General features: G+C 38.4%; 1 long non-coding RNA gene and 1 pseudogene across 2 annotated transcripts; one reads left to right on the top strand and one right to left on the bottom strand.

The window, feature by feature from the left end:
- Nucleotides 1–107,152: 107,152 nt before the first annotated feature.
- LOC309633579 lies at nucleotides 107,153–134,286 on the bottom strand. Its single transcript, XR_014247625.1, has 2 exons — nucleotides 109,844–134,286; nucleotides 107,153–109,534 (listed from the first exon to the last, which is right to left on the bottom strand). It is a non-coding gene; the product is annotated as an uncharacterized lncRNA (long non-coding RNA).
- A 58,728-nt stretch (nucleotides 134,287–193,014) lies between these two features.
- LOC309633095 (putative zinc finger protein 487 pseudogene) lies at nucleotides 193,015–469,464 on the top strand (annotated as a pseudogene). The gene is made up of 2 exons (XR_014249587.1): nucleotides 193,015–193,024; nucleotides 430,996–469,464. The product of XR_014249587.1 is annotated as a putative zinc finger protein 487 pseudogene (transcript).
- Nucleotides 469,465–576,716: the final 107,252 nt, after the last annotated feature.

The following is a 576,716-nucleotide window of genomic DNA, read 5'->3' on the forward strand; positions in this document are numbered from 1 at the left end:
GGAGCATTTGGACATTGAGTGGTGTCAAGGCCCTGTGGTAGAAGCCCTGGTGTCTGCCTCCCAACTAGGTTTTCCTACCATGGCATACCCCCTTTCTGGTCACAGTTTTCTCTGGCTGAGGTGGATACAGCCAGTACCACACTGTGACTGATGTGTGGTTGGAGTTCATGATTGAGGCCACTTACCTTCTTGAGAGCATGGAGCAGGCCGTGGTTGGGAATTATGGTTTGGGAGACCTCCCTTGGAGAATATGCTGGAAACACAGCCAGGTTTCATTCTTAAAAACTGGTGGCTAATTAGGTTGAAAGTGCCTGTTGTGGGCTGAATCATATCCTGTCGAAATCCTAACCCTGCCAGCAACCTGATCTGGACTTCTAGCCAGAACTGTGTGAAAATAGGCCACCCAGTCTGCGGTACTTTGTTATGGCAGCCCTTGCAAACTAATACAGTACCTAAATTATTTTAAACTGGTTAGTTAATGTTTACCCTGTGTGTTGCTTAGATTTTTGGCATGAGATGGAACTGAACTCAGATGGCTCAAATAGGGGCTTTATTGAAAGGGCTACTTACAGAGATGTGGGCAGGGCCAAAGAAGCCAGAGGCTAGCAGCACTGGGGAGCTCTTGCTATGTCTAGGGATAAGGGGGGGGGGAGGGGAGGAAATAGGCTTCCAGAGCCCAGTGAGAACTGAAGCTGTGGGCAAAGGACCGTCCAGTGGGAGCTGCAATTATGGGAGACACGGCTGCTGTCATAGAAGGGTTGCAGAAACAGGGAGAGAGTGATGAATAAACATTCCCAGCATCTCTCAAGCACCGTTTGAAGTCTTGTTGGAGCATTCCCATTGGCCCATTCCAACAGGAAGCCAGAAAACAAGGGAGTATAGATGATGCTGCCTGCAGAGGTCAGTACCCCGAGATACTAGAAGGGCCCAGAGGGTGAAGAATAAATGGTGGGTTGGAACAGAGAATAACTTTGCAAAAGAAAATAATCAGCATTATATCTGTTCAACAGAGTGAAGAAACACAGGGGCTGAAGTTATTATTTCTCCAAGATCAGCAAAGTCAATACCGACTGAAAATGACACTCTCTGCTTTTTGGTCATTTGTGATTTTCCTGTACAGTCGGCCTTGCACATCCAGAATTTGTGGATGCAGAAGGGCCGACTGTACTACTTCATTTTATATAAGGGACTTGAGCATCCTTGGGTTTTGCTATCTGCCGGGGTCCTGGAACGAATCTACTGTGGATACCAAGGGACGACTGAGTTTTGTTTACTGGAGAAAGGGCTTACCATGAGAAGACACTTTTCATCTTTCAGGGTTGAAAGAGAAATCAGATCTTCTGAATGTCTCAATTTAGAGTTGAGGAAGTTGCGGCAGGGAAAGGTGAAGCAGCTTCCCCAGGGCTCCCCAGCAGGTCTGTGGGAAAGCCGAGGGTGGGTCTAGAAACCACTGATCATTGATCACTGCGTGGACCTCATTAATCACTACATTTCCCTCTAAACTTCCAGGCAGGATGTTGAATTTTAGTAGAATGTTTCAAATATAAAGTCTTCTTTAAAAAAGTTCATTGAGAAACTTCTCTAGGAATTTATTGAAAAAGCAAAGGAGGAAAAAGGGGAACCAAGGTTTGTTAAATTTTAGTTTTAGACATGGATAAAAAAAGGCTGTGTGCTCCAAAAGCAGCCAGATGGCCTGCATTCCATTCAGTTTGTGGCCAATCTAGAAGCCGATCTGGGGGAGGATCCAGGAGGCAAACCCTAACCCCGGGAGCCAGATCCCTGGCAAAGCTCAAGCAGCCTTGCCTGCATCCTTGGTTTATCCTTCCTGTTTCCACACTTATCAAATATTTATTGTCAACAACGGGCAGTTCTGTTTGCACACAGTGTGATGGGGTAATGAGATAGTTAGGTTTCCTCCTGTTATTGATGGGGAGTGCTGATGGCATGAATAATTTCCTCTTTTCATAAATGGGAATTTAATTATTGATGTCTTGTTAAGGCAGCGACAAAGGTGTTACCAATACACACTGCAGTTGGAAGCCTTGACAGGCATGAGGATCCTAGGGTTCGTGGGGGGTCTTGAAGTAAACTTGATTAATTGTTTAGAAGAGAGAGCAAGTATCTTTATCCATATCTATCAATCTTTCTACATATACATATATATAAATATATGTAAATATATATATTCTATATATGCTCTTTGAAGAAATTTTTATCTAAAACACAGCAGGGAAAACGAACCTCCAAAACCTTATCCTAACAAAGTGCAAGCAAATCAAATCAGTGAGAAACTAGTCCTCTCACACTTGCAAAGAACGTTAATTGAATTCTTAGCCTCACTGGTGGAATGTTTATTCATAAAAGCAAGGGTTTTTGTGGACTGACAACTCACATTAGCTCTTAAGAGAAGATAAAAAGAACATGAGGTCTCGAATGTAGTGTGCTAATTTTATGACTTTCTTTGAAGGGATTCAAGGCTGTCTGAGTATCTGCCTCCACCCCACACCAAAAAGAAAAGAAAGGCGAAACACTGCAACATATTTCTCAGGGAAGAGAAGTTTTCATTTCTGCCTTTTATTTTTTTTTTCCTCAAAATCGGATTAATGTTTCTGTTTCATTCTTTTTAGCTTCTTGGGGAAATTGAGTGAGGAGTTGGAGCTGGTGTCTCTTCCTATGGTAGAGAGAGAGAGATGAGGTGGATTTCAGAGGAAGCAAATCTCAGAGTCAGGGAATCCTGTGCCGATGTGGGGAGTAAGAGAATCCTGCGATTCAGATAGGTAGGAATGTGGAAACGCCGGCATCTCAGATGTAATGTGCCCATGAATCACCTGGGATTTTGCTAAAGTGCAAATTTTCGTACCAAAGGTCTGGTGTGGGATCTGAGACTCTGCATTTCTGACACGCTCCCAGGTGAAGCCAGCACTGCTGGTCTATGGACCACACTTTGAGTAGCAAGGATTATTGGACCAGACAGCAGATTTTAGAGATACTGAATATTTAAGATAGGTTAACAGTAGCTATGCTTTTATAATTTTTTTAACATCTTTATTGGAATATAATTGCTTTACAATGGTGTGTTAGTTTCTGCTTTATAACAAAGTGAATCAGCTATATATATACATATATCCCCATAGCTCTTCCCTCTTGCGTCTCCCTCCCTCCCACCCTCCCTAGCTTTTATAATTTTTGATCCTTTACACTTTTTTTTGTTATTAAAATGAGTACATTTTTACCACTGCCTGAAACAGCTTTTTTGCTGCAAAAACTTCATTTCTTTTTAATTTTTCTGAGTTTTCTGATGATACTGGGTATTGATTTAAAGTAGTTGGGACAGGTGGGCCTCAGATAATTAAAACAACTTTTTAAGATTGGAAGCCACCTTAGAAAGAGTCGCCAGCTCAGTTGTGGGCAAGGGTGTTAAGTGCCCTCCCAGCCTCCTTGGGGTATGAGGTTAGAGCACCCTCCCCAGTTTGACTCCTTCATCTGAAGCCTCCTCCTGCTCCCCTTAACTCTTCAGCCAACCTATTAACCGTCACAGTTTCAGGAAAAATGTATTTTTTTCTCCAAGTGATGGTCCATCTCATCTTCCTCAGTGTTGTCCGTTCTCTAGAACAGACCCTATTAGCTGTGGCCAACAAGCTCTTCTTGTGTCCCCCAACTTTGTTTCTTCTTCTTCCAGTATTAAATATATCCCCTTAAATTGCTAAGTGCTTCTTCTATAAGGCAGCTGGGTCAGTTATTCCAGTAAATGAGAAGAAATAATGAAAGCTGAGAGAAGGAAAAAAATCTCAATATTGGCTATTCTCGTAGTGTCAAGATTGAAAACTGCTGGCTATTGAACTGGGCACGGTGTACGTATGTAAATGATGAATAAACCATACAGAGAAACCAATGCCACCAACTCCCACCTAATTGTTCCCTGCACCGTGCACAGCCCAGGAGGATGACAAAACTTTCTGAATAGGTCAGCTGTCCCTCTACCGAGCTCCCCTGGGCTCCCCTGAAATAAAACAGAATGAAAAAAAATGTAAGGATGCTTTGGAGGAGCCCTAATAGAAAGCTCATTCTCACTTCCTCTCTGATACTGTAATGCAGGTCTGAATTGGCAAAGGATGGGCCACAGTTACCTTCCTCCTGGGTGCAGTCGATAGTCCTGACACCTTCTAGAAGGTTCACAGGGACTGGGAGGTGAATGATCTTCCTGATCACGGGCTGAGAGATCAATAATTATTTAGGAAAAAAACAGAGGGAGCGAGAGATGGGAATGTTAGAGAGGGAGGAAGGGATCTCAGACCAATTATTTTTCTACAAAATACTTTATGTGACAACGGCGGCAGCCCCCAAAGGGCAACATGCAACAACAGAGCCTAATTAGAATGATGTCAGTGTAATCATTAACTCGCATCTAACACCTACGAGAGTATTTCTGTTTAAACTAAAACATGACCTGCATGGTGGAGAGGCCTTGTAAACTGTCTTTGAAATAAAATATGTGACAGGAAAGGTCAGAGCTGCTCTCATTTGAATTTCAAGTAGGGAGCTGGCTCTGCGGTGGCCAGTGTAGCAAGCCTGGCGACTTCCCTTTCCCAGGCCTTCCTGCCAGGAGTAGCAGTTGGAGAAATCCTCTAGGACTAATTACTGGGATTGCAAAACAAGGATTTTTCTTCTCTGGCTTCTGCCCACTTTCCCTTCCCCTCTCCCAACCAGGGCAGGAAGAAAGGGTCTCTAATGATGTTTAGAGAAAGAGGTGATTTCCTTTGTTGTTGCTATGAGACTGAAGGTCACCCCTGAGTGGCCTGATCTGCCTGTTCCAGACACCTGCAGGCTGGCCCCTGGGCCAGGCCTAGCCTAGTCTGGCCTTCCGAGCATGTCCTCCTGCCAGCCAAGGAGAGGAGGGCTTGCTAATAAAGTCTCTTCCCAGCAAGAGTGATGCCAAGGCATTGCCTTCCGCTGGGCTGCGTAAAAATAGCTATCAAATCAGCAAGATGAAACTTGATTTGCAGGTCTCTGGTGAAATTTAAGAAGGCTAACTGTAAAACGTTCAGGGAAAAGGAAGCATGAAAACATTTTTAAGGAAAGCATTTAAAAAGTCAGAGAGAGACATAATAATAAAAAAAAGTTGGCAGGGAAGGTTTTATTTATTCATTTTGAAACATTGCAAAGAGCTCTGTTAGCAGCGTTTATCTGCCTTTTTTTTTTTTTTTTTTTAAAGGCAGCACCGAAAGCAAGCGAGTTGATTTCATTTCCTTTTTCCTTCTGTGATTTTTAAAAGCATTATATATACTGAGATCTTTTCTGCACTCCTGGGAATTGATAAAGCTGTAACATTTAGTCCATAAGCCTTACTTGTTGAAACCTTCCTTCCTCTTCTCCTTCTCCAGTCCCTGCTCTCCGCTTCCTCACTAGCCTTTAATGCAGGGTCTCTCTTTGTCATGTATTCTAATTGGTCCTTTCCCCTCAGCTTCTTTGTAATATTTCCTTCATCTTTAAAATTTTGTTTTTCAAGTCTTTGTCTTCTCTTTAATACAAAGAACTGAAAAGGATGAGGAAATCCAGAATGTACTTGACAACAGTGAAAGAAAACAGGCTTGGGAAAACCACAGACACACAGCATAGAGTCAGCTGTTCTCCTTACCATTCAGCATTGTTTAAGTCAGGACGGTTATTGGGGTTGTTACCATTACAGAGAAATTAACCACTGGACCCTTGTGATGGCAAGACAGATTTTATGCAGGACTATTGCGATAGGAGAGAGAGAGAGAGAGAGAGAGAGAGAGAGAGAGAGAGACTGAACTTAACTTCAAATACAAAGACAGAGGGAGATTTATAGGCAGATCGAGGGGGTCGGTAGATGGAAAATAAGAAGAGTTGCCAAAGGTAGGGAGTTTCTTGCTAAACTGGACTAAGGACTCTTGCTAAAGGCAGGTCAAAGATTTAGATATCAAGGGCGGGGGATGAGGAATTTGGTTTGATGAGGGTGGGGGATTCTCCCTAAACTGATGTGGCAGGATTCTTGCTAAAAGCAGCCCAAGGTCGTGACCTCATCCAGAGGGCTCAGAGGAGCCTAAGTTAAGTTCGGTTAAGGAGGGAGTCTTAGTACAGTTGACCCTTGAACAATATGGGTTTAAACTGCATGAGTCCACTTATATGTGGACTTTTTTCACTAAATACCTACTATACTACTACACTATCCGTGGTTGGTTGAATCCGAGGATGTGAAACCTTGGCTACGGAGGGCTGACGATAAAGTTATACATGGCTTTTCAACTACACAGAAGGGGTGGGTTGGCGTCCCTAACCCCTGCATTGTTGAATAGTCAACTGTACTTCTCCAGCCAAGGTGTGCTCAACCCACCAACTTTGACCCAATAGTGGAAAAAATTATATCGAAATGGACAGATTTGCACTACAGAGACCTATGTATTATAATTCCATAGGCAGATCTTAATTCCTGAAGCAGACTTATGCTGCTGCTGCTAACCCTGGGAAAAAGTGATTCCAGAACATCTGATTCACTGTAGGTTTAACTACCTCAACCGTCCTTGATTTCTATCCACATGGGACTAGATAGCTCTCTGCCATTGGAGTTGGAAAATAAAGTTCAAATTCTGACTTTGCAAACCTCTGTGATCTTCACTCTAACCCACCTATTGGCTGGGCTGACTCTGACAGGGTCCAAGTTGGAAAACACTGTTTTCCTGTTTTTCTCACACCACGTTTCATCAAGTTATGTGGCACCCCACGATCCTAAAGCTTTTCAATGCCTTTCAATTGTCAGAACTCATTTTGACAATTAAAGCTCATTTTCATGCATTTAAACATTCCAGGCCAGTTCCTTTTAAAATCTGAAGCTCATGTGTAACCAGATGCTTTTCTCTTCTCCCTCATTCCTACTAGCCCCCAGCTCAGTCCAGACCTGCAATGGGGAAGTGGGTGTGGTTTCCTATATCCCCCTGCTTGCTTTGTTCCTTATCCCTTCCTGCCATGTGGAGCCTCCAGAGATGGGGTAGGGGGGAACAAGGTAGAAAAAAGAGACCAAAGTCTCTACCTGGCTGGTACTATTTGCAGTTTTCCCTTGGCTGCCATGGCACCTATCATGTCCTCCACGCCATCTGAGGCAAGCTCCAGACACCAGGGAACAAATGGCCAGGCCTCCCTAGCATTCTTGAACTGGACCCCACTGGTGTGGCTGCACCAGGATGGGCTGATGAGTCTCTCTGGCTCGGCCAAGGACTGGACCCTCCAGCTCCCCATCCTGCAGACCTCCCGCTTGGGCTGACGACTCTCTGACCTGTTCTGCTTCTCAACCAGCTTCCAGCTCTGGTACACAAGCTGAAAGGTATGGTGGGCTCCACCACTGAGCACGAGCTACGGGAATGGGCCCAGCCGCTCCTCTTGAGGATGTGGGGTTGGCCGCAGCCTATTGTCATTAGCTTTAGCTGCCCTTCTGAGAAAATAAGGAAAGCATAAAATAATCTCACCACAGAGACAGACCAAGTAATCTCTCTGAATCTGTTTTGTTTGTTTGTTTGTTTTTTGTATTTTTTTCGTCTGACAAAGGAGAGGAAATAAGCCTCTCTTGTTAGGGTTGTTACAAGGATGAAGTGAGGTGATCTGTATGGAGGTGAGAGTCATGTTCAGTGTCTTTTTCGTCTTCCCTCCCTTTCTTCTTTGCCCCCTCTCTTGTTTAGTTTTCCCCACTGTTCTTCCTCTTCCCCTAGATTGATAGGCTGGGGAAGGACATGATAGAAGTATTGGGGTCTCAACTCAGAATTTCTTAAAAAAGCCCATTTCATGGATGGAAGGAGTGGAAGCTGCATAGGAAGATTCGGGACTGGGACCTTTCCAGGGCCCCTCAGGTGTGAGAGTGACGTACAGAGGAAGGCAAGACTTAGTAGAAATCTACCGAGGGCTTGCCCTGCGTCCCCAGCTTTGTGTGTGTGGTGCAAATGAATTCCCAGACGAACAGGGAAATAGTGCCTGTCCACGCCCCGCCCCCCCCAACCAGGCAGGCAGGTGCCCCTAAATGCCTGCTGCCTTAGCCCGTTGTTCCTGAACAAGCTCCCGATTCATAGCTTGCAGGGGGCTGGGGGGAGGCACCTCAGTGAGTGGAGGCTGCGAATCCCTTCGATGCTGGGTCCCCGCCTGCCTGTGGTGCTCCTGATGATGGATGGTAGTTGGGATGTAATATTTGCTGTGATGGGTCACAGAGGAGTATGAAAATTCATAAGGCAGCGTTAGGTTGTATTTCACAGGACTGTGTGTGTGTTTTCTTTTTGTAGCCCCATTAGCACTCTCATGGATTACATAGAGTTAGGTCATTTTGACAATGTGCCGTTTTCTGTCTGCTCCATTCTTCAATGCATGCATCAGAGGGAGATAGCTACTTGCCGTTTGATGCACAGCTGGTTGGCCAACACCCCTCTTCTTGCCCTGGAATCTTTCCCTCTCACTTTTCTGGATGCAGCCTCAGCTGCCTGAGGGAGTGTGTGTGTGTGTGTGTGTGTGTGTGTGTGTGTGTGTGTGTTTCTGTGTGTCTGTGTGTGTGTTTGGCTTGAGGGCTCTGCCATCTCCCATTACTGCCCTTGCCACTCTGGGAAGTTCTCAGACTCCCAGGACGCTGGATGCAGCTGCCGTGGAGTGGTGCTATTCCCTGAACCTTTCAGAATAGGTAAGAGGGCAGGGGCAGGGTGCAGATAATTTTGGAGAGTTTGTTTAAGAGAGCAGGCTATCAATGGATTATGGAAACATGCAAAGTTTTAATCCTGTCAAAGGTGAATGACACCAAATACTTATAAGCAGCACCCCTATTGTACTATATTATACTGGCCTGAGCATGTTCTGGTGGTGGCAGCTGGGGCTACTGCTACTCCTGCTTCTTCCTTTTCTTCTCCCCCCTACCTTCCTCTCTTCCTTCCCTTCCTCCTCCTCCTCTTTCTCCTTCCCCTTCCTCTTCTTTAATTCGAATGGGCTTCCTGGTATGGTGGGGAAAAGCCACAGAATAAGAAGATGTAGTTTGAGTTCCAGGTCTGTTCCATTTCATCAGATGATCATGGCTGAAAAACTCATTCTTTCCCAACAAAAAGTGAAGTGATTTGATAGGAAGGCCGCTGCCCCAGTACGAAAAGCCTCTGGTTGGAGCCAATGGGACAGGGCCTTCCCTGTTGGGAGAAGCCATGGGGGAGTTAAGATCCCTGGAGTTCTGGGCTCGTGTGTGTCAGCCACTGGTCCTAGGATTCATGCTTTTGGGGAACAGAATGATTTGACCTGGAAGTGCTTGTCACCAGCTTTATGGGAACCAGAGAAACTCCTCACTTCCAAATCCCCTATGACTTGTGGCTTGGCTGGACCTCCAAAAGCCCTTTCTTCATCTTCAGCTGCATCTTGCACCTGGCTAGCTCCTGGGACCAACTCCCTTGAATTTCCGGCAGGCCCAGTCGGAGTGATATAAAGGATCTAGTTAATTGGTGGGCACCTGGCAGAATTTCAGCGCTGCTTAGCTCCAACGAAGGGAGCTCGCTCAGGTGGCTGGGATGATAATTCGGCAATGTCTGAGGCCCACTTCGCCATAATACTGCAAGGAGGAAGGCGCCTGTGCTTGGCAACTCTCTTATTTTTATTCTTTACGATTTAGAACTTTCCACCCTTCCAACATAAGATACTGCCATTTACCCTGGCAGGTCACGGAGGGGTACTGGACCCGCTGATGGGTGAAGGGGCTCCTGCCGGGGACATCCCGTTGCTTCATGTGACAAGGGAAGCCAAATCACTTAAGACACCACTTTAAGTTCTTTTCCATTTTCTCAGCTCCCCTTGACTCCACACGGGGTTCTCTGTAGAAAGCAAAGGTGGAAAAAGCCCCTTGGCTTAAGTGGAAAACCAAGTTTGCTGATTCCTGCCAGGCCCGTGCCCAGCTGCGGGAGCATGCAGATGTCCTTATGCTGAAGGCAGCTTGCCAGAAACATTCCAGAGCTTGATGGGATGAAAAAGGAGGAAAAAAGCTTAAAATAGAGCTGTCCACATATACTATTAAATGACTACTTGGGTCATTAGGAGAGGGTTCATAGACATTGCTGCCCTCTTTGTAGCCATGAGTTCATTAAGAGCTAATAATGGTAATGGTAGGCACTGGTTACTGAGAGCCCACTCTTACCGAGGCATTACAGATGCATTGTCATTGAATTTTGGCAGATACCCTATGAGGCAGTTTTGTTTATTCCCATTTTATAGATGAGGAAACTGAGGGTTAGCAGCTAAGCTGCCAAGGTCCCACAGCACCTGTGGTAGGCAGAATAATGTCCCCTCTCGACCCGCCCACCCAAAGATGTCTGTGTCCTACACCCTAGAACCTGTGGATTTGTCAGGTAACATGGCAAAGGGGAATTAGGTTTGCAGATGGAAGGAAGGTTTCTAATAGGCTGACCTCAGGAGGGGGAGATTATCCTGGATTATCTGGGTGAACCCAGTGTACTCACAAGGGCCCTTAAAAGGGGGCGAGGGAGGCAGAAGAAGAATCAGGGTCAAAGTGATGTGATATGAAAAAGACACCACTGGCATTGCTGGCTTTATTGATGAAAGGGGGCCATGGATCAAGGAATGTGGGGGACCCTAAGCAGCTGGAAAAGGCAAGGAAATGGATTCTTTCCTAGAGCCTCCAGAGGGAACGCAGCTCTGCTGAGACTTGATTTTAGCCCCCTGAGACCTGCGTCAGACTCTACACCCACAGGGCTGTAAGCTAGTACATTTGTGTTGTTTTAAGCTTTTAAATTTGTGTTAATTTGTTACAGCAGCAGCAGGAAACTTAATACAGCCCCTAAGGGGCAGAGCCATGACTAAAAACAGAATCCAAGGTTTATCCTCTTTGCACTATGCAAAATAACCTCAAATTGCTTGATATATCAAAACAGAGCGAGAAAAACCCTACCCGACTTCCTAAGCTATTTTCTCTCCCCACTTTTTCCTCCTTTTCTCTTATGCTCAGTCCATGTGCTTCCTGCCTCCCTCTCTCTTTCCCTAAATTAACAGATTCTTGCTGTAAAAGAAATGGATTCTTCACTCCAAAGTAGGTCATTATAACAAAGGTTTTAAATCACTTGGTCCTCCCATTTGTGAAATATAGACTTCACTTTAATCTTCTGTGCATTACTAGCAGTAAAAAAAGGGCCCATAATTTGTGAAAAATGGGATTTTTTCCCCCCACCATCAATCATCCAAGCAGAGATGTAAGTTTTTCACTCCTTTTTCACCCTCTGACTCACACCTGGAAGTCAGAAGGACCAGCGTTCAGTCACACAGACAGAATACCCTCATTCTGCTTATACTTCCAGGACCCAATTTAGAAACAGAATGAAATATTTGCTCCCAATAGCCAAGTTGGTAGGACTCCCTGTTTCTTCTCCTCCCATTATTTCTTTCACTCTCTAATGCTGTCTTTGAGCTCTTTGTATTTAAGTAACTCTTCTAATCTCTCAAAACTACTGAGTTTATTTTGAAAAACTCAAGCTAAGCTTGCTTTGTCAGAAAAGTGTTGGAATAGAATTTGTGTTCTGTTCCCTTTTGTCCCCAGATGCGTCAAAGATTGCCTGGGATTGCTTCTACACTTTAGAAGATCACCTGAATAAACATGGTAGATCTACTGTAATCCAGGACATGTATTGAATGGGACAGTTATAAAGATGAATAAGATACTACTGTTAAACTCTGAGTTCTAAGTCAAGTGGCTACAAAATAGGGGCCCTTTGCAATGATCACACTGTACTGTAACATCTTTCCTTATCTCTCTTCCTCTCTAGATAGGGTGTCATCTTTGGGCATGCAGGGACCATGTCTTATGTTTTCCATGAATTCCTAGCTCCCAGCACAGGGTACTTGACATAAAACTTCATATAAACTTCGGAATCTGTCAGGCCTGGGTTCAAATCCTGGTTCTGCTGCTTGCCCTTTGTTTAATTACTTAGTCTTTCTGATCTGTATTTGTCTCATCTATAAATTGGGGATGTGGAAATCTACAGTGCTATGAGGATTAAATGAGATGATAAATTTAAAGCACCTAGCAAAGTCTTAGCATTGCACATAATGGGAACACAATTTAAAAATGTAGTGTTTAAAAATGTGCAGCCACATTTCCCAGGTTTGCCTTCTAGCTTCCTCCTTTAGTAGGAAAATTAATGTCTCTATTCCTCAGTTTCCTCTTCTGTAAAATGGGTATAGTAATAGCATTTGCTTCAGAAGGAGAAGTGCCCAGATCAGGGACTTGCATACAGTAAGTATGCACTACATGTTATTTATTAGCAGCAATAAATAATAACATCTTATACCCTTCTTCTGATATCCATCCCATTTTATTTTATTTGCTCCCCTTTTTGGTCCTTACATGGAAGGGAAAAGTGAGTTGATTCTAAGGATTATTCCAGAATCCTTCCCTGCTCTCTAAAATGTTATAATTTTTGTGAGCAAAGATCCATAGCCAGTTCCCCATCCTCATATTGCCTTGGGGTCCAAAGGGAGAGAGACTGTAATTTTGAAAAAAGGCAAGTTCCAGAGCTCATGGAAGTAAGACTTCCTATGGCAGAAAAAGTAATTTTTCCCCCCACTCAATGTTTGTAACAAATAGAACTGCTGTGGGCTTTGCACTTAAAACAACGACAACAACATCTTTGTTTGAAAAATTATGTATACATATGCTTAGTTTTCTAAATGACAGCATCACAATATGGTGTGTCAGAAATTACAGCCAGCTCTCAATTTGTATCCATTGCAAAGAAAAATTTTGCATAACCTAAAACTGTACTTGTGTTGGAAACCAGGATTGTCACATAGAATTTGAACTGTTCATTCTGTCCTTTTTATGTCCCAGATGAAGCTCCATATTTTTTGTGTGTGATGCTTTGAGCCGCAGCCTCTTTCATTAGGGGCCATATTTGTGTTGGTAAACTAACAACCTTCTCAGGTCTTCCCTGTCCTTTCATGTAAGAGCCAAAATGAGGGTAACATCTCCCGTTCCTGTCAAGTTCCTTTTCCCGTCAATATCACAGCATGTTGGAAGGTTTAAAACAAAGCTGTGTTTGAGTTATCCAATTACAAAAAGCATCTGAAAAATGTCTGAGCAGGTGAAAAACACCGCCTACCCCTTTACACGCTCTGCTAACTCTGAAACGTCTGGGTGCAATCTGAGCTGAGAACAAGCATGAAGAATCATAGAACAAGTGGTGATTGTTTTCAGCAGGTCAGAAGCACCTAGAGTCCCTGTACCCTTGACCAGCACCATGCCCTCCTACTCAGTACCCAGAGAACTAGTTTTTGGAAGCGATTTTCCACTTGACTCAGAGTTCCACATCTGAGAGCTCCCCACGTGGTTGCTTGAAGTTCTTCATGGAACATGAATGGAGGACAGTGAAGGCACTTCTTGAAAGGGAGTGAGGCGTAAATTTAGGTGGATGAAGTTCAGTGACTCAGCTTGTGGAGGCTTCTCTAAGGACCAAGGTTATGGCCATATGGCTTTTATACTTTTTTTTTTTGGTTACCTTTTTTTTTTTTTTAACATCTTTATTGGAATATAATTGCTTTACAATGGTGTGTTAGTTTCTGCTTTATAACAAAATGAATCAGCTATATATACACATATATCCCCATATCTCCTCCCTCTTGCATCTCCCTCCCATATATACAATGGAATATTACTCAGCCATAAAAAGAAACGAAATTGAGTTATTTGTAGTGAGGTGGATGGACCTAGAGTGTCATACAGAGTGAAGTAAGTCAGAAAGAGAAAACCAAGTACCGTATGCTAACACATATATATGGAATCTAAAAAAAAAAAATGGTTCTGAAAAACCTAGGGGCAGGACAGGAATAAAGACGCAGATGTAGAGAACGGACTTGAGGACACAGGGAGGGGGAAGGGGAAGCTGGGACGAAGTGAAAGAGTGGCATGGACATATATACACTCCCAAACGTAAAATAGATAGCTAGTGGGAAGCAGCCGCATAGCACAGGGAGATCAGCTCGGTGCTTTGTGACCACCTAGAGGGGTGGGATACGGAGGGTGGGAGGGAATGCCTTTTATACTTGAACAGACCTTTGCCATGGCACCTGAGCTCATGGCCTTAGAGCTTAGAGAGCGTTAGAGCGAGAAGGAACTTAACCACCAGTCTGGTCCTCACTTTACACATAAGGAAACCTGAGGACCACAGAGATGTCAAGGTCACTCCTGCTGCATTTAGTGTTTACAGTTGGCCTCTGGCAGGAGCTGAAGGTCCCTCTCTCTGACCCCTCCCACCCTGCTTTCCTCCTCTCCAGGGTGGGTCAGGGTCCAAGCAGTCACTTCATTTCCAGGGAGAAGAGGCAGTGATGACCAAGTACCGAGCCGTTGAAGTGTCCACAGCTCTAGGGGAGGGACTGCCTTGGCATTTTCCTTAGAAGTTTTCTCTGGTCTAGAAGCCTGGGGACATGAGAGGGCCTTACATCCGTCCTCTCCCTTCCCTTCTCCCCAAAACCTTCCAGAAATTGCTATCCATCCAGAAGAGACCGGATACAGTTGCTTATACCAATTCCCTTCTGTGCAATGGAAACCAGAGAACTCTTGTTTATCTGTGGCCTCTAAAAGTGTGTGGGTGTGCGTGTGTGCGTAGGGGGATGGGATTTGAGCCCCACCTCTCTCCAGCCAAGTCTGCACCAGAAGTTTAAGTTTTGGTTTTGGGGAAAAGGAGGCCCAGCTGCCTTTGATATAGTTTGGTTCTAGACCGCTTGTAGCTGGAGGCTGGGCCACAGGGGTCCTCTGTGGACTCCAGCCTAGTTCTCTAGAGTTCCACACTGGGGCCTGAGCCCCAGGTCAGACCCACCTCAGCCTCGGTGTCCTGCTAACTGCAGCCCAGACAGTAATACAGTGCTACCTTGCTTGGTCCTTTGTGTGTTTCCTTCTGTGACCTTGTGGGGAGGTGTGACTGATGGAGGGAGGGTGATAGTAGGATTCGATCAGGCAGCTCAGCGCCTTTGTTCTGTCTTCTAATTCTCCATCTCTGTTCATCTGCATCCCATTCTGGTAATACCTATACTAATCTTGACACTAAGTTTTTTTTGTTTTTAATTAATTAATTTATTTTTGGCTGCGTTGGGTCTTCGTTGCTGCGCGCGGGCTTTCTCTAGTTGCGGCGAGCGGGGGCTACTCTTCGCTGCGGTGCGCGGGCTTCTCATTATGGTCGCTTCTCTTGTTGCAGAGCATGGCCTCTAGGCGCACGGGCTTCAGTAGTTGTGGCTCACAGGCTCTAGAGTGCAGGCTCAGTAGTTGTGGCGCATGGGCTTAGTTGCTCCGCGGCATGTGGGATCTTCCCGGACCAGGGCCCGAACCCGTGTCCCCTGCATTGGTAGGCAGATTCTTAACCACTGAGCCATGAGGGAAGTCCCGCCACTAAGTTCTTCTGAATTATAACACTGGCAGGCCCAAATAACACATGTTATGTGGCAGGCACCATTTTGAAGGGTCTATATATAATAACTCATTTAATTATTACAACCCACCTTTGATGTAGGTATGGTTATAATTACCTTCTGACAGTCTGGGCCACTGAGGCACAGAGAAGTTGAGTGATTTGTTCAAAGTCACACAGCTAGTAAATGGAGGAATTGGGATTCAAATCCAAGTAGTCTGACCCAGATAAGATGCTGGTAATCACTTGTAACACTACCTACATGGAGAAGAATACTGGATTGTAGGATATATGTATATGGCAGTTAGCTTGGTAAAAGGTACCTAGTAAAAGTTTGCTTATGATACTGACGGTTATGTGTTTGGATTTGGTGGCTATGGGAGCTTAAGTGACAGCCCGGAAGCGGTGTAGTAAATCTTTTGGGGACCAGGCACTTCTACCAACAAACCGAATTGGACAACTTTCAAATCATGGGAGGGAAGAGAGTGTATGGATGTACTTGAGCTGCTCAGGTGACAACTGAAGACAGATAAGTGAGGTGCACGGAGGGGAGAGGGTACATCACAGGACTGGCAGTAGCTGCCTTGACTTTACAGAGGTTCTGAGGGCCTAACCTTAGGTTAGTGGATGGAACTCCTTGTATTGAGAACAAAGAGATCCGACCCAATGACAGACCAAGAAAATTCAGGATGAAGGAGAACTTTGGATGATCCAAATTTCTGGCCCGTGGGCCACATGAAATAACTCCCAGCTCAATTTTGACCAATAAAAATGTTTTATTAGTTGCCAAATTAAAAACCCCAGTGAATACACATCAGCTATGTATTTCCAGATTATCTGGAAAGATGGGGAAATCTGGCAATATGGGACATCTGTTCTCACTCGTCAACAGTTGTCTTCACTGGATAGTAGCTCCTCTCTTTAGATGAGGCATTTAACACTCATTTTCCAAAGTTCCTACCGTTTCCTACTGCCACTCACTCACGTGAGCTGCCTGTCCCCGTAAGCATTTGAGTGGACACCCCCCTCATTTTATAAATGCAGAAGTAGAGGGTTTGAGTGGTGATTGTGAGATCTAATCTCTCCTTTTTGAGTTGCTGTGTGAGCATCTCTCCAATCACTTAGTCTGTTTTGATGCCCAATTTCCTTATGTCATAAGGTAGATATATGTGGCTATGACTTGGACCATATGGGCTTTGAGTGGTATGGCTAGTTGATGTTACACTGGTGCCTTGAGACTGGTTTAAAAGCAAAAGCACCAGACATCAAAGATTTCAACCCTCTTAACTCTTATGAAGCCACTTGTAGCTGTGGCTGATGCCTTGAACCTTGAAGCATCAAGATGGGCAGTGATGCAGGAGAGCCTCCAGTGGGAAAGAGAAGACTTGCCCTTAAGAAAAGTACAGCCACAGCTACTGTCACTGCTCCCAGCACCCTTCCCAAGAACATCCACCTTGGTAAAGGGGCTGGACCCTTACCAGATAATTCCCAGGAAATCCTTCTATTCTTTTGCTGAAATTCATCTGCCATTATTCCTCAAGCCCTTGCGACCTTATATACCATTCTGATTTTCCATGCTTTTCCCCATGTCTAAACCTAAGTCCTTTTCTTTGTACCTGATGACTTCTGCTACCACCACTTAGAGTGGTGTCAGTAAGCACGTGCTGTAAGTGCACTGGTCCACAGTGTAGTCTGAATTTCTTAATCCCCACTCAGAATTTTCATAGAGGGATGTGCAGTTTCCTCTGGCCCAACTGCAAAGAATTAATTTGTTTTCTGTGGAAGCTTTTCCGAATCAGCCAGCTCTGAGTCTGTTCTCTCCTCTGCCACTTTTACAGCCCTCAGGCGAGTTACTTAACCTTTCTGATCCTGACTCATAAGCGCTGTAAGATGGGAACATTTGCTGTCTTGCACAGTAACTCTTGAGGAATAAATGATATATGGAATGTGAAGTATCTACAGCAGTTCCTGGCACATCATTGGGTTCACAGATTTTAATTCACTACCTCTTTTATGACCTTTTTTTGGATCTGATGGGGTATAGCTGATTATGGATTGGACAATTTATAGGTGCTGTAAAGAGTTCTCTGGGAAACCAAGAGAATGGGTGCCTGAGAGGGACACAACATTGCAAGTGTTGCCTCAGTGGTTAGAGGCAGGTGCTGGGGTAGAGGAATTCCGAGTAGAGGGCAATGGAGAACAAGATGGAACTTTGACTAGTTAAAAAAAAAAAAAAGGCAAAAAAATGCCTTTTTCTTCCTTTGTCCTCAGAAGGGCACCAACTAACTTTTCAGAGTGGACACTCAATAAGTGTTGTTGACTGACAGACCACAGAATGTTATAAAAGGTTTGCAGGGCAGGGAATATAATATTAATATCCATGTAATGTTTTTATGTTTTAATTTTGGTGGAGGAAGCCTGAAGCCTGGGGCAAAAGCTACTATTTTCATTTGCTTCACCTGAAGTTATATTGGCAGAGACCCTCAGGGTAAAGAAGAAAAGGATTAGGTTGGGGAATGGGAAAGGGTATGAAGAAGTTGTAATAAAGTATATAAGTGCAAGAGCTTGAGGAATAAACACAGACGAATTTCAGCCCGAGAATAGAAGGATGTGGCATAAGGACATTTCGAGGCAGAAAAAATACACCCATAGGGTAGGCTCTGCTGAACGGAGGAGAGAATACGAGAAAAGTAATGAAAAACTTTTAATATCATGGAGCTCCCTAAGAGGTGTGCAGATATTGTTGTTTTATGTTGATTGAGGGCCCACCATGTACGAGGCCAGTATCTGCTTGAAAACTTAATGTATGAAAATGTGGTCGAGGGGAAGGATAAACCTAACATTTGTGGAGGGATAGGTGAATTTTGCTCTGGCTTGTGCAGGAAATGAGTAAATGAATGATTATTTGATTGGTAGGGTCTTAATAAAAATTGTTCCTAAATCAGCTGAAGCAACTGGCAAAGTCTGTTTACACCGTCATGATCACACCCCCCCTCCAAAGCAAACAAGAGGGCAGAGTTGTCACGAAAGGGATTTGCAGTTTCTCCTATGATAGGAGAAAAGACTAATTGGTACTATTAACATACGCTGAAGAAACCCACATCTTTTGTTTATTAGGAATTTGTCAGGAAGATTCCCACTGAAGTTATAAATGTACTTTAAAAAATGAATATATTTGGGGATCTTTGCCACCACTGAACCCTATTAATCTTTGCTCTCTAATACGATGTAACAGTTAAGTCTGCACTCTGACAACTGCCTAAAATGAGACAACCACAATACTTTCTTTTTTTTTTTTGGTAGCAAATGACACCTGACGATGACAGCCATGAGTTAAACAGGCTACCAAAATGAAAACAGACCCACCAACCGTGGCACCATAGGCTGAATGTTGGTGGGTTTTAACCACACCAGTCTCAAAGCCAGGAGATACTAGGCCACGAGGAACTGCTAAGGAGGATGGGCTAGTGCAACAGTTCTGAATCTTACAGTAAAGCAGGGATTTCCTCTCAAGTCATGGTGCTGGCATCCGTTCTGCTGCATCTCTGGCAGAGAGTCTATTTCCTCACGTGAGTATTGGGCTGGTCTGACTGTTACACAGTGCTTTTGTTTTTGTTGTTGTTTCTTTGTTTTATTTTGCACTGATTTGAAATCCACCTTTCAGGTCTATGTCTATATTCAAGGATATTTCAGTTTAAGTTTACTTCATATATTTACAGAGAGTTGAAGGTCAGTTCATTTTTTTTTTTTTAACTTGGAAAAGAAACTCTATTTTCTTCAACTATTCCTACAGTAACAGGCACAATTCTTGTCTCTGTCTGTACCCTTTGATCAGTATCAGTCAGCCTGAGCTTTGCTGTGGTAACAAACAACCCCACTATCAAGATTACTCAGAAACTTTGTTTCTTTTTGTAATTTGGATACTTGTGTTTCATTTTTGAGGACTAAGATATGTATGCAGAGTGAGCAAAGGAACAATGTCATGTGTTTAGTGGATGTTAAAGTATTTTCTTTTTCTGTTTTCTCTGAATTGAAAGATTTTGCTGAATAGAGATTTTCTTTTTACCTCACTCTCTAATAACACTGTTAGTTTGCATTTGCATAGTGTGTTACACTTTTCACATCCACCAGAGCTTTTGCCTTTATTGTTCCCTCAGCCTGAAACCTTCTCCCCCTAGATACCTTTGTGGCTTCTTCCCTCACAATTTCCAGTTTATTACTCAAATGTCACCTTCTCCAGCACTCCATCTAAAACTCTAAAATGTACAAACAAAACTTTTCAAAATAATATCTGTTAAACATCCCATTCCTGTCCCTTGTTTTAAGCACTTATTATTAACACATTCTGTTTTTATTCATATATCTTGCTTATTCTCTGTCTCTCCCCCTTAGAATAATAAGTTCTATCAGGAGCAGGAGTTTTGTTTTTATTCATTGCTGTATTCTCAGTCCCTAGAACCATGCCTGGCATGTATAGGTCCTACAAAATATTCAGTGAGTTTATGTAACTGATATTCATGTGGTCAAGCAAGTTGACAAGTGGCTGAAGGGCCCTTTTTTTCTGGTGGGTTCTTGTTTATTGGGGGTATATGAGAGGAGAGGGTTGATTAGAGGGTAGGGTTGACTTCACTGGGATGTTTGGTCCCAGATCAGAAGACTTAGGTCAGCTGTTCAGCCTGTGGCTGGAATACTGATGTAGGCTCAGATCTGGACATCGATCCACCTCAACTGCCCAGTCTCCTTGTGTCTCCACTCTGTAGGTAGATTCCATCTGTTACCCTTCTTTTCAAAGGGACATTTATCTTAGACTCTTGTTCTTCAGGAGGTGTCTGGGTTTGGATGCTTTATAAATTACACTTTCCTGAAGGATTCTTACTTATTCAAGTTGGGAAACAGTAAAATAATACTGCCTCTGTAGACAGAGAGGTGCTAGTGCTTGTGTGGAGGATGCCCACCTGATTATAAACTTGGCACACACATGGTAGAGCTTGAAGCAGGAGTGAACGTGGTGAGTATTCTTGTGTCTCTGAAGAAGCTCATGGGAAATACAACATGGCGGACACTTTGCCTCACTTGGGAGAATGGAGCTTGATTTTGTTATGGCCTAAGGTATCCAGGCTGACCCTCTAAAGCACTATTCCTTATATCCCTGGGGCCATTTAACTGAGAGGTGCAGGGGCGGGGGGCATGAGGGAAGAGAGTTAGGCAAAGAGCAAGAGGTAGCACAGTGTATTAGTTTCCTGAGGCTGCTGTAACAAAGTGCCACGAATTGGGTGGCTTAAAGCAACAGGAATTGGTTTTCTCACTGTTCTGGAGGCTAGAACTCTGAGATCAAGGTGTTGTCAGGGTCGGCTCCTCTCTAGGGCTTTAAGGGAGAGTCTGGTCCACACACCTTTCACCTAGCTTCTTGGGGTTGCTGGCAGTCTTTGGCGTTCCTTGGCTTCTGGTGCATCGCCCTCATCTCCGCCTTCCTCTTACATGGTGTTCTCCCACTGTATGTGTCTATGTCCAAATTTCCATTTTTTCTAAGGACACCAATCTTAATGGATTAGGAGCTCATGCTATTCCAGTATGACCTCATTTTAACCAGTTATATCTGCAATGGTCCTGTGTCCAAGTATGGTTACATCTTGAAATACTAGGGGGTTCAACATATGAAGACTTCAACATATAAAATTTGGGGGACATACTTCAAGCCATTACACACAATTCAGGCATAAACGCATTGGGAGTATTTTATATGTGGGTGAAAGAATTCTTAGTTTATTCTTTAGCTCTCAGGCAAAGCCCACTCAATATATTGGTTTGTGCAATGCTGAATCACGTAGTCTGCAACATCCTAAAATATAGTGTATAGAAATTTGTTATTTATGCCTCTGTATACATTTGTATAATAACAATTCATCCTCAGATTATGAAATTACCTTTCTCATTACAGTGCTGCATGGCCATAACCCCTGACCAAGCTCGTACGTCCTTATTGCAGGGAGTCCTGCAAACTTAACATGTGGTAATTGGCATATTTTGAAGATTAAATTGGTGAACACCTTTTTTCCCCCACTAGTTATCAGAAGCCAGAGACATTCATTTTTTTCATTTATTTATTTGTCATTTATATATTCACTCAACAAACTTTTGATGAATCCCTACCAAGGGAAGACAAATCAGACTCTGCTCCCTTAGAGCATCAGGTTGGTGGAGTGAGATACACATGTAAACATTTCATTAAAGTGCTGGATATTAAGGGAAAAACCTGGACAGTGTTCAAGAAGAAGAGCTTCTCTGAATTTCTCTGAAATCATCCTTTATCCCGAGTTGGGGGACTCAGATGCTTTCATAGGAAGGTGTGGGTTCTGCTGCTATCAAGAGTCTCCTACCCTCTGCTCCAGCAAACCGCAGAGTGAGAATTGGGACCCTTGGTCCTAGACACTGATGTGGAACGCTCTTTCCATAAGCCTTTGAGCTCTCCTGGGCAATTCTGACCCCTTGACTGGAGACATTGATTTTATCCATCTGAAAATTTCCTACATAGAAGATACCACGACAGCTGAATTAAAAAAAATCATGATTCTAAACAATTAATATTTAAAAGATCTAGCCATAATGCATCACGAGGCAACATGGGGCCACATTCATTTAGTGCATAGGATGGCATTGTTCAGAGGTGGAATGCCAAGCCTTTACTCATCCCAATCCTTATGAGGGGGGAATGAAAGAAGGGGTGGTAACTGCTCATAGGACAGCCCCCTGAGAGGCGTCAACAAGAGGGAGGCAGTTCTCTTTTTAAGTCATTTTTTAAAATGCTAATGCTCCCAGGTGCGTTCATGTGAAGTCATTACTATCAGTTGACACCTTAATTAGCAGTTAATATTTTAGCAGGAGGAACAGATGAAGTGTGAAGGGGGAACAAGGAACAAGGTGGGGATTGAAGGTGGCAGTGATGCTGGGAAAGGTGTCTGAAGGAGAGGAGGGTACAGGCTGGGGAGAAGCGGTCTTGATAGGGTATGTGGAAGACACTGTTTTGTGTGTCTTTTTTTTTTTTTTTTTTTTTGCTATGCAAAGTTATATCATGTCGTGGGTTGCTAAATTGATCTCATGTCTCTTTCAAGAAGTAGAAAAGAAAGATTTAGATTGAAGGTGATAGTGTAACCTTCCCAATTAATGCTGGAGCCCCCTCCTCTTTTACCAACAACAGAAGTTCAGCCTCTCCCTCTCCTGTGAATTTGTACAGGGGCCACAGGGGCTGGCTCAGTTCAAGGTGAGGGAGTGGGAGACGTGGTCTTGGCTGTTCCTCATCTGACACCCACCCTCCCAACCCCATGATGCGGAAGGAACTGGAGTCTGTCCTGCCAGTCTACTATTGCCATTTCTCTTGTTGCCACATGGTGTCGCTGCTGGGGTTGAATCCAGCACAATCCCAGGTTTGCTGGTCCATCCTGCCCTGGAGATGGTCTTTGAGGTTATGTCTGGTTCCTGTGTCTAGCAGCTATTGTGAAGGAGATGGTTGGCCTATGGGTTGTGGGGTTACATTTCTTTTTTTTTTTTTTATTATCTGATTTAGATTTTATTTACATAAAATACTTGTAAGCTCATAACATTAATTATATACTTGATTCTTTTTTTTTTTTTTAACATCTTTATTGAAGTATAATTGCCTTACAATGGTGTGTTAGCTTCTGCTTTATAACAAAGTGAATCAGTTATACATATACAATATGTTCCCATTTCTCTTCCCTCTTGCATCTCCCTCCCTCCCACCCTCCCCATCCCACCCCTCTAGGTGGTCACAAATCACCGAGCTGATCTCCCTGTGCTATGCGGCTGCTTCCCACTAGCTATCTATTTTACATTTGGTAGTGTATATATGTCCATGACACTCTCTTACCCTGTCACATCTCACCCCACCCCCTCCCCATATCCTCAAGTCCATTCTCTAGTAGGTCTGTGTCTTTATTCCCGTCTTGCCACTAGGTTCTTCATGGCCTTTTTTTTTCCCCTTAGATTCCGTATATATGTGTTAGCATACTGTATTTGTTTTTCTCTTTCTGACTTACTTCACTCTGTATGACAGACTCTAACTCCATCCACCTCATTACAAATACCTCCATTTCATTTCTTTTTATGGCTGAGTAATATTCCATTGTATATATGTGCCACATCTTCTTTATCCATTCATCTGTCGATAGACACTTAGGTTGCTTCCATGTCCTGGCTATTGTAAATAGAGCTGCAATGAACATTTTGGTACATGACTCTTTTTGACCTATGGTTTTCTCAGGGTATATGCCCAGTAGTGGGATTGCTGGGTCGTATGGTAGTTCTATTTGTAGTTTTTTAAGGAACCTCCATACTGTTCTCCATAGTGGCTGTATCAATTTACATTCCCACCAACAGTGCAAGAGGGTTCCCTTTCCTCCACACCCTCTCCAGCATTTATTGTTTCTAGATTTTTTGATGATGGCCATTCTGATCGGTGTGAGATGATATCTCATTGTAGTTTTGATTTGCATTTCTCTAATGATTAATGATGTTGAGCATGCTTTCATGTGTCTGTTAGCCATCTGTATATCTTCTTTGGAGAAATGTCTATTTAGGTCTTCTGGCCATTTTTGGATTGGGTTGTTCGTTTTTTTGTTATTGAGCTGCATGAGCTGCTTGTAAATCTTGGAGATTAATCCTTTGTCAGTTGCTTCATTTGCAAATATTTTCTCCCATTCTGATGGTTGTCTTTTGGTCTTGTTTATGGTTTCCTTTGCTGTGCAAAAGCTTTTAAGTTTCATTAGGTCCCATTTGTTTATTTGTGTTCTTACTTCCATTTCTCTGGGAGCTGGGTCAAAAAGAATCTTGCTGTGATGTATGTCATAGAGTGTTCTGCCTATGTTTTCCTCTAAGAGTTTGATAGTGTCTGCCCTTACACTTAGGTCTTTAATCCATTTTGAGTTTATTTTTGTGCATGGTGTCAGGGAGTGTTCTAATTTCATACTTTTACATGTACCTGTCCAATTTTCCCAGCACCACTTATTGAAGAGGCTGTCTTTTCTCCACTGTATATGCTTGCCTCCTTTATCAAAGATAAGGTGACCATATGTGTGTGGGTTTATCTCTGGGCTTTCTATCCTGTTCCATTGATCTATATTTCTGTTTTTGTGCCAGTACCAAACTGTCTTGGTTACTGACGCTTTGTAATATAGTCTGAAGTCAGGGAGCCTGATTCCCCCAGCTCCATTTTTCATTCTCAAGATTGCTTTGGCTATTCGGGGTCTTTTGTGTTTCCATACAAATTGTGAAATTTTTTGTTCTAGTTCTGTGAAAAATGCCAGTGGTAGTTTGATAGGGATTGCATTGAATCTGTAGATTGCTTTGGGTAGTAGAGTCATTTTCACAATGTTGATTCTTCCAATCCAGGAACATGGTATATCTCTCCATCTATTTGTATCATCTTTAATTTCTTTCATCAGTGTCTTATAATTTTCTGTATACAGGTCTTTTGTCTCCTTAGGTAGGTTTATTCCTAGATATTTTATTCTTTTTGTTGCAATGGTAAACGGAAGTGTTTTCTTAATTTCACTTTCAAGATTTTTCGTCATTAGTGTATAGAAATGCAAGAGATTTCTGTGCATTAATTTTGTATCCTGCTACTTTACCAAATTCATTGATTAGCTCTAGGAGTTTTCTGGTAGCATCTTTAGGATTCTCTATGTATAGTATCATGTCATCTGCAAATAGTGACAGCTTTACTTCTTCTTTTCCGATTTGGATTCCTTTTATTTCTTTGTCTTCTCTGATTGCTGTGGCTAACACTTCCAAAACTATGTTGAATAATAGTGGTGAGAGTGGGCAACCTTGTCTTGTTCCTGATCTTAGTGGAAATGGTTTCAGTTTTTCACCATTGAGGACAATGTTGGCTGTGGGTTTGTCATATATGGCCTTTATTATGTTGAGGAAATTTCCCTCTATGCCTACTTTCTGCAGGGCTTTTATCATAAATGGGTGTTGAATTTTGTCGAAAGCTTTCTCTGCATCTATTGAGATGATCATATGGTTTTTCTCCTTCAATTTGTTAATATGGTGTATCACATTGATTGATTTGCATATATTGAAGAATCCTTGCATTCCTGGGATAAACCCCACTTGATCATGGTGTATGATCCTTTTAATGTGCTGTTGGATTCTGTTTGCGAGTATTTTGTTGAGGATTTTTGCATCTATGTTCATCAGTGATATTGGCCTGTAGTTTTCTTTCTTTGTGACATCTTTGTCTGGTTTTGGTATCAGGGTGATGGTGGCCTCGTAGAATGAGTTTGGGAGTGTTCCTCCCTCTGCAATATTTTGGAAGAGTTTGAGAAGGATAGGTGTTAGCTCTTCTCTAAATGTTTGATAGAATTCACCTGTGAAGCCATCTGGTCCTGGGCTTTTGTTTGTTGGAAGGTTTTTAATCACAGTTTCAATTTCAGTGCTTGTGATTGGTCTGTTCATATTTTCTATTTCTTCCTGGTTCAGTCTCGGCAGTTTGTGCATTTCTAAGAATCTGTCCATTTCTTCCAGGTTGTCCATTTTATTGGCATAGAGTTGCTTGTAGTAATCTCTCATTATCTTTTGTATTTCTGCAGTGTCAGTGGTTACTTCTCCTTTTTCATTTCTAATTCTATTGATTTGAGTCTTCTCCCTTTTTCTTTTGATGAGTCTGGCTAATGGTTTATCAATTTTGTTTATCTTTTCAAAGAACCAGCTTTTAGTTTCATTGATTTTTGCTATTGTTTCCTTCATTTCTTTTTCATTTATTTCTGACCTGATCTTTATAATTTCTTTCCTTCTGCTAGCTTTGGGGTTGTTTTGTTCTTCTTTCTCTAATTGCTTTAGGTGCAAGGTTAGGTTGTTTATTCGAGATGTTTCCTGTTTCTTGAGGTAGGCTTGTATTGCTATAAACTTCCCTCTTAGCACTGCTTTTGCTGCATCCCATAGGTTTTGGGTCGTCGTATCTCCATTGTCATTTGTTTCTAGGTATTTTTTGATTTCCCCTTTGATTTCTTCAGTGATCACTTCGTTATTAAGTAGTGTATTGTGTAGCCTCCATGTGTTTGTATTTTTTACAGATCTTTTCCTGTAATTGATATCTAGTCTCATAGCGTTGTGGTCGGAAAAGATACTTGATACGATTTCAATTTTCTTAAATTTACCAAGGCTTGATTTGTGACCCAAGATATGATCTATCCTGAGAATGTTCCATGAGCACTTGAGAAAAATGTGTATTCTGTTGTTTTTGGGTGGAATGTCCTATAAATATCAATTAAGTCCATCTTGTTTAATGTATCATTTAAAGCTTGTGTTTCCTTATTTATTTTCATTTTGGATGATCTGTCCATTGGTGAAAGTGGGGTGTTAAAGTCCCCTACTATGATTGTGTTGCTGTCGATTTCCCCTTTTATGGCTGTTAGTATTTGCCTTATGTATTGAGGTGCTCCTATGTTGGGTGCATAAATATTTACAATTGTTATACCTTCCTCTTGGATCGATCCCTTGATCATTATATAGTGTCCTTCTTTGTCTCTTGTAATAGTCTTTATTTTAAAGTCTATTTTGTCTGATATGAGAATTGCTACTCCAGCTTTCTTTTGATTTCCATTTGCATGGAATATCTTTTTCCATCCTCTCACTTTCAGTCTGTATGTGTCTCTAGGTCTGAAGTGGGTCTCTTGTAGACAGCATATATATGGGTCTTGTTTTTGTATCCATTCAGCCAGCCTGTGTCTTTTGGTGGGAGCATTTAATCCGTTTACATTCAAGGTAATTATCGATATGTATGTTCCTATTCCCATTTTCTTAAATGTTTTGGGTTTGTTATTGTAGGTGTTTTCCTTCTCTTGTGTTTCCTGCCTAGAGAAGTTCCTTTAGCATTTGTTGTAAAGCTGGTTTGGTGGTGCTGAATTCTCTCAGCTTTTGCTTGTCTGTAAAGGTTTTAATTTCTCCATCACATCTGAATGAGATCCTTGCTGGGTAGAGTAATCTTGGTTGTAGGTTTTTCTCCTTCATCACTTTAAGTATATCCTGCCACTCCCTTCTGGCTTGCAGAGTTTCTGCTGAAAGATCAGATGTTAACCTTATGGGGATTCCCTTGTGTGTTATTTGTTTTTTTTCCCTTGCTGCCTTTAATATGTTTTCCTTATATTTAATTTTTGACAGTTTGATTAATATGTGTCTTGGCGTGTTTCTCCTTGGGTTTATCCTGTATGGGACTCTCTGTGCTTCCAGGACTTGATTAACTATTTCCTTTCCCATATTAGGGAAGTTTTCAACTATAATCTCTTCAAATATTTTCTCAGTCCCTTTCTTTTTCTCTTCTTCTTCTGGGACCCCTATAATTCGAATGTTGGTGCGTTTAATGTTGTCCCAGAGGTCTCTGAGACTGTCCTCAGTTCTTTTCATTCTTTTTTCTTTATCCTGCTCTGCAGTAGTTATTTCCACCATTTTATCTTCCAGGTCACTTATCCTTTCTTCTGCCTCAGTTATTCTGCTATTGATCCCATCTAGAGTATTTTTAATTTCATTTATTGTGTTTTTCATCATTGCTTGGTTCCTCTTTAGTTCTTCTACATTCTTGTTAAATGTTTCTTGCATTTTGTCTATTCTATTTCCAAGATTTTGGATCATCCTTACTATCATTATTCTGAATTCTTTTTCAGGTAGACTACCTATTTCCTCTTCATTTGTTAAGTCTAGTGTGTTTTGACCCTGCTCCTTCATCTGCTGTGTGTTTTTCTGTCGTCTCATTTTGCTTATCTTACTGTGTTTGGGGTCTCCTTATCACAGGTTGCAGGTTCGTAGTTCCCGTTGTTTTTGGTATCTGTCCCCAGTGGGTAAGGTTGGTTCAGTGGGTTGTGTAGGTTTCCTGGTGGAGGGAACTAGTGCCTGAGCTCTGGTGGATGAGGCTGGATCTTGTCTTTCTGGTGGGCACATCCACGTCTGGTGGTGTATTTTGGGGTGTCTGTGGCCTTATTATGATTTTAGGCAGCCTCTCTGCTAATGGATGGGGCTGTGTTCCTGTCTTGCTAGTTGTTTGGCATAGGGTGTTCAGCACTGTAGCTTGCTGGTCATTGAGTGAAGCTGGGTCTTGATGTTGAGATGGAGATCTCTGAGAGATTTTTGCCGTTTGGTATTACGTGGAGCTGGGAGGTCTCTTGTGGACCAGTGTCCTGAAGTTGGCTCTCCCACCTCCGAGGTACGGCCCTGATGCCTGGCTGAAGCACCAAGAGCCTTTCGTCCACACGGCTCAGAGTAAAAGGGAGAAAAAATAGAAAGAAAGAAAGAAAGAAAGAAAGAGGCTATAATATAGTGAAGTAAAATAAAGCTATTATAAAGCAAAGCTATACAGACAAAATCTCCCTCAGAAGCATATACATATACACTCACAAAAAAAAAAGGAAAAGGGGAAAAATTAATATATCCTGCTCCCAAAGTCCACCTCCTGAATTTGGGATGATTCGTTGTCTATTCAGGTATTCAACAGATGCAGGCACATCAAGTTGTTTGTGGAGTTTTAATCCGCTGCTTCTGAGGCTGCTGGGAGAGATTTCCCCTCCTCGTCTCTGTTCGCACAGCTCCTGGGGATCAGCTTTGGATTTGGACCCGCCTCTGCGTGTAGGTCGCCTGAGGGCGTCTGTTCCCCACCCAGACAGGACGGGGTTAAAGGAGCAGCTGCTTCGGGGTCTCTGGCTCACCCAGGCCGCGGGGAGGGAGGGGTACGGAGGAGGCGGGGCGAGCCTGCGGCGTCAGAGGCCGGCGTGACGTTGCACCAGCCTGAGGTGCGCAGTGCGTTCTCCCGGGGAAGTTGTCCCTGGATCACGGGACGCTTCTCTCAAGCAGGTACACAGACGGACAGCTGGGAGAAAGGACTTTGTCGGCTTCGCCAGTTTTCCCGGGTTGCTGTCTGCAGGCTCCAGAGTGAGCGGGGCATCCCAGAGGGTCTCACTTGGTCACCGGAAACTGTAGGTGAGGAAAATAATTTTCCCTCTACCTTTTGTAGAGAGTGCCCAGCTGAGGCCCTTTTCCTCGAGGGCCCCTCCTAAATGGATGACCTTTTCTCGGTTAAAAGTTCTCCGCTGTGGCCACCGTAACTCAAGATCATCTTTGGTCAGGTTACCAGCTGGGCAGCCTTAAAATAAAATTTTATTCAGCTGAGGCCTCACACGGGCCCAGCCCACTTTCAGTCAGACCCAGTCCGAGGCTGGACCCGGCCGGTGCTTAAGTCGGAACCAGTCTGACCCGGACTCCGTCAGAACTGGAACCCGGACTGCTTTCTAAGTTGGACCGGATCCGACCCTGGACCCCGTCCGGTTTCTAAGTCGGACGTAGGCCATCTCCGGTTGGTTTCGGGACCCAGTTTGGTTAAAAAAAGTGCTCAGAGTCTGAAAGCTCGTGACGCAAAGCTGCTGAACGAGGACCGGGACCCGAGGGGACGTCCCCGCACCGCCCGAGGCAGTGAGCAGGCAGCGGCTCCAGGGAGCTCGGCAGGTACCTCCGCCTGGTTGCTCGGGGCTCCTGGGGGCTGCTGGGGTCCCTTTGGTTTGTTCTACATTTCTTTTTGAGTAAAAGGAAAAAAAGATTGAGCTGAGGGGGTTAGACAAGAATGTGTGGTTTCATGGCTAGTACATTTGATAAGGAGGTGACTTTAGGAGGAATAAATATTAACAGCGGAAATGAACCATAAATTATCTGTGGGGTCAGATTGGGTGTGTCTTTGAATTATTCACCAGGATCACATAGGCAGTTTGCCTATCTGTCTGTGTATCTGTATCCATCTATATATCTCTAAGCTGCTGTTGTCCTGTGCAGTTGGAATCCTCTCCCTGTCTGTGGTGCTAACCTATGATCAGTACAGGAGCACAGAGGGAGGTTATCCGGGATATAAGGCCACTGGAGCTGGGAAAGTTGGTCATCCTGTCCAGCATCCTCTCGCCTGCCCTCTTGGTTTTGATGTATTGAATGATCACTAAAATATGACCTAAGTCCTTCTAAACTGTCTCAGTCTCTATGTTAATACAGTATCCTCAGGAAAAACATGGTGCCCTTGGAGGCACAGCCTTTTCACTCTGACATATGAGCCCTTGTCCTCATCCCCAGGAAGCCACTGACCACATATATTCTTTTTCCTACTAGTGCTTATTCCTAGAAAAGGGCCTACTAAACAAATTCTTAGAAAGGTGTAACTGACTGATGAAACTCTGTATCTCATCTGTTTTAGGGACATCAACTTTAAGGGTAGCTGGCCCTTTAAGCAAAACAAATAATATGATTAATTTTGGAATTTCGAGCAGACAGGAGGTCATCACAGTGTGTTAGCCTCTTCAAGGGAGCTTGACTCAAGAACTGGGCCTTTCTCTAACAATGCCCTTCAGTTTCTCTCTGCTGAGAACCCACAACCAAACTGCAGCCCACTTCTTCAGAACGGGTAATGTGAAGACTGACTAGTCTTTCAAACAGTTAAAAAGTCTGGCATTCAGCACTCATGTTCTTATTATTTAAATCTTGCTCTCACTCAATTTCCATTCTTTCCCAAGTAGGATTCTCAGCATTTGAGACTGTAAGTGAGTGAGTAGAAATGGTTTGGTGCCCAAGTTCAGTCTATGTAGAGCCTTTAAACCCTGTCCTTGGGATAGAAACATTAGTTTTAGGTGTAAACCAGCAAATAAGTGGTCAAACTTGTGTCACAAAAGGTTGATCTCCTTTACACAAAACCTGAGGCTATTTTTAGGAGAAACCACGCCTTCCAAAGTCTCTGCTTATGTAAGTTTCCCCCCCTTACAACAGTTATTTATTTTTGATCTACGTTTTGCATATTAGTTCTCAGTCTTTCTGGTTTTATTTTCTCCTAATTTTTCTTCTCTATCCTATTTTTAAAATTTGTTTGTTTGCCAGCATTCTTTTTTAAAATATTGAAGTATAGTTGATTTGCATTCTTTTTTTAAATGCCTTAATTTGTAGGCATTGACCCAGAGGGAACCTCCCGATAGGTTCTCATCTCTCCTATTGCCACCCAGCTAGGAGTCCACAAAAGAGCATAAAATGCGCTTCCCATGATGCACTGGTGACCATCCAGTTTCCAGGAGCTGGAAAATATCACTAAATAGACTATGCTTCAGCCATCTCCCAGTGGAATTTTAAAGGAATTATTATGACAGTAGTATGGTGAATGGAGCTTTGTATCATTGCAAGGTAAGTGCCAGCCATGGAGAGTGAGGGCTGCGGCTCGGGCTGCAGGCTGGGCGCTGCAGGTGCTGGAGGAAAGCATCCTCCAGGTCGTGGCCGCGTGTTGCGGGGCTCCAGATTCATCGCTGCCATCCGCTGTGCTCTGTGCTCAGTCACTTTGGCCCGCCTGAAGGAGGCAGCTGTTGTAAATTATGAGTGCGGATCCAGGGGATAATTCTTGGCTTTCGTCGTGCCGTGAAGGCTCCAGCAATTAATTTCTTCTGTTCTTCTCGCAGCCAAGGATTCTCCACATTATTCATCTCTTTGGGCAAAAGCTATTGGTGGCGTCTGAGTGATTTTCTCACTAGGTGTATGATGGGAATTACCTGATTGTGGATGGCTTGCACTTGTAGTTCAATTTGCAGGTGAATTCTGCCCAGGTACGACCTCAGCAGTAGCTTAATCTGTCTTCAGATCCCAAGGCACGGAGTTCAATGTGGTGTTTCCATTAGACATGAAGGTACCAGCTTGGCATTTTTGAATCCTGAGGCACAACTTGCTGATGCTTTCACCTCTCGAAGTGGCTGGTTTCCCTGTGTGCACATGACAGGACCCAAATAGTTTCACTAGCGGGCCAAACCTGGGCTATGTTTCTGTTACTTTATAGGAAAACAAAACCAAAAACAAAAAGGGCCCCCAAATATATCAGCCTTTCCCATTGGGAGATGTAACCCTGGAACGAAACAGTTTGAAAGAGCCCTGGGTCTAGTAAGCCATAAGGGCGGGACTGTGGAGGGGCAGAGGATGGAATTTAGTCCCCAGGGGTCTGTCTCAAGTCTCAGGAACTCACAGAGAATTCAGAGGATGAAGATGGGGTGCCTGCAGGACCATTTAGCATGGTCCTCCGGATTGTTTGTTTTTGTGCTGGGGGAGAACTGATAAATGCACTTTACGGCGGATGTAGTGATTTAGCCCTTGTATTTTTCTTGATTACTAGTGTCCCCTCTTCAGGGTCTCTGCCAGGCCCACACTACTGCCACATCAGCAGGCAAAGGACACAAACCCTGCTTAATGAAAGGGATGCTCCGTGTCTTCACAGTCTCATGGAAGCAGCTCGACTGGGAGGTGGGAGGAGAGAGGAGTTGTGTTCAGATGGTCAGAGTGTTGCCTGCTTCTCAGGAGGCCAGCTTGGGTATCTTGCAACCCGCAGGCGTGGAAGCCAGGGCTTTCCTCCTCCCTGAGAGGTAAAATTAAGGACTGCTGGCTTGAGGGGGACACCGTGGCCGAGTTGGTCTTGTGTGATCTTAGTCTTGTCTGGGATTAGAAACTCATTTCACAGTGTATCACCCACTCTTAGCCCCGTCCATGGAAGAGCAGGTACTTAATAACTATTTGATGAATGAATGAATGGGTAATTGACCAGTGCCAGGAATCTATCATTTTGGTGCCTTCGTGTTGCCATGCAACTCGCCCTGCTTTTCTTGCTTCTTCTGCCTCCGTAGCACAATTGCCCTGCTTGCTGTTCCACCACTGCTGAAGTGGCCGTCTCATTGGAATGTAATCGGAACAACTCATTCTCTCTGAGGTGTAATAGCAGACAATGAATAATTTAATGTGCTACCCTCAGAGGGTTATGCACATGTGAACAGGTGACAGGTAACTGGAGACAGAGTAAATAGTAAGAATAAATTCGTAGTAAAGGTGGCATTTCAAATCAATGATAGGGCACTGTCTTCAGGCAGGAGGGGGCCCTTTCTGTGATTTCCCTCCCAGCACATGGCTCTGTGAACTCCCGATCCTTATTTGGCATCATTTTGTTCCTGAATAGAATCATAGATGATCTGACAAAGATTACTGACCCCTGAAGTGCCCGAGTCACTCTGGGGGAGTGTCTTTCTGTCTCAGCGCAGGACGAGAATCTAGATCTTCCTAATGCCAGCCTGGTCTCGGGCAGCGTTGGGGACCACAGGGAGCAGGGCAGGACATAAGGAAATAGGAACGGGTTCACTGCCTATTTTTCAGATTTCCAATCGAAGAAAACGCACGTTGAAAATAATTTGCAGCTCTGACAGCCTCTTTTAATGGAAGGCGTGTGTCGAGCCTGAAGTTATAACCATCGGTTCTTCTTCAGCGGGAGGGCACGAAGGGAAGGGGCTGGTTGCCTTTTGGTGGAGGTGGGGACGCTGAACTGTGGGCTGATAGGACAGCTTGGCCAAGGTCATTCAGCAAGTAGCCGAACTGCCTGCCTGTCCCTAGCCCAGCTCACCATTGTCCTGCAGGCCTCATTATCCCGACTGGAAAGCAGAGCCGCGTCTGAGTCAGTCTCCTTGGTGGGGCTGTAGGGAGTGTGGGTGTCAGCATTCTGGGCTTGCAGAGGCTCTGAAACAATACCAGGTATTTTGTAGCAGGTATGTGCTGAGTGTTCTTCTCTCACTCTCTGCATTTGGGGCATTCAGCATATAATCCTACAATTAGTTCATTAAAAAAATAAAAAACGAGTTGCAGGTCACCTTTAAAACAAAGCGAGAAGCAATTTTGAATTTAGCAATTTTTCATTTTTGACATCTGGTACCACCTCAAGCTCTGAAGTTACAAATAATGCTGGTGGGGAACGGATCCTTTTATGCACATTTGAAGAAAGAAGGGTTATACATTATGAATAGAACAAGGATAAAGGAATTGGCTGTGTACTACAAGATATTTGGAGTACATTAATCAGCCCATCTCTTTTAGAGTGAGAATCATTTTTAAAAGTGGGTATTAAACAGAAGGCAAACAATTTGTACAATTCAAGTCTGCTTGATATATGATAGACATACGAGGGCAAAGGGAAGGTGAGAAAACACAGGGAGCAAGACATTTAAGAGAGTGTTCCTCAGGGTAAAACGAAGCAAGGGAATGAACCAGAGCTTGGAAGAAGAACCAAGATGGCATCTAGTCCTACTTACATTCCCACAGCGCTTGACGCATTGATTCATTTATCACTTCACAAGCAGCAATTAGCTGCCTACCACGTGTCAGCCTTGACCCCATGGAACTCACATTCTAGCGGAGAAGACAGACGCCTACTCAGAGAGTCCCTGTAGGACGTGCTATAAGGGAAGCAAACACAAGGAAGCCATATCAGTTAGTAATGCTTTCATTTACAAGTAATGAAAACACTGTTACCAGTGGCTTAAATAAATAGAATCTTAGATTTCTCTCATCACAAAAAGTCAGGAAGGAGGCAGCTGTGGGTTTAACACCTCAGTGTCATGAGGGCTGGTATCTCTGATTTTCCTGGACCACCCTACCACCATATTTCAAGATGGCAGCCATACATCCACTTTCAGAGCAAAGGAGAGGAGATGCCAGTGGTAACTCACTAGCTTGTTCATCATGGCAGGAAAACCGTTTTTCTAAGCTCCAAGGCAGATTTCCACCGACATCTCAGAAGCCCCAGCTGTGTCAGATGCCACCACTTCTTCCCACCAGCTGCAACACGAACAGAGAAAGTGAGAACCTAGCTTTTCTAGGTCTCCCTTCTAAGCCTTGCTCTCTGCCTCAGGAGGCTGACAGATGAGACACTAGCGGGCACCCTTGCCCTTGGGTTTGGTCAGTGCGCAGCACTGGACAGATGGAGGGAAGGAGGAGAGAAAGGATAGGGTCTTGGGGGGGGGGTAATCTTTTCCCTTGACTCCCACCTTGTGTGGCCGCAGCAGGCAGGCAGCGGTTCGAAGCTTCTGTCAGGTGGTGGTCTCCCCTTGGCAGGGTCGCCTCTCCTTTCCTTTCAGGCCTAGGGATGCCCGCCTGCCACTCATGCCCTCCGCCTCCCTCCTCCGGACAGCAGCCCAGGCATCTGGAGTTTGATCCTGAGGGCGACAGGGTGCCCTTAAATGATTTTAAGAAAGATGTGGCTTAAATTGTATTTTACAAAGATGATTCTGATGGCACCATGGAGGATTATTAGAATGGGTTGAGAAAACACCTGAGAGAGGTTTAGGACGTTTCTACAACTTTTCTCCATGAGATAATAAAATCCCGAATGAAGGCTAGCTTTCCCTGATGACCTTCCCCAGCAAAATTAAACCTTCCCTACCCAAAGCAGTTACTATTGATGCATAACCCTATTACATCCTGCATCACAGAGTATTATGGTATTGTTATATTATTATAATAGAGTATTGTAATTAACTGTGTTACTGACTTTTCCACTTATCTGTACAACTCCATGGGGATGGAGACCATGTCTCAAATTATCTTTGTGTTCCCAGCACACAGTGCGGGGCCTGACGCACGATTCACATTCCATAATTGTCTTGAATTGAACGTAGGAGCTGGGATTGTCATCTACTGGGCACAGACTTACTTACATGCAAAGTGATTACCTGTGGTGACTATAGTATAGCTTGATCTCACATCCTATAGCTGTTCTCTTTCTGATTAAAAGACAGAAGGGAAAAAGGGAGGAAAGAAGGGCAAGAGGAAGAATGGCAGGAAGGAAGCAGTGAAGTGAGCGAGTGGTGTAAGCCTGGACTTCCGTATGATGTGGATGAGAAGGGCAGGGATTGAGGGCATTGGAACAGCTAGTGCATAGACATTTACTGTACACCACACCAAAAGGTCCCAAACTGGAGAAATAGAAGCCAGTTCTACTTTGTTCAGTGAAATGCAAGAGGGGAAAATAGATTGGGTAGCCAACAGTGCATGCCTTAATTGTTTGCACACAGGCTGGGTCGTTCCTGCATGGCCAGGGTTTGCTGCCCAGAAGTCCTTTCTGAAACCACAGGGAAGGAACAAGGCTGCACCAGATCCCGAGTCATGTGCAGAAGTCACCTGTAAGAGTTGCTTCTCTTCAGTGATTTGGCAGGGGATGAAAGGCCCTCTAACCCATTTTCTTGATGGTGTTAAAAAATGCAATCTGACCAGATGCATCCCTCGGAAAAAGTTGGGTAGCAAGAGGAAAGAAAATACTACATTTTGGAGGGTGACTTGAAAATAGTTTTTGGTAGTTCAGAAAAATACAGCCACACGTTAGAAAACTTAGATGTCTATAAAAACTTGACTAACTTGAATATTCTAGAAAAAGTGTCAGAGAACTCTTAAACGTGTCTTTAAATGATGTGTTTAAAACCTAGAAAGGTGTGTTGACTGGAATAGGGTCTTATGACTTCAGAAGAAAGTTTTCCAGTTGTTTCAAGCATCTGTTCTAAGCCAGGCACTTGCCATATTATCTCATTTAAATCTTAGAAAACATAGAAGTTGATGTTATCATATTCATCTTACTGATGAGGAAACTGAGGCTTATGAAGCTTAAGTAACCTGCCCAAAGTCACACCAAAGGTGATAGAGCTGGGATTTGGATCCAGTGTCTGATTTCAATGACCGTAAACTTTGCCCAACATGCAGCTCTCATGACATCTGTATCAGTCTGTATTTCCCCCCAGGTACCCATATTCTGTTATTCAGTATCATTCCAGATGTTTGAGTCTGTGAGGGGGGTTAATGCTCACTCCCAATGAGTTTCAGCTGTGAAATTGCATCTTGGATCTTAATCTTTCCTTGCAGAAGAAAAATAGAGATCTTTAGGACTCTCGAATTCATCTTTGTAATAACACAGTTTTTCTTTCTCTCAGGCTTTTTGTAAAGTTTTGATGATCTACTGTGTATTGGTCCTACCAAGTATCTATTTCAGGAATAGTGAGTGACCCTCATTACTGGGCCTCTGGTTTCATTCATCTTTTTTTGCTCGTCCCTGAAAGCAGGTGACGGATGCATCTCGGGTGCGTTTGGCTCAGAAGGTGAACAAACCCCCCACTAGGTAAGAGCAACTGCTCTTTGCTCTTTATCAGCAGTGAACTTGGAGCCTGTTCATGGGATGATCAGCAATCAGATATGAATCTCTTATTTCTTTTGGGTGCTGAAATGTGGGATTTCTTGCTGATGTTAAGCAATCTGGAGTGCACCGTCTCTGGGAGCTGGCCACCATGGCCTGCAGTGCTGGGCCCTTATGTGTGTGACCAGAAGCTCCCTGGGAGAATGGGATCCTCTGGCCATAGGGAAGTGATGACTTACGTGTTCTCCTTGGAAAGTCCTTTCTCCCTGTGCCGTGGTTGTGGACAGTTTCCCGTCCACTGGTGGAGGTCATACCTTACATACCATGACCCTTGGCCTGTCCTGTGGCACCAGGTCTTTTATCCTCAAGGCACCTTTGCTCTTGTCATCAGCCTGAGATGTGAGCTCTGAGGAGGAGTTCCCGTTGTCAGGAACCCTAAACCTAAAGCTTGGAGAATGTCTTCAGAGGCTGGGAGTAGTCTTTACAATATTCGTTTTCTTAGTGATTCATTTCTTAGTACTTGGTACCGTCTTTGGTTATGTGGGCTCATGTTCTTACTTTCTTTCATTACTTGTGTCAGACCCTGAGTCCAGCATGGCGATAACTAGACTGTAGCAGGAGGTTGACATGTGTTTGCTGAACGAGTGGCCCTCTGGCACAAGTCATCCTCCTTTCCTTCCTTTGCTTCCTTATCTGTTAATGTCGTGAAGGGGATATTGGCTGTCATCCCTACAGCCGGCTTAAGCCTGAATTGCCTTGAAGACACACATACGTGTACAGCACAGCTGATGATGGTTTCTGAGCCCTCATGTAGCTGATTTTTCAGCTATGGCTTTTATCCCTTTCAGTAGTCCCATGAATGAGGTGATATTATCCTCTTCTGCTGCTCCCTGAATTCAGAGAAGGTTTGCTGTATATGGTTTTGTGTTAGCAAGACTGTGGGAGCAAGTACCAGCTGGGCAAAGGGGTGGCAGGAATAGTTGGCTCTGTGTAGAATGGGGCTGAGAATTCAGCAAAAGGGGAAGTCGAGAGCTGCGTGGGATAAATGGAAGCCTTCCCTCACCTCTGTGCCCTAACTCCCAGAAGCTTCAGGAGATGGTGCCTTTCCCATATTATATAAAATGGGGAGTTAAGCCAGTCTTGCTAAAATCTTAAACAATAAGGTGACTCCTGAAAGCTCAAGCAAATTTAGGCGGCTGATATTTGCATTACCAGTAATAGAGAGAATGAAGCATTACTTTGACTCCAAAGGCATTTTCTTTCAGGGGTGGACAGAGAAACTTAGCAACCAGGCGCACACAGCTGTGACCGTAATGCTCGCTGCACTGTTTTCTTCTCTGGCCCAGGACAGTCTTTTCTGATGCAGTCTTGTCCCTTGTCACATCTGATAAAACTGTTATCTTTGGCAAGCCCTGCTATCTTTTTCTTCTTTCTTCTTCTTTGCTATTTGGTTTCTTTTGGTTTGGTGGAGAGGAAAAAAATTCAGAGAAGGGTTAAGATAGTGTGTGGCTTCCCGAACTAAAAAGAAACCAAGCACCGTATGTAAATGGATGGTGGCTTAAATAATCGGAAAACTGTAAGCTAAATAAATAGAAGGAATGCCCCCTCTTATTGAGCTTCAGTTTAGCAAAACAGTTGCCTTAGGGGAAAAACATCACCTCCCTAATTATCCTAAGTCTTTATGAGTGAAACATGCTATTCACATCAGGGGGCCTGTTACTTAACCTTCATTCATTCTCCTTTTTTCCCTGGTTTCCTGGTCCTGGATTCAATTCAAATTGGTAAAATGCTTTTGCTAGCCACATTAGTGCCATAAACACAGAGCTGTCTGCTGTCAGGGCACACTTTTATTCTTTTAGAAGAACAAGCAGGAAATGATGATGAAAACCATTTGGAAACTGAAGGGGAAAAAAAAGAAATAAATACAAATAATAAAAACGTATTACTGCAGGCGACATGAACAAGAGGGGGAAAAAACCCGAAAGATCCCTGGCTTTGATGCATACCTTCAGAGTGGTTTCCTTAATGACTGCTCTTTTGTGTCGCCAAAGCAGTGCTCATTTATCAGTCTGTGGTTTAATCCAAACCTATCAGGATGAAAATTCAAGGGGGATGAAGGTTAAATGACAGACATCCTGACCTGGAAACTCCAGGGTTGATAAATGTGTACAAACCTTGACTGAAAAGGCTGAGAGGGAAAAACATCTCTCTTTGGAGCCACTGAAAAGGAAGCTTTGGGTGAGAGGATAGGGAGGTGGGAGAATCAGATTCAGATATATGAGCACATTTTATTTATTTAAATTTAGTTTTTATTTTATATTGGGGTATAGTGGATTTACAATGTATTACTTTCAGGTGTACAGCAAAGGGATTCAGTTGTATATATATCTATATCTATGTATCTATATCTCTATTCTTTTTCAGATTCTTCTCCCATATATGTTATTACAGAGGGAACTCAATATTATTTTATTTTAATTATTTTTTTATTATTTATGTCAACTATTGAAGTATGGTTGATTTACAATGGTGTGTTAGTTTCTGGCATACAGCAAAGTGATTCAGCTATATATGTGTGTGTGTGTGTATGCTTTGTCATATTCTTTTCCAATATCGTTTATCACTGGATATTGAATATAGTCCCCTGTGCTATATAGTAGGGCCTTGTTGTTTATCCATTCTATACATAATGGTTTGCATCTGCTAATCCCAAACTCCAAATCCGACCCTCCTCGGCCCCCTCTCCCTCTTGGCAACCACAAGTCTGTTCTCTATGTCTGTGAGTCTGTTTCTGTTTTGTATTTAAGTTCATTTGTGTCATATTTAAGATTTCACATGTAAGTGTATCATATGGCATGTGTCTATCTTTTTCTAACTTATTTTGCTTAGTATGATAATGTCTTGGTCCATCCATGTAGCTGCAAATGGGATTATTCTTTTTTATGGCTGAGTCATATTCCATTGTATATATGTACCACATCTTCTTTATCCATTCATCTATCGACGGACATTTAGGTTACTGCCGTGTCTTGACTGTTGTAAATACTGCTGCTATGAACATAGGGGTGCATGTATCTTTTTGAATTATAATTTTGTCCAGATATATGCCCAGGAGTGGGATTCCTGGATCATATGGCAAGTATATTTTTAGTTTTTTGAGGAACCTCCATACTGGTTTCCACAGTGGCTGCACCGGTTTACATTCCCACCAACAGTGCAGGAGGGTTCCCGTTTCTCCACACCCTCTGCAGCATTTGTTATTTATAGACTTTTTGATGATGGCCATTCTGACCAGTGTGAGGTGGTACCTCATGGTAGTTTTGATTTGCATTTTTCTAATAATTAGCGATGTTGAGCACCTTTTCATGTGCCTGTTGGCGATCTGTATGTCTTCTTTGGAGAAATGTCTATTTAGGTCTTCTGCCCATGTTTTGATTGAGTTGTTTGTTTTTTTTTGTTACTGAGTTGTATGAGCTATTTGTTTTGGAACTTAAGCCCCTGTTGGTCGCATCATTTGCAAATATTTTCTCCCAGCCCGTAGGTTGTCTTTTCATTTTGTTTATGGTTTCCTTTGCTGTGCAAAAGCTTTTAAGTTTGATTAGGTCCCATTTGTTTATTTTTGCTTTTATTTCTGTTGCTTTGGGAGACTGATGTAAGAAAACATTGGTACGATTTATGTCAGAGAATATTTTGCCTACGTTCTCTTCTAGGAGTTTTATGGTGTCATGTCTTTATTTTCGTCTTTAAGCCATATTGAGTTTACTTTTCTGCATGGTGTGAGGGTGTATTCTAACTTCATTGATTTACATGTGGTTGTCCAACTTGCCCAACACCACTTGCTGAAGAGACCGTCTTTTCCCCATTGTATATTCTTGCCTCCTTTGGCGATAATTGACCGTAGGTGTCTGGGTTTATTTCTGGGCTGTCTGTTCTGTTTCATTGACCCATATGTCTGTTTTTGGAACACATTTTATTTTTAACAGTGCATTTAATTGTTTGTGAGTCAGATGGAAATTCTGAACTGTGTCTCTCTTATATATCAATGCTGATAAACTTGTGTTGTTGAGTGTATTGTAGCCCAAAGCAAAGGGATTAATCATGGAAAAATAGGTTTTAACAAAATAGTAAGATGTCTCTAGTTCTCCTTTGCACCTCTTCCTTTCTGATCCCCAGGATGCTTGATGGATCCCACCATCTCCTCCTTTTCTCAAATGTATTTAGTCTCTCCTCCCTAAAATACCCATTGTCTAAAAAATCTGTTTGTCCTGACACATAGCACAATGTCTGGTATGTAATAGGTGCTCAATTAATGTTTGCTTAATTGAATCAAATTGTATTTGGAGCTGCTTTTATATATTGGTTGCCTCTGTTATATTGCATGTTGATGAAACCTCCTTCTGATAGACACAGCCCTTCCCTGACTACTGAAATTGGTGTACTAGTTAAGAGTTTGACTCTAAATTCAAACTCAGAGTGCTCTCAGGTAAGTTACTTAACCCTTCTGGCTCTGTTTTCTCCATTTATAATAGTGCCTGTCTCATGGGGTTGTTATGAAGTCTAAGTGAGTTCCTATTTATAAAAGTGCTTAGAAAGAAGAAAAAAAGATTATTCTTGGAGAAGTAATGTGTGGATAAAGCTTTCAGTACTGTAAAAGAATCAAAATCTGTAAATTCTTTAAAAGGTGAAAGTTGTAAGTCTTATAGAAATGAGAAAAATGAAGAATTTGCCATGAGTGACAGCCTTCTTCTCTGCCCTCCATGTTCTCTTTTTTTACAAGAAAATCAATCTCAGAAAATACTGAAACCATACTAAAAACTAATTAGTATTTAATATTCAAACATTATGTCAAAAAGGACTTCTGTAGGGTCTAACATATCACCTACGCATCGTGACTGCTCCCCCAGCAAGGCACATATAAAGGGAATGACCTTCTGCTTGTAAATGAATGAATGGTAATAATGATAAATCAGGAGGAGGTTTTCATGACCGGTTCCTTTTTAGAGCCAATACTAATGTGTTTATCTGATTCATGGGTTGATTTCTGTGTTGGCTCACATTATGCCAATGGGTTCTCTCATTTTCCTTTTCTCCTTATTAAAGAGTATCTTGCCCAAGGAAAAGACTAGATCTTGAATCAGGATGGTACTTCTTTGGCGTTCGATGCATGAAAAACAAGCTTTTCACTGCTAATGGTCCATTGCTATTGTTCCATTTTTTTACTGAGTAGGTAGTTGTTTGGGTCTGTCATTACTTCTGTCTACAGTGGGAACTTGGATGACAAATCCTATGGGAGAGGACCACAGGTGCACAGGGTTGAGCAAGATGCTGTGGTGATAGTTTGGTGGAAGTGGTCCCTGGGGAGAAAGAGTTGGAGAACTGACTGGCATGCATCTCTTTCCAGATCCTTAGGGCTAAGGCTCCATCATGCTTTGGGCTATGTCCATGGCGTGGTCCTGTCACCCAGGGGAGGTGTTGTGGAATCTCATTGGTCCTGAGCACTGGATTGTTGTAAGAGAAGCCAAGGCCTCCCCACTTGGTCCTTTCTCATGCTGTCCACTAAGGCCAGGGTCCCCCTACAGACCATGGGCAGGAAGGGAACCAGGCTCAGCATCCTGTCACTTGACCTTCAGTGTCTTCCCTAACCCTCACCTGCCAGTTTCCAGTCAAGGAAGTGCCTCATTTGAATATGTCCTCTTTTTCTTCAACTCTGTCATGAGAATCTATTCCTGTAAGTAGTTTTCAGGAACAAAATTTCCTATGATGATTTTCCAATATTTTCTTTTCATTTCCTTCAGAAGGTTTATATTACTGTATTGTATGCATTTCAGAATCTTGGTATTTAGCTTATTTAGAGAGACAAACAAATATTATGATAATGAGAGCCACCAATGAACAAGTGGTAATAACAGCAGAGACCGAAATACAAAAAATAATTAACATGAAACAGGCAACAGTCCCAGCTGTCTTGAGCAATTTTGAAGGCATAACTTGAAACCTGGAAGATGTTCAAAGGAAGACTTAAGTGGGGGGGAAACAACACGTGCCATTAACATATACACTGCAGATGTGAGCTTTGTCAGCAGCATTTCTCTCTTCTTACCGTAAATCTCAGGTTGGTATTACAAGATCACATCAATTATGTCAAATTAAAAAGGGCCAGTGACCCAAGAGAGCTAGAGGGAGAAATTTCACTGGTAAAGGCATTGGGGATAATTTTATTTAGCTTGATCTCAGTGTCGTGTTATGCATTGTTCTGCTGTCCAGTTGTGAGGCTAAACTTATTTACGCTTTTATGTAACATGTGGTATTATATTGAAGCATTTTCTATTTACAGAGAAACTCCCTTTGCCTTTTAAATAAGAAGTAACAAAGCATGTATAATTCAGCAGAAACCCTTTATGAGTAATATGACCATGTAATTGTCCAAACTGGGTCACTTTGGAGAATGAAAGAGATTGCTATTAATAATTATGCTGGGACAATAGGCAGGAACCAAAACTGTCTCAGGTAAATCAGGATGTGTGCTTATCCGAATTATACTGCCAAAGCACAGAGGCTAGATTTATATCAGTCTTAGGAAGATAACAAAAAGGTTATCAGATTTCTACTTTATATATTACTGTATTTTGGGAGAGATGAGTTGATTTATAGTAGAGCCAATTTACTATATTTCACTGTATTTAGTCACTTAATTATGAGTAGCTAATGGTATATTTCTCTCCACTGAGAACCTTTCCTTGGTTCTTAACCAATTTTTTAAACTTCTGGTGCTTGCACACTTGATTTTACTTCCATTCGACAATTTGTCCTCCCAGTGGAGAGTACTGGGATATTAGAGTAATTTCCCCCACGATTCTCTAGCATAACTGATGGTGTCTGAGGGTCTCAACTGCCGTAGGCACAGGCCTTGCACATAGATATTCTATTATTATAGAATATCTATAATAGTATTCGTAGTCTTCCAAGAATGACAGTAGCTGATTTCTGTGGATGTGAAAACCTACAGCGCTCTGCTCTGTTTGACCATCCATCCAGCTGTTCACTGATGAATGGGGTCACAAAATCTCTCTCTCAGGCACCTGAGAGCAATGCATTTTGGTCACAAGGATTTGGCTTCTCTCTCACTGTGAATGCTGAATCCCCACCATTAGCACACGGCGACCTTCAGGAGAACGTCACTGGGTTAGGCTGAGACCCAATCTGTGCAATCCATTTAATAAAGAAGTAGAAATCTTCCCGAGATGCTGAATGGGCTCAATTTGACCCTTCTCTCTTGAACTTTGGTCTCTTTCATTATTTCAAATGGAGAGAGTGTGGTTGACTGCACACAATTGCTGACCATCTTACAAACTGAGAGACATCTGGCCTCTGAAAAATCATGGAAGGACTGCTGAGGATGACAGATAATTTTCTGTTGGCTACTGTTGTCCCAGAGCAATTTGATAGTGCTGACATTTTGCCCACCTGGAAATACTTCTCATCTAAACTTCCACCTCACCTAACCCTGAGCTCTGCGCCATACCTTGGAGACTTCTGGGGCTTCATCTCCAAGGGCCACTTTTTCAGAGAGGCATTCCTCTTGGCTGGAGGGAGGAAATTTTATAACTTTCTTTTTAGACTTCCTGACAGCTAAAACCAGCAAGGGAACATTTAAACTTAGACATAAATAATTCAGCACTGATTTTCCTTGAGTAGTTTCATAACCAATATTAGTTTCTTTCTCTTTCTTGTCATAACTTCCATGTCCTTTACTAGGAGGAATAACCTTCCCCTTGTACCCGCCATGGAGTTGGACCCATGGTATATTTGGGGCGGAGGCAAGGAGAAATTGTTGATTTCTGGCTACAACCTTTTTTGCCCCCCAGAAGTGCTTATAAGATTCTTTTTCCATTTTTAAGCTACATGTCAAAGGGTTTGATTTTTTTCTACTTAAAAGAAATTCAATGTTTTATTATAGTGTGTTGCTGGGGCCATTTTCCCCCCAAAGAGAAAGCGTGTTTGTAATAAAGAAGTTCTGACATGCCTTTTTTTTTTTTTTTAAGATAAGAAGTGATTTATTAGAATAGGACGCTTGTGAGGCTTACAAGCGGGTGGGGGAGAGGGTGCTGCCCGAGAACTTAGTGGGCTACAGTGTTATAATCAAAGGAAAAGTGCGGAGGGAAACAACCACCTTCTTCCTCTTTCTTTTTTTTTTTTTTTAATAGATCTTTATTGGAGTATAATTGCTTCACAGTACTGTGTTAGTATCTGTTGCACAACAAAGTGAATCAGCCATGTGCATACACATGTCCCCCTATCCCCTCCCTCTTGAGCCTCCCTCCCACCCTCCCTATCCCACTGCCCTAGGTCATCGCAAAGCACCGAGCTGATCTCCCTGTGCTATGCTGCTGCTTCCCACTAGCTATCTATTTTACATTCGGTAGTGTATATATGTTGTGCTACTCTCACTTCACCCCAGCTTCCCCCTCCCCGCCCCCATGTCCTCAGGTCCATTCTCTATGTCTGTGTCTTTATTCCTGCCCTGGCACTAGGTTCATCAGTACCATTTTTTTCTTTAGATTCCATATATATGTGTTAGCATACGGTATTTGTTTTTCTCTTTCTCACTTACTTCACTCTGTATGACAGTCTCTAGGTCCATCCACCTCACTACAAATAACTCAATTTCGTTTCTTTTTATGGCTGAGTAATATTCCATTGTATATATGTGCCACATCTTCTTTATCCATTCATCTGTTGATGGACACTTAGGTTGCTTCCATGTCCTGGCTATTGTAAATAGAGCTGCAATGAACATTTTGGTACATGACTCTTTTTGAGTTATGGTTTTCTCAGGGTATATGCCCAGTAGTGAGATTGCTGGGTCATATGGTAGTTCTACTTTTAGTTTTTTAAGGAACCTCCATACTGTTCTCCATAGTGGCTGTATCAATTTACATTCCCACCAACAGTGCAGGAGGGTTCCCTTTTCTCCATACCCTCTCCAGCATTTATTATTTCTAGATGTTTTGATATTTATAAAGCTCTTCTCCACTGGGGCTGGGCCTCAGCTATTAGATGTCTGCCAATTCCTTCTTTGGTGGCATTAGTAATGTGGGTAACCAAATATGTTCTTTTTCACCTCTTGAGTTGCCTTTTATAGTTAACTGATTGATGAAATATAAATAATTATGAAAATGTGGGCATGAGAGCTGAGAGGAAGAAAAGACGCTGCCTCCTTTTCATCAACCTGCAATGAATGCTTTCCTTTTATAGATTACCTGTCAACTCAAAAAATCATTTAAAAATTTCTGCATGACTCAGTGAGAAAGATTATTGAGCGAATGCTTTAAAAGGAAGCTATGCTTTTCTTGGAAGTAGAAACTGTAGTTCCAGGTTATTTTCTACTTGATAGAAGTCAGAGCTGCCTAATTTTTCCTTTTTCTTTCTCCTTCTTTCCTTTCTCCATCCTTTTTTCTTCCTCCTCCTTCTTTCCCTCCTTGCTTCTTATGGTTATTGATGGCCTTCTATATACCAGGAATTCTACAAGCATAGAGCAGCCTAGGATCAGGGGTGTGGAGGTGAGGACGAAAAAGCCACAGCCCAGCCATTAATGAGCTTTCATGGGAATGAGCGAAAATCACAGCGGAGTTGTGGCAGATGTGAATATTGAAGCCATAGGGTTGAGGGAGGAGGGTGAAGTTTGCTTCAGATGGGGGAAATTTTCATTGAGAAGGTGACATTTGAGTTGGATTTTGATTGATGAGTAGGAGCTACCAAGGGTTGAAAGACAGAGTGCAGAAGATGGAGACATTATGGTCAACTAATACAGCAAGAAAAGGTGTTGCCGAGTAAGAAGGACTTCCATTTAAGAAAGGCAACGTGGCACGCTAGTGAATCTCAGGGGAAAGGAGGAGGGGGCAAAGGCGCTGTGCCTGGAGAGCATGCGGTATATTTTTAGGCATGAGAGAGATGCTACCAGACGTTATAAATTATTGCTAACGCTTGGGACAATCAAGAAAAGTTGCTCTAATTATGCACATTTCAAACAAGAGGAAATTGAGGCTTAAGGAAGCCAAGTGATACATCCAGAGTCACGTAGCTGCTATACGGCTGAGTCAGGACTCAAATTCAGATCTACCTGAGTCCAAAGCTAACCCTCCCTCCACATACCAGTACAAAGGAAGCAGGGACCTGGAAGAGGCAGAATAGGCCATTAAAAGTCACTTATTGCATCAGGTGACAGGCCAGCTCCAAATCACAGTGGCACAGAGCTCCGAGAACTCACTGTTTCTACAGAAACTCAGAGCTAATGGAATATCCCCTCTGCAGCCCTGTCTTCCTGGCTTGTGTAATGTATCTCTAGCTTTATTTGGCAGACTTTAGGCAAGGAGGGCAAGGAAGGGTTTTTGAGGCCATTGAAATGCTCTATTAGGGGATTCTGTCGGGGCTAAGTTACACTGGGGTGAAAAAATAACCACCAAACATCAGTTCTTTAAGACAAAAGAATTCACAAATTCCTCATGTCACATGTCCAGTGGGGGTTGGAGAAGAGCCTTCCTCCGTACAGTTGTCAGCCAGGGGCTCAGCTGGAGACGGGTACCTCCATTATTTGCCTGCGCTGGGCAAGAGTGCGCTGGAGGGTTGAGCACTGGCACATACGAGCTTTGGACCGGAAGTGATGCACGTCATTTCTGCTCACATTTTATTTTCCAGGACCAGTCAGGTGGCTACACTTAACTTCCAAGGGCTGAGGGATCATAATCGTTCCTGTGCTGGGGAGGAGACAAGAGCTAGGATTGGAGTGTATGAGTCATGTCTACCATAGGGGTAGAGAAACGCCAACACACTCCAATATACTCCTCCAAGACTGAGGTATAATGAAAAATTAATTCTAGATGGCTCAGGAGCAGGCATTTTTCCTATTTCTATTTATTCTTGCATTCTCTACCTCAGTAGCCACTAGCCACGGGTGGCTGTTAAAATAAAAATTAAATATTTAGCTCCTCAGTTGTTCTAGCTACATTTCAAGTTCTTGGTAGCCACGATGTGGCTAGTAGCTCCCATAATAGAAAGTGCAGATATAGGACATTTACATCATTTCAGAAAATTCTATTGGACATTGCTGTCTAGACCAAAGATCAACAGACTTACTCTGCACAAGGCCAAATAGCAAGTATTTTGGGCTTTGCAGGACATATGGTCTCTGTAGCAAGTACTCAAATTTGCTGTTGTAGTGCGAAAGCAGCCACAGGCAATATGTAAGTGAATAGGCAGAGTTGTGTTCTAATAAAACTTTATTTAAAAAGCAAGTAGCTGGCAAGATTTGGTTCACGGGCCATTTGTTTCCCAACCCTGGCCTAGACCAATGGTGTCCAATGGGAGGGGCAGCAATTTTTACGTGACCATCCAACAGTTTATATTAAAAACTAAATTCATTCATCTTTACTTATATCCATTATCCAGATTGGCATTGGCTCCTTCCTTCTTGGCCTGTTCGTTGGATGGTCACATGTTATGTACATCAGGTGGGAGTTTCCTACCCAGTGGTGTACACTGTGCTGCTCACAGGCGTTTTTCCTCTTCTTCTAATACATCGTGTCATAATGCAGACTATGTAGCCTAGTTGTGTGATGCTGTGAATTATATTGCCTCATTTTAAGTAAACTAACCCTCACAAAATGAGCAAGTGGTTTAAAAATATTTCTGCAGAGACACTACTGGGTATTATGCTATTGTTTCCTGCCTCACAGTACACTCTGCTTTGGGACATGGGGCTTGGGAGGCTGTAAACCACATTTCTGCTTTGTTAGTGTGCTGCTCCCTGCTGGGTTCTGCCAACCGGAAAGACAGGAGGAGGGAACAAGAACTTGCTCCTTTCAGTTTGTCCGCTGATTTGGAACCCAGTGGGTTCCAAGAGCAACCGGTTCCAGTTCCCAGCTTCCTTCCACACTCCCAAACCAGCAGCATCATGCTGGCGGCAGCAGCAGCCGGGCGGCGCCCCTCCTCAGAGGTGTGAGTCCTGCCCCATGGACTCTTCCCTCAGGTGCCTGAGGGACCAGCAGGCCATCCCCTCAGAGGTCTGGGTCCTGGGTCTCCAGACACCTAGGTCTGGTAAGCTCATCCTCTTCCCTCGGATCCCTGGCCCCAGGAGTGGAAGCTGCTTCCTGAGTTACTCTCTCTGTGACCACAGTGCCTCATTTTCCCTTTTCAGTCTTTCACCCCTTGAACCAATTTCCTCTATTAAATTCTCTGCTAAAATAACTAGAATGGTTTATTTATTGCTTGGGCCCTAATTTATAGAGACACCATGAACTAACTTCATCTTAATAATGCAAAACATATGTTAAGAAAATGGTAGTGTTGACAAAACAATGACGATCTAATCAGATGAGTAATAAACTGAAAAAAGGACTATTGAAAATGGATTTTCATCCACTACTGTTGATGATGAATCTCACCCCAAGGTTATATTGTGCTCTGAGATATGAATTAATGGTAATAAGAATTCAAAGCACTTAACAAGACAATTAAAAATAAAGCAACCAAACCATGAAGAAAAACCCGTAGAAGTTTCAGTAATATTTAAAATCAGGAGCTATTTGATCTTTTACTAAAATTTACTTCATGTTAAATGTTTAGAAACATCTTTTGAGGTTTAAAGAATAGCTTTCTGAATGCAGGCATTATTATTATTCTACTTGGTTCACTGCCGCACCCTCAGATCCTAGAACAGCATGTGGCATGTAGTAGACAGTCAGTAGACTTGTTAAGTTAATAGTAAAAAAACAGGGATTTCACATATTGGGAAATTCCTTATTCTTGCAGTTGTGGTAAAAATGGTTAACGTTATATAGGGCAAACAATATGGCAATAAACTAATATGCATTCCTTTGCCAGCAAATACTATTTGAAAACACAGAGAGAACATTTCTGATCCTTTGAAGAAAAAAGTATTAGAACAAACATGGGATGTTTGCTATATATAGCTGTTTCAATGTGCAGTAGGCTTTATCATGTCTCAGTTTATGGTATATATTAGGTTATCTTTCAGTTAAAAAAAATGACTTTGTGACCCATAAAAAAGAATATATCAAATAAGATATTTTGTATAGATTAACTGACTTCTTTAAAACAATTATTTTCTGGAAAAGCTGTTGCTGCTTTGACTAGAATTTTAGAAAAATAAAGGATTCTGAAGGTAAAATTCAGAGAAAGAACCACAGGTGAAATGTCATTGATGTGGTTAACTTTTTCTTTTTTTAAGGAAGACTTTTAAATATTGCATCTTTGTGGTATTTCTAATGAGATGGAGAGTGACCGTGAACGTAATTTTAACCACATGGAAGTTTATTCTTGATCCTGCGGCAAATTGCCTAAAGGAAATGTAAGGCTAGAAGATGAGCTTTGCTTATTCTTTTACAAACACACAAATGCTCCAAATTTGCTGACCTTTCATATGATAACAAGTAACTCTCCTCAGTGCATTACTTAAAAGACATTTTAAAAATACACACTCTTAACTGGTCCCTTCATCAGAAAGGTGATATTTTAATAGTGAATGAGGAAGTAAATGCTTTTCAAAACATACTCATGTTATGGAAAGAGCACTTGGAAAAATGGCATTTGGATAGGTTATAATTGTTATGTGATTTTGTCACTGAAAATGGTCTAAACAGTCAGTATACTTAAAATTGGAAAGAACGTTTTTTGACTTGTTGAACAATATCACACATGTTCAAAACAATTTTTTAAAAATAAGAATGCAACACTTTTCAATTAGTTTGTAAAAACAATGATTGAATTCAGGGAGGATAAAAATGTACTAGCTAAATGTTCACACAAATCTTTGCCTAACTGAAGGATGAGATTGAAAAACATGTCAGATTGTAGTAAGTGTGAGGAGCTTTTCCATTTTGATCTACATACCATCCTGAGATATGTTTTTTAAGAAAGACAGCCAAATATTGAAATAAACTTGAGTTTAAAATCAGATATTTTAAATGTTGTATCTCAAAGTGTTAAACGTGGATTTTCATAGATAATGAAGTACTTTAATCACATTGCTCTCACTAAAAATATCATCTCTGTTATATTTTAGTGAGATTAAATATACCTTTATATCATTAAAAATAAAATATTAAAATACTAAAGCACTAATTTATATGACTTCAATAATTGAAGATATATGTTGTAACTTCTAGGGGGAACCCGCATCTACTAGAATAAGAATATATGCTGAACAAGCTAATTGAGAAGAAAATTTAGAATAATATACAATATATGATCAACTTGAAATAAGGCAAGAAGTAGAGAAAGAGGATCATAAATAAAGAGAAACAAATAGAAAGCAAATAGTAAGATGGTAGATGTAAACACAAATATATCAATGCTTTCATTAAATGTAAATAGGTGAAATACTCTTGTGTTGAGTGGCTGGATAAAAAGCAAAATAGATATATGCTACTCTATAAGAGATAGACTTAAAATATAAGCACACAGAAAGAATGTCACAAAAATAAGACAATTCTAACTTTGTATGCAAATTTTGTATGCAATGTGTCATCTCTGTTTTTGGTCTCTGTCTATTTATATATCTCTCCATATAAATATCTGTCTCCCTACCTACCCACTTACCTATCTACCAAAGACAAATCCTCAAACCTAGGAAATTTTAGCACACCTCTCTCAGTAACTGAAAGACCAAAAAGCCAAAAATCAATAAGGATATAAAAGATTTGAATAACGTGTAATAAGTATGAACTGATACACATATGTAGAATCCTGTACCTACAAATGACAGGCTATAAGCTCAATTCAAGTGCACATGGATCATTTTGCAAGGTTATAAACCAATTCTCAACAAATTTTGAAGGATTTAAAACATTTAAATTCCACAGAAAAATTAAATTAGAAATCAGAAAAGATAACTAGAGAAATCCCTATATGTTAAACACTTTTAATTATCCATGGATCAAAGAGGAAACCACAATTTTAAAGTGAATGATAATAAAAATGACATATCAGGACTTGAGGACTATAGCTATAGCCATATGTGGAAAATGTATAGTCTTAAATGCCTATATTAGAAAAGAACAATGGCTGAAGATAAATTGTCTAAGAATGTTTTCTCAAGAAGTCAGCAAAAGAGTAGCAAATTAAAAGTTACTGAGTATTGGTGTAAGAATTTATGGCAAACAATGTAGTATGTGTCTTTTTCATTTCTTCTTTATAGAAATACTTAGAAAATGTAATTTAATGTTAGAAATCCTATACTTGAAAGAAGCCTCAATTATCAGTGGTTCTATGAAACAAAGTTAAAAACAAACATGGAAAGTGTAAAAAAAAAAAAAAAAAAGTTACTGAGTAGAGAAAATAATAAAGTTAAACTCAGAAATACAATAAAAATTAATAGAGAAGAATCACAAAGCCAAACAGTTTTTTGAGGAGACTAATAAAATTCATAAGTCCCCACCAAACTTTCCAACCGTCGAAAGACAGAAGAACAATCGCAGGAATGAAAAATGGTGCATCACTATACAATTCAATGCAGTAAATTTGAAGATAATGATATGATAGAAAAATTTATTGAAAAACACAACTTATAAAACTGACACTAGAGGAAATAGAAAGTTTTTCACAGTCCTTTTTTTTTTTTTTTAATAAAACATTGAAAATATATGGAAGACCTAAATAAATGAAGGAATATGTTGTTCTCATGAATTGGAAGACTCGAGATGTCAGTCTCTCCAAGCTGACCTATAGATTCAAGTCTGTATTTGTCAAAACCCAGAATGTTTTTCTTTTTAATGTGTGCTTGTGTGGAAATTAAGAACCTGATTCTAAAATCTTTACAGAAAGGCAAAGGACCAAGAACAGGGACAATCTTGAGTAGTTTGGGATGATTTTACTTCATATGAAGACTTATAAAAGTATGGTAATCAAGACAGTGTGATATTGGTTCACAGATATATAAATATGTTAATGAATCAGAATATAGTCCAGAATCAGATCCATGAATAAATGTAGACCTAATTTATTACAAAGTTTGCAGTTAAGGTCTGTGGGGAAAGGACAGTTTTGTTTTCAATAAATGGTGCTGTGTCAATTATATATCCATATGAAAAATAGAAAACCTAACTTCTACCTCATACCAATGCAAAAAATCAATCCAGGCAGATAGTAGACATAAATGGTACAACAATAGAAGGTAACTGAGGAGAATAACTTCATGACCTGGGAGTAGGCAAAGATTTTTAAACAGATTACAAAAAGCACTGATTCTAAAGGAAAAGATTGTTAAATTGGTTCATATCATATCAATATTAAGAATTTCTGTGTATAAAAAGTTCCAGTTTAGAGACTGAAAAACACAAGCCACATTTGGGAGGAGATACTTGAAACAGATAACCAAACAAGGGTTTATATAATCAATTCCTATAAATCAATAAGAAAAAGACAACCTAGTAGAAAAATGGGCAGGAGACCTGTAACAGCCTTTCACAAAAGATGATATTCAGATGGGCAGTAAAGATAAAGGTTTTGAATTTCATTAGTAATTGGGAAAATGTAATTTAAAATCACAGTATTTAAAATATTGTGAATATTTGAAAATTATAATTCATGTGGGAAGGCCAGATTTAGAGAATAACACTAACAAGAGTTGGAGAGGATGTAGAGCAGCCAGAGCTCTTGTAAGTGCTGGTAGGAGTAGAAGGTAGTCAACCACTCTGGAAATTATTTGGCAGTATCTACCTATATATACCCAACTGCTGACTCAGCAATTTCACGCCTAGGAATTTAGCCAACAAAAATGCATACTTAATGTTAGCGATGAGATACATAAAATCTTCATAGCAATATTTTTTGGTAATAGAAACTGGGAAGGACTCAAATGTTCATCAATGGTAGAATAAATAAATACATTGTGACATTTATTTAGTGGAATTCTATACAGTAATGAAAATGGACAAAGTACTGCTACATGTGACATGGATTAATCATGCAGACTTAAGGTTTGGCAAAAGGAACTAGACTCAGAGTATGTGTTATATGTTCAAAAACAGCTAAAACTAATCTATGCCATCAGATGTCAGAATTTTTGTTACTTTTGATAAAGAAAGAAGATGCAGAGGTTTCAAAGGGACACAAGCAAGGCTTCTAGGGGGCAGATATTATTCTATTTCTTGACCAGGGCAGTAGGTATGTGGATGTGTCCAATTTCTGATAATCAAATGATGCACTTATGATTTGGACATTCTTCTCTATATTCTTTAAAATATTGATTTCAAAAGGAGAGAAACGATGAAAAATTAGGCATTGAGTGTGCATATGATTTCTTTTCCATCCTTGTCCTTATCTCTAAACAGTCCTCCCTTGGTTTGTTCTGGTTGTTCAATGTGGATTTGGGTTCTTGGAAAAATGGTATGCGGTGGTATTGGTTGTGGTGGTGTCCTCTGTGGCCTGATTAAGCCATGACTACTGTAGGGAGATCTGTTAAGAGTGCTGCTAGGAGACACCAGATCTGCAGAAGGAAGTAAAACTTTACTTGGGGCTGGTCTTTGAGAGGCTGCAGGTGGTTTTGGGTAGAGTTGCCTAAAGACTTGATACTGGGTTCTGGGAGGTTGTGGTAGGTACAGCAGTCATTGCATTTTTTATAGTTCTCTTGTTTTCGTTCAGAAGTTTTTGATCAGTTAAACGTAGGGTGTTATGTACAAAGGAGAAAACAGCTTGCCATAAAACTTGCTGAACAAATCGAAGAAAGATGTAAAATTCTTGACAAGCTTAGTCTTATTAAAAAATGAGTATGAAGAACTAGAATTATCTTTAAATGATCCCAGCTTTGAGAGAGTATCATCAAAACTCCAAGTCTGGAGGAAACTTTTGAAAACCTGAATACAATAAACTTTGTACTTAAGCATGAAGCTTCCTTGAAAAAGAGTTGAAAGAAGAGAAATCCAAATTCTCAAAAAAAGATGAGTTGATGGATGCCATTATAAGCATGAAGAGGATATAAAAGTCATTATTCAATGAGTGACTTTCAAACTGAGCATTTGGCAGAAAGCATTTTGCCTATGGTCCCTCCCCAGTGAATGAGTTGATCTTCTGAAAGGTGGGCGTCTCTGTCTCCTGTTCAGGCTCTCACCTTTGCTTTCAGGGTATGTTCACTTGCCTCCCACTCGAATATGAGGTCCAGTGGTGCCATTATATCTAAGGAAACTGTTCATGGGGAGGCGACTTGCTTTTGAATCCCCTCCTCCAGGAATATATATGAATCCCGAGTTTCCCACCATTTAAGGTCACTTTCCACTAACAGGTTTCCTGGCTCACCTTATCTAGTCTTAGCAATGAGAGATGACTATCCAGCAAGAAGTTTTTCACATCAATCTCCCCCATTGGCTGGATTTCTCTATACCACTATAATCTAAATTTAGAAATGTTTTATCAGCAGGGTTGACCTAACCTTCAAACAAACCAATTACAGAACATCAGAGCCCCAGCAAGAAACTTAGGACTTTTTTTTTTGTTTTTGCCTTGTTTCAAAGGGAATTTTAAATGGTTCCCTTTCATTATCAGTTTATGCAACTGCTGTTACTTAAGTGGTTTTCACTTTTGTCTAAACTGAAACCCCTACAGTTATGATTTTCAGGGTAGACATGCTTGTAAATATGCTTTATAAATGAATCTGATGAGTAAGTTTTTGTGTACTCTATATTGCATAAATAAAAATACTTGATTTTAATTTAACCAGTTTATTATACCATGAACATTAAATGAGCAAAACATGCAGAATTCAACAGATATTTTAAACTTTAAAGGCTATTTTTGTATGTCAAGAGTTATATTTAGCAAGTTCTAATATGACTATGAAAGGAAATTATTTAAAGAAATTGTGTATATATAAATTGGAGGTACACGTGTAAGAATTTTTTTTTTTTTTTTTAATGCTAGGTGGGGAAAGTACACACATTTGGAGAACATAGTCTACATACCTTGTGAGGGCTCCTTTAAAGCAATATTTCTTAAAGTGAGTTTCAGAGGATACTGGGCCCAAATGATGTTCAGAGAGATTACAAAAGGTTTTTCTAGTCCAATGAGTGGTATGCTAGAGCTCGTATTAGGTGAGTTGATCGTTAAATGTTCATGAATTTATTTTTATTTTTTATTATTACACATAAATTTAATTTTTTTCAGTTTTATTGAGATATATAACTGTAAGTTCTTAGGTATACAATATGATGATTTATGCATATATTGTGAAATGATTGCTACAATAAGGTTATTTAAATCATCCATCACTTCACTTAGTTATCAGTTTTTTATTTGTGTGGTGAAAACTTTAAGATCTATTCTCTTAGAAACTTTCAAGTATATAATAAGTTATTGATTTTTGTATATTGATTTTGTATCCTTTAACTTAGTAAATTCACTTATTAGTAATAGGTTTTTAGTGGTGTCTTTAGGGTTTTCTATGTATATGTCATCTTCAAACATACACAATTTTCCTTCCTCTTTTGTGATCTGGATACCTTTTATTTCTTTTTCTTGACTGATGACTCTATGAGGACTTCCAGTACCATATAGAATAGGAGTGGTGAGAATGGGCACCCTTGTCTTATTCTTTGTCAGCCTTTCACCGTTGAGTTATGATGTGAGTTGTGGGTTTGTCCTATATTTGCCCTTTATTATGTTGCAGTACATTTTTCCTATACACAATTGTTTGAGAGGTTTTATCATGAAAGGATGTTGAGTTTTGTTAAATGTTTTTTCTGTATCTGTTGAGATGATCATATGATTTTTATCTTTCATTCTATTAATGTGAAATATCACACTTACTGACTTGATATGTTGAACTATTCTTGCATCTCAGGGATGAATCCCACCTGTTTATGGTGGATGTTCCTTTTAATGAACTGTTGAATTCAATTTGCTTGTATTTTGTTGAGAATTTTTGCATCTATGTTCATCAGGGGTCTTGGCCTGTAGTCTTTTTTTTTTCTTGTAGTGTCCTTATCTGAATTTGATATCAGGGTAATGCTGGCCTCATAAAATGAATTTGGGGATATTCCCTCTTCTTCAATTTTTTGAAAGAGTTTGAGAAAGATTGGCATTAATTATTCTGAAAATATTTGGTAGAATTCACTAGTGAAGCCATCTTGTCCTGGCTTTTCTTTGTTGGGAATTTTTTGATTATTGACTCAATCTCCTTACTAATTATTGGTCTGTTAAGATTTTCTATTTCTTCATAATTCAGTCTTGGTAGAGTGTATGTTTCTAGGAATTTATCCATTTCTTCTAGGTTGTCCCATTTGTTGGTGTAAAATTGTTCACCGTAGTCTCTGTATTTCTGTGGTATCTGTTGTAATGTCTCCTCTTTTACTTTGGAGTTATTTATTTGAGTCCTCTTTATTTTTTTCTTGGTTAGTCTAGCTAAAGGTTTGCCAATTTTAACTTTTCAAGCAACTCTTAGTTTTGTTCATCTTTTCTGTTGCTATCTTATTCGCTACTTCATTTATTTCTGCTCTAATCTTTTTTTAAAAAAATTTTTTATTGGAGTATAGTTGCTTTACAATGGTGTGTTAGTTTCTGCTGTACAGCAAAGTGAAGCAGCTATATATATACATATATCCCCTCTTTTTTGGATTTCCTTCCCATTTAGGTCACCACAGAGCACTGAGCAGAGTTCCCTGTGCTATACAGTATGTTCTCATTAGTTATCTGTCTTATACATAGTATCAATAGTGTATACATGTCAATCCCAATTCATCCCACCCTCGCTTTCCCCCTTGGTATCCATATGTTTGTTCTCTCTGTCTGTGTCTCAATTCCTGCCCTGCAAATAGGTTCATCTGTACCATTTTTCTAGATTCCACATACATGTGTTAATATACAATATTTGTTTTTCTCTTTCTGACTTACTTCACTCTGTATGACAGTCTCTAGGTCCATCCATTGTCTCTACAAATGACCCAATTACGTTCCTTTTTATGGCTGAGTAATATTCCATTGTATATATGTGCCACATCTTCTTTATCCATTCATCTGTTGATGGACATTTAGGTTGCTTCCATGTTCTGGCTACTGTAAATAGTGCTGCAGTAAACATTGGGGTGCATGTGTCTTTTTGAATTATGGTTTTCTCTGGATATATGCCCAGGAGTGGGATTGCTGGGTCATATGGTAGTTCTATTTTTAGTTTTTTAAGGAACCTCCATACTGTTCTCCATAGTGGCTGTATCAATTTACATTCCCACCAACAGTGTAAGAGGGTTCCCTTTTCTCCACACCTTCTCCAGCATTTGTTGTTTGTAGATTTTTTGATGATGGCCATTCTGACTGGTGTGAGGTGGTACCTCATTGTAGTTTTGATTTGCACTTCTCTAATAATTAGTGATGTTGAACATCTTTTCATGTGCCTCTTGGCCATCTGTATGTCTTCTTTGGAGAAATGTCTGTTTAGGTCTTCTGCCCAGTTTTTGATTGGGTTGGTTTTTTTTTGATATTTCTGCTCTAATCTTCCCTCTGCTAACTGGATCCACATCCAAGCAGGGTGGCTGAGTGGGTTCCCTGGTTGTACAGAGTTGCTGCTTGTGTTCCCTGGCAGGGTGGTGCCAGTGGTTGGATTCCCTGAAAGGGCAGGGCTGCAGCCTGTGCCCGAAAGTTGAGCAGGCCTTCAGACTGGGCTTTGTGATCAGGTAGGCCATTGGCTGTGCTCTGCGGCTGGGTGAGGTCACTGGGAAGGCTGTCTGGTTGGGCGGGGTAGCACGCTATTCTCTGTGATTGAACAGGGTCATGGGTGGGCTCCCTGCCTGAGTGAGGCCACGTGCTGTGTTCAGCAGTTAGGCAGGGCCGTACGCTAGGCTCCAATGATGGTTGGTGTTTTAGGCTGTGATCCACAGCTGGGTGGTACCATAAACTGGGCTTCGAGGCTGCTGAGTGTCACTCTTCATGCTCCCTGTTTTTATGGGGCCAGAGGATATGCTCAATATTTGGGCAGGGCTGCTGACTTGGATCCTTGCCTGGGTGGCCCTAGGATGTGCTACACAGCTACTGGTCATCTGTAGCCATACTTCCCACAGGAGTGGGACTAGAGGCTATGGTCAGAAGTTGAGTGGGACTGGGAATTTGCTTTCTTGCCCAGGTGGGGCTTTAGAATGGGCTTGATGCTGGTGTGGTCTGTTGGCTGGCAGAATCAGGCAGAACTGCCAACTGAGCTCCTGGCCAGATGGGGCCACTGCATTGGCTCTGCAGAAAGGCAGAGCCTTTGTCTGGAATCTCCGCTTGAGTGCTGCTGTGAGCAAGAATGCAGTCCACTAAGATCTGAGTGCTGGTTACTGTAAGCTTCGTCTCCCTTCTTAGCTCTGCAGATTCCCCAGTGATCCTTGTGAGGTGATATTTGAGTGGGTCTCCCAGGAAGTGTCCTGCAGTGCTGGGGAAGCTGGATGTGCACCTTGGGTTTTCTTTTTCCCATGGAAGAAACCATAGACACAGGGGGGGCCCTGTCCATATGGTGCTGTGCCGGTGTGGGGAAAGGGCGATTCGGTCAAAGTGTAGCTGTCTTTCTTACCCTTATTATGTGGTCCTCCTAGGTCTCTGTTGTCCAAGGTGAGTACTTCAGCCTTACCCCATGGTTCTGGAATTTTCACAGTGGTGTCTTGTCTGTGGATAATTACTAGTTGGTCTTCTTGTAGAGGGGACTGTAGTTGGGAATGACCTATGTTGCCATCGGGATGATATTACTCCAACGTACAGGAGTTTATTGAGCAGGTTGTTCAATATAGTCATTATTAAATATTAAATTATATAAACACAATTAAATTATATTAAACAAAAGTAGTAAGTCTTCAAAACTCATTTCTTCCTAATTATTTTACTATGTTTTGTAGTTATTTATACCCTGGAGGTTATTTACATCTATTGTCTCTTTGTGGTGAAAATACTTTGTAATTGCACACTGCTCTGCATCTCTTCCCAACTCTGCATTCAGTGACAGCATGTTCATAGCCTGAAACTGAGCAGGGTAAGAATATTTACACCATAGACATCAGAAGACTCTATAAATCAGGGCTTCAGTTTATTGTTTTGTTGATTGTCTAGACTTAAGAAGGTGGTGGAGAAAATGTTAGTAGAGCAAATTAAACTTAAAAATGTATTGTTTATGTAGCCATCATATTGTGAAAAGCACAAAAAGTTGAAGAAGTAGTTTTCCAGCATTCAAAACTATTATCTGATTGAATAAATATTTGCTCAGCATGTTCTGACATACCGCTTCATTGTTGCTCTTACGTCTTGCTCGTGGAAACAAACTAAGATATCAACCAGCATTTATTTTGGAGCTATGCTTGTTCAGTATTTGCAACCATAGGTTGGCTATAGATCTAACATTTTGCCAAAAATCAAGAAAGTATTTTGTGAGAATTAATTGGCCATATGAAATTTATAACAGAATGTTTTATATTTTATTATTATTTCTTGTGTATTTAAGATAAATTTATGTTTGTGCATACATGTATGTATTTTTCGCTTCTCAGGGAGCTGGTTGTTGAAAGTTTACCAGCACATTACTTGTTATACATGATTTATGATTATTTACACACCATAATTGGAATCGCACTCCATTCTCTACCTTCTGAGACTATTTCCTAAAAGGGTATACTGTACTGTCTTGAGGTGCCTTATTCTAAACATTGGATATATTTTGTACATTGCATAGACTATCTTGGAAATTTCAGAGGAAACAGAGCTCTGAGAAGTCCTTCAGTGAGGAAGGCAGTGTAGCTTTATATTAGTACAGTGTTTCCAAAACATTCTGACCACTGATTCTTTTCTCTCTCTTTGTAAATACTGATTTTACAGTTTGGAAAATGCTGCTTTAGAAGTTGATTAACGAGCCTCATTTGAACGCTAGATCTTTTATGACCAGGTCCTATGGCTCCAAATATGGTCTGCTATTCACCTTGATCTTATGATCAGTGGTTAAAATGTATATGTTTTTAAAAACTTATTTATTTATTTATTTATTTATTTATTTATGGCTGTGTTGGGTTTTCTTTGCTGCGCGTGGGCTTTCTCTAGTTGCAGCGAGCGGCTACTCTTCGTTGTGGTGCGCAGGCTTCTCATGGTGGTGCCTTCTCGTTGTGGGGCACGGGCTGTAGGTGTGCGGGCTTCAGCAGTTGTGGCACGCAGGCTCTAGAGCGCAGGCTCAGTAGTTGTAGTGCACAGGCTTAGTTGTTCTGCGGCATGTGGGATCTTCCTGGACCAGGGATCGAACCGTGTCCCCTGCATTAGCAGGCAGATTCTTAACCACTGCGCCACCAGGGAAGCCCCTAAAATGTGTATTTTTGAGTAAGTGCTCAAACTCTTATTTTCTCACATAGAAGAAAATGTATAATAATGGGTTACAAGTAAGTCAGTTCAGTGACTTTATTCATTCGAATGGCTTAGACTCCCCTTGGGAATTCTGTTGCCAACATCCTAAACTTGGCTTGTTCTAGTGGTTCCAGTGCTTTGGATCCTGAATCTTCTTGGTGTTAATCAGTTGCCTTCCAGGAAGTTTTAGGCTTTTGATGAGGAGTGGAACATCTCTATGAAGGAGCAGTACTCACGCTCACTGCTTGGTTTTTAGTAACATCACCCATGTGACTTTTATTGTTGTGGAGACATTTAAACAATTTCTCAAAGGATATGTGGGGAAATATTAATGGAAGGTATGTTCACTGATTATTTTTGTAACATAACTGGAATTGTCTTTCAATATCTACCTTCTGCCATAAATAAATATTTAGCAAATACTGTAGTATCTTGAGGAACTTTTTCTTAACATGTATCACTATCATGTTAGTTACAAAGCTCTAACAGTATATGTAAAACTTCAAGATGGAAAAGGATCATAAACAACAGCTGCTCTAATCCTAACCCAGACAATAGCCTCAGTCCGGGTGTCTGATCTGAGCTTGAATGATTCATGTGACAGGGGACTATCTATGGATTGAGGAAGCCAGTCTATTTTATAATGCATCTCATTGTTGGAAAGTATTTATTTTGATTCATAATTCATCTTGTAACTTCCACCCATTGGTTGAAGGGCTGCCATCTGGGGCTGCATAAAAAGACATTTTATCCCTCTTCTCCTTGGAAGTTCTGTAGTATTTGCAAAGGCCACTATCCAATTCTCCTTAGTTTCTTCTTTTTTCCAGCCCAATGACCTCAAATGTCTTTGTATTTCCTCACATGATTTCTTGCCAAACTATAAATCTTGTCTGGATGCATTTCAGTTTGCAATTATCACTCTTGATTTGGTCCTGAGGACAAAATTAAATACTCTAGGGAAGACACACTCAGTGCGCTGTAGAAAGAGATCATGGGCTTCTTTATGTGAGACTCTGAAATACTTCTGCTAAATTTATGTAAGATTATATTGAATCACTGGGCTTACAGCTAAGATCTCTAGTATTTAACTTTGTACAATGACTGTTAATTGAGACACATTTCCCCATCCTATCCTTTTAATGGTCTTATTTCTATCTGATAAGATGTGACCTATCATCCCTGTACATTGCTCTGTTTTGAGAATTTGCTTCTTCTATCCAACTCAGTATTTGTTTTTTCAGTTTTGTTTCATCTGCAGATTAGATCAGCCTAGCAACAGTGTCTTTGTTCAAGTGATTAATCAAAACATTAAACTTGAAAAACTGTCATGATATACTTTTCTTTCTCCTTTTATATTAATTTAAAGTATAACAATATAGTCATGTGGAGCCTTTGCGGCCAATAGCATTTATTCTATTTTATGAGATTATATAGGAATTATATTAATAATTTTAGTGGTTTATGTATTTTGGACCCTTAATAACTATTCAATGTAATGCCTCAAAATGCTAATAATTCATTAGGTTTTAGAATTTAAATACTGAACTTCTAAAAACCAAATGAAAATGAGTAAGTCTAATATTTACTAACAAGGATATAAAGAAGCATAATAGTTTGGAATCTAAATTTTTAAAATAAAAAAGAATACTGAGTGAAATTTATAGTATCTTTATCAGGCTGTTGGTCTTTCTTGGTAAAATTTGAATTTGAAAACCATCTTGATGGCCCTCTTGATTATGAATGGAAAATGTGATAAGTTTTCCATTCATGATTCCTTAAGTTTTTCAAATAATTCAGGTGGAGAGGGCTTGGCAAAAGACCTAATGACGATTGTCTTTATAGTTTGGATTGAAGGGATGGTGGGAAACACAGCATGCTATTGGTCATGGTTTTCACTTTTATTTTCCTCAAAATAAAATGAAAATTCTTAGCATATGAGGCACAAGAAGCAGACTGATAGTAAACTCTGTAATATGTTTTAGTTCACTTTTTTAAAACACAAGGTCTGCTGAAGTTTTAGGATGGAGGTTAAGTTTATGGTGTACTAGTAAGAAGTGAATCAGATCACATTGCTTCCTTACTTAAATCCTCCAGTAACTGCACACTTCGACAAGCAAGAAATATAAACTCTTTATCTTGACGTTCAAGAGCTACTAGGATCTGCCTTACTTTCCTCTCTAGCTTAATTTTCTCCCCTCTGCCCAGCCACGCTGCTTCTTCTGAACCTCAAACAAGATGAGTTCATTTTGCCCAAAGACTTTGCATCAACTGCCAGAGAAGATCTCCTTGTAGACTCTAGAGTCTAGAGCTTTGAGTGACCCCTTTTCACATTTCAGGTCTCAGCTCAAAAGCCACCTCTTCAGAGCAGGCTTCCCTGACCACTCTATCAAAATAACTCTTAGTTCCTCCTCAGTTGCTCTTTGGCATACTACTTGTTATTGTCTTCCTGTCTCTTCACTTATCTCTACTGGAAACCATCTTGTTTTATTTATTTATCTGCTAACCATAGAAGAAAAATTCCATGAGGGCAGAGCCTTTGCCTTATTTATTGCCATCGTCCTTATGCCTAGAACAGTGCCTGGCACATAGTAGGCACACAACAGATCTTGGTTAAATAAATAAATAAATAAATAAATTCTCATAGTTCTGTAGAATCAATGTCTACTCCTTGCTATAATTCTGATTTGTTTTAATCAGAAGCCTGTGTAGGGTGACAACAAATTGTTAGGAGAAAAGTCAGAAAAAATACAAATGTGGACATAATCATTAAGTCTACAGAAGCAAATCCTAACTCACAGAAGATGACCTTCTTGCTCATTTTAAGAGAAACTAGAAGACTTCCCTGGTGACGCAGTGGTTAAGAATCCACCTGCTTAAACCTACCTAAGGAGACAAAAGACCTGTATGCAGAAAATTATGACACTGATGAAAGAAATTAAAGATGATACAAATAGATGGAGAGATATACCATGTTCTTGGATTGGAAGAATCAACATTGTGAAAATGACTATACTACCCAAAGCACTCTACAGATTCAGTGCAATCCCTATCAAACTACTACTGGCATTTTTCACAGAACTAGAACAAAAAAATTTCACAGTTTGTATGGAAACACAAAAGACCTAGAATAGCCAAAGCAATCTTGAGAAAGAAAAACGGAGCTGGGGGAATCAGGCTCCCTGACTTCAGACTATACTACAAAGCTACAGTAATCAAGACAGTATGGTACTGTCACAAAAACAGAAGTATAGATCAATGGAACAGGATAGAAAGCCCAGAGAAAAATCCACGCACATATGGTCACCTTATCTTTGATAAAGGAGGCAAGAATATACAGTGGAGAAAAGACAGCCTCTTCAATAAGTGGTGCTGGGAAAACTGGACAGCTACATGTAAAAGAATGAAATTAGAACACTCCCTAACACCATACACAAAAATAAACTCAAAATGGATTAAAGACCTAAATGTAAGGCCAGACACTATCAAACTCTTAGAGGAAAACATAGGCAGAACACTCTTTGACATAAATCACAGCAAGATCCTTTTTGACCCACCTCCTAGAGAAATGGAAATAAAAACAAAAATAAACAAATGGGACCTAATGAAGCTTAAAAGCTTTTGTACAGCAAAGGAAACCATAAACAAGACGAGAAGACAACCCTCGGAATGGGAGAAAATATTTGCAAATAAAGCAGCTGACAAAGGATTAATCTCCAAAATTTACAAGCAGCTCATGCAGCTCAATATCAAAAAAACAAAGAACCCAATCCAAAAATGGGCAGAAGACCTAAATAGACATTTCTCCAAAGAGGATATACAGATTGCCAGCAAACACATGAAAGAATGCTCAACATCATTAATCATTAGAGAAATGCAAATCAAAACTACAGTGAGATATTATCTCACACTGGTCAGAATGGCCATCATCAAAAAATCTACAAACAATAAATGAGGAGAGGGTGTGGAGGAAAGGGAACCCTCTTGCACTGTTGGTGGGAATGTAAATTGATACAGCCACTATGGAGAACAGTATGGAGGTTCCTTAAAAAACTGAAATTAAAACTACCATAGGACCCAGCAATCCCACTACTGGGCATATACCCTGAGAAAACCATAATTCAAAAAGAGTCATGTACCAAAGTGTTCATTGCAGCTCTATTTACAATAGCCAGGACATGGAAGCAACCTAAGTGTCCATCGACAGATGAATGGATAAAGAAGATGTGGCACATATATACAATGGAATATTACTCAGCCATAAAAAGAAACGAAATTGAGTTATTTGTAGTGAGGTGGATGGACCTAGAGTCTGTCATACAGAGTGAAGTAAGTCAGAAAGAGAAAAACAAATACTGTACGCTAACACATATATACGGCATAAAAAAAAAATGGTCATGAAGAACCTAGGGGCAAGACGGGAATAAAGACACAGACCTACTAGAGAATGGACTTGAGGATACGGGGAGGGGGAAGGGTAAGCTGGGACAAAGTGAGAGAGTGGCTTGGACATATATACACTACCAAACGTAAAATAGATAGCTAGTGGGAAGCAGCCACATAGCACAGGGAGATCAGCTCGGTGCTTTGTGACCACCTAGAGGGGTGGGATAGGGAGGGTGGGAGGGAGGGAGACCCAAGAGGGAAGAGATATGGGGACATATATATATGTATAACTGATTCACTTTGTTCTAAAGCAGAAACTAACACGCCATTGTAAAGCAATTATACTCCAATAAAGATGTTTAAAAAAAAAAAATCCACCTGCCAATGCAGGGGACACGGGTTCGAGCCCTGGTCCTGGAAGATCCCACATGCTGTGGAGCAGCTAAGCCTGTAACCGCCAGCTACTGAGCCTGTGCTCTAGAACCCAACTACTGAAGCCCGTGTGCCTAGAGCCCGTGCTCCCCAACAAGAGAAGCCCGCGCACCACAACCAAGAATAGCCCCTGCTTGCCACAACTGGAGAAAGCCCGCATGCAGCAACAAAGACCCAAGCAGCCAAAAATAAATAAATAAATTAATTAATTAAAAAAAAAAGAAACTAGAGCTATCAGACAGGAGTTTCCTCAATATTACATCTTCTAAGCTTCCTCAGTATTCTGCAACTTTCCTTTCTTCCTTCTTTCCTTTTGAAAAAAATAGTGCTGCTACTTCTGTTTGAGGGTAATCCTTCCATCTGAGTTCTGGACTCCATCCTACCCAACTTTTTCTGGGATCTTGGTCCATTGATTAACCCTCCTCTCTCCTGTATCTGCAACCATTTCCTCTCTATGTGCTCTTTTCCACCAGCATTTCAACATCTCAAGACACATCTATCTTTTAGAGCATAGTCTTTTTTTTTTTTTTTTTTTGGTAGTTTCTTTTTTTTTTTTTTTAACATCTTTATTGAAGTATAATTGCCTTACAATGGTGTGTTAGCTTCTGCTTTATAACAAAGTTAATCAGTTATACACATACAATATGTTCCCATATCTCTTCCCTCTTGCATCTCCCTCCCTCCCACCCTCCCCATCCCACCCCTCTAGGTGGTCACAAAGCACCGAGCTGATCTCCCTGTGCTATGTGACTGCTTCCCACTAGCTATTTTACATTTGGTAGTGTATATATGTCCATGACACTCTCTTACCCTGTCACATCTCACCCCACCCCCTCCCCATATCCTCAAGTCCATTCTCTAGTAGGTCTGTGTCTTTATTCCCATCTTGCCACTAGGTTCTTCATGGCTTTTTTTTTTTTCCCTTAGATTCCATATATATGTGTTAGCATACTGTATTTGTTTTTCTCTTTCTGACTTACTTCACTCTGTATGACAGACTCTAACTCCATCCACCTCATTACAAATACCTCCACTTCATTTCTTTTTATGGCTGAGTAATATTCCATTGTATGTATGTGCCACATCTTCTTTATCCATTCATCTGTCGATGGACATTTAGGTTGCTTCCATGTCCTGGCTATTGTAAATAGAGCTGCAATGAACATTTTGGTACATGACTCTTTTTGACCTATGGTTTTCTCAGGGTATATGCCCAGTAGTGGGATTGCTGGGTCGTATGGTAGTTCTATTTGTAGTTTTTTAAGGAACCTCCATACTGTTCTCCATAGTGGCTGTATCAATTTACATTCCCACCAACAGTGCAAGAGTGTTCCCTTTCCTCCACACCCTCTCCAGCATTTATTGTTTCTAGATTTTTTGATGATGGCCATTCTGATCGGTGTGAGATGATATCTCATTGTAGTTTTGATTTGCATTTCTCTAATGATTAATGATGTTGAGCATTCTTTCATGTGTCTGTTGGCCATCTGTATATCTTCTTTGGAGAAATGTCTATTTAGGTCTTCTGCCCATTTTTGGATTGGGTTCTTTGTTTTTTTGTTATTGAGCTGCATGAGCTGCTTGTAAATCTTGGAGATTAATCCTTTGTCAGTTGCTTCATTTGCAAATATTTTCTCCCATTCTGAGGGTTGTCTTTTGGTCTTGTTTATGGTTTCCTTTGCTGTGCAAAAGCTTTTAAGTTTCATTAGGTCCCATTTGTTTATTTGTGTTCTTATTTCCATTTCTCTGGGAGCTGGGTCAAAAAGAATCTTGCTGTGACGTATGTCATAGAGTGTTCTGCCTATGTTTTCCTCTAAGAGTTTGATAGTGTCTGGCCTTACACTTAGGTCTTTAATCCATTTTGAGTTTATTTTTGTGCATGGTGTCAGGGAGTGTTCTAATTTCATACTTTTACATGTATCTGTCCAATTTTCCCAGCACCACTTATTGAAGAGACTGTCTTTTCTCCACTGTATATTCTTGCCTCCTTTATCAAAGATTAGAGCATAGTCTTTTAAACGCCTCCCCACCACCCTCCACCCTGACCCTCCAAATGAGGCAGCTCTATCTTTTTACTTTTTGGAAGTGTTGTCTAAACTTCTGTCTCTGCTTCATCTCTTCGCTTCCCAATCTACTGCAGTCCAGTTTCTGTTTCATTGCTCTGACCAAGGCCACTGCTAGCTTCCTTGCTAAGTCCAATGATGCTTCTCAATCTTTATCTTTCTTGATCTCTGACAGCATTATCTATATCTGTCTTCTGGAACTATTCTCTCATTTTCGTCTCTGTACAATTACAGTCTTTTAGTTTTCCTGTGACTTCTATGGCTACTCTGGGTCCTTTTTACTTTTATCCCTAAAACATTGGTATATCATAGAGAATCTGTTTTGCCCTATAATCTTATTCTATTTACACTCCCTTGGTGTTCTCATTCACTCTCATAGCTTTAGTTCCAGCTATATACTGGTGATTCCCCAATCCAAACTTACATCTTCTACTCAGGTATCTCCTATCAACTTTATATATCCATCTACCTACTAAACATGTCCATTTGGATGTTTCATAAGCAACTTAACATATGAAAACAGTGGATTGGTCATCTTCCTCAGCAACCAGAATCCCATTTTATGTTCTCTTAGTGAGTGAAACCACTACTTACTAAATAAGCCAAACTCAAGCCTGGAAGTTATTTTTCATTTCTTCCTGTCTCTTGCTCCCAACAGCCTCTCAATCTCCATGTTCTGTTGAGTCTAACTTCGTAAGTTCTCAGAAATCCATCTGCCATCTCTATTTATGTTCCCATCATCCCACGTCAAGCTATTATCTTTTCAGGGATGGACTGCTGGAACAGTTGCCTTACTGATCTCCCTATCTCTAGTCTAAAGCCTCCAGTCTATTCTCCACATCAATACCAGAGTGATCTTTCTAAAACATTTTACTTTAAAAAGACTTTCAGTGGTTTCCCTTTGGTCTCAGCATGTCTATAAAGCCCTGCACGGTCCTACTCTTCACTGTCTTCTCTCATGAAATTCCATCTTGTACTTTAACTTCCAGCAGCCAGAGTTTTTTTTGACTTCTGGGATGTACCATGCACTACCCTATCTTCCCCCACTCCCTTTACTAGGGCAGCAGTATCTCCTGGGCTCGGCTTAGCGCTGCTACTGGGAATCGGTATCTATTAGAGTATGTAGGTTGCAAGCAAGAGAAACTCTGGCTTATATACTAAGAAAGAATTGTTTGGAAGGGCACAGGGTAGTGCAAAGAAACAAATGAAGAACTGTAATCTCAGAACCTGGGAGGGACAGGAATGAAGGCAGTGCCAGGAACTTAAGTGATGGGAGCCAATATATTGTCTCTTTAAGGTTCTGCCATTGGAAAAACTCCAACTATTTTTGATTTTGTATCATTCTACTCGGAATTAATATTTCTGGGAGAAAACATCTGATGGTTGGTCTAGCTTGGGTCACAGATCCACTCTATGAGCAGAGGGCCACCCTCAGTAGTTACTGAGAGAGTTCCCCAGCTGCAGGGAAATAGAGTTCTCCAAAGGGAAATTAGGTGCTACCGCTCAGATAGAGGGAAAAGGATGCTACACAGGTAAACACAGCAGAGGACCCACTGTAGCAGCGATTTCTGACCCCTCAAATTTGAATTCAGTGGCCTTTCCGCCCACTCACAAAATTGTCACTTGTTTTTTTCCCCTTTTTGTAATGATCAATGAGCTTCTTATTTGTTCTCCCGCTGGATGGTTGGCTTTGTTAATACAGTGACTGGCACTTAGCAGATAATCCATAAGCATTCATTTTATATAGGAGGGAATGAATAACTAGATTTAAGTAGGTGGATGAAACATCCTCTGAAATGGCTTTTGTGGCTGTCTGGTTTGTGTTACATAATTAAAAACAATGAAATGGGAAGTTTTGGAAAGATCATCAATGCCAAGTAAATACACATCCATACGAACACAGTACTGTGTAGAATCTAAACTTCTTGAGGGCACAGGAAGTATTTTTTATTTTTCTTATATTTTTATATCTCACATAATGCTTAATATAGAATTTATACAAAGAATTCTCAGAATAGGCATTTATTGAATTAAAGCTTTTTATGGTCATTTCTTTTGTATTCCTGTAGTAATATGTTAATCTCAAGCATATCCTAATGCTTTCTTTCTTCTTTTTCCTTTGTGTGTATGTGCTGTTTTAATACCGCTAATGACTTTGAAATGGGACATTGACTCAGAATTAGTGACAGTCAAGTGTTAATGGTCCTTGCCTCTGTGGCCTATCAGCAACTCAGCTGATCATTAGTTCCCAGAAAATAAGCTGGATCAGGCTTTCCCAAGATGTGGCCATTTAGAAAAGATTCCTGATTGTCATGGAGACCTCTCACTCATCTTTCATTGCTTTTTCTATTTTTACATCTTCTTGGCTTGGGCTTTTGATCGAAGGGGGAACAATATATGCCAATTACAATGGGTAGTTAATGAGGGGATAAACAAAACGAAGAGAAATAGAATAAAATATTCAAACTGAATTCACATACACCATAATAAAATCATGGACCTTAATTGCCAGAAATGACCTTAGAGTTTATCTAATTAAACCCCCTCATTTCTCATTTTATAAATGAGGAAACTGAGACCCAGGGAGGCTAAGTGCTTTCCCAAGGTCTGTAAAAAAACCCCCAAAACACAAAAAACCCATATGCAAATACAGTTCACTTCTCTAAGCATTTCTGAATCCTTTCTGTTATTGGACCTCCCACCATAAACTCACTTTTAAAAAAAATTTATTCAAGTATAGTTGATTTACAATGTTGTGTTAATTTCTGCTACACAGCAAACTGATTCAGATATATATATGTGTGTGTGTGTGTGTATATACATATATTCTTTTCATATTCTTTCCCATTATGGTTTATCACAGGATATTGAATATAGTTCCTTGTGCTATACACTAGGACCTTGTTGTTTATACATAGACGCATCTTGATGAACCAATTTGCGAAAAAATGTGATGGTGAGTGAAAGCGATCAAAATGTCATTAGTGCAGAAATCACTGGTTCACTTTGTACTTCTTGAGCTGTGATGTTCTGAAGATTGTCATCTTCAAAAGACAATAGAAAAGAAAAAATAAAACAGACAAAAAATTGGAAATGACACATTGGGATCAGCCAATATGCGCTTTATCCTGGAAAGTATTCTGTGAACCTAATTATGATTTATCTAACCAGGGTTTAGCAAGGGAGTCAGCTATAGAGATGCTAAATTCCTTCTTGTTGGAGAGATTTAAGTAATCCTTAATCTGTTTGCCTTGTATTGATTTATAATGTACTATTTCTGGATCTTTTTGCTCTCAGCTTCATTCCTTGTTCTTCCCTGGCTCTGTTCTGTATCATAGTCAGTGGACCACTTTTGGGTTGCTTTTTCCAGCCTTTGTTGTTGACTAGACCAGATTTCCTGGACCTGGCTCTTATCAGTGTGTGAGTACCTATTTTAAATGTTCAGAATCCTGTGAACTGGTTGTTAACATCAGTTAACATCATCCTTAAACGTTGAATTATCAAACTTCACTTACAGTTAAATTATATCTAAAAGAGAGGTAATATATATCTCACACACTCCTTATATCCTAATTATTTTACTACTTCTTTTTGACTGTCTCTGCTCTTGAGGTTGTTTATGATTTTATATCTACATGGGGAAAACACTGTAATGGTGTGTGATTCACATTCATTGACTGCACAAGTCACTAAAAATTGGCCAGGTGAGAGTATATACACTATAGAAACTGGCAAATGCCACAAATCAGTTTTTTTTTTGTTGTTGTTTTTGAGAATTAATTGTTAACTTACTGTTTTCTATTTGCATTTGGCTAATGGGAGGCACCTGTGGGAGTTTGGAGGCTGGGTGGAAGGGAGAAGTCAGGGCTTTTCATCTTTCCTTCTGTGGCCCAGGGACATCTCCTTTGACTTCTCAAGTTGTATCTCTCTTGGAGGATGCTGGTGGCTTCCTGCTGTTGTTAGTCTTTGAGTTGCTTCACTGCCTGCCATTTGCCATTGAGTTTCTTAGCTCTTCTCTCCTCAGTGTAACCAATTCCCTGCATTAACCTCCTCCTGCTTGAAATACTTGAATGGCTTCATTTTTCATTATGAGACCTTTTTTGATACACATAGCAAATTTATTTAAACACGTGTCTTTTGTTTTCAGTAGCATTTTGATGTCAGAGCTTACATAGTTAAAAATAATATGCAGCATTAGACACGGAAGTCCTCTCTTTATTCAGGTGAAAAACTAAAGACCCAGAAAGGCTAAGCAATTCCTAGGCATAAGCATTCATTCAAGGACCATGGACCATAGTAAATTGGCGAAAGGCAATATTTGCTTCCTCAGCATATGCTAAGATTTTTGAGCCACACATTAATATTTTGAACTAGAGCTGATTTAAAATATATTAGAATTTCTGAATTCTTCTAGTACTTTTTTGAGACATGATTTTTCCCCCACTAAAATAAGTGCCAATAAGCCATTATCAATTTTTGACTTGATAGCTCATATGCTGCCTTTCTGAACTTTTTTTGTTTTATTTGTTTATGGTGCCTAAATGATGCCCAGAATGGGAAATTTGGTAAGATCTGCATGATTTTATTTATTTATTATTATTATTTTTTAACACCTAAATGTTTTCCTTTTATTTAAAAATTTTTTTTAACATCTTTATTGGAGTATAATTGCTTTACAATGGTGTGTTAGGTTCTGCTTTATAACAAAGTGAATCAGCTATACATATACATATATCCCCATATCTCCTCCCTCTTGTGTCTCCCCCCCTCCCTCCCTCCTTATCCCACCCCTCTAGGTGGTCACAAAGCACTGAGCTGATCTCCCTGTGCTATGCGGCTGCTTCCCACTAGCTATCTATTTTACGTTTGGTAGTGTATATATGTCCGTGCCACTCTCTCACTTCGTCCCAGCTTACCCTTCCCCCTCCCCGTGTCTTCAAGTCCATGCTCTATGTCTGTGTCTTTGTTCCTGTCCTGCCCCTAGGTTCTTCTGACCATTTTCTTTCTTTCTTTTTTTTTTTTTAGATTCCATATATATGTGTTAGCATACGGGATTTGTTTTTCTCTTTCTCACTTACTTCACTCTGTATGACAGACTCTAGGTCCATCCACCTCACTACAAATAACTCAATTTCATTTCTTTTTATGGCTGAGTAATATTCCATTGTATATATGTGCCACATCTTCTTTATCCATTCATCTGTTGATGGACACTTAGACTGCTTCCATGTCCTGGCTATTGTAAATAGAGCTGCAATGAACATTGTGGTACATGACTCTTTTTGATTTATGGTTTTCTCAGGGTATATGCCCAGTAGTGGGATTGCTGGGTCTTATGGTAGTTCTATTTTTAGTTTTTTAAGGAACCTCCATACTGTTCTCCATAGTGGCTGTATCAATTTACATTCCCACCAACAGTGCAAGAGGGTTCCCTTTTCTCTACACCCTCTCCAGCATTTATTGTTTGTAGATTTTTTGATGATGGCCATTCTGACTGGTGTGAGGTGATACCTCATTGTAGTTTTGATTTGCATTTCTCTAATGATTAATGATGTTGAGCATCCTTTCATGTGTTTGTTGGCAATCTGTATATCTTCTTTGGAGAAATGCATGATTTTAAAATGTTGAATTGATTTTTGAAAATTGAATTCACAGTCAGCTAGCTGTTTTGCTGTCTTACAGAAATAGTCTATTGGCTGTATAGCAGCTGTGTCTGGGCTATTTATGAACGTCCATTCACTTATCATATCCTATACTGACCAAATCCATATATGAGACAGAGAAGGAGGCAGGTGCCAGGTAAGGACAGTTTCTTCCTTTCCTTATGGATTTGAATAATAAAGAGAAAAAGGATTTCATTTAGGGAATGACTGAATGGTTTCATATTTCATCTCACAAGGAAGCACTAATTTTCAATTTCTGCTGAATTGGCTTAGATTATAAACACTTCTCATGTAACTTTATATCTTGTAGGTCTCTCAGTGCTCTGTTATTAAAATATTATGAAAGAGAAAGAACACTGATTAAATTTGCCTATATGGGTAATTTACGTTAATGCATGATGATTAATTATAAGTTAATGCACTCATTCCCAAAAATATTTTAAGGTGGCGTGATGATAAGGTTGCATTGATAACCTCGTACAGCCCCTTTTTAGCATGATCAAAAGCCAGATGTGAGGCCGTGTAACATTTTGGAGTGGCATGCTGGCAAGCCAAGGCTCTTTCTACAAATGTCATACTCGTCTTTGACCGCAAGATGCCGCTCAATAATCCATTATGATTTAGCTCTTTTGTTACGAGCCAAATGACATTTCCATTTACATGCTCTCCAGTTACATATTAAAACTCATAGTGGGTGGGTTGCGGGAGGTTACCCCCACCCTGAAGGCACTTTTTAACTCGTGTGTGGGAAATCTATGAATAATTTCTTTAAGATAGACAAATTCAGGTGGAGAGTTCAGACACCATAGAATTGTTGCATCCTCAGTTTCTGTGCTTGTGTGTGTACATGTCTACACCTGCCCTGTGACCCACCCAATCTTTTCTGTTTAGTCACCAGCATTATCTGCCCCAAATGAAATAATTTCCTGCTGGCCCCTACTAGCAACACACAAAACAACCTATTTATGTAACTATTCAAAATGTCAGAGGATTACCTTAAAACGAAAACACAAAGTCAGTTTTCTGCATTTCAGGCAGCAGTTAAGTAGTCACAACATGGCAGTCCTTGGATGAAAGCTCCAGAAATTATAGTTTGCAAAGGCAATCACTGGAAGAAGATAATTTTATTTCCCAAGGTCTTGTCTTAAGCTGGGAGAAAAAAATCATGGTGTGAAGATTCTCTTTAATGGAGATGGTCGTGGTCTTTAACGTTCATATCAAACTTGCCCTAGATTTAAACTTATACTTTTTATTTTTTGAAATAAGAGCTTTTCCACAAATACCTTTTTGTAATGACCAGTGTCTAAAACAAAGACCTATGACCATAAGACAAGGGTGGCCACATGATCAGAAAACATTCTCTGGAAAGTGGAAGGGATCAGACTTAGACAAGCAGCGCCTACATAAGGAAATCTCCATGTATATCTTGTTACTTAGCACTCTTCTGGTATTAATTTGGCAATGGCAGAGCTGATCTGACCCCTAAAACTGACTGCCTCAGTGGTACGATTTTGGTGATGTCAAGAAATAACCCTCAAAATATTAAGGCCTTAGCAGTCACTTTTATTTTAGTATGAGTTGGTTTTCAGATTCTTTGGTGTCTCTTGGGTGGGTACAGGGTTTTAAGAGATGAAAATTGATGATCGATAGATGATGGGGAGAGGAGAGAGAATTAGTAGCAGAAATGGGACAAGGATGGAATGGGCTAAACTTGGAAACAAGAGGATGCTCTAGGAAAAGACTGCCTGCTGCGTTGTTTTTCCTGAGATCCATCCTCAAGACTAGATCAACTTGGTGGTGAGAGCATCTTGTTAAGGCAATGAGAAATGAATGGAGGGCCTTATTCCCTGGTGAGTCCTATGAGTCAGCTTTACCAGTTTTTTTTATCATTTTATGTCAAGAATATCTGGTTTGTTATATCACTGACAGACACGTCACATTCCTGTGTTCATTTTCATTCACTTGTTCATTCTTGTAAATCATTCATTCAACAACTATGCGTCTTGTGCTTACCATATACAAGGTACTGGGTGAGATACTGCAGATGTGAAGACGGAAAACTTTCAATTGTCAGATCTACAAGGAGAAAAAAATCACTGGAACTGTTATGCAAAAAAAGTCATTTTTTTTTCTTAAAAATATTCTAACCCATATACTGGAAATGTTAACTTTGGCTTTATTTGATATAAGGCTTTATTTGTTATGAAAATGTGACAGTGAAAAAAATAGCTTCTTAAAACCAGTGGTTTTCAAACATTTATGTGCATAGGAATCACCTGTGAATTTGGTTAAAATGCAGATTCTGATTCAGTAGGTCTAAGGTGACACTTGAAACAGCATTTCTACAAAGCTCTGGGGTGATGCTGGTTTGGGGACCACACTCTGAGTAACACAAGGCTTTAGCTGAACCAACTGTGGGGGAGATTAGATACCCAGAAAGAGAGAGGTTTCTTACAGTGAAATAAGTCTCTTTTACATCAAAGAGGGAGGGGGGAGGGGGAAGGTGTTAAGACAAATCTATATAAGAGTAGGACAGGGACGATCTATACGTGATGAACCATTATCTGCCACCTGACTCTCTGCACTGGTTTTCAGGTTCAGACATAATGTCCTGCACACCAGGATACAGGTTTTCTCCTAGGAGGGTTACACATCATTGCCTGCATCACTGTTTTGAAACATGACAACCGAAATGGCTTTTATGTTCTGAAAAGAAGAAGAAGAAGAAAAAGGCACCGCTTTTGAAGGGAAAAAATTAGTTTTCCGATAACCCCCATTAACTACAGGGGTCATTGTGGGCAAAGTGAATGGGATTAGAAATCTGCTAAAAGCTGCAGTATATAGTACACAGTGACTGACAAGCCTTTCGCTGAGTAGTTACAAATGGGACTAATGGTTTAAACTTGTTAGTCATTGTCAGAGGCTCTGATCCTTGAGTCAGCCATGGAAGCTATGGCAGAAATCGATAAGGCACCACTTTCTGCAGTGAACTGCTAGACCATATAGATTGCCTGGAGGGAAATGCTGTGTTCCGTCCCAGGCTGCCAGATGAAAGCAGGCAGCTAAATCTCCAGGAAGATTGACCACACTGCTCGGGGCAATTAGGCCTTTCACCACTTTGAACGATGATTATAAATGGGGGAGAGGCTTGGGAGAGTGAGGGAACACAGCTCTGCGTGACAAACTGAAAGCCGGAAGCCATTTTGGGGGAACTGTGTCAGTTTCACGGTCACCAAGGGCATTTTCCCCCCCCCCTTTCCCTTGTTCAGATTGTTATACAATGAATGTTCTGGGGCTGCCGCTTTTCTTTCCTTCTTGCTTTTCCTTTATTTTTCTTTAGAAGCTGGAAAGGGGAGGGCAGGCAGCGAGAGCAACACTTGGTTGATGATAAACTGTAAACTACAGCTGAGCTCCATTAATCCGGCCAAGCCCTGAAGCTCGGGGCCTGAGAGCTGTCGGAGGAGAACTTCCTGTTGGGCACATTTTAAAACAATCACATCCCATTGTTCAGTGCCTTTTTGGGTAGAGCCCCGTAAGGGTGCCAAAATCATCAGCGAAAGAAAGGGCATGTTCGCGCAGCAATTACAGACAAGCTGCAGACTATCAGCAGGCTGCAAGGGGCGAGGTGCTGGGGCCCATTTGGCAGGGGCTCTGCTTTGGAGAGCAGCCCCGAGTCTGATGCATGCAAAGCTGCACCCAGCGTTAGTACTACGCGTGGGCCAAGCGCTCCGTGGCTGCCTGGGCTGTGGGAAGCCCAGATGGACAAGAGGAAAGGAGCTATAGGAAATGTGTAAGGCTTGTCCTGGTGCTGAGGCCGAAAGGCAGCATAGCTCAGCTTCCTACTGAAGAGCTTCTGGCCTCTTTCTGCTTCACCAATTTGGCATTTCTGTTCAGATTTCAACAGGGCATGCATCGCCTTTCTGTTGCTCTGGTTGTTGAATTCCATTCCCTTTCTACTATTGGCTTCATGACTAATTTGTTTAGTTTTTTGGTTTTTTTCTTTTCTTAACAGGCTCTGGCTCCTGTTTAGCTGTTGACTTTAAGTGATACTGTAAACCATGTTCTGCTAAGTATTGTTTAAATCTCAAGTGGTTGAGGAGGCAGGATGCTGTTGGAATGATCCCAAATTGCTACTCTGTGGGGGAGTTGTCAATCAGAGGTTCTGGACCATTTCCTCACCCTAGTGAATCTAGCCTTTGGTGGAGAGTGTTGAAAAGTCTACTTTTTGAAATTTGCTTGGCAGCTGGTAACTGGGAAAATGTTTGCATTTTAAAGATGTGTTGACCAAGAATTAAAATGCTGATTTTCATTAGAAGACAAGAGAATGCTTGGAGGGCATGAGAGCTGTGAGTCTTTAAAGGAGGTGGTCTCTTCTGTTGGAGAGAGATTCAGGAGAATTTTTTGTTGCTGTCTTCTGTTGCATGGAAAGTGGGGCTCAGGCTCTAAAGGGGTAGATAATCGGGCATCATTTCTTTTCTCACCCTCAATACATTAAACATCTATGGAACATCATCCACTGTTAGAAACTTCAGCCCAGGTGGCTCCTAGGCAGACAGGAAACTTCACGTTACCTACTTGCGATTCCACAAGGATGGATCAGCCACTTATGAAAACAAAGGGGAATTATAACTGCTACCTGAATGTTAATCACAATCATAAGTGAAATAAAATGAAGCAATTTATTTGATTTGGAGAATTCTTTTGTAAAGTAAGTGAATAGGACCTTCTTCAACCTCTTTTATTGTGTGAAATGAGAATTCTTTCTACAAATCAAGTACATTGAAAAGGAGATATTAACTCTTTTAGGCAAGCAGGGAATTACTGGTTGCTTCAAAAAAAAAAAAAATTAGAGAATGGTTAGGTCCTGGAAGAATTTGTAGAATTCAGAAAATTCAGCCTTTGGAAGACAGTTGCTTTAGTAATACTACTTTTAGCTGTGGTTCTTCTTATATTGTAATTCTACAGATAACAGGGTGGTATTCTACATCACTGGTATGGAAGCTGGGAGACATGAATTCTAGTTTTGATTGTATCCTGGGGCATTGGAGTGAGCTAGTGCCTGCATCTCCTTGCGTCTCTTTTTTTACCCATAAAAGGGAGGACTTCGCTAATCAACTGTAAGGTCCTCTGGTCAGCAGAATGATGGATTCCCCCCTCCCCACCAAAAGGGTCCACATCCTGATCCCAGGAACCTATAAGTAGGTTATTCTGTGGGGTGAAAGAGACTTTGCACATACAATTAAGTTATGGATCTTAACATTGGGAGATTATCCTGGATTATTTGGGTGAGCCCAGTGTAATCACAAGGGTCCTTCAATGAAGGAAGAGGGAGGAAGAAGACTCAGGGAGAGGTGATCATGGAAGCAAGGTTGGAGTGATGCAGTATGAGGAGGACTCAACCTGCCATTGGTGGCTTTGAGGACAGACAGAGGCCATAAGGCAACAAATGTGGGTGGCCTCTGGAAGCTAGAACAAGCAAAGAAATGACTTCTCTTCTAGAGCCTCCAGAAGGAAGGCAGCCCTGCTGATGCCTTGATTTTAGCCCAGGGAGACCTGTTTTGGACTTCTGACCTCCAGAGCTGTAAGATAATGAATTTGTGTTGCTTTAAAGCTACTAAATGTTTGGTAATTTGTTACAGTAGCAATAGTAAACTAATATAGATCCCTTTCAGCAATAACTTTCCATGAAACTATGAACATGCAGTGTATGGAGGGTCAGTGGAAAATTCCAAGATAGTGTGTACTAAAAGATGGCTACTAACAATGGTTTGAGTGTGAAATCTAGGGCCTACTAGAGAGAAGGCCTGTAAGAGCAGTACCAGTAAGGAAGGGAGCCGATAAAGGAAGAGGACAATGGAAAAGGTATTTGTGGCAGAAGAAGCATACTTTAGCATTTGCTTAAGCTTGAGGTATTTGAAACAGCCCTAAGTATTTTTTTTTTCTTTGATTGGCAGGATGGAGAATGTTGACAGATATGGCTTTAGAAGGAACAGAATCTTAGAATTAGAAAGGGCCATTGAGATTGATCTCCTTGTAATGAATGTCAGAAGGCACTCTACAGCATCCCTGAAAATGTTAGAATATAACTAGAGAAAAGGCCCTCGCCACTCCCTGGAACAGCCCTTCTATTATTGGGCAGCCTTACTTCTTAAATAATTTTCCTGTATAAAACCAATTCTATCTTCTTATAGTGTCCACTCTTTGATCTTGGTTTCCTTTGTACACGAATTTTTGTTGCTCAGAAGACCTTAAGACCAGCATCTGTTAATGAAGGGGATGTGGGCATGGGCTTTGGGGCAAAGTTCAGAACTAGAGAGAGATGTATTAAAAACCCCAAATCATTTGCATATAGACAGAGGCATTCAGATTGGGGGGGGTGATTTAAAAGTACTGAAAAGACTAAAATAGCTCTGAAATATTCTACTAGCATTTATACTGCTCTATTCCCAGCGCTACCAACTGTACTATATCATAGTAGGCACTTAACAAATGTTTGCTGATTCAATGAATATATTTTGTTAATGACAATGAAGGACAGCAGTAGTCAGTAAATTAGAAATGATGAAAAAACAAGCTGAATAATCAGTTCAGATTCATTAAACTGGGAACAAGGCATACCTGGAATATAATAATAGCTTTTGCTTTTTTTTTTCTGATTTGAAAGTCTGTAAGCTGTACCCCTTTAGTATCTTTAAACGGACTTGCTGTTTTCCACTAGACTGTACATGGTATGCAGAAGTCCTTGTATGCTTTCCTTTAAGAAACTTGTGAGGTCACCAGGAAACCAGGAGATCATTGCCTCTTATCGAAGGGTATCCAGCACTTTTTCCTCCCAGGCAAATCTAATGAAGTCATGTGGGTGGCGGTAACCTCCCAGTAACACAGGATGTGGAGGTTACATTGGGCATTGGACAATTAATCAGCATTACGGCCTAACAGCTCGAATATGGAAATTCTAAAGATCCTACATGTTGATAAATGGCCAATTTATGCTAAGTTACATCAAGTGTATTGGGGCATTCGGAGCTCTCACTGCACCATCATGACATGGTCATTATCAGACCGCAAGTCCTCCAAAGAAATGACATGCCTCAGGAAGCAAGATTTGCGGGTAGAGCCTGCCTCTTTCTAGACTCAGTGTGAGGCCAGCTTGCTGTAAACGAGGCCTTGCAGCATGCAGATGAGCTCACGTGCAGCAGCTGTATGGAGGAAAGCAGTTATAACACAGAGGCAACTCCACGTGCAGGAACTAGCACCTCCTGAAATATGATCACCTCCGCTTCATGACGGAGGGAGATGCCAAGCTGAAATACACACACAGCCATGATGGAAGAGACCGGAATATAGTAGAGCAGGGAAGGGAGGAGCTGGGCTGGAAGCTAAGGACTTGGCAGAGGCCGTGGCTGGAAACTCTTTTAGCTCCTCTGACTCTGAAGTAGGATTCTTCTAGTAATAGCACCGTCCACGCTTTCCTTTGTTTCATGTGGAGGATATTAAAGTGAGGGCATTAGGGTTTTTCCTTCTGTTGATTGTACTAGACGTGACCATTTCTTCCTTCCCATTGTCATACCCTCTTCCTAGAGGACCCCTTTCTCAGAAAATGAGTGGGCATTGGGCCAGGAGGGCAGGCCCGGTGGATTGGATGATGGACTAACCCAGCTCTACTACCCCTCCACACAGTTCAAAGCCTTGTTTGGTATTCGAAGGTGTGGTGATGTAAAGTTGGGCCTGGGATGCTTATTTCTGCCACGTGCTCCGTGAAGCAGGAGAGGCCAGTCTGCAGAGTGAGGAGGAGCCCCGTAGATACACAGACACATGGACTAGAAATAACATGGTCTGAAAGAGATCACTCAGTCGTCTTCTGACCTTCCTCATTAGTGATCTCTTGTGAAGTCCTGCTGTGATTCCTTTGCCTAGTTCCTGTGAGGTACTCGTATACCCTTCCATCAGTGGTCCCTTTCTTGATTCTACTTTGAGTGGCTTTCTGTTTCTGAGGCTGATTAAACGAAGAACTCCCGTCCCCTGCCTCCCTTAGCTGAGCGCTTACCATGTACCTAGATTTGTTTTGGTGACTTAGGAGTAGCATCTTATTAAATGCTTTCCCTAACACTCAAAGGCAGATCTGGTTATTTCATTTTTTTGCACGAGGAAATAGACTCTGAAAGGTTAGATAATATCTCCGAAGTCACACAGTTGATAAGTGAGGGAAGTGGTGATTTCTATTGAAGTTACATTTGCATCGAAATTGATTTTTGCATTTTCTGTGAAATCATTAAACCACCTACTATATAGTAAATGACTTATGCTATAATTTGAGAACAGAGTCTATGTTGAATTACTGAATCAACTTGGGAATATGACTAGAAACCAAATCATCTTTATTTAAAAAGCTAACACTACCTATGTTTACTTGAGGGTTGAAAACTTTCGTAAGCCTTGAAGAAAATAGGCTACGCAGAAGGATCTCGCTGGGGTAGAGAGAAGGGGAAGCAGATTTAGAAGTATTATCTAGGTTCTTTATAGTCTATTCTTGTTTATGGCTTGCTGACGTATCAACTCTCTGATGCCAAAAAGGGTGAAAGAGGCCGTTGGATATTTAGTGAATTGCTCATCTTAGCCTCTTTTATGGAATGGATAATCAGAGATAATTAGATGAGTATTATATTACCTAAATCAGACATTCTGATACTCTGCTTTCCTGGCTTCATGTTTCTTTTGGGCATAAGGAAATAAACATATCCTTTAATTTGTAACATTTAGGATCTTTGTCCTCTTAAATTTTTATTTTGCCTTCCTCCCCACCTTGATTTTAGCTTTCCTTACCATCATCTGGGGGCAATCAGGGTCTTCTTTGTGGCCATTACTGCCCCCCACATATTCAGTGTTCTAGCCAAGCTAAACTGCCTGCAGTTCCTCATACATCCATGTGCTCGGGCCGCTCTGTCTGGTGCTTCCTGCCCCTCAACCCACATCACTCCTCAGTCTAAACAAGTAAATATTACCCATCTTTCAAGACTCAGTTAAAATATTACTCCTTCCTAATGAGTTTTTCCTTGATTACCAGAAAAAACTGCCAGCAACGTCATCCTGATATGAATGCTCAAGACATTCTAGCTGCACCACTCTTATCCCTAATACTCAAAACCTGGGTATTATTGTGATTTCTGCACGTGCCTTTTCATTACTGCACTATAAGTAACTTAAAGGCAGGATGACTTCTGATCGAATATGTCCATCCTCCCTAACACTCACAGAGGACCTTTCATGAAATAAGTATTCAATAAGTATATGCTTGCTAAATTAACAAAGAGATCCTTTTCTGTAATCTTGATGTAGTTCTCATCTGATATTTACATTTCTTATCTCCTGGAACACTAAGAGAGTGTACACATTTGTCAAATTTAGCACACTTTTGTTTTATTATACAGGTTTAGTAAATGAGGGAGAACAGAAACAGTCATTGAAAAATGTTTTTTAATATGATTCATTGAGGAAGAAGAAACCCTGAGTTGGCTGTTTTTCAGTGTCAGCTGTTCTTTGGGATTGTGTGGAAGCAGTCTTGTTCAAACAGGCCCTGTCGGCTGGAGTTGACGGCCACTTTATTGATGTGATAACGTGGCCTCTCCTAGACAGGATGCTTAGCTCTAATTAATATGAAACCCTGACTGAATTGGCTTAAACAAAAGGGCAGATTATTAGTACACTTTACAAGAGGTCTGGAGGTAGGGTAGCTCCAGGATCAGTTAAATTCATGTCTCAACTATATCAGAGACCTAGGTGCTTTCCTCTTAGCTTGTTGCCTTTGTTCCCATGCTAGCTAAAATCTTCATGATTTTAGTGGGTCTAACAATCACGTGCAGGCACAATGATATCCAATGGAAAAAGAGGACAGGTCTTTCCTGGAGTGTTTTTGACAGCATGAAATGCATGACAGAAGCCCTGCAGCAGTCTCCTCCTTATTTCTTAGCCAGAGTTGAGTCACAGGACTGTCCCAAAACCCCTTTTGGTAAAGGCATTGGGATTTCCACTGTTGGATTAAACTTTGAGGATTTACCTCTGATTTTGGAATAGGGTCACCATCATGTCTAGAAGGTGTGTGGCTCAGTGGAATCAGGCTTCTGTCTTTTGGAAGGCAATACCAGTATTTGCCGAAACAGAATGAAAATATGCCGTTATATAGATCAGTGATTCTCAACTCTGGGGCATGGAGAGATGCAGACAATTTTGCCCCCCTGTCACCAGGGGACATTTTTGGTGGTCATTAGTCAGAGGCAGGGGAGAGGCTGCTACTGGCTTCTTGTGACCAGAGGTCAGGGAAGCATCTGACAACGCACAGGACAGACCCCTACAAAAAAGAATTATTTGGCCCCAAATGTCAGTAGTGCTGAGGTTGAGAATCTTTGACATGGTTATAACTGCCCTCCGGGGCTGACACATTGCCTAAAAATCTTACTGTTTATTCATCACATTGACTTGAGACATTAAGGACCACTGTTCATATATAATATTTTATTTGGGAGGAATAATATGCCAATGAATTATCATCCATTTGAACAGTAGCAAATATATTTAGTCGAATTACCAGGCCAGCCACTTAGCAAGACCCTAGGGAAGTGAATGTGATATGTAGCAGGGTAGGTTCTGACAATGAGACTGAAGCCAAAGAAAGAATGAGTCCAGGAGACCAACCTGTTGCAGGTACAGTCACATTCAGCATTTTACTGAGTGCAGTAAAGAATGACCAAGGGTCAAGAAAAAAGGAGAGATACTATTTAGTTGAGTGCCTACTACTGTAGCAGGAACCACCCGAGAAAATTTATTATATGTATTCTAATAATTTTCCAGGTGAGAAAATGGAGTTTTAGTGATGTGAAGAGAATGGTTGAAAAAATATTATGTTTAAGAGAAAAAGAAAGTTGCCTTCTGATTTTATTATAAGGGAATCATTTTCTCTCTTTAGATTTTTTTTCCATTTCTGAGTAAGTGAGAATTACTTGACCTCGTTACTTAGGAGGAATTTGAAATGCACCAGTTGGAATTTTGAGACTGGCAAGTTCAGTGAAAAATACTTGTGATGCTTCCCCTCCGTTGTTTTTCTTCCATGTATTGTCCCTGAAATGATAGCTGATTCTGTACATCAGTCTCTCAGACCATTAGAATATCATTTTCTTTCAAAATTGCAGTTATGCGTTACTTATTTTGTATTCTATACAGCTTCTAGAACAAAGGGCTGTACATGGTAGATATAATGAACATTTCTTAATATTTTTGGCTGTCCAGCTTCCAATTCCCCTTTCTTTGGGGGAGAATACACCATCGTGTTGAGATGCAGAATTCTGTCTCCCACCAAGAAAGCTGAAAGATTCATACTCTCCCTTTTTCTGCTCCCTGGTCACTAGGACAAAGGGCATGTGACCTAAGCATCACCAATATGATGCTCTCCCCTTGGATGTTGTACCACAGAGATCTTGGAAGCCAAGGATTCTAGATGGTATAGTTACAAGGTGGAAGCTGTATGGGTCCTTAAGTCACTGCTGGGAGAAGAGCTTTTTGGGATAAACCTGTGACCCACACTGGACTCTGTGACATGTCAGGCCAGTAAAGTTTCAGTCCATTTTGACTAATGCATCAATTAAAAAGTATTTGTCAGTCAGAGTGCTTAAAAACAATTATCCAGTGGGGTAGAGTGTGAAAAGTAAAAACAGAAGTTTTATAGTCTGACAGGACTGTTTGGAACTCCAATTCTACCACCTACTAATTGAGTGACTTTAGACATTAGTTGAAGGGAACCTAGAGATCAGTACTAGGCAGTGTTTTGGTTTTTTAAATGCTAGAAAGAGGATATATGGGTCCAGGTAAACAAGTGAAAAAAATCCTATTAAAGCCTCCCCATCTTCAAGACTACATATTCACCAAGAAACTTCATCTCACTTTGGTTTCCCGAAATTGCTTCTCTATTTTTCTCTGAAAAGTGTTCTATTGTATTTCTCACATAAACTAATCTCTTGTGAATTTGGATGACACAAGCTATTTTTAAAAATAGGTCTTATTCGTGCCTTGATGAGCTGAAATGTGCTTTAGATCTGGCAGCCGGAAGTTAAAATTCCACAGTCCGTAGGTGACCTAGAGCCTTCCACTTGCCCATCTGCCTCTCCCCTAAACTTCCTGCGGAATGCTCAGGTGTCGGGTTGGTTATCCAGATTCAGGCATTACTGTTGCCCCTCATTTTGCCTCCTCAAAGCAACATGACAGAAATTCAGCATTAGATGACTTGAAACTAGCATTTCACAGAAATTATTCTTCTGTGCCAAAGAGCTCACTCTAACATAATGTCCAATCTTCCCACAATTATCACAGTTCCTTTCCCTGCTGAGCACTCTGAAGCATTTTTGCTAAGTAGTTACAGAACCGCAGTGGAAATAGTCCTGGTCTCTCGTGGTCAAATTTGCAAATTTATCCCAAACCATTGCAGACCCCGTACACGTGCTTCACATTTGCAGAAAGCCTACTGTTATGCCAAACAGGTAAGTGGTTTATTCTGGGGCGCCCTCTTGGCCATTAGTCTTACTGCAGTGGGATTTTGGTGCACCGGGCTAGAACTCCCAACAGCTCCGACTGCTGCCTCAATGAATTTTATATTAGCAGGCAAATGAAACACTCAACCAAGTGAAAGGAATTCATAATGCCCAGGCTTCCTCGGATTGGAATGTGCTGTGCATTTTGCAAAAAAGGATCGTGGCTATCAGTGTGTGATGACTAATCTAGATAAATTGCCCCTTTGCAACACATCTGGCCTCAAGTTGTTTAAATTAGTGAGTTCAGCCGTAGAACAATAGCTGAACTAGAGCCTACAAATTCATATGCTTCCTACATGTGCATAAATGCTAAATGATGAACTTGGTAATGATTGGGAACCCCTCATTTCTGAGAGAAAGGGAAGTCTGTACCGTGTTTCTTTGCTGGACATTAATTAGGATAGTATAATAAAGCTTCAGAAGTAGTCTTCCAAGAAAGGTAGTTTGAATTCATGTTTATGCAAGCTCTTTCTTAACCTGAAAATGCACTTCAAAGGTGATATAGGAAAAGCTTTTTTCTTCTTAATTGGCATTTTAGTAAATATCACAAATCTTTCCATTTTATACCTATTCTCGTTATATCCATGGCCAAAGACTTTGGCTATCTAGCTTCCAATCCCCATTTGTACTGGGGGAGAATCGACCATTGTGTTGAGATGCAGAACTCTGTCTCCCACCAAGAAAGGTGAAAGATTCATACTTTCCCTTTCCCTGCCCTCTGGTCACCAGGGCAAAGGGCATGCGACCTAAGCATCACCAACATGATGCTCTCCCCTTGGGTGTTGTACCGCAGAGATCACAACAACAACCTACCCAACGTGTTTGCCATTATCTTCTTCTGGCTGGAATGTGTTGACGAGCTTATCACCTTCAGGGGATCCTTTGTAGCAGACTCATAGAGTTTAGAGTTGGAAGAACCTTAAAGGTCCTCTACTCCAACCATCTTAGTTTACAAAATAGAAAAGTGAGTCTCCATTTAATACAAGTCCAACTAGCACTGCGATGTGGTTGCCAAGGAGCTCGTGTAATATCAGGCTGTATTAAATCAGAACACGAGTGCACTAAGTGGTGATGATTTTACCATACTCTGAACTTCCCAGGTCACTCCAGTAGCATTGCTTACTTCAGAGTGCAACCCGGTAAGAGAAACATGGGAAAGATGAGCTGATTCATAGAAACAGGCCCATGATAGTAAGAGATCTTAAAATCATGCCCCCCAAAACAGTTGATGGAACTCTGCACAAAGGAAGGCTCAGGAGGAACTTGACAGCTGTCTTTGAATAAAGGAGGAGAGGTCATGTGGAGGCAGAAGCTCCTGAGGTTATGTGTAGAGTTTATATACAGGGGAGTACTTATACTTTGGGGTGAAGTAGGTCCATAGAATTAGCCAGATTCTCAAAGACTAAAGACCAATGTGCTATACTTACTCTGTTTGGCTGAAGGGGGCAAAACAATGACCAATAACGCTCAGTTGCAAGGAGATAAGATCTGGCTATATCAGGAATATTATTTTTTAAATTTAAAATGTTTCTATGTGGACCGGTATGCTTCCAGGTGGAGTTAGTTTCTCATCACTCGATATTTCTAAGTTCCAGACTTAGCAGGAATGGTCTAGAGAAGACTGGTGCTTCAGAGCAGAGTTGGGTTAAACTGCTTCTGTGGTTCATACCCGTTCTGAATTTCAGGGTTCCTGTAACTCACAGAAATTATGCTTACAGGTCATGAACTTAATCTGTGGTGTGGATCCCAGTATTCCAAATATTGGTATTTCTTTCTCATTGTCTTCCTATCACTGATTTCTCCTGGCTTAAAATAAGTGCACTTAGGCAAAGATCCTCAACAAAAAACGCTCAAGTAGTCAAGGGATTCCCTAACCGCATCTTAGTAAAGGATATTTTAAAAATACAATCAGCATATTTTATATGATAACTCTGAATGTATGGGGATGCCGAATTCGGAGACCTCATAGGTTGTTGTTCTTCATGAAGTGTAAGAACTCAGGCTGAGAAAATGCATCTTCAATTGATCTGGTTATTGTATGATTTATTGCAAAATCAGAAAGTATTAATAAAGGCTATCATTAGCTTTATTACTGTATATTTATGATTATATATGTGTTACTTTATATTACATACAAATATTACTGAATATTATGTGCCAGACATGGAAACTAGTGCTTTAGAAATGTATCTCCCTTCATCTTTACTGTGCTTAATGAAGATTGCCTTAGTATTACCCCTGTTTTGTATATGGAAATTAAAGTCTCTAGAAGTCTCATGACAAGTGACTGGGGCTAGGATTTGAACTCAGATCTGTTTGGCTCCAGTGTCCATGTCGTAACCCTCTTCTTTTCTGCCTCTCACATTTGCCGAGTGGCAAAGCTGGTTAGATAAACCGCGGTGGGCACCGTTTTAGTTAGGTCGCGCAGTGGCTTTGTAATATGTCAGTTTCTCAAGGCTGAACCACATTTCCCAGAACTCCCTTCCTGTATACGTCCAGATACGGTAGGCCGCGTGAGATGTCTTTGTGGGAGATTTGGAGGGCGGAAGTGAAGCAGCAGCCGTGTCACAGCTCACGTGCAGCGTCGCTGTGCTGGCTCACCTTGTTGGCAGGAGACAGTGGCCAGACTTGCCTCTGCTCCCCTTCCCCGAGACCCTCCGTCAACTCTTCCAGCTCCGGGGCCAAGTATGTGTGCTTAGCTTTACAACGTGGCCTCCCCCATCTTTCCACCTTCTGCGGACACTCAGCGCATCAACGTCAGAGCCAGTAAGAACTCTCAGGGGCTTTCTAACATCTTTCTGGGGTTCCAGCTTCCCCTTGTTCCCCCCCACACCTTATCTCTTCCCTTCCCAACAGCCTTTCCTGCTCACCTCACTCCTCAGCGCTACTTCCTAAGACAGTGGCCTTGCAGACGGCGCTTAACCAGCCCCCACGATTACGTAAGTCAAGTCCCTGTAACAAAGATACGCTCTCCCCAACCTACTTCTGTCAGTCAGTCAGGGTTCAGTCTTACTTACACTTTCTAGTGCTTCTCTGATTGAGCCCTGAGCCACTGATACAGGTACATCGGGGAATGACCTTGATTTGCTGATTGAAGCTGGCATGTTTCCTATCTTCCACTATTGCAGACCTTATTTCTGGACCTTGGAAACATTCAGTGCAATCTGTGAAAAAGCAAATCTCTCTCTCCATATTTCAAGCCCAAGACAGAAGAAATATGGGGTGTAACAGAGAGCAGGAGGACAGTACAAGTACAGGCAGAAATGAACACTTCCAACTTATGGAGGCAGCCTAGACAGAGCAGAGTTAGGCTGCCAGGTTCAAGTCCTGGTTTTTCTGCAATTTACATGCTGTGTGATGCTGGGCAAGTTGCTGACCTTCTCTGGGCCTATCTTCTCATCTGCTAAAAAGAATAGTATTAGTATACACATCATAGACTGTGTGAAGATTGAGCGAGCAAACATATGTGAAGTGCTTAGAACAGTGAAAGCTTTATATTAGTGTTTGCTGTTACTGTTATTGTTATTATAGGAGAGGGAAGTGGTCTCTATGTCCTTCTCTAGGGATGTTTTAATTTCATCCAACTTCTCAGGGAGGCCCTCCATGCTAGAGGGCCTCTGCAGACTTTCTTCAGGCCTTCTGCTATCCTATCTTAGCACCCACTTCCCTTCCCTTTGACTCTATCTTGCCTTTCTCTTTCAGGTTTTGTTTTTTTTTTTTTTTTTTTGAGGGTCAAGAAAAGGAAACAGGTGCATGAGGAAGACAGCAGGGGGTATGGGGGTAGGAAACAAGGAAGAAATTAATGAAAAGAGTTTCAGTTAACTTATTTCCTTGTATCAAGGCTTGTCATAATCCAAAGAGAATAGGGTCCCTGACATACAAGGGAAGCAGAATGATCTCAGTTGAACGGGGCTCATCCTGGTGGCAGGCGCCTTACAACAGCCATGGTCTGGGTAGCAGTTATAGACTCTGCCTGTACTCTGTACTCACACGTACCAAAGAGGAGGTGGGCTGGTGGTGGAGAGAAAGTACCGTCCTCATGCTACAGTTGAGCTCTGTCATGCACCTTTGAGAAATGTGTTTCATTCCCACACACGTTCTAGTACGATTTTTGGTTTTTTTCCGGCCTTCCCTAGAATGCTCACCTTTCCTGGCTCTACAAGACAGGAGAAACCTCTTGAATGCAGCTGCTTGTTTGGGCTGATAGAGAGCCCTGTTTGCGCTGATAGAGAGCCCTGAGCAGACATTTATTCATTGCTTTTAGAAGACAACCTCTTCCTTCCCTCTGGAGTTATCTCTTGCCAAAGTGGCTGCTGTTTGGCAGCCAGGAGGTCCAGGATGGTCAAGTTTCCAGTGTCACCACGCAAATGGCAGTTCCAAGGACTGAAGTCAAGGACGGAAATGCCAAACCTTACATGTCCCTCAAATACATGTTTTCCCAAGTAGTGATTTGCCACAGAAATAAACAGCAATTATGCCAAAAGTCCCCCCTCTCCGCACCTCCGTTTCCCTCCCCGTGTTCCAAAACCATTACATGGAGTACTTTGTGATAAAAAGATGTCTCGGTGTGGCCCACTTAGTATTTTGAAGCATAGACACGGAAGATGGTAGGGCACATATGCCACAGAACCACTAAATGACAGAATCATCACTGGCCTAGTTTTCTGAGTCACTGTGACAGACACAAGGGGATTGCTTTTAAAGCTGCTGATGACACGTTAGGAAGAGGGAAGAGGATATCTCTGCTTTAGAAAAGAGACTTAAAGAATCTTCTTTCTGACTTGGAAATAAGTTTTGAATTCAGACTTTTTTTTTTTTTTTTTTTTAAGACGATGCACAGAAAATAAAAGGCAGATGACAAGGAACTTACCTGAAAACCCTGATAGAGGTACCTTACCCAATAGCCTGTGAATACACCAGCGGAGAGAATGGGGCACTGTTTTGGCCATTTAGGGTGCTGGGGATGGCATCAGTTTCTGCAGGGGATATTTCGCCACAGAGCAATGAGCCAAGGAAAACATTACTACTTAACTATTATAGGCTGCTGTAATTCAGTGTCCTCGCCATGAACAGCAAATGAGTCCAGCTAACTAATGCAGAAGGTTGGACTGGTTTTCTTTTGAGGAGCCCCAGGAGAATTTCCATAGTGTCTTTTTGCTCACATTACCCAGTTCTTCTTTTCTTGCTTGTGCGGTTACTACTCCATCTCTGGGTCTGGATGGGATCAGGAGAAATGAAATGAGAGGATGAACTCTCAAGAAGAGCTGGGCCAGCTTTTTATGATTCTGAGAGAGACGAGCGAGCTTCTGGGGGACCACTGATGTCTTTAATATTTGCCCCTTGGAGAAAGCTGGTAGCTCAAGTTGTTTGACCCTTACACACAAATCCCAGATGAAAGGAAAAAAAACAACAACTTACCATCATTCAAATTCTTTCATCGAAGCAAACAAGTCAACAAACAGAAAATAAATCCACACTATGTGCCCTGATTGAATCACTGTACTGATAAAGGTCCCTGGGATAATCCCCTTTTAAGATTGTTGCTTTATATCAAAACTTTTTTCTTTAGTCACTAGATTGTCTACTAAATTAGTTGAAGCTTGTAGACTTTAAATGAAAAGGCAACAGTTGGAATTTTGATGCCATACGGAGTTGGCAGCTTTAGGAACTAAAAATTTAGGACTCCTTGTTAAATATGAATTCCAGATAAATTGAATAATATTTTAATATAAGTATGTCTCAAATATTATATGGGTCATACTTTTACTAAAAATGTTCACTATTCAACTGAAATACTAAAAATAATTGTTCACCTGAAATTCAATTTCAGGTTTTAACTCCCAGTTAAAACTGGGAGTTCAATATTTTATCTGGCAAACGTAGCGCCATACTAAGTTAACATAGTAAGATTGTAATGGACTCTTAGGTGAATATTTTTAAGGGATTGGATGGGAGTGTGTGTGGGATGCATTTACTTGTGCCTGGGCACCCTGACTCCTGATCACCAGGCTGTTCTTGTTAAGAAGGCCTTCTCTTGTCCTGGTAACAGAACCACCAGCGGCCATCCCTCCAGGGCAGCCCAAGCCCTGGGGTTTTCTATTACTCCAAAGGAGGTCTGCTGGAGAGGATCTGTTTCTCCCCAGGCCCCATGGAGACCTGAAGACAGCTGAAACAATGCCACCTCTCCTTCTATCAGGGTGTAGCATGTTCTGCCAGGAGTGAAGAGAACGCCCCCTTTTTGATTAGGAATCTTCTCCTCTTTTCCATCTGGGACTAGAAAAAAAGAAAGCTGTATCAGGACTTACTTTTGGATGTACTCACACTCTGTGTTTTCTATGTAATGGTGGCCAACCCCCAAACCTGAAAGATCACCTTTAATGAGATTCATGCAGACATTCACGCAGAGTGATGTAAGTTCTGCACAACAGTGAAGGGTAAATTTGGGCTGCAGAAGAGTTGTTGGATATAACTTCTTTTGGCTTCGGGGATATTTTGTGGAATTCGAATGAATGAATTTTTAAAAATAACGTAACTTGGGAAAGAAGACATTTTAGACAGGTCTTAAAGTGAGAAAGTAAAGTCGAAAGTGGGATGTTTCTGACTGTTCAATATTTTCTTCATTTGCTAATTCATTGATTCATTTTAGAAGAGTTTACTGAGCACCTACTGTGTACTAAGCACAGCTCTGGGAATTCGGGGTGGGGAATATGACACGGTTCTTGACTGCAGCTGGCTACTTGCAGTTGGTTGAAAGCCTGGCAGAAGAGACATATAATTAGTTGCAGATAATGCAGTATAACAAGTACTATGAGAGAGGTAATTTGGGCTCTTTTTTCAGTGATAGAGGAGGGGCTGGTCACAGACTGGGTGGGAGGGGGGGAGAATAGAAGGTTTCTTGGAGGAGGTGGTGGCTGAAATGGGCTTTGAAGGGAAGATGAAGAATTGAAGGAAGGTTGTCCCAGGTGTAGAGCGTAGCATATGTGAAGGCCCCAAAGGGGAGGGCTCATTGTGTGAGAGGTTTCCAGAAGTCTTGTTTGTATTATGTGGGGAGGAATAGGGTGGAGAAAAGTGAGGCTGGAAAGATGATACAGGTCAGATATCCAAGGGCTGCTCATCATAATTAGGGATTTGGATGTTAACCTGAGAGCAGTGGGGAGCCAGCAACGGCTTCCAATCTTGGGAGCAGCGTGGCCAGATCTGCATTTTTGAGTCATCACTGTGGCTGCAGATTGGAGAAGAGAGAGGCTGGAGGCAAGACCTGAGTCAAGTGACTGGTTTGAAGATAGCGTCAGTCATCCAAAACAGTCATGAGGGTGGCCAGAGCAAGGTGTTAGAAGTAGAGAGGAAGAGAAGTGGGGGCACCTTGATTTGGGGTCTTTGGAATGATTAGCCTTGAGTGGCTGTGTGGATTGAAAGTTTGGGGCAGAGGGAGGTGTCAGTGACTTGGGCAACTGGGAGACAGGAGGGATGACACAGAGATGGAAAGGAAGACAGGTTGGGACAATGTGTAAAGAATCTGAGAAGTCATTACATTACTTTAGAACTTCCTCAAAGTAAGTGGGATGAATGTCTACCTCAGTTCAATTACACCCAGCAGCCATTTTTTGACAACTTAATGTGGGCCAGAGACTGGGGTCACAGGGATGATGTCAGGGCTTTCCCCTGCACTGTGGAAGCTCTTGGGCAACCATGGACCTCAGGGTCTGTTGAGGGAGAGGGGGACACACACACACACACACACACACACACGCACATATATATATTCACCATCATAGGGTGTGGCTTAGGTATTTGTATCCATTAAAGTGGTTTTCTTGCTTCTAAGAGAAAACCCAACTCCGCTGGACTTGAGCAATCAGATAACTTTTTTTTCTCTTACATAACATGTCCATCTTGCTTGATCAGGTTCATGCTTGGTTTGATTTAGTGCATCAGAGATGTAAGATGTCATTAAGGACTCTGTCTCAGCCATGTTTCTCTTTTACAGCATCGATGTCATTCTAAAACTGTCATCTTCTCATGTTTGCAAGAAGTTTCATTCTTCTTTTTCCTTCTCTATCAGCTCTCTTATGAAAAGCAGGGTAGCTGCTTTCTCCAAAGCAAGCAGTACCCTTCTCCTCTTGCATCGTTGGTTTGATTTGAGAGTGTGTCCATATCTGAATCATTAATTGCCTCCAGGGATTAGGATGACTGATTTAAGCCTGAGTCTTGCACTGCACCCTCAACAATGTGGGCTGCACAGAGGGTGTGTGGGTGTCCAAATAATAATTTGGGAAGTGATCGAGAGAAAGGAAATGCTTAGTGGAGAGGTGGGCATAAAGGCTATAAGAGCACTTGTCTCAGACTTGCCTGGTGGCGCAGTGGTCAACAATCCACCTGCCAGTGCAGGGAACATGGGTTCGAGCCCTGGTCCGCGAAGATCCCACGTGCCGCGGAGCAAGTAAGACTGTGTACCACAACTACTGAGCCTGCACTCTAGAGCTTGTGAGCCACAACTACCGAACCTACGTGCCACAACTACTGAAGCCTGTGCTCTGCAACAAGAGAAGCCACCACAGTGAGAAGCCCATGCAACACAATGAAGAGTAGCCCCCACTCGCCACAACTAGAGAAAGCCTGCATGCAGAAATGAAGACTCAACGCAGCCATAAATAAATAAATAAATAAATGACTGACTGAATGAATGAATGAATAAATTCGTTAAAAAAAAAAAAAACCTTTTGTCTCTGTTGGCACCGACATTGCAGTACACTAAGGAGCAGAGTAGGGAATGATGGAGTGTTCCTGGTAAAATCATGGAAGAATTTATAAAGGCAGGTGGAATTCATTGAAGCTGAACCCTGAAACATGGGAAGGAGTTTTCCAGGTGGAGAATAGGAGTGTGGAGAAGGGTGGAGGCTACTACACGTGGGGTGAAGACAGGATGTGTTGGTTCAGAGATGGTGGCTAAAGTGCAGATAGGTGGGTGTGTATGTGGAAATGGTGGGAGATGGAGCTGAAACTATCATAAGTCTGTATTCAAATACCAAGGAGCTTGAATTGCATTCTTTTTTATGGCTGAGTAATATTCCATGGTATATATATATACCACATCTTCTTTATCCATTCATCTGTCGATGGACATTTAGGTTGCTTCCATGACCTGGCTATTGTAAATAGTGCTGCAATGAGCATTGGGGTGCATGTATCTTTTTGAATTATGCTTTCCTCCGGATATATGCCCAGGAGTGGGATTGCAGGATCATATGGGAGCTCTATTTTTAGTTTTTTAAGGAACCTCCATACTGTTCTCCATAATGGCTGTACCAATTTATATTCCCACCAACAGTGTAGGAGGGTTCCCTTTTCTCCACACCCTCTCCAGCATTTATTGCTTGTAGATTTTTTGATGATGGTCATTCTGACCGGTGTGAGGTGATACCTCATTGTAGAATGAAATAATGCCATTTGAACAAAATGGATGGACTTAGAGATTGTCATACTGAGTGAAGTTGAGTGAAGTAAGTCAGAGAAAGACAAATATCATATGATATTGCTTATATGTGGAATCTAAAAAAAATGGTACAAATGAACCTATTTACAAAACAGAAATAGAGTCTCAGATGTAGAAAACAAACTTAACAGTTACCAAGGGGGAAATGTAGATAAATTGGGAGATTGGGATTATCATATACACACTACTATATATAAAATAGATAACTAATAAGAACCTACTGTATAGCACAGGGAACTCTATACTCTGTAATGACCTATATGGGAAAAAATCTAAAAAAAGAGTGGGTATATGTATATGTATAACTGATTTACTTTGCTGTACAGCAGAAACTAACACAACATTGTAAATCAACTACACTCCAATAAAAATTAATTTGAAAAATCACAACACAGGAAAAAGAGAAACAAAAAACAGAACAAAAAGCCCCAAGGAGCTTGAACACTTTGCTAAGAAAATTAAACCTCATCTAGTATGGAATAAGGAACACACCACAGTACTTCTATCTCCATGTAGAAAAAGTCACACATCCATACCATCAGATCAGTCTGCTTATGTGGCCAGAAAGCACAACTTAAATGAGACTTTGCGTAGTATTTGCATTCAGTCAGCCATTTTCTCTCCCATTGGCTTGCACTGATTGAGCACCCCAAGCAAGGAAGGGCAAACCCATCCTGAGCAAAGGAAAAAGTCCCTCCCCTCACAAAAAACCCTAATTGTAGGTTTCTTCAGCTGTATCTTTACTTACTCCTGGGGCACTTCTAGATTGATTTGTATAGCCTTATAGGGAAGTCCTGTTGGACATTTCCTCTGGAATTCAGTGAAAGAGAGCTTTGTCTTCAACTTTGTAACCTTTTTAGATGTCTGGGATCTTTGAGAATAACGGGAGGGTTGATAGAATGGAGTACTTGAAGTGTTTATTTCATTCATTTATTAAGTGTGCATGTATATATATCAGGGTTTCTGGTTGGGGTTGGGAAGAATCTTTAAAGCTGTCAAATGGAGCAGAGTGGTGCAGCGGGAGCATGCTGGGCCCATACAGCTGTCAGATGGAAGGAACCAGACAACTCCAAGGTACTTCCACTCTTTGGTTTTGGAACATTAACCAGTTTGGAGTTCTGGGAAACCCATACTACACCAAGTTACTTAGAATGGTGGGTGTTCCAATTACCATCCAAGTATATAATAAATGAGAAGAACCAGATATTGGAAAGGCAATTCTCTAATTTATAGTGTTAGTTTGGAGGGTGGGATGAAGGGTGATGGGGCAACAGTGGCCGTCAGTAAGACTCATGCTTGCTTCAGAGTCTCTCCTGGAGCCTGAGTGTCTATGTTCCTCTGGAGGCTAATCATCTCTGGGAAACTGAGGAACTCGGTTGTCATTCCCCTGAACTTTGTACTTCAAATCTTGATGGACATTTGCTAGCCTTATGCTTGATGCTTTCTTGTAAGCTATTCTGTCTGGCTCTCAACTTGTTCAGGCTCTCAGAGCCCATTTGGAGTCCATAGTCCTTCCCTCATCGGTTCTTTGTAATAAATTCTTCCCAAAATCTTTTCTTCGTTTGTTCTACTCTGAAAATAATACCCTGGCTTCTCTCTAACTCTTGAGCTTCTTGCTGCACACTTTTCATCCTCCCACCTTACCCTCACGACTCTTTTGCCAACATCTTGTGTGTCTTGTTTCCTTGTTCTTTTTCCTTTCCCATTTGCACCACTCACTCCTAGTAGAGCAGAGACTGACATTCCCTTCAGGGACTCACATGACTTATTTTTGTATTAATGACAACCGTTTTCTTTCTTGAGTTGGCTCGTTGTCTTCCCTTATGGACTTTACAGTACAGTGAACCTCCACCTTTCAGTTTTGCAGGTTGGTTTCTGGGGAGAGTCTTTTATTTTCATTCTTTTCAGGGAGGTTGCGGGAGTAGCCTTCCTAATGCCTCCTCTGTCTCTGAGGAGTAGAGCGCTGACCTGGGGGTCCAGAACCAGCTCCAGCACTCACTGCTGGAGCTGCCTAAGCCTTCATAATGTAGGCGTGCATTTATTTCTCTTCTGTCTTCCAGACTCATACCCGCCCTTCCACATTGCTGTGCCCTCTTGGGGCTGGGAGTCTGTAAACTACATTTCCCATGTCCTTCCTGTTGGCATATGCCAGTAGGAGGCTCTGGTGAGGGATCAACAGATGCGAGGAAGAAAGAGGCTAGGGCTTCAGGTTCATTTAGCGTGGTGATTTCTGAGGTGTGGTGATTCTCAACTCCAGGCACGGCAGCACTGTTGCAGTGTTTCCAGCCTTAGCCGAGGAGATGCCTCTTCCATGGATCCAACAGTGGCGTCCCCAAGAGCAGTAACAGTCCAGGCTTACAGGCTTCATTCAGCTCAGCACCATCAGCACCATCTGGACTTCACTCCTCCTTTTTGCAAATCCAGCTCCCTCCTCCCTCTGCTCTTGTAGCCTTTTTGCACCTTTTAAACCATTTCCCTAAATTAAATTCCCTCTGTTTGAAATACCTAGAATGGTTTCTATTTTCCTGACTGGGTATACCAAAATAAAACATGCCAAATCAAAGACAAAAACCGTGCAGTTTTTTCTTTTTTTTAATCATAGGTTTCATTATCAACAGAAGGAAACTTTTATTATAACCCTTCTCTCAAAGTCCATACGTTGGAACAGCTTTGTAGGTGTCATAGACATAAAATTAGTGCCACCTTGGGTGTAGGACAACAGAATGCCTTGGATGGAGGTCAAGGACAAATTATCTTACAACAATAATCTAAGAGGTCAGAGGAAAAACAGTGGTACAAAGGGAAGAACACTACACTTACAGTCAAAATTCCTGGGTTCAAAGCCTGCCTCCTTTATATACTAACCATGTAATGATGGGCAAATTCTTTTTTTTTTTTTCAAATTTTAAAAATGTTTTATTGAAGTATAGTTGATTTACAGTGTTGTATTTCTGGTGTACATCAAAGTGATTCAGATATATATATATATACACACACATATATAATATATAATATATATTTAAAATCTCCTTTTTCATATTCTTTTCCATTATGGTCTATTACAGGATATTGAATCTAGTTCCCTGTGCTATAGAGTAGGACCTTGTTGTTTATCTGTTTTGTAGATAGTAGTTTCTGTCTGTGAATCCCAAACTCCTCATTTATCCCTCCCCCACCCTCTTTCCTCTTTGGTAACCATAAGTTGGTGTTCTATGTCTATGAGTCTGTTTCTGTTTTATAAATAAGTTCATTTGTATCATATTTTAGATTCCACATATAAGCAATATCATATGGTATTTGTCTTTCTCTTTCTGACTTACTTTACTTAGTATGATAATCTCTAGGTCCATCCATGTTGCTGCAAATGACATTATTTCATTCTTTTTTATGGCCGAAGAGTATTCCATTATATATACATACCACATCTTCTTTATCCATTCATCTGTCTATGGCCATTTAGGTTGCTTCCTTGTCTTGCCTTTGTAAATAGTGATGTTATGAACATTGGGGTGTGTGTACCTTTTCAAATTAGAGTTTTCTCTAGACATATACCCAGGAGTGGGATTATTGGATCATATGGCAGCTCTATTTTTAGTTTTTTAAGAAACCTCCATACTGTTTTCCATAGTGCCTGCACCAACTTACATTCCCACCAACAGTGTAGGAGGGTTCCCTTTTCTCCACATCCTCTCCAGCATTTGTTATTTGTAGACTTTTTAATGACGGCCATTCTGACCTGTGTGAGGTGATACCTCACTGTAGTTTTGATTTGCATTTCTCTAACAATGAGCAATACTGAGCATCTTTTCATATGGATGGCAAATCTTACAATCTCTTTGAACCTCCATTCTGTCACTTGTGAAATGGTGACAGCAGCATCCGGCCTGACTTATTTGGTTGTAATGAAGGTGGTGTGAAAATACTGTGCGAACTTCATATTGTTATGGAGACATATATTATGGGGATTATTAAAAAAGGGGTTTCTGGGCTTCCCTGGTGGCGCAGTGGTTGAGAGTCTTCCTGCCAATGCGGGGGACACGGGTTCGAGCCCTGGTCTGGGAAGATCCCACATGCCGCGGAGCGACTAGGCCCGTGAGCCACAACTGCTGAGCCTGTGCGTCTGGAGCTTGTGCTCCGCAACAAGAGAGGCCGCGATAGTGAGAGGCCCCGCGCACCGCGATGAAGAGTGGCCCCCGCTTGCCGCAACTGGAGAGAGCCCTTGCACAGAAACGAAGACCCAACACAGACAAAAATAAAATAAATAAATAAATAATAAAAATAAAAAAAAAAAGGGGTTTCTGCCTTCAGGTTGATGCCCATCTAGTTGATCATTTTATAAACGGTAATATAATTATAGGTACTTAAATGTTTGAGAGCTCAATGCATGAAAAGTGATTCTTAACTAAGATCAAAGCATTCTGATACTGCTCTCATTTGGATAAATTGGCTAGAAATGCCTCATCCTTTTGGGATCACATTTTCTTTATCTGTAACTGGGGACCAGATTGCTGACCTCCCTTCTGAATGTGTTGTATGCATTAATTAACTGCATGTGATTGAGTAGGGTCCTCAAGACGAGCATGTAAATGCCAAGTGTTCTCACTGATAATAAAGCAGATACTTTCCTGATGGCGTTGTCATGAGGATTAATGATTTAATTGCGACAGAGTGCTCTGATATTCTTAGATGAAAAGTGCCATATAACTTTGATGAGGAATTTTATCAAACAGCTTCTGCTTTGGCTCCTGAAAGCGCAACTCAAATTAAGGCAATGCTGATCTGTACATGCCTGTCTAAATTTTTCCACCCCCTTTTAGAACCGCAGGAATTTAGAAATGGGGTTCAGAAGGAGGCCTGTAACACAGTAATTAGGAATTCCTGATTTTTTTGTTCTCCAGTAGGCTCATGGGGTCACTTCAACACGACTTCTTCAAAGTTGTCAACAAATGTTATCACTGGGAAATAAACAGTGTAAACATTTTTCTATTGATGAGGACAAAATTGAGTCTTTATAATTTTGTGATGCTAACCATCCATGTGACTCTGTCATTTCCTGAATTCCAACCACACTGGCCTCCTTGCTTCTCCTTCTCGTCTCTAAGCTCTTTTATTTTGCTTTGTGACTTTTGCATTGTTATTCCTAGCTTTTCAAAGGGTTGGGCATGGTCATTTTTGTCCTTCCAAAGCCAGATCATGCCCCCTCCTTAAAGAGGCCACTCTCTCAGGACTCCCCCCTTGTCCCTAGACCCATTCCTTTCTGTCACACTAACTCTTTGAATTGTCTTTCGTACGTACTGGTAAATCAATTTATCTTTTTATTGGCATGTTTAAGGATATACTGTCTATTTCCCTCCACTAAAACATAAATGTGTGGAGGTGGATTTTATGTGTCCTCTGCTTTTCACTGGTGTCTAGATCATCCGGTTGTTAGTGGAGTTTGTTGAATGAATGAATGATTTATGCTATTTTTGTCTTGAACAAAATTGTCCAATTGGTCATCAGCAAATTAGGTTAACTTTGCACTATGTATAATAGAGGCTTGGGGTGAAAAACGAAAACTTCCTCTTTGCAAATTTCTATAAAATCGTCAATATCAAAACAGTTAAAACAGATAAAAGAATAGTAGGTGATGCAGTACCCAATAATTTGAGACTTAATCCCTTCCTTAATCTAAAGGGTCGTATTGTTGACATTTCCTTTTCTCTGCACTTGATTTTATGAATCTTTTCATTGGAACTTTTGGTCCTCGAGAAATGCAAACATTATTATATTAATGTTCTAGATCAGAGGTTAGTCTGCAAATTAAGGGCTGCAGTCAACTGCCTGTTTTTATGAATAAAGTTTTATTAGAACACAGTCATGCTCATTCATTCCATATTATATACCATTAGAGATCATTCCATATTATATATCTATATCTGTTTTTATACAGACAATGGTAAAATTGAGCCAGCAAAGCCAAAAACATTTACCTTTTTAGAAAAGTTTGCTCACCCTTTTCCTAGAGTATTGTTTTTCCCAACTGAAATTTATTTGATATGTAACGTTGTATAAATTTAAGGTATGCATGTTAACTTGATACATTTATATATTATAATATGATTGCCATTTTGGTGATAATTTTCCCAACTCTTTGCGAGCTAGAAAAGGTACAAGAATTTTCAAGTAGGTAAATTGATCCAGGAATCGTAGTGGCAGGTTCTGTTCAAAGGAGTTGTGTGCTATAATTTTCTACTCTTTTAAGAACAAGGAGGTAAATAAACATAGGAAAGAAAACTAAGCCAGCAAGCTATCAAAACCTCCTTAAAATATCCTCAGGCAAAACTTGGAGAGTTTCACTCCAAAAGGATCTTTATTGGAATAAATGAAATACTGTAGTTGTTGGTGCTTTTATGTCAACTTTTATTTATAGGAAGGAGGCTGTTTATCAGCATGCAGATTGGAGTCTTCTGTTTTAGAGTGAAGAATTTAAGGAGAGAGAAGGGAAAATATCTGCCCGCTTTTAACTACAAAGCAAGTTGTTAACTGTAACAAAAATGATTGTCATTGTGTGTCTACTATGTAAGCCATGGATTATGTTAGGTGCCTGCATGTATGATGTCTTACTTATTCTTCAGTGACCTCCAGGGCAGAAACTAGTAGCTCCGTTTTACAGATAAATGCTCTGGGGCTCAGAGGGCTACAGTAACTTCTCAGGATCCAGTAGGTGATCAGCAGTGGCCTAGAATTAGAATCCGTGTCTACTTCCTCTTCCCTAGGAGAGCAGCAGTTAGAGAAATAGGGGCTGCAATATAAATGCAGGGAAGGCACATTGTACACTTTATTGCACTTTAAACACACAGATTTATTTATTAATTATGCTTTAAGAAAGCTGGGGGAAACATCCATATGTACATACAGACATACATACAGGAAAGGCAGAGCTTCTACAAAGAATATGTTAATTCTCACATCCTTCCTTGGTGAGTAAGTCCAGAGTAGGGGCTCCCAGTGGGGTGCGGAGGCCAGTAGGCCACTGACTGAGCTGCTCTGACTTGAAGCGAGGAAGGCAAAACACCTTTCGTATGATGACTCCTAGGTCTTTCCTTTGGAGGAATAAGGTGCTGCTTTGGTATAAGGGGAGAAAGAACCAGAAGAAAGCACTCTGTCTCACACTTACCTGTTAATTTGAAATGCCTTCAGCAAAGTTGGCTACCTGCAAGTTTTTCAGGTGAATCACTTTCCTTTGCATTTTCTTTGCAAAGACAGCTTTTGAGAAAAAGTCTCCTTTTCAACATTTCATGACTTTGGTCAAAGAGCTGGGAACCTGGTATTAAAGGTTTCAGCACTGTCAGAAACTTCCGCCAATGAGAGAGGTCCTGCCATTCACACTGGGGCTTGCTCAGTATTTCTCGTGTTCTTTGCTTTCACCCTGACAGCTCCTAAGCCTCAGGGGACTCGGGGATTTTTCTTTATCTTTTTATTTCCTCTCCAAAGTGTATATATTTATAGGGAGACTACTCAGAGGGGGTGGGGAGCAGGGAGAAGGTTGGGGAGGATAGATAAGGGAAAATAACAAGGGTTGAACAATTTTTATGCCTTTTTTGTTACCCTTGACGAAATTTTAAATAAAAATACCGGCAATTTGTTCAGCCTTTTCCCGCTAGCTAATATTTAAAAACATTCAATTAAGATTTTCTAATGTGTCCAATGAGTTAAACCGTCCTACAGTATTAGAAAAATATTGCACATATAAATAAAATACGTCAAAGCATTAAAAAGCCATTACACACACTGAACATAAAATGGCAGAATAATGATGGATCCCGCCATGCAGGAAACATATTCAAAAATATTATCTTCCTGGTAATGAAATGCCATCCGTTTCATTTTGAGCTAAATACGTTAGACATATCAGTGGAGTCTGTGCTGACACAGCAGTGAGTTGAAATTGAAAGTCTGAAATTATATATATGATTGGACACACTGTTAAAGTAATTTATAGGAAAAACCACGAATGCGCTGGGTCTGCACCTTCTGGTGAACTCATTTTATAGAATCAGATAGAGGAAACCTCTACCATTTCTAATGTGCAGTTAGAATGGCAGCCCGCCAGGGCCCCGGTATATTCAATATGAAAAGGGAGAAGAAAGACAGAGACAGAGGGTGGGAGGAGCTGGGGAGGGGGCCCAGCCAAAAGCAGGTGTGGAGGGGGTCACAGGGGGTGGGGAATGGAGACAGGAGAAGAAGCAGGGCCAGGGAGGCTTGCTTCAAATTACAGCATTTCTGCATAAGCCATCAAGAAAATGGCATTCGTTGTCATTGCTCTGACCTAATGGGGTATAGCGACGGTGGGAGCTGTTTTAGTTATCAAGACAAGTGGGAGATAACAGGAAGACCCGTGCAGTGGCAGGTTTCAGCCAGCCTGTGGCCAGCTGCTCTGTGACACCACTCGCTGAGGTGATAGTCAAGCCCTTGGTAGGGATCATCGGACCCCCAAAGTTCAGGGGCGATCCCTAGTGCTGACGGGGAGGGAGGCGATGGATGGCCCTGGAAGCCCCACTCAGCTCGCCTGGCTGGCTGGCAGGCAGCTGTCTCTCTCTCTCTGCCCCACTTTTTAAAATCTTTTCCAGGGTTGTGCATGTTTGGCCACAAAGTGCAGTGGGAAGTGGGGTAAGCTGGGGATAAGGAGAAAAACAAGGTTGCGCTTTTGTGTGGAGGTGTGTGACGAATTGGTACCCTGATGTGCTTTTCGTCTTTCATTTATAGCCATAATCCTGCTTGAAATGTGGATTATTTATTCATACCGGGCTGGTCTCCTCCTGGAACTCCAGGGAGCCGCCGCGGTGAATTTTCATTCGGTGGCTGCACTGGCTGAGGCAGAGGTGGTCTAGTTTTTCTGGAAGGGTCCTTTCCTACCTTCTCCGATTTGTAAAGAGAAGAAAGAAAGGGTTTGAACATGAAAGCAGGAGGAAGGATGTTTCTCATCCTACAGCAGACAGCTACCTCTAAGGAAGGAAAGAGAGAGAGTAAGAAGTGCAGGTGCCCTCAGGTAAGATTAAGTGCCGCCAAGCCTCTTGCTGTCTTATCCGTGCTTGCCAACCCCCAACCTGGGGATTTTGGAAGCCTGAGGCAACTAGAAAAGTAAAAATAACAGATCTAGGATGTATGTGGAATTTTTTTCCTAAGCACTCAGGGTGTTTCCTGTTTATTTTAATAACACTAGTTGTCAGTTCTGGAGGAGTCACTCCAAGGCAGACACTGGGCTCCCAAGCATGATCTCACAGCATCAGGATGTAGGGGCTATTGTGCGTCCCATTTTGGAGATGAGGAAACTGAGGTTTACAGAGGTCAGATGACCTTCTCCAAGGGTACAAAGACAATGAGTCCCCCAGGTTACATACTCTAAGTTCCTCAAAGTCATGGTATGGCAAGAATCTTCTGCCCTATTTAACAGGAGTCATTGTGGGTGAATAGAAGGGTTAAATGACTTGCATCAAGGCAGTCCTTTTCTGAGCCCTGCAACTAGCTCAGCTGGTTCTTGTAGCATCCCATGCCTTTCTTCATAGCGCTCACCGTGGGTTGTAATTTCTCTGTATGTGTGCTTATTACTGTCTGCCTAGACACTACATTCATGAACACAGCAACTGTGTCTATTTTGCTCACTGCTATATCTCTAGGACTCAGGACAGTGCCTGACACTCAGCAGGTACTCATTAAATGTTAGTTGGTTGGATAAATGAATGGGTAGATGTATTTTCAGTGATAACGTAGTAGAGCTGGGGCTGGACACTTTCAGATCATCCCCTGGAATTCTTGTCATTTTTCTGTTGCACCTGTGGTTATAGTGGTTCCCTCTCCAGAAAAGGAATCAATGTTGGTAGAATCGGAGAATTTTAAAATTGCAGGAAGCCCAGTGGACATCTAGTCTACCATTCTATCCAGGGCTGAATAACTCTTAGTCATTAAGGTTCTGCTGTGATATACCTGTGATTGGATGCTCACAGTATCACAAGACAACATGTTCCATTGCTTTATAGCAGCGGTTTGTAAAGGCATTTTGTATAGAGAATCAAACCTACTTCTGGCACTGTCATCAGACTGGTCTTCTCTGGAACTTCACACATTAGGCCTTTTTACATCTACACAGATAGTCCTTCAGATGTGTGAAGGCAGCTGTCATGTTTTACACTTGCTTCTCTTTTCAAGGCTATATCTACTCAATTCTTTCTGCCTTGCTTTATGTTTCTGGGCCTAATACCATCCTGGTCATCCTGGATGAAATATTAAAATTTTAAAATATTTAGCACAATTAAAATATTAAATGCTGTAATCCAAATGTAACTGAATCTTTCTGTGATTATCGCCTTCTGTCATCTGAACATCCTAGTGGAATGCAGTGCTATATTATGTAAGTTTTCATAGCAGCCAGACCGGAGTGTCAAATCATATTAAATTTATGGCCAACTAAAACTTATTTGTTCAGTTCATTCATTCACTTCACAAATATTTCTTGAGCCAATACTATATACTAGCCACTGGGCAAACATTGGTAATAAGATAAATGAGACATGATTCCTGCTGCTGGCTGAGGACTTGCCAATCTAGTGGGATAAGGCATACAAGTTAATAATTTATTGTATTCTTTGATCATGGGATGCATATTTTTAAGTATCTTGTTGAGAATCATTGCATGTTTTACAACTAATACGCAGGGTTAATACAGCATTTGATTTTATAGCCTATTTAAAAATCATTGGTGTTTTTAAGAGCAGAATTTTTTTTAAAAAAATATTTATTTATTTATTTATTTGGCTGTGTTGGGTCTTCGTTTCTGTGCGAGGGCTTTCTCTAGTTGCGGCAAGTGGGGGCCACTCTTCATCGCGGTGCGTGGGCCTCTCATTATCGCGGCCTCTCTTGTTGTGGAGCACAGGCTCCAGACACGCAGGCTCAGTAATTGTGGCTCACGGGCCTAGTTGCTCCGCGGCATGTGGGATCTTCCCAGACCAGGACTCGAACCCGTGTCCCCTGCATTGGCAGGCAGATTCTCAACCACTGCGCCACCAGGGAAGCCCAAGAGCAGAATTTTTTAACTGAGGGAGTATGGCAGTTGCAATATTTTAACCTTGTCTAATAGCAGGATGTGCCAGGTGAAGGTGTTGGAGTGATGGTCATCTTTGTTTGGGATGGACAGAAAAAGCTTCACAGAGGAGAAAATAAATGTTTCTTTGGGTCTTGATGGATGTGCTGTGATTTGCCACTCTTATGATAAGAAACTCACAGGGTATGGAGGGAACGTGACTGCCAGGCTAGCCAGAGAATCTGGGCATTTGCCTCTTTTATTTTTTTGGCTGTGCCTCACGGCACGCGGGATCCTAGTTCCCCAACCAGGGATCGAACCCTTCCTTGCACCCCACAGTGGAAACACGGAGTCTCAACCACTGGACCGCCAGGGGAGTCCCTGGGCATTCATTTCTTGTGTGAGCAGCAGGCAGAAAAGTGGACCTCACTCTTTAGGAAAGCTTCCCCTTCAAGAAAGAATAGAATGATTGCCATGAAGAAGTGTACATAAGTGCTATACAATTTCACAAGTGAAAAAGAGAAGGGGACATCTATTTGCAGTTGTAAGAAGAGAAATTAGGAAAGAGACCATGAATTTGTCTCCAAGGGCAGCATTTGTAATGTGTCTTGAAAGGAGTAGGTTTTCAGAGAACATGGGAGAAGGGCAATCCAGGGAGAGGAGTCAGCAGGAGTAAAGGAGGTGAGGGAGATCAGGAAAATTCGAGCAATTGCAAGCGATCCTGTTTGAATGGAGCTTGGCCGTCAAGAAGCAAAGAAGTGAGAAGGGATAACTTGGAACATACGGAAAAGACCTGATTGTCCATGACCCCTTCCAAGTCTAAGTGCGTTACAATCCAGCATGTTTGGGCTCAGAAACCTTGAGTTTCACTCTGGAATATAATGTGAGGGACAGGCTGACCCTCTCTTTAATCTTGGTGTTAGTTTGCTATAAATAGAAACGAATGGGATCACTGATGTTCCCCTTTACCAAAAGCTAAAGAGCTGGGGGTGGGGGATGAATGAGGGAAATACATCATCATGCTGGGGATTTTGATTCTAGCTCCAATAAATTCATGCCTTGCACCATTTTCTTGTCTGAGGATTTCCATTTAGGGCCCTGCTTTTGGCATGTCCTTCTTCCCAGGAGTCCCAGTTTCAACAGATTTTCCCCCTGCTGTTAGGTAGGATTTGCTTGCCTCTCTCCCTGCACAGGATCCTTCCTCCAGTTCAGAACCTCTCAGTGAGCATAGGCACATTTAATTGTGTCGGCCTTGTTTGCACATTCCATCCTGTCGAGATCCCTTGAGATCTTGAACTTTCTATTCAGCATATCACTTATCTCTCCCAATGCTTTGATTTTGAAAATTTTATAAGTATGTTCAGTATCTTTATCCAAATCAGTGATACGAAGTTTCAAATCAGAAGCAAGGAAAGAACTCTGTAACACTCAACTGGAGACGTGGCTGGTGGAGACGTGGCTGGAGCTTGACGGTGTCAGTGAGGATGAGTGTTTGAGTGTTCTCATGGTAACCACAAAGTTATCACCGTGGAGTCCTTCTAGAATGTTTTGCTGACATCAAGACAAATGATATTCATGATAAGCTTCTACCCACATTCAAAATTCTATCAAGAAGGAAACAGGATTAGTGTGGCTTGGAGATACGACTGAAAGTTGTTCTGCAAAATAAACCCTTTGCTTCCAGAAAAACTCTTTTCTCTGATCTAGCTCCTTATGGTACCACCCATACCAGTGCCCTGCTGTGAAGTCTCAAGAGCCTCAGTTCTCCGTCCTCCCTATGGCTGAACTTTGATGAACTGTGCACACTGGCCCTTGGCTTTCCAGGAAGTCACCCAACATTCAAGAAGAAGTTTCTTCCTGGGGAGGCAGAATCCAGTTTCCATTTTAACTCTGCTTTTCTTTACTACTCAAGTAACCAGTTATGGGCTATGTGGTGTTCTGTGCCTCTCTCACCAAGTTAATATGTTGAAGCCCTAATCCCCAGTGTAACGTATTTGGAGATAGGACTTTTAATGAGGAAACTGAGGTTAAATGGGGTCATATGGGTAGGGCCCTAATCTAACGGGACTGATGTCCTTAAAAAAAGAGGAAGAGGGCTTCCCTGGTGGCGCAGTGGTTGAGAATCTGCCTGCCAATGCAGGGGACACGGGTTCGAGCTCTGGTCTGGGAAGATCCCACATGCCACGGAGCAACTAAGCCCGTGTGCCACAACTACTGAGCCTGCGCATCTGGAGCCTGTGCCCCGCAACAAGAGAGGCCCCCACAGTGAAAGGCCCGCGCACCGCGATGAAGAGTGGCCCCCGCTTGCCTCAACTAGAGAAAGCCCTCGCACAGAAACGAAGACCCAACACAACCATAAATAAATAAATAAATAAATTAAAAAAAAAAAAAAAAGAGGAAGAGACACCAGAGACCTCTCTCTCCATATGCACACAGAGGGAAGGGCACGTTAGGACACAGCAAGATGGTGACTGTCTGCAAGCCAGGGAGAAACTAAACGTGAGGCCTCAGGAGAAACCAAACCTGCTTACACCTTGATCTTGGACTTTTCGCCTCCAGAACTGTGAGAAAATAAATTTCTATTGTTTAAGTTACCCAGTCTGTGGTATTTTATTGTATCCCAGCAGACTAAGACACCATATTAGTATTTAAATGCTAAATACCGCATTGCCTCCATCTGTGAAACTAATCTTGCTTTAAAAACAGCTTTTTTAGAAAGAAAAGTCACCACATTTTGAGTATACACTATTCTTAAGACAATTCTTAAATGCAAATATATAAAAAGCTGAAAAGACCACTTAAAAATTGTTGATAGGCAATGCCTCTGCGTTTGTGCACACTCACATGCATTCTTCATATTTGGGGATAGCTTGATTCAGAGAAGTGGAGTGTTAGATGGCCTCTCATTTTTTTTAACATCTGATATTTAGTGTGGCATTAATTATTGTGAGTCTCTTCCTAGTTAGCAATCACCAACCAGGCAGAAATATCATTAAAAGTTGTTGAGTGTCTTAGTAGATTTGCATCTTGTAAATCATCTCAGGATGATTACCTCATTCTACCCTAAATAACAAAGTCTAGAGACTTCCCTGGTGGCACAGTGGTTAAGAATCTGCCTGCCAATGCAGGGAACACGGGTTTGATCCCTGATCCGGGAAGATCCCACATGCTGCGGAGCAAGTAAGCCCGTGCGCCACAACTACCGAGCCTGCACCCTAGACCCCACGAGCCACAACTACTGAGCCCGTGCGCCTAGAGCCCGTGCTCCGCAAGAAGAGAAGCCACTGCAATGAGAAGCCCACACACCACAACGAAGAGTAGCCCCCGCTCGCCGCAACTAGAGAACGGTTGTGCGCAGCAACGAAGACCCAATACCGCCATAAATAAATAAATAAATTTATTTAAAAAAAAGAAAAAGAAACCCCAAAACCACAAAGTCTATGAGAAGACACATAAGTAAAAGGAAATAGTATTAATTCCTGGTTTCCAGAAGCATGTTTTTGTCTAGAGTTCAAGGATGTTAGCGAACACTGTAGCTTTACTTCAAGGGTTCCCTTGGATCTCTGCTGTTACTGTCCAGTCATGGGCCTCTGGTTCTCTGTCTTCAGACATATCTCACCAAGCAAGAGTTTTAGGGTTATCTAGTATAGTTTTCCATCACTACCATGACATTTTCACAAACTTAGCAGCTTCAAACAACACCCATTTATTACCCCGCAGTTCAGCTAATGCACAGTGTGGCCTACCTGGATCCTGTAGAGACTCATAAGGACAAGCTTCCTTTCTGGAAGCTCTGGAAACAGAACAAGTCTTCTTCCAGCTCATTCAAATTGTTGGCTGAATTCTGTTCTGTGTGGTTGTAGGGTAGAGGCCTCTGTTTCCTTACTGGCTGTTAGCCTGGGGCTGGTCTCTGCACCTAAAAGCTGCTTGCTCTCCACGTGGCTTCTCTTCAGCAAAGGTGGATGAAGTCTTTCTCATGCTTCAATCTCTCTGACTTCCTCTTCTGTAACTGGAGAACATTTCTTGCTTTTTAATGTCTCCCTTGGTTAGATTGGGCTCACCTGGGTAATCCGGGCTTCTCTCCCTATTTTAAGGTCTGTTACTTAATTACATCTGCCATACCCCTTTTGCCATGTAAACTAACATATCCACAGGTTCTAGAATTTAGGGCACGAACAATTTTGGGTGCCATTATTCTGACTACCAAGTTTCTAACTTCCAATGTTCCCCAATGTTTTCTTTACTTAGAGTTTTAGAGAAGCTACAGTATTTTTTGAAAATCCTTTAAGGCTATGTAGCTGGGTGGGAGACATTCATTCATTCAACAAATATATACTGGGCCCCTGTGATGTGTCAGACTGTGTGTTACACCAGTAAGTTGGGGTGGACAAGTCAGCACCCGTCCTTTGGGGCTTTCACTCTAGCGGGAGGAGACAGATAAAAATAAGTGAACATGATTACAATTTTGAGTACTAAGAAAGAAAACAGCCATAGAGTGTGATAGATGCATAGAGAGGTCTTTAGGTAATGTAAAGGCTTCTTGGAGAAGGTGATGTTTAAGCTGAGATGGAAAGGAGGAGCTAGCCTTGCTCAGCTATGGGCTCCAGTGTGCTAGAAAGAGGGCAGGGCATGTGCCAATGACACATGCTTCACAGTATTAACTCATTTAATCCTTTCAACATTCATATGTGATAGGCACTATCATTATTCCCATTTTTCAAAGCAGACGTTAAAATAAAGATTTAGGTCCAGATAATTTATTTGGGAGGTAATACCAGGAGGCACTATGAGGGAATGAGGAAATGAGGTACGGAAGGGAAGACAGCAACTCAAGGGCATATTAGTGAGCAGATGATTACTGTGGGCAACACCTCCCCACACCCAGGAGATGCTAGTTCAGTTGGTTTAGGTGGAACCCAAGCATTAAAAAAAATTTGTGTGGGTATGATAAAAACAAACCTTTATTTAAGTCACAAAAAATCAGGTGATTTTGCTGCTCGAAGCTGAGTACATTTCTAGTTGATATAATTTAGTGTATATATGAGCACATAAATAGGCAGTTAGTAATGTTGAATAAATACAGCCATAGAGGGATGTGCCCACTTTTTGTCAAGACCATCCTATCATAGCCCTCTGCTCTCCAGGCCTGCAGTCTTTCTCCTTCCAGTTTGTGCCCTATGCAGGCCCCAGAGGGATCATATTTAACATATAGACCTGACTCTGTCCCTGCCCTGTTTGCAGGGAGCTCATCTGATATTGTCATTAACTGGGATACTCGCCCTCTTTACTTGGTGAGCTCCTACTCATTGTCAAAATCTATCTCCAGCAGCACTTTCTCTCTTCTAAGACTCTCTCTACATTGGAGGGCAGATGTGTGTGGTAGGCTCCTTCTGCTGGGCCCCAGAACCTGGAGCATCAGCCAGTTGTAAAAGCTGGCCAAGCAATTCTAATATGTAGCCACAACTAAGAACCAATGCATTAAAAGGACAAAGGGAGATGATTAAAAGAGCAAAGGGAAGGAGGAGCCTAGGCAGCCTCAGATCCTATTATAGAATAAGAAAAAGGAGGCGACCGAGGAGAGGTGAGGTAGAACCCCATTAAGGACAGTATCCTGACCAGAAGTGGAAAAGCAAAGGGCAGGAGAGTTTATGAGTTTGTTCTGACTGTGATACTCCTAAAAAGATTCTGGAAGATGAAGACCACTGGAGCACCAATGAAGACAAACGATGTTTCTGAAAAGAAAAGGAAGAATGAATGAGGCAAGTTCATTGCCTAGGTGAGACATGAAGTATCAAAAAGAAAACAGATTAAAACAGGTTGTTTCTGGGTGAAAGTTTGCATAATTGAGGATTGAGGGTTGAATAACATCAACTAGTAATTTGGAATTTTAAAAATTTAGGACCACTTTGGGAATAATTACAAACGGAAATGGCTGAGTAATAGTCCATTGTATATATGTACCACATCTTCTTTATCCATTCCTCTGTCAGTGGACATTTAGGTTGCTTCCATATCTTGACTACTGTAATTAGTGCTGCAATGAACATTGGGGTGTATGTATCTTTTAAAATTATGGTTTTCTCCAGATATATGCCCAGGAGTGGGATTGCTAGACCATATGGTAGTTCTATATTTAGTTTTTTAAGGAACCTCCATACTGTTTTCCATAGTGGTTGTACCAACTTACATTCCCACCAACAGTGTAGGAGAGTTCCCTTTTCTCCACACCCTCTCCAGCATTATCATTTGTAGACTTTTTGATGATTGCCATTCTGACTGGTGGGAGGTGATACCTCATTGTAGAGTTGATTTGCATTTCTCTAATAATTAGTGATGTTGAGCATCTTTTTATGTGCTTTTTGGCCATCTGTATGTCTTCTTTGGAGAAATGTCTATTTAGATCTTCTGCCCTTGTTTTGACTGGGTCGTGTTATTTTATTTTATTTTATTTTTTGATATTGAGCTGCATGAGCTATTTGTATATTTTGGAGATTAATCCCTTGTTGGTTGCTTTGTTTGCAAATATTTTCTCCCATTCTGTGGGTTGTCTTTTCATTTTGTTTATGGTTTCCTTTGCTGGGCAGATGATTTTAAGTTTAATTAGATCCCATTTATTTATTTATTTTATTTTCATTACTCTAGGAGGTGGATCAAAAAAGATCTTGCTTCGATTTATGTCAGAGAGTGTTCTGCCTATGTTTTCCTGTAAGAGTTTTATAGTATCTGGCCTTACATTTAGGTCTCTAATCCATTTTGAGTTTATTTTTGTGTATGGTGTTAGGAAGTGTTCTAATTTCATTCTTTTACATGTAGCTGTCCAGTTTTCCCAGCACCACTTATTGAAGAGACAGTCTTTTCTCCATTGTATATTCTTGCCTCCTTTGTCATAGATTAGTTGATGATAGGTGCGTGGTTTTATATCTGGACTTTCTATCCTGTTCCATTGATCTGTATTTCTATTTTTGTGTCAGTAACATACTGTTTTGATTACTGTAGCTTTGTAGTATAGTCTGAAATAATGCCATTTGCAGCAACATGGATGGACGTCGAGATTGTCATACTGAGTGAAGTAAGTCAGACAGAGAAAGACAAATATTATATGATATTGCTTATGTGTGGAATCTAAAAAATGGTACAAATGAACCTATTTACAGAACAGAAATAGAGTCACAGATGTAGAAAACAAACCTAACAAACCTATGGTTACCAGGGGAGAAAGGAGGGGGAAGGGATAAATTGGGAGGTTGGGACTGACATATACACACTACTAATATAAAATAAATAACCAATAAGGACCTACTGTATAGCACAGGGAACTCTACTCAGTACTCTGTAAAGACCTATATGGGAAAAGAATCTAAAAAAGAGTGGATATATGTACATGTATAACTGATTCACTTTGCTGTACACTTGAAACCAGCACAACATTGTAAATCAACTATATTCCAATTAAAAAAAAAAAAAAAAAAGGGAAATGGCACATACTATGGCCAAGATTCTATAGTGAGGCTGCCAGACAGAGACAGTTACTGCTCACTGACTCTCCATATGCTCCTTATTTCCCAGTCCCTTTGTGTTGCGTGGGGCTATGAGCAAGTGTTGTCCATTAGCTGTGAGTGCAAGAGGCTGTTCATTTCTAGGCTGAAGCATTAACGATGTGGCATGAGACCCTCTGGCTCTCTTTCCCTGCGTAGTGTTGAGATCATGACTCTCCATTCATCTAGACCCCTGAGCCACCCTGCGGTGCAGAGCCTGTTCCCCCACCCATGAAGATGTAGCATGAGTGAGAAATAAACATTTGTTGCCTCAAACCACCGAGGTTTAGGGGTTAGCTTGTTAATACAGACAACTCAGCTTATCCTGAACAACCCAGCTTGGTGTAAGAGAGAAAAAAAATCACATGGGAAAACGAAAATATGGTTTGACGAAATGGGATTGAACTTTACAGCTTCTCCAAAAAATAAGATCTTAGCAACAATCAAATAATTTTAGAACTGGAACACAGTTGTTAAGAGGAATTATGATAAAGGAGACTGAGCACTTTGCTGGCTTTTGAACACCCATTTTGATCTCCCTGCAAAGAGGAAGGAGATATTAAATTCTATCAGGCAATAATTCACATGTGTGCTACAAACTCAAGCATTTGTAGGATCCTTGAAACAATCACTAAATATATTTGTTAAGTGCCAACTGTGTGCAGATCAATAAAGAAGGTACTATGGGAAGATGTAAAAACATTATGAGGCTTAATACTACCCCTAACCTTGAGTGCTTTTCAGTTCAGAAAGGCAGAACTGACACTTGGAAGTGGGGTTGGGTGAAGGGGGAATGTTACTGGGAAGACTTATTAGAAGATGTGAGTTTTGAAGTCAGATTTCGAATGTCTAAAGGACATAAAAGCTAAGTGGAAAAGTAGCGTATGTGAAGAAAGGCTGGAATTATGAATAAACAACATCAGGGACTTTTAAAAAGCTTTACAAGGCAAGGTCTATAGTCTATAAATTTTACATAAAGAAGTGTTTTCCATGATCAAATTTTGCCACAAAATTGGTCACCAGGTTTTTAAGGTGGAAAAAAAATATATATATAACTTCTATATTAAGTTAATACAAACTTAATACTAAGGAACATACACTAATCTCTAATTAAATGTGTGAAAGTAGAATTTGTATGTTGAAACAATGCCTTCTCAGGTGTTATAATGGAATTATAAATTACTTGGTATATTTATTTCCCCCTTTTTTGTTTGTATTTTTGACTGACACAAATGTAATTTGTAAAATTAAACATTTAATTTGTAGTATAGCTGATTCCTTCTCCATACGATCGTAAAACACTAAACATTGTTGTGTTTTAATCCTTTCCCCAAAATGCGACTATGCATTGGGAAGATGTTAATGCAGTGATTCCAAATTAAACCTTCTTATCCTGCTGATGGCCATGAAGCGAAGCACCCCTTAATTCCTTATAGCACATGTTTTGCAAGATTACTTTTACTAGGTGGTTAGGACAAGGACTAGATTATTTTAAATGTGTATTTTTAGTGGTAGTAATATATTACTTATTATTGTTATATTTAATTTTATTACTCTAAGAGTCTATTGTTCAAGATTCTGCTATTGTTTTTAAGGGACTTCAGATGCATTGTTGGTCAAAAGAGTATTCTTTTTTTAAAAAAATTAATTTATTTTTTATTGAAGTGTAGTTGATTTACAATGTTGTGTTACTTCCAGGTGTACAGCAAAGTAATTCAGTTATACATATATATATTCTTTTTCAGATTCTTTTCCCATGTAGGTTATTACAAAATATTGAGTATAGTTCCCTGTGCTATAGAGTAGGTCCTCGGTGTTTTTAATCTATTTTTATATACAGTAGTGTGTATATGTTAATTCCAAACTCCTAATTTATCCCTCCCACCCATCTTTCCCCTTTGGTAACCATAAGTTTGTTTTCTATGTCTGTGCGAGAGAGTATTCTTTAAATTTACAGTTGGAGCATATGTCTATTAATGTCAGGCTAATTAAACCTCCAAAGTAAATATAAAGACTAGGCGTATAAATATTAATTAGTACCCTCATTTTAACTGCTGTATTATATTTTTTTAATGAACCTACCATCATTTACTAACTATAAAAACCAGTGTAGTAAAGAACATACTGCCACCATCTCTTCTAAAAGATACATATGTTTGTGTATATGTGTATTTATTTTTACATATTATACACACACTAAGAAGCACATAAGTACATATGGAAATAGGAAAACACCAAAATGCTAACAGTGGTTATTTTGAGTTGGGAAGGGGATTGTCATTGGTAGATGTTACTAAATTGTCCTCCAAGGAGGCTGTGCCATTTTATACTCTCACAAAAAATGTGTGAGGGATTCAGTTTCCCCCCAGTCATAAAACTGTGTTATCAAACAGATTGTCGATTTTGAGAGGTTAAAGGTTATATCTACTTTTTATGTGCATTTTTGTGATTGTATGTTTCCATGTGCATTTATATTATTATGAATGAAGTTTAGCATCTTGTCATATTTTTAAAAGACATTTCCTTTTCTGTGAGAACTATCTATTATCACATTTCCTCATTTTTCTATTGAGTTGTCTTTATATTATTTTAGGAACTTTAAAAATTATACATATACATCCCCTTTTTACCATTTTAAGAATAATCTTTTTTTTCACTTTGTAGAAATGTTCTATTTTATATTTTCTAATTTATCAGTACTGTCTTTTATGGCTTCTAGGTTTTGTATCAGACTGAAAAATGTTTCTTCTAATTCTAGATTAAAGAATATTTCATGTATTTTTATTTAATGTTATTGTAATGTTGATAATTCTGGAATTTATTTTGGCTTAGGCATGAGGAATGGCGATAACTTACAGTCAGCCCTCGGTGCCTGTGTGTTCTGCATCCACAGGTTCAACCAACTGTGGATAGAAAGTATTCGGAAAAAAAATCCAGAAAGTTCCAAAGAGCAAAACTTGAATTTGCCACATGCCTGGCAGCTATTTACATAGCCTTTACATTATCTTCACAACTATTTACATAGCATTTACACTGTTTTAGGTATTGTAAGTAATCTAAAGATGATTTAAGGTATATGGGAGGATGTGTGTAGGCAAATACTGTGCCATTTTATATAAAGGACTTGAGCATCTGCAGATTTTGGAAATCTGAGGGCGGTGGGGGTGGGCAGCTGGAGCCAATTTCCTGCAGATACTGAGGGGCTACTGTACTGTCTTTCCAGATAGCTAATTATCATGTGCTATTAAGTAATGTCTTTTCCTTATTGGTTTATAATTCTACCTTTATCGTCATGTAAATTATTTACAGTAAGAAAAAAAAAGAGATCCAATTTTTGAGAATATATGAAGTAAACATTTTTTAATCCCTGGAAGAATAACTTTAATAATTATAAGTTAATTTTTTAAACAATGGGTGTCATTGTCATTTTTAAGATGAAGAGAACTGATAAAAACATTTTAAATTGAATACAAATTATAATCAAGGAACATTTTATTTGCATTTTCCAAGTGCTGGTCTGCTGACTCATGTTGCATTAGCTACCCAAGAGTCACTTGGGGCAACTTAAAAACAGGGCAATGAAATTCTAGTCTCAAGGATGGGCTCCAGGCATTTGCAGTTTTTCAAACTCTCCCTAGATGATTTTGATAGTATAGCCAGATTTAGAAACCCTTGGCTCGCATAGTCACAGAATCTTGTTTATTCTATTTCTGTTCTGTCTAATATAAATAAAATTCAGGATTTTCTTGAAAAAGGTGTCAGATTCATATAATTTACAACTTCATCATGTGTATGTGCCTAGCACGCATTCCTCAAAAGCACAGAATTCCCCAATTCTTCCGTCCTCTGAAAAACATAGTTGGCAATACGGCTTAACAGGTGTTTTTATTCCCTCCTGTCCTGTGCTCTGTGACCATGTTGACTGAGCTGGGCTTATGTACAGCCCTCTCTAACAAACCCTATTCCTCCTCTTCAGTCCCTTCCTCGGGCAGTGGCCAAGAGAAAAATCTTGCTCACCTGCTGCCTTTTTTTCCCCAAGAAGCTAAAGAAGAACAAGTATTAAACCAGAAATGACCAATTTTTACCACAAAAACCTACTAATTATATATGTCCTTCATGTTTGAAATGATTAAGTCAATCAGAAGGCAGCATTTAATATATAATTATTTCATATTTCTGTGGCATGACTCAAATTTTTACATAAAAACAAGATATATAATCTTCTAATCAGAATTTCTTCCCATCTGTGTTGATAGGAGGCTTTCATAAGATCACTGCAGCTGGTCTGTTCACCTCCATCCACATCACATCTTTTGTCTTCCAACTGTCTTTCACTCTTCTCTGTTTCCAGAAAATGCCTGACTTGCATTCATTTATGCTTTTGAACTTGCTCTTCTCCCTGCCTAATATTTTAGCCCTAGCCCCCACTTTGATCATGATGAAATCAATGTTTGAAAATGAATACTTCTGTAGTAAAATTGACTATTTTATGCTGTACTTATTTATCTTATCCTTCACTAGAGTATGAGTGTGCTTTGCTCTGGCAATTGGCAAAGGACTGCAACTCAATGAAACACGCAGTGAAAATTGGAGCTCTAGGGTAGGGCTTGTCTACAGCCAGATCTATAGTGCATTTCATTTAATGGCAAAGGAAAAGCCTGTTAGACCCCAAATTTAACCACACTTGGGTTAAACCTGTGTTATTCCATACTACTGAATTGGTAAATTAACATAAAAGTGGTCCCCAAGCTGGTGCTATCCCTAGAATGCCAGCAAGGAATAAATGCAAATATGTTTGCAGGGTATTTTCCATAATCCAGGCCACAGGAAAAAATATTTCCACCTAAGGTGAATTTAAGTTCTGTCATGAGTTAGTGTCAGCAGACAAAACAACTTTAGCATGCCAAATCCTGAGATAAAATAATAATCTGAAGCTATACAATTAGTATCTTTTAAATGACTAACAAGAAAAAAGAAGGACCAGGAAACATAAGAAAAAAAACAACAAAATGATGCTTAGGCAGATTTGAGGAAAAAAATAAAATTGAACTTCTAAAAATGAAAACACTTGGGAATTTGAAATTAAAACCCAGTGGAGAGGTTAAATATCCAATTAGAAACAACTGAAGAGAAAACTCATAAAATAGAAAACAGATATACGTAAAATACCTATGCTTTAGCACAGTGAAATAGAGGTGAAAGATATGAGGGTAGAATTATATATTCCATATACTCTTAATAAATGAGTTTGGAAAGACAGTAGGTTAAATGGGGAAAAAACTCATTAGATATATTTTTACCTGTTGGGTTACCTAATCCTCCATTTCTAAAGAGTCTGATTCCTCATTGGTACTGATTTCTTTTTTTTAGTTGCTGTAGATAGTCATTAACTTTTACTATTGAACATGGAAGCATTAAGAGGCTTCCTAGAGGACCCTTGAGTTACTATTTTCCCCTTGTGTAGAGCCAAAGCAATTTCCCCTTAATTATTAGAATTAGTCATCTCAGGCAGTACAGAAACCTCATTCTTTGAAGGGCTGCTTTCTAAGATTATTCCTGATACCAAGTATTTCACTTAGCAGTGGTAGCGGAAAGAAAAAGGACAAATAAATAAAACTTGATTATTCAATGACAAAGCTGGAAGGACAAAACATGTGAAAAAGTATAAGTTGAAAGTACAAAATAATCTAAATATATCTAAAGTAACAAAAATATAAATGTATACTTTTTTTTTTTTTTTTACCAGTTTAAAGTGGAGAGTTTCAGACTGGGAAAAAACAAACCCTACCTATGTGTTGTTTCAAAGAGGGGTACCTAAAACATAATGAAACAGGTTGTGAGTTAAGGAAAGGAAGTGATATGTGAGACTAATTTTGACTAGAAGAAAACTGGTGTACCTATATTATCATACTTACTAAGTAGAGAATCATTACATAATGATAAAGGGAACAATTCATCAAGAAGCTATAACAATTTGGAACCTCTAAGTACCTAAAAACATAGCCACAGGATATAAAGTAAAAACTTAGAATTTCATGAAGGTATGTCAAATATTAAGTCATAGAGATTTCATATGCTGCTCTTAGTAATTGGTAGATTAGCACACAGAAATTAATAAAGAGGGATAGAACAAAACAAAAAAATTAATCAAATGGGCATATAGAGAATTTTGTTCTTAAAATTAGCTAAATAGATAATATTAAATTTCTCAGAATAAAGAACAAAAGATGAATATGAAAAAATAAATGGAGGAAAGACAAAGTCAGAAGACCAGTACAACATCCAAATAACAGGAGTTCTGAAAGGGGTGGAATGTGGATTAACATTATCAAAAAGATTAAACAAGGTTCCAGAAAGAAAATAAATATGTTTATGTTCAAAACATCAGAAATAAAAATGAATTCTTATTTCGCAACATCAACACTAGAAGTTGGAAAACAATGGAGTAATTTTACAAAATTCTGAAGAAAAATAATTTTCTTCTTGGAACTCTATGCTCAGCCATACTGTTTTTTCCCCACACATTCTTTCTCTGGAATCTACTGGAGGATACATTTCATAAAATGAGGAATAAACCAAAGAACGAAGACATAGGATATTGGATATTGGAGATCCATCACAGGAGAAATGCAGATTGGAGCAGGTGAGAATCTGGGAGAAATTTCTTCAGGAAAATAAAGTTGATAGAATACCTGATGTATCTGATCATCTTAAAAGGACTTATAGACAGTTGGAAAAGAGTTCGGTGTTATTTGTAAACTCATAGAAAACTTAGCAAATAACAACAGGACAGTGCATGCTGAGAAAATGAAGTTGTCAGCAAAGGAAAAATAATCACAGTGTAATGCATGGTTCAGCTGTGAATAGTGTTTGAATAGTTATAGTAATTAAACACAGAATATTTTTCAGAGTAAAATAAGTACCTGACTCTCTTAGGATGAGAGAGGGAAGGGAGAGGATCTGTGTGGTAGGAGCTGAGAGTAAAAGATGATTATACAGTGAAAAGTTAATAGAAGATTAAAACTCTGAAAAATCAAGAAGTAACAATGCAGGCATTTTATTTAGAAATATGGAAACGAGCACTGAAAGAATCAGTTAGAAGACACAAAAGTCATTGCCTTTGTGGGTAAGGAAATGGTGAGGGAGAGAGTCTGCTGTGTTTCACAACAGATAAGTAGAATCATTTGACTCTTTAAAATATATTCATCAATAACTTTGATAAAAATTTCAACTGTCTTAAGAAGTAAATCAGTATAATTTACCTCATATATAATCCACCAATAAACACAAGATACACATTTCATTAAGTTCAATATTTACCCAAGACAACATCTCTCAGCAAACTTTCTTAACCTGGTGAGTGATGATTTAAAAAGCTATAGCAAATATTATACTTAATGGTGACATGGCAGGAGCAACATTTTCAAAGCCAGGAATAAGACAAGGATTCCCACTTTCAGCAGCTCTCATCAGTATAGAATTGGAGATCCTAGTTGGCATGAGAAGACCACGAAGCATGAGAAAGGGAAAGGAAGAAACATGTATCATTATTTGCAGATAATAATGTTGCCTATTTAGAAAGACCCACGAAAATCTACAAACTATTTGAAGGAGGCTGCAAGGCTGCTGGATACAATATCCATGTACAAACATTATTAGCATTTCTATACAAAAGGAACAATTAGAAAATGCAAATAAAACATCATTAAGAATAGCACAGTATTTTAAGGACCTAGGAACAAATGTGCAAAAAGATACTGAAGACATTTAAGAACAAGATTTTAAAACTTTATTAAAGCACTCAAAAAACCTAAATAAGTGGACAAATGTATCATGTTACTGGATGGAAGACCTGATGTTATAATGATAGTAGCTGACCTTTATCTATAACTTCTGTGCAAAAACTATAAAAATTCCATAGATTTTTTTTCCATAGAACTTGAGCTGATGTTAAATTTTACTTGACAGAATAAAGAGAAGAGCCATGGCATTTTGAACAAGAATAAAGGAATATTTAACCTAAAATATATTAAGACCTGTTATAAACCTATGGTAGTTAAAACTGTATGGTGTTGGTACAAAAATATTCAATGGAATAGAATAGAAAGCTGAAAAACAGAATCATGCACATATGGGGACCTATGGCAGAGGAGACATTACAAACCATGAATCCAACTACCCAATAAATAAGGCTGAGTCAACCAGCTATACCTGCTGGATGAATTAAAATAGAACCCAGCCTCACATCATGCACAAAAATAAATTCCAGTTGAACTAAGCATGAAGCTGTGAAAGGCGAATTTTTAAAAGATTAAGAGAAATGTCTCTTTGACCTTAGGGCAGAGAAGGATTTCTTAAGATTAAAAATAAATAAATAGGGGTTTCCCTGGTGGCGCAGTGGTTGAGGGTCTGCCTGCCAATGCAGGGGACACGGGTTCAAGCCCTGGTCTGGGAAGATCCCACATGTCGCGGAGCAACTAGGCCCGTGAGCCACAACTACTGAGCCTGCGCGTCTGGAGCCTGTGCTCCGCAACAAGAGAGGCCGCGACAGTGAGAGGCCCGCGCACCGCGATGAAGAGTGGCCCCCACTTGCTGCAACTAGAGAAAGCCCTCGCACAGAAACGAAGACCCAACAAGCCATAAATAAAAAAATAAATAATTAATTAATTTTAAATAAATAAAGGTGGATAAATTTGACTACATTAAAATGAATGTCTTTTTATCAAAAGAAGCAAAGAGGCAAATTCTAAAGACAAGAAACTTACCAGGAAAAGATACTTGAAATGTGTACAACTAACAGAAATTCAGTATCTGAAGTTTGAAAGAATTCCTGCAATTAACTCTGTAGAAAACCAGGCAAAAAAATAAGAACAGGCAACATGCAGAATAGGAACCCCAAATGGCTAATAACTGTATGATAATATGTGTGACTTCTTTGGTAATGTGGGAAATATAAAGTAGTAGACTATGTTAGCTACTTTAATCCCTTTACTTTTGCAAAAAACCATAGCCTCTCTGCACCAAATATTGGTCAGGTTGTAGGGAAACATGAATTTATTCCTTGAGAGTGGGAGTGAAATTGTTATAACCAGTGTGGTGGCAATTTGAGAATACCTAGCAAATCATACTTGACATCATACTTCTAAGTATATATCCTAGAGCAGTGGTTCTCAAAGAGTGGTCCCTAGACTAGCAGCTTCAGCATCACCTGGGAACTTGTTAAAAATTCAGTGTTTTAGGTCCTACTATATCAGAAACTCTGGGCCTGTTCCCCAGCAATCTGTGTTTCAAGGAGCTCTCCAGGTGTTTCTGATCAAGTCAAAGAGTGAGAACCATTGCTTTAGCATAAAGAAACACTTTGCTCATGCTTATGAGGAGACATGTTCAGATTATTTATGAAGCGTTGTCTGTAATAGAAGAAAAAATTGAGGGAAAAAAGCTTTTATTCATTCAACAGAATATTATGAAGCACTTAAAATTAATGAACTAAGTGTTAATGTTTTGACATGGATAATTCTCAAATGCAATGTAGAATGAAAAATACCAAGTGACGAACTGTTCTCAACTGCTGTGATTTTGCCCCCCAGGAGACATCTGGCAATGTCTGGAGGCATTTTTGGTTGTCAAAACTTGAGTGTTACTGGCATGTAGTGGAAAGAGACTAGGGATTCTAAACCTTCGGCAATGTCCAGGACAGCGCCCTTCAGAACACAGAATTATCTGGCCTGTAGTAGGCTCAGTAATGGTTCCCAAACATGTCCATATCCTAATCCCTGAAACCTGTGAATTCTGTGTTCTATGGCAAAAGGGACTTTACACATGTGGTTAAATTAAAGGTCTTAAAATGGGGAGATTATCCTGGATTATCCTGATGGACCCTGGGTAAGTATAATTGTAAGTGTCCTTATAAGAGGTCAATAAGAAGGCAAAGAAGGAAGAAGGCAATGTGATGATGAAAGCAGGTGGAAAAAAGGCTATGTGATGCAAGGCCACAAGCCAAGTAATGAGGACACCCTTTAGAATTTGATAGAAGCAAGGAAATGAATTCTCTCCTAGAGCCTCCAGAAGGAACCAGCTCTACTGACACCTTGAGTTTAGACCTGTAAGACTCATTTCACACTTCTGACCTCCAGACCTGTAAGAGAATGAATTGGTGTTGTTTCAAGCCACTGAGTTTTAGGTGATTTGTTACAGCAGCAATAGGAAACTAATACATGACCCAAAATATCAATAGAGACAAGGTTGAGAAATTCTGGTACAGAATGTCATTTCTGTAAGTTAAAAATTATGCAAAACAATACTATATATTTTTAACGAATTCCTACATATTAACTTAATATTGAAAATCATGCATGGGAGTAAGATATACCAACTTACAGACTGCAGTACCCTTTAGAGGGGTAGAAGGAAAGGAGGGTAGAGAAAATATGATTGGGCTTTAGCTGTGTCTGTAAAGAAAGAAAAAAACTACAGCAAATATAGCAAGATGTTAAAATGCATTAACTTTGGTGGGTATGTATTTTTGTAATATTTTTATAATTTTTCAAAAATATTTCTAAATTAGACAAAAATAATTTTTCTAAATGTTGAATTGCTATCGTCTTAGCTTTCCGTAATCTCTAGTAGCTAAGACTGATGATAAAATTTGGCTACAGTGGAGGCTGCACCCCAGGGAAAGATCATGGTATTTCAGTAGTCTGTTCAGAGGTCTATTCCTGTGATACTGTGATTTATAAAAAGAAATATGTATTTGGTCTTTGTCCTCATTTCTGGCACAAAGAGTTCCTAGAACCCTTGGAATTTTCTATGTAACAAGAGCAATAAAGATGTCTTTCGTGATGTTGATGATGTGACTTTTGGAAAGCACCCAAGGATGGGGGATGGTCACCAGAGGAATCAACCATGTAATTATAGGGTTGGAACTTTCAGTCCCACCCCTGTGACCTCTGGGGAGGGGAGAGGGGCTTAAGATGGAGTCATTGGTTCAGTCACCGATGGCCAATGGTTTAATCAATCATGCTTAGGTAATGAAGCCTCCATAACAACCCAAAGGGACAGAGTTGAGAGAGCTTCCCAGTGGGTGAACATTGGGAGATTTGGGGAGAGTGGTACATTCTGAAGAGGCCATGGAAACTCCGTGCCCTGTCCCCATATCTTGCCTTATGTATTTCTTCATCTGGGTGTTGATTTGTATTCTTTAATATCCTTTGTAATAAACCGGTAATATAGTGAGTGGACCAACATCCTGTGTTCTGTGAGCTGCTCAAGCAAATTAATCGAGCCCAAGGAAGGGGTTATGGGAACCTCTAATTTATAGCCAGTTGATCAGAAACACAGGTAACAACCTGGGCTTGTGATTGACATTTGAAGTGGTGGACGATTTTGTGAGACTGAGCCCTTAACCTGTGAAATCTATTGCTATTTCTGGATAGATAGTGTCAGAATTGAGTTGAATTGAAGGACACCCAGCTGGTATCTGAGAATTGCTTGGTGGTGTGGGGGGGAAAAATCACGTTGGAATTGGGTGCATAATTATTAATCCCCCAGGACATTCAAACAGGTTTTATAATTGACTCCTGGGAAACTCAAGGGGATGTTCTAAAATTTTAGTGGTTGTGTCTTCCAAAGTTATAGACACAAATTCATTCCAATTGCACTGTGGTCTCCATAAGGTAAAAATGAATGGACATAGTCTCACAGGGACCTCTGATCTTTTGGGGTTTGTTTGTAATCTAAATTCCTCAGGAGAATTTTTACTTTTGTAAACCCTTCCACTGTTGTAAGAAATTGATCATTATTTAAAAAAATCATAGATTTGAGTTAACAGTTAAAAACTTCATCTCTCTTAAAATGAGGACTTGTATTTTTGCTGTTTATTTTCACTGGAGGATATAAGAGAATTGATTATTTTTCTGGACACATTTTCATGTATTTATTTACTAGCAGATGAAGCATGGTCTGATTTTCAACCAGCTGGGTTTTCAAACTATTTTTCCAGATAAAATTCTAACGTCAAAATGGTGCAAATTACTAGAATCCCATAGGGATATTTAGTGGTTCTCTAAGATTTTGGAAAGATCCCAAGAAGAAATCTGTAGCTTCAAGTTCCAAAATTCCCATGGTTTAATCCTTCAGGAGTAATAAAGGAAAAGGAGGTAATCTTAATCAGCAAGCTACGCTTCATCCCATACAGATGATTCCCATTTCTCTTCAGTCTCGTCTTAGAAAATAAATACTTTCCTCTAGAAAATGAGAATGAATCAGAATGACTTACTGATTCTTGCAGAAGCCCACTACAGATAAATTCATTCAAATGTCGCTCCAGGTTGAAGTTTGCTGGAAACTATTAGCAGAATTATTGTAAGGGATTTTCCTAATAGTACCTCCAGCTGAAGTGTAATTGAGTGTAAGTCCAGAGACTTGAATTACACCAGAAAGGGCTCTTACATCACAGGAATAATGAAATAGAGTTATTTCTCTTAGGCCAAAGGACACCAGAGAAATAGTTACGCACCATAAACAAACCTAAAGTTCTAAACCTGGCTCAGGAGATGCTCCATGCTATGTCCCAGATCCCCGCATTACTGCGTATTGAAGGTGAACCTCAGTTTGCTCATGTTTGGAGTGTGGTGTGGCAGAAGGCCACAGAGTTTAGGCAGAAACTCCTCATCAAGAGACTTCGCTTAACTCGCACAATCTCTTCTCTGAGATTTATTTTCTTTTATATATAATTGGGCTCAATGATTTTTTTTTATAAATTTATTTATTTATTTTTAGCTGTGTTGGGTCTTCGTTTCTGCGCGAGGGCTTTCTCTAGTTGTGGCAAGTGGGGGCCACTCTTCATCGCGGTGCGCGGGCCTCTCACTATTGTGGCCTCTCGTTGCGGAGCACAGGCTCCAGACGCGCAGGCTCAGTAGTTGTGGCTCACGGGCCCAGTTGCTCCGTGGCATGTGGGATCTTCCCAGACCAGGGCTCGAACCCGTGTCCCCTGCATTGGCAGGCAGATTCTCAACCACTGCGCCACCAGGGAAGCCCGGGCTCAATGATTTTTAAATCTCTTTCCATCTCAAAAATTCTGTTCCCTGATCAATTGCATTTTCTCAGTTTTGAGCCCAAAACTTCTTCTGAGCTAATTCCCTGATGAAAAGAGCACTTAGTAAATGTCTAAACCTTACAGAACCACCCCAAAGAGCATAACTAAATATGGCAGTATAATATTTAAACTTTTGGACTCTCTTTATCATGTTCCCAGGGTTTGAGTTCCAGCTTCATCATTCATTTAGGAGTGTGACACAGGGAGGGTCACTTGGTCTTGGTGAGCCTAGTTTCTTAATCTGTAATGGGGATAATAGTAGTACGCATTTCATGGTTGCTGTGAGGATTAAATGAGATAATCTTAGAAAACCCGTAGCCGTATGCACTTTCCATAGAGAATATACACATGTGTATAGGAAGCACGTGGGTTTGACCAAAGAAATAGAACTTTAGAAATGATAAGAATATGGCTTTATCGACTGACTTAATATAATTTCTGAATGGCTGCTGCTGCTGTATCTGATGTTGGCCTTGAAGTCATCAGGGAAAAAAATATCAGGAAAGAAAGATGGATGTGAAATGGGGGAGATAGGAACAAAGGAGAACACACAAGGATGAGCTGGAAGCCGTGTTGCTATCTCCCTACCTCCGGTCCTCCCACTGCAATGATGTGGGTGTCCTGTGGGAGCTGAAGAAACAGCAGGCTAGACAATTGCCCCACAAAGTGAGGCAGCAGATCAGCAACAGCATGTGTGAGCTGCCACAGTGCTCTGTGTCCTGCACTGCCCTTCTGAGCACAAAGAGAATATGGCTGCTTCAGTCCGGCCTTCCAAATCTCTGTAAAATGTCTCTTGTGTCCCATGTTAACCTGAAACTATGCAAGGAAGAGAATTCTGGGAAATGTAGTTTCAAGCTCAGTTAAGGTGACACAGTATGAGTACATTGCACTAAGTTAGCTATTCCCATTGTTTTTTGTCTTCAGAAAAACTTCTACAAAATTCCTATCTAAAATGGCTTTTCCTACCCCCAAGCCATTCTCTATCACGATCTATCTGAAAGCATCTTGTCTATTTGTACAGTGTTTACATAATTATTTTGTGCCTTACCAGACTAGAATAAAATCTCTGTGAAGGTAGGAATGTGGTTGTCCTGGTGACCACTATATAGCCAGAACCCAGAGTTTTGGCAAGAATATAATAGGTTCTCAGGAAATGCTTAATGAAGATGCTTGAACCAAAAGGTGAATCAAAGCTGGAGTCATTTTGGAAATTTTTACATCCTAAGTCTGATCCTAGTGTTTAGATTGTTGTGAAAGGTATACAAAAATTCTGGAGCATATTATGTGCCATACTCTATGCTAAGCTCTTTGCAAGTTAAATTAGTTAGGATAACGTTGGCGGCTATAACAAAGCCCAAAATTTCAGTGGCTTCTCACAATACAAGTTACTAAAGAATTTTAGCTCAATGATTCTTTTAGAGAAGAGGTTGAATATGTAATGTATGTCAAAGGGCTGTTTGAAAATCTGTATGTAATATATAGGTTCATAACATATGCTTGAGAAGCTGCAAATCAGGACCTCTGGGTTCAAGACCATGTGGATTTCTAGAAATTATTCTATGCTTCCTTTTTTAGAAATCAAAAGAAAAATAACGTGTGAAATCTAAGGGAACATCAGAATAAATATTTATAGTTTGGAAATATGCACATTTATTTGTCACTCAACATGAATCCAAACTGCTGTAAATAGCAAATACCCAAGAACTTTACGTTGCTTTGTGTTACGGGCTTGGCTTATCAGGCGCAGCTTTTGTGACCTCAGAAATGAGCAAGCTCAAGATGGAAAGTGAAATCCAGAGTCAAAACTTTTCATTCTGTAAAGAGAGAATATGACACTTTGTCTAGCAAATGAGAGTGAAATAGAAGAGAATAAACAAGTTAGAAGAAGAAAAGGCTATACTAATGAGTCATAAAAATCATCCAGGAGAAGTCAAGTGTAAGATACTTGTTATTATGCAAGGATCTTTAACCCTGTGGAGTTTATTGTTGGACTAATAATAATATTAATTTAGCAGAAAACTTGATTTTTATAATGCAGTTGTGTGGCAAAGTGGTAGAGAGCATGGGATTAATGGTGAGCCTAGATCATGGTTCAGATTGTAGCTCTGCCTCTGACTATCTATCCGTCTTTGAAGAAGTGGTTTAGTCTCTGTAAGCATTAAGTTACTTATCAGGAAGTGGCTAACGTGTGTTGTGTGTGTGTGTGTGTGTGTGTGTGTGTGTGTGTATGATGGATTGATTAAATCAAATAATCATTTAAACTCAGTACAGTGCTTAGCACATATTAAATGCTCAATAAATGATCATTGTGAATTTAATTACTTTCTTTTAGTCAAGTATTACATGAAATTGTGTGTGTATGTTTTAAATAAAGTAAAACCAGACTCCACAAAACTCCCTGCTTTCTAGTATCTTTACAATTGTCTCGATAGTAAGTTCTTGATACAGCTTGTCCCCCTTGATTTTAATCCTGTACTCAGGACTCTGAATCTCCTTTGTCAGGTTCTCTTCACATCTGGGCATTCTCCTCTATTTCTTTGAAATGACACTAGAAACCTCTCTAATGGAGGTGGGGTTGGGGGAAGGGAGGGTGCTTCTGAAAGACTTGCCTCGTGTATAGGAAGAGCTGAGTATCCACTGCAAATGTCTTGGGTCAGAACATTGAGGTGATTTGGAGGCTAGGAGGATGTGAGATATAGGAGGTTATAAGAAATAAAATTCCACTGCTTTTGTTCTGGCCTCATTGTCCAGATGAATCTTGCGTGTTGTGAGCCAAGAGAGTTTCTTACTATGAAGCTTCTCCTCTCATAAATTTACTCACAGGAGAGGTTTGCAAAAGCAGAGCCAAGATTGTGATCAGCGAGGATCATAATAATTATCAAAGTTGTTAGCCTTCCTGAATCTCTCTCATTTTTTGCATGTCTAACCCATCAGGCTCCCATTCCTTTACTTTAAAACTAACAACATATCACCACCGAATTAAAATGCAGCAATTACTTATGACCTTTCAGCGCATTCATTTGTTTATTTAAAGCCTTGTCTATGCCTGATATTATAACTTTTGATAGCTAGGCCGTTAAATGAGAAATACAATCTTCTGTATAAAGATTTAGACTGAGGCAACTTATATTCCTAATGGTGAAAGCACTTTTGTCTGGTGCTGGTAGAATGGATACATAGGAGGGCTGTTAATTTAGCTCTAATGTGGGCTGCATGGGAAAAGCTATAGGGGTTCTATTTAGCTGGTATAAACAACTTTGGAATCAATGTGTTTTTCTTTACTGAAGACTTGCTTAGTGCCTCGGAAAAAAATTCTATTAGTTTGCCTCATTCAATAGTCACCACGCAGCCCAATGTGCGAGCCAGTGGCACCCATTAAGGCCTGCAGGACTGTTTGTTGCAGATGAACCAGGCCATCTGAATTCAACCCGTTTCGTCCTTCAAGCAAGCCAGACAGAGCCACGATTTAGGATTTTCCCGACATTTTATGGCAGTTTGTTTCATTTGCCACGGGCCTGTAATGATGCAAATTGCCATGAAGTGGGATAATCAGGCAGTAGAAATGTCATAAAACTGCAGGAGAAACAAATTTCCACCTTGGAACTTGGCATGCCGATGAACGTGGGGAAGAATAAACGTGGACCTGGCTTTGCTGGTGTTATCTGTTTGCCAAGGTCGGTGCCAAGCAGACATGATTCGATTTTGTCAATTTGTACTCATTTTGAAGCCAAAGAATGGGAGTGAAAGAAGACCCGAAACTATAAGGAAGCACCAGGCCAAACTTTTTCCTCGGGTACCTGGGCTGTGATCCTGGGAGGGTGGTCCAGGGCAGTGGAGGCCAAATGTGTGCCATTAGATAGATGGAGGATAAATTAAAGGGCTGTTAGGGATTCGAGTGCTTTGGCCCTCTAATGTCATGGTACTTCTCCTGATATGTTTTTGGGATCCCTGCCCTGCCTTGAACAGCCCTGCCTCTCTTCTGCCATGAACAGCCTGTACCACGGTGGGAACCAATAGGCTGGAAATGGCACTGTTAGACCAAAGCTCTTTGGGCCCTGCTGAGAACTGGGACACGGTTGAGATGGAAGAGTCCATTCTCATATATTCATTGCTTGTCCTTGGAAGCAAAAATGGAATTTTGTTTTTAATGCCTGAGAAACAGACTCCTTTTGTCTCTCTGCTGTTTTATTTTTATTTTTTCTTCTCTTGGCCTCATTTACATGTTTCAGGTATCATGAGTCACCCCTTGAAGGATCACACAGCCTGAAATTTCTGGGTCTCACTCTACAGCTGATAATGGGTTTGTTTTGCCTATACCCTTTATTTGTTTGTTGTCCACTTTGTTTCCTGTTTTGTCATATTACATTAATGGCATCGGTTTGAAAGTCCCCTAAGGACACATTCCATAGCTTCACTCCTGCTAACTGAGCTGTTTTTGACAGATGTCTTAATAACATTCTAGCTCATTGCCAAGCTGCTAGGGGTAAGAGCTACAATCATTTCTTCCTTTTTAAAGAATGAAATGTATCCCAGGAAGAGCTTCTCTAGAATTCTTCTGATTTTATTTTATACACTGAATTTATCATGGACTCCCCCAGGGAGCAAATCTTTTTCTCAATTTTGATGCTCTTGCATCCTAAAAGTCAGGTAATAAGGAAGATGATGAAAAAATGGTCTCCTTCTAGCTCTCACAATGGTGATATTTCTAGCTTTCACATATAGTCATTTTCATGTTCTTATGTTTTCTCTGTAATTTAGTCTATGTTCTGTGTTTAGTATATGTTTACATTTAATATATTTAGAATACAAAAGGTATTTTTTTTAAAACTGTGATTCCTGGTCTCTGTTAACAATAGCTGATGTTGATCACAAACATTTATTCACAGTGTATTAGATATACCTCACATTGTCGTAGCCCTTTACATGTGTTAAAAAATAACAGCTGGTAAACAACTGTTACTTCACCTGAGTAAATTTGAAGATCTAATTGACTTTATTAAATGATTCATGAATATGGCAGCATCTCATCTGCCAGGCAAAGAGATACTTCAAGGAGTTATATAAAATGGAAGGCTTTTATAGAAAGGAGGGTCAGACAAGGAAGTCATCAGCAAAAGAAAAATGAAAATTCACTGGAGGAAAATAAGAGTTCAAGGTGACAGCAACTTCTCATTGGCTGAGCTGTGACATTTTCCATTGGCTGGACTGGTTGCTGGGCAAGAAGAAAATCTTCCTTCCTCCTGCGTGGGTAGTAGTGTCACTTCCTTCCTGACATGCAAGGTATGTTTCTTCTTGCTGGGGTCTGTAATTGACAATGAGTGGTAGGGCATGCGAGCTCCCTCTACAGGCCTTCCCAAATCCAGTTTTAGTTGAGGTTTCCTTTATTCATTTTCATATGTGCATTATCTCAGTTAATTCAAAAACCTATGAGGTGTTTTTTTCTGAAAATATTTCCTTTTTTGGTGCTTTTTTTTTCAATTTTGAGCAACAAAATGTGCATAGGTTTATGTGGAATATTGATTCCCTTTCCAGCAGAGGGCCAGCTCTGTTGGGTTCTACTTTCTGAAGGTGGTATCTTGCAGGATACATTGTCACAGTTGATGATTGTACATTTAAGTGCAAAGTAGAAATTGACATTTAGAAATTGGAAAAGGCCTGAGCAAATGAAAATTATATGGTATTTTGGGTACCTGAAAAAATCAATTCATTGGAAATGAATTTGGTATTGGTGAAATGACTGAACTTGATATTTGGTAGTACTTGGATGCAGGATTTCTCTTGAATGACCTGGTCCATGGTCTCTCCTAAGTTAAAATGCAAAGAGTCAACATTTGTCTTTGGTGCTTCTTGATACTTCCTGTAAAGTCCTCTTCTTCCATGATGCCCTTCTCCTCTCAAAATTTCTGCTGTTCTCTTTGTCCCTAATGCTTTTATTTCTCCAGGGCTTGTTCCAGGTCTAGCAGGACCTCCCTCACACTTCTCTGCCCATAAAAACTTACTCAAGCCATGGTCCAGCTAAATGTCAGCTGACTAGATAAACACAAGGGTCTTAAATGGCACATGGAACTGTAGGAGGAAAACATCTTGATGAAACTCTAAAAATAAATGTGGAGGATGGCTTCAGATATAGAAATAAAAATATCATGAGACATTCCTGTTATGTACAAGAGAAAACAACTTGAAAATGGGTTTAAGATATTAACTTGTAATTCAATTGTCTATCAATAGGCAGATGATTTTGAGATTTTTTTAACATCAAGAAGTAAATATAACTTTGCAGGTATCAAGAGATCAGTGGGGTGGGTTGTAGATGCCATGCCAATGTGATGGAAAGGTATCTAACAGAAAGCTGTGGGAAGAGCATTCTATGTCAAGAAGATTAATATTTAAATGTAAATTTGGGGCAATTCATCAATTCAAGAATTAAATCTCATTATAGAGTATCTGAGTGAAGGTAAAAGGAGGGAGGAAAGGAAGCGCTACTTCTGTTGGATATACTACAGGTTCTTTAGGCAAACATTCCAGATTTAAGCAGAGAACGATCCAGAGACTATAATAGTGGTGGGAGGCTATAATGATTGGCATTGTTAAAAAACAAAACTCAACCAAGTAAATTTTAAAGATCTTATTCTTTTTAACAATTTTCCCCTTTTGACCAGACTATCAGCTTCACTAAGAGATGTGATCAAAATTTAAGGCATTAGTGCCACTTTCAGCTACTACTCTGAAGTTCTCCCAGTTTTTGTTGCTCCTTTGTGTGGCATCCATATGTTATGGCATTTTTGCTTGACCACTGTGATATTCACAAACCACAGCTTCAGGTTCACAGTCGTTAAGTCAGTCATTCTCTTCATTCCTTTTCTGACATGCCAGTCTTAGGGAGATCATTTGCTTGGTGGTTAATGGCTGCAAACACATATTTAAAGCTTTTGAAAAAAATACAACATACCAGGGAGATTATCATAATTATTATAAGCAGGATAATTCCCAATGTTGGGAGTGCACTTTGGAGCCATAGTCCCCAAGACCCAAACCAATCAAAATCAAATAAGTCAAAGAAATACCCTGCTGAATGAGTCACCTTTTAAAGCCAAGTGGCTTGCTCAGTAATCTTACATAATAGAGTTTCAATTTTCTCAGAAGTGTTACTCCAGGTGTAGCAGGTTGTCTTGGCCCCAGCACAGACACCTCCTTGCTCAGCTAAAGGATAATCAAGGGCTATCCTATTATCAAAAACAACTTTGGCCAGAGAGTAGAAAGATCTTTGTTTGGGTAGCTATTGTCTTAGCAATGGGATCTGCAATATCTTCAAGAGAAAAGGAAAGGTTCATCACTTGCATTTACTCCGAACCAGGGAAGTAGGGACCTGTCAAAGGGAGCTAATTTTGAATCATGAATGCTTTCTGGTAGTATGGGTCCATAGACCACACAGGCAGTTTTATTCTGGTTACTCTTGTCTTATGTCCCTTTCTTTGTATAGAGCCCGTACTCAAAGCTTCCCAAGTTTGGGGTGTTAACCAGAGACAGGGAAATGAACTAGGGGGTTTCCAGCATCATGGACAGATCAGAGTTTTTGATGACATCCAACAGTCTGAAAGGTTACCCCTCTTATCAGTGGCCTGGAAGATACGGATGATGGCATTATCTTTCCAGGCCAATGCCAGAGTAAAGGAAAGAAAGAGAAAAAGAGAAGGTTTCATGTTTAGTTACGGTATGAAGTCTTGATTTGGCGTCTTGGGGGGAAACAGTCAACCTTGATGTCAGCTACTTTACTTCCTAGTCAATTTGATTTGGAAGTCTCTAGTGTTTGTATGGGGCCAGATGTCAGGTGGAGTTTTCTTTAGCTCTGAAATATGTACCCAAGGCTCAAATCTCTGAAGTATGGCTGCCATCTGGGTAATGAGGGGGACCTGGTATAGTTTTTTCCAAGGTCATTCAAGGGCAGCCTTTGTTCTTACCAGTTAAGTTTTATATCTCAAAGTTATCAAAAACTGGCACTTGTCAAAAAGTCCCTTTTAAATTTTTTTCTGAAGTTGAAACACTTTTGCAGGAACATCTTTGCAGAGTATCAAAGTAAAACAGTAACTCTCTGTAAACGAAAAAAGACTTAAAAATGCCCATTATTAAAATCTGATAGAATTGACAAGGAAATTTCTGTGACACAACATTTTAAGACAATAACTGGAATTATGACTGATAACATTATTCTAAGATATATCAGATTTCTAGAAATTTCACACAATTTCTGTAATACATCAAATATATATATATTTATATAGATACAACATAAAGAAGGCTTTGTATTCTTATTTGACAATGCTTCCCATGTAATTTAACATATGAAATAAACCTAATTAGTTTAATATCTACATTGTTATAAGAAGAGAGAGCAAATCTTTTGAAATGTTCCAGAGGCCCTCTGGAAAATTTCAAAGTTAATTCAAGATCAAAAAGACTTCATTTAGAATTTGATTTTTAGGGGATTTGTAAAAAAAAAAAAAAAAAAAAAAAATGGTTTTTAAAAATTTTTTATTTTTTTTATTTTTGTCTGTGTTGGGTCTTCATTTCTGTGCGAGCGCTTTCTCTAGTTGTGGCAAGCGGGGGCCACTCTTCATCGTGGTGCGCGTGCCTCTCACTATCGCGGCCTCTCTTGTTGCGGAGCACAGGCTCCAGACGCGCAGGCTCAGTAGTGGTGGCTCACGGACCTAGTCGCTCCGCGGCAGGTGGGATCCTCCCAGACCAGGGCACGAACCCGTGTCCTCTGCATTGGCAGGCGGATTCTCAACCACTGCACCACCAGGGAAGCCCTCAAAAGGTTTTAAAACACTTGATCAAATAGGATCATAAGTCACTGTGAAACAATTCTTAGTTATCTATTGAAGCAAAATAATTAAAGACTTCATAGACAAATTTGGAAGCTTACATAGTTCTTAGCAAAACTTAGCTCTTTTAATTTTGAGTGGACTAGGTTTACTTAAGTAATCATAGACTCAATAAAGACAACATAGAAGATAGGTGATTATTTTGATAAGATACAAGATCTTTGTTTTTTATCTAGGCAGATTACTTAAAGGTAAAGAAACACCTTTAATAATCGCTTATTATCAGAAGCAGACCAATAGAAAAAAATCTGTACTTATAATAGAGACAAAACCAGTTTCCAATTTTGCACCAGCTAACTTTTGATATTAAAACTCATTTACTTAATTAAATTCATTCTATTCTTATCCAATCCTGACCATGTAAAATGCCTTTTTCTTATTATTCTAGTAGTTTTAATTACATATATTAGAATTTTTTAACCCTTCGAAACTTTAATTCTAGTGAAAACTAAGAAGTAAGCAAGTATGGACTTTTACATTAGTATTCTGGGGATTGGCAGACTTATAAATACTTTTTATAATATCTAGAAACATGCTTCTCAGCATGGCACAAAACATGTTTGCTAACAGACCCAAATATCTTTAATTCCTCTGTAAAAGGAAGCAAAAGTAGATAAGCCTATGTTCAGTAATTAATGTTTCAGTATTTTATCTTATTTAGAAATCATCTGGATATCCATCATTTAATTTAACTTAGCAAAACTTTAAAGTTTCAAAAATTATTTGGGGCATCTATATTAAGAGTTTACCTAGAAACTATTATCTTACTTTTATCCATTTAATTTATGTATTTTCAGTAGTTATGTTTAGACCACCCCCATAAGCTTCATGAAACATTATACAAAGTCAGTCATCAGTCTAGGTTATTTTTCTGGTCAAAAAATTTCGTAAGAGATAACATGAACCTATTTCACTAATAACATGAACCTATTTCACTATTTCACTAATAAACCCAGGTAGAATAAAAAGTTGTATGTCTGCATTATATTCAATGTTGACAACTCTAAACACAACCCTATTTTAATTAAACCAACAAAACTTAAACTAGCCTTTATTTACCAAAGTGTATCCAAGATCACATGAAATGGAAAAGCATTTGAGTTAGTTTGAATTCCAAATTTATAAAAGCACTTGTCTGTTTAAGCCAATTAAGTAGAGCTGTTTTACAAATTAATTTTAGCAATACCATCTGAAGGTATAAAAATACCATACATCTACAGCATAAACATGCAGACAGATGTAAACAGAAACCTTATAGTTTTCATTTAAAATTTTTTCTTGAACTAGATTTTTGAGCAAGGATACTTGTATAGCAGTTTGTATCTTTAAAATGTGCCCCCTCTTTTTTTTTTTCTGAAGCCCTCTAGAGCTGCATTTATAGTTCTGCAAATATTTGTAAGATAAGAACAGTTGTTCTCAGTTCCTCAAGGAATTAGATTGTAGCCTGGATGCTAAAGAACTGACACACCCATCCACCTATGTTGGAATGTTTCCCTCTGGTTACATTTAGCTTAGAGGACATGGCCTAAATTTTTTTTTTCTATCAGACTCTGAATATCAGCTTCCAATTTGGCCAAACTTCTGGTGATACAGTTATTAAATCCTTCCAAATATCTTGTCAGGTTTCAGCCAGGCCAAGCAATGTATATTTCTGGCAATGTTGAACAACCACTTGGACTTATGAGGTGTCTTCAAAACGGGTGCAAAAGATATTACCTTCATAAGATCTTGAGTCACTCCCAAGGTGGCCAAAGGAAAGAACCAACAGCTTGCATGTCCCAGGCAGGCAGAATGCCAAGCCAGGTAACGAGACAAGCAAGAAGGCAGTAGATATCCCTGGGAGAGAAAGGATCAATAACCGATGTGTTTGAATTTGGAAAGGAAGGGACAATGTGAAATTTTATTTTCGTCTCTTGACTGGGCACTACAGACCGAGATATGGGAGAACTGGCTCTGGTAAGAATTCTCATGTTTTGCTGGCTTCTGACAATTTTCTCAGGCTCCAGTTTTTTTAAATTAATTTTAATTTTAGCTTCCCTTGGCTGTTTAAGGGAATGATGTAGCAGTTTACCAGAAAATTCCTCGGAGTCCTGTGAATTCTGGGAGGGGCCCATATAGGGGGCCTCCTTCAAAGGTAGATATGGGGGTGTCTGTAAGACAATTAACTTTGAGAATTTTTGTTTATGGTCTTGTAACCTCTTCAGTGTAGAAAGACAACTCAGAGGATTACTAGAATACTCAAATAAAGGAGGAGAGAGAGGAGCAGTAGGGATTGTGTTCATCTCATAGTCTTTTGTTTTTGGTACCTTTTATATCTAATTTTTTTATTAGCTTTTTGCAATGAAACTTGCAATGAAGCTATTTTGAAATTTTGAAGCCTTTTGGAGGCTTTTGCCTACCAATGAAAATCTCTTGCTTTTAAGTGCACTTCTTAAATGATCTTATCTAATTGGGATATTCCTCATGATGACTATTGTACTTTCCCTGAGGGTTAGCAGCAGTTTGGTAGGACCCTAGGCACAAATGGGGTACAATCCACATTTCAGTCCATCTGTATCTAACTGCAGTTGGGATGCAACTCACATTTCTGTCTGGCCGTATTTTGGGATTCCCAACCCGATTGTTACCAGGCCAAACTCTCAGACACAGTAAGATTTTGACATTTTCATAGACATCTATAGCTTCTGGAATCATAGTTCTTAGGTATAAAATAAGCAGTTGTGCCAGAGGTGGCATGCTTGACTCTTTAGAAATTAAAGATCTCACCTCTTTTAGCTAGCCTTTATCTACACAAAACAAGACAAACAATCATGTGTACCTTAACACACCAGTGGTAACCAAGGAAATATTACTACAGACTGGCCAATAGAAGACCATGTGCACTACCAGTAATTCCCAGCATGGACCAAACAAGCAGACCCCAGTAAATGGGGACTATGGACTGGAACTGGGGAAAGGATTAAACCAGCAAATCCCAGTAAGTGGGAATTGTGCACTGGAGCTGGGTCAAGGGATTTCAAACAACTGGGGAATTATGGACGGAACCAAGGGCTAGGGACTCAGGTTCCAGATAGAAGTGTCTGCCAGCTCAAGCTGACCAGCCTGGAAAGCCAATTTAGATTGATGCCTGTGTTTCTTTTTGTCCCTGAAGCCATCAGACGTTTGCTTTGGATCCCACCACTGCCACCAAATTTGTTTTAAAAAAAAACCCCAAAATTCAACAGAGTAAATTTTAAAGATCTAATTGGCTTTATTGAACAATTCATGAATTGGGTAGCATCCTGTCTAGCAAGTGGAGAGGAGCTCTAAAGGACTACAGAAAGGAAAAGTTTTTTAAAAGCAAGACAAGGAAGTCATAAGTAAAAACAATTATTTCGGGCTTAGATAATCTACCTATGGGGGACAGAAGGAGTCTATGTGGTAGATTATTTCGTCTTCTTTTGTCGCATGGAGGGGGCCCATGTGACAAATTACCTCATTGGTGCTAACCAGAAAATTCCTGACTGACTGGTTAAGACTGCATTTCTGGGGGCGGTTGAAGCTTCCATTAGGTTAGGTATTAAGCCCTGGTTTGGTGTTGTGACCTAGCATAAATATCTTCATTTTGGACCTATGGTTTTCTTTTTAACGGGATATTGTTTGGAAGGCTCATTCAGCCAAAAACAGAGCATACCATTATTTTTGACTTACCTTACTCAGTAAAACTATCTCTTCAAAAATAAAGAACTGACAATAGGATCACTGCTACAGACCTAATCCTGATCAAATTAGAGGAACAGTTTGACAGTATAATTTATTTATTTATTAAGTTCCTGCCTGCTGTGTACCAGAAATTGTGTGTGATGGGCATATTATCAAGATACAAACATGTTTCTAAGGGACATAGCAGGAAGAGGATCCTAGACTTAGGAAAGGTGGATTTTAGAAATTAGGGATAAACCACAAGCAAGATGAAGGTCTTAAAACTGGATTCTTACCATCACATGAAGGAATTTCACAACATATAATGCATATTTTGATCATTTCAACTTTGGAAAAGAAGTAAGATAAATAACATATTTTGATATAAAATATTTATTTCAGGTAAATGGATTCCCAAGGTAACTTGGTGCTGACCAACACTGTGTGGTCGTAAAAATTCCTAGTATTTGATTGACTTTATCTCACTAAATAAGCAAAAGCAGATGCACCAGCCATTAGTGAACTGCTACTGTTCTGAGTTTATCTGAGGGGTAAATGGACCAATATAAGGCTCTCCTTCCACTTCTGATGCAATAGTCTTGGGGACAATTTTCTGGTAGGATCTGGCCCTGATCTTACGCACAGGATCAGGGTTGGGAGAGGGAGCAATGAAAGAAGCATACAACCCAGCCATGAGCAGGGCCGTATTCAGATTCTAGATTCATCATGTTTGAATAATGCATCGACATTCAAAGTAATTTCTCTCACTTGCTCCAAACTGGAACTAGCAACTCTCTGGAGGGAGAAAATGTTCATTCTGTGAGAATTTTTTCATTTGGAACTAGAGGTGGAGAAATAGGAGGGCAGGGTTCAGTGCTACATCCTTCATTGCCCATTACATCAATAAATTCCCCCCTCCTCCTGTTTTTATAAGAGCCCGTTATTAAGTGGGCTCAAATTGGTTGATTCCTATTGGTTAAATGGGCTGTTTAAAATTCTTCATAAACTATACATAAAGCTATAAAATTGTGAGATGGAGGAAAAGTGTGATGTAGGAGATGGAAGGAATGCCACTTCTTATCCAGGGATCAGGTCCTGCTAATGGTACGTGAAATATTAATTAACAATGAAAGAGTTAAAAATATCTAGATCTGGAATGATGGGATGAATCTAACAAGACCAAACTTAACGGGCAAAATGTTAAGCTGTGAAGTTTGGGCCATTCCTTTAACTGCCCAAATATGAGCGATTTCAGATGATTATAAACTTAATATAAATCCTCAGTCCTCTGGAAGTTATACTCCCAGTTTCCATTATTCAGGGGAGGGGGCCCTCCCCTTCACCTCTTCCCCTTCCTACTGGCTGCAGCATGAGTTGCCTTGGACCATGTTGTATCAGTGCTTGAGGGATGGTGGAGCAATAAGACAGAAGGATCCTGGGCTGCTCTTGACTTTGTGAAGCGGCACAGTCATAACAGCTAGGACTTCTATGTAACAGCAAGAATCACTATCTTGTTTAATCTGCTATTATATCATGTGTCTGCCATGACTGTCAAAGGTATATTTTAACAAGATGACTGCTTTTGATTATTCACGGTAGCCAAGATACAGAAACAACCTAAGTGTCCAACAATGGATAAATGGATAAAGATGTGATATAGGTATTCTATGGAATAGTATTCATTCATGAGAAAGAAATCTTGCCATTTGCAACAACATGGATGGTCCTTGAGGGCATATGCTCAGTGAAGTAAGCCATACAGAGAAAGATAAATACTGCATGGTATCATTTATATGCGGAATATATTTTTTAAAAAGTCAAACTCGTAGAAATATAGAGTGGAAAAGTAGTTTCCAGGGGCTGGGGGTGGGGGAAATAGGGAGAGGTTGGTAAAAGGGTGTAAACGTTCAGCTGTAAGATGGATAAGGTCTGAGATCTTATGTAAAACATGGTGACTATTGTTGATAACACTATATTGTATAATTGAAATTTGCTAAGACAGTAGAATTTAAATTTTCTCAGCAAAAAAAAGGTCAACATGTGAGGCAATGGATATATTAATTAAACAGATGATGGTAATCCTTTCACAATGTATACATGTATCAAATCACCATGACATACACTTGAAACATCTTACAATTTTGTCAGTTATACTTTAATAAAGCTGAAAAGAAAATGACTGCTTTTGATCTTAGTACCAAAAGCTAAGGCATTTTCCACTCCTAATTTTCATCTTGACAGATAAGGAAGAAAGAAGAAATAGAAGATAAAGGGGAAAAGACAATGGCAAGGAGTAGTTTCTTAGGGAACTCAGTGGTCAGTGACAGCAACGCACAGTGGTATGTGGTAGATGTTTATCATTGTAACCTCTGCCAGTTTTCTTGGGGTGAATACTTCCGAGGGAGCTACCACCAGGACGTCAGAGTCGGGGAAGAGATGCTAACTTGAATTTCCTAGAACTGTTGCATGCCGAGTCTAGCATACCCCTTTGCACTAACTAGCAAAGTAAGAAGTCCAGTTGACATGGCCTTGAGGCAAGTTGACAGTGGCTGGCAAGATACTTTGGAAAGATAAAGGGCCTATACTATTTGTTCTGGAGGAAAGAAGTTTTACTCAAATCACAAAGGCATTTAAAAAAAATGATGTAGTTAGTGAAAATTGTCAAAACCTGTGAGAACAGTGTAGGCCTCTGTGGTTGAATTTCTTTAAAAAGCCTTCAGTATTTTAGAGGATAAAATTAATTTTATAAATGTTGAAGATTCTTGAGCAGGTGATATTTATATTTTTAGTTTAACTAAAGGTTATATTCTCATGGAAGACAATAAAGCACTAAGAAAATATCAAGTCTGCAATAGAGTCACAGCTTGCAGTAGATGTTGTTGTTAAAAAATGAAATAAAAAGGTTCACAGCGGCCCAGTGCCAATTTTCTTTACATTTCTATCAAATAGAATGAACTTTATACCTAAAGTGGCTAAACAAATGTTTGTGAGAGGACACTGGTGTCTAAGTTAGGTGCAACCTGTCCTTTGCCCATGTATACATCAAGGCCAAGATAAATACATGCACATCAGTTATGTGGAGGGCACAAAATGTTAATTAACAATGAAAGAGTTTAAAAATTTCTAGATCTGGAATGATGGGATGAATCTAACAAGACCAAACTTAACAGGCAAAAAAGTTTAGCTGTGAAGTTTGGGCCAGTACTTTGCCTAAATATGAGCGATTTCAGGTGATTATAAACTTAATATAAATCCTCAGTCTTCTGTATTATGTGGATACTTCAAAGCAAATATAACCCAAGGGTGTATTAATTGGAGTGTATTGTACTATCTAGAGGAAAGGAAATAATTGTTTAACTCTACTTTTCATCCACCCATTTATCTTATTCATCACGTTCAACTATTCACTCACTTTCCTTCATTAACTCAATTAATACTGATTGATGATCTACAAAGTCAGATAAGTGATGGATACATAGACATAAGATAGGCACTGCGCATGCCCACATGGAGCTTATATTCATTTATTGTCATAATTCCCTATGACTTTAAGGGAATTAACAAGAAAGTGAAATCTTCCCACAGACCCTTAATAAAATTGGTCTTGAGTAAACTCAGTCATGTAAGGAAGGGGTGAAGTAATTGGAGGAGTTTAAGAGCATGTCGTAGCTTTCTGCAAATAGCCAAACAGCTATCATAGAGCTCTTCTCACACAGTATATATGGGAAGCGAAAAAGAAGCGAATACAGTAAGTCCCCTACATATGAACGAGTTCCGTTCCGAGAGTGTGGCGTTTGTAAGTCCAGTTTGTTTTTAAGTCCAACAAAGTTAACCTAGGTACCCAACTAACATAATCAGCTATATAGTACTGTACCGTAATAGGTTTATAATACTTTTCACACAAATAATACATAAAAAACAAACACAAAAATACATTTTTAATCTTACAGTACAGTACCTTGAGAAGTACAGTAGTACAGTACAACAGCTGGCATACAGGGGCTGGCATCGAGTGAATAGGCAAGAAGAGTTACTGGCTGCAACAGGGAGAGGAGGTGGGTGATGGTAGAGCTGAAGGATCGTCAGCAATAGGAGATGGAGGGCAAGCTGCAATTTCACTCACGCCTGATGTTGATGGCACAGGTTCTGGTTCCTTGCTGGATTCAATTCTATCTTCCCTCTTGAAAAAAAGATCCAGTGACGTCTGGGTAGTAGCTCTTTCTTTCTCATCATAGATGACATGGTAGCACTGGACTGCATTCTGAATGGCTGCTGCAACCTTTGTGTACAATTCTATGTTCGGGTCCTGTGCTTCAAAAACTAGCAGTGCCTCCTCAAATAAAGAAAACCACCTTGCCATTTCCTGCTTCGGGAATCTCTTCAGTTCTTCACTTACTTCTTCTTTCTCTTGTCTCTCTTTGTCCTTTCTCTGGGCCTTCAATTCCATCAGGTCTTCATTAGTAAGCTCCACGTTCGCATCTTCGAAAGTTCGCAACTTGAAGGTTTGTATGTAGGGGACTTACTGTAGTCAAATCTAGTAGACTTGGGAGAGAAAGAGGAAATTTAGGAAGGTTTAGCCAGGGATATGGCTTATCGTATTAGGTATGGTTATCTCTAGGGATATGATTCTTAAGCTGAGTCTTGAAGGATAAATGGGAATTCATCAGGAAGAAAAGAAATAAAGGGCATTTCACCAGGTGGAGGGAACAGTGTATACAGATTCTCAGAGCAACACAGTGGAAGTGTCCTTGGTAACAGCAGGCATTTGTGAGTGTTTGTAATATAGAGAATAAGAGTCTGGAGGGAAGAGGTGAAGGGGAGTAGCTAAAGATGAATCTGGTTCGAAAATCTGGGATCAGATCATGGGAGTCTTTTATACCAGGGAGTTTAAATTCTATTTGAAGGCTCTGAGGGAGTGGGTGGGCATCAAAGTGTAATAGGCAGGGGAATAACTTGCTCAGATTTATGTTTCAGAAAGATCACACTCGTGGCAGTGTGGAGGAAGGATTTGAGGGAGGGCAAGATTCCTGACAGGAAGGGAAGGAGGAGTTTCTGACATGCACTGACACTGGGACTGTATTTTTGAGGTTGAGTTCATTTTAGAGAGTCTGAAATACATAGATTGTTTATGTGACTGCGGTTCTTTTGCACTGGGCTGGATTGAAGGTCAATAAAAGGTAGCTCTTCATTCAGGCTACTTTTGTACTCAGGGTGCAGAGTATGTTGTTTTCTCTTGGTGTGTCTGGTACATTTCAGCATTTTCATTTGTGCATTCATTCATTCATCTAATATATATTAAATACCTGGCAGGTGACAGCCGTGTTCTTGGTCATGGAGATACAGCTGATACACAAGTAAGTTCTCAAGGAGGGGAGGGGAAGAATAGAGAGACAATAAATAAGAAAACACATAGAAGGTAATTCCAGTTGCTTTTAAGTGCTGAGAAGTGACTAAAACAGAGTAACATGATTGGCAGTAACTTGGGTGAAGGTAGGTTTGTCTGGTGGCATGGTCGGAGAAGCCTCTCTGAGGAGTGGATATTTTATTTGAGACCTGAATGATGAGAAAGAGGCAGTCATCTTTAGATTAGAGGCAGGATCTCCAAAGCAGAATGAACCACAGGCTCAAAGGACATCAGGAATTATTTTGTCATGTTCAAGGAAACTTTGTCAGTGTGGCACAAATACAGTCAGTGAGGGGGAGGGTTGTACTACACGAGGTCAGAAAGGGTGGAAACTGACAAACATAATACAATCTTAAAGGGCTTGGTATGAGGTTGGGGTTTCATCTCATTTGTATTGTAAGGAAATCACTCTGGTTGCTTCTAGTGGGAGGTGGATTGGAGTGAGACAAAAAAAGGAGCAGGGAGACCAAATGAAGATTATTGCAGATGTCCAGATGAAAACAAATGTCACTGCTACTGCTACTATGGTGGTGGCAATGGAGAAGTTGGTGTTTTCTGGAGGTCAAGCCAAGAGAACTTGCTGTTGGATTGGATATGGGGGCAGTGAGGGAAAAGAGAAACCAAGAATGAAGCCTGCCTTTTGTGCTTTGCCAAATGTGCTGTTTTTGGGGATGTGAAAGGCCGAGATAGGAAAATAATTGGATGGGAAAATCAGAGTTCTGTTTTATCTGTGTTAGTTTTGAGATGCTTGTTAAGCTTTGAAGTGAAGATGTCAAGGACCTGGTTGGGTACGTGAATCTGAAACTCGGTCATAAGGTCAAAGCCGGAGATAAGAAATCAAGAGTTATTGGTATTAAATTCATGATGGTATGAGTAGCTGTTCACAAGATGTCCACTTGGTCCAATGATGATGGTCTCTACTAGCTCACTTTACCAGCATGATGCCTGACATTTGGTAGAATCTGAATAACTGTTTGCTTATTGCTCTGAACAATACTAGAATGCTCCAGAGGACTAAAGACAAGCATGTGAGTTCCAAGCATTTTGGCTGCTTCCTACCAATAAAGTATCTTTGTCTCTAGGGTAAAATTCTGGGAGGGCATATAGATAAGAAATAAGAAGAATCTTCTCCATTTGTGTTTGGTGATCATGCCTTCTTGGACAACTGGAGAGAAGTTTAGAAGAGTGTCACTCCCACCTTCATCCCTCCCCCTCCCCCCTGCTCTGTGTTTAGAACTCACTGGCTTCTAAAGAGAATTCAAGCACTGAGTTTGTCAATGCTTTAAACGTGTTTCACATTCTGAAATTTTAAGCCATTATAAGAATTGCTCTTCTTTATAACAAAATATTCTCAGTATTCCTACCTAAATCTACATCATAATGGGAGATAGTATCATGGAACTGCAGTGAACTTGGGCTTGTAACCAAATGTCAGTGTTCTTTTCCTTCTGACTATCTTGTCTTAGAAATTTTGATTTCTGTCTTAATCAAGTAATATCTATAGTTTTAAATATCATTTAGTAATTATTCAGTAATCCAAATTTTAGTTTGCAATCTTGGAAATAAAATCACAAATAGTTTAAATAAGGCATGAGAAATTAATACTTCCCTTTCCTTTTTTAAAATACTAACTCAAGCCATCTATTAATTCCTTGATAGATTATGGGAGCCAACTTTTAATCATTTTTCTTATTGTTGGCACTCTCTAAAGACAAGCTAATCATATACTCCTTAGTTCTCTTTCTCCTTTTATTTTCAAATCTTTATTCCCTTGCGTGGATGCTTTTGAAATCCAAGTATTTGAAGAGCTTCATAAGATTTGGAAGGAATAAGAGTCTGGTCATGACTATATGGCTGGTCCCAAGAGAAGGTGAAAAACACTGTTTTCAGTTGCCCTAATTTTATTTCTATTATGGAATCTTTTCTCATGGCTCTGCACACAAAATTCCAGCTGAAGTTTGTACTCAAGGCAGCATTATATAGACACACTGACTGGGCTGAGAAACATTTTTAAAAAATGCATTTTGTTCATTACCCAGGAAACTAAGGCATCTTTTCAAACTATGTAATTATGAATGTTAAGATAAAAATTACTGATTCTGTGAAATTTTATAATAACAATCTAGGTTCCATTTAAAATTTATGTCACAGATACATTAGACAAAAATGTTTAACCATTTGTTTATATGTTAATTACATCTATTTCCCTATGTGTCACACACACCTTTTACATCATGTATAATGCATTTTAATCTATTCAGTGTGTTGCAATTGAGTTATCTCTATGGATTTCATAATTTGTGTTATAAAAAAGCCTTATAAGAAGATGACTTCTTTGTTCCTACTCATCTTTAAAACTGATTTATGGCTTTCAAATAGTAGCCTCAGAAATTAAAATTTTAGTATCATTTTAATATATTCTCTAAACACTGCTTCAATATTAAATCTTGCTTTTAACCCTTGTATTGTCCTATTTTCCATCATACTTTATCAGTGATTGGTAGTGACCAGCATGTGCATCCAATACCTGCTTACTCTCTCTCCAGAGTGATCTTATATTAAGGTTAGAAGTACTTTGAATTTCATTTCATAAGTGGAAAAGTTGAGGCTGAAGGGAGCTCCCATCTGCATCCGAATAGTTCTGTCACATGCTCTCATCCTTATAGACAGTGACATTTTCAACATCACCTGCCTCAGAAGTGACAGACAGAATCGAAACAAACTGGTTGAGTTTGCAAGCATGTGTATGCAACCCCAAATCGCCAGAAATGAGCATTCACCCAAAATGGACATCAGAAGTGAGTAAGAAATTACCTAAAGGGACATGGCCCCATGGAGGTAGAGCTGAGGATGTTACTTGAATTTGAATTTAAGCTGTGATTTCCATCGTGAATGCATTAGTCTTTTCTTGTGCCAACCAAGATTTCCGTATATCTCCTGTTCTTTTCTGTTCATTTCTAGTAGTGTGGCCTTCATAAAGAGGGCATGGCTAAAAATGTGTTTAAATACAGAATACAGGGAAGGCAATGGGCAGAAAAGTTGGTTTCAATAATATGACTCAGAGTATGACAGATTTTATGACTTCTAAGCATTGGGAAAAAATTTTTTATCATTGTTCTCAGCCTTCACTACTCTCCTCAAATTAAGAAGCCAAGAACAGTCACACAATAAAGAGACTCATAATAGTGAGAATGGGCAGCAGACATGCTCTCCCCTCCCCCCAGATCAGGAGAGGCATCTCCATAGCAATGTTTTGCAAGTGTACATATAAATTTCTAGCAGGTGCACAATTCTGTGTGGTGTGTTACAGAACCTTGGATGGCTGCAATGGTAGAAACGTAGTTGTCTTTATTATTTTTTTTTTTTAGATTTTCTTGGCTGTGCCATACAGCATGCGGGATCTTAGTTCCCCAACCAGGGATTGAACCCGCACCCCCTGAAGTGGGAGTGCAGAGTCTAAACCACTGGACCGTAAGGGAAGTCCCAGAAATGTAGCTGTCTTTAAAGTCTTTGAGAAATTGCAGAATGCAAGAGGTTTTTTGCCACTACTATTCAAAGCTTTGATTTAGGAAAATGACATTACAGCTCAGATTGCTTAGAGGAGGACAGGTAGACAGGTGTATCTCACCTGCCAATTGTAGTTAGGATTTTGATGCTTAGAGGGAGCATATCTTGTAAATAACCCCTCATTATTATAAGGTCTTGCCAAGATGTGTTTCTTTCTGGTGATGACATGTGTCATAGTGGCTCTAGGAAAAAGTGTGAAGCAGATGATACTTGTTATTGAAGACCCAGCCATTTATTAAGAAGCCTCTTTTCCTTCTGCTTCAAGCTCGCTTTCCAAACCTGTTCTCAACAAAGGGATTGTACCCTCATGGCAGCTTAAAGTGTAACAATCTGACAACAGCTAAAACTCTTAGCCTTCTTAAGATATTTGCATTTTATCAGAAATTGAAATCTCGAACCAAGGGAATGAAATGCCAGAGGTGCAATTTTTGAGCAGTTAATAAGCTAATGAGGAAATTTTTTTAGGAGCAAGAGGACGTTGTTGTTCCTTTAAAATTATGTCACACTAAACAATAAAACAGAAACCAGACAAATAAAACAGTTCATGAGCATTTGATTTATGTAAAATTTATATTTATTTTTATTTTTTTTCAATAATTTTTATTTCAACATTAGTTCCACTTCCAGAAATGATATCTATGTGAGCCTCAGAAGTTTAAAGGTACAATTTTTGTCTTATAAATTTGTGTTTTTCTTTTCAGTTTACTTGAAATCTGTTATATTTGTGTTTCCTCTAAATCCTGACGGTGGAAGTGAATGCAATTGCCTTTACATGCTGTATTATTTGAATTATCTTTGTAATTCTAGTGTCATGACTGGAAGATCATTGGGTAACCTTAAACCTAGGTCTAATGCTATCACTGATTTAATGTCTTTGTTTTTGGAAATTATTAACCTTGTTGTGCCTCAGTTGCATCCTTTACAAAACAGTTTATTTTGTGAGGCTATCCCAAATAGGAGATATCCATGAGGGAACCTTGAGGGGGAAGAAACCGACTGTGGTTACAAGGGTTCATCTATGAGCTAGGGCCAAGTAGAGGTGAAACACTGGTGGCTGTGAGCAATGGTAAAGTAGAGAGAGACTTTGGACTCTGATTGGCATAAGTTTAAAGTATAGTTCTCCCACTTATTAGCTATGAGAATTTGGACAAGATGTTTATCCTCTCTGAAGAGTAGTATTTTTGGCATATCATGATTCCCAATTTATACATTATGTTATTTTACCTATTTATGTAATATGTATGCCAATCAGAGTCCAAAGTCTCTCTGTGTTGTACCATTGCTTAAGCAAGCAAAACATCAAGTTCAGTATCTAAGATGATGCAGAAATGAAATAGGAAAGAGAGGTGGAACTTGAGAGTTCAGATTGTCAGCCTGAATTAAGGATAATTTTTTGTTGCTTTAGAACTGTGACTATAGTTCAAGGTTTATTGAATTAAAACCCAAATGTACTATGAGTAAAGCAGCAGTGATAATACCTGCCATATAGGACTACATAAAGCACCTAACATGGTGGCTAATTTCAGACATACCTTATAGGCCTCCCTCAATTCCCTAGGTGCTGTTACCTCTCAGATCTTCAGTACCATGGCCGGGGACACTGCTTGTGTCTACACTGTTCAGCTGACTGGGGCCAAGGGAATTGTCACTGAGCAGCCAGATGGAACAGCTACATGCTCCATGTTTCTGACTTCTTTTTTGTCACTTCTGGACTTGGATGATACCACACAACAGAGGGCGTGGGCAGTGGGCTGATGCCATCCAGAAGTATGGGGTAGGCTACTCCTATAGCACATATTTTGACCATTGGACATCAGGGGATGGGGGAGAGTATGGAAGATAAATGCCTCTCCTCCAGCCCTTTCCCCCTATAGACTGCTTCTTGTCTGAGTTTCCCCGTATATCCGATCTGAAGAAGTCCCATAGGGCTGACCTGAGGTCACTGGCAGAGCAGGCTGTGTTGTTCATGGCTTATTATGTTACCACAAGCAGCATGATAATGCATCACCTTGCCTCTCTTTCTATTCTTCTCTATCTTTTAAAACTTTCCCCCTCATTTTCCGTACCCTAGAGTTGCACCTCTCAAAAGCATCAGTGCGCAATTCTTGTTTCAGATTCTTTTGTCTAGGGGACCCAGGCTAAGATATTGCTTAGCACATAGAAGTTGCTCATTAAATATCAATTTTTATTTTTTTCCTTCTCTGTTAATATTTTTATTTGACCTTGCCCAGTTCCAGGATAAACTTGAAGTTTAGTTTCTTAATTACCTCCATCCCCTGTTTTTTCTTCCTGAGATATTCTATCTCAGTACTGATTTCTCATGTTTCTCATTTGATCCTGAGAAACAATCAATCCCTTTGTCTGATGATTGGTTTCTAGGACTCTTGACTTGGTCTAAATCCAGACTGATAGAATGCTCCCGTGAAGACTTAACTCAAAGTTGTCCATGCACAGGAAGTTTATGGTTCATTTTTACTTGTATGTGATTTACTTTCTTCTGGGCATTTCTAGAATAGCCACCTGGGTTTGAGAACAGCATATAAATCAATATGCAAACTTTAGTGAAACTTCTTATGGTTTGTCAACGATGTATTCATTGTTCTAGAAAATAGTAGAATTTTGAGTCATGCAAACTCTAGGTTATTTTTGTGGAAGAAAGTGTCAATATGAGGAATGAGAGGATTTCTGTAGCCTATAATTCCATTTCCTATGGTCAGAGATCTATAGCAACCCCTTTAAGTAGATCCTATGCCTTGTTGTCAGTAGAAAAATGTAGATTTTGGATTTCCAGCGTCAGGCTCCATCTTGAAAGTCATAGTTACTTCCAATTCCAGACCTGGCAGGTGACTAAAGTTGTTTTTCCACTCTGTTAGATCTGTGAAGATTGGGGTAGTTAGCACAGGCTTCATGGAGAAGTTAAAGCTTGAATTTCATGGTAAATATTGGTAGATTTTATATAAACCCATGTTTCTGGGTTTTCTTACAACATACACATTTTTGTTCCTTCATCTCAACTAATCAAAATTCTAATGGTTAAAGATACATTTCCAGTGTCACCTTCTCCATGATACCTTTCCTCATCATCTTGTCTGGAAGTGGTCTCAACTTCATTTGATTTTCCACATGCTTTATTTATGTCTCCTTACATACAGTGTTTTTGGCAAACTTGTTTTTGTACTTGAACAACTGTGAGCATTTTGAGAGCAGGGGAGAAATCTCATGTATCTTTGTATCACTCCTTAGCACAGTGTTTAGTGTATGAGGTGCTTAAAAATGCTTGTTGTATTGAAGTTTTTCTGTCCTTCAACTTATATATCTTGAATATTTACTGTGTGCCAAGAACTATGCTAAGCATTATGTAATTCAAATCAATCCTCCCTCTTTGGGCCTAGCAAAGATCAATAAAAGAAAATTTTCTAAATTATAGTCCTTAAAAGAGAGCAATATTCATAACTTGGAATTTCACAAAGAATGCTTCAGTTATAGATCAGTGATTGGTTTGAAGAGATTTATGTGGTTCTTTTAACCTCTGTGCCAGAAACACTTCTGCCCCAAGTCAGTTTTCTCCGCTTCTCACCTTTGAGCCTTTCTTTGCTGCTGTCCTTGGAGGTTTCTCTGATTTCAGACCTTCCCAACTTTCTTTAATTTTCCAAGCTACTTAGATTTTATCTCCATAAGTGCTGTAATTTGTGTGAATTTCAGATGGGTATGGATATCAGCTCTATTTGCCATTTTGTTTTCTGTGGAGGGAAAATTTGTTTTGAGAATGAGTATATGTTTTACAACAATTAGTTGAGAGGTAAAAAGCTGCATTTCAAATTCAATCCAAAATGTCACCTATTATTTAGATCAGTGTGGCCCAATAAAAATTTCTGCAGTGGTGAAAATGTTTTATATCTGCACTGTTCAGTATAGTTGCCGCTAGCCACTTGTGACTAATTGAGCACTTGCCTTATGGCTTGTGTGACTGAGGAACTGAGTTTTTATTTAATTTTAATTAATTCAAATTTAAATAGCTATATGTGGTTAATGGCTGCTCTACTGGACAGTGCAGATACAGACCAATGGCAGATATTACCTCACATATTTCTATAAATAAAATGCCCTTGGATAAATTCTTTTGGGAAACACTACCTGTATTATATTATCTCCCTTTTGGAGATTCACAATGCACACAACATGGTAAAGGCTCTAAGAAGTCTCACTGCAAAAACAAAACAATCTGTTGATATTGCTTTAACCCAGAAATTTCTGATTTCATTTGACCATGGAATTTGCACTTCCCCTCCCTCACCAGTAATGTCTGTGAACAACTTGTGACCTCATTCTGTAGGACCCTCTCAGAAAAAGTCTCCTTCAGACCATCTTTCCCATCCAAAGCCTATGCTGCATCTTTAGCCAGATGTATTTCCTCCTCTGTTTTAGTGGAAGCATAAGGATGACTTAAGCAGAGCCTTCTCTAAGCTTTGTAAAATCTGTTCCTAGGAGACGGGGCATGACGTTTGCCTCATAGACATGAAGCTGTTGAGACTCCAAAATCACCTTTTACAGAGGGGTGGTATGTTTTCTAGCTATAGCTGTGGCTGAGCCTGGATCAAATTTGGTCTGTGGAACAAAGACATGTCCACAGTTTGACCTAAGCCACAGGTAGGTCTCCCTTTTCAGGGCTGATTAGAAACAATCCCTTATCCCCCACTGGAGTCACTGTTGTCATGTGTCTACCCCCTAACAATAATATGGGGAGGAATATGATAATGTTCAGTTGTCTTTTCCCCTTCCTCTTAATAGACCAGCTAGTGATGCTTCAGATGAAATTGGTCTGGAGGCTGAGAGCAGATCCATTATTGGGAGCATTTGCTTTAAATTATGAAATTCAGGAAGACTTGTGGCAGAGAGGCGGCCAGTTCTGCCGCAAAAGGCGCTCACTTGTCTGTTTCTTGCATTCTGTTAAATATTTCTTATTTCCTCAGAATACACCACAAGGACCATTTGACTGTCCCCTCTGGCTTCTGCATCTTGCTTCTAGCATGAACAGACAGGTAATAACCATTCAGCAGGGCCATTACCTCTTCTAAAGACTATTATCAAAATGGTCATTATACATAATAGAGATTATTACAGGCAGCCTGAGAGATTTTTTAGATACATCTCTCCAGTAATAGGTGGCCTTTTTTAGCCGTATATATCTGTGGGGATAATACCAGGGCACAGAATACATGATAAATGGTGATTTTTTAGCAAAAATCTGTCAGCTTTTAATGCATTAATTGGATTGCAGATTTAAATTGTATTTATTCAGAAACTTAAATTTTAACTCTTGACAGATACACAGCATGGCAAGAACATTGCAAGAACAGGAGTTGAAATATATAGAATGCATTGTTCATGTCTATACTATGCAATCACGTATGCAAGGATACCAGCATTAATGAATTCTTTGAGAACAAACTCTTTTATAATGAAGTAACTGGTCTGTAGTCAGCCAATCAATAAGTATTTATAGAACTTGGGCTGCATGCCAGGCGCTGGAAATATGGCAGTTAGAAAACACAGAGGGAAGCTTAGCAGCTTAGAGTCTAGTGGCCTGTAAACGAAAAAAGTCAAATGTTAACATTTTCTACCTCCAAGACAATAAGACCTCCTTGTATAGTTTCCATTTTTCCCCAATTATCTGATGGTAAATAGGTGCTGTCCTAGGTAAAACGTGAATTGTGCTATGAGATACACAGTTGGTTGCCTACTAGACAGCTTTTCTCCCTTAAAGCCATAACTCCATTATTGTTTGGTTGGTAAGATATTCCCAGGGAGTAAATCCTTACCAGGCTAAGCCAGTCAAATGTAATAGGATGTTAATATGGGATTCTTGGCATCTCAGTGCTGAGTAAAGACCCAAGAACAAAAGAAATAGATGGCTAATGATGTATCACTCCAAAGCGGGGTGAGGGTTACTGCTAAGTCGCTACAGCCCAATTTGCAAAGGAGGTATCAAAAAGTTTTGTAAACTCTCACCCAACATTTCTTCTTGAGAAAAAAAGGGTTGAGATTAAAGTGAAAAGAGAGAGAGAATTTTTTGGAAAAACTTCTGGAGGATCTGTGGCATTTTGTTTACTCATGGTGGGGGGAACTTGCCCCTCACTTTGCACCAAGGGAGAAGGGTTTGAAAGGAGCACAGATATCTTGTTTTTGGTACCCCTGAGGTTGAAAGAGCAGAAAGGACTGGGACTTGACCCTTGTCTGAGAAATTGAAAGGCCAAGGACTTTGCCTAGCAAGCTACTTTGACAGCCAAGCAGGGAAAGATGGCATGGTGGCAATGTGTGGCACTAACGGATTTTCTGGTGCCAGTGATGCATGAGTGTTTTGCCTGAGCTAGATGGAATCATTCAGGAGGAGGAGCTGAACTGCTCTGGAATGAACATACAGGAGCTTTGCCCAAGAGGGCCATCTGGAAAGGCAGTGGAACACTAAGAGAGAGTCTCTGTAGAGAAAACCCTGAAAACCAGGTGATGAGGGGCAGTTTTTATGGCCAGATGGAGAAGACATTGCATTCGCGGGTGCCTCAAAGATGTCAGTATGAGGAATTTCCTTTGCACACATTTTATTCAGCTCTTCTGTGTCTTTTTAGTTGAAAGCTTCCTATTTGATACATTTGCTAAAATAATTTCCTGTTCCCAGTCTTCTCTCTCTGGGTCTTCCTTCTCTGAGAGGTTAATCTCTACTTGGATGTCCTGTACAGTCAAGTCTCTGCACTCCTCAAACCCCCATTAAAGAGGGAAGAATCTGCAATTGGTCATTATTTTGCCCATATGTTATTTTTAAAATGTCTACACCCACCAATCTTTTTGGTGATAATAAACAGATTTACCAGATTTTCCTTCTGTTAAGCTGTGAGCAACCACCCTTAATCACTTTCAGTCAGTAGAGTTGACCCCACCCACAATTCTAAGGGTAGGCACATGTCTCAAAACTTGCCGATTGGTGTATTCAACATTTTAACACAGTGATTAGTTCAGAGATGTTATGTGAGCTGGTCTGAGGGATTTTGCTGGGATTTGGAAGAGGCACCTTCTTTTTGCCAAGATTACTAAGCAGGTAGGATGTAAATGAGAAGTTACTGGTGGTTTCCATGCTCCTTGTAAGCTTACCTCAGTAGAAACAGAGCAAGAGATGAGCCAGAAAGATTTGTAGTGACACCATTTGAGCATCTGTATCCAAACATGTCCGAAATTATACTTATTCTACTTATGAGAATGAATAAATGCCTCCCCCTCCCCAAACCATTTTGTATTGGATTTTGCCATTTGTATCAAATAAACCTAACCAATAGATATTTATACTATGGTTAAGTTCCTCTAACAGGAGCTAAAAAATTTTTCCCCACCCCACTTTTTAACTAGGGAACGTTTCACACATACAGAAAAGGAAAAGAATAGCAAAATGGATTTCAATATATTCTCCACCTAGATTTCAACAATTAGCTCTACCTTTCCTGTACCACTGGAAAGTATATATCAGACATCATGACAAAATATCCTAAATATTTCTACATATATCTCCTAACAATAAAGAATTCTGCTACATAAACACAATGACATCATCACACGTAAGAAAATTAAAAATAATTCAACACATTCTAATATTCAGTCCATATTTAAACTTCTCCAATTTTCCCAAGTATACCTTTTATAGATTTTTTTTTTTTTTTTTTTTTTTACAAAATAAGGTCCCAATCAAGTTTCATACATTGACTTTGATTATTAAATCTCTTTAGTCTAGAACGTTTCCCATTAAGAAAAAAGATGTGGACTTTTGAAGAGTCCAGGCCAGTAGTAGTAAGGTTGCCCTTTATTTTGAATTTGCCTGATTTTTAAAAAACATGATCTCATTTAGCTTGTTCCTGTGACTTGTGAAATCCTAGTGCATTGAAATTATGTCTAGAGGCTTGATTTTATTCAGGTTATTTTATTCAGTAATTTTTTTTTTTTTTTGCAAGGATACTTCATAGGGATGTTATAGATGACATTGTAGTACAGTGAGAGACACATAAGGTCAGGTTGCTTAATATTAGTGATGCTAAGCTTGACCATTTGCTTGAGATGGTGATTGCCAGGTCTCTTATTATATAGGTACTGTTTTCCCTTTATTCTTAGTAAGTAATCTGTGTGGTAGTGAGGTGACACTTTAGCACCTTGAAAATTCTAAAGTACTTCCACATTTGTTGGCCTTCTTCTGTAGAGTTTTCTTTTCTCCCTCCCTCTCTTCCTTTCTTTTCCCTTTCACCCATTTTAGAGTAGGTATGATGTTAATAAATTTGCTTAGTTTTTTGTTTTTCTTAGAATGTCTTTGTTTTTACCTCACGTTTGAAGGATATTTTCAGTGTTTTTTAATTTCAAGGTTGGCAGTTCTTTTCTTTCAAAACTTTAAAGATGCCACCATTTCATTATCTTCTGGCTTGTATTATTTCTGTTGAGAAGTCAGCTGTCAATCTTATTGTTGCTGCTTAGAAGGTAAAGTGTCTTTTATCTTTGATTGCTTTTAAGATCCTTTTTTTTTTTTTGGTTGTTCTTTATTTTTAAATTGTTTTAGTATGATATTTATAGATCTAGTTCTAGCTGTATTATAAGGCATGGGAAGAATTGTGGATGTCTCAACCTGGATTTGTTGAAATCCCACCATGCCACTCTTCCTTTTGACTCATCTTGCTACCAGTTTCTATATTCTTGGCATTCTCTGATTGAAAATAACAAAAGCCCATCAAATATCTTAAATAAAAGATGGAAACTATTTTAAAGATCATCTTGTAATACAGGTTGCATCTGGTCCTCAGGAACAAACTGGAATCAGAAATGTGAATGCTAGATAAGACTTTGTCTTATCTTTCCATGCATCTACCACTTTTCCTTCTTATTTTCAAATTTTCTCTTTTTTATTTTCCTAAAAACTTGCAACTACCCAATATACATAGCAAAAAATAATTTCTTATGGCTCCTAAGTTTATATCTTGTTCATTTAAGAAAACAGCCAAACCATGTTTATTATATTGTATGCTTAATTCTAATTTCCCTGGGAAGAAATTCATTGTCCTAGAGGGATAAAGGACCCAACTCAGGTACAATCAAACTGTCTCAACCTGGGCCGGCCAGGCAATGTTACATTTTAAGGCCATGGCTTCTGAGGTGCCAATGCTGTAAGCATATCATTGAGGGGGAGAATTCGGATAGACAAGTCAGTAAGTGTCGGCTACATCTTCCCATTCTCTATGGAAGGTAGTCCCTATATTGCTTTACTTTTAGAAAATGAGATTTCCAGAATATAAAAATCTCCTGTATGTAGGCTAGCTAGAAGTTGTCTTAAATACTACCAAATTGTAGAACTTTGGATACTTTTTTGCCATACTGTAGAATCCTAGAATCTAGAGAAATAGTCTTTTGGAAAACCAACCTTAATCTGCATTTCCGCATACCCAAACATTTGCCCTAGGCTACATGTTTCTTTTTCAGCATTTTGTATTTTAAACTATGCAGTGCTGTTCCCTAGCCTAAAGATCCCTGAGTGTATATTTGTTGAGTACTGTCCCATTTGACAGTATTTTATGTAACAGTAAATAATAACTTTATACCGTTTTCCTGTTACCTGATATTGCAGAAGGCAACCCTCTGGTTCTTTCATTGTTTTGCTTTTGGTTAGCAGAGTTACTGACAAAAAAGCATATCACAGAAATGAATCCTCTTCATTAAGAAAAGAATGATTCTACATAGATTTGATATCTCAGAGCAATTTGGCATCATTTATATAAAAATGAAGTATATGCTTAAAATGTAACAATTTCTTAGATGGTATTAAAGCTGAAAGTGTTTTTCCTTTTTTAAAAAATTTATTCAAGTATAGTTAATTTATAGTGTTGTGTTAATTTCTGCTGTATGGCACAGTGATTCAGTTATACACATATACACATTCTTTTCCATTATGGTTTATCACAGGATATTGAATAAAGTTCCCTGTGCTAGACAGGACCTTGTTGTTTATCCATTCTATAGATAATAGTTTCCATCTGCTAATCCTAAACTCCCATTCCATCCCTCCCCCACCCCTCCTCCCCCTTAGCAACCACAAATCTGTTCTTTATGTCTGTGAGGCTGTTTCTGTTTTGTAAATACGTTCATTTGTGTCATATTTTATATTCCACATATCAGTGATATCATATGGTGTTTATCTTTCTCTTTCTGACTTACTTCGCTTAGTATGTTAATGTCTAGGTCCATCTATGTTGCTGCAAATGGCATTATTTTGTTCTTTTTATGGCTGAGTAGTATTCCATTGTATATATACACATATCTCCTTTATCCATTCATCTGTCAATGGACATTTAAGTTGTTTCCATGTCTTGGCTATTGCAAATAGTGCTACTCTGAACATAGGGGTGCATGTATCTTTTTGAACTATAGTTTTGTCTGGATATATGCCCAGGAGTGGGATTGCTGGATCATATGGCAACTCTATTTTTAGTTTTTTGAGGAACCTCCCTATTGTTTTCCATAGTGGCTGCACCAATTTATATTCCCACCAACAGTGTAGGAGGGTCTCCTTTTCTCCACACCCTCTCCAGCATTTGTTATTTGTAGACTTTAATAATGGCCATTCTGACCCGTGTGAGGTGGTACCTCATTGTAGTTTTGATTTGCATTTCTCTAATAATTGAAGCTGGAAGTTTTAATTTACTTCAGGATACAGAAATATAAAAATAAACCTGATTTAAAAAATGTATTTCACCTTTTTTTCTTTTGTTTACTCTTTTTCCCTGTATACCCTTAAACTCTTTATATGTATCTTTTTAGAAAGTCTGACATGTAAAGAAATTTCCCTTCGCTGAAATTTAAGGGAATATGCAGTTTTGTTCCTAGATAATTTAAGTAGCCGACAATAGCAATAAACAGCATCAAATAATTCCCTTAAAGAATTTTATATTCCTATTCCTAACACTGGGGAATTCCTTATGAAGTTATAGTTAGTTTTTGCTAAGAGAAGTACTTCGGTTTTTGAGACTAGGCTTTTGACAAATTTGTGAATTCATCACATTTCAAGAAAAATTGCATACGAAGATGTGGTTGTTATAATTGGAAAAGAGGGTCATCATAGTTCAGCTTTGTCCAAGGATAGTGATATAGTTAACAACATCTGTGAGAAGCTATGTTACTGAACAGCCTGGTGATAATCACCTATTCCCTAAAGAGTCTTTTCTGGCTTATGATTTTCAGTTATAATAATGTGTGCTGGCATGTCCTAATGAACTTGGTGAGGCACGTTCAGATGGCCCAATCTTGTTGGCTTCCCAACAGCTGCTCAAAGATGCTGAGGGGCTGGCCTGGTTTTGTTTTCCAGGCTCCCTGAATACCACTCATCAAGGCCACATTCACCAAGCATTATGAATGGTGCATTGCTCATCTGATAAGGTTAGAAAACAAGATGGCTGGACCCAGTCCCCCCTCTATGGGCTCCTGGGGCGATAGGCTTCAAGCTCACTGCAGCATAGGGCATCTGTGGTGGGTGTGGCCTCATTTCAAATAAGAGTTACTGATGTTGTTGTGACATTCTCCAGTCTGCATGGATTCTGTTTCAGCGTAACCCTTTATAAAGATTAGATTTTGTTATTTGTTAAGCATTTTTGTAGCAGCGTTCAAAGATCAAAAGGAATGCGGTTGGTGTATTAGTTTCCTAGGGCTGCCATAACAAATTACCACTAATACTTGGTGGCTTAAAACAACAGAAATGTATTCTTTCACAGTTCTGGAGGTTAGAAGTCCAAAAATCAAGGTGTTGGCAATGTTGGTTCCTTCTGGAGGCTTTGAGAGAGAATCTGTTCTATGTCTTTTTCCTAGCTTCTGGTAGTTGCTGGCAATCCTTGGTATCCTTTGGCTTGTAGCTGCATCACTCCACTCTCTTCCTCCATCATCCCATGACCTTCTCTGTTTGTCTCTGTCCCTCTGTGTGTCTATCCAGTATAACTTCATCTTAACATCGTAATTATATCTGCAAAAACCCTATTTCAATTAAGGTCACTTTCACATGAGCTGGGGGTTAGGATTTGAACATATCTTTTGGGGGGACACGATTCAACCCGTTACAGTTGGTTTCTGCTCTACAGCCCTGTTTAACTCACATGACTTCTTTCTTCCCCTGTTTCTTCACTAAAATCCCAGTTCTGCTTTCTCAAGAGATTTCTTCAGTAGAATTGGTTATTGAATGGAACTTTAAAACATGTTATCACCAATCAACAAGCACTATCTTGGTTAATAAAAACCAATGATATCAGTTTATTCCAACACTTGCACAAGGTAGCTAGATTAAGATATTAGGGAAAAATCATCTAAGACAATCTTGACTGGGTAACCTTTGATATTTCCATTGGACAATGTTCTCAGCTATTTGATATATTGAAATTTGATTTAAGAAACAGGTCTTTGATCCCTACTAAAAGCAAACAACAGTGTTAAGATCTGAGGATAATTAAACAGGTAAGATATACATCTTGATTTCAACCTATTGGTGGTACAGAACCATAGGTAACTCTTTTTGAATTATTTTAAAATTGATTTATAAAATCATGACCCAGATTAACCATAGTATTTTCTGAACTAGTCCCGCTAAGAGAAAATTAGCTTGGCCTCTGTTTAAATAGTTAAGACTCTGAGACATCTCTGTTCTAAGCTTAGTTTGTAAGCATCCAGTGTGGATCAGAGTTTTCACTACCCCTCTTTCTTTTGCAACTTGATCTTTCTGTTGTCTTTCAGCATGGTCTTCCCTTGGTTAGTTTCATAATTCCTTTATTTTTAGTTGGGGCACCAGATTCTCAGTCTCATAAGTCTTACCTTCCCATAGAAAAATTCCAGTCCAATAAAAGCAAAAGAGATCCCTTCCCATAGAAAAATGCCAGTCCAATTAAAAAAAAAAAAGAGATCCCATAGAAAAATGCCAGTCCAATTAAAAAAAAAAGAGATCCCCTCTGTACCCTTACATGTGTGCTTGACTTTTAGCTCCTTTGCTGACACATTTATTTACTCTTTTTACTAGCAATATGGCTGGTGTCCTTAAACCTGACCAACATGGAACTATGGGAGTGAAGTGTGTGTGTGTGTAAAGAACTGAAATTCCTCACTTTAAAATCCACATTAAAACAAAACAAAAGTAAGACGAAGTGAAAACAGATTATAGATCCAGATAGCAAAGTGGGTGGTTGCCAGGGGGGAGGTAGGTGGAGGGCGCAAAATAGATGAAGGAAATTAAGAGGTACAAACCTCTAGTTATAAAATAAAATAAACCATGGGGGGATGTAATATACAGCGTAAGGAATATGTTCAATAATATTGTGATAACTTTGTATGGGGACAGATGATTACTAGTCTTATTGTGGTGATCATTTCATAATATGTGCAAATGTCAAATCACTCACTATGTAGTACACTTGAAACAAACATAATATTGTACATCAACCATATTTTTAAAAAATTCACATGACTGACCACATAGCATTTCACTCATGAACATGCCATGGTTTAAATGATCATTATTCTATTATTGGGCCCATATACTGTTTATAATTTTTCCCCTTTGACTGCTTTTTTTTACTCTCATGCATTGTGTCAGTAAGGATTCTTCGTTGCAAACAAACAGAAAACCATCTTAGATGATTTAAGAAAAGTTATTGGATGTGTGGTAGATTGAAGAATTGACCCCAGTGCTTTATGGCCTTGGAGTAGCTATACCTGTCCATACCCTTGCCATGGCCTGGGGTAGACAGAATGTACGTTCCTACTCCTTGATTTTAGGGTGGCCACATGACTTGTTTCATCCAGTGGAATGTCAGCAGACATGATTTTAGCAGAAGCTTGAAATGTGCTTGTGTGTCTGGGCTTGGTCTCTCAGTTTTTGGTGATCTGAGAATATACCCCAGTTAGATGCTGTTTCTTCAGCCTGTATCCTTGAATGAGACATGTGAAGTAGCCTACTTGCTGCAGGGAGCCACTGAATCATTTATTATCACACAGATTCTGTGGGTCCGGAATCTGGGCATCATTTAGTGGGATTCTCTGGTTCAAGATCTCTTGCAAAGTTGTATTCCAGGTGTTGGCCAGGCCTGCAAATATCTCAAGGCTCAAGTGGGGAAAAATCTACTTCCAAACTGAGTTTCATGGTTGTTAGCAAGATTCAGTTCCTTAAGGACTGTTAGATTGAGGGTCTTAGTTCCTCAGCTGGCTGTTGGCTTGTGGCCTCCCTCAGTTCCCTGCTACGTGGACCTCTCTGTTGGGCAGGTTGCAAGATGACAGCTTGCTTCATCAGAGTGAGAAAGTGCGAAAAGGCAGAGAGAGAGTGTGTGGGAGAAAGATGGAAGTCATGGTCTTATACAGCATAATACAAAAAGTGATACCCCATTGCTTTTGCCATTTCTGCTCATTAGAAGCAAGTCCCTTGGTTTAGCCCATACGTGAGAGGAAGGAATTACACAGGGACATTAATATGAGAAGGCAGAGGTCACTGGGAGCCATTTTGGAAGCTTCCTACTACATATGGTTTACAGACTTGATTAGAAGGCTGGAAACCAATTTGGACATTTACTGGAGCCACAGGAGTCAGGAGGAAGGATATTCAGATACTACTGATGACCATTAGGCATATTTTTACAGAATTCGAACCACTGCCAGCCATCTAGTTCCTATTTCTAAGAGATATTGAATGAATGGGTTGTTCCACCTAAGATTCATGCAGGACAGATTTATGAGTAATTTCACTGGGTTGTTTTCTGAATTGGGTCATACTTATTGTTTGCCTTGGACTTCATCAGGATAATTATTGTACATAAAGAACAGTCTTAAAATATGTTTTCAGTAGTGTACTAAAGTTCTTTTAATTACAAAATGCTTTCTTTTTTTTAAAGTAACTTTCAAATATTCTACTTAATGAATCAGTGGAAAAATTAGTCAAAGGGATTATTTGATAATGGATAGACTTACCAAATGGTTATCTTTCCAAGTTTTGAACATTATATTACGGGCTTTCTTAGTATGTGTGAAACTAATCATTCACTTCGGTGGGTGGGAATCGATATTGCTGGGCCCTTTCATAACCTCCATTACTGCTGCCATGGCCACTTTGATCATGAGCCCATTGGGAGTGACAGGAGTAGCTAGTGAAAGAAGCTGATGGTAATTCACAGAACAGGTCATTCTGTCAACCCGATTATTAAAATCCTTTTCTGCTGAAGTCATCCTTTGGTAAGCATTAATATGGGACACAAATATCTTCTTCTTTGTGTCTATTTGGAGAGATCTATCCATATACCTTGTGTGTGCTATAGTTTTCCATAGTAACTGTAGCAAATTACCACAAACTTAATGGCTTAAATGGTACAAATTTATTATCTTACAGTTTTGGAGGTCAAAAGTCTGAAATGGGTCTCAGTGGGCTAACATCAAAGTGTTAGCAGGGCTTCTGGGGGCCTGAGAGGAGCATCCATTTCCTTGCCTTTTCCAGCTTCTAGGGGCTGCTCATATTCTTTGTACTTTTAACCCCATCTTGGCTTCTGCTTCTTGGAGGACCTGGACTCACACAGCTTATCTTCCTTACTGTCTGGTCGAATGTCCACTCCTACGTGGTCTTCTCTGACAAATTTCACTACTGTAGCCCGCCTTCCTGGTTGTCCGTTAGCAATTCATTTTTTATTTCCTTTATAGCAATGATCACAATGCTTACATACTTGTTTGTTTATTTGGTTAATTACTTATTGCCTGTTTTCTCTCCTGGAATGTAATCCTCCTTTGGGCAGGGACATGATCAGCCCCAGCACTTAGCTGCATTCCTGGCACATCATATGTGCTTAATAGATATTGTTCAATGAATCAATGGATTCAGATTTTCTAACACGGGCCTGGGAGGTGTGGAGGAGGGAGAGACTAAACTAGATATTACTGAGCAGCTGAAGGCAGTATATGGATCCCAGTCTCTTGGGACAACCAGGTAAGAGATATGTCCCTACCTGTTGACCGTTTGTCTGCATTTCTCTGGAGCAGCTCCATTTCTGTCAACTAAGTGCAATCACCCTTTCCCAGATGTTTGGTCTGAAAAGTGATGGCCAAAGTGACGTACAAAAGGGGATCAGAGAGAAAGATAAATACTGTATGATCTCTCTTATATGTGGAATCTAAAAATAAATAATTTAAAAATTAAGCTCATAGATGCAGAGAACAGATTGGTGGTTGCCAGAGTCGAGGGGTGGGGGATGGGAGAAATGGGTGAACTGTTTTCATTTTTTAGTTTAAATAAATTGCATTAAAAATTATATAGACTCATAATTATTGACAAAGGTATTCCCCAATGAATTATTAAGAGAAATATGATGAAAGTATTTTTCATAGTATAATTATTTTTAAAAGACTGTTTTATATATATATATATAAATTCAAAACGATATACACTAAAATATCAACAGGCGAATGAACACAGGATAATCGTTTTTTCTATTTTTTAAAGTTTTTAAAGTCTTATTGTGTACATATAGTACTTTATATACCAAAAAATTAATTTTTGTCATTGCTTACATCCACTGGGATCCATATAGAATTTAGAATTTCTGTATTTGAAACCCTACTCTTAGAAGGTGTTTAGAGAAATTTGTTATTTTCTTTTCACAAATGTTTAAGTAGTAACTATTTCACCCCAAGAAATATTTATTTAATTATGATTCAACACCCAAAATAAGTTAAGGAGAGGAGGTAATATGGAAAGCTTAGATTCATAACTTTATGAAACCTAAAAACTGCACTATTCTCGTCTATCCTCAAAAAAAAAAAGCCATTAGAGAGTCAAAGGCAAGCTTTGTTTTTTTTGTGTGTGTGGTTTTGTTTTTTTTTTATTTATTTATATTTATATTTATATTTATTTTATAATTTTTATATATTTTATAATATAAATAAATATTTATATTTATTTATTTATAGCGGGTTTTTCTCTAGTTGTGGTGAGCAGGGGCTACTCTTCGTTGCGCACGGGCTTCTCATTGTGGTGGCTTCTCTTGTTGCGGAGCACGGGCTCTAGGTGCGCAGGCTTCAGTAGTTGTGGCATGCAGGCTCAGTAGTTGTGGCTTGTGGGCTCTAGAGCACAGGCTCAGTAGTTGTGGTGCACGGGCTTAGTTGCTCCGTGGCATGTGGGATCTTCCCAGACCAGGGCTCAAACCCGTGTTCCCTGCATTGGCAGGTGGATTCTTAACCACTGTGCCACCAGGGAAGTCCTGCAAGCTTTGTTTTAATTTACCATGGTGCTACAGTCTGTCCCAGCCCTTTTCCCTCCCTCACAATGTGGGGGTAAAGTCTGGGGGCTTCATTTCCTCCATTGACGAGGGCAGATACAGAATTAGGTTTAGGGAGCAGTTTGTTGCTATGTGTTCTTCAGTGACGATTTTAGTGGTAGTGGTGTGCACCATGTTTAAAAAGTCTCTAGCAAAATTTTAACCAGAGGACTTAAAAAAAAAAAAAAATTCCTTCTCACCTTAAATGGTGAAGCACAACACAATGAGAGGATTCGGCATTTTGGCCTCAGAAAATGTGGGATTTAGGGGTGAGGGTGGTGGCTAATTAGTCCTGGAATTTAATTCTCATGTCTGGTCATATTGGAAGTTATATGACAACTGGCTGAAGAATGAAAAACTACTCTTGAGTGCTCCAAAATTGTGCCAGTCTTGAGGAAAGTCGACCGAATTTAATCAAAAGTTTTCCCCATGTTGGGATCTGAGGCTACAAATCACCTCAATTTGTGGCTCTCAGATAGATGAATTTGTGTGCTGTGATTAACCAATGATGGATCCCAGTTTTGTCTTAGATTCTGCTAGTGTGATATTTTTCCCTCAGGCAGATTCTCAAAGGCAATAAGCCTATTAGCTATCCATTCTTTGGGTCCAAAATTATCACTTTAATGTGGTGTGTGTGTGTGTATGTGTGTGCGCGTGTGCACACATGTGGGTACAAGTGTACACAGAAATGATTACATTTGCTCTTATTTGGTATGTCTATTTAACCCAAGCCTATAAAATTTAATAAAAAGTCAACAGAGGCCCACATATACAAATCAAGACCAAGCTATACAAAGCAGAGAACTGACAGAGAAATGCGCTATTAGCTGAGTAATGCAATAGAAGAGAAACTATCCCTTTGCAAGGGGTCCAGATTAGAATGGTAAAAATTTAAGAAAAGGCAGTATTACCCTGCCCTAACTATAAGGATGGAGAAAGAAAGAAAGAAAACCTGCCAGGTATTTGTGAAAGTAAAAGTTCCCCTTTCTTTTAAGACACAATAGCTTGTGTAAGTTTGTCACATGTATCTGTTGCTCTCACCTCTTACTCTGTGCTGAAGTGCTCACCAGAGCATTCACGGGAGCAATTCTCCCTCCCACCCCTGACACCTGCCACAGAGAATGCTGCATTATTCATCAGGAGCTAATGGCAGGTGATGAGATCTTTTCACGCTACATCCCTCGCAGTAGGTGTTTATCACTCTCTTCACCCGCAGCCCTGCTATTACTGAAGGGCCAAAAGAACCCTACACACTCGTTTGAAAGGTAATGGGAAACGTGCTCAGCTTTCTGGGCTCACAAGTGCAGATGAAGGTTATCACCAGGGCAGCTGTGGAGCCCAGGGCGAGAGGAAGGTGGTCACTCTAAAGCGAACAGCTTAATTTTGGAAATCCATACAAATCATGTCAGAGCCATGATAATCCATCTTCTTTAGCTTCCAGCATTTCAGCAGTCATTGCACTGTAATAATTTCCCCCGATTCACCTGTGATCTCTATAAATAACCGGAGTGAGGGAGGAAAGGAGAGGAGGAAAGAGACGGGTCTGGCTTAGCGTCTGATGAGCATGGCAGAGAGGAATTTATCTCTGTCTAGTAAGCAAGATGTGGTCTCCTCCAAGGGTGGGCGGGGGTGTGGCCACGCGCCAGAAGCTAGCAGGGGGGGCAGTTCTGCGACCCCAGCTCAGTGCTCTGGTGTCACTTGAAACCAACTTGACAAGAGAGCTAGTGGTTCCTTCCAGTGATTTATCTGAAGGCTTGTGACAAAAAAATTATGGAGCAGTGCCATAGTAGCATGTGGGAGGAATCATAGAAGGGGGACTGTTTTATTCTCAAGTACTTAATTCCTTCCGGGAGCACGAGTTAGCAGAGATTTCTTGGCCCTACTATATATGCCACCAATAACCACCACTTGATTCTAACATTTTTATTCTTTTTTTTTTTTCTGGTTACATTTTTTTGGTTTGTGTTTTTTGTCTTTTTGAGGACTTTGGGTGTGTAGTCTGGGTTACAGGGAGGTTAAGCAAAAGAATCTGGGTACAAAAAAGCCAAAGTGGTCAAGATAACCTGGCAGGGAGGCAATCGAATTTTTGTTCTCCCAGATCACTTGTGTTGACTTCACTGCTCCTCCAGGATGGGTGCTATTTCTTAATCTAGGGTGTCCTCTTGGTTTCTTCCTTTCACATCGTAGTCAGTGTGGTGTAATGGAGGCCAGACAGAATGGATTTAAGGTGGGAAAGACTTAGGTTTCAGTCATAGATCAACTATTTAGTAGTGGGGGGAATTTATTTAAACTTCATGAGCCTGGCTTTTATTAATAGTATAATGGGTATAATATCAAGTCTAGGGTTACTTTGAAAGCTAAATGACAAGCATTCAATAAATGCTTAACAATTGCTAACTTCTTCCATTCTTTTGAACTTAAGGTGACTTTATCTTTTCTTTTACCTGGCCAAAGTAAATGTCTTTAGATAGGTTGACAAATCTTTTTCCATGAAGTGGGCAAGTTCAAACTCTCTAGCAAGTGTTTCATATTGGCTCTTGGTCAACGGGTTAGTGGTTAAATACACTGATTTATAGCCATATCATGGAATATTATTCAGGAATAAGGGGCAAACGATTGATGCAACAACTTGGATGGATCTCTGTGGGGATTATGCTGAGTGAAAAAAGCCAATCTCAAGAGGTAACATACTACATGATTCTGTTTATATAGCATTTTTTGACATGACAACATGATAGAAATAGAGAACAAATTAGTGGTTACCAGAAGTTAGGTATAAGGGAGGAGAGAGACAGGGAGGTGAGTGTAATTATATAAAGGGTAACACGAGGGATCCTTGCGGTGTTGGAATGTTCTGTGTCTTGACAGTGGTGGTGGATCCATGAACCTATATCTGTGATAAAATTGCATAGAACTAAATACACACACACACAAACACACACACACACACATGCAGGAGTGCAACTAAAACTGAATATTGGTAAATTTTATCAGTGTTAATAGTTTGGTTGTGATATTGTACTATAGTTTTGTAGTATGTTACCATTGGGGGAAACTGGGTAAAGGATGTGGGAAATCTGTTATTTCCTACAACTGCATGTGAGTCTGCAAATATCTCAAAAAAGTTTGGGGCTTCCCTGGTGGCGCAGTGGTTAAGAACCTGCCTGCTAATGCAGGGGACATGGATTTGCGCCCTGGTCCGGGAAGATCCCACATGCCGCGGAGCAACTAAGCCTGTGCACCACAACTACTGAGCCTGCGCTCTAGAGCTCGCAAGCCACAACTACTGAGCCCGTGTGCCACAACTACTGAGCCTGCACTCTAGAGCCCACGAGCCACAACTACTGAAGCCCGCGCGCATAGAGCCTATGCTCCACAACAAGAGAAGCCACCGCAATGAGAAGCCCACTCACTGCAACGAAGAGCAGCCCCCGCTCACTGCAACTAGAGAAAGCCCGCGCTCAGCAACGAAGACCCAATGCAGCCAAAAATAAATACATAAATTTTTAAAAAAGTTTAAAAAACGTATAAAAAATGGCCTTTGGTCTTTCATAGTAGCCATATCCAGGTATAAATGTAATTATCACTCAATTGGTAATATGACAATAAGGGTCATATTCCTTTGGTCTGATAATTTCTAAAAAAATTTCCTGAAGAAATAATAAGAAAATGATACATATACTTAATGTCCAAAGATTTTCATTACAGCATTGTTTAGAGCTGTGACATGCTAACAGCAACTTAAATTTCTAACTTAGGAATGCTTATTGAGTATTTCTAAGATGGGATAAAAACCTTATTTTAAAATGATGTTTTATTGCACTAACCATTGACTGCATGCCACAGATGAGGGATTTTTCATACTTATACCATCTCCCCCTATATTTTCACTCTTCTTCCAATTTTTGATACTATTCTTCATTATATTTTCCAATTTATATATTGTTTTGTTTTGTTAATTATATTTTATATCCTTTTATTGGGTACTATTGTAAAAATAATTTGTTTCATTTTTTAATCCACTACATTTAGAATTCCTTTGAATCCTCCACTTTTTTCAGCTTTACTGAGCTATAATTGACAAATAAAATAATCCCCCATTTTTTAAGATCAAAATATTTCAGCCCCTCCATTCTCCACCCCATATCTCTAATGCTGTCAGTTAAGCCATTGTTTTTCCATTGTCAAGGTTTACAATGTGTGTCTATAATTAAGTCTTCTATAATTTCTCTCTAGGTTAATTCTGCACATTGAAAACCACTAAATAGGATTTCCAATATTATGATTATGTAAATATTTTGTAGTTCAGAACCAGTTAGCATAATTCCATTCATAGAGAATGAGATGACACCCTATGCCACTAAAACAGTGTTGCTTGAAGGAGAAGATTCCTCATAAGGTCAAATGAATTTTCATCTTTTCCTACTATCAATTGCTCAAAATCTTACCATGTGTTTTTGATTGTAGCATATGTAGACCATTCCTTTCTTGAGAATATTCTGTTTTACCTAGAATTTCTAATTGCCTTGATATGCTCACGCTTTCTTTACTATGTTACCAAGCTTATCCAATTTCTTAATCATATTATTTATTGAATGCTGAATTTTAAATAGATTGCTTTCTAAGCCTGCTTCAAAGCAGTTACCATGAACATTGTTTTAATTTTTAACTTTTTTTTTTCTCTTGTACTTCTTATTCATTATGCCACAACTTCACTCCACTGTATCTCCCCCTCTTCCAAGAAGGTGAATGGGAGGTAAGCTTTTTTTCATTCTTTCAGGAATAACCGATTAATTGAAAAGTCTCAGTTTAGTGGGTAGATACATACGATGGATTTGTGTTTTGCTCATTAATGCTTTGTCAAAGTTCCTTTTTCCACCCCTGGATGGAGTCTTGGAGAGCTTCCATAGCTCTCTGGTGACGTACGGTTGAAAACTGTCTAGTGCCTTCTCAGATCTTCCATCTCATCTTCTCCCCCTTATCCAGCAAGCCTTAGGTTTTGTAGTCCTCACTTGTGCCCTATCTGACCCAGCCCTTTATGCTGGACTTCCTCTTCGCTTTTATGGGCCCAACCCTCTGATCTTCCCCCAACTTCTGTCTTGTTTCAGAAAAATTACAGATGCTAAATGACTACAGCAGAGGCTCTTGCTGATGGTGGGGAAGGGATAACGGTACACTAGCCACCGCAAAGCCCATCATTTGAGCAAAGTGACAACCATCCATTCATTTCCTGGTGTATCTGGGTTTTGAGGTTCTAAACCAGATAGTCTATGGGGAAGAAATAAAATCTCCTCCAATTCCTGCCTGTCATTTCTAGGACTGGCAAGTCTACTTTACTTCTGTGAGTCTAGGTCAGCCCCCAGTAGAGATTTTCAATTCATTGCCATTAATAAGTGAGATTTCTTCTAAGATCCTGGCAATAGTCTGAGACTCCATTTTAATTTTGATGTGATCATGAGATCTTTATATTTTTCTACTTTAAAAAGATATTTTAGTGGTGAATTGTGAGAAAAAACTTCGACTGCTAACCAGATTCCATTATAAAGTCAGAACACATACACATTTGTGTATGGATATAAATAAACAGAATATCTCAGGTAACTATACTTTGGACAGATCTATTAGTTCCTGTTTACATAGCTAATTTGAAGTATAATATTTTAATCTTTCTTCCAGTGCCTTCACTCTAGATGTAATAGAGCAATGATACCAACATCTTATAATTAATAGTTTGTCATGCCTTGTTTTTTAGAGCAAAGGTTGGCTAAACCATATTTCTTCATTAAATTTCTCAGTCTGACCTCCTGGCATGTTTGGTTGTAGTGAATCATAGCTCTATTTTGCAGATTAGAAAGAAATATGACAAGACATTTTGAAAAGATTAGGTAAAGAAGGATATGAATGTAAATTATTAAAAATAGAAGTGTTTAAAATGTTTAATATGCAGAAACATCCCATTTTATCAAGTGATCAGATTTTTAGCAATCTCTACGTCTAGAAAACAGTCCCAAACCTGGAAGTAAACAGAAAACTGTTATTCAAATCTTTAGACCTATTACCACAGTTGTTGAATTATGTTCAAGAGCAGTTGCTTCAAAGGACAGAAATTTGAGAGCGGTTTAAAAAAATTTCAAACTTTGTTTAAAATTTTTGGCTTTGAAGGACATGCTAATTAAGTAGCAGGGAAGGTACTAAGGGTGTGGGCTCTGGCATCAAGTAGAGATGATTTGGAATCCTGGATTCTGCCTCTTCCTAGTTATCTGCTAAGATACTTCTCACTTCTAGACCTTAGTTTCATGTGCATGTTGGACATAACAACACCCATCTCATAAGGGCTGCTTTGGGTGATTAAATGAGAAAATCTATGTAAAGATTATTATGAACTGATTGGCTATATAAGAATAATCATCAACACTTAATTTATGTCAAATATTAATCATGAACACTTAATTTATGCCAAATATTTTATTCCTTAAAGATATTGAATAACAGAGGCTTACACAATAACTTCCTGAGTTTTATTTGTCTGAAATAGTACTCTTCACAGAATTGGCCATGATCTCAACATCCATACTTGGAAGAAACTTCAGTAAAATTTCAAAATGCCCCATCAATGAGTTATGAAAAGAGCTATTAATTGCTCTCTATATTATGTTCAAATGAATATCCAGCCCTAGGGACATGAATAAATCTTTAGTATTGTGTGTCATCAATTACACAGTGGGCTGTAACAATTTTAGGACCACCTGTGTATTTACATGCTTGAACAAGTACTTACAAATGAAACAGAAGAGTAAATATTATAGACTCTGGTCATTCATACACAATTTCCGATGGTGAATTATCCTCCTTCCATTTCCCCTTGGTCTAGGTAGCTATGCTCTTTTCTGCCTACTGTGCTGGATGGTAATTATGGGGGTCCAAGCTCCAAATCCTAGTTCTATCAAATTTATATTTTAGCATTATAAAGTATAGCATTTATAGTATTAAAAAATGTGCCACTATTTTCAAAGCTACCGTGGCTACAGAAGAACCTGTGCTTTCAGAGATGTGGAGAGAAGAGTAATAAAAGCTAGTGAAGTAAGGACAAATGTGTGGTTGGATCAACTCTGACTGCAGGGCATCTAGCACATGTGAACACATGTGAGTGACCAGCCAGGTAGAGCAGGATACACAGACTGGTGTGGATCTGATTTTATTCTGGACACTTTCATTAACCATCTGCGTGTCTTTGGGGAAGTCAAAAGATTTCTGTGAGCCTCTGACTTCTCAGCTGTAAAATGTTGAGGGGTTATAATTCTGGGAGTCACAGAAACTGGGTTTAAATCCTGGTTCTTCTACTTAACAAATTGTGTAGACAAGGTATTTAAGATTTGAACCTCAGTTGCCTCCAATTTAAAATGGGGATGATAATAGGATTTACTGCATATAATTTTCTGAGGATTAAATGAGGTAATGCATTTAAATACAAGTAAAGTACCACACATGTAGTAATGCACATTAAATGTGAGTTCTGGGACTTCCCTGGTGGTGCAGTGGTTAAGAATCCGCCTGCCAATGCAGGGGACACGGGTGTGAGCCCTGGTCGGGGAAGATCCCACGTGTCGCAGAGCAACTAAGCCTGTGCGCCACAAGTACTGAGCCTGTGCTCTAGAGCCTGCGAGCTACAACTACTGAGACTGTGAGCCACAACTACTGAAGCCCGTATGCCTAGAGCCCGTGCTCTGCAACAAAGAGAAGTCGCTGCAATGAGAAGCCCGCGCACTGCAACGAAGAGTGGCCCCCGCTCGCCGCAAATAGAGAAAGTCTGCGTGCAGCAACGAAAACCCAACACAGCCATAAATAAATAAATAGATATGAGTTACTATTTTTTATTTTGTTTTCGTTTTTGAACTATTGTTTATTTTCTGGTTTGAATAATGTAAAATATTTTTATTTTAAAAAATGGGCAAATGCTAAGCAGACAGAACCCCATAGCATGAAATACATTAGTACATTTAAAGATTACATTAAATATCTCCTTAGAAGGAGAATTAGCCTGGAGGGTATGTACTATCTATTTCCTCAATGCAAGTTTTTAAAACAATTTTTATTTTATTTAATTTTTTATAAAGCAGGTCCTTATTAGTCACCCATTTTATACACATCAGTGTATACATGTCAATCCCAATCTCTCAATTCATCCCACCACCACCCCCCCCCAGCCCCCACTGCTTTCCCCGCTTGGTGTCCATAAGTTTGTTCTCTACATCTGTGTCTCTATTTCTGCCCTGCAAACCGGTTCATCTGTACCGTTTTTCTAGGTTCCACATGTATGCGTTAATATACAATATTTGTTTTTCACTTTCTGACTTACTTCACTCTGTATGACAGTCTCTAGATTCATCCACGTCTCTACAAATGACCCAATTTCGTTCCTTTTTATGGCTGAGTAATATTCCATTGCATATATGTACCATATCTTCTTTACCCATTCGTCTGTTGATGGGCATTTAGGTTGCTTCCATGACCTGGCTATTGTAAATAACACAGCAGGGAACATTGGGGTGCATGTGTCTTTTTGAATTATGGTTTTCTCTGGGTATATGCCCAGTAGTGGGATTGCTGGGTCATATGGTAATTCTATTTTTAGTTTTTTAAGGAACCTCCATACTGTTCTCCATAGTGGCTATATCAATTTACATTCCCACCAACAGTGCAAGAGGGTTCCCTTTTCTCCACACCCTCTCCAACATCAGTTGTTTGTAGATTTTCTGATGATGCCCATTCTAAGTGGTGTGAGGTGATACCTCACTGTAGTTTTGATTTGCATTTCTCTAATAATTAGTGATGTTGAGCAGCTTTTCACGTACTTCGTGGTCTTCTGTATGTCCTCTTTGGATAAATGTCTATTTAGGTCTTCTGCCCATTTTTTGATTGGGTTGTTTGTTTTTTTAATATTGAGCTGCATGAGCTGTTTATATATTTTGGAGATTAATCCTTTGTTGATTCGTTTGCAAATATTTTTTCCCATTCTGAGGGTTGTCTTTTTGTCTTGTGTAGTTTCCTTTGCTGTGCAAAAGCTTTGGAGTTTCATTAGGTCCCATTTGTTTATTTTTGTTTTTATTTCCATTACTGTAGGAGGTGGATCAAGAAAGATCTTGCTGTGATTTATGTCAAAGAGTGTTCTTCCTATGTTTTCCTCTAAGAGTTTTATAGTGTCCGGTCTTACATTTAGGTCTCAAATCCATTTTGAGTTTATTTTTGCATATGGTGTTAGGGAGTGTTCTAATTTCATTCTTTTACCTGTAGCTGTCCAGTTTTCCTAGCACCACTTATTGAAGAGGCTGTCTTTTCTCCATTGTATATCCTTGCCTCCTTTGTCATAGATTAGTTGGCCATAGGTGCGTGGGTTTATCTGTGGGCTTTCTATCCTGTTCCACTGATCTGTATTTCTGTTTTTGTGCCAGTACCATATTGTATTGATTACTGTAGCTTTGTAGTATAGTCTGAAGTCAGAGAGTCTGATTCCTCCAGCTCCATTTTTTCCCTCAAGATTGCTTTGTCTATTTGGGGTCTTTTGTGTCTCCATACAAATTTTAAGATTTTTTGTTCTAGTTCTGTAAAAAATGCCATTGGTAGTTTGATAGGGATTGCACTGAATCTGTAGATTGCTTTGAGTACTATAGTCATTTTCACAATATTGATTCTTCCAATCCAAGAAAATGGAATCTCTCTCCATCTGTTGATATCATCTTTAATTTCTTTCATCAGTGTCTTATAGTTTTCTGCATACAGGTCTCTTGTCTCCCTAGGTAGGTTTATTCCTAGGTATTTTATTCTTTTTGTTGCAGTGGTAAATGGGAGTGTTTCCTTAATTTCTCTTTCAGATTTTTCATCATTAGTGAATAGGAATGCAAGAGATTTCTGTGCATTAATGTTGTATCCTGCAACTTTACCAAATTCATTGATAGCTCTAGTAGTTTTCTGGTGGCATCTTTAGGATTCTCTATGTATAGTATCATGTCATCTGCAAACAGTGACAGTTTTACTTCTTTTCCAATTTGTATTCCTTTTATTTCTTTTTCTTCTCTGATTGCCGTGGCTAGGACTTCCAAAACTATGTTGAATAATAATGGTGAGAGTGGACATCCTTGTCTTGTTCCTGATCTTAGAGGAAATGCTTTCAGTTTTTCACCATTGAGAATAATGTTTGCTGTGAGTTTGTCATATATAGCCTTTATTATGTTGAGGTAGGTTCCCTCTATGCCCACTTTTTGGAGAGTTTTTATTATAAATGGGAGTTGAATTTTGTCAAGAGCTTTTTCTGCATCTATTGAGATGATCATATGGTTTTTCTTTTACAGTTTGTTAAAATGGTGTATCACATTGATTGATTTGCATATATTGAAGAATTCTTGCATCTCTGGTATAAATCCCACTTGATCATGTTTTATGATCCTTTTAACGTGTTGTTGGATTCTGTTTGCTAGTATTTTGTTGAGGATTTTTGCATCTATATTCATCAGTAATATTGTTCTGTAATTTTCTTTTTTTGTAGTATCTTTGTGTGGTTTTGGTGTCAGGGTGATGGTGGCCTCATAGAATGAGTTTGGGAGTGTTCCTTCCTCTGCAAATTTTTGGAAGAGTTTGAGAAGGATGGGTGTTAGCTCTTCTCTAAATGTTTGATAGATTCACCTGTGAAACCATCTGGTCCTGGACTTCTGTTTATTGGAAGATTTTTAATCACAGTTTCAATTTCATTACTTGTGATTGGTCTGTTCATATTTTCTATTTCTTGCTGGTTCAGTCTTGGAAGGTTATACCTTTCTAAGAATTTGTCCATTTCTTCCAGGTTGTCCATTTTATTGACATAGAGTTGTTTGTAGTAATCTCTTGTAATCCTTTGTATTTCTGCAGTGTCAGTTGTGATTTCTCCTTTTTCATGTTGAATTTTATTGATTTGAGTCCTCTCCCTCTATTTCTTGATGAGTCTGGCTAATGGTTTATCAATTTGGTTTATCTCCTCAAAGAACCAGCTTTTAGTTTTATTGATCTTTGCTATGGTTTTCTTTTTTCTATTTCATTTATTTCTGATCTGATCTTTATGATTTCTTTCCTTCTGCTAACTTTGGGTTTTGTTTGTTCTTCTTTCTCTAGTTCCTTTAGGTGTAAGGTTAGATTGTTTATTTGAGATTTTTCTTGTTTCTTGAGGTAGGCTTGTATAGCTATAAACTTCCCTCTTAGAACTGCTTTTGCCACATCCCATAGGTTTTGGATCATCGTGTTTTCATTGTCATTTGTCTCTAGGTATTTTTTGATTTTCTCTTTGATTTCTTTAGTGATCTCTTGGTTATTTAGTAATGTATTATTTAGCCTCCATGTGTTTGTGTTTTTTATGTTTTTTTCTCTGTAATTGATTTCTAATCTCATAGCGTTGTGGTCAGAAAAGATGCTTGATATGATTTCAATTTTCTTAAATTTACTGAGGCTTGACTTGTGACCCAGGATGTGATCTATCCTGGAGAATGTTCCGTGCGCACTTGAGAAGAAAGTGTAATCTGCTGTTTTTGGATGGACTGTCCTATAAATATCAATGAAATCTATCTGGTCTATTGTGTCATTTAAAGCTTGTTTTTCCTTATTAATTTTCTGTTTGGATAATCTGTCCATTGGTGTAAGTGAGGTTTTAAAGTCCCCCACTATTATTGTGTTGCTGTCGATTTCCTCTTTTAGAGCTGTTAGCAGTTGCCTTATGTATTGAGGTGCTCCTGTGTTGGGTGCATATATATTTATAATTGTTATATCTTCTTCTTGGATTGATCCCTTGATCATTATGTAGTGTCCTTCCTTGTCTCTTGTCACATTCTTTATTTTAAAGTCTATTTTATCTGATATGAGTATAGCTACTGCAGCTTTCTTTTGATTTCCATTTGCATGGAATATCTTTTTCCATCCCCTCACTTTCAGTCTGAATGTGTCCCTAGGTCTGAGGTGGGTCTCTTGTAGACAGCATATATATGGGTCTTGTTTTTGTATCCATTCAGCGAGCCTGCGTCTTTTGGTTGGAGCATTTAATCCATTCACGTTTAAGGTAATTATCGATATGTATGTTCCTATTACCATTTTCTTAATTGTTTTGGGTTTGTTTTTGTAGATCCTTTTCTTCTCTTGTGTTTCCCACTTAGAGAAGTTCCTTTAGGATTTGCTGTAGAGCTGATTTCGTGGTGCTGAATTCTCGTAGCTTTTGCTTGTCTGTAAAGCTTTTGATTTCTCCATCGAATCTGAATGCGATCCTTGCCGGGTAGAGTAATCGTGGTTGTAGGTTCTTCCCTTTCATCACTTTAAGTATATCATGCCACTCCCTTCTGGCTTGTAGAGTTTCTGCTGAGAAATCAGCTGTTAATTTTATGGGCGTTCCCTTGTATGTTATTTGTCATTTTTCCCTTGCTACTTTCAGTAGTTTTTCTTTGTCTGTAATTTTTGCTAATTTGATTACTATGTGTCTCAGCGTGTTTCTCCTTGGGTTTATCCTGTATGGGACTCTCTGCACTTCCTGGACTTGGGTGACTATTTCCTTTCCCATGTTAGGGAAGTGTTTGACCATAATCTCTTCAAATATTTTCTGGGGTCCTTTCTGTCTCTCGTCTCCTTCTGGGACTCCTATAATGCGAATGTTGTTGTGTTTAATGTTGTCCCAGAGGTCTCTTAGGCTGTCTTCATTTCTTTTCATTCTTTTTTCTTTATTCTGTTCTGCAACAGTGAATTCCACCATTCTGTCTTCCAGGTTACTTATCCGTTCTCCTGCCTCAGTTATTCTGCTGTTGATTCCTTCTAGTATATTTTTCATTTCAGTTATTGTATTGTTCTTCTCTGTTTGTTCTTTAATTCTTCTAGGTGTTTGTTCTTTAATTCTTCTAGGTCTTTGTTAAACATTTCTTGCATCTTCTTGATCTTTGCCTCCATTCTTTTTCCGAGGTCCTGGATCATCTTCACTATCATTTTTCTGAATTCTTTTTCTGGAAGGTTGGCTATCTCCACTTCATTTAGTTGTTTTTCTAGGGTTTTATCTTGTTCCTTCATCTGGTACATAGCACTCTGCCTTTTCATCTTGTCTGTCTTTCTGTGAATGTGGTTTTTGTTCCACAGGCTGTAGGATTGTAGTTCTTCTTGCTTCTGCTGTCTGCCCTCTGGTGGATGAGGCTATCTAAGAGGCTTGTGCAAGTTTCCTGATGGGAGGGACTGGTGGTGGGTAGAGCTGGGTGTTGTTCTGTTGGGCAGAGCTCAGTAAAGCTTTAATCCGCTTGTCTGCTGATGGGTGGGGCTGGGTTCCCTCCCTGTTGGTTGTTTGGCCTGAGGCGACCCAACACTGGAGGCTACAGGCTCTTTGGTGGGGCTAATGGCAGACTCTGGGAGGGCTCAGGCCAAGGAGTACTTCCCAGAACTTCTACTGCCAGTGTCCTTGTCCTCATGGTGAGACAGAGCCAACCCCTGCCTCTGCAGGAGACCCTCCAACACTAGCAGGTAGGTCTGGTTCAGTCTCCTATGAGGTCACTGCTCCTTCCCCTGGGTCCCAGTGCCCACACTGTTTTGTCTGTGCCCTCCAAGAGTGGAGTGTCTGTTTCCCCCAGTCCTGTCGAAGTCCTGCAGTCAATTCCCACTAAGCTTCAAAGTCTGATTCTCTAGGAATTCCTCCTCCCATTGCCGGACCCCCAGGTTGAGAAGCCTGACGTGGGGCTCAGAACCTCCACTCCAGTGGGTGGACTTCTGTGGTATAAGTGTTTGCCAGTCTGTGAGTCACCCACCCACCAGTTATGGGATTTGATTTTACTGTGATTGCACCCCTCCTACTGCCTCATTGTGGCTTCTCCTTTGTCTTTGGATGTGGGGTATCTTTTTTGGTGAGTTCCAGTGTCTTCCTGTAGATGATTGTTCAGCAGTTAGTTGTGATTCTGGTGTTCTTGTAAGAGGGAGTGAGAGCACGTCCTTCTACTCCGCCATCTTGAACCAATCTTGTGAGTTACTATTTTAAGTGTGTAGTTGAATTAGAGAAAAGAAAAACCCCTGGGCAGATCTGTACTATGGAGAAAGTTGTTTCTGTGTCTCCAATCCCTTTTTCCCTCTTACCATGTAAGGAGAATCATAGCCCTCCAGATGTCCATGCCTTAATTCCTCGAAGCTATGTGTTAAGTTATAAGGAAAAAAAAACTTTGCAGGTGTAGCTAAGAGTGTGAACTAGCCAACATCTTGATTTTGGCCTTGTGAAACTTTGATCAGAGAAAGCAGTTGTGCCAGCTCAAACTTCTGACCTGCACAACTGTGAGATAATAAATCTGCGTTGTTTTTAGTGCCTATGTTTGTCGCAATTTGTTATGGCAGTGGTAGAAAACTAACACACTTCCCAACCCCCTTGCAGACCCTGTGAAAGTTCGTGCAACTTCAGGTTTGTTTCACAAGGATCACCCAGAGTGGAAAAGTCTTTGTAAGGTCTTTGTAGAGACTTGGGTAATATAGATAAAAGAAGTTTATCAGAAGGGTGTAGGCAAAGTTAGATGAGCAGAAAAGGGTGAGATTTGAGGAATTTTAAAACTTAAAGGAACATTTATGACTCTACTTTTATCCCTTTGTTTTAAGATGAAGAAACTGAAAATCAAAATCAAAAGTGGCCAGTGGATTTGCTTAAGGTAAAATATCCAGTTAAGTGTTTGTTCTAGGCTAAGACTGATCAACCAAATTTTTGTGATGTCCTCTTTTTACTTTATGGACTATTCAGACCTAGTTGATCCCAGTCACATGCTGAAGCATAGTCCAGCAAAATGCTGAGGGAGGTGACCAGGAATGTACACAGTGTTTTCCTATTCAACTAGGAATCTTGAAGAACAACAGCTTCTTTAAAAACAGGGTTTTAGGTGTGAATATGCATAAGGCTTCATTCACCCTCCAGATAGGGCTAGCACATAGAATCCTAGCATAATTATATTTCTCAAGCGTTCTGCTTTGTGTGTAACCTAACATGGTCATAGGTAGAAGGAAGTCATTGAAACATCAGATGAGGGATTAGGTTAGGTGATTGCCAAGATCATTTTCTGTCCTAGGATTGTTTGGAGGACTCAAGGTCATGATTTATGTTCGCTTAGAAGGATGTCATCCAGACCTTGACCAGTGTTTGAAAACAATTTCCCAACCAGCAATGCAAAGAGATAATTCCGCATGTCAGCCATGTTTCTGGTATATTGTCCATGAAATTACTAAGCAGACATGTCACTGCATCATAGAACCTTCACCCAGGTTCACATAGGCAAGGTGCTATTGCCGTAAGAGATGTGTGACAGCAGTGGACAACAGAGGAGCTATTTTTCTCTTTGCAGTATTGAAAGTCTGGTTTTCTTTTTGGGTGCTATTAAAATCCAAATAGATGCATGTGTAACATGCCAGTGAGTGGGATTTTTTTCTATTGCTCCAGAACTGGTGATAAGGGCTCAGTGTTGAATAGGGTCCAAGTAGCCCTCATTTAAATGGGGATACCAAAAACTGGGCTAGAAAACCCTCCAGGACTTAATAAGAAGAGGTACAACTGGCTCTTCTCATTTCACCATCTCCTCAGCCCAAGTTGATAAGAATAAGACTGGTGTATATTAGTTCCCTAGAACTGTCATAACAAAGTACCACAGATTGGGTGGCTCACACAACAGAAATTTATTTTCTCATGGTTCTAGAGGCTGGAAGTTAAGACTAAGTGTTGGCAGGGTGTGATTCTTCTGAGGCCTCTCTCATTGACCTGTAGATGGCTGTCTACTTCCTGTGTCTTCACATGGCATTTTCTCTGTACCTGTTTCTAAATTTCCTCTTCTTTTAAGGACACCAGGCTTATAAGGCCCACCCTAATGACCTCATTTTAACTTAATTATTTCTTTAAATACACTATATGTAAATACTATCATATTCTGAGGTACTGGGTATTGAAGCTTTAGCGTACATATTCTGGGGGAACACAGCCCATAACAACGGGGAAAGGGAGAGAATCACTGAGGTCTGTAGTCTTGTAAGAAGTGTTATATTCAAGGTGAAAAGTGGTTGCTTTCTTGCCCCGTCATCCAGAGCAAAGAAGTGATTTTTGTCTCCTCAAGCCAAGAGAAGGGTCATTCATAAAAATTAGGATATACATATATATATATATATATTTTTTATAAATTTATTTTTGTCTGTGTTGGGTCTTCATTGCTTCATGAGCTTTTCTCTAGTTGTGGCGAGCGGGGGCTACTCTTTGTTACGGTGCACGGGCTTCTCATTGCGGTGACTTCTCTTGTTGCAGAGCATGGGCTCTAGGCACTTGGGCTTCAGTAGTTGTGGCTCGTGGGCTCTAGAGCGCTGGCTCAGTAGTTGTGGCACATGGGCTCAGTTGCTTCGCAGCATGTGGGATCTTCCTGGACCAGGGCTTGTACCCTTGTTCCCTGCATTGGCAGGCAGATTCCCAACCCCTGCAACATCAGGGAAGCCCAAAATTAGGATATATTTTAAAAGAAGTTGGCGGGGGGATGTGGAACCTTATTTCCTCTCCGAAGACTTGGAGAGCTGCATAATGCATGGAGAAGTGCATGGAAGGGAGTTCTTGAGTTCTTGCAAGAGCTTGAAATGTAGACTCAAGTTTTGGGGGTGACTATGAATACAGAGGATGGTTCCTTCTTGTTTGGAATTTCTACCCAGAATTTCTAAAGGCTGAGTCTTTACTGAAATATCTTACAGCAGCAGTACAGAAGTGATACTGATGTAATGTCTCAAATGAAATAGATGGGGATCACCCCCATTATAACTTTCACCTGTTTTGGAGCGCTCTAAAGAGAACCACAACTGTTAGCATGGCTACACCTAAAGGACTATAGAGGTTAAAGGTGCATCAGATATCCTTGGACTGCCCAGGTGACTTCTAGGCTAAGCACCTGGATACCCCACCCAGGGAAGGATTTGAAGGTAAAGATCACTGGCGAGGCTGCTTAGGAATTATACACATGCTGTCTTTGTTAGTGGTTCTCAACCAGAGTGAATTGGCCCTCCAGGGTACAATTGCAAATTTTGGTTGTAACAATTATGAGGAAGTGCTACTGCATCTAATGGGTAGAGGCCAAAGATGCTGCTAAACATCCAACAATGCACAGGGCAGGCCATACAGCAAAGAAGTATCCAAGTCAAAAGGTCAGTAGTGCTGCTGTTGAGAACCCTGATTTATGTGGAGGGCGGTACATTGGCAGGGGCCCCACATTGGCAAGGGCCATCACCACTACAGAGAACCAGACTGCAGCAGAGGGAGACCAGCGATGCCTCCTCGTTACTGACAGGTGGCCAGTTACATAAGAATATCTCTGCCTCCCTTATTTCTCCTTCTAGGGCTCAACCATAAGGATTGAGATCAAGGGGAAGGAAGGGAAAGAGGAAACAGGAAGTACATTGTTTTTTCCCATTCTGCAATTCAAGGACATGGTGGAGAAGGAAGAATGTAAAAGCAGATCATGCCCTCCTCTCCATATTAGGCTCTTCGAACCCCTGATCCAGTCTGTGATATAAGAAGTGGTTAGCTTTGAATTAAATATGAGATGGAAATATTAACTAGACTGGAGTTTTATCAAGTGTCTAGAAAACTGTGGCATCTGCCTCAATGTCCTTAAGCAATGGTGAGGGGAAACTCAACAATGTTGAATTTGGAAATATTGATGAAAAGAAATAAAACCATTCCTTGGTTGTATCCCAATGACTTGAAACTAAATGTATAATATAAACATGGCCTACACCTGTAAGCAGGCTTACACTCATGCCAGTCAAGAACTTGCCTTGTGATGCCACCAACAGATGATGCAATACAAAGAAGGACAACCAAGTATTTGCTCAACTCAGTATTCTAAGCTATGTGAAGCCTAAGTGGGGTGATACTTTTTAGTAGAAGTGCAATATCATACTTATTCATCTGGCCATGTAGCACAGAGAGAAGAGTATCTATTTTGGAGTGAAAACAATCTAGGTCCAAACCACAATTTAGCTACTTACTGAGCTGAGGATGTGATCTTGTTACATAACTTCTCTTTGAGTCCTGATTCTCCATCTTCAAGGTGCATGAATCTGAGTTTGATCATTATTCATAAAGTTTGTTTAGAGTTTACTTGGGGTGAGGGGTACAACTCCTTATTTCTTCCTGATTTAGCAAAATGTTTCTGTACTAGTGATGCCATGGTAGCTACTGTTTACATAGTACCTTTCTATATGATTTTATTTACATAAATTTCAAAACCAAGCGAAACTGATCTATAGTGATAAAATTTCAGCATGGTATTTACCTTTGGCTGGGAGGGATCATGAAGAAGTGGCTTCTGGAATGCTGGTAGTGTTTTCTTTCCTTATCTGGGTGGTGGTCATAGTGGTTTTCAATTTGTGAAAATTCATTGAGCTGTATGTTGGTAGTTTGTGCATTTTTCTCCCAGTTTGTATTATTTCAGTAAAATGTTTACTTAAAAACGTTTCGACCACCTTCATAATTATCATTGCCTAAATGCAGTTCTTGAAACCATGGTAAAAAATAAGCTGATTTTGTTTTTTAATTTTTTTAAATGTGCCGTATTCTTTTCTGAGTACTTTTGAGTACTAGAGATTGGAAATTTTGTCCTAATTTAACTTATAACCAAAGACCTATGAAGTGTTTTTGGAAAAAAAAAAAAAGTTTAAGTGATTTTAATAGGAAAATTGGTACAACTAGTTTTGGAGTCATTTGACAGATTATTGTAGAAGAAACTGCAAAGTCTGAAATTATTTCTCCCCTGCCTCCTTTTGCTTCCTGTCTCCTTTGAACTCTTTACTTGTCTTGATGTAATTGTCACCCATGGGAGCCTAGTACAGTGCCTGTCTGCTCTGGTGCTGTCAGGAGGGTAGGCATTTGAGGAGTGAGGACTCACTGAAACTGGTGGCCTAATCTGTTATCTCATTGTGGAAATGAGGAACTTTATAGAATGAATCTCAAACCGTGGAGATCTGACAGCAGAAGGGAAGGGGATCTCTTCTTGGAAAGAGACTTTCTACAATCTCAGAGATCTTTGCTGGGAACGGCTGCACCCTCTGCTGGAGGCTCGTCAGAATGCCCACAAAAGCCCTCCTGCTGGACAGTTACCTTTTAGGAGAGGTTACTTTTGCTCAGGTGGAATGATCGAGCAGGAAAGAAAAGCCCTCCTAACTGTTCAGATGATCAGGAAGGGAAGATGGAGCAACAGCAGGGACTTGTGTTGCTCCGTAGCCACCCTGCTTCTTTTGCTGTGTGCATGAACACAGTACTTGTGAAGGGGAATATTTGGTAACTCTGCACACAGGGGGAAAGTACATCAAACTTTTTCTCAAATTGATCAAGATTCACATTACGTGCCTTTCATGTGCAAGAAATTGGGGATACAGGATTCTTAAAACATGGTTCTTGGCTTCAGGATCTTCTCCTCTGGGGAAAGCAAACATGTTGGACAAACAGACATTCTGGCTAGTTTGTGTAATAGGTGATATATGAAGGTATGAACGTGTTGTAAATAAATGCATGGTGAATAGCTTGAAACAAATTATGGTATATTCTGTATAATCCCATTTATGTAAAATGTTAATATATATAGTCATGATTTCACTTAAATAATATATTAAAATATTAAAAATATTTAAAAATACTAAAAAATCTAGAAGTAGTATGTTTGTATTTTAGAATTGGCTAATTGTAGGATTAAGAACAGTTTTAAAATTTAATTTTCAAGAGTAAATTTTTTTTCTTTTTTTAGATATATGCTAAATGTAAAAAAAGAATCAAGTAATCTGTAAAGATGTAAAGAAGAGAGTGACCAATCACCAGTAATCCACTTTCTAGATGTACAGACATGAATGAGCTGGCATATATCTTTTGGGGCTTTTTCCTAAGTGCATGTACACCCAACATAAACATATATTTGAGGTCATGCTGTGCTTTTTCATTTAAGATCTCCTTTTGTTTATATTAATATGTTTTATTTATATCATTGATTTAAAGGAAATACACAATGGATGTCTGTTCATTTATTTTTTCCAGCTTTATTGAGGTAAAATTGACAAATAAAAATTGTACATATTTCAGGTGTACAACATAATTATTTGATATATGTATTGTTTACTTTTTGTAAGCAGAGACAGGTTTTAAATGAAAAGCATAGTTTTTTACTGCTTATTCTTCCTCAACCTCAGTTTCACTCCCCCAAACCAACCGCTTTTATACATTGCTGTTTTTACTCCCTCCTGTGATTAATTTCATAAGTCTAAATATTATGCTTATATTCCTGCTGTTCCTTCTATTACCCCTTTTGCCCTTTCACTTCCCAGTTTCTGGCAGCTCTTCTTTTAATTTTACACAGTCATGGTGAAACATTTACCTTTCTTTCTGAAGCCATAATCATTATGAGCTTTGTCTTTAGCTTTTACTGAAGGCTGAAAACCAATAAATATTATTTGTTTTTATGGTTATGTAGATATTATTCACCGCAAATTCAAATAAAGGTGTTGGATTCCATTTCCTTCCTTTTACATGCAACATTATAACATTATTGCCATTTGCGGAAGAATGTTTCTAGTGTCAAAGTCAAATGCATTTGCTTTTATTACAGTTTTGCTTCATTTGAACATGACTCATATTTAAACAATGGCTTTTTGGGGTAGCTCTTCCTTTCTCTGTCTTTGCTTTTTTATTGACTTTTAATAAATGAATTTCTTATTTTACTTGATGCATTTTTTGGACCAGTGGTTGTCAAAATCAAAGGGATTTTTTTAAACCATGTTCTCAAAATGATCCAGCCTCTTTTTTTGCAAAAGCAATATTTTCTTCCCAGAGAAAACCCTCCTGGAGCACATTGACTTCCTGCTGTATCTGGGCTGGTTGCTCTTTTGATCTACCTACCACTCCAAAGTTGTTAGCCTCACAATGTGTCTTGCACTCTTGGAGTAGCTTTTTTCTTTTGGAATCCTACGTCTTCCCTGTTTTGGTTTCAACTTCATTTTTTGGTCTGTAGTACATGCTCATTTTTTGTCGGATTCAGAAACAGTGCTTGGTTTATCAACATTCTGTGCCGTACACAGAATCCAAATATGCCTTTATTTTTTCTCCATGCTTGATTGGTATTTTGTATGACCATAGAATTTTAGGTCCAGAATCTTGTGGAACTTTGAATGCATCTTTGTCTTCTAACATTCAGGGTTGCTGGTAAGAAGTTGGATGTCACTCTGATCCTGTATCTACTTAATTGTTTTGTAGATGAAGTGTATTTTGATCCACCCTTCTGGAAGTTGTTTGAAGACAAGAGCAGTTGCCCCGGCCAGAGTTAACGGTGTCTGAATCAGGCCTGTAGCAGTGAAGTGGGAAGCTGTGCGAGACACAATCTGGAGGTAGGATCTGTGTGATTCAGTGGGTCTCCTTTGGTAACTTGGCTTCATTTCTCAATTTTCCTGCAAGGCCTAGCTGGAACTTTCCATTCTTTATGTACTCATGGTCAGTGAGGATTATTGAGCGCTTACCATTTATTGAAGCACAGCATGGCTGAAGGGTATGAAATATCCAGACCGTGTTTTTAAGACTTTGGATCCTTCAGAGAGAAAATACAATTGACCCAAGCCTTTGTCTTCTAGCAATAGTTAGGATTTTGTTGTGTTTGTTTTCATCACTGAAGAGCCAGAAGACAGCTAGAAGTTGCAGGTATTGTTATTATTATTGTTACTATATCGTTACTTTTATAAAATAGATGTCCGATCTTGTCTATAAGTAACTTGACAAATGTTTTATTGTGGATTGTAAATTGGCGTTTTAGAAACCCAATGAATAGTAAGCCAAACTGGGCAGATGAGTTATACAAGAAGGGCTGGCCCTATTTTGAAGTTCATCTGTGCTTATCCAAACTCACCTTGAGTCTCTAGTCTATACCAAGTCTAGACCCATCCTTGTTCAAACGCAACTTTTCCCCAGGGCCTAGAGATAGAGCTTTTGAAGATGGTGGGCAGATATAATTTGACATACATGAGGCAAATGGAGGGCGAGAATGGTTCAGGAGTTTGAGAGGAGACATGGAGCAACCGTTTCTTAGCTATTAAAACCATTGAGTGGAGGTTTGTGACATAAATAGATCAGGCGACTGAGAAGGGAGATAAAAGCTTTTTCTTTTTTGTGTAACTAGAAAAATAATAGCCCCTATCCAGGAGGACATTCTGAGCGTGTCTCCTACTGACACCATGATTCTGCCATGTTCTGAAATATTTATTGAAAAAGATTAGAATCATCAATAATAGTTACTTGATGGAGGTTTGTGGAAATATGCTCTTTCATCTCTGAGAACCATGTGCTTCTATTCAGCTAGTTATTATCACAAATAATTAAGGTCAAAAGCACCATTGACGCTTACTTTACCACAGTGCATTAAAAATAATATTCTTTGTCTGAAAGCTGCTGAATCTGATACACCACTTTGAATCCTCCTAGTGCATTAGTGGGGCAGACTTATGTGATGGTGGCGCTATGTTTGAATGACCTTTGTGCATAGAATTAAGTGATGGCAACAGGCAGAATAATCTCAGCCACCGTGTTCTACAATTATAGATGTGTAGAAGGCTGTAGGAACCAGGACATTGAGATAACTTAGCGAAATGCAAGAGGAATTTTCACCTGAAAGGTACTTTTCTTTCTGTCTCTTCGTGTCCAGTTAGGGTCTACAGTTGCAGAGGAAGGTAAACAAAGTACAGAAAGAAGAACACGTTGCAATGACTTTCTCTTCCTTTGACAAAGCCCTCGACTTACCTGGCTGCTTTTTATCAGCCAGGCAGCTCAAGCTGAACAAACCAACATATTTTCTGATTTTTATTCATGAATTTTATGTGCTAATTATTCTCTATGCAATTCGTCTTTTTTCCTTTCATTTCTTTTTCCTTCTCTTCATCTCCCTCCTCTTTCTTCCTCTTAGTTTGTTCACAGTTATTTGCTCCTTCATTCATTCCACACGCACATATGGGTGATGTTCTCTGCAAAGAGCACCATGTGATATGGTAGATACATAAATGGGTAACATAGGGTTCTAATCCTGCAGGACGTCATAGCTTAGTTTGCGAGGCTTAGAAGAAAAAATATTTAGAAATTACCTTTGTCTTTTCAGTCATTTTGGTACTTTGGAGGTAGAGCTAATCTTTTGTATATGTGGATTCCCACCCTGTAAAAATACACAGATAAAAGTGAAATAGTTAACTTCATGGGCCTGAGGTTTGTAGTGCAGACTCTGGTCCCACCACCCTTGGTTTCTCCATATGCTCCCCTCCCATCTGTGGTCATAAGTAAGACACCTCTATGACACCTCCTGGTTTCCTCTATTTGAAAGCTCCTAGTTCAGAGCTATTGTTAAATAGCTGTCTATTTTTTGGGGGGTGGGGGTCAGTGTCCTCCCATATTCATTGGATTTATTTCTATCATTATTTTAAACAGGGCAGCTAGGCTCAATGCACAGATTGAGAGAAAAGAATAAATGGCTAGAGAATTTCAATTCTGGTTTTTACAAATTTTCTCAATCATTCTTTGCGAAAGTATAAGATGGATAACACCCCTCGATGCTTTCTGAATCTCTCCTGTTGAAAAAAGACATTCATTTCTGACACTTAAAAAAGTGTGTCTTTTGGTGGCAAGAGACTTTTTATGTCCTCTTCCTGGACCCTTCTAGGCACTCCTGGTTGCAAAGCTTCCTCGGAGTGGCTGAGCGAATCCCCGGGGCCCTGGCTTAGCGGGCTCAGTGCGGGCCTGTCTGGCATTCAGCAGAGTGACTGATGATTCAGTGCTCATCATGCCAGCCCTCTCCAGAGCCTAAGCAGAAAGGCACCTCATGTTCAGTTCAGAACCACAGAATCTTCATGCAGATTTATTCTGACGTGACTTCGACAGCAAAATAATTTTCAAAATGTTTTACGACCCCAGGCACCTCTAAAATAGCTTCACTTGTCACTTCCGTAACCTCAAATCAGAATTAGACTAATATCAAGGGGGATGGCAACAGCACATTAGCCTGTCAAGCAGGAAGGTCTGAACTTATGGGGAATGCTGCCTGCTCCGCAGAGAGAAACTGTGGAGGAAAGTGCATTTAGCTACGCCACATTCGCTGCTAGGTTAATATGGACTTAGAATTGGAAGAAAATTGAGAAGGGATAAGAATTTTATAATCCTGATTTGCATAGCACTTTACTGTTTATAATACATTCCCATATACGTTTTCTCTTTTTATCCTCATCATAGACCTCTAAGTAGGGGCTTGTGGTCTCCACATTAAAGAAACAGCCACAGACAGGTTCAAGACCTGCCCCAGACTCAGTCGGAATCATTTGCATTCCATGAGGTAGTTCTCACTTACCTTTGCATCCTGAATAAGCAAACAGGCATACATGGTTATATTGCATTTCACTTTATTGCCCTTCGCAAATACTGCGTTTTTTACAAATTGAAGGTTTCTGGCAATCCTGTGTCAAGCAAGTCTCTTGGCACCGTTTTTCCAATAGCATTTGTGTCTCTGTGTCACATTTTGCTAATTCTTGCAGTATTTCACACTTTTCATTATTATTATATTCGTTATGGTGATCTCTGATCTTTGATGTTATTGTTGTAGTTGTTTTGAGGCACCACGAACCGCGTCCATATATGACAGTGAACGTAGTCGATAAGTGTTGTGTGTGCTCTGACTGCCCCACTGACTGGCTATTGTGCCCCACCTCTCTCCCTCTCCTCAGCCCTCCCTCTTTCCTGAGACCCAGCAGTACTGAAATTAGGCCAGTTAATAACCCTATAGTGGCCTCTAAGTGTTCAAGTGAAAGGAAGAGTCACACGTCTCTCACTTTAAATCAAAAGCTAGAAATGATTAAGCTGAATGAGGAAGGCATGTTGAAAGCCAAGATAGGCTGAAAGCTAGGCCTCTTGCACCAAACAGTGAGCCAAGATGTGAATGCAAAGGAAAAATTCTTGCAGGAAATTAAAATCGCCACTGCATGTGAATTATGAGAAAGAAAAGCGGTCTTATTGCTGATGTGGAGAAAGTTTTAGTGGTCTGGGTAGAAGGTCAAACCAGCCACAATATTCCCTTAAGCCAAAGTCTAATCAACAGCCAGGCCTTAACTCTCTTCAATTCTGCAAAGGCTGAGAGAGGTCAGGAAGCTGCAGAAGAAAAGTTTTGAAGCTAATAGAGGTTGGTTCATGAGGTTTAAGGAAAGAAGCCGTCTCCATAACATAAAAGTGCAAGGGGAAGCAGCAAGTGCTGATGTAGAAGCTGCAGCAAGTCATCCAGAAGATCTAGCTGAGGTAGTTAATGAAGGTGGCTACGCTAAACAACAGATTTTCAACATAGACAAAACAGCCTTCTTTTGGAAGAAGTTGCCATCCAGGACCTTCATGGCTAGAGAGGAGAAGTCAGTGCCTGGCTTCAAAGCTTCAGAGGACAGACTGACTCCTTTGTTAGGGGCTAATGCAGCTGGTGACTTGAAGTTGAAGCCAGTACTCATTTCCCATTCCGAAAATCCCGGGGCCCTTAAGAATTATGTTAAATCTACTCTGCCTGTGCTCTCTAAACAGAGCAACAAAGCCTGGATGACAGCGCATCTGTTGACATCATGGTTTACTGGATATTTTAAGCCCAACTCTTAAGACCTACTGCTCAGAAAAAAAAGATTCCTTTCGAAATATTACTGTTCATTGACAATGCACCTGGTCACCCAAGAGCTCTGATGGAGATGTACAATGTGATTAATGTTGTTTTCATACCTTCTAACACAATGCTCATTCTGCAGCCCATGGATCAAGGAGTAATTATGACTTTCAAATCTTATTATTTCAGAAATACAGTTTGTAAGGCAATAGCTACCATAGATAGTGATTCCTCTGATGGACCTGGGCAAAGTCAATTGAAAACGTTCTGGAAAGGATTCACCATTCTAGATGCCGTTAAGAACATCTGTGATTCATGGGAAGAGGTCCAAATATCAGCATTAATGGGAGTTTGGAAGAAGTTGATTCCAACCCTCATGGATGACTCTGAGGGGTTCAAGACTTCAGTGGAGGAAGGAACTGCAGATGTGGTGGAAATAGCGAGAGAACTAGAATCAGAAGTAGAGCCTGAAGATGTGACTGAATTGCTGCAATCTCATGATGAAACTAATGGATGAGTAGTTGCTTCTAATGGCTGAGCAAAGAAAGTAGTTTCTTGAGATGGAATCTGCTCCTGTTGAAGATACTGTGAAGATTGTTTAAATAACAAAGGATTTAGAATATTCAATAAATTTACTTGATAAAGCAGTGGCAGGTTTGAGAGGATTGACTCCAATTTTGAAAAAGTTCTACTGTGGGTAAAACGTTATCAAACAGCATTGTATGCTGCAGAGAAATCTGTTCCTGAAAGGAAGAGTCAATCAATGCGGCAAACTTCACTATTGTTTTATTTTTAAGAAATTGCCTGGGAGTTCCCTGGTGGTCTAGTGGTTAGGATTTGGTGCTTTCACTGCCATGGCCTGGGTTTAATCCCTGGTCGGGGAACTGAGATCCTGCAAGCCACAGGGTGTGGCCAAAATAAAAAAAAAAAAAGAAGTTGCCACAGTCACCCCAACCTTCAGCATCAGTCAGCAGCCACAAACATCGAGGCAAGATCCTCCACCAGCAAAAATACTATTGCTTGCTGAAGGCTCAGATGGTGGTTAGCATTTGTTAGCAATAAAGTATATTTTAATTAAGATATGTACTTTTTTTAGACATAATACTATTACACACTTATTAGACCAAATAGACCACAGTATTGTGTAAACATAACTTTTACATGCACTGGGAAACCAAAAAAATCATGTGGCTTGCTTTATTGCCATATTTGCTTTATTGTGGCACTCTGGAACCCAACCCACAGTATCTCTGAGGCATGCCTATAGTTGGTACTTAAATAGTTGCTAAATAACTTACATAGTATCTGAGGTAGAACTTAAATCTAGGACACTTCTATCTTGAGGTGGAGTGTTGATTGCCTTCCTGGGGGGAAAAGCTAATTTAGAAGTACAGCATTGCTGTGGATGGCACTGTGAATATTTTGCTCCAGAGCAGTAGGGGGCCTAGTTGCTCTCCAGGGCTGGGGTGTGGGGAAACAGAGCTGGGTACGTGAGTGAGATAGGACAGGCCTGTAGATGAGATTCAGGGGTAAAGGTGGGCTTGGGTAGCAGAGAAACAGCCTGGGGGAAAGAATCCATGTCCAGGAGTCCAAGGACTCCAGCTAGAGTCAGCCCACCTATGAGGTCGGCATTTAGGCCATTTCTCCCCATTTACACATGAGGGACCTGAGGCACAGAGAAGCATTTTCACTAAAATCACCTTGAACTGGGGACTGATTTCCTTTAAAGCCCAGGTTCTCATTCACTACACTCTCCTGCCTCTGTAGGAAACTGTGTTCATCATAGTTACATGGAGATCAGCTAAGTGAAATCCAGTTCATCATTTGAGTCTTGTCCGACATCTAATGTGGGACACAGATGGGTGAGTCACACCACGCCCTGTGATTGATGCCGCAAGAGGTGAGAGAGGAATGTGCAGTAGGGACCTGTGACGAGCTGACATGAGAAGGAGAGCGGGGACCCCAGGTAGGAAGAGCGCATAGCATGAGCAACAGGAGAGGGGCAAGCCCAGTCTTCGGAGTGCAGCTTCCCGGGAGGCTGGAAGGTGGATTAGAGCCAGATCAGGAAGGGCTGATGCTGTCTCAGGCTGGGGTTTGGACTTGACAGTGAAGCAGAGGAACAGCCGCTGGAGAATTGTCTGCAGGGAGTTGCTTTGAAGAAGTGTACGTTTTAGAAAGGCCTCTCTTCATAATTTCTTAGAAGTATTTGCAATTTTTGAGGGGGGCTTTGGAACTCCCCATTTTACAGAACGACTATATTTCACAGAAATATTTCTTATCTAGAAGTTGTAATGCCTGGAGAGACATTTAAATACATATTAAATAGCTGTAAATGAAGGAGGACAATGCGTATAGTTAATGTGGATAATGCTATATATGTTAGGGGGTTCTCTTTATCCCTGAGGGCAGGGACTGCAGCCCATTTTTAACCTTTTGCCTTTAAAAATCCTGTAGGGTATTAAATGCTTCAAAAGGCCGTAGCAGTATATTTGTCTACAATAGGGAAGAAGACCACTTTCTGATCCATGTAAATATCCCTTATTGATTTAAAAGATTCAGCCTGACAGAGTATAAAGTAGATATTTAAAATGTGCATAGTGCATGAAATTACCTCACATTACTAGTAAATGCATGCCTTGTAGCAATTATGTCACTTACGCTTACACTAATTAAGTGTTGATGTGTGAGCGGTAAGTTGCAATGATTTCGTTAACTAATGTACATAAATATTCCCTTTAAACTGTAATTGCACTTTGCCATGATGGTAAAAGAAGGCAAGTTTAATTTAGGAATTATTAGGACTGTTCTTTGAGAAAATGTTAAGAAACTCTGGAAAAGGGAGAGTTTGGTTCCAGAGTGCTGTTTCAATTATAAGAAGGGGAGGAGAGGTAGGGAGGGGAGAGGAAAGGCCTCCAGGAGTCTAACATACAAATCTATGGAGAACATTTACACATTCTCTCTTTTTTTTTGCGGCACTGGTGATGTCCAGGCACGCAGTATCAGTGGCACGGACTGAGTTTATCGAGCTGAAGGAGCCGACTTCATGCCCACACTATCCCCAGCAGAGAGACACTGCACTACATTTCTGTCACAAGAACTTAGCTGATCTCCAGGAAATTTGTAGCGGTGTACCCAGTTGCTGAAGTGAAGATTTATGACGCCCAACCTTGATGTGATTTTATTTTTAACTCTAAGACTCCAAGCCCTGTTTGTTCCCTAGGAACTGAGGCCCAGGTAGCCTGAGAGGGGGGGCATCATCCTGAATTGCTTCTGCAGCCAGAGCTAATACAGAATGGTGAGGCTTCTGTGGTTTGGAGTCAGAGAGGTCGGATTCAGTAACTGGGTATCTGAGCCCTCGGGGACACACATTCTTCTCATTTTGTGGCTGATAATGACCCCCCTCTGAAAATAGTACACTTATTTTCTAAAAATATTCCTCCCTCTGCCAAGAACAAAAGAAAGGCTAGTGCCCCCTACAGAGCTTAAAAAGAAGTTTGTTGACTCGTGCTAAGAAGGAAAGGAGGAAAGCGGGGTGGGGAGGGAGGCCTGGTTATAATTATTCGCAACAGCATCTGGGGTAACAGCAGTCAGCAGACAAACCTCAATTATACTGGCAGCCCTGGCCCCTACTGGGGCTAGAGCGGGAAGTGTATGGTAAAGGGTTTGAGCTATTTTCACTTAGCTTTGGCCTCTGATTTTAGAGTTTAGTTTGTCAGTTGAGGTTTTAACATTAAGCGAAACGAGAGGCCATTTTCATGCTGTTTGCACTTAAAATTTCTTCCCCTCCCCCAGCTTTATTGAAATAGAATTGACACATAACATCGTGTAAGTTTAAGGTGTACAACATGTTGATGTGATACATTTATAAATTGCAAAATTATTACCGTCTTAGTATTGGCTACCACCTCCATCTGGTCATGTAGCTACCATTTCTTTTTTGTGGTGAGAACATTTGAGATCTTCTCTCTTAGCAACATTCAGGTATATGATATAGTATTATTAGCTGTAATCATCATGCTGTGTATTAGATCCCCAAATTTGTTAATCTTTAACTGGAAGTTTGTACCCTTTGAGCAAAGTAATATCTCCCCATATCTTGAAATTTCTTAATTGCAAGAATTGTGTGACATACAATCTTTGCTTAGTACAATATTACCAGTATCCAGAAAGATTACTTTTAGGTGAAATCACTTTATCAGGATGTATTTTTAGTACCCGAATGACTTCGATACCTTGGAGGGATTATATTACATTTGAATCAGTCAAGATAGACTTATGTCTTACTGGAGTAAGAAATAACCTGGTACTGTCTGTGGCTTAAAATAACAAAGGTTTATTTCTTGCTCATGTTTCATATTCATCATAGATCATTAGAAAGTTCTCTTCGGCATAATCATTCAGGGGTCCAGTCTGATAGATCAGCTAGTCTCCACGTGGGAGGATAAAGAAGGCTCTGGAGGGTCTCACAGGGGTAGTTAAATGCTCCAGAAGTGGCATCTCTTCTTCTGCTCACCCCATCCAACCATAAGAGAGCAAGTAAGGATAATGCCACTGGGGCTGGGGAGAGATATTTTGGAGGCAAATAGCTACCACAATATTTATTTTTCTTACACCGAATTTTATCTTTGAACAAAATGTTCACTGTGTGGTTCCTGTATGACGGTCGCTGTGCTCGTGCTTTCTCACACTATCTTAACCATCAGCAAAGAGGATAAAAAGGAAGATTCCTAGGATCAAACCACTTTATTACCAGTTAGCTAAAACAGACTTCAGCCCAGTTCCCCATCTGCCACGCCTAGTGTAAGTGAAATGTCAGTGCCAAAGCACATAGGCTGAATTTCATAATCACTTTTTGGGGCTAGTCGAAGTTCTGCATTGAATTTTTAAAAAATAAATTAAAGATGATACTATATTAGACAAATAGCTTCAGTGAAATTACAAAGAGGAGTACATTAGAAGTACATTAGGAGTACATTAGGAGTACATTTTACCAGCAGTAAAATCTCTTCAAGAATTAAAATAACAGGATAAAATGAAAAAATTCCCTTTAGAAAATACTAATTTGTTGCTGGAACTCTATACTGAAGTTTTATTTGAAGTTCTGCATTGAAACTTAAATCTCATGTAGCTCAGACACTTTGGGAATGTCTCTCCTTAATATTGTTGGGCACCTGGGCAAGTTAAGTGGTTAAATTTTGGATGATTTATGTCTTAGATCCATATGGTTTTTCTTGTTTATCTAAAGATCTCTTCAGTAATTCTTGTAATTTTAAACAACTGACTTTGAGCTTTATTGAATGGAAAAGAAAGGAATGGATTTTACCTTTTTAATTTCTATTTTATTGAAAGGATAAAACAGAAAACAAAATACTTGTTGGAGAGGTTAATGGGGAGCTGGAAATGTGGGAATGGTGTAAGAATACTAGGTGGGAGAGAGTTTATTTCACCTACCTGGAAGTTACCATGTTCATTATAGTTTGAGTATGTTTTTAGGTCTCTCCATAAGTAAGACTATAATTTGTTAAAAGGAATCACAGTTCCTAAGACCCTGGACACAAATCTAAAAGATAAAAGCAGAATTTATTTCTTGCTGGCTGAGAGAGCTGCAAGTGCACCCTCTTGAAAAAGCAAAATTCAGGGTTTATGAAGCGCTTAGGATAGGGATAGGGTTTGTTAGGTTACATTTAAATGAGGTAGCATTGTGTTGGTGAAGTAATTAATTGGGTGAGTTAATTAAGGCTAATTAACTAGGGTTTGGCAAGAGGTCTCCTGGGTGGTTTGCTGAGTCTGAGTGATTCAGCACAAGGGTCAGGTGTCTCAGGCATGAGTAGAAAGTTCTTTTTTACATTCTCATAAGGGTTCAGATCTTATCTTCTTCAAAGCTCTCTTTCCTTCTCCTGCTGTCTATAATATTCACTGGAGACTTCCATTATGGAAGAAGTCTAAAGCTGATTCTTTCCATATTTTAGCTCATAGATGAGATACAACATATAAGAAAATTTTGGAGCCTTTACTATATGACAGGGACTTTGCTTTCATTGGCATTTATCATCTGGGTCTGGTAAGGGAGTCAGAATTGAACATAAGTATGAAAAAGAATGACAAGAGCTATGACAGAAGTCTGTATCATAATGGGAAGGAAGCATGATGGAGAGGCCGCTCAGTTGTACTCTTGGCTTCATAACCTCATCCTTTCCCTACGTCTTGAAAGGTGGGCCAACATCTGTAAGGCCTGAGTCCTGGTATGGGCATTCTGGGCAGAGGCAAGGGTATGTGGAAAGACAGAAAACTGTTTACCGGCCCTTCTCTTCAGGGTACCACGAGCAATTCGGTGTGCAGTGGAGTGATGAGATTTTCCCCTTCCCCTACTGCTCACTTTCTTTCTGGCTTTCCCAGGACTTGCTGCAAAGTGAAGTCAGGTTAACAGAGGGGACCTTTGGGAGTGCAATTCAAGTTGACAAAAGACTAAACGTTTTTGACATACTAGCTGTGCTGGAGATATGGAGAAGAAAAGTCTAATTGTCGCTAACGTATTTAACCTTGAGATCAGTGCACCAGAAGAGCCTCCTACCTCCTGTCCACAGGGTCAGAAGCATATATACACTTCTAGGTCCCTACTGGCTCAGAGGAAGGAATTAAATTCTGACAGCCTCTCCTGAGACCCAGAGATAAAACAGATGAAGTGAGGGTGGAGAGAGGAAAGAATTTACAAGGAATAAGGGACTGTGTTGGAGAAGGAAAAGAGAGAGGGTATAGATCAGTTGGGAAGGTTTAGTTGGTAGATCTGGGTTTAAACAGTAAAGAGAAGTTATTGGCTCATGTAATAAACAACCTAAGTGTCCTCAATGTCCTCAGGCATGAAGCTCCATTTTTCTGTGATTATCTGAGTATTCTGCCTTGCTCGCCACCCACATATGTATTGGATTTATCCTTCGTCTGACTTTACCATAGTGGCCAAGTAGCTGCCAGCAGCTCCAGGCCACATGCTTCCTTCTTCACAGCCAGGGGAAGAGACAGAATGTCTCCCCACATTCGTCAAAGTCCAGAGCTTCACGGTGATGGGAGCATCTTAGATTACGTACCTGCCTCTGAAGCAGTCATAGGGGCCAGGGGAATGCTCCGGGCTGTTTGGATTAGGGCCCATCACTGATCTGTTCCCTGTGGCAAGAGGGATGCCATGGCCGAGCTTGCTTTAGACCAGTCAGAGCCTCCTGGGGTCAATGCAGCTCAAGCCTCGAAGTTGTTTCCCAAAAGGAGGAAGGAGAAATTGGAGAATTGAAGAAATATTCTCCAACAGGAAAATATTTATTCTGGAGAGGCAATCACAATACCCACTTCATGTAACCCTGTGTGATACCCCAGAATTCTAGACTGAGGACCTCAGGCCTGTTGAAGGACCTGATTGTCTTCTCCCTTAAGGCCTGGAACATAAAAGACTTCAACCTAAACTAAACAATTGCTTGGATTTGCTTCTAGACCACCTCTGCTGGCTTCATGTGACAAGAGTAAGTTCTTTCAGTTGTGGACTGCATCACCCCCGCCCCCTTCACCCTGAGGCTAGAATTACAGCTAAGTCATAGGTGATGAGAGGGGACCATATTAAGGAATTTAACATGCACCTTGAAGAATTTTAGAATCATCTTAGATGATTGTTGAGGTGGGCAGGTTTATAACGAGCCTTACAGTTTGGAAAGACAATGCTGATTATTCGAGTGGAGAATGAATGAAAGAGAGGTTTGGATTGTTTAAGGCAGGAGCATTGAGGATGGAGCCAAGGGGCCTATGTGATAAAACTTAAGGAAGTATCTAAGGACTTAATAAAGGAATCAATAGTGGCAGTGGTGAGAGGGTTTGGTGAGAGAGGATGGAGCATCTGGGAGGAATGGCAAAATAATGGCACCTGTTTCCAAAAAGAAAGTAATAATTACAATATGCTCGTTTTCTGACACATACTAGAAAAGTAATAATGGTGGGTTTTTTCCTCTTTGTTTTGTTATGGTGAGAGTAAAGAGTGAGATGTCACAGAATAAAGAGTCTGGAATGGTCTGAGACTCCATTTCCTTTCATCTGCTGAATTTCCGACCACCAACGAATAATAGAGGTAGACGCCTTTTGTTTGTTCTCTCTTCCTTAGATGAGGGAGCCTCTGAATACTACTGTTTCCTCCAGTGTCATTGATGTTAGCAAAGGTGCTAGTTTTTTGTGGGCTTTAATATCTGAAAAATAAAGGGATACTGTTGAAAGCACAGGTCTCATATTATTGAAAAATTCCAGTATTCCTAACTAGTAAAGCATTCCGAGTCTGGAGAGTGAACTCCCTCTGGGTTAGAAATTTTAAAGGTTAATGATTGTAGAGAGACTGACTATCTTTTTTTATTCCTTAATCGTTTTGAATGAAGCATTGTAGATAAAATTGAAACATAAAAATTTAGAGCAAAGTAGACTTGGATTTAGAAGTCTCTTTGCTCAGGAAAGAATGTGAATTTCATTCACATTGCCAACAAAGGCCAAGACAAGCTGATCATGAAACCAATTTGTGATACCTCATTGTCAGGATGTCATGTGGATTTTTCCACCCTTAACCCTGATGTGTGCTTTAGCCATCAGAGTCATTTACTGTTTTTTATATGGACAATTGGGATATTGTCTGGTTGAACAAAGGTCACAGACAGATGTATTTTGCTGAAAAGAATCATTTGGAAAAGATTGGCATTTATAATTGACCACCCACTTCTGTTTTGTTTCATTGCTGTAGCATGGAATGTAAACTTAGGTGCATGAGCTGGATTGCCTAGAAAATATTTATTGTTTTTTGTCTCTACAGTGGAATTCCAGGGTGGTGAGGAAAAGGACTTATGAAGTAACTGTTCTTTTTACGTGTGTATGTGTTGAGTGGCTCCTCAGGTTGCTTAGGCCCGAGAAGACTACAAACTTGTTGAGTCCTAGTGACTACACCTCTAGACCTCAGTTTCCTTATTCATGGTGGAATAACAGTACCTTCCCTACTTGCCTTGTGAATTTCTTATGAAGGTTTCATATTTATGTGTGATAAGTATGAAACATCTGCAACTTCAGACTTTATAATTGCTCCCCTCTTGCTATCAAGACGAAGTCCAAGCTATTTTCCATGGGAAATAAGGCTTTTATGGTCTGGCTTTTGCTTCCCCCTCCAACTCATGTCCTTCTATCCATGCCACTTCCTACACCTTCTACTCTACACACCAGACATGATGTCATTTTGAAATACTCCTGGTTCTCCAAAGACACACTGCTATCCTCTTACCCCTGGCTGTTTTCTCATGATACCCTCTATGTCTAAAATGCTTGCTGTCTGCTGACATTTTAGTTACTCTCTAGGTTTCTAGACCCTTCTCTCCATCCTCCTCAAACCAAGTTGGTACTCAAGGCAGATATCCATGGTAAGATTGTTAGTGTTGAGGGGAAGGACAAGGAAGGATTCTGAGGCTCCCTGTTCTCCCTGATGATGGAGATAGAGGCATTAAGGAGTCAGGACTAACTCTAATTTTATAAATGGGGCACCTGAGTCACAAAGGTTTAAGTAATTTGTCCAGGGGGATAAAACAAGTAATTTGTAGACCTGGAATTTGACCCCAGGCAGTCTGACCTAAGATCTAGGACATTTACTTTATGCTACATGGAGTGTAGGGTGTGACTCTTTGCTTATTTCTTCCCTATCCCACTGTACTTTTTCCTTTGCGCTAATCTAGCTCTAATGTTTTATAAAACTTTACTGAAGGCTTAAGGATAACAGGAAGGACTCACATGTAGGAGATAAAAGTTTAGATTAAAATAACCACTATCTCTCTGTCTCTCTTGCATGCATGCCCTCTTTCTCTCTTAAATCCCTGACTACTTCCAGGGATTCCTGCCTCCTATTAGCAGGAAGAGTGTTACACCAGATCCCAGTGTCCTACCTTTCTTCATTGTCCATATTTCCCTCATGTCCTACCTTACATCCACTTCCAAGACAATGTCTCTGTTCCGGCTATTTATTGCTGAGTAACGACTCCAAACCTCAGTCATTTAAAGTAACATTTTTTTTTGTTATCATGATTTTGAGGGTTAGCATTTTGGGCAGTGATCAGCTTCCGTTCCACTTTACATTGACTGGGATGACTCAGTGATATCCAGCAGAAGGTAGGTATTATCTGGATGGACTAAGAACACTTCTCTTGTTGCCCTTGGAGGGGCTCGCTGGAAGGCCGGACTCAACTGTTCCCTCCCCTTCTCCACCCAGTCTCATAAAAGCCGCAGCGTCTCTTCATGGGGTCTCTTCAGCAGGGCAGTCTAATCTCTTAATGACATCTTAGGGCTCACTATTCTTGAATATATTCCTTATGACACACGTTTGTCTTTGACTTAAAAAACTCAGTAGCGAGTGTTCCAGGAGAGAGGAGGTGGAAGCTTCCAGTCCCTTAAGACCTAGAAACTGGCACACGTCGCGTCTGCCATAAGCCGTTGGTCAGAGTGGTCACAGAACCTGCCCAGATTTGGAAGGAAGCTTCACAGACCCCCACCTCCTGATGGGGGTGGTGTCACATAGTTAGTGAACATCACTGATCCACTGTAGCTACCTGCAGAAAAGCCACACTGAAGGCAGGGGCCACAGTATGGAGCAGTGGTCAGACACCCAGGCTCTGGTAATTCTATGAGTTAGGAGCCTGACCCCACTATTTACTTGATGCATGCTCTGGGGCATTTCGTCTCTCTGGGCCTCAGTTTCCTCATTTAAAAAAAAGCAGAACTAATACTCATCCCTACTTCATAGAGTGGGGGAAGTCAATACATGCAAAGCACGTAGGACAATGCCCAGCACATGATGGAGAGCTGTAAAGATGAGCGGTGCGCCATTGTTAGACAGCGGCAGAGAAGTTTCATTACTCATGGTCTTAATGCCTTCATCTCCAAAGAGGTTGTTCTTTGCTTTACTAAGTGGCCCAATGACATGACATAAGCCACTCTCCTTCACCCCCAAAATCCCACCCCCACCCCAAAACCCTACATATATATCCTCCACAAGGGCAGCTTACCTTCCCCAAAGGTGATTAAGAAAATTGCTGGCAGCTTTAAAGTAGCAGATTGTCTCTACCTTGAGCCATGCAGGTTTCAATGTTCTTAGGACCAAACTTGGTTACAGCACCCTGTTCCACCTATCACAGCACTTTAAAAATTGGTTGAAATTAACTGTTTTTAATTAGCTGTCTCCCCTATTAGACTGAATTCTTGAAAGCAGGAACGTGAAATTCCATCTTTTTATTCCCAGTGCTTACAAGATACCTAGCAATATGTGTTCAATATACAGTAGTCCCTCCCCCACCTCCACCTGCATTTTGTTTTCCGTGGTTTCAATTACCTGTGGTCAACCTCTGTCCAGAAAAATTAAATGATAAATTCCAGAAATAAACAATTCATAAGTTTTAAATTGCACACTGCTCTGGGTAGCATGATGGAATTTCGAGCCATCCCACTTCATCCCAGGCAGGACGTGAATTTTACGTCATCACAAGAAGAAGAAAGGTGAGTACAGTACAATAAGATATTCTGAGAGAGAGAGAGAGAGACCACATTCACATAACCTTCATTACAGTATATTGTTATAATTGTTCTATTTTATTATTAGTTTTGTTAATCTATTTCTATGCCTAATTTATAAATTAAACTTTATCATAGGCATGTACATATAGGAAAAAACACAATATAGATAGGGTTCAGTACTATCTGCAGCTCAGGCACCCACTGGGGCTCTTGGAATGTATCCCCCACAGATAAAGGGGGACTGCTGTGTTTGTAAATTGGGTGACAGTATTTTCTTTGTTATTCAGCCAAGGTGGAGGTGGATTAGAATGACTGTAGACGTTGTACTGGTGAATAAAATGTTAGAATTACATTCTTGCAAAAGATTTTTAAAAGCTGAAAAAGCAGCATATCATAAAGTATACACTCAAGGGTAGTAATTAAATAATATTTTGTTTATTTCTCTTTAAAATATATAGTAGGTCTTACAGGGAGATCAGCTCTGTGCTTTGTGACCACCTAGAGGGGTGGGAGAGGGAGGGTGGGAGGGAGGCCCAAGAGGGAGGAGATATGGGTATATATGTATATGTATAGCTGATTCACTTTATTATAAAGCAGAAACAAACACACCATTGTAAAGCAATTATACTCCAATAAAGATGTTAAAAATAAATAAATTAATTAAAAAGTGCCTAACACAACAAAAAAATAAAAAAATAAAATATATAATGGTCCTAAATCTAATTCAGATGTCAGTTTCAAATTGGATACATAGTAAGTAGTGTACCATGGTCCCACTGATGGTGTGGTACTAAAAGTATAGCACCACCTGAAATTATAGCTTCTCTCCTACTCTTATTTTTGCTCTAGTTTATTTTTTATGTATCTATCATTTCTCATCACTTTCTGAAGTTTTTGGTTTTTTATCTTTCTGTCATATGGACATCGAGTTCTGGGAAACATACTTTGTTTTCCCTCTTGGTTTTATAACTCTACCTTTTGGTTTTCCAGACAACTATAGATTTGCCCTTTTATCACTCTTTTCACAGAATGTTAACATTGCTTTTGATTTTCAATGGCTCTCTCTCTTCCATTCCTCAAAGATTACCTATCACATTTAGGTCATTGTTCAGCGCCCCATGTTTCCAAATAAAATCCAGTATCTTGAGTTAGTTGGGTCCTAGTGGACTTAAATGTAGTGGAGAATGACAATGACAGTAGATGAATCATTGCCAAAACTTTCCTAATGAAGGTCCCTAAACCTACTCAGAAAAAAAATATTAACAAAGCCACTCATTCTGTTTGCTGAACACCCAAAGCAAAACATTAAAAAAAAAAAAAAAGATATAGACAATACTCCAGTACTCTTTTCTAAGAGAATCTTGCTGTAAGTGAATCACCACTGTAACCCTGAATAAGTGCAAATGTTGTAAAGTCATGATTATATCCTGGATCTTATTTGGTTTCCTGAGAAGATTTCTTTTACTTTGAGGTGCATGCTTATTCAAAGCCCTTGACTGTGATCACTCACTTTATTTGTTGGTTTAATAAAAACTGTAAAACTTATGGATTGATTTTTTAAAATGAAACTAGGCCATTTTCAACAAATACCTATTGGTGATTGCAGTTTATAAATTGTGCTGAACATTGTGGGGAATGTTAATAATGATAGAGTCCTTCTTTTCTAAGAGCCTCTCAAAGAAAATTATAGGTGTTAGAGTTGAAAGGAAATTTGTGGGGTTTTTTAGTCTAGTTCCCCAAGCTTTATGGATAGGAAACCTAAGGTCTGAAATGCTAAGTGATCTTGGGAAATGCATTTAACCTTTCTGAACTTCAGTTTCCTCATTTAAAAAAAGGAAATCCTAGTATCTAACTCATAGGGTTGTCATAAGAATTAATGTGATAATAAATGTAGAGTATTGAGCCAACTGCTATCCATAGTAAGTTCCCAATAAATGGTACCTTCTTTTACTGTTATTATTGGCTATGATTATACAAATAGGAAGTGCCAAAACAAAGATAGAAATCCATTTTTTTCAAACCCATTGTTTTATATAGTTCTTCATGCTATAAATGTATTATTTTCCAGTGTGGGAAACATTTCTCTTTCAGTAAAGTCATATTCAGAAATAGATGTTAATTGTCAGATTGCCATTTGTTTTCACCAGATCACAGCAGGAACAAAAATAATGTTTCAAACAAAACTAACAATAGTCCCCAAACTTTTTTTCTGTGTGTGCACTGCTTAAAATGCAACGTTAAGTTAAAAGTTAAATTTTTTTTAAAGTTAAGACTTTCTAATATAGACACAGATTAAATGTCACCCATTTGTTCTGCTAAGCATCCCAAATGCTACAGGATTTGCTCCAGATTGTAATTCCTATAAGATCTTTTGCACTTTCATTGCTTACGAGTTTATCTCGTAGCTGTTACAGTAGTGGTCGGTCTGTGCTACCTCTTCCTAAGGGTCAGTGGTAAATCCTGCTGTCCTTCCTCATTTGCATGCTTCCCATCCAAAACTGGGCAGCAGCCAGTGCTACTGGGACGCTGGTGAATTGGATGCTCACCAACCCTCTGTTTTTGGAAAGCCTATCTTCTTGTTACTTTATGTTAAATATGGATGGGAAAGGCTCTCCTGATCTAACCTACTATGTTTATCCAGATCTGAAATGTAAGTGTTCCTTTCTTATGGAAACCTGAGTGGGACAACATTTAATAAAGTTCTACAGAACTCAAACATGATGCTGGGTCTTAAATTTGCATCTCCTGGCCCTCTCTATACTTATTTTAAAGCAAGATTTTCCATGAATTTAGTGACATTAGGTAGTTTTCACACTTTGAGGAGAGAAGTTCTTTGAATGTAAGTGAAATTCTTACATTTACTTTGCCTTCAATTCCTCTTTATTGATTTCTGACATCTAGCGCTATTCACTCATCAGCTTTAACCCTAAAAGCAATGGTGCTTGAATTAGTCAGGGTTCTCCAAAGAAATAAAATGTATACATGTATCTCAAAAGATTTATTGTAAGGAATTGGCTCATGTGATTGTGAAGGCTGACAAGTCCCAGCGTCTGCACTTGGCAAGCTGGAAACTCAGGAGAGCTGGTATATAATTCCACTCCAAAGGCAGGGAAAAAAACAAACAAATGATGTCTCAACTGAAGGCAGTGAAGCAGGAGAAAATTCCCCTTACTTGTTTCATTCAGGCCTTTAACTGATTTGATGATTGGATGAAGCCCACCCACGTTATGGAGGGCACTCTGCTTCACTTAGTTTGCTGATTTAAATGTTACTCTTACCCATAACACCCTCACAGAAACACCCAGAGTAATGTTTGACCAAACATCTGTGTACTTCCATGGCCCAGTCAAATTGACACATAAAATTAACCATCACAGTGCTCAATGGATTGTCTTTAATCTCTTATACAGTGAGAGACCAGGATTACATTTTTGTTATTCACAAATGTATATGGCTATGTCTCACATGAAATTAGCCATGACTGAACTTCTAGTTTCATAGAGGTTTTATTTTGCTAAGATAATTCTAAAACATGGCACTTGTAGGGCTAATTTGCTAATGTCCCTGTATAGAGTGAATCAGACACAAATGGGAGTCCCAACATTGTTTTCATTTTGTGGGAGAAAAATGTGGCTTACTGTTAAAAAAAAAAACAAAACAAAAGAATGGAATTTGAAGGTATCAGATCTTAATTTGAATCCAGGCTTTGTCATGCAACATCTGTGTAAATTAGACATATTATTCAACTAAGCCTTAGTGCCCTTCTCTGCATAAATTGGGAAAAATAATACCTACTTCAGAGTAGGCATAATTTATGCAGATACTTAGAGTACTCCCTTTTTTAGTTTTAAATCCTTATTAGATTTTTATTGGACCTTCTCATTCTACTTGTCTCTTAACCTTTTTATATTTTTATGTCTCTGAATTGAATTATTAATTCCAATACTTCTTCTAATTCACTAATTCCCTATTCAGCTGTGTCTAAACTGTTATTCAATGTATTAATGTTTTAACTTCAGGAAAATATTTTTAATATCTAGAATCTTTATTCAGTTTTTTTTTCAAATCTGCCCTGTCTTCCTTCATAGTATCTTTGTATGTATGTGTGAGTGAAGATATTAATTTATTTTTTCATTTATGTCTTTTTAATGGCCTCTCAATAATGAAGGATTTATTTAACAAGACATAAAAAGTACAAACCATGGGCTTCCCTGGTGGCGCAGTGGTTGAGAATCTGCCTGCCAATGCGGGGGACACGGGTTCGAGCCCTGGTCTGGGAAGATCCCACATGCCGCGGAGCGGCTGGGCCCGTGAGCCACAATTACTGAGCCTGCGCGTCTGCAGCCTGTGCTCCGCAACAGGAGAGCCTGCAATAGTGAGAGGCCCGCGCACCGCGATGAAGAGTGGCCCCCACTTGCCACAACTAGAGGAAGCCCTCGCACAGAAACGAAGACCCAACACAACCATAAATGAATAAATAAATAAATAAATAAAAATTAAAAAAAAAAAAAAGTACAAACCATGAAGTGAAAGATTAATAAATACAGGAAGAATAAAATATTTTAAAAATTTAATTTTTAAAGCTCCTATATACAAAGTTGAGACAAGCCACAGATTGGGAAAAGATGTCTTCAATGCATATAACAAAAAAAGTATTGATATCAAGAGCATAAATAGAACTACCACAGAACAAGTAGAAAAAAACCAATTATATTAAAAAAAAGATATTAATAGGCAATTAGTTGACTAGGAAACCCAAATGACTAATGAACATAAAAGACTTGTCATGTTGGGGGAAATTGAAAAAAATTATTAGAGAACCATTTCGCATTTTATCAAATTGGTAATAAATGAAGAGTCTGACAATAGTATGAATGTATGAGAATGGGAAATTTCAAAATTCACTGGGCGAAATGTAAATTCTTACTACCATCTTAAGAAGCAATTTTTCATTATTAATAAATTAGAAGTTATTCATTCAGTAAATTTCAGGTCATAGTTACTTACCCCTAGCAAAACTTTCATATAGCTCTACAATTACAGTTCCTGATTACAGTTCTTTTGTAATAGGGGAAATATTAGAAGTAATCTATATCTCCATTAATATGAGAATGGATTTGTGGTATAACCATGCAGTTAAATCCTGTATAGCAGGTAAAAGGAATGAATTAAGTCTATATATTAATTTGACAGAACTCTAAGAAATAAGACTGAGTGAGAAAAATAAGAGTAAAATAGCATTTATGTAAAATTTAGATATGCATAAGTACTATATATCGTTTATGGACACAGTTTATGGAGTAAGGTGTAAAGATTAACAAAGATGTATGCAGAATCAGAATAGTGATTTGCTATAGGCTAGCAGATCGAGGCAGTGGAATAGGGGAGATGTGCAAGGGTCAGCTTGAACCAAATCTGGAATTTTTCAAAAATTGTTAAAATATGCACAAATATATTAATGTTAGTATTTATTAATCCTGTATGGATATGTATCTTTTGTATTTTTCTCTGAAATGCTATATTAAAATGATTATAAATGAATAACTAAAATCTATCAAAATAATAATTAAACAAAAATTTGGCCTGAGTAAGATTAAGTTGTATGAGGAAAATCAATTGAGGAGATTTATAATTCGTTTTCAAATGCCACTTCTTTCTGATTGTGAGGAAGATATACTGGTATTGTTGGCATATAATTGTTCATAGTGTTTTTTTATGATCCTTTGTATTTTTGTAGTATCTGTTGTAATGTCTCCGTTTTCATGTCTGATTTAATTTACTAGAGTCCTCTTTTTTTTTTGGTTAGTCTAGCTAAAGGTTTATCAACTTTGTTTTTTTCACAGAGCCAACTCTTAGTTTTGTTAATCTTTTCTAGTATTTTCCTCTTCTCTCTTTTATTTATTTATGCTCTAATCTGTATTATTTCCTTCCTTTTTCTAACTTTGGGCTTAGTTTTTTTTTTTTTTTTCTAGTTCCTTGAAGTGTAATGTTAGATTATTAACTTGAGATCTTTCTCTTTCTTAATATATGCATTCATAGTTTTAAAAGCTACTTTTAGAATTGCTTTTGCTGAATTCCATAAGTTTTAGTATGTTGTATTTATATTGTTATTTATCTGAACATATTTTTGAATTTTTCCATTTGATTTTTCTTGGATCTCCTGGTTGAATTCAGGAGTGTTTTATTTAATTTCCAGGTATTTGTGAATTTTCTAGCTTTCCTCCTGTTATTGATTTCTAGTTTCATACCATTGTGGTCAGAAGAGATACTTGATATAATTGTGTATTTACTACAGGTTTTTCCTTCATGGTCTCCACAAGGCTTACATAAAATATCCCATAGTTATAACATACTATTTTAAGCAGATAACAATTTAACTTTGATAGCATACAGAAACTCTATTTTTTTTTTAAACATCTTTATTGAAGTATAATTGCCTTACAATGGTGTGTTAGCTTCTGCTTTATAACAAAGTGAATCAGTTATACATATACAATATGTTCCCATTTCTCTTCCCTCTTGCATCTCCCTCCCTCCCACCCTCCCCATCCCACCCCTCTAGGTGGTCACAAAGCACCGAGCTGATCTCCCTGTGCTATGCGGCTGCTTCCCACTAGTTATCTATTTTACATTTGGTAGTGTATATATGTCCATGACACTCTCTTACCCTGTCACATCTCACCCCACCCCCTCCCCATATCCTCAAGTCCATTCTCTAGTAGGTCTGTGTCTTTATTCCCATCTTGCCACTAGGTTCTTCATGGCCTTTTTTTTTCCCCTTAGATTCCGTATATATGTGTTAGCATACGGTATTTGTTTTTCTCTTTCTGACTTACTTCACTCTGTATGACAGACTCTAACTCCATCCACCTCATTACAAATACCTCCATTTCATTTCTTTTTATGGCTGAGTAATATTCCATTGTATATATGTGCCACATCTTCTTTATCCATTCATCTGTCGATGGACATTTAGGTTGCTTCCATGTCCTGGCTATTGTAAATAGAGCTGCAATGAACATTTTGGTACGTGACTCTTTTTGACCTATGGTTTTCTCAGGGTATATGCCTAGTAGTGGGATTGCTGGGTCGTATGGTAGTTCTATTTGTAGTTTTTTAAGGAACCTCCATACTGTTCTCCATAGTGGCTGTATCAATTTACATTCCCACCAACAGTGCAAGAGGGTTCCCTTTCCTCCACACCCTCTCCAGCATTTATTGTTTCTAGATTTTTTGATGATGGCCATTCTGATCGGTGTGAGATGATATCTCATTGTAGTTTTGATTTGCATTTCTCTAATGATTAATGATGTTGAGCATTCTTTCATGTGGGGATGATGACCTTTTGATGACAAGGTCAAATAAGTGAGTATGGGAAAGAGGCAGGTTCATTTTCTCTTTGGTCTCAGGAGAATTCATAGCTGACACCTTCTTAGACCAGAAGCTGTGTTCATCATCTCCTCTCTCCCCCTGATATCACTTAGGAGAGAAATTGTATGGAGTTTTAACAGCACAGTTTTGGGAATCAGACTAGCTCAACTATTTACTTAAACTTTTCAAGTCCTACTCCCCACCCCACCCCCACCCGCCGCCGGCGCTTTATTGAGGTATAATTGACAAATAGAATTGTATATATTTAAAGTATACAGTGTGATGATTTGAGATACCTATACATTATGAAATATTTACCATAACCAAATTAACACATTCATCACCCCCACCCCACATATTTACTATTCTTTCTTTCTTTTTTTTTTTTTTTTTGGTGAGAACACTTAAGATCTACTTTCTTAACAACTTCCAAGTATACAATACAGTATTTTTAACTATAGTCACCATCTGTATGCTAGATCCTTGGAACTTATTCATGTTATAACTGAAAATTAGTACTCTGACAAATATCTTTCCATTTCCCCCACCTCCCAACCCCTGGTAACTACCATCCTACTCTGTTTCTATGTGTTCGCAAGTCCTAATTTCTTTATCAGCAAAAACAGTGTGATAATATGTATAGCATAATTTGCTTCTTGTTTTTTGAGGATTAAGTGAAGTGTGAGTTAATGCTTACAAAGTACTAAGTAGATAGCCCAGCATACAGTAACCTCTAGATCGATGTTAGCTGTTATGATTTGTTAGTAGTAGTGATATCCCAAGTAATTAGTATGAGCAAAACATTTTGAAATATATGTGAGGTCACAATATGAACACCAACATCCCTGATACACAGTGATTATGAGACAGAAGGCCTTGTGCACTCAGAAACCCATTGTGCCCCACTATTGTCTGCCAGCCTGTTATCACAAGTCAGGCTTTCATGGGTGGTATGCCATACGATATTTCTCACTTGGATATTATTAATGCTGTATCTGGAATGTGGGTAGTGTTCCTTTAAAAGATTGTAGCCTACTATTTCTACACAAGTTACTATGAAAAAAATTGCATTGTGTTGTGATAAAAGAGCCCTCTCAACCAGAACTAAAGTGTTGTTTCCACAACACTGAAAGAGAGACTAAACAAAGCAAACTGGAAAAGCTGCTTGGTGTTGTGTGAGCAGTTCACATTGTTTTCCTTTTTTATTGTACTGTTTTACCACTGGCAATCAGTGTAGGGCCTTCACTTATGAAAATATAGCTGTTGGCAGTTTAGGCTCAATTTCATTCTCTAGCTGTCATAAGTAATCACATGGGAAGATAATAATTGATGGGAATTTTGTTTTCTTTCCCTTTTTTTTCTTTTATTTTTCTTTGAGGCAACTTGTTAGAGAGGAGAGCAGGTAAGATTGATATCTATGGTATACTGCAATGCTTGGAAAGTACACATACATTCTCAGAAATTCTATTCACATAGGGAAAAGAGAGAGGCAATGCCCTATTTAAATTAAAGAATTTGCTATCATTGCCACTTGTTCCCTACTATTACCTCCATAGACTCTTTTTTTAAAATTGAATTATAGTTGATTTACAATATATGTAAATGTGTTAGTTTCAGGTGTATAGCAAAGTGACTCAGTTATATATATTCTTTTCCAGATTCCTTTCCATTATAGATTATTATAAGGTATTGACTATAGTTCCCTGTGCTGTACAGTAGGTCCTTGTTGTTTATCTGTTTTATATATAGTACTGTGTATCTGTTAATCCCGAACTCCTAACTTATCTCCATAGACTCTTGACGAAGTAAAATACCAAAATTTTGTTCAATGCATTGCAGCAGAAGATCTGTGGTTTTGTTGGTGCCTTTTATAATAAAGGCTGTCTTCATGCATTCTTGCTACAGATGTGTAACCTGAATTGAAACTGGGCATTAGTTTTCATTAAGGAATTCTCATGAGTTTCATAGATGTGATAATGGTATTATAATTATAAAGGAGAATGTCCTTACTGGGGATTGTTTTGTTTTGTTTTGTTTTTTGTAAGCATTTCATACTGAAGTACATAGGGAAGAAATGTCATCATATTTATTATTTACTTTTTACTACTTCATCAAAGCAGTACTGAAAGTAAATGTTGCAAAATGTTAAAAATGGTTAAATATGGACATTGAGCACATGTGATTCATTATTCTATGCGCTACTTTTCAGTAAGTTTTAAAATTTTCTTAATAAAAAGTTGAAAGAAATCTTTTTGGTACACTACTCTTCTTAAAAACAAAGAGTGCTATTTAAAATGGTATTTTCTGAAAAGAGAATTTATAATGCATAAAATAAAGAGTCATAGAAGTAGACTAAACAAAGTTTAACAGAATTAAAAATGTCCTCAAAGCAGAATCTCCAGATATACCATTAAAGATTTAGAGGTATAGAGGTATTTGCCCTTTTTTTTTTTCTTTTTTAGGAGGACGTTCAGTTTATGACGATGATGACTTTTCTAGGTATAGGGACTAGGAAGATCAATACGATACGTTCCTTAGAAGACAAAGAACCATAGAAACTTTCAGACGGCAAGCTTGGTGCTTTAGTAGAGGGAATCGGCCTGACACAATGAGAAGAACACAGATTTTGCCTCCACGTGGCCGTGGTGCTGAATTGGGCTTCTGACTGTAATTTACTAGCAGTGTGAACTTGAGCAGGTTTCTTGGACCAAGTCTCAGGTGTCTCCTCGGTAGAATGGGGATAATAATATATATCTTGCAGGGGATGTTGTTAGTATCAAAGGAGGTCACAGGCATAAAAAGTTTAGCACAGAGATGTGGGAAATAAAACTCCTGTCCCTGTGACTATTAGTAGCATTTCATTAAAGGCAAGTAGAAGAGGAGTGATCAGGAACTCAGAAGAGGTGAAATTTGAGTTGAGCTTTAAAGAATGGAGAGGATTTTAAGACATGAGAGGGAGCATTCCAGGTACATAAGAAGGGTGGAGCTGAAGACAGCAAGTGGTTCAGTATAGTTTCATTATAGGCTTCTTGGAGTGGAGTAATGGAAAGATAGGTTAGAGCCTGATTATTGTAGCTTTTCACAGGTAGTCCAAGGGACTTGTGCTTTACTTTGGATGCCAGGTGAAGAAGCATTGAATGGTTTGGACAAGCTTCGACATGGTCAGTTGTGCTCTGAGAAGTTCAATCTGGCAATCAGATTCATGTTGGCCTTGGGAAGTTTGAAGGCAAGTGTACATTGCAGAGTTTCCCGATCCTCTACCCGATAGTCGTCCTCCTTCCTTCCAGGACTCTGGTTTTGTTGGGGATGGTGACACAGCAGCTTGGAAAGGAAACAAACAATTTAAAAAAATGCAACCACATTTGCCGTCCTTCTTTGAAGTAAGGGGTGGCATTGTCTAGTTTTGGCTAGTGTGATATAAGCTAAAGTCATAGGGTGGGTCTTCTGAGAAAGTACTTTAAAAGTAGGAGACAGCCTTAGGCAATAAAACTGCCCTGTGAATATGCTTAGAATATAAAAGTATGGAAAGCCAGTAGTATCTTGGGTTTCTCATGACTCTGTGGAACTGTTTCACTATCCTACACTGCCTATTGCCAACCTTACTGTTATATGAGAGGAAAAGAACTCCCAATTTTTTCCAAGAGGCTGCATATATGGCTGTTTTGTGTTATGTGCAGCTGAATTCAATCTGCAACTGAGGTAAGCCCCAATTAGGAAGCTTTACCAGGGTGAGAAGGAAATGAGAAGCAATAGGGAGCTGGACTGTGGTAGGGACAGCATCAGTAGAAATGGAAAAGACTGGTAACCAGGAGACACATTAGGAATAGACATCACGAGACCATTACTGATGGATGTGTGGCTGGAGGGAAAGGAAGGGGTCCAATATGACTTTCAAGTTTAAGCTTGGGTGATCAGGAGAATGGTAACATTATTGGCAGACCAAAGATACCTGTAAAAAGGTAGCTTAAGTGACATGTATGTGAAAATAAATTAAATTTTAGATGACTGAGTTTGATTCAAGAAAGAAAAGCCTGGATACTCCAAGAGCTGAATTAGTAGTATGAACTCTCAAGCCCTTAGAAAAATTGGTAGAAAGAAATAATAGGGTATGGTAAAGGGTCTCCTATCAGATTGCAGGGCTTCTATTTATTCAGTATGAAGATGGGCCATACTGACTGGTCAGAATTTTCAAACATGGGTTTAAACGACACTTGGAAAATATGTTATCATTTCCTCTAGGGCACAGTAGCTAGAAAAATGCCTTACTTATCTAAGGCGTAGGTCTGCTTTGAGAGTAGAATATGGGCTAGGTGACCTCTGGATGTGCTTGATAGTTCTATGATTCTATAATTATCTCAGGCTTCAAATCACTTTCCAGGGAACAGCAAATAATTCTTACTAATAAAACACAATTTGAAACTTGGAACTGAAATTACACATTTTCAATGAAGCGTTGTAATAAAGTTAGTGACTGGAGACTCCCCCTAGGAATAAAGAGCTAAATGTATTGGTTGGCCTCCCGTGCAAAGCCAAGCTAAAGTCTACACTGATTCATCACGTGGAAGATGTGGATCCTCTATATAAGTTTTAAATATAAACCTGACAGCAAATGAAAGAACTAAAAGGACATTGTTATTTAACCGTGGAATCTGCAGTTAATTCTAATAGGCACTCTAAAGTCTAAATTCTGCATCAACCCCACTGAGAAATTGCTGCCTGAATCTAGTTCCTGCATTTAGTTCCCTTCTGAAACCTGTTTATTGGTACTGTGGATGGAAACTCATCTCTGGGTTCTTTATAATTTTGCCAATAATAAGAGACCAACGTTATTAGAAAAAGGTAGCAAGATATGGGGAACTTTATATCAAAAAAAGTTTATCCCAAGTTCCTACCCATTCAGAAGAGCAATTTTTTTTTTTAAAGCAATTATGTGGGCAATTTTGTTTGAGACTTCAGCATATGACAGAGAACAATTATTAACGTAAATGATTTGTGGTACAGTTGTTTTCTTAAAAATTATATTTCCCACAGAAGCATAGTGCTTCTGATCTGAAATGTAGGCTCATACAAATAATAAAGTGCAGTGATTCCCAAAGTGTCTTCAGGTAATAGTTGTTCCTCCAAAAATTTTTCCCTGGTCAGATAAGTTTGGGACATTCTTTTTAAACAAAATTACTAAGTTGCTTTCTTGCAGTTCTTGCCAGAGCCTTTATAAAGCTCTGTGACTCACCAGAAAGGAATGGAAGAAGCAACATTTTCAAGAATATTACCTCTTAGAATGATTTTTGTGTGATCCCAAACTTCTTGCCACAGTGTACGGGGTCATCTATGGGCTCCTGATCCAGTTGGTCTAACTGAATTTCTTTCCTTGGGAATTTGACATTGAGATCAAGAAATTTACTCTCTCTCTCCTTCTCCTCCTCTCTCTCTCTGTCTCTCTCTCTCTGAGGTTAGACGCATAATATGTAAGCTCTAAGTGACCGTGTTTTTTAGTCCATGTAGATTAAAGAAACAAAGGAAGTCTGTCTGGACACAGAAAAAACAAACACAAAGGGAGGAGTGTGCAGGAGCGGGCAACAGAGAGAGGAAATGCTCTGAAAGTGCTTTAAGTCCCTCTTTGTACTTTTTTCAGCTATATCCTTTTCTTTGTGGTGGATTTCTTTCTTTCTTTCTTTTTTTTTTTAAGGTTTAATTATTTCCTTTTCCCTCCAAAAGGGGTATAATGACTACAGTCACACAAGTTTATGGCAGAATAAGACATAGAAAACAGGTCACTCCACAGTCAGCTCAATGCCTTTTCGATGACAAGGTTCGTACAAGTCTTGAATAATACTTTAAAAATATTAGCTTGTAGTTAAATTTTTTTAATGTTAGGAAATTAAAAGACGTCACTAATTTTTCCACTGCAGTAATAAACAAAAGTTATCCATGCTTCCTTATGTGTATACATTATATTTAGCTCACTTAATATTTAATAGAGAAAATTACAAAATAAAAATAACACAGACTTATGTATCTACCACTTAAAATGAATAAATGTTAATGCTCATAATATTTGCTTAAAACCCTACGTCTGACCCAGTCACTCCAAACTCTCCACAAAGACCACCCTAAATATGAATTTGGTGTGTATCCAAACCATTTTATTATATGCTTTTATGGTATAGGAATCTCTATTCAAAATATACGTATTTTAACAAAATGTATTTAACTGATATACAATTTATAACACTATGCAATTGTCTTTCTGCACTTGACATTATGTTCGCATATGTATTTGCAATGCTTTTCCTATTTTATTTTTATTGAGCAATATTTAGCATTATTTTATAAACATTATCCTTTACCTGAGAGACATTTTGCCATGTTGTTGTATGGCTTTAGTATTTATACTTTATAATGCCTGGATAATCTCCCACTGAGTTGACAAATGATGGTTTGCTTTACTCTTCTCATATGGATTAGGTAGTTACCATATTTTTTGGCTATTATAAATAAGAAAATAAAGAAGTAAGTATATGATACAATTTAGGATATTTGTATCTGAAATTAAGAGAAAGCCTCATTAGTCATGGCTTAAGCCATATTGGTATTTGCTGTTTGCATAGTAGACCAATAGGCTGCTTGCGACCTGAGTCGGGTTTTCTGTCCTTCTTTTCCTCATTTTTTTTTTTTTGAAAATCTATTAATATTTAATTTGTTGAATTTCAATACAAAGAAAGTATACTGCCATTAATTTTCCAATCCTTCAAGTTAATAAAGTCATAAGATCTCTTTTAATACAGCATAAACTGAAATATACAGAATTTGTCAGGAGATAGTCTATGAATGCTTTATGAATGAATGAATCAGCTGATTTTTTTTTAACGTTTTTATTGGAGTATAATTGCTTTACAATGGTGTGTTAGTTTCTGCTTTATAACAAAGTGAATCAGTTATACATATACATATATCCCCTTATCTCTTCCCTCTTGCATCTCCCTCCCTCCCACCCTCCCTATCCCACCCTTCTAGCTGGTCACAAAGCACCGAGCTGATCTCCCTGTGCTATGCGACTGCTTCCCACTAGCTATCTATTTTACATCTGGTAGTGTATATATGTCCATATATACACTACCACTCTCACACTTTGTCCCAGCTTACCCTTCCCCCTCCCCGTGTCCTCAAGTCCATTCTCTAGTAGGTCTGTGTCTTTATTCCCATCTTGCTCCTAGGTTGATCACAAGATGGGTACAGCTGCTTCAAATATCCCATCATTACAGGGCAATCTCCAAACCAGATAGAATAGGGTGGGAGAAAAAGGAGCTTTCGTCATGGCTCTCTATTTTCAGAGAGGAGTCCTCAGAAGATTTCAGCAGAGTTCACTTTAGGTTTTAATGTCCAGAATCAGGTGATATGTCCATACAAGACTCAGCTCTGCAAAGAACAACAGGATTGTCATGGTTGGCTTGGACAAATGTTATTATTTTCTAGGGCTGGGCACATCACCCCCCCAAACCACAATGGATTTTGTCTGGCAAAGAAGGAGTGGTGATGGTAGTGTATTAGTTAGGATTCTCTAGGAAACAGAATGAATATAAGATTATTAGTTTATCTGTCTGTCTGTCAGTCATCTATGCTTTACTATAATGAATTGGCCCACATGATTATGGAGGTGAGCAAGTCCCAAGATTTGCAGGATGAGTCAGCAAGGTGGAGACCCAGGAGAACTGATGGCTCAGTTCTGAGTCCTAAGGCCTGAGAATTGGGAGAACCAGTGGTGTTGTACCAGTCTGAAGAGTGGTAGGCTCCAGGCTCAGGAAGAGCTGATTTTTCAGTTCAAGTCCAAAGGCAGGAGAAAGGCCAGTATTCCAGTTTGAAACCCACTAAATAGGGAATTCCTTCTTACTCAGGAGATAATCAGTCCTTTTATTTTATTCAGGCCTTCAACTGATTGGACAAGGTCCACACACGTTACGGAGGGCAATCTAATTATGTAGTCTATTGATTTAAATGTTAGTCTCATCCAAAAATACCCTCACAGACATCCCGAGAATAATGTTTGACCAAATATCTGTACACCCTGTGGGCCAGTCAAGTTGGTACATAAGCATCACAGGTGGCTAGGCAGGCAACCAAAAGTGTCCCCTTCAGAGGTAAGGAACATCATTATATAGCTTTTTTGGTGTTTTTAATAGTAGTATTTTCCCAAGAATGGATTATTGAGTTCAACTGATGGGAAACATTTCTAACACTTTTGATGTGTGTTTCCCAAATGTTTCCTTAAAAGACTTAAAATTTGCATAGTTTGTAGTAATGTTTTAGAACATATGATTCCTGCCTTATCCCCAGCATTAGATTTCTTAAAAAACTGGTTACTTATTAGGTGCAAAATGTTACTTATTATGGCTTTAATTTTCTTTTTTTTTTTTTTGACAAATGGAATACATTTTTGTCATGTTTGATTATCTCATATTTGTATTTTCTTTATTATGCATTTCTCTAATGAAATCTTAGCAACTTAAATATTTTATAGGATTTTATATATTATATATCAGTATATAATATATAAAAATATATGTCTCTATTCTTTTGCTATCCCTTTTCCTATTTGTGACATTTCTACCAACCTGCTACTTTCCTTTTTATTTAAACGTTGTTGCATTTTTCTTATTACACAGGTGTTTTAATTTTCTTAATCTTACCCATTTTGATCTTTTATAATTTATTCTTTTATTTTAATCTTCTTAGTTGTGATACTTTTCCTTCTTTCCTGTGATTTAATTTCAATCTGTTTAGAGTTTGTTATGGAATAAAGCATAGTTTTCTTAATATCATTTATTAAAGAAATGCTCTCATTGTTTTTATATGTTTATGACTTACAAATGTTATGGGTATGAATACATATGAATTTGGTGTGGAGGGGGCACAATTCAGTCCATAATATTCCAATATAACTGTATTTGAAGATAGGGCCTTTAGGGAGGTAAAGTTAAATGAAATTATCAGGGTGGAGCCTGAATTCCATATGACTGGTGTCCTTACAAGAAGAGGAAGAAACAAGATAGATTTCTCTTTGTCTGTGCTCACAGAGAATAGGCCATGTAAGGACACAGAGAAAGTGGACATCTACAAGTCAGCAAGAGAGAGAGGTCTCACTAGAAACCAACCCTGATGGCACCCTGATCTTGGGTCTCTAGCCTCCAAGACTGGGAGAAAATAAATTTCTGTTGTGTAAGCCACCCAGTCTGTGGTGTTCTGTTATGGCAGCCTGAGTAGACTAACACAATAACAATCTTAGACTTATTGGGATCTTTTCTTGAGAAAAGATCTATAGTTGCTTCCATTAATATAGTCTATTAGTAGAGGTCTCAGTTTATATAAATGTATATGTAAACATAAAGTGCCATCACAGCAAAATTTGGTTATTGTTTTTATTTTATATTATATTTTGAGTGTAGTCTGCCCTTTTTTACATAATATTTTATTCAGGATATAAAATTATACTTTAAAACATGGTATATCAGTTTTTCTGAGTTTCTCTGTGGTATCTAACATAAAACATCATGGAGCAGAGTTTATAAACCAGTGTTTCCTGGTTCATCTAAAATGTAAGGGACCCACATGGCTCAGCATGTCTTCTTTGTGTTAGGAGCTAGGAAATGTGAGCGAGGGCAGATGAGGAGGAAAAGTGGCATTTCCTAGGGTCACTCTGAGGCAAATCTGACTAAGCTAAGATGGAGGAGTTGACATTTGCGATTGTTATCATTCTAAGTAAAGCCAAGAACTGAATGTAACTACTTAGCATTTTGATTCTATAAAACATCTAAATATTTTCTTACAGTGATTTCCACCTATGAGTGCACTATTTGGGTTAAATATTTTAAACACCTTTTTAAAAATACAAATGACTTTTAATGATTTGTTTAGCATTTACCTGGGCTCCTATTAATGCAAGATTCTCTGGGAGACAAAAGGTGAATTAGATGTTGTCCTCAACGAGGCTACAAGAACAGTGTAATGAATGAGAACATCATGTTATGAAGGTTGTGTTTCGATTGTCTACAGGATGGACTCTTTTGTCTGAATTGGCTGGACAGTTCAGCTCAGCTGCAGACTGATTTTATGTTTTCTTCAATAGCTTTAATTGAGTAATCAATTGATGTGTTGGCCTTACATAGATGTGGCCCAAAATAAACAATTTCTTGCTCCAGAGTAGTTGAGTTTAGGCTATTCATTACCATTTAGGAAGAAAGAGTTTCCAAGAGAGAACAGAAATGATTCAGTATTTATGAGTTTATTTTGCTTTAAATTAGCAACTATGATGATGATGATGATGATAATAACAACAACAACAACAATAATAATAAAAGCTTAGGAGCAGATGGGAGATTTGCCTCAACTCTTGAATGCTTCTTAGTGCTGCCTCAGCACTGTGGAGGGTCCAGAAGGCTCAGTTGCTGATTGTGAGTCTTGGGCGTACATGGTCCATGTTCTTCTGAGAATATTTCTGGAAAGAGGTTATTGTTTCAGCATTAATACTAGTCTCACTACTCTTTGATCTTCCTCTTTCATCACACGAAGGACTTCTGGATGCTGTTCTTTGTTCAGACAAGGTTCAGCAAATCCCATTTTCAAATCTGATATTCGGGTCATCTAGATACCTCCAGGTCCATCAGGCCCCCTTTCAGTAGGGCTGAGTCAGCATGGCTTAATTTTTTCCAGACTCTAGGGTATTGTGTGATTTGAGAGACAGCAAGTCCAAGTATAGGAAACTAATAGAATGGAATAGAATTTTTTTTTGTTGGTCAGACTTAACTAAATTTAGTACTGATCCCTTGAGGAAGAAAGAAGAAAACCCTAATTCAACACCCAATTATTTTTAAAAAAGGATCTAAAGACATAGCAGGAAATTAGGCCAGCCAGTTTGACACCAGTTAAATCTCAGAAGCATTTTAAAAAGATCAAATGCTGGAACATTTAAAAAGCACAGCTTGATAACAGTCAATTAAGGAAGCCTCAGGATGTGGCCAGGAGATTTTAGTAATTTGTGTGTGTACAGCATGGATGGAAATTCTAAAAGGGATTGCCATGAGAATCAAGAAAAACATGGTAAAATTCATAAAGCAGGATATGGCTGTTTGACAAAGCCCTATGTTTTCCTTTTTTACTTAATAACTGAAGCATGGAATCCTGGGGACCAAAAAAGCCTGGCAAATTGAATTAATAGTTGAGGAAACTTGGGTATAAGTCAAATTCAATTTCACATTTTTAGCAACTTAGTTTTGCTCAAACTGCTATTATTCAGTGATAGTAAGATCTGGGGGGTAAAGCGATCTGGTTATGGTAGAATCATCTAGGACAGCGCTTTTCTAAGTGTGGTCCATAGGCTGATGCTGTTCTGTAAACTGTTATCTTCAGCAAGATAGGTGCAGAAATTAAGAATAAGTATTTATTTAGAAACTTTTATAGCAATGTGACCAAGTACTTTCCTGAAAACATGGACTTGAAATTTGTATATCTTTGCTTTTTTAAAAAAGTCAGTCTTAGCAATTAACTTTATTGTATTTTAAAAAATGATAGGTCTATGGCTTGTTGAAATAAAGAAATAGCCCTCCCCCACAAATAGTTTGAGAAGCACTGATCAAGATTTTTTTAAAAAGAAATGGCATTTAAAGTATGATGTGTACCAGGTTATTAGAAAATGCCAACCTATTTTTCCTGTTAGTAAAAAAGTCCAAGCATGATTACCTTGAATACATTTATAAAATGGCTTTCAAAAATAGACATCTGAGGAAACTCATTGGGTTGAGAGATTACAGGATCTGAACAAAGTCTTTTGTCATGAGCTGTAGATGTAGCTAAGGCTACAGTATGAGGTGAAAGGTATATTGGATCATTGTTCCAGTTCTTCCGGCCTTCCCTGTGTTAGAAATATACATGTCCTTTGCCAGGTGATTTTGCATTTCCTGTGACTATATGTCAAGTATGTTACCCAGTCCCACTGATATCGGGCTTCACCAGGTGACTTGCATTGGACAATAGAATATGGGCAGAAGTGACAGTGTACCCGGTTCTGTAACAAAGCCTTAAAAGACATTGTGTATTTCTCTGGCTCTCTCTGGTTCGTGTGATCATCTTGAGAAGGGCATGCCCCAGCTGTCTTTGGCCCCTTCAGTATGAATCCAGGAATGAGACACTCAGAGCAAAGCTAAACCTAACCCAATGCAGCCACACTGCAGCCTGAGATAGAGTCATCCCTGCCAACCTACAAACTTATAAGCCAGAAAAATAACTGCTTTTTGTTGTAGGCCATCTAGTTTTTTTTTTTTTTTTTTATAAATTTATGTATTTTTATTTTTGGCTGCGTTGGGTCTTTGTTGCTGCATGCAGGCTTTCTCTAGTTGCGCTGAGTGGGGGATACTCTTTGTTGTGGTGCGCGGGCTTCTCATAGCAGTGGCTTCTCTTGTTGCAGAGCACGGGCTCTAGGGGCGCGGGCTTCAGTAGTTGTGGCGCGCAGGCTCAGTAGTTGTGGCTCGTGGGCTTAGTTGCTCCGCGGCATGTGGGATCCTCCCAGACCAGGGCTCGAACCCGTGTCTCCTGCGTTGGCAGGCGGATTCTTAACCACTGCGCCACCAGGGAAGCCCGCCATCTAGTTTTGAGGTGGTTTGTTATACAGCATTACTGCCGAAATAGCTGGCCAGCACAGTTGGATTATGATACATTCCATAGCCAACAAATAGTCTTCGGTTTACCTTTCCAGCCTGGAAACCTCTTCTGCATGTCATTCTCACATATTCAGCTACCTATTTGACATTTCAACTTAGATGTCTAATAGGCAGCTCAGGTGTAACATACTCAAATCTGAACTCTTGATTCTCCTGCTCCAGTCCCAACCTACCCTACTTCTTGGTAAATGGCAGCTCTAGTCTATCAGTTACTCAGACCAAGGTCCTTGGGGTCATTCTTGATTTCTCACTTTGTTTTTTCATATCCCATATCTAGTGGGATGTGAAATACATTGAAATACGTCCTGAGTCTGACCATTGCTCATCCCCTCCATCTAGACTTCCCTAAGAAGCAGGGGAGCTGCCCTTTTCTATTCGGCTCTCAGTTCTGAGATCTGTTCTCTACGTGCCAGATGGGTTATCCTTCAAAATATAAGTCACATCGTCTCATTCTTCTTCTCCAAGTCCTCTCTTGCCTTCCCCACTCACTCAGACTTTCTTTCAGAGTCACTGTCGGGGCCTTACTGGCCCTACATGTTCTGGCCCCGAGTTTCTCAGATCTTACCCCCTCTCACTGGCCCCCCGTCACTCTGCTTTAGAGACCTGGCCTTCTTGCTTCAGGTAAGTACACTAAGTGGGCTTCTGCTGTGGAATCTCTCCTTGGAATGCTCTCTTCCCAGATATCTGCAAGTTTTGCTTTCTTGTTCCCTTTAGGAATCTGCTCACTTACCATTCCTTCCCTGATCCCATCTGGAATAGTAAAGACCACTACAGCATGTTACATATTTATGATTTATTGTCTCCCTCCGCTCACTAGAATGGAAGTTCTCCGAAAAGCAGAGACTGTCATTTACATGGCTAGATCCCCAGCATTAAGAACAGTCCTTGGCACACAGAAGGTGCTTATTAAATATCTGTTGGTGAAAGCATTAATTCAACATCTTTGGAAAGAATATGATTCTGTTAAGTTTTGAGTTTATTAAGTGTGAGTCAGGTATTCATGTGCTGACTGATGTTAGTGAAAAGTAAAAAAGACTCAACTTTCTGTTCTTAACAAGAAATTGATGTTGGCCGAATAGACAGAACAATATTTTGGTCCTGGATTTTAAAGACAAAAAGCACTTGGTTAACATTAGTATGAGGGGCATTTTAATTTTAACATTGAAGGCATGAAGATAAGTTACATTCAGGGTTTTTGGTTTATATGTGACATTCTATAAGGATTTTTTTGAAATCAATCCATTTTTGAACAAGGTCATTTACAGAGCTTGCTCATAGACAGAAGGTAAGAAAGAATTCTAGAAAGAATTCAGGGAATGTTAGAAGCATTTTTACTTTAGGGGGAAAAATAACACTTCCTCCAAGAACCTATGGGAAGATGAGGTTGGCCAGGTAGGAGGTGGTGACTGTCACTCTCAGATCTTGCCCACGCTGGCAGTTTTCTGGCATTTCGGTAGCACACGGTTTTGGTGAGGATTCAGTATGTTATTTCAGCAGCAGAATCTCTGCCAAGATCATGAAGGGAGTGCAAACTCCAGGAAATCTTGTAAAAGAAGCAAAAATGTTGTCATATGCTTGGATGTCAGGCCAGCTGAGGCAAAACTGCAGCATACCTAGACCCTAGTCCTACCACATATGGTAATTCTGGGTCTTCCATCCGAAGTTCCTGCTCAGAGGTGACAGGAACATAACTTCAGAATCGACTCCTCAGTATTAGGCTGCTAATCTCCACATGTATGTACACGTATCAGTCCTTTAATTATTTCTATAATTACAGTGTTGCAAGTGTTGCATAGGACTATGTGCACAGATACATATTACAAAAAGGCGAAAATGAAGGGAAGAATGATACCGTGTCTTTGGGGAAAAAAGTCTCTTAATTTTATTCTAACTTATTTTGTCTTAAGTGAACACAAAAGATGTTTAATTTTCTCTGGTGAAGGAAGGGGATGTAAATAACACTTGTTAAATAACTGTGCCAGGCACAATGCTAGGAGTTTCACATATGTTTCCTTGGTATAATACATAAATTTGTATCTTGTGTATAACTTCTTTGATTCCGGAGTGAGATGTTCTCACAAATGCTTAGGCTACAGCTGAGACAAAAGCAAATTTCCCCAGACAGGCTACCTAAGACACAGAAATGTTAAGTGTTTTGCTTAAGACCACACAGCAAGTCTGGAGTAGGGCAAGGAAAACTGTTTCACTCTCATTCAGGATAAAAGCTTCCATGGAAGTGTCAGCTGTTATTGTAAGTTGCATGGACAATTTACACTCTGACATTTAGCAGTATTACAATGTAGGTTGTTCTGTGTGATGAATATTCAGTGAAACAGTTCTCTCACTGCCTCAGATAAGAAACTTTAAATTATTCAATAGCTTCACCTTAGTTCTTTTCTTTTGGCTTTTTCTTCCTGCATTCACAAGGACCCTTCGAAGGAAAGCCTAGTGCACTTTCTGGCCTTTGTGGAATTAGAATAGTGACATAAAGTGTTGCAAGAAGTGTGTTGTCGGGGAGGGGGAAGCGTAAGCTGGGACGAAGTGAGAGAGTGGCATGGACATATATACACTACCAAATGTAAGATAGATAGCTAGTGGGAAGCAGCCGCATAGCACAGGGAGGTCAGCTCCGTGCTTTGTGACCACCTAGAGGCGGGGGAGAGGGAGGGTGGGAGGGAGACGTAAGAAGAGGGAGGGGATATGGGGGTATATGTGTAGATATAGCTGATTCACTTTGTTACACAGCAGAAACTAACACACCATTGTAAAGCAATTATACTCCAATAAAGATGTTAAAAAAAAAAAAAAGCGTGTTGTCCTTGTCCTGAACTCCCACACCCCTTATGGCTTCTAGATCAGGAAGAGCCTGTAAGTGATGCCTGGGGTGGCTGTTGGCTGCCTTCAGCCCGATCTGCAGCAGCAAACATCATCACAAGCGCAAAAGGTACTGCCAGCCACCTGCCAGGGGGGCCTTGGGGCTTGGGCGAAATGTACAATGTTTGTTTACAGGAAGGGTGAAAGAAGAGGTTCTTCTTGTGGGATGTTTTTGAAAAATGGACCGTATATTTTTCTCCAGTGGAAATGCCACTTCTCTGATTCTTTTCCCTTCCATCTGCTTCACCTATATATGATCTCCATGCAGTCTTTTCTGAAGTACTGTGCAGTATTTGAAAATGAATTGAATCCTGAAAGTTTTTCTCTTTATTTTTTTCCCCCTGGTAACTGTACAAATCCATTAAGCATTTCTTTATTCCCTAGGGGTTGAGTGATTTATTATCCTGACCCTGCTGGTCAGATAAGCAAAAACCTAACTCAGAATGAACAACTGTCTCTGTTTCTTTGAGTGATGGGCAGAGAATTTTAAATAATGGTTGGTGTTTTTGAAAAATGGAGGAAAAGCAAGAAGAGAAAAATACTCGATTTTCACTTAACATTAGCTGTGGGGAGCTATAAGCAGAAAATTTTGTTTTTCTTCTACTCTCTGAAAATATGTTCTTCATTTATTTCCTTTATTGGAAATTAAGCACTTTCATTAAGAAAATGTATTAAGTTAGTAAATAATACAGTCCTCTAAAATGTTTTTACCCAGAGTTTTGTTCTTCCTTTCTTCTGTTTGTTTGTATTTAATTTGTTTGGTCTCAGTTTTCTTCTTTTTAACTTGGGGTGAGGGGGACTAGTAAGTGGTTTCTAGTTTCATTTATGGATTTGTTCATCGGTTGTTTGGATTACTTACTTTGTGCCAGGTTCAGTGTTAATACTCGAGAAAACAGGAGATGGGAAAATAAACCCTGCCCATAAGAAAAGGGCACGTGACCCAACAATTACCCACACATACACAGTCATACACTCTGATGAGGCAGCGATGGAGACGTGGGCAGTGCAAAGTGGGGTCAAAGAATCTGCCAGGCACTCAGGCAGGGTTTCAGAAGTAATGATGTTTGTGTTGGGTCTTGAAAAATGTTTGCATAGTGTTAAAATATAAAGAAGATTATTGCTAACTAAGGAATTGCTAGCTAAGGAATATAACCACGCACAAACAAGGAGGACTGCTCAGATCTGGGCTAGAGCGAGATGCGGCTAGAGATGCTGACATTTGTCAACATGTAGGTAGTGCAGTGACCTGGGAGGGATGCAGTCTGGAGTGAGAACATGAATGCTGAACGGGTATCTCTGGGGGATAGAATTGCATGTAACTAGTGGGCATGGAAAGAGATTCACAAAGAAAACTCAAGGGCTTCCCTGGTGGCGCAGTGGTTGAGAATCTGCCTGCTAATGCAGGGGACACGGGTTTGAGCCCTGGTCTGGGAAGATCCCACATGCCGCGGAGCAACCAGGCCTGTGAGCCACAACTACTGAGCCTGTGTGTCTGGAGCCTGTGCTCCACAACCAGAGAGGCCGCGACAGTGAGAGGTCCGCGCACCGTGATGAAGAGTGGCCCCCGCTTGCCACAACTAGAGAAAGCCCTCGCGCAGAAACGAAGACCCAACACAGCCAAAAATAAATAAATTAATTAATTAAAAAAAAAAAAAAAAAGAGAAAACTCAAAAGGTTGTACCCAGAGGTAGAAAGAGAACTGAGAGTGATACGACAACTTAATAAGCAAACTTTTCATTTTGGAAAAATCTAGACTGAATCACACCCTATGGTTTTATCTTCTAGGTTACCAGTTTTCTGAACAGGTACACAATTAAATATTTAGTGTGAAAATACAAAGGACATGAATTACTGAACACTATTATGTTTTTAATTAATACTGAAGGCACACAAAAAAGACACCTCTACAAGCACTTACATTAAGATATGATTTAAAGGTATTTGACAACAATAAGATACAATTATCTCCCTATCAGATTGGCAAAGATTACAGAGATCGATACCACTCACATTATCTGGAAGGCCATCTTGCAGAGTATATAAAGATTTAAATGTGCCTAACCTTTGACTCTGAAATTCTACTTTCAGGAATTTATTTATTTATTTAGCAACATTTGCTTAAGATCTTTTTTAAAATTAATTTATTTAAGTTATTTGTTTTTATTTATTTTTGGCTGTGTTGGGTCTTCATTGCTGCGTGTGGGCTTTCTCTAGTTGTGGTGAGCGGGCGCTACTCTTCATTGTGGTGCGCGGGCTTCTCATTGTGGTGGCTTCTCTTGTTGTGGAGCACGGGCTCTAGGCACGCAGGCTCAGTAGTTGTGGCATACGGGTTCAGTAGTTGTGGCTTGTGGGCTCTAGGCACGCAGGCTCAGTAGTTGTGGTGCACGGGCTTAGTTCCTCCGCGGCATGTGGGATCTTCCCGGACCAGGGCTCGAACCCATGTCCCCTGCATTGGCAGGTGGACTCTTAACCACTGCACCACCAGGGAAGCTCAGGAATTTATTTTAAAGAAATAGTATATATACATTCTTTGTCCAACCATAAGAGACTATTGAAATACATTTCACTGTACAGTAGAATATTCCCTGAATATTAAAATGACGAGTCAGAAATACATTTATTGACATGAAAGGATGTCCTCATATTATTGCTGAAGTATAAAAAGCAGATTGTAAACAACATATATAGGTTACCTTATTTTTAATTTGCAGTACATATAGAAAGTGGCTGGAAAGATCTACATCAAATGTTAACTGTTTGGTGACAGTTCTCTAGGTGATTTTCACTTCATAATTTTATAACATTTTGTAATGTCTTTTGTGTTTTTGTTTTTACAGTGAGCATATATTATTTTCACAATCTGATTAAAACATTTCTAATTAAACTATCAAGTCATTGACTTGGAAATTCCATTGGCCACTACTACTGGAAAAAGACCAGTGCTTGACCATCCTTAATGGGCATATGAATCACCGGTGCAGACGTGTGTGTGATTCAGGAGGTCTAAAGTGGGGCCTGGGACTCTGCATTTCTTACAAGATCCCAGGCATTGCCTGGTTGTGGACCACATTTTGAATAGTAAAGTCTTAGTAAACTATAAAAACCCTGTGTTCCAAGATTTTATTGCTTTTGTTGTGCCTATTACAGGCAGAAACATGCATGGAACAGTAAAACACTTCTGGAAAACAAAACTGGAACAATTCTGTTATCATTTAATTGTTCTCTTAACTACTAGAGTAAATGGATTCCATCTCCATTCAGTCCAGAGATACCCAAGGTCCCCTTGAATTCATATGGCTATCCTGGACCACCTAAGCTCATAGTGGGGTCTTCTGTTCAAAATAGTCTGATTCTATAGAGCTTCTTGGGTAACATCCTCATTTGAAGCTTGCTACTCGTAAGTTTCTTTTGCTTAGAACATTAAATTGATGATTTTTGTCTGACAAAATAATCAGTGCTTAAGTGTAAATATCTTCTTGGCTTTTGAGCCTTTTCCAAATTGCTTTAACTTCTTTTTTTTTGCATTTTAAAAATTGAAGTATAATTTATACATAACGTATTAGTTTCAGGTGTATAACATAATGATTCAATATTTGTGTATATTGTGAAATAATCACCACAAAGTCTAGTTAACATCCATCACCTTACATAGCTACACAAAATTTTTTTTCTTGTGATGAGAACTTTTAAGATCTACTTTCTTGGGAACTTTCAAATCTGCAATACAGCATTACTAACTATAGTCACCATGCTGTATATTACATCCCCATGACTTATTTATTTAATAACTGGAAGTTTGTCCATTTTAACCCCTTCACTCATTTCTCCAGCCCCACCGTCTGCCCACCACCAGTGGCAACCACCAATCCGTTCTCTGTATCTGTGAGCTTGTTTTTTTTTTAAATTTTCTTTTTGTTTTTTTAGATTCCACATATAAGTGAAAGCACATAGTATTTGTCTTTCTCTGTCTGACTTACTTCACTTAGCATAAGGCCCTCAAGTTCTATGCATGTTGTTGCAAATGGCAAGATTTCATTCTCTTTTTTAATGACTGAATAATATTCCATTATTTATATATGTACATACCACATTTTCTTTATCCATTCATCCATCAATGGACACTTAGATTGTTTCTGTATCTTGCCTGTTGTAAATAGTGCTGCAGTGAACATGGGGGTGCATGTATCTCTTTGAGTTAGTGTTTTCATTTTCTTCAGATAAATACCCAGAAGTGGAATTGCCAGATCATATGGTAGTTCTATTTTTAATTTTTCAAGGAAACTTCTTACTGTTTTCCATAGTGGCTGTACCAGTTTACATACCCACCAACAGTGCACAAGGGTTCCCTTTTCTCTACATCCTCACCAACCAATACTTGTTTTTTGTCTTGTTGGTAAAAATTATAGCAGGAGTGAGGTGATATATCGCTGTGGTTTTGATTTTCATTTCCCTGATGATTAGTGATGTTAAGCATCTTTTCATGTACCTGTTGGCTATCTGTATGTCTTCTTTGGAAGAATGTCTATTCAGATCCTCTGCCCAATTTTTAATTGGGTTGTTTGGTTTTCTTGCTATTGAGTTGTATGAGTTCTTTATATATTTGGTGTATTAACCTCATCAGATATATGACTTGCAAATATTTTCTCTCATTTTGTAGGTTGACTTTTCATTTTGTTGATGGTTTCCTTTGCTGTGCAGGAGGTTTTTAGTTTGATGTATTCCCACTTGTTTATTTTTTCTTTTGCTGCTTTTGCTTTTAGTGTCAGATTCAAAAAATCATTGCCAAGGCCTATATCAAGAAGCTTACTGCCTATGTTTTCTTCTAGGAGTTTTGTGTTTCTGGTCTTATGTCTTAAGTCTTTACTATACTTAACTACACTTTAATTTTTGTGTGTGATATATGATTGTGGTTGAGTTTCATTCTTGTGCATGTGGCTTTCCAGTTTTCCCAACACCATTTATTGAAGAGACCTTTCCCCATTGTATATTCTTGACTCCTTTATTGTAAATTATTTGACCATATATGTGTGGGGGGGTTTATTTCCAGGTTCTCTATCCTGTTCCATTGATCTTTGTGTCTATTTTTATGCCAATACTATACGTTTTGATTACTATAGTTTTGTAATACAATTTGAAATCAGGAAGTGTGATGCCTCCAACTTTGTTCTTCTTTCTCAAGATTGCTTTGGCTATTTGTGGTCTCTTGTGGTTCCATATAAATTTTAGTATTGTTTGTTCTAGTTCTTTGAAAAATGCCATTGGAATTTTGATAGGGTTTGCATTGATCTGTAGATTGCTTTGGGTAGTATGTTCATTTTAATAATATTAATTCTTCTAATCCATGAGTATGGACTATCCATTTATTTGTACCCTCTTCAATTTCTTTCAATAATGGCTTGTAGTTTTTAGTGTGTAGGTCTTTCATGTCCTCTGTTAAATTTATTCCTGAGTATTTTTTTCTTTTTGACATACCTGTAAATGGGATTGTTTTCTTAATTTCTCTTTCTGATAATTTTTTAAATGAATGTATAGAAATGCAACAGATTTTTGCATACTGATTTTATATCCTGTAATTTTACTGAATTCTTTTATTAGTTATAACAGTTTTTGGTGGAGTCTTTATATATAATATTATGTCATCTGCCAACAGTGACAGTTTAACTTCTTCCTTTCCACTCTGGATTCCTTTTATTTCTTTTCCTTCCCTAATTGCCCTGACTAGGGCTTCTAATATTATGTTGAATAAAAGTCGTGAAAGTGAGCATTCTTGTCTTGTTCCTGATCTTAGAGGAAAAGCTTTCAGCTTTTCACCATTGAGAATATTGCTAGTTTGGGGCTTGTCATATATGGCTTTTCTTATGTTGAGGTACATTCCCTCTATACCGACTTTGCCGAGAGTTTTTATCATAAATGGATGTTGAATTTTGTCCAGTGCTTTTTCTTTATCTATTGAGATGATCATATTATTTTTATCCTTCATTTTGTTAATGTGGTGTGTCACATTGATTGATTTGCAGATATTGAACCATCCTGGCATCCCTAGAATAAATCCTACTTGATCATGGTGTGTGATCCTTTTAATGTATTGAATTCAGTTTGCTAATATTTTATTGAGAATTTTTGAATCTGTGTTCATGAAGGATTTTGGCTGGGCTGTAATTTTCTTTTCTAGTGACATTCTTGTCTGGTTTTGATATCAGGGTACTGCTGGCCTTGTAAAATGTGTTTGGAAGCATTCCCTCTTCTTCTTTTTTTAAGAATAGTTTGAAAAGGATTGGTATCAATCCTCTTTGAATGTTTGGTAGAATTCACCAGTGAAGCCATCTGGTCCTGGACTTTTGTTTGCTGGGAGGTTTTTGGTTACCTATTCAATCTACTTACTTGTAACTGGTCTGCTCAGATTTTCTGTTTCTTCATGATTCGGTCTTGGAATGTTGCATGTTTCTAGGAATTTATTTCTTCTAGATTGTCAAATTTGTTCGCATATAATTGTTCATAGTAGTCTCTTATGATCCTTTGTATTTCTGTGGTATCAGTTGTAATGTCTCCTCTTTCATTTTTTATTTTATTTGAGGTCTCATTTTTTCCTTGGTGAGTCCAGATAAAGATTTATCAATTTTGTTTATCTTTTCAAAAAACCAGTTTTACGTTTCAGTGATCTTTTCTACTGTCTTTTTAGTCTCTATTTCATTTATTGCTTCTCTAATCTTTATTATTTCCTTCCTTCTACCAATTTTGGGCTTCATTTGTTCCTGTTTTTCTAGTCCCTTGAGGTGTAAATTTAGGTTGTTTGAGATTTTTCTTGTTTCTTGAGGTAGGCATTTATCTCTATGAACTTTCCTCTTAGAACTACTTTTGCTACATCCCATAAATTTTGGTATGTTGTATTTCCGTTTTTGTTTTTCTCAAGGTATTTTTTGATTTCTCCTTTGATTTCTTCTTTAACCTGTTGGTTGTTCAGTAGCACGTTGTTTAATCTTCACATATTTGTGAATTTTTCAGTTTTTTTCTTGTAATTGATTTCTAGCATGTCTATAGGTTATTAATTTTAAAAAATGAATAAAGCAGCAAATTCACTCCAGACAGGGTCAAGAGAGAGAGATTTTCCCAAAATATGTCAGACTCTGCTACCAACACAGCTATCTACTCAGGTTTTAGTCAAATCTATCCCCTATTCTAACTTATATTATTAAGCTCACACAAATTAATTTAATAGTTTTGCAATTCAGTTAAAGGGCTAATCTAATTTTCAAAAAGAACCCAAATTGCTAAATGAACCCTCTCAACCTGCTTAACTAACCCAAATTTCTATTTTATATTTATTGTTCTTGCTAATGAGCTAACTAATAAAGAAATTGGTATTAACAAGATTTATTTCTAAACCTATGGTTTTTGTATTAGTAAAGGACACAACTATGGCAATACGCCATGTATTGATTTATTGTTAATTCACTTATTTGATATAGTTTGTTTGACTACAACTTGGGTTTCTTTAGTGTAAAGTAGTTCTTATGCAGTTGGTAAATAAAGAAATGATGTCAGCAGAGACAGATTTACCTTAAAGCTAAGAAGCTTTTTGTTCACGTGACGGTGTGTTTTTATAACATTTACCAAAATAAGGTACATAGTTTAACCTCCATAAATTAAGTTTTCTATCTGTCTCTCGTCCACCCTCCCCCCTTTCCTGTTAGCCTTTTCTGTGAAATATGCAATAGCTGAAGTTTGGGAGTTGGTGCCTTTGTAATGAGCAACCAGTGAGGTTTGGGAACTGGTGGATCAGATCTAGAAGATACCAAGAGCAGCAATTCAATGAGAGCTAGGGATACATTTTAAAATAATTAATGACTGGGCTCTTGGGTCATTAGATAATCCAGCCAATAAAAGGAAGGAATAATATGAACACATTGGAGAAGTGTTTATATTTCCTGTTGACCTGACACAAAAGATGATCATTGACAAAGATAACATAAAACTCATAATATGGCACTACAGAGATGACAACTAACTTGTTAATGGATGTTTAAAATTCCAAGAATGTTTAAGAGTTGTCATTGCATGGGGAAACTTGAAGAGCTCTGTGATCCTACATATATAAAAGACATTTGATATTTTCCCAAAGTTAGCAAGAATTCTAAACATGTATAAGACTTTACAGTAACAAATCATGGAGCTGAAAAAAATGTTTCTAAACTTTCAGTAAGGAAAAGCAAGTTTTGGACCATCTTGATTGAGGAGGGACTGAATTTTATTTTCTCTAAAGAAAATATTAAATTTTGTCTTCATACAAAGAGACAAAGTGGACACAAACAAAAATACAATTAGCAAGTATTATAGAGGCAGTCCGGGAAGTTAATTAGTAAAAGTATGTATTTCTTCTGGATCTGTAAAGTTCTTGGCAATTATCAGGATTTTAAAAACTATTAATTGTTGTGATTTACTTGCCCGCTATTATAAATGAATAGTCACTTTTCAACCAAATTTTACATTTATAATTTTGCATTTTTTTTTCTTAAAGAAGGATCTTAAAAGTATAGAAGCTTCATGTCCCATAAAACATAGATATGTCCATGATATCAGAATAACTTGAAAGTCTAGTTGGCTTATATGGGATGTTTTTTAGCATGTTAATATTTTGAAGCCAAGAGCAAGGGTCTCTGCAGGAACTCACCTGCTAGCTCGCCGGAGAAGTAGTACTTGGCCTGCCCCCCTCTTTTTCCCTGTGTGACCGAGGTCACTGCACTTGGGTTCAGGGGATTCTTCAGAGCTGAGCAACCTAATTAAATCTGCCCACTTCTCCATGCAGATAATAATCAGCCTTTCGGAGTCTTGGGTTACAGCCGGGCAGGGGACAGCAGGTGCCAGACAGGAGAGAGCTGCCCTGTGAGACATGGTACCCCCGGCACTTGGAGCTTGGGTTTCACCTTGCCCCCTGCACATTAGGGCAATGGCGGCATGGTGAGTGACTTGTCGGCTCCCACTGGCTGTGGAGCCAGGGAGGCGAGAGCGTGTGGCTGCCATCGTGGAGCCATTTAAGGGCTGTGACTGTTGTTGCTCTCTCTGTAATAATGGACTGGATATTGCCTTTTAGACTGAAGGAGGGGAGCAAACCCCACCAGATTTTGTGTCTGTTTTATATCAGCTTTCAACCTTAAACAACTCTATTAAGTGCTCTTTGGGTTACACTGAAATGCTTGAAGAACCTCATTACAGAGTTTAATTATCATGGCATTTGATAAAGGGGAAAGATGAATCTGGCTGGGAGAATCCTGTTCTCTGAGTGCTGATGCTGCTGGTGTGGATTTCAGCAACCACTAGAAGGTGCATTTTGCATTTCTTGCTGAGGTACTTTGCAAGAAAGGAAACTGGAAGGGGCAGCCAGGAAAGAAAAAAACTACCACCGATCTGTTTTCTTTTCTGAAATTGTAAATTACATAAAAAAAGAAATTGAAACATGAATAGACAAAGGCTTTGTTTATTTATTGCCAGGAGAGACCCATTAGGATGCCGTGCTGTGTTTCCATGGCATTGTGGAGACATAAACAGAAAACACGGGCTAATGCATTCAGTTAGGCACAGATTTTAAAGTCTAATGTGCAATCTAAATATATATCACATGTATCCTTGCTATTTATTTATCTATTGTATATCCAGCAGTGAGAGGGAGACTGCCTAACTAATGGGAGCTGTGATCCATTTGTAAATGTGCCTACACGTTCAAGCCTTCAACCTTTGATGTGTGTCTATGGCTTCTCCATGTTCTTTGTTACCTTGCAATCCCTTCTTACCTACCTTTGCCTTTTCTAGACTGGAGGCAGCAAACACAAATGCCTTAATTCACCTTCCAGGCAGGTAACCGAAAGGAGGGAAGCGAGTTAGGATAAGTGTAGATGAATCATTGTGAGTGTTGAGGATGCAGCAGATTGGAGAGTCCATGCTCTCTTGACAAGCAACAATTCTCAACAAGCACAAATGTAGGTTTATTTCATAAGATCTGACAAATTTTCAAGAGAATCCGTAAATCTGCATTTTTACTGATCCGGCAGATTTTCAAGAGAATCTGTAAATCTGCAGTGTTACTTGAAATTTATTGATTAAAAAATTAGTATATTTGTTGGTCAAATGCACTAGAGCAGGAAGAGTACAAGGGCTGCCAGTTTATGACATCTGATTTGTGATAATGACTTTGCTGTTGGCTTTTGTCTTTTTAAGGCTTTACCCGTTCAGCAGTGCGGATTGCACACTGCATATAAAACAGCTGTGTCAATGTCAGAGCACAGCCTAGAATCTAGGGCTTTGACTCCTACTCTGGTGCTCTTTCCTCATTTTCATAGTCGATTCTTGCCTGTTGATTCTTCAGAACTTTCAGCTGGCTTCCTCCAAGAAAAGCATTAAGCAGCAGGGAATAGAAAATCACAAACCTAAAGTAGAGAATCATGTGGCATCAGTGTTCCAAAGAGCTCATGTTGTGTGAGAGAACACTGATCAGAACAGAACAAGAGAGTGTGACTTCATACTATTAAAGGCCATGCTTACAAATAGGGTGAATGCCACTCAAGAAGAATTCATTTCAAGCCAGGTAATCATAGAACCAGAAAATAGTGCTCTCCAGGTTCAGGGATGCTGCTTATAATTGTTACTGTCTGCATGAAATCAACTGGTATCATTTGGGTCCCATCCTCAATTTCAGGAATATTGGGGTATTCCTATACTTGGGTGTCTGTCTTTAAGGGGTAGAGAGTAGAGTGAGAGAGAAACCTGTGTTCTATGCTCCTTTATAAGCAAATATGACAAAGTTTTACCTTTTTTCTTAAGCTCAGGTATGAAGTAGATTTTTTTTTTAGGGCAGTGTGGTTTGACAAAGACTAGCTGAGAAATATAGTATAAGTCTTCAGAAAAAGAATATGAATCCTTATTCTTGGAATCAAACAAGAAATCAAAAATATTGTTTTGGAGATAAATGTATTTATTCCATCTCTAACAATAAAAATGAATTATTTGAAAAACGAGTAAACAGATGAAATAATTAGCTTGAAAAATATCAAAGCCTTCTCTTGAATTGTACTTTCTTTCTTTTGTACTTGATTTGCCTGAAATTTTGCAACCATGGTGGAGGTCACTATTTTGGGTCAACTCCCTTTGCCTTTTGCTTTTCATGGGCTCATGCTTACACTCTGGTGGGGAGCCACTTTTTCTTCTTAGGTCTTTCTTGTTCCTTTTATTCTCAAAGGTCCATTAAATAGGAAACACCTTATTATAGCTGCAAAGTGAGTGTGCTTCTTACTCACCCCCTGGCCTGTCACAAAGAGGGTCTGGTTTTCTGTGAAGATGATCCCCTTGCTACCCATATCACAGTGCGCTTGGATTACCTGCCAAGTGCTTGCTGTATAAATTATAGCTGCCTGGTGGGAGCTTTAATTCACATGCTTGATGTTTTTAAAAAAAATATGTTCAAGGTTGAACTCCATAAATCTAAGTTTTTTGACTGGGTTATGTCTGCTTTCATTTTTCCTTTCCTTCGTCTTGTGTTTAGAATTGAATCATTTTTAGTGGGAAAGGGAAGAAGATGCAGAAACTCCATGAGACAGAATATTGTGTTTTGATGAATCTCAATTAATAAACGCTGAGTTACCATAGAGATATAAGATCTATTAGCATAGATTATAGGCTAGTACTTATTTATGTGTTTATTCAGAAGAGCCAGCCCTCCTAAACCTCAGCTTCGGCCCTCAGGATTGCCTTTTCTATTTTGCACACTCAAGTGCATGTGTCCACTGGTATACATGAACATTGGTGTATGCAAATTTAGTTACAGGCCACCAAGTTACTTATCATTGAGAAACAGAAAATGATAAGCATTTACTTGGTGCCTAGTTTCAAGTTTGGCAGTATCTTAATTCCGTTACCAGTTTTCTTGCCTTGTCTTTTCTCTTCTTACAACAACTAAACATAGATTGAATTTCCAGATTAGATAGTTGACAACCTGGACAAAGGGGAAATTGATCCACAGGATTGGGGATTGGAGACAGACACAGACAGCATGAGAAAGCCATATCAGGTCTAGAACAGTGCTTGGAATAGGATTGGAGAGAAAAGTTTTGCCAGTAAGTAGTTCTAAGGAGAGGACAGAAGAATGAAAGAATCACTGTGAGGTTGAGTGATTAGTGGAGTGAGATTAGAATTAAATATGATGACATGAAGTAACTAAACATACTATTTTATTATTTTTTAATTGGAGTATAGTTGATTTACAATGTTGTGTTAGTTTCAGGTGTACAGCAAAGTGACTCAGTTACATATATATTATATATTCTTATATATATATATTTTATATGTATTTTCAGATTCTTTTCCACTATAGGTTGTTACAAGATATTGAAAATAGTTCCCTGTGCTATACAGTAGGACCTTGTTTATTTTATTTACAGTAGTGTGTATCTGTTAATCCCAAACTCCCAATTTATCCCTCCCCCGTCCCTTTCCACCCCTGGTAACCACAAGTTTGTTTTCTATGTCTGTCTTGTAAATAAATTCATTTGTATCAATTTTTTAGATTCCACATATAAGTGATATCATAGGATATTTGTCCTTCTCTGACTTACCTCACTTAGAATGATAATCTCTAGGTCCATCCATGTTGCTGCAAATGGCATTATTGCATTCTTTTTATGGTTGAGTAATATTCCATTGTGTGTACACACACACACACACACACACACACACACACCACGTCTTCTTTATCCATTCACCTGTCCGTCGACATTTAGGTTGCTTCCATGCCTTGGCTATTGTAAATACTGCTGCTATGGCAAACATACTGTTTCAAAGTACTGCCTTTGAAGAGAGTCTCTTGTAGCTGAAGACCCTTTCTTTGCTGCTGGATAGCATACGTAAATTAGATTCAGAAGGCTGGGCGAGAGAGAACTTGCTCTGCATAAGAAAGAGAGGAAGCGGTGGAGGTTCTAAAGAGAAAGGAAGGGCAGAGAAACACCGAGGGGTCTGGGGAATGGGGATTAAATTGGTGAGGCTGGACCCAGCTCAGGAAAAGACAAACGAGGAGACAGCTGAATGACCAGAAGAAACCAGACAGGGGAAAACAGATGTGTCTGAATGAATTTGTAGACTTCACTCTCAATAATGTGATGTAAAGCCTTTCATTTGGCATGTCTTTGGTAGTTCTCCATGGTTCCTGAATGTTTTGGGCGTGTGTGGGTTACTTTTGCAACCTGTGAGGAGGTGCTGAGGTTGGCATTAATGTTGAAGGCAAAAAAATAGAGTCTCTAAGCAGGAGGAAGCCTACCTGGATTGAGAAGATAGCAGTAGTACCAATGACAACGATGACGATGACATTGATGATGACAGTGATAATCCTATGAGCTGTCATGTCTTGAAGGCCTACTGTGTTCCAGATACTTCACATACATTTTAAAATTTAATTTTCATGACAACTCTGTGGAATTGCAACTGTTGGCATCCTGTTCTATCCCTGTCTTCACCCAGCCCTCTGGATTGTTCTGAATCCTTTACAGGGCACCAGGAGAGAGAAAATCCTCTTTCTTGAGCTCCAGGTTGCTTATTTTTGGCATTTCCTTCTAAGCAACGTCAATGGCACAGACTTGACGCTAGAACCTAAATTTATTCCCCAACACTGACTAAACACTGTCAGTAGAAGTAGTTACAGGTAAATGACATTTAAAGCTCTCTCCTAGATGTATAGCTTCATCTTAACACTTTAATTGGTAACTCATTTTGTTCGCCTTTATAACATTCACAAACTTCTTCCCAGATTCTTTTCCAGGTAGAGCTAAGTAGACTCTGGTGCAACCCATAATTATAGCTTATTTTATTTTCACATGGTGCCTCATTATAATGCAATTTTCATTCATCAGAGGCATCTTGCCAGGGCACCTGGGTATTGGAGTATGCTCAGTACAGACTAAACCAAGAACATTAATTTGACTGAGTCGTTTCTGTCTTTGCTCTTGGCTACCCTCTCTCTGGAGGTAAAAGAATGCAAACTTTCCCTCTGTTTTCCTGTTTTCTTTCCTTATTTTGTCTCCCCCCACCCAAGGACAGGCTGCCCTGCAAAGTTTCTCCTGAATAATCTCCTCTCCTCCCAAACCATAGGTTATCCTCTGATCAGTACTTTACAGTGATTCAATGATATGTAGAGGTAATATCATTCCCCATTATACAGATGAGACTTAGGGAGGTAAATAAGCCATTCAAGGTCACACAGCTAGGAAGAGATAGAACTAGAATTCCAGTCGGAGTCTATCTGCCTCCCAACACCAGCCTCTTTCTTTCCTATTCTGGCTCCCTTCACCGGGTGCAAAGGAGTTATGAAGGGCAGCCTACAAATTATGGCAACTCTCTCCCTACACCATGAGGGCCTAGGCTGGACAATTTGGGGGCATGGGGTAGCCAAGCATGTAGTATCATGGAGCTAAATTGCAACATCTATTTATCACATTTCCCTGAATTGTTTTCAGTTTAAACATTCTTAAAATTTAAAAATATAAAATCACCATCTAGGTTTAAGTTAGTTCTAGTAAAAGTTGCAGTTGACATTAAATGTTTGTAATAATGCTTACATTATTGACTATTTTAAGTGAGAATTCAGGGGCAACACACTTTCCATACGTCTTTCCAAAGTTCAAGTCCAAACTCTCCCCACCAAACTTACTGCAGAGGGGAAAAAAGAAAATCTTGCTTAACAAGAGGAACATGTAAAATGCCTTCAGCCCAGGAAACACCTTTTATTTTACTCTAAGAATACTCTAATAACTCCAAACTATCAAGCATTAAAAAACAACAGTGAATAAATCTTTACAATTGTCTTATCATTGAGAGTGTAAATGATGTTAAAATATATCCGTGTGTTTCCATCCCAGGAACCACATGAAGCTGCCTTTGCTATGTACTATCTGCTTGTTTTTCTACCTAGCAAGTTACACTAGGATTTTTTTTAAATTTTTTTTTTATGATACGCTGGACGAGAATCTCATTGTAAAAAAACTATTTGTTATGAAAATGTTCAAACGTACACAATTGTACAGAGAATTTAATAGTTGACCCTTGGTATCTGCTTTGCATCAACAGTTATCAACTCATGGCCTATCCTGTTTCTTCTATCTCTGCTCCCTAGGTTTTTCTTTGGAGGGGGTGTGTGTTGGGGGCGATTAAAGGGGGATTGAGTATTTTAAAGCAAACCCTAAAAATCTCATTGTATGCAAATCTGAGTCTCACTTTATCTTTAAATCAATTCCAATTTTTGCAAATAGTTCCTATGTATAGTAGGTACTCAAATTATTTTTCCTCATTAATTCTAAGAAATGATTCAGAGACCTAGAAGAGGATGCAGTGAGCATACTCTGGGCTTTTTTGTGTTGTTCCCCCTCTGCCAGATGTTGGAAGAAGTGCCATTGGTGAAGTAGGTGGACCCAGAGTGGTATGGACTGACCATGTGCTGGATCTTCTTCTTAACGCTGGTTTCTCCTTTGCCATCTTTCCCAATTCCCAGTAGGGATCTATTTCCTAGACGAGGGAGTATGTGGTGATAATAGGTTGAAGTTGCTTTGATGAAACTCATGAATTTTTCATGTAATTTAAATATAGATTGGGCTACCAGGGGCATGGTTCTAAGGAGTGCTCTCCTACTAAGCCTAGGCATTGTGTCTTCAAAGTCTTGCCTCCCCCATGGAGATCTGAGGAAGGAAAATATGAAAAGAAAAAAACCAACTTTGTTCTGCAGTCTTGACTTTTATGGATCCACTTGCTCTCATGGCTCTAGAGTCAAGGCAGAGGAGAGAGGTATTTTACACTCAGAATCTCAGCAACCTGAATTAGTGGCCTTTTCAGATGGCTCTGCACCTATAGGTTGATGGATGGAGTTGGGGGTTCATTTACCCAGATCTGTTCATGTGTTTATTCCTCTCAGTGTCTCACTATCAAAAGAAGGTACTTGGGAGTTTAGGACCTGAACAGAAGTTAAAATGCACTGTAGACATTCAAAGCACACTTCCTGATTGACTGATTCATTTATTCATTTTGTGATTCTAGGCCCTGTTCAGCATTTTGGGGATACACAGTAAAAAAAAAAAAAAAAAGGCAAAGTCTCAATCTGCATGGAGTTTATGTCATAATGGAGGAGACAGACAATATGTAAGCAAACAAATAGATAATAATAGTTGTGTTAAGCCATATGGAGCAAATGAAGATGGTGGTGAGATAGCACCTGATTGGAGAACAGAGAGGTAGCAACTTTAGATTAGAGGATATATCAGGCAGGATTGGCAGGTCAGTGCTACATGAAGTGTGGCCTGGGAGCATCTGCATTATCTAGAAACTTTTCAGAAATCCACATTTCTAAAGATCTATTAGAAATTTGATCTAAAGATGAAAGATCTATTGAATTTTTATCTCTGGGGAAGGAGCTCTCCAGGTGATTCTTATGCATCTAAATTTTGAGAAGCACTGTGCTAGATTATGCAATGACCTCCAAAACCCAGTTTCCTGTTGCATTGCCATCATGGGTCAGCAGGAGGCCCTGCTCCTAGTCTTTCTGTGGCCCATGTGGCAGCAGCTACTGCTATCTTAAAGACTGTTGGTTGTTATGAGGAACGTGAAAAAGCTCTGGAGCGTCTTGCAACTAGACACTCCAATCTGGAATTGACACATCACTCCTGTCCACAATCAACTGGCAAGCCCTGGGCCCATGGCTGCACCCGATCCCAAGAGACCCAGGAAGGACAGCCCTTCCATGTGCCCGGATAAGTGGTGCCTTATTTCTATATTATTACTAATGACTACAAAGGCTAATGCCAACAGTATCATTTCATACCTTTGAGTCATCAGGACTCAGGTCCAACCATATCTGCTGTGGTCTCCTTTTGAGAAGGGTATGATTTAAGGAAGTGGTACTACATAGTAGAAAATGCTTGGACCTTGGTTCCAATCCCTGATATGCCACTTGGGCAATTTATTTAAGCTACTTGACACTCAGTTTTTTTTTTTCATCTATAAATTGGGGATTATAATACCTTCCTTTCAGGGTTATCACAAAGATAAAATGAGAGAGGGGGTCTAAGGAACCTTTCTAGTACAATTTGTGGCATCTGTGTCTAATGGTAGACAAAAAAGATACTACTCTTTGCGTCTAACAGTAGGCACAAAAGATACTAAACAATGTTACTGATTTAGAGTGGAATAGATTCATTGAATCTTGGGAATTGAAAGAGATCTTAGAAGCCTCTTAGTCCATTATCCCATCCAATGGAGAAATCGCCAGAAACTTCCTGGCAATTGGTTATATAATCATTCACTTGAAACTCTAGTTACAGAAATTCCTCCCTTTTTGAGAAAGTCCTTTTCAACCCAGAATTGTATTTTCAGAGGACGAGTTTATTGATATGGTTCACTCATGCTTGAGGAAAAATGTGTTCTGTGGTCAAAGAAGTTTGCAAAGTTCTGGGTTTGACAAACCAATACAGGTTTTTTTCTTTTATACAACTTCTTAGAGCCCTTCATATTTTCATGAACATTGTGATTTTCTAGAAGAGTGCTCTGTTGTGCAGTGTTTTCCAAATAAGACTTAGGGAATAATGTTTTGAGAAATATATTATGGCAAATATTGTTGTAAATATTAGACACCTATATTGAAGCAAATTCTGCTGCTTAAAAACTTGAAACTCTTCCTCCTATCTCTGTTCTCTGGAACAACAGAGGTAAATGTGCACTGCTTGCCACAGAGCAGATCCCATACAATTGACGTACGAATCAAAGACGTGGTGTGACATAAAGTAGAATACATCTGAATGGTTGTTGCAATATACAAAGCCTTTTAATACCAGAGTCTTTGACCCCTGTTGTGCACAAAAATTGATTATCCCAAAACCAGAAAATGGGACAAATAGCCCTTTCTAATAATTCTAATTTAAACACTGAAGAATGTATTTATCTAAAGGACTAAAGGGAAATTGTATGTAATCCTTCTTCTTGAGTTCTCCTGATGCCTCTTATCACTTGGCCACCCCTCTGCAGCCAATATTACTGTGACGTCCAGGATGAACCAGGCAGGAAAGTGAAGGAATTCACCAAGGCCACTGAGGGAGTCTACGTGTCAGATCCCAGAATAGAAGGCGAAGGCGTCTGGCTCCTGTGGTCTTGGCCTGTGAGCAGCCATATCTCCTAAGAGGTCATTTGATGCTAGGAGGGGAAAACGAACTGGCGACAGAATGAAAAGGATTCAGTGATACACTTTCCCTCCTATGACAGCTTCGTGATGAGATCTTCTGATGTCTCCATATCCACATTAGTTATGTAATACAATGAGAAATTGCTTTTGTCATCAAAAGCTTAGGACAGACAATTACAGATCTAATTTGAGCATTTTATTTGAGTAGTGAATAATCCTTTCACATACACACAAAAACACATATAGCTTATCTTTGTAAAAGCTTCAGCCCTGGCTGTGCCACTAATAAACTGTGCAGTTATGGACAGGACATTACCCTCTCCTGAATCAGCATCCTTATCCTTAAAGCAAGTGGGTTAAACCAAATTACCAGTTTTATTCCACCTCCACATTTCTATAACCACGTTACAGAATTTTCAATGAAAGGCATCCTTTCAGTTCACAAAACCAGTTATGTAAGACATAATTTCATCCTTTTATTTAAATCCACTTAAATGTGACTCGGAGCTCTCATGTGTCCAAGATGAAGTTCAATCTCAGACATCACTGGTGTTAATACTTCCCACACAGAAATGTGGTTATATTTCAGTGTCTTGTTCAGTGCCAGAATATCAGCAGACCCTCAGTTCATCAGCTATAGGGCTATACTGTTAGCATGAGTTGCCACTGTGCCCCCTGACCTGATGGCATGGTTCCCTGTGGTTTCAGGGTTTCGTGCTTAAGGCATAGGTGCTTATGCTGAGGCTGGAAGCCTGTGTCTACAGTCCTTCTTCCCCGGTGAATCGTGAAGCCATTTCTTTCTTGGCCACCTTCCAAGAAGCTACCATAGTGGATCTCTGTTGTCATGGGACCTCTAAACTTTTGTCTTTTTCAACAATCCAAGAGATTAAAATTATTTTCTCTTTTCTAGTAATCCCGAAAGACATTTGTCTTTCCCCTACCATCTCCAGAGGTTTATCCAGAAGATAAACAATCTCTGAAAAGAATTTTATATTTCACAAAGGATAGGAAGAGATTCGTCTTCAAGTAGCTTCTGCTTTATATAAAAAATATTTCTGGTGGGATAAGGAAGGTGGGAGGGAGACGCAAGAGGGAGGGGATAAGGGGATGTATGTATATGTATAGCTGATTCACTTTGTTATACAGCAGAAACTAACACATCATTATAAAGCAATTATACTCCAATAAAGATGTTAAAAAAATATTTCTGAAGCAAGGAAATACTAAATGCCTGGCTATTTGCTTGAAACACAGGAAAGGAAAAACAGGGGGAGACAAACATATACTAACATTTTGATAAATTGTAGTGACCAGTTGCTAATACACACAAACTTGAGGATCTATGAGGGAGAAAAATAAACATTTTTAAACATTTTTTATTCCATACATAACATACTTTCAGCATAGAATACTTAAAATCAAGGTAGCAAAAATGAAATTGTATATTCAAAGCATTTATGATCCAACCTCTTAGAGAAAACTATTTTTAATATTTTGGTGTATATATTTTTACATTCTCTCTATGCATAAGTACTATTACTATCATTATTATTGAAGTTGGCTAACATTTATTGTTTGTTTGCTAAGATAGAAGAGGCCTGAGGGAAATCTAATTCCTGAATGATACAGAGACGAAGTCTTTGAATAATGAAAATTTTAAGTAGCCAATATTTATTGAGAATTTATCATATGTGTATATACTAAGCCTTATGCAAAATCCTTTAGGTGCATTTTTTTCATTTCATCTTTGTGTCAAAGCCATGAAGTTAGTTTTCATAGTAGATACTGCTAGACATCTACCAAGTCTCTATTTCCCTCCCTTTCTTCCTAACAGAACTGCAACATTTTTAAGAATCCACCCTTCTCCTTTGCAATTTATATCTCAGGGAAGCTGTCCTATCTCTGGCTTGAGGGATGGGCTTGATTGATGTAAGAATAATTCTATTACAGCAGGTAGTGATTTGTTCAGCCTTGTGAGGATTACTCAATCCTGGACAATGAGACATGAAGAAGAGTAGGCTGGGAGTTTCTGGAAATGATTCTGTGATCCTAAACAAAGAAGCCCAAGAAGAGGCTGTTTCTTCCTTTTCTTTTAGACAGCTGAATATGATGTCATGTTTCTTATTGTTTAATCTATTTTGAGTTAGTGTTTCTGTTTCTTGAGGTTACAAGCATCCCAACTCATACAATATTATTATTTCATTTCTACAAATGATGAAATTCAAGCTTAGAAGTTCAGCAATTGCCCAAGTCAGTAAGAAAGATTCCATCTTGGTTCCATCTGAGTTCAGAATCTCCACTCATAAGCTTGAAATCTATTTTTACTTATAAGTCACTGATCTTTATTTTTTGGTGAACTGGCTGTTCATGCCTTTTGGAAAGGCACAATTTAAGCCCAGTGTATATTTTGTTTTCCGTAATTTCAGATAAAATACTTGTGAAAAGCTTCTCACATAGTTCTTGAAATTGTTCTTAAAGCTGTCACTTCTATTCGTAAATTAACCTCGCCATTACTTTTTATTTTTGTTGTTATAACTCTAGGAGGTACTGTTTCAGTATTAACCCAACACATTTTAAAACATGATGAACTAGCTATAGTTTATTATTTGAAATAAGTCACCTGGCTGCACAATGTTTTATTTGGACGTCTCAGGGCATCATCCTAAATAGTACTGTGGTGACTTCTTTTCTCACCACCTATCAGTTTGTAAGTTTCTTGAACACAGAGGCTGTGTATCCTTATATTTTAATAGCTCAATAGAAATTCTGGCCCATTTATGGGAGGAATAGGTAGCAAACTTGCATTTATTGAGTACAAAGTAATGATAGGTAATAGGCATGCTCTAGGGGTATATATATAATATTTTATTTAATCATCAAATAACCTTATGGATTACATTTTATTATCTCCATTTCACAGTTGAGAAAAAGTTCAGAGATGATAAATACGATTCATTCATTTATTCAGTTAGTCAGAAAATATTTCTCAAGCACAGCCTTCCTGCCAGGTGATAGTTGCTACAGATACAATAGTGAACAAGTTATAGTTTCTGTCCACAGTAACTTTGTAGTTAAGGGACAAAGACAAAGAAGGAAAGAGGCAATTATTATAGAGCGAGAATGAGAGGGAAGCACAGGGAATTATGGGAGCAAAAAAGAGGGACACCTGACTAAAATGTAGCAATTAGGGAGGGTCTCCTTGAGGAAGTGACATCTGATTTGAATCCTAAAAAGAAAATAAGAGGCAGCCAGGTAAGGGGGCAAGGGATGAGGTTAGACTTCAAGGGAGAAGGACCCCATGTGCAAGTCTCTAAGGCATAGTGTGAGCATGGTATCTTCCATGAGGTTAGAGAATGCGGTCTGATGGGGGAGAGTGAGAGATGAATCTGAAAAGGTACTTCACATTTTTGAATCACTTTAGTTGATGTGCTAAGAAAGTTGAATTTTGCCCTGTATGAATTGGGGGGTCATTTGGGCAGAGAAGTGATTTATCTTACTTCTATTTTGGAAAGGGTAAAGAATGGCTTGGAGCAGGGTATGGCAAAGTTTTTCGAAACTAAATATTTTCAGCTTTGTGGGTCACATGGTCTCCATCTTGCCACTGTTATTGTAGCACAGAAGCAGCAATAGACAACATATTCATATGTAAACGTGTGGACATGACTGAATTCCAATAAAACTTTATTTACAAAAATAGGCAGGGGTCAGATTTGGCCAGAGGGTTGTAGTTTGCTGAACCCTTGTTTGGAAGGAAGTGAAAATCAGGAGACAAGAGGCTGTTATAGTAATCCAGTCAGCATTGGTGGCAGTCTGAAAGAATAAAGAGATAATGTAAGTGAAAAGAAGTAGGCAGATTTAAGAGATATAAGGAAATGGTTTGACCAGGGTTTAGTGATTGATTTGATCTGTACATAGCAGAAGAAGGAGTAAACATGGCTCCTAGGGAACTGGTATGAATCTTGGTGTAGATAACTGTGCTCCAACTGCAGACAGGATTAATTGGAAGAGCAGGTTGGGAGAATGAGGTGGGGAAAAAATACAAATTAAAATATCAGTATCCTGGTGGGGTCATTCAGTGGACAGGGGAGCATATTAAGTTTAGGTACTCAGGAGAGCAATCCAGGCTAGCCACAAAGATTTGTTAGTCCTCGACATATATGAAGTACAATTGAATATAGGGGCATGGGAGACACCTTCCAGAAAGAGTGACAGGGAGGAGAGGAGCCGAGGACTGGGAACAAAACCCCAGGGGATACCTAAGATATAGGCAGAGGAAGTGATTTCCGTGAAGAGAGCTGAGGTGAAGTACCGGGGAGGTATGTAGAGACCAGAAGGAGAGATGTCATGGAAGACAAAGGAATAGAAAAAAGAAAAGACAAAATCAACAGTATCTAATGCTGTGTCCTTTGATTTTTTGGTCAATGACTTTGGATGACACACTATCAGAGGAGGGATGGGGAGGAAAACCTGTTTGTAATGAATTGAGGAGGATGGTAGGGGATGAGTGTTGACATCTAAATGGAGAAAATAAATAGTCAGATGGGGGGTATGTATGATGTGTTTTAATAAAGAAGGGAGAGACTGGATGATACTTACCTTTCTGATGTGAAAATACTTGTTAAGAGAAAGTATTGAAGATACATAAAACGAGGGTAGTTGATGGAGGAAAGTCTCAGAAGAAGGGGATGGAAATGGGTTCCAGGGCCAAGGTTATGCATTTACCCAAAGGCTGCAGCTTCTTGCATTGGGACAGGAAAGCAGGAGGCAGAAAATGTACATATTTTAGTGACTTAGTAGAGGGGAGGGGCAGGAAGCTGAGGGGGTTCTGTTTTCTCTAAGAAGTTTGAGGCAGGGTCTCTGATGAGAGGGAAGGGGGTTTTGCTGTTTGGGAACTTGAAAGATATGGAGAAGGTTGAAAACATCTCTTTGGAAAATTTGAGAGGAAAATGTTTTTGGCAGGTTGTCAGATCATACGTGGCAAGCCCGGTATTGGAATTTGTATTTCTGTAAGTCTAGAACCACTATTTTGTTGAATATACCATGTTGCCAGTGAGACGTTATGCAATTTTACGTTTACATGGGACTATTGCTAGTTACAGGGGACCTATTTCCGAGGACTTGATCCTTCGCTCTAATTTTTCTTGCATAGCATTTATGAAGTGCTAATGGGAGCTTGTCTAAGATGTGCTGTGTGCACAGGGACTCCATATGTCCCCATGTGCTATGAAGATGACAGACTGGATGGGGAAACATTTTAAGATGGACTTCCCCAACACCAAGTAAACAGCCTCCCAAGGCATGGCTCTAAGTGTGTGTAAAGAGGATAGCAGAAAACAATAACAAAGATAAATCTTAAGCAAACCAGGGATCAATGAGAAAATTTTAGCCCTACAAGAAGAGCAACATCCAAGTGAAAATTTCAGAAACTGTCCAGGCCCTACCACAATATTGTGCTTTCTTTATAGATTTTAGGGTTGTGAAAATGACTCTTCCATGCTGTACAATCCTCAGACCAGAGAGTAAGAAGGGGTTGAAAAATTTACTTACTGTATGAAAGTTTCCTGTTACTGCCCTGCTACTTATGGTCAGTCCCTTTCTTCTGGCTCCATAAAGTAGTTATTTATTAGCAAATTTGAAAAAGTCCAGTGTAAACTCACAGGTCAGTGATAAATCCACACAGATTGGGTGATGAGAGTAAGCTGCCTGAGCTAGCTGGCCTTTGAAGGAACAAAACTACAGGGAAAGCTTTACTGCCGTTTCCTGATAAGGTATATTAATTTGTCTAGTCCTATATTATTAGATCCACTCTCTTGTTATCCCAAAGAAGAGGGCTTGTTCTCATAAACTGGTTGGGTCCTTCTAATGTACATCAACAGGAGAGAAACATCAGAGGAAGTTTAAGTAAGTTGGAATTAGAATAGATATTATAATTTGCTCTTTTGTAGGGGGTGGTCTAGACAGAGCATTTCACCAAGTCAGTATTTATCAGTGTACATAAACTTGGCTATTTTGAACATCCCAATTATGTGCTACATTAATATTTTATGTGCAACACACTACATTTCATGGTGTCACTAAAATTAAATCTGACTACTACAAACACTGGCAGCAAACCAAGTCGTGTAAAATGAGGTTATAGAATCACTCACTCAGATGTCTACCCCATTCTAATCATCTCTGTTCAAAGCAGCAGAAGGCCGCATTTCTCCCAATAATAATTTGATAACTTAGATAGTGTTTCAAACATGAAGGTTTGACCTTTCCTCAACATGGAGGTTAATATTCCCCTTGATTCAGGATTCCATCACTTAGGTAATGCTCTCTTCAGAGACTACAGTGACATGATTAGCTGTGGGGGAATGGGACATGCCAAGCCTCCTTTCAAGGACCTGCCGTACATCTTGGAGGAGCCACTCCAGTTCAGGCTGAGAACCGCAGCTCTAGAAATTAGTGGGATTGTGATATATTTGTAAGGTATTTTCTATATTAGTAAAATATTTCTATATTTCATATGTGTATATATAAATTTACTTATGACTGCTAAGAAGAAAAAACAATTAGCCAAGTCATAAATTATCCTTTTCTTCATGTTTTAATTCTGATTACCCAAATGCTTTGTAAGAGATTTAGCCTTACTTGCATTTTTTTATGTCCACAAATAAATGAAAATTTGTTTTCAATCTCACAAGTCTTGCTTTTCATATCTTGAAGCAAGCTGAGCCCACATGTTCAAATGTGGACAGCTCTGTTCTAGACTTTTATGTCACAAGCCATAGGCCAAAGGGACAAGTCACAAAATATGAAATTGATCTTTTTCCTGGGAATGCTCTCTTAGGCATTGTTTTAATCTGTGGTACATGTTATATTTTAGCTGATCTTTATTGCTATTACTAAATATTTATTTAAAGAATTAAGGATTGAAAATTATTTCTCTCCCTTAGTTTCAGTTGAATATGTTAAAGATACCACCCTGGTGGTTATTTTTACTTAAGCAAGATGCAGGTATTTTTCTTAAACTTTCTTTAAGTTAAAACGTATTAAATTTTAAATTAAAAATGATCCTGGGCTTCCCTGGTGGCGCAGTGGTTGAGAATCTGCCTGCTAATGCAGGGGACACGGGTTCGAGCCCTGGTCTGGGAAGATCCCACATGCCGCAGAGCAACTAGGCCCGTGAGCCACAACTACTGAGCCTGCGCGTCTGGAGCCTGTGCTCCGCAACAAGAGAGGGTGCGATAGTGAGAGGCCCGCGCACCACGATGAAGAGTGGCCCCCCCTTGCCACAACTAGAGAAAGCCCTCGCACAGAAACGAAGACCCAACACAGCCAAAAATAAATAAATAAATCAAAATCAGCATCCTAAAACAAAAAAGATCCCAAACCTAAAGTACAGAAAATCATGTAATGGAGTCTTATGTACCCACCACTGAGATTCAACAGAAGATGACAATTTTTAATATTGGCTTCAGAAAGGATATCTAGGATCTGAGCAGTATAATTAATGAACTTGATCAATGAATGATGACAGCTTTGTTTCTTTTCAATTGTTATTCCTTTTTGTTATTGAGCTGGCCATTGTCTTCCGTATGATGTTAAATAGAAATCTGCTTTTTTTTTTTTTAACATTTTTATTGGAGTATAATTGCTTTACAATGGTGTGTTAGTTTCTGCTTTATAACAAAGTGAATCAGTTATACATATACATATGTCCCCATATCTCTTCCCTCTTGCGTCTCCCTCCCTCCCACCCTCCCTATCCCACCCCTCTAGGTGGTCACAAAGCACCGAGCTGATCTCCCTGTGCTATGCGGCTGCTTCCCACTAGCTAGCTATTTTATGTTTGGTAGTGTATATATGTCCATGCCACACTCTCACTTTGTCCCAGCTTACCCTTCCCCCTCCCCGTATCCTCAAGTCCATTCTCTAGTAGGTCTGTGTCTTTATTCCCGTCTTGCCCCTAGGTTCTTCATGACCATTATTATTATTATTTTATTTTATTTTTTTAGATTCCATATATATGTGTTAGCATACGGTATTTGTTTTTCTCTTTCTGACTTACTTCACTCTGTATGACAGACTCTCGGTCCATCCGCCTCACTACAAATAACTCAATAGAAATCTGCTTTTACAAGGAGTAATTCAAATGTTTTACCATTAAGCTTGCTGTAGGATTTAAGGAGATTCATTTTACCAGCTTAAGGATGTTTCCTCCTATTCCTCATGCTCTAAGTGGTGCCTCCTCCCCACCCCTCACCCCCAGGAAGAGCTGTTGAATTTTATCACATATTTTGTATTCCTCTAGAGATGGAGGTGTTACTATGATGGTTTTTATTAAGACTTTATCTTTTTAGAGCAGTTTTAGGTTCACAGAAAGTTTGAGGGGAAGGTACAGAGATTTCTCCCATACCCCCTCCCCGCAAAACAGGCATAGCCTCTCCATTATCAGCATCCCCCACCAGAGGGTACATTTGTTACAAGTGATGAGCCTATGCTGATAAATCATAATCACTCAAAGTCCATAGTTTACATTACAGTTCACTCTTGGTTTGGTAGATTCTATGGATTTGGATATATAATGACATATAGCTATCATTATGGCATCATACAGAGTTTTGTTTTTTTTTTTTCACTGCCCTGAAAATCCTCTGTGCTCTATCTATTCATCCCTCTCTTCCTTCAACCCCTGTCAAGCACTGACATTTCTACTGTCTCCATATTTTTGGAGAATTGTCATATAGTTGGAATTGTACAGTATGTAGCCTTTTCAGGTTGTCTTCTTTCACTTAGTCATATGCATTTAATGTTTCCTCCATGTCTTTTCCTGGCTTGATAGCTCATTTAGCACTGAATCATATTCCATTTCTGATGTACCACAGTTGATTTATCCATTCACCTACTGAAGGACATCTTGGTGGTTTCTTCCAAGTTTTGCCAGTCTGAGTAAAGCTGCTACAAGCAGTGGTGTGCAGATTTTCAGGTGGATGTAAGTTTTCAGCTTCTTTGGGTAAATGCCGAGAAGCATGATTGCAGGATTGTATGGTAAAAGCATGTTTAGTTTAGTAAGAGACCGCCAAACTGTCTTCCAAAGTGGTTGTACCATTTTGCATTCCTGCGAGCAAAGAATGAGAGTTCCTGTTGCTCCATATCCTTACCAATATTTGTTGCTGTCAGTATCCTGGATTTTGGCCATTCTAGTAGGTGTGTAGTGGTATCCAGAAGATTTTAAGGACCTCATTGCTAGTCTAGTTGGTGTATGGGCTTGAATCATCTTTTTTTTTTTTTTAAATTAATTAATTTATTTTTATTTTTGGCTCTGTTGGTTCTTCGTTTCTGTGCGAGGGCTTTCTCTAGTTGTGGTGAGCGGGGGCCACTCTTCATCGCGGTGCGCGGGCCTCTCACTTTTGCAGCCTCTCTTGTTGCGGAGCATAGGCTCCAGACGCGCAGGCTCAGTAGTTGTGGCTCACGGGCCTAGTTGCTCTGCGGCATGTGGGATCTTCCCAGACCAGGGCTCGAACCCGTATCCCCTGCATTGGCAGGCAGATTTTCAACCACTGCGCCACCAGGGAAGCCCCCTTGAATCATCTTTTAATCACTAAACTGTTTTGCTATACCTTTACCAGGTAGCCTGAATGCCCTTTACTGAAATTCTTAATCTTCACTGAGATGCTAAACTGATTTCTGTCACTCTTCAGTGTCAGAACAGACATTTTTGCATTTGAATCTTTACATATTTAATCGGTGGAAATTCAGAACATTCTCATCACTTTAAATCAGCTTTAGCCCCAGGGAAGTAACTTAGCAAAGTAAAATAAAATGAAATAAATAAGTAAAATGTGTGAATACATGAGATATGTGGGTGGTGGAAAGAGCAGTATTTATACTCAGAGTAGTGCCTTTCAAAATTGATTTAGCAGCAAACTGTATCTTTAAACAAAATGTAACCAGAATGCCAATGTGAAAAATGGATAAAACAGAGCATCTTGTATTGGTAGCTTCAGGGTGAGCAGGGTGGAATGGGGACTTGGGTTTGTTCCTAAGAGGCAGCCCCCTAATTTTTACCCTTCTTGGCTCTGAGAGGTCCTTCAGACTTCTAGGGATATCACAGAACATTGTCTGTAAAGCACTTACCTAGACAATAACTCATATTTTGACAAATATTGTAGATTTCATATGTCCAAATAGGCCTTACTTTAAAAAGTTATCTTGGGAACGTGCACATTTCTTTCAGTACATTTTTTGTAGTTGAAAACAATGCAAACAAAAATGTAAGAAAAGAAAATAACTTAGAATTTCTATTTACACTAATAATAAATATTAATACTTAGACTTCTGTACCTCCATAAAGAAATCACCATGGAAGGTTATATTTGTATTCCAGTCATAGTAACGTTGTTCAAAAAATATCAGAATTACTCATTGAGTCCATTTATGAACCACTATAGAAAGCAAATGTCAATTAATTAAGGTAATAACCTGTTTTGAGGACAGATGGTATTATCTTCACTGGCTGGATCTTTGACTATTTCCAAAAATCAAAGCCAACATCAAAAGGCTGAAGTTTTGCCATTACAGCTATTCAAAGCAAAAGGAATTGCAAATGCCAAGTGTAGCTCCAAAAGAAAAGTTCCTAATGTGATATGACTATGAACAATCACAGCATCATTCGAATAAATGCGGAACCTCCTTTATGGTGATTGCCTTAAAGAATTCTATGTTCCTGTGACTGAGTTGTGGTATGCTTGTTCAAGAAGGGTCATGCCTGGTAGAGCCCGAACAGAATATAGTGTACAGAAGATGGAGAGCAAGCAAGAAGCAAAGGATTTCTTGGTTGGGTGAGGCTGGTGAATCTTGTTACAACCTAAAGGGCAAAAAATGTCAAGCGTGGCCACTGGGAGTTAGTGGCTAAGACTGAGAAATCAAATCAGTGTATGGGCTTAAGTGGAGAAAGGAATCTGACGGGCAGGTGCAAAAGAGAGCAAATTAACAATTTTTATAAAGCATGATTTTTAAATCATTGAAAGGACTTTAATGAAGGGCTAGGAGTGTGGTTGACCTAAGAAGGTAGCTTTGGTACAGTAGAAACCATTCCAGATTTTAGTTAGAAGTCATGGATTCCTTTCCATCCTCTACCACGTATCAATGGTCTGACCTTGGGAAAGTCATTTGACCCCATCTGTGTTCATATATTATTTTGCCCATATCTCTGTCACAGCTCTTATTACATAATAAGCCATTTATGCATTTGTCTTCCTTCTTAAGCTCTGGGTATTTCAAGACAGCCTTCTTAACTTACTCATCTTTGCATTTCCTAGTGCCTGGAAGAGAGACTGGCACAAAACAGGTGATCAGTCATTGTTTGTTGAAATAAAATGCAGAGTTGTGACTACTGAAGTGAAAAAAGCTCTTTGTGAAATGCAGAGGACTATAGAGTTGTAGACCATTTTTTACTAAAAATAAAAATCTGAGAACTGATTCGTAACATAGGAAATGAAGAATTCAATAAAAGATATGGCTCCACTTTATATTTTAATCCTTTCAAGTTCAAGAGGGTTGAGATAGTAAAGTGTTTTCAGATGTGTGAGTGTAGGCAGAGGTTGGCATTAATTCTAAACAATAGAAGTGACTGCAGTTTGGGCTTCTCTGGTGGCACAGTGGTTAAGAATCTGACTGCCAATGCAGGGGACATGGGTCCGAGCCCTGGTCCGGGAAGATCCCACAAGCCACGGAGCAACTAAGCCTGTGCACCACAGCTACTGAAGCCTGTGCTCCACAACAAGAGAAGCTACTGCAATGAGAAGCCCTTGCACCGCAACGAAGAGTAGACCCCGCTCGCTGCAACTAGAGAAAGCCCGCACCCAGCAACGAAGACACAACGCAGCCATAAATAGATAGATAGATAGACAGAAGTGACTGCAGTTTGACTGGACTCTTCAGGGATCATGTTCACATGTTCATGAATATCACAGGTTGTTCAACTTGCCACTCACCTGGTAGTAGAATTTTGCTATGAAAGGACTAGATTTAATACCTGATTCTCTTTTGGTGACTTCCATAGGCTTTTTTTCTTCATTCCTTTGTGCTCTCATGGAGAGGGGACCGGTATTTTCCCCTGGCTTGAGGTTAATTTGAGTCACAACTCGGCATCGAAGAGAGTGTCTCGTCGCATACTTTGTGTGGCACCAGGTTGCCATCTGGGGGCTTGCGTTTCATGTTTCGTCAGACATCCTACAGTGCAGTTATCTATACCCAGGCAGAAATAAGATCCACCCCTGCCTGAGCTGGCCTGGAGACTTGCCCATGATGCCAGCCTTCTCTAGGAAATACAGGAAATGCTTCATGATGCTACAGACCTTGAGGAGAATAGCTTTGACGGAGAGTAGGTCTCCTAAACTCAGACTTTGAGCTTCTTCTGGGATGACTCCGGTGCAGATGAGATGAAAGGAAAACAAAACATTAACAACCTTTTTGACAACCCTCCAACTCTCGAATTTAATTGCAACCAGCTTTCCAGGAAGGATGCTGAGCTACAGAGTTCAGTATCTTATCAGGTTAGACCATCTCATTTGATAAGTCCCTCCCCATTTATTATTCTCCCATTCCATCCTTGAAGAGCAATTGTTCCCAAGGATAACTCCAGCTGATTATCCAGAGGTGTCAGGCATGATTAATACCCTACTTTACATCATGCATCATCTTTTTTCCCCTTAGGGCCCCAAGAGCAATGTCCTTTTCTGCTCCTTGCTGCCACAACAAATAAGTCCCCCTGTATTGTAAGTACAGAAAGACATATTTCCTGATGTCTGTGCTCTGCACAGCTTAGCAGATTGGATGGCAGTAGTTAGGATCGTCATAAATTCGATGCTGGCATGATATGTCTAGGGTGCTGCCAGAGGTCAGACTCATGGAACTGCCATAAATGGCTCCCCGAGAAATGACAACCAGAAGTAGTACGAAGGTTCTTCTCACCCCTCCCATCCCAGTCGCAGCAAACAACAAAAGGGAACCCAGGAAGTCTGAGCATTGTGTGAGCTGAGAGCTGTCATCATAACCCATGTGTGGTGTGTGTGCTGAGTTTAAAGCCTTGTGGTGTCAGAAGAGCATGCGTTTCAGTCGAGCATCAGAAGACCCAGCCTCAAGGAACTCCTCTTTTCTCCTTCAGGTTTACACTGAGTCAGGTGAGGAACCTCTTTGAGCTTCAGTTTCTTCATCTTTTTTTTTTTTTTTAATTATTAGCACCTTTAATTATTATTTATTTATTTATTTATTTATTTATTTTTGGCTGTGTTGGGTCTTCGTTTCTGTGCGAGGGCTTTCTCTAGTCGCGGCAAGTGGGGGCCACTCTTCATCGCGGTGCGCGGGCCTCTCACTATCACGGCCTCTCTTGTTGCGGAGCACAGGCTCCAGTCGCGCAGGCTCAGTAGTTGTGGCTCACGGACCTAGTCGCTCCGCGGCACGTGGGATCTTCCCAGACCAGGGCTCGAACCCGTGTCCCCTGCATTATCAGGCAGATTCTCAACCACTGCGCCACCAGGGAAGCCCCCAGTTTCTTCATCTTTAAATGGGGTTAATAATCCATAACTTGCCATACGTGAGGATTAAAGCCCATATTATATACGAAAGTGCTTTGTAACCTGACAAGTGCCATAGAGACATGAGGAGTTCGTGTCTTCTGCTCTGTGCTGGAAATTGAGGTACTGCTTCCTTCTTGGTCTCCATGTCAATGCGTGTAGGTTCACCTGGCTGCTTCTGCTGTCCTCCTGCTCATCTAGCTTTGCTCTGCTGCGTTTCCCTGACGTCTGATTTTGGCATGACCCCTGGCTCTGGATGGACACCTCCCAACTGCCGTGTTTGGCTTCCGTGTGTGCCCTGAGCCCCAGTGCTCTGCCTGCTTTGCCCTCTAGTGTGTTTTTGGCCTCCATCCTGTGTTCACTCATTCCGGGCACTGCCCTGACTCTTCCTCTTCTGCCAGGGGTCTATAGTTCCACCTGACAAAGTGTTTCAAGAGCTTTGTCAGGTTGTTATAAATGGGATTCACGATACCGTTAATCTTGAATCCAAGTGGAATCTGATTTTGTATGTGTAGAGGTTAGGAAGCTAGATTTTTGTCTTCCAGATGGGATTCTGTAAGTTTTAAGTAAGCATTCTTGGATTGGAGAGGACATACAATAATTAAAAGCTCAATAGTAGTCTGAAACTAAAGTAGCTTAGCAAAACTGACTTTGGCAGTGGGCCAGCGAGGAAAGAGAGTAAAAAGCAAAAGCCTCTTAAAGGCTTCATGTTAGTGTGTGTGCTTATGGTTAATTTTTATTTTGATATAATCGTAGAGTCACGTCTCCGGCATACTGAGAATTGAGAATTCCCGGACTTGTGTGCAGAACATAGCCCTGTGGGGAGAAGCAGCCCTGTACACACCAGCCCTTCCTCGCTCCCCACCTTGCCTGGTCCTGCTCTGCAAGGGGCTTCGCGCACACATGTGTGGGCACTCCGTCCGGCATGGCTAAGCTCTCTCTGCATCCACCCCTGTTCCACAGCTTGGGCCCAAGGATGTGCCTGTTGGCTCTGTCTACAAGACAGATAAGGGAAAGTCCAGAGCAGGTGGAGGTTGTTTGGTCAGGAGATACTGGGTTCATGGTCTTGAAGGGGACAGGTCAAAGACTCCGGGTAGGCATATGCCCCCAGCCATAGGAGGCATTCAAGAGTGGGCTCTGGAATGTATGAGTCCCAGGGCAGGGGCCTTTGTCGTGCTGTAAGTGCTGGACTCCAAGTGCAAGGACTTAAAATGTCTTCTTTTCTTTTTATTAGAACTCACGAAAGATTTAAAGAGGATTTTGGCCTCCCTCCCCATCCCCCAGGCCAGGATAGCTAGAGTCCCATATGGGGACAGAGGAGACAAGATTCCATCATTGGCCCAGAGAACACATCAGCTGGCTTTTCTGTCTGTGCTTTCCTCATTGGTGAAATGGGAGTAGTTTCCTCTTCCAGGGACATTTAAAAAAGATAAATGTTGAGTTTCAAGAATCTGAAGAAGTATACCCTGAGTTGATGAATGAGAGGGAATGACACGAACGTCTTTCCTCCTCTCCCAGAAAGTTGAGTTCCAGGACTGCCTGCCTTTGGGTCTAGAAATTCCACAGGTCTCCCAGCGGGAAAGCTAGTTACTCTTTAGAGTCTGGATGCTAGTGCCAACTGTCACATTCTTCCTCCCATGACTTAAGTGCTGAGGGCTTATTTTTCCCCAGTGTGCTTTCAGTCTCTCTGTTTTTCCATTCAGGTGCGCCCCAGCCGGCCAGGTGGCTTTACACTGGGGATGCAGAGGGTGCTGCCAGCTTCCTGGCTTCTCTTAAGTGCACAGGCGAGGGCAAATGGGGCTCTAGAAACAGGCCAGGGACATCTGACTCGGGCCCTAGTAATCATCTCTCCTTAATGGCAGAGAAGAGCGTGTGCCTTTCTTGGGAGGAAGGAGGAAAATCACAGATGTGAAAGTGATGAGAGGAGAAAATGATCTGGTTCATTTGGGAGGCTGAGCCAAGTTTTCCTCCCTTCCTTATTTGATCCTCCTGAGTTTATCCCTTCCCTGCAAATAAGCACCTTGAGGCAATTAAAAATGCTGAGCTCTCCAGTGCTATCATACTGATTTGGTCTTCACAGGAGGAAATTAGTTCTGAGACAACAGTCAACAGCCTGTCCTTCGAGGTGGCTCGGGAAATACAAACCTCACAGGTATTTAGAGCCTTTCTGCTGACTAACTGCCTTCGAATGGAAGGCTTTGCCCATTGTCTTTGCTTTCTGAAAATGCCATAAATAATTGGGACCATGACAGGATTAACTGTGGAGTCAACTGTCACCCCTTTCACTGGAGGTGGAAATACAAATGAATGCCTTAAAGTGCTAACATTTTTGCCTCCTGAGGGTTACATTTAAAGAGCATCTTTCAAATAACTGTGTGTCTCCCTCAAATCACTAAAACAAAAGGTAAACCAAAACAGGCCAACAGCTACCAAGAGGGGACAATTTTCCCCTCAGCTGAGGCACTATTTGCCGAATTACAGCCTAGGAGTGATTTTTATAGCCAAGTTATAAATGGCTGCAAATCAGGAGGTTTTGATGGAAATGCGGACTGACTTTTAGCAGTATTGATGCTTGTGAGTGCTGCTGTGAAAAAAATGTCCTCCTTCCGCCATCCGACTCCCCAAGCTCTTTAATTCTTGTAAATAATGTGCTCGCATCAAATCTTGCACTGAAGCTGGTCAGTGAAGCAGCCAGGGGGATATGATTAAGGAATAAAAATTCCCATTCTGGGTCAGGAAACACAGCCATGGGTTTCATTTCTGATCAGTCAAGTGGCGTGCGTGTGAACACACACACACACACACACATATACACACACCCCTTCTAATGACACAATTATCTCTGATCAGAAGTGAAATGGTTAATTGCTTCCCCTTCCTCCAATCCCCCAACTAAGGATAACTGAGAGCAGGAATGAGGCTCTCCCTGACCTCTATGCCTGTGCATCCTCTTGGCGAAATGTCTTGATGTGGAAAATAGCAGCGCCCTTCAGGCCTCAAGTGATTTCTTTCATTTCACGGTATCAGTGATGAGAGACACTCAGTGTTTTTTTTTTTTTTAACATCTTTATTGGAGTATAATTGCTTTACAATGTTGTGTTAGTTTCTTCTGTATAACAAAGTGAATCAGCTATGTGTATACATATATCCCCATATCCCCTCCCTCTTGTGTCTCCCTCCCACCCTCCCTACCCCACCCCTCTAGGTAGTCACAAAGCACCGAGCTGATCTCCCTGTGCTATGCGGTTGCTTTCCACTAGCTATCTATTTTACATTTGGTAGTGTGTATATGTTAGTGCCACTCTCTCACTTCGTCCCAGCTTACCCTTCCCCCTCCCCATGTTCTGGCACCAGGTTGTGGTACAGATTCAGAAATTTTGCCTCTTAGTCAACTATTTGATTGCTGTGAATTAAGCAGAGATAGTCACCATTACCTCTGAGGGACATAATTCTAGCCTCCCTCACATGAAACCAAGGTCTCTTCCTTTAGAGAACTCATAAAAAATTGAGGCTTTTGTGATCGCTTTCAATCGCAGATTGCTCTCAAATCTTGGTCCACACACATTAATCACTTTTCACCCCCCCCCCCAAATAAAGCATATGTTCCAATCTATTAAGTTCTTTGCACATCTGAACCACCAAAAAGAGGTCAAATAATATAGTTTGGCACATTTTCCACTTTGTCACTTACCATTGAGATTTTGTAGATAGAAAAAAAGTTGACAACTGCCCTTGAAAACACGAAAATATGGAGGGTTTTTTGCCTTGACAGGTTTCTTTTCCTCCCCCCATTTTAGTCTCGCAAATCAGGCAGTCTCTGTATTCTATGAAATGTAAAGTTTAGTTGGATGACTTTTCGTAAACTTCATTTTTAACACATTTTCCTCCTCTTTGTATTTCTATAATATATGCAAAATGCCAGGCTCCTCAAAAGAACTTTACACGTCATTTTCCTGCCATAATAGTTGAATCAGCAGCAAATGTACTTCATGGTTTAAATGTGGTGACAGAAGTAGTCTGACAGTAGAAATATGTACTGGACAGTAACTTCCACAGAAGCCTTGAGATTTTCACATGAGTAGAGATTATGGCTTTGAAAGTCACTTTTTTTTTTTTTTGAAGATCAGCTCTGTGTAAATATGGACGAAGAGCATTTATTGGTTCTGTACTGTCAAGTGCCCTTGACCTAGTGACATTATTGATTTTCCACCATTGTCTTCATACGCATTGGTCCAAGAGGACAGAACCATAATAGCTGCCTCCCCTGACAATTAATTTTGATCTGCTTGATGTGATGAGCCTTACAGATGCCCTTGAAAGAATGACTTCCAGGTCAGTGCGTGCACGTGTGTGTGCACACTCAACGTCATATTTTTTCAAATGAAAAGTTAGGTTACCTGGTCTGATGAAAGATTTGTCTTCTCCTTGGTGAGTCTCCTGATAGGAAAAAAGTTGTACCAAACGATAAAATTCTTTTTAGTTATGAACATAAAGAGATATCTTTATTTAAAAGGATAAAATTAAATGAAATTGCGACAGTTGTGCAAAATTTGAAACACATATTGTCTCATTGGTAGTGAAATGATCAGTTAAAATCTCTTTCTCTCACTCAATATTAAAAACTTCATGTTGTTTTTTAAAAATAAATTACCAAAATATAAATATAAATTTCCTCACATAGTTATATTGGTTTTTAAAGATTAGTACATAAAGAGGTTACTGGATGAGTGTCTTAGTTCAGGCTGTATAGCAGAATGCCATAGGCTGGGGGGCTTAAACAACAGGGATTTATTTCTCACAATTCTGGAGGCTAGAAAGTTTGAGATCAGGGTGCCAGCATGGTTGAATTCTGATGAGGGAAGCTCTTCCTGATTAACAGATGGTAATTTTCTTGCTGTATCCTCACATGGTAGAGTAAGGGGGGGGCTCTGGCTTCTTTCTCTTCTTATAAGGGAACTAATCCCATTCATGAGGGCTCCACCCTCATGACCTAATTATCTCCCAAAGATTCACCTCCAAATACCATCACATTGGTATTACTGGGGATTAGGGCTTCAACATATGAATTTGTGGGGCAGGGGCGAGGGGCACAAATACTCAGTCCCTAACAATGAGCAAAAACATTCCCATTATTGAATCTCCTTGGAAGAATGTGGAAGATTTAGGCTAAGAAAACTTAATTTAGTTAGCCCCTACTTCACTGACCTTGCATTGTTACTTGTTGTTTTAAACTGCCATTATTTAATAGGAAAGAAAAAAAAAAGTAATTGTCTATTATTGGCTGAAATACCCATTTCATCCCAGGGAATAAATGAAGATTAATTACTGTAAGTATTGTGTTTCTTGGATCAAAGCAACATATCAAGAAGTATGCATTTTCTAGTGTTCCATTTCCTTGTTATAATTAACATGTTTTGGTTGTTTTGCTATGCTTAATAGTAGTATTTGAATCATACCGAAAGGCCTCCTTCTAAATACAAAGACTATAATAAGTACCTTTGGGATTTTGTTATTCATGACAGTCAAAATAAGGAACCAATTGCCATTTTAGGTTTTGAAACTTCCATCAATGCGACTTTAATTTTTCATTCTGTTCCACTTTTCCTTGCTGTCTTTCTTATCTTGAATATCTTATCTGTAAAAATATAGAAAAGCTTAGAGAACAATAACAAGCATTTTGTATCAGGTTGTTTTGCTGTGTAACATACCAGCTCAAAATTTGGTTGCTTATGTCATTAATCATTTCTCAGGAGTGCAGGGGCTACATGGGAAGCTCGTGCATGGGTGGTGTTAAAAGATAAATTGAGGCATATTAAATTTTTTAAGAGTTTATTTTAGCAAAAATTGATTCGAATTGGGCAGCTTCCAATCTAGCAGATAGAAAGGAGCTCTGAGGAGCTGAACAAGATGAAAGACCTCAGTAGCAGAAGGGAACAGGAACAAGGAAGTTCTACTAGACAAAAAAGCAGGTTGGTTATATAAAGTTAGTTTTTTTTAGGAGATGGCAGGGGTCTATCAGGCCTCTTACCTAACTAGTGCTGATCAGGCAATTCCTGATTGACTAGTTTACCATTCCATTTCTGGGAGAACTGAAACTGTAATTAAGTCTTGGTTTGATGACATGGGGCTTAGCATAAGCAACTCTATTTGGGGTCTATTGTCCTGTTTTTACAGTGGTCAGCTGGTTTATCAGCTTGGTAAGGGGCAGAGGTGGTCTATGATGGCCACAGCTGGGCTGACTCACCTACGCTCCATGTGGCCTGTCATCCTCCAATAAGCTATTTCAGGGTTGTTCTCATGGTGAGCACAGGCGTCTGAAAGAAAGAAAGCAGAAGTGTGCAAGATCTCCTAAAACCTAGTCTCAAAACTGGCACACTGTTAGACCCATTGCTTTCTATCGACCAAACCAAGTCACAAGGCCAGCCCAATTCAAGGAGTGGAGAAACAGACTATGCCTCTTGATGGGAGGGGCTATGAAGTGGTAGTTTAAATGGTGTGGCTATAGGGAGACCTTTAATTGGGGCTATTAATGCAATTAACCTACCATATGCATTATTCCAGACCTCCTAGGACTGATACTTATTAATATGTGTCGTATTAAAATTCTTAATTCTCAGTTAAAATATTAAGATATTAAGGATAAATATGAACAAATTTGGGGTCATCTTGCAGGTCCCATTCATTTCCCCCATGGGGCAATCACTATCATGAATTTGGTGTGTGCCCAGTTCATCTTTAAAAATACTTTTGTGTATGCATGTACATAAAACATACACACATATACACTCCCACACACATATACTGGTGGTTTTAAAATGTATGCAAATTTTTGACATTCCTCCTATCAAGATGTAATGTTTCATAGCCCTTACATTTGAATAAAGGGTGTCTGTAGTAACTCGCTGCTGACAATTAAAATAAAGTGGAAGGGACACTGCATGACTTCCAAGTCAAGGTCATCAAAGAGGATGCCATTGCTACCTGGCTTTCTCCCTACTGGAACATACACCTTGACAGCTCTGAGCTGATGGGTGGGAAGTTCAGCCAAAGAATAATGGCTCCCCAAATACGCCCATGTCTTTATCCCCAAAACTTGTGAATGTTACCATACATGGCAAAAGAGATTTGGCAAATGTGATTAAGTTAAGGATCAGGATTTAGGGGAGATTATCTTTGGTAATCTGGGTGGGCCCAGTGTAATCACGATGGTTTTCATAAGCAAGAGGCAGCAGAAGTCAAAGGAGAAAGGAGGAAATGTGATGATGGAAACAAGAGGTTGGAGTAATATGAGGAGGTGTAATGAGCCAACAAGTGTAGGTGGCCTTCACTGGCTAGAAAAGGCAAGGAAATGGATTCTCTCCCAGAACCTCCAGAAGGAATCATCACTGCCGTCACCTTAAGTGAAGCATGTTGTGACTTGTGACCTATGTCAGACTTCTGAATTATAGAACTCTAAGATAATAAATTTGTGTTGTTTAACCCCCCCCCCCCCCAAAAAAAAGACTATTAGCTGAAGCCACCAGGCTGAGCTGGAGAGCCCACATTGAGAGACCACATAGGGATAGAGAGATGTCCCCAAGGAGTCCCAGCTCTTTCGGCCCCCAGGTGGCAGAAGGTGAGTGATGGAGTCTTCAGATGATTAGAGCCTCCAGCCTTTGAACCACCCCAGCTGATGCTGAGTGGAGTGGAAATAAGATGTCCCCATCAAGGCCTGCCCAACTGTGGCTTCATCTTGTCTTAAGAGAGTGTGATGCAGTTGATGGCAGGCATGCTGTTCTCCTGTCAGGGCTTTTCAGAATTTATAGATGCCTCAGGGCCCCAAGTTGTGTGCATGCTTTTCTGTCTATCACAAAACATGAAGCTTCTTCTGGGGTTGCCTTTGTGGGGTTTTGGAAGCTGCAGTAGAATGCAAATGCAAAGACCTAACTTTCTATTAACCAGCTTTGTTTCTTTTATATTGTGATCACACTTTGCAAATATCTCTGTCCCAAGGAAATGATTACTGAGTCACATCATAATTACAACATTACTTACTATCTCCTTCCTCAGAATATGATTTTCTCAGGGAGATTTTTATCTTACTACTTTTCTATCCCACTGTACAGGGTAGGCACTTAAAGAAGCATCAGTTGAAGAAAATAACATACCTTCTCTGGGTCTTTGTGCCCTGAAGAATTGGGGAATTGGAATCCATTAGCTGTAAATCCTTCTGTGATTCCATAACACCTGTGTAGCTATAATTAGGTTTAAAGTGGCTAAGTGCCATGCTTCTGCTAATTTTCAAGTGCCAAGGGGATGCCCATCTCATGTGATAAGAGAAAACATAGAAAGAGTATGGTATCTTCACAATGAGAGAGACTTTGAGAGGTATTGATGGGGTCATATTACAAGATACCTTCTGTCTGACTGCAGTACACATGTTGTGCCCAGTGGTGGAAACAGCTGCCCAGAGTAATGAGACAGGTATAGCATGTATTTTATAGAGCTGTATTGAAGAAAAGGCAATCCATTGAATTTCCATATTATGCACAACCATGTATTAGCAAGTTACAAACATTAGTGGCTCAACCACAGTACTAAAGCAGATAAAGAGTCTACATTTAAATACTGAACTTTTGATAATTAAAGACCAATACTGATAATTTCCCTAGCGATGAGTATAACCCCTAATACAAGGAAGCCATTATTCCAGGGCAGAGTACTGGACATAGATGATGCTGAACCTGGATGATGTTTCTAGGCGATCTGGATCTCATTAGAACTGCCTGAAGAGGTTTTCTAATTTCCTGGTGAAAGGGATTGTTGTTAACATCAGACCTAAACTTATTTATTTGTACTGTACACACACACACACACACACACACACACACACACACACACACACACACACACAAACACAAACTACAGTACATATCTGTGCTATTTTAGCCCATGCATGCTATTCATTCCCTATTGTGAACTCAGTTCAGATGGGCTCACTTGAAAATTGAAGTCAAGATTCTGGTGTTCAAAAAATGTACTGCCTCAGGCCTTTGGTGGAAACTATGGGCCAGTTGATTCTGTGCATTTGTTTGTATCAATAAAAAAAAAAAAAAGATTCTGGTGTTCAAAGAATAGAGAGCCCAGAAATAAACCCACACACCTATGGTCAGCTAATCTTTGACAAAGGAGGCAAGAATATACAATGGAGAAAACATAGTCTCTTCAGCAAGTGGTGTTGGGAAAGCTGGACAAACGCATGTAAATCAATGAAGTTAGAACAATCCCTCACACCATACATAAAAATAAACTCAAAATGGCTTAAAGATTTAAATATAAGACATGACACCATAAAACTCCTAAAGGAGAATATAGGCAAAACATTCTTTGATATAAATCATACCAATGTTTTCTTAGGTCAGTCTCCCAGGGCAATAGAAAAAGCAAAACTAAAGAGATGGGACCTAATCAAACTGATAAGCTTTTGCACAGCAAAGGAAACCATAAACAAAACAAAAAGACAACCTACGGAATGGGAGAAAATATTTGCAAAAGATGGGACCAACAAGGGCTCAATTTCCAAAATATACAAACAGCTCATACAACTCAATAACAAAAAAACAAGCAACCCAATTGAAAAAAGGGCAGAAGACCTAAACAGACATTTCTCCAAAGAAGACATACAGATGACCAATACGCACGTGAAAAGATATTCAACATCACTAATTGTCAGAGAAATGAAAATCAAAACTGCAAGGGTTATCACCTCACACCAGACAGAAAGATCATCATTAAAAAGTCTACAAATAACCAATGCTGGAGTGAGTGTGGAGAAAAGGGAACCCTCCTACACTGTTGGTGGGAATGTAAATTGGTGCAGCCACTATGGAGAACAGTATGGAGGTTCTTCAAAAAACTAAGTTGCCGTATGTTCCACTCCTGGACCTGCATCTGGAGAAAACCGTAATTCAAAAAGGTGCATGTGCCCCTGTGTTCATAGCAACACTATTTACAATGGCTAAGACATGGAAGCAACTTTTTAAATTTTTTTAACATCTTTATTGGAGTATAATTGCTTTACAATGGTCTGTTAGTTTCTGCTTTATAACAAAGTGAATCAGTTATACATATACATATGTCCCCATATCTCTTCCCTCTTGCATCTCCCTCCCTTGCACCCTCCCTATCGACCCCTATAGGTGGTCACAAAGTACCAAGCTGATCTCCCTGTGCTATGCGGCTGCTTCCCACTAGCTAGCTATTTTACGTTTGGTAGTGTATATATGTCCATGCCACTCTCTCACTTTGTCCCAGCTTACCCTTCCCCCTCCCCGTATCCTCAAGTCCATTCTCTAGTAGGTCTGTATCTTTATTCCCGTCTTGCCCCTAGGTTCTTCTGACCATTTTCTTTCTTTTTTTTCTTTAGATTCCATATATATGTGTTAGCATATGGTATTTGTTTTTCTCTTTCTGATTTACTTCACTCTGTATGACACACTCTATCTCCATCCACCTCACTACAAATAACTCCATTTCGTTCCTTTTTATGGCTGAGTAATATTCCATTGTATATATGTGCCACATCTTCTTTATCCATTCATCTGTTGATGGACACTTAGGTTGCTTCCATGTCCTGGCTATTGTAAATAGAGCTGCAATGAACATTTTGGTACATGTCTCTTTTTGAATTATGGTTTTCTCAGGGTATATGCCCACTAGTGGGATTCCTGGGTCGTATGGTAGTTCTATTTGTAGTTTTTTAAGGAACCTCCATACTGTTCTCCATAGTGGCTGTATCAATTTACATTCCCACCAACAGTGCAAGAGGGTTCCCTTTTCTCCACACCCTCTCCAGCATTTATTGTTTGTAGATTTTTTGATGATGGCCATTCTGACTGGTGTGAGATGATATCTCATTGTAGTTTTGATTTGCATTTCTCTAATGATTAATGATGTTGAGCATTCTTTCATGTGTCTGTTGGCAATCTGTATATCTTCTTTGGAGAAATGTCTGTTTAGGTCTTCTGCCCATTTTTGGATTGCGTTGTTTATTTTTTTGATATTGAGCTGCATGTGTTCCTTGTATGTTTTGGAGATTAATCCTTTGTCAGTTGTTTCATTTGCAAATATTTTCTCCCATTCTGAGGGTTGTCTTTTTGTCTTGTTTATGGTTTCCTTTGCTGTACAAAAGCTTTTAAGTTTCATTGGGTCCCATTTGTTTATTTTTGTTTTTATTTCCATTTCTTTAGTAGGTGGGTCAAAAAGGATCTTGCTGTGATTTATGTCATACAGTGTTCTGCCTATGTTTTCCTCTAAGAGTTTAATAGTGTCTGGCCTTACATTTAGGTCTTTAATCCATTTTGAGTTTATTTTTGTGTATGGTGTTAGGGAGTGTTCTAATTTCATTCTTTTACATGTAGCTGTCCAGTTTTCCCAGCACCACTTATTGAAGAGGCTGTCTTTTCTCCACTGTATATTCTTGCCTCCTTTATCAAAGATAAGGTGACCATATGTGCATGGGTTTATCTCTGGGTTTCTATCCTGTTCCATTGATCTATGTTTCTGTTTTTGTGCCAGTACCATATTGTCTTGATTACTGTAACTTTGTAGTATAGTCTGAAGTCAGGGAGACTGATTCCTCCAGCTCTGTTTTTCTCTCTCAAGATTGCTTTGGCTCTTCAGGGTCTTTTGTGTTTCCATACAAATTGGGAAATTTTTTGTTCTAGTTCTGTGAAAAATGCCAGTGGTGATTTGATAGGGATTGCATTGAATCTGTAGATTGCTTTGGGTTGTATAGTCATTTTCACAATGTTGATTTTTCCAATCCAAGAACATGGTATATCTCTCCATCTATTTGTATCATCTTTAATTTCTTTCATCAGTGTCTTATAATTTTCTGCATACAGGTCTTTTGTCTCCTTAGGTAGGTTTATTCCTAGATATTTTATTCTTTTTGTTGCAATGGTAAATGGGAGTGTTTCCTTAATTTCTCTTTCAGATTTTTCATCATTAGTGTATAGGAATGCAAGAGATTTCTGTGCATTAATTTTGTATCCTGCTACTTTACCAAATTCATTGATTAGCTCTAGTAGTTTTCTGGTAGCATCTTTAGGATTGTCTATATATAGTATCATGTCATCTGCAAACAGTGACAGCTTTACTTCTTCTTTTCCAATTTGGATTCCTTTTATTTCTTTTTCTTCTCTGATTGCTGTGGCTAAAACTTCCAAAACTATGTTGAATCATAGTGGTGAGAGTGGGCAACCTTGTCTTGTTCCTGATCTTAGTGGAAATGGTTTCAGTTTTTCACCACTGAGGATGATGCTGGCTGTGGGTTTGTCATATATGGCCTTTATTATGTTGAGGAAAGTTCCCTCTATGCCTACTTTCTGGAGGGTTTTTATCATAAATGGGTGTTGAATTTTGTCGAAAGCTTTCTCTGCATCGATTGAGATGATCATATGGTTTTTCTCCTTCAGTTTGTTAATATGATGTATCACATTGTTTGCTTTGTGTATATTGAAGAATCCTTGCATTCCTGGGATAAACCCCACTTGATCATGGTGTATGATCCTTTTAATGTGCTGTTGGATTCTGTTTGCTAGTATTTTGTTGAGGATTTTTGCGTCTATGTCCATCAGTGATATTGGCCTGTAGTTTTCTTTCTTTGTGACATCTTTGTCTGGTTTTGGTATCAGGGTGATGGTGGCCTCATAGAATGAGTTTAGGAGTGTTCCTCCCTCTGCAATATTTTGGAAGAGTTTGAGAAAGATAGGTGTTAGCTCTTCTTTAAATGTTTGATAGAATTCGCCTGTGAAGCCGTCTGGTCCTGAGCTTTTGTTTGTTGGAAGATTTTTAATCACAGTTTCAATTTCAGTGCTTGTGTTTGGTCTGTTCATATTTTCTATTTCTTCCTGGTTCAGTCTCGGCAGGTTGTGCATTCTAAGAATTTGTCCATTTCTTCCAGGTTGTCCATTTTATTGGCATAGAGTTGCTTGTAGTAATCTCTCATGATCGTTTGTATTTCTGCAGTGTCTGTTACTTCTCCTTTTTCATTTCTAATTCTATTGATTTGAGTCTTCTCCCTTTTTTTTCTTGATGAGTCTGGCTAATGGTTTATCAATTTTGTTTATCTTCTCAAAGAACCAGCTTTTAGTTTTATTGCTCTTTGCTATCATTTCCTTCATTTCTTTTTCATTTATTTCTGATCTGATCTTTATGATTTCTTTCCTTCTGCTAACTTTGGGGGTTTTTTGTTCTTCTTTCTCTAATTGCTTTAGGTGCAAGGTTAGGTTGTTTATTTGAGATGTTTCCTGTTTCTTAAGGTAGGATTGTATTGCTATAAACTTCCCTCTTAGAACTGCTTTTGCTGCATCCCATAGGTTTTGGGTCGTCATGTCTCCATTGTCATTTGTTTCTAGGTATGTTTTGATTTCTTCTTTGATTTTTTCAGTGATCACTTGGTTATTAAGTAGTGTATTGTGTAGCCTCCATGTGTTTGTATTTTTTACAGATCTCTTCCTGTAATTGATGTCTAGTCTCATAACGTTGTGGTCAGAAAAGATACTTGATGTGATTTCAATTTCCTTAAATTTACTAAGGCTTGATTTGTGACCCAAGATATGATCTGTCCTGGAGAATGTTCCATGAGCACTTGAGAAGAATGTGTATTCTGTTGTTTTTGGATGGAATGTCCTATAAATATCAATTAAATCCATCTTATTTAATGTATCATTTAAAGCTTGTGTTTCCTTATTTATTTTCATTTTGGATGATCTGTCCATTGGTGAAAGTGGGGTGTGAAAGTCCCCTACTATGATTGTGTTACTGTCGATTTCCCCTTTTATGGCTGTTAGTATTTGCCTTATGTATTGAGGTGCTCCTATGTTGGGTGCATAAATATTTATAATTGTTATATCTTCTTCTTGGGTTGATCCCTTGATCATTATGTAGTGTCCTTCTTTGTCTCTTGTAATAGTCTTTATTTTAAAGTCTATTTTGTCTGATATGAGAATTGCTACTCCAGCTTTCTTTTGATTTCCATTTGCATGGAATATCTTTTTCCATCCCCTCACTTTCAGTCTGTATGTGTCCCTAGGTCTGAAATGGGTCTCCTATAGACAGCATATATACAGGTCTTGTCTTTGTATCCATTCAGCAAGTCTGTGTCTTTTGGTGGGAGCATTTAATCCATTTACATTTAAGGTAATTATCGATATGTATGTTCCTATTCCCATTTTCTTAAATGTTTTGGGTTTGTTATTGTAGGTCTTTTCCTTCTCTTGTGTTTCCTGCCTAGAGAAGTTCCTTTAGCATTTGTTTTAAAGCTGGTTTGGTGGTGCTGAACTCTCTCAGCTTTTGCTTGTCTGTAAAGGTTTTGATTTCTCCATCAAATCTGAATGGGATCCTTGCTGGGCAGAATAACCTTGGTTGTAGGTTTTTCTCCTTCATCACTTTAAATATTTCCTGCCACTCCCTTCTGGCTTGCAGAGTTTCTGCTGAAAGATCAGCTGTTAACCTTATGGGGATTCCCTTGTGTGTTATTTGTTGTTTTTCCCTTGCTGCTTTTAATATGTTTTCTTTGTATTTAATTTTTGATAGTTTGGTTAATATGTGTCTTGGCATGTTTCTCCTTGGGTTTATCCTGTATGGGACTCTCTGTGCTTCCTGGACTTGATTAACTATTTCCTGTCTCATATTAGGGAAGTTTTCAACTATAATGTCTTCAAATATTTTCTCAGTCCCTTTCGTTTTCTCTTCTTCTTCTGGGACCCATATAATTCGAATGTTGGTGTGTTTAATGTTGTCCCAGAGGTCTCTGAGACTGTCCTCAGTTCTTTTCATTCTTTTTTCTTTATTCTGCTCTGCAGTAGTTATTTCCACTATTTTATCTTCCAGGTCACTTATCCGTTCTTCTGCCTCAGTTATTCTGCTATTGATCCCTTCTAGAGAATTTTTTATTTCATTTATTGTGTTGTTCATCATTGTTTGTTTGCTCTTTAGTTCTTCTAGGTCCTTGTTAAACGTTTCTTGTATTTTCTCTATTCTATTTCCAAGATTTTGGATCATCTTTACTATCATTATTCTGAATTCTTTTTCAGGAAGAATGCCTATTTCCTCTTCATTTGTTAGGTCTGGTGTGTTTTTGTCTTGCTCCTTCGTCTGCTGTGTGTTTCTCTGTCTTCTCATTTTGCTTAACTTACTGTGTTTGGGGTCTCCTTTTCACAGTCTGCAGATTCGTAGTTCCCATTGTTTTTGGTGTCTGTCCCCAGTGGCTAAGGTTGGTTCAGTCGGTTGTGTAGGCTTCCTGGTGGATGGGACTAGTGCCTGTGTTCTGGTGGCTGAGGCTAGATCTTGTCTTTCTGGTGGGCAGGTTCACATCTGGTGGTGTGTTTTGGGGTATCTGTGGCCTTATTATGATTTTAGGGAGCCTCTGTGCTAATGGATGGTGTTGTCTTCCTATCTTGCTAGTTGTTTGGCATAGGGTGTCCTGCACTGTAGCTTGCTGGTCATTGAGCGGAGCAGTGTCTTGGAGTTGAGATGGAGATCTCTGGGAGGTTTCCACCGTTTGATATTACACGGAGGTGGGACGTCTCTTGTCGACCAGTGTCCTGAACTTGGCTCTCCCACCTCAGAGTCACAGCCCTGACGCCTGGCTGGAGCACCAAGAGCCTGTCATCCACACAGCTCAGAATAAAAGGGAGAAAAGAAAGAAAGAGAGAGAGAGCGAGAGAGAATGAGAGAGAGAGAGGGAGGGAGGGAGGAAGGAAGAAAGAAAGAAAGAAGATAAAATAAAATAAAATAAAGTGAAATAAAATAAATTATTAAAATTTTTTTTAAGTAATAAAAACAGAAAAAGAAAATAAGAGAGCAACCAAACCAAAAAACAAATCCACCAATGATAACAAGTGCTAAAAACTATACTAAAACAAAACAAAACAAAACAAAACAAAATGGACAGACAGAACCGTAGGACTAATGGTAAAAGCAAAGCTGTACAGACAAAATCACACACAGAAGCATACACATACACACTCACAAAAAGTGAAAAAGGGAAAAATATATATATATCGTTGCTCCCAAAGTCCACCTCCTGAATTTGGGATGATTCGTTTTCTATTCAGGTATTCCACAGATGCAGGGTACATCAAGGTGTTTGTGGAGATTTAATCCACTGCTCCTGAGGCTGCTGGGAGAGATTTCCCTTTCTCTTCTTTGTTCACACAGCTCCCGGGGTTCAGGTTTGGATCTGGCCCCGCCTCTGCGTGTAGGTTGCCTGAGGGCATCTGTTCTTCACTCAGACAGGACGGGGTTAAAGGAGCAGCTGCTTCAGGGGCTCTGGCTCACTTAGGCCGTTGGGGAGGGAGGGGTACGGAGTGCAGGGTGACCCTGCGGTGGCAGAGGCTGGCGTGACATTGCAGCAGCCTGAGGTGCACCATGCATTCTCCCGGGGAAGTTGTCCCTGGATCACGGGACCCTGGCAGTGGCGGGCTGCACAGGCTCCCAGGAGGGCAGGTGTGGATAGTGACCTGTGGTCGCTCACAGACTTCTTGGTGGCGGCAGCAGCAGCTTTAGCGTCTCATGCATGTCTCTGGGGTCCGCGCTGATAGCCACGGCTCGCATCCGTCTCTGGAGGTCCTTTAAGCGGCGCTCTTAATCCCCTCTCCTCGCACACCAGGAAACAAAAAGGCAAGAAAAAGTCTCTTGTCTGTTCAGCAGCTCCAGACTTTTTCCCGGACTCCCTCCCAGCTAGCTGTGGCGCACTAGCCCCTTCAGGCTGTGTTCACGCCGCCAACCCCAGTCCTCTCCCTGCGATCCGACCTCCGAAGCCCGAGCCTCAGCTCCCAGCCCCCGCCCGCCCGGGCAGGTGAGCAGACAAGCCTCTCGGGCTGGTGAGTGCTGGGCGGCACTGCTCCTCTGTGCGGGAATCTCTCCACTTTGCCCTCCGCACCCCTGTGGCTGCACTCTCCTCCTTGGCTCCGAAGCTTCCCCCTCCGCCACCCGCAGTCTCCGCCCGTGAAGGGGCTTCCTAGTGTGTGGAAACCTTTCCTCCTTCATAGCTCCCTCCCACTGGTGCAGGTCCCATCCCTATTCTTTTGCCTCTGTTTTTTCTTTTTCCTTTTGCCTACCCAGGTATGTGGGGAGTTTCTTGCCTTTTGGGAGGTCTGAGGTCTTCTGCCAGCGTTCAGTGGGTGTTCTGTAGGAGTTGTTCCACGTGTAGATGTATTTCTGATGTATTTGTGGGGAGGAAGGTGATCTCCACGTCTTACCCTTCCGCCATCTTGAAGCTCCCTCACGTATCTCTGAAGCAACTTAAATGTCCATCGACTGATGAATGGATAAAGAAGATGTGGCATACACACACACAGACACCCACACCCACACTCACACACAGTGGAATATTACTCAGCCATAAAAAGAATCAAATAATGCCATTTACAGCAACATAGATGGACCTAGAGATTATACTAAGTGAAGTAGGTCAGAAAGAGAAAGACAAATACCATATGATATCACTTATATGTGGCATCTAAAATATGATACGAATGAACATATTTACAAAACAGAAACAGACTCACAGACATAGAAAACAAACTTATGGTTACCTAAGGGGAAAGGGGGTTGGGGGGATAAATTAGGAGTTTGGGATTAGTAGATACATGCTAATATATAGGAAATAGATAAACAGCAAGGTCTTAGTGTGTAGCACAGAGAACTACATTAAATTACCTGTAATATGCCATAATGGAAAAGAATATGGGAAAAAAAAGATTCTGGTATTCAAGAACACTCCTGTCTGTACCACACGTTTCACTTTGTTACTCAGTTTTCTTTAGAGGAAATGTGCATGGGGAATGGGGTTTCAGATATTCCAATAAACTCAATAAAACGAGAGTTTTAGTAGGAGGCTGAAATAGAAAACACTTAAAAATAAGCGAAAAATAAGATTACAATTGGAGAAAAGTGCCATATATGATCAGTTGCCAGTGAGATTAGAACTGTGACGATGTGCAACATAATTTGAAATTAGGTGCAAAGAGAATGGATATATTTTATGAGGCACAGGTGCAAAATGAAAGTTTGTAATAGCTCTAGTGAGGATATTTGTAGAGATGGTTCTAAGTCTTGAATTTACCTTATGGTGAATCTAACCCAAATGCTGATCTTCAGAAAGAGTGACATCATTGTTGAACAAATGTTTGCTAGTTCTGAGCAATGAAATATATTTTTAAATGTCTACTTTCTTTTTCCTTTTATTTGAACAGTAGAAAAATTGAAATTGTTACAGTGCACTTCCATTTTTGGAGAAATGTACAAGATTTTACCTTAACTTACTTAACCTAAGACTCAACCCAAACTCTGTCTCCATGAAAAACTCGCTATCACCTTTTGACCTGGAGCAAAACAGTCATAACACAAGATTTTTTTTTGCAAACCCAGATGATGTAATTTCTAGAAACCACCAGTAGGTGTCTCTTATCAGTAGTTTTGGCTGTGGAAGGGGCTCCAGTCATTTCTATTACATTTCAGTTTAGTAATGGTCATCATGCGAAATTTGCCCACTGTGTAGTGCAGACAGTCAAAGCCCATTTAATATATTTCTAAAATAGATCAGTTGATCTTAATTTAAACCCCAGCTTTTCAGGTAATGAGTTTCTAATAGTGATTGTTGTGCACATGGGTGTGTAGCAAATAGAATATTAAATCCAACAATTGAGCTGATTTCTCTTTAAGTCTACCAAAATTACGATGAAAAACAAAAAATTCTTAAAGTAGAAGTTGACAATCCAGCCATGGAAATGAACATTTCCTTCATTAGACTGGCAAATGTGAGACATTTCCTAGAGAGCCCGTCTAGGGGTTTCATTATATATGAGGTTAATGTTTAATATCTGAAGTCTGCAGGGCCTTTCTAACAGGAAAAAATACAAAAGTTACTTCTGTGTGGAAAAGTTTTATAAAGAGATTTCTTTTGAGAAGATAAAATGAAGCAATTTAGTGAAAAGTTAATCCTGAAATGTTCAGTTTGTGCCTCTCTACTTCTTAGAGGTGACAATTTACCACTGCAGACTTTCCAGGACTATTGTCTTGTTATCCTGCCCACCCTTTTAATACTGTTTCATTTAATGTCTAAACGTTCATCTGGTGCTGGGCATACATTGCCTTGTGAATACCTCCTCTCCCCAACCAGCTGGTGCTCTGAGGGCATATTACATCTTACACTCTCTGATCTCTCACATACTATATAACCTGGGGCCAGCCTCATCCTAAATCAACACAGAAGGTTCTCAGTTGTCTCAGTATGGCAATGAATCTTCTGGAGAAATGTGCTGTAGCTCGTGACAGCTTTTGTACTTGTACTTCCACAGTCCCTGACAAGCACAGTGCACATAGTAGGGTCATATTATTGTTGAATGAATAAATGAAGCACAAGGCTGATAGAATAAGAAACACATATCCTAAGTGTGTGTGTGTGTGTGTGTGTGTGTGTGTGTGTGTGTGTGTGTGGTGTATTTAAAAAGGAGTATTTATTGAGTGCTTCATGCAAACCAGGCAGTGCATTGCACAACAGACTTAAGGTTCACCCTAAGTCCAGCTGAACTCAAACCACCATGGAAGAATTGGAGTTTGAGCTGTGCAGATTTCATGGGATTGATATAAACAGGGTCATGGAATGGGGTTCTTGGTCAATGGGCTTTTGAGCTGAGCAAAGGAGGAAAGAATTTTGAAAACTCTGTTTTGGAATATCCTAAGTGAAAAAGTACACCACCAGAAATGCATTAATTATTTGATCATTCTGTCTTAGGTTGGGTTCCATAGAAAACAGACTCTAAGATATTTGTTTGCAGAAGCTTTTTGGGGACACCTTCAGGATCAGCACTTGTGAGTGAAAGAAATTGGATTGGGCACAGGGAGAAGTTGAACTGAGAGGCAGACTCAACCAAGGCTTCAGCCAATCCCACAAGGAGCTCTGGAGCCAGGGTGGCTCTTCAGATTTACACCCCCTTGAGTTAAGGGGACTGGCCTTGGTATCCCCACATCCACCTGTGATTGAATATAGGCTATCCAAGGGAGGGGAGTGACCTTGAATGTGGTGGCTTTCTTCAGTTAAGGACAGTTCTCAGAAGGTGACCCAGCTGGGAGCCATCAGGGGCCAAGAGCTCTGGAAACAGGGAAGGGGTAAACTGGGTGTGTGTCAAAGTATCCACTAAATGTCCCTTCCTTTGTTTTCTCTCACCAAAGAAAATAAAATCCTCAGCTCATCCATGGTGAAGTGAAATAAGGTTTGATAATCAGATTAGCTCTTATGTCAAGGCTAAAAAAGGGGACTATCTTCTGAACTTGAATGTTTTGACTACAAACCTTGCTTGAGCCCCAGTGCTCCAGGGTAGAGGAGGGAAAAAATACAAGGAAGTAGGTTTTGATAGTTCAGGTTTAGAAGAGCTGACAAAATTGTAGGATTAGTCTTTAGGATCGAGAGGCCAGCGGTCCAAGTTGCAGAGTCTAAGAGGGACCAGACTTGATTTGGAGCCCAAACGGTTGTAGAGGTGATGGGGATGGGAATGGTGTAAATGGATGATTTGGAGGAGAGGTCATGTCTGCATATGTTTCAAATAGTGACAGTACAACAAGAAAAGCATAAGGAAATGTATGGTTTTAGTGTATTCAGCAAGTTTACAGTAACCAGACAGTTGGGGGCATAGGACACAATGGTCAGGCTTTGAGGCAACCTACTAACAGTTAGGCAGGCAGATCGGGTTCATTCAAGAGTCTTAAGGAAGATGTCATAGTCTGTTCAGGCTGCCATAACAAAATACCATGGGCTGGGTGGATAAAGAATAGAAATTAATTTTCTTGCAGTTCTGAAGGTTGGAATGTCCATATCAGTGTTTTGCTGATTCATTTCATGGTAAGAGCTCTCTTTCTGGCTTGCAGATGACTTCCTTCTTGCTGTGTCCTCACCTGATGTAGAGAGAGAGTGAGTGATCTGGTGTCTCTTCTGATAAGGACACTAATCCTATCAGATTAGGGCCCCACTCATATGACCTCATTTAACCTCAGTGACTTCCTTAGAGGCTGAATCTCCAAATACAGTCATGCTGGAGGGGTTAGGGCTGCAATACACGAATTTTGGGGAAGTAAGCATTCAGTCCAAAACAGAACTAACATTCCTGTGGAGATATGACATCAGACACCATAGCAGAAACAATTGTCCCTACTGAACAGCTGGACAGACGTTGGGAATAGGTTGAAGCTCTGTGGTCACTCAGGGGTGCCAGGATACCCCAGCCCCCGTGCAAAGAGGACATTAGCTGCTTAAATCAGCAAGGCTAATTCCAGAGCGTAATAGCCATACACCTCAAATCTCTGTAGGGGTTGGCTCAGAAGAGTGGATGAGACTGAGGTTTTGAAGGAATAAACCTCATAGATAACACTGAATGAATAACCCCTCTAGTTTGGGCATGGTTCACAACAAAAGGTTTGGTTCAGAAATAGTACTGTTCTTGGAAACTAATTTCCTATAATGATTTGGGTTTTCTATCAGTTACTATTTCCTCTGGAGAGTGAAGCCTGCTGTTTTGTGAGAGTAATACCTTCACAAAATTTCAGTGCTTTTTTGGAGCAAGGTTATAGCTAAACATTTACTTCCAACAGAGTTGTATAGGTCAGTGCTGTTGTTTTCTTAATGACATTTTTTTTTCTCCTTATGACAAAAGTAGAATATATGTTTATTGTAGAAAATTATCTGTAGTCTCACCATCCAGAGATGGTAACATTTTTCTTGGTCTCTCATTTTGTGTGTGTGTGTGTGTTTTTTTAAGAACAAGATGGGATCATGCTATATGTACAAAATGAATATCCTAAGTATTTTTCTATTTTAAAAATATACTACTGTAGCACTATGTTAAAAGGCTGCACAGTATTGTTTTAAACAGATTTACTGTAATTTACTTAATCAGTTCCTTATTTTTTTTTGACATTTAAGTTTTTTCCAATTTACATTGTTATGAAAAGTGCTTTGCTGAACGTTCTTAGAGTATATCTTTGCACGCATTCTTGGTTATTTCTTTATGATAAACTCATACAAGTAAAAGTGTTAGGTCAAGTGGCATGAAGAAATGTTTGTTCATTATTTTCAAACATCCATGCCCAAAGATTCTAGCAGTTTGTACTTCCAATTACAATATCATTGTCTTGAGCATAATATATTTTTTAAACAATCAACAGAATTTATTGTTGAAGAAAATATTCTGACTATCAAGACAATATAAATATGTATTGAGTTGTTTTAGTTTATGTTTAGTTTACATTATGTTATGAGTAGTAAAGGAAATAATTTCCTCAAATCTATAACTACTGTATAAAGACATTGGAAGCATGTTTTCATATTAATATTTTTTCTAATGTTATGGGTTTTTCATTCAAATTTATTAAAATCATCTTTCATATAAAGATATCAATTTTGTAATATTAGAGAATTTTCCTTTGTGTCATGGGTTTAGAAATTCATGCATGACTAAAAACACAGCCCCTTGTTGAGCATAATATTTTTAATACCAGTATGACAGATGAAAAATAACATACCATTGTTTAATAATCATTTCTCTGATTATTAATGAGGTTTAACATATTTAAATACATTTATTTCCTTGTTCATTTGTTACGGTGGGTTACTGCTAATTTCTTATTGATTTGTAAAAGCCCCATATATATTTCAATTATTTTGTCACCTCTGCTGTAAATATTGCTATTAGTTCTTTGTCTTCAATCTTGTTCATAATTTAGTTGGTTTTGTTTTATATCTAGAGATTTTTTATTTTTATGCACAGAAGTCACATTTACATATATATATATATATATGCCATTGGTGCTTTGCTTAGGAAGCCTTCTTTCGGTTCATATTTCTGACATGAATTTCAAAACAGAAGCACATTATCATTTATTGTTTGTATTTCTATGGTCATCTCAATGGTAATTTGTAAGAGGGTAGGAAAGTGTTTCAGTAAAGATGTTCAGGTGGCCATCTTGAAATAGAGGTCAGTTCACAGTTCCAATAGAGCACTTTAAATGTTTGGATCTTTCTCTTTTAGATCAGAAGAGTTAATTAAATTTAATTAGACATGATAGGAAAAGGAGTTTAGGTTACCTTCATACTGCCCGGGATTGTCCTCTACTCACATCAATGTTTGTTGGCCTTTGGTGCAGACCAGGAGCTGATGAGAGGGCAGAAGCAGGAGGCAGATGGGAGCCAGACAGATACGTAGGTACACTGGCCCAGGAGCCAGCACAGCCTAGCAACGATAGCTCTAAATAACTGTCACTCTGCTGCTCATATTCATTCTTCAAGGTCCAGAGTAAGATTTATATTCCAACTTTTTCATCCCAGGCTGATTGCTTGATTCTCCAAATAGCTGAGGATATTAGTATATTCATTACTCTCTATCCAGTTTAGTTCTTTTCATATAGTCTCTAATATACAGTTTTGTACTCTCTAGTTTTTATACTACCTAATGTAAAGCTTAAAATATGAATTTAGCTTTCTTTAGAAGACTTTAAGATTCCTGATATAATTTAGTCATAACCCAGACCATATCAGTCTATAGAAATACTTACTAATTTGTTGGTTGAGCACAGAGATTCACACAATATGAAATAAAACACATAGTGACTACTAACATGTACCTAATGAAGTATAGTTGGACTTCAAGGGATTGTTTGGTTTAAAAACACACATTAAATCTTTCAATCATTTATCTCTTTTACAAAAGATATGTATTTAGCAGTATATATTAAGATATATTCTTTTCCCCATAAGATCCCAAGATCTTAAAGTCAGTAAGATCTTGGGCTCAAGTCAGAAACTCGGTTTGAATCCTGACCCTGCCATTTACCAGCTGTGTGAGCATGAGCTTCAGTTTCTGCATCTGGAAAATGGGGATAATATATTACCTTCCTCAAGAAGTTGAATTAAGGCATGATCCAGTTCAATCTGAATTTCCCTGAAGTGCATCACAAGGAGGTGACTTAATTCTTTAGACAGAACTGCAAGATTTAAATTCCCTCCAACTCAAGTCATAGTTGTTAGGGTAGTAGGAAACCAAAACCCAGATCATAACCCAACAACTAGAAACTCCCCCAGTTCAGTATTTACTAGAGCTGTTTTGTTTTAAGAATTATTTCACAGTTGAGTTGTTGGTTTTTACTCCAACTCAATTTGTACACATTATTAAAAATGGAATGAGTGGGCCTGCGGCACATCTGGAAAGAGGAAATAGGCCAAATTCCAATTCGTTATGCCTAACCTCCCCATGAAGTTTTCCGGTGGGTGCAGCAATGTTGTTTTTGACTCTTAACGTTGAGCCATGTGTGCCATGCTCATGGGTCGCTGTTAAGCAGCTGTCATTTCCAGTCCCCAGGGTGGGCAGAGACACAGTTATTATATGTATTTGGGGCAAAATTCCCCTCTTCCTGGCCCCATGGCAGGTTTTGACTCCAATATTCCATTCTCCTGATGTGTGGGTAATCGCTCATCGACATCCAGAGGCCTTGTGCCAGGGAAGCAGAATATTAGCGATGAGATTCTCCACGTGGATCTGAAAGAAGACTTTTCACCTGCAATTTGTGAAGTTTTTGTGAAGCTCTTTGGGATCCGTGGGATAAAGAACCTTCCATAAACCTCACTTATTATGATGATGACTGCTGGCAGAATTGAAGTTACACATGGGCGTCGGGAGGACAATCTATTCTCTTTGTGCACACATAAACCTCCGTTTATCTATACAAATATCTTTGAAAAGAGCAAAGTTGAAATGTCTTCCCTCCAGCTGGGGTGCGGTTCTGTTGTTGCCGCACAGTAAATTGGGTCACCGTCCAGCTTTGCGTCCGGCACCTGCTCAGCCACATAATGGGGAAACGAGTGCTTCTATAGTGATGATGGCAGCGTGCTGCCAACCTGGGCCAGGGATCGCCATGGACAGCTAATAAGGAGTCCAGGAGAGCCCATCATTCAGATTTTGCTGCCTTGTTCTTGGCTGGGAGGAAAGACCTTACCAAAAGGAAAATTGTTCTTTTAACTCCTACTTTTGAACTCTTCCTGTGCTTTCTGAGAAGAGTGATTTTAAAAGGTTAGATTTTGCTAGCGTGTGCCAATTTGGAGGAGGAAATGTCTCTAATGCACAGGAATACTGGGAACTGTAGATTTTTCTGGAGACTAAGTGGGGTGGTCTGAGACTAATTAAAAAGGATTTGGTGGTTGAATAAACAGAGTTGTGATAATGGAGTGAGCCCTAGACACAGAGTCAGAGCTCAGATCTTAAATCCACCATCCACTTGCTGTGGAGCTTTGCCTCAGTTTCGTCATCTCTGCGAGAGAGGGTTAGTGCAGGTGACATGAGCAGAGTGCCTGGCATATAGTGGGTAGTCATTGCACACTCATTAACTCCAAAAAGTAACTGTGTGAGGAAGGGCTTGCGTCGATCAGGCAAGGTGACGTTTCTCTTGGTAACGTGCAAGTCCCAAATCTCAGTGGCTTAAAGAGCAAAGGTTTATATCTGTCATAGTTCATGTCCACTAAGGTCAGCTGTCCTGCTGACACGGTCATAGTCTACATGATCTTCAGTGCAGAGTCTAGGTCCACTCATGACAACGGAAACGAAAGCTCTGGAAGGATTTGTGGCTGCAGTTAAATGATCTGGCCTGGAAAAGATGCATGTCTTTTCTGCTTAGAACTCACTGGCCAAAACTAGTCACATGGGCCCTTCTGATCACTAATGATCCAGTGGGTAAATCCTAATTTTTCTCCAAACACGGGAACCCAGAATATTTAGCAAGTAGCACTAATGACTTCTGCAGTGTCTCCCCAGGAGGCTCTGACAGCATATATCTATTCTACATATCAAAGTGCTGCTGTATGTTTTCCTGCCTCTTCATTGTAATATATAATCATTTTCTCTCTTTTGTTGAATTTTTAATATCACTGGCTTGTTTTCTCTTTATTTTATTTTCTTCCAAATGGAACACAAGAAGAAAACTTTATATTTTCTTAGAATGGACCAAAAAGGCTTTATTTGACTTTACTCTGGGCAATGATAGGAAGGCAATGCTGCCTAGTTTCACCTTTCTTTCTGGTCTTGGGAAGTTGTGGAGGAGGACGGAGTATGAGAAGTTGAGAGGGAGGGTGTGAGCAACCATTTGAGAATTTCATGGAGGGACACTTATGTTATCTGGCAAGGTAAAATCCAGTTGGGGGTAATTATTCTGGAGTAATTGTAGAACTTAAGCTGGTTTAAAGCTATGCTAAAAGAGGGAAAAGCTGGCTTTAAAATATATATGGTCTGCTTGAGAAAAACCAGAGAGTTTTATGAATTTTTGTATTGATATTTTTTCCCTTTTGGGAATCTTTATTTCCCTTGGCTATTGAATGTATGCTAATGTATCTGTGTTCCTTTAACAATTTGAAGAAGGGACTGAAGGAATCTGAGGATTTATTGGTATAGTAGATACTGTTAATTGTCTCCCAATATCCATTTTCCCTTCTAACTTTTAATAAGAGTATTCCCACCACCCTATCCTGGCAGAGCTAGAGACTAAAGCCTCCTCTAGCCTGATGGATGCAGGGTCTCCCCCACAAAGTTATTTTTTGGATATAATTAACATTTAATAACTACCAATTATTCCAAGTGTATCTTGCAACCATGTGTGATGGCCACGTATTAAGCTTTAGCTGATGGGCTATAGGCAGAAGCAGTGGGCTCAACTTCTAGGTCATATTGTTAATAAGGAAGTTGTTTAACTTCTACTTTCTTTTCTATCTTGCTGGTTTGGAAAAGACTTGCTGGAGTCATCACTTTGAACCCAAGGATAGAAGCCACATATTGAGGGTGACTCTCAATACTTTGGACTGACCGCCAATCTCTAAACTATGATATGAGAAAGAAATAAGTCTTCTATGTTGATTAAGCCATTGTATTTTGGGCTGTGCTCTTTATTATAGGAGTTTAGCTTCCACCATACCTAATAACTTTCCCCTTTCCCAGCTCAGTTTTATTTTCAGCATCATATTTACATTGATTTAATCTCTTCTTTACCATTTCATCTTCTCTTATATTGGAAGGCATGGGGGGTGATTGGTCCTTTGCTGATTGTGAAATTTAGGATGATACTTAACTTACACTTTGTGTGTCTGTGTGTGTGTGTCTGTGAATTTTTATCTTCCCAAATTAACCAGGCAACTGTGAACACAGGGTTTTTGAGTTCCAGGTTGGACTTGTTCTTCCAAACCAATATTCTAGCTTGTATCATCGGCTCTATTTTGTCCATCCAGGCAAGTTATTTTACCTAGTACAAAACCAAACCCTGTGTGATCAACATTCAGAAATGCAGTAAAAAACTCCCAGGGCTTAATGGCCTTGTGTGTTATGAGAAAAATTCTGGAGACATATTTAGGTATGAAAATAAGCCCAATCGGCCTTTGCACAGCCCTATTTTCTTCATTTGGTTCCACTTCATAGTTGAATATAAGCCTGGAGTGAAGGTCTGCGTTTTTAGAAAATGTGACTCTGGCACATTCTCAAGGCAGATGGACTTTTTCTAAGGAGCTGATGCCCTGTGGGGTGGGTAGGTTTGCATAGTAAAGAGATAAATCAACTGTAGCTAGGACAAGGTGGAGAGACAGCAGGGATTCTTTGGGGGAGGCTGGGGTTTTTGCCTTTCCACTTGGAAATTTGATGGTTTATTTAGTGTCTTGAAATGGAGTAAAACTTAGTGGGCTGTTTTTCTGCATTCCCTTGCCAAACTCGCTTCCTAATGGGTAAAACAGACATAATCCATACCTCACTCCCCCTACCCTCCCCACCCCACACAGCATTTATTTGTTTTCTTGATATAATGATGGAAAATTCAGCCAGCCACCTTGCTCTTTCCACAGAAGGTCAGGCTGGGCTCTTGTTGACAGCTGTTTAGAGGAAACCAACTGAATCATAGAACTGAATGCATTCTTTGTTTTGGCATCTTGGAGACTAAAAGCATATTATTGTTAGCATGTTTTGCTCAGCATTTAAGCAGGCTTCAAGCAGTATTAGTGATAGTAATAAGTGGTCTGTCTAAATAATATAGTGAAAACCAGAATGCTGGGTTTTTAACTGTTTTTTGATAAAAAAAAGAAGGCTGTTTAGAGGATTAAAATGCTTTCCTGTAGAATTTTGTCTCACTCTTTTCTAGTCTTTGTATTCTTATACCCAAGCAAGTTACTGTATGTTACATCTCAAAATAAAATACCATTATTATAGCATGTATTTATAAAAGGGGTCCACTCTGCAGACTAAAATTCCTGTCAGAAAATTCCCATCCAAGATATTGTTCTATTAAATGACTTAAATATAATTTTAGAGCTGGGGCTAGAAGTCAGTGATTCTAAGAATACACATTTTAATTGATTTAGTCTGTGATCATTAATCTTATTCATAAAATACTACATTTTCATCTTTTGCTCTATGTTACTATTAGAAAGTCACAACTCGTATTTGTTCAGATTTTGTAGTCACTTAAATAATTTACAATGCAAATAAACTTTAGTCATGACATGCTACCTTCATGACAAATTTGCTTGAATTTTGTTCGCCTGTGTGAAAATCTGTTTCAAGTGCTGAAATAATGATGGAAGTAACTCATTTGAATTACTAAGATTGTGTAAAGGAAGAATGTGTTCACTCCGGCAGCTCTGGGAAACTCAGAAAATCATCACACATTATCTTAACTTACAGAATTGGAAAAATAGAGTAATGGGCTGGGGAACTCCACAGGAATGAGTTGTATTGAAACAATGAATGTAAATAATAAATCTTGTCAGATTAATATAATGTCTTGCTATGATCTAACAGAAAACCTTGTGACTTAAAAAGAATAAAGGGCAGTGAGGTTGGTATAATTGAATCTAACTTCAACTCATATAATTCGATCATGAAAATTTCTTGGCTAGCTTCTGCATCTAATGGTGATGGAGAGTTTCTTGAAACATCAAACTTTAATTTTGTCTGTACTTCACCAAACCTTCAGGATTAGGAGTATTATACTCAGATGCCTGTTGGGTTCAGTTAGATAATTGGATAGCTGAACCAGAAGGTGTAAAACTCTAGGAAATGGCAGTGACAGTGGAGAATTCATGTCCAGCTGATGATTGCCATGTGCAGATCTGGGTTGGGTGAAGAGATCGTCTAGTTTTCAAGAGAAATTGGAAATCTGGGTTTTATGTAAAATCTGATTTTTAAATGTTGGTGAGAGGTTTTAAATACTGTGGGCTAGCTAGCTAGCTGTCTAAACTTATTTTAACTCGGGGACTACAAATTTGAAATTTCTGAACTAGATAGTTATAGTGAAAACTAATCATACTGATTTTTTTTTTTAACTTGTCTTTCATTGGAGTGGAAATATCTTCATGATTGTCTCAGTGCAGACCTAGTTTGGGGATATATACATGAGATAGTGTCTTAGAATCAGTGAATTTGATCCATTTATTTGTAATTCTCATATTTGGGAATAGGGTGCTGAATAAGCTCCTTGATAACCTTGACTTAGGTGGGTGTAGTAAGCAACTCGGACTTTGCCATAATAACTGTGAAAATTTAGCTGAAAGGAGCAAGTTAAAGTTCCAGTGGTGAAGAATTGCTCACCTAGAAATAAAGAAAGGAACACACACCTATAACGTAAACATAAAATAACTGATGGATATAAAGACAATGGCCAGAAATATCCTTGAGGTCATAATGAGTTGGAAGTTAAATGTCATCTTTTATAAGTTGTATGACCCAGGGAAGGTTAGGGTATAGGAAGAGGTCAGACAAACGTCTTTATCTTCACCATATATGCTGTTAATACTTGAAAGTTTATGAAGCACTTGTACTATATAACTAATCCATTTGATGTAGCCAGCATGTTTTTCTAATAAGCTTATCTAAGGTACAATACCACTTCAAGGAGGTGAATATAAAAAATAGAAAGAGGGTCTTATCCAAGTAAGAGAGGGATAAAAGACACAAGGAAGGATTCACCAAAGAACAAGGACTCTAGGGCCAGAATGCCGAGGCTTGGATTCTGGCTCCACCATTTAACCAGCTCTGTATACTTGGGGCAAGTTGCCCTCTCTGTGCCTAAATTTCCTAATCTGTTAAAATGGGATCATGAGAGGATCCTCAAAAGCACAAACGGATTGGTATATAATTATTTGGTATTACTATTAATATTATAACTAGAAAAATTTAGTGGAAAAACAAAAAGGAACAAAAAAGTGGTTGTTACTATGTATTATGTTTATGGCCCTCATTTTAAGTACTCTATAGACTGATCTGCTTATTCCTCACAGTAAGCTTTTGTGTTAGATGTGATTATCTTTATTTCACGGATCCAAGACTGAGGCTTAATGAAGTTAAGTATAGTAGAAACTCTTTTAAACAACTTCCATGTAACTACCTTTCTAGATTAATCTGAACTCTAAATTCCACCTGTAGAGCTCACGTGGGTGCCCGTGACTTCTGAATGTCTATGACTACAAGGTTGCTCTGGTACATGCTCCGGTCGCCACTGTTCCCACCAACAGGGCTGTGGACCTCCCAAGAGTCATCTGTGTGTGTTTCCCACACTATTTATATGTCTTCTTGTAATCAGGCCTGACCCTAACATTGATAGGGTCATGCACAAGAGTACAAGGGGAGGTCCTTATCCCTTGGATCTAAATATTTAAAGGTATAACTTAAACTAATAAACTCTTAAAGTATGTTCTATCCTCCTTACTTGGTAAAATAAATCTTCATAATGATCTGGAAATCTAAATTCCAATTTCCAGTTCTCGAAATCTTTGGTATTCCAAAACATGGTGGTGCAAAGAGGTCCCACTCTCGCCAGCTTGCCCTGAAGCCTTCTGCCGTCTCTTCCAACCTCAAATCTGTCCCACATCGTAAGGGGTCTTAGGTAGTATATGAACAACTTAAACCATGCTTCCAAACTTTGTTCACACCTAAACTTTTTTCATAATATTTGGCCAGGGAATTTCCAGGCTTCGTACCTGGAACATGGTTTGGGAAGGGGGATGTGTTCACTGGGCGGGCATGGCACCTTGGCTTCATTGAGAGGAGCATGGCGAGAACAGCATTAAAACGTGAACTTCTAAAGCCTGGGCCCAAAACGGGGGTCTCTGTTCCTGTGTCTGGAGGAGGTATTGATTGTGATTGTCAGTCAATTAAATATTATGCAAAATAATGAATTGTTAGCATGCAAATAACATGATTATTATTTTTATGAAAACTATGCTGGCAACTTCAGTTTCCATCTGAGTAGCTAAAACATCATTATTATATCAGATGTAGGCAAAATTTATGGAAATTTTGGAAGAGAAATAAAAATGTAGAAATTTCCTGCATTCAACTTGATTACCAGATGTTAAGTTCTTTATCAAATTTAGGAATTGAGAATTGTACGTGATGCATTAGGGATATGAGTTATGCAAGAAAATCAATGAGGAGCTCCAATCTGTGGACTCTTATTCCAAGAAACAGCCATGTTCTATGATAAAGAATGAAAACGGAATTTACATTTATTTATTTAAAATAAGATGGAAGAAAACATTTAGAATATAATTTCGAAATATATTTCCTGCTTTGATCATAGTTTTTTTTTGTTTATATTTTTAATTTAACTGACCAACTCCCAGTCCCAATCTTATTGGCAAAACAATGTTCTCTTATAACTGGCCCTGAGTCACAGAGGTGGTAAGTTAGAAGGGTTAGGATGAAAGGTCTATATTAGTTTTAGGTCCATCTTACTGCAAAGATTGTACCCTTAATCATTAAGCTGTATTATTAAGAATGAAATAAGTACTAAGCCATTCATGCCTGTGGCACTCAGTAAAACTGTTTTGAATAAATTGAATATTGAATATACTAGGATTATGTCCTAACCATGGATTAGTTTTCAAGAGGGGTTATGGAAATCCTGAATTATAAGTTTGTTTAATGTATTTTCTGGCTTGGAGGCTTCAAGACAAACTTTTCTACTGTAGCATTCTATGACTCAATAGATTGACCCTAATACAGAGAAGGTACTCATTGTCCTTTCCTCAGTTTTGACTATATGAAAGGCTTATGACTTCCTTTAATAATAGAGTGGGTTTTTTCCTGCACAATATCTTAAGGAAGTCTTGCTTAAAACATTGGAATAGCTAAGTGAGAAACCTAGGAGAGGTGTACTAACTCAAGATGACTTTTAGAAAGATGGTCAAATGATAATAAAAATGAAGACCCAGCAGAAATATAAAATATCACTAAGGGAAATATAAGTGTTGTGCATGTGGCCCTTTCACAAAAGAGAGGTAGGAGCATGTTCACAGGGTTTTGTCTTGGTGAAGTAGCAGGCACCCTGGAAACCCTTAAAAACCTCAAGAGCAGTTGGTTGTGTGGTTGGAGTGCAAGGTTCTTCTCACTAGAATGGAGGGAGCTTTTAGGGATGCTTGAGTGTGACATACTTGCAGTGATGCAAGGGAGAAAATCAAGGGGTTATCTTGCTCCTTTAAGTTATTATCACCACTGATCTTTTAAAAATAACTTGTGAAGTATGAGTTGGTATCCTTAGAAGAGATTATAAAGAATGTAATACTTCCTTTCTTTCCTTTTACTTCTTCTGTGGCAGACCTCCTGAAATGTCAGTGACAACAATTCTGAAAGAGGCAGCTCTTTCTGTGCTGCCTGTAACATTTGGAAATCTGAATATTTCCAAGTCAACTGGCAGCTTTACAACAGGACCAGTGCTGTTGCTTGTCTAAAGCACTCGCTTGCTCAGTCTCTTACTAGGGACTTAAAACTTCCTATCACCTCCACATGTGCTTCTCAAACTCTGTGTGCATGTGAATCACTGGGAGATCTTGTTAAAATGAACCTTCTGATTTAATAGGTATAAGATGGGGCCTTAGGTTGTATATTTCTAACAGATTCCCAGTTGATGCCAATGCTACTGCTCTGAGGGCATTTGGAGTAGCAAGGACGTAGGCAATAGCTCTTATCTAAGAATACAGTGTTCACTTTGTGATTCTGAAATTAAGGTGAAGTGGTAGGAAAACTGGGTCTTAGAAATACAGCCTTTTTTATGGATAAGGCAGAATCGATGAGAAAAAGGAAAACAACAATAGACACAAAACTACTAACTTCTAGCTTAGTCTCCGTAGCCATGCCAAGAGACAAATTCTGCTGCGGGTGAGAAGTGTTGTCTGCAGAAGTCTGGACTGGTGTTAGAGGGAGGCTGTCACAGAGCACAGCAAACACTTTGCACCTGTGATGGTTACAAGTAAATCCCAGGCCAGACTTCTTAGCAACTGTTAAGTGGACTCCACTTGCTCCCCTGGTCCCATCCTTCCAAAGCTGATAATGAAATCATAGCGTTGAACACAAACCAGAGTGAGCCACCATAAAATTAATAGATGATCTCACCCGTGAAGGGTAGAGATAAATTTATTCTGTGCCTTGGAGAAAAGCACATTGAGGCTTATGTCCCTTCCAGTCTAGCTAAGAAGGGAAAACTCTGTAGCCAGAGAACAGTGGTTGATCTGTCTTTCCTGGAACATGATGACTTGGGTCAAGATGTAATACATAAGGGCATGTAGCCACAAACCAGGATTGGGATGTGGGATTTTTCCAACCTCTTCTTTTTCCTCAGCCAACTCATTCAGTGTGTGACTGGACCAGTGCCTGTTTAGTAATACAAAAATCTTACACACTACCACGTCCTGGATCATGGTGCCAAGCGAGCAATTTTGGGAAGAAGAAGGTCAGTTATAGGAAAGATGGCAGGGAAACCAGGACAGGCAAAATTCCTATTTCTCATTAAAGAGTACGTGAGAGAAAGAAAGTATAGAGAGAAATTCAGATGACAATTTTGCCACCAGAGAAAGTGGAATTGGGGAATCAAAATTAGGTACAATGGTATTTGCTTTGGTAGAGTGAGCGTTAAAATAAACTCTGTATTCCAGTGATATTTAATAAAGTTGACCAAATTTCCTGGCCCCTGCTAGGATAAATAAGTCCTCAGAAATCCTGCAAGCCACACATACTTACGTTTTCCACACTTTTTTAAAAAATGTAGCCTAGAGGTTAGGAGCACAGAGCCAGACCCTCTAGGTTCAAATCCTATTTCTCCCACTTACAAACTGGGAAACCTTGGACACATTTCCTAATTTTTTGTACTCCAGTTTCCTCATTTGTAAGACAGGAGTAACAATGGCCTTTTCCCAATAAGATTGTTATGAAGGGCCAGTGAGAGAGGATTACAAAAGTGCTTAAAGCAATGCCAGGCATTGGGTAAGTACAGTTCGGGTTAGCTATTATTACCGTTGTTGTTTTTATTATTATTTTCATCATCTTGATGATAAAGCATGCAGATCATCATTCTTCCAGAAACAATCTGACAAGCAAGGTCAGGTAAAATGAAGAGCAACTTGAAAATGATTTCCAATAGTTCCGTTAATTGTAACATGGAGGAAACTGTTCTTCAGGGGAGCAGTTGCTTATTTTGATTGGCTCTTAAGTTAATATACTGTTTGTTTTTTCAGTTCAACAATTGAATAACTATGGTGAGCCAGAATTAATTAGACGGCGATGTCTAAAATATGATTTTCGTTTCTGAAAAGCTGTTATTCTAGAGGGGGATAGAGAGCAGTTACTACTCTTTCCAAAGTCCTCTGTAGCATTCATTGTGTTGTGGCTTCAGCAACTGCACCTCTTTTTGCTGATTTCTGTCAGTTGGAATTTTCCATTGGTTTGTTTTAACATTTCATTTAAAAGAGGTGTCTAGACCAAGGCCCTGCATAGAATGACTATCAGTAAATTATCGGGGGGATAGTTTGGGAACACAGAAGACCCAAACACATACTGTTCTTTTTGTCCTGGGACTGCCACATTCTGATTGCCACTGTGTGTGTGCCCAGAGCCTGAGAAGTACTGTCCTTGGACACTGGGCCAGAAAGAAAAATCTGAGGTGAGAGAGATGGCTGCTCTGGTGTTTATTTATTGGGGGCTATATGCTCTCAATTCCGGCTTTAAATTCCACAGCTAGAAATGCAGTCTGTGGACAAGGGACAGGTGAATTTCCAAAAGTGATCTCAGAAGGTTGACTTTAGAATCCCTGAAGATGGGGATTAAAGGGGGACCTTTTAAATAAACCAAGTGCCCACAATGGGCTTTTTTACCTCACTGCTTCTTCACAGTGTAGATTACACGAAGGCCTGGAGACTAACTTCAGCAATAGCCACAATTTACTAGCTGTAGTGGGCCTCAGATGAATAGTTTCTTGTAAAATCAGTGGCAGCTTTATCCTAGCAGAGCACAAATAAATCAGCTCTTATTATTCCACATTCATTTAATCCTGGGACATTAGTCAGTGAGACCTTTCTGCAGCCTAATAAACAGCAGCAGCAGCAGTTTTTCTTTATGAGAGTAGTTGTTCATCCTAAATTAGAGCCAGCATTAGGCGGAGGCAGAAACTTTTGCTGGATGATTTAAAGATATATAATATGAGACCATAATAGTGTGTGAAAATGGTACCCATGTGTATAAATAGAGCAGGGCCATAATTTTGCTGTACGTGGGTTACTTTAGAACATGTGGCTTCTTTTATCTCTCTGTTTTGAGAGTTTCCTTTGTTGCAGGGGATGTTGTTATCCTGTCTCTCTTGACAGGACTTGAGTGTCCTTTTATCTCAATTGGGAGCTGGGTAGGCAGTGAAGTTGCATCTGCCTGTTTCTGTTTACCCGGAAGGAACTCAACCAATTTCCAAGCTGGTGGAGGAGGGTGCAAGTGAGGTGTGTCTGGAATGTACACCTGGCTATTTCAGTTTGCTGAACTGTTGCTCAAACCAAAATCATAACCCAAACCCAAATAAAACTTTTTTAATACCAGCTAAGCTGGGGTCACACGTTTTCTGTTGTAATGTCATCATGTATGTGGAGAAAACTACTGGACTCGCATTGTTACTGATGATGTGGTTTAGTGAGATACTTTCAAATAAGCCTTCAACATATGTAAATTGGCCTTACTTCATGCGTGGGTGGGGTTTCTAAATAGAGACAACTGTGTTTTTCTTCATCCACAGCATAAATATGACCTCAGTAAACTGTGGGCTAATTCCATGCAGGATGTTCTTTCATAACCTCCATCAGAAAAAAATACATCAGGAAGCGATCAGCTTAATAAAAATACATGTGGAATCACTTGCTCATCACAAGCAAATGGAGAATCAAATATGAATTTGTTCACTCCTATGTGTAGTGTGCAAATCACTTTTACTATATTGATGGAGTTTATAGACTAATACAGTGCTCTTCACAGATCAGCAAGCATTCATTGAATACCCACTATGTGCACTCCACGCCAATGGACTTTTATGTTGATCTGCTTTTCTGAAATGCATTTCTTGTGGTGGAGAGAAGAGGGAAAATAGTCCAGGCCACTGGATTGAGAAATAGAAGCAGTGGAACTAATATAAAATTAATGAGGTACATTTTTCCATCATGGATGTGAAATACAGTTGTCGTAACTAGGTGTCATTGATTTGACCAGGAATTCTCACCCATTTACTTAATGAAAATGAAGGTATTTTGATACAAGTGGAAATAATAAAGACAGAAACCAGAAACTGGGAAATATTACATATAAATAAGCATTAAGGAGTTGCAGATAGATAGCACTAAAGTTGACTTATTTTTCTGTAGCTAAAATAACTTCAGTTTTTCAATACAATGTGTATATAGTCAAAACATTCTGTTTGCCCACAAGGATACATCACTACCCATGATCCTTTTTCTAAGGAGAATTACAATGGTTTGACAAAAACTACACTAGAGAATTTAAGCAAAATCCACATAGAAATCAGGGTAGACTTTCATGGATCCTGATTTTTCTATAGTGTGTTGCTCCTGTGTGGGTGAAAGGTTCCTTTCCTATTCAAACCCCTGGCTACAGGTGGTAGCCGGAATTCCAGCTCATCTTTGTGCAATGCATCCTGCTGTTTCCTAGGGTGGGCCAGATCAGATGGTCCACAGAGGATGTCTAAGCACAAAGCCGTTGTAGCATTGTCATTTCTCACTGTAGAGAAATGACACCACGTGGTCAGTGCCTTATCTTCATGTGGCAAGACCAGCACGTTATTAAACAGTGATTTTAGAAATAGATGATCAGCTTTTTGAGCACAGCAAATATCCTCTGTTTTTCTAATAGCGTTTTCAAAGCCTAAAGTAACGCTCAGCAAGTAGTAGATGTACACAGCACTGTCAATTGATTTATTGACATATGTTGTTAAAAATTATTAAATTTTTAAATAATCCTTAAAGATAAGATGTGCTTTCTAAGACCAGTTTCTTACACTTTTTGTTCACTATTCTTGTACACCAACTTATTTACAATATTTATAATGTAAATTTTTCTAGAACTAAAAAATGAAATAGCAAAGTCTTCAGTTCATGTTTGTCTCAGGAAAGTAAGGCAGAATTGACAATTATTTGGATAATTTTGGCAAAAGGCTTAGAATATGCATGCAATTAATGACACTATTAGGCTGAACAAGCTGAATTTTGGGGGTATAATCATGAGACAACTTATTTTTGACTCTCACTGCTCTTTAAAAATGTATTCAGTGTGGAAAGTTCCTTTCCTGCCCTGGGTGAAAATTCAGCAGTCTCATGACTTTTCTCATTACTCTTAAGTTATTAAAAATCTAGTCCATATAATAATTAAAATTCCAAACTTGCTTTAAAGTTACTTTTGTCCCAATCCTACCTAGGGCTTTATCATTTCCCTACTCTTCTTCCCCCAGCTTGCTTCCTGTGGTTTCTGATCCCTTTGAGCTTAAGGGGCCGAAAGGAGGACTTAAGGAACACCAGAAAGTTCATAACTTAACTGATACTCTCAGGCAGTCCAGGTTGCTTCATCTTCTCAGGCAGTTATGAAAAACTTTTTCACATGGGTGTATTGGGAAACATGCTTCTTCCAGTTGTTGGAGTATGTTATTGCTGTTTTATTGATCTATCTCTCTTGTGTCTGGTTCCTTCCAAAGACCTTACAAATCCTTTGGCTTCCATCCTCTGCGATTCCTTTTAAGCAGGCTTCTCCACACTGAATTGAAAACAACCCAACACAACTTCATTCCATTCATGGCCCCCATATAATCCATGAGAACGTCTCATGGTTTTGTCCCCTCCCCTGCCAGTAAACTCTAAAAATCAGGCTGTCCCCTAATTCAGTATTCAGTCACTGAGTTCACCTCTCACAGCACCAGTCAAGCTCTCTACATGATCCTGACAATTTTTATACCCTCATTATAGGCGAGGGATTAAAGAATCATCCAATAGTTTCCCAGTCTGTAGTCTGTGCAAGCCCCTCAGCCTCACCCCAGCCTCACAACTCCTCTTGGCATCTGCTATTATTTGTACACCTTGTATAAAAATAAGGCAGGAAGAAACTTTAACATTCTGTTATACTGAGTTGCACATTTTCAAAGAATGAAATTGAGTCAAATGGTTGTGCTATTTCTTCGGTATTCTTAGTCTCCACCTGACCTTAGTCGACACTGGAGATTTTATAGTTAATTTTGAATCTGTGTATCTACTGTGCTTTGGGTGCAAAGAATGAGAGGTAGTAGTGAGTGCTTTTTCTTGCTTGTACCAGATTTCTTTCAAGCATATATTACTCAGCATTGCCACATTTAAATTGTGCTGACATATAACTAGAAACTAGAAACAAATATTGTATGAGCTCTGTTTTGTGGGTTAATTGTGTGTTTTCACTTTCATTTTGGAGTCTGTATAACTTCAGCTATGAATCTGCATGAGTCTTTTAATGAAAATTATGGCTTTCATATGTGTCTGTAGTTGTGGGGTAGGGAAGAGAGAATGTAGAGGAGGAAGAGAGAGAGAGAGTAATTGGTAGAAGGGAAAACAAGCCCTTTTTGTTTGAGTACCTAAATATAATTCTCAATGCTTTATGTCTCTGGACTAGAACCTATATTCTTTGCAAAGGCAAATGTTTTCCTACTGAATTTTAAAATCTGGATAGGTTTAGAGATGATCGTGTGGAACCTCTTGATTTTACGGTTTACATTGTATAATGGGTTTGGAAAAGTTCATCTCTTTCAGTTGTAAAATTCTCAAGTCTATAAAGCTGAATTTACATTTTAAGTGATTTTTTCCTCCCAGGTCACATAGCTGAATAGTGGCAGAGATGGAGCTAGAACTCAATTGCAATATGTCAAGCTTTTCCTTTGTTGGAGCTAAAACTGGAAAGAGATTTTCCAATGTTTATTTCAGGATCTTCTATTTCCATAGGATCTAAACAAAAATGCATTGGCCATTAGGGATTTTCATACTACTTATGTCATCCATGCTTGTTACAGCTTTCTATGGTGAGGGAGCATGTGCAGCTGGGTGATGGTGACAGATACACAGGTAGTACAGGTAATTACACTGACAATTTTCCTAAAATATTGCAATGATTTCTCCCATGACTATTCTCAAGGGTACATTCAAAAGCAAAACAAAAACTTAACTAGCAAGTGCAGTTTATGAAGAATTGTTGAGAAATATTTGCTTATGCAACTTAATTGTACTTACCTATCAGACTCCAATATAAATTAGTTCTTTTACTATTTCTCAGACAGTTCTAGGACATTAGATGACTTGAATTCTGTATCCCTGTTATCTTTGCAGTGTAAAAAACTATCCTAAAATTTAGTAGCATTAAGCAATAACCAATTTGTTATGCTTCTGGATTCTCTGAGTCAGAAATTTTGAAAGGGCTCAGTGGGGATGGCTTGTCTCTACACCATGATGTCCAGAGTGTCAGCTGGGGTGACTTGACTGGCTGGCTGACCTGAACAGATGGCTTCTTCACACACATGTGAAGTGTCTGGGTTGAGATAATTGAAGGAAGGGATCAGATATGATTATTGATTAGAGGCCCAATTCAAGCTCTCCAGCATGGTGGTCTAAGAGTAATCAGACTCTTTATATAGTGACTCAGGGCTCAAAGAACGAGAGAGCAAGGTGGAAGTTGCATGGCCTTTTGTGGCCTAGCCTTGTAAGTCACATATTGTCATGTCTTCCACACTTTATTGATTTAAGCAATCACAAGTCCACCTAGACTCAAGAGAATGGGATATGGTCCATAGCTCTTGATGGAGGAGCATCAAAGGATTTGTGACCATGTTTTAAAGACAACATATCCCAGTTACCTGACTTTATTTTTCTAATTGTTGTCATACTTTTACATTTTACTTACATTTTAAATTTTTCAAGAGATTATTATTGATTAAAAAAATAAGTATTTGTCCAGTGCAGCACTATTTACAATAGCCAGGACATGCAAACAACCTAAATGTCCATCAACAGATGAATGGATAAAGAAGATGTGGTACATATGTACAATGGAATATTACTCAGCTATAAAAAGGAACGAAATTGGGTCATTTGTAAAGATGTGGATGGACATAGAATCTGTCATACAGAGTGAAGTAAGTCAGAAAGAGAAAAAGAAATATCGTATATTAACGCATATATGTGGAATCTAGAAAAATGGCACAGATGAACCTATTTGCAGGGCAGGAATAGAGACGCAGACGTAGAGAATGGACATGTGGACACAGTGGGGGAAGGGGAGGGAGGGACAAATTGGGAGATTAGGATTGACATATATACACTACCATGTGTAAGATAGATAGCTAGTGGGAACCTGCTGTATAGAACAGGGAGCTCAGCTTGGTGCTCTGTGATGACCTAGATGGGGGGTGGGGTGGGAGGGAGGTCCAAGAGGGAGGGGAAATATGTATACATATAGCTGATTCACTTCGTTGTACAACAGAAACTAACACAACATTGTAAAGCAACTATACTCCAATAAGAGAAAAAAAAAGTATTTGGATTCATCTACATATATAACCCGTTGCACTTTATTTCTTCCTGCATCTCTATTCCTGTCTGAGATGATTTCCCTTCCACTAGAACAACTCCTTCTATATTTCCTTTAGTGTGAATCTTCTGGTTTCCATTTGTCTAGAAATGACTTTATTCCTCTTTTACCTTTGAGAATTTTTCTTCCTGAGTTTAGAACCCTAGGTTGGCATTGTAAAGATATTTTTATTTTTGCATCCATTGAAAAAATTAATCAACTATCAGACTTCTTATTTTTATAATGATAATGTATTCTTTCTGTGGGTTTTTAATTTTTGTCTTTAGTTTCTAGTTGTTTGTGATGAGCCTAGACATGGTGTTCTTTGTATTTATCCAGCTATCATTTCTTAAATACGTGATTTGATGTCTTTCATCAGTTTTAGAAAATACTCAATTTTTATCTCTTCAAATTTTGTTTCTGTCCTATTCTCTGTCTCCTTTGCTTTTGGGACTCTAATTATACACGTTAGACTTTTAACACAGTGTCACACACATACTCTTTTATGTACTCTCCATTCTTTTGACTCTCAATGCTTTAGTCTGGATATTTCCTACTTGAAAGTTTCAGTTAACTAATTCTCTCTTCTGCTGGGTCCGATCTGCTTTTCAAGCTATCTTTTGTGTTCTCCTTAATTTCAATTGTTGTATTTTTAAATTATGGAATTCCATTTAATTCTTTTTTAGGGATTCTGGTTTTCTGGTGATAATTTTCATTTTGCCATTTTTTTCCTTTGACAATTAAAATTGTTTTCACATCTGTATCTGATAATTCCAATATATGGGTTACTTTTAAGTCCGTTTCTGTGTTTCCCTCTGTTTATTCTGTATCTGTCTGTGCCAGTAAATTGTTTTAATTGAATGCCTGGCACTGTTTATGAAAAATATGAATAGTCTGGATATTTCTTCCTCCAAGCAGAATTTATTCTATCTTCTTTTAAGCCGTAGAAGGGCAGATCATCTCAGTCCAAGCAGGGACTGACCTGACTTGAGGCTGATTTTCAGTCTTTGTAAGGCTCAGTCTATTTCTAGTTTGCCATCACCTCCGTGGTACAGCTCTCCAGGCTTCCTGACTGAGACTGTGTCCTGTTCTCTTAGTAGGTCTTGGACTTCCATTTTTTTTATCCCTAATACCATAAGACTGCCTCAAACTCTACAGTGTTTTTCAGCTGATTTCTTCTTGTGGTCTTAGTGTTTTGCTCTGTGCAGCTTATTAGGCAAATGTACCAAAGGGAAAACTGAGTATCCAGCTCACATTTTTGCATCTGCCTTCTTTTCAAAATCTTGGCCACTCAAGTCCTTCCTACATTGGTAGTTCTGAACTCCACCTTTTGCCTCTTTGCTCTATGAGATGGCATAAGACTCAGCTGGCGTCTCAGCATCTTTACTGTCCCAGGAGTGAACAGATACCCCCAAAAGAAAAATGACATGCAGAAAGTTTGACTTTGCTCAGTGAATTCCTTCTTTCCCCAGGATCTGATTCCACAAGTTCTGGTGCTAGGCAGCTCTATGATGCCTTCAAATAGATGTTTAAAAAATTAAAAGTTTCCACATTTCAGTAGGATCATTGGTCTGCTACAAGCTATTTCATTGTAGCTAGGATTAGAGATCTAGCTTATTCAGCAAAAGAGAAATTGTATAGAAACAACTTAAAAGGAAATTTAATGTTGTAACCATTTCTTCTAAGTGATTTGAAACTATTTTTAAAATCTCATTGTAGATTAAACGATACTCTTTCTGTTTATTTGCCTGGCTGATAAACATTTTTTAAATTTAATATTTTAAAGTCTTGAAATAATTGTAAATTCACTTGCAGTTGAAAGAAATAATACAGGGTGATCCCATGTATACTTTACTTGGTTCCCCCCAGTGGTTACATCTTGCAAAACCATAATACAATATCACAGTCAAAATATTGACATGATATGGGTCAAGAAACAGAACATTTCCATCACCACAAGGATCCCTCGTGTTGCCATTTTATAGCCACACCCATTCCCCTCCTGCCTTCATCCCCTCCTTAAACTCTGGCAACTACCAATCTTTTCTCCATTTTTATTGTTTTGTCATTTCAATGAAACCATGTAACCGTTTGGAATTTCTTTTCACTTAGCATAAAGCTCTGGAGATTCATTAAGGGTGTTGCTCATATCAGTAATCTGTTCCTTTTGATTGCTGAGTAGGATTATGTAGTATGGATATTACCACATTTGTTTAACCACTCACCCATGGAAAGACAATAAATTTTAGCTATTATGAATAAAGCTGCTATGAGCATTTGTATAAAGTTTTTGTGTCAATCATGGTCTTCATTTCTCTGGGATAAATGCCCAAGAGTGCAACTGATGGTTTGTATGGTAGCTGCATAGTTTTATAAGGAACTGTAAACTATTTTACAGGGTGGCTGTACCATTTTACATTTCCACTAGCAATTTATGTGTGAGCCAGTTTCTCCTCATCCATTGCTAGCATTTGGTGGTGTCACAATATTTTAGGTTAGCCATTCTGATAGATGTGTAGTGGTATCTCATTTTAGTTTTAATTTGCACTTTCCTAATGGGTAATCACATGAACATCTTTTCATATGCTTATTTTCCATCTGTATATCATCTTTGTTCATGTATTTGCCCATTTTCTAACTGTAATTTTTTTTACTGTTGAATTTTGAGAGTGTTTATTCTAGATACTAGTCTTTTGTGAAGGATGTGGTTGGCAAAAATACTTTCTCCCATTCTGTAATTTGTCTTTTTATCCTCTTCCCAGGGTCTTTCAGAGAGCAAAAGTTTTTAATTTTGATAAAGCATGTTTATTAAATTTTCCTTTTATGCTTTTGGTGTAAAGTCTTAGAACTCTTTGCCTAGCGCTATATCCTGAACATTTTCTACTATTTTTTTTAAGTTTTACAGTTTTACATTTAAGCTCATGATTCATTTTGAGCTAATTTTTCATAAGGTGTGAGACTTCTGTTTAGGTTCATTTTTTTTTGCCTATGGTTGTCCAATTGCTCCAGTACCGTTTGCTGAAAACATGATCTTTCCTCCATTGCATTGTTTTTGCACCTTTGTCAAAATCAGTGGAGCATATTTGTGTGGGTCTATTTCTGGGTTTTCTGTTGTTTTCCATCAATCCTTGTGTCTGTACCTCTGCCAGTACCACAGTCTTCATTAAGGTGGTAATATAATAATTCTTGAAATTAGGTAGACTGATTCCTCCCACTTTATTATTCTTTTTCAAAATTGTTTCAGCTATTTCAGTTTCTTTGCCTTTCCACATAAATTTTAGAATAATTTTGTTCTAAATTAACACACACACACACACACATACACACACACACACACACACACACACAGAGTCTTTTGCTGGGGTTTTAATAGACATCGGTTAAACCAGTGAAGTCATCCCTTGGTATCCATGGAAGATTGGTTCCGGGACTCCCACCGATACCAAAATCTGTGGGTGCTCAAGTCCTTTATATAAAATTATGTACTATTTGCATATAACTCATGTATATCCGCCTGTATACTTTAAGTAATCTCTAGATTACTTATAATATCTAATACAATATAAATGCTATGTAAATTGTTGTAAATTCCATTTTGAGGAGAATTGACCATCTTTACCATGTTGATTCTTCCAATTCATGAACATGCTATATCTCTCCATTTGTTTAAATCTTTGACTTATTTCATCTGTATTGTGTCATTTTTAGCATATAAGTTCTGTTCATGTTTTATTAGATTTACGTCTAAGTATTTTATTTTTGTGAGTGATTGTAAATTGTATTGCATTTTTAATTTCAGTCTTCACATTTTCATTTTTAGTATATATGAATGCATTGATATATTTATGTTTATCTTGTATTCTGTGACCTTGCTGAACTCACTTATTGATAATAGGAGTTTCTTTATTTGTTTGTTTTTTGTTTTAAGATTTCTTGGGATTTTCTACCTGGACAATCATGTTATCCACAAATAAGCACAGTTTTACTATTTACTTTACAATCTTCATATCATTTATTTTCTTTTTTGCCTTATTTCACTGGCTAAAACTTCCAGTGGTACCTTACATAAACCTTGCTCTTGACTTTAGAGGTAAATCATTCAGCCCTTCACCATTAAGTATGTTAGCTGGTCTTTTATCAAATTGAAAAAATCCTCTTTTATTCTTATTTTTCTGAGTGTTTTTATCTTACTAATTTTTGTCAAGGGCTTTTTCTGCATTGATGATTATGATCATGTAATTTTTTTGTTGTTGTTAATTGGTTGTTGTGGATTACATTGATTGGTTTTGAATATTGAACCAACTTTGCATCCCTGCATTCACTAGGTCATGGTGTATAATTCTTCTTATGTATTGTTGAATTCTATTTGTTAATACTTTGTTAAGAATTCTTGCATCTGTATTAATGAGGGATATTGGCCTATAGTTTATCTTTTGTACTGTTTTTGTCTGGTTTTGATATCAGAATATTTTTAGCTTCATAAAATGAATTGGGAAGTGTTCTCTCATAATTTGAAGAAGATATGTTGTATAATTGGTGTTAATTCTTCTTTAAATGTTTGGTAGAATTCTCTAGTGAAATCATCTGGGCTTGAAGATTTCTTTTTGGGGGAGTTTAAAAATTCTGAGTTATTAAGTTCTTAATAGTCACAGGGCCATTCACGTTATTTATTTCATATTAGGTGAGTTGTAACAGATTATATTTTGTGAAGGATCAGTCCATTTCATCTAAATTATCAAATTTATGTATGTGGAGTTGTTGGTAGCATTTTTTATTGCCTTCTTGATGCCTGCAAGATCTGTAGTGATATCCCTGCCTCATTCTTGATATTGTTAATTTATGTCTCCTCTTTTTTTTCTTTGTCAGTCTTGCTAGAGGCTTGCCAATTTTACTGATATTTTTTCCGAGAGCCAGCTATTTGTTTCATTAATTTTCTCTACTGTTTTTCTATCTTACATCTCTTTAATTTCTGTTCTTAAAGTTACTATTTCCTTTCCTGTTTGTTTTGGGTTTATTTTATTCTTCTTTGTCTCGGTTATTGAGGAGAGAGGTTAGATTATTGATTTGAGACTTTCCTTCTTTTCTAATGCATACGTTTACTGTTATACATCTTCCTCTCAGCACTGTTTTAGTTGTGCCCCACAAATTTTGATATGTTGCATTTTTATTTTAATTTAGTTCAATGTATTTTTAAATTTCTCTTGAGAATTCCCCTTTGGACCTATGAATTATTTAGAAAAATGTTGTTTACTTCCTGAGTGTTCGGAGATTTTCTTCTTCTGTGTTTGTTCTTGATTTCAGCCTTGATTCCATTGTGATCAAAGAACACACTATATGTGATTTCAATTTTTAAAAATTTGTCGATGCTTGTTTTATGGCCCAGGACATGTTGTATCTTGGTGCATGTTCCATGTGCACTTGAAAAATGTATTCTGTTGTTTTGGGGTGCAGGGTTCTATAAATGTCAATTAGACCCTATTGGTTGATGGTGTTGTTGAGTTCCTTTACATCTTTGCTGATTTTCTATCTAGGTGCTCTACCAATTTTTGAGAGAGGCTTATGGAAATCTCTAACTATAGTTATTGTATTTTTCTGCTTCTTTCAGTTCATTAGATTTTACTTCACATATATTGTACCTTTGTTGTTTGGTGCATATACATTTAGCATTGCTATGTTTTCTTGGTAGATTGATGCTTTTATCATTATATAATGTTCCTCTCTGTGTCTGGTAATTTTTGTTACTGAGAAGTCTACTTTATCTGATATTACTATAGTCACTCATGCTTTCCTTTGATTAATGTATGCATGATATATCTTTTTCTGATTTTCTACTTTCATCTTGAATATATCATTATATTTAAAGTGAGTTTCTTATAGACAACATAAAATGGTCGTGTTTCTTAATCCACTCTGCCAATCTCTGTCTTCTAATTGCTGTATATAAACCTTTTACATTTAATGTAACTATTTATATGTTAAGAGTGGCTTTTATTTATTTCTTGTTTTCCTTTTGTTCTCTTTACTTTTTCCTGCATTCCTGTGGTTTGCTTAATCATGTTTTTAGAATTTCATTTTGATTTATCTATAGTGTGTTTGAGTGTACATTTTTGTACAGTTTTTCAGTGGCTGCTCTAGGCAGTACATTATATATTCATAACTTATCCCAGTCTTCTGGTGTCATCATTTTACCAGTTAGAGTGAAATATAGAAATCTTACCTCCTTTATATCTCTTTACTCCTTTACCTCATTTTTTCCTTTTATAATATTTCTTCACCCTTTTTATCTCATAGCCATTCTTTTAGGGTGGGTCTGTTGATGACAAATTCTCTTACTTTTCCTTCATCTGAGAATGTCTTGATTGTCTATTTCTAAAGAATATTTTTGCTAGGTATGAGGTTCTGGGTTGACAGTTCTGTTCTTTTAGTACTTAAAAAATACTTTACCATTTCCTCTGGCCTCTGTGATTTTGTATATTATTCAAAAATTGTTTCCCCTGTATGTAAGGTGTCAGTTTTCTCTGGCTGCTTTCAAGACTTTTTTCTTTGTCTTTAATTTTCAGAAGCTTAATTACTATGTCTTGGCATGGCTTTCTTTGGATTTATCATGCTTGGGTTTGGTCAGCTTCTTGAATCTGTAGGTTTATTTCTCTTGCCAAATAAGGGGAGTTTTCAGCCATTATTTCTTTGAGTAGTTTTTCAGCCTTGCCCTCTTTTTTCCTCTCCTGTGACTTGATCATGAATGTTAGATACTTTGCTGTAATCTCACAGGTCCCTGAGGCTCTGCTAACTTTTTTCCAGATATTTTGTCTGTTGGTCAAATTGGGTAATTTCTCTTTTTCTACCTTCCAGTTCAGCAATTCTTTCTTCTGTCCCCTCCATTCTGCTCTTCAGCCCCTCTGCTGAGATTTTTATCTTGGTTATTGTATTTTTTAGTTTCAAAATTTCCATTTGGTAAATTTATACCTTTTATTTCTTTGCTAATACTTTCTGTTTCTTTGTAGAGGCTTTCTATTATTTTCTTTCATATTTCCTTTTAAGTACTTGTTAAAGATTTTTTGTCATGGCTTTAAAATCTTTGATAATTCTGCCATCTCTGTATTCTCAGTGTTGGAATCCATTGATTGTTTGTTCATTCAGTTTGAGCTCTTCTTGGTACTTGATATGACCAACGATTTTTCATTGAAATGGAGACATTTTCATATTACATTATAAGATTTTGGATCTTACTTAAGCCTTCTGTTTTAGCTAGTTTTATCTGACATTGACTTGACAGGGGAAATAAGGACAACACTTTGTTACTTCTAGGTGGATACAGAAATTCAAATTCTCCACTGAGTCATCCCTTACATAGAGGAGGGGCCTCCTTGTTTCAGCTAAGTAGAAGTGGGTGTTCTTTCTCCCATATGATTTTCTATCGATCGCTGGTGGGAGCTGGTTTCATTACTGTTGGAAGATGGGGAAAGTCCTAGCTCTCTAGGAGGCCTTCTCTGATACCACCCCAGTAGGGAAGTGGACAGGTGTCTTGTTACCGACAGGTGGAGGTGGAAGTCCAGGATCCCCATGTGGTCTCCACTGACACTATGGTGGTGGGGGGAAGGGATTGTTACCAGCTGGCAGGGATGAAAGTCCTGACTCCATTCTTACCTTCTTTGAAGGTACCCTGGTAGGGGTGTTGGGACACCTTGTTACAATCTCATGAGGATGGAAGTCTAGCTTCTCATTTGGACTTTGCTGCTGTGGGTAGGAATGGCACCACAATTTTTTCTGTGTTGTTTGGCTAATATAGAATGATTATTGTCTGCATATTTTCTGTCTTGTTAGGATGTTCCTTTTCTGGTCTTCTGGCTAGAGACAGCAGGTTGTCATTGAGGCTTTTTTGTCTTCTCTTTTTGGCATTTCTGGGTTGTTGGCTTCTTTACTCCAAGTCTAGAATATATGAGGTGAAAAGAAAAGTCAGGGAACTCACTACCATGTTGTTACATGGGCACTGAGATTCCTAGCGAGTTTGTCTTCTTCTCTCCAACTTTGAGTTTTCTTATGTTTGTTTTATGTATAATGTCCAGTGTTTTTCATTGTACTTAGTGGGAAACACAGGGAAAACTGTACCTATTGCATCTTCCTGGATGTGGACAGTCCTAAAACTCTGGCAAATATTTTCCTTTCACCTTCCTGTTCAATATAGAACTTTGAACTTAATTTTTGGACGTGATTTTTTTAATGACTATACCTCTTTTGCTTTGAAGGCTCAGTGTTTTCAGATGGCAGAATAAGGCTTGACTGGAATGGTAAGAGGAGTCTTCTGAAGTACCCCCTTCAATTTACAGATTCCTTAAGATATCTCTTGATTAAAACCATTGATGGATGCAGGCTTCGATGTAGTTAAACCAATGTCATGGCTAATCTGACAGTCTGGAATTAGATATTGAGCTGTGTTCTAAGATAATTTTCGTCAGCATATTTGTTGTGTTGGATTAAAAATCATGGAATCTTTATGTTTTGAGGAAACTTAGAAGTGGGCTAGCTGGATTTACCATTTACTTCACACCCTTGGCAGATGAAAGATTCATGTATTTCTTAAGCGCTTCCAGTGATTCCTTAGGCAGTCATATGGAGTAACCAAGGGCATGTAGGCCAGAGTGGTAAGGGGGGAATGGATACAAACTGGACAGGGATAAAGAATATGCAGTGATAATCTCTTTACTATTTTACTATTAAATTATTTGTATGTTATAAGATGATTTGTTGGCTACAGGGCTGAGTATATTGTAACTCTATTCCTCAATGTTGCCCACCTTCTTCTTCACATTTTTTAATGCCCCTAGTTGAAAGTAATGGAACAGCAATTTTATTACATTCAAACAGCTTCCTGCTATATGATTAATTATATGACTTACTGGGGGATAATTCTTGCCAAGAGTGAGGTGATAGAAGAGCTAAACATTTTAATATAATAGCATGCGGTATTAAGTAGTCTTATTTGTTTATATGCATTATGGTGATAAAAATGGCATTCTAGAATTATTATATTTAAGCCACTATTAAAAAATCTTTGGCAAGTGTTAAAAAATATCCTGTGTACCTTCCTCTGAATTGAGGGGTACCACTGGATCTGTTCAGCTAGTCTAGATTAAAATTTAGTTACTGAATCCTAAGACATAAATACTGCTCTGTCTTCTTGACTTCACATACCTCAGATGTGGAAATCTGCAGCTAAGGCTCACTCACATGAAAGCTCTGCAGGGCTAATCAGTGGACTTTTCTCACTTCTTCTCATAATATATTTTAGGATGGGTAGGCTTATCTAAATGACTCAAAGATGGAACTAGGCACTAATGTTATTAATATTACATGAAATTAAATCATTGTTAATGTGGCCATACTGCAGGGTTCCCTGGGGGACAATTCCAGTTGACAACTGTTGTCCTGGCTTAATTATTAATAGTTTCTCTATCACTCTCAAAGTGTCCTGGTTTAAACAATAAATTATGTGGTCACCTAGTTATTATGCTTTGTATTTGTTTTCTGTTTTTGTCTTTGCCAGCCATAGATTTCATAAAAAACACCTAACATAGATAATGAGACTTAGCTACTGATCATTCTAGAACTGATATACACCATGAGATGCAAAAAAAAAAAAAAAAAAAAAAATCCACTTTGATTGCTTGACTGGAATGTGAAAGTAGAATTTTGTAAAACACATTTATATCAGAAGAGTCTCTAGAATCTATTTCTCCCACTGCCTAAATGATGAAAAGTGGGACTGGATAATATCAGAATTTATTTACAACAGAGATCCTTAACTTTCTTTCTTTCTTTTTTTTTTTTTTTTGGTATCACAGATACCTTTACAGTCTAGAGAACCCACAGAGCCCTTTTCAGAATAGTATTGTAAATACATACAATAGAATGCATAGAATTGCAAAGGAAATCAATTACTCTATTGAAATACCAATGTGTGATACAGTAATGTATGTCCTTCTTTATGAATGTATTAAGTGATAAGATCTAGTAGCAGGTTTCATAACAGCTATAATTTCAAAAGAGCAACAAACAAAAATGATCATTTGTGATATCTGTGACAACTGTAATGTGATGTGATTATACCTGTGATTTTTATTGGTGACACAGTCACAGATTCTGTCAATATGCTCTATGGTCTATATTCATAATTGAATGAAATGTTAAATTACAGCTGGAGGATAGCGAAAATGAAGAAGTAATACTTTTCCATCCAAAATCTCAGACCTCCTGAATCATATCAAAAGACCTCTTAGCTGGGGGAGGTGGTGTCTATGGACCCTAGGTTAAGTACTCCTGCCCTAAAATAATATTCACTAAATTGGAGGAAGGTAGATTATTTTTCACACTTCTTATGTGCTGAGGCAGTAAAACTGTCCAAACAAGGTAGAAACATGCTTCTGGTAAGAGTAAATAAAATCAGGTACTGTTACTAAAAAACTTCTGTTTATTTGCGTTCACATTTACAAATTTATGCTTTTCTGTTGCATACACTGCAGATTATGTAAAAGGTCCTTCATTTTTATACAAGCCTATGATGGCGACATCTTTCCATTTTACTCCATGATGCTGTTCTCTCCATTCAAATATCACTGGATTTGAAAGCTTGAGAAACTCTCTACATTCAGCTAGTAACAGATTACAGCATGCAGCCAATCATTCTGCTTATTTATTGGATCAGAGGATCATAGGAGTGTGTTTGTAATCTTACATGCATTTTTCCCTTTCTCAGGGTTAGGGTTATGCCCAAAGTAAATACTAGCCATACTGCTCAGCGCTGAGGTAAGTTCTCAAGGTATAGGATGACCAGAAGTAACAAGGATGGATACCCCATGTTACTAAAGAAAGCATTGGTCCATGTTGAATGGGGGTTAAAAAGGTATGGCAAGGAGTCTGGAGGGATGCAGTTGTAGGGTGGAAAGTGAAGTCTAAGGCAGGAATCTGGTGACAGGCTCCAAGATGGGTAACAAATGCAGCTGGAGGTGTGTAGGGCTCATCATGATTGGGTCCTGAACACAATGGTGCCAGGATCCACTGTGGATAATAGTGCCATTTCAAGGTAGATGTGTGCAATCCCTTCTTATCACTTTTCTGTATTCCCAGCCTTTGTTATCAGGGCCATGTTCTTGCCCCTGTATCTGGAATGTATTCCATAACAGGACAGCTGATTTTGGGTGGGGAATCAACAAACTAAGAAACATCACCTGGCTTTCTTCCCATTTGTGTTCTGCTTTCCTGGTCTGGCCTGTTTCTGGGTTTGGTCATAAGCTTGATCTTCTTCTAGACAGAGAATTGCACGGGGAGAAATCTGGTTGAGGCATGACCTCTACAATCATGTATCATTTCAGATGAATCACCTTCCCTAACACTCCAACATAAAAACAATCCCGTTGTTTCTTTTGGCTTAACCCTGAGGTCAGGACACACCTCTGAATATTCTGTATGTCGCAGTCCCCTCCCTGTTCCCAAACTAAGCTGAATTCCCAGAGAAGAAAGAAAGTCAGTCATTTTGGGCATCAGGATGTGGAAGCATGAGCACATGAGCGTAGGTCAGAACGTGAGAGCTGGTACAGAAGGCCCACCAGCAAATCATGTTTATGACCCATCTCTATCATGCTATCCAGGTCCTCTTTAAGTTTCTCTACAGGGTTTTATTTGATTGTTTTTTCCTCTACCACATGTATCAAAGACAGGAATGAGGATCAAAAAAGTGTTAATGTAAGATGTTTCTGCCATAAATAAAAAAGGCAGAAAAGTTATCTTGCATGTTCCATCGTGAGGACAGACTTTGCTTCCAGCAGCAGGGGTGGGAAAAGCCTGGAGAGGGGCTGTAGGTATCACAAGGTCGGAACGTGTCAGCGGAGCAGCTGGTGGGGGGTGGTCAGTGTCCGCCTTTCTCTTCCCTTAGGCTTGGGGACAGTGTGGGAAGAAGAAAGGAGAAGCAGAATGGCAAAGTGGGCAGCTCGGAAGCAAAATGGAGGGAGGTGGAAGGAAAGCAGTTCCCAGTGGCCGACAGATGTCAGTTCATCATTGTTGATTTTGGACTGAAACCTTCTTTCCAGCCAAGCAGGCAGGCAGAGGTGAATTTATCAGATGTGATTTTTATCAGAACCCACTGCATGAGGAGGCCAGAGCAGTCACCGCGGGACCCCAGTGCTTGTGATTGGCTCTGACACATCCGGCCGAAAGGGCTCTTATTCCAAGAATGATCTTCTTTTTTCGATGGTATTGAGCTGGGACTGATTCTGATAGCCAGTTTCAGTCAAGAATCATAAAGTTATTGCACATTTAAAACCATCGGTATGAGAATCATTCTCTCCCTCTTTTCTCTCTCTCATCATTTCACAGGGCTGCAAGGTTACAGAAAGGTCTAATCAATTGTCAAACTCTTTTATCACTGAGAAGGTGGTAAAAAAAAAAAAAAAGAAATCTAACTGCCCTACTGTAGGGGGTTCTTCGACTATACGGCACCCTTTTCCACACACAATGCCGCCGTGATTAATGTCCTCCCACCTCAGACCTTGTTAAAACCTGTTCTCTCAAGCAGCCTGGTAGAGCACAGTAAGAGTGGGGCCGAGGTTGCATAAATCAACGTGTTCTCACAGCCCCCAGGATATCCATTATAGATGCCAGCTGGATGGCTGGAAGATAGAGAAAAATGAATATTGTATCCTGTGGCCTTTTGCCTCTAATGACCACTTTTCAACATTTTTGAAGGCATGATTAAATTTTGATAACTGGGGAAGTCAGTCTGAGCAGGCTGAAATAGAGATAAATTGACGGAGGGTATGACATCTCAGTGGAAAGCAGGCAACTAATTAGTGTGGGAAGCGCACTCTGAAAGAGAAGTAAAAGGGAGACAGGTTTAATCAGAGGGGCTGCTGAGGTACAGGAATAGTCGGGATAATTGCGGCCTAGGTAGAAATCACAGGCTCAGTGAGCGGTTCTTTCTGTCCGCTTGATTGGCAGCCGCTGACCTGGTGGCCGGCACCCTTGAACCTTTACAACGGGAACAGCCTTGTCAAAGCAATTTGCTTGCAGCTCTCCGTGACCAGTTATTTCAGCCGCCGGAGCTGGGACACCTGATGTGGAAGGGCCCCCTGCTCCCCGCGCTGGCTGGGAGCTGGGCGGAGCAGCCTGTGGTTTGCGATGACTTGACTTTTGAACCTGTGCCGTTTCTCAGCCCCGGCCCTCCCTCCACTCACACTTAGGTGAGGTCCCAGGACAGCTTCTGCCAAGACACAGTGTCAGGGCAATTTGGCCATTCCTTTGGGGAGCGGGGGAGGCGGGGCAAGAGGGGATGCGTGGGAATTAGGGGGAAAGGAAGTGTCAAAGCAGGCAGAGGGGAAGCCCCCAGAGGATTGGCCCCTGGAAGAACGGCTTTCTCTGGTTGCCTGCTTTTTCACGCCCCAAGGCAAGCTAGGCAAACCTGGGGTGTAGGGGTCTCCACCTTCTCTTCTGGGCGGGTTTGTTGGGGGAGCTTAGAAGCCTCCCATTTGAGCCCCTTCGTCTCCCTTTCACGATGGGCTGGAAGGTGCCGCCCAAGCAGACAGGCCTTCGCTGCATTTTGTTCCAGTGACCCTGTAGGATTTTGTTTATTGCTAGCAGGGAGTTTGCTGATTTAAACTTGTGTTGAGGAGGATAATCTTTTTTTTTTTTTCCTTGCCTTCAAACCTGCGTTAGCACCTAAGACATTATTTTTTCCCTTTGTTACGTTGTTTTGGGGAAAGGAGACTGGATGGGAGGAACCAAGGTTGCAGCGGAGCGATGGTTGACAGGCAGCCGGGGGACTGGTGTACAGGCTCTGTTCTTTAAAGTCATGAATTAGTGTTTCTCCCTCCTTCCCTTCCCCCTCCCCTCCCCCTCCCCTCCCCCTCCTCCTCTTCCTCCTCCTCCTCTTTCTCTCTCTTCTCCTCCTCCTCCTTCCTTCTTTCTCTCTGTCTTCCTCTTCTTATTGGCTAAGAGCTTACTACTTTCTCTTTTTAAATGCATCAGTCACCTGGATCTGGAAAAATGCCCCAAGCCAGGATAGTTAATGTGATTTCTGTTCATAGTGTCAGCTTATGGTTTCAGAGAAGCCTACAGTTAGAGTTGTCTTTTTTCTTTTTTTAATATGGCAGTTTTTTCCCCACATAAAAATGAAGGCCTGGTTATTAGAGGACCTAATTACATTCTTTGAATGTACTGATCCTTCTATATTTGCCATGCGGCTTGGCCAGTGGGAGCCTCTATGGCTTGTCCCACGTGTGGCCGCCTGCTTGGTGAAAACGGACATGGCATCAAATTGTTGCCCATCGCCCTGAGCTCTTTAGAGCACGGAATGTTAGATGGAGAGGCTGCTCCATTCTAGCTTAGGGGATCCTCCCTCTCAGTCTCATTCTCCTCAGAGACTGGCTGCTCTAAGTGAAGACTGAGGGATATTCTCCAGGAACCTGGCCTAAGGGTTCCTCAGGAAACTGGAAACTTAGCAGTGTTATGTTCCTGTACCCAAAAATGACACCTGGCTTCAGAAGTCCCAGTCCCTAGGAGATGGGTACCTGTCATTTTCAGCATAGTACTCCCATAGCTTACATAACAACGTGGTAATTTACTCTTCCTTTTTCATATCTTAGTTGGGAAGTGCCATACAGAATGACAGGGACAGCCCAAAAGATGACGATATCTGGACTGTAGGCTCTCCCAACTCCCAGACGAATAATTACAATGCACCATAATAAATAAGCCAGAAGTTCTGGGGCAGACAGAAGAAGGAGTCTGAATTCTGCTTCAGGAGCTGAGGAATTCTTCATAGAACATGGTGTCCCTGAAGGATGAGTAGGAGTTTAGCAGGTGAAGATGCCATGGAAGGGAATTCTCGGCAGCAGAGAGTATGTGCAAATTCCTGGAAGGGTACTGTGTGTTCAGAGAGCGCTGAGCTGTGGCCCGGGTGTCGTGAGGAACATCACCAGTGAGGCAGGTGACAGCTGGGTTGCCAGAGGTCTCGGATGAGCTCAAGGCCATGTCTGTATCCATTTTACCACCGAAGCTCGTGTAATATGTGGCGCACAGTAGGTGCTCAATAAATGTCTGTTTAATGAATGAGCGGAAGAACTAATGAATGAGGAACCCGGATGTTAAGAGGGAAACTTGGGATGAGATTTTTTAAAACAAGGAATGTAACCGGTGGATAATGTGGAGGATGGTCCACCTTGGGGTGGGTGCTGAAGGCAAGTAGTCCAGGTGAAATAGACAAAGAAAAAGGGAGACAGGAAGGCTGAAGCAAAAACATACCAGGAATGCAATGGAGGGCAAAGATTCAAGAGACAGACATTTCTGGGATGAACCCATGGTGCTCAATGGATGTGGGGGGATAAGTGGAGTGAGAGATTCCTGAGAATGCCTCTCGGATGTGTGGCTTGGGTGAAGCGGAAATAGTATGGCACAACTAGAGAGCGGTTGTGAGAAAGAGCTAGAACTCAATAGGAATGAGCAGTTATACAGTCCAGGCAACCGTGCAGAGGGAAGGGAGGTGGGGAGAGTGCCAATAGGGCTTATTACCAGCATTTCCCCTAAATGCTCCATGTGGGCCTGTGGGTCTGTGTTCATCTCAGTGGGGCATCTCTGCCTTACTGGTATATGCTCTGAAATTTTGATAAGTATGTAACATTATTTTCCCTGAGTTTTAATACTGTTACTATGATTTTTATTATGTCATATGAAAATGTTGCATTGAGTGGATTGTCATTGTATTATGTAGATTATGTCGAGTGGGGTATAATTTTTTGAAAGTAAAAGAAACATGAATAGCATCAAATCAAGGCTGATACCAAAGAAAATGGTACATATAACATTTATTTATGAAAAAAAAATATTGCATAGCATGTACCAGGTATTTGTCTAAATGTTTTCAAGTATCAATTAATTAAATAATTGCTTCTAATATCCCCCATGAGGAAGATATCATAATTGTGTGTGTTGTGCAGATGTGGAAACAGAGGAACAGAGAGGTTAAATTATTTCCACGATTGCCATTGTAGCATTAGCTAACACCTCTATCAACATCACATAATTATCATTTCTTCTTTGTGGTGAGAATAATTAAGACCTGTTCTCTTAGCAAGTTTGTTGTCTGTAATACAGTACTCTTGTCTATAACCACTATATTGTACATTAGAGCTCCAGGATTTATTTATCTACAGTTGCAAATTGTACCCTTAAACAGCATCTCCCCAGTTCCCCCACCCCCGACCTATAGAGCTAAGAAGTAAGAGAGGTCAGATTCAAACCCAAGTCTCTCTCCAAAGTCCCTGCACCTACCCACGCCTGCAGGCTGGCTTCTCTTGTTAAACTGTGTCCTGTGTGGTAACGGCCAATGCAGGAAGTGATGAGTGGTGGGCCTGAAGATTAACCACAAACAAGTGACGTCACAATTATAAATACTTTTATAAACGTGGAGATGATGTGAAACATTAGAAAGTACTCATTGGTCGTAACTACTGCGGATCTGTTTAGTGTTATTTTCAGTCTTTCAATCTGTTTACCTCTGCTGATGAAATGTTTGATGATTGGCAAATACAGAATGGCTGAGAACCCTTTGTCAAAACTTTCCATTGATTTTGTCCAGAGATAAAATCCCCGGGGTAGAGGATTTAGACCCAGGGGCCATGGAGTAGGAAGAATCTGTGAGATTGAGGGAGAACTCCAAAAATAGTTCAAGAACTGTTCTGGTTTGTACGAGTGTTTGTTGCAGCTGTCTGGAGACCCTGGTAGTGAAGCAGAAGAGATTCAGGAGTGAGACCACCTGACTGTAAACCCTGCCTTCACTACTCACCAGTCATGAGACTTTGGGAAAGATGTATTACTTTACTGCTCTGTGTCTCAGTTTCCTCAACTATGAAATGACGGTAAAAATGGTCCCTACCTTAGAGGGTTATTGAGAGGTTTGAGTTAATGCTTGCTCAGATAAGCTTTTAATACGTGACTCCTTTCATTATTAGTGTGCAAATAGGACCCCAGAAACCCATCCACCTACCTCCTCTCCCCACAAATTTACCTCCTTTTTGTTTTGTGTCCCCATAGCATCTGTTTGAATTGTTAATCCAGCAAAGATAAGGTATTTAGGGATGCAGATCTGGGACTTATTCCTCAAATGAGATGGCAGGTGTTAAGGAAGCGGGGCATTCAGATGGAGGCTTTCTCCTGACATACTCCTTCCCAGCTAGGCTCCTTGTGTCCATAATTAAAACAAAAAAACAAATTAGAAAATGGTTGGTATATGAGGCATTTTTAAAGTGTCAGTGTGGCTTTAATCCTCTGGTTTTTAGAACATCTATTGATATAAACCCTTTACTGTTTAAAAAACACACATATGATCAACCTTGAGGACATTATGCTAAGTGAGATCAGTCAGAGAAAGACAAATATTGTACGGTATCACTTAGATGTGGAATCTAAAAAAAGCTGAATTTGGCAAAACAGAGTAGAATGGTGGTTACCAGGGGCTGGCGGGTGGAGAGCTGGGGAGATGATGTTTAAGGGTACAATTTGCAACTGTAGAAAAATAAATCCTGGAGATCTCATGCACAGCATAGTGATTATAAACAACAATACTGTATTATAGACATCAAACTTGCTAAGAGAAAGATCTTAATTATTCCCACCATAAAAAAGAAATGATAATTATGTGATGTGATAGAGGTGTTAGCTAACGCTAAATTTCAATCATCTTGCAATATGTAAATGTATCAAATCAACATGGTGTGCCCCTCAAATTTACAGTGTTACATGTCAATTATATCTCAATTAAAAAAAAATAAAAAACATAGTCTCTTCTGATGATCATAACTCTATAGGTCAGTGTAATTTTATTTATTCTATTTCTTTTTGTCCTTCACATGCAAAAATTAGTGTGGGTAATGACACATTCTCATCATCAGTCTATACACGGTGGCTTCTTCAGTACTCTTTGTTGTTAAATTGCCTGCCTATGGTAAAGTGCCCCAGTGACATGCCTAAAGCAGGGCAGTGGGAACTGTTTGGCCCCAATAGGAAGAAGTATTTTATCACTGGCATTGTTTAGAATTGCAAGGACATGGGGATTAATAAAAAGAAGACCTGACTTTTGGTCGGTGTTACTATTACTGTGAATTCTCTAAGGATGAGGCACTATTACTGTGAATTCTCTAAGGATGAGGCACCCTGTGTTGCCTGAGCCTGGGCCCTGCCCTTGGTGCACCACTATCATGTATAAATCGTATGTATTCACTTGATTAACTTTTTATAAGTACACACCCTGACAGCCACAGTGTAAGTCAAGATGCAGAACATTTCTACCACCTTAGAAGTTTCCTTCATATCCTTCTCCATCAGTACTCCTCCTCACTCCCAACTTAGAGGGAACCACTGTTCTGACTTTTATCAACACAGATTAGCCTTACGTGTTCTTAAACTTTGCCTAAATGGAATCACACAGTACGTACTCTTTGGAGCGAGGCTTCTTTTTTTTTCACTTTGTGCATGAAATTCATCCAAGTTGTTGGGTGTAGCGGCAGTGTATTCTGTTTTACTGCTGGCTGGCATCATTTATATGACTATGTGACAATTTATTTATCCGTTCAAATACTGGTGGACATTGGGTTGCTTCCGTTGTTTTGACTACTATGAGTAAAGCATCTATGAAGGTACTTGTGAATGACACGCTCTCATTTTCTTTGAGAATCTACGTAGAGGCGAGGTTGTAGGAGCACCCCTCCGGCATGGGACATGACTTAGCTTTAGTAGATGTGTCAAACCGTTTTCCCAAGCGGTTGTGCCAGCATGGTCCACTTTTATTTATCTAACCCCTCCGGCATGGGGCATGACTTAGCTTTAGTAGATATGTCAAACTGTTTTCCCAAGCGGTTGTGCCAGCATGGTCCACTTTTATTTATCTAACTAATTAATTATTTTTAATAATTTTAAAAGTATCCATAAACCCATCATTGAGTGAAATAAGTGTTATCTTCCCTACTTTACAAATGAAGAAACTGATTGGAGAGAGGTTTAATGCTCTTACGTATCACACAGCTAGAAAATAACATAAATGGGAGTGACGCCTGGGCCTTTTGAATTCACCCTCTCCCTGCTATAGCTTTATATAACAGCTCCTTTAAAGACATTGAGTTACCTGTAAGCAGAAAAGGCACTTGTAAAGCAACTGGGACAAAATCGGGAGAAAAAAAAAAAATCTCAAATTCTGGCCAGAAAAAAATAGGCGTTTCTCACTACTGCCAAAGAACTTGCTGGCAGAGAGCAAAATGCCTGTTGGACATGGATGCTGGCATGATTCCCGGCACAACCTGCCTATACCTTGTTTGGCATCACAGATTCAAGGTTTTATGCGTCCGCGGGGCCAATGCATGGCATCCTTGCACAGGTCTACTTGTATTTGCTGCTAAAGGTTTCCCTTCACTAAAAAAAGATAACCTACACCCTTGCTAAGCAAAGTGTGGCCCAGGGACCAGCAGCTAGGTATCAACAGGAACTTGTTAGAAATTCAGAATCTTGGGCCTCATCCCAGACCTTCAGATGTTGCTTTTCAACAAAACCCCCAGGTGATTCCTATGCTCATCCAATTTTGAGAAGCACTGATTTGTACAGTTGTGAATTAGAAGTCACTTCCTCCTGCTTTGGGGCCTTGGGGGATGGGATTTTTCATCCCTCAGTCTCAGTTTCCCACTCTGAAAAATGGGGCTGACAATATGTACTTTGCAGGGTTGTAATAAGGACTAAAAGATAAAATAGAAGAAAAACAGCAACTACAATTCCAGATAAATGTCGGTGTCCAGCCAAGCGATAGCTGCTTTTCTTGGAGGTATTCTCAAGCAAGGTGGGCCTGACTTTCTCAGTGGTAAAATGCGAGCCTTTAATTGTCCTAAACGCCCAGGGCCCAGCCCTCCTCTTACCTGCACCAGTGCTGCAAGAGAATCACGTGCTTGGAAATGTCAGGACAGAGTTGGAGCTCTCCCTGGAAGTTACCCAAGCATGAGGGCCAGGCTCCAGGCCTCAGGTGATGCTCTTTGCTGACTGTTCTCTGAAAGCCACAGAGCTTAACTTAAAAAATGGAGAGCTGCAGCCATGGAATAAAAAGAGCCCAACACCTGCCAGGATAATAAGCAGGTTCTCCAGGGGAAGTTTGTTATACAATAGGACGGAGACATTCATGGGAGCAGAGGAGGGGAAGTGGGGTGGGAGATTTGACATGTCAGAGAGGCTGGTGTGTATAAATATTGCTCATAGGCAAATTAAGAATTTTTTAAAAATAGGCAAGAAAAGGTCTTCCCAGCTGAGCTGTCCTGAAAATTGAGATGTCCTTGACGTACAAGTTAGTGTATTTTTCCTGGTTGAATAGGAAAAATTATGTTTGATTGGACAAATGTCTTTAGCAATGATAATTACATGGGTACCTGAAACATTACCTGCCTGGTCATTTTCTGCAGGGTTAATATCAGTGGAACATATTAAAAAATACGAGTTTTATTTAATGGCCTTTTTTCTCTTTTCCTGGTACCAGTTTTCACTGCGTGATTTCTGACTTTGGTGTCAGATTGTACAGGAAAGCAGTTTAGAAGGTATGGGTGATAAAAACAGGCCCAATCAATTTTTATAGGACCAGCAGCAGTGATGACTTAATTGCTGCCTTGGTGAAAAGGCTGTGATCCTTATGCTAAATTATTTAAGAAATAGCTTTCAATGTATGTTTTCAGAATTCGGCTCAGTCTCTTGGTGTTTGAAATAGTACCAACAGTTTGAGTGCAGAAAGGCTTACGAATGGAAAGCTCACAGCTAATTTGAAATACAGGATTTCAACAGCACAGTGGAGCTGGGTTGCTGGTGAGGGTGGAACAGGCGAAGGGAAATGCAGACTATGTACATAATGAGGGCAATCAATCCAACTTGGTAGCCAGCAAGCTCTGTTGTGTTTTAAATGGCGTATTGTACCTCCTGTCATGATGACATATTCAATTAAGTGATATCGTATTATTATTTCTCACTCTATGTGATTTAACAAAAATGTTATTGAAACTCGGAGAAATCATTCTAAACAAGTAAAAGAAAATTCTTTGATTGGGATTATAATGATGTCTTTCACAGTCTCTGACAGGTAAATTATGAACATTTGCAGCAAAACTTTGGAGCATAATGTTAATTTGAAATAAGTTCAGACTATCTATGGGGCTTTTATTTTTTTAATTTTTTTTTATTTTTTTAAATTAATTTATTTATTTTGGCTGTGTTGGGTCTTTGTTTCTGCGCAAGGGCTTTCTCTAGTTGTGGCAAGCGGGGGCCACTCTTCATCGCGGGGGGCTTTTATTTTTATAAATGAGGGTTGAACTTTTAAGAGGGATGGAAGCTACTGCTTCTTCCTTTGAAAGGCAATGACTTTAGCATTTATCTTATAGATAGTAATAATAAATACAAAGTGGTGAGGATCAGTTTAGGACACAGTGCTTCCCGGGAGGAGCCCCCTATGGCCAGCCATCTCTCAGGGCTCTATGTCCCCAATGTTTTCAAGTTGAGGTGGATGGTTTTCACTTACTGTGTACATCACTTTCCAAGTATGACGTTTGCAACTGATAATATTTTCTAAGCTACTAATTTTCTAATGTTTCAGCCTAACCATTAAAAAAAAAAATAGTTACATCAAATTATTGTTAAAAAGTTATATCAAATTACTGCTGGGCCAAACTTGGGAGATTTTGAATTTCATTTTCTGGAAGAACAAAAAAAAGCCCCCAAATGTAAACAACAATATCAAGACTTGAAAACAGACACTGAAAATATTTTGTTATGAACGAGATGGGCCAAAGGCAAGGTCTTAATATGCATCGCTTCTTGTGTCTGCTTTACACAGCCCAGAAGCTCAGATTCCTCCCCCAAATTTTTTAATCTACAGACAATGCAAGCAAAATGTAACTGTAGTGTCATTACAGCTGCTGTTCCCTGAAATGAGTCACTAAGAAGACTTAAAAGGAGGTTCATTGGAATCTCAACAATCATTTAATAACTTTGAACACTGAGCAGTATAGGAGATGAATGAATGAATGCTACAGCCAGTAGAACAGTGAACACATGCACTCTTGTAAAACATATAGGGTGCTATGAACTTCAAATAGACTCACAGAATCATAAAGACATAAGGGCATTTGGTGTCATATAATCCAGCCCCTAATCTGTAGTCCTCCAACAGTTTTATTGTTTGACCTCTATGAAATAAAGGGAAAATTAGAAACCTCATTAGATCTTAAATACATTCAATTTTTAAGAAAATTTTAACATTCAACCTATCTTTCCCTCTCTATTGATTTACTTTATGGTCATGGATCTCCCTCTGCGGCCACATGGAAACATACTGATCCCTTTGCTGGAGGACATAATTTCAAATATCTATAAAAACGTGCATATTTGGTTGTCAGAGGTGGGAGGTTGGGGGTGGGAGAAATGGGTGAAGGGGGTCAAAAGGTACAAACTTCCAGTTATGAAATAAACGAGTCATGAGGATGTATTGGGTTGGCCAAAAAGTTCGTTCGGATTTTTCCATGTTACAGAAAAACCGGAACAAAATTTTTTGGCCAACCCAATAATATACAGCATGATGACTATAGTTAATAATACTGTATTGTATATTTGAAAGTTGCTAAGAGAGTACATCTTAAAAATTCTCATCGCAAGAAAAAGAAATTTTGTTACTTTATGTGGTGATAGATGTTCGCTAGACTTACTGTGATCATTTTGCAATATATACAAATATCAAATCATTATGTTGTATATCTGAAACTAATATAATGATACATGTCAATTATACCTCAAAAAATCAGCTTGTCAATCCTTGTTGAGATTTTGATTGGAAAAGCATTGAACTTATAGATGTATTTGAGGAAAATTTGCAATAGGAATATGTTATTACCATTTAGTCTGGAAATTGGTTTGAAAATGTAATAGAAATACAGTTGTGCCAGACCAATGATGTTTTAGAATTCATTCCCTTTTTTTGGGGGAAAAGATCTCATTCACAGTAACAATAAAAACTACAAGTTGTGTAATCAGTTAAAGCCATGAAGAAGAAAGAGAGAAAGAACTTTAAACCATCATACAAAAATGAAAAACAAGAAACATAAACTAGGTTACTTCAAAGTGTTTCTTCTCTGTTTCAAGCATTCATACAGTTATTTATTCGTGCAATCACCCATGCAACATTTACTGGGTGCATACACATACAATGTGTCACAGCTGTATTGGGCACAAGAAATACAATATTAAGTGTACACAATAACATTAAAATGAACTCACAATGATTTATCACTTACCATTGTTATTGACACTTCATATGCGTTACGCCATTTAATTCTCACAATAACCTTATGAGAGAAGTACAAGTTTTCTCTCCATTTTACAGATGTGAAAACTGAGGATAGAAAGAGTTAAATATTTTCCCTCTAAACTTAGATAGTGGAGAAACAGAAATCTGAAGCAGTATTTCCTGGACCGTATAATGCATGCTTTTAACTATTCACATCTTATTCCATGGCCTAAGTTGGGAGAGACACATACAAGAAATTACAATACAATTTGGTATGTACTATATAATGGAGATAATATAGGAAACATGGAAAGAGATGGTTTTAAGTTTGACTACAGGTTTCAAGAGCAGGTATTTCTTTGAAAGATGCACCCTTGAAGAATGAGTAGGACAGCCAGGGAGATGAGCAGATAATGCACAAAGTAGATGAGCATGAAAACTTAAGGTAATGGCATATAGTAAATATTAATGGAGCATAAGGTACAGGAAGTGGTGGCTGGACACATCAGGAAATCAGTAAGAAATGAGGGATTAGAATTTGGAGAGTTGCTAACATCAAAGATGCTAGAAAGCAATCCTTAGAAAGTGGTGGGAAACCATTATTGGGAAGTTAATAATTAGATTTGCGTTTTCGAAAGTTATTTCTAGCAGCATTTTCAAAGTTAAATGAGGGAGGGCTAGACTGGAGACGTGGAAAACAGTATGGGGGGATGTAGTACAAAGGAATACTCTCGAGGTCACCTATAAACACTATACCCAGAGAAGAAAATACTGCCATCCCAGTGAGTTCAAAGAAGAACAGAGGAGAGCATGGGGGGACAAGATATCAGGTGTGTCTGCTTTACATCAGGAACTGTTGACTTTGGGGCCCGTATGTGCTTACCTCCCAAAGTATGCTTCTTAATTTCATGGGGCAAGGACATTTGTATCTAAATGAATGGTCTGCCTTTGTTGCGGGTTGGTGTGACTGGCCAGCTTTGGCTGTTGTTCAGCAGCAATTAATGGATATTTTCTGTTTCATCAGAGCCTTGCTGTGCTGGCTAACCCTTGTGTATTATCAACTGCCCTTTTTATACCAATTAAGCCCCAAAGATAACAGAAGCATACTAATATGTGATTCAATAGAATCTTTGCAATATTTAAAAGTTCTAATATTAAGGACTATATTGGGTTATTGAGCATTCAATTAAAGAGCCTCAAGTGTTTAATTTAGGATTTTCCATAGGACAGGTATTGTTTGTTAATTAGTTAATTAAGTAACAAGTGATTATTGAAAACATGCATTAGGATTAAGCAAGCTGCAAGAGAGATAAAGATATCTCCAAGGCAATTAGCTCACTGTAATCTTAATGATAAATGTGTAATTAGATTCTTATTCTAAAGAGATTGTTTGGAATGGTTTTCGCAAGCATTAAACAGGCATGTAACAAGATATTTACTTACATAACAAGCAAAATATAATTCTAATTCTTATTCGGCATTAGGCATCAACCAGTGTGTTCAAATGATACCTAATTTGCTAAAAGCAAAAGTTTACAAGTAAGAGTACTTAAAAATATAATCCATTAAAAGCTTATATAACTAACAATTATATTACAACTAGATTTATCCCCAAGCCTGTTTATTTCACCTCCTGGGCAATTATCTGAGACTTTCAAATGTATTATGACTTAATAGCCAACATTTATACATTTATGTATGCAATACTTGAGGGGATTACTAGTACATCACAAAATGAAAACCCTTCCCCCTTCCTGTAGTGTCAACTTGTCAAGAGAGAAGTAGATTCCCTTCTTGTATGTCTAGAAACTACCACAGTTCCTGGCACATGGCACTCCATAAATGTCTACTAAATTGATTTGAATGAGTGGAATCAGGGAGTCTAGATGTTTCTTAAAGTATATCATTTGGTTGAATCCCCATTTTGTTGAAATTCCCTGGCTGCCACCACTGCATATGCTATTCTTCTGTATATTTTTTCCTACATCCAGCATCCCAGTTCAGTAGGGCTAAGGAAATTGTATCTTCAAAGGACTAGCATGGATTGGAGATGTTGTGAGAATTACAATAATGATGATAATCATGATAAATACCAACACACATTTATTAAGTGCTTACTATTTCCCAGGCATGGAGAGAAGCTTTTTTCATTGACTACCACAGTTTAGACTGTCAGTAATCCTAATGGGTAGATCCTACTGTTATCTTTGTATTCCATATGGGGAAACTGAGGCTTAGAGCAGTTACATAATTTCCCCAAGATCACACAGTTAATAAGTAGTGAAACCAGGATATAATCCCAGGTACCATAAGGATAGAGTCCATTTTTGCCTGCAATTGGGTTCTCTTGAAGCAAATCCTGGGATGGAGTTACTTGTGCAGCTGTTTTATGAAAGCACACTCTCAGGGGAATCTGCAAGGGAATGAGCCAAGCAGGGTAGGGTGGGGAAAGAAGCTAGGCAAAGATGTGAGTTCATTTCAAGTCTAACCTCAGTCTGATTGCACAGGAAGCTCTGGAGTGTAAGTAACACAACCAATAGTCTCATCTTCAGGCATGGGGACAGAAATTTATATCCCTGAATTTGTCTCTCGTGGGCTGTTGGCTGCCACTGGGGAAGGAGACATAAGCTCACAGGTATGTTCTAGTGGGAGATAGCTCATTTTTGCAGAAGCCAGTACCCAGGGCAAGTTTGTTTGTTAGCTGTTGCAACTAACTCAGAAAAGCAGTGGGATGCATGCACTAACCAGCTGCAGGGCAAGCAGAAATGTCTATAGCAGAAGCTGCTTCCACAGTGGTTCTCTTGACTTCCAGGCTCCCATGGAGAACACAAGATTTTTGTCAAGCAGACTAGATTTTTATCCTGATCTGCCTTTTCCTAGCTTAGTGCCTTTGGGAAATTTGCTTCAACATCCTGAGTCTCATTTTCATCATCTGTAGAGTAGGTGTCTTAATACTACTAGTCTCATGGGATTGTTATGATGACTAACTTGAGAATGTATGTGAATGCATTTTGTAAACTAAAGCAAAACATGAATGTTGTTTGTGGTGTTGTTTATTGCTGTGTCTGACTTCCCAGGCTCAGGGGCAGCTAGTGGATGGGAGCTATGGAAGCCCTGGTCTACATGACAAGTTTGATTAAAGATGTAATAAGCACAAGGCCAGTGACGTACAAATAAGGAAATAAAAGGACGAGGATGAAACTGAACCTGTAGGGAAGATGGCTGACCACCTAGACTCTTTAAAGATTTCTGCTGAATATTGATAAACTTAATTAACGTGCAAAAATTGAGGGTCAGAAAAATTAATCTACCCAAGTTTCACAATGAGTAAATGGCACTCGAAACCTAATTTCACAGTATTTTTCAGTTATACCATATTTCTTTGATGCCTTCAATATTGGCAAACTCAAGTGATTTTTGCGAAGAGATCTCCTCCTACTGTCTTGAATCCACGGATAATGTCCACTCTTCTATCTCAAGAAGTTCCCATCTGTAGCACCTTGTGCCTTGGCTCTTTCTCCTGAATACATGGCATCCATTTAAAGTAATAATTACAAATTCTGAATAGAGCAGAGAGAAACAACTTCTGATTCCAGTTTGGCTCAGAATCAGCACTTAACCTGAGAGGCATTTGGAACCTTATCTGAACATTAAAAAGGCAACAAGTTCACCACAATATCATATTCTGTGGAAGCCAGCATGGAAAACTGACTTCCTGCACAGTTCCGAAGCCTTAGTGAAGGACCATAAAGCCGGTTGATGTGGAAACTATGGTTTCAGTAGAAGGCCCATTATTTGTGAAGGAAAGAGATTTAATTTTTCAGGCAAGTCTAATTTTCCTCCTGAGAACATCATTCAGGCAATACCCAAATAGCCATTAATTCAAAGGAACTGTCTTTGGAAGAAAAGCACTTAGAGAGTGATTAATTCTAACTGATAAATAATCCAAGCTCTCTCTCTCTCATAAAGTCCAAGTACTCCCTGCCCCCTCCTCTCTCAACATGTAATTATAATTAGACAAAACTACCGACTGCATCCAATGTCTGCCAATGTCAACAGGGGTACCATTTATGTTTTCCCTATTTTCCTGTCTTTCCTTGTAAAGTGGAAAATATTCCTCTTAACAGAGCAGTCTCAATGGCCTTAATTGTGTTTTATGAACATTCCTTAACCAATCATTAATAAAGGGTAGAATAACTCTCATACTATTTGCAACCACTCCTTGAGTGGGGTGAGTCCCCTTGTCCTTCTGAGATGGTGTGAAGGAGACATGGTAACTGAACAAAATTGACCTTCTGTTAGGAAGAGGGAAGAGGAGAATAGATGATGGATAGATAACCAGCAAAGTATATAACAGAATAACAAAGATGATACTATATATTGAAATATATACTGTATTTTAATCCTCGTATTGATTGGTTAGAATATTTAGAAGAGGAAGAATATAAGTTCTGCAGTTAGCATCTTCAAATCCCTAACACCAACCTATAGAGACCTTTTCTTCCCAATGAGAATGAATGTGTCCTCAAGCTTGAGGCCCTGAAAGCAACTGCAGAGCCACTTGCTAGAAAATTTCCATATGGCATGATAGCCACCATACGTTATTCTGAAAGTGTTATAAACACTTCTTTGGAAAAGGGAAGATATTAAACCCCTTTCCATAGCCTGATGAAGGAGCACAGGTTTTGGATTTAGGCAAATCAATATTTGAATTCCTGTGCAATAATTTTTATCACATTACATCATTTTATGCTTTAGCTTTAGTGAGTTCACTTATAAGGTGGAGACCAAAGTTTCTACCTCATAGATTTGTTTTGAAGATTCAGTGGGATAAAATATGAAAAAATACTTGGTGCAAAATGGGGAGTTGATACTGTCAGTTCTCTCTTATTGTAGGCATGAGAATGGGCACAAGGTGGTGAGGGAATCACTGGTCAGTAAGTAAGAGAAATGCAACCCATCACTTAGATAACCTGAGCTTTTTTGTGGGCCCCACTGGGTAGCACAAGGATTGGCAGAAGAAAACTGAGATTTGAAACAAACTTAGTTCTGTATTGATTTTGCTATGAGATCTAGAAACAATCAGTTGACCCCAAGATTTCATCATGTCGGTCAGAACATTTACTTCCTGGCTTTATAAAAGAATATGTGAAGAAATTCCTAGGTGCTTTGAGCTTTCACATGTCTGTATATTGAAGAAAACATTATGTAGAAATATGTGAAGATGATGAATGGATATTTGTAAGCATGTATTTGTGCTTTGAAAAGTGATCTGTATTGTGAAATTTGATATGCAATGTGTTTGAATATCATGGTGGGTGCTTGGAAAGGAGGGGGGCCTGTGTGCTCAGGGATTAATGGCTGATGGGCTCCTCTCAAGAGGTGTCATAATCTTTCCTTCTACACCAGACCGTAAAACCCACATGACATCTGTTCATTGCAAGGCCACCATTCTAACAAAGCACTGGATCCCACATGTCTCAGAACTTGGTTTCCATTACACAAACAGGCTTAATTATTTTAAAATTCACCTTTTTGAGGGATATCATCCAGAGACTGTTGCCATGCCTGGGGTGATAGAATACTTGTTTTAGGTTCTTTAAGGCATGCTTAACTGATTCTCTAAGCCACACATTTAGTTTGGCAGCTCCAAATAATCTTGCCTCACAAAGCATTTTTAATAGCGTTTGTGAAAAATCTCTTCTCTCCGAAAGTCAAAATGTTCTGCATAAACAATAAAGCAAAATGGAGGCATGGGCTATTAAACAAACAGCAGTGGTAGACGCCAATATTTCACAATATCGCTACTTGCTTCATAGGGTGCAAGCAATTTAAAAAAAATCTGAAGTCGTTCTCTAATTATTTCCATTAACTTTTCAAATCTGAGCTTTTTCATGATGTTGGTTATGAACAGTAAAAGTAAATCAAGTGATACTACCAGTAATTTTCAATTAAAAAAAACAACTAGAAAATGAGCTGGTGGTTCAGGTCAGTTGTTTGAGGATATTCATTCCTTTTTCATTAACACAAGACCTAGTTAAATAAATGAGTGCCATTTTATTCTTCAGCATACAGAAAGGTTTTCCCAAGACTCAAAAGATTCTAGGCTGGAATCTCTCAATGTTGATCACTTCTCCCTATCTCCTTGTTCCTTTATCCCTTTCCTCTTCTGCCCTCATCATCTTTTATTTTTTGTGTGTGATTTTTGGGCTTTGTGGGGAAAGGAAAGTTAAGTTAGGAAGAGGGAGGAAATCAGGATCAGGCATTCCAGAGCAGCACAGGCTCAGAATTCAGGGATAAATAACATCCTCAGAAAGGAAAACTGAATATTCTTGGATCAGTGTCATTCTTCTGTGTGGACAGGAGGAATATGGGCAGGGCAAACAGAGGGAAGAGCTCTCTAGAACCTACTTGAACTTGATTTTGGAGCTTCTTTGCTCTGATATCTACCTGATTCCTGAATTTCAATTCAGGGAAAGGACTGTGGAGATGGTTTGAACTAAGACTTGATAGCCAATGACTATAGGCTCGTTAAAGAATAAGGGTTCCATTATATTATATACGTATCCACTGCTTTTCAGGTTTGCTTTATGCCACTTGGCTTTTATGAAGGACCTACATTAGTACCTGTTTATGCTGACAGGACTATTCGAAGATAATTTTTGCTTTTATAAAAAAGGGCAAAAAGTGAAAATAGTGTTCAGTGTTTGTTTTGCAGGGAGTCATTATAGAGGCAGTGCACCCTACTCTGAGCAGTGGGAGTGGCCCCGCCAAGCTCCTTCCCCAGAAACCACACTCAGCATCAAGCCACCGTAGCTTTGACCTGTATCTGTGTACATCTGTGCTTTATCTCGATTTATTTCATGCATCCATTAGCAAGATGTGTTTTAATAATGCCTCTTTGCTCTATGCCATTTCAGCTTATCAAAGTTTTCATAGGAAAGCTCTTTTTTCAGATAGTGGAGGAAACCTGTAACACCAAGCCTAAAAAACTTAAGAGACCTTTGTTGAGATTTCAGTGTTGAGCTTCCAGATTATTGCATGTCTTGAAATACTCTCAAATACATTTCTGATTATTGGATAAAATTTTATATAATTTATCTAATTACTATAAGATTATATATGAAAGAAGAATAGAAAGGTAGTTACCAAAATGATAATATGTGGTTTGTTTATTGGAAATAGAGAAAAATCTCTCCTCTCCTTCCTGTAGTTACTTAATGTTTAACAATTACATAATAATAATTCCTTTTATAATAAAAGAACCAGAAAAACAAGTAAGTATGGATGTCTGAAGAATAAAGTCCAAAGTTGAGATGAGCCACATGTTAGCTCTACATGGATTAGTTGATGGGAAGGGGAGTCAAGGCTGGCAGAATAGCCAGGAACCACAAAAACTGTAGTAAGAACCCAGTGGAGGTTAAAGTGGTACTAGGAGTTGTGTAATGTCCTCATCCTTTCTTCTTCCTTTCTCTAAAGAAATTGATGGTAGAAGCAAGGCAATTAGAAATCTGGATTATTGTCTTGAGTTGTAGTAGGAATTCTCAGCCTGGCTTGGTGTTGGGTCACCTGAATGGAAAAGATACAAAGAGACTAAACCTAATACCTTAACAATCTTACTCCACTTAGGTCAGGATGGCTCACACTTCTCAGGGGGTCCCTATCTTTAAAATGCCTCCTTCCAGAATAATGACTTAATCACAACTTTGTACCATTTTTGTTTTTGCCTAGACTATTCAGGGCCGTGAATTTCTTGAAAAGTTATAACTGGTTTTGATTGAACTTTTTTATGCTCAGAAAAGGCAACTATCCATCATCATGTCCCCTACCTCAACAAAGGCCTGTGGCTTATTTATTTCAGCATATATTCCTATTAATCCAGGACTCTATCCTTTTAACTGCCAAAGGATTGGAAAAGGCCAGCAATTTCATCCCAGTCCCCCCGCCCCAATTCTTTCTGGGACACATTTCTTACACAAGCAGTTCTATCCTGAGAAAAGGGGGTATGCAGGAACTAAATATGTGTGCATATTTTGAACAGCAACCCAGAAGTAGTATTTTTTCCCAGCAACACCCAAATTTTAATCCTCATGGTTTAATATTTAACTTATCTCACACATTTAGAGAGCCTCCATATTGATGATTAAGTGGCAAGTGGTCTATTGTATTTATTTGGAAGAAGAGAAGAAATTTGCATTCAGTATTTTAAAAACACGCCCAACTATTTGATCTGTACGGCAATGTGGACCATTGAGTACGTGTACAGTTTAGAAAATTCAATCCTTTGAAATCTTAGTTGAAAATGTCAAAGTCAAGCTGCAGTGAGCCTCATCTGAACATGAGAAAGCCCCCAACCTCACTAATAAAACTTTCAGATTTTTTGATTGAATGCCATTTGAAATTGCCCTCATCACGTTACTGTGCACTAGGTAGCACGCAGTTAGGTTGCCTCTCGACATGGCCCTATTAGAGATTGCCACTTGTGAGGAAATCTGTTCAAAAGCAGAGGCTGTATTAAGCTGGATACCAGGTCAAATGACAGTATTTGGGGGCGAAATGGAGAGGTACTTCAGTCTAACGATTCGTGAAAAGTTAAGTAACAACAAATTCCATGAATATGAAATTGGGGAAAGAATGCTCTCATCACTGCTTTTATCTCGCAGCACTCTGTGCAGATGGTAGCCTGAGGAATTAGAAATGGCACCTGCTGGTGCGCCTGTCTGTCTCTGAAATTATGCTTTTTAAGATTGTGATTTTAGAGCATTGAAGATGGAAAGGGGGAATTTCAGTTTGGGGTTCTCAATGTTTTTTCTTTAAGTCAGTAAAAGGGGATGGCAGGAAGTGCAATATGAGTATTCTGACATTTCCTACTTATTTTTGCTTCCAAGAACCTTTGTATATTCATGCAGCTGGCTGTAGAGGACTTTGACAGTTTTAGTTGGAAGCTGGGGAAATCTCAGGAAAAAGCAAACTCAGTTTCTGCATTAATAAATCATGGAAATAGATCTGGGATCTTCCACTAATTTATATTGGGATTTTGGAATTTTAATTTTTATAAACATTTTGCTGGAATATGATAGCAAATCATATATATATGATTCATGGCAGTGGGATGGAAATCAAATATAACAGTGAAATATACAATGCAATGTAAATATTATATAATATAAACAGAAAAGTATGCATGTTATAAATTTTCACAAACTGAACACACACCTGTGTAAAGCCATACGAAAAAGAAATAACAATCCAGGAGCCTCTCTCATGCCTCCTTCTAGCTACTCCTCAAGAGTAACCACTCTCCTGTCTTCTAGATTCATTTTGCCTTTCGTGTACTTTCTATAAATGGAATCATACTACATAGCCTCTTTTGAGTCTGGCATCCTACACTCAACATTATAAGACCCACCCATAAGTACCATATTTCATTTTAATTTATTCATCTGCGTTGTTGTATATTTTTCCACTATGTGATTATGCAATTTATTCATTCTTGATGGGTGCTGAGGCTGTTTTTGGCTTCTACAAGCAGTGCTGCTTTGAACATTTCTTGCATGGATCTTTTGAAGGACACATATCCATATTTCTGTTGGGTATATACCCAGGAGTAGACTTGCTGGGCCACAGGATATAGATAAGTTCTTCCTGAGTAAATACTGCTGAACAGACATCCAGAGTTGTTGCTACTTCTACTCCTCCCAGCAGTGAATGAGGGTCCTGGTCACTTCACATCCTCACCACACTTGGTATGGCTCTAGGAATTTTTGAGGTTCTTGAGGATGATGTTGTTTTCTTGTTCATCTCAGTGTTCAGAGCATTGAACACAATGATCGCACTATATTAGGTTACCAGATTACTGTCGGCCTAATAACAGCTGGATTTGTGAGCAGAGGGATAGCAGAAGCAGAACTGAAGTCTATATTGAGCCAGGAAGTTAGATCCTAGGGGCGAGGAGTACGGTGGCTGCCTGTACATGCCTCAGCTGCAATCTCCAAACTGAGGAGCTAAACAGCAGAAATTTATTTCTCACAGTTCTGTAGGCTAGAAGTCCAAGATCAAGGTGTTGGCACGTTTGGTTTCTTCCGAGGTGTCTCTTCTTGGCTTGTAGAGGCCTGCTTCTCTCTGTGTCCTCACATGGCCTTTCCTTCTGTGCACACGTCCCTGGCATCCCTTTGGGTCCTAATCTCCTCTTTTTATAAGGACACCAGTCATATTGAATTAGGGCCATTACTAGAGGCCTCTTTTTAACTTAATTACCTCTTTGAAGCCCCTCTCTCCAAATGCCATCACATTCTGAGGTACTGGGGGTTAGTGGCTTCAACATATGAATCTGGGGGTGGGGGCGGGACACAACCCAGTGCATAACAGGACACTATTAATTTTTTCAACATTACAGAAACTAAATATGAGACCTAGACTAAATTCATGGCAGTGGGATGGAAAGACAGATGATATAAGAAATACATTGATTCTATACAATTATGAGGTTTCTATCTTGAGTGAGAAGGAATAGGGGTGCATTCACTGAGATAAGTAATTCAGAAAGGAGGCAAGTATTGGAGGGGACAGGTGATTTCTTCATCTTTGACTAGGTTGAATTTTAGACACTAACGTTTTTGAGAGTTGTCTAGTATGTAGTTGGCTAGGTGAGGTTGAAGCTGTCATCCTTTAGATATTACTTATATTTAATAAACTTTTCTTAATTTCACTGAACTCCTGGTAAATGGGCATCAATCAATCATGCATAGGAATGAGGGGGTTTATTGGAGGAGAAAAAGCCACAGATCTTTATAATATTTCAGGAAATGTTTGTATTCACTAATTCTCATTGTTTTGGAGAAGCTCTTGAAACTACCTTGCCTCAGTTTCTCATGATGTATTTTATCAAACACACTGAAAATAAAAATATATATCTTTCGCTTATTGTAGAAGCTTCATGGAAATGAATGAAACTAACACACAATGATGGGAAGTTTCAGTATCAGAGAAGTGTTTAAAACTTGACAAGCTAACCTTTTGAAATAGCAAACATTACCAAAAGGCCTGACTGCTTGTTACAGTTGGATGCCTTTCCAAATGGGACTTTGGTAAACAAAGCTGCATTTGAGCTACAAGAGAGAACAAGGGTCAAAGAAACAACATTAATTCCAAGGGATAGGGGTGGGATGGGCAGAAAGTCTTAATTTTGTTTAAGGGCAAAAATGACATTATTTTATGATGAGTAATAATTGTAGGTAAGCGTGTAAACTATTACAGAATAGTTGACGTAGAAACTTTATAAAAGTATCTCAATGTCTTATTTATTATATTTCTCAGAACTAGTTCATATACCCTCAGGTTAGATCAGGGGTTCCCAAGCTGGGTGATTTTGCCCACCATGGGACATTTGGCAATGTCTAGAAATGTTTTGTTTTTTGTCACAACAAGGGACAGAGAGGGGAGCTTTGGGGGTGTTTGTTAGTAGCTGGTGGGTGGAGACAATGGGTTCTGCTAAATATCCTACAATGCACAGTCAACCCCCTACAACAAAGAATTATCCAGCCAAACTGTCAGTAGCACAATGGTTGAGAAATCCTGGGTACGTAACAAAATAAATGCCATTTGCTTTAAAAAGTAAAGAATCAATCTTCTGAGTTGACGTTCAAGTTTGGATCAAATTTCTCCCTAAGTAATTACTTGGTGGGGTGGTAGTTGTGGTGGTGTGGGTATGTTTGTGTGTGTGTGTGTGTGTGTGTGTGTGTGTGTGTGTGTATGTTCGTTTGTTTGCTTGTTTTTATCTGGGGTTATTGTTGTTTTGAACTGCATTTCATATCTTAAATCTCTGGGTTTAGATGAAATTAAGCTGTATCTGCATTGTATTTCTTTAATCTTACTTTTGCACATAGATACATTCAAATAATCAGAGATTTTTATAATCTCTGAAAACTGCTATGGTTCTCAGAATGAAAATTCAGAACTCCACTGAATACTCATATAAATCATTGAGTTTTGAATGACTATATAGTCCAGTGTCTATAAACTCAGTGTCTTTTTCTTTTTCTAGTAGAACACATTAATGTGGTACATTGGTATATTGCATTATTACTTATGAGATATTTTAAAATACATTTCACCATTGAATGCTTATAAACCCAGTGTTAGTTACTTCTTATTATCGTAACCTTTTTAAAAGTGAAAAGATGCGCAGACAAGAAAACCTTCCCCAGCTCTTCTGGGCATATTAACTTTAAAATAAAATCAAACATTCATTAGTTCATTTGAATTCAACAAATATTTATTAGGCTCCTTCAGTGTGGCAGGAACTGTGATAAAGTGCTGTGCAAAGTTCTGAAATTAAAGCCAGAGTCTGTTTTGAATCCCATGAGAAAAGTTTTAGCCTCTTGGGATTAGAATTTGGGTTCTTTGAGAAATTCCAGAACCAAAAAAAGATTTGTATTTTGTATTTTAATAGAATAATGTTATTCACTCTTACAGAGTTGTAAGAGGTGGAAATAAGCATGGGGTGCACCAGACGATTTATTAATTAATATCCTAAAAGTGTCAGTAGTGGCAAAATTCTGAATTTGAATATCATATTCCTATACCTAAATATATTTTTTCCTGACTCTACTGGCTGTGGATTATGGATCAGCAAAATAAAACAGTTGTATTTATAACCATACACATCTAAAGAATTATAAAATGCCAGGGTTAGAAAAGTTCTTTGAGATATCCTATTTCATACTCCTCAGGGTCAGGGGGGCCAATTGATTTAGACCTAAAGGTCTAAGCCAATTACTAGGAGAGTTAAAACACAAAATCTCAGGTATTCAGATGGGTAGACTTTTCCACAAAATTTCTCATATGCTTTCCTCACCGACCTCCATGTTTGATGACAAGTAGGGTGACTAACCAGTTTTTCTGGGACTCTCAGTTTTAGCACTATAAGTCTTGCATTGTGGGGAACCTCTCAGCCCCAGCAAACTGGGACAGTTGGTCACCCTAAACTGACAAAGACACAGCAATATTTGTTATGTGTATGAGTATTGCAGATAATACTGTTATGTCATTCACCAGTTTTCTTGCTGCATGTTCACCAAAAATGAGCTTTTGTTTCCATCTTACCAGTGTGAGGTCATACTGGCTCAAATTTGATAAAATTTGAGCCTCTGTACAATGGTCTGATTAAAATTAATCCTTCCTGTCTCCATTATTGCTGGTTAGCTTTACCTGTCTTTCTCAATCAATTTCCTAAGTAATGATTTCCTATTGTAAGGATGCTGCTTTTTATTCATGGCGGGGTGGGGGGGGAGCTTTCCTTTAGGTATTACCTTTTTTTAAAAAAAACTGAAGTATAGTTGATCTACAATATTATATTAGTTTCACATTTACAACATAGTGATTCAATATTTTTATAGATTATACTCCATATAAAGTTTTTATAAAATATTGGCTATATTCCCTGTGCTGTATGTTATGTTCCTGTAACTTATTTATTTTATACCTATTAGTTTGTAACTCTTAATCCCCTTTACCTATCTTGTCTCTCTCCCCATCCCTTTCTCCTCTGGCAGCCTCTAGTTTTTTCTTTGTATCTGTGAGTCTGTTTTGTTATGTTCCTTCATCTGTTTTGTTTTTTAGATTACACATGTAAGTGAAAACTTACAGTATTTGTCTTTTTCTGTCTGACTTACTACACTAAGTATAATGCTCTTCAGGTCCATCCATGTTGTTGCAAATGGCAAAATTTCATCCTTTTTATGGCTGAGTAATATTCCAGATGTGGTATGTGTGTATATATATGTGTGTGTGTGTGTGTATATGTATACACACACACAGCACATCTTCTTTATGCATTCATCTGTTGATGGATACTTAGGTTGCTTCCATATCTTGGCTATCGTAAATAATGCTGCTATCACCTTATAGCATTTCTTCAGCCTGCTCAAATATTTTCTGAATGACCACTGGTTACCCAGAATGGAAGTCTGCCTACAGTCTTACAGAGTATTACAAGATATGAGGAAAGAACACAAGGGGTTATGGGCATGTTAAGTAGGAAGTGGTAGGAGGTACTATAACATTTCCTGTATATATGAGATATGTTTTAAGTGATAGACAAAGGATACTTGTTTAACATGTCCCAATAACACCAGAAATAAGATCTAAGTCTATTCATTAAGCATAAGTCTTTGACCTGTTTGCTAAGAGAACTAGAATTAACCCCCAGACAAAGTTTGTAAAATTCTACTTTGAGTCTCTAAGTGCTTAGAAAAGAGACAGATGTTTTCATTAAAATGTGAAAATTTTCCATCTTCCTGATTTATGGCAGTAATATTAAAGGTATTTATCTGAGAGTCTTAAGACTTTTTACCTCACAGTGAGATACTGCTTCACATACCAGAGAGTGGCTATAATAAAAAAAAGTCACACAGTAGCAGTCATTGGTGGGGATGTAGAGAAATTTGAACTCTCCATAGATTGCTGCTAGGAATGTAAAATGGTGCAGCCATTTTGGAAAATAGTTTTGCAGTTTTTTAAAATGTTAAACATAGATATTTTATATCACCCAGCAATTCTGCTCCTGGATCTCTACCCAAGGGAAATAAAAACTCTTGTCTACACAAAGACTTGTAAATAAATGTCCATAGCAGCGTTGTTCATAAGAGATAAAAGGTGGAAACCACCCACATGTCCATTGACTGGTGAATGGATAAATGGATAAACTGGTGAATGGATAAATGGATAAAACTAGTGAATGTGGTATATCTGTACAGTGGAATACAATTTGCAGTAAAATGAATGAAATCCTGATACATGATGTTGAACCTGTCAGTTGAACCTGAAAAACATTATGCTAAGTGAGAAGTCAGGCACAAGAGATCACATATTTATAATCTCATCTATATCAAATGTCCAGGAAAGGCAAATCTGGAGAGACAAAAAGTAGATTAGTTATTGCCTGAGGCTGGACATGTGAATGGAGAGTGACTACAAGTGGTGTGATAGAAATTTCTACAGTTAGATTGTAGTGATGGTTGCACAATTCTGTAAATTTATTAAAAATTGTTAAATTGTGTACTACTTAAAACAGGTGAATTTTATGGTAGGACAAAACCCCAGCATACCTCAATATATCCATGTTTAAAAAAGAAAGCATGTTCACCTGAATTAACTTTCCTTGAAACAACAGAGCCAAGGACTTCCCTGGTGGCGCAGTGGTTAAGAATCTGCCTGCCAGTGGGACAGACACGGGATCGAGCCCTTGTCCGGGAAGATCCCACATGCCGTGGAGCAACTAATCCCATGCGCCACAACTCCTGAGCCTGCGCTCTAGAGCCTGCGAGCCATAACTACTGAGCCTGCACGCCTAGAGCCTGTGCTGTGCAACAAAGAGTAGTCCCTGCTCGCCGCAACTAGAGAGAAAGCCCATGCACAGCAACGAAAACTCAACGCAGCCAAAAATAAATAAATAAATTAATTTTTAAAAAAAAGAAAGAAAAGAAACAACAAAGCCAAAAAGGACAGCATAGTTTAAAAGACCAAGAAAATTTGAGATTGTGAGTGGAGGGATTTCGTGAAGTCCTTGGTTTTTTGTGTTTTTTTTTTTTCATGGTTGTTATTTTACGAATAGAATTGAACCTGTGCTAACTGGCAGACATTCTCTGTCAATGCTTTTTTGGATGGCATAAATTCCCTTTTCTCAGTCTAGCTCTCTTTAGTTCCCTCACTCTCTCTCATCACCCGGTAACTGTTTGGTGGCATTTAGAACAAGGGTACGAATGCATTTTCTTTATGTAAGTTGGAACAGAGTTTGGGGCCCCCCTATACAATGAGAGAACAAAAACTGAGGAGAATCCTCATACAGTAATAAGATTCCTGGAATATTTATTATCCAGGAATAATGGCATCCCTCATCCTCTCCTACCTCCACTGAAATCACCTGCAATGAGGGAGAGAAGAGTCTGGATTCCACAATCAGACTCCAGCGGAAGAGAAGTGAGCTGTCCTAGTACACCCACCACAGGCACAGCGTGGGCAGAGGCAGGAAGAGATGTGTGGTAGACAGTTGAAAAGGGCAAGAAAGAGGACAGCCAATTAAAAATTTTTTTGGTGAGATTTCTTAAGATGCCTATCTGCTTGTCACTTTTCCTTGAAGTTCTGAGACCAATCTGGCTCCCACATGGGCTCTCCCTCTCCTCCCCCTGCCTCCATGGCCCCCTGCCCACACCTGGCTCATTTTCCAATGCAATACCTGGAAGTCAGCCCTTTGTAGAAGTTAGAGACCAAATCAAAGCTGGCAAATGGAATGTGTAGGTTATTTACGGATTGTTGCCGAGCAAATTTAATCACTGGCCTTCTGTAACTCCATCATCATTTCCCTTGACGAGAACATCACAGACTTAAATTTTGCAAAGGAGGGAGAAGTGGCCATAATCCAACTATAACAGTAACAGCCAATTCTGCTGTGATGGGAAGAGGCGCTATATTAGTGCCAATACATTAACCAACTTTCCAATTGCAGTGGGGAAACTGATTGCCATTACAATTCCCACAGCTCTCCTCCATGAAGGTAACAGAACTGCTTGAATGAGCACTCATTTCCAGCTCTGCTGGAGTGTGTGCGCCTGTGTGTGTGTGAGAGAGAAAGAGAGAGAGAACGCAAATGACTGGTTAAGACTTGAGGGTAGGCATGAGGGCTAGACATTTCTGAATTGTTCTTTCACCACTAGTTGTGTGACCTTGGGCAAGTCAAACAGCTACTGTGAATCTTGGGCTGTATTTGCAATATGAAACTAATAATAATAATACTCAGTTGATTAAACAGGACCACACATTCTTTAACACTCCTCCCAGCAAGAGGTGAAGTCTGTGTCCCCTCCCCTTGAATCTAAGTGGGCTCCGTGACTGCTTTGATTGATAGAAAATGGCAGAAGTGACACTGTGCCATTTCTGGGCAGCGTCTCCTTCCTGACTTGCTGGGAGTCCCGAGCTGCCGTTTAGGAAGTCTGACTATGCTGAAACTACCAAGCTGGAGAGGCCATCTGTCGGTGTTTCAGTCGACTGTCCCGGCAGAGTTCACTCTTCCAGCCGTCCCTACATACCAGGGGTGGGAATGAAGCCATCTTGGATTCTCCGGGTAAGCCTAACCACCAACCAAAAGCCCCAAGTAACCTCAGTGGGTAGCTGTGGAGCAGGAGAATTGCCCTGCAGAGCCTCGTTCAAATACCTTGGCCACAAATTCAGGAGGTATATTAAATTTGTTGCTGCCTTAAGCTGCTAAATTTGGGGATATTTTCACACATAAAAGACCTGCCACAAAGCTGTTGAAAAGATCACATGGAACAGTAAAAGTGTTCATTAAATAATAGTTTTTGATGCTATTTTATTAATCACGATGATGATAATACTAATAAAAAGGAACATACTCTAGTCTTGCCTAAATATTTTAAAAAAAAACAAAAACTGACCTCTTTTAAATAATTTAGAGGGCTAAAATCCTTCCTGACCTGTGGATTTCATCTTTAACAACAAATGAGATGCGAACTTGTCTGGAGTAATTGGAGAGTCACAGACATCAGGTAAAGTATGCATTTAGTGGATACTTCTAATATGCCAGGCACCAAACACACATTTTCTCCTTTAGTTTTCACAGCAACCTTATGAGGTGACTACAGTGGGTCCATGTCTTACAGTGGGCTCAGAGAGGTTGAGTAACTTGCCCAAGGTTTCACAGCTAGGAAGCAATGGAGCCCAAATCTGAGTACAGGGCTGTCTGCCTCCAGCACAGAGAAGAGGCCTAAATTAAGTAGGGTCTTGAAGGACATGTAAGTGTAGAACGACAGAAGGAGGGACAGCCTGGAGGCTTTGTAAGGATAAGGATGTCTGCGCTGGGAATGGTGAGGATGTGGGCTGTAACCTTCTCTGAAGAACAGGGGAAAATGAGCTCCCATCAGCAGAATCTTATTCTCAGAGCTGAAAGCAGTCTCCGAGTCCCCACTTTTCATCCACAAGTCCGCCCTGATGAAGAAGGGTGTGGTAATGGGCCTGGAAAGAGAAGCTGGGTGCTAGAAATCAGGGTGAGAACGATTGGAAGCTCAAATGTTGCTTCAGGACTCGCTGTTTCTGCTGAAGTCTGACTTTCATCTCCTCTCTTGGCTTTCGGCAAAGCAAATGCTGGCAGAGAACAAAGACTGCTTCCTTTAGTGCCTGAGGGACACAGCCAATATCAAAGTTGATGAAGAAACAGATTGGACTTGTCAGGGTGTCTTCTAAATTTCTTGCTAAATCATTGTAGTCCATGACCTAAAATAATCCCCACATTGAAACTTCTGGCCCATCCTTGCCTTCAGTCCTCTGTGAGCAGCAAGCTTCCCTGCAGCCCCTTGCAGCTGTGAATTGGGTACGGGGCATCGGGGGTTCGAGGCTGACAGGAACAGAATTCTAGGCTCGGTAATATACCCCTGCTTACTTCCTGGACCACAGAGCCTCATGCTGCGCTGAACTTCTCAGATGACTCACCTCATCCCTGGTGCTCTGATTTTCCATCTTCCCTAAGTACCTTGACCTTAAAAATAACATCTTATTGATTTCATCAAACTTTCTTCTCTACCCGCATGGTCACAAATGTGCACAAATCGGGAAGTCCTCATGACACCTCCTCCCCGATCTCCAGCTTTGAAGCAGTAACTGATTACAGCAACTAAAATAAAAGCACAGACCATCCTGAGCAGTTATGTTAACGAAGTGAAAAGAAAAGAAAAAGTCCAGCTGGCTTAAATAAGCACTCTTAGAGTTAAAGCAACTTTCTTAACTTTCTTTTCTCTGGAGTCTCTCCTTCTAGAATATTGTAAGGACAGTTTTGAAGAATATGGTCTCTGTAATGCCGTTCATCTTATATTTGTTGGAGAAATAAATCTGCAACACAAAAAATTGCTGTTAATTAAAAATAATGGCTATTCCAAAGTAAAAATTCGATCTGGACATAAAGCCTATTTAAAAGGATGATCTTCAATAGCTCTTGAAAGCCAGTCACTTGTTACTTTATCTGTGGCGAAGCAGAAGAGCTCATTTGAGGGGAGTGAAGACCTTGCTAGAGTATCTGGGCTCTGCTTTCTCTTGTGAAATTTTGCTAAAAGTTTCCATTCCAGGTTTTATAATATCTCGTCAAGGATCTGCAACCTATTTCTATGTAGAGGGAAAACCTTACATTTATGATCTTTTCCCCAATTTACTGAGGTGACCTAGAATGTTCATTCCTGACAGCAAAAGTCAGCCTGTTTGTTCAGTTCTTCAATTTTCATGGTTTTTAGCCCAGCAATTCATTTCACTATCCCCAGAGTTAGATGATGAAAAGATACAGGTACCACTAAGTTCACTTCTCATTTATTGGGTCACTTTTGTTCTGTTCTGCCAGAATGGTTTCTTGGTGGTAGAAAGGAGAAATGAGAATATTAGGAGACATGCCATGATATTCTAGAATCCTCTGTGTCTTTCTATTTATGGAATGAACTATGCCTCTTTTTGTATTTGCTGCTAATGAGGTTTTGTCGTGGTCATGGTTGATGTAGTTAGATGTTTGGGAAGAAAGAGTCTGTGACCCATATTCACCTAGTTATCCTTATGTGAAAATATCAGGTCCATGTAATTTTATAAATTCCTCTCCAAATCACCAACTGTCCTTACTACCTAATAACTATATGAATTGCTACCTTTTATTACACATTCAATAAATTCTAGCTGTTCTATGAGCTTTTCATGTTGGTGACTTTAGTCCCCACAACCACCCTAGAAGGCAGCTACTGTTATCATCCTACCATTTTTCAGATAAGACACTTGGGAACAATATGGCTCAGTAACTTTCCCAAGGTCACTCAACTAATGCAAGGGGGGACCAAGATTTGATCCTAGGCATTCTGGAATGTGTGCCTGAAACCTTAAGCACTGTGTTGTTTTCCTTCAAGAATTCAGAAGGATGAAGGAATCAGCTGTGTTCCATCAACTATTGCCATTGCCAAGCACGCATCTTTGTGTCAGTGCCTGGTTTCATCCAAATTTGGCCCATGTAGTAAGTATTCTTCACTTTAAGTGCTTAGAAGGGCTAGATTTACACATGTGGTGACAACATCATTCCAGAGACTTTCAATATCTTGTGTCCTGGTAGAGTGAGCCACACTTCTGGGTCTTAGTAGGCCTGCAATGATAGCAGGGCTGTGTGTTTTGTTCTTTAAAAAATATAATACAGTACTGTCACCTACTCTATGAAAATAGCCATTATTTATTTGGGCTTGCAAGGCTTTATCTGTCTAGTTGCTTTGGAGAATAAGCATCTCATTGTCCTTAGTGCATTGCTTTTCACATTCTATTTTCCCAGGTGCAACACACATGCCTCATTCTGCTGAACTCCTCCATATGGGCCAGGAATGAGTTATTCTTTGATGAGTTCTGAAAGAAGAAAGATAGAACACAGCAGTGAGCTGAGATAACTTGTGTCTGTTTGCCCCAATAGCCTTCTTAGGACATCATTTCAGAACTTTGGCTAGAGCAGTGGAAAAAATAAATGAAAACATGAGTGAGAGTTTTGAGTCATTCTTCTAAATAAATAATTGTTCCCATTCCTTCTCCCAACCAATATGTCAGCATAAAGTTTCCCTTGACCCAGGAACGAAGAATTATATTGGTGATCAGTAAATGCATCACACTCAGAAGAAAAAAAAAAATGACATAATGTGCCAGAGAGAACAAAAGTCATTTGAGAATCGGTGCAGGGGGGCAGGGTCAAGGGATTGACTGATTACATGTGGCTAACTTCTCATTCCATGGGTGATTCACACTCTCTACTTGTGTCTGTGCTAGAAAGATAGTCTTTTATTAGAACATATTTCAGAGCTCAGTGTAGAAAGAAGCCGAGATATTGTTCTTTTTTTTTTTTAATTTATTTTATTTTTTTTAAATTTTTGGCTGTGTTGGGTCTTTATTGCTGCGTGTGGGCTTTCTCTAGTTGTGGTGAGCGGGGGCTACTCTTCGTTGCAGTGCCTGGGCTTCTCACTGCGGTGGCTTCTCTTGTTGCAGAGCACGGGCTCTAGGCACACAGACTTCAGTAACTGTGGCACGCGGGCTCAGTAGTTGTGGCTCACGGGCTTCAGAGCACAGGCTCAGTAGTTGTGGCACACAGGCTTAGTTGCTCCACGGCATGTGGGATCTTCCCGGACCAGGGCTCGAACCCGTGTCCCCTGCGTTGACAGGTGGATTCTTAACCACTGTGCCACCAGGGAGGCCCCAAGATATTGTTCTACAGTTTGAGCCCTGTCTAGATTCTGAAATGGTTGTTTAATATTATTTAATGAAGAGTGAAATCAGAGAAAAATATGTGATGTTCTTCCATTTCTCACACAAACAAAGAAAGGAAAAGCTGAACCTCGTACCCTTAGTGGCTCTAGATCTAGGGGAACTTGGATTCTGAATAATAAAGCAAAACTTCCAGATGGCTGGGTTGTAAGGAACAGTGATTTATACTGTCTATATTTGGATGGGTACCTCTACCGCCAAGAAAATGTGAAGAGGGGTTTATGTGTGGTATTATTTAGGTTGCAGAGACAAGAGAGTACAGTTTTTAAGCATACAGACACTGGTGCTTGCCTGTGATGTTGCTCTGAGCTCTGCTACTTACTGTGTAATCCTGGATCACTTGCTTAAGTTCTCTGAGTTTCTTTGTCATTAAAATGGGTATCTTAATATTAATTCCTAGAGTTGTTGGAAGGATTAAATAAACTAATAGAGTATCTGGAATAGTAATAGTTTCTGGCACAAAAAGCACTCATTTATTGTTAATGACAAAAATTATTATTGTCATCTTATGACTGCCTCATACATGGGATCTCCCCACTCAGATGTCATCCAGACAGAACATAGACAGTTTGGAAGTGACTACCAGTGCCCATCAGGTTTTTGTGTCACTTTATGCTTTTCCATATGCTTTCGCCTTCATTTCATAACTGCCCAGGTCTAGCACCATTGTAACCCCAACTGTGAATCCTTGCTAGTCTTAAACCTCTCAGGGCCTCAGTTTACTCGTCTGTAAAATTTACTCAGTGCCCATTCTGTCTTAAAAAACTAAAAACAGGCTCATATCTTATGTTGCCCTGTGTCTAACCGAATTTTGTTTTTAAAGAAAGTAACAGATTAGCAATCTATAATGTGAAAGAATACCGTCAAAGAGTTACTCTACTGCCGCAAAGCACCCCTCAGCCTGAAGGCTGGGAAAGGGGTTACAAGCACAGTCCTATGCAAAGGCATTTTCAATGAATTTCATGGAACCAATGAGGTATGCAGTGCACACCTGCCTCTTAGGATTAATTCTCAGGTTACAGGGAAGCTCAGAAAATTGCTATTTCTTGACCTAAAAGGAGGTTAAAACACTTTCAGTGGAAATCAATTCACTTTAAGGTATTTAGCACTGTTCATATTTTGTACAAGGCTCTATGACAGGGCTGGTTTCAGTTGGCACTTTATGTAGAAGTTGTAGGAAGCCCATCACTAGGAAGCCCATCACAGGGAGAGTGGAATCTGAATCAGTGTTTAACAAGATGGGCTATTCCCTTTGTTTCGCTTCCAAGATAAAAAGGTAACATGCCCCAGACCCCCAGACTGGCTGGAGATATTGGGAGCCTTTTACACATCTGCTCCACAAGACGGGGAAAAGTGATTGCTGGAAAAATAAAATTAATTTTTCTTGCTGCTTTTATTTTTCCTTTGCTAGGGGAATTTATGTTATACATGGTCAAATAGCATTATGTACAATGAAGGAAATGAGGTGTGAGGGAATCATTCAATAAAAAATGACAAATCATAAAAGATCATTTAGAGAAAATGCTGTTAGCAAGAGTTTGAGAAGTACGAAGATCTTTTTTCATAGGTTCTTAGGAAATGCTATCACAGGAAATTGCACCATTTATACAGTTGTTCTTCTCTTCCTTGAAAAGATAGTGATACATTTCGGATGGAATTAAATAAGAAATGATGCAGGCTTTCCGTCACTACCTGAGACTGGGTGGGGAAAACTGCTTTCTGAGGAGACAAAGTATGATCATCGTCATGACCAACAACTCAGAAAACGAAACCCCAATTACGAGAATGATTTCAATGACTAATATGTGACCAGTGGGGAATAAAGAATGTCAGGATAAGATAAACCAAGGGGTTAGGAGGATGTAGAGAAATGGGAACCTTCATGCACTTCTGTGGTGCAGTTATTTTGAAGAACAATTTGGCAGTATTGAGAGAAATTGAATATGTGCATATTGTAAGGCCCAGCAATTGCAGTCAAGTGTGTGCTTGAGAAAATGTTTTGCCCAGGTACACAATGTTACCAGGTACACAATACCCAGGTATGAGAATGTTATTGATAGCGTTGTTCGAAGTAGCAAAGAGATGAAAACAAACTAGAAATAAATAAAAAGAAAGAATATATATAAAATGTAAAAAATTCTTATGAGAGTCTACTACATAGGATTCCAAAAGACTAATTGTACATATATTAATGTGAATAGATCAATATATTATTAACAATAAATTAAATAGCTGTGTAGCTCAACGCTGTTTAAGCAAATAAGAGTTATGCAAAGCATTGCTAGATATGATACATTGATATGCATATACAAAAAAAATAAAGTCTGTGGGAGGTGGATCCCAAGCACAAGCATGCAAAATGGCCAACTTTGGGGGGAAACTATGAAATAAAATAAAACAGAGGACAAATTTGAATCAATGATAATATATTAATGACATAATGTTGCAATGAAGAGGTCAGATAAATCCAGTTCTGTGCCCAGAAATCAAAAGTTACATCTATATCAACATATAAAGGATGTTTGTTTATCTATATATCTATAAGTATATAAAAGATATCTATCAATCATTGATCTCCCTCACCATATATATTTGTAAGTAAATATATGTGTGTGTGTATATATATATGTAAATATATATATATAAAATGATATTGAGTTAGAGGGTGGTAGTGTTGTATCCCCAAGGGAAAATCAAAAAATTGGGATGATTATTCCCCAAATGAAGGGAAAAGTTTGCGAAGAATGCCAGAAAAACAAGTGTCTACGTCACTCAAACCTTGGAAACTTGGAGAAATAAAACACAAAGTGATGAGATAAAATGGAGTGATTTAGAGAAATTAAATTTTTGGAAAAGTTTTTCCCGAGAAATATATAAATATTGAAAACATTTATTGATCAAAAAACACCCCCAATCAGGCTGACAATGACTCTACTAGTAGAGTCTCCTGAGCAGTGAAGGAAACAGACTTTGACTTGGAGACACCAAGACTTAAGAGAGATGAGATACCAGTTATGTTAAATTGAGTTCAGTTACTTTTTGTTGTTTCATAAGACACAATTAGGGTAATTAGCAAATAATTGAAAGGATTAAATAATAGGAAGATAAAATTTTCTATCTGCCTTTTCTAATGCAGTGTATTGGGGGCTATGGACTGTAATCTCTCTAATTGCTTAACACCTGCCAGGGATGGTGGTGAAGGTCCTAACCAGAGACAGAGGGCAGACAGAATGGCCCAATGAAACCTTCCATCTTTAGTGTTCTATGACTATACAAGTTAAGCTGTGCCCATTTTAGAAGTTGCTGAACATGATGTGGCTTTCTCGGTGGTACTGAAGTTTTTATATTGAAAGGTAAATTTTTTTTAATTGAGAAATGTTAAAGTCTCAACAGTCGTATTCACTGAGAGATCTTGGTATATAACATTTTTTCCTGTGGTTATTGGTGAATCATCTTTACAATAGTTACCCAAATAGATAGTTAGAAAAAAGCTGTACTGCTAATAACAACAGAAATTCTGTCCCCTGTGATCACTCACACAAGAAAAACAAAAGACATCCTTTTCTAACCTTAAGTATTTAATTTAAAAAATATTTTTCTATTACCAATTCAGAGTAGAGATTTTGCTAACTGCTTTAAGAAAATGCCCAAACTATAATTCAAACATCATTTTTTAAGGCGTTCTAGAGCTATTTTACTAACCTACAAGGCAAAGAGAAGTGAGAAAGAATTCTTTGTGCTTCAGGAAAATTAGACATGTGAGCTGACATCTGAGGGAAGCACCTAAAAAGGTTGTACATAGTCTGAGACACAATTCCCAAAGGACAAGGAAGCAGGAGTTGAAGTTATAAAAGAGAGAGCAGATTTGAGAGTATTAATTTTAGAGGAATGATAGTTTTGAAAGAACCACAAGATGGAAAAATCTAGCATTGTACTTGCTAACTCAAAAATAAGTCACCTGTTCCTAAATGCCTAATATCACACCTTTATGTATCTTCAAAAAGTGACTGTCCTTGCTTTATGTCATCCTCCTCCATTGGCTGGGACAAAGATACTGGGATTATTAGACATTTCTCAATTGCCTTAGCTCCACCTGTGCTGTTAGCCTTTATCCTTGTTCTGGCACCCTGAAGGCTACACAATATAACCACCTTCCTGTTTGGATCAGGTCTTTAAAAGGAGATGGCCTCAAACACCAAAGTCATGGTGATAAAGAGCCAAGATGCTATCACTGGAGGCACAAGTTCCCGATTGTGACTTACCAGAGCCTGCATGCAGGTGTGTCATGAGGCTGAGGGAACTGTTTTATCAAGAAATGCGTTATCTGTGTCGAACACAAAGTTGTCTGCATATAAACATTAAACACATATGAGTTATGCATATGAAATTTATACATATATTTATATACACATATGATTTACGTATATGAAATCAGTCTAGCAAATGAGCTTCTGTGGTGCAGGATACTTTAATAAAGATTAATAATGAGGTGAATACTCTTGGTATGGGATGCTTGTTTCCCATTCCCAATGCCGCCTTCCATGGGAAGTGCGGTTTATCTGTATAACACTCCTGACCTTCCTCTTCCTTTTACTCCCTCTGCCCCAGGGAAGGTATAACAGTTTCCCAAATTGGTAAAATTCAGAAGAAAAAGCCAAACATTCTTGGGCCAGCTCCCCCTTTTGTCTCTAATGATTACGTCTGATCATAAAGGTCAGGAATCCTTCTCGGCCCTGTTTATTGATAGTCTTCCCAGGTCCAGAAATGGTGCCAAGAGGGTGGGAATGTCTGTTCAGTTCTGAAGTTCGATATTTGGAAACCCAGGTGGCCTCATACTAAGCTATATCTTCCCAAAGCTGTTAGCAGAAATGATAGCCATAATTTGACCTTCCTTTAGCCTTAACTTTTTGTCTCATTTATCAGTTTACTCAGAACCTAGTGTTGGGTGAGAGGTATCACCACTGAGGCATTAAAAGGCCCCATGTTTCAACATACAGGATTATAGGGACTGGGTGCCCCTACTGGGTTACATGGTAGAAACAGTCAATCCTCCTTTTCTCAGAGAGGGGACCTTGCACCTGAGTTCAGTTTCTCACAAGACAGAGGTTTTTTTTTATCTCTAGCAAGATGGGTGCAACTTTCTTTGGATCCCAAGTTTTCTGTGTGCTGGCTAGTTGGTCTTACCAACAATTCCTCTGAACAGCTAACATTTACACCGAGACTGCCTCACACCCAAGTACTCAATTACCCTCCCACTGGCCTGTGGGTGTTCTTGTACCTGTCTTATTAGAAGAGAGAGTAACATGGGGCAGAGTCCCCCCATTAGGACATAGATCCACTGCGCGTCTAACAGAGTCCAACTTCTGGAATGATTGTTCCTTATCTTGAAAACCCTTGACTCGTAAGTTTCCCCAGTCAAGTCCATTTTTTAACCCTTATATCATGTTCTGGACTTTACTTTTACCCAGGTTTCACAAAACCCCAGTAAATATTTTTATATTGAGTGTAATTTATGTATAATGAAAATTAATCAATTTTAAATGTACAATTTGATTGGTTATGCCAAATGTACACATTCACGTTACCACCACCACTATCAAGATACAGATGGCTTCACTTACCCCACACCCCCAAGACTCCTTTGTGCTGCTTTGCAATCAGTCTCTTACTCCCACTTCTACTCCCGCTGTTCTGATAATTTTGCCTTTTCCAGAATGTCCAGAATGGTAGCATACAGTATGTAGCTTTTAGTTTGCTTTCTTTCACTTGGAATCATGCTTTTGAGATACATCCATATTGTTGGGTACATCAGTATTTTCCTTTTTATTGCTAAACAATTTCGGTTGTAAGCATGTACTATAATTCGTTTATCCATTCACCAATTGATGGACATCGAGTTATTTCACATTTTTGGCTATTATGAGTCATGCTACCAGAAACATTCATGTACAGGACCTTGTATGATCATCTATTTTTCATTTCTCTTGGGTAAACACCTAGAGTGAGAATATGGGTCATGTGATAGTTACATACTAACTTCGTGAGATGTTTTCAAACTGATTTTTTTTTAAATTATTTATTTATTTATTTATTTTTGGCTGTGTTGGGTCTTCGTTTCTGTGCGAGGGCTTTCTCTAGTTGCCGCAAGCGGGGGCCACTCTTCATCGCGATGCGCGGGCCTCTCACTATTGCGGCCTCTCTTGTTGCGGAGCCCAGGCTCCAGATGCGCAGGCTCAGTAATTGTGGCTCACCTCCGCGGCATGTGGGATCCTCCCAGACCAGGGCCCGAACCCGTATCCCCTGCGCTGACAGGCAGATTCTCAACCACTGCGCCACCACGGAAGCCCCAAACTGATTTTTAAAATCGATGTATCATATTTAATTTCCACCAGCAATGGACTAGATTTCCAGTTGTTCTATGTTTTCACAATCACTTTGTATTTTCAGTCTTTTAAATTTTAGCTGTTCAAGTAGTTATATCATGTTACGGTGGTTTTAATGTGGTAGTTATATAGTTTTGTTGTATGGTGGTTTTATTTTGCATTACCTAATGACTAAAGGACTTTCACCACTTTTCATCTATGTGCATGTATCTTCTTTGTTGAAGTGCCTGTTAAAACCTCTGTTTTTTGAGGTCATTGTGTAGCTTGTCTTCTTCTTATTATCTTTAAGAGGTTTTTAAACATATATATTCTGCACATAAGCCCTTTGTCACATGTACATTTTGGAAATATTAACTGCCAGTCATTGGCTTCATTTTTATTTTCTAACTGAAACATTCAAAGAAAATAAGGTTATAGTTTAATGAAGGCCAATTTATCAATGTTTTATGGTTTATGCTTTTTATATCTTTTTTTAACATCTTTATTGGATTATAATTGCTTTACAGTGTTGTTTTAGTTTCTGCTGTATAAAAAAGTGAATCAGCTGTATGTATGCATGTATCCCCATATCCCCTCCCTCTTGCGTCTCCTTCCCACCCTCCCTATCCCACCCCTCTAGGTGGTCACAAAGCACCGAGCTGATCTCCCTGTGCTATGTAGCTGCTTCCCACTAGAGAAATGGAAATAAAAACAAAAATAAACAAATGGGACCTAATGAAACTTAAAAGCTTTTGCACTGCAAAGGAAACCATAAACAAGATGAAAAGACAACCCTCAGAATGGGAGAAAATATTTGCAAATGAAGCAACTGACAAAGGATTAATCTCCAAAATATACAAACAGCTCATGCAGCTCAATATCAAAAAAGCAAACAACCCAATCCAAAAATGGGCAGAAGATCTAAATAGACATTTCTCCAAAAAAGATATACAGATTGCCAACAAACACATGAAAGGATGCTCAACATCACTAATCATTAGAGAAATGCAAATGAAAACTACAGTGAGGTATCACCTCACACTGGTCAGAATGGCTTTTTATGTCTTATGTAATAAATCTTTGCATTACCCAAAGTTTCAGAGCTTTTTGCCTATCTTTTGTTCTAAAGGTTTAATAATTTTGGCTTTTATATTTAGGTCTATGATATATTTTAAGTTATTTTTGTATACTGTGCAAAATAAGTCTTTTTTAGTTTTTGTTGTTGTTTGTGTGTTTGTTTTCACATGGATAACTGTTCCATCTTTTGTTGAAAGAAATATCTTTTTACTATTGGATTGCTTTGGCACTTTTGTTGAGTATTAGTTGCATATACGTATACATATACGTGTGTGTGTGTGTGTGTGTGTGTATCTGTTCCTGGACTCTATTCTGTTCCATTGCTACATATATATGTCTTTCTTTGTGCCCAAACCACACTCCCTTGACTACTATACTTTCTAGTAAGTCTTAAAATCAGATAGTGTGAGCACTCCAATTTTGTTCTTTTAAAAATTATTTTGGTTATTCTAGGTTTTTGCATTTATACATAAATTTTAAAATCACAGTATCAGTTTCTACAACAAGGCCAGCTGAGACTTTGTTTGAGATTGCACTGCATCTATATATTGATTTGGGGAGAATTGATGTCTTAACAATATTAAGACTTCTGATCCAGGAACATGGTGTATCTCTCCATTTATTTTGGTTTTCTCTAATTTCTCTCAGTAATGTATTATAGTTTTTAGTGAATAGATCTTGCATGTACTTTTCTAACTACATCACAAAAGATTCTATACTTTTGTTGTTATGGAAGTGTTTGTTTTATGAATGTGTCTGTTAATTTAAATTTCCAGTTATTTGTTGCTAGTAGGAGTAATGCAGTTATTTTTGTATATTGTAAATTTTATGTCATTGGCTGCTAGATTATGTTGTATTCCTTCAAAGAGTGTTGGGTTTTGTTTTAGTACATAGCTAAATTAATTTGAACAAGTTAGATATTTTTGAAAACTGTTTTCAAGCTTAGTTAGGGTATTCCCAAAGTGACCTTTAGTCTATTGTTTTTATCTCCACAACTAAGATGATACTCTTCCGAGGATTCTGTCAATGCTTCATGTATCACAAAGTCTTTCAATTCTAGCTGGTTCAAGAGTGAACTGTTCCTAGAGCTCCTATGAGCTCTGGAAATTGTTCTTCTTACTGATTTCCCATTGTTCTTACCCTGGCATCAGGTGGGTTTCTCTCCCTCATTCACAGATCAGTAGTAGTCATCTAAAGTTTCAAGGGTAACTTGCTCTCTGTACATTTTTCTCCTTTCTGAGGTGCAACCTCACAAATTCTAGCCACCTCTGTTTACTCAACTCAGCGAGAACACTGTGTTCCTTTGGGTTCCCACTCTTTGTGCTGTGGCCTGAAACACTCTTCAGGCAGTAAGGTGGTATAATCTTTGGGCTAATCTTATTCGTCTTCCTTTCCTCAGGGATTGCTTTCCTGAGCTTCCTATGTCCAATGTCTGAAAACAGTTGTTTAATGTAATTTGTTCAGTTTTCTAGTTGTTTACTGTGGGAGGGAAATTGCTGCAGCTGTTTATCTTTCATGGGCAGAGCAGAAATCAATACTTTTTTGACCTTTCAAATATCCTGGATAGAACACATCCATGGCTTTTGTTTCATGGATGACAGCAGCAATATAGGAGACTCAATGGTAGCTTATTCTGGAAAGACTGACACCACCCTCCACATAGTTTCAGCTTACTCTCTTCTTATATGTAGGTGACAGAATAACTTTTTCCTGATTTAACTAGTCTAAGTATAATACACATCCTTTGAGCCTTCCTCAAAGAAGAGAGATAAATTTCAGTATGGCAGACAATGGCTTCTGTACTCTGTAGAAGAGAGCAAGAGACTAGATGGATTTTAGGATTGCATTCTCTGCGCATGCTCAAAACACAGTTATCAGAGAGGAGCTTCAAGATGGCGGAAGAGTAAGACGCGGAGATCGCCTTCCTCCCCACAAATACATTGGAAGTACATCTACATGTGGAACAACTCCTACAGAACACCTACTGAACGCTGGTAGAAGACCTCAGACCTCCCAAAAGGCAAGAATCTCCCCACGTACCTGGGTAGGGCAAAAGAAAAAAGAAAAAAAAACAGAGACAAAGAATAGGGACGGGACCTGTACCAGTGGGAGGGAGCTGTGAAGGAGGAAAGGTTTCCACACACTAGGAAGCCCCTTCGCGGGCGGAGACTGCGGGTGGCAGAGGGGGGAAGCTTCGGAGCCGCGGAGGAGAGCGCAGCCACAGGGGTGCGGAGGGCAAAGCACAGAGATTTCCTCACAGAGGAGCGATGCCGACCAGTACTCACCAGCCGGAGAGGCTTGTCTGCTCACCCGCCGGGGCGGGCGGGGCTGGGAGCTGAGGCTCGGGCTTCGGGGGCGGGCGGGGCTGGGAGCTGAGGCTCGGGCTTCGGGGGCGGGCGGGGCTGGGAGCTGAGGCTCGGGCTTCGGAGGTCGGATCGCAGGGAGAGGACTGGCGTTGGCTGCGTGAACACAGCCTCAAGGGGCTAGTGCGCCACAGCTAGCCCGGCCGGAGTCCGGGAAAAAGTCTGGAGCTGCTGAAGAGGTAAGAAACTTTTTCTTGCCTCTTTGTTTTCTGGTGCGCGAGAAGAGGGGATTAAGAGCGCCGCTTAAAGGAGCTCAAGAGACAGGCGCGAGCCGCGGCTATCAGCCCGGACCCCAGAGACGGGCATGAGACACTAAGGCTGCTGCTGCCGCCATCAAGAAGCCTGTGTGCGAGCACAGGTCACTCCCCACACCGCCCCTCCCGGGAGTCTGTGCAACCCGCCACTGCCAGGGTCCCGTTATCCAGGGACAACTTTCCTGGGAGAACGCACGGCGCGCCTCAGGCTGGTGTAACGTCACGCTGGCCTCTGCCGCCGCAGGCTCGCCCCGCGTCCGTACCCCTCCCCCCAGCCTGAGTGAGCCAGAGCCCCCGAACCAGCTGCTCCTTTAACCCCGTCCTGTGTGAGCGAAGAAAACACGCCTTCAGGCGACCTACACGCAGAGGCGGGGCCAAATCCAAAGCTGAACCTCGGGAGCTGTGCGAACAAAGAAGAGAAAGGGAAATTTCTCCCAGCAGCCTCAGAAGCAGTGGATTAAATCTCCACAATCAACTTGATGTACCCTGCATCTGTGGAATACCTGAATAGGCAACGAATCATCCCTAATTGAGGAGGTGGACTTAGGGAGCAACGATGTATATATATTTTTCCCTTTTTTCCTTTTTGTGAGTGTGTATGTGTATGCTTCTGTGTGTGATTTTGTCTGTATAGCTTTGCTTTTACCATTTGTCCTAGGGTTCTGTCTGTCCATTTTTATTTTTTTTACTTTAAAAACAATTTTTTTCTTAGTAATTATTTTTTATTTTAATAACTTTATTTTATTTTACTTTATCTTTTTCTTTCTTGCTTGATTTTTTTTTTCCCTTTCATTCTGAGCCATCTGGAGGACAGGCTCTTGGTGTGTCACCCAGGCGTCAGGGCTGTGCCAATGAGGTGGGAGAGCCAAGTTCAGGACACTGGTCCACAAGAGTCCTCCCAGCTCCACGTACTATCAAATGGTGAAAATCTCCCAGAGATCTCCATTTCAACGCCAAGACCCAGCTCCACTCAACGACCAGCAAGCTACAAAGCAGGACACCCTATGCCAAACAACTAACAAGACAGGAAGACAACCCCATCCATTAGCACAGAGGCTGCCTAAAATCATAATAAGGCCACAGACACCCCAAAACACACCACCAGATGTGGACCTGCCCACCAGAAAGACAAGATCCAGCCTCATCCACCAGAACACAGGCACTAGTACCCTCTACCAGGAAACCTACACAACCCACTGACCCAACCTTAGCCACTGGGGACAGACACCAGAAACAACGGAAACTACGAACCTGCAGCCTGCGAAAAGGAGACTCCAAACACAGTAAGTTAAGCAAAATGAGAAGCCAGAGAAACACACAGCAGATGAAGGAGCAAGACAAAAACACACCAGACTTAACAAATGAAGAGGGAATAAGCAGTCTACCTGAAAAAGAATTCAGAATAATGATAGTAAAGATGATCCAAAATCTTGAAAACAGAATGGAGAAAACACAAGAAATGTTTAACAAGGACCTAGAAGAACTAAAGAGCAAACAAACAGAGATGAACAACACAATAAATGAAATTAAAAATTCTCTAGAAGGGATCAATAGCAGAATAACTGAGGCAGAAGAACGGATAAGTGACCTGAAAGATAAAATAATGGAAATAACTACTGCAGAGCAGAATAAAGAAAAAAGAATGAAAAGAATTGAGGACAGTCTCAGAGACCTCTGGGACAACATTAAATGCACCAACATTCGAATTATAGGGGTCCTAGAAGAAGAAGAGAAAAAGAAAGGGACTGAGAAAATATTTGAAGAGATTTGAGTTGAAAACTTCCCTAATATTGGAAAGGAAATAGTTAATCAAGTCCAGGAAGCACAGAGAGTCCCATACAGGATAAATCCAAGGAGAAACATGCCAAGATACATATTAATCAAACTATCAAAAATTAAATACAAAGAACAAATATTAAAAGCAGCAAGGGAAAAGCGACAAATAACATACAAGGGAATTCCCATAAGGTTAACAGCTGATCTTTCAGCAGAAACTGTGCAAGCCAGAAGGGAGTGGCAGGACATATTTAAAGTGATGAAAGGGAAAAACCTACAAGCAAGATTACTGTACCCAGCAAGGATCTCATTTAGATTTGATGGAGAAATCAAATCAAATCTTCTCAAGTGCTCCTGGAACATTCTCCAGGATAGATCATATCTTGGGTCACAAATCAAGCCTTGGTAAATTTAAGAAAATTGAAATCGTATCAAGTATCTTTTCTAACCACAATGCTATGAGACTAGATATCAATTACAGGAAAAAATCTGTAAGAAATACAAACACATGGAGGCTAAACAACACACTACTTAATAACCAAGAGATCACTGAAGAAATCAAAGAGGAAATCAAAAAATACCTAGAAACAAATGACAATGAAAACACAATGACCCAAAACCTATGGGATGCAGCAAAAGCAGTTCTAAGAGGGAAGTTTATAGCAGTATAATCCTACCTTAAGAAGCAAGAAACATCTCAAATAAACAACCTAGCCCTACACCTTAAGCAATTAGAGAAAGAAGAACCAAAGAATCCCAAAGTTAGCAGAAGGAAAGAAATCATAAAGATCAGATCAGAAGTAAATGAAAAAGAAATGAAGGAAACGATAGCAAAGATCAATAAAACTAAAAGCTGGTTCTTTGAGAAGATAAACAAAATTGGTAAACCATTAGCCAGACTTATCAAGAAAAAAAAGGGAGAAGACTCAAATCAATATAATTAGAAATGAAAAAAGAGAAGTAACAACTGACACTGCAGAAATACAAAGGATCATGAGAGATTACTACAAGCAACTATATGCCAATAAAATGGACAACCTGGAAGAAATGGACAAATTCTTAGAAATGCACAACCTTCCGAGATTGAACCAGGAAGAAATAGAAAATATGAACAGACCAATCACAAGCACTGAAATTGAAACTGTGATTAAAAATCTTCCAACAAACAAAAGCCCAGGACCAGATGGCTTCACAGGTGAATTCAATCAAACATTTTGAGAAGAGCTAACACCTATCCTTCTCAAACTCTTCCAAAATATAGCAGAGGGAGGAACACTCACAAACTCATTCTATGAGGCCACCATCACTCTAGTACCAAAACCAGACAAAGATGTCACAAAGAAAACTACAGGCCAATATCACTGATGAACATAGATGCAAAAATCCTCAACAAAATACTAGCAAACAGAATCCAACAGCACATTAAAAGGATCATACACCATGATCCAGTGGGGTTTATTCCAGGAATGCAAGGATTCTTCAATATACGCAAATCAATCAACGTGATACACCATATTAACAAATTGAAGGAGAAAAACCATATGATCATCTCAATAGATGCAGAGAAAGCTTTTGACAAAATTCAACACCCATTTATGATAAAAACCCTCCAGAAAGTGGGCATAGAGGGAACTTTCCTCAACATAATAAAGGCCATATATGACAAACCCACAGCCAGCATCGTCCTCAGTGGTGAAAAACTGAAACCATTTCCACTAAGATCAGGAACAAGACAAGGTTGCCCACTCTCACCACTATGATTCAACATAGTTTTGGAAGTTTTAGCCACAGCAATCAGAGAAGAAAAAGAAATAAAAGAATTCCAAATCGGAATAAAAAAGTAAAGCTGTCACTGTTTGCAGATGACATGATACTATACATAGAGAATCCTAAGGATGCTACCAGAAAACTACTAGAGCTAATCAATGAATTTGGTAAAGTAGCAGGATACAAAATTAATGCACAGAAATCTCTTGCATTCCTATACACTAATGATGAAAAATCTGAAAGTGAAATTAAGAAAACGCTCCCATTTACCATTGCAACAAAAAGAATAAAATACCTAGGAATAAACCTACCTAAGGAGACAAAAGACCTGTATGCAGAAAATTATAAGACACTGATGAAAGAAATTAAAGATGATACAAATAGACGGAGAGATATACCATGCTCTTGGATTGGAAGAATCAACATTGTGAAAATGACTCTACTACCCAAAGCAATCTACAGATTCAGTGCAATCCCTATCAAACTACCACTGGCATTTTTCACAGAACTAGAACAAAAAATTTCACAATTTGTATGGAAACACAAAGGACCCCAAATAGCCAAAGCAATCTTGAGAAAGAAAAACGTAAATAGACATTTCTCCAAAGAAGATATACAGATTGCCAACAGACCCGTGAAAGAATGCTCAACATCATTAATCATTAGAGAAATGCAAATCAAAACTACAGTGAGATATCATCTCACAGCAGTCAGAATGGCCATCATGAAAAAATCTACAAACAGTAAATGCTGGAGAGGGTGTGGAGAAAAGGGAACCCTCTTGCACTGTTGGTCGGAATGTAAATTGATACAGCCACTATGGAGAACAGTATGGAGGTTCCTTAAAACTAAAACTGGAACTACCATACGACCCAGCAATCCCACTAGTGGGCATATACACTGAGAAAACGATAATTCAAAAAGAGTCATGTACCAAAATGTTCATTGCAGCTCTATTTACAATACCCAGGACATGGAAGCAACCTATGTGTCCATCAACAGATGAATGGATAAAGAAGATGTGGCACATATATACAATGGAATATTACTCAGCCCTAAAGGTGAACGAAACTGAGTTATTTATAGTGAGGTGGATGGACCTAGAGACTGTCATACAGAGTGAAGTAACTCAGAAAGAGAAAAACAAATACCATATGATAACACATATATATGGAATCTAAAAAAAAAAGAAAAATAAATGGTCAGAAGAACCCAGGGGCAAGATGGGAATAAAGATGCAGACCTACTAGAGAATGGACTTGAGGATACAAGGAGGGGGAATGGTAAGCTGGGACAAAGTGAGAAAGTGGCATGGGCATATATACACTACCAAAGGTAAAATAGATAGCTAGTGGGAAGCAGCTGCATAGCACAGGGAGATCAGCTCGGTGCTTTGTGACCACCTAGAGGAGTGGGATAGGGAGGGTGGGAGGGAGGGAGACGCAAGAGGGAAGAGATATGGGGACATATGTATATGTATAACTGATTCACTTTGTTATAAAGCAGAAGCTAACACACCATTGTAAAGCAATTATACTCCAATAAAGATGTTTAAAAAAACTTCACAATTATCCTAGTTATTAATGAAAGGTGACACACATTTTTGTCATGCAGTCTTTATGCAGGCATGATATTGGATAATTAACTCCAGAGATAACTTCATAAAAGTGCAATTGGACAACTTTCAGGGCACATTTTATCTGTACCCGTGCATACAATCATGACTTTAGCAAGTATCAATCCCAATGGGCTCAACTGATGGAAAACTATTTCTGAAACCAAGAAAAGGATGACATACTACAAGAAGGAAACTTATTGTGACTTATTAACCTTACAAGGTTGAACATGATTTATATCTAATTTGAGTTCCTTCACAGTTTTGTTTGTCTATAAATATGATATAGAAATAAAGATAGTTAATAAATACTATTCTACTTCATTAATAACACCATCAAAGTCAGAAGTTGGTAGCAATGTATGTGTGAAATGTGACTGGTTTAAGCATGGTTTGTTGCAAAGGGCACCCAGAGCCTGGCTTTGCACACTGGTTCTGTAGCTACTCATCTGGGTGACAGTAGACAAATGTCATTCTCTCTATACCTCATATTCTTTATGTGCAGATTGACTTAGTTGGACTAGATCAACAGTTTGCACATGCTCAGAGCATGAAAGTGGTTCAGGTCATTGAAGTTGATAATGGGCTGTTTTAAATAGGGCAGCTTGGGATTGGCCATGTCAATGTCCAGGGAACAGTTGGGTGCAATGAGGTGTTTTCACAATTTAGTTCATCATTAGGCTCAAAGCCTATGGTCACTACATCTGTAACCTCTCAGAACTGGTTTATCTCTGTCCCTTAAGTTTTGGTATATTGTGCTTTCATTTTCTTTCATCTCAGAATTTTTTAAATTGCCTTTGTGATTTCTTGATCTGTTGGTTAGTTAGGTGTCCGTTGTTTAATTTCCATGTATTTGTGAATAGTCTAAATCCTTCTGTTATTGATTTCTTATTTAGTTTCATTGTGGTCATACTTTGTATACTTTCAATCCTTTTATGTATATTAAGGCGTTTTTGTGATACAGTCTAACATACGGCCAATCTTTGAGAAGGTTCTACATACATTTGAGAAGATTGTCTATCCTGTTGTTGGACCTCTATTATACGTTATTCATATTATTGAGTAATAAAGAATAAAATTTTTACTAATCTACAACTTGAATTTTTTATAGAATAATTTTTATTTTTTTAAGACAATGTTTTAATGCACTTGGTGGTTTACAACAAAACTGAGAGGAAGGTAGAGATTTTCCATATACCCCTGTACCCATATAGGCATAGCCTCCCCCATTGTCAACATCATTCACCAGGATGGTACTTTATTTATTTTTTTTAACCAAGGATGAACCTATATTGACACATCATAATAACCCACAGTCCATAGTTTACCTTACAGTTCACTTTTGGTTTAGTACATTCTATGGGTCTGGACAGCTGTATAATAACATATATCCATCATACAGAGTATTTTCACTGCCCTAAAGATCCTCTGTACTGTGCCTATTCACTCTACCCCAACCTGGCAACTGCTTATCTTTTTATTTTTTTAATTAAGTTATTTATTTATTTATTTTTGTCTGTGTCAGGTCTTAGTGGCGGCATGCGGGATCTTCCGTTGTGGTGCCCGGGCTCCTCGCTGCACCAGGTGGGCTTCTCTCTAGTTGTCGTGTGCAGGCTCCAGAGCGTGCAGGCTCCAGAGTGCATGGGCTCTGTAGTCGCGGCGCATGGGCTCTCTAGTTGTGGCCCACGTGCTCAGTAGTTACAGCACACAGGCTTAGTTGCCCCACGGCATGTGGGATCTTAGTTCCCCGACCAGGGATCGAACCCGTGTCCCCTGCATTGGAAGGTGGATTCTTAACCACTGGACTGCTGGGGAAGTCCCAACTGCTGATCTTTTAAATGTCACCATAGTTCTGCCTTTTCCAGAATATCTTATAGTTAAAATCATGCAAAATGTAGCCTCTTCAGATTGGCTTCGTTCATTTAGTAATTTGAGTTTAAGATTCTTCCATAACTTTTCATGGCTTCATTGCTCATTTCCTTTTAGTGTCAAATACTGTTCCATTGTCTGGATGTACCACAGTTTGTTTATTTACCTATTGAAGGTTCTGTATTGGTTGCTTCCAAGTTTTAGCAATTATGAATAAAGCTGCTATAAACATCTGTGTATAGGTTTTTGTGTGGACATAAATTTTAAAACCTTTTGAATACATACCATGGAGCATGATTGCTGGATCATATGGTAAGAGTATATTTAGTTTTGTAAGAAAATGCCAAACTCTCTTCCGAAGTTACTACATCATTTTGCATTTCCACCAGCACTGTATAGGAGTTGCTGTTGCTCCACATCCTTGTCGGCATTTGCGGTTGTCATTGTCGAGATGTTGCCTAATCTAATGGCTGTACAGTGGCATCTCATTGTTTTAATTCTCATTTCCCTGTTGACATATGATGTGAAGCATCTTTTAATACGTTTATTTGCCATCTGTATATCTTATTTGTTGAAGTGTGTTTTAAGGTCTTTTGCTCATTTTAAAAAATGGGTTATTGTTTTCTTATTGTTGAGTTTTTTCAGAGTTTTTCATATATTTTGGATGACAGTCCTTTATCATATGTCTTTCGCAAATATTTTCTCCCAGTTTGTGGCTCTCTTCTAATTCTCTTGGTATCGTCTTTCACAGAGCAGAAGCTTTTAATTTTAATCAAGTCCAGCTTATCAATTTTTTCTTTCATTGATAATGTCATTGGTGTTGTAACAAAAAAAGCATCACCATACTCAAGGTCATCTAGTTTTTCTGCTTTGTTATCTTCTAGGAGTTTTATAGTTCTGTTTTTTACGTTTAAGTCTATGATTCATTTTCAGTTAATTTTTGTGAAGGTTGTAAGATCTGTGTCTGGATTCATTTTTTTTTTGCATGTAGATATTCAGTTCTAGTACCATTTGTTGAAGAGACTATCTATGTTCCATTGTATTGTCTTTGCTCCTTTGTCAAAGATCAGTTGACTCTATTTGCAGGAGTCTGTTTCTGAGATCTCTGTTCCACTGATTTATCTTTCGATTCTTTTGTTGATACCACACTTTCTTAGTTACTATAGTTTAATAGTAAGTCTTAAAGTTGGGTAGCATCAGTCCTCCAACGTTGTTCTTCTCTTTCGATATTGGCTCTTCTGGGTTTTTGCCTCTCCATATAAAGTTTAGAATCAGTTTGTTGATATCCATGAATTAACTTTCTAGAATTTTGATTGGAATTGCACTGAATCTATAGATCAACTTGAGAAGAACTGACATCTTGACAATACTGAGTCTTCTTATTCATGAACATGGAATATTTCACCATTTATTTAGTTCTTGATTTCATTCATCAGAGTTTTGTAGCTTTCCTTATATGGATCTTGTACATATTTTGTTAGATTTATAACTAAATATTTATTTTTTGTGTGATAATGTAAATGGTATTGTGTTTTTGATTTCAAGTTATACTTCTTCATTTTTGGCATCTAAGAAGACAATTGATTTTTGTATATTAACCTTGTATCTTGCAACCTTGCTGTGATCACTTATTAGTTCCAAGAGTTTATTTGTTGATTCATTCAGATTTTCTACAAACATTATCATATCACCTGTGAACAGAGAAAGTGTTATGTCTTCCTTCCCAATCTGTATACCTTTTATTTCCTTTTCTTGCCTTGTTGTATTAGCAAGGACTTTCAGTATGATATTGAAAAGGAGTTGTGGAGGGGACATCATTGCCTTTACCACATTTTAGTGGAAAAGATTTGAGTTTCTTATTGTAAATTATGATGTTAGCTGCAAGTATTTTTGTAGATAGTCTTTATCAAGTTCCCCTCTATTCCTAGTATACTGAGAGTTTTTATCATGAATGGGTGTTGGGTTTTGTCAAAAGCTTTTTCTGTAACTATTGATATGATCATGTGATTTTTCTTTTTTAGTCTGTTGATGTGATGGATTATGTTAATTTATTTTTGAGTATTAAATCAGCCTCACATACTTGGGATAAATTGCACTTGGTCATGGTGTACAAATTGAATTTTTCACCTAAATTTACATCTTTTTTGCATACCAAGAAAAAATTAGAAATGATTATGAAAGTTCATGTTTTAAAAGATCATGTGAATGGGTGTTGTGAGTTAAACTGCTCAGGAAACACTGGACCAGACAGTCTCTGCGTCTTCATGTGGGTATATATTCAATATTTAGGATGAGTTTTTAGCCCAGCAGAAAAGCAACTGCTTGTCAAGAAGGAGAAAGGAAGATGAGCAATAAACAAAATTGTAGTCATTTTTGCTCTCTTAGGAAAAACAAGATATAAAACTATTCATTTGACATTCTTCCAATTCCTATTCTATGTAGATTTTTGCCTTTGACATTAATGCTTATATGTAATATTTTTATCTATTATTTTAGAGCATGATGCTGGTTTTCTCAAATACAAGATCTGCTGTCAAGAACAAATTACCTAATCCTGCCTCCAGCTAAATTTAGAATGAGACCTAATATGTGGGTAGTGTAGGACAGAAAAGGAACAAACAAAACAGGGATCAGAAACTCTAGTAGTAGATTTACTTCTGCTGCTCATAATGCTGTGACTCTAGGCAATTAATTAAACTGCTGTATGACTTAGTTTCCTGTTTTGTTGAATTGGGAAAATACCACCTGGTATGTCAGGGAGATTGATGACTTTTTCATCTAGATTTCATACTACATGTTGAAAGTTTCGTGATGGATTTTCAAGGCAGAAGTATTTCCTTATTCCATATTTTACTTAATTTTCCATGTGTTTACAGTTTTTCTCCTTAGTTTTCAACTTAGGGACATCTCTGTTTTCTGCAACCATACTTTTTCAGTATTAATAATGTATGTGTGATATCCTTTAAATTCAGTGGAAGTTCAAGAGTCACAGCAAGAGAATGAAGAGAAGGAAGAAGAAATTTAGGTCCAAATATTTTCCTGACTATATTGTATTCTTTTAAATACTGATCCTCTGACAAACCCAGACAAATTTTAGGAGAGATTGGGAAGAAGAAAATTTTGTCTTTGATAATTTCCTTTTCATCTTTTCTCTTTTCTTCTTTTTCCTCCCCAAATCTGATACTTCTTCTGGTATATTGTGTCTTAGTCGGTGCTTTGTTGCCCTAGGAGGAGCACTGTGTTCATTGATCCATTCATGAAGTATTTATTGAGCATCTACTAGGTGCCAGGCTTATATTAGGCTCCTAAGATCTTACAGCAAATAAAACAGAAAAAAGTCTTTCCTTCAAGAACCTTATATTTTCTGGGAGAATACAGATATTAAACACATATATATTATGTCAGGCATTACTCAGCAACGAAGAACGATGAAGCATGGCAAGGAGGTTAGAGAATAGCTTCAGTGGAGTGAGGTGTCATTTTATATAGGGTTGTCAGGGAAGGCTTCTCTGGTAAGGTGATGTTAGAGAGGACATGGGAAAAAAGCAAAGGAATAAGCCATGCAGATATCTGTGGGAAGTGTATTCCAGGCAAAGGAAGAAGCAAGTGTAAAGCCTGAGCCATTTGGAAGCTTGACATGTACAAGGACCAACAGAGAGTCTGATGTGGCTGGAGCAGAGTGAGAGAAGGGGAAAAAGTGGAAGATGAGGCAGAGAGGTAGTAGTTGGCCAAATGATGGGGGATGTGGAGGCCATTGTATGAACTTCAGTTCTTTTACTGACTGTGGTGGGAAGCCATTGGAGAGCTGAACAGTGCAATGACATATCTGACACAATTTAAACTGTTGCCTTGGCTATAGTGTAGAGATTGGATTGTAGGGGGCATGACACTCAGTATTGCTGTTAACTAGTAGGTAGGATTGCACTTCCTGGCCCTGCTGTAGGTGGAGCCATTTGGCTAATATTGACCACTGTATTGTGACTAATACGAACATGATTTACTTTTAAATTGGAGAATCTGATTTCTTGTGTGTGAAACTCTGTAATTTTGCTTTACCACAGCAACTGACAGGAATCTAGAGAGTGACTGCTTTATCATCGAGTGAAGACCACATGGAGTGGAGTCCCTGGCTGATCTGCAGTGGACATAAACTGTGAGTGAGAAATTAACCATCATGTTTGAAACCACTGAGCATTTATATTTAAGGTGGTTATTTGGTAACTCGAAGTTGGATGCTGCTATAACAAAAAACAAAAAATATTGTCTTAGAGATGGATGTGGACAGCAAGGCTATTATCAGAATCTGGAAGGGTGGTATTTCATGGTTTGCAATGGCAAGTTATGTGATAAAATCTTTGATAACAGGGAAGGTAGACCAGGTAACTAATGAACATGTGGTCTTAGGGAAAGGCATTGGAAAACTAAATATTAGTAGTGTATTTTTTTAAAAATTTATTTTATTGAGGTATAGTTGATTAGTAGTGTACGTGGATTGATGCTGGCTACTTTTCATAAAAGATTACACCAAGAGTTGACCTCAGAAAAGAATATCCTGATTTGTAATCATGAATGAGAGTAGAGAATGTTCATAAATTTGGCAACATGTGGAGTTGGAAGGCACTCACTTTCAACAAGTAGTAAAAGATAAAATTTAGAAGTGCTTTGAAATATAAAATTCAATTAAAGTTGAGACATGTTGCAATAATCAAATTGAGACTATAGCCGCCCCACTCACTGTGGGGCAAATGATTTCAATTGGACAAACAGCATAGAAAAAAAAAAAGACTGAACATACAACTCTTCCATCGAAGCTAATGAGCCCAAGGTGATCACCACACAGACTAAAGGTAAGTGGGTGAAAAAAAAAATCAAAGAAATATAGCAAATTAAGAAGTCTGTCAAGAAAAAGAAAAAACTGTGGATGAGGCTTCTGGCTCATGAACTGAGTACCATCAGACAGGTAAGAAGTCTACTAAGCTTTTAAGACTGTTGTACTGTAAAAGAAACCATGAACTAGACTATAATGTCTCTGACTGCTGGAGACCATGACCCATAGGCGCCTTACGTCCTACAGGCAGGAAACAGAATGTGAAATCTTTGTCCCTGAGGTTATCAGTGTCTATTTCAGCTGTGGCCAAGTAGAAAACTGGAAAATGTAACTCCTTCCAGAGAGTAGAGCCATGAACCTCACAAGGTTGTTTTGAAGTTTCCTATTCTTCCTCCATATCTTCCTCCTTCTCCACCTCCTCCTCTCCCTCTTCTCCTTCTATTCCTTCTTTGTCCTCAGTAGGACCAAAACCTGGTTCTGAAATCAAATTTGTTTAACTAGAGCAGATATCTTGAATATTTGTTTCCAGTTCCTTTCCCTCAAGGTAGGTTCCAAGGAATGGCTAAGGATTTAGGTCTCAACTCACCATTATCAGCTTATGGGAAGATGAGTCTTATCTGTAACCCAGTATCTCTCAAGCATTAGCTATATATTAGAGTTACCTGGACTCTTGAAAAAAGAAAATACTGATGCTTGAGCCTCACATGTTTTTGTGACCCTCTGGCTTCTGGACTTCAGGTTCTTGATATTTTTAGCTCTCTGATCATACTTGTTTTGATATTACTCCTTGTTATAAATGAGAAATTCTTGGGCCATGACAAGGAAGAGAGGGGTAATTTGGGACAACTGAGCTGCATAAATGGTGAATGGTTTTGTCAATTGTCTTGTCTCAAACATTTGATAAATTTTGTTGGAGGGAAATAGAGAAAAACTGAAGGAAATGAACCAAATGTGCCTCATTTTGTTGGATTAAGTGTGAAGGTTTTTTTTTTTCCATCAGACAAATATATGTTGCAAGCAAACAATCAAATCCCTTTCGTCTTTATTCTATTATATGCATTTTCACATCTGCTTTGGCTAACATCTGCTCACTTTGTTATGAACTTGAATATTGACTAAGTAGTAATCAAATGTCAAGGTGGTTCCCCATTCTCTTGTCAATTTCAAAATAATAACAATTACCATATTTCCCCAAACTTATTTGTTCTGCATCTGGACAGCATGGACTGTTCTTTCCTGCTAGGCTGCTGCCGCCACTTGCCTGTGTGATTTGATTCTGTGTGTACAACCCTCTCATAGCTACAGCCCCAATTGTATTACTAAAAGTCCCTAGATTCTTTGTTTTTCTTTCAAGTCCTTCAAAGGACAGAACGTCTCATATATTTTATCACCAGTATTGTATTTACTTTGCTTTTCGGTCACTCCTCAATGCAACCAACATTTATCGAGCACTTACTGTACACAAGGGGTATGTGCTGGGTATTGGAGCTATATGAAGATGAGGAAGATGGAATCAAGGATTGGAAGCAGATTCCAATCTGAGAAGGCAAAGTATATGTGCGTGGTTAACACAACACAGATGTTTGTTACATACTTTGATAGTAACGCAGACAGAATGCAAAAAGTTGGAAGTGGCTAGCTCAGTACTGGCACGTGGACGTTTGAGATATACTAAATCTCAAGTTGTGGAGTAGAGACACTTTTTGGAAGCGATAGTTTCCCATTTCACTTGCCTATTTACATACTTCATGTGTTCATGGAGGACTGTATTCCCCCAGAGCAAGTCTGTAAAGGAAAATGACCCTAAGATATCCCTTTTTGCTTGACCTATGTTCCTGTCCTTCTAATGGGCATATGCCCTCAACTCTGCAGTAGATTCTATGGGTACTGACTGAGCATTTGAACATGGTTACTTAGCTTCACAACTTTAGTCCAATCCAAGCCTCACAACAATGTGTATGGAAGGCATTATTACTCCTGGATAAAAATGAGGTAGAAAGATCAGACAGTGTAAATGAGTTTTGTAATACCTAGAATATGGCCAAGCCATGTTTTGAACACTAATGTCTTGACTAAATGTTCAATGGCCACATCATGGGTGCCACATGAATAAATGAACTATTATGAAAGCAACAAGGAGAAGAAGTGTTCTTCTCTTGGTCCATCTCACCACTGTGGTCAGTGCTGCTCCTGTGCTCAACTTTGATGTATTACACAGTTCTGGGAGCATATTCATAAGGAGCACAATAAGAACGATGCTCCTCTGCCGAGGTGCTCGTGCACCCTGACCTGTCCACACACAGAATAAACGGGGCATGGAGAGTGGACTAATCAACTCTAGGCTAGGTGTCGGTGTATAGTTTAACTCCATAGAGTGTTTGATAGAAATTAACATGTCTCTTGGTAACCTTCAAATCATAAATACTTAAAATGCTCATCTACATTATCTATAAAGATGTGTTATGAATGGGTATGTGTGCTTTTATCGTTAGAAAATGTATGTGTGTACATATATATGTATAAGTGTATGTATATTTGGAGGGCCTGTCTCTTAAAACTAAGCTATATATTCAAGTGCAAAGAGTATATTTAACTCATTTCATATGATAATATATTTATTCAAAATTTTCAGGCTACATATATGTATAAATTCTGAGGCTGCTTATGATACCTGAAATGGAAATGAAAGATGGCTTATCCTACCTATGCGTTTTTTTGAAACTTGAATTCCTCTCAGATTGAGGAAATCTGTGTGCTCCTGCAGACGTGCTCGATTCATTTTCTGCTCTGATGTTTTGTATGTGATGGCTAAATTCTTGAAAAAGTATGAGCATATGAGAGGCTAAAGCTGTGTTCCCAGACTGGGCAGAACCTACCATACATCCAAGCCAGAGTACTTGTATACAATGAGATTCTATTTTTGTAACTTGCATTTAGATATGAAATGATAATTATAGAAGTTATTCTGTTGCTGTTTTTTCATACTAACAAGTTCAGTTTGTAGAAGACTGATGTTTCTCCTGTAGAATTAGATGGGCAAAGGCTTGACTCTGGCTCCCCTTTCACTATATGTTAGAAATCTTGATTTCTTTCTATAGGGCCAATGGCTAGACTTTTGCATCCCCCTTGGATAGGAAAATCAGACCCCTGATGGTAAAATTTAGATAACCTAGGTGCTGTTATGGCTCCCTGACCAGTTTGACATCAGGAAATGATGAATGGTGCAAAGAACTTTAGAATTTAAAGAAAAAATTAGGGAAAAGAAGGACTAGGAATGTATTTTCTGATCTTCCTTTCTCATAGGCTGGGAAAAATTGATCCCCTATGAATGGACTGTGGGCCATCATGTATTGAGAAGGAGTGAGAGCTGGAGGAAATTAAGAAAAGATATTGGATTGCCAGGTCTTTGTAAAATTCATCCCTCTGTGTTGGTCTTGGGCTAACAAATTTACAGAATTCAATAGAGAGTGAATGCCGTGGGGTCATGTGGAATGTAACCACAGATATAAGAGCTTTTATGGACTAAATTGACGTGTTGTTGCAAAAATTATGTTTTTTCTCTTAAGGTCCTCCCTGACTTTGGTTTCTTCCTTATTGGTTCTCATTTGTTTTAGATTTGTCTCTGGTACTGTTCTACTCCATAGTGTAGAAATGTCCTGGAGAGCAGCTTTCTATCCAAGGACTACAATTTCCAGCACACCTTGCATTTAGGGGTGGACATATGAGTAGTTTTTATCAATGTAATGAGAACAGAGTTGGATTCTGTTACTTTTGGGCCAAGTGTATCATCACCATATTTTCTTATTGCCATTCTGCTGATTAGATGCTGACAGTTATGAGGTCTCTTTTTTCAAGGTAGAAGGAAACCGAATTCCTGAATTAGACTGAACACCAGCAAGTAGAAACATACAAATTGTCTGTTAGAGGAGACAAAAAACCCCAAAACTTCTATTGTGTTAGCCACTAAATTTGTGGGTTTATTTGTTATAGCAGCTAATGTTACCTTAATAAAATACATAAGAAATATTTGAGTTAATATTCTGAGTAGTGGAATTAGGAGTTTGACTCACTGTACTTTGGCAGTCTGAGTAGAGAATACGAGAGCACTAAATTTGGAAACTTATCAGTGAAAGAAGTGAAAGTATTAGAATCATGAACAGCTAGAGATATCGAGAGAATAGACACTACCCTCTAATATCTCCCAACCACATGTGAAAAGGAATTCCTTCATACTGTTAATATTTACTCTAGTGAAAACCTTCTAATTAATTTTGATTCAGACATCTGTGACATTGACTTGTTTGGAAACCAAACCCGAACATGAGTCTCAATTATAACAGAAGAGTGTCCTTGTTTGAATTTTATACAAATAATATAATCATTTAAAATTTTAAATGCCTTTACAAGTACCAATAAACTTCTAGTCTTAAAACTAGTCCCTCTTGGAAGAAAATATTTATTACACTGGTCCTTAGGAAGGACACTCTAAAAGTTTCATTATCATGTCATCTGTTTTTAAAGCTTCATTTAAATATACTTTTAATCTACTAACCAAATATTAAATGTATTGATGGACTGTCTATAGCAATTGCTGGGGCCAAAGAAATACTAAGACTTTTTCCCCAAGAGACAAAATGTCTACTGAGGACATCATGTAGAGCTGACAGAAAAAGGCTGGAGTTAAGTTTCCACCATATCATATTCCAAGTGTACAGTACTCAAGTATTAATATGTAAGGATTTATTTTCAGTACTCTACAGAGGATCAGTGGAGAAAGGAAGCCAATACTGATAAATACAACACATGTCCTGTCTCTAAAGAAAACAGTCTTGTTTTGAAGACTTTAGTTTGGTTCAGGTGCTCAGTCTGTTTTCTGAACAAGGACTGAATAAATAGTGGGTTGGCCTGTTGCTGCGAAAATTACACACTTCCTCCCAAGGGCCTCCTTGATTTTGATTTTTAAAAGTGAATCCAATGAATTTTAGAGTTGGCTGTCTGATCATTACTGTCTCATGGTTCTCACTAGAAAAACAAAGTGGAAGAAAAATTAAACCAGTATTTATTTGCGGGGGAAGAAGAGCAAAGTGTTTAAATGTCCTGTTCTTACTATAAATAAATATATAAATTTCATGTTGAACATTTGGAAAATGAAGATAAACAAAACAGAAAATAACTTTTTTTGATGCACAAATGTGGTTTTTTGGACAAAATTAGGTTCTGCTGTAGATATATGGTTATAAATTTTATTTCTCTCAAATACATAATATGCACACTTTTACTTGTTTTTGAATATTCTTCCATTCTGGTTGTGTTCAGTAATTAGGTTGATTAGAATTTTCCAATATAAAACTGCTATTATGAACATTCATGTTAGTAAATCTTTCTGTATGTACAGGATTTCTTCCTTAAAATTTATTCCTTAAAGTAACTTCATGGTTGAAAAATGATGCTTATTTTATTTCTTTTTTATATTCTGACCAAATGTCTTCCAAAAATAATGTACTCAATTGTTCTTTCATTTATGACAGAGCTTGTTTCCCACCACTCTTCATTCCTGAATATTGTCATGTATCTTTTGTTTAACTTTATATTCCTTTGCTCACTAGTGTGGTAGTTTCTGGGCATTCTTCTTTTACAAACTGCTTATGCCTTTGCCATTTTTTTTTTTTTTAATAGACTTTTACTTTTTTTTTTAAGTATTTGTTTTTTTATTTATTTTTGGCTGTGTTGGGTCTTCGTTTCTGTGCGAGGGCTTTCTCTAGTTGTGGCAAGCGGGGACCACTCTTCATCGCGGTGCGCAGGCCTCTCACTATCGCGGGCTCTCTTGTTGCGGAGCACAGGCTCCAGACGCGCAGGCTCAGTAGTTGTGGCTCACGGGCCCAGCTGCTCCGCGGCACGTGGGATCTTCCCAGACCAGGGCTCGAACCCGTGTCCCCTGCGTTGGCAGGCAGACTCTCAACCACTGCGCCACCAGGGAAGCCCCCTTTGCCATTTTTGAAGTAATTATCTTCTCTCCTCCCTCCCTTCCTTACTTTTTAAAAACCTATTTCTCTCCAGCTTTTTAAAAAGTATAACCATTTGAAGTGTACCGTTTAAAGAATTATGTACACTTTTAATATTACTCCACAATTGAGACATGGACGTTTAATCTAGAATGGTGAGAAAATACATTTCTGTTGTTTAAGCCACCCAATCTATGGTATTTTGTTATGGCAGCCTGAGCTGTCTCTCAGTCAAGCCAGAGGATGGGCTAGTTCATTGCCCTCTTTCCCATTGTGAATGCAGAATGGAAGGTCATGTCACTCACTTCCTAGAGACAGAGTTACAAAGCTTGATTCCTAGCACTCTGATCACACCAGGGAGGGAGTTGGCACTTTCTCAAGCATAATGTAGAGCTGACAGAAAAAGGCTGGAGTTAAGTTTCCACCATATCATATTGCAAGTATACCATACTCAAGTATTAATATGTAAGGATTTATTTTCAAAGATGTGTATTGAAGTATTGCTTGTCTTGGCACAAAATAGAATACAAAGGAAATGCTCAACTAAAAAAAAAAGCAAACAGTAGTTCAATAATTCTCTATTCTCTACCCTATGGAATATAATACAGACATTAAAAAGAATGAACTAGAGCCAGACCAGTTAATTTAGGATAAATATCTTTTATTGTTCCCTCTTTTCATATCCATATTCATTCAACCACAGTCTACTGACCCTACTTCTAAACTCTCTCATAAATGCATTCATGTTTCTCCATGTCCACTGTCCTTTATTTCAGGCTACCATGATCTCTGGCTCCATTACTCAACATATTCTTAATATGTTAAGTCTCTAATCCTGCCCCTCTGAACTGCCTTCTTCACATGGAAATCAGAAATATTTTTCTATAATGAAAATGATATTGGTTCTGTCCACAGCTTAAATCCTTCAGTGGTTTTCCTCAATTACTCTCAGGTTAATAATCAAGTATATTTATATGAATTCATAACTATAATAGCATATAAATTTGTATGATCTACTTTTGAAAATCACAAATGAAAAGAACACAACAACAAAATTAATCATTTTTAAATAAAAAATTGCTCTCCAGAATAATTCTTGTAACAAAATAACATCAAAATGATAATTGCATACTATAAAAAAAAAGAATAACACTTCAATCTAAGCTGTACTCAGAGGGAAATCCATAGCCTGGAATCCTTTGATTATAAAACAAGAGAAAATAAAGCAGAACATTCAAATGTAAGAAGCTGCACAGAAATAAAAATAAAACACTGAGAAGCATAAAGAATGAATTAGTAAAACTGAAACAGAAGTTAATGGTTTAGGAAGCAAAAGAACAGGAGATTGATCAGTAATTGAAAAGTTAATACAACCTCATGGAAGGTTTACTCAAGGGAACAAAAGTAAGAAAAGAAAAATACATTAAAGTGGAGAGAAGATAGGGCCACATATAGGAAAGATGCTGAAATATTTGTGAGAGGGTATCTTTTAAAGTTTATATTGGGACTTCCCTGGTGGCACAGTGTTTAAGAATATGCCTGCCAATGCAGGGGACATGGGTTCAAGCCCTGATCTGGGAAGATCCCACATGCCACGGAGCAACTAAGCCCGTGTGCCACAACTACTGAGCCTGCTCTCTAGAGCCCACGAGCCACAACTACTGAGCCCACATGCCACAACTACTGAAACCCGTGTGCCTAGAGCCCATGCTGCACAACAAAAGAAGCCACTGCAATGAGAAGCCCACACACCGCAACGAAGAGTAGCCCCCTTTTTTCGCAACTAGAGAAAAAAGCCTGTGCACAGCAATGAAGACCCAACACAGCCAAAAAAAAAAAAAAAAGTTTATATTAATATAATGATCAGTCTTGATAAAATGGGGAATTTTAAGGAAAATGTAAAGTGAACCAAACTGTCTCAACAGTAAGTAAATAAGAGGAACAGACTAACATGAAATTGTTTTAAAAAGTTAGCAAGAATTACTCCCCCAAAATGTCCTAGCCAGTATGATTTTACATGATTCCCTCTCCTCCACACTGGTTCAAAAAAGGCTTAATTCTTCTATGCAGAAAATAATGGCATGATTCTGAATTAAATTCATAAAGCTATCATAACCCCACCCGAACCAAAGACAGATCAAAAGTCCCAAAGACAAATCAACTGACATGTTATCCGTTGATTCAGATACCTAAATGATATCTATTTAGGTGTGCTGATTCAAGAAAAATACACAATGACCAAGAAGGACTTAATCCAATTATTAAGATTGAACGCATTAATACAAACTAAAAAGAACATATGTTCTCCATCAAAACAATGCTTTTAAAAATTTCAGCATCTGTTCCTAATCAAATTCTTAGAAACCTAAGAATAGAATACTTCCTCACTATTTCAAAGATTATTTATCTTAAATGAACACTCACTGTTATATTTAACAGTGAAACACCAGAGGTATTCCCTTTAAAACCTCGAAAGTTGACAAGGATGTTATCATTTAACATCATTCTAGAAGTTTTATTATGATAACTCAGAAAACAAAACAAATGACTTTTAGTATTAGAAAAGAGGAAGTAAAAAGTCAGCATGTGAATTATGTGAAGACCATGATTGTCAACCTGAAAAACTCAAGAAAACCAGCTGAAAAACTGTAAGAACTAATAGCAAAATTCAATGTTACAAAAATCAAAGCAAACACAAAATCCTAGGAAATTTTCAGCTGATATATTATCACTAATCAGTTAGTAAATATCGTTTGACAGTCACATTTTCAATTATAAGGATGAAGTTTCCATTTATACTGAGATGAGGAGGACTTCAGAGGAATAAGTTTGAACTGGGGAGAAGCAAGAGGTCTATTTGAATATGCCAAGTTAGAGACACCTATGAGATTCAAATGCAGTTGAATTTATCATATATCAGTATAGAGTTCATTGGGCTAAAGATACAGGTTGGGAGATGTTGGGATATATACAATATTTAAACTCATAAGACTTGAATTCACTTCAGGGGTGAGTGTAGTGAGAAAAAAATTCATGTAAGGATCGAGCCTTGGGATGCTCCAAAATTTAGAGGTTGTTAAATACATACGAATCAGCAAAGGAGGCTGGAAGGCCTATAAGTTTAGAAGTGAACCATGAGTGAGTGCTGTTCTGGAGGCCAAGTAAAATATGTATTCTAAGAACGAAGATGTAATCCTCTGTGGCAAATGCTGCCCAGTAGTCAAGTAAGAAGAGGACAGAGAAGTTGGCATTGGACTTGACAATGTGAAGATTATTCATAATCTTGACAAGAGGCATTTTGGTGAAGTTATATGGATGTAAAATCTGATTAGAGTGGGTTCAGGAAAGAAAAGAATGGGAGAGGGATTAGACATGTGAGCACCAAAAAAAATCTCTTGAGTTTATCTATGGAAGGAAATAGAAAAATAGGACATTAGTTAGACAAGGCTGCAATTAAGAGCTTTTTACTTTTTTAAAAAAATAGAACATATAACAGCATTTTGGTGTGCAGAAGGGAATAATCCAGGAGCATATGGAAAGTTGATGGTATATGAGAGAAAGGTAGAGTTTCTGAAACTGTACCTTTGAATGAGCAAGAGTCTATATATCCAGCTAGAGTATAAGTGGAGCCGTTGCTACTGGGAGCAGAGACAGTCCATTCATAACAGTAGGGAAAGTATATAGATACAGATTCAAGTAGTCTGGTGAATGTGATAGTTAGAATGTGTCAAAATTTTCTTCATCTTCTTCTGTTCTGATTATAACTTTGTACTTTTTTTTGGTTCTCCATTTATCTTTTGTGGTAATAAAAACTGTAAGAGCTCCATGACATAAATAGTTTTAGAAAAACTTAAAGTTTCAGAAAAATTTAAATAACTTTTTAAGAGTCTCGTCTTTACATACCTTAGGATATTTCACTGCAAAACTAGTTTAGCTGGGTATGTAGTTTTGAACATTTTTCTACTAAGCTTTTTACTTTAATGTATTTATACTTGCTGTTTCTTCTGCATGGCTCATCTTTCTTCCAGATATACACATGACTGGCTTCCTGTTATTATTTATGTCTCTCCTTAAATTTTACTTTGTCTGATAAAGCTTGACTGCCCTGCCCAAAAGAACCCTTATCCCCCAGTCATTTTCATTTCTATTGTCTTGATTTTTTTTTTCATGGAATTTGTCACTTTCTGTAATTATCTTATATACAGTTTTTTTTTGTTCAATTTCTGTCTCTTTCCACAAGTCTGTAAGTTCCATGAGGTTAGCAATATTGCTGGTCTGGTTCACCTGTGCACCCAGCATATTAATGTTTGTTGTGTCTCCAGCAATTACTGTGTGTTGAATGAATGCATAAATGATCAGGAAATTATAGCATAAAAACACTAAAATGGTAACACACATTATATATTTAATTATTTTTAGGAATTCTTCCACATATGAAAGAATGAAGTTATAATCGTCCTAGAAGAATTGTATACAAAAACACTGGAGACCCATTGAGGACAGGGATCATTGTATTTTGCTTTGTATCTTCCACCTTGACCAGTGCAGTGTTTCGTAAATAAAAGCATTATGGTTAATACTCACTAAATGAATTCATGAATAAATTGATGGATTAATGTAATTTGCTAAAACCGAGGCGTACTTTAGGTTTGTTACCTTATTTTTCCTAAATCAGTATTTTACTGTGGGTAATATTTTAAAAAACAGGAATTAGCACATGTGATTGAATATGCCTGGTTTTTAAAGCAACTTAGGGCTTTAAAGAATTTAGCATCCCCTCCTAGGTACTAACTAGAGAATTAAGGAGTGTATAATTAGCTTTATAATAAGCTGATTATAGAGCAACACCAGTGTGGAGCAACAAATCATCATCTAGAATACTGCATGAGATCAAGGAGAGAAACATTTATTATATTAAAGAAAAGTTACATTGCCCATTTAGTACAAAAGGACTACATAAAACTGGTTATGTTGTAGGGGAAAATGCTTAGACGTAAGCATTTTGCTTTTATGTATTAGTATCCTACTGAAGTTCTTAGGGTAGAAAGCAGTTATGATTACTGGCAGGTGTTCATAGGCATATTTTATTATGAGTAGCACATGGAAAACTAAAGACTGCCTCATCTCAACAAACCCTGTGCAGAAAATTATTCAGAAGGTCATGGATTAGTCAAAATCAGCTTCTTAGCCACTTACAATGCAGAGGTTGGCATTGTGACATTGAGATGGGTAATTTTTAAATTCCTTAACAGAACAATGTTGAAAGTCAGTGTAAGTGTATTGACTTTATATAAACTCATTGTCTAGCTCCGTTATTATCTTGTTAATTAATTCATTTAACATTACAGAGTTAACATTATACACGTCAGATAATCCTAAGCATCAAAGATAAGTAAGATGTCATAAAACCTGCCCTTCCTGAACATATAATGGGCCAAGAATCTGAAGTGAATATAAAAGAAAGAAGAAAGCCAAGGTGCAAGAGGAGCATTTCTTAAATTTTAATGAGTATATGAATCACCCAGAAGTGGGGATGGGAGAGTCTTCTTAAAATGATTATTGAATTGAATCATATTGAATTAAATAGGTCTGGGTTTGGGCCTGAGCTTCTGCATTTCTAATGAGTTCCCAGGTGATGCTGCAGATTCTTGGACAATACCATAAGTAAGGAGACAGTGTAAAACAAGGGGAGGTCTTTGATTTTCTGAACCTTTCAGTGATTTGAATAGATGCAAGGGATAAAAGCAAGGCATAGTGAAATGCTGAAAAGCCTTGTATGCACATGTGAGGGTACTCTGACTGGCACCTCCGAACCTTGTTATTACCATATGCAAATAGCTCTTTGGCCACTCTTCACAGCTACAGCCCTGCCCACCCTTGAGAGAACCAGCCTGGGAACAGTGCCTACTCAGGCCCTGGAGACATGCTTGAGACCACTTAAGAAAAGAATTCTAGGTGCTTCAAGATATAAATTGTCTCCAATGCATGGGAGCATGAGAGATCATAGATCCAGATAAAACAGAATCTACAGACGTGGAACTGGATTCAGAATGTGGAAGGATTCAAATCCTCATGTATACTTGTGTACACATACTTGAGTAGAATGAAGGAGCTGGATCAAAGTCCCCAGAACAAGGATAAAGTGAAAAGTGTAGACAGTTGGGCTTTTGTTATATATTCTCAGCTCTGTGCTGTGCATATGTCCTAGGGATTCTCTGATATATGACAGGATGAGGGTCCATAACACAAAATAAGGAATAAAATATCAGTTAATCTGGAGTTCCTAAGACTTAACTTTAGAATTATCAGTCTCATCATTTTTCTTCACTCTTTAGTCAGTGGCTAGCCATTCCAATGGGAAGAAGGCATGCCAATGAATGATCTACTAGTAGTTTATTGCCATTTAATAATCACTTTCATTATCCCTACTTCCTATTTTCATCTTCTCTATTATCCTCAAAAAAAGATAAGTAAAACAAAGATAAAAATTAGATTATATGACAGTAGAACTCTGACCTACAACCTGGGCAGCAACCAGCTCAAGAAGCCAAACCACAATCTCTGTAGCAATCAGTCCAGAATGGTCAGGACTTAGTCAATGACTATCAACTTCTCTATTTTTTGCCCTCACTTCCAAATCAGAAAGCAATGCGAGACAGACAGATACGCTTCTGAAACCAATCATATAAGATGTCTTATATCTACTTAGCCCACGTACAGCTTCCCCATTCCAACACAAAGACACAAGCATCACTTATGACTAACTGTTGCTAGATCTCATGGGATCATCTAAGTCTAAATCTTCTTGTCCTCCAGGAAAAAACTCCTGTTTCTTGTATGTATTCCCATTACATCTTAATTCTTGTGCCTATCTCTTTAAATGGCATAACATCACCAGGAATGATTTGCGCCTTCATTGTCTACTCTGGGGAAAGGTTGACTGGAACAAAACTGTTCACTTGAGAATCATCTTAGAAAATAAAGGAAAGGCAGGGGGGTGGTGTGATGAATTGGGAGATTGGGATTGACATATATACACTAATAAGTATTAAATGGTTACATTTATACAAAAATAAATAAAATATAATTCAAAAAAAAAGGAAAAGAAAGGAAATAAGGGCAGCATTTTTTATTGGTATATAAGGGCAAACAAACAAAATTCTGATTCAAAACTTGCTTCACTTAAATGTTCTTTGGCCAAATCTAAAAAGCAATTTGACAAACTTAGGCAATAACAAACTAGACTCATTTTCCTAGAAATCTTTACTCTCCTTGTCCCCCATTTGACTCTTTATATCTGGCTCTCCTCTTCCCCTTTGTCTTCTGACTGTTCTTCTACACTTCTGTTGATGTCTTCCTTCTCCTCCTCTTGTCCAGACCCTCTACCTTTTCCCAGTGACTCTCCTAAGACCCCAGAATACTAGTTGCCTGTTAACAATACATCTCTCCTATAAGCTAGGTCTACAGGCAACTGTGGAAGTCAAATCTTAAACCCATGTTAAATTTAAGATATCATTAAAGATTTTCCTAAACCCCAAGAAGGCCAGCAACTATTTATAGGAGAATCTAGAATTCTTTTGGTTGCATAGGATCCAGGGTTGCCTGGACAGTATCAACTTGTGCACACATTGGTTAGAACCTCAGATACTAAATCTTGAGTGACAAAAGGTGATTGAACTGATCCAGAAAGGGACATTATTTCTGCAAAGGAAAGACTCTTCTTTCTGCAATAAACCTGAGGGTCAAAAAGGGTCCCCAAAGTAGGGAAACATCCTAAAAGCCATACTGAAGCATTTCCAATAAAAATCAACTGGACCATAATTCATTCACACAAATAGAGAAAAAAAGTGAAATTAGAATGGGAAATATCCCCTTTACTTGAACTACAGGTGTTATAACACCTGGCAGAACATTTTGAAGCTGTTTTTGAAGAATAACAAAACAAGACTCAAACTTGTGGCCCTGCAGATCAAACTGCTGTTGGCACGTTTCTCTTCAGACCACCTGTTGACAAGGACATTTGTAGATACTTTAAACAGAAGGGATATTTTGAACAAAAGCTATTCCATTTTACAAAAGATAAACCAAGACAAAGAAAAATCTCTTAACTCAGATCAAAGAGAATGATCCAAGGAAAGAGAAATCATTCAGTATCCTGCCTTACCCTTAAACACTCAAGATGAATTAAAAATATATATGGTCAACCTCATCAGTTCCTGGTAGATATTCCTGGCACTACTGTTTTACATTAAACTTTGTTATCTTTGCTCAGCTTCTTCCTGGGAGTAAACATAGGACACAGGTGCTAGGTATTTATAATAGCTCACTGATTTTTTGCTTTCTTTTAGCCTTTAAATGTAACCCTTGGACCTTTGACTAAACAACATTACTTCCTGCTTTGTAATACCACCCATGAAAATTTAATAGGGAGAGATTTACTTTGCTAATGGAATTATAATATTAAATGCACACCAGAGGGACTATTTCTTCAGGTTCCAGAGGGCTCCAATATTCAGAATCAAGTTGTGTCTGCTCTGCGTATACCTTTGCCTTTTCCATTGTATTTGGTGCAGAACATATTAAAGTTCAGATAGATCCTACCAAACTGTTACACAAACTTCCCCAATATCCTTTGAAGCCAGAAGCAAAGAAAAGACTTAAACCTATATTTGTAGGCCTTATCTCCAAAGACCCTCTCAACTCTGCACTAGCCCTTGTAACGCTCTTATATTACCAGTAAATAAACCAAATAGATGAGTATATCATTTGTTAAAGTTCTCAGAATATTAAAAAAATTAACTCTCTCTTCCCAGTAGTACCTAACCTAAATACCATCCTGGCATCAAGTCTGCCCAAAGCCACATATTTCACCATAGTGGAATTTTTCTCTGCTCTTTTCAGTGTTCCCCTAACCCAGGACAGTCAGTATTTGTGGCAGACAATGATATATGTGGAAAGTTATGCTCCAGGGTTCAACGAAGCCCCCTCCTATTTTTCCCAAGTCTTCATTCAAGACTTAGAAGATGTAAATTTTCTGTGTGACTCAGTTCTGATATAATATGTAAATGATTTGTTCAAAGAACAAATACATTGTTCAGAGAACAAAGAAGCTTGTAAAAAGATTCTGTTTACTTGCTCTCAGCCTTAGCAGAAGAGGGGCATAAAGTTTCAAAAGATAAATTGCAAATTTGCCAAAGCATAGTCCATTATTTATAGTATGACTTAACTAAGGAGGGAAAAACACTCTCCAAATAGACTAAAGATTATGCAAACATAGTGTAGACCCCTCATAAACTGATACTAAGAGAATTTCTAGGCTGATCTGGACATTGCAGGCAATGGGTGTCAAATTTTTCTGAGATTGCAACACCTTTTTATGAATTGACCAAGTCATCAGTAAGAGATCCTCTCCTTAGGGAGCCCAAACATGAACAGGTTTTCCCTACCTACAAAAGGCCCTTTTGTCTATTTGTGCATGTACAATATGGGCAGTCCTTGGGATTTTAGCTCAACATCATGGAGACCATTAAAAACCCATCGCTTACAATAGCTTTACGCTTGACCTAGTTGAAAGACTTATTTCCCTTGTTTTAGAGCATTTGTTGATGCTTCTGCTGAACTAGTTCTCAGCAACCCATTTAACCTCATGGTTCTTCACACAAAATCATTCCCATTATTGATTGAGAACACAAAATACTTTTCAGCAATCAGGTTAACCTCTTGAGATTCTGTTAGTTTCTCCTTCTCACATTACTATTCACTGTTACAATATCCTGCCCCTACAATGAAAAGGGAACCTCACGGTTGTCTTACCTCAGATAGGGAACTTTCTGTACCTTGCTCAGATTTATCGAGATTTTCATTGAGAATTATGACCTATTATTATTTGTTGCTGGATCATACCTCAAAGTTGAAACTGAAGCCCATGAAGCAAGATATGCTCTCACTAAATTAATCTCTCCTTTAGAATAGAATTCTCTATCTGACATAAAATCAACCCAGAACGCAGAGCTTTTTGCACTTACTAGAGCATGTAAACTAGAAAATAACCTAGAATAAACATTTATACAGATAGCAATGATGCTTTTGGAGTAGGACATGATTTTGGGTTGCTTTAGAGACGAAGAAGGTCTCATCTCTGCTGCAACATCCACCAAAATGGACAAGTTGAGGAACTTTTAAATGCATTTCTACCTCCTAGAGAGCTGGCTGTTAGAAAGTTTGAGACCCATGCAAAAAGAGAAAATATGGAAGCTAAAGAAAAATCTCTATCAAATGATTATGCAAAATGATTAGCCTTAACTAAGGTTATGATCCTATCTAAACCCTTACAGGATAAACTGCTGGAGGGTTTCAAAGAAGCTATAAGGCAATATCAATGTATAGCTCATTATTTTGAGAAGGAAGAATGGAAAAAATCTGGTCACACCCTTCACTCAGATAATCCTGACGATCACAAGATGGTCTGGTTAGTGGCACCAGATGATTTCAAATAGATATTAACTAAATTTCTCCATGAAACCACTCAACAAGTTACAGACACATTGGTTAATATCTTAAATCAACTTTGGTTAGGAAACTTCAAAAAAAAAAAAAAACCAGAAGAGTTTATATTCAGTTCATGAACTATATGTTAGCAATATAATGTTGGAAAAACCTTAAAGATAGGACATGGACATGAAACAAAGCCTTAAGGGACATTTGACCATCTTGGATGAATTTTATCTAGCTCCCCCCCTACATGGGATTTGAATATGTTTTCATTATTATGTATTTTCAGAACAGGTTAAACCCTTACTTTACTCAAAATATACAATGTCTAAAATGGTGTTTGATTTTGTGTTTCCAACCTAGGTTTACCAACTTGTATATAAAGTGACTGAAGTAGAAATTCATGGGAAACTTGAAAGAACTCTGTAAGGTGTTACCCCCTTACTCAACAACTACACTACACTTACTACCCACAACCTTCTGGAAAGGTTGAAAGAGCCAATGACATATATCAAGTACACCTAACAAAAGCCATCAGAAACCCTTGAGTTTCCTTGGCCAAAGCTACTCTTATTACCCCTTATGCCATATGGCTCAGTCCCTTGGGGACATATCAGTTATCCTTCTATGAAATGCATGGAAGGCCCACACATTTAGGGGTTTCACTTCTGATACCAGACTCTGATCTGCTGCATACAGGCATGGTAAAATATTTCAAGGGACTCTGGTACTATGCCAGGATTATTATCAACAAGTTAAGGTTGCCTTTCTACACCATCAATATGATCTTTAGTCTCATCATGATCTTCAACCAGATTTTGTCTATTGGAGGAGACATCAGGGAAGAACTTCTCTTGAAACTCATACGGAAAAAATCTTACTAGGTACCAATAATAACAAATACAGCAGTGAAAATCCAGAAGGTTGATCCTTGGGTTCATGTTTCATCACTGAAGAAGCAATCGAGAATCTGCACAATTAGAAAGCTACTCTAATAGAGGAACTCATACTGAGAATTCTCAGAAATCTTCTAGAATCCACTTGTCTTCAGAAACAGACAGCTAACTCAGGACCTTTGGAACAAGCTGATGACCTTGGAATGTAGCCAAGCTTATGCTCAAAGTAGCAGATGAAGACCCCTGTATAATTCCTGTTTTTCCTTTTAATTGTTTGCTTATGATTATTTCTCTCTTTTTTCCGTGATGTTGACAACTCTAATAACGTTTTTCTCTTTTCTTTCCTTTTTATGATAATTGTTAGGTCAGAACATATTCTAGTGCCTTTCATAGATTTCCCAAATAGTAGCTACTGCCCTCAATCTTACCAGCTGCTGTATGTACTACCCATCATAGGATCCCCATGATAAAAACTTCTGGGCAATTCTGATCTCATCAAGTGAGCCATAGGAAATTACAGCTGATAGCATTTTGGCTTGAATCTACATGGAAAATGACCTTTAGCACATCAAACTTTAACTTTGCTACTGTTCCTCTCAGAAAAAGAGCAAATTACTGTAATCTATTGATCAGACCCTAGGTAAATATAAATTTGAATTTAGTAATCTTTGTAAGGCAATGAGCTAAATACTTGCCATAGGAAAAAGAATAATAGAGATCCAAATATGTAATTCAGCTAATGTAAGGCCTTGGTCTGTACAAATCCTTTTCTTCCTGGATCTTCATGTATTCCTATTGGATATTACTTCCTTTGGGGCTAGGGATGCCTAGTCCTTTTTGCCTCATGTTAACACCTCATGCACTTTTGAAATTTCAAGGTTTGTATATACATAGCGAATCTAATTCTCTAAGTCACTAAGGATGGGAATTCTGAATCCTGTTATGAGCTCCCAAAGAAGATCACCTTTGACTATTGAAGCACTCCCACTGGGAGGATTACTGATTCACTGTTTATACAAGCTATCAGAGCAATCATACAAATAGAAGAGGCAGTAAAAACTTATCATTAACTGACAGAAGTTATTAATGATACTGCCAATGCTCTAGATTTGTTGTTGGCTAGTCATTTTGGTGTCTGTTGCCATTGCCATTATTTCTTGCTGTACTTGGGTCAATGAAGCAGGCAAGATAGAACAGGTTATACATCGTCTTAAGCAGTGGTCCCCAACCTTTTTGGCAACAGGGACCGGTTTAGTGGAAGACAATTTTTCCACGTACTGGGGTGGGGGGGATGGTTTCGGGATGATTCAAGCGCATTACATTTATTGTGTACTTTATTTCTATTATTGTTACATTGTAATAAATAAAATAATGAAATAATTATACAACTCACCATAATGCAGAATCAGTGAGAGCCCTGAGCTTGTTTTTACTTGCCACTCACTGATAGGATTTTGATATGAGTCTGCAAGCAATTGATTTATTATGGTCTCCATGCAGTCAAGCTTCTCTGCTAAGGATAATCTGTATTTGCAGCCACTCCCCAGTGCTAGCATCACTGCCTCAGCTCCACCTCAGATCATCAGGCATTAGATTCTCATAAGGAGCACGCAACCTAGATCCCTCGCATGCACAGTTCACAGTAGGGTTTGTGCTCCTATGAGAATCTAATGCCGCAGCTGATCTGACAGGAGGTGGAGCTCAGGTGGTAATGTGAGCGATAGGGAGCGGCTGTAAATACAGATGAAGCTTTGCTCACTCGCCTGCCGCTCTCCTCCTGCTGTGCAGCCTGGTTCCTAACAGGCCATGGACCAGTACTGGTCCATGGCCCGGGGGTTGGGGACCCCTGGTCTTAAGGACAAAGCTACTTGACTCTCTAAGGATGATTCTCATGGCCTATGGGATTAGTTCTCTTGGCCTGAGTTGGGCAATTGGGAATCTTCGTACCAAAGATCTTACAGGGAATATTAAGTGTCCTTGTTTTTGTCATGGTGGTCATGATGCTGGTTTATTGTGTTCTGTTTAGAGTCTTAAGTGATTCAGTGCAGTCACTTTCTTGTCAGATACTTGCCATGATGTTACAAAAATAAAAAGGTCAAGAGCTCATGATGCAGTGGACTCTGGAGACAACTGAACAATACCAGGGCAGTGAAGATCTGGATCTTTACCCTGATTTGTTCAACTTCTCTCAAGTGAGAAAAAGACTAAAGGGGGGAGGGGGGACTATGAGACTGAATATACCAAAAGACGACAGCCAGACCAAATATGATCTGGTGATCTGACCCACAAATCATTGCAGCATCCAGTCCAGTAAGCCAATCCACATCTCTGCAGCAATTGGCCCAGAAGGGTCAGGATTTTGTCAATGATTATCATCTTCTCTACTTTTTGACCCTGCTTCCAGCTCAGAACCAAGCAGGGAAAGCCAAATATGTTTGTAAACCCAATCACATAAGATGTCCCATTTCTAGTTAGTCTGCCTTCAGCTTCCCCAGGCCAACAACCTCCACACAGCATACCTGAAACCTTCTCCCCTTTTTTAACTATAATGCTTTCCCACTTCCCTGTCTGTGCCAAATGGATTGAGATAGCCAACTCCCTTGTCATAGAAAGCTCTGAATAAATATCATGTTTGTTATCATTTAGGTGGTCTTTGTTAATTCTACAGCTCTTACCCATAATCCCTATTACATGAATCAAATATTTTACGTGTTACTTCTTAAGACAGTGGTTGTCAAAATATTAGGGTACATCAGAATCACTTGGAAGACTTGTTAAAACACAGATGGCTGGGCCTTACCCCCAGAGTTTATAATTCAGTAGGTCTTGGTTGGGGTCAAGGATTTGCACCCTAACAAGTTTTCAGATGATGCTAATGTTGCTGATCAGGGGACAGCTCTTTGAGAAATGTTGCCTTAGGCCACCAACATGATTTAATGACAACAGCAATAATACCTGGTTTATGTAATGTTCTTACTCATGATGAGGCAATTGTGTAAAATCTATGGGCCCAAAGCCATATTTTAGAGCATGATCTTCTTTGGAAACATACACCTTGAGTTGGAGTTATGAGGTTATAAGAGGAAGAGAAATGAATTTGATCAGAGGTGGAGGGAAATGTCTTCACCTTGCCCATAATTATGATTTGTTTTGTCCTTTCAGGGCAATTAGCCATATGTCAGCAAAGAGAACTAGGAGACTTTGCACTTACTCATCATGATCTAGGGATGAAAAGACAACGTCTTAACAAACAAAAAAGGTGAAAAGAAAATTACTGGGGTTTAATTAGTTATAATTGCCTTTTCCCAGAGAAAGATTAATAATTTAGTCATAGCATCAGACCATTAATTGATTATTCCCTTAGTAGGTTTCACAGAAAGGTGGGAGCAGGGGAAGGATACATAATTCTTGCCAAGGCAGTGAGGAAGACACAAAACCACAGGTGGCATTAAGAATCAAGGGATTGGGGGTGGAGTCAGGATGGCAGACTAGGAGGACACGGAATTCGCGTCTCTGAACAACCAGGGCACCTACCAGGCACCGGTGGGGGACCATGGATACCTAAGGGGATGGGAGACCCTGGGGGAGATGGTGGGGGGGGGGGAAACGTGGAGGAACGGAAGGGAACGCGGCCAGTGCTTTCCCTGTCCACTTAGGCACCAGGGAGCCTCTTGGGCAAAACAATTGTTTTGTACTGTAACAATTTGTACAGTACAAAAGACCTGTACTCAGAAAACATAACAATTATAAATATTTATGCACCCAACATAGGAGCATGTCAATACATAAAGCAAATGCTAACAGCCAGAAAAGGAGAAATCAACAGTAACACAATAATAGTGGGGGACTTTAACACCCCACTTACACCAATAGATAGATCATCCAGACAGAAAATAAATAAGGAAACACAAGCTTTAAATGACACAATAGACCAAATAGACTTAATTGATATTTTTAGGACATTCCACCTGAAAGTGGAAGAATACACTTTCTTCTCAAGTGCACAGGGAACATTCTCCAGAATATCACATTTTGGGTCACAATTGAAACCTTGGAAAATTTAAGAAAATTGAAATTGTATCAAGCAACTTTTCTGACCACAACACTATGAGATTAGAAATCAATTACAGGAAACAAACAGTAAAAGACACAAATACATGGAGGCTAAACAGTGGGCTACTAAATAACCAAGAGATCACTGAAGAAATCAAAGAGGAAATCAAAAAATACCTAGAGACAAATGACAATGAAAACCCAACAATCCAAAACCTATGGGACACAGCAAAAGGAGTTCTAAGAGAGAAGTTCATACCAATTCAAGCTCACCTCAATAAACAAGAAACATCTCAAATAAACAATCTAACCTTACACCTAAAGGAACTAGAAAAACAAGAATAAAGAAGACCCAAAATTAGTAGAAGGAAAGAAATCATAAAGATCAGAGCAGAAATAAATTAAATAGAAACAAAGAAAACAATAGCAAAGATCAATAAAACTAAAAGCTGGTTCTTTGAGAAGATAAACAAAACTGATAAACCTTTAGCCAGACTCCTCAAGAAAAAAAGGGAGAGGACACAAATCAATAAAATTAGAAATGAAAAAGGAGAGATTACAACTGACGCCGCAGAAATACAAAAGATCATAAGAGACTACTACAAGCAACTCTATGCCAATACGATGGACAACCTGGAAGAAACTGACAAATTCTTGGAAAAGTACAACCTTCCAAGATTGAACCAGGAAGAATTAGAAAATATAAAGAGACCAATCACAGGTAATGAAATTGTAACTGTAATTTAAAATTTTCCAACAAACAAAAGCCCAGGACCAGATGTCATCACAGGCGAATTCTATCAAACATTTAGAGACGACCTAACACCTATCCTCCTCAAACTCTACCAAAAAATATAGCAGAGGGAGGAACACTCCCAAACTCATTCTACAAGGCCACCATCACCCTGATACCAAAACCAGACAAAGATGTCACAAAGAAAGAAAACTACAGGCCAGTGTCACTGATGAACATAGACGCAAAAATCCTCAACAAAATACTAGCAAACAGAATCCAACAACACATTAAGAGGATCAAACACCATGATCAAGTGGGATTTATCCCAGGGATGCAAGGATTCTTCAGTATACACAAATCAATCAATGTGATAAACCATATTAACAAACTGAAGGATAAAAACCATATGATCACCTCAATAGATGCAGGAAAAACTTTGACAAAATTCAACACCCATTTATGATAAAAACTCTCCAGAAAGTGGGCATGGAGGGAACTTACCTCAACATAATAAAAGCCATATATGACAAACCCACAGCAAACATCATTCTCAATGGTGAAAAACTGAAAGCATTTCCTCTAAAATCAGGAACAAGACAAGGATGTCCACTCTCGCCACTGTTATTCAACATAGTATTGGAAGTCTTAGCCACAGCAATCAGAGAAGAAAAAGAAATAAAAGGAATACAAACTGGAAAAGAAGTAAAACTGTCACTGTTTGCTGATGACATGATACTATACATAGAAAATCCTGAAGATGCCACTAGAAAACTACTAGAGCTAATCAATGAATTTGGTAAGGCTGCAGGATACAAAATTAATGCACAGAAATCTCTTGCATTTCTATACACTAACAATAAAAATCAGAAAGAGAAATTAAGGAAACAATCCCATTTACCATCACAACAAAAAGAATAATATACCTAAGAATAAACCTACCTAAGGAGGCAAAAGACCTGTACTCAGAAAACTATAAAACACTGATGAAAGAAATCAAAGATAACATAAATGGATGGAGAGATATACCATGTTCTTAGATTGGAAGAATCAATGTTATGAAAATGACTATACTACCCAAAGCAATCTAAAGATTCATTGCAGTCCCTATCAAACTACGAATGGCATTGTTTACAGAACTAGAAGAAAATTTTTCACAATTTGTATGGAAACACAAAAGACCCCGAATAACCAAAGCAATCTTGAGAAAGAAAAACAGAGCTGGAGGAATCAGGCTCCCTGACTTCAGACTATACTACAAAGCTACAGTAATCAAGACAGTATGGTACTGGCACAAAAACAGAAATATAGATCAATGGAACAAGATAGAAAGCCCAGAGATAAACCCACACACATACAGTCATCTATCTTTCATAAAGGAGGCAAGGATATAAAATGGAGAATAGACAGCCCTTCAATAAGTGGTGCTGGGAAAACAGGACAGCTACATGTAAAAGAATGAAATTAGAACATACCCTAACACCATACACAAAAATAAACTCAAAATGGATTAAAGACCTAAATGTAAGGCCAGACACTATAAAACTCTTACAGGAAAACATAAGCAGAACATACATGACATAAATCACAGCAAGATCCTTTTTGACCCACCTCCTAGAGTAATGGAAATAAAAACAAAAATAAACAAATGGGACCTAATGAAACTCAAAAGCTTTTGCACAGCAAAGGAAACCATAAACAAGATGAAAAGACAACCCTCAGAATGGGAGAAAATATTTGCAAACGAAGCAACTGACAAAGGATTAATCTCCAAAATATACAAGCAGCTTATGCAGCTCAATATTAAAAAAACAAACAACTCAGTCCAAAAATGGGCAGAAGACCTAAATAGACAGTACTCTAAAGAAGACATACAGATGGCCAACAAATGCATGAAAAGATGCTGAACATCACTAATCATTAGAGAAATGCAAATCAAAACCACAATGAGGTATCACCTCACACAGGTCAGAATGGCCATCATCAAAAAATCTACAAACAATAAATGCTGCAGAGGATGTGGAGAAAAGGGAACCCTCTTGCACTGTTGGTGGGAATGTAAATTGATACAGCCGCTATGGAAAACAGTATGGAGGTTCCTTAAAAAACTAAAAATAGAACTAGCATATGACCCAGCAATCCCACTACTGGGCATATACCCTGAGAAAACCATAATTCAAAAAGAGACATGTACCACAATGTTCATTGCAGCACTATTTACAATAGCCAGGACATGGAAGCAACGTAAATGTCCATCAACAGATGACTGGATAAAGAAGATGTGGCACATATATACAATGGAATATTACTCAGCCATAAAAAGGAACGAAATTGAGTTATTTGTAGTGAGGTGGATGGACCTGCAGTCTGTCATACAGAATGAAGTAAGTCAGAAAGAGAAAAACAAATACCATGTGCTAACGCATATATATGGAATTAAAAAAAGCAGTACTCATGAACCTAGTGGCAGGGCAGGAATAAAGACACAGACATAGAGAACAGACTTGAGGGCACGGGGTGGGAAGGGGAAGCTGGGATGAAGTGAGAGAGTATCATTGATGTATATACACTACCAAATGTAAAATGGATGGCTAGTGGGAAGCTGCTGCATAGCACAGGGAGATCAGCTTGGTGCTTTGTGACCACATAGAGGGGTGGGATAGGGAAAGTGGGAGGGAGGTGCACAAGGGAGGAGATATGGTGATATTTGTATACATATAGCTGATTCACTTTGTTGTACAGCAGAAACTAACACAACATTGTAAAGTATTTATACTCCAATAAAGATGTGAAAAGAAAAAAAAAAAGAATCGAGGGATTGGCAGTGTGTCCCCCTTTGGAAGCCCATGGTCTTACTGCTACATATAGATCTTGGCTGGTCTGTGATCGTCACCCCGTCCCACCCCACCCATCAATATTCTCCACTCTCTCCTACCAACATTACTTTTCTTCCCTGCTTTACTTTCCTAGGGTCCTGACATCCTAAATACATCAGCTGTTCCAATAACTAGATAATGTTCCTTGTTTTTAACTTTATCTTGCATTTTTGCTTGAGTTGTTTTAATTTTAAAAAAACACGGTAAATTGAAGTTTTCTGTGTAATCTGCCTTTTCCAGTTACGATCTCCTCATGACAAAAACCAGTCAAGCACTTCCTTCTTTGTGCATTCTACACTAGAGAGCATTTCTCTCCAGTGCCCTGAGAAAACAATAGCCGGTTTGGGTGTTTGCTTTTTAAAATTTGAAAAACAGAAACAGAATAATAAAAACAGAAAGAGTAATGATGAAGACGTAAAAAAAGATCTAAAGGAGACTATTTAAAGAACTGGATTGTTTAGCCAAGTAATAGAGCAAATTCAAGGTTGCATAAAAGCCTACCTTGTGGTGAAAACATGACTACCTAATGATTTTTTATGAATGACATCTGGGAGAATGAAGAATGAAACTAATTAGAATTTCTAATGGAACATTTGATCTAGACAATGATTCTGTGGCACCAAATGCCTTCAGGAAGCTTTCTTCTCAGCTGGAACCTAATTTTACTGGACCCATTTTACTCTGTATGATAATGCAGATGTCCTTTGTGGCTTCTTTGAGGTCAAAAAGGCATCACAATGTGCTGTTTAGGAGTTAGTTCCTTTCTAAATAAGATCTCACTGGGTCATTACCCAGAAGCAATAATTGGGCCATCAGGGACAAGATGAGCTCAAAATGAAAGAATTATTCACTGGCTGAAGCTGATAAGCCACTAAGGCAAAAATCAGCAAAGACCACAGATTGTATCATCAGCTTTAGACCTTTTTCCTGCTTTTTAAATGGAAAGAGGAACTGACCATATATACTTTGTTTAATAAATGTTTTAAGGTGCCATTTTTAACCAAAAATGTTTATTGTTTCCCCTCCTTAACAAATAAAAAGGAGAGAAAATAGGAAAATTTCAATTATTGTAAACCAGCAAAGAGTTAAGGAGAAAAGAATATGTATACTAAAGAGAAAATAAATAAAAATAGTGTCTAACCATGGATATGAAGGAATTGGGCTACTTTGAATAAATTTAAGAAATAAAAGCATTTCTTATTTTTAAAATGAATAGTTTGATTTGGCATATAAGATATTATTATGAACAATTGTTTTTACACATATAATTGTAATAAAGTAAATGCTTTACATATAGGCATTTTATTCAAATGATACAGAAATATTTTCATCATCAGGGAACAAATATCTATTATCATCTCATTTGCATTGCTTTTATTTTATGTTATATATTTGAAAATAGGGAATCAGTGTTTTTTTCAGTTCAATTGTTAAACTGCCAAAAATAAAATAATAAAACTTTATCTTTAATTGCAACCCTCTAAGGGTTGCTTTACTTTCATGGTTTTCTTCAATGCAAAAAGCACTTCTTATGGGTAGAAAATAATGAAAATAATAGCTCTACACTTGTGTCTTTTCATATTTTAAATTTTTAATTGGAGAGTTTTATTAAAGGTATATTGTATAGCACAGGAAATATAGCCAATATTTTTATAATAACTTTAAATGGAGTATAATTTATAAAAATATTGAATCACTATGTTGTATACCTGAAACTAATATAAAATTGTAAATCAACTATAGTTCACTTTAAAAAAGTGTATTATCATACATGGCATCACTTTGAAAATCAGTTGTTTAGAATCTAGAGTAGTTGGTTGTTTGCAATCTACAGTAAAATTGTGATTAGAGCCGGTAAAAGCCTATTTAAATCCATGATTTAAATGAGAAAGTGACTTAATTGAGCCACTATGAGAAAGTGGACTTATTAGTTACAGGTTATGAACACGTTGTAAAGTGAGCCACTGTCCCAATTTGTCCAGGACTGAGAGGTTCCCCATAACACGAGGAGGCTTTCAATGCTAAAACCAGGATCATCCCAGGCAAACTGGGAGGAATTGGTTACCGTAAGGCATGTCTTCTGTTGGCTGCCCTGGAATGGGCACCCCCATCATAAATTCCAGCCAGAGATATCACTGTGCTCTTTCTACCATCTCACGTAAGTGTATCATTGCAATGGAGGTGAGGGAAGAAGCCAGGCAAATATCTTGGGCAAAAGTACCAGGGTAGTAAGGAAAGGATGTTAGATCATATTGTAAGTGTGAAGGGAAGCCAATGAAGAGTATTAAACTGTGTGACACGATGTGACTTTTTTTTTTATCTGACTTATTTTTTTAATAGAATCCCTCTGGCTGCAGGTGGAGGACAGACTGTAGAAAAGGCAAGAGTGGAAACAGGATGACCATTTAAGGATCTCTGTGGAAGTTCAGGAGAGAGTAATTATAGGGTGGTACTGGTGGATTTGATGAGAAGTAATTAGACTGGGATGTATTTTGAATATTGAACCAATAGGATTTATGCATGCATGAGATGTAGGATATGAGAAAAAGGGAGAAGCCATGGATTATTACAAGATTTTTGCCCTGAGCAATTGGGTAATTGATGTTGCCTTTTACTAACATGGCAAATTCTAAAAGAACAACTAATGTGCAGGGAAATCATTTTGTTTTCCATGTGTTAAGTTTGGTATGTTTATTAGAAATTCAAATAAAAGTCAGGTAGTCTATTGTTAACAAAAGTCTAGAGTTTAGGATAAATACAGATGTAAATCTAATAGTCAGCAATGTTTGTCTGATAAATACAGATGTAAATCTAATGGTCAGCGATGTTTGTATTGTACTTAAAATCATGGAACTGGAGGGGTTCATCTGATAGAAAAGGAAAAAGTTGAGGACTAAAGCCAAAGAATGTCAACATTTAAAGGTTAGAAAGAGGAGAAAGAGGTGACAAAGGAGCCTGAAAAGGAGAAGCCAGTGGGGCAGAAGGAAAACCGGAATAATTTAGTGTCCTGACGTCAACAGAAGAGTCTCAAGAAGGAAGGAGCAATTAAGGATGTCAGATACTGTTAAAAATTTAATAAGATGAAGATTAATGATTTCGATCGGGTTTGGTAACATGTAGACTTTTATGAGAGTAGTTTCCATGCATGAAAGCATGAGTGGAATGGGTTTGGGAGAGCATGGAGGAGAATGAATGGACCCAGAGAGTGTGGTCTGAGGATTGAAGTTACCACCATATAAATTTAATCAAAATTGGTAGCGTTTAATGTTTTTAACAGCTGGGCTGTACTTAAGTATGTTGTATACTTGTGAGTTCAAAGCATTCTTCATAAAACCATGCATAATTCTAATTTGTGTTTGTTTTAAAAAAAAAGGCAGGACATTTTATCTGTGGCTTCATTGCTCTTACAAGCAGGCTGTGGCCACCATTATACGGCTATAATGAGATGACATATCCGTACCTCTTGTAGAAATAGTTCAGGTAAAATGAGGCAAGGACTTTCCCTAAAAAGCTTATTCACTATGGGATTGAGATCATTATTATTAACAGATCATCAGTCTTGGTCTTGACTTATCAATATGGAAAGGAAAGCCACCTTTCACCCATTTGTTCAAGATGATGACATCTTGGTCTTAAATTACAGTTATAATAAAAATGGTAACAATGATGATAATTGTGTTGGTACCTGACATCTTACTGTATAAATGTTACTGAATACAGGATCACAAATGAGTATGCTTTTTTCACACTGGATTTCAATGTCAACAATTTAATTATTTATTAATTAGTGAGCATGCCTAGTGCTAGGTTTAGGTTTTAAGAAAAAAAAAATAAGATAGATCTTGAGATGGCTCTGACTATAGATTGGTCCAAATTGAAACATAGGCTAGAATGCAAAATTGGACAAAATTAAAGTTATTTCACTTTGAACTACAGCCAAATCTGCAAACAAGCAAAGCAAAGGACAGACAGGAAGTCAAGATTATAAGTAAATGGATGTTGCTCCAGGATGCCTGCCTTGTTCTTCTCAGAAGCAAGCCTAACTTCCATGGTGTCAGGAGCCAGCAGAGTGAGAAATCTCTCGGATTATGAGAGCCCAGAGTTCAGGCTTGCTCCCTTTGCTAATATTAAACTGGGAAAGAATCTTATTAACAATCAAATATCTACCACATTAAAAATTCTTAGTGGTAAAAGTTGAATTGGCTTTTAGGAAAAAAAATTGGAGGATGAGATGAATGGATAACCATCTACTTAGGGCAAGAGCACAAAACAAAGGAACAGGAGAATGACCAGAAGGGTAACAGTAGTAATAACATTGATTAAAGTCTTATTTTGTGAAATAAACTTGCTAAAACCAATGAACACCAGTCACCTAGGGAGGGGGTGTTTCTTGTTCAAATGCAAAATTCTGATTCAGTAAGTCTCCAAGATGGGGTTGATGCTGCTGGTTAGGGCACAGTCTTTGAGTAGTGAGGGCCAAGCTGCTTCCCATGGTGAATTAGAGTAAAATGGGAAAGACGGGCTTAGAGCAAATTGTAGAGGGTCCTGAAGACTGGATTCAAGAGTTTGATTTCTAAATGTAGACAATGGGGCATTGATGGATTTAGATGAACTGCCATGAAAATGAATCATAATTTTAGGACTACTCATAAGATAGAGAGGCAACAAAGGAATCAGGCAGGATGGGATGGATTTCTGAGAAGTTTAAAAGACTTGATAGGATTTGGAGATATATAAAATATGTTTGAATAAAGTGAGATAGTCAATAAAGATCCCAAAGTTGTGAGGCAGGATGAAGAGAAAAATATTTCCATTACAGAAAGTGGTAAGTGAAGAGAGTTGGTGGATGGTGAAAGTGATACTTGAGAACTGCCCCTTTATATCTAGAGATATGCTAGTATCATTAATAATATTGGCATAAGATAAAGTAAAACCGAGCCTTTGGCTGAGAGACAATAAATATGTGCATACCAAAAGAAGATGAGAAGTTTGGGGAAAAATTAAATGTTAAATTTTTGAAAGGGTGTTATGAACTGGGGAGTGAAGGAATAAAGGAAATGAATGGAAATGAGAACTTATATTCAGAAATTGATATGAAACTTATAAAGCAACATACAAACATTGCAGAAGAGAGAGCAAACAAGCTTCAACTGAGGTCTTATTCATAAAACATCAGCTCGAGTATGTCATTCAAGCTCTTTACATAATTATAGTTCAATACTTCTGCTGCATTTGCTGTTTATGTGGCTCAGTTTATTATGCAACTTTGGGCCAGCATTTTTGGGGATTCATTAATTCATGTGGGGGTGAGGGTGTGTTTCTTTTCAACCTAAGGATGGCTTAACCACATTTAACTCTGAGAGGATTCTGATTATGAAGTGGTTCTAATGAGTGTTTTGCTGACAGAGGCTTGAGCTCTTAGAATATTTCGTTGTTGTTGTTCCTTATACTGAATCATCTGGTAGTGTTGCTGTGGCGGGAACTCCCTGTTGTCTCTCAGTATCCTTTTCTCCTTTTTTTCATAACATTACATTTTTATTTACATAAATGTCCAGTTAAAGACTACTTTTCCCGGCTTCCCTCATGGCTAGATATGGCCATACAACTAGGTTTTGGCCAATGCTATATGAGTAAAAGTGGTTCATGAAACTTCTTTAAAGAGGAATAAGGTTGTGCCCTCCTCCTGCAGTTTCTTTTTACATCTGATGATTGAAACATGGTCATGGTGGTAAACTACCTTGGACTATGGAGAACATGAGTGCTGCACAGTTGGAGGGCAGAGCATTAAGTTGCTGTCAGCCTGGTGTCCTTATATCCTTGAGTTGCCAGTCACCTAAGCACTGAGACTCTTCCATGAAAGAAAAATATATTTCAGTCTTCTGTATTTGGGGCTTTGTTACAGTAGCCAAATCTGTGTTCTAATGAATACAAGTAACTTTGAGAAAGATGTTTTCAAAAACCTATTGCACACAGAAGTAGAGGACAAATGTATGGATACCAAGTGGGGAAAGTGGTGGGGGTGGTGATGGTGGTGGTGGGATGAATTGGGAGATTGGGATTGACATGTATACACTAATATGTATAAAATATATTACTAATAAGAACTTGCTGTATAAAAAAATAAATAAAATAGAATTAAAAAAAACAAACAAAAAAACCCTATTGCACCTCTAGACCTTCCTCCCTAAGCAGAGGCCCTCTCATCTATTTCAGTTAACTATTAGAGCATCCTTCAGCATTTGCCTTTGTCCCTAAAGTCTCTATACCTATCCATGCATCGCTCTCAGTTCAAGAAAACAAAACATTTTCTTATCCCCAAAGCCCAGTCTTCCACGTATACCCTCAATCATATTCCTTCTTAATTCATTAAGTGACATAAGCTAGGCATTATTTCCTTCTTTGTACAGTGCCCTTCACTCCTGCTTTCAACTGGTTTTTTTTCTTCTAACATGCATAGTTCTCTTAAACTGAGAAATGAAATCTTCAGTTCAGTATGTTGTGGTTCCATATCTTCATTTCCTTTTATGCCAAACGACTCAAATGATGGGGCTATGTATACTGTTTCAATTTCCTTTTCACTCACTCTTCAAATAGTACTCTAAGAAAAGTGTCCCATTCTAATTATTTTATTTAAACTGCCCTTTTAAAAGATCATCTTTGGGCTTTTCCCCGATTATTAAAATAATAAATGCTAATTTCAAAAACATCAGAATGTATAAAAGAGACCTAATCTCTAATCTGCCATCTAGGATATATGTACATGTAATAAATATAAATGACATAGAATAATTATCCTATTCTAAATATTATGACATATACCAAATAGTATATGTAATATTTATATTATGTATAGTATATGTAATATTTATATTATGTATGTCTAATACTAATATGATTTTATAATTTATATAATATAAATATAATTATATTTATTAATATTAATGTTTGATATATCTTAACCAAACATTGGTATATTTATAATATTTTGTATATATTATATATTGTAATATATAATGTTTGGTGTATATTTATTATAAGTATTAGTATTCATGCCAAATATTTTATATATAATATAAAATTATGTTATATATATAATATTTGGTGTGCACCCTAATATTTACAATTATATTTATTTTTATATTTCTTTTACACAATGAAATCATACTCCATATGTATTATATTCTACTTTTTAGATGAATAATATAGTTTGTATGTCTTTTCTCATCAATGTAGGTATCAGGTTAATACCAAGAGAATATTGTATTAAGTAGATATGCATTAATTTATTTAAACAAACCCTTATGATTGAACATTTGGACTGTTTTCAGTTCCTGCCATTATACACAATGTTTAAACATTCGTCTACATGGCATGCTTGCTTTCTCCTTTTTGTTCTCGCTGATGTTGGTCTCTTCCCCATGAAAAGTATTTTCCTCTGTAGTCTCCCATATTCAGTTCAGGCAGAAAAATCTGATCTAAATTTTCAATGAAATCTTCCCGTTTTACTCTTCTCAATGGTGTCTGTCTTTCTGAATTTATGAACCCACTTTCCCCCTGCAGTTTTTTTTTAAAACATCTTTATTGGAGTATAATTGCTTTACAATGTTGTGTTAGTTGCTGCTGTATAACAAAGTGAGTGAGCTATACATATACATATATCCCCATATCTCCTCCCTCTTGCATCCCCCACCCACCCTCCCTATCCCACCCCTCTAGGTGTTCACAAAGCACTGAGCTGATCTCCCTGTGCTACGCGGCTGCTTCCCACTAGCTATCTATTTTACATTTGGTAGTGTATATATGTCCATGCCACTCTCTCACTTTGTCCCAGCTTACCCTTCCTTCTCCCTGTGTCCTCAAGTCCATTCTCTACATCTGTGTCTTTATTCCTGTCCAGGCCCCAGGTTCTTCAGAACCATTTTTAAAAAAAATTTTTTTTTAGATTCCATATATATGTGTTAGCATACAGTATTTGTTTTTCTCTTTCTGACTTACTTCACTTTGCATGACAATCTCTAGGTCCATGCACTTCACTACAAATAACTCAGTTTCATTTCTTTTATATGGCTGAGTAATATTCCATTGTATATATGTGCCACATGGTCTTTATCCATTCATCTGTCAATGGACACTTAGCTTGCTTCCATGTCCTGGTTATTGTAAATAGAGCTGCCATGAACATTGTGGTACATGACTATTTTTGAATTATGGTTTTCTCAGGGTATATACCCAGTAGTGGGATTGCTGGGTCATATGGTGGTTCTATTTTTAGTTTTTTAAGGAACCTCCATACTGTTGTCCATAGCGGCTGTATCAATTTACATTCCGACCAGCAGTGCAAGAGGGTTCCCTTTTCTCCACACCCTCTCCAGGATTTAATGTTTGTAGATTTTTTGATGATGGCATTCTGACCAGTATGAGGTGATACCTCATTGTGGTTTTGATTTGCATTTCTCTAATGATTAGTGATGGTGAACATCCTTTCATGTGTTAGTTGGCAGTCTTTATATCTTCTTTGGAGAAATGTCTATTTAGGTCTTCTGCCCATTTTTTGATTGGGTTGTTTGTTTTTTTGGTATTGAGCTGCATGAGCTGCTTGTATATTTTGGAGATTAATCCTTTGTCAGTTGCTTCATTTGCAAATATTTTCTCCCATTCTGAGGGTTGTCTTTTCATCTTGTTTATGGTTTCCTTTGCAGTGCAAAAGCTTTTAAGTTTTATTAAGTCCCATTTGTTTGTTTTTATTTCCATTTCTCTAGGAGGTGGGTCAAAAAGGATCTTGCTGTGATTTATGTCATAGAGTGTTCTGCCTATGTTTTCCTCTAAGAGTTTTATAGCGTCTGGCCTTACATTTAGGTCTTTACTTCACTTTGAGTTTATTTTTGTATATGGTGTTAGGGAGTGTTCTAATTTCATTCTTTTACAGGTAGCTGTCCAGTTTTCCCAGCACCACTTATTGAAGAGGCTGTCTTTTCTCCACTGTATATTCTTCCCTCCTTTATCAAAGATTAGGTGACTGTATGTGCATGGGTTTCTCTCTGGGTTCTCTATCCTGTTCCATTGATCTATATTTCTGTTTTTGTGCCAGTACCATACTGTCTTGATTACTGTAGCTTTGTAGTATAGTCTGAAGTCCGGGAGCCTGATTCCTCCAGCTCCGTTTTTCTTTCTCAAGATTGCTTTGGCTATTCGGGGTCTTTTGTGTTTGCATACAAATTGTGAAATTTTTTGTTCTAGTTCTGTGAAAAATGCCAGTGGTAGTTTGATAGGGACTACACTGAATCTTTAGATTGCTTTGGGTAGTATATTCATTTTCACAGTGTTGATTCTTGCAATCCAAGAACATGGTATATCTTTCCATCTGTTTGTATCATCTTTAATTTCTTTCATCAGTGTCTTATAGTTTTCTGCATACAGGTCTTTTTGTTTCCTTAGGTAGGTTTATTCCTAGGTATTTTATTCTTTTTGTTGCAGCGGTAAATGGGAGTGTTTTCTTAATTTCACTTTCAGGTTTTTCATCATTAGTGTATAAGAATGCAAGAGATTTCTGTGCATTAATTTTGTATCCTGTTACTTTACCAAATTCACTGATTAGCTCTAGTAGTTTTCTGGTAGCATCTTTAGGGTTCTCTGTGTATAGTGTCATGTCTTCTGCAAACAGTGACAGGTTTACTTCTTCTTTTCTGATTTGGATTCCTTTTATTTCTTTTTCTTCTCTGATTGCTGTGGCTAAAACTTCCAAAACTATGTTGAATAATAGTGGTGAGAGTGGGCAACCTTGTGTTGTTCTTGATCTTAGAGGAAATGGCTTCAGTTTTTCACCATTGAGAATGATGTTCGTTGTGGGTTTGTCTTATACGGCCTTTATTATGTTGAGGTAAGTTCCCTCTATGCCTACTTTCTGGAGGGTTTTTATCATAAATGGGTGCTGAATTTTGTCAAAAGCTTTTCCTGCATCTATTGAGATGATCTTATGGTTTTTCTCCTTCAATTTGTTAATATAGCTTATCACATTGATTGATTTGTGTATACTGAAGAATCCTTGCCTTCCTGGGATAAACCCCACTTGATCATGGTGTATGATCCTCTTAATGTGTTGTTGGATTCTGTTTGCTAGTATTTTGTTGAGGATTTTTGCATCTGTGTTCATCAGTGATAGTGGCCTGTACTTTTCTTTCTTTGTGACATCTTGTCTGGTTTTGGTATCAGGGTGATGGTGGCCTCGTAGAATGAGTTTGGGAGTGTTCCTCCCTCTGCTATATTTTGGAAGAGTTTGAGAAGAATAGGTGTTAGCTCTTCTCTAAATGTTTGATAGAATTCACCTGTGAAGCCATCTGGTCCTGAGCTTTTGTTTGTTTGAAGATTTTTAATCACAGTTTCAATTTCAGTGCTTATGATTGTTCTGTTTATATTTTCTATTTCTTCCTGGTTCAGTCTCGGAAGGTTGTGCTTTTCCAAGAATTTTCCATTTCTTTCAGGTTGTCCATTTTGTTGGCATATAGTTGCTTGTAGTAATCTCTCATGATCCTTTGTATTTCTGCATTGTCAGTTGTTACTTCTCCTTTTTCATTTCTAATTCCATTGGTTTGAGTCTTCTCCCTTTTTTTTCTTGATGAGTTTGGCTAATGGTTTATCAATTTTGTTTATCTTCTCAAAGAACCAGTTTTTAGTTTTATTGATCTTTGCTATCGTTTCCTTCATTTCTTTTTCCTTTATTTCTGATCTGATCTTTGATTTCTTTCCTTCTGCCAACTTTGGGTTTTTTTCTGTTCGTCTCTCTCTAATTGCTTTAGGTTTAAGGTTAGGTTTTTTATTTGAGATGTTTCTTGTTTCTTGAGGTAGGATTGTATTGCTATAAACTTCCCTCTTAGAACTGCTTTTGCTGCATCCCATAGGTTTTGGTTCGTTGTGTTTTCATTGTCATTTGTTTCTAGATATTTTTTATTTCCTCAGTGAGCTCTTAGTTATTTAGTAGTGTATTGTTTAGCCTCCATGTGTTTGTATTTTTTACAGTTTTTTTCCTGTAATTGATAACTAGTCTCATAGCGTTGTGGTCAGTAAAGATACTTGATATGATTTCAGTTTTCTTTAACTTATCAAGGCTTGATTTGTGACCCCAGATATGATCTATCCTGGAGAATGTTACATGAGCACTTGAGAAGAGAGTGTGTTCTGTTGCTTTTGGTTGGAATGTCCTATAAATATCAATTAAGTCCATCTCGTTTAATGTATCATTTAAAGCTTGCGTTTGCTTATTTATTTTCATTTTGGATGATCTGTCCATTGGTGAAAGCAAGGTGTTAAAGTCCCCTACTATGATTGTGTTACTGTCAGTTTCCCCTTTTGTTGGCTGTTAGCATTTGCCTTATGTATTGAAGTGCTCCTATGTTGGGTGCATAAATATTTACAATTGTTTTATCTTCTTCTTGGATTGATCCCTTGATCATTATGTAGTGTCCTTCTTTGCCTCTTGTAATAGTCTTTAAAGTCTATTTTGTCTGATATGACAATTGCTGCTCCAGCTTTCTTTTGATTTCCATTTGCATAGAATATCTTTTTCCATCCCCTCACTTTCAGTCTGTATGTGTTCCTAGGTCTGAAGTGGGTCTCTTGTAGACAGCATATATATGGGTCTTGTTTTTGTATCCATTCAGCCAGTCTATGTCTTTTGGTTGGAGCATTTAATCCATTTACGTTTAAGGTGCTTATTGATATGTATATTCCTATTACCATTTTCTTAATTGTTTTGGGTTTGTTATTGTAGGTCTTTTCCTTCTCTTGTGTTTCCTGCCTAGAGAAGTTCCTTTAACATTTGTTGTAAAGCTGGTTTGGTGGTGCTGAATTCTCTTAGCTTTTGCTTGTCTTTAAAGGTTTTAATTTCTCCATTGTATCTGAATGAGATCCTTGCTGGGTAGAGTAATCTTGGTTGTAGGTTTTTCCCTTTCATTGCTTTAAATATGTCCTGCCACTCCCTTCTGGCTTGCAGAGTTTATGCTGAAAGATCAGCTGTTAACCTTATGGGGATTCCCTTCTATGCTATTTATAACTTTTTCCTTGCTGCTTTTAATATTTTTTTCTTTGTATTTAATTTTTGATAGTTTGATTAATATGAGTCTTGGTGTGTTTCTCCTTGGATTTATCCTGTATGGGACTCTCTGTGCTTCCTGGACTTGATTGACTATTTCCTTTCCCATGTTAGGGAAGTTTTCAACTATAATCTCTTAAAATATTTTCTCAGTCCCTTTTTTTTTCTCTTCTTCTTCTGGGACCCCTATAATTCGAATGTTGGTGCATTTAATTGTTGTCCCAGAGGTCTCTGAGACTGTCCTCAATTCTTTTCATTCTTTTTTCTTTATTCTGCTCTGCAGTAGTTATTTCCACTATTTTATCTTCCAGGTCACTTATCCGTTCTTCTGCCTCAGTTATTCTGCTATTGATTCCTTCTAGAGAATTTTTTATTTCAGTTATTGTGTTGTTCATCATTGTTTGTTTGCTCTTTAGTTCTTCTGGGTCTTTGTTAAACGTTTCTTGTATTTTCTCCATTCTATTTCCAAGGTTTTGGATCATCTTTGCTATCATTACTCTGAATTCTTTTTCAGGTAGACTGCCTATTTCCTCTTCATTTGTTCGGTCTGGTGGGCTTTTACCTTGCTCCTTCATCTGCTGTGTATTTCTCTGTCTTCTCATTTTGCTCAACTTACTGTGTCTGGGGTCTCCTTTTCGCAGTCTGCAGGTTCGTAGTTCCTGTTATTTTGATGTCTGCCCCCAGTGGATAAGGTTGGTTCAGTGTGTTATGTAGGCTTCCTGGTGGAGGGGACTGGTGCCTGTGTTCTGTGGATAAGGCTGCATCTTGTCTTTCTGGTGGGCAGGACCGTGTCTGGTGGTGTGTTTCAAGGTGTCTGTGAGCTTATTGTGATTTTAGGTAGCCTCTCTGCTAATGGGTGGGGTTGTGTTCCTGTCTTGCTACTTGTTTGGAATGGGGTGTCCAGCACTGGAGCTTGCTCGTCATTGAATGGAGCTGGGTCTTAGCGTTGAGATGGAGATCTCTGGGAGAGCTCTTGCCGATTGATATTATGTGGGGCCAGGAGGTTTCTGGTGGTCCAATGTCCTGAACTCGGCTCCCCCACCTCAGAGGCTCAGGCCTGACACCCAGCCAGAGCACCAAGACCCTGTCAGCCACACAGCTCAGAAGAAAAGGGAGAAAAATGAAGAAAGATAGAAAAAATTTTAATAATAAAATTAAGTTATTAAAATAAAAAATTTTAAAAAATATTATTAAAAATAAAAAAGTAATAAAAAGAAGAAAGAAAGAAGAGAGTAACCAAACCAAAAAACAAATCCACCAATGATAACAAGCACTAAAATCTATACTAAAAAAAAAAAAAAAACAATAAGCAGACAGACTGAACCCTAGGACAAATGGTAAAAGCAAAGCTATACAGACAAAGTCACATAAAGAAGCATACACATACACACTCACAAAAAGAGAAAAGTGAAAATATATATATGTACATATATAAATTTAAAAAAGGAAGAGAGCAACCAAATCAGTAAACAAATCTACCAATGATAATAAACTCTAAATACTAAACTAAGATAAACTTAAAACCAGAAACAAATTAGATTCAGAAAGCAAACCCCAAGTCTTCAGTTGCTCCCAAAGTTCACCGCCTCGATTTTGGGATAATTCTTTGTCTATTCAGGTATTCTGCAGATGCAGGGTATATCAGGTTGATTGTGGAGATTTAATCCACTGCTCCTGAAGCTGCTGGGAGAAATTTCCCTTTCTCTTCTTTGTTTGCACAGCTCCCGGGGTTCAGCTTTGGATTTGGCCCCGCCTCTGCGTGTTGGTCACCTGAGGGCGTCTGTTCTTCGCTCAAACAGGATGGGGTTAAAGGAGCAGCTGATTATGGGACTCTGGCTCACTCAGGCTAGGGGGAGGGAGGGGTACGGAATGAGGGGCGAGCCTGTGGAGACAGAGGCTGGTGTGACATTGCAACAGCCTGAGGCGCACCGTGTGTTCTCCCTGAGAAGTTGTCCCTGGATCTCGGGACCCTGGCAGTGGCGGGCTGCACAGTCTCCCGGGAGGGGAGGTGTGGATAGTGACCTGTGCTCGCACACAGGCTTCTTGGTGGCTGCAGCAGCAGCCTTAGCATCTCATGCCTGTCTCTGGGGTCCGCGCTGATAGCCGTGGCTCGTGCCCGTCTCTGCCGCTCGTTTAGGTGATGCTCTGAATCCCCTCTCCTCGCGCACTGTGAAACAATTGTCTCTTGCATCTTAGGCAGCTCCAGATCTTTTCCTGGACTCCCTCCCAGCTAACTGTGGCGCACTAGCCGCCTTCAGGCTGTGTTCATGCAGCCAACCCCAGCCCTCTCCCTGGGATTTGACCTCTGAAGCCCGAGCCTCAGCTCCCAGCCCCCGCCTGCCCCGGCGGGTGAGCAGACAAGCCTCTCGGGCTGGTGAGTGCTGGTCAGCCCCGATCATCTGTTCAGGATTCTCTCCACTTTTCCCTCTGCACCCCTGTTGCTGCGCTCTCCTCCTTGGCCCCGAAGCTTCACCCCCTCCCACCCCCATCTCCACCAGTGCAGGGGCTTCCTAGTGTGTGGAAACTTTTCCTCCTTCACAGCTCCCTCCCAGTGGTGCAGGTCCCATCCCTATTCTTTTGTCTCTATTTTTTCTTTTGCCCTACCCAGGTACGTGGGGAGTTTCTTGCCTTTTGGGAAGTTTGAGGTCTTCTGCCAGCATTCAGTAGGCGCTCTGTAGGAGTTGTTCCACATGTAGATGTAATTTTGATGTATTTGTGGGGAGGAAGGTGATCTCCACGTCTTACTCCTCTGCCATCTTGAAGGTCCCTCCTCTGCATTTTGGTACTTAATTATATATAGTCTTCAATTATTCACATTTGTATGCATGTTAATACTGAGACCTGTTAGAGAGTGAAGAGGCTTCTTCTATTACCCCCAACTGAGTACCATTACTTTGTGAAAAGATGTGTCTCCTTTTGAAGAACTTCAGGTCTCACTTATAGGAGTTGTGTGTGTGTGTGTGTGTGTGTGTGTGTGTGTGTGTGTAATAGAGAGATTAGAAGGGAAGGGGAAAGGCAGAGAGGTTTAGAAGTTTTATTCTGGCTTATTTGATATATGAGTTTCCCAATTCCCAGAATAAATTTGCTAAGAATCACTCGTCAAGTTAATTTTGTCAGGTCAATTGACATTTGAACAAGGCCATCATGTTTATGACTCTAATGGAATCATGGGGTAGCACATGCAAGAAGGGGGACATGAAAGGGGGACAAAAGTGGAGCAGGAAGTGGTAAGGAAAAGAGCAGGAGGTCTGGAAGCAGAAGTGCATCAGATGAGGCAAATGGATTGAGGTAAATTACTCAGATTAAGATTAGAGAGTAAGAATCTAGAGCTTTCTTTTTACATGACTCAGGTTAGCAGTCAGATTTTGGTTCTTATCCCACACAGACCACATACCTGAAAGCCAAATACTAATTATTTACCTTTCACAGGCCTCAGTTTGTGAAGTGCAGGGAGTATTTACTGTCCTCCCTACATCAATGCAGCTTAAATTTCCAATTATGTAACAAATACACTTCAAAAACTGTAAACTCAGCAAATCTATGGCTGTTGGCTTTTTCTAAAGACGGCTGTGTAGCATTTCCTATCCCACATCATCTGTGACAATGTGATCTTACTACTCTCCCATCAAGAGATGGGGATCTGTATCCCCTCCCCTTGAAACTGGCTGGGTTGCGACTACTTCATCCAATAGAGTATGCACATGTAATGCTGTGTGACTTCCAAGGCTAGGTCATGAGAGGCAATGCAGATTCTGCCTTGTTTTCTGGGACATAGTCATGAGAGCCCTGAGCTACCCTGTAGGAAGTCCAGCTACCCTGAGGCTACCATGTTTTGAGGAAGCACTGATCACATGGAGAGGCCCTGGGTAAGTGTGGAATTAAGATACCTTCAAGTGATTCCTATCCTATCCTCCATCAGTCATTCTAGTCTTCTCAGCTGAGGCCCCAGACATCATGGAGCAGAGACAAGTTATGCCCTGGCCCTGGCCAAATTCCAACCCATAGAATCATTGACCATAATAAAATGGTTATTGTTTTATGACCTAAGTTGGAGATGGTTTGTTATGCAGCATATATAAACAGAACAAAATCTAAGATATGACAGTAATTATTACTATAATAAACTGGCTTAGAAAAATAGACTAGCATCACCTGATTTAGTCTCTGGCAAAAAACAAAGATGAATGAGTTGGAAGCTACCGTAGGAAGTAAAGGAGATGAGGTATCATCAGTGCTTTTTTCAGAAGTGAAGTTTTAAAGCAGAGAGTGTCTGTGGACACAGTCTGACAAATTAGAGACCCCTTGCCCTGGCATCAGTTGGGATTATGAAATTCACCAAGATTTTCTGGCCTTGGTATTTAACAATGAACCTGGGAGAGGTACAGGCTGTCCCAGTCCCCAAGTGCATCTTGTGTCTCTGCCAGACCGAACATCATGAGCCAGCACATGCAAACTGTCGCCCTGATCCAGAGCAGCTGTCTAATTACAATTTTGTTATTATTAATTACAGAGTAGAAAATCATTTGTAATTAGCTCAGCCTAAATCATAGTTTAAACAGCCAAAAATTACATTACAAGCTAAAGTGTAATTAAAGCACTACACTAAAGTGTTTATTTAAACCCAGTTAAGTTACTGCAAATTTTTCAATCAGCTTCTCAGGCTGATACATAGATTTAATTAGTCTCCAGTACTGACAGTTTAGTGCATTTATTCATTAAGCGTCAATATTGCTGAACAAATCTAAATAAAATATAGACAGAGCTGCTTTAAAGGGGCAGTCACGAAACATCTGGGCGAGATAATGAGGCTGGGAAAGATGTGAATGCTAATGAGTCTCCAAGGCTGCTGGAGGAACACTGGCTCTGGGAAGCAGGGGATCTCAGTACTGAGCACATTTGCAGTGTAGGTTTCTGCTGCAGGTTGACTGGAATGGTCCTGTGGGGTTGGGCAGATATCAACTGAACTCAGTTCTTGCCCCTATTCTAGGGTCGATCTCAGGTGCCACTCAGTAGAATTCTGGATAAAGATAAAAGAGAACATCCCACTCTGTCGAACTCTGGGGCTCTACGTATCTTCTTAAGAAACAGAAGAGCTTAAAAAGGGATTTTCAGGATGAAGTAGCTTCTTTCTTGAAGGGTTTAGAGAAAGTGATCTCTGTGGTGATAAGTATCAAGCACATTCCAAGGAATGAATTTTCTATCTGAGGACTGTTGTTTGGAAAATCGTCCTTGCCACACATGCAAAAATGCCTGTGCACACTTCTCAATGAGTTCCAGATTCTTTGAAGCACTCTTCAGGGGAGCTCTACACATTCCTTGATAAGGCTGCCATTTTTCAGTGCATTCTTGGTAGTTCTTTCTGAAATGCCTTCAGAATCACCCTCATCGTTTCTTGCTGGATTGCCTTCATAGCCTCCAAACACGTCTCCCATTTTCCAGTCCTGTTTCCCCACATCTTTTTTTTTTTTTCTTCATCCTACTGCCAGAATTGCTACTCTAGAATGCAAGCCTCTTTATGTCATTGCTCTGCCTACAACTTTAGGGTAGTGCCTCACTCCCTCCAAGGTTCAGAAGCTGAAACTTCTCTCCCAAGGTCCTCTGTGAACAGTCCATTCTCTGCTTCTCTGTCATCATCTCAGCACTCTGTCCTGTGCCCTAATTCTTTAGGATTCCCTAAAAGCATCAAGATATCTTTTACCTCCATGCATTTTGCAACTGAGGTATCCCTATTAAGTGAACTGATTTCCTTGCCTTGGTTTGACCAAATCCTATGCATCATTCAAAATTCAGCTCTGGCAATATCTTTGGGAAATGTTTCCTGATCTGTCCTTCACTTTAAGTGACTAGCCTCCCACAATGTTTCCATGCTTTTATTGTTTTTGTATCATTTACACTATATGCAGTAATCATCTAGGCCTGCTGAGACCAATAAAATAAGAGCTTTTTGAATTCAAGGAGGTGGTAATACATAATGACTTTAGGCAGTCATTATTCATTATTAATTTCAGTATCCCCAGCGCTGTCCATGGTGCTTGTCACATCCCAAGTGCCACGTAAATATCTGATGCATGAAACATGGCACTATTATTTTAGGTGGTATTGATGATTGCCAACCTTTACTTATTTGAAGATAGACTATATTTTTGCAAATAGTCATAAATTGTTTAAAGAAAAGATTAATAAATGGCATGGGTAATAAAGTTGTGTTATAATTTTTGGTAAAATAAAATCATATATGAGTAAAAGTAATGTTTTGTAGAATGAACTAGATGTAGATTAATTATTTCTGAAAAATCAGTAACATTAGAATAAGGATAATACTAATTTGGGTGTTTTTAAATACTTATCAAAATCAGTTTGAATGTTTTATAACTACCTATACCATTTTTTTAAAGATTTTTTTTGATGTGGACCATTTTTAAAAAAAGTCTTTGTTGAATTTGTTACAGTATTGCTTCTGTTTTATGTTTTGCTTTTTTGGCTGTGAGGCATGTGGGATCCTAGCTCCCTGACTAGGGATCGAACCTGCACCCCCTGCATTGGAAGGCGAAGTCTTAACCACTGGACCACCAGGGAAGTCCCACCTATAGCATTTTTGTCATAGCTAAGTATTAGTATGGCCACTGGACAGAAATATTTTGACAAATTTTGTGTTATAAGTAAGTAACAACATTGGTCATGAACACGCTACATTCACCTTTTCTTTGATGTATACCAGTTTTGCCCTTAACAGCTATGTGACCTTGGGCAATTTATTTAACCACTTTGTGGTTCAGTTTCCTCATATGTAAAATCGGCATTATAATAATATGTGTCTCATAAGCTGTGGTGAGATTTAAAGCAGTTAATAGATGTAAATCTTTTAGGATAGTGCCTAGTATATAGTAGGTGCTACACAATAGTTTGCAAGTATTACTTTTATATTACTAATATTATTTGCTTTCTTATCTGAGATGTCAGGTTTTTGTAGAAGAATTTAAAGAAATTATTGATACTTGGAAGGGGAGCAATTTCAATGCAACAGAGCTGGAATGAGCTAGTGGGTCTTAATTTAGATGTTAATATTTGTCTAATTATTTTACTCTTATTTGTGTTCATTGTATGCATTTTTTAGATGAGAAATGGATAATACATCCATAGTGTAACTAACAGTTCCTCCTGGACTGTGTACATATTTACCTTTGAGATGTAAGGATGAATAAGGAGAGAAGTATAAATCCACTTAAAACTAATGAAAGTATCTAGATTTTAGTTGCAAACTGTCAGGTTACATCTCTTTGAAAATAAACAGTCTGCAAAAGCATTGAAATTCTTGATATGCAATTATGAGACATTCAAATTTTGAGGACTTACTTGAATACATTCAACAAGTAACAAAAGAACTGACCTTGTCTCCAACCATTCATCTTTCACTTTGTTACCATTTAATATCCATTCACAGAACAACTTCTAGTACCGTGTACTAATATAGTTCTGGGAAAGTTTTTGTTCTACTTAAGTTAAAGATAATACTCCTAAGAATTTAAATATCCCTATAGAACTGCTCTTTTCAGGACAAGTCTTTGGTATTATGTCACTGGCCTAGGTTGAGAAATGTCATCACGAACAATTTAATGAGGCTAGTCACTCTATTTGTTGTAAGAATGATTTGTTCATTGCACAACTCGACATCCTTTTTATAAGAATCAATGAGACAAATTTCTTTTTGTGTTTTCCTGTTTATTCAGAACTGGTCTTGATTCATTCCTTGTACAGATGTCTAGTAAATCCAGAGTCAAATTCATGACCACTTTTTAGTAAATAAATGAAATTTTGCAATGTGCCTTTTGCACATTTATTTTTATTACTTCTCTCTTACTGTCATTTCCCTTTTGTTTTCATACCTCATCCACTTATTTCAATATGTTATTATTGAAACAGTATATATTACTGAATATGATATGTATTTATGAATCTACCTTAATATGTTTTAGAACAAGGACAAGTATAAATAAAAATAATGGAAGAAGGAAGGAGGAGAAAGGAAGAAAGGGAGGAAAGAAAAAGGGAAGAAGGAAGAGGAAAAGTTTTTAAGGAACTTAGTTATTCCAAATGCAGAGTACCATATGGTGAGATTTCTTATAGGCAAAGCAAATAAATTATATTCCTTGTAGAATAGGACACTAGTAATAGTAGGTAATACCTATATCTACACATATGTGAGCTCCTTCACCCAGTTTCACTCCAAGGATTGTTGTGTTACCATGAGAAGGAGTCATTCAACTGGGTGATAGCTTGTATATACGAAACACATTGAGAACCCCAAAGCTGGACAGATTCTGATAAGTCAAGAGAGCACTTCCATTATGAAGCTAAGTCTGTCTGATGTGTGCATTTCTTTGTGCAGGATGGTGTTCATTAAAAAACAAAATCTGTTCTAACTTATAATATGCTTGCTTAAAATCTTGGAATACCATGCAAGATCACTGAACTTATTATTTAAATTCTTCCTCTTATTTGGATTCTCCTTCCTTTTATTTTATTTGAAATAAATTCAGAACATTATAAAAGCCTGCAGCAGCTTTCAGCAAATCAGCTGCTTCCACCAAAGTTCTTCACACCCTTACAGCAAATTGTTTGAAGTTTCCAAGGTTATAAAACAGTTGGTCTTCAAGAAAAAACATTTTCATTTGAATATTCTTTTGCATTTTTCTTTATATTGTAAATTTAAAGTGGAGAATGAAAATTTAGTGGATGAATATAATATTATTGTTATAATGTCAGTTGAGAATATAAAATTCAAGTTAGTAAGTGGTCTGCAATTTCATCCTAGAAATTGTAGAAGGAGCTAGTCTTATACATTAAAAGCCTTGGACTCCAAAAAGATTTCTTTTTTCTTCCCTGAAAATTCCTCAGAGGATAAAACTCATATGCCATAATTGGATATAAAGCTTGTTATACAAACACCCTAGGGAGAAAGACATATTTTCTTAAATTTATGCTAATATAAACAAAATAAATATCTCCCAGGTTTAGGATGAAGTTAGGAGCTGAACTCTGAGACAGCATACCTCTGGGCATAAATTCAAGTTATATTTCAAGGTCTGATAGTAGAAGTTTGTGGTGCTGTTTCTTATTCCCTTTTGCTAAGGTGCCATGGAGAATAAGAGCTAAATCTACAGACTCTCTAATACAGAGAAACCAGAGCCTGGCATGTAGAGAACTGCCTCCTACCATGTGGAACACCCTCAGAGTGTATGATGGTTCTGGAATTGACTGATAGGAGCCCATAAGATCCAATCTGGTAGTTTTAGAATTGGACTTAATTTGGGTCCAGATATCTGGAAAGAAGAATTACACCAAAGCCACGACTTCTTACCACTACTACCAAGAGATCTGCGTTCTCTTCTCTGAGTAACTGGAGTGGTATATGTCCTCAAAAGGACAAATCCTGGAGCTGCTATCCCTGGAACAAGCCCTGGCCCTTCGGTTCCTGGAGACGTGATGCCATCAGATCAATCCTTCCAAGACACAGCTCTGTTTATGCCACTGCTCTAGTTAAAAGACTTTAATGGACCAAGTTCTTCCTCTTAATACACCTTATTTTCTGGGTATATTCCAATTATTTTTGGAGCCCATGGCCCATATGGTAGGGGTCTCTCCTCCTATTCCCAGCTCTTTCTCTCTTTTTCTCATTCCTCCTCCAATCTCTGTGAACCACCGAAAGTGACAGTGCTATCAGTGGCCTGACTTCAAGCTTTCACTTGGACTTATGGTCAGCCCCCCTTAGTCACAGCCTATCTTGGGCCCACCTTTGAATTCCCAGCCTGATGCTGCCTTCTCATATACTCTTCTTTTATGGTGTTCAGATTATCTGCTTGTTTGCTATAAGATTCATTTCCCACCACTTCCCCACTCTGCTTTGTATTACAAGGTACTGGGCTATGCTAATTAGATTTCCCAGGCTCCAGGGTCTGTTGGCTTCCATTGGAGATTTACCTAATGCACCCAGAGGTGTGGGATATTGGAGGAAGGAAGGAGCAGGTGTTTGTATGCCTACCTTTCTCTACTCCAGGTAGCTGTCATCTCCTCCATGATTGCAGCTCCAACTGGGTAGCTCTTGCTGTGGTTCCAATACCCACTGGGTGGCCTCAACTCATTGGTTCAGGTAACTACATTTCCTCATTTGTTTCTCCATCCCTAGGGGTGATAAGGGGTTTCTGCTGTTGCTGTTCTGTCACTTGCCTCACCATGAGGCTTTCCAGGCCTCCTAGCTCTTTGGGAACTGGTCCCCAGTACCAAAGTCCCTCTACTCAAATTCTTTTTGGGAAGTGCTGTCTTCCTCAGTGGACTGTTGTTGATACAATATAGTTATCTTCATTATTCTCCTTCTCCAGCTCACTCAAACTGAACTTTTTTTTATTGACTAGTTATTTAGCAAGATGAGTCATTTTGTAATGAAGAACAAAATAATTCATTAACTTTTCCAGCTAAACATCTGAAAGTTTGCTTAATGTCTTCAGATGGTGTGAAACACAGTATCCCACGCCTACAGGATGATAAACAAAAGAGGAATGTGTTTGTGGGCCTTCTGCTGATGGTGCTAGAAAATCAATCTCTTGTGAGAAAAAGCTCCCAGCAATATAGATCCTTAGAACTACTTACCATTATGTCAAATTCACTTTAGCATCTGCAAAGAGACATAATGTATGAATACTGAGAGAAGCACTGTTTTCTCTGTTTACACTTAAAGTCCTAAAGTTGTATAGATTTTTATAATCAAGTAAACTTTATAATTAAATAATGAGCCCTTTATTTAACCCTTACAGTAACATTTGACGTCTTGGGTCAATTTCTGTGTCTCTCATTAAAAAAGAGTAAATAAGTTCACACATGGTTCACTCCATCAAGACATAACTAAGTATTAAGGAGGAAACTTTCATTTTGAATGTTGGTGTCTCCTCCTTCTCAATTCCCTGAAGACTCACGTTCCATTTCTCTTCCACCTCGAGCAATGGTGATATTACAGCCAGTTCAGTCAATGAAACTCCCAGAGAAAAGCACATTTCCATAAGACTTCAGCAAAGTGTACCAGCTGCTTCAATCCCAGGACAAATTAAGTGCAAACTATGTTTTCAAATTTTTCAGTGTTAATAGTCAAGGGCTTGGCTAGATAGCCAGTGTATATTGATGAGCACTGAGGAGATGATTGGATGGGGGATGCAGGTGTGTTCCAGTTGGTCAGATGCTTACCTAGAGGACAGAGGGAAAAGATGCTTGGGCTTCTTTCCTGGAAGTGTGTCTGTTACTCAGAACAGTTCACCATGGCATGGACTCCTTGCCGCCCTCCAGGTAGTACTTCTGCATCCAGAGCATCATGCATTCAGTCATTCACTCATTCAAATGTTCCCCGCCACTGACCCTCCCAACACCTCATGCCAATGACTTAGAGAAAAGGGCCCATACTCTTCATGTTCATATGCAGATCTCTTATAAGAGAAATACTTTTTGTTATACATAAAATCGTTCCTGACTACTCTACACTGCAATGTTGTAGTCATAACTCCTTATGGTCACGTGTTCAGGGCTGATTTCAACTGTGATGCTCCCACGCATCAAAGAGGTGGTGCCCTTACCAAGCTAGTCATTTAGTAGTTTGAATACATCCTACACTTGTCAACAGATTTAATGAACAAGTTCCTAAAATGTGCCAGGCACTGTGCTGTTAATATATTGTTGAATAAGACAGACCTGATTCTTAGCCCATGGAGAGAAAACAGTATTAACAAATAATAAAAATAAAGTATGATGATAGTTTTGACAGGAAAAGGGGTGAATATTATGGAAGCACACTGCAGGTGGTTTAATGTAACATAGAAAACAGAGACGGCCTCCTTGAGAAAGTGACATTCAAGATGAGATCTGATGGATGAGTGGAAGTTATCTAGAAAAAGTCTGTGTTATCTAAAAAATGTATGTCAGGGACAGGGGAGGGAAGGGTGGCAGTTCCAGTAAGAGGGAGCAGCATGTACTAAGATGTGACAGAAAGAACAGTGATGAAAGAGCTGAAAGAGTTCAGAAAGGCTGGAGTGAAAGGTGGATTCCCCACCAGGTAAGGCTAAACAGGTAGGCTGTGGTGGGACTTTTGGGCGGGTTTGTAAAATATATTGTAAAGTTGGAACTTATCCTAAAGGCAAGGGAACATCTTTCCAGCATAGACTGTCATTCTTAGAAGATCTTTCTGCAGAGTTAAAAAATGGTTTTGAGATGAGAAAAATGTTACTGCAATCCAAGTGAAATAATTGGTGATGGCCAGGAGTGAATTCTGGTAATTGAAATGGAGAGAAATGGATGGATTCAAGAGGTATTTAAGAGGTAGGGCCATTTGTCACTAACATACATTGTGCAGCTTGAATACTTGGTTGGTTTCATATATATGTGTGTGTGTGTGTGTGTGTGTGTATGTATATAATTTCTATGCTGCTCATATATTCTGAAACAAAAATGAGGACCCATTGTTCATCAATGGGGCAAAATGCTATAAATTGTACCTCTCTTGGAAAAATCTGGGATTTTGATATTTACACTGATCTTCCTAATTGTATTAAAAGTCTGTAAAGGATATATCATAGTGTCTCCCACAGTACCTAGCACATATTAAGCATATGCACCGAGCATACATTAGTTGCTCAGTAGTGTTGTTTGATGAGCTCAAGCGTGCCTGTGTGAAATTCAACAACTCCAAGGGCACATGTCCTGACCTCTTCCTACATGAAGGGTGGCTGGATTGTTTGTTGCTGATATTCTTTTCATTATGACCTAGGTAGAGTATATATAGTAGAAAGTGATAAACAACGTGGTATTTCTGGAATATCTTTAGTCTGGTGACCCCTGGACCAACACTGAGTTCACCACACTAGCAGTTCATAAACACATTCACCCTTAGGCTGTGTTTGAGAGGCAAAGGGCTTTCAGTTAATATGAAGCCGATATTATTGATTTTTCTCCCACACATGGTGGGGGTGTGATAACCCAGACCTTATATTTATTAGCCTGACTAATCATTAGCAGTGGTTGAACTTCAGAAAGTTCAGGGCTTTGGTGGAGTTTCAAATACTCAAGACTGGATGCTCATCAGGAGTGGAGGGAAAACACTGAAGATTTTTTCTTTATTCCTGAACTGTTTTCTTAGTGGTGTTTGTTTTCTGTTATCCCAGCCTTTCTGTTTAAGAACAATCCTGTAATTATCTCATTTATAAATTCCTTTTCTGTACTTTTTTTTGTTCCACCCAAAAGTTGTACAGAACTCTTTAACAGAAAGATTCATTTTTTTAAATTACCATGGGGAGGGTATTATTTCAAATAGTCTCCAATGTACAACATGGTGTAGTAGAAAGAACATAGGAGGTGGCAAAATACCCCAGGTTGAAGACAGTTTCAGCCACTTACAGAATAAAATTGGGCAAATGACTTATCTTTTCAGCTTTTGTGCCCTTATTTACTGAATGTGGATAAAAATAACGCAATTCACAAGTTTTTAATACTAAGTGACATATGTAAAGGGTTCTTTTTTAACACAACCGGGCATATAGTAGATGGTCAAAAAATGCTAACTTTACCATCCCATTTCTTTTTATTATCAACTTATCTATTAGTCAGAGATTGAGCTGAGACTGTCTAATGCTTCTTAGCTACCACTCTTAGACTTCCAAATAATCTATAACAACCTAAAGAGCCATATCCATGATGGACTGATTTTGTATTTCCCAGTCTCGACCTAGTACATGCTCAATAAACTTTTTTGAAGAAATTCACAAAATAAACTTGTTGAAGAGGGTGTCGCTACTATAAGCAATTTAAGAGAAGGAGCAAGCCTCATTCACTGTTATATTCCTAGTCTTTGTCTCACAGGAGGGACTCAGTTAATATTTGTCACTGAGTTAGTGAATAAGTGAATGACTGAAAATCATGATCTATTCCAGCTTGCAATGATTTGGTGATGCAAAGCCTTAAGTAGAGAGAAAATTTATCTATCAATGTAGAATGTGCTTTGATTGGGTAGCCTGTAAGAAAAGACATGAAAAAGGAAGAGAAAAATTGCGAAGTAGATTTGATCTGAGAAAACCCCTTACAAGGACATTAATATCGTTTTAAATAAATTCTAAGAATCAAGGACAGGTTTTTGAGTTAGGGAATAAATCAGCATATTAAGTGTTTCTACTGAAGGTGTAAGTCAGTTTGTCAATAATCTGGCATAATTTTGAGGAAGATAGGTTTATTTTTGTACCTCTTCTGTCTTTTATTCATTATCTTCTTTTTTTTCCTTCACTTTTTGTTTGTTTTTTTTTAATCTCCCAAACACTGACTGTTCCCTTTTAACCACACTGCATGCTGCCTGGGGTCCTAAAACTTTTCTCGCTGGTCATTCATTCAATGATTACAACCGCTCAAGGGCAGCCTGTAGCCAAATGACTGTCTGATGGCAGGTCTGAAAGTCCATCTCCTTGTCTTGAGGCAGGACAAATTCTGTGATATCATTTATGTTCAGATCTTCCTGTAGAATTACGATGGGTCTGGAAATTACCCAAAATTATATTATTTCTTGGCTTTTCTCCCTGGCCTTTGTCCCACTTCCTCACTGATATCTCTTGGGACTGCTTTCTTAATAAATCACTGGCACAGGTACCCTCATCTCAGGCTCTGCTTTTTGAAGACACTGGAACACTACTCTAGACCAGGTATTTCTCTCTAACTCTGCACCTGAAAATACTACTCACCATATATCTACTGACTAATGAAGTTAAGATGATGTCACTCCAATTACTTTTGTGGTAATAATTCTGGACTACGCAGAACTTGCTTATTTCTAACCTACTCTTAATTAAATTCAGTTTCCTATCCACTTTTCATTCTAATTTCCTTTGAACATGTAGCAGCTCCTATGATCTTTAAGTTTAGTTTTACTCTTTCAAGCTCCTGACTTTGACTCCAACTCAAAGATTCTGGTTTGGATTGACCAGTAAACATTCCTAATTTTAGTTATCTAATAGTTGGATGTTTTCCCCAATTGACTCAGGCCTAGGACTCTAAGTGCTTTCTTATCATATGCAAGCTTGAAGAGGGGTAGGGGTGGTGAAGCTTCAGGTACTCTGCTAGACAACTTGAATTCAAAGATGGCTAAAACTGTGTCTTGAAAAATAGCACCAAGTTAACAATTATTGGTGCAGTGGCTCTAAAATTCTAAGTGAACACCCTTAAAGATACATGGAAAAAGGAGAAGAAAATTTGCAACACTATTCCAACTCTGAGTGACAGTTAACCTACTGCAAGTAGAGATGTCCACTTATAACCAGGTCTCTGGAATAGAACTGACAAAACATTGGTGGCATCTGCTGCATAGCTGCTACCTTGAAAGACAATAAGGAGATCTTTCATCAAGTATATACTGCCTATTCCTGGAATTTAAAAGGCAAGGTCTTTTGTTCACCCTATCTAGAAAAATGGGCAGCTATCTTTCTAACGCAAAGAAAATACTTTCTACAATGCCAGAATGCACTCTTTTCTCTAGCATCAATACCAATTCCAAGATTTTGTACCAAACCAAGTAGCTGTTCATGTGTAAGGGAGAGAGAAAGATTCTTAGAAGTGGGTAGAGGCAGAGGCAGGTGGGCATACCCGATACCACCCATGAATGATTTATTAAATAATAATGTATAGCTGAGAGACAGTTGACCAGGAGAAAAATCAACACTGAGAATTTAGGAACAAAAAAGGTGTTAGTATAAAATTTTGTCCAGTTAGGAGTAAAGCCAGTTAAATTTGACTAAAAATTATAAATATAGTTTTAATTTTAAAATTAGTCTGAAAAGAACACCTATGTATGGAGAAGTAATCTGAAGCTATAATTTGATTCTAACTCCAGATTTTATTTATTTTAATACAGATCATGAAATGGAAGGCAAGTTTGTAGAGAGAAATAAAAATTAGTAAATTCCTCATTTTATATAGGGGGCAATTATTTTTAACTTTGTTAATTAGCTTTATATAGGATAAGGTTCTATTTTGAAAACCTTAAAAGTAACCACAAATAGATTAAGATTTATAGCTTTCAGATTACTAAGGATAAATGGAGGCAGGCATTTGGTGAAAGAGAGGGAAAAGAAAGAAAAAAGCGAAAATTATATTTTAAAGAAAAGTTTTAAAAATTATATAAAAATATTATAAACAGTTTAAATTACCTTGGTAATAAAACAAAGACCCAGACTTGGCTGAAAGCAAAATTTAAGTGTGTGATGTTAAATTGATATACAGTTGGCCCTCTGTATCCATGGGTTCCGCATTTGCATCCACATCCACGGTGGATTGAAAATATTCAGGAAAAAAAATTCCAGAAAGTTCCTAAAAGGAAAACTTGAATCCAAATTTGTCATCCACTGGCAACTATTTACAAAGCATTTACATTGTATTTACAACTATTTCCATAACATTTACATTGTATTAGGTATTATAAGTAATCTAGAGATGATTTAAAGTATACGGGTGGATGTGGGTAGGTTATATGCAAATACTACACTGTATTATAGAAGGGATTTGAGCATCTGTGGATTTTGGTATCTGAGGGAGGTCCTGGACCCAATCCCCCATGGATACCAAGGGACAATTGTATTCTTAAAGCAAAGCATAATTAAACAAAATTTACTTGGGTTTAGAACATTAAGGAGTAAAATTTAAAATAAAAGATATAATTCATAATAGATATGGAATAGTAGTTTATCATGCAACATAGCATCAATAATTCGAAAGCAAAAATAGAAATACAAAGAGTAATTGATTCTAGGATAATTATTACTGAAGATTTTAATGGAGTTAAAAAACTGAATAACAATTTTATATCAACACACTCACATACACACGCACACACACACACACACACGTACCTAGTTGAGACTACGTATTTTTCTTAAAATTCTATAAACATTTCAAAATTGATCATATGCTAGGCCACCAAGATATGTAAAGATATTTTTTGAAATTTTAAATTAGAAATAAAAAGAAGTTTAAACTAATAAAACACTGAAAATGAATCTTTTAAAATAAAACAAACAATTTTAAATAACTATTGGGACAAAAAGAAATTAAATTTAGAAATACATAATTTTAGAAAATAATTAAAATTTAAATTCTACGCATCAAAGTTTATGAGATGTGACCAACATGGCGAAGAGAAAAAAAATGCATAGCTTTAAATGTTTTCATTATTTGAAAATAAACACTGATAGAAGTGATTAAAATGCTTCATTCAAGAAGTTATGTAAAACATAGCAAACTTGCCTAAAGAAAACAGGAGAATATGATAAAAGCAGAAATCATTAAATTGGAATGCAAAGTTAAATTGATACATCAATATTTTGTTGAGAAAACATTGAAATAAAAACTTCTAAAAATTCTGATTAAATGGATATGACACATAAAGAGAAAATGAAAAAAAAATATGGTCTTTTCATCATTCACAGCCCTGAAGACACATAAGATAACACATCTGGTTAGTAATGCAGCTGACACTTAACACCGCCAGAGATACAGTCTTAAATCTTATTGCCTGGTTAAAAAAAAAAGAAAAAAGAAAAAAAGAAAGAAAATAAGTAATTAAATTTATCTCAAAAATTTCAAAGCAGTTTCTTTAGGAAATAAAGAATAGGAAACTAAAGCTTAGTCTTAAAGAGTAAGTTACATAAAATGTCAGTTAGGAAATGGTAGAGATAGGATTCACATTTAAGTTTGCTTGATCCTAACACTTTAATCTCTGGAGAACTTGCACAGAACACTTGTCATATAGTTCTATGTCTCACGTTTGGCTAACACACAAAGGCAACTCTAGCAGTATCAGCCTGCATGGCTATATGTGATTTTCTCTAGCAGTACTTTGCAAGTGAATATAGGACTAGATCACAAGCTGTAGGTCCATGCTTTCCTAAGGAGAAATCTACAAAGGACACTCTAGTTTGAACTTGCAATGATAACAACAACAAAAGGAGGAATGCATGAGGAGCAAATTCCTCTTCAACTAAACTTCATCAACTAAAAGAAGGACAAATTTGCATACTTCCCAAGGTCCAAATATGGGTGCTAAAGAAGGAAGCAGGTCTGGGTTCATCGGAAAAGGAATATCATATAAGAAAGTTTCCTTGAGGTGGGGATAAGACCCCAATGTGTGGAGGCCAGATGGAAGACTAGGGACTGTTTGGAGGTCCTAAGTGGCAGCCAGATAGGAATTCTTGTTCTCACCAAGTAGCTTCAGTCAAAATCCCAGCAAGGGATCCCTAAGGAATCCACCTAAGTGCTTCAAAAGAGGAAGAATCCGCTTTTTACACATTTTAACACATGGTATCCCAGCAGATAACACTAACCCCAGATCATTATTGCTTTGATCAAGTATATCCTGTCTGCTCTTTTCTTTCCTCCTTCCTTCACCCCAGTCTAAAGAGATCAGAGCAGCAGTTAGGGGGTGGAAGAGGAGGTGGAGAGAGGAAGAGGGAGGAGGTTGGCCAGACCCATCTTCTCCATTGTGGGTTCCAGTCTAGGGCAGATGAAAGCCAGGAAAGGAAGAAGCTTTAAGTGGGACAAGAATCTAGAGTTCTGAGATTACACTGGATGGAAATTGTTAATTACAGAAACAAGATAAATCTTACGACTGAAAAGACTTCTAAAAACTGTTCCTGACCTGAGATTTTACCTAAAGGATGGGAAAGAATGAACTCATAGGACATGGTTGAAATGGCAAAAAAATACCATACGTACAGACTTTCAACAGGTACATGAAAAGGGGCTCAACCTCACTAATCATCAAGGAAATGCAAATCAAAAGCACAATGAGATATCACCTCACACCTGTTAGAATGGCTGTTATCAAAAAGACAAGAGATAACAAGTGTTGACAAGGCTGTGGATAAAAGGAACCCTTGTGCATTGCTGGTGGGAATGTAAATGGTGCGGCCACTACAGAAAACAGTATGGAGGTTCCTCAAAAAATTAAAAATGGAATTACCATGTGATACAGCAATCTCACTTATGGGTATATATTCAAAGGTAATGAAATCAGAAACTCGAAGAGATATCTGCACTCCCATATTCATTGCATCGCCACTCACAGTAGCTAGGATATGAAAACAACACTTGCACAATGGAATAATATTCAGTCATGAGAAGGAAGGCAATCCTGCCATTTGTGACAATGTGGATGGACCTTGAGGGAATTATGCAAAGTGTGAAAAGTCAGACAGAGAATAACAAATACTGTATGGTCTCATTTATATGTGAAATCTGAAAAAGCAGAACTCAGTTTGCAAGGGGCAGGGGATGGGGTCGTGGGAGAAATGGGCAGATTTTGGTCAAAGGGTACAGTTACAAGATGAATAAATTCTGGAGATTTAATTTACAGCATGATGACTATAGTTAACAATACTGTTAAGTTGCTGAGAGATTTAATTTTAAATATTCTCATCACAAAAAAGAAATGGTAATTATATGAGGTGATGGAGGTGTTAACTAACCTTACTGTGGCTATCATTTTGCAATATATAAGTGTATCAAATCATCAATATGTACACCTTCACTTACACAATGTTATTTGTCAATTATATGTCAGTAAAGCTAGAAGGAAAAAAACACCCACAAAACCAAACCAGTAAATCTAATCATCCAATGATCGAATTTTATGCTTCTGTTGTTTTTCTTGTCACCATCTGATGGCGCTGTGGAGCGCATATTGAGTGAAGCATGGTGAAGTCCTCTAGAATTGCAGCAGCATGATGGTGACCCAGGGACATATGGCTAAACAGCTGGCGCTCTAGTAGGTACTTAAGCATTGTCACAAGCAGTGTGGTGACGGAGGTCAGAGTTGCTTGCTGGACAGTAATCTCTCAAGGTTTAAAATAAGTTGAAGTCAGTGTTCCACATGATTCCCCTAAGCTACAGTAGCCCCACTATCCCTTTAGCTCTGCACGTACAATGTTACAACTCTTTGCTACATCATTTCCCAGTGCACAGAAGTCCTTTACCTTACCAGTTCCAAAACTTGTTCCATTCTCTGTTCTAGGACATCTGACATTTCCTTGTTCAAATGGACAACGAGAGGAGATACTGAATTGATTTTGTTATAATTACAAGATTGGAAGTAATTTCTTTTTTGCTTTTGATCATTGTAGGAGTACTGTTTATGTCATTCATTTTCTTAAAAAGAAACCTTCCAAAAAGCATGCTGGGCAAAGTCTTGATTTGACCTCCAAATGCTGCATTGTCTCCAAGCAGATTAATCAATATCTTTCTGTTGCTTTGTAAATCGCCAGTCTAATGCACACTAGCCTCGACCAGCCAAAAAGCAGAATGGCTTTACACCACTTGTGGATAGATGGACAACCATCTTCCTCGAAGTTGTGCCTGCTGCCCAGTTCATTACTCTCATCAATGACTCCAATGTCCTGGGGAAATGAAGTGCTTTGTCACACACTGATCTTGCTTAAAAGAAGGTGTCTTCTTCCCCTGCTCTTATTATCAAACAGAAAGTCTATTGTTACTCCCAGTTCACTATTAACAATGCAGGAGGCAGGGGTGGACAATGCATACCTGGGCTTTGCAATGAGGTCTGGCAGGTCTCCTCAGGGAGAGACCAGGAGAAGAGTTTCCATATAGATGTTTTGCCCAGCTTCCCCCATCTACCTCCTGCTCCCATCAAAAAGACGTCATGATTAACAAAAGATGGATCATTTGAACAAACTTTGAATTTGGTCTCTGAGACTTTTATTTTTGTTGCCACAAATGGATTAGCAGAGCAGCTTCCTGGCCCCATTGTGTATCTCAGGGCAAGGCAATGACAGTTGTTTCTTTCAGCTTTGATTAGTGTTTGCTTATCTGGGTTCATTTTCAGAAAATTCTAAGCTGAGTACTTTTGTTCTTTTAAGATGTGAATTGTCTCCCCTCCCCAAAAATTCATATGTTGAAGCCCTAACCGCCCCCTCCTCCTAACCCCCCCACCCCCACCCCCCGCTTTGACTGTATTTGGAGACAGGGCCTGGGAGGAGGTGATAAAGGTTAAATGAGGTCATAAGGGTGGGGCCCTTGTACTGTAAGTTCTATGATAGGAGGGTTTGTATCTGTTTCACTTGTGAATTTATCCCCAGTAACTGCCACAGACTTGCCAAAGGATAAGTGCCCAATGAATATTTATTGAATGAATGAATTTGAATAAATGAATTCCTGTTTCATCATGGCCTAATTTATGTTAGGGCTCAAGCCAAAATCCCTGACATCCTAATTAAGGTGACAGCTCTACATCTGGCAAGATTACAGAAGATCACACATAAAGATGTTTGGATGCATGTACTCAGTTTTGGCAGGAGGGACATTTATCAGAATCTAATCATCCATATCTGTATCAATTCCTCTGCTTTTTTACCCCCCTCCCATGCAACCCACACAAAATCTTTGTAAAATTCTTTTCCCCTTCCCTCCAGTTCAGGGATTCCGAGTTAGATGGTTGTTATCTACCACAGTTCAACCCTAGAAAATGAATCTGATCAAGCAAATCTAAAGACTGAATGAAGAGGTTAGCAGTAAATGGATCCAGTCCCTGGATGGCTCTGTCTAATTATTAGCAACCTACACTATATAGAATTAATCAAATTATGAAATTATTTTGGCCAGCATGCCTGCTAATAAGTTTAATTATTTTAAAACATACCTGCAATTGAATTTATTAAATTGTCACAAATTAGGGTCACACCTCAATTATCCACAAGTGTGTGCATTGTGAATCAGGGTCTTGTCTTTGTACTGAATGACCACACCCTAAACTAAAGAGAATAGATCTGTTCTGACAGGGGTCCAAGATAAGCAGAGTGCTGAACACTCCAGGACCTTGAGAATTTCCCTGTTTCTAAAAATCAAAATCACTATTGTTGATCTGGGGATTCATACCTTCTCTAGGTTCTCTCTTCCCTGTCTCTCTTTCGTCTGCATGGAGTCTCACTGTATCATAGAGAGAGAGAGAGGATGGCATCCTCAGAGATTTACTGTTGCTAGCATTTGTCTTCCCAGGCTTCACTGATGGGGAGGGGGCCATATTTCGAGGCAGCCCATTTTGTTGATAAGCAGCCTAATGGTGGAAATTTCTTATGTTGATATGAAATCTATGCCTTTATGCCTTTACATGGAATGTGTGTGTGTGAGAGAGAGAGAGAGAACCTACTGTATGAAGTTCCACCCATATAAATGACACAGTTTTATTCTTCCTTCCTGCCTCTGGCCTTTCAACCCATACTTGGGAGCCAGTTTTTCTTTTGCTATTTGGATGACATTTCAGACAGCTCCTATACTTTTTGTGGTAACTTGTAGAAATACAAACATCCTCTGGTTACTACTAGTTATTAAAAGTCTCTTTTCAGTAGTTAAATGTCTATTTTCAAGCAGTTGTCAAAATTCTGAAATTAATGCTGCTCTAGTCCCCCAGCTTCTTGGTTGCCCTGAGCTCTGAAATCCTGCAGTGGGGAAGAGCTGAAATAGTTGTCACCTGGAGGTTGGGTCCCAGCCTTTTGTGATCTCAGCCAAAGGGGAGATAAACAGATGCTCCATTTTAATATCCTCTCATGTTGATAGAAAACCCAATTCTTGCTGCTTCTGAACAATGCAGATAGAACAATCCTATCTCGCATTTACACTCAACCAGTTCAAATATTTGAAGACAGCTATTTTGTCATCTCATACCTAGTCTGCTTTCCATTGCCTGTTCCTCAAAGATGATGGCGGCTTTCAGACCCCTCCCCACTCTGATTTTCTCTTCCGGTCATATTCTGATTTGCCATGGTCCTTAAAATGTTGACCTGTAATTGAACATAATACTCCGGATGTGGCTTGATCAGCATATAGAAAGACGATTACTTCCCATAAAGCAGAAATTACACTTTTATTAATGCAGTCTAAGATCCTCGGCTTTTTAGCAGCCACATCACACGGAATTACAGCGTTGACTGTAATTCAGAATAATATCCAATTTAAAGCAAGTGCTACTCCCCTGCCAGCTGGATAGGGTTTCCCATTTAAATGGAGCATTTAAGCCAAAATGAGGTTAATATGTGACCAGAGGTGACATTAGACCACCAAAGCACGTTGTGCTCCTAAATTGGTTGACTAATAAGTGTCACAAATCAGCTCAAGTGAAACTGGAAGTGTCAACTACCCTGACTACTTGTCAACAGGAGGAGAAATTGGGGTGGTGGTGGTAATAAGTCATTTTCCAGAATTATTCATAGGTGTTTTGTCTGAAGGAATAGGCTTATTTATTATACAACTCGCTCTCTTCAGATGTTAATGGGATATTTAAAATTCGGCTCCCTTTAATTTTTAAAAACAACATGTTTCTGATTTGAAAATACTTGTTCATTGTAGAAATTTGGAAAATATGGTAAAGTGTAAAGAAGAAAAATTAACCTGTATCTGCAGAGATAACTACTGATAGCGTTTTTTTTAGTGTCATTGCTTTTTTGTTTGAAATTGCTTTAGCGAAAGGGAACAGTCACATGAATTCACACAGGTTTATAATATTCATCTTTACTAACCAAAAATAAATGCCCCTGAGTTTCTTCAACCAGGAAGAGCTTCCCTGAGCAATGTTCATGCAGGACTTGACTGATAACTTATGCAAGAATTAGAGAAGTGTGATCCGTAACGTGTCTGCGTCTTTGTGACGCTACCATATTTGTAGGTAAAAAATAGTTGAATATTGGCAACATCATATGGTTCAGCAGAGTCAATTTGTGACAGTCTTGCAAAGAGTTTCTTGAATTCTGTGGGTGTTAAGACAATTCTTCTGTAGTTGATATAAATAGCTCCATTTGGCAGGAGAATGTCGGAGACTAGATAAAAGCTGCCCACTCTTATGTTTTTTAATGATTAAAATGCAAAGACTAAATAGCCAGAACACTTTGCATAAATGTTGATGTGTTAAGTATATTTTAATATACCTTTAATGTGCTTGGTAACTGGTCTTAGGTAATGTATTTCTAAATATGAGATTTTTATTGATGGTGTCTCTCTGTTTTGCACTCTCTGTCTAATATAAATAGTGCTGACCAGGAACTTAGATTGATGTCCTCAGGAGGGATGAAATAATGCAGGAGTTCTATTCCCACTCATTTTCATTTTAAGGAAATCCCAGGCCTGTGTGTCCAAACAAACACATTTTCAAATAGGTTGAATAAAACATCCCTCTCTTGATCTAAATAAAATACCTTAAGAAGAGTGGTATAAGTCTAATTACTGGTACTAATCTTCCATGTGGGCAGCACTTGCGTGAAAGAGAAATACATTTCTTTGTTGTGATTATTGCTTAGTGATCAACTGTTCAATTGAATTAGCCTTAATTTTCCATTTTGCTTGCCTTTCAAGGTATAATTAAAGCCTGATGTCAAATCTCACTCCAGCTCTCATCGATAACTTCCACTTAACCACTTTTAAGAAGACAGCCAGGCTTTAGGCTCAGACAAAGAGGCTACAATTCACAACTTACTGTTTAGATGACCCTTGAAAGCCATCCCTGGTCGATAATTCAAAACAGTGTCCAAGTCTCTGTATAAAGGGGAAGGAATTAACCTTTCATGCCCTCATAGCAATGTTTCATCTAGGTAATGTAAATCATTTAGACTGAAAACATAACAAGATAAAGAGCAAATTTTTTCTCTGCATGTGAGTGAAGTGGGCTAAGAAAAGAAAAGCAGTCATTTCCTTTATATTATGCTAGAAACAGAAAGAATAACACTTCTGTGATTGGGCTGAGAAAGCTACTTGTTAGGCTGGTGTTGGCAATGGAAGAGGTCAGAAGTGGCGCCAGATAGTTGCAGGGATCGCCAAGAAGCAGGTTACATGGGAAACAAATGACGTACAAGCTGTTATATTAACCATTGTTTCGTTACTTACAGCAGAAAAATACTCTCCTATTTGTTACCTCCATTCATTCCCTCAACAAATCTCAAACACCTCCTTTACACAAAAGAAGCTGAATCGAGGAGAAATTAAGTGATGGATTGGGTATGGCACAGTAGAGTCAGAACTTGAATTCAAAACTTCTAAATCCATGACCCGTGCTTTTTCCACTAACCCACAGCTGCTGGAATGGCCTTGTGTCTTCCTCTCCATTCTCGTAGAAAGCCACGTAGGGAAGTACTAATATATCCATGACCAAGTGGTGGAGAGGTTCATCTCCCTTCTGAGTGCTGGATATCAGAGGTGATGACCTTTGACAAATGAGGGTGAAATCAAATTCAGTGTCAGGCATCGAGTCAGCAATGAAGTCAGCATGGCACTTGACAAGTAAGTGTTATTGGCTAGTGCGGAGTTTATTTACAGTGATGATACTTTCTCAGTTCAATTTCTTGGAAATCATAAAATAAGTACATTCTTTTCTTTTTAATTGAGTCCAAATAGTACAGAAGGGTATAAAATGGAAACTAAATCATCCTTCCATCCCACTTCCTCACTCTTGTGCCCACTCCTATTCCTAAACTGTAACCATTTTAATTATATTCTAGTTAATCTGGTACTTGTCACCTTACTTTAAAATAGTAGGCTCACACTTGACTCTATTCTTTGCTTTATAAATTTACAATTTTCCTTTAAGTTGTGTTATAGAAGATTAAAGTAAACCCAGTTTTTACTCCCTCCCATATAGCCTCCACTCCTTTTTTCTGCTTTTAAAACAATAAGTATTATATCATATATAACATATTATATTTTACAATAATTATAGTTATTAAGAACATTATTATAATTTGTGTATTAAATATAATATTGTATGTTCAATTTGTAATGTATGGTTATAATATAATATATATTATTTTTATTTTTATTTTGGATACCTTTGCAACTCCAAATAATTCAGCTGTTTAAACACTCATATGTGAGACTGAAACAACAGAAAGTTTGATCGTGAGTTTTCATACATAGGTAAGGCTTGTGGATGGGGGGAGATACAGGCTTTACATGAGACGACTTGCTATAAAGCTAGCTCCAATTTATTGCATTAAAATATGGAAAAAAATTTAGCTAAAGTATACATAGGAAATGTTCTTTATCATAAAAGATTTTGTATTTGACAATTAATGTGGGAATATTTTGTATGTTACATCTTGTTAGTAGAAGTAGACCTCATTAAGTCAGGAGATTTAGACAAACATTCCCCCATCAAGAAGAAGAAAAAATTTTGGTCAGAAAGATACTTGATCCAGAAACCATAAAGGAGAAGAGATAATTCTTGAGGGCATCACAAAGGGAAATGAGAAGCTGACTGAAGTGTTTGAGGAGAAAACAGTAGTCAAATTATCATCATCATTATGGAGATGTTAAACAAGGGGTAGAAGGGCAAACAGTGAGTCTGCAAGATCTCAAGGATGTTCAGCATGTTTTTTGTCTTTCTCCATCTGGCATATTTTTGAACAGCAGAGATAAACCAAGTGTTTCGGGGTCAGCTTTGATTTGCATGTATGACTTGCTAACTCTGTGAAGGAAACCTGGAAATGAGGAATTGTGGAGGCCATTCGTCTGGAGGTTTCTGTGAATTAGAGTAGAGCAGGTTGCTAGAAACCACACAGCAATTGCTTGCTCTCCCTGTCTTTTGTGCTCACTGGCCGAGAGTCTTTGGCGCCCTCAGATAAATTAAAAACACGCACGCACCCACAAAACAAACAGTTACCTTTTACATAACTGCCCTTATCGTAATGAGTTCTGGCCGAGATTCTGCTCTTCTGTTTCTGTCTTTCCCATCTTCAGCAGATAGAATTATCACATAAGATTTTAAGGCTATCTCTCTCTCTCGAAACAGGTATATGGCCTCAGGACTAGAAGCAAAGTTATTTCTTCTGATCAACACTGATTTAGATATCCATAGACACTACATTTGATCATTAAGAAAAACTGAAGCGGTTTCAAAGTAGAATAGCGGTTTCATTTTGCCCATGAAAACTCACCCTCTGTGCATGCTCTAAGGAAAAACTCACCTCCTGTATTTCTCCTCTTCTGTCAGCTACTTCACTTCTGACACCCAGATATGTGGATTTTCTACACACAAAGCAATGCTGTAATACCAGCTGGGTGTTGTGCGATTTAACTCTATTCTGAGACTGTCTACCTGGAGTTAGCGTCAGATACCACAGGTTAAGGGTTCAGTCCCACAAGCCTGTCTTTCCCTTTCCCCCAACTTCAGACGCCAATTGCAAGTCTAGGCCGTTACCTGTGCTATGAATTGTTATGTTACCTGTGCTATGACTGGCTATAAATTAGAGGTTTGCATAACCCCCTCCTCGGATTCAGTAAATTTGCCAGAACAGCTCACAGAACTCAGGAAAAGTTTACTTAGTAGAGTACCCATTTATTATAAAAGGGTATACAGGAGTCCCCCCTTATCCATGGCATATACATTACAAAACTTCCAGTGGATGCTTGAAACTGCAGAGTAGTGAATTCTATATATACTATGTTTTTTTCCTATACATACATACCTATGATAAAGTTTAATTTATAGATTAGGCACAGTAAGAGACTAAAAATAATAACCAATAATAAATTAGAACAATTACAACAATATACTGTAATAAAAGTTATGTGAATATGGTGTCTCTCTCAAAGTATCTTATTGTACAGATTTAATGCCTTTTCCATTTTATCTCAGCACTATCACATACCATGGCCATAACTTTTACATTTTGGTGTATGACAGCAAAATTAGCACAAATTTATTCTTCCTTTTTCACACTTTCATGGATAGAAGATTCATTCTTACAGTAGATCTTAGCTTCCTCAGCATATGATTTTTTTTCTTACTAAGGGGAGAAGTTTCACCTTTTCCCTTAAAGGAAGACTTTACGGCTTCTCTTTAGCATATCTGAATTGCCAGCGTCACTACTCTTGTGATTTCGGGCCGTTATTAAGTAAAATAAGGGTTACTTTAACATGAGCACTGCAGTAACGAGACAGTCGATCTACTAAGATGCTACTAAGTGACTAAGGGGCGGGGTAAGCTGGACAAAGGGATGACTCACCTTCCAGGTGGGACAGCGCAGGACATACTACTCTGAATGATGCACAATTTTAAACTTATCAATTGTTTATTTCTGGAATTTTCCAGTTAATATTTTCAGACTGTGGTTGACCGTGGGTAAGTGAAACTGCAGACAGGGAGGCTATTGTAATTCAGATGGAAGAGATGCATAGGGAAAGATATGTGGGAAGGGGCACAAAGCTTCCATGCCACCTTCAGGGGCACCACTCTCTCTGAGCTTCCACAAGTTCACCAAACCAGAAGCTCTCCCCTTAGTTCATGCATTTTTAGGGGAGACTTCATTAGATAGGAATGCTTGATTAAATCACTGGCCATTGGTGATTGATTTAACATCCACCCCTCCCTCCACCCCTGAGGTCGTGGTGGGCTGAAAGTTTCAACCCTCCTATCACATGGTTCGCTCCCCTGGTAACCAACCTCAGTTCCTATGCTTTCTAACAGTCACCTCACTAATGTAAACTCAGGTGTGGTTGTAGGGGGCTTGTTGTGAATAACAAAAGACATCCACTTCACCTTTATGGATTTAAAGCTATTTCAGGAATGGAGGACAAAAATCAAATATTATATAAAAAGAGGCCAATATTGCTCTAATCACTTGAGAAATTACAAGGGTTTGGGGACCTGTGAGCCAGGAACCAGTGGATAAGACCAAGATATAGGTTTCTTATTATAAATCACATTGTCAGACAAGTGTTATAAACAAAGGTGAAATTAATGATGAGATTAATTCCCATATTAAGATGAACTATTTTATAGATTTATAGCCTATCATTTCTTCTTTACCAAAATATATATTGATGCTTGGAAGGATGTATTTAAGAAGTCAGTCGCTTTTCATCATCATCAGTTTTAGGAAAAGAAGCTGTGAGAGTATTTTATTACTAAGTCCTAACATAAAACATCATTTACGGTTCAACAGTTTTCCTTAAAATGTGCTTAATCACCAAGTATTTCACAATCTACAGTTTTCTAATATACAGTTTCTAGATAAAATTCTGGAAAGTAGAAATTTCCAAGACCTATAATAATATTTTTTATTCTACAGTTGAAGTATGATTTGATAAACATCACCAATAGGAGACAATATTACATAAAAATAATCTAGTATTACTATAAATTTCATATAAAAGTTTTAAATTATTTTTCCTGCATTTATTAAGAATTTTCTTCTACCTGTATTTTTTAATTGACTTAGAAATATAAGGAGGAACAGATACTGTCTTTTAAGATTTTCCCCATACTAGTCCTTCTAATTTAATTATAACACATTTCACTTGCATATAATTTTAAGATTCTTGAAGTGACTATGAAAGGAACATCACAAGTAACCGCAATTAATTTAGAGACATTTTGATTCATCCTGATTTTTATCATATCATTCATATGTCAGTAATCTTGTAGAGTTGAGTGAGAGTTTTGATCTATAAATCAGTGGCGGGTAGTGTTTACTCACTGGGGATGGTATGTAGTCTCTGATGACTGTCATATGTTATAGACCACTGACTATGCAGCATTGCTGTGGTACATGTATATCCTCACAGTTTGAGGACACATAAAATTAGCAGCTTATACAATTGCTTTTAATAATGATTTCCTGAATATATATCATACTTGAGGGTAACTCTCTCATGGATCTACTTTCTCATTCTTTCCAATATTAAAGCTGCTTTCATCTAATTGCAAACAGTCCTCTGACATTTCCTAGACTATTCATTATCACGTATCTGTCATTTTATCGTCAGTTAATAGACATAAGTATGAACTTCATTAATTAGTATATGGTTGTTCATAGTACCATGTTAGTTGATGTGCAAAACTTCTGCCAATTTTGAGCTTTTTTATATATATTTGAGATAGATAATATTTACATGGGTACATTTTCAAGGACCTCTAGATAGCCAAATAAAATAATACACCTAAACACTGCCGTGAGGTTATATATTTCAAACACCAATCTGAGTAAGTCCTCTTTGATATGGGAGAAGGGGATTGATGTGTAATCGGGGGACTAGATAATAAAGTTCCAATTGTAGAGTAGAATTCTAGGGGAGTTAAGAAGAGCTTCATTTATTCAGCACCATGGACAGCTCTGCAAGGATCGCAACAAAGGAGAAATTTACGCTCTAAACAGGTTCAGAATTCATCAGCTTTGCTCTATAAGGAAACAGAATTTAACTTTAAAAAAATTGAGGGATTTGGTAAGTATAAAAGTGGTAGAACAACAGCACAGTTCCATGCTAATGGTACTCACTGATTAAAGGCTGTCTGACTGAACGGATGAATGAGTGAGATGCTTATGAAATGAGTATGAAGAAATAGTGTTAAGAAGTTCATGAGTTGGGTAGAGGTGGCTCCTACGGATAGAAAGTCTATAACTCAGATATTTTGGGTAGGGATAACTTTAAGTGATCTTATTCAGACTTAATGTTTTCATGGTCCAAATATTACCAGATTAATTTTTTTAAGGAGAAAAAAAAGGCACTGGAAAAATATGTTTCCTGATTTGGGGCTTGGAAATTGAGGTCACCATACTTAATCAGTGTGTATTTTAATAACTAACTGATGGACTTTAAGGTCTTGGGTTATGTATGTTTCCTTCCAGACAACATAAACTACACAAAGATTAACTTCTCCAAGAACGTACTCTACACTAAATATCAAATATTTGAAATGAGAGGATTTATGGGAGGTTTTATGCTTGCTATTTTAGCATGGCCTGTCCTCTTTTGCTTATATTGTTTTTTCCTTTCTATAACAGATCGATAAATTTTACCTAATAAAGCAGTTATTCAATTGTGATTTATTCTGAGTGTTTGCGTCAGTGACTGGGAGATAATTCACAAGATCTGTCTGCTGTTTTTCTGCTAAGGGGTCTCAAAGGCTGGCCAGAGAACAGTTGTATCTAATCCTTCTCTTTAACTCCTCTCCAGAGAGTCTTCATTCAGCTGGTCTGTGAAATTGCTTGGGTGGCTAGCATTTAGGAGCAGGGACTTAGTAAGATGAGGGAGACAGAAAGAGAGGTGGGGAGAGGAAGAAGAGGGAGGGAGGAAGCAGGAGAGAGGGGGAAAGAATAAGAGCAAGAGAGAATTTTAATTTGGTCTGGTGGGAACAAATTTTTGTTGTGCATGTTAAGGGTCGGTGTTTCCTAACAGAATGAAATAAGCAATAATGGTGGGTTAGCAAAAGGTCCCGGTTTATTAAAGGAAATGTGGTAATTTTCTCAATTGAGATAGAAGCTCACTGGAGGAAGCTTCATAAACAATGCATGGCTTAACAGCTGTCTTTTGCAGCCACCAACATTTTTAATATGGTGGGAAAAGATGGAAAGCAACATTGTAGAGTCTTCATTTGTCTCTTCTTTCAACACGTGCGCACACACACACACACACACACGCACGCACAAGGCAAATGTTTTAATGATTAACTCTTCAGACTTTCATTTGAAAGAGGTAAAAAAATAATAAAAGGTGCCAGCAAGAACCACAGCTCCGACTGGCAAGTGGAACAGACCTATAAAGGGCTTTTATCTCCTGCCCATCATCTCCGATTGTATTGTTTACCCCCCTAAATCATGATCAGGCACCATTACTGCACTCAGTGTCCACAGCACTCTTGTGAAGAAAAAATTAATGCTGAATTACTGGCCCCATAACTGCCTGTTCTTCACATTATCTGTCAGGAAAATAAGCAGACAATAGCTAGCTAAGTGGATTTCTTAGCCGCCATTCAAAAAGAAGGGACAGGTGTTCAATAGGGCTTCCTTCTTTCCTCAACTGCTATTTAACAATACATACAGTAGGAGTTTAATTGCCTACACCCACCTGCACCCTTGTCATTTCTTGGTTTTATTGGTTTTAATGAAAGTATTAAGTGCACTCTAGGAACAGCGGCTAGGTGACATTTTGATTGAAATATACAGGGAAATGTATAATGGAAGCAGGCACCATTACAGTTTTAATAGAAACTGAAAGAAGTAACATCCAGAACAACATTTTTGCTATTATTATGGATATAGCTAGTCCTGAGAAGGGTAACTGGGGACTGAAAAAAAAAAGGTTGTTTTTTTTTTTTTAAAAAAAAAGAAACAACCTTTCACCTTAGCTACCTGACTTTTCTTTTCCTAGAAGAATAAAGTGGCCAGGCTTTGACATGTTGTCTTTCATTAGTTACCCCTTAGGTAGCATCCATGGTCAAGTATGCCTTGGAATACCTTTCCTCTTCTCTGGAATCACAACACATTAGCATTTCTGGAGAGAACTTGGATTCACTGGCAAAAGTGTGGGATGAAGAAAAAAACAATGATTCATTGCAGCTGACCTGGTAGGATAGGGACTAGTGACTTTTCTCACCAGCCAGCAAAGACTTGTGTTTGTCTGAACCCATCACCCAGACTCAAAATAGAGAAAGAAGAATGTCAGTGTAAAAATCGTGCTATGAATCATCCTCACTGCACATAATGGCTTTAATTTTTGCTGTATTTCAGTCATGTTCATTATAAGAACAATAACTGATTGTGTAATAAACATAAAATTAAAAAAACCATCATTCCCACATGCATGCTCATACATGCACACAAATATACAAATTACACCTTCGAATTTAAGTTGCTAGTATTGGAAATTAAAAATCCCAGAAGTTTCCCATTTTTCTATTTAAAAGTTAGCATATTTTCTAGTGGGTGGCAGAGAAGAACAGGTGTCCTTCATTGAGAAGGTTCCTGAATGTATATAGCTATGTAAAAGGGTAATGTTCATACTCCTTCTTTAGTAAGAAGTTCTCTGTTCACACATGATTTAAAAAAAAGAGAGAAGTTTAAAATATATTACAGTGCTAAAGGATAAAGTAAAAGTGCAGTGAGACATGTGTCACATACCTGTGCATACATGGAATTGTCCCAGGTATTTTTTTGCCCAGTACACACCTAAATAAATGATCTCATTCATTCATCCATTTATTCATTCATCCTTCCATGCATCCACCCATCTATCCATCCATCCATCCACTGTAACTTTTCGCTGCAAGTTATAGAATATTCAGTGAAAATTGCCCTAAGAAATGAAGGTCATTTGTTGACACTTAACAAGACACCTGAGGCAGGACATTTCCGCATTTGATCCTGGGTCATCAAAAACCCAGAGTTTCTTTTTTTTCCTTCATATTTCTTTTCATTCATTGTAAGCCTCTTTTTCATTTCTAAGCTTGCCTCTCTTGATTGCAAATTGGCTACAAGTATCACATTTTTAAAAGGCAATATTCAAAGGTAGGAAATCCAAGCATCTTTCTTTTTATTTCAGAAGCAAATCCAAGAAAGCCCAGATCCCACTGATAGAAATGGGTCACAGGCTCTTCCGTTAATCAATTCCTAAAAAATGAGGCTTGGGATTTCCATTATTAGCGTAGGCCAGCCATGATTCTGGCTGTGCCAGTAGTATGATGATAAATGTTTAATAACCTGCACTCCGGGGAGGAAAAAAAAGCAAGCACTGATTGCAACACTGACTGATTTTTGTGGTGCAAATACTCTCATCATGGCTGATGATTTCAAGCTACAAACATGGCTTCACTAAGGCAGAGTTGGGAAGACAGGTGCATAACTGGCTCCCTCAAACCAATGTAAGCTATCTCCAGTACCCCACCAAGCTGGGCCCACATTCCCTGAGCCTAATGCCACCCAGTATTGAGCTAAAGTGGGATTACTTTAGAGGGAAGTAAGGGGAAACTGTTTGGCATGTTACCTACAATGTCTGCCACATTCATTTGTTCATTCATTTAAAACATAATTTTGATGCCCCTTAGGTATCAGGTATTAAGTATGGGACACCTTTGAGGGAACTGCCTTGTCTGTGCTGCTTTATCAGGGAGTCTGTTCATTCCCACAACTTTTGTTACTTGGGCAGTGAGCGGTGTACCATATTACTGTTCCCTCTCATCCCCCACTAACGTTGACCTGAAGGGAAATATGTATTGATACAAGCTGATGATAAGGCCCTGCACAGGAAGAAACTGGACAAATCAGACTTTCTCTGTGAGCACTTGGAAGTCATTTATCAGTATTTAATGTTGGATTAGGGAGGTTTTATTGAAATAAGGTAAGCTGGGTTCATGCAGTATGAATAATCAACAGCATGTGGTCAAGAAAGGGAAAATGGAGAGCTACTCAGAGAGTAGGAGAAAAACAAGAGACATGATGGGGTCAGAGAGATGTAAAAAGAGAGATGTCAGTTTCATATTTTTATTCTAATCCACCTTGAGGTCCAGCTGCATCTCACTCCCTGTACTTGAATAAAGCCTTAAAATATATTCTTGTGGGCCACCATTTTACTTAGTCCATCAATTAGAGTTTTTTAAACAATTATTTTTATTATCTCAAATATGTTCCCATTCTTTGCCATCAAAACTGGAGCAGAACACAACAGTGAGTATGAAACTACTCCTGTCCTCCATGAACTCATGATCCAGCAATGACAATACAGAAATAAACCAACAGGCAATGACTTTTCAGTGAAAGAAAATGCTTCACTTAGACAAAGTAAACAACATAATGGGAACGCACTGGAGGGACACTTTTGCCTAGCCTTTATGAGGCAAGAGGAAGTTCTCTGATGATATTTTAAGAGTTTCAGAATTATCTTAATGTGTTATGCTATATAAGAATTCTTGTTCACTCTGGCTATAAGATTATGTTTCCGAGTATAAAATTTTTGGCCCCAACTCTGTCCCTATTCTTTCAGATTTTAGATTCTGGGGACTCTTATTTATTGGATCACTTTCAGACTCAGATAAGAAAATAACCAGTATAAAAAAACAAACAAAACAACTAGTAAAAAAAAAAAAAAAAGAAAAGAAAATAACCAAGTATCATCAGCACCTTTAAGTCAAGGTAGAAACTCTCCCTAGTAAAGTAAGGGAAAGGTATGTGTCTCACAACTTTTAACACAGAGCACATTTGTGCAAAGGGGCTTAAGGAATGGATGTGTTGTCATTATTTTCTCTAAAGTACTTGTGAAGAATTAGTCTGTTCAGGCACAATAAAACAAGACCAAACCAAAGAACAATAACAAGAAAAAAAATCAGGAAAAAATATTGTTGAAAACACCTTTCTTCTGCAGTGTTATTTAGGAGTCCTACCTTGTATAGGTAAAATAGAGTGTGTGGCTCTGTAAGCAGAGTTCTCTGTTTTAAGGGACTGTTGACACTCAATTAAGTCCTTTCCAGTGATTTCTGGGTTATAGACAATCTTATTTGGAGGCATGTTTCTACGTAAAATACAAAAAGAGTCTGTTATGTATTTCAGAAAAACCCTTCCTCTTCCTTCATTGTTGGCCTTTACTCCCTAGCTTAATTCCAGTTTATGCAATTACACCCTGATTATCTGAAGCTCACCTTGCTGTCACTTCAATTGGTTAAGGGGTTCTTCTTTATCTCTCCTTCAACAGTCTTGCTAAGTGGCTGAAGAAACTGTTATTACATTTGCCGTATCTTCTGTTATCACTGAAACGATCTTAGGGCCACATATTAATAGCAGAGACTGCCAATATTGTATGGCAGAAACCATACAAGTGTGTTAAAATGTCTTTGTCTTCCAATGAAAGAGTTGAAAAACGTATCAGTATGAACATAAAAGGTATGTCCCGTCAGCTAATATGCACCTAGATTTGTGGTAAAAGGTAACCCTTTATAAAATGACCTTAATAATTTATTTTATTTATAATAATTTCCAAAATAATTAAAGCTGTGTTTCATAAGTGTGATTCATAGATCACTGGCATTAGGACTCTAGGAATGAAGACCTATTAAACTGAAGATTTCTGTGGTCCATTTCAGACCTCCTGAATCACAATACCTGTGATTAGGGTCAGGAATCTGAATATTTAACAAGATTTCTAGGTGATTCTGACAGGCAATAAAGTATGAAAACAACTGATTTAGACGACGCTTTTAGAGAAACTGACAAGAAATAAGAATTATTATGAACTAAAGTTCTCTGGCCTTACCAAAAGCATGGTATATCATATTTCATCTTTTATATTCCTTACTTTTATTTTTCTTTGGGTTCTCCTCAGAGCACAACCATCTCCACTGAACTGTTAAAATAATGCATTGTACCAATTAGAAAGGGCTAAGTTTTAATACATGAAAAAATAAACGCCCAAACGTCAGTAGCTTACAAAGAAGAACATTTTATTTCTCATTCATGCTATTAATACACGCCCGTTGTAGGTTAACTGATGGCTGTGCTCCATGTCATCTTGACTCAAAGACATAGGCTACCATCTTAAACATTGTATGTCACCTTGGAAGAGGGAAAGAGCTCTGGAGGGTCTCCATGAGCAATTGAAGAATCCTTCTGGAATCACTTCCTTCCAGAACTCAAATTATCCTAACCAACCACCAGGGCCCAGGAAGTAAAGTTCTACCCTACCCCAGGGAAGGAGAGAGAAAGAAATCATTTTGAAAAAACATTAATGACTATAATGCACAAACCTGGAAAATTTCTCTTGGGCAAGACCTCTAAGCAGAAGGAAAATCAAATCACACATTCTTGCTTCTTACTTTTTATTCTTCCTCCCTTCACAGAGAAAGTGCAATCCAAATACTGCAAATTATATTGCAGGCCATAGAGAATACAGTCAGTTCTCATTATTCACAGTAGTTATTTTATATAAAATTACTGGGAACACTATGGTTCCTGAATACTGAACCATTGCTCCTAGAGGAAATACAGGGTTATATTCCTGTGAATCTCTAGTCTCAACATTTTTGTCAACCTATCAATACATAATCTTGTTTTATGTGTAATTCTGTTTAAATGCACTTTATTATATATTGTTTATTCATTAACATTGAACTCATGGCCAACAGCACTATAACTCATGTCTGAACAAGGCTTACCTAGTGCATGTATTTTCTCCATAAGGCACATCCCAATCTTCTTGCACCTAGGAACACTAGACAGCACTTCAGCACTATGCTTAGGGGACATTTTAAACAGCGAAATCCCCCCCCCACCGCAAAAGAAAAAAGCACAGAAATGAGAGACATTTGGCACTAAATAGATTTTAAAAAGAACACGCCTACACACCTATTAAAATGGACAGAATCCAGAACACTGAAAATACCAAATGCTGGCAAGCATGTGGAGCAACAGGAACTCTCATTCATTGGTGGGAATAAAAATGGAATAGCCACTCTGGAAGACAGTTTGGCAGTTTCTAAACATGCTCTTACCAAATGATTCAGAATCTTATTCCTTGATATTTACCCAAAGGAATTGAAAAAACCTGCACACAAATGTTTATATTCATAATTGCCAAGACTTGAAGACAACCAAGATGTCCTTCAGTAAGTGAATGAGTAAACTGTGATACATGCAGACAATAGAGTATATTTAACACTAGAAAGAAATAAGCTATCAAGCCATTAAAAGATATGGAGGAAACTTGTATGTATATTAGTAAGTGAAAGAAGCCAATCAGAAAAGGCTACATGCTGTGTGATCCCCACTCTTTGACATTCTGGAAAAGGCAAAACCATGGAGTCAGTAAAAAGATCAGTGGTTGTCAGGGGTTAGGAGAGAGGAAGGGATGGAAAGGTGGAGTACAGAGGTATTTTAGGGCAGTGAAACTATTCTATATGATACTAAAATTATGGAATCATGTCATTATAAACTTGTCTAAACCCACAGAATATACAGCACCAAGAGTGATCCCTAATGTAAACTATGGATTCTCCTACCATGATTCTTGACTTATAACATATATCTGGCTTCTGGTAGATTATGTCTTACATTCATATGATTTTAATATGAGAAGCTAAATTTCCTTTTCCTCATAAGATCTCATTGTTGATTTTCAGACTGATCTGCTTTCAAATACTGGTTTGACCATTCATTAACTATGTGTCCTTGGACAAGTTGGTTAACCTCTTTGAACTTTAATCATCCATAGACAAGAGGAACTAATACCGAACCCTGTGTAATTATTGTGAGAAGTAAGGAGATGATGAATATAAGACAACTACCACCCTACCTGGCCCATTGTAGGAGTTAATATAAGGTAACTGCTCTAATACCTATTACAATGGCCACCAAAGAAAACTACACTTATCCTTCAGTATCCATGGAAGATTGGTCCTAGGCCCACGCCCCCCGCCACACCAAAATCCACAACTGGTCAAGTCCCTTATATAAAATGGTGTAGTACTTGCATATAACATATACACATCCACTCATACTTTAAATTATCTCTAGATTACTTATAATACCTAATACAATGTAAATGCTTTGTTAATAGTTGTAAATACAATGTAAATGCTATATAAGTAGTTGCAAGCACACAGGACATTCAAGTTTTTCTTTTTGCACATTTCTGGAATTTTTTTTTCTGAATGTTTTTGGTCTGTGACTGATTGAATCTGCAGATGTGGAACCTGTGGATATGGGAGAGCCGACTGTAATTAGGTCCTGTGAGTTTGACATAGGTACATATGGGAACTCACTTATGTAAAGATTCATTCTTTCAATCATTCATTCATGCATTCAAAATTTACTGAACACCTACATAGAATAACATTGAATTGAGTAAGGATACATCTAAGCAAATCACATAAAATATAGAAATACATGTTTGGTTGAAGGCAGTACAGACTACCAAGGTTAGGGAAGACTTCACCAAGGAGGTGATGACTAAGCTAAATCTTAAGGAGGTATGAGAATTTACCACATGAAGAAAATCAAGTTTGCATGTACAGAAGCATTGAAGTGAGAGAGAATATGGCATATTTTGAGAACACTAAGAATTTTGATATCACACAAACAGGGTTGAGTGTCCAAAAAGAAGTAAACATGTATGAAGAAAGCAAATCAGTCTAGCTAAAAACTTTAAACCTTACTCTGAGGTCGATGGAAAACCAAAGCAGTGTTAAAACAGGGATTGATATAAATAAATTTGCATTTATGACAAGCACTGGGTCATGAATGCAAGACAGTTTGGAGGAGCAATACTGAGGGAAGGGAGGTAATTTATGAGGTTGTTATACAGGTTCATGGTGGAGGGGTTGGCACCTAAACAGTGGGGTGGAAAGAAACAAAGACCTACCCAAATGATAACAATTAAAGGCTCTTTATTCAGAACTTGCTGTAGCGAGGAAGTCAGCTGCAACCAGTTGACATTTGACAGAGATTCAAAGCAGGCAGAAAAGTGGAAAAGCTTTATACTGGAAAGAAAGGGAAAGTCTCTGGTAACCTTGACTGGAGGAAGTTGACATGCAGAAGCTGTAGGCAGCTAACTAGAAGCAGGACATGTTATGTGATTGGTTAGGGGTACGCATTTGACTTGCTCTGGTTGGTCCGAAATTGGAAATAGAGGAAAAATTCATGAAGTTTTTTATTGTTACTCAAGTCCTGGCCATTTGGAGTCAGTAGTTTCAGGGGTGATTGTTTGGCTTCCTGGACTGGTTGATAGTGATAGTAGTCAGACTTCTTGGATTTATTATTATAGGTAGTAAGTTGGCTTCCTGTGCTGATTGCTGAAAATTGCAGATCAGAATTTCATTTTTACGTATAGTCTGGCCATTGACTGATAGTGTGTCTTAGTCTGTAAGTGGGTAGTGCATTCTAGGAAGATCACAAGGGATCACTGAAATAGAAGAGAAAACTGATATTCAGACAGGATGTATAAGTTGCTCATGGTCACATATGGCAAATCTCAGCCCAATCTAGTGCAATTACTAATTTACAAAACTGCACCTAAACTAACTGATAAACAGCTAGGATAAAAGGTAGAAGCATGGCACAGAAAATTCCCCTTCTACTTTAAGAGCAAAAGTAAATTAGATTAGCATATACTACCATGCTATAGTCTTGATATAATCTCCACAGTGGGGGAAAAATCTCCATTGTTTGAACTTCAAAATATTATCTCCCGTCCTGAAAACATGCTCCTTTTCATCAAGTGGCATTACGATTTTCCTACTATTATGTACTTTACTCTCGTATATTCTGCACAAACTAGAAACTGAGAGGATGGAACAGTTTTTATTTGGATGAACTGCCTGAACCTGGATGTTTTATGTCAAGGAAGGATACTTCTTTATTTCTTCTCTTCATGCCATTTAAAGTATTTTTTTCTTGCTGGATGAAAAGAAATACTGGACAATTTAATTTGAGACATTGGATTAAATGTTAGTAAATTTTCAGATTTAGTTCTGAGTAATATAGATCAATGTCTGAAGATTCAAAAGCTATTAGAGCAGTGAAGCCTGACAAAAACTACAGCTGAAATAGAGCTAATAAGGGTATCAACTTGGTCATCAGTGCCCACAAAAGCTCAGAACATAAATACTGATGACATGAAAGTGCTTTTTAAAAAAAAGGAGTTGGAGGAAGGGATGAACAGAAACTTCTAGAAAATTGTTTCAAAATGTCAAAAGCAAAATATTTCCTCTGCCTCAAATACAGTTATTTGAACCCACTCAGTAACAGAGGCAGGGTGGAGAAGCTGCTTACCTAGAACTAAGGCCTTCTGTACCCCGGCCTCTTAATTTATTTAACCTGGCCAGAGTTCTCACATTTTGTAGTCAAGTTGCACCTCAATAACACCTTACAATGTCCAATGACTGAAACCCTTTTACTTCATAATTCCTTCAGTTTTGCTTTCTCTCTCTGAAAGCTATTGGAAGAAATAGTTTAGGACTAGAGCATTTCCTGTCTCCTCCCTTTTAAACGGGGGCTTTAAAGGACAAAAATAATTCAGGGAGGGGAAATTCTCCTCCCATATTGGGGTTCACATTCCCCCTCAACCCTGTCTATGCCCCCAGAACTAACTACCTAGTGTCAGAACTATGAAGAACCACGACTAAAACCTCACTATGATCTTCAGGAGGAAAACACTAACCTTAGACCGCAAGGCTGAACTTGTGCTCAAGTTTTACTGATTGACAATATTAAAGTAATATCCATAATCATGTGGATCAGATACTATGAATCTCCTTTCATTGTTTTACCAAAGTAGGCCCTCCAGTTAGTCAAAGAAGGAGTAGACTCTCAAGACCTCATTTCTAGATAACCACATGCCCCCAAAATGAGATCTGCAGAAGGTACTAGGACTGCTGACTGCAGAAAACCCTAATATTCCTGCTTCCTGGGAAGATGGAGAAGCAGCAAGAACCCAAACAACTGAGCAGCAGAACTGTCACATTGTGTTAAACCCACGATTCATAGTGCCTCCCTCATTAAAATTCTTCAACAGCTCCACAGAGTGTAGGATAAAGTCACGCTCTTGGCCAAGCATGTTCAGCCTCTTTACAACATGGCCCTTGGCCACTTCTCCAGCTTCTTCTGCTGTCAGCCCCCTGCCCCCGACTTCCCCAAACTCCACTGCCCCCAGTGCTCCTCTCCAGCCATAGCTGGAGCATTTTAGGTTGCCCTTCGCTCCCTATACTTTTCCTGCCTGACCAACTTTTCCATTTCTCAAGACCTTAGGCCATTATTATTTCTTCTATGAAGCCTCTTCTGACTTCCCTTCTTTTGTCCCAGAGAATTATCTCTCTTCTTCCTTTGTTCTACCACCATTTCTTGTATTTGCTCAATAATCTTTGCACTCTATAATGTTTATTGCAAATATGTCTGTCTTTTCTCCCAGAAGGAGAGCCTCTTGAAAGCAGTAAATGCATCTATCATAACTCATTTCCAGATCCAAACACATTCCCTGGCACAATAGTAGGTGCTTGATAATTATTTACTGAATAAATGAATTAATATATGACAGAGGTAGCCCCAAGTTCTGCTTCTGACAATAGACTTAACATTTTTAAAAAAGATATACCCAAATAACTTTCATTTCCCTTGTTAAGGCATTGTAAAAATAGAATTTGTAAATGTAACTAAAGCTTTTATGATATACATATTTTTTAGCCAGCACAAACTCTTTAAGTAATGAAATTCACATTTATTTCACACTTTGTAAATGTTTAATTCATCTCAAAAATTTTTTGGTGAGTGGTGGGGCGGCTTCAGGGGATAATATCAATTTCTAAAATCTACTGCGTAAGTCCAGTCGAGTTTTATACTATTTTGCTTCTTCATGATTTTCTGGTTATACTGTATCCCTTTGGAAGACTGTAAAATCATTGCTTTAAAACAGTGTATTGGTCAGGATAATGGGAACTGACTGACACATGGAATTTGGAATTCTGGCCAGAGCTGTACCTAGCAGTTCAAATGATGTCGTTAGAAATCTCACATTTTCCCTGTTTCTCTCAGCTCTGCTTATCAGTGTGTTGCTTTCTTTCCAGGTAAGCAATATCCATATGATAGCAAAGATAGCCACTGGCAACTTTAGGTTCCCCTGGTATTTCCAGTAAGTGATCCTAGTTAAAGCCTGTATTTCTTTCCCCATAGCATAAACACAGGTCATGTAGATGACTCACTGGCCTGAATTGTATCCCATGTCCCTCCTTGGATCAGCCAGTATGACATTCAACACTAATTGGATATAATAGGTTATAAATAAATCTTCCTGCTAGGGATGGTATGGGATTCATTCTGGTGTACTCTATGAGAACTGCATTTTTAAAAATGTAAAAGAGATGACTTCCCCAAAGAGAAGCCAAATAAACAACACTAAACAACAAAAATATTTTGACCCACCACAAAAGATGCTTGTTGTCTCCACAGCTATTCTATGTATTCCTTGAAGTTAAAGCAATCAGAGTGCCATAAAGTGTACAGTATTAAAATGGCCATCATATTATACAAGACAGTAACATTTTGTTTTGCTTCTAAACATTGGTTCTAAACATTAGATGATTTATGTGTTTCTTTTTTGAATTTTTTCTCCATAAAGCTTCATCTTGGAAAAGTATTTATGATAATTCTTTGCTCCCATTCCTGAATCATAATTGATTGCTTTGGGCCCAGGATTCTCTGAAGAGAGTTCAACTTTTATTTTTCTTGAATGTTTTGCCTTGCCCTAGGATCATGTTAAATTCACTTGCCACTTTTCTGCTCACTTTCACAGCTTCAAAACTTTCCCTACCATTATCGTACCCTGTATCCATCCAAGGATGGAACATTCAGAAGAGTTTACTGTAATACTTAAACTAAGATTTTTGTGCCTATTTTCTTCAAAGTAATTTATGACATCATCATCATCAAAAAACAGTTACAATGAACATAACAACAACAACAACAACAGCCACAAAATATCCAAGCTTGTTAACCCTTGCTTTTCATACTGTGAGTGTCAATGATCTTATTCTAATCTTCTAAGCCACAGGTAGACCTGGGGAATGGGATTATGGGAAAGGAAATTTCTACTTCTGGAGTGCAATAATAGTGGGGGAAACTTCATTCTGAAGAAGACAAAACCTGACTGCAGCTGATATATCATTTCCAAATATCCATTTGAAATTCATCTCACCAGAAGGAAATAAAGTTTCCTTTTCTGAAAGTCCCTTTGATCAGTTATACAAAGAAAAGTGTAAAGAAACAATAAAATGCTTCAATAATCATATGGTTAATTGGCAACTTCCCAGTTACCAAATATAACAATTTCTAGAATTTTACAATTAATTTCTAGAATTTTTTATTGTAGTGAACTGTGAGTAGGTTTTGTAAACATTTAATCATCCGTATTGTTAATAATGGAAATTATGGCAAATGGAGCTTAACTCTTGTAAAAATTTTTGTGTCCTTGCATTTCACATGGAGTCAGCTGGTGAAAGTAGCTGTTTACTGTCTATCTAACCTGAAACAGTCTTCTTCGGAGTAAAATTCCTATTAAGGTAGACCCTTAAGAAAATCCCTTACATGGGGCTTGAGAGCCTCGTGACCTCCATTTTTCCTTCTAATGGGAAGCAGTTCAAATGAAAAGACTTTAATTATTATGCACAAGCAGCCTATGCAAAAATCTCTGACTCCTTCTAGAAAAAGGCTTTCTATTTCCGATTAGAGAGAAGAACATGTAATGTCTGTGAGTCCCCTGTCATTCATCTCTTACTTGTTTGCTTTTTTGGTATACCTATAGGATCTCTCTTTTTTCTTTTTCTGGAAAAGATTAAGGGAAAATTTGTTTGTCAGAGTCATCAAGAAGGGGAAAGAAGATATGATTGTAAGTCATGATGGATACTTTCATTCTGCATTGAGCGAGACAATCCCCCATTCAACATTTTCTTGATCTTTGGGAACTTGACTATAGGCAACAGGGATATCCCTCTGGAGTCTATTCCCATTTTAGCTCTATGATCTACTCCTATAGGAGTAATGCAGTCTAGAAACGGTTCAGGCAGCTGAATGTTTTATATATATATTCTCAAAAACTTTTTTTGGTTTAAAGCCACTAAGATAAGTGTTTAATAGAGATGATATTCCACTGTGTGACTCAATGGTATATAGTTACCATCTGTTACATACAACCTTAAATAACATGAGATAGTTTAATATTGGAGGCTTCATTCATCTCACATCAGGGATACATTAAAAACCATTCAGTTTTACTAATTAAAACATATTAAGTTCACACATAACCTAAACGCATTGAAGGTTTAAACCCAGCACTATAATTACTGGGACATAATTAGACTTTGATTTTCATTATCTTATGACTTCAATTTCATTGCAATCTAGACCTAAAATATGATCTGCTGTGGGGAGAGGAGGGCAGCCTTAATTTGGAAGACTCCAAGATAATTCTTTTCTGCCTTAACTCCTTCAGTAATCAAATATCCCTTTTATGGCTTACCTTTACTTCCTTCTTGCTTAGCATCTAATAGTCAACCTTGATCACTAGCATCTGATAGTCTATCACTTCATCACTAGTGAGTCATGTTGACTCCCTGAAGGCAAGTATTACAACTTTGGATCTTTGTGTCCATGTGTCTACCACAATAAATAGCAGATATTCGCTGAAAGTTTGTTGACTAGAAAATCAGCCTACTTTCTGATCTCTCTACTTAACATTATTTTTTAAAGCAGATCTTAATCTTGACACTGGGAACTCTCCCGTATATATCACTCCCCTGTCCAAAACTTTTTATTGGATCTCTGTTATCTAAATACTAAAGTTCAAAATCCTTAGCCTGGTATCTTGCACAATCTGTTGCTAATCTGATTTTCCAACTTCATTTTCCATTCCTCCAAGGTACCCTTATATTTTAGCCATCGAATTTATTTTCTGTATATATGCTGTATTCTTCAACCTGCATATCTTTGCACAAGCCATTTCAGAAGTCTGAGATGTCCTAATCTCCATCCTTATGTTTCCAGATCCTACCAACCCTTAGAAGCCTCCCTCAAATAATAGTTTCTCTCGAGGTACAGCCTCCTATCCTGATCTTCCTGTGCCAGTCCTTTATCTGCACATTCATCAGGGCACTTTATCTGCACCTTAATTAGGGCACTTATTCCATTATTCCAATATTTCATTATTCCAATATTTCCATTATTGTTCTGCATGGTACTCATTCCCCCAATCCCAGATCAAACTAAAGCTTGCTTGAAGTCTGTTTCTGATTCATGTTCTTTCAGTTCCTACACCTGTGTCTTACACTCAGCAGGTACATAATTATCATTGTCTGAACAAATATGTATTTAACACCTATTATGCTTTCCAGAACATCATTCTATTTAAACATGACAATAGTCCTGTGTATTTGTCATTATTATTATCCTCATTTTGCAGATGACAGTCTAAGACTTCTTGTGTTGTCTATGACAGTGCTCATCAAACTTTAGGGTGTATCAGTATCATCTGGAGGGGTTGTTAAAACACAGATCACTGATTTCTGATCCAGTAAATATGGGGTGAGTCTAAGAATTTGCATTTTTATCAAGTTCCCAGGTGACGATGGTCCTGTTATTCCAGGGACTACATTTTGAGAACCATTGGTCTGTGGCCTTACAGCTGCATTCCTATCTCAACTTCATTGAGTGAGGCAGAGTGAGTGCTTGAGCAGTGATAATTTTCTTTATTGACATATAGTTGATTTACAATATTATATTAGTTTCAGACGTACAGTGTAGTGATTCAATATTTTTAGATTATACTCCATTTAAAGTTATTATAAAATAATGGCTGTATTTCCCTGTGTTATGTAATATATTCTTGTTGCTTATTTATGTTATACATAGTAGTTTGTATCTCTTAATCCCCTAACTCATCTTGCCCCTCCCCCTTCCTTCTCCCCACTGGTAACCACTACTTTGTTCTCTATATCTGTGAGTCTGTTTCTGTTTTATTTTTATTCATTTGTTTTATTTTTTAGATTCCACATATAAGTGATAACATACAGTGTTTGTCTTTCTCTATCTGACTTATTTCACTAAGCATAATACCCTCTAGGTCCATCCACATTGTTGCATATGGCAGAATATCATTCTTTTTATGGCTGAGTAATACACACACACACACACACACACATCATATCACATCACATCACATCTTCTTTATCCATTCGTCTGTTGGACATATGGACACTTAGGTTGATGGACACTTAGGTTGCTTTCATATCTTGGCTATTGTAAATGCTGCTATGAAAATGGTGGTACATGTATCTTTTCAAATTGTGTTTTCATTTCCTTTGGATATAGATCCAGGAGTGGAACTGCTGAATCATATGGTAGTTCTATTTTTATTTTTTTTCAGAGGGTCCACACTTTTCCATAGTGGCTGCACCAGTTTACATTCCCACCCACAGTATACAAGGGATCCCTTTTCTCCACATCCTCTCCAACCTTTGTTATTTGTAGACTTTTTGATGACAGCCATCCTGACAAGTGTGAGGTGATCTCTCATTGTGATTTTAATTTGCATTTCTTTGATAATTAGTAATGTTGAGCATCTTCTCATGTGCCTATTCACCCTCTGTATGTCTTCTTTGGAGAATTGTCTATTCAGGTGTTTTGTCCAGTTATTGATTGTGTTGTTTTTTTGTTTTTTTTTAAATTTATTTTATTTATTTTTGGCTGCATTGGGTCTTTGTTGCTGCTCATAGGCTTTCTCTAGTTGTGGCGAGCGGGGGCTACTCTTCATTGTGGTATGCGGGTTTCTCATTGCGGTGGCTTCTCTTGTTGCAGACCATGGGCTTCAGTAGTTGTGGCACGCAGGCTCAGTAGTTGTGGCTCTCAGGCTCAGTAGTTGTGGTGCACGGGCTTAGTTGCTCCACGGCATGTGGGATCCTCCCGGACCAGGGCTCGAACCCATGTCCCCAGCATTGGCAAGGGGATTCTTAACCACTGCACTACCAGGGAAGTCCCCAGGTTGTTTGTTTTTTTGATATTGAGCTGTATGAGCTCTTTACATATTTTGGATATTAACCCCTTTTTGGGCATATTATTTGCAAATATTTTCTCCCATCCCATAGGTTGTCTTTTCCTTTTGTCAATGGTTTCCTTTGCTGTGCAAAAGTTTTTAAGTTTAATTAGGTCCTATTTGTTTGTTTTTGCTTGTATTTCTTTTGCCTTAGGAGACAGATACAAAAAATATTGCTACAGTTTATGTCAAAGGGAGTTCTGCCTGTGTTCTCTTCTAGGAGTATTATGGTTTCAGGTCCTATATTTAGGTCTTTAATCCATTTTGAGTTTATTTTTGTACTTGGTGTGAGAAAAATGTTCCAATTTCATTCTTCTACATGTAGCTGTCCATTTTCCCCAGCACAACTTGTTGAAAAGACTGTCTTTTCTCCATTGTATATTCTTGCCTCCTTTGTTGTAGATTAGTTGACCATTACTATGTGGGTTTAGCTCTGGGTTCTCTATTCTGTTCCATTGAGCTATGTGTCTGTTTTTGTGCTAGTACCATGTGGTTTTGATTACTGTAGCCTTGTAGTACAGTCTGAAGTCAGGGAGTGTGATTCCTCCAGCTTTGTTCTTTTTTCTTAAGATTGTTTTGTCAATTTGGGATCTTTTGTGGTTTCATATAAATTTTACAATTATTTGTTCTAGTTCTGTGAAAAATGTCAGGGGTGTTTTGAAAGAGATTCCATTAAATCTGTAGATTGCTTTGGGTAGTGTGGACATTTTCAAAATATTAATTCTTTCAATCTAAGAACACAGGATATCTTTCCATTTCTTTGTATCATCTTCAATGTCTTTCATCAATGTTTTATAGTTTTCAGAGTACAGGTCTTTCAATTCCTTGATTAAGTTTATTCCCAGGTACTTTTTTTTGATGCAATTTTAAACAGGATAGTTTTCTTGCTTTCTCTTTCTGTCAGGTCATTATTAGTGTATAGAATAGCAACAGCTTTCTGTATATTAATCTTGTATCCTACAACTTTACTGAATTCATTTACTAAATCTAGTGTTTTTTGGTGGAGACTTTAGGGTTCTCTATATAGAGTATCATGTCATCTGCAAAAAATGACAGTTTTACTTCTTTCCTTTCAATATGGATGCCTTTTGTTTCTTTTTCTTTTTTCGTTGCTGTGGCTAGGACTTCCAATACTAGGTTAAATAGAAGTGGCAAGAGTGGGCATCCTTGTCTTGTTCCTGATTTTAGAGGAAAAGCTTTCAGCTTTTCACCATTGAGTTTGATGTTAGCTGTTGGTTTGTCATAATGGTCTTTATTATGTTGAGATTTGTTTCCTCCATATCAATTTTGGTGAGAGTTTTTATCATGAATGGATATTGAATTTTGTCAACATCTGCATCTATTGAGAAGATCATTTGATTTGTATTCTTCCTTTTGTAAATGTGGTATATCACATTGATTGATTTGTGGATATTGAACCATCCTTGCATCCCTGGAATAAATCCCACTTGAACAAGATGTATGATCCTTTTTATATATTGTTGAATTCAGTTTGCTAATATTTTGTTGAGGATTTTTGCATCTATATTCATCAGAGATGTTGACCTGTAATTTTCTTTTCTTTTCCTCTTCTCTTTTTTTTTTTTTTTTTTTTTTAGTGTTTTTGTCTGTTTTTGGTATCAGGGTGATAGTGGCCTCGTAGAACAAATTTGAGAATGTTCCATACACCTCAATTTTTTGGAATAGTTTGAGAATAGGTATTAGTTCTTCTTTATATGTTTGATAGAATTCCCCTGTGAAGCTCTCCAATCCTGTACTTTTGTTTGCTGGGAGTTTTCTTTATTATAAATTCATTTTTACTACTAGTGATTGGTCTGTTCAGATTGTCTATTTCTTCTTGATTCAGTCTTGGAATGTTGTATGTTTCTAGAAATTTGTCCATTTTTCATAGGTTGTCTAATTTGTTGGCACATAACTGTTCAGATTATTCTCTTATGATTTTTTTGGTATCTCTGTAATATTGATTTTTATTTCTCCTCTTTAATTTCTTATTTTGTTTATCTGAGGGGTTTTTTTTGGTCTCTTATTTATTTCCTCTGATTTTTATTATTTCCTTCCTTTTGCTGACTTAGAGCTTTGGTTGTTCTTTTTCTAATTCCTTTATATGGTAGGTTAGGTTGTTTGAGATTTTTCTTGTTTATTGAGGTAGGCCTGTATTGCTATAATCTTCCCTCCTAGAACTCCTTTTGCTGCATCCCATAAATTTTGCAAAGTTGGGTTTTCATTTTCAATAGCTTCAAGGTGTTTTCTGATTTCCTCTTTAATTTCTTCATTTACCCATTGGTTGTTTAGTAGCATGTTGTTTATTCTCTAAGTGTTTGTTTTTCCCATTTTTCTTCCTATAATTGATTTCTAGTTTCATACCGTTGTGGTCTGAAAACATGCTTGATATAATTTCTATCCTCTTAAATTTGTTGAGACTTGTTTTGTGGCCTGGCATGTGATCTATCCTGGAGAACATGTGTACTTGAAAAGAATGTGTATTCTGCTCTTTCTGTATAAAATGTCCTGTAAATATATATTAAGTCCACTTGATCTATTTGGTCACTTAAGACCACCATTGCCTTATTGATTTTCTGTCTGGATGATCTGTCTATTGATGTAAGTGGGGTGTTAAAGTCCCTTACGATTATTGTATTATTGTCAGTTTCTCCCTTTATGTCCGTTAATATATGCTTTATATATTTAGGTGCTCCTGTACTAGGTGCATATATGTTAATGAATGTTATATCCTCTTCTTAAATTGATCCCTTTATCATTATATAATGTCCTTCTTTGTCTTTTCTTATAGCCTTTGTTTTAAAGTCTATTTTGTCTGACATGAATATTGCTACCCCCACTTTCTTATCATTTGCATTTGCATGAAATATCTTTTTCCATCCTCTCACTTTTAGTCTGTGTCTTTAGCCCAGGTGAGTCTCTTGTAAGCAGCATATAAATGGGTGTTGTTTTTTAATCCAGTCAGCCACCCTGTGTCTTTTGATTGGAACATCACTTCCATTAACATTTAAAGTGGTAATTGATGGGTATGTGCTTATTTATAGTTTGTTACTTTTTTTCTAGTTGTTTTTGTAATTTTTCTCTGTTTTTTTTCTTCTTTTAGTTTCTTCCCTTGTGGTTTGATGGTTTTCTTTAGTGCTATGCTTGTGTTCCTTTTCTCTAGTTTTTGTGTATCTATTGTAGGTATTTGATTTGTCATTTCCATAAAGTTCATACATATTGCCCTATAACTATATCTACTTGTTTTAAACTGGTAGTCATTAAAGTTCACATTCTAAAAGATCTGCATTTTTTAGTCCCCTCCCCAACATTTTGTGTTTTTGAGGTCATATTTTACATTTCCATGCATATCCCTTAGCTCTTTATTTTAGTTATAGTTGATATAGTTTTTGTCTTCTAATCTTCATACTAGTTTATTTAAGTGGTTGATTTTCAGCCTTTAGCATATATTTGCCTTTACTATTGAGGTTTTTCCTTTCATATAAATGCTTTTTACAACAGACTTTTCCTTTCCACTTAGAGAAGACCCTTTAAGTTTCTTTTAGAGTAGGTTTAGTATTGATGAACTCTTTTATTTTTTGCTTGTCTGAGAAGTTCTTTATCTCTCCTTCAATTCTAAATGATAGTGATGCTAAGTAGAGTATCCTAGGTTGCAGATTTCTCCCTTTCAGCACTTTAAATATATCATGCCACTCCCTTCTGGCCTGCAAAGTTTCTGCAGAAAAATCAACTGATAGCCTTCTGGAGGTTCCCTTGTATATGAGTCTTTATTATTCTCTTGCTGACCTTAGAATTGTCTCTTTAACCTTTGCCATTTTAATTATGATGTGTCTTGGTGTGGGTGTGTTTGGATTGATCTTGTTTGGGACCCTGTGTTCTTCCTGCACCTGGATATCTGTTTCCTTCTTCAGGTTCAGAACGTTTTCAGCCATAGTTTTATCAAATACATTTTTTACACCCACCTTATCCTTCTAGGACCCCTATAATGAATGTTGGTATAATGATGTTGTCTCAGAGGTCTCATAAACTATTATCATTTTTAAATTTGTTTTTCTTTTTGCTGTACTTATTGGATGATTTCCGTTATTCTGTCTTCCAGATCACTTATGCATTCTTCTGTATCATGTAGTCTGCTATTAATTTCTTCTAGTGTACTTTTCATTTCTGTTATTGTATTTTTCACTTCTGACTGGTTCTTTTTTATATTTTCTAGTTCCTTTTTAAAATTCTTATTGGTTTCATCTAGTCTTTCCCCTAGTACAGTTAGCATTCTTGTTACTAATGTTTTAAACACTTTATCTGATAAATTATTTATTTCTGTTTTGTTAGTTGTTTTGTGGGGGGTTTTCTCTTGTTCTTTCAAATGAAACAAATTACTCTGTCTTCTCATTTTATTTAAATTTTTCTGTCTATGAAATTAGGTAGAATGGTTATCTATTACAGTCTTGAAGGGGTGTCCTTGTATGGGAGTGTCCCTAAACAGTCTGTGTGTGCCCAGTGACTTTGGTGTGAGAGCTGGATCCAATGTGAGAACTTGTTGTTTCTTTCCCCAGGGTGTGCTGACAGCTTTCACCTTGGTAGGAGGTGGGGCTGGAGATGGCAGGGATAAGGCCAGAGCCAGGAGTGAGCCAGGGCTTCTCCTCTGTTCAGTGGCAACATCAACCTTTTGGGGTCAGAGTTGGGTCCCAAGATGCTGGAGCAGAAGCCCTGAGGGTTGGGTCCGATCTGGCTTTTTTACCTCTCCCTCCCAGCACTGGCATTCTCACCCAGTGCTGGAGCAGTAGGGGCTGGAGAGGGTGCTTGGTGTGGGTCTGGGTGTAGGCTGTGATGGCCCCAGCCCCAGTCAGGGTCCTGGACTGCCTCTGATGCACTGCCTCTGTAAAGTGCCAGTAGTGGCTTCCACTGCCTTTCTCACATGCCATTCCAGGTCTGAGCTGGTTCCATCCCTCACAACTGAGTTCTCCCTCCAGCTTCCTTCAACTGCAGCTCATCCTAGTGTGGAGCTGTGGCACAAAGCTAGCAGGGCCAGAGTGGGCACTCAGTTCAGGCTGGGGCATGTGCTGGAGCAGTCAGGGGAAACTGACCAGAGTCCCAGGCAGTTTCAGTCTGCTTTCTCCACCATGTTTCAAGAGCTAGCAAGTGTGTGTATGGTCTTCAGCAGCAGAGTCTAGGTTTCTTACAGCCCTCCTTTTAGTTTCACTGGTTTTCTAACCAGCTAAGGGGACTCATCTTCCTGGTGTCAGACTCCAGGGCTGGGGTGCCCAATATGTGGCTCTAACCGCTTACGACAAGGGAATAGCTCTGTCCCTGTAATCCCCCTCTTCTTCTGTGTCCTCTCCTAGGGCTACAGGTCCTGACCTCATCACCTCTCTTCCCTTCCTACTTGATTCTTTATGTATCTTTCTTACAGCCTTGGTTGTATAAGAATAAGAATATTTCTTCCAGTCTCCAGTGAGTTTTCAGTGAGAATTGCTCCACATGTAGATGTACCTTTGATGTATTCCTGGAGGGAGGTAAGCTCAGTGTCTTCCTACTCTGCCATCTTGATCTCTCCCCAACAATGATAGATTTTACATGATTGAAAGAAATAGTGAATACATTTAATTCCAAACTGCCTCCTCTGTAACTGATATTTAATTTAATTTTATTTGTGAGACTAAAGATAAATTAGAGGGAAAGGCCACAAAGTGAAGGAAGGAAGGGAGGGAGGGAAACAGGGAGGAAGGAAGGAGTTTTGTGAGGAAGTCTATATTGTTAATTTATAGTAAATTACATTCCAGTGATAGTGGAAAACAATTGAGAATGTTAAATCATGATCCACTACTGCCCAGTGGTAAAATTTTAGGCCGGTTGAGGAGAATATGAAATATTTCTACTATTCCAACTTTATGGATGAAGAAAGGGCCTCAGGAAGTTTAATTGTACTTTAGACTCAGAAATGTCCTTTTTAAAATCATGTTGAATGAATGAAAAATTTGTCTGCCAAGAACAAGTTTTCTGACTTTTAACCTTAATTTTCTCACAAAGGGAACAGGAAAAGAAGCTTTCTGGAGGATTTTTCAAATGCAGACATATTTTACTTCTTGGATGTTAATGGGAATGCTGTAATATAGATTTTCTTTTCTTTCTTTCTTTTAAAAGAAAAATTCCTGAGAAGTAAGATAATACAACACTTAAAAATTGAATAATATAAAAAATACCCTCCATTTTGGGCTTTTAGGACTGGAATTAACGTTTCTCATAGGTGATTTCCCATCAAGTAGGGCAAAGGTTCACCTGTGTGGATCTTTCCGAGATTGAAATTTATTTTTATTTTCCCAGAGGTTTCTGAGAATTGGCCTGTTACTGCTCTTTGACTGTCTTCAGAGATGGTGTGACCTGGTGTGACCCACAGCATATTAAAATTCTGAAATAATGAGTTTAAAAAAAAAGAAAACTCCACAATTTATGGGCTGTCATTAAAAGACACAGGGTTGTAAATAAGATGATTATTGAAAATAGAAATAGAAAAAAGACATTCTTAGAGGATATTATTCAGGTCCTCATTATCTGTAGTATACTCCTGTCCTGTATGCTTAGCTGCCCCCTGCCTAGTGACCTCCATCCAAGGGCTCTTTCTAATATGATTGTATTATTGCCCTGCTTAGAATTCCTCAATAACTCACCACTGTCTACAGGAGAAAAAAAATCTAAATTTTGTTTTGTATCTCATAGAGAGTTGTATGTGAGCCATTCCACTGTCCATTTTGTCTTAAGCTGCAGTGATATTGAGCTCACTGCCCTTCCCTCAAACATGGCATTCTTTCTCATGCCCCCTCCACCCCCCCCCCCCCCTTTATGTTTCCCTTAGCTTTCTTCACTCTGGAAAAACCCTTCTATTCCAAACCCTGTCTAATCCCTCTTGTACTTTGTTCTTGTTATTATTAATTTTTAACAAGCCACATGCTGTCCAGGCCTTGTACTAACACTTGCTCTTTTGTGAGGCCTTAACTACCCAGGTTGACATGGGTGTGCCTTCTCACATACCCCTCCCTCTGTGGGAGGTTGAATAATGCCCTCCAAGGATATCCAGGTCCTGATCCTTGGAATCTATGATTTTACTTTATATGTCAGATGTGACTTTGCTGATGTGATTAAGTTATTCTGGATTATCCAAGTGGCCTCGAATGTAATCATAAGTGTCCTTGAGGCAGAGGGAGAAGGCTACATAGCGACAGACACAGAGATTGGAGTGATGTGCCTTAAAGATGGAGGAAGGGGTCGCAAGCCAAGGAATACAGGCAGCCACTAGAAGATGGAAAAAGCAAAGAGGTGAATTATTCCCTAGAGATGCTAGAGGTAGTGCAGCCTTGCCAACACTTTGATTTTAGGCCAGTGAAACCCATTTCAGACTTCTGGTCTCCAGAACTACAAAGGAATCAATTTCTCATATGTTAAGCCACTAAGTTTATGGTAGTTTTTTTACAGTAGCACTAGGAAACTAATACAACTTCTTTGCTCTGTACATTCCTCCATTTTAGAAGTGTTTCATATTTTAATAATCATTTGTGCACTTGCCTTCCCTTTAGATCAGTAGATATCTACTCTGTCAGATCCAACAACCTAATTTGTCATTCTGCTTTCACTGTCCTGAAATCAAATTCATCTATACGCATAATCTGAGAAATCTAACACAATTCCCTACATATAATATATGAAGAAATGCAAGTAGTTTGTAATAAAATTATATTTACTTCTATGTGTTAACATTTGGGCATGATTATATGTCAGGACAGCTAAAATAGACACTAGCTCCTATAACAGAATCATTATGAATCTGGCAGCTGCATATGCAAACCAATGCAGATGTGTTTTGTTGGTGATTCAAATCCTGAAAGAGACATTGCTGTTCATGACATTTGTTCATGAAACCATGTAGAACTCTCGGTAAGTTCCAGAAAATAAAAATAAAAACCAAATGAAAGCATAGTCATCCCTTGACTTTCATGGGAGTTGCATTGTTGGAGAATTCAAGGTAAATTAACACTGTATGAAAATTCTTTGTGTTTATTGGTTAATTTCTGGGCTTAGATAACTTCAAAAAATGTTTTTACCACATGTCTGGTAAGAAATTGGGAAGTCATGTTGGATAAGAAACTTTTCTTCATGTGTGAAGCATTCCACGACCTGCAGAATGTCCAACATCTTGAGCCTCTGGCCACTAAATGCTAATAGTACCTTGTAATCATTATTGTCATAATGATGTCCCCACAAATAGTCAAAATCCTCTGCTGAGAACCACTGCTATGTACTCTCAGAATTGCTGCTTCACATATTTTGAGGATTTTTAGGCATATATACATTTATTTTATAGTTATGCAATGTACCTCTTTATCTCTGATCATACTGTTTGCCTTAAAGTTTATTTTATGTAAAAGCATTAAATATAGGTCAGCTTTATATACTTCCTGTTTGCATCATATATTTTTCTGTGTGTTTACCTAAACATTTTCTTTGCATTCAGTTAGATCTTGCTTTTATATCTATTCTGATAATCTCTTTCTTTTAATGGCAAAATTTAGTCTACTAACATTTGTTTTCAATTTGTTATCTATATTTCTCATCCTTTGTTTTCATTTCCTACATTCCTATGAATATTTTATAGAATTCTATTCTAATTTTTTATGGACTGCTTAGTTCTAGCTCTTTGAATACATTATTAACTCCTCAATTTTTTCTTTAAAGTCATATATATTTTAAATAAATTGTGAGAGAAAAAGTCTTTTATAATTACCCATGCTTTTGTAATCATTTGTTTAAACATTGATTGCCATTTTGGATGATTTTTATTCATTCCTGAAGATCTGAATTTCCCTCTGATATAATTTCTCTTCAGTCTGAAAAACTTTTTTTTTTTTTTGCAGCATTGTCTTGTCAGGACAAATTCTCTTAGCGTTCCTTTATTTGACTTGATATGTCCAGGTATGTGTTCTTGGAATTAAGTCAATTTGAAGTTTGCTAAGTTTTTTTAATCTATAAATGTATATCTTTCACCAAATCGGGAAGTTTTCAGTCATTATGTGCCCAAATACCTCTTCTGCCCCATTTTCTCTTCTGGGATAAACAGCTGTATATAAGACCTTTTGCAAATGTCCCATAGATCTCTGAGGCTCTTTTTACTTTTTTTCTGGGCTTTTTCTGTCTCTTCTCCAAATGTAATATTTTCTATCGATCTGTTTTTAAGATCATCAAGTCTTCCTTCGTCATCTTGTATTCTGCTATTATATACTCCAGTGAATTTTTAATTTGAGATTTTATATTTTTAGTTTAAAGTTTCCCTTTGGTTCTTTATTTTTTTTCATTTTTCCTACTTATGTGCTGTTTCTATTTTTCCATTCAACAGAAGTGTTTTTGTTTTTGTTTTTTTAACCTCACTGATCATAGTTAAAATAATGACTCTAAAGTCCTTGTCTAACGGGTCCAGCGTCTGGGTCATCTCAGGGTTAGTGAAACGGTGGGTAATCCTTAGTCAAATCCATTTCACCGGCCTTAACTAATCAAGGTCCTCTACAAAAGACCTGCATGTCCTCCAAGTGGCATGTAGCCTAAACAATAAGATGTTTGCCTGCATTGTTTTATAGGAACTTGGAGTCAGCTGTGTCTAGTTCGAACTGAGCCAGTTAAGACTGGATAGGACCACTGACTTTCCAGCTGGGCATGTGTGAGTGTCTGCTTGGTGACTTTTTGACATCAGAAGGCCAAAAGTCCACCCTCAGATCATGCTAAGTGCTTCCATTTTTTGAACCTACAGAGGTCTGTAGCTTAGCTACACTCGTGCAGAACAATTACTGCACCTTTTCGTAATCACCGTTCCTCAGGCCTCAGATTGCTATACTTCTTTATTCTTTATCCCATAAATACCCCAAGCCCTTTGTCTTCGGGGAGGCGAGTCTGAGACTTGTTCTTCTATCTCCTCTCTTGGCTGCCTTGTGAATAAACCCTTTCTTTGCTGCAAACCTTGGCGCCTCAGTGTTTGGCTTGCTGTGCATCAGGCAAAACAAACCTGGTTCGGTAACATTAGCGTTTATCAATTGTCTTTTCCTTTGAGAACGAGTTACATTTTCCTGGCTCTTGGTGTGTCAGCTAATTTTGGGGTTATATACTGGATATTATAAATGTTGTGTTGTGGATTATTTGGATTGTTATATTGCTTCAACAAATGTTGATAGTTTTGTTTCGTTCAGACAGTTAATTCAGATAGATGAAAATTGCTGACCATCACTACCTGTGGTGGGCAGTGGTTCAGCTCTGAGTTCAGTTATTTAAGCCTCAGGTCTTCGTTGCTTTTATTCATCCCTGTGCAAGCCTGATTCAGGGTCAGCCAGTGATTTCCTTCTCTGCCTCTCTCCACTCTGGGGTTCCTTTATCACTCTCTAGTAGTTGTTGTTACTCTCAGCCTCCTTTCTCTGATTCCTCTGGGTTAAAAGATGATTAGTTTTTTTAATCATAATTTTAACCATCACTTCAACTGTGGCTGACCTCAGGGTAAAGCTGCAACAAAACAAGGAACTCTATACAGTTGCTCCAAATTTCAACTCTCCCCCCCAGATATGCCTGCTTATTAGTCTCCAGATCCCTCTAGATCTTTCCATTAGGTTTGGGGGGGGGGGTTGTTTTGCTTTTTGGGTTTTTTTTGCATTTTGGCCAGGGATGATGACTGTTCTTTGTGAGAGGACTGGTTTCTTAAAAGCTCACTCTTCCATATCAGAAGCATATTAATTTTCTTTTCAGGAAAAAAAAAAAAAAGTCTTACAGAGGTATTAAAATAAATAACTGCTAGTTAAGCTCTATCTTATTTTACATGAACTTGAAGTCATCAAGCACAATTCGTGATATGTGTTCTGATTACATAGGTATTAGACTGTCTTTTGCTCTAGAAATTCAACAGTTTCTACATCTGTAATAGTTCAGACCTCTGGATAGAAGAATGCTTGTTTAAAGCTACTACCGTGTCTCTGTTAAAAGTGGGAAGATTCTGTGATAATTTTGCAAATGGATGAAAATACTAGTGGGCTTTCTTTGAACTCACCCTGGGTGTTAATTGCCCCTATCTCTGAAGGCAGCAGGGAAGAGGGAAGTTGGCAAGGAAGAGTAAGAGTGGCCAACGTTGCCTTCTCTTTTCTCTGTGCTCTAGTGAAAAGGGGATGAAACATCACAGAGAGATGAAAATCTTTTGGTTTGCCCTGAATCAGGCCAGCCCGCTTGATGACTCAGGGAAGGCATTGACGGGTACAATGTTAGAAGAAGAAAGTAACAGCAAGGGCAGGTTATGAACATATTGCTCTGCCTGTAAAATAGCTACTTGCCTACTTGCCTGGTACAAAGAATGATTTATCCAGGGAAGAACGCCCTGTAGGGAAGTGGATCAAAGGAGGAAACCAAGAAGTGAGATGAACTGGAGAAGGACTTTTCAAACTTTAATATGCAAGCCAATTTCCTGGGGGACCTTGTTCAACTGCAGGTTTAGGCTCAGGAGTTCTGGGTAGCCCTGAGATTCTGCATTTCTAACAAGCTCAGGGGTGATGCCGACATTGCTCTAAGTAGCAACAAGCCAGAGGCTTTCTTATAGCGGCATTTTACCTAGAGCTGACCCTGGTGCCAGGTGAGAAGAGTTAAATGATGATTTCATTTATTTTACTGCCAGGAAAAATTCCATGGGGGAAAGCAGAAATATTTTTGCTTGGGTTGGTCAATTTTTGTGCATATTCAAAGTCTGATGTTAATTTATTACCAAGGATAGCACTTATTAAGCTCCCACTCATTCTGACTGCTGTGCAACAACACAGCTTGTTATGTGTTGTGAGGTTTCAACAGCTGTGTTATCGATGCTAATGCAATTTCCCTCACTAATAATTATTATTAGCTACTATTTTAAATTTGAGACTACTTTACCCTGGTATTCTTTTTGGTGCATTTCATACCGTACTTCAAATCTTTGGGTTTTTTGTTTTCCCTGTGTGTTAAGAAATGAGCATCTATTCCTATTTGTAATTAAGCATGAGTTTTTATGTTATATTTTACTCTAGTTTTTAATATTTATGATTAATAAACACAGAGAAAAATTAAATAGCTTATTCTTTGCTTTGTAGCTGTATTCTCTGAAACACAAATTGAGACTGGTAGAAAGACAAAGGATTGTCATGCCTTATCTGGGTTTGGAGAGCCAGGACACCAAAATGTTAGAATATTAGGAATCAGAGTATTATGATGGTTTAGTATGGTGATGGAAAATAATATTAGAGAAGTATATCCAGGGAAATTTGTTAAATATGATTGGCTAATTTTTAAAATATGATGTCAAAAATAGTCTTGAAAAATTTATCTGACACTCCCTGCATTTCAGTCACCCCGATCTTAGCATTGTCCAAACAGAACTCTTTCCCAATTACTTTGTCTTTGCTATTTTGCCCTGAAAAATTAGCTGCACATTGAGGATTTATAACTCTCATTCAACAAATATTCTATTATTTCTATAATGCATTGTTGAGAGGCACAGATGAAGAAGTACATTTTAATTCAGTAGACAAGAAAGACCTATTCTCAAAAAGCAAAAGACAAAAGAAAATTAAATAAACCACATAAATGAGAGGCAAAGTAATTTGGTGATTCAAAAGAGATGGACAAAGCCACATTCCTTTGAAAACTTTAGGGGAGCTCATAGGAAAAGAGAATCACAAAACCTGATCTTGAAGGATTGGTAAGTTTTTAATAAGCATACAGGGCTGTCCATGCTTGGAGACCTTCCTCTCAGAGGCTCACATGATCATAGACTTAGCGATAGGAGAGTATAGCATGTTTAGAGAATAAATGCTGTAAATCAGTTATAAGTAAGCTGAGTCTCACCCTGGTCAAATCTCAGCTTCAGTTCTTTACACCATTGAGGTATACTAATGTTATTTTCACACAGATTTAGGTTGGTGTTTGGATTAGCTACTACTGTGAAATAAACTACCTCTAATAGCTTAAGAGAGCAACCCCACTTATTTTCGCCTCATGATTCTCTGGGTTGACTGGGTGGATTTTCTGCTGTGTCATATGATGGAAGTCAGAAGTCGGCTGGGACTGAAGTCATATATAATCTTGACAAGGATGCTGCCATAGCTAGTACTCTCTCCCTCTTCATGTGGCCTCTCCCTATGGTTTCTCCAGGTGTGGACTGGCCTTCAGGAAAGCAGGACTTATTACATGGTGATTCAGTGTTCCCAAAAGTGAGGATTCCAAGAGAAAGGAAGTGAAATCTGCCTGTCCTCTTAAAATCTAGTCCTGGAATTGGCACCCCTGCCATATTCTGTTGGTTAATATGTGTCCCAAAGCCAGCAAGCTTAGTTTCAATGTGGGAGGGGAGTATATAGTAAGGAATATCAGATGATGTGGTTCATTTGGGACCATCTTTGGACACTAGCTACCCCAGTAAGTAATATTGAAGGTTTAAGTTATGAAATGTCCATGGAAATTTAAACAGGAAAACACCATTTTGCCTTGGTAGAACCATTTCATGGTTGCATTAAGACTTGGCGATCAGTTTGGCAGTGGAATGTAGGGAAGAGAATATTAGGACAAAGCTAAGATTTGAGCCTGCGTAGCTATAAAAATTATGGTGTAGTAGTAATGACTATTTATACAAAGACTTAAGGTAACTTATTCATAGAAAAACAGTGTCAAGAAGCAGATCTTCAGTGTAAGATTATGAACTTTGCTGAATCTAGGTTACCAGCAGAACACTCATGATATGGAAAGGCAAGTACGCAAGTGTGCCATTCGTAGTGAGGTTAGAGCAGGAGATACAAATGTGAAAGTTATGTCAACAAAGGTGATAGGGGATAAGCGTTCTGGTGCATACAGCTGAGACACTGGTGAAGGAAAGACATCCAAAGGCTGGATTTGGGAACCTTTTGGAAAACTCTTTTTATGATAGAGGGAAAAAATGAGGCAGAATGGGGAGAGTGGTAGTGAGGTAAGAGATGCATAACAAGTTAGATCAATATCATAGTGGCCCAAAGAGTGTTTAACAATGCTAATTGCTCCAGAAAGTTGGAAGAACACTAAGCCTGGGAAATGTTGTTTGAATAGTAATTGAAAGGACAGAAATGAAGGCAGTGATCCTTCCAGGGAATCTCTCAGCAAATGTTCTCTAACTTCAAGAGATGCTGGAAAAATACATGTATGGTGCTTTTTGCCTCTCTAGAGGGAAGCAAACTCTAGCAGCATAGAAGGCAGAGGAAGAGCTATTGGGTCAGCAACCAACAATGCTTGCCATACTTCAAAATCTTTATGTATTTTACTTCTTTTTCTTGTTTTGTTTTTCCGGCTAAAATTTTCAGTACATTGCTGAATAGAAGTAGTAAGATCTTGCATTCATGGTTTTTAACTGGACTTGAAAGTTTCTAATATTTTACATTTGAGTATGAAATTTACTGTAAGTTTTCGGATGATAACTTTTATTGGTTAAGAATAGTAGTTAAGAAAATTCAATTTACTCTCTGCATTACATTTTCTGCTTCTATTGAGATGATGATATGTCGTTCTTCCTTTAATTTATTAATGTAGCAGATTATACTGATAGTTCTCAGGGTAAAACCATCCTTGAACTCCTTGAAAATTACTTGACTTCCAGGGAAAAAGCTCAAATTGGTTATGATTGTTACTATTGTTTGTTATGCATTGATGGCCTTATCAAATTTTGTCTGTGATTTATTTATTTTAAATTTATTTAATTTAATTACAATTTACTTAAAATTTAAATTAATATATTATTTGAAATTTGTCTGCTGTGGTCCTTTCTCATAGTGTTCTTGTCAGATAATAGTATTAACAGTTTAATAGTGTCATAAAATGAGTTGAAAACCTGTTCCTCTATTTGGTTTTCCTTGAACTTTGCATTAGAGGAGAATGATCTGGTTTCAGAAGGCTGGTTGTAATGTTCATTTGAATCTTGTAGGCTTAAAAAAAATAGTCTTTTGTACATTTAAAATTGGTACTACATCCAGAGATTTGTCCATTCTTCATTTTTGATTGTGTTTGTGTGTGTATCTTCACTTTACTGTTTTTTTCCAAAAAAAAAAATGCCCTTAATTTTAAAAATTCTTACATCATGTCTTTGGTAGGCAGAATACTGGCACTTCCACTTCCAAAGAGGTCCACTGCCTAATCCTTAGAACCTGTTAGTTTGTTTTGTTGCATGACAAGGGGCAATTAAGATTGTAGACGGAATTAAGGATTCTAGGCATCTGACTTTAAAATAAGGGCTTTATCATGGATTATCTGGGTGGTCCCAGTATAATCAGCAGGATTCTTAAAAGTGTCAGCGTGATGCAGTATGAGAAAGAGTTAACTGACCATTGGCTTTGAAGATGGAAGGAGGCTACAAGCCAAGGAAGGTTGATGGCCTCTAGAAGCTGGAGAAAGCAAGGAAATGGATTCTCCCCTAGAACCTCTACAAGGAATGCAGCTCTGCTGACACCTGGGTTTTAGCTCATTGAAACACACTTCAGACTTTTGACCCCTCCCAAATTGTAAGGTAATACATATGTATTATTTTAAGTTACTAAATTTGTGGAAATTTCTTATAGCAGCAATAGAAATTTGCTCTTTTGATATCTGGAATGTGAAACCTTATAATGTGACCTTAAAATGTGAAAGTTCCTTTGGAATTAGACAGTGAGCAGCGGAGGAAAGAATTTTGAGGAGCCCGATAGAACAAGCCCAGACAGCCTTAAAGAGACTGCTAGTGGAAATATGGATGTTAACCACTGTGTTACTGAGGGCTCAGAAAGAAGTGAAGAGCATGGTAGAGAAAACATTTATTGTTTTAGAGAAAACCTAAGTCCTCATGAACAGACTTTATAGAAATATGACATGAAAGGCTCTGCCAGTGGGGATTCAGATGAAAATGAAATGAGCATGTTATTGGAAATTGGAAGAAAATGGTAGAAAGTTAGCTGAATTGTGTCCTGCAGTTATGTGAAAAGCAAAGCTTGTAAATGATGAAGCTGGATATTTAGCCTGTGATTTCCAAGCAAAGGGTTGAAAGTGTGGCCTAGTTTCTTCTTATTGCTTATAATAAAATGCAAGAGGAATGAGTTATATCGAGGAAGAACTGTTAATCAAAAAGACACCAGGACTTCATGATTTGAGACATTCTCAGTCTGTTGCAGGCTGAAAAAGACGCTAACATGAGGATATTCACCCTAAGGAAAGTGTTCTCTGAAGAGAAAGCCAAAAGCGTGTCTGGACAAACTTTTGCCAGTGCCTTAGAATGATCAAAAGGTCAGAGTACTTTTGGACAGAGGACTTTTTTTTTTATCATTATGTCATGGCTTTATCCATAAAAGTGCTTATTTCCTTAGTCCTTTGTCCGGTATTATGTCTTTTGGATAGGTTTTATATAGTACTTTTTGCTTATCCCTTTACACTGAAAGTGTCTTGAGTTTTGTTTGAGGCGTCACTTTTAAAATATATAGGGGCTGCGGCGGGCACTGGAGCGCGGTTGGGGCTTGGCGGTGCGAAGGGCGGCCGAGCTGGAGTGGGGGCGGGGTTCAGGCCCCTATCCCGGCCAGAGGCAGCTGCTGCCGTGGCTTGTTCGAGACTGGCCCTCGTGCGCTTACGGCGCCTGCGAGTCCCCAGAGAGGCCGCTGTGGTGTTGCCGGCCACTGTCCTGAGGCCGCCGCGCACTCTGTGAGGATGGCAGGGAGTCCTCGCCCTTCCACTGTATCAGGTCAGGAAAGTGATCAGAGCGGCTAGCGAGTGCCTCGAGAACGGAGAGCCGGCGGGAGGCGGCGCTAGGAGGCACATCCACATCTGCTTCCTCCCTAAAAAACAGTTGCGCCTAAATCTGGCGTTGTGCCCGTCCCTGCACTGAGCCAAAGGACATCGCTGTGAAGTTCCGGTCCTGGTTCCTAGGAACAAAGCCGATCTTGTGAGATAAAGAGGAATCCCACCGGGAAGATGGCTCATCTGAGTGGAGCCCTCCCACCAGGGCTGCAGAACAGAGGAGGATCAAGGCCAAGAAAGAGCAGACGCTAGATTTGCGTAGCTGATTGCACCATGTGATCCTCGTGCTCCGCAAGCCACCCGTCAGACTGTGAGAACCTGAGGTTTGAGCCAGGTTTCAGGAGAGCCCAAACTTTGTAGTTCTCTGCATGTTTCCTCGATCCACAGAAAATGAACAGATCTCAGGGGCCAGTGTCATTTGAGGATGTGACCATGGGCTTCACTCAGGAGGAGTGGCAGCACCTGGACCCTGCTCAGAGAACCCTGTACAGGGACGTGATGCTGGAGAACTACAGCCACCTCATCTCAGTGGGGTACTGTGTTACCAAACCAGAGGTGATTTTCAAATTGCAGCAAGGAGAAGAGCCATGGATGTGAGAGGAAGAGTCCCAAAGTCAGAGCCACCCAGACTTCTTCATAGTTGACCTGATGGAGAAGAGCCAGGAAAAGGAAGACCAGCATTGGTGGAAAGTTGGTTTTGTCAACAACAAAACACCGACTGAAGAGAGAAATAGTGTATTAGGAAAAACATTTTCTCTGGATACAAACTTTATTTTATGAGGAAAAATACCTCGTAAATATGACTCATATGGAATGAATTTGGATTCTCTTTCAGAATTAATCATTAGTAATAGACACTCCTTTGTAAGGCATCTTGATGAGTTTAATACACATGGGAAATTACTCCTCTGTACAAAGCACAAGAATTCTCATTCTAGAGAGAAATCTTTAGCATATGATAGAACTGGAAAAGCCATGAGTCAAAATGAGGACTTATTTCAGCATCAAGATACTCAAACTCTGAAGCTTTCTTTTGAATATACTGAATGTGGGAAAGCCTTCAATGAGGGGGCAACTTTCATTACCCATAAGAGAGCAAGCTCATGGGAGAAGCCCTATGGATGTAATGAACATGTCAAAGCCTTTTCTGATAGACCAACATTCAGTGTTCATCAGGGAACTCATATAAGGGAGAATCACTATGAATTGAATGACTGTGGGAGGTGGTCTGTTCGTGAGAAGTCAACTTTAAATAAGCACCATGGAGTTATCATGGGGAAGAGATAATATGAGTGTGTTGAAAGTGAGAATAGTTTCAGCAAGAAGTCACTCCTTCAGCGAATTTATAAAGGAGAGAAAACCTTTGACTGTTATGAAGATTGGGAAGTATTCTGCAAGAAGCCAAATTTCATTCAGCATCAAGAAACACATATAGGGAAAAAAGTATATAAAGTTAATCAGTGTGCTACTGCATTTTGCAAGAAGCCAAAGCTTCCTACATATCAGACAACAGATATAAGAGAAAAACTCTATGAGTATAGTGAATGTGGGAAAACCTTCAGCCATAAATCATCTCTCATCCTACATCAGAGGATACACAGAGGGGAGAAACCCTATGAATGCACCAACTGTGGGAAAACCTTTGGGTATAGGTCAGGCCTCACAGTACATCAGAGAACACACACAGGGGAGAAACCCTATGAATGTAATGAATGTGGAAAAAATTTCTGTGAGAAGTCAAATCTCCGTGTAATGAATGTCAGAAAACCTTCAGTGATAGGTCAGCTCTCACAGTACATAAGAGAATACATACTGGGGAGAAACCCTATGAATGTAAGGAATGTGGGAAAACTTTCTCCCAGAAGCCAAACTTCATTAATCATCAGAGGACTTACACAGGAGAGAAACCCTATGGATGTCACAAATGTGGAAAATCCTTCTCTGTGAAGTCAAAACTGAGAGAGCATCAGAAAACACACACAGGGGAGAAGCCTTATAAATGTAATGAGTGTGGGAAAACTTTCTACCATAAGTCATCCCTCACAGTACATCAGAGCACCTACACAGGGGAGAAACCCTATGAATGTAACCAATGTGGGAAAACCTTCTATCAGAGTCATTCCTCATAACACATCAGAGAACACACTAGGGAGAAACACTACAGGTGTAATGGAACCTTCCACCAGCATCTCAACTTCACTAAACAGCAGAGAAACAGCACTAAGAAGAAACCCCTGTCAACATCCTGAAACCTTCACCCTCTTTTAGGACTCACTGCATAGCAGAGACAACCTGGGGCTGAGGTGGGGGACCCAATATATATGAGAAATCTTTTGCCTAGAAGTGATATTTCATTGAGTAGCAAATAATTAATATTTGATAACTTTATTAATATCTTGAAGATGTTACAGTGTCAAAAAATGTTTAAAAAGGAGACCTTTTCTTTTGCAGAATATGTATAAGTATGCTATATAGAGAAACTTTTCATGATAGGTTTGCTTCCTGGAACACAACATTATAGTAGGAAGTATATATATATTTGCTTAATAACTCAAAGTTTTTATTTCATAATTTTAATATGAATATGAAATGTATAAGTTGTCCCATACTTAATACCTGTGTATTTTTTTGTTTTAATTGAAATTTTTATTGAGATAATTGTAGATTGTAAGATGCAGTTGTAAGAAGTAATACAGAGAGACCCCTTGTACCCTGTACCCAGTTTCCCCCAGTGGTAACATCTTGTAAAAATATAGTACAGATATCAGCCAGGATAATGATATTATTGATATAATCCACCAATTAGTTCAGAGTTTCTCAATTTTATTTCTACTCACTTTTGAGTATGTGTGTTTAGTTCTGTGCAATTTTATCACATGTGTAGGTTTATGTATCCATCATTGGCTGTGGCATCTGTTGACTGTGGTATCTACGACCACAGATATTTCATGATATTCAGGGGTTATTAGTTTCTCCGGTATTGTTATTATGTTTTTCAAAAGAGTCTCTATATTTTAGAGATAGAAAAATAACATATGCTAGAGCATTCAGATAATTGAAATATAGGCAACAATACCATGAGCTTGGAGATAAATATGTATTTAATTGGATCACCTGTTCTTTCATTTCCAGGATTTGTTTATATAACTTGTATATTTATTTGTTGACTACATTAGGTTACAAATACTTTCTCCTAGACTGTGGCATATCTTTTAATTTTATTTATGCTATATTTACTGTATAGAAGTTTTAAGTTTTGATGCAAATATATCAATCTTTCCTTAGGTCTTTTTTGCTTTTTGTTTAAGAAACTCTTTTCTAGACTGAGGTTACAAAGATATTCTTCCAAAAGGCTGAAGTTTTGCTTTTCGTGTTTATATTTTTAATCTATCTGGAATTTTTTTAATGGTATAAATTAATGATTTACTTTCATTTTTTTTTTGCAAATGGAAAAGTCAGTTGTCTCAGGGCCACTTTTGAAGGTCTGTATATTCATTTCCGAGGGCTGCAGTAGCAAAGTACCACAAACTGGGTGGCTTAAAATAATAGGAATTATTCTTCCAGTTCTGGTGGCTAGAAGTCTGAAATCAAGATGTCAGCAGGGCCATGCAGTCTCTGAAGGCTCTAGGGGAGAATCTCTTCCATGTCTTTCTCTCAGCTTCTGGTGGTGGCTCTCCATCCTTGGTGTTCCTTGGCTTACAGCTGCATAACTCCAATCTCTGTCTCCACTGACACATGCATTCTCCCTTCCTGTGTCTGGGTCTCTGTGCCTCTTTTGGAGCCAGCAAGGCCATGGCCCTTAACTGCCTGCTTGCCCAGACCCTTAGGTGCAGCCTAGTTGCCTCAAACCTAGCTCCTGCCGGTGCACAGCACGCGCTGGTGGAAATGAGCAGAACCCTGCACCCACCCCCATCCCCTGCCAAGGACAAAGTCCCCTCCATATCCCCTGCCTCTTGTTTATAAAAAAGTACTAGATCTATGGCTAGCACAGTTTCAAGAACTTGGCCTTAAGAGAATGGGATTAACACTGTTGCTTATAATAATCTATATCTTTGTGGGCATAAAAATAATTGTAGCTTGTTCTGCCCATATATGTAAATGGGCAACTACAGTTGTCAGCGAAGAGATGCTACAGACCCATGTCAACATCTTCCAGTCTAAGAATATGGTGCCCTATGTCAGCATGAAGTTACAGAAGACAGACCTTTGACCATAATCCAATAAAAATGGAATGATGTTCTGACAAGTGGGGATTTGTAAGCAGCTTTTGGCAGGAAAAAGCTCCTTGTAGGAAAGAGCTCTCTGCAGGAGGCCTCTTTTGTCTTGTCACTAACCTTAAACCAGGTGCCCCCATGCTCTACTCAGCTCTGGCCCTAGCACACTTTCAAATCTTTTGATCACATAATACCTTGCCTAATCTGTTGGTTCTTTCCATAAATCAAAGAAGCAGAAATAAAGAATAAGTAATTAACAGATGACCCGATCTCTTCCCTAGCTTCCCCTTCAGTAATCTCGTGAACAAACTGTGTGAACAATATGGTATTGAAAGAAAGATCACAAGAAGTCAACAAGCCTGCATGACAAGCCTGCATGCAGTGGGGGATGGCGATGACTCTGACCTCCTATCTCAATGATTAACTGAGATTACTTACCTTTTCCCTTTAAAAACTTCTCATGGCTGAGCAGAATCTTGGGAGGTGTTTTTTGGGGAGTCCACTATCTCCCCAGCATTCTGATTAAAATCAACTTTCCTTTCTACCAACATTTGTCTCTCTTGAGTATTGATTTCTGAGCATCAAGCATCCAGACCTGATTTGGTAACACTGGGACTTGCAGCACGAGGTGTGTGGAGGGTGGGGGTCTTTTCTTTTTATTGCCTTGTTGCACAGACTAAACATCTGGGACAGTGTTGACTAGAAGTGGTGAGTAGACATCTTTTTCTTGTTCCCAGTCTTAGGAGGAAATTGCTGTTTATTTCACCATAAAATATGATGTCAGATATATGTTCTTTCATAAATGCCCTTTATTAGATTGAGGATGAGTCCTTTAATTCCTAATTAATTGAGAGTTTTAAATCATGAATGTGTTGAAGTTTTTCAAATGCTTTTTCTACATTATAAAGATATGGTTTTTCTTTTTTCGTATGTTAATATGATGAAATACATTGATTTTGAATGCTAAGGCAACCTTGCATTTCTAGGATAAATCCTACTTGGGCACGATGCATTACCATCTTTTATAGATTAGAAGTTTCAATTTGCTATTTTTTAAAAGAATTTTTGCATCTATGTTCATGAGAGTTATTGATCTATGGTCAATTGGTCTGATCTATGATTTTCTTTTCTTGTGATGTCTTTGTCTGGCTTTGGTATGTGGATAATGCTGACTCGTAAAATAAGTTGGAAAATGTTTATTCCTAGAAGAGTTTGTGTACAGTTGTTACTATGTCTTCTGTAAATGTTTGGTAGAATTCGTTTGTGCCATCTGGCCTGTACTATTTTTTGTGGGAAGGTTGTCAGCTACAAATCATTTGTTTAATAGGGCTATTCAGGTTTTCTCTTTCTTCTTGAGTGACCTTTGGTAGTTTGTACCTTTCAAGGACTTTTTCTATTTCAACTAAGTTGCTGAATTTATTGGCGTAATTATTAATAAAATTCCATGCTGCTTTAAAAAATGAATAAATAAAATAAAATATATAGAGAGACATAAATTATACATTTTTTAAAAATTGAGAATCTTCGTATTTGGTGATTTTAATTCATTTATATTTATTGTTATTGTTGGTATGTTTGCTTATGTATCTACCACTTTATATTCTCTTTTATTTGATATAGTTTTCTTTGCTTATTTGATTTATCTTTCCTGCATTTTATATGACTGATAGAGTTTTCTTTTTTATTATCATATCTTCCTTCTACTGGTTTGGAAATTATACTTTCATATCTATTACTTCAACATTTACACTTAAATTTTTGCATAGGTAGAATGTCCAAGCTACTTTTCTGCATTTAAAAAAGATTTTAGCAATATGCTCACTGTCATTCCATCAAACTCTACCCTTTTGTTAATTCTTGGTTATTTGAGTAGTCCCAAGGATGTTCCTCTTAAAATCCTGATTCTCAGTTCCTTGACCTTTTCTCCTCTAATGAACTTAATCTTTCATCCAACCACAAAAAGTCATTATATTATCCTACCCTGGACTTTTTCATTACCAATAAATGCACTTCTTCCATAATCCCAACTGTAAGCATCTTGCTTTCCAACTACTGCCTCTTCTCTTTTTATCTCACACCTTCTGCTCATGCCTTAAATATAACAGTTTTAAAAAGCTGACTCAGACCTATAATTCATTGATTTTTACTATACCACATCTCTTTTTGATTTTTCTAAAACTGAAATAAATTACCAACTTGACATCTTGAATTTCAACTTGGTATTTTTAATGTCATACTATCATCCTCCAAAAGATGAGGAAATATAAAGTGAGAAGAAAACCAAAACAGTCCTAACACTAACCACAACTTTTCACATGTTTCTTCTTAAAAGAAAGGCTGATAGAAGATATTAGGAATAGGATCTTTAATGTAGTACTGTATGTGTCCATAATGAGGGATTTAAAGCAACTAAAAGAAAAACTCTGAGTTTCCTGAATTTTAAATCCCACTTCACTGATAACTCAGTTTTTTTTTTTATCATTTGGGATTGAACTCAACATGAAAACTTTTATTAGAGGATCAAGTTAGAAAAATGGATCCAAAAATCATACATCTAGATATATACAACCAATTGTCATATATCTTGTTAAAAAAAGAATTTGTTCATTTATATATACACTGATCACATTTATTAAGCATCTATTTTTTGTCAAGCACTGGAATAGAAGCTGGGGATTCAAAGATGAGTAAAAGGCAGACAAAAACAATTGCCAAATATATTTATTAGAATAAGAATAATTTATAAAGAAATTGATAGTTTAGTTTCCCTGAACATATTATTTGTTCAGAACAAAAGACCCTGATTACGCCCTTAGTGAACCTCTTCTAAAGACATCTATGAATAAGAGGATTGATAATATATTCTAAATTATTTAATTAAAATGTACTTAGAGGCATTTTAGAAAAGATAGAGCAGAACTGAGGAATAAATTCAAAGACTATACCTACATTAGAACAGCTTTCAGTAAATCCCCAAAATGGTTTTTAAAAACAAATATTTATATATTTATCAGATTACCTTGGTCTCTGGGTCATTTGTGGTTCTATCTCTGTACCTTCACTGTTCTGGGTTTCAAGGTGAGGAAGCATACTTTATCTGAGGGAAATCATTCTTGTGGGGGAGAGGAACTAGCAATGTTGAACTAGCCAATGGCTCTTAGAGTGTCTATTCGTACATAGCTTATGTTCTACTCACATTCCACTGAGCAAAGCAAATCAGATAGCCAAGGCATTGTCAATGTGTGAGAGGAAATACGTCTCTAAGAGAGGAGAGAAAATAATTGGGAACAATAAATTGATATAAATAAAATATAGATGAGTTTTTAAAGAAAACAGAGTAGAAAGATTGGTAAAAAAAATAACAGAGAACGTATATTCCAAATAAATTTGTCAGTGTTTTAGAAATTCTAATTAGTATTGGCCTTATATGGTTAAAGAGGAAGATGGTTATATTGATCAGGGTTAAACTGCATATAACAGAATTCACTCTAGTTAGTCAGAAGGGAATCTTTACACCAAGAAATAGAAATTTACAATATTATTGAAAAGGCTAGGAATAGGTCCCAGGCTAAATTTAAGGAACTATTTCTAGGCTCAGAATTGATCTACCTCTGCTGCAATTATAAATTTACTTCTGCCTTTAAAGAAAGCTGACAATTTAGGAAGCTGCTGTTACCAATGTTGACTGCAAAATACACTGCTTCTGCCATGACCAGGAAAATAAGCTGCAAGTTGAGAAGCGGCTAATACATCTCTAGAGCCACATCATATCTGCTATATTCTGGGCCAGCAAAATACATGCTCTACTCCCTATCTCCTCACATGACATTTTTAGGAATCAGAATTCACACAAAAGCATTAACTGGTGGAATATGTCTCATTGAGAAACCTAGCAACAAGAGAATCTGGGAATGTGTTCTTTTTTGTAATAGAAAGGGTTTATTTGCTCTTTATAATATTTATGCTATTTGATTACAGTGTTTTTCTGATCTACCCTAATCACACAAATAAAGAGAAACAAAACTTAATTAGAAATTTGATAAAATTATGCATGTTTTATATTGTCTTTTTTCAGAAGTCTGGTATATTAGGTAGAAAATTTAGAGTCCTAAGAAATGAAGGATATTCTTCTTGAAGGCTAATAAAGAAAAACAAAATTAACAATGATTTACATTTAATGCACTCATTTGAGGAGAACAAACATACTGATTAAAATTTGTCATGAAATTAAATATACTTTTGTTTGTTTACTTATTCACTGTTTTTTAAACACCTTTATTGGAGTATTATTAACACTTCTCCTCCAAATTTTGTTTAAAAAGAAAGAAAGCTACAGGCAAATTGAAAGAACAGTATTTGAATGCCTGTTTACCATTTACTTATTTCACCAACTGTTAAACTATCGCTACATTTGCATCCTCTCTCTCTCTCTCTCTCTCTGTCTCTCTTTCTCTCTCATACATGCTTTATTAAGGCCCTCTACACATGACTTAGTTTTTGCGGGACCATTTGAAAGTAAGGTACACATATCATGATACTTCACCCTTAAATATAGTTCTCAGCTTATGATGGTTTGACTTAACGATTTTTCAACTTTATGATGGTACAAAAGCGATACACATTCAACAGAAACTATATTTCAAATTTTGAATTTTGATCTTTTCCTGGGCTGGCAATATGTGGTAGATACTCTTGTGATGCTAGGCAGTGGCAGCGAGCCACAGCTCCCAGTCAGCCACGTGATCACAAGGGTAAGCAATTGATACACTTATAACAATTCTGTACCCATACGGCCATTCTTTTTTTCACTTCCAGTACAGTATTCAATAAATTACGTGAGATATTTAATACTTTATCATCAAATAGGATTTGTGTTAGATAATTTTGCCCAACATAGGCTAATGTAAGTGTTCTGAGCAGGTTTAAGCTAGGCTAGGCTAAGCTAAGCTATGATGTTCAGTAGGTTAGGTGTATTCAATGCATATTTTTACTTTTAAGATATTTTCAACTTACAATGGGTTTATTAGGATGTAACCCCATGATAAGTTGAGGAGGATCTGTAATTCAACATGAATATCCTAAGAACAAGGACGTTTTCCTACATAAGCACAATACTATTAACACATCCAAGAAATTTAACATTAACTCAATGGGAAATGTAACTTTTAGCTTTCTCTGCATTAAAAATGAGGTTGGAATGGATGTTTACTGAACTTAGGTACATTATCTTTCATTTTTAAGTTCAAGAAACGCCTTCCCTTATATAGGGGTTGACTTTGATGTCTAATACTGTCACTATCCTGTCAGCCCCTAAACGTGAATTTTCTACTCAATTCCATTCAAAATCATTTTCCTTCTGGAAAGAAATTACCATAAATGGATCAATTTATTCCTGTGATGGCCTGAGAATAAACTCAGGGTAAGCTGAACTTGCCATGCCAAGTCAGGCTCTGACAGAACACATGCGTTTGGTGTCAGCAGCTGTGGTGTTGGTCATAGAATTCCTTTTCAAAGTGATGAACAGGGATAAAATGGGATGTTTTTGTTTACCTGTTTGGTTTTAATGAAGTGCACAAATAATAAGAATAGAAGTAAACATACTCTAGTTATTGCCTCTGTTACTTGTGTAACTGATATGTAGCTCATTAATATAAAATAAAATTCAGAAGGAAAAGCAATAAAAAATCTGTTTTCTTTTTATAAATTTTATAATTTATAAAATTCATCTGAACTCTCTTTGTGGCAGTAAGTTGCAAAGTCACTACCCAGACCATAACTAACTACAACCTCTTTTATATTATTCATGTCTAGAGAGAGGACCTTTAAAAGCATATAAAATTGTTTGTTAACCCACTTTAAGAGCAGTCCAAAACTCAGGGAGAGAAAGGTGGAGAATTTTGAAATAGAAAGATGCAGTTTCCTGGGTTGATTGCCTCTTAATAACCCCGGATTTCCTTTGGAGATATAATTACTGTAAGTCAAACTTCCACATTTCAATTTTAAAAATGGCACAAACTTTCTATACACCCAAATATGAGCATTTCTGGAAAAGTTTAAAGCCCACTATTCTTAGATGTTCGTTTAGCTGTTCCAGCACCTGCCACTTCCAATACAATGATGAACAGGCTTTCATTTTATTCTTTTCTTGTAAGAATTTAAAATGAACCCAGATTGGACTTTACACTGTTTTCATTTTCTTCCTAGAAAGTTAAAAATTCTGAGATAGAAATTTCAGAATTTTTAAGGTTAACAATAGGAAAAGTGGTTCATGAAGAAACCAGTCTCCACTGAGGGCTGAGGTGTCATCTATGGTCTCCTCCATCATTTTGGAAAATCTCTACAGATTATTTGATAGTATTCTTTAATGCATATTATGAGGAGCTAATAGATGTTTATTTAGTGTTTATTAAACACTAAGATACATTCAAACCTTTGGGAAAAACTTAATTCAATTTGAACATATAAGTAACAAAAGGGGAAGACATTTGTTCAAGGGCTTAAGGGCAGTAATCGTAACAGGAAATGTGTATCTATCTTTTTATATTTTAGCTAGTTGGGAGATACCAGGTTGTTTAAAAGATGGTCTCAAGAAATAAAAGTACATTGTGGTAGACCTTAGAAAGAAAAGTTAACCATTTAAAAAGATGATTTAAGAACATATTTATAAGGATCTGTCATGTTCAAAGAGCTGTGTAAAGCATATCTCTATAAAACAATGAAAAAAAGGTTTCATATATTAGTTCTCTTTAGAAAAGAGGTACCAATAATCCAAATGAAACCAAAAAGAGCATCATCTATGACTTTCATGCCAAACCCCCTTTCACTCCTACACACACACCTTTGATCACTCGACTGGTAAGAATTCATCAATGGCAAAACATTAATTGGTATATGGAGAGAGATGCTGTTTCCATGCTTATGAATTGAAGTAGAAGTATCTTATTTTTCCATCTTGACTTTGCTTTTATCCCTGTGCACTACCCTTAGTTAATGTCTGATATCTTTGTCTAGTAACATGGCAGATACAATGCTTAAATCATGGACCAATGGGTACAAACCATCATTCCAGTTTTATCTTCTTCAGTGTCCCAACATGGACCATGCTCCTCAACCTTCAAAATTTTTTTCCTCATTCTTCAACATTCATATTTTCTTAGTTTAGATTCCACCAAAACAGTCTTGGGGCAAGGATTCAAGTTTGTTTGGGAGGTGCAGGAAATATTAGTAGGAGAATGGAAAAGTGAGACAGAGAAAAGAAGGCAGCCAATAACAGGTTATGAATAAAGTGTTACAGATTCTCTTCTGTTGCAGGTAACTAGAGCTTAAATTCCACTGGGAAAACTCTGAGAGGCAGTGCAGAATCATCAGAGGCAGGGGAGCTGGGCATTTATATACCAAATACAGGAGGTATTACTTCCCCTCATTTTGGCCAGTCATATCTATGGGAAGAATGGCATTCTACCACTTCAGAGAAAGCAGTCAAGCAAATGGATAAAGACATTAGTGGTTGGAAGTTGGCCACTGAAGTAGGATGCCCAAGGGATATGAGCAGGGTGCCTCTATCATTTGTGGCCTTGCTTATTCTTTTCCCTAACTCTTTACTCCCTGTCTCCTCCAACCTTCTACTTAACCAATTTCTTCTCAAGTTATCTCAAATATCATCATCTTAATGCCTCCTCTGATCGCCAAGTAAGGTTTACTCCCTCACTTATTATCCTCAGTAACAGCTATAGTGGTTCTTATCTTGTGCTATTTTGTACTGAGAATATTTAGGTACATGTTTCATTTTCACTCTTAAAAATGTGGTTAATAAAAACAGGGATTTTGTAAATTTATACCTCTTTCAGTATTTAGCAAAAAGTCTTGCACACAATTGATATCCCAAAAACCTTTTTGAGTGAATTTACTGAATTGAATGTGCCATGAAAACTAAATATCATGGGGGAATAAAATGCCAGTATTTTAGTATGATCTAGCAAAATGTAGATAAGTATATTTACTATAAAAATGCATTTATTCATTGTACCAAATGAAGCAAGGATTTATAAAGAAAAAATTGAAATCACAAAGTGATTTGGTATATATTCTTTTCAACCTGATTGTGATAACTTTTCTTTAGCTTTCTCTCAGCTTTTTGTTATCTGGTTTCAAGCCCTCAAAGTCCCACAAGTTAAATACATTTTTAGTATTATTTACAAAGTTATTATAAATCCCATAGGACTGAAATCACTGCAGTTGAATCTTTCATTATTCTCACAGCAGGTAGTATCTGTTCATCTTTATCATTCTGAAAGTATCTCTTTTTACTAACATCCAAAAGATATCTTTCTCTTGCTCCATATGCTTTTTTAGTGAATGTGTCAGATGTCATTCTGTCTGTTTTTTTCAATTTTACTTCCTATACTATTGCCCTAGGCTCTCTCTTGTTCATAGTCTTGTTTCAAATTTGGAGTGCAATCTGCATATACTTAATTTATTAAAATTATTTAAAATCATAGCATATTTGTAAATAGATTTTTTAGTAATAGAAATGGGGAAAAGTTCTTGATAATCAATCATGTTTGGACTGATGGAAAGAAAAAATAGAGAAGATGAAATTGTAGGAATTTATTGGTTGGCTTTCATTCAATGGGTAAGGTTTTTCTTCATGTGCTATTTGAAAGATAGAGGTTTTATTTCAGAATTTCATAAAATATTGTCTATAATTTAGAAAGCATTTCACAAGCATTCAAGCATATCTATGTCAGGTCTTGCCTTTGGTTGTCCAGCATTTTTAAGTGATACTTTATGAGTGTACATGGGCAGAAATATATCCAGGGATTATTGATTTACAATTTGATCAGTAGATTATGATGACCATGTGAAAGACAGTACCTGAACATGAATGGACCTATGTATAATAAATAATGCTATTCCATGACTTCATAGATGAATAGTACTATTATCATATGCAAACATTTGGCTAAATTTACCCTACTACCATAGTTAAAACATCCAAGAAGGATAGCAGTGGTTTTAGACATTAGTATGGGATAAATTAATATGTACTCATTTTCCTCTTGAGTTAAAACTCAAAACATAATGTTTGCAATATTCTTTCCTAAGTGTATGGATATCACCATCTTTAGTCTCTAAAAAGGATGAGATTTGGATATGGCCCAGTAAGAAGGTAAAATCAACTATTATGATTAAAACATTTCTTCATCTCTGCCATGATATTTCATGCAGAATTTTGTGCGTTTATTGTATGTCTTTCCACACTGAGACTTATAGAAATGAGATAACATTTATTTATTGGTCTATACTGTGTCTCAGCCAAGAAAGCTCAGATTTGAGCCATTTAAATATATGAAATGGTAATTTCCCTTTAAAACAAACCATTTTCTAAGGCATTCTGGGCTTATTTCAAAGATGAGATTTAAGTTCTATGTACTTCTATCACTTACTACCTGTATGATGTTGGATAAATTACATAAAGTTCCTGAGCTTCACACTTCTTGTTTTGAAAAAGGGTCATGATTAAGTGAGATACTATATTTGAAAATATTTTACAGCATGTTTACTATACTTTATAATTCTTTATAATATTTATATGTCAGATAGGAAAATTAAAATTACCTTGAGAGGAAAAATAGTTACCTTTATCTGATTTGACATTTAATCTTCTTTCACAGCTTTTGTTGTTTTTAATATCAAAAAGTCTTTTTCCATCCCATCTAAGTCCCACTTGTTGCCTGATAATCTCAGGAGAGAACTTCTTAGCACGTAAATTTTACCAGACAAGCAAATAAACAAATATATCTGAAGTCCACTAATTCTAGGATGGAGATTATTCCTAGTGGATAGCATCCAATTCAGCCAAACAAACATATTTTCAAAGCCTCATGTTGTTGAGTGAAAGCAAACCACCCTGTGAATTTAGTTATGAAAAAATGCTGTAAAATCAATAAAACAGCAGGTTCTTCCTAACCCAGCATCCTTTCTGTCAATAAAAGTATACAATTATATGATGGAAAATATGACATTTAGGGAGATTTCAGTAGAACTAAAAACTATATTCCACTTGATATATTCAGAGACAATTTGTAGGTGACATGTTTAAACTTGCCTCTAAAGAGTATTAATTTGTTATGACTGAAAGGGAACAGCTGGGGCCAAGGACTGAATTGAGATCACAGCTGGGTAAACAACAGCCTTTCACCCCCAACAAGGATATGTCTGGTCAGAGCCACCATTTCCTGCCATTGCTGTTTTAACCACCCAGGAATATCCCCCAATTTATCTTCCTGAATTGTATCCTCCATATTCCCAAGTGTCTGAAACTTTTATCAGTTATGAGAAGAAGGGATGTTTAGAGTACTATTATTCTGGGAATATTTCTACTTCCCTCAGTATTGACTCAGTGTTGGAGAAACCCCAGGAAATTTCTTGAGAATATTGCTTGGGAAAATCATTCCAAATTTTATTCCTGTGATAGTGGGAAGAGGCACAGACTAGAAATTTAGGTGAGTTTGAAGGAAGAGTTGACAGTGGTTTCCCTACTTCTATATACCTTAAAAGATAACATGCCTAAATAGATACTTACTTCTTCGGGCTGTTTCTGTGAATTTTTTGCTACATTTTGAATGGAATGTGTTTTTCTTACTCATTTTTAAATAGAAACACTGTTAATTTTTATTTTCTATTATTTTTCCTTTATTTTATTGAGGTAATTCACATATCATGAAAGTCACCATTTTAAATCATTTTAAAGTGTACACTTCAGTAGTTTTTATTATAGTCACAGTGTGGTACAATCATCACCACCATTTAATTCCAGAACATGTTCATCACCCTAAAAAGAAATCCCATATCCATTAAGCACTCAGGCTCCATCATCCCCTCACCCCAGCTGCTGGCAATCACTAATTTACTTTCTGCTTCTGTTTATTTGGACAAGTGCAATTGTTGGGTCGTATGGTAACTCTGTAGTTGGCTTTTTGAGGAAAGGCCAGAATGTTTTCCACAGTGGATGTACCACTTTACATTCCCACCAGTAACATAATTTCTCCACATCTTTTTTTTTTTCTTTTAAGATCTTTACTGGAGTATAATTGCTTTACAATGGTGTGTGTTAGTTTCTGCTGTATAACAAAGTGAATCAGCTATACGTATAAATATATCTCCATATCTCCTCCCCCTTGCATCTCCCTCCCACCCTCCCTATCCCACCCCTCTAGGTGTACACAAAGCACTGAGCTGATCTCCCTGTGCTATGCGGCTGCTTCCCACTAGCTATCTGTTTTACATTTGGTAGTGTATATATGTCCATGCCACTCTCACTTCGTCCCAGCTTACCCTTCCCCCTCCCCGTGTCCTCAAGCCCATTCTCTACGTCTGCGTCTTTATTCCTGTCCTGCCCCCAGGTTCTTCAGAACCTTTTTTTTTTTTTTTTTAGATTCCATATATATGTGTTAGCATACAGTGTTTGTTTTTCTCTTTCTGACTTACTTCACTCTGTATGACAGTCTCTAGGTCCATCCACCTCACTACAAACAACTCAATTTCGTTTCTTTTTATGGCTGAGTAATATTCCATTGTATATATGTGCCACATCTTCTTTATCCATTCATCTGTCAATGGACACTTACGTTGCTTCCATGTCCTGGCTATTGTAAGTAGAGCTGCAATGAACATTGGGGTACATGACTCTTTTTGAATTATGGTTTTCTCAGGGTATATGCCCAGTAGTGGGATTGCTGGGTCATATGCTAGTTCTATTTTTAGTTTTTTAAGGAACCTCCATACTGTTCTCCATAGCGGCTGTATCAATTTACATTCCCACCAACAGTGCAAGAGGGTTCCCTTTTCTCCACACCCTCTCCAACATTTAGTGTTTGTAGATTTTTTGATGATGGCCATTCTGACCAGTGTGAGGTGATACCTCATAGTAGTTTTGATTTGCATTTCTCTAATGATTAATGATGTTGAGCACTCTTTAATGTGTTTGTTGGCAATCTGTATATCTTCTTTGGAGAAATGTCTATTTAGGTCTACTGCCCATTTTTGGATTGGGTTGTTTTTTTGATATTGAGCTGCATGAGCTGCTTGTATATTTTGGAGATTAATCCTTTGTCAGTTGCTTCGTTTGCAAATATTTTCTCCCATTCTAAGGGTTGTCTTTTTGTCTTGTTTATGGTTTCCTTTGCTGTACAAAAGCTTTTAAATTTCTTTAGGTCCCATTTGTTTATTTTTGTTTTTATTTCCATTTCTCTAGGAGGTGGGTCAAAAAGGATCTTGCTGTGATTTATGTCATAGAGTGTTCTGCCTATGTTTTCCTCTAAGAGTTTTACAGTGTCTGGCCTTACATTTAGGTCTTTAATCCATTTTGAGTTTATTTTTGTGTATGGTGTTAGGGAGTGTTCTAATTTCATTCTTTTACATTTTCTCCCCATTGTTACCAATACTTGCAATATTCTGAGTTTTTAAATTTTGTTTGCTTAAAATATAGCTGTTCTGACAGGTGTGAAGTAGTATCTCATTGTGGTCTTCATTTGCATTTCTCTAATGACCAGTGGTGTCCAGAATCTTTTCAATGTGCTTATTAGCCATTTATTGGCTTTGGTAAAATGTCTATTTAAGTCCTTTGTCCATTTATTAACTATCTTTTTGTTGTTGAATTGTAAGAGTTCTTTATATATTCTAGATACTAGAACCTTATCAGATATATGATTTGCAAAGATTTTCTCCCATTCTATGGATTGTCTTTTTACTTTCTTAATAGTGTTCTTTGAAGCACAAATATTTTTTAATTTTGACAAAGTTCAATATATCTAACTATTGTTCCTTGTGCTTTTGGTGTTATATTTAAGAAACAATTAGCTAATTCAAAGTCACAAAGACCTGCACCTATATTTCATTCTAAGGGTTTTATAGTTTTAGTGCTTACATTTAGGTCTGTGATCCATTTTGAGTTAATCTTTGTATATGGTGTGAGGTTAGGGTCAAAGTTCATTCTTTTGCATGTGGATACCTTGTTGTTCCAGCAGCATTTGTTAAAAAGACTATTCTTTCCTCAGCGAATAATCTTGGCAGCCTTGTCAAAAATCAGTTGATCATCGATGTATGAGTTTATTTCTGGATTCTTGATTGTATTCCATTGACTATTATGTTTGTCTTTATGCCAGTACCACACTATTTTGATTACTGTAGCTTTGTATTGAGTTTTAAAATAGGAACCTGTGAGTCCTGCAACTTTGTATTTCTTTTCAAGATTGTTTGGCTATCATGTGCCCTTGCAATTCTATATCCATTTTAGGATCAACTTATTCTTTTCTGGAAAAAAAAAAGTTAAGTTTGATAGAAATTACATTGAATATGAAGGTAAATTTAAGGAGTATTGCTATGTTAACAATATAAAGTCTTCTAATCAATGAACATGGTACTTCCATATTTAGGTCTTCTTCAGTTTCTATTAGCAATGTTTTATAGTTTTCTACATATCTTACACATCTTTGACTAAATTTACTCCTAAATATTTTAATATTTTGATGCTATTTTACTTCTGCAACTTTGATGAATTAGTGTATTAGTTCTAATTGTTTTTTAAATGGATTCTTAGGGCTTTTCTATATACAAAGATTATGCCATTTGCATGATTCCTAATAGATCACTTATTTTAACCATCTATTCATAATAGATAGTTTTACTTCTCCCTGTCCAAACTAGATGCATTTTTGTATCTTTTTCTTGCTTACTTGCCCTGATGTGAACTTCCAATACAATGCTGAAGAGATGAGAATGGACATCCTTGTCTTGGTCCTGATCTTAAAGGGAAAGCTTCCAGTTTTTCACCATTAACTATGATACTGGCATAGATTTTTCATATATGCTCTTTATCAAGTTGAGAAAGTTCTCTTTTTTTCCTAGTTTGTTCATTGTTTTTATCATGAAAATGTTGTATTTTGTCAAATGATTTTTTGTATCGATTGAGGTGATCATGTGGGTTTTTTTCTCTTCATTCTATTAATATGGTATATTATATTGATTGATTTTTGTATGTTGAACTATTCTTGCATTGCTGAGATAAATCTCACTTGGTCATGGTGTTTAATCCCTTTAATATACTGAGGTATTTAATTTGCTAGTGTTATGCTGGTAATTTTCATGTGTATATTCATGAAAAATAGTGGTCTGTACTTTTCTTTCCTTGTGCTATCTTTGTCTGCTTTGATAATAATGGCCCCATAGAATGAGTTAGGAGGTATTCCCTCCTCTTGTGTTTTTTTTGGAAGAGTTTGGGAGGAATTGGCATTAATTATTCTTTAAATGTTTGATAGAACTCACCAGTTAAGACATCTTGTTCTGAGCTTTTGTTTGTCAGAAGTTTTTTGTTTTGTTTTGGTCTGGTTTTTGTTTGTTTGTTTACAGTAGGTTCTTTTTGGTTATCTATTTTAAATATAGCAGTGTGTACATGTCAATCCCAAACTCCCAATCTATCACTCTCCCCTGCCCTCCACCCCTGGTAACCATAAGTTCATTCTCTAAGTCTGTGAGTCTGTTTCTGTTTTGTAAATAAGTTCGTTTGTATCATTTTTTTTTAGATTATGCATATAAGTGATATCATATGATATTTGTGAAGTGTTTTGATTAATGATTCATTTCTTTAGTTTTTGTCAGTCTGTTTAGATTTTCTTTTTCTTCTTGAGTCACTTTAGTTGAGATTTTGAAAAATTTGTTCATTTGTTCATTTCATCCAGGTTATCTAGTACAGTACTATTTCCTTATAATCTTTTAATTTCTGTAAGGACAATAATAAATGTCTCCACTTTAGTTCCTGATATTACTGATTTTAGTCCCCTCTCATTTTTTTCTCAGTGTAGCTAAAGTTTTGTCAATTTTGGTGATCTTTTCAAAGAACTGACTTTTGCTTTTTTTTTTTTTTTAATCCTCTCTTTTGCTTTTTTATTCTCTAGTTTATTTATCTATGCTCTACAGTTTACTATTTCCTTCATTCTCCTTGTTTTGGGTTAAATTTTTTCTTCTTTTTCTAGTTTTTTAAGGTGGAAGATAAAGTACTGACTTGAGATTATTCTTCTTTTTTAGTGTAGAATTGAGAGCTGTAATTTCTCTCTGAGTACTGTTTTATCTACATCCCCTAAATTTTGGTATATTTTGTTGTCATTCATTCATCTCAAAATATTTCTAGTTTTCCTTGTGATGTCTTCTTTATTCCATTGGTTATTTAAGAGATTCTCCCATAGGGTTGTTTAATATACATATATTTGTGTATTTCCCAAATTTCCTTCTGTTATTGATGTCTACTTTCATTCCATTGTAGTTGGAGAACATACTTTGTATGATTACAGTATTTTTTAATTTATAGGATTTATTTTGTGGCCCAACATATGATCTATTTTGGAGAATGTTCTAGTGCACTTGAGAAGAATATGTATTTTGCTGTTGTTGTGAGAAGTGTTTTAGGTCTGTTAGGTAAAGGTGATATAGTGTTGTTCAAGTCTTGTATTTCTTTGCTGATCTTTGTCTAGTTGGTCTGTTCATTATTGAAAGTGGGTTATTGAAATGTCTGACTGTAATTTTGAACTGGCTGTTTCTTCCTTCAGTTCTAACAGTCTTTGCTTCATATATTTTTGGCTCTATTGTCATGTTCACATGTGTTTATAATTGCTGTTTTTCTTCTTGATGGACTGACCCTTTTATATAATCTTTGTCTCTCAAATCAATGTTTGTCTTAAAGTCTATTTTGTCTGATATTAGCATAGATATTTCAACTGTTTTTTCTCACTATCTGCATGGAATATATTTTTCAATCCTTTTTCTTTCAAATAATTTATCTCTTTGGTTTAAAAGTGAGCCTCTTATAGATATGTGTTTATAGTTAGATCATGTACTTTTTAAAAAATTCATTCTGTCACTCTACCTGTTAATTGGAATATTTATTTATTGTTAATCACATTATTATTAATGTGATTACTGATAAGGAAGAACTTAAGTTTTCCATTTTACTATTTTTTTCTATGTATCATATAATTTTTTTCCTCAGTTCTTCCATTACTTCCTTCTTTGGTTAAATAGTTATTGTGCATTATTTTAATTCACTCTGATTTCTTTTACTGTGTATTGTTGAGTTATTTTTTAGGGTTGTCTTGATTACAGTGAGCATGTTCATTTATAACTATAATTCAGATTAATAACAACTTAATTATCATAGTATACATAAACTTTGCTCCACTGTGGCCCTAGCACCCCCTTTATGTTGTTATAGTCACAGATTACATTAATGAACTCATAAAAATAGATTTAATACTGTTTTATGCAGCTGTTTTTTTAATCACATAGAAAAAAAGGAGTTACAAACAAAAATACATAAATAATGACTCATATTTACCTCTGTAGTTATCTTTATTTCAGTTTGAATATTTGAGTTACTGCCTACTGTCCTTTCATTTCAGCCTAAAGGATTCCCTTTAGCATTTCTTGTAGGGCAGGTTTACTAGCAACAAATTTTCAGTTTTTGTTTAAAAGAAAATGTATTAATTTCTTATTTATTTTTGAAGATGTTTTCACTGGATATAGAATTTTTAGTTGATAGGTTTTTTTGTTTAGTTTTTTTTTTTTTTTTTGTATTTGAACATGCCATTCCACTGGCTTGTCTCCCTAATGGTCTGATGAGAAATCAGTTGTTGGTCTTATTGATGCTTCCTTATATATAACAGGATGCTTCTCTCTTGCTGCTTTCAGTTTCTCTCTTCATCTTTATTTTTTGACAGTTTAATTATGATGTGTCTTGGCGTGGATCTCTTTGAGTTTATCCTACTTGGAATTTTTGAAGCTTCTGGAATGTGTAGATTAAAATTTTTCATCAAATTTGAGAAGCTTTTGGCCATTATGTTTTCAAACATTGGTTTTGTTTTTTGCTTCTCTGAGTGGATAATCTCAAAGACCTATCTTCAAGTTCACTGATTCTTTCTTCTGCTTTCTCAAATCTACTGTAGAGCAACTTTAGTGAAATTTTCATTTTATTTATTGTAAATAGCAACTACAGAATTTCTGGTTTTTTTCTTTTAAAATTTCTTTTTATTGATATTCTCTCTCTGGTAAGACACATTTTCATGGTTTGCTTTTATTCTTTGGCCATAGTATCCTTTTACTCTTGATTATATTTATTACAGTTGCTTTAAAGTGTTTTTCTAGTATCCAATGTCTGTGCTATCTCAGAGAGTTTCTATTAATTATTTTTGTTCCTGTTAATTACTTTTGTACCTATGTGTGGAGCATAGTTTCTAGTTTGGACCAAAGCACATTCTCTTTTTAATATTGGCCTAAACAATGATAGCTATGTAGAACTTACTCTGTAATTATCAATGTCTAGTAGGTATTCACCTTGTAAAATGCCATAAGGATGAGGTAGGATTTTTCTCTTATCCTTGTATCTGGTTCTGTAACCCATTAAACTGGTAATGTACAAAGAAATGCATGTACTTCTGCATTTGCAATTCCTAATACTTGAGGACAAAATAGCTACTGATGTAATTCCTAAGCTCCCAGTGTTCCCCCAACCAAACACACATAGATTCTCTGTTACCTTGTACAATTTCAGTACTGGAATGGATGTAGGGATTAATGGTGGGTGGTAGAGTCTTCTGTCTGCCTCTGAAACTGGAGGAATGTCTACCAGGTTTTGATATTTGGCATGGAGCACAGTGAGGAGAGGTGAAATGACTTCTTACCCTATTTATTTTCTGTTTCATAAAACACTGCTTGTAAAGCTATAAGTATATTTTTCTTAATCCAGCACCTAGAGCTGAGTAGCAATTGGAAATTCCAGACTTAAGTAATAGGTTTTCTATGAGTCTTTATTTTTGGAACGTGTGAATTTTCATCTTGTTCTGTTTCTTCATAGGTATTTTAGTGATAAATTGGAGAAGCTGCAGAAGTAGTTCCCAGCCAGATGAACTTTAAGCTGGAAGGAGAGAGTGTGTTCTTTGTGTTCGCACCTGTCCTTCAGCCAAAGTGTGCTATCATATTCTTTTGGATTTTATTTTTAAAAATTTCTTTTCTCACAGCAGGACCAATCCTGACTCAAAGTCTTCAAAGTTGAGGGACTGTAAAGTGATCAGATTCATTTGACACTATGTAAAACATAGAGCCTTTAGGTCTCATTATTTGTGCTGGATTTAATGAGCCATATGAGAAAAATAAAATTAATACCTCATCACTGTGGGATGTTTAACACAAAGACAGTTAGCAACACAGGGAGATGTCCAACCTAATATGAGGTCCTAGCAACACTTAAGGTTTAGTTTTGTTGTTCACTGTACTTTCCAGGAGTTGTACACTAAAATTTCTATATGGTTAGGTCCTGGCCTTAGATGAAAACCTAGAGCATGAGCAATTAGAGGGACGAATGCTCTATATAAGTCCTGTTATGTTGACTACATGAAATGCACTTTCCTCTTAGGTTCTGATTCCCTTTAGAAACTTTAAAAAGAACAGGGGTTGCAATTAAATAAATGAGTCACCAAGTGAAAAATACTTCATCAGCATAGCACATCTGTGGGACAAATGTGGTAAACAAGCAAGAGAAGTCACGAGGACTGCTGACAGGGACCATTCATTTCACTGCCATCAGAAAGGACATTTGGCTTTCTTAAAACAGAGTTCAAAAGAGGAAGCCATCAATCTTTAAACACACACACATGCATGCATGTACACACATGGGTTGCCATTGGTTTCATTTATCTCTGCTCTGAATCCATGCTACCTTAAACAGAAGCTTGAAGTCTAATGGTTTAGATTAAACTTCCATCCAGAGGGCATCTGAGAGCACATGTATGGGCAACCTTATTCTAAGACTGAATATTTATTAGTAGTAATAAGAAACACATTCATGGTAGTGGTTCAACTAGAAATAGAAAAATAAATTGACTTGAGATGACTTTATTTTATTTAAGCCTGTGTTGTTGCTTTACTTTACAAAAACATCTTCCTGTACTTGGCTGATAACCTTCAATCTATGTGATCTCTCTAGATCAGTTCTGTCCAAAAGAACTTTCTGCACTTACAGAAATGTTCTATATCTACACTGTCTAATAAGGTAGACAGTAACTACACATGCCTGTTGAGTACTTGAAATGTGGTTAGTGCAACTGAAGGACAGAATTTTAAATATTATTTTAGTTCAATTTACTTAAATAAAAATTTAAGTAGCCTCATGTGGCTAGTAGCTACTATATTGGGCAACATAGCTCTAGATTCTTACTATTTAAAGTTTTGTCCCTACACTGGTAGCATCACCTAGGAACTTTTAGATATTCAGAATCTTGAACTCCAGCCTAGACATCCTGAATCTGAATCTGCAGTTTAACAAGACTTTATATGATTTGCATATTGAGAAGTACTGCTCTAGACAACTATTCATCCTTCAAAATTCAAGTAAAAAATCACATGTATATGTATGGCTGAGTCGCTTTGCTGTGCACCTGAAACTATCACAATACTGTTAATCAGCTATACTCCAATATAAAATTAAAAGTTAAAAAAAAATCATTCCTTTAGGTATCCAGGATCAATTATGAGCAGTAGGCACAGTGATAAGGGCCCACAGTACTTTTAGGGACATTTGAAAATGTTTTAATTTTCAAAGAGGGAAGACCATGTGAAGACATAGGAAGAAGATGGCTGTCTACACGTCAGGGAGTGAAGCCTCAGGAAAAAACAAATCTGCCAACATCTTCATTTGGACTTCTAGCCTCCAGACTGTGAGACAGTAACTGTTGTTTAAGCCACCTGATCTGTGGTACTTTGTTACGGCAACCCTAGGAAGCTAATACATATAGCATGAGACTTTTTATAGAATAACAAATAAAGGGTACTACTAAAACATGCAAATGTAGATTTTCATTTCTTCATTCAAACAGTATCTTCTATTATGTAAAAGAAGTATGTTGGTTGCAGCAAGCAATAAAAAAAGAATCAATTAGATACGTCTATATGATTGTATCATAAATCAATATTTTATTTATTTGTTTTCAGTCTCCCAACCAGAACATAAGCTCCATGAGAGCAGAGTGCACTGAATAAATACCTGTGTGTTAGATGAGTAAGTGACCGAGGCTGTTGAACAAGGTCCATTGTTTAGATGTAAGACAACAGTCTAAACCGGCTGTTGTTATTGCTACTTATTATATTCTCTTTGCTCTGTTTAAGCACATCTTCCTTGTCAAGTACCAACAAAACTCCCCCTCTGTGTTCCCAGCTAGTTGACTTACATTATCGCCTTTCTTCCCTTCCTCCAGCTATTTAGCATTTTTGCTTAAGTCCTTTCCCTTCCTCTTCCAGTGTCACAAGTCCCTCCCTCTTGCTCTTCCTTGGTGTAGCATTACAAAATCTTTGACTCTTTCTAGTAAAATAGATACTTTGGGGTGGCGGAGGTGGAAAAAAGGTGGTTGGAGGAGGAGGTGAGAAGGGAGAAAATTGAGTTGTCAGCTTCAGGGTTTCTTTGGTGGGCTGAGTGAAGGAGGGTATTTTGTGAACATTATGAACACTCTCATGTTTATACTTTTTATTTCATCAAAGAAGAGTCGTGTAGATGCCTACAGTCTAACAGCAAGCAAAAGACATATATGAATAAAAAATGACAATAGTAAAAGAAAAAAAAAAAGTGATGATTTTCTATTAGTATGTTTAGCTCTGTGTTTTTATCTGTGGCTATATAGCAAATTACCCCAAAATATAATGCATTAAAAGAACAAAGGTATATTATCTCACAATTTTTATGAGGCAGGGATCTAGATGCATCTTACATTATTATTGGCAAGATTCAGTTCCTCGCAGGTTATGGGACTGAGTTCCTTGATCCCTCGGATTCTCCACAAGCGGCTCATGGCAGCTGGCTCTCCTTAGAGCAAGCGAGTCAGAGAGCCAGGGAGAGTGAGCAAGACGGCAAGATGAAAGCCACATCTTTTTTTGGATCTAGTCTCATGAATGACACCCCTCACTTTCACCTTATTCCATTTGTTAGAAACAAGCCACAAGGTATTGCCCTCAGTTGAGGGTAGGGGATTGCACTAGAGGTGAGGATCATGGGAGCCATCTTAGTAGATACCTACCACACTATCGTTGCCACTTCATAAATGCATTTTGAATGACTAAGTACATTGTGAGGGGCACAGATAAGGGACTAGATAGACTGTGGGACGGAAAGGGATATAGGAAAGTCTCTTTAGAGAAGACACTTTAGTTGGACTTAATTGGTGAGTAAGATTAGGTCACATGGAAGTGAATGAAACATGTTTATAGTAAAGAATTAACACCAATGAGAACTGGAGGAAACACAGGGGACAGGAAAACTGTTAGATCTCATGTCGTTAAAGGTGTCACTATATGTATAGCATAAAGACTTTTATTATATGTTAAAGTAATGAAGTTTGTTCTTAGTCAGTGGTGGCCAGTCTTGGTCACCTCGGGCTGCTATAAAAAAAAAAAAAAAAAACAAAAAAACTTCAGACTGGGTGACTTAAATAAGACATTTATTTCTCACATTTCCAGAGGCTGGGAAGTCTGAGGTCAGGGTGCCAGCGTGGGTCAGGTTCTGGTGAGGACCCTCTTCCTGGCTTGGAGACAACTGCCTCCTTGATGTGTCCTCACACGGTGGAGAGAGAAGGGTTGAAAGAGAGAGAGAGAGTCCTCTTATAAGGACACTAATCCCATCATGAGGACCCCAACCTAAGACTTCATCTAAACCTAATTACCCCCCAAAGTCCCCACTTTCTAATCCCTTGGGGATTAAGGCTTTATCATATGACTTTTGTGGGGACACAAGCATTCAGTGCGCAGCATGGCCTTGTTCAGCATTTCTGCATAAAACCTAAAATTCATGAAGACTAAAACTGCAGTTCTTAAGAGGTTCTCCTAATCCAAAGATTTTAAAAGGCAGGTGTCATTGTGTTCATTTAGTTGGCTTCCCCCGATTTTGAAAACCATCCATGCTCATTCTTCCTCTCTTTCTCTGCTACTTTGGTTAATATACCTGCCTTACAGTGATTTTGCAGTACAACCATCAAACTTTTCAAACCCGGTCCAAAGTAGTCACAACTTGGATTGCCTTAGAAGTTCAAAAATAAAAATGCTAGTGATTCATGGTGACACAAGGTTTTGAGCTATACAATAAATAATAGAATTAAGTAGCAAGGATAGCTTTCATTTTGGTTTCCAACAAGAAGAAAGTTCTTCCTAGGAGATCGCCTTTGTCTGAAAGAAAACAAAAAGCCTTAGACTTATACCAGAAAGTCCAGTAGTACATTTCAAGTTGAAAAGGAACAGAATCTTAGGAGTGGTTTTCACATTTCTTTGCCTTTTCCTTGCTGTCAATGACAGTATGGGTGAGATAAGAGAACAGGCATATTTATCTAAGTGGAAGCAAATGTATCTGTAATAGAGAAATCTAAAGTATATGCATTTGGTTAAAATCAAACAACCAACATTGATTCCTTGAAAAATATTATTCACCGTTGTATGTATCAGGTAATTTCCTGAATTACATATAACTGTTTGAAAATCTACGGCTATATTTTAAGCAGCTTGTCTTTAGATGATAGAGAGGAAGAATAATTGAGAATAACAATTAAGAATTGTTTTATCTTTTCCATTTATCACATTTTTTAAAAGAATCATTCATTTTTATTTAAAATTCTGGGCAAATTTCAAAGTAATATTTTGAGTCATCTATTAATATAATATGGAAAGGTCTGAAATTTTAACTTTAAAAAATGTTTTGACATTTTTATTCATTTTACTGTTCAATCTATTACTTTAATGCCATCAGAAAATGGGGGGAAATCTAAGGATTTTAAATGACTAAAAAGGGAAGGCATACAAATGATCATTGCCAGAAGCTGTAAAAATACGTCTCCCTAAGTGCACGTTAGCCCTGTGTGGCTTGGTGGCTGAGTGGGCAGGCGTGGTGAGGTGGCGGTGGAGATGGTGGGAGCGTGGATGACAGTGGAATGGAGAAGGGCTGTGTTAATGCTCATCTGTAGTGTTATATTATCTTGAACGGTGGCTTGTCTGCTTTCCTTTCCTCCTTCCTTCTTCCTTCCCTACTTTTATTTTCCTCCTTCCCTTCCTTCCTTCCTTAAATGAAGAAATCAAACAATTGCCTGTAAATTTGAGAATGAGCGGTGGATCGATGCGGAATTGGAAAACCTGGTCAACTATAGGCACATATGTGATTTAGGAGAATGCTGAAGTCCACCTAGAGTGTGCTTTCAGTCCTTTCTAAAAAGGCATTTTTGGTCACATACTGAGGCCCTATGCAAATAAGTAGTTGGCTGTGTCTATATGTATAAAATAGTGGACATCAGCAGAGTCGACCCATGCATTTTTTATTGTTTTGACAAGTGATAGTGATCCTAGGGCAAAAGGAGATTCAGAGGCAGTTTTCTGCGTCTGGTGTGAAAATGGCCAATAGTAGCTGATCAGTCATTCTCACAGACTATTTGCCTATCTTAGAGAGACCCATTTGGCATGCTCTTTTCTGCTCCAGTGCTCTGAGGTATGTTTCTTCTCTTGGTGAACCAGTTGAGCTTCCAGAGTCAATCACTACAAGAATCATTTTTAATTTGTACCAAGACATCAAGTTGATTGAATGAAGCTTCATTAAAAAAGATTTTTTAAAATGTATCCTGCTAATGTTCAATCATTTAATCAATTGGTCAGCCAACTCCACCACTTCACAATCCATTGGAGTTGATAACCCCACCTCCTTATTCTCAGAGGATGCAGACATCATCAGGCAGGGACCACCCCCAGTTTGCTTCCCTGCCAAGGGACCCCTGCAGATTCCTCTCCCTCCACAGTCATTCTGACTCCTAGAATCCCATGTCAGAGAATGAGATTGATCTGCGTTTTGGATTCTATGTCCTCCTAAGGTACCTTTTCCATCAATTTTTCCTTATTCCCCACTGCCACCTGCAACCTCCACACCTTACCCTCAACTTATCTCTTGAAAATGGCTCTCTAGCCAATAAAATATGCTTTCCTACAAAACAACAATAAAATAAAGCCTCCTTTAGAGTTATGAATGCCTCTAATTATCATCCCATTTCTCTCCTCACTGTTCATTTTATTGAAAAAAATAGGCATCTTGCATCTACTCCTCTATCTGATACCCTCTAGTTCCCATTCTCCCTTTTCTATTGCACCTGCTTTTGCTAAAATCAACCATTCATGTCAAATCTAATTGGCACTTTCCAATCCTTGCCTTAGTGACCTCTGTGTAATCTCATGCCTTTGGCCACTCTCTCTTCTCAGAGCTTTCACTTTCCTTCATATCCCTCACAACTGTTACCTCTGATTTTCCTCCAAAATCTCTGAATGCAGTTTCTCTTTCTTCTTTACATATTTCCTTTGCGCTGTTCCTCCTTTAGGGAGAATGCTTCAGGATACCACCCAGATCACCCTTCAGGAGGAAGCACTATTCCCCCCGGCAACTGGGACTGCTGCCAGAAACTGGCCCTTGGCTGCCAGCCCTCTTTGGTCATTGCCTTGGTAGCAAACAACTGCTTCACCCAAGGTCACACTTCACCAAGGGAGAGCCTACAACCAAGCACTGATTAACACAGGGTCATTGAGACCCCCTAACCTCCAATCTGAAGAATCATTCCTGCTCTCGGGGGTTTGCTAATCAGCTGGGCTGTCATATGCTCAGCCTCACCCTCTTGTCCAATCACGCTTCCTCTCCCTTCCTTCTACAGGTGTGCATCCCACAAGAACTTCCTAATAAATATCCTGCCTCCTAATATCCAACCTCAAGGTTGCTTCCTGAGGAACCCAATCTGCAGTACCCCTGAAGTGTTTGACTAAGTGGACCACTAAATTATTAAAATCAAAATTAAATGACTTTAATGAATATTCTGAAAATTATTGACCTGGCCTTTTCAGAAATGAGGAGCCACACTCAAACACTTTATAATCTAAGGAAAGAGAACTAGTTAGAAAACATTTTAAAAAGTAACTAAGATGTCAAAAAGTGAAAATCAAAATTCTGCATAGGGCTTTGTTACTTATATTGCATTTTACCCCTCAAATCCCTTTATAATTTAACAAGAGAGACAAGGTTAATAAAGATGCCAAAGAATAACTAAAATGCATCAGAGTGAGTAGTTATAATAACTTTTACATAGAACAATGCAGGTTATAATGAAGTTTCATGGGCATTATCTCATTTGATCGTTAAACTATTGCTTGAAGTGAGGTTATTAGCACAAGTTTATGAACGAAAAAGTGAATTCCTAGAGTTTAAGTGATCTGATTGGGACCCCACAGCTAGGAAACAGAGCTTATTCAGGTAGGGAGGAAATGAAAACAGCCACATTCCTAACTGCTTTCATCATTTGTCCACCCTCTGTTATGGCACTGGTTCAACATGGCCAGGAATGTCACATGTTCCTGACTCTATAATTAACCTTTGTCTCATTCATCCTTTGACAGTAGTTTATAAGAGGAGAAAAAGGTCCTCAGCCAGTGTCCTGTCCAACCTCAAGATCTGATAATCTTAGTACTGTTTTTCAAGATTTCTGTCTTGGTTCTGTTTTGTTTTTATTTTTATCATTGCTTATCTCTTTAACACTCTCTTCTCTTTTACTTGTAGTTTGAAGCCAGAACTGTCCAATAGCATGTTTTGGGATGATGGAAATGTTCTATATCTGCATCAATCAGTATGGTAGCCACTAGCCACTGTGGCTGTTGAGCTCCCGAAATGTGATTAGTAGACTGAGGAACTAACTTTTTAATTGCGTTCAACTTTAATTGATTTAAATTTAAATTTAAGTAACTGGTCAGTGGCTACTGTATTAGACAGTATAATCTTTCTGTGGTGCCAGAACCCAGCTCCCTCTCAAGTCTCCCAACTTCTCTCTCCTATGCTGATTTCTTCCCCATGAAGAGGCTGCGTGTCTCCCCTTTCTTTATCCCACTCTTTGCCTGTCAAGCCCTGGTGCTATAGATACCAGTTTCCACTGTGTACTTCTGAAGGCACGGGAATGCTCTGAAGATGGATACACCAGGCAAATGCTACTGCAGTAGAGACTATGACCAAAGAGACAACTGGTTATTCTAAAATATTGTAGAAATATTCTGAAATTCACCTTGATTTGTTTCTCTTGGTGTGGGAAAAACACAAAACAAAAACAAACAAACAAAAAACCTTTCTTTAAACCTTCCCTGGCTTGTATAGATTTTATATATGACTGGTTAGTTCACCATCACTCCAAGTAAATGATTTTATATCTCTGAATCACATATTGCCTTTTCTGCTTAGTCAGACCCCTTCTCATTTGTCCCTATCTATACTCAAAATGTTCCTTTTGCCTAGTGTTTCTTGGGCAGAATTAATGACTCACTTTTATGTATCCTCATAGCTCTCTGTTGCCTCACTCATTACAGCCTGAACCAGATTAGAAGGGTTTGTATTTCTTTGTCTGTTCTACTGAATTGTGGTTTCTTTAAGGACAGGCCCATGCTGCATGCATCTTGGTATCCCTCACTGCTAAACAGGGAACCTGGCACATAGTAGGATCTCAACAACTCTTCATGAAATTGACACATCCACTGGGCTCTGAAATTCACATCTTCTCTTCCCTAGACCCTCTACTTCCTGTTCCTGAGGTCCCACTCTCAGAAAATGGTGTTCTGAGATAAGAATTCCTTTCACATGCTGCCCTAATTGCCCTCCTACTAGTGCCCATGTAGATTCCATTTAAATAAATGTGAGTCCTAGAACATTGTTTATCAACTTACGTCTCTGTGTGTATGTGTTATTGTTGTACTTTATTCATTTCTGGTATATTTTCTATGTATTTATTTTTATTTCTCATAAATAACAACAATAGAAGCAACGTTACCTATTAAACATCTCCAATAGTTGGAAGCATTATTATATGGCTTGAAGTCGTCTTTACAAGCTTTGTATGTCTCATCTTGCCCCCACCTCTTCTATTTTCATCACCATCCTTACTTATGCCAATAAATACCATAATGGGGCTGCCCCAATTGTAAATTCTCTGTAATTATTATCCCCTGCATATGCCAGATACGTCTAAATTCACAAAAGCTCAATATGCATTTCACAAGTTATTAAATACTAAACCAAAATGTGCTTTAACACCTACGCACGTGAACTGCTGTAGTAAAAAGAAGTTTCTGGTGATGAAAGGTATTTATCCTATTTGATAATTTCGATTAAATCATTTCACATGTCGAATTTGAAACATTCGTTTCCCCAATCCTATCTGCCTTTCCTTGGTAGTTTGAACATGACTCTTGGATCCCTTTGGCTCATGACACGATGGCACACTGAATATTTTTCTAACTGCAAATTTGATTTTCAGTCACATTCAGGCTTACGTTTGTGCATTATACCTGTCCTGCAATTGCTCCTTCAGACCTTGGATACATTTGGTGATCTGCAGGAGTGATATTTAAAATATCTTAGCAAAAGTTTTGGCACTAACCAATTGGAATGGACACCTGCAGGAGCCCTGGGGCTGGGATCTGGAGGACCCCACGGGCCCAGGCTTTAACCCTTTAGCTAAAGGAGAGTTATTGAAAGTATCCAAGGTGAGATATCATGGTAGCCAAGGCAGTGGTGGGGGATGACAGTGAGGGTCAGGATGGTGGCTTTTACCAACTGGAATGAGGTAGTTCAATATCAGTGCATACCTGCTGAATATCAGCCTTGGTGATGTGTCTATTTAGGAGCCAGTAGAAAAGAAAATAGTTGTTTGGGTGTTTAGAATGTGTGTTAGAGGAGCTAATGCTCATCTACCTCTAAACTCTTTTGGTTTGCACAACTGCATATGAAATTAAACAAAGAGGACATGTTCTGCTTGGAGCAAATTCACCCTTTTGTTCTGAGAGAGTTAATGTGTTGTCTGGAAGGTGAGAGACCTGAACACACAGACTCACCCTTCAGAAGTCAGGTAGGAGTTGGGGGGCTTTTCCTAACTGACCCATCTTCCTGAGTCCGAGTGATAAATAGGAATGAGCTCAGCATGGGAGATGGGAGGGAAGAACATTCCAGGAAGAGGGAGCATTATGTGAAAAGGCACAGAAGGGAGAAGGGTCATGCTATGCCAACTTTAGACAACCTCAAGCAGGTTAGAATTGCTGGAGGGGTGGGGAGAGGCATGGTCTCAGGGTTAGTGAGACAAGGCTGCAAAGGTATACAGGAGCTGGGTATAAAAAGGTCATAATGAGAAAAAAAAAGTTCATTCATTCCAAGACAATAGTGATCCAAGGATTTGGAGCAAAAAGAAATTTGCCTCAATACAAAGGATAATGGCAGATCTTTGTGGACCTTGAAGTGGGGCTCAAAGGAGATGAGCGTCCCATATGGAGAGAGACAGGAGTTGCCTCTTTTCATTTGTAAAACCAGAACTTTCCACAATTTTATTACAGGAAGTTTCCTACACAAGCTTTTTATAAGCATTGAATGGCCCTGGGGAAGGACTGGTGTGAAGCTTTATGGTCGAGTCAAATCATATTTATTGTTTAAAAAAAAGAAAAAGAGTCTTTAAGCATGAGGCCAAGATGTTGGAGGCTATCACACAGTCCTAAAAAGATCTATTTGATCGCCTCCATCTGAGACATAACCCAGGCCACTAATGACATGAAAATTCCCTCCCAGCATGACTTTCTCCTTCTAGCAAGGCTGAGTCTGAAGCAGCCAGCACATGGCTCAGTGATCAGAACGCCTTTCTGCAGCTCTGAGTATGCGACACTGCAGGCATGAAGTGCAGAGGCCTGCTTCATGATCAGACTAGCAAGGCGTTTATCCTCTTCTCTCTAGCTTCCAGCATTAGCACCCCTGATGAAAACTTGGAGATGCTAAGCCCTTGAAGGGGAGGAAACATCCCCTGAGAAAGTTAAGTGTAACCAATTAGCTTTCCAATGCAAACCTACCAGAAATACTGCTTTGTTTCCTAAATGCTAGTAGGTTTAAGATGTTGGTTGTACAAATGAGATAATTAGATTAATAGCTCACTTTTGAATATGTTGCAAACTTTTTAACTGTAATAATTATTTGCCTCAATAGAATGAAGCAAAGTAGGAGTTAAAGTGGTCTTTTCATTGCAGTGCCTAATAAAATTTAGATTGCCTTTTAAAAATAATTACACATAAAATGGGTCAAATATCAGTCCAAAGCTTGGATGTATGACATATATTTTATTTCACTTAACAAACCCTTACATATCATTATCCTGTTCCAGATACCTTTCTAAGAGCTAGTCTAATCTTTGTCTAATCTTCCTCACTTCCCACTTAATAGATGAGATATTTGGGGCAAAGGAAAGAGTACTTTTCCCAAAGAAATCCACCAGTTTTGGTGAATGTGGGTCTAAATTCTAAGTACTGACTTTTTACCAAGCTTTGGGGCATCTGGTCCAGTCCACACAGGTGTTCCCAGAGGTATCTGTTGTCTCATCCAGTCTTTAATGATCCTCCATACAATTCATATCTCAGCAACCCCTTGGCCATATACATCTAGCCCTTTGGGGTTCATATGCACTAGCTCTGGCTACTTTCACGGCCACATCTAGGAGGATCAAGACTCATGACCTTTTTTTCATGTCAGACCATCTAAAGTTTCATCTGCTTGATAAAATGTTGAGGTATTTCTTCCCTAAAGTGTTGTTGTTGCCACACTAAGAAGTCATTCATTCATTCAGCTAATATGTTTTAAGCACCTTCTATGTTTATATGGGGACACAATGCTAGGTACTAGGGAAGTAGTCATTAAATATGCTTGCAGGAAACTTCCATTCAAGTAGGGGCACACAGGTGATAAACAATTACCAAGATAGTGACAAGGGCTTTGGGGCCCTTCATTATATTTATTTTCATCACTTAGCTTGGGTTTTCTCCAGATGAAGAGCCTGAGCCATGAACTTCTGTGCTGGAGGTGAACCCAGGAAGTTGGAGTGAGGAGTTGAAGAGAGTGGAACAGGAAAGGAGAAAAAGTCAATATAAGCATGCATAATCAAATTGATCACCACAGTGAACATCTGGGGCCCAATTTTGGCCTGTATTTTCTGAGGTTATACAATGTCTTTTAGATTTTCCACTTAAGGATTGAAAGGGAAAAGCAGGTATACATTGGCTCCTGCTCTGTATTATTTGAGGTAGCCCCTCTGCCCTTCCAGGCTGCACATGCCTGCCTACCAAGTAATTGTAAGATGCTGTCATTGTGTTGTGAATTGAGATTCACTGTTCAGTGAACTGTTCAGTGAAGCCGTGGTTGAAAGCAGAGGTGAGGCCAAACTGAGGAGATAGGATAAAGAGGTGTTTGATATAGTCCAACCTTTACAGTGTTCATACCCATTCATGCCTACATTAAATCAAATCTGTCTGTTAGTCTTCAAGGTGGTGGCCTCTCCAATCTCTACAAATACTTAACACGCAAGGATTACTGGGAAAAGTCCCAGTTTCTATGGGTGTAAATGGTCTCAAGCCCATCAGTGATATTCAACTGTCTCCCTCCTTAACTATCCATTCTAGATTCCCTCATTTCAGGTAGTTGTTGAGTTGTTTGCCTGGTACAGTGAGCCAGCTCTTCATTCCTCAAGGGTATGAGCCTTTAAATTCTTTGCCATTGTTTGGCTCTGCTTGTTACAATTATTTTCTCATTGCTACCACCAGGAATGGAAACAAGACATAACCCAGTGAAGAGCTCCAGACAACTTCTGTCAGCTCCTATTTTGTAGCACCAACCCTGAGCTCCTCATGACATTCTCTGTCAGTTACATTACATCCAAGAGTAACTTCTGTTGTTGTTGTTGTTATTGTTGTTATATTGGTTTTTGGCAGCTTCTCTACCAGCGTGAGTTCCTTGAATGACCAGGTGATAGTTGCCACTTCAGGTTCAATGGAATCCTTATTGTGTCTTCTGATGGAAACACTCCTTCCCTGGGAACCATGGTGACTAATTGAGAAGATCTTAAGGTGTGAGAACAAGAAGCAGTAATCCCTCAGTGGGTCACTGAGAGCAATGGTGAAATAGGCAACCTCCACCCCTTGACTCCTGGATTCATGTAGTCTAGCCTTGGAGGCCAGGATGCAAGATGTTGGCTATTGGCCCTGTGCAATGCTGCATCTGGAAGACAGAACCAACACTGCAGGCTGTTTCCCTCAAGTAGGGACTTTAGTCACCATCATATTATAGATTAGCTCCTTATGATGTAGTATACAGCAGAACTAGTGGATCCTGTGATCATGTACCCCATATCTCACCTTCTTTGCCATAAAACAGATCCCTTACTTTAAGGTGATATTATGTAAGGTGACTCTTGAGAATGAGCCATCTCTGCTGTGGATGATCTACAATGAGCACTCACATGAAACACAGTGATCCACATATTCTATGACCTCACCAATAGGTCCACGTGGAACTATATTTCCTGCCATGGCTAGAATCAGAAGTGAGGCTGAAAAGATACTGAGGGGGGCACAACAGGCATCTGACACACTGCAGTGTTGAATTACCTGTTCATTTTAGTACATTGATCCCTAGATGATAAGATCATTGAAGGGAGAGACTGCATCACATTAATCCTGGCACTAAGCATGGTGTTTGGGATTTAGTGAACACTAATGTCATTTTATTTTTTAATGGGAAGCATGCATGCAAATGTGCTTAGAGATCTTTCTAGTCTGCCTGTCTTATGAATAGGGGTGAGAAAGGCTAATGATGGGAAGGGACTGGTTAAGTTCATTCATCCACTTGGTGGCAAAGGCAGGGGTAGCTGGTCAGTCTAACCTCAAGGCCACAAATCTTCATCGTGCCATGATGGTTCCTAGAGTAAAATCTTCTTGCTGGTAACTAGGCATAGTTTTTAACAACCTGAGATAATCAAAAAGATATTAGTTTCTGAGCATAAAGTCAGGTTATAAAATTATAAAGGATTATAAGATTAATCTGTTCTGATACATAAAGAGCATATTCATATTATATATTCTTTCATTATAAGATGTAAACCTGAAGTCCAGGCTTCTGAGGAACATTTCCCTGCCGACCAAATTAATTTAGAAAATTATCACATCTCCATGTGTTCCCACCAACTTTATTCCATCCTCTTTTGCTACCCCTTGATAAAACTTAAACCAAGTAAAGGTTGGGATGACTAAAGTTGTACAGTGAAATACAACTTAAAAATTGAGTTGAGGGAATGTTTTAGAAGAAGAAAACATAGACTAATGATTAAGAACAAAATACCATTTGGTAAAGTGATCTGGCAGTTTTAAATCAAATTAAGTATTCTTATAAGTCATGGCCCGTAACTCCTACTCTTGGGTACGTAGCTTAGATAAAGTTTCACGGAGATTCATAAGGGACATGTGTGAAGACATTATACAGCATTGTTAGTGTGGTGGTGGGGAGTTAGAGCAAACTCAATGTCTCTCAACAGAGGAATGGATAAATGTATTGGTTTGAATACCAGTACAACTGCACTGAGAAAAGCCAAACTAATAGTGGCTTAAACAAGACACAATGTATGTATCACCATCTGAGTTTCAGTAGTCCAAGGCTAATATGGCGGCTCTGTGGTGTCTGTGGCAAACGTCCCTTCAGTTTTGACTCTCTGCCATCCCAACACATACTTCTGCCTTGCTGTCTAAAATGATTGCTCTGGTTCCAGCCAGTGGGAAGAAGGGAAAGGAAAAGTGGAAGGTGTATCACTTCCATGTAGAAGGGCAACCCAGAAGTCTGACACATTAATAACACTCATATGTAATTATTCAAAGCATAGTTTACTTGGCCACATCTAGCTTCAAGGAACTCTGGGAAATGTAGTTTCTAGTTGGACAGTCATATTCTCAGCTGTCCACTATTAATGAAGGCAGAAGGAGGAATGGATATTAGAGAAGAATTAGCCCTCTCTGGCATTGTGAGTAAGATTATGATAAAAATATATTGTTGAAAACTAAAAGTAGAACTACCATATGACCCAGCAATTCAACTTCTGGGTATTTACCCCCCCACCAAAAAAATGAAAACACTAATTCAAAAAGATACATGAACCCCAGTATTCACAGCAACATTATTTACAGTTACCAAGATATGGAAGCAACCTAGGTTTCTATCAACAGATAAATGGATAAAGAAGATGTGGTATATATGTACAAGGGAATACTACTCAGCCATAAAAAAGAATGAAATTTTGCCATTTGCAGCAACATGAATGGACTTAGACAGTATTATTTAATGAAATGAGTCAGACAGAGAAAGACAAATATTATAGGATATCACTTATATGTGGAATCTAAAAAATACAACAAACTAGTCAATATAACAAAAAAGACACAGACTCACAGATATAGAGAACAAACCAGTGGTTACCAGTGGGGAGAGAGAAGGGGGAAGGGACAAGATAGGGGTAGAGGATTAAGAGGTACAAACTACTATGTATAAAATAAGCCACAAGATACATTGTACAGCACAGGGAATATAGCCAGTACTTTATAACTATAAATGGAGTATAATCTTTAAAAATTGTGAATTACTATGTTGTACCTCTGAAACTTATATTGTACATCAACTCTACCTCATTCAAGAAAATTTTAAAAAATTAGTTGTTGAGTAAAATGTGGCAGCAGTTAGAATCAATGAACTACATGTATTCCAGCAACATGGATAATTCTTAAAAACAGAGTGCTGAGGAAAAAGAGAGAGAGAGAGTGGAGCGGGGGGAATGAGAATGGGCTAAGAAAATACATTAATAAATAAGAATAAATACATAAATAATTCCTGTAAACAAGTATGGGGCCTTGAAAGTACAAACGATAATATTGTGCTAAGAAATAAAGGTTTAGCCAGCCAGATCTACATACTAAATCTAGTTCTAGCCATATGGTCTATTGGAAGTTACATAAATGCTGTAAGGCCTATTTTTTTTCTGATCTGAAAATGATAATTATAATACACTCATCTTACAAGGGTAAGATGAGCTTGTATATCTAAAGCACTTATTACAGTGCTTGACACGTAGTAAAATTCTCAGTTAAATTTAGCAGTTATTACTATTTCTGTATTATTGTTATTGTTAGAGAAATTGCATGAATATGTGAGATCAGGTCTTTGTGTAAAGTCGATTCTTGGTATATGTTGGTTGGATGCATGATACAAGAACAAAGAATATATAGATCACAATTGCTAGAGAGGAATGAGCTGGGAAGTATTCAGTCATATACTAAATATTTATTGTTACTTATGTGGCAGGCCCCTAGGATACAAAGGTAAGTTAAAAATTAGCATAGACCATACCCAGTACAGGTGAAGGCAATTAATTTAAAAAAAAATCATACAAACACATGTAAAATTCCAATTTCACAAATACCGTGAAAGAGAGAAATACTCTTCTCTGTGTCTGTGTGCATCTATTATCTGTATAGGGAGATTTGATCCACTCGGTAGAGAAAAAGTCTTTCTGAGGAAGTAATGCTTGAATTGACATAGATTAGGAATTAACTAGAAAAAATGAAAGAGCATTCAAGGCAGAAGTAACAGCACAGGAAAAGTTTTTGTGACAGCCAAGGTATGGAAAATATAGTGGAATGAAAGAAAAACAGTGGGGCTGGATCAGAAAAAATCAGAACACGTGATGAGTGGACATGGGAGAGTAGGTAGAAGTGAGATTATAGAGGGGACATAGGCTTTTTGAAGGGATTCTGTCTTTACCCCATAGGAAGGGAAAGGGACACTGTGTTAGTTTCCTATTGCTGTTGTAAAATATTACCACAAACTTAGTGGCTTGAAACAACATAAATTTGTTCTCTTATAGTTCTGGAGGTCAGAAGTCCAAAATTAGTTTTCCTGGGCTAAAGTCAAGGTGTTGGCAGGTCTGGTTCTTTCTGGGGCCTCTTGGGGAGAATCTGTTTCCTTGCATTATTAGGTTCCAGTGGCCACCTACATTCCTTGGCTTGTGTCCCTTTCTCCATCTTCAAAATGCATCACTCCAATCTCACACCAATCTCTGCTTTTCCCATTACATCACCTTCTGCTCTGACCCTAAACTCTCATGAACCTCTCTTACAAGGACCACTGTGATTACATCAGACCCACCCAGATAATAATCCAGGACAATATACCCATCTCAAGGTCCTTACTTAATCACTCACATTCATTTGCAAAGTTCTTTTTGCCATGTAGGGCAACATTCATAGCCTGTGATAACTAGAAGCAGAACACAGTTGGGGGCCACTATTCAGCCCAGTACAGAAGGCTGTACATCTGTTTAAGCAGAAAAAATGGCATGCTCAGATTTGTGTCTTTAAAAGGTCACCCTGGCTACCTTGTGATGGCCAAGTAGGAGGAAGACCAGATATATCGGTGAGCCAACTGGGAGGCAAATGCAGCGGTCCTGGCAAGGAGAGAAGGAAACTAACTTCATCATGGAGATGTGAGCTATAACACCTTGGCTAAAAATGTCCTAGACTGTTAGAGTTAGCACAAATCTTAGAGAATGCTCTCAGTGTTGTACTGGGTCTGGTTTGTACTTGTTTTCCAGAGCTGACATGTGCCTCTAATCTAACTCCACATTCAGTGATAGCTTGAAATCAGCCATGGTGGGAGTATTTACACCATGGAAATTGGCAAACACTATAAGTCAGGACTCCCCCAACTCTCCCGGGATCCAGTTGACCATCACCACTTGGATACCATGTGACCTACAAATTGGGCTAAGTGATCTCCCTGTTTTCTCAAACTCCACTTCCAGTAACAGTGAGCTCACTCCTCACCTTGCTGTTGACCAGTCCTGATTTGCATTCATTTCTTTGAAGGGACAGAAAAAAGGTAATAGAGGTTGATTATTCAGAATGGGATCTCTCCATCCCAGTTCAGTATTTTCTATGAGTTTCATAATATACATGCAATATTTTTATAATTAGAAAAAATTAAAGTCAACTTTACTTTTTAAATGTGAATTTTTATAATAGATGTAAATGAGGACACAGTGGAACACGTATTTTTCGGTGTTGATTGCTAAGCTATGATCTGCTCACTACAAAAATGGATTCCTAGCTACAATTATGTGCAAGTTAGTCTTTGAGTTTTCCATGGAATTTGTTACAGGGCTTTTTCTCTTGATTTGTTCAACACAGGAAGGAAGACTATCTGGGTGATGAAAAGAAGAAAAATGACAAATACTTAAAAGTAGTCAGCATTCAAACTTGTTAAATTAAAAAACATAAAGCATCATGAAAGAGTTGCAAAAGAAATTTGATTTTGGCACTGTGCGTGGTCTTGAGGCAATAGTAAGTAACTAAAGGAGTCGGACTTCCTGGGTTCAAGTCCCAGCACTACCACTTGTTTTCTGTGCTCTCTGGGAAAGAACTAAAACTCTCTTTGCCTCAATTTCTTCATGTCATTTGTGAAATGGGAATAATGATAGTTACTCAGGGCATCAGGTGTTTGTGAAATTTACACTAGTTCCTCCACATGAACCCCTCAGAATAGTGCCTGGCACGTATTAAGCCCTCAAGAAGTATCAGCTATTATTTGTTGATATTTAACTGCGAATATCCTCATTTATTTATTTCAACAGAGATTTTCCTATAAGAAAAGTAATTTAAAGATTTACTATAATTATAGCCCTCTACCACCTTCTTTCCCCAACTGATCTGTCCAACTGAGAAAACAAGTGAATTAATCAAGTAAAATTGATGTAAAAAAATTCCCAAATATATTATATATTTGGTTTTTTCACATTTATGTATTGAACTTCAGTCCATCTCCATACGCTTCACTTATGATTTATGAGCATTCTTGCTAATCTAGCTATTAAATCCCCCAAAGAATGTTACTACAGCAACTTGATTCAGGTATTTCTCCCTCTCTACTTCTTTCCTCCCCAATGGAATACACACACCAATCACTCCTCTTTTCTTCTGGCAAGTTTTCTGAGGTGTGTACCAAGTTCTTGAAGAGCTGAATATCATCCTGCCTTGAGTTAAACAGGAGCCAGCTGGCACCATTTATCCTTCAAATTACAAGAAAATGTGAGAAACAACAGGGTGTCTATATGGGGTTGGGCAGAGCCCTAAAGGGCAGCCATGTGTGAAAGATTATATCATGGCAATGAGCTTAGAATTAAGTGTAATCCTGGAAAGTTCAGACTTGACAAGACTTATCTCAACATGGTTTCATGATCAGATTTTTAGATTTTTTTCCCCTACACTATCTATCTAAGCTGCATCTTCAAAAGTTAGAAATTTCCATGAGAATGATAGCGGTGGGAGGAAAATAATTTTCTTACTTTTGTGCTAGAATCAATACACAGTGTTTTGATGGCACCCCCAAATCCCAGAAGATACAAAATATTTAAGTTTTCTAATTATTCTTTATTTTTGTGGAATTCTGTCACATCATCTTTTGATGTAAGCTAAGTTTTATAATGCATGACTTTTGAAAAGAAACAAACACTCCTTTGTAAGCATTTTATGTCCCGTATGATTTAATATCAGTGACAATTCGTAAAGGATTTTCATTCTAGTCAAAATGTTATAAAGTAATCTATTTGAAACCACATACAGAAAGATTAGCCAAGATGAATATATGCATGATATTTTTAGAAAGCAGAAATAAGTAGAAATCTTTCTTAACACTTCTTTTTGTGTGTATGCCTTAGGGAAAGAAGAAATTACATAAGAAAAATCATAAATTTTAAATCTGGATTATTAGAAAGAAAGCATAAAGTTTCATCCTAGAATAGAATTTTTTTCACATATTCCTTGTTACTGCATTTAAGAACCGTAAGAATACAAGGACGCAATAATTCACTTTAAAATGTGCGTAACTATAGAATGTAGGGAAGCTGGTTGAAATGGCTATAACCTTGAGAAAGGTTTGTATATTTAGACTAAAAGAAAGAAAACTTTGGAAATTATAAAGTTTACCCTGTTGCATGAACAGATACTACATATTTCAGAGACTAGTTTAGGAATTAGTAGGTTTTTTCTTTGTTTAAAATACTACCTATGGATATTATTACTGAATTCTTTAAGAGCCCAAATAAAGAAAATGTGCATGCATTCTTATTTTTTATAAGGGAGAAATCTTATACTTGTAGAAAAGACAATTTAACTTTGATACGTCAGCAGATACTAGAACTAATCATCAGGTAGTTTGTAATTTCCTATAAAAACACAACATCCAAGGTCAACAACCAACGTCACTTTCTAGAAAGTAGATTTTTGGCAACATTGTTCAAGTATGATAAAAATGTATTTTGGGATATACTACAAAACTAAAAATATACAATGAGAGTGTACATGCAAGCTTTAGAATTTTGAATCCATTCTGTATGCCATTCTTTATCACACACAAGGATTCATTGTAGGCCAGCATACTGCTAGAGCAGCAGTTCTCAAACTTTTTGGTCTTAGGACCCTTTGATAATCTTAAACATTATTGAAGAGCCCAAAGAGATTTTCTTTATGTGGGAGCATATCTATCAATATTTACTGAATTAGAAATGGAAACTGAAATTTTAAAAACACAAGCATACACACACAAAAACAAAACATAAAGTAAAATTTAAAAAAACAAGCATACTCAAACACATTCCATTAGCCATGGATTGACAATATCATGTCAGGTAGCCTCTAGAAAACTCCACTGGACACTCATGAGAGAATAAGAGTGAAAAGGCAAATAAGTTCCTAGTATTACTATGAAAATAGTTTTGACCGTACAGGCCTCTGGGTCTCAGGGACCCCAAGTCATCCCTGGAACATACTTTGAAAACTGCTGTGCTGCAGGGCTGGTAACTAGAGGGTTATCAGGACATTCAGTGACAAGAACTCTAAGGGACCCAAGGGAAAAAAAATGATCAAATAGCATCCCTCAAGGTGTGAATTCTGTCTGAAAGTTCACATTTCTATTAAAGATCCCTGGGTAATGTCTTCAAGCATATGATTTTTATTCAAGGAATAAAATAATGCTATTAAGAAGGTAAGGGATGGGGGCATTATTTTACAAATATTTATTGGGCACCCACATTATATAGTAGGCACTGTAGAGACAGAATGATAAAGATGTGATCCTGTCCCCTGACAGGTTCAAAATCAAGAGAAAGATCACAAATGTGCTCCAATAGAGTTAAGAAGGAATTCTCAGACAACCCAGTGGAGGGAATGATTTCTGACAATCTGCTTCAGGAAGTCTCCATAGCAGAGGTGAAGTCTTATGTCATAGACTTCATAGACTTCAGGAAGTCTCCATAGAAGAGGTGACATTCATGACCAGGCATTCACAAGGAGTGTACACGATGATCAGGAGTGCCCAAGGTGGTTAGTTCAGAGAAGAGCACTGCAAGCAGAGAGCGACTCTAGGTGGAAAGATGTGGAAGGGCATGGCTTCTAGAAAGGGTGATGCTTTCAGAAACTGGAGCATCCAGGTGGGATAAGTGGGGTTGGGGGACGAGGTTAGGTCAGATTTCAGAAAGGTTGAGCAATGGGGAGCTGCTGAAGTACTTTTTTATTTTCACACTCTATTTTACTTTTTAATTCAATGAATGTGTATTTTGAAGTACTTTTTAAGCAGAGGGATGATGTGTTCAGAATTATATTTCAGAAAGTCAGCTTAGTGCCTTTGTGGAAGACGACAGGGATGCAGGTGACACCGGAGTTTGGAAGAACGCTTTAGAGCATCTTGCAATAATCCAACCAAGAAGAAAGCCATGCTGCGTAGGCTCTGGAATCAATCCACCTAGGTTCAAACATTGAATCTGCCCTTGGTCTGGGGACCTCTAACAATTACCTAACTTACATGTGCCTTAATTTCCTCATCTGTGGAGCAGAAGAGTAACAGTAGCTGCTTTACAGAGTTGTTGTAATGATGGAATGATCTGATGCAATAAAATAAAATAATGCAGAATTAAATAAAGCAGCCTTATGATGTTATCCTTTGCAATACATATAATTTATCATTATAGGTGCATAAAATAATAGGGAAGAGAGCAAAGGGAACAGATTCTAGAGGTATTTAGGGGCTAGGATTCCCAGGATTTTTGTGGCATTGTTGGATGGTGGTGAGAGACAGTCAAATTATTTCGGAAGTTTAGATTCAAGAGAACCCAGGAGAACATTAGATGATAGGTGTTGAAGGATGGGGACAAAGGGCACAGAGAGAATGCAGAGAAACTAAGACCTATTTTCACACAAATATTTTTTATAAAAATGGTGGGAAATGCTTACCACAGTTACCTCACATAATATGAAGGTGTGGTGTGTGTGAATGATGAGGAAAGAGATCCAGAAAGTTTTAAGGAAGAAGAGGAAGAATGCACTTGTGAAGATCTCTCAGACCAAATCAAGGGAAGAACAGAGTAACTAAGCCTCTCACAAAAATATGTAATTTCTCATTAAAATCAAGTGCTCTCCTTGAGAACTGCAAGGTGATGTGTGGCCTTTAAGGAAAGAATAGGTACAAATTAAGAGAGAAACTGAGAATTAAAGCTTGACACGATTTTTTTTCCTTCAGCATGACAAAAAAAGATTAATAAACTATTAACATATTACAAGGAGGTTGAAGTACTGAAGTCAAGACAGCCAAAAAGCCCAGACAAGGTAAAGTTCTGTTATAATAGGTCTGATATGGAGTAATAAAGTGTGTTAGGCAAAGAGAAGTTTTTATTTACCCAGGTGGGTTTGGTGCTAATTTAAAAGAAACACAAATTCTCTAAAAGATGTGCAAACCTAGTCACAGATCCATCAGCAGTTGAAAAGGAGTGAGTGAAAACTAAAACGAAATAGCACTCTGTCAAACACAAATAATCAATAAAGTAAAATACCCAAGATATCAGAGGAACACGTAAGACGGCTATCTTTCCATACTGTGCTTATTCTAACTAGGATGATGTGGGAAAAATTCACCAAAAAATAATTACTTGGAGAAACAAACTTCCTAATCTCAGAATAAGGTAGAGAAAAAGATAAATAGATTAAATGGAGGGATTTATATTACAGTGATCATCTTCTGCGTCACTTGTTTCTTCAAAAGGGAGGGGAAGGGAAGTAGGGAGGTGTCTTTTTGAAATTAGAGTAGTTCATGGAAGAAAGTAGCCAACCAACCCCATGCTATGCATTTTTAAAATCTGTGCTAATTCACAGGCTCTTTGCATTCAGTTGCAGGTCATATTTTATTATAGTCACGTGGGAATTCGCAAAACGTGAGGCCTTTTGTTTTTACAGTTCAATGGAAGAACTTTTCTACCCCCACTGCTAGAATGTATTGTTTAGCTTCAGGGGGAATTGCTCATGTTCCCTGAGTGGATGAGGATCTAAATAATAGTATTATCAAATTAGAGGCTGCTCTTAGAGTTGATCACTGGGTGTGTCTAGAAAAGCATTTTCCTCTGTTCCCCTACTATTCCTTTACTGAAATACCAATGATCAGTGCTTAAAAAGGGAATTTGGCTTTGTAATTGCCTTGGTGCATGAAAGGATGCGATACATGGGTGCTAGTTTCCTTCCCCAGTAGGAGAATTCACAGTCTCTGGGATCGATGTAGCACCTCACACTTGTTCCTCCTTCTGTCCCCCAACACGCACACTCCCTTCTTGCTGGTAAGCCCTCCTTGGGGTTATAAAATGGATGAGATCTTTCTGAGATCTAAATATACAGGAACGCAATTTTAACATATTGTGTCATTAAGAAGTTTAGGAGCTTTTAGACACAATCTGGAGATAGTGGAAAATTAGATGCAGTGTTGCATTAGACATGTTTTTAGTATTTTCTTCTTTTTGTAAAAGCTGTAATTTTCAGAGTTTAGAACCAATTTAATGTCCCTGGAGTTACAGCTTTTTGTATCCATTGTCCATTAGGTGAATTACTAAGCCAAGAATGGAATCCATTTATAACGTATAAAATACTGTGAAATGTCTTAAAAACAGTCTTTGCAGGGGGAAAAAAAGCACTGGGAGTCCATTAAATTTGAAGACATTGAGTTCTGAGGTTCTTCTTATAATCATGTAATGGGTTTTTTTGTGCTTTGATAATATGATGCATTAGATATTGGAAGATTTATTTATAAGTTTGAATTCAACGAAAATTTATGTAGAACTAATACAAAACGCATTATGTTTGACATTCCAGACAGCTTTCAAAACTGAGTGTATTGTTAAAAGAAAAAACTTTAATAATATTTATTATTTTTGATACAAATTAATAAATAACCAATACAATTCTACTAAATATCTTATCAAAGGTGGTATCACTGTTACTGGCATTTAATAAGCTTAGAATATTTGGCTTTAAAATTCTTATTTTGAAGAAATTTTTGTGTGGCCTGAAAATTAAAATAATTTGGTCTAAAGAGAATCTTTATAAGATATACATGATATATGTATGTGTGTATGACTATGTGTGTATGACATGTTTAGACATGTAAACCCATCTCCAATTATCAGATTTTAATCAATAATGGAATGAGTGTTTGTGTGCACTATATTGGGTACCATGAGATCCCAAACCATAATTAATTGGAAGTTTTGTTGGATTTTCCCTTCATGTATAAAAGCAAAATTTCAGGAAAACAAGAAAATTTCAAAATTTTAGTTTATTCAATAAGCAAACAGACAAATAAATAAATAAAATGTAAAATTGTTACCCCCAGAGTATGTCATGGGATCCACACAGCTGTTGCCAAATCTCAGGAACTTCTTACACTTACGGTGACAGGGCTGTGCATTATGTTGACCCTAATGAAGTCATCATTTATGCTGGTCAAAACCAGGTGACCTGCAGCTATTTCGTAATACTTAACCTACTAGTGATTTTTGGTGTTCAGAAAGATGAGCCTGTGGCACTAAATTATGGTTGAAATATCATTTTAAAAAGGTCAAATCATGCTTTCTGTATTCACTAACACAGAGAAATGTGACACATTTAAAATAAACGCTAATAATGGTTGCTACAAAAAGCACTTTTCCTAACTCTCATTGATAGGATTTTTTAACTGAAAATCTTTTTTCAGTGTTTTTTTCTTGTTGTTGTTGGGTTTTTTTGTAATGCATTTTTGTTCTTGTTTTTGTTTTCAACTGTATGTGACAGAAAACTCAACAGGCATGGCTTAAGTAAATGCAGGCTGCTTTTTCTCACTTAACCAAAGTCTGGAGGTAGAAAGCCCAGGGCAGGTATGATGGCACTATGATGTGATCATGGACCCAGCTTCTTTCTGTCCTCCTGATCAGCATGTTTAACCTTTTAGACAGCTGACAGCTACAGCATCAAACCCAAGACAGGAAGGAGAGAGAAGGGACAGCATGGTACCAGCCTCATCCACCCCTTTTATTAAGAGAACAAATGTCTTTCCAGAAGCCCTAGCTTGTGTTGTATATGTCAGAAAAATGTCATATGACTATACCTGACTGTGGCTGAAAAGGTAAATTTCTTTTCCAAACTCTAGGAAGTGTGAGAGGGTAGAGGTGGAGAAATATTGGGAAAATGTTGGATTACCAATCTCAAATCAACGTCTGCCAAATTTCACTTACCTCTTTTTCTTTTCTGCTCTTTCTCGTGTTCACCAACCTGTACATTGTCAATATTATACTAGACTGAACTATACAAAATTTCTAATATCTCTACATTGTTGATTTATAAAAATGGCAGTTTCACATGACTTAATCTAATATTACACTCAAAGCTATTGATAAAGGCATTTCTCTTGTTACCAAATACTCAGAAAATAACCTCTAAAGCCTTAATGTCTAACATTCTATAGTCCATTTTAATTTTCTGATATTTTTGAAAAAATCCACATTTGAGTCCATATGATAAACAGCAAACAAATAATGAAGTTATTGAGTTTAAGGAAGTTTTGAATCGCCATGTGTTTAGTTCTGAGGTCATGCTGAATATGTTACACTGGGCATGTTTATTAATGTGTAATCAATATGCTAAACACGACTGACATGTGGATTTTGATCCAAATGCAATGCAAAATTTATGTTTTACCATCTCTTTAAAATTTATTCACTGGGAGTGAGTTTCCCTTGTCCATAGATGAAATGCAGGCCAATGATTCTTAGATATTAGATGCTCCTACAGTCACGCTAAGTCAGAAACACAGTCTCAATTAAGAAATTTGCATGTTTAGACACATAGACATTTTGAATCTCCTCTTCCCCGGTTTAGGCCTGCTTCAGACTAAAAAATCTGCCTGAGACAGAGAGGCTGTCAATGACTTCCTGCTGCATAAGAAACTAGTGACTTGAAACAATAATCATTATTTGTTCACAAGTCTGTGGATCGGCAGTTTGGACGAGGTTCAGTGATGTGCTTCTTTTATTGGTCTGAGCTGGACTCATTCATAACTCATTCATGGGTCAGCAGTCAGCTGGCAATCAGTAACCTCACATACATATTTGGTTGTTGTCTGGGGCACTGGGATGCATATTTCTCATCCTCCAACAGGCGGGCCCAGGCTCATTCACAGGGTGGTGGTCACAGGATTTCCAAGGCCAGCAAGAGAGGGAAAGCCCCAGATGTGCAAATGGTTTAAGCATCTTCCAGACTTAGCCAAAGCAAATCAACCTGGAAGGTGTGGAGGAATAGACTCCACCTTTTGTTGAAACAGTTTGTGATACTGCATCTCAAGGGAGAGGATTATGGCCAATTTTGCAATCTACCACAAAGAATTTGAACTTCTGTTCAGTACTTTTTGCCCTCTCATGTAATCTCCATGTCTCTGGCTACTACTCACTTTCTACCAGGATCAAAAAAGGAGGAAGGAAGAGAGACGAGAGGATGGGTGTTTACTCAGCTAGGTGGCTCCTGGCTCCCTGGACCTAGCAGATAGCTAATGTTGATTCGTGTGTGGGACACAGTCACAATTTCCTCAGTGGTTCTTGTCACTAGAGATCTCTGTCATTCTTGACCTTTGCCAGATGCACTTGTAGTCTGAGTGCTTGCTTGTGCATTCTCCCTTGGCCCCAGGCATCCAGTTTCAGACCTCTAGCCTCTTGAATAGAACCCAAGACAACCTGATATCTGCTCTCTCTCTGCACTATGTCTTGCATCTGGTCAATAGAATATACTACCAAAGAATATGGAATATGTCTTTGTCCTGACAAATTCCAGAACTGCAGGACAATCTCAACACAGCAACATCCTAGATCTGCCATCAAAACAGTTCAGCAGGCTTTCTCTTGCTCTCTTGGTTTTCTGAGTGGGAGTCCGATCTGGGCTCTCAATCTGTGTTAGCTTTATTGGTCATAAGAATAGCACCAAGTCTCTGTTTCTCCCATATCAACAAATTTCAAAGTTTTCAGTGTGTCCCTCCAGGCTTTGGGTTAGGAAGTGGCACTCTCACCCACTCACTCCTCCCCCAAAAAGAAGGAATGGGGACTTCCAGCTTAGAGAGACTCTCTCCAAAGAAATCATTTCACCAGTCTGTTCTCTCGAATTTTTTTTCCGATCCCTGTTTATGTCTCTGATCTGGCTGAGGGGTACAGGAGTCATGGAACAGATTCCATTTGTAAATTCTGCATATGGTGTATGTATTGGCAGAGAATATTTATTCCCTTTGTAAATTCTGCACATGGTATGCGTGTGTGTGTTGGGGGTGGTGGTGGATCGTATGTGTATCTTAGTGAAAATTACTGGGTCAGGAAGTATTCCATCCTGATAGGAAGGAAGGAGGGAAAGAAGGAAGGGAGGAAGTAAGGAAGGAAAGGGAAGGAGGGAGGAAGTAAGGAAGGGAGGGAGGGAGGAAGGGAAAAAGGAAATCCACTTTTTCATTATCTCATTTTAGAGCCTACTCATCTTTATTTTGTAGATGTTGACTTCAGTACACAGAGCAAACAAGGTGATTACACACATGTACTTTATAGACTGCTATCTTCAGAGCTGAAATCTTTATTTTATTTTCTAAGATGAGATATATATCCTGGCCTCTTTTTATGTGATACTAAAATCCCCAGAACCAACAAAACAGACTGGGAAATTCCTTCAACTGAACAGCTCATGGGTCTTAACTTGCAGGATTTTGAAAGGAAGGGCTACTGAGGGATGCCCAACAATGCAAGCAGACCTAAGGAACAATTGCCTGGAAACTCATGTGAAGTTAAATTGGCAACCAGCTCTAGCATTTCTTATGGCAGAGCTGCCTATTGGGTAAATAATATGAATTTTATAAAAACATTCATAAATGTAAATTCACACAAGAGACTGAAATGGCTCCTTAGGGTTAAATGAAATACATATTAACAACACTTATGAATAGTAAATAGCATGCACTTTTAAAATGTGCTCAATGTGTATTTACATAATAGCCTGTAAGAGTTCCACTGTCAAGTAAATAATACTGTAGTTGCCATTAAAAGTCTTTAATTACCTACAGTATTTGCAAAGTACATCATAATGGATTTCTGGTTTGAGTTAGCACTCCACTCTCTTCTCAAATTTGTTCCTTTTCTTTTCTCCCTGGTTTCAAATGCATATGTATTTATGAAAATAATTTTAAATTGGCGTTGAAAGAAACCACCCATCTAGGTAGAAAGGACTTGAATGGTTTCACTTATGTGAGAAGGGAACTTTTAAAGTGAGATGGCAATATCGTGCTGACAGCATACCCATAAAGAACATCTTATAAATGAAAACAAGTAAACAAAAAAGGGAGCACCTGAGGGGTGATGGAACAGTCAACTGTGGGCAGTCTATGCTTTGGTGGACCGGAGCCAGTGTTTCAGCCCTCTTCTGTGCCGTGTGGGACCGGGTAGCTCTCAGATCCATTTCCTGTTCTTCCACTGTATCATAGGGATTTAACCCCTGCAAACTCTGCTTCCCAGTCCCTGTTACCAACTAGTTTCTGGCTCCTTTAGGGCAATGGGAAGTACTGGTTGGAGGCTGGAAGTCAGAAAGATTTCTTCCTTTTTCTGTCTGCTTCAGGCATATATTCAACAATGGCTGTGGCACCACCCACCTTTGTCTGACCTTCCTTCCAGCCTACCCCACAGTTCTACCATGGTTCCATGTCCATAGTGGCTCAGGCTCCTGGGCTCCAGGTGCATTGCTTCCTCTCTCCAGTCCTCAAGGTGGTGGCAACTTCCTGCAGTTGCTAATCTCTGTGTTGCCTCATCTTGTCTTGGTTGATCTTCCAGTTCTTCTTACCTCTAGTAACCAATAGTCCATCTTAAATGATTGCTAGTGAATTACTTGGTGTGATAAGCTTTGTTTTCTTGGATGGTCTCTGACTGATAAAACTGGTGTGTGGAAGTTCTCTGAAGAAGTTGTCTTGGTGCAGTCAAAGACATAATTGTCCTCTTTCCTATTCTCTGTCTCTTGTGATTTCACATCAAATCTGTTAGAACGCACCTGCTATTAATGCCTTTTTAGGAGAAAGGAGGAAAATGTAGACATTACATTAGACAGAATAGAGATAAGTCTAGATATTCAAAGCCAACTCTTTAAAAAGACAGCATTGCTCCAGAAATGTCATTAATATCTCATGAATGCAAATGCAAAAAAATGTTGTATTGTACCATTTTCGGTCTTGCCTTACTGCTTTAACATCTCCAGCTTTCAGAGGTTCCCAACTGTAAGATTTTTCCTTCTTGCTTGCTTACCATAACAATGGAAGTCATTGAAAAGGTGGTGGAGGAGATCTTGATTAAATGATGTGCCTTGACTAGAGGTATTCAATTTTTGTTTTTTAGCTGAGTCCATATGAGCCACACAAAAAACAGTTGTTGCCAAATCTGGCCCTCTGGGCTGCCCCTTTGAGACTTTTTCAGATGACTGCTTCATCTGGCTGGCAAGAATCACTCACCTGCTTTTCTGCCATACTCCCATTCTGTCTCTGTCACCTTTCCCACCATTGTGATCAGTCACATTCTTGCCTTGGATTTCATGGGTCTTACCCCACCCTCACCCCTAGTCAGTTAATACCCTACAGCCCTTATGCCCTATGCTCCATCTCAACCACACTCATTCTTCCTCAATCCCTGTCTTTCCCGTCCTATGAGAAATGTATGGCATTTGAAAATCAACTATTCAATATTCTGAAAGTTTATCAAAGTTAAAATTTTCACTTTTAGTTTTTTAAGACATATTCAACTACTCCACATTTTACTTAATATTTATATCAAACGTCACCATTGCTAGGTTGGGAGAAATGGGGAAAACATTGAGTGCTTACTATGAGCTGGGTACTGTTTTAGGTGTTTCCATTAATTTCATCCCATGCGACCCTTACCCCACAATCTTCCTCTCTATGTAATTGTAACTGAGAACACTGCCCCTGGGAGAAAGAGGTTTAATCTAGAATAGGTAGGGAGTGGGGACAGGTGAGGGAAGACACTAAAGACAACTTCTTTAGCTTATGATATTGCCTGGAGCTGAGAGCTATCCTCACTAGAGATGTGTGGGCACCCAGACTGCTGGAGCTGGGATGGCCCAAGGCAATCATTGAGTCCAGTCTCCTCTACCTATTCTTATTTATTGAGTCCGCTCTCCACTAGTTGTTGCCCTAAATGCTGGGAATAAACTGGTGAGAGTGATATCCAAGACTCTTTTCCTTGTGGAAATTCTGATTCTATAAAGGGAAGGGTTGTGGATGGACATTAAACAAATAAACAGTTACATAAAAAGATAATTTTGGAAAGTAAAGTTAATAAAATGGGATGCTATAAGAAAAAAATTTGCAGAGCAAGGAGCTATATTGGATTGGGTGATGAGATAAAGCATCTAAGAAGATAATATTTAAACGACAAGAAGTCAGCCATGTAAAACTCTGAGGAGGAAGGTTTCACATAGAAAGAAAAGCAAGTGCCAAGGCGCTGATTCCAAACAAGTCCGGCTCATTTGCAGAAATGAAAGAAGGCTGGTATGACTGGGGTCATAAGAGAGAGGGGGATAGGAACAGATGTTCAACTTAGAGAGACCATCAGGTGATAAATCAGGTGGTGGTTTTGGGGGACAAGTCAGTTGTTTAAAATTTCGTTCCAGGCTCATATGGACAAGGAAGCTGAGGTTCCAAGAGGTAAAGCGACTTGCTGGATTTTACACGGTTTGGGAGTTGTAGAGGTGAAAACTTCATTCAGCGTTCACCATCTGTATTATTTCTGCAGTATTCATTTTGATATATTTACCTGCTTAAAGATAACAATTACCATGGCAAGAATCTCTTGCTTGCTCCTTTTTTTTTTTTTTGGTTTCTTGGCTGCATAGGTCCTTTGGTGTACTTGATCTGATCTTGTACTAGTTGACAGAGCAAAGTCTTGGTGGTCCTTAGGCACAGGAGCTTGCTAGGAAAACCACAGGGGCTGTTGGGAGCACGGAGCACGTGTAAATCAGTAAGTGGCGTTTAGGTGTCATTCATCACCAGGAGTTTGTTCAGAGTGCTAAGTGGAGCTGCCCTCTAAAGATAACAGCCTACGCTAGAGCTGGAAATCTGAGGTCATGCTTGCTTGTGATTATTAAAGATCCCCTGGCAATTTTTGCAAGAGATGAGGTGTTAATTCCAATGCCCTGGCTCAAATCCAACCCAGGAAATTACTTTTTGCCTACCTAAATTACACTTAGATTTCCAATTGGAAATTAATTCTCAAGTTCTTTCCTGAAAAATATTACTGTTGCAACACTACAGGGAGTCCCAGTGTCCCCAAGAATTTATTCCTCCTCCTAGCCTTCTCCCCAGCCACTTTCCCTAGCCCACTCCCCAAAATGTGTGCACTTAACCAGCTTGGTTTGATTTGGATATACCTCAAATCTCTTTGCAGCAAAGTGAGGCAAATACCCATAATCCTCTGTGTTTCTGGGTGTAAGTTAAACCTCTTTCCATCAATACTATTACCTGCCTTGGAACAATTATAGCTAACTCATTGTGTTTTTTATTCCTATTTAGATCAGTCTCCATAAGAAGCCAGGATGTACAAGTAATGCCTTTGCTCCTGGATTCTATATTCTGTTCTATTCTCCCTCCCTCTCTCTCTCTCTCTCTCTCTCTCTCTCTCTTTCACACACACACACACACAGATCAGAACCCCTTATTCCTCTTTTCTTCATTGTCAGTTTATCTTCCCCAAAACACTTCTTGTCATCTAACATATTAAATATTTAATTCATTATTTATTCCCCAACTCACCTTAGAATATAAATACTATGAATGAAGTAATTTTTTTAAAACTTCTTTTGTTTACGCTCCATATCCCAGTACTAAAAATAGTGCCTGGCATATAGTAGGTGCTCAATAAATACTTGTTAAATAAAGGAACTGTTAAATAACTACCCCAAGCCTAGTTCTTTGGGTAACAGCTGAGAAATGCATTTGGTTAGACATTCAAACTACTGTTTCTTCACTTAATCATTTATTATTCATTCATTCATTTGATGAACATCTACTAGCCCCTACTGTCTCCAGAAAACTGCAACATTAAGAAGATGAACAGACGTAGTCTGATTCTCACAGAGCTCTTAATCTAAGTAAGGAGAAACATATGTAAGGAACTAACTAAGGACCTGACTATAAACCAGTGAGACAGAAGCCTATGTCCTGGTAAAGGCTGTAGAATTATGACTCAGTGCTGTTCATTGCTAGCTGTATATGATAAATTCCTCTTAGAATTTAATAGCAGAGAAAAAATCCGTTTCCTAAAGAGAATGAAGATTCTTTTTATCAGAGAAGAACAATCTCTGTTATGTTTCCCTTTTCACTTTATTGGCTAGTCAATGAAAATCTAAATGTAATAATCAGTGGTAGTCAAAACTGTATAACAAGTATCTTGTAGATTTCTCTGCTTTTCCCTACTTCATATGATTTCTGATTTTTTTTTCTATCTGTATGTTAATTGTTGTGTTGTGTGTACATACACAAACCTATGTCTGTGTGTTTGCTGTCATTTAACCTTCCTTAAATTCTGTATAGTAGCTGTAGGGCATAGATAATAAATAAAACTTCATAAATACAGATGCTGGAGATGAAATAATTGATCCTGCCGATCCATGCTAAATCATTAAATACATAAAAATCTAAGATGCTATGCCCACCATCTAGACCCCAGACTCCTGCTGAATAACCTAGGTTTGGGGATTTATTCCAGGCTTTTGCACATGCACTTCTCAGGCTGTGATAAACCTTTATGCCACCTCTTTCCCTACAGTAGCTCTTGTTGTTTATTTTACACCATTTCATGCATATTAAGGTACCACAAGTTGGAGAGAGAGAGACATGTAATTTACTCCACAGAACATCCCAATATTGGCTTTGTGTCCCACCTTCTGTCTGCAAGAGCCCTTCTAGTCCACTGGTGTGGACCTTTGTATAAGCTTCATCTCTACCAACATTTCACTTTCTTAGTTTTAATTTTCTGTCTTTTAAACATTTACTTTAAATTGATCTTGCTATATTTTAACGTGTTCTTAAATCCATTCTGAAACAAGGTGGGAAACAAACAATCAAATAAAGCTTTGTAAAATCAGGGTTTTGAAACCATGTCTGCACATTGAAACACATAGTAAAAACAGAGCTTCCAAGGTAGCATCCTAGACATACATATTCAGTGATCAGGTCTGGATGTCTTTGTTTCCAGATGTAAGAGATATATGACATATGGACATTGTCTTAGTTTATTAGCTGCTATGACAATAACATAGACTGGGTTGCTTATAAAATCAGAAATTTATTTCTCACATTTCTAGAGGCTAAGAAGTCCAAGAACAAGGTGCCATCAGATTCGGTGTCTAGCGAAGACCTTCTTTCTCGTTCATAGACAGCCGTCTTTTCACCGTGTCCTCACACGGCAGAAGCGGCAAAGGAGCTCTCTAGGGTCTCATTTATAAGGACACTAATCTTATTCATGAGGGCCCCCCCACTCATAAACTAATCACCTCCCAAAGACTCCACCTCCTAATACCATTATATTAAGGGTTAGGTTTCAACATATGAATTTTGGGGAGAAGCAAGGATTTAGTCCATAGCATTCCACCTCCGGTCCCCTAAAATCCTTCTCACATGAAAAATATATTCATTACATCCTAACATCCCCAAAGGTCTTAACTTGTTCCAGCATCAACACTAAAATCTAAAATCCAAAGTCTCATCTAAATATGATTTAAATCAGATATGGGTGAGATTCAAGGTATGATTCATCCTAAGGCAAATTATTCTCCAGCTGTAAACGTGTGAAACCATATAAGTTATGTGCTTCCAAAATACAGTGGTGGGTTAGACACAGGATAGATGTTTCGATTCCAAAAGGGAGAAATCAGAAAGAAGAAAGGAGTACAGACATATTGGAGATTTTTCAGGTTTCTTTCCAGACCACCACAATAAAGCGACTATCACAAAAATAAAATGAGTCACATGAATTTTTTAGTTTCCCAATGCATATAAAAGTTATATTGACACTAGTCTGTAGTCTATTAAGTGTGCAATAGCATTATGTCTTGAAAAACAATGTATATACCTTAATTAAAAAATACTTAATTGCTAAAAAATGCTAACCATCATCTGAGCCTTCAGCGAGTCATAGTCTTTTTTGCTGGTGGACGGTCTTGCCTCAGTGTTGATGCCTGCTGATTCATCAGGGTGGTAAGTGATGAAGGCTGGGGTGGCTGTGACAATTTCTTAAAATAAGACAACAATGAAGTTTGCCGCATCTATTGACTCTTCCTTTCATCAGCAATTTCCCTGGAGCATGCAATGCTGTTTGATAGCCCTTTACCCACAGTAGAACTTCTTTCAAAATTGGAGTTAATCCTCTCAAACCCTGCCACTGCTTTATCAACTAAGTTTATGTCATATTCTAAATCCTTTGTTGTCATTTCAACAGTCTTCACAGCAACTTCACCAGGTGTAGATTTCATCCCAAGAAACCACTTTCTTTGCTTATCCATTAGAAGCAACTCCTCATCCATTCAAGTTTTATCATGAGATTGTAACAATTCAGTTACAGCTTCAGGCTCCACTTCTAATTCTTGTTCTCTTGCTTATTCTACCACATCTGTAGTTTTCTCTTACACTGAAGCCTTGCACCCCTCAAAGTCATCCATGAGGGTTCGGATCAACTTCTTCCAAATTTCTGTTGATATTTGGACCTCTTCCCATGAATCACGAATGTCCTTAATGGCATCTAGAATGGTGAATCCTTTCCAGAAGGTTTTCAATTGACTTTGCCCAGATTCATCAGAGCAATCACTCTCTATGGCAGCTATAGCCTTATGAAATGAATTTCTTAAATAATAAGACTTGAAAGTCAAAATTACTCCTTGATTCATGGGCTGGAGGATGGACGTTGTGTTAACAGGCATGAAAACAGGATTAATCTCTTTGTACATCTCCATCAGAGCTCTTGGGTGACCACATGCATTGTCAATGGGCAGTAATATTTTGAAAGAAATCTTTTTTTTCTGAGCAGCAGGTCCCCATGGTGGGCTTAAAACATTAAGTAAACCATGTTATAAATAGATGTTCTGTCGTCCAGGCTTTTTTGTTTCATTTCTAGAGCACAGGCAGAGGAGATTTAACATAATTCTTAAGGACCTTAGGATTTTTGGAATGGTGAATGAGCATTGGCTTCAACTTCAAGGCACCAGCTGCATTAGCCCCTAACAAGAGATTCAGCCTGTCCTTTGAAGCTTTGAAGCCAGGCACTGACTTCTCCTCTCTAGTTATGAAAGTCCTAGGTGGCATCTTCTTCCAAAAGAAGGCTGTTTTGTCTACATTGACAATCTGTTGTTTAGTGTACCACCCTCATTAATTATCTCAGCTAGATCTTCTGGACAACTTGCCACAGCTTCTACATCAGCATGTGCTGCTTCATCTTGTACTTTTATGTTATGGAGATGGCTTCTTTCCTTAAACCTCATGAACCAACCTCTGCCAGCTTCAGACTTTTCTTCTGCAGCTTCCTCACCTCCCTCAGCCTTCACAGAATTCAAGAGAGTTAGGGCCTTGCTCTGGATTAGGCTTTGGCTGAAGGAAATGTTGTGGCTGATTTGATCTCCCATCTAGGCCACTGAAACTTTCTTCACATCAGCAGTAAGGCTGTTTCACTTTCTTATCATTTGTGTATTCACTGGAGTAGCAGTTTTAATTTCCTCCAAGAACTTTCCCTTTGCATTCACAACTTGGCTAACTGGCACAAGAGGCCTAGCTTTCAGCCTGTCTTGGCTTTTGACCTGCCTTCCTCACTAAGCTTAATTGTTTCTAGCTTTTCCATTAAAGTGAGAGACTTTTCATTTGAACACTTAGAGGCCATTTTTGGGTTATTAGTTGGCCTAATTTCAATATTGTTCTGTCTCAGGGAATAGGGAGGCCCAAGGAGTGGGAGAAAGATAGGGGAAAGCCGGTCAGTGGAGCAGTCAGAAGACCCACAGTACTTATTAAGTTCATTGTCTTATGTGGGTACAGTTCATAGCGCCCAGAGACAGTTAGGGTTGTAACATCAAAGTAACTGATCTTAGATCACCATAAGAAATAATAATAATGAAAAAGTCTGAAACATTTTGAAAATTACCCAAATGTGACACAGAGACAGGAAGTGGGTAAGTGTTGTTGGAAAGATGGCACCAATAGACTTGCTCAAGACAGGGTTGCCACAAACCTTCAATTTGCAGAAAAGAAAAAGAATTTTCAAAGTGCAATAAAATGAGGTATGCCTGTAACTGTTCCCAAGTAAGTCCAAACTATAAGGCAAACTCCATGAGGTCTTAAGGCTCAAGAATAATCCTCTTTGCTCAATGCTCTGCCCTACTGCCCACAGAGATGGAGGTCACACCATTTGAACCCACGGGGGTGGTGGTTCTGTCCCCACAGCTTTGCTGGGCAGGAGTTGGGCCCCCAAGACTCTGGGTGGCCCTGCTCCCCACCGGCTTTGGGTGAAGGTTATCTGGTCTGTTGAAAACTAGACCATGGTCCCCACCCCACCCTTTTGAAACCAAGGAGACAACCCTGATGATCTCTGAATTGCTTTTGAGGTCATTTTTCCGTTGTCCTGGAGAATAGCTCCTGACTTCTGTTGAGATGGCTGATCCATGCTAATCTCCTTATCAAATGGTCAGTTGGCCACACCCTTGGTGTTCTCTCCCTCTCATTTTTTTATAACATGGAAAGGCTGAGAACTCCCCAAATCTTTAAGTTCTGCTTCTTTTTTTGCTTAACACTTCCATCTTTAAGTCATTTCTCTCTTCTCGTATTTTAATGTAAGCAATCAGGAGGAGTCAAGCCACACCTTCAACACTTTGCTTAGAAATAGCTTCAGTTAAATCCAATTTTATCTCTCACAAGTTTTACCTTCTGTAAAACACCAGAACATGAACACAACTTAGCCAACTTTATAACAAGGATCACCTTTCCTCCAGTTTCTAATAGCACGTTTCTCATTTCCATCCGAGATCTCATCAGAATAGCCCTATCATCCATATTTCTTCCAACATTCTGTTCAGGATTACCTAGGTACTCACCAAGAAGATTGAGGCTTTCTCTACAGCTCATTGCCTTTAAAGGTCTGTTCATGGCAGTGTAGGTTCTTTCTAGCATGCATCTCAAAACTCTCCCAGTCTCTACCCATTACCTAGTTGCAAAGCCACTTCACATTTTTAGATATTTGTTCCAGCAGTACTCCAACTTGTTGTTACCAACTTCTGTCTTCATCCATTTGCATTGCTATAACAACAACAACAAACAAAACATAGATCGGTGGCTTATGAAAACAGAAATTTATTTCTCACAGTTCTGGAGAAAGAAGTCCCGTATCAAGGTGCCAGAAGATTTGGTGTTTTTGTGAGAGCCCACTTCCTGGTTCATAGAGAGGTATTTTTTTGCTGTGTCCTCACATGGCAGAGGGGCAAGGGAGCTCTCTGGGGTCTCTTTTATAGGGGCACTAATCCTATTCATAGAGTTCTGCCTTCATGACCTAATCACCTTCCAAAGACTCTCCCTCCTAATACCATCATGTTAAGGATTAGGTTTCAATATATGAATTTTGGAGAGACATAAACATTCAGTCTATAGCATACAGGTATAAGCTCCCCTGGGTGTTTTGGATCCCAGGATGAACCATTCCTCAATTCTATGGATAGTAGAAATGTCCCTTTGTTTCACAATAAATCCATTCACATTCTACTACTACTCACATGGATATCATCCAACCCATAACCAACCTACAGGTAAAACAGTCATAATTGTGCATATTTCTGTAACTCCGAGCTGTTCAGGCTTAAATAACATTATAACTCTCATCTGATTGAATTGGTTATACTTCTAACACAATGTTAAATTATAATTCCTGACTTCAAGGAAATGTGCCCATTGAAAACTAGTATTTCCCCATTTAGAGCTAAATTCTATTTCTCTGTCTATCTCTATCTATCAATGAATACACTTACAGATATAGATAGATTAATCATGTTATAATAGTATTCACAAATTCCTTTTTTTTTTTTTTTTCCTTTTTTAAATTTATTTATTTATTTTTGGCTGTGTTGGGTCTTCGCCTCTGTGCGAGGGCCTTCTCCAGTTGTGGCGAGCGGGGGCCACTCTTCATTGCGGTGCACGGGCCTCTCACCGTCGCGGCCTCTCTTGCTGTGGAGCACAGGCTCCAGACGCGCAGGCTAAGCAGTTGTGGCTCATGGGCCCAGTTGCTCCGTGGCATGTGGGATCCTTCCAGACCAGGGCTCGAACCCGTGTCCCCTGCACCAGCAGGCAGACTCTCAACCACTGCACCACCAGGGAAGGCCCACAAATTCCATTTTTTATTGAGTTTTTTTTTTTATCAGGAATTATAGTTAAATTTTGTTGAACTTTTTATCAGCATCTAGAGCTAATTATATGAGCTATCTGTTTGAGCTGTAAATATGGGGAATATAGGATTTTCTGTATTTGAACTATACCTCCATGAAAAATACACATGTTCAATGTGCTGTTGGATTACGTTTGTTAATATTTTATTTAAAATGTTTATATATATTCGTGTAACTTAGATTGTTCTACAGCTTTGTGAGGGGGGAGAAGGGGGTAAGCTAAATTTATCAATTCTAAAGCCACTATCTAATTTAATAGGGAAACACTAGAAATATTTTCCTGAAGTCAAGAAAAAGGCAAGAATACTGACTATCTATACTACTATGTAAAAAATTAGAGGTGTGAGAATTGGAAAAGAACTAAAACTATCTCTATTTGTACATGAGATGACAGTATACTTGGAAAATCCATGAGAATAAATGATAAAAAGAAACAATGAACAAATTACTAAGTAGTATACTGTAAAATTTAAAATCAAAAACCTTACTATGAATAAACTATGACTGTTTAGAGGATATAATAAAAGAAAAACTCCATTATATAATAGTTACAGAATTCTTAGTAATAAAGTTAACATGAAATAGACAAAATCTACAAGAAATAAACTTCAAAATTCTTTGAAGGACACAAAACTAGCCTTGAATAAAGAAAAAGACTTGTTCTTGGTGGGCATCTTACCATTATAAAGATGGTAGTTCTCCCCGTTAACATATAAATATAATGTAATTGCAATAAAACACAAACAGTATTACTTTGTCTTGTTTGGTTTTATTTTGGAGTTAGAGAACGTGATTATAAAGTTTACATGGAAAATAAACTTGAAAAGTCACTTGGAAAAACCCTCAAAAAGAACAACAATAAGGGAGACTATCTTTATCAGATATTAAAACAAGTTATAAAGTCCCTATAATCATAACAGTGTGGTATTGGTTCATGAATAGACAAACACAATAATGAACATGAAAGAGGATATAGAAATGGATCCAGTCTATTTAATTTATAATGAAAGTGTAATCCCAAATTATTGAGAGAAAAAGAAAAGTAGATCCATACCTCACACCATATACCAGAATGCACTGCTAATCAATCAGAGCTCTAAATGTAGAGAATGAAATCATATGAGTACTACAAGAAAATTGATGAATTCCTTTATAACTTAGTGACCTAGCTGTGGAGAAAGCATTTCTAGCTAACTGTAAAACAAACAAAAAAAAGAGATAATAACAGAAAAGATTTTTAAATTCAATTAAATATAAAGTTTAATAAATGACATGGCAAAGAATACTATCAGCAAAATCAAAATACAGGAAAAGTGGCAGGGAGATGGCTCACATCCTGATGCCTCTGTCCTCTGGCAAGAAAAGACTGTTGTCAGTAACAAATGACAAATGACATGCCATAAGTATTGTCAAACATTTTGAGTCTTACTCCTTTTTTTTTTTTTTTTTTTAATAGAGGTTACTACTAAAGATATTTTATTCCTAAACCTGTCAGGTAGTTACACAGCTGTTCGGTTTCTTACATTTCTATAAATTGTACACTTACATTTTATATTTTCTTCTGTATGTGTATTTCAACAAAATAAACACCTTTAAGGAACTATCTTTACATTCTGTATATCTTGTTAATGAATTACTGTTTCTCTTTTTATTGTTTACTGACTCAGATATTCAACCAAGTTTCAAATGATTAGTCAGAAAGTCCTGTTGCATAGTGTAAACTTTAAAAACGCAGGATGCAGAACTGTACATACTTATAAGCCCCATTCTTAAAAATATTCTTATTTAGAAAAAACTGAAAGGAAATACTTTGTAATATCTCCCACAATTTCTATAAGGAATATGTATGTCTTTTATAATTGAGAAGAAATGATATATATATATGAATACTAATAAAAGTAACTATAGTCTGTGAAATATAGAGCAAATTGCTTCTGAGGTATTAGAATTTGTTTTCTAAAAAAAAAGAGAAAGAATTTCCTCATCTGGTCTTCACTCTGTGCTCTTGTAGTTCAAAGAGAGCTGTCTCCCAGAAAGAGAGCAAGAAAAATAAATATTTTCAAATAGCTTTCACTTTAGAAAGTTTTTTTCTCATATATATTGTTCTGTTTCATCATCATAGGTGTTCTCTTAGCTCAGCAGAGCAGAAAATGTACTGATGAAGATTTGATTTAACTCACACCTTATTGGACCTTTATTGGGTTCAGTTCCAGTCATTTTCCTAGGCCTTGATATTATCTCATTATTCCTCTCAGCAAACCTATAAAGTAGGTGCCATTTTCCCATTTTATGCATGAAGAAACTGAGGATTAAGGAGGTTAAGAATTCTGCCTTAGGTCACACAGCTGCTAACTAGCAGAGCCAAAATTTGGATCTCAATCCGATACCAAATGCCGTACTCCTTTTGCAATGCTCCTCACTGAGCTGTGACCAGAACGCAAAGCTCCAGATTCCCAATCCTGTATTTTCTCTATATCATGCCGACTCCCTGCTGTGCTAAGATAATGCTCTTAGAAACATCTTTAATGGTTGTTTTGACACCTCGTTAAACAGAATTTTGTTCAGACTAAACATTGTTGGCAAGGCACTGGTTCACCCAAGTGCTTTTTTAATTTTAAAGAGCAATCTAAGCGGAAGCCCTTATTACAGGAGATAGTGCAGTGAGTGTGCAGTGGAAAGAGGGGTTGGCACAGTCAGTTCGACTTCAGAATCCCTGCTTCTGCTAACTCACTTTGTAATGACAGGGGGTGCATTTAATAGTTAATCTTGACCGACCTGCCTACCCACCTCGCTACTTCACGCTTCTCTCCCTCCTCCCTGCCCAGGGTTTTGAGTGTAGTTGGTACAATGAACAGTCTTGATGACATACCATACATAGGAAAGAGATCTATTTTTTCTTCCATCACTGCCTTCATGCTTGATCTTTTGAACTTTCCTTTCATATCCCTTGATAACAGCTTGAGCATGTTCCAGAAGGAATTAGTCACATATCATAGGAGTTAGATAGGGAGGATTCAAGCAAAGAGCCCAAATATTTCACTACCTGGTGCCCTTTCTGGGGCAGCATCCCACTGTTGGCTTCCCCTGGGCAGCTGTGTGAGTTCCTAAGAACGGTTGCTCACTTCACAGGACCCTATTGTGAATATGTTCTCCAGCTGACACCCTCAGATACCCTCTTCAGCTCCAGGTCCCTGAGAAACTCCCTACACTCAGTTTGTACTGTTGGAGCCCTCCTGAGTGGGGCAACAGCAAGGTGGCTTAAGGTGGGCCACTTTGTAGGGGCCACTATGGCCCATTGGAAACTCTCACATCTTATCAGAGGTGAGAGTGGAGTCTGCTCCTCCCCTTCTATCTCACTTCACTCTACAGTCTTAATCTCCAATTCCTCTCTCTCTCACTCTCTCTCTTTCTTTCGCTCTCTCACATAAAGCAGAAGAAGACACAGAAAGTCTACCATTTAAGAGATACCTATCAGGAAATGAGAGGGCAGTTTTACCTTCTTGCAAACATCAATCTCTGCAAATAATTCTCTTGCATACCTCTTCCTTGGCTAATTTGGAGGGGTGAGCCCTCCTCCCCTACTCGTGCCCTAGTTCTCTGACTTAAGACTTTACCATTCCCTCAAATTCTCTGTATGTATCTCTGAAAAGAGGCTTGGAGGAGATAGGCAGTAATGGTCACAGTACCAGATTTCCTGATTTTGTAAGAACTGCAAGGATGTTTTTAAGATCTTGAGTTGCTCTCTTTAGAATGAGGAGGTACTTGGCATCTGTTACTCTCCATTGAGAAATTCTGACTCAGTTATAGGACAGTGGAAGAGTCCCATTTAACATCTTGTTACTTTAGGATCAACGGATAGTTTTTTATGAAACAGAATAAAATTGCAGGTGATTGCCACCAGAAAGCATTTCTGTTACCTGTCACCCAAAAGTGATTTGTTCAGTGAACATTTATGCATTAAGCATATAATGATGACTACAACTTATTGTTACTCTCCAGGATCCTGCATGGACTATTTCACAAAACCAGTCAAAACATCAAAATTAAGTTTATTGAAATGACTCGAGAAATCTACCTAGTTTATGTAATAGCAGAGAGGAAGTATTTAATGGTATCACTAAGGAAAACTATTTTGAGAAATATTAATGCTATAAAATATTGTTACTACTACAACAAATAATGATAAATATAATAATAATTCTAACATACCGTTACCAGTTATTAAATATTGACAATGGCCAAGACTAACTGAATGTTTTACATGTATCATGTAGTCATCAAATCATTCTGTATGAGGTAGAGATTCTAATTGTCCTCACTTTACAGTGGAAAATAGAAAACTAAGGCTTAGTAAAGAGTGAGAGTCTTTTTCAATGTGACAGATCTGTTTTTCTACTATCCCTGCATTCTTAACCATTAGACATTCTTAGCTATTAGGCAACACTGTCTCCTTGAAACCATGGTTTGCAGGCATATTGTGAGGAAGAATGCATGCTTTTTGATAGCAACAGTATTAAAATAAATAGTACTTAAAAACTATTTTATTTATAATAGAAGTTTTAATGAGAGGTCTAACTGATGACCTGGATGGAAAAGAATGATTAGAACTGGGTCTCCTCCAGCCCTCAACACGTCCTAGCCTCCATTCAAATCTGTTCTTTACAGGCAAGGAGGGTTTGTCTTCCAGAAATTTGCCTTCCATTGTCTGCTTTCTGTTCATTCTAACTGGCTGACAGAGTGGCATATTCGGAAGCTGAGTTTCTGCTCTTCTTGAACTTTACAAAATGTGAGGTTGCCAGTTACTCTAAGTTGAAAATAGCACCAGTATTTCGCCAAGAGTTTTCAGAATTGGAAAAAGACTCTTTGGGGGGTTTTAAGAGCAAATGAAAAGAGGTAGAATTTTCAATAATGCCTAATAGTAAATAGAACTAAAGAAATGAGACTAATATTTTTAAACATACACATGCAGGGTATGTTAAATTGTATGAATAGTCCCTGTTTTCTTTACTAACTAAAAATAATTTCCCGGAACCTCTGAAAGAGAAAATAGGTACTAAATCTGACTTCCTCGAAATCCTTTGCACTTGAAATTTTATGAAAGTGCTTTATGCGATACTGAATAAGTTGAGTCTTCTAAAAGGGTAGGTTCCATAGCAGAAGGAATACTGTCAGAGTTGCAAATGGCGGATGGTTAAGAGTTATCACTGCCAAAAATTTAATCGAACAATTTAAACTCGCACAGCCCTAAAGGCCAAACATGGAGGGAAATCAGGCTGTGAATCCTGTCTCCTGGAAGAAGTGCTTCTACAGATTTGCAGAATGCTAAATCTGCAGAGGAATTTAGGATTCCACTACCTTAATCTTTGGCTTTACAGATGAGGAAACTGAGTTACAGAGAGTCTACCTTAATGGCCCAAAGACAACTTGTTTGTGACAGAACCATGAAAAGAACCAAGATCTCATAATTCCTAGTACATCATCAGTCCAGAAGAGAGCTCTTTCTCCATTTTAACAGGTGTTGACATATATGAACATAGTGTGTACTACTGCTATGATATAAACATATTTTGTTCTAGTAAATTCTATAAGCAATGTAGAGGGTTAAATTTTTTTTCAGGACTATGTACAGGACAAAGGGAAAATAATACATCTTTTTCTTTTCCTTATTTTTTCTTTCTATATTTGGCATATTTACTAAAAATTATTAGCCTACGGAGAGTTATCAGTATATAGTTGAAAATTTTAAGTGTCTGTTGCACTTAAAACTACTCTGTGTGATGCTACACTGGTGGATACATGGCAATCTACTTTTATCCAAACCCATAGAATGTACAACATCAATAGTGAACCCTAATGTAAACTACAGGCTTTAAGTGATAATGATGTGTCAGTGTGGGCTCATCAGTTGTAACAAATACACGACCGTGGTGGGGGATGTTGATATTGGGGGAAGCTGTGCATGTGTGGAGGTAGGGGTATCTCTGTACCTTCTGCTCAGTTTTGCCGTGAACCTAAAACTGCTCTAAAAAACAATCTATTTTAAAAGTTTTAAAAAGTCTATTACTCTTGAAATAATTTAATGATGTTTGAAGTGAAAATATCAGTCGCAAATGACATTCTGCTGCATATGAGTACAGCAGAATATAAGTACATATAAGTACTTATATTCTGCATATAAGTACAGAAGCCCTTTACCATACAAGGGCTTATACTTCAGTAATAAAAAGTTTGATAGCACACAGTTTATGGCTGGCACACCAGTTCTATGTCATTGACACTCTTCTTATCCTGATCTTTCTTATCCACCATCTGTAGAGTGTGGCTTTCATTCCCATGGTCATCTCAGTGTCATGCCATGGTGGCCTCACCTCTAGTCTCATATCTTAGTCTGCATTCCAGGCAGGTAGAAAAAGAAACCAAGGAAGAACAAGAGATGAGGCATTATGTTAGAAAAGTGAAACTTGCCCTGAAATTGCCTTCATATTTTTGCTTTTAACTTAAACTGTCCAGAACTATGTCTCATTAATAGCCTTCCACATAAGGGAAGCTGAGAAGTGTAGGTTTATGGCTAAGCATATTACTGCCTCTCCTCCCCCAAGAATATAGCTTAGTTATTAAGAAGAAGAGGAGAATGGGTGTTTGGTAGACAATTAGCAGCATTTACCACAAAAGAGAAGCAAATATGGTACTACTGCAGGGTTGAAGAGAATTGTGTAATAATCACCCCAGACTCTCAGATTTAAGTTTTCTTGCTTTATATCCTTGGACTAGTTGCTGAACCTCTCTAAGTATTTTTTACTTCACTTTTAAAGTATAATAATTACGTTAAGAATAATCTGTAGGGTAACTTCAAGGGTTAACTGTCCCTTCTAGGTTGAGAGTAGACGTCATCTTGTCTCCATCTATGGCTGTGCTCTGCTGAGTTTCACTCTGAATTCTCCTTCTTCCCTGAAAGAAGAAAAAAAAAAGCCTTCCAAATTAGGTCAAGACCACAGTGAATATGAACAACACACCAAGGTTTTTATTTGATTGACCACATGTTTAATTTGTCACTCAAAGTAAAAGGAAAATGGTGATAATTCATGGATGGCATAGGACAAATATGTAGTGAAAAAGCTAGAGATATTGAAAAAAGCAAGTCACAAAGTGATGTGTGTACTATGATATCAATGATGGAAAATAGATAGGCAAATGGAGAGAGAAGAAGATCATATGCAAAATGTTTACAGCAATTGAGTTGAGGTGTTGAAAGTATAGTAGCTAATTCCCGATAGTTCTCAAGTTTTTTGTAGTGTTGTAGTTAAAGAAGGAAGGGAGGAAGGAGGGAAGGGAGGGAGGGAAGGAAGGAAGGAGGGGAGGGAGGGCAGGAAGGAAGGAGGGGAGGGAGGGAGGGAAGGGAGGGAGGGAAGGAAAGAAGGAGGGAGGAAAGGGAGTAAGGAGGGAAGGAAGGAGACAACGCAATAGAGGGCAAAGCTTAAGAACTTTAGAGTCAGCTTAAACTGGGTTCAAATCTCAGACTTGTTACCTGTTCTAACTGTGGCCTTTGGCACTATAGCTGGTTTAGTTTCTCCGAGCTCCAGTTCACCTTCTGTAAACCAGGAATAATGGCAAATACATTGCATGGTTCTTGTCAGGATAAGAAGTTAAGATAACATATTATCTGTGCCTAGCACATATTAAGTGTCTAATAAATACAAACTTATTGGCATTACGATTATTTTAAAAGCTTTCTACCATGCATACCTGAAAAAAGAAAATATACAAAAATGTTTGCCGCGTGTATCTCGTGCGTGATCTGTGCAGAACTCCATTAGAGAACAAGAAAAAACTTGTCATGTTGGTTAAGAATACAGGCAGAATCTGAAAAGGGTTCCTTTCTCTACTAAATCTGCAAAAATGTACTGAGCACAGCTACATAACAAGCATGTACTTGATGGCATATGGCATGCTAAGATAGATAAAGCACAGCCCCTGGCTTCCAATAGTTCCCTGTCTAGTGGAGCATGCACGTTTGTTCACAAATAACCACAGGACAAAGAAGAAAATGATTACAAAGGAGGACTAACATTTATTGACCTCTTACTTTATGCCAAGTATTATTTTAAGCAGTTTACACAGAAGTAGATAGTATTCTTCTCAGTTTATCAAGACCCAAGAAAGACTAAGTAAATTCTCTGAAGCCATACAGGTACAGAATAGTGGCGCCGGGAGATAGACCCAGTGAAACTTTGGCCAGAGACTGACTTCTTTGATAGGAGGAGTAGAGGATGGAGAAATCAATTCAATCTTTGGGGAGACTGAGTAGGGAAGAGAGAACTGGGGAGAGAAGCAGCCTTTTAGTTGAGTCTTTGAAAAATGTGTAGGATTTTGAAAATAATGATGGGGGAAGTACATCACAACTGGTAGGAACAGCATAAGAAGGGCAGAAAGACATGAAGATATAGAGTCAGCTAATATTAATGGCCAGAATCTGGAGTACCTTGATTTCCAGCTTCACAAAGGAGGGTGTAGGGGTGAAACTTGCCACCTCAATTCTAAGCTCTCACTTAAGTCAGTCCATACATTTTATTTCTGTAGTAATGAATAATCAAAATTAATGGGCCCATTCTCAGAAACATTCTAAATCTTTCTTTCACAACCAAAATGAAATTTAGAAACCCAATTTGTAGAAGGACGAGATATGAAGCAATCCAGAAAGTATCTTCTTAACTGAAAAGAGGAAAAACATTTTTAAAAAATCTCATACAAAGACATTTACTCTGAACTCTTCAAAACAGAAACCCACCAACTAGAAAGATACATTTATTTCTTGGTGGGTTTAGGGGGTTGAATAGTGTCTCCCCAAAATTCACACACACACCCCAGGAACCTCAAAATGTGCAATTATTTGGAAATAAGGTTTTGGCAGCTATAATTAGTTAAGATCAAATCATAATGGATTAGAGTGGGCACTAGATCCAATGACTGGTGTCCTTATCAGAAGGCTGTGTGAAGACACAGAAATACACACAGCGGGTAGATGGACATGTAAAGACAGAAGCAGAAATTGGAATGATGCATCAACCAGCCAAGGAACATTAAGGACTGCCAGCAATCACCAGAAACTAAGAAGAAGCAAGGAAAGAGTCTTCCCTAGAATCTTCGGAGGGAATACGGCCCTGTTGAAAACTTGATTTCAGACTTCTAGTCTATGGAACCATGAGAAAATACATTTCTGTTGTTTTAAGCCACCTGGTTTGTGATACTTTATTGCAGCTCTAGCGAACTAATATAGCAGACAACTGAAAATCTCAGGTAATTCATAACAAAATTAATTTGGTCATAATATTGCAATGATAGTCAAGATTAATAAGAGTTAGAAACCTTTGGAAAGTCAAGAACTTTATGAAGACAGGTGCTGCAAAGTTCCAAACAGCTGTCTCAGAAGCAGCATAGAAATGTGGATTCACTAAACAAAGTTTTCTCATTTTTTTTGTATTCTAGACCTTTCCTGTGTGTTCTGTAATAGCAGGTTCTAAGATCAGCCAAAAGTAAGACAAAAATATGGTTACCTCTCTCTCGATCTCTCTCTCCCATCCATCCATCCATCCATCCATCCATCCATCCATCCATCCATCCATTCATTCATCTACATAATACAGAGGTAAAGTAGAATATGTCAGGGACACTGAATCCACAGGCATTCATGAAACAAGAATCAATACTGTCAGTGGCCAGGAAAAAAAATCACTTTAAAGACAGACTTCAACCAATCAGAAATTAGACACATTTATCACAAACAGGGTCCCATGCTGAGAAAGTTCATGTGTTGCTATAACTGATGAAATTATAGCTGTGTCTAAGTGGAAAGGGGCCCCAGGGAGGGAATAACAACAACCCAGGCATTCTGTAATGAGAACGATGCCAAGCAGAAGAACTTCAAAGTCCTGTGAAACTCTGAAACTCTCTTGGGCTGGAATTCTACTTCGCAGCAACTTTCTTTCACTTCATCTGCCAGTCTCTCTTCTCTCCCAGCTATGAATTCACAGTCAGGCAGCGTCAGTATATGCGGTGTGTTGCAGTGAAAATGCAAACACATTTTCTATAATGAACATATGGGAGACTCCAGTTGAAAAGAGTTCCGATTCTATCCCAAGCATGTTATTGGCTATGACTGCAGAAAAGCAGGCAGCAGACGGAATCAGGAAGCGTGGAGGCAAGAAAGGAAGGATGTGTACTTGACTGCTGTTTCAAGATCCTGAGTCTTCCCATGCCATGCTGCAGCCTCTTTCAAAAAGCAAACTGGTTTGGCTGGGTGCTTTCCTGATTTTTAACACTTATCTTTCATTCTCCAGTCCATGGCCTTACATAAGGGGGAAAAAAATCTTCATGCAAATTGTTTGTGTCTTGAGATTTTAATACTGATATTAGTATTTAAAATTTTTAATTATAAAAAAATGTTGAGAATTCAAAAATTAAAATAAATATACAAGCAACTCCTGCATATCTGTACCTAGGCTTAACAATTGTTAATACTTCCTATTTTTTCTTCATATGTATGCATTCTATAGGTGCACAAATATAACGTGCATATATACATGTATATATACATATACATACATATAAAACCACCTTAATAATATACCCTTAAACTTAAAACAAGGACATTCTTATACATAGCCTCTATACAAGACATAGGTATTTTTGAAGAGCTTTATCTTGCCTTGCTATCAATTTTCACTAGGATGATACAGATTCAAAATGACAATAAATTAAAATTATTTCTCTCCCCCAAATCAAATTACTTGTTTAAATGTCAACTCAAGAGTGTTTTCCATTAAGATTCATCTTTTCGTTCTGATATGAAGGAAGACATATATCCGTACAGATCTGTCAGTGGTGCGCACAGCCATGGGGTATGTTGGAAGTCAAAGAAATAGAATTACTGTTGACTGCACTGAGAAAACTAAAGGTCATAGAAGCAGCTGTCAGGTTGGTACATCAGAAAACTGCAACCATCTACTTAGTCAAGGATATTACCACCCAAATACAGTTGCACTTGCTGATATGTAATAATTTCTCCTCCAGCAATGAGGTTTCCTGCAGTGTAACAGGATGCTTGGAATAGATGTCCAAGAGCTTATCACCCTCGGTTTCTCTTAGATATTTTGGAAATTTCTTTATTTGTGTTGAATGAGATCTATTTTTATTTCAGTATGTGATGGCAATGAGGTTACACGTGAAGAGAGAGAGAGAGATTACAGTAAGTGCAGGACAAAGTATAAGATAACATCAAAATTTGGGGTACACTTCTCCATATTTTACAGGACTGAAAACTAATTGGTTGCCTCTCTCAAGTAGAAATGGTCATCTTTAAATTTGTTTTCTTACTGAATGTCTCAAAGGACATTACTGAATGTCTGCCGGTCCTATCCCATTGGCTATTTCTTTGTAGTAACTTTGCTCACATACCTACTTCACGAGCTTCTTAAGTAAGTGGAGTATCATTTCCAAGGGGAACAAAGGAAAACTTCCTTTTGGAATCCTTTTATTCCTTTAGGTGTGGGATTTCAAAACTCGTTAGTGACACAGAAAACCAGTTAAGTAGTGGTCCTGTGCTGTAAGCTGAATTCCGGAGGCTTTGTTCTTCAATGACCTTTGCACTCTCTGCCAGCCTATTTTAGTTCTATGTGTAAATCTGAGTGGATGAGGTGTCAGGAAAGAGTGGTTTCCTTGGGCCTGTGAAAAGGAAAACTTAAGTACCAACATAAAAAAATTTTCATAGTTCAAGTCTTTTCTAATTTCGCCCATCTTGTCTTTCTCCATTTCTATTTAGTCTTTGGACTCTTAAACCATATTTCAGATACTTTCCTCACAATTATATGAAAAAAAAAGGAAGTGGTGTCTATTTTATGACCAGGAGCTTCTCAGAAGGGTTAAGTTATATTTATATGATAGCTATCTCTGCATACCTGATGATTTTTTACCTTAAATGATACAATTTGCTTTCAGAACTCTTTTCTATCTACAAAATGGTGTGAACTGCTTCATTACAGGGCTTATCATGAAACACCTTACCTGCTTACGCAATTTCAAAGTCTGGAAATTTACAGTGAATATAGTAGAACTTCAGCATTCAGATTCACAACTTTGATTATCCTTGTAGAATACTCAAGGTCCATGATCTAGAGTAACTGATAATTTTGCTGTGGCAAGAAATTAAATTGGCATAGACAGGGATGTTAGTCTGTATAAAAGTCACTATACTAGTGAAAGCAGCTATCACACAGCATCTGCATCTCAACAGAATTTTGTGTTCTTCCCATAATTTCATATATGTGGTAAACACAAATACATTTTTTGAGAAAAAACAATGTAGGTCAGGTGAAAAAACAAATCTTTAATAAAAATTGAAAATATCATTACTTTGTCAATAAGAGGATATGTGGTAATAGCCAGGAGCCAAGGGTCTTCTGTAATTGGTTGGGTTGGTAACATGATCCCACTAACAGTGTGTGCATATCGATAGCCTCAGTAGTTGGAACTGTGAAAATAAACCTCCACGTGCCTTCCAACATCTGATCTCACAGAACAAGGGTTTTTATACTAAGTTACTCTCCTGGGGAGGGAAATCTGTTTTACCAGTTCTAGCTGCCAGGATCTGCTATTCTGCCCTACCTTCCTGTTCTCAAGAGATTTGGGGGGGAAAAGGCCCAGGACATCTCTTAAATTTATTCTAAAAGAAGGATAGCAATGGAGCATGAAACCTAATGGAAGGGTCAAGAGGAAAACCATACACTATCAAGAGAGTTATTAGAATGCTCAGAATTGAATCCATCATCAATGAATAAGCTTACTTTTTTAATGGAAGAAAGCACTGAGGACAAAATTTCCTTAGAAATAAAAAAGACAAAAAAGAAAGGAATACAGCACACAAGAGAAAAATGAGGAATTTACTCTAGCAGAATATTTATCCCAGAAAGCAAAAGAAAATTATGGACAAACAAATGCATTTCTCATGGAAATGAAAGAGAACAGACTCTGCGAGTAGACCGAAGTAGAAAAGGAAGAGATCAAACATGAGGTCCTCTGACAACAAAATGAGATGAAAAGAAAACTGGGATTGCTCAGAAAAAGGCAATGTGACTTAGTCCATTTGGGGAGCTATAACAGCATACCACAAACTGGGTGGCTTATAAACAACAGAAATTTGTTTCTTACTGTTCTGGAGGCTGGGAAGTCCAAGATCAGGGAGCCAGCAGATTTGGTGTCTGATGAGAAACAACTTCCTAATCCATAGCCAGTGGCTATCTTCTCACTGTGTGTTCACATGGTAGAATGAACAGAGAGAGCTCTCTGGTATCTCTTTTTCAAGAGCACTAATCTCATCCATGAGGGCCCCACCCTCATAACCTAATCACCTCCCAAAGGCCCCACCCCCAGCACCATCAGCTTGGAAGGTAGCACTTCAACATATGAAATTTGGGAGGACACACACATTTCAGTCTATAGCAATGACAACAGAAGAAAATCTTCTGTTGATAAGAACAACAGGAAAATACCTAGAAAATAAATCAAATGTTAAATATGCAGACCCATTTTGAAGAAAGGATAATGCTCTATTGAGGCACACAGAGGAAAAATTATTCATTAGTGGGAGTCTCATGTTTCCTCCCTTCTTATTTTCAGCATTTCACACAATAAGCATAAATCCATTTTAAATAGAAAAAGACGACTCAATAAAAATTTTGAGTATGTGTGGTTCACAGTTACTGTATGTACTAAGACATGGCTGAAGGGAGTATGGTATGTGTGTGTTCAGTGCCAAAAAATTTTGAGTGCCATTGAGGTAACCTTTCAACTTTCCAGACAACTTGCTATATAGAAAAATTTACTGCCTAATTCCTGATGAGTCATGATTTCACTAGTTATTTTTATCATACCATGCACATGCAAATTTGATGACATAAATAATATGAATCAGTGTTTCCACATAGTTTTAAAAGAAAAGTTTGTAAGCCTCATAAGAAATTGAGTAAAATTCACAACTACCTTTGTTAGGTTTATCAAGAATTTATACTTCTGAGACCTCTACAGAGCTACTTAATATAACATTGGGCACATGTAGGCTTTCAAAATATCCACATGTGACTAATAATAGTAATCTGGGAAGGGGAAGGACAGCAGGGGGAAATCTAGGAAGGAGGTCAGTGGCTGGGAGAAAAAAAATGGATAAATGTATAATATACTTTAGTTGTTAATAAAAGACTCAATAAAATTAAGATGCCTATACTTCCTAAAAATCCTCCAAAGTCAAATAAAACCAAAAGAAAATTAAAACACTATTATTTTAAGATGATAAGAATATTTCCAAATTAACCTTGAAGCATAAATGTACAATAGCTGGAAACTTTTGGAAGAAAGATAATGATTTAAGACTAGTTCTACCATTATAATAAAATATATTTTAAAGCCACAATATTTAAAACAGCATGGTTACAGATCCAACTATATGTAAATGTATATTGGAGTTTAGAATAAGAAAAGGCTAACACTTCCCACTGATTTATATAGCCAGCAAAAGATGGAATTATATTTCCAGAGTGTCTTCTGTTCTCTTTACATAATAAGAGATTATCCCTTCAGTATAAATTTATGCTTGTCAATCTCTCTATCCTCAGAAGTCCAAAAATACTGTGCTAGACCACTTTGTAGTCAATATACTGTATATCTCAAATCTGTATTTGCTTCCAGTTGCTACTACAACAAATCACCGTAACATTAGTAGATTAAAACAATACACATTTATTCTCTTAGAGTTCTGGTGTTCAGAATCTAAAATAAATCTTATGGAGGTAAAATCAAGGTGTCAGCACTGATTCCTTCTGGAGACTCCAAGGGAGAATCTATTCCTTGCCTCTTCCAGCTTCTGGCCCCACATTCTTGTGGATTTTTTGCCCTCTGCTTCTATCATCACATCACCTTCTCTCAGTGACTTTGATCCTCCTGCCTGACTCTTAAACAGACCCTTGTGATTATATTGCGCCCACCTATGTAATGCAGCAGGGCTCCCCAACCCCTGGGCCATGGACCGGTACCAGTCCATGGCCCGTTAGGAACCGGGCCGCACAGCAGGAGGTGAGTGGCAGGCAAGCAAGTGAAGCTTCATCTGTGTTTACAGCCGCTCCCCATTGCTCACATTACCGCCTGAGCTCCGCCTCCTGTCAGCTCAGCAGTGGCATTAGATTCTCGTGCTCATAGGAGCACGAACCCTACTGTGATCTAGGTTGTGTGCTCCTTATGAGAATCTAATGCCTGGTGATCTGAGGTGGAGCTGAGGCAGTGATGGTAGCACTGGGGAGTGGCTGCAAATCCAGGTTATCATTAGCAGAGAGGTTTGACTGCACAGAGACCATAATCAATCAATTGCTTACAGACTCATATCAAAACCCTATCAGTGAGTGGCAAGTGAAAACAAGCTAGGGATCCCACTGATTATGCATTATGGTGAGTTGTATAATTATTTCATTATATATTACAATGTAATAATAATAGAAATAAAGTGCACAATAAATGTAATGCACTTGTGTCATCCCAAAACCATCCCTCCCACGCTCCCACCTCCCCACCCGCCCAGTTTATGGAAAAATTGTCTTCCACGAAACTGGTCCCTGAGGCCAAAAAGATTGGGGACTGCTGTAATACAGGATAATCTCCCCATTTCAAGATTTCTAATTTAATCGCGTCTGTGAAGTCCCTTTTACCACGTAAGATAACATAGTCAGAGATTCCAGGGATTAGGACACGGAAACTTTGGGGGAGCGGAGCATTATTTAGCTGACCACACCCTTCTTTGTTATCCTAGTAATAAAAAGGCTGAAAAAACTAATGCCAGTCATATCCACATGTGTATGTGCATTTGTGACAATGGAGCAGTGAAGGAATACTTCCTGGATGCTGACTCTTACATGCTTTATTAGCTTCTTCAGTTGAGCTGTGTTTTCTAAGAAATCGATAGACAATGAAAACTAAATTGCTCATTAACAAATGAGAAAGGTATGAAATATTTCTCTTTTATTTTGCATTCATTCAGTAATTTCACACTTATATATTGAATACTTGATAATTGTAGTAATTATTAGAATAATAGTAGCTGTCATTTAAGTGCTTTCTATGGGTCATTGTACAAAATTGCATGAATTATCTCATTTATTCTTAATGATCCTATAATCAGGGTATTATTATTTTCCACAATTTACAGATGAAGAAGCTAAGACTAAAAGAGCTTATAAGAGTTGCCCAGTCCTACATCTAGCAGGTGTAAAGAACAATATTTGAACTCAGTGACTCTAAGGACCCTATGTTGACAATCATTAGCTTTGTTCCCAGGACTGTGCAAGGCACTAGGCAACGGGGACAAATGAAGTGACCTTTGCTCTAGGCTTCTGTTCCATGAGAGATCCAGACTAATAGGCAAGAACAAAAGGGTGAAACATGAGCTGTGATGGGGAAGATTAGGATGTAAAAGGAGTGCAGGGCAAGCGTCTAACTCAAACAAGGATGGTGACTCTTTTTTCTAGGAGGAAGCTGAGGAATGAAGAACTGGTGGAAGGGCAGGTTGAAGAGCATGGGGGAGAGGACTACAGACTGATTTAACAGAATGAGCAAATGCCTGGAGGCAAGAGAGCATGGAGAGCTTAAGGGACTAAACGAAATTCATTATGGCTGGATGATAAATGTCAAGGAGAGGATAGCAAATGGCTGGGGAGGGAAGCGTGGGCCAAATTATGCAAGACCTTATAAATCATGTTAAGGAGTTTGAACTTCATTAGGACTTCATCAAATGGTCTGTCCCTTTCAAAGTTGTAAGCCAAGGAATGACTTGATCAAATTTGCGCTTTAGGGTGTTATGAAGCACGGTTTGGATGTGGCAATGCTGGAAACAGTGAGGCCAACCAATAAGCTGTTGCAGGACTTTAGTTATTATGGAGATGTTGTAAAGTTAATATTTTTACATTAAAACATACAGGGAAATATTGTGAAGAGGGCAAAATTCACGTGAAGTTTTAACATAAACCACATGACTTCAAAGAAATTTCATTCTTGCAGCACAATCCTCAAATCTCTCCCTCCAACCCCTCACCACACCTCCCCTCTCTTCCACCCGACCCCCCACCCTGTACCACCCCTACCCCAAGTATATTCTGCTGTGCTCTAAGGAGTTCACCAGTAGACAAAGCTGCAGAAAAGAAGCACAAGTATTTTGTATGATACAGTAGCCGAGCTATCATCTTAAAGCAGAACATGAGACAGAAGCTTGCATGAAGGCAGTTTATTCGGGAATGACCTCAAGAAGCAGGAGTGAGGGACAGGAGAGTGAAACAGGGAAGGAAAGCACATATGAGAATGCACTTTTCAATTTGCTCGAAGCTCTTGAGGTACCTAATGAAATGTAGCTCAGAACTTTCCCCTATGGAGATGAAATAGGAAGCACGTTTATCATCCATCACCCATTGTTCAGGGTGGCAATTCTGTCAGTGAGTGCCTGGCAGGCTACCAGGGGCAGCCATGCTGAGGAGCTCTAGAGCAGGCACCAGGCCCAAGGAGAGGCACCAGCAAGCTGTGCTTGTAGGAAGGTGGTTGAAGCTCGCATAGAAGCCATCGCCACAGTCAAAGCCAGAGTCACGTGTGGAGCTGTGATTTGTAATAGTACTTGCTGCTATCCAAAGTTATTGTTTTTTATTGGATTTCACACATGTGTACTGCCTTTCTCACCCTTTAGGTGGCAAGATCAAATTGTCTTTTTTTTCCTGCCCATCACTTCAGCCCTAGAACGCTACTTGCCTCACATTAAGTGCTTAAACATTTTTAAATTGGAGTGACTGTGAAGTCCTAAATACCTGCGATGTACAAGGGTGCCTTTTAAAGACAGTGGTCCCACCCAACTAGGTTTTTTGGTTTTTCCCTACTTTTACTGCTGCGGTTCACCCCTTGTGCTGCTTGGGAGATAGTCTAGCTTTAGCAGATTGACCAAAGACCATTGCAAGGGCTGGAAGTAATTCTATACACGGATCAAAAGAAACCTCAGCCACCAGTAAGTATCCTATTCTGTAGAGTTACTCCACCTTGGATGACTCCAAAGTAATCAATTAAATCCTAGTCTTTGGAAAATCTTCATCCTTCAAGGGGAGCAAAGGAAAAGGGCTTCACTCGGCACCACGATTCCCCCTGGCTGATGCTGAGCTGCTTCTGCCTGTCTCAGAGACAGGAAGCCTGAAACCAGTGGTAGGTGTGCTGATGACACGGAAATGGCGCTGCGGCAAAATCCCCACCTGTCCTCAATAAGTCCACCAACAGGTTTGCTACAGATTGTTTCTTACAAGGAGTGAGAGCTTGTATTCTGTTCACAGAGATCATTAGAGATCACATCCTAACCTTCAGATGCATATCAATTGCCGACCAAATTTAAACTCTAGAATTAGAAGGAGAGTTCGAAATAGCTTTTTGTTGACTGTCTTTCTCCTCCCCCTATTGCCCCCTGTATTTGGCCAAGAAGAAATTAAGACTCAGGAAAATGAAGTGGCTGCTCTAAATTACCCAGCTATTTTGTGACAGAAACAAAATGAGAGACATTCTGTGTGGCAAAGTTTTTTGTTGTTTTTTTTTTTTCAGAGCAATTCAGTAGAGTGTGGGTTACTGATAATGCTAAAGTGGCAGGTTTGATTTTTGTGTATAAGCCATGGATTCTTCCCTCCATCCACTGACCTCCCTAAAACACATAAACAAGCCTGAAAATGCCTTGAGGGTTAGAAATGTGTCTTTTATTCAGTGCCTGGCATGTTGTAGGAGCTCAAAAAATATTTGTTGTAAAATGAATTTCTATGGCTCTGGTATTAGTCATCCTGAAGGAGGATAATAACCTTTTTCCCCCAAATACATTTTTCTCTGCTATCCTGGTTACTTTCTCCTGTCTTTGTTTATAGTCAATCAATATCACTATTAAGGTGCCTCTAGCCTGGTTGTATTCAGGTGTGGAGCCTTGTCTGTTGGACAACCCGACTTACCACAGAGATACCAAACACCCTTTCAAAATCTATTACTGGGTCAAGCCTCAACTCTACTACTTTAAAAATCATTTCTTCAAGGTTTACTTTGAAGGTTTCTTTCTCTCCATGTCAGCAGGACAGCTGTGAATTTCTTATTTTCAACAGGCCCTTCTTTGAGTAATGGTGACCCAGTAAGAGGGGTTTTCACGTACACTTTCAAAGTTTTTCCTTCAGAGGTTTACGCTTTCTCCTATTAATCTAATCCCATTTTTTTTCTCAGTTTCTGTAATTGTCGTTACTGCCTTGACTAATGCCAATTTTAAAGCCTAGGTCTGCCCATAAAGGAGACAAAACTAAACAGAGAATTTCATTGCAAGATAAAAAATTACATTTCTTTTTAAATGTTTTTCTTGCTAAGGATAGCCTGCATTGTCAGGTGCTGCAGAAGATATGTCACCAAAGAATATGTTTAATAGCATAATTTTAAAATAACACCCTGGATTGGTATAACTCTGAATTTAGAGTTTGTACATTTTCTTACATGTTGATTCATTTGTTTCCCCTGATAGTTCTAGGAAATAAACAAAGCTTGGGTGTCCCTCCTTGAGAGATATGGAAAGGTTAGGCTCTCCCAAGTTTGTTAACTCACTGGGAAAACAAGGGTTGAGGGATTTGAGAGGATGTAGAGTGTTGGGACTAAGGGAAACATGACAAAAAAAAGAGCTGTTCCGCCAAATTCTAGTTAGGAGGAACCAAGGCCATTCTTGGGGAAAAACATAGTGGCATCAAATACAAGGAATGAGACAAGAATACAAAGAGAACATAGTTGATACTAAAGAAATCAAAAGTTAAATAAGATACAAATAACAGATAGAGCCAAAAAAAAAAAAAAAAGAAGGGTTATTTTGACTCAGCCAATATAATGAATTGGTACCAAAGGACAATCTTAGTTGCCAACAGCAATGTCATATCTATCTATGTATTCGATGAACAGATAACTCTCTGGTAAATATTTTTCAATTTGTTCCATTGAAGAAAATCTAGAAGCAATTGCCAGTGAGTAGCAAATGGCACTATTTACGTTGCTGAACAAATCTTTGTTGAGGAACTACCATGAGTAGGCACTGGGTATATACTGTGCTGGCTCAAAGATGAGTTAGAGACGGTCACTGCCCTTGAGAACACATAACCATAAAGAGAGAAAAGTAGAAACTAAGTATAAAATATGGCCATTATTGAGCATTTTATTAAGAAGCACTGTTTTAAGCTCTTTATATTAAGTATTGTGTGGAAGGATATTAAAAGAGATCAGTGGGATGGGAGGGACTTTGTAACTATGTATGGTGATGAATGTTAACTAGAATTTTTGTGGTGATCATTTTGCAATGTATACAAATATTTAATCATTATTTATATTAATTATATGTCAGTTATACCTCAATTAATAAAAAAGATCACTGGAGACCATAACTGCCTAGGTGATTAGGGAAGAAGGTATAGGCTTGAAAGTGTGGGTAGAATTTCCAAAGATAGGAAGGATACATTAGAGCATTCCACTCAAATAAATTGTGCCAGGAAAGCAAGGAGGGAAAATACACTACGGCACCTAGAGGAATAAGCTGAATGTCAGCTGTGACTGGCGAAGAGATGTATTTTAGGGAGCAGGGGTTAGTGCATCAACTTCAGTACAGGGCAAAGAGTTTGGTTTTTATGTATAGGCACTGGGAAACCACTGAAGGTTGTAGAGTGCAGACTCATATGATAAAAATAGGTTAATCTAGAAAATGGAGAGTAGCTGGGGGAATATCAGTTAGATAGCCATGACAGTAGCTCAGCCCCCGCCCCATAAAAAAAACCAACCAAGGACAATGTAAGGGAAAAGAAAGGAGGTATTCCAGAAGATCGTCCCATGCATGTACTTTAAGTTGTAGATAACCCAGATACTTATCTCTGCTAAAGGTCCTATTGTGATGCATTTTGTTGCAATAACTGACATATCCTTGGAGATGCTCCAAGCATAACTGAGGAGGCACTTTGACTGTTATCGGCTACAAAATTATGCTTCTAGGGTTCAAATACACCTCCCTAAGGGTAAACTGTGATCTAAGCTGTGAAACCAGTTACATCCAAAATTCACAGATTTCTGACCAGAATGCTTATAGAAATCATTCTTTAAGATGAGGAGAGACATTTGTTCTGTAACAAAAAAAGGACACATAATGTTGAAGTAGTATTTTGAAATTTTTGGATGTGATTCATAGCTTAGTAAAATCTTAATGTCTGATAGATAAGGCTAAGAGAACACTGCTTGTGAAGGAAAGAGTGTTTCTAAACTCTTCAAGAGTATTATGCAACTTTTGATTTCTACAATGGAATTTTCTTTTTCTTTCTCCTTTACCTTCTTCTTCTCTCAGTAACCCAGAAAGGGGCAATCTTCCTGCTGCATGGCAAGGGAACAGAGAGGAAGAACAGTACATGTAGAGGGTAGCTACAAGTGTACCTAACTCAAGACAACTTCTATAGGCAACCAATAGAGTGAGTGTTCCCATTTCTCAGCACCTGATTCCCTCTAGTCAGTTATGCCAATGCACAGAGCAGATAATACCACAATGAAAAACAAACACGTGTATGTATAAAATAGATAACTGGTAAGAATCTGCTGTATTAAAAATAAATAAATGTAAAAAAACAAAAAAACAACAAAAACAAAACAAAAACTGACCACGTGGTTAAAACAGCTTATATGTGCCAGACCAAGCACTTGGCAGATCTGCAGTCTTTGATAACCCTTATAACATAATTTTTTCTTTATCCATTTGTCTGTTGATGGACACTTGGGTTGCTTCCATAACTGGGCTATTGTAAATGATGCTGCTTTGAACATTGGGGTGCATGTATCTTTTTGAATTAGTATTATATTTTCATTTTTTATGGATATATACCCAGGAGTGGAATTGCTAAATCATATGATAGTTCTATTTTTAGTTTTTTGAGGAACCTTCATACTGTTTTCCATAATGGTCATACCAATTTACATTCCCACCAACAATATGCAAGGGTTCCCTTTTCTCCACATCCTCTTCAACATTTGTTATTTGTAGATTTTTATGATGGCCATTCTGATAGGTGAGAGGTGATACCTCATTGTAGTTTTGATTTGCATTTCTCTGATAATTAGTGATGTTGAGCATCTTTTCATATGTCTGTTGGCCATCTGTATGTCTTCTTTGGAAAATGTCTATTCAGATCTTCTCCATAATGGTAAAAGAAATAGGGAGTGCCAAATGCCACCCTTAATAATACACACACAGCAAGAGCATTAGATGAAAAGGTAAGCACGTGATCAAGAATCACAAATATTTTAGGAAAAACAATAGACTGAATGGAAAATACAAGAAGAAGAACTGAAAGTTTAAGAAAGTATGATTCATAATCTAATCCAAGGGAGGGTTTAGAAGAAATATAATTAGTATCCTCAGAGGCATCTGAGATAAAGAAAATGTGATATATATATATCATATATAATTACATATTATTGTATAATTATATGTTTGTATATAATAAAATTTATATATTATATAATTATATAGTGTATATACTATATAAATTAATATAAAATAATATGCTATATTAATATAGCATGTTAATATTTATAAGACAAATACTGCATGATTTCATTTATATGCAGTATCTAAAAATAGTCAAACTTATAAAAGTAGAAAATAGAACAGTGGTTGCCAAGGGCTGGCAGGGAAATTGAAAGTTGTTCAATGGGTATAAAGTTACAGCTATACAAGATGAATGAGTTCTAGAGATCTGCTGTACAACATGGTGCCTATAGTCGACAGTACAGTGTTGGGCACTTAAAAACATCTTAAGAGGGTAGATCTCATGCTGAGTGTTCTTACCACACACGCAATAAAAAGGCAAAGGGACACAAGAAAACTTTGGGAGGTGAGGGATGTGTTTATTACCTTGATTGCAGTGGTGGTATCACAGGTGTATGCATACATCCAAACTCATCAAATTGTACATATTAGATGTATGTAGTTTTTTTATACCAGAAGTACCTCAGAGCTGTAAAAAATTAAAAAGTGCAAAGGCATCAATTTTTATAGGATTAACTATGTATTGTTATGCTAGCATCTTGCTCATAAGCAATCATTAAACATTTGTTCCTCTAATATGAGCAGATCTTACAAAGTTTTCAGCTGCTTGCTGTAATTGAGTAGTACCCTCTCCTGTCTTGATTTTCTGTCTGTGACTGCCTACCTCACTGCTTCTTTCTGGTTCTCTCAATGAAATGGCACCTAAAGAAAAAAATTACTTCTTTTGTCTGCTGCTGGCTTGTTCACAGTGGGGCTCTTGATTTGAACAAACCTGAAGATGTCAGGCTGTATAAACACGCAGGGAAAGATATGTTCACAGAGGTTCCTGCTCTAGAAAATTATACACTACTTTCAAAATGCTTTGCCACATTTAAAAGTGTAATTATACCCTTCTTCTTAATGACTGACATGACATATGTTTACACGTGTTTTAGCTGACTTATGACAGTACACAGTAGTGTGTTATGCATTTGGTGGCAACATCTAAAATTTCATGGGAAAAACATCTGAAGCTGTCTGTTGTTGCCCATGTATTTTAGAATAAAAAAATGCAACTTTCAAGTTTCACAATACTTTTTAGTCTTTGCATAGTCAGTTAATTATCACTTTCCCTTGTTGCCTGCATGAACTGTTTGCTCAACTGCCCTGACCATGTTTCAGACTTCCTTGTTTTTCTGTGGTTGTTTCCATTTTAGTTGGGTTTTCTAGAGCAGTACTGTCCAGCAGAAATTACTGTAATGATAAAAATGTTCAGTATCTGCATTGTTCAATATGATAACCACTAGCCACATGTGTACAGGAAAATTGGCTGCTACAAATGAGGAATTGAAATTTTAATTTTATTTTCTGTTAATTAATTTAAATTTAAATAGCCATATGAGGCAAGTAATGCTGTTCCAAATAAATATATTGTGAGCCACACATGAGATTTTAAATTTTCTAATAGCCACATTAAAAAAACAAAACTAAAAAGAAAGCAAAATTAAATTTTAAAAGTATATTTTATTTAACCCAATAAACCCAAAATAGTATCATTTTAACCTAGAGTAGTCAAATTCATAGAGAGAGAAAGTTGAATGGTGATTGCCAAGGGCTTTGTGGGAGGGGGGAATGGGGAGTTATTGTTTAATGGATACAGAGTTTCAATTTTGCAAAATGAAGTGTTCTGTGAATGGATGATGGTAATGGTTGTACAACAGCGTAAATGGACTTAATGCCACTGAACTGTACACTTGAAAATGGTTAAGATAGGTTATGTGTATTTTATCATAATTTTAAAAATTATCATTTCAATAATTTTCCAATACAAAATATTAGTAATGTGATACTTTATGTGCTTTCTTACTAAGTATTTAAAATCTGGCGTTTATTTTGCACTTACAGCATATCAGACTAACTTATATTTCATCCTATTTAATAGCTACCAGTGGCTAGTGGGCATTATATAGGACAGAACTGGTATAGAGAAAGAAAATAATCAAAAACATTATTAATTAACTTTCTGCTCTTCCTACACTCCAGTTGGGACCCAATAATTTTTAACCTATAGAATTGTTAACCTATAGAATATAGATTCATCAACTACAACAACCGTTACTACTCTGGTGGGAGATGTTGATAGTAGGGGAAGCTATGTGTTGTGTATGGCAGGGGCAGGACGTATCTGGGAACTGTATACTTTCTGTGCAACTTTTCTATGAACCTAAAACTGCTCTAAAAAATAAAGCCTATTTTTAAAAAAAGGAAAGAAAGAAAAAGGAAGGAAATTCTGAGGTATGCATGAGTCTTGAAGACATTAGGCTAAGTGAAGTCAGCCAGTTGCAAAAGGGGACGTATTGTATGAGTCCACTTCTATGAGGTAGCTACAGTAGTCAGATTCATAGAGACAGGAAATAGAATGGTAGTTTCTAGGGGCTGGAGCAAGAGGGGAATGGGGAGTTATTTTCTGAGGATGGATTTTTCAGTTTGGGAAGAGAAAAAGTTCTGGAGATGGATTATGGTGATGGTTTAAAAACAATGTAAATGTACTTAATACCACTGAACTGTACACTAAAAATGGTTAAAATGGTAAATTTTACATTGTGTATGCTCTACCAGAATAAAAAAAAATGTTTAAAAGGGGAAAAAAAAGGTAACTCCTGATCTTTCCCCAAACCTGCCCATTCTTCATCATCTTCCCCAAAGAGCACCTACTTTAATCTTAACAAACTAGCAAAGTGTTCACTCTTGATTCATCTCTTTCCCTCACTCCCATCTACAACCCGGGAGAAAATCCTTCAATTCTAATTCTAAAACATATCCTCATTTTGTCCACATCTCTCCATTATTATCATTACCTCAAGCTTACTCCCATCTTGGGACCTTTCTACTTATTATTTTCTCAGCCCAGTAGACTCTCTGCTGACCTTCTTGAAATGACTGGCCTCTTCCTGACATTCAAGCTGTATCTTTCAGGACACTTCCTCAGAAAAGTCTTCCCTAACCACTTTCTAAAGTAACCACTCAGTTTCAGTGTTTTGCAGAGTATTTATAACTTTCTGTACACATTTTTTTGTTTTGTCTTTCCCTCCACCATAATATAAATTCCATGGGTTCCAGGACCTTTTCGATCGTGCTTATTTCTCTTTCTCCCTATCTAGTTCAGTGCCTGGTACATATTTGACACTCAACACACATTTCTTAAATAAACAAATGAACGAAACTGCCTGAATTCTAGTTTCCTTGCTGTGAAAGTGGATAATTATAATATCAGTCTCACAGGTTGGTTTTGAGTATTAAATAAAATAATGTCTGTTCATGTGCTTAGGACAGTGTCTAAAGCACAGGCAGCATGCAGCAAAGGTTAACTGTTATTGTCGTGACTATTAATACCTTCACTAGGCAAATTATAGGGTGATCATGGTGCCTTGGGGCATTGCTATTACTAGTTATCTTATTACTTGGGAAGTAGAGAAGTGACAGCTAAAGGAGAACCTCCTTGCCCTATAGAAGGTAATAGAATATTTCTAGTAAGAAAATCGGTGTTTGAATATTCAAGCCAGTTGCACGAAAATTTTATTGGCCAAGGAGAATTGGTTGGACATGGAAGAGGTATATTTTTGTTACATGAAATTTCACAAGCAAGGCTGTCCTATCTGGATATCAATCATGGATCAATAGAGTGCTTGAAAGCTTAGAGTGCATTTTACATACATTATCTGACTCTTTCACCTCCCAATAATGCTGTGAAGAAGCTAAGATAGATATTAATAGTCACTTCTAAAGAAGCACCTTGAAAGATTAAGGACATACAAAAAGTAGGCCAAAGCCAAAACTTGAATCCAGATTGTACATCTCTAGTCTTTAATATTATTAATATCAAAATAATATGCAGTTTTTAATAGGAAACATTGAAACACTCAGATTTATATACAGTTTGGGTGTAATCATTTGGTATTCTCTCAAGACAGATTAATTTTAAAAAATAAGATATCAAAATTCAATTTTGTCTAGTTCTAAAAAGAAATCATACAGAATTCCTAATATTCAAAATTGTCCATATGAGTTTGAAGGATTTCAGATTGCTATTTGGGGCTAAAAAATCCTCTTCCTTATATTGAGCCAAAAATCCTCATGTAAAAATATCAGTTACCCAAGCTGTACTTGTTACACAAGTTTTTTTTCCTCTCCCTTAAGATTTCTTATAAAGTTGCTCATCTTCTCTTGAAAAGAACAAAATCCTGGATTACATCAGTTCACCTTGGCAAAAAGAAAAATGAGAAGTTTCATAATGTTAACAGAAATGAAATCTTTCACTCTATTTATATATTTCACTAAAGACAGCACTTTCAAAATTTAAGATGTTGCAAATTTTATAAAAAGTAGAAACATGAATGAAGTAATTTTCTCTTTAGTTTGTTAAAAGCATTTAATTTAAAAAAAGCCCATTTGGTTGATAATTTGGTTTTATGCCTAATATACCATTCCATAATGATCGCAGCTGAAAAGATAGATAGAGGGAAAGAAGGTATGAAAATTGGAGTAGAAAATGACAAGGGTGATCTAGACAGTTATCCAGGAGGGGATTGCCTTAGGTAATTGTGGAAGAACCAGAAATATAGAGAAAAGAAAAGCCAAGTAGAGATGGACAGCCTTAGTTGAGAAGGACAGTAACTTGAACATAACTGAGGCAAGAGGAATTAAAGGTAGAAGGTGACATGCCAGTTATGTAATGGGGGCGGGGGGGGGGTTGTGTAGGGTGGGCAGGAAGCAAAGAACAGATCAAGTAAGAAGGCATGTAACAAGTGAAGTTAGGACAGGGATTCAGGATCCTATGTGTGTGAAGGGGGCATGTAATGGTCCATGTACTTCTAGCATTAGCGGAAACATCATAAAAGCACTGTGCTAGCCTGCATTCGAGTGTGAGAAAAACATATTCTTCATATTTGTAGAGAAACTTTATTCCCATTGCCATAATTTAATAATGTGATAAACAATGTTACATTCTAAGCTACTTAGTAGCAAGGGTTATTATGTGCATATATTTCATTAACTTATTTTTTAATTATAAAAGTAATACTTCTTCACTATATAGAGCTTAGAAATTTTTTTAATTAAAAAGAAAACAAATGCTATATACAACCCCAGCATGCAGAAAAAAGGCATTCTTAACAAATTGCTGTGATATGTGCATAGAAATATATACATACTTACACTTAGTCTATGTGATCACATAAATTGTTTGATACTTTTAATAAAATTTTCACGGTGTAATATGTGACTCTACATATAATTAATTTTTCAAAAGGATGATTTTAAAGGCTGCATAATATTCTAAAATATTTTAGACTTTTATATCGTTTTCATTTTTTGACATGGAATCTAGCAATGTCCAATTTTATAAATAAATGTCTATCTCTTATAAGTGAAATTATTGGGTTAAGCTTTTTGAAGCCCCTTGACATATAGTTAAATTGGCTTTCAGAAAATTATGTAAATATCCACTACTTACACCGTGAAACTTGGGAACAGAATGAATTCAGGTAATGGATATTCTTTGCTATCTGAACTCTCACTATTAGAATTTAGGAATTAAATAACAAAACATTCTTGCACATATATTTTCAGAAACTTGGAATTACATTATGAATGCTGTTTTATATCTTGATTTTTCTTTTACAATTATATAGTAAAGTGACAATTACAATGGCAGCAGATTTTTATTAGCAACAATAGATGCCAGAAAAGAATGAAGTAATATCTTCAAAGTATTGAGGAAAAATATACTGTCAAGAGAATCAAATATTCAGCTAAAGTGTCATTAAGAGTGAAAGCAAAATAATGACGATTTGTTTTTCATACTTAAAAGAATAAAATTTCCTACAAACCCTGAAAATATCCTAATATAATGAATATACCTTTGCAAAAAAGAATAATAGAAAACAAATGGAATGTATAAAACAATGATAAGCATGAACATTTGAAAATGTTTATAAATCTAATTAATTATTGACTAAAAGTAACAATAGTTTTACATATTTAAGAGGTAATACTAGATAATATGAAAAAGCCTAAATTGTAAAGCAACTATATATTCCAGATAAATACAGCAAACATCTTTTAAGATACATAGTAGAATTCATAAATAGGAATAATTTCCAGGGGCCAAAAACAAAATGGAAACAAGAGCCTGAAGGTAAGTACAATGTTTTAGAAGCAATGACAAGAAGCAGGGTGTGGTTTCTAAAGACTTAATTATGTGTAGAAAGGGAGAGGAGATGAGGAATAGGTCAGGAAAAAATGGAAAATTTAAATGGAAAACTCCCATAAATCTAGAGAATGTCCTCTCAGTAAAAAAGGAAGGCTGAACAATTCTACCCATTGCTGTCTCAGAAAGACATTGAAAAAGTCTGTCTGTCATGATAGGGTTCTAAGTAGGGGGCAAGAATCTCCCATAAGATTTTATAACCAAGGACCTACCATCATGTGATTTTGAGATAAAAACTTAATGTGGAGGAATTCCCTGGCGGTCCAGTGGTCGCGACTCTGTATTTTCACCGTGGAGGGCCCGGGTTCAATCCCTAGTCAGGGAACCAATATCCCACAGGCCACATGGCGCAGCCAAAAAAATAAAATAAAACAAAACCTTGCTTTACAACAAAACAAAACAACAACAACAAAAACTTAATGTGGAATCCAAAGTCTAAGAAATTAACCCACCAAAAGTGTTCCAGGCTTGTAATACCCCTGGACCATTTGAAAAAATTAAATATAAAACTGTTCTAGAGGGCTACACCCTAACACTCCTCACAAAATCTTACTTGATGAAGCCTTACTAGAGATGAGCTTACTATCTAGTATCACAAAACATGAGCAAAAACAAGTCACCTTAAACAAAAGAAAGTAAACACAAATAGCAAGATTAGACCCCTTAAAATGTCATGTAGGAGAGCCTATGAAGTATATATGTAAAAAAGATTAGTGTTATGAAGCAAGGATAAAAACATAGAAAAACATGAGACTCCATAAATAAAGCACAAATTATTTTTAGAAATGAAAAATACAATTTATGAAATAAACTTCCATGAACAGTTTAAACTTTGAACTGTCAGGTTAAATTTTTTAAGAGATTAACATATATGAAAGATATATAGAGAAAATTTAATATACTTTAATGAAAATTTTTAGTGGACAAAACAGAAAGAATTGGAGAGAAGTAATAAAAGTGATTGTTTTCTAGAGTTGAGAAAAGTCATGGATAAGTGTATTTAACCAGCACAGGTATTCCTTAGTGTAATAAAAGTAAATGTACTCCTAGACTCACTCTGCTTTGTAACATAGACTGAGAGAAAATCTTAAAAGTAACACCAGAAAAAGAGATTCCCCTCAAAGGGCAACAGTTTGTCAGAAAACAAACATGGGAAGTTCAACTAGAAGCCAGAAGATAATGAAATTATACCAAAAATGGTGAGGAAAAACAACCTATAATCGAAATGCTATATCCAGCTAAGCTATCAAGAACAAGGCTAACGTGCACAGCAATGAAGACCCAACACAGCCAAAAATAAATAAATAATAAATAAATTTTTTTAAAAAAAGAACAAGGCTAAAATAAAAAGAAGCCAAACAACTATCTGTAGTGAGGTGGATGGACCTAGAGTCTGTCGTATAGAGTGAAGTCAGAAAGAGAAAAACAAATGTCATATGCTAACACATATATATGGAATCTAAAAAAAAACAGTTCTGATGAACCTAGGGGCAGGACAGGAATAAAGACACAGACGTAGAGAATGGACTTGAGGACACGGGGAGGAGGAAGGGTAAGCTGGGACGAAGTGAGAGAGTAGCATGGACATATATACACTACAAAATGTAAAATAGATAGCTAGTGGGAAGCAGCTGCATAGCACAGGGAGATCAGCTCAGTGCTTTGTGACCACCTATAGGGGTGGGATAGGGAGGGTGGAAGGGAGATGTGAGAGGGAGGGGATATGGGGATATATGTATACATATAGTTGATTCACTTTGTTATACAGCAGAAACTAACACAACATTGTAAAGCAATTATACTCCAATAAGGATGTTAAAAAAAAAATAAGAACAAGGCTAAATAAAATCATTTTCAGGCAAACACACACTAAAAGAACATTACTAACAACAGACTTGGGGAAGGAATTACAAAAATTATATATTTCAGGAAGAAAGAGATTGGACCCAGAAAGAAGAATTGAGTTTCAAGAAAAAATGGTTATTAAATAAACTGTTAAACATTGACAAGTGTAACAAACTTTGACTGTATAGAATGATAATATTAAATAATTTGAGAGTTATTAATCAAGATGGAACTAAAATATGGGAGACAATATTATTTAAGGCTAGAGTAAGTGAGGGAAAGAAAACTTCTTAAGTCTTATATTTAGAATTTAAGTATATTAATTAACTTCTATATGTGAATGTTAAGTTAAATATGTATATTAAAGTGTCTAAGGTTACTTTTAAAGGAGTAGATATGTCTTGTATAACTTCTAAACCACAGCTGACATTAGAGTAAAAAAATAAAAACACAGAAAATAAAAAATTACTGAAAATCAGACTATAAATGAGGAAAGGAATGAAAATGCATGGTATATAGGAAGCACTAAATAAAAATGATAGAAATAAATCTAAAAATATCAATTTCACGGTAAACGTCTTTTAACTCACCAGTTAAAAAGTGGATATTCTCAAATTGGATAAGCATGTACACATACATAAACTTTGCTATATGCTGTTCATAATAGAAGCACATGAAGCATAAGAACACAGAAAAACAACAAGACCTTGAACTGTATAAAGCAACAGCTGACTAAATTAAAGAAACAAATTCCCAATAATAGTGAAAGATTTAAAAATTTCTCTTACAGAAACCGATAGAGGAAGCAGACAAAAAATATTAAGTATATAGACAGTGTGGGTAACATAATTAGTAGGCTGATATGCTAAGTGTGTTTAGTTGATTTAAAGAGTTAAAATACAAGAGAATTATGTTTATGAACTTGGGATCATAAAGAGCTTTTGAAATGAGTTTCAAAAAGTGGAAATTGTTTGAGAAAGACTGATAATTTGACCAAATCAAAATATAAAATTTCTATGAAATAAAGGAAACCATAATATAATAAAAATGTAAAGGGTGGAAAATGCTGAAAAAATATATTTGCAAAATGTAAAGCATACAAAGAACTAGAAGTAAAAAGCATATACAAAACATCAAAGGAAAACTAATAAAAAGAAAAGAAAATGGATAAATGGTTTATATATACAAAATTCAAAGAAGACACCCAAATGGATAATAGAGATATAAAAATTATCAAAAGCTAGCAACCATATAAGTGAAATTAAAACAACATAGTCTCCAGGATAGCCCCATCAGCTTGGCAAAATTTTATTAGTGTGATAATACCAATTGTTATCAAGGATGGAAAGAAAAAGAGAATATTCAAGTGTGGCTGCTAAAAACATAGACATCAGTTTAGCAAATCTAAAAAAGTTGACCAAGTTCTCCCTTTATGACAGTAAGTCCTTTTCTAGGTATACATCTTAGAGCAACAGTTTTCTAAGTGTGGTCCACAGACCCCTGGGAGCCCCTGAGATCCTTTCAGGGTGTCTGCAATCAAAACTACTTTTATAATAATTAGTAAGAAAGACCTCATTTGTTTTTTTGTCTGTATAGATGTTTGCATTGGTGGTATAAAAGCAACGAAAGATAAAACTGCTGATGCCTTAACACAAATCAAGGCAGAAGCATCAAAATGTATTGTGGTTACTGTATTCTTCACCACTAGGCACTCGCAGTTAAAAAAGAAAAAGCTAGTTTCACCAAAGAATGTCCTTGATAAATCAGTGAAAAGTATTAAATTTCTTAAATCTTGACTCTTGAGTGCACATCTCTTTAATATTCTGTGTGATAAAATTGCAATTAAGCATGAAGTATTTCTGCTGCATATTGAAGAGCAAAGAACAACACGTGTGATTGAGTTATGAGCAGAAATAGCTGCTTTTTATTTATGGAACACCATTTTTACTTGAAAGAATGACTGACAGACAAACTACAGTTATTCAAGAGTGTATCTGGCAGTCACTTTCATGGAAGTGAATTTCAACAAAGAGAGTTTGCTGATTCAAGGAAAACAATGGATAATATTTGTACCAATGGTAAAATTTAAATTTCTAAGCAAAAATTAGAATTTTGGAAAACTTGTATTAGCTGCTGTGAGCTTAAGAGCTTCCTAATATATAAAAGCCTTTCCTGATGACACTGTTGTGACTTATTGTTCATTATGAATTCTATATCTATTAAATTATAAAACTCAAAATTCATGATAGTAACTGCCACTGGAGAGGGAGAGAAAAGGCAGTATGAGTGAGGGGTTTCAAATTAAAATACGTCATGTGCATGAGAAAATGAAAAGAATTTTATAGTAAACCTTTTTCTTCTTTTCTGTAGGGCATATTTAAATATATAATATTATATTTTCTTTTTTTTAGTAGTTTACACTATTATTAAAAACACAAATGCTTTAACATCAATCTTTATTGCAGCTGTCATTATTGTCTTAGAATGAATTCCTCTTTTAGGAAGTATTGTGGATTTGACTATGGTTCTTGACATATTTTACCCAACACAAAGCTTTTATACATATGTTACAAGCAATACACTAAGAATGCCTGCTTCTAGGCACACTTGCCAAGTCTGTATATTTTTACAAATTTCTTGCCGGTTTCATAGGAAAAAGTAGCACATGATTGTTTTAATTACTGTTTTGGTGATCAGTAGTGAAGTCTAGGAATGGGAAAAACACAAATGATAAAAGTAGGATTATTTCTGCTTTAGAAACCAGGAAATAGCATGCTAGTCCTGTCTCTGGAGAATTCACTGCACATTTGGACAATGGTAAGAGCAAAAAGAGAACTATAAGCCTGTGCTCTTGAGTCACAGAGCACTGGGAGAGGTTGCTTTCATGGTTTCCCAGTCCACCGTTTCTCACATGTGGTGTTGGGGAGAAGTGGCTCTGCAACTTCAGAGTTATTTACCCTGTTCAGTGTCTGCAAGAGAGGCAACAAATACAGGAAACCAAGAAGTTCCCAAATATGTGTATTTGCATTCCCATATCTATATGCACCAAAAAAATCATCTACTTCATATGTTCCCATTCCTTAATTCATCCAGATTTCTACCTGTTCCCTCCTTTGGAGACATGTTACATGATAGGTCTGTATTTGTTCCCACTGTAGGGTCCTTTCAATAGCTATCATTGTTATATTGGGAGGGTTTTTTAGTGACCTAGGCTTGCTTTGGTACCTCTGAAGTTCTTCGTGGTGATGACTTTCAATGCTAGTTGATATTCTTCCAGGCCATGTGATGTCCTCTGAGATCAAAACCATGCTGAAAGCCAGCAATGCCCTTTAAGTTATCAATTCTTGATGCTATACACGGTGAAACTTGTCTATTTGTTTCCCATGATCCTGTCCTTCTGGTGGTAGCTTCTGTCAGAACCCTGTTTTAGTTCTTTATACTTACTCCCTTTTAGAACAAAGAGTCAGTATTAAATAATTTCATATTTTTGTCTATCATTTCAATTTATATTTCCTTTTTCATATTTGGACCAATTTTTACTGCACCTTACATTCTTCCTGATTTTTAAGGGTTCTTTATATCTTTATTTATATATATATATATATATATATATATCTCACAGGAGTCTCAAACCAAATTAATTTGTCAAATTTGTGGCATGTTGAAAATTTCCTTTCAGTTTCTTTATGATCTTCATTTTGCATTCAGAAGTTTAAACTTTATATATAGACATAATATATCAGTTTTTTAAATGTGTGGCTTCTTCCATTGCTTTATTTTTTTTCCCTTGCAAGACTACTCAGGGTTTGTCTGTATCTTCTAATTTTCTTTGTTTTCATTTTTGTACTTGACTCCTCAAGTCATGCAGAATTTATTTAGTATATATTGTAAGGTGTGAACCTGTCTTCATTTTTTTTCATATTCTGACCAATTTTGCCAGGACAAATAAGTCAGGGGGAAAAAGAAGATTAATTTTCTCACTCAATTATGATAACACCTCTATCATGCATTTAATTTTTACATGGAAAATCATTTGGATTTTTGGCTTTTAATTCTTATTGACTGGCCTCTCTGTGGATTCCTAAATAACTAATATACTGTTCTGATAATTGTACTTGTAAGTTTTATCACTTGCAGGCAATATTCCCTCTGTTCGCCCATTTTTTTCCAGAAAATTTCTTCCTAGTCCTACCTGTTTATTTTTCTAAATGTACCTCAGAATCTCATCTATAAAATTTTCTGGAATTTCAATTGGAATTGCATTGATGACAAATTAATTTGAAAATATTTAGTGACATTCCTATTTCTGTTCAGGAGCTTAGCCTATATCTTTAATAATGTCCTTATTTCTTACATAGTAGAGTTACTTCATATGGTTCTTGTTGATACTCTGCTACCTTGTTATCGCTGTTAATGTGATAGGATATTTTGACTCGTATGTTCCAACTGGTATATATAAAAGCTATTAATTATTGTACATTTATTTGCATTAAGCCCATATTAAAATATTTTTTTCTAATAGTTTTTCCCCCATGATTCTTCTGGCTTTTCTAGATAGATAATTTTATCATCTACATATAATGATACAGTAAAAGCTATATCTATTTCTTTGTACCAGTATCAAAATTTTTGAAAATAATTTTAAATAATATGGAAAGTATTGTTTCTAGTTTTAACAGCTTTTTTCTCCCTCTAGAGTAGTGTCAGCAATACAAAGTTCTAATACTGGGATGCCCTTCTCATGGCCATGGCAGACATCACTAAATGATCATTGCATTTTGTATTTCTAGTGTTCTTAGTAACTAGAGAACTATATGCATTTGGTATTTGTTATTTGGATTGAGTACCTCTACTTTAAATATATAATTCAAATTATGCCATTCCCCATTTTCTGTTACATCATCCCATTTTATTTTCTTCTTAGCACTTACTGCAGTCTAAACCTATCTTATTTACTTATCTGTTTACTGTCTGTCTCCTACTTATTTAGGACCACGACCTTATTTGCCCTCATATCCTTAGTACCTAGAATACTACTTGACACCTAAAGGTATTCAACACATGTTCCTTAATAAATGACTCCCATCAATCAAAGACTATGCCCTCAACTGTCCCTAGTTCTCTTTCCATCTCTAGTCCTGCTTACAACACATTTCTTTAGGGGTTAAGCATCTCTGCCTGCCTCCCTGTAATTTGTAGGACATTGTGTCTTAGGTGTTGTTATTTCCAGTATCCATATAAAGAGAATATCAAAGAAAGATGTAGGGATGCTTCTCGTTAAAACAGAATAGTTTGGCTATACTTGGTGCTGTCTCTTAATCTTGGGGTTAGGGACAAATATATAATAAGCAAAGATTTTGCCTATTTTCTTAAGAGATATTAATGCTGTTCATGGATGAATCAGAGAAAAAAGTATATGAATCAGAGAAAAAAGTTGAATTTTAGAAATTATTTCTCAATCTATCTTTATAGTTAATGACTTTAATAGGAATATCACCCAGATCTTGGCCAATTGTTTTCTCTTATTTGTGGATTATAATGATGCTGCTATTTCTGTTACTGTTTTTTATTTTGTATGAAACTTCATGACTATATGCAATATGAAATCAGAAATTTGCTTATAAACTTTGCATACTCATAGGAACCTAAAGGGCAATGATTTTATATATGTATATATGTATGTACATATATATAATAAGTATTTAGTGAACGCTTTATTGATAAAGCATTTGCACTTTTGAGAATTAAATGAGATCTTATAACAAACTCTGAGGTAGGTATTACTAATATCCTAATTTTACAAAGATTGGCTCTTAAATTCAGAGGATATAAGCAGTGTCTATACATTCATAGCCAGCAAGTAAAAACAAAAAACAAAACAAAAAAACACCAAGATTTAATACAGGTATTCTGTCTAAAACATCCATATTTTTACTAACATGTTCTGATTTTCTGTTCTCAGTACTATCATTGCATGGATAACATCAAAAGAAACAGAAAATACACACACACACACACACACACACACACAGTTAATTCTTGTTATTTGCAGTAGTTACGTTCTATTAAGTCATTGCAAACACTGAGTTAATGAACACTGAATCATTGCATCTAGGGGAAATAGAGGGTTAGGTTCCGTTGAGCCCCTGGTCACATTTTCATCAACTGATGAAAACTAATCAATGCATAACCTTGTTTTATGTGCGTTTCTGTTCAAAGACACCTTATTTAATATATGTTGTTTATTTTTTTCTTTTTTTCTTCTTTAAATTATGCATATGTATTTTATTTACACTTTGTATTTGATATATTTCATGATAAACAAATTTTTTTCCATCTTAACCATTTTTTAAGTGTATAGTTCAGCGGTATCAAATACGTTCACATCGTTGTGCAAAAATCACCTCTGTCCATCCCCATAACTGTTTTCATCTTGTGAAACTGAAGCTCTATACCCATTAAACAATAACTCCCCATTATTCCTTGCCCCCGGCCCCTGGTAACCACCAGTCTACTTTCTGTCTATATGATTTTGACTATTCTAAGTACCTCATATAAGTGGGATCATACAGTATGTATCTTTTTCTGACTGGCTAATTTCATTTAGCATAATATCCCCAAGATTCATTCATGTTGTAAACATACTGCAGAATCTCCTTCCTTTTTAAGACTGAACAATATTCCATTGCATGTATATCCACATTTTGCTTATCCGTTCATCCACTGATGGACACTTGAGTTGCTTCCATGGTTTAGTTATTACGAATAATGCTGCTATGAACATGGGTGTCCAAATATCTCTTTGAGATCCTACTTTCAATTCTTTGGGGTATATGCACAGAAGTGGAATTGCTGGATCTTATAGTAATTCTATCTTTAATTACTTGAGGAAACACCATACTGTTTTCCATAGTGACTGTACCAATTTCCACCAGTAGTACACCAGGGTCCCAATTTCTCCATGTGCTTGCAAACACTCATATTCTAGTTTTTGATAGTAGCCATCCTAATGGGTGTAAGGTGGTATCTCGTTGCAGTTTTGATTTGCATTTCCCTAATGATTGGTGATGTTGAGCATCTTTTCATGTGCTTATTGGCCATTTGTATCTCTTCTTTGGAGAAATATCTATTCAAGTCTTTTGCTCATTTTGAATCAGGTTGTTTGGTTTTTGGATGTTAAGTTTTGTTTTGTTTTCGTCTTGAAATTTGAATTTTATTTTATTTATTTTTTTATACAGCAGGCTCTTATTAGTCATCCATTTTATACACATCAGTGTATACATGTCAATCCCAATCTCCCAATTCATCACACCACCACCACCACCACCACCACCACCCCTACCCCTGCTGCTTTCCCCGCTTGGTGTCCATATGTTTGTTCTCTACATCTGTGTCTCAGTTTCTGCCGTGCAAACCGGTTCATCTGTACCATTTTTCTAGGCTCCACATATATGCGTTAATATACGATATTTGTTTTTCTCTTTCTGACTTCCTTCACTCTGTATGACAGTCTCTATATCCATCCACGTCTCTACAAATGACCCAATTTCGTTCCTTTTTATGGCTGAGTAATATTCCACTGTATATATGTACCACAACTTCTTTATCCATTCGTCTGTCGATGGGCATTTAGGTTGCTTCCATGACCTGGCTACTGTAAATAGTGCAGCAATGAACATGGGGGTGCATGTGTCTTTTTGAATTATGGTTTTCTCTGGGTATATGCCCAGTAGTGGGATTGCTGGGTCATATGGTAATTCTATTTTTAGTTTTTCAAGGACCCTCCATACTGTTCTCCATAGTGGCTGTATCATCTTACATTCCCACTAACAGTGCAAGAGGGTTCCCTTTTCTCCACACCCTCTCCAGCATTTATTGTTTGTAGATTTTTTGATGATGGCCATTCTGACTGGTATGAGGTGATACCTCACTGTAGTTTTGATTTGCATTTCTCTAATAATTAGTGATGTTGAGCAGCTTTTCTTGTGCTTCTTGGCCATCTGTATGTCTTCTTTGGAGAAATGTCTATTTAGGTCTTCTGCCCATTTTTGGATTGGGTTGTTTCTTCTTTTAATATTGAGCTGCATGAACTGTTTATATATTTTGGAGATTAATCATTTGTCCACTGATTTGTTTGCAAATATTTTCTCCCATTTTGAAGGTTGTCTTTTCATCTGGTTTATGGTTTCCTTTGCTTTGCAAAAGCTTTTAAGTTACATTAGGTCCCATTTGTTTATTTTTGTTTTTATTTCCATTACTCTAGGAGGTGGATCAAAAAATCTTGCTGTGATTTATGTCAAAGAGTGTTCTTCCTATGTTTTCCTCTAGAGTTTTATAGTGTCTGGTCTTACATTTAGGTCTTGAATCCATTTTGAGTTTATTTTTGTGTATGGTGTTAGGGAGTGTTCTAATTTCATTCTTTTACATGTAGCTGTCCCGTTTTCCCAGCACCACTTATTGAAGAGGATGTCTTTTCTCCATTGTATATCCTTGCCTCCTTTGTCATAGATTAGTTGACCATAAGTGCGTGGGTTTATCTCTGGGCTTTCTATCTTGTTCCATTGATCTATATTTCTGTTTTTGTGCCAGTACCATATTGTCTTGATTACTGTAGCTTTGTAGTATAGTCAGAAGTCCAGGGAGTCTGATTCCTCCAGGTCCGTTTTTTCCCCTCAAGACAGCTTTGGCTATTCCGGGTCTTCTGTGTCTCCATACAAATTTTAAGATTTTTTGTTCTAGTTCAGTAAAAAATGCCATTGGTAATTTGATAGGGATTCCATTGAATCTGTGGATTGCTTTGGGTAGTATAGTCATTTTCACAATATTGATTCTTCCAATCCAAGAACATGGTATATCTCTCCATCTGTTGGTATCATCTTTAATTTCTTTCATCAGTGTCTTATAGTTTTCTGCATACAGGTCTTCTGTCTCCCTAGGTAGGTTTATTCCTAGGTATTTTATTCTTTTTGTTGCAATGGTAAATGGGAATGTTTCCTTAATTTCTCTTTCAGATTTTTCATCATTAGTGTATAGGAATGCAAGAGATTTCTGTTCATTAATTTTGTATCCTGCAACTTTACCAAATTCATTGATTAGCTCTAGTAGTTTTCTGGTGACATCTTTAGGATTCTCTCTATATAGTATCATGTCATCTGCAAACAGTAACAGTTTTACTTCTTCTTTTCCAATTTGTATTCCTTTTATTTCTTTTTCTTCTCTGATTGCCATGGCTAGGACTTCCAAAACTATGTTGAATAACAGTGGTGAGAGTGGACATCCTTGTCTTGTTCCTGATCTTAGAGGAAATGGTTTCCGTTTTTCACCATTGAGAATGATGTTTGCTGTGGGTTTGTCATATATGGCCTTTATTATGTTGAAGTAGATTCCCTCTTTCTGGAGGGAATCTTTCTGCCCACTTTCTGGAGAGTTTTTATCATAAATGGGTGTTGAATTTTGTCAAAAGCTTTTCCTGCATCTATTGAGAAGATCATATTGTTTTTATTCTTCAGTTTGTTAATATGGTGTATCACATTGATTTATATGCGTATATTGAAGAATCCTTGAATCCCTGGGATAAATCCCACTTGATCATGGTGTGTGACCCTTTTAATGTGTTGTTGGATTCTGTTTGCTAGTATTTTGTTGAGGATTTTTGCATCTACATTCATCAGTGATATTGGTCTGTAATTTTCTTTTTTTGTAGTATCTTTGTCTGGTTTTGCTATCAGGGTGATGGTGGCCTCATAGAATGAGTTTGGGAGTGTTCCTTCCTCTGCAATTTTTTGGAAGAATTTGAGAAGGATGGGTGTTAACTCTTCTCTAAATGTTTGATAGAATTCATCTGTGAAGCCATCTTGTCCTGGACTTTTGTTTGTAGGAAGGTTTTTAATCACAGTTTCAATTTCATTACTTGTGATTGGTCTGTTCCTATTTTCTATTTCTTCCTGGTTCAGTCTTGGAAGGTTATACCTTTCTAAGAATTTGTCCATTTCTTCCAGGTTGTCCATTTTATTGGCATAGAGTTGCTTGTAGTAGTCTCTTAGGATGCTTTGTATTTCTGCGGTGTCTGTTGTAACTTCTCCTTTTTCATTTCGAATTTTATTGATTTGAGTCCTCTCCCTCTTTTTCTTGATGAGTCTGGCTAATGGTTTATCAATTTTGTTTATTTTCCTGAAGAACCAGCTTTTAGTTTTATTGATCCTTGCTCTTGTTTTCTTTGTTTCTATTTCATTTATTTCTGCTCAGATCTTTATGATTTCTTTCCTTCTGCTAACTTGGCGTTTTGTTTGTTCCTCTTTCTGTAGTTCCTTTAGGTGTAAGGTTAGATTGTTTACTTGAGATTTTTCTTGTTTCTTGAGGTAGGCTTGTATAGCTTTAAACTTCCCTCTTAGGACTGCTTTTGCCACATCCCATAGGTTTTGGATCATCGCGTTTTCATTGTCATTTGTCTCTAGGTACTTTTTGATTTCCTCTTTGAGTTCTTCAGTGATCTCTTGGTTATTTAGTAACGTATTGTTTAGCCTCCATGTGTTTGTAGTTTTTACATTTTTTTCCTGTAATTGATTTCTAATCTCATAGCATTGTGGTCAGAAAAGATGCTTGATATGATTTCAATTTTCTTAAACTTACTGAGGCTTGATTTGTGACCCAAGATGTGATCTATCCTGGAGAATGTTCTGTGCATACTTGAGAAGAAAGTGTAACTGCTGTTTTTGGATGGAATGTCCTATAAATAACAATTAAAACTCTCTGGTCTATTGTGTCATTGAACGCTTGTGTTTCTTATTAATTTTCTGTTTGGATGATCTGTCCGTTGGTGTAAGTGAGGTGTTAAAGTCCCCCACTATTACTGTGTTACTGTCGATTTCCTCTTTTAGAGCTGTCAGCAGTTGCCTTATGTATTGAGGTGCTTCTATGTTGGGTGCATGTATATTTATAATTGTTATATCTTCTTCTTGGATTGATTTCTTGATCTTTATGTAGTGTCCTTCCTTGTCTCTTGTAACATTCTTTATTTTAAAGTCTATTTTATCTGATATGAGTATTGCTTCTCCAGCTTTCTTTTGATTTCCATTTGCATGGAATATCTTTTTCCATCCCCTCACTTTCAGTCTGTATGTGTCCCTAGGTCTGAAGTGGGTCTCTTGTAGACAGCATATATATGGATCTTGTTTTTGTATCCATTCAGCAAGCCTGTGTCTTTTGGTTGGAGCATTTAATCCATTCACGTTTAAGGTAATTATCGATATGTATGTTCCTATTACCATTTTCTTAATAGTTTTGGGTTTGTTTTTGTAGGTCCTTTTCTTCTCTTGTGTTTCCCACTTAGAGAAGTTCCCTTAGCATTTGTTGTAGAGCTGGTTTGGTGGTGCTGAATTCTCTTAGCTTTTGCTTGTCTGTAAAGCTTTTGATTTCTCCATCGAATCTGAATGAGATCCTTGCTGGGTAGAGTAATCTTGGTTGTAGGGTCTTCCGTTTCATCACTTTAAATATATCATGCCACTCCCTTCTGTCTTGTAGAGTTTCTGCCAAGAAATCAGCTGTTAACCTTATGGGAGTTTCCTTGTATGTTATTTGTTGTTTTTCCCTTGCTGCTCTCAATAATTTTTCTTTGTCTTTAATTTTTGCCAATTTGATTACTATTTGTCTCGGCTTGTTTCCCCTTGGGTTTTTCCTTTGTGGGACTCTCTGTGCTTCCTGGACTTGGGTGGCTATTTCCTTTCCCATGTTAAGGAAGTTTTCGACCATAATCTCTTCAAATATTTTCTCGGGTTCTTTCTCTCTTCTCCTTCTGGGACCCTATAATGCGAATGTTGTTGTGTTTAATGTTGTCCCAGAGGTCTCTTAGGCTGTCTTCATTTCTTTTCATTCTTTATTCTTTATTCTGTTTCACAGCAGTGAATTCCACCATTCTGTCTTCCAGGTCACTTATCCATTCTTCTGCCTCAGTTATTCTGCTATTGATTCCTTCTAGTGTGTTTTTCATTTCAGTTATTGTATGTTCATCTCTGTTTGTTTGTCCTTTAATTCTTCTAGATCTTTGTTAAACATTTCTTGTATCTTCTCGATCTTTGCCTCCATTCTTTTTCCGAGGTCCTGGATCATCTTCACTATCATTATTCTGAATTCTTTTTCTGGAAGGTTGCCTATCTCCTCTTCATTTAGTTGTTTTTCTGGGGTTTTATCTTGTTCCTTCTTCTGGTGCATAGCGCTCTGCCTTTTCATCTTGTCTTTGTTTCTGTGAATGCGGTTTTTGTTCCACAGGCTGCAGGATTGTAGTTGTTCTTGCTTCTGCTGTCTGCCCTCTGATGGATGAGGCTATCTAAGAGACTTGTGCAAATTTCCTGATCGGAGGGACTGGTGGTGGGTAGAGCTGGCTGTTGCTCTGGTGGGCAGAGCTCAGTAAAACATTAATCTGCTTGTCTGCTGATGGGTGGGCCTGGGTCCCCTCCCTGTTGGTCGTTTGGCCTGAGGCGACCCAACACTGGATCCTACCCGGACTCTTTGGTGGGGCTAATGGTGGACTCTGGGAGGGCTCAGGCCAAGGAGTACTTCCCAGAACTTCTACTGCCAGTGTCCTTGTCCTCATGGTGAGACAGAGCCAACCCCCGCCTCTGCAGGAGACCTTCCAACACTAGCAGGTAGGTCTGGTTCAGTCTCTATGGGGTCACTGCTCCTTCCCCTGGGTCCCGATGCACACACTACTTTGTGTGTGCCCTCCAAGAGTGGAGTCTATGTTTCCCCCAGTCCTGTTGAAGTCCTGCAATCAAATCCCGCTAGACTTCAAAGTCTGATTCTCTAGGAATTCCTCCTCCCGTTGCCGGACCCCCAGATTGGGAAGCCTGATGTGGGGCTCAGAACCGTCACTCCAGTGGCTGGAGTTCTGTGGTATAAGTGTTCTCCAGTTTGTGAGTCACCCACCCAGTAGTTATGGGATTTGATTTTATTGCGATTGTGCCCCTCGTACCGTCTCACTTTGGCTTCTCCTTTGTCTTTGGATGTGGAGTATCTTTTTTGGTGAGTTCCAGTGTCTTCCTGTCGATGATTATTCAGCAGTTAGTTGTGATTCCGGTGTTCTGGCAAGAGGGAGTGAGAGCACGTCCTTCTACTCCACTATCTTGAACCAATCTCCAATATATGTTGTTTATTCATTAACATTCAACTCATGGCCAACAGCACTATAACTCATACCTGAACAAATCTTATCTAAAACATTGGTTTTTTCCATAAGGCACATCACAACCTTCTTGCACTTAGGAACACTAGACAGCACTTCATTATTACAAATGGGGAGCATTTTAAAGAGAAAAATCACCCACAAAAAGACCCCAGATGCAAAAATAATATAGCAAAGGTGCAAAAAATGTGGCACTAAATATACCACAAAATGGACACTTGTTTACAGTGTCAGAGCTGACAACGAGATTACAGAAAATTGCCTTGTTCAACCTCAGCTGGGTATGTATGCATTGGACAACTCAAATTTTTTATCACTGTTCATGTACAAATAGAGTAAGTGAAATGGGACAAAGTCTTGCTCTTCTTAATGAGATTCAGCCATATTTCTTAACTAAGCTCTGCCTTAGTTGCTACAAGTTTTTAGTTAGTTTCCAGAGTTCCAAAAAAGTTGATACTTAGAATTTTTGCTGGTTTTTGTATTGTTTTTATGAAGAGGTGGATTTGGAATTCTTTATATCACTATTTTATTTGCTATTATTCCCTTTGTATAATTTTTTTAAATAAAAATATAGTTGACCCTTGAACAACACAGCTTTGTACTGCATGGGTTCATTTACATGTGGATTGTTTCAATAAACATGTACCACAGTACTGCATGATCTATGGTTGGTTGAATCCATGGATGTGGAACTGCACATACAGAGGGTTGATTATAAAGTTATCTGTGTATTTTCAACTGTCCCCCACCCCCTGCATTGTTCAAGGGTCAACTGTTTTCCTCTATTTCCAGTGGCCTTACATCATTCATTTCCATGTATTTTTCTAGAGGGGAAAAAAGATTTTAAGTGAAAAACATTGTAAGCAAATTAAAGGTCTGCTCAACCTTCCCTGGACTGATAGATTATTTTTTTAAGTGTAATAATAGTCAGAAGAATAAGAATAAGAATATCTGTCTTCCCTGAAGCAATTATTATGTGCTAGGCATTGCCTGTGTGCTTTATATGTGTTATCTCAATCCATACAACAACTTTGTGCTGTGGTGACTTTTGTTAACCTCATTTTATAAATGAGAAAACTGAGATTTAAAGAGATTAAATTAAAGGTCATATAAGTAGCAAGGGTCAGAGATGTGACTCACATCAATGTCAGTTTGATTCCAGAATGTTTTTCTTAACCATGATGCCAGAAGAGGAAGCAATTCAGAATTTCATAATATCTGACTGATGTGTAGATCATTTGTTGTTAACCACTACTATTAAAATTTATATATTAGATATTAATATATTGGGTGAAAACTAGGATAATGATCATCTGAATACACCAATCAAGAAGTATTCACTGAATACTTCTCAGGTGTCAGTTTTGTGCTAGACATTTCTTAGGATAAAATTTGATTACTATCTTCAAGAACCCAATTATCTACCAAGGAAGTGAGAATAACTATGTGAGAAATAATTAAGCTCTAAACTATAAGATACTAAGAATAAAATTCAAAGGGAGTTTAGAGAAAAAAGGTCATGGATCACAGGTTGCAGTGCAAAAGAAGGACTTCATAAAACCATTGAAATAAACTTGAAGAATAAAGAGGATTGAACACGGCTTAGAAACTTTTCGATTCATACCTTAATTTGACAAGTCCATTTAAAAACATTTTTCTAATGCAGACTCTATTCAAGGCATTAGAACTGTAAAAGATAAAGCTAGACTCTACCCTTAAAGAATTCAAATAGTTTTTTTAAGTATATAATGCAAAATACTGTGTCGTGGATTTGTTTGAAGTGCTACAGACAAATGTAAGAAGGAATTACACCTGTCTGTAGGAATCAAAGACAATTCTTAAAACTCCAGAGAGAAAATAGCTTTCAAGCTGGCTCTAAAGGATGAAGTAGCAGCAGTTGATTCTACTACACTTAACACTACTGGGTGGACCCAGCCTTCCTGGGGATTGGTAAGGGGATGCCAACAAGCTTGCTCTCATTTTTCATACCAGAAGAGCTAGCTTTTTCCTTCTTGGTCTATATTCTCTTTTATACAGAAGAGGTAAGACAATGTGGGTGGGCAGCTACAGGATTTATTGCCTATATGAAATCAGTGAGAGCCAGAGAGAGAATAAAAAGATCTTAAGTACTCAGGAAATTCTTGGATTTACATACTAAAATTTTTAAAAACAAAACATGTATCCCTTATTTTGTTTGCTTCCTTTCCTCCATCTAGATTCCTAGGTCTTCCTTCAGTCAGAATTAGAATATCACAAATGCTGTTAGGACTATACTTCTCCAAGTTCTTCATATTTGTATGGCATTGTAAGATAGAGAGGGATTTGGTGTCCCAGACAACCTTATTTGGCACCTGCATACTCCTTCCTTCATGGTAGCACTTAATTATCTTAAAGCTGGTTGGTTTCCTTCCAAGTGCACTGCAAACCATATTGTTAATCTTGTAAATGCCAGTTGGGGTTAAGCTGACTTGCCTTTTATTTTTCACTGTCCTTGTACTTTGGGTTCAGCTTATTTGGCAAGGCTGATTTTTCTTTGCTTATGTCTATTTCTAATGCACTATTAGAAGACTTAAAAATTTCTTTTTACATCCCATCAGCAATTCTCCAGGAGCACAGGTTTGCAGAATAGCAGTCCAAGTAGAAAGATAAGCAAAGGCACAGGGTTTAGAAAGACCTGTGAACAGAACACGGGGTTTTCAGAGTGGGTAGAGTAGAAACCTGTTAGGAACTGGAGATCAAGGTGAGAAAGTAGCTAACAGTCAGGTTATATATACATAAACCCAAGGCATTTGGACTTTATTCTGTTAAATAAATGGAATACTGACAGATTTGTGAATCATAAAGATTCACTCCTTTAGCAGAATAGAGGAAGTGTTAGAAAGAGGCAAGTGGCCATAGTGTTAGGGGCACTAGTGTAAAGGTTATTAAAATAGTCACCAGGGATTAATCTATCTCTATTCGTATTCTAATGTGGTAGGGATTTTTTTTTAATTAGTCAAAATTGGACAGAAAAGAAGTGGTGTAAGAAAGGAAGGAAATATTGGTTTAATTATAAACAGTCATCATTTACTTTTTATAATTATTGATGTGACTACCAGAATTATATATTTGTTATGAAAGTTAAAAGTAAAGGTTGTATCCTTATACATTTTTCTAGTATGAAAATATCAACATTAAAAATATTTTCACTGACATACAATTTAAAGATTGTAGCCTAACTTTTGCTTTCATTTTTTTTCTCCATGAATATTGCTACCTTTCCCTCCCCCTGCAAATGGAAATCAGTTACCCAACTTTTACAGGAGTTGAATTGTATTCTATGAGCTACTCCCTTCTTCTCGTATCATCTTGTTTTCTGACCAGCAGCACTTTTTACTTCTCTTACAACTTCCTTAGAGAACCTATAAAAACTTTGAAGAATAATAGATTAGGTAGTACCGTACTTTCCTATTATATAGGCATTCTGGTCTTCACATGAACTGTGGTCAGATTTACCTATGTCTCATCACAGATACTACTGTTGCTATTTTATAGATTATATTTTCATATAACACCTTTTATATTCAGGATATGTGCTGAATATTTTATCTATAATTGTTCACAAGAACCCTGAGAGGATTGTGAGTGAATTATACCTCAAAAAATAAAAGCTAAACCTGAGAGACAAGGAACTTCTTATGACTAGAGTTTACAAACTGAGGTTCGTAAAATTACTGTTTACTCAGAAAAATACAAAAAAATTTAAGACCCAGATGAATGATAGTTCAGTCTCATTTAATAACACCTAAAGCCATGTTATCTCACTCAGAATATTTTCTTACTTATATTTTTAATAGATTGGTGGCTATCCAAAGTGCAGCTGTTTTGCTCGGAAAAAGACTCTAGGAAAAAGACTCTTGTATATGATAATGTGTAGACGATAATGTCACAAATCAATAGGGGAAAATGATTATTCAATAAACAATTACTGAAAAATTTGTTATATATTTAGGGAAAAAGAATTATCTAAATATATACCTCACAGGATGCATAGAAAGTTATAGATAGTTTAGAAAGTAAAAGAAAAAAAAACTCAAAGTATTA

The sequence above is a fragment of the Balaenoptera borealis genome, assembly GCF_965194805.1.
Source record: "Balaenoptera borealis genome assembly, chromosome: 8".
NCBI lineage: Eukaryota > Metazoa > Chordata > Mammalia > Artiodactyla > Balaenopteridae > Balaenoptera > Balaenoptera borealis.